Source organism: Lissotriton helveticus, chromosome 7 (assembly GCF_964261635.1).
Source record: "Lissotriton helveticus chromosome 7, aLisHel1.1, whole genome shotgun sequence".
Taxonomy (NCBI): domain Eukaryota; kingdom Metazoa; phylum Chordata; class Amphibia; order Caudata; family Salamandridae; genus Lissotriton; species Lissotriton helveticus.
In genome coordinates, this window is record NC_136068.1 from 67,476,624 (window position 1) to 67,964,255 (window position 487,632).

The window sequence follows — 487,632 nt, forward strand, 5'->3', positions numbered from 1 at the left end:
CAGCCGGGTTTTGGGTTCTAAATTTAGCTCATCCTGTTTCTTAAGTTCACTGATGATGTGTCATTTGGCGCCATCAGAAAATAATGCTCTCTCTGGAAGTCGGTGCACGTGTAGAACTGAATGCCTTTGTTTATTTGCAAAAAGTACTGTCAAGAACCATTTTTTGTCTTGAGTTTTCGCTCTGCTGATGCCTGACTTTCTTATTTTTCCAGTGAGGTCCTTTTCAGACATTGCATCATTTAATGTATGACACATGAGCGTGACACTCCAGTGTAACTCTATTATTATGTTTTTCTTTGGTTCTCCCTATAATTAAAAGTGTGATCAAGAAAGGTATATTCCTTAGGGCATCCTCACGGGGGCGCTGGACCATTCGGCATCCACACTCCAGCCACAGACCCTGTCCTAATCAACATAAAGAATTGGTATTTACACCTGGATCACTTACACTCACACCTGTCATAAGACTTTTTACAAAATTCTGAATTCTCTTGAGCAGATAGAGTAACATTATTTTTTATATCAACATGAACGTCAATTCACCAGCAGAGGTGACATCACACGCAATCCGACTTTTCCATTCACTCACACACACATGCTTACACATACACACACAATCACACACACACACACACAATTTCTTACATAAGCACGCTCTAACTTGCACACATGCACACAACATACATTTACTTTTTTTACTTGTCGTTGCTGCCAAGGAGGATCTTATTCCAGCTAATTGCACTCCATTTTTATTACCCTAATAGTAAATAATGTACTAATATTCACTATTAGTGTGATAAGGAAAATGACAAAAGCCAAGGAGACTGGAGCCCCAACCGATGTCCATAAGGACGAGCTGCCACAGTGTTCCTGGCACTGATTTTGCCACCTCGAGGCCAGGGGTCGCAAATGCAGTGCTAGGGGTCGTATTGGGTTAAGTAAAGGGTTGCAGTTGTGACCCATGGCAACCCCTAAATGACATCCATGAATATCAAGGAGCATGGGATTGGCAAATGTATTTATAGCAATAATGGCCAAGCATCCTATTGAAAGCACTTTTTCAAGTCTCCTGGTTTAATTTTTAGTGGTTTGGAAGTATTATTGTCCTTCTTATGTTAATACAAACCCAGGAGCATAGACAGCAGGCACTTAGGGCCAGATGTAGGAAGCCTAATACCGGTCGGTAACGGACGAAATTACCGTCTTTTGGCCGTTATGACCGGTATTAGGCTTTTTTGATGTAGGAGCCTAATGTAAGGATTCGGTAATTTACCAAATCGGTAATTTAAGGAATCGGTAAATTACCGAATTCTTAAATGCCGATTCGGTAAATTACCGAATTCTTAATGCAGGGGGCACTTAAATGAGTGCTTATCCCAGGTTAGGATTCGTTATTTTCCACCAAATACAAGTTGGCAGCAAGGGGTGCAACAGGGTGTCAAAGTTTCAATGTTTACCTCCTTTTACCGAATCGGTAATTCCCATTCATTCCTATGAGCCTTAAGGCCCATAGAAATGAATGGGGAATACCGAATCAGTAAATAACGATTCGGTATTTACAGAATGTTACCGATTCGGTAAAATTTAAAGAAAGGATACCTACATAGCATTTACCGATTCTAAAATACAGAATTGGTAAAATTCTGTATTTTAGAATCGGTAAATGCTGATTATCTACATCTGGCCTTTAGTCCTTTCTAGACAGACGGTATATCAGGACTGTGCTATTGCATTACGATCGCTATATCGGTTGTTAAAACCCTGATTATCAAATTATAGTCCGCGGGTGAGGGCCTATAAGGAGGGAGAGGGCCTTTAACAAACAATATAACTCGAGGCCGAAGGGCCCCAATGTCTTTAGGACATTATGTCCATTTAGGGTAAAAGGTTCTAAAACAAACAGGCAGAAACAGAAAAATAGGATTCCAGCATCTTGCCCAACCAAATTGGTCACCCAGTCTAGTGGTAAATCGGTGGGTGTCTCCCATCACCATGCTAAAATAAAATGAGTTTGTGGCACACAGAGGGTTGAAGTGGTGCCAATCAATAAACAGTGGCAAAACTGGGCACAGAATTTTTGTTGCGTGCCAAAGTGTTACCTGCTGCCTGATTTGGCGAGCACAAACCAGGGTGCACACACAGGATGCAAATGAAACCACTTTAAAGCCAGACCTGCTGGCTTTGCAAATGTGTGTTTGCGTTCTCTCAGCAGAACTCCCTAATTGCAAAGGGCATACCGAGGCCTGGGTCACGTGCCTGGTGCACCCCAGACTCAAGCTGTGCCTCAGTTATGGTGACCAACAGTCTCAATTAGCCTGGGGTTGGTCGTGTTCCCATTCCGAGGGGACATGGCTCAGCAGTTGGGACTGCATTGTTCTTATCAGAACAGAACAATTATTGGGTTGCTTATAGCTTGTCTATGGTTTTAGTGCTATGGACCCAAATGGGATTCATGCTGTTGTCCCTTCATTCCTTATAACTGTTGTTACTGCTTGTTCACAAGGCAGCTGTTGTGGTAACTGTGGTGGTCGAATTTGTGGTCCCTGCTGTTGTGGCAGCTGTGGTCCCTGCTGTTGTGGCAGCTGTGGTCCCTGCTATTGTGGCAGCTGTGGTCCCTGCTGTTGTGGCAGCTGTGGTCCCTGCTGTTGTGGCAGCTGGGGTCACTGCTCTTGTACCTGCTATTTTGATGGCTATTGTCTTTGCTATTATGGCAGCTGTTGTCACTGCTCTTGTTCCTGCCCTTTTGATGGCTATTTGTCGTTGCTGTTGTTGCAGCTGTGGTCACTGATGTTGTGACTCACATGTGGCTGCTGCAGCCACTAATGTGGTTCCTTATGCAGGTGCTGTTGTGGTGGAAGCCGTTGTCATTACTGATGTGTTTGCAACTATTGTTTCCGGTGCTTTTGCTGCTGTGGCTGTTGTCAGAGTGGCTCTTGCTGTGTTGGTCCCTTCTGTAGTAGCAGCTAGAGTCATTGCCATTGTTGCCACTGGGGTGCAGGTTGATACATTGTTTGATGCTGTGGTCACTGCTATTGCCTCTGCCTTGTTGGCAACATTTACTGTGGTCATACCTGGGTGTGGTGGCAGCTGTGCTCCCTGCCGAGGTTGCAGCAGTCATGCTGCTATTGTTCCTGCTCTGCAGCAACTGTTCTTGTCCCTGTCATGTTGGTAGCTGTGGTCCCTGATGTGAGCTTTTGTTGCAGCTGTGTTTATTGCTGATGTTGACTGATGTTATTGCTTCTGTGGTCATAGGTTGTCTTCCCGCTGTAGTCCCTGCTGTGTTTGAAGTTGTGGTTCATCATGTGGTCGTGCTGCTGTGAATACTGTTTTCCCTGTCATGGTGGCAGCTATGGTCTCTGGGCTGTGGTGGAAGCTGTCTTCCCATTTGTGGTGGCAGCTGTGCTCCGTGCTGTGCTAGCATTGGAGCTGTTGATGCCACTGAGGTAGCCGCTGAAGGCACATTTTTTGTGATTAGTGTAGAGGTTTGCCTTGCTGTGGAGGCCTTTGCTTTGGTTGAAGCCATTGTGAATGCTGTTGTTGCTACTATGATGGTAGTTGTGGATGATTCTGTGCTCTCTGCTGTTGCTACATCTTTGGTTACTGTTAGGGAGACAGCCATGGAAATCCTGGTATAGTTGAGGAAGGGAGGTGGGTCATCTGGAGGTAAGAATTGATCAGCAAGGTTGCCAGAATGGCAGATGAGTATCTCCAAAGAACTGTTGGCAGTGTTTGAAGGTATCTGGTGTCTAATGACTTCCTGGGGTGTTTGGATATGAATTGAGACTTAGTGATATGCACTGATCAGCTGACAGAGAACCTCTGATGGCCTGCTGCACTGCCTGAAGGTATGTTGAGAATTTCCAAGGGACCTCGGTGGTATCTAAAGACTAGCTGGGATGCTCAAATTTGGATTGGGGTAATAATGTGAACCAGGGTAAGGATATAGAAAACATGAGGGAAAAAAGGCGCAAATATAATCGGTTATTAGAAGTAGCAAAGAGAGCTTGGGACGAGGAGATATGGGCAGACCTCATACGTGCGGCTAAGGCTAAGGACCAGGCTGGATTCTGGAACCTGATAGCTAAAGGTATCAGGATAGGTAGAGCGCAAAGAGACCTCTTTTTAGACGAGGATACCTGGGTAAATCATTTCTCGGCACTTTACACTGAATCCAACTGCGACAGTTTTGAAATAACGGAGGATATGATCACTATCGCAAAGGCAGCCAATTTGCACTTTACACTACAGGAAACAAATTCTGTTTTAGAAACAGTCAAATCTGGTAAAGCACCAGGATCGGACAAAATTCCTGGTGATCTCTTAAAACATGACTTGAATGTCTGGGGCCCATATATAAATCAGCTTTGTAATGCAATAGCAAATTTCGACTTGATACCAAACACATGGAAGGGGGCAGAGATAGTTACAGTTTTTAAAAAGGGAAACAGACTTGATCCGGCGAACTATCGCCCGATCAGTCTGATTGACATTCCACAAAAAGTATTTGCCAGACACATACTGTCCCGCTTACTGTCTTGGATCAAAGAGGTGGATTTATTATCAAAATTTCAAGCAGGGTTTAAAAAGAAGACCAGTACCATCGACCAAGTCTTCAGATTCCTGTGCCTTTGTTGGCAAGGTACTCTATATGTAGCTTTTGTGGACTTGAGAGCTGCGTTCGATTTGGTTCCCAGGGGTAGCCTCTGGTGTCACCTGAGGAAACTAGGGGTACCAATTGAATTGCTAGTCCAGATAATTAGACTGCATGAAGGGAATTATTCAAAAGTGAGATGGGGACCGAGGGGAGAATTAACGAGAAAAATACCTGTGAATCGAGGCGTGCAACAAGGTTGCGTGCTGGCACCTACCTTGTTTACTTTATATGTAAATGACATACCTTCTTCCCTGAAAGGATGTAAAAACGATTCGCCCAAGTTGGGCGGGGAAGTGATACCTGCATTACTCTTCGCAGACGACACTATCTTAATTTCTCAAACCCCCAGCGGCCTCCAAAATTTGCTAAACTACTTTCATCTGTACTGTACCAAGAAGGGACTCGAAATTAACCCTACCAAGACTAAATATATGTCTATTAATTCATATAAAGCTTTTAAAAAGAATTTAGAGCTAAATGGCCAAAGACTAGAATATGTGAGTAGCTTTAATTATTTAGGAATTACATTGGACTCCAAGCTGTCCTGGAAACCACAATTAGGGAAAAACAGACTAGTACTGCTCCAAAACTGTACCCCCATCTTTAGGAAACATAGAGGGAGCAGTTCTAAGGCTGTTTCCCCTGCCATTGAGGTTTTTAAATTCAAGGCCCAGTCAGCTGCCTTGTATGGGGCAGAACTTTGGGGTCCACAATGTAAACGCAGTTTTGAAATCGGAGAAAATAAATTTATTCGTACACTTTTGTCTTTACCTAATAGAACCCCAATGCTCCCGGTACTTTTTGACATTAACTTGAAGTGCACTGATAGCCTTGCTGCTCTACGCCCCCTTCTATACTGGGTAAGACTTTGGTCTACGGTTGAGCTTCAACACTATAAAAAGGGGTTACAGGAGATAATGCCTTTGGTCTTTTAAAAGGCATTTCATGGTTTAAACATATTTCGAGCTGGTTTAAAAAAATAGGATTGTCACATTATTGGGACAATCCTTCAGAGCTAACTAGGGCTTGTAGCAAGGTAGTAAAATCATCATTCTGGAACTACTTAGGTACTAACCTGATACATGACACCACTTTAGGATCTTTAACCATGTAATTTCTCCTGTTTAAAGATAACCCCCAGTTCGAACCATTATTGGACGAGGTAAATCCACCGATTGCCAAATCACTATACCTAAAATTCAGATATGGGGTTCTGCAAAACAATGACAAGAAATCCAAATGGGGTAGCAATGCAAATGACAAGGACTCTGATAAGTGTACTTTTTGTAAAGAAAACTTGCTTCAAGTGAAGGAAAATGATATGCACATTTTATTTTTCTGCCCCGCATATGAATATCCAAGAAAAAGGTGGATTAAACCCTTATGTAACACCCTAAAACTAAGACATTGTGGGCAGGCAGAGCGGATCTTACGGTCTGACACCACACAATTGGTGGTTTTCTGTGTATCGAGATTCCTTTGTAATGTAATGTACATTAGAGCTAAACATGGGTTGAAATTGTAAAAGAAGCAGCACAAAAGTCTAGTAATTAACGAGTATAATTAGTCTTTTTAATCTAAAAGATGTTTTCCCTTAACCCTCTGAAAGCTGTGGATCAATTAGCCATCTTTTGATTTGTTTTACAGTAATATTGTGATCTGTGTTTGAATGTCCCACTTTTTAAGAGCAATTTAAAAAAAAGAAATATATATATATATATATATAATAATTTTTAACACTTTTAAATGTATATTTATTGTACAAGTAATCAAATTGTTTTTCATTGTAATTATGTGATGAACTGGTGTAAACTCTGCCCTCCTTCGGTTTTATTATTATCAAAGTTGTAAAATTGCTATGATCCTGATAGTGATGTGTTGTAATTTATTTTTATGCACTTTTATGGTCTAAATAGACCGAAATAAAGTATAATTGAATTGAATTGAATAATGTCCACGTAGGAGTGATCAAAGGCCAGCTGAGCCTTAAGGTCCCTGAGGGCATACTGAGAATCTGTAGCTAGTCCAGAGCGTCTGAGGGTAAACTAGAGGTGTTATGAAGGGTGGGCAAAGGCAGGGCATTGCGCGCAGGTCTGAGTGATCTCTTTAGGCCGTCTTGGGATGTCATACTTCATACCAAGGGACCCTGAACCAAAGTACCTTAGGGTGTTGGAGGACTAGATGGGTGTGCTCTGATAGGCAGCTAAGAGCATCTAATGGTGAGATGACTGCCTCTGGGCGCTATCTGGAGATGACTGAAAGCCATGTGGATTGTCTGTGAACCTCTGTGGCAAGAGACTGGTGATGTTTAAAATCCAGCACAGTGCTTGAAGCAGGGCTGTAAAAGGAGTGGGGAGGCACCAGATAACCTTTCTCCAAGCCTGTGATAACTTCAGGTCTGTGATTAATTTGTAGCTTTAGAAAGGCAGCAAGGGCTTAAAATAAACCTTTCTTCTGGCCTGTGCTGACAAGGAATGTACCTACAAGAACCAATGTTATTAAACATGTATTGTTGAGCTGGGCCCTGCTGAATCCTGGGCACTTTCAGTTTCACCTTCAACCCTCAGTACTTTCTGGAAGCCCTGCTGCCTAGGCTCACCACACTAGGCTAAAGTCTGAAATGAACTTTGCACAGTAAGATGTTTGTAGGCCATATTTAAAAAGGTAAAGGTAAAATGTATAGTTTATTGACGCACATGCTGTTGACTGAAAAACCTGGGCTGGTTGCTTACAGGCATTTTACTTGCAGTATCTTTGCAAGACCATCTCTGCAGACTTCCTTCACAACCAGAGAAGTGTGGAGTGATTGGCCAATGTGCTACGATTTCAGCTACTCTGTATGTAACATATCAGAATAGACATGTGTGTTCAATGGGCAGAGCAGTCTTTGTGGAAGTAAGAGAGCCAGGCTGGGGCCTGTGCATTGCAAACTCCCCGAATCTTTGTTGGTGTTTTCTGTAGCTGTTAGTCTGAACACTGTTTTATTATTTACTGTGACTGGACACACTGGTAATGTAGCATAATGTCAAGTCATTTGCATGTGTATGTGTTTGATCTTGGTAATCAGATGTAATGCATTATAAAGGTAGAATGTTGTACCTTTTTGGCAGCTGTTTGCTGGATAAAACTGAGATGCAAGGGAATGCTATTTTATTTCAATTGCTGGTGGTGTAAGATGCCAGGTGCAAGTCACATTCATTGGTCTTAGCATGGCTTCTACTTTACTGCACCCATTACATGACACCAAGTTACAAGAAAACACCCAAAAGTAATGCTGTTTTCTTCAGTGGATGGGGAGCACGCCAGCAACAAAACACTGTTCCTGCCAAATGTAAATTATTTGTACAGGGACATCTTAAGGATTTGGGGGGTCCAAGATCAAGCATAATTTGGAGCCTCCTGCTCAAAACAACTCTGAGTTCCTTACCTGCCATCAGTTTACACACTCAACCACTTTGTTGTATTATTGAAAAGCATTGGCATCTGAAGAAGGCGAGTATACGCCGAAATGCATCATGCCACACTTGCTTGTCAATAAAATGCCTCCCTACGGAATCCTCGTGTGGCCTCTTCTTCTTCTTCGCACTGAAGGGGAGTTTTGGTGAGATATATATATATGCATTAGCATGTTGCATTCTGGGAGTTGTGGTGCGCAGATGGATATCGCACCACAACAGGTGAGCGGAATCGTCTGGGGGAGGAGCGGAATGACGCCATTATCATCAAGCAGGAGGGAGGCCCATCGGGACATCTGGTCAGGTGTTGGGCGCTGAGGAAGGTCAATGCACCGAAATGCATTCGCCGCCACCGGACTGCTTTTGCTTTAAATAAAGTCCCTCCTTACACTTCCCCTCGTGGCTGCTGCCTCTTTTCTTCAGTGGAGGAGGGAATTACTGTCATATATATATATATACTAGCAGCCCGACCCGACCTTGTCCGGGAGCAATCAGGCTTCAGGGCCCCCGCCCGCCCCGACATTGTCCGGGGTCCCCCGGAATAGCAGCCCGTCCCGACCTTGGCTTCAGGGCCCCCGCCCGCCCCGACATTGTCCGTGGGTCCCCCGGAGCCTTACATCATCTGCCGCACCTCCCCGCGCTCCTGAGTTCACCGGTCCACCGCTCCTTGCCGTCCCTCGCCGCTCCTCGCCGCTCCTCCCCTCTCCTCCCCGCCTGTCCGCCGCTCCTCCCAGCCTGTCCGTCGCTCCTCACTGCTCCTCCCCGCCTGTCCGCTGCTCCTCCCCGCGCTCATGTCCGCCGCTCCTCCTCGCGCTCCTGGACGTCGCTACTCCCCGCGCTCCTGATGTCAGCACGCACGTCGCAGCCGGCGCTACTTCCATGGGACTACTTTTTTTTTCTCGTAAATATTTTAAATAACATATATTTTTTAAATTTATATAGCCTATGTCCATCTGCACACCCTGACAATTTCAACGATGTATCGGGTGTGTGGATTGTCGCTGTGTTTCCCGAGTTTACCCGCCTCAAAGGTTTAAAGTTCTTCCTTTATAATAGTAGTATAGATTTCCACGCCAGTATTCTTTGAAATCTTGCTTCCCCTTCCTCTGTTTTCTACCTCATTTAGTAGGAAATTTATCTCTATTAGTTAAATAATCACTGCTAATGCCTGTTCCAGACTACAGGCCATGAGTTTGAATCCTACCAAGGCCAACACAACCTTCCATCCTTCCGAGGACAGTCAACTGAGAACCATCAAATCTGTGAAAAGAAGAACTCATTGATAACAGCACTTTAAAATGACAAAATGGTGGTATGGATAGCTAAATAAAAAAAATAAGTTAGCATTATTTTCTCTCCCACAATCTCCTGTAAGGGGTTGAGCAGATTCTCCAAGGGCCCTCAACTCAGTGCCATATATAATAATGCTTTGGGAATGAGCGACTGTCACTACCAGTGTGCCCAAAATTCTTCAATGGGTGGCCCCATGCAGCCCAAAGACTAATGACGATCTTGATATCGATATGGGAGACTCGGGTGTACCATATCACATTCTGTGGGGGGGGCAATCATTTTGCACTACGCCACTGGCTTTCCTCTCAGTGTAATTGTGTTGTGGGCTAATCTCCCATAAATGCTCAGTGGTCTGAGAAGATTAGTCCTTCCTGCTCAGTTGCAGCAGGGGGGCAAGCAACAGCTGTGACTGCATGTTAGAGTCTGTGGTTTGCAGTATAACCACAACACACAGAAAAGTGACAGGAAAGAGCAGTAACACCTCTGCTGCTATAGACGGGCATTATGAAGATCACACAGTGCTATAGTGTACACCTGGACAGTGAATTTCGAACATGAAAAATATTTCTTCGCCCGGTTGCTGCTGGAAATCAAAATGTCCGGGGAGCAAGTGGGACATAAATGTTCATACATTTAAACATGCGCACAGCTACCTGAGGGGTACTAATTCATTAGGCCCAGGGCAGAACCAGTTAATTATAATCTGGGTTAATTGAACTATGTGGCGGGGACGATCATGCCTCAGAGTTGACTTCATTTGATGGCAAGAAAAGGCAAACTATGCAGCATAATGCATCGCATTTTGTGATAGTATTACTTCGTTATTACAATTCTTAACACTGTCTGCGCGTCGGTTTTTACTTCATTAATAAAAGTTTAACACCCTGATATAGCAATATTTAAGAGAAAGGTGACCAGTCAAACTTTGTGAGGGGCCTTCCAATGCACTGCAACTTGTAACCACACTTTTAGTCACTGTTGATCGGTGTGAGCTACAAACAAAACATTCTTTTTGTTAAAATCTTCAGATTATGCAGCAGTTGACGGATAATGTGGCAAATGTGGCAAACGACACGAAAATAGCATGAGTGCAGTGACCGTGATTATAAGCACTTGCACAGGAAGACTCTCCTCAGACCCCCCAAAACACGAAAAGAGGTGTGCAGAGGGAGGCCTAGCTACGAACCTTACCCGAGTTTTGGAAAAAGAACAGTGAAGCACGTCTTTTCCTAGAAGCAAAACTCATGTGCTCTACTCCCATTCTTGTAGTGTTGGGTCAGGTAAGAGCAATGAGTGGTTAGATGACTGGATCTACAAATCATTAACGTGTCCTACACATTTCTTCTTGTGCCATGAGTACTGCATACATTCAAACGGAGCTCCCGGTTTCTGCAGGAACCAACAACACGTCATTAATTTTCTGAGTTGGTGTTGAGACTTGAAATAAAGGTTTTTGCGCTCTCTTCATCACCCCTCCAGATTAAAAACACGTCGTCAATGTAACGAACCCATAATGCCACATGTTCCGAAAATGTCCGATGGTGTTCCCCCATGAGGACCCACCTCTCCCACCAGTCAACATGCAAGCACGCGTAGCTGGGGGAAAAGCAGGCCCCCATGGCAACACCCCTTTTCTGTAGATACACATCTTTACCAAAGACACAGTAATTATGGTATATATCTATACTACTATTATAAAGAGAGAACTGGGAACCTTTGAGGCGGGTAAACTCGGGAACCACAGCGCCAATCAAAACACCCAATACATCATTTGAAACGTTAGGGTAAGCAGATGGACATAGGCTATATACCAGAAAAAAATATACCTTAGAAGGGCAAAGTACGTTCTTTGCCAAAGTAGTCCCTTGGAAGTAGCGCCATCTCTGAGGTGGGCGTGTGCACTAACGACGTAGACTTTTAGGCGTGCTGACATCACGGGTCGGCCTTTTTGGAAAAGTAAACCGGTCGGCCAGGAGCGGGCAGGAGCGGCCAGGAGCGCGGAAACGACACCCTGCGGAGGGCGACATGCACAACAAACGGACACGAGCGCGCACGCAGGGGCCCCGGCCTCGGAAGCCCAGAGCAGCACCAGCCCCAGCAACATCAGTAAGAGCCCCGCTATGCTGCACTCACCCGCTCTCCGCACGTAGGGGCCCCGGCCTCGGAAGCCCAGAGCAGCCCCAGCAATGTCAGTAAGAGCCCCGCCATGCTGCACTCACCCGCTCTCCGCACGTAGGGGCCCCGGCCTCGGAAGCCCAGAGCAGCCCGAGCAACGTCAGTAAGAGCCCCGCCATGCTGCACTCACCTGCTCTCCGCACGTAGGTGCCCCGGCCTCGGAAGCTTAGAGCAGCACCAGCAAAGTCAGTAAGCCTGCCAACCAAAAGCCGCATAGTCTGCTGCCTGTCCTTGGCCCCGCTCGCACCCCCAGGCTCTCAGCCGCGCCTTCCCCGGCTCTGCTGCTCCCGCTGATAGCCGCTCTGCTGCGCGTCTCCTGCAGCGGTGCTGCCCCCTGCCCCCTTCTGCCCCGGACAACGTCGGGACGGGCTGCAGTGCTAATGCATTTGAAATATGCAGACAATGTGTAAAGTGCACTGCGTGCATCGTGGTGGCTATTGGCTCTATAGGTGAGAGCATCAACTGTGGAGCTAAGAAGAATATCTTCCAAACTAGAATGTGAATTGATGGAATTAGTGGCTCTAGAAGAGATTAAAAGAAACAAGTAAGTATCAAGTAAAAGTGCTAAAAATAAAAAACAAAGAACGTTACACATAACAATGTGCACAGGATATTAAGTTGTCCAGGTCGCTTTGTCTCCGCGCCAATCTTAGAACGAGGACCAGCTTTCACAAGACAGAAAATGGCAGGAACAAACATTCTCCGAAGGAAAAACATCTGAACAAGCAGTAACACTACAAGTGGAGCAGCAAAGAGCTCCACCCTCTGCTTCATAGTTTAAACAGAAAAAAATGCAACCTGCCAAGACATTGTGGTGCCAAAGAATTTAATGTGCCATTTCTATTTCAAGTTTACTATCAAAGAGCATTGAGTGCACTCACTCTGCTCTATCCTACAAAAGCCTCATCTACCACGACAAAGGTCGAATTCCCTCTGCTAACCTCCAAGGTATCACAAATGGTGCCCAGTGGCCTCTATATCGTTTCTTCTTATACACAAGTTAAAATACACTTAATAATTCACCATACAGAAGAGCTGTTCTCTCGTACATTTATCAAGCAGACAAACTCTGGACTCTTCTACAAAAGACAGTCTCACAAGGACAAGGTTACAATTTCTACAGCCAACTCTTATTACTCAACTAACAGGTTCCACACTATGACATTTATCTATACTATCTATACTACTATTATAAAGAGAGAACTGGGAACCTTTGAGGCGGGTAAACTCCAGAAGTACACCACCAATCACAAAACTCAATACAGCGTTGGAAACGGGAGTTCCAGGAGATGGACATAGGCTATACATTTGTACAACATATACATTACAAAGGCCAAACAACATTATGGGTAAAGTAGTTCCTTGTGGGCGTTGTTCTGCTGTTAGGGAGTAGCATCGGCGTGTCAAACTAAACCTGTGGGCAGCAACATTGGCAGAGGGGCATGTCCCAAAATGCATCAAACTTCAATCGCTTACACGAGCTTCAAGCACACAGAAAACACAGCGAGTTCACGAAGAAAACTTCAAGGCTTTATACAGGTGCCGGTGGTGACATGAGGATTGGTGACATGAGGAGCGTGGCCATGTGTAAGTAAACATGTCGGCGGAAACATTGTCATAGGGGCATGGCTAAAAACATTACAAGTTCAATCTGTGACATGGGCTCTGACTTACATGGGTACTCACTTCAGTCAGAACATCGCTAACGCATTCCGCGCTACATTCATGCCTTTCGGAAAGCAGGCGTCGGTTCGGATCGGACATAAACAAAGGGGCGTGGCTTACAGAAGTAACACGCTTTACGTAAGCAAAAGGGGCGCGGATACAGGGGCACGGTACCATACGTCACAGCCCACTTCACGACACGTTCATTGTCAGTCGGCTCAGAGCACAGCAAAGGGGTGCGCCCTGCACAAACAACCAATGACGCTACATTCAGTAAAATTCACTGAAATTGCTGCACCAAAGCGGACTGAATTTCACACTTTGCACTACATCAAACATTCGCACAGGGGGCTGCCACTAAAAGAAAAACATGACAATTGTAATAAGGATAATTTAACTTGCCAAAAAACACGTGATGTATGCTAATTGACGGGGCTTTCCAATATCGCACTGCTCTGTCGCCACAAGCCGAAAACGTGCTTCTAAAACCACAATCATTGCTTTACTAAGTGTGCACTTCAGGAGTGGAGCATGGACACAAACACCCTTTCACACTTAGCCCTACATCAAAGGTTGTCACAGGGGGCTAACATCAAAACACACATCGCTATTTCACTAATTCAAACTCCACTTTCACAAAAACAGCTGCTGTATGGTACTTCATGCTGCTTTTCTCTATCGCAAACTTCTGTTGCCACAATACATAAACTTGACAAGCCAAATTTGCTGCGTTTCAGGAACATTAATTACAATCACAATTTTTTACACATACATAGGGGACAACAGTACAAATAAGACCAACAGGAATTAAAGCACACTTTCACACTTTCAAATACATCAATCTTGCGCATCGACTTACACTTTCATACTAAGAAGTGAATACTGCCTTCTGCAAGAAATTTAACCATTTCGAATCTAAATTAGCATTAACTATACTCACCAAATCACACTTCGCCATGCTAACAAACATAACAATGAATAATTAAGGGGCATTATTTTCTGAATACATAATGCTTTTGTAAATGACACACCTTTACCATACTGTACTCAACTGCTAACAGCCACAGTACTACATTTGCTACATTGCACATTGCACTGTTTCATTACACTTTCATACCATATCCAAATCACACATCGCATATTCCAAAAAGGTGCACAACAGCAACATTCAATCACAGCTACACCACTGCAAGACACAATTCAAGTTACCTCAACTATCATTACACATTTCTCATCATTTACACTCACTTTTTAAAAATGGTGAAGAGGAAGACACAACTTTCAAGGGCAACATATAAAACACGGGCACAAAGGAATAAGCGCATACGACAAACACAGCTACATGATCACGAACAGTTAACAAACATGGGTGCTCCATCTACTTCGGAGGTTTCACAGCCTATTCATCACAACAGTGACCAGCCCTCAACATCCACTACTATACACAATAACACAATTGCAACACGCATACCTCACATTTACCATCATCCAGCAGGAACAAACAATGACGACATACCTCATACTTTAAAAATAACACCAATAACATCTCAAACACAAGTTACAGAACTCTCTTTACTACTTTATCCACAAACAGTACATGGCCTCAGATCAGCATTCAACTACAACCCACTTATTGACTACATCAACAATGCACATGTTATAACTGGCAACATGGACAGTCTCTGTAGCAAGTGCTACGCACTGAAATGGAAGGCGGAACCTAAAGGCCTTTGTTGCTCATCAGGAAAGATCATTATCAAAAACATACAAGAGCCACCTCTAATCATTAAACAACTACTTGATGGCACTCACCCACTTTCTAATCATTTCTTAACAAATACACACCATTATAATACTCTATTCCAAATGACATCCTTCAGTGCTAATGAAGTCAAAGAAGGCTATTTCATGCCTACTTTTAAAATACATGGACAGTTATACCACTTAATTGGCAGCATGCTTCCAGAAGAAGGAAAGTCTCCACAGTTTCTACAAATATATTTCCTTTCTGAAATGCAACAACTAGATGCACGCTCACACATGATCCCAAACTTAAACAGACACCTTATTGAACAACTACAAGACACATTGCACACTCATAACACCTACATTCAATCACTTAAATACAACTATGAGATACATTCACATGATGAAGATTTCAAAATTATCATCCACGCAGATCAGCGACCTCCAAATACACATCCGGGGAAATATAATGCACCAACAACTGATGAAGTTGCTGTTCTTTTAGTAAATGAAAACAAGGGCCCACGCGACATTGTCTTACATACCCGAGAAGGAATATTACGTAAAGTCTCAGAATTGCACAGATCATATGATCCCTTACAATACCCCATTCTATTCCCTACAGGGGAAGATGGTTATTGTCTAAACATACCACAAGCTAACAGCACTAAGAACAAAACTGTTACATGCATGCAGTACTATGCCTATACTCTAATGGTTAGATCCACAACTTTCAATACCTTACATTGGTTCAGAAATCTTTTTAATCAATATATTGTGGATATGATGGCAAAAATGATCACCGAAAGGCTCGACTTCATACGTCGCAATCAAACACAACTACGTGCAGAAAACTACATCAATTTAAAAGATGCACTCAATCAAGATCAGCACGTTCAAGCTTCAGATATTGGACAACACGTAATTTTACCTGCTACCTTCACTGGGTCACCAAGGTACATGCACGATAAGACACAAGATGCAATGACATACGTTAGGCAGTATGGGAGGCCTGATTTGTTCATCACTTTCACGTGCAATCCAGAGTGGCCAGAAATTAAAAAAGAATTATTTCCCAAACAAAGATCGTGCGATAGAAATGACATCGTTGCACGTGTATTCAATTTAAAAGTTAAAGCACTAATGAAAATACTAACACAAAAACATAACTTTGGATATGCCAAAGCTTACAAATTTACCATTGAATGGCAAAAGAGAGGACTGCCACACGTGCACATCCTATAGTGGCTTGATCCTAAAATACAAGCAGAGGAGGTGGATCTCATTATATCCGCTGAGCTGCCAGATCCTGTCAACGATCAACAACTATTTATGATTGTTAAGAAAAACATGTTGCATGGCCCATGTGGTGAACACAACGTTCTTTCACCATGTATGAAAAATGGTATTTGTACTAAGAAATCCAGCACCCACAACACTTACTGCCTTCTTCAAATTGTGTGCCACCGACAATTTTGCAAAAACATTGCTATACCAAGAGGTTCCGCAATACTATACCTGGGGGAAATCTACATTTACACGGAGGAAACGTGGCATTAACGTATTAGGCCACCTTGGTGTCAAAAAGGACTCAGCTCTTGGCAGAATGTACACTATTCACCAAACCAATCCGAGTGCTTCCATTTACGCATTCTTTTACAACATGTTCGGGGACCTACATGCTTTGACAGTCTTTTAACCGTTCAGGGACAATTAATGCCTACCTACCAGGCTGCATGTAAAAAACTTGGACTCATTGAAGACGACCAACATTGGAAACATACATTAGGTGATGCTGCCCTTTCAGATTGCCCAACTCAACTACGTCAATTGTTTGTTACTATTCTGTTGTTTTGTAACCCTTCTGATCCTATGTCTTTATGGGAGGAATACAAAGAACATTTATGTGAAGATATACTACACAGTAAACGATAACAAACACATGATGACTCAATACCATTCACTAATGACATCTTTAACCAAGGACTCATTGCAATAGAAGACTCGCTGTATGAACTAAGTGAAAAATCTTTAAGAGATTCCAAACTGCCTGAAACTTATAGAACTATACATACCACAGACAAACAGACAGAAACACTACATTCAAATAATAACATCCATGAATACGTTGCACAACATTTACCAAACTTAGCTCCTGATCAAACTGTTGCATACAACACCATTGTTCAAAGTGTGGAAAGTAAAGAAGGCAAAATATTCTTCTTAGACGCGCCTGGAGGAACAGGGAAAACTTACTTAATAAACCTCATACTAGCTAAAATACGCTCTTTAGGACTATTGGCTCTTGCATCTTCGGGAATAGCTGCTACCTTACTAACTGGTGGAAAAACTGCACATTCAACTTTTAAACTGCCTTTAAATGTTTCGGTTGAAAAAGAATCAACGTGCTCCGTACGTAAAAACGTCCCCTTAGGAACACTGCTTCAAAGGGTCTCTCTTATCATGTGGGACGAATGTACTATGACACACCGCGCACATATAGACGGCATCAACAGAACTCTCCAAGACATTCGAAATATGAATACCATAATGGGTGGCGTAACTTTTGTCTTTGCTGGTGACTTCAGGCAAACTCTTCCTGTTGTTCCAAGAGGAACACGTGCAGACATACTAAAAGCATGCTTAAAAGCATCAAGTCAAGTCAAGTCAAGTCAAGTTAAAATTTGTATAGCGCACTACTCACCCGGACGGTCTCAAGGCGCTTGATGGGGGGGGGAGGGTTGTTACTTATCAAATAGCCAAGTTTTGAGTTGTTTTCTGAAGGAGAGGTGGTTCTGAGTAAGGCGGAGGTGGGTGGGGAGAGAGTTCCAGGTTTTGGCCGCCAGGTACGAGAAAGATCTTCCTCCCATGGTGGTTTTACGGATACGTGGAATCGTGGCGAGGGCTTGATTGGACGATCGTAGTTGACGGTGGGGGTGTAAAAGGTCAGGCGCGTATTGAGGTATTTGGGTCCTAGGTCGTAGAGGGCTTTGTGTGCGTGGGTGAGAAGACGGAACGTTATTCTCTTGTTGACGGGGAGCCAATGAAGGTCTCTCAGGTGACCGGAAATGTGGTTGTGGCGGGGTATGTCTAGGATGAGTCTGGCGGAGGCGTTCTGAATGCGTTGGAGTTTTTTCTGTAAATTGGCTGTGGTTCCAGCGTAGAGGGTGTTTCCGTAGTCCAGTCGGCTTGTGACAAGTGCTTGGGTGACTGTCTTTCTTGTTTCGGTGGGGATCCATCGGAAGATCTTTTTGAGCATGCGTAGGATGTTAAAGCATGATGATGAGATGGCGTTGACTTGTCTGGTCATCGAGAGGGAGGAGTCTAGAATGAATCCCAGGTTGCGAGCATGGTCCGTTGGTTTGGGCGCGCTGCCTAGGGCTGGTGGCCACCATGAGTCGTCCCAAGCGGAGGGTGATGATCCTAGGATGAGGACTTCCGTCTTGTCTGAATTTAGTTTTAAGCGGCTGTTCTTCATCCTTTCGGCTACGTCTTTCATCCCTTCGTGTAGGTTGGTTTTGGCGGTGTTTGGGTCTTTGGTGAGGGAGAGGATCAGCTGTGTGTCGTCAGCGTAAGAGATGATGTTGAGGTTGTGTTAGCGTGCGATGGATGCGAAGGGGCTCATGTAGACGTTGAAGAGAGTGGGGCTGAGCGAGGAGCCTTGGGGAACGCCGCAGATTACTTCGGTGGCCTCTGATCTGAAAGGCGGGAGGCGGACTCTCTAGGTTCTTCCGGTGAGGAACGATATGATCCAATCCAATACTTTTCCTTGTATTCCGATGTTGTTGAGGCGTTGTACAAGGGTGCTATGACAGACCGTGTCAAATGTTGTGGAGAGGCCCAGGAGGATGAGGGCAGCTGTTTCTCCGTTGTCGAGTAGTGATCGGATGTCGTCTGTGGCTGCGATGAGGGCGGTCTCGGTGCTGTGTTTGGCTCGGAAACCGGACTGTGAGGGGTCGAGGGAGCCGTTAGACTCGAGGAAGGCGGCGAGCTGATTGTTGACGGCCTTCTCTATGACTTTGGCAGGGAAAGGGAGGAGCGAGATGGGGCGGTAGTTCTTAAGTTCAGTGGGGTCTCCTGTAGGTTTCTTCAGGAGAGCACTGAGTTCGGCATGTTTCCAGCTTTCCGGGAAGGTAGCGGTGTTGAGGGAGCAGTTGATGATATTCCGGAGGTGGGGTGCGATGATGGAGTCGGCCTTGTTGAAGATGTGGTGGGGGCATGGGTCGGTTGGTGATCCGGAGTGGATGGAGTTCATCAAGCGGATGGTGTCTTCGGTGCTGATCGGGTTCCAGACGTCAAGGGTGGTGGTGGGGGGCTTCAGTTCGGTGGTAAGGGGGGTGGACTGGTTGCAGAAGCTGTTATGTATGTCAGCGATTTTACAGTGGAAGAACGAGGCTAGAGAGTTGCAGAGGCCTTGAGAGGGAGTGATGTCGTTGGTGTCGGCGCTGGGATTGGTAAGCTCTTTGATGATGCTGAAGAGTTCCTTGCTGTTGTGGGCGTTGTTGTCGAGTCGCTCCTTGAATGCTGATTTCTTGGTGGATCGGATCAGCTGGTGGTGTTTGCGGGTGGCCTCCTTGAGGGCGGTCATGTTGTCTGTGGTAGGGTTTCTTCGCCAGGCTTTCTCGAGGGTGCGGCATTTCTTTTTGGAGTTCTTGAGGTCGTCATTGAACCAAGAGGTTTTTTTGCTGCCTGGCTTGTTGTGTTGCTTTTTCAGGGGAGCTAATTCATCGGCGCAGTGGGGGATCCATTGTGCGAGATTGATGGCTGCTTGAGTTGGGTCCGATGATTTGGCGAGAGGGTTTTGGTATAGCGATGTGGTGAGCTGGTCGGTGGTAAGTTTGTTCCAGTTTCTGCGGGGGACTTGTTGTGGGTGGTGGTGGGTCGTGGTCTTTCTGAAGTTGAAATGTACGCAGCTGTGGTCCGTCCAGTGGAGTCCTGTGGCGTGATTGAAGGAGACGTGCTTGCTGGAGGAGAAGATCGGGTCGAGCGTGTGTCCGGCGTAGTGGGTGGGGGTATTCACCAGTTTTCTTTGAGTCCGAGATTGGAGAGGTTGTCCAGAAGGGTGAAGGTATTGCTGCCGTTGTTCTTTTCTAGGTGGAAGTTGAGGTCCCCTAGGAGAATGTAGTCCTCGGAGGGGAGGGCGTGTGGGCTGATGAAGTCAGTGATGTCTTCGCAGAATTGTGTGCGGGGTCCTGGTGGTCTGTAGATGAGGGTGCCTCTAAGTGTGGTTTTGGGGTCGGTGTGTATCTGGAAGTGGAGGTGTTCGGCGGCTGTGAGGGTGTCGTCGGAGCTGGTCGTGATGCGGATGGTTTTCTTGTGGATGATGGCGATGCCTCCTCCTGTCTGGTTGATGCGGTCCTTTCAGATGATCTTGTAACCGTCCGGGATGGCTATGGCGATGTCGGGCGCTGATGAGGCGTTCATCCAAGTTTCTGTAAGAAAGGCGATGTCCGGCGTGGTGTTGTCTAGTAGGTTCCATAGTTCAATGGCGTGTCTGTGGATCGAACGGGTGTTGAGCAGGATGCACTTAAGGTGGTTGTTGTCGGAGCTCTGTTTGGCGTTTGTGGATTGAGTGTGGGTCTTGAAGCAGTCGAACTTGCAGGATTGGCAGGTGAAGGGTCCATGCGTGCGTCCTGGGGCGGCTTGGTGACAGTCGGGGAGACACAACTCTGGGACTGTGTAGAAACTCTCACATTACGCACTAACATGAGGACACATTTGGGAGGTGGAGATAGTCACTTTGCTGATCTTCTACTCCAACTTGGTAATGGTGAGGTACCTAACAGTAATGGTAATATTAATATTAACAACTTAGGTACGCCAGTCTCTACCTTACAGGAACTCATACAACATGCATACCCGGACATTGAGCATATTCTTACAAAATACTTCCGGTGGATTTGCGAAAGAGCTATAGTTGCACCCAGAAAGTGTCAACCATATCAATGAACACATACTACTACAAATACCAGGAGACACAAAAGTGTATAAGTCCATTGATACAGTATTAGAAAGTCAAGACGCCGTGCATTATCCTCAAGAATTCCTAAACTCACTTAACCCATCCGGACTCCCACCTCATTTACTACAAATTAAAGTTGGGATTCCCATCATGTTATTACAGAACCTACATCCACCTGATCTATGCAATGGTACACGACTGCAAGTTATAATTCTTTTGCCGTATGTCATTAAAGCAACTATTCTCTCTGGCCCTGCTGCAGGACACTTAGCTCACATTCCACGCATACCCATGATCCCGAATGATCTACCATTTCAATTTAAACGCTTGCAGTTCCCTATTAACATTGCTTTTGCTTCTACTATTAACAAATCTCAAGGCCAACCATACAAAGTTATAGGCATTGACTTACGAGAAGACTGCTTCACTCATGGGCAGTTATATGTTGCTCTCTCTAGGTCTGGAAATGTGTAAAACCAATTTATTCTACGCCCACAATCAAATGAAACAAAAAATGTTGTGTACCGGGAAATATTGAAATAATTTCATTTACCATTACTAACATTTCACACATTACTTTTCTCCCCCGAACAACGTCGGGACGGGCTGCTAGTATCTATATATATATTACATTTTTTTACTGAAAAAAACATAGGTTGTAGGGGTGTTATAGTTAGTTGGACATTTCACTCGATTCTCCTCCATTACAACCATGTACTTAATATTACTCGCACGCCCGCAATCCACTGCTGATAATGCCACATATTACATCATTCATGACATGGTCAGTGACATCACTGATGACATCACTGATGACATCTCAAATGACATCACTGATGACATCACTGATGACATCATCCACATGACAATTAGATACACCTCATCATACACTAGTACAACCTTTCATCACTCACTATAAAATATACATTACCATTCTTGACACCATTGACACACTAATACAAATTTATAAAAACCCACTCAGTGATTTGTAGATCTACACACACATCTAAACAATTACCTATAGATTCACTCATACATGCTGACAAAGATCAATACAACACATTTAAATATACTTATACACCTATATCGACATTAAACACCAGCACACATCCTATTCACTTATGCAGTCATCCTACTCACTTATGCAAATAATTGATCATACTTACTTTTACTCAGCTACACACTTATACAAATATAACTTTATTTATTAATATAGAAAGTAACTCATAGTTAGAGTGTTATAAAATCACTATTACAAGTATACAGTTTTCCATACAGTCACTCAAGCATCATTTATATACACCAACTGTCACATACAGAGCCTTTTATATTTCTTCATTGTTGGACTTGTATAATTGAGAAATATATTTACTCATGAACACACCCATAAAGAGATTTACTCACCCAAGCAACTCTTTCTACGTGCAGTCTTAACCTTATATACCTACTAAATCAACTATTTACACATCTTTGGACAGTCACAAACCTCCCACCCAACTACACATGCATTCACTCTCCCATACAAATATTCACTTAACTAATTAAAAACTAATATAGAGTTTCACATAGGTACTAACTAGCTCTAGCTTGAAGAGGAATTAATTCCTGCACACATATCACCTCAGGCCCCGCCCCATCCCTTCACCACTGTGCAAACGCGCCCCGTGGAGCATTTTAAGTTGGGGGATTACCTCCCCTGGAATCCTGAGGGTCCCTGGGGTGCAACTAGCCCACCAGCTACCTCCAGTAAGAGCCACAGAGCTGTGTTGCAGAGAGGTGTAAAAAGGGGCGTTGCCTCGGAACACCTCTCTGCAACGCAGCCCCCTGGCGCATCCTGGAGGTTCCTGGTGGGCTAGTTGGCCCCCACGGAAACCCAGTATTCAAGGGGAATTCGTTCCCCCTCTGAAAATGCACCAGGGGGCGCATTTGCATAGTGATGAAAGGAGGGAGCGTGGCCTCCGGCATGATGCCGGTCTTTTTTTCCCATTACTGTTTTTTAAGAAGGGCCCTCCCTTCTTTTTCTATTTTTTTTGGCCCTAGGGACCCCATCCCCCAGGGCCTGGCCCCTTAATTTTTTAATTTTTGTTTTAAATGTGGAAGGGGGCCGCGTGCCCCCCATCCCGAGGCCTTATTCAGCCCGGGGACCCCATCCCCCGGGGCATGGCCTTTTTGTTTTTTGTTTTTGTTTTGTTTTTCAAATGTGGCAGCGTGGCCCCCTTACCGGGCCACTTGTAGCCCCGGGCACCAAATCCCCCGGGGCTGGCCCTCTCCGTTGGGAACCGTGGGGGTCCCCAATCACCCCACCGTCCCAGCCGGCTCCCTGCGTCCTGCAGGAGCCGGCATTGCTTTTCCACATGGGGAGCAGCTAACATGCTGCTTCCCTTGTGGAAAAGCAATCTGCTTTGCTTCATTGAAGCGAGAGCAGGTTTCCCTGCTCTCGCTTCAATGAAGCAAAGTAGCTTGCAATAACAGGGTAGGAGTCACGAGGCTTCCGCCCTGTCATTGCAAACAGCAGTGTCCCGGGGGTGGGCACCTTGGGACACTGCAGGAGCCAGCCCGGGGTGTGGTGGTCCCCAGGGCCAGGACAAGGCTCCAGGAGGGGGGGACGCGCAGCCCGCCCATATTTTACAAAGCCCCGGGGGGTGGTGGTCCCTGGGGCTGGGGGGTCTGTCACTGACCCCCAATTTGAATCTTTAGTGCCCCAGGGAGGTGGTGGTCGTCGGGGCATGTGGGGGGTTTGAACCCCCCACACAGGGTATTTGTACATGAAAAAAAGCCCCAGGGGCTGCGGGGGGGGCTGTGTGCCCCCTGCAATGACAATAAAGTCGATCACCATGGGGTGGCGGTCCCTGGTGCTCGGGGGGCCTTAGAGGCCCCCTACATTAAACTATTAAGCCCCGTGGGTGGTGGTCCCCGGGGCTGCAGGGGGGCATGTGCCCCCGCAATTATTCATACTTTTCCCCGGGGGTGGCAGTCCCCGGGGTAGTGTGGGGGGGATTGGGCCCCCCACACACTTTATTTTTACCATGCCCCTGGAAATTGGCCCCCCTGGGGCTAATTAGCATTTTAGCACGGGAGACCACGCTTTATTTTTTTTTTATCGGCAAGATCCGCGCACCCTGTGCGGATTTTGCCGATTAAAAAAAATCTATTTGTTTTTTGGCCTTGGGGGTCTTTGTGGGACCCCCTGAACAGGACTAGGGGGTCAGGGTGTTTCTACCCTGCCCCCTTTTTGCGTTTTGCATGTTTTTTTATTAGGTTTCTTGTGCCTCGATTCTATCAGGCACAACATGGCTGCCAACACGTCCTGATTTGGAGAGTTGACAGCCAATTAGAATACAGCTCGTGCTCGGCAGGGTGCGCTTAGGGTGTGCGGATCCACTACGGCCACAGATATGTATGTGATTTTGATTTTGATTTTCTCAGGAATTACTGAACGGATTTACACCATTTAACCAAAAGGCATGACTCTTAACCAAGGTCTACCTTTCTGCCAAATTTGGTGTAATTCTGTTCAGCAGTTCGGGCTGTAGCTGTGATTAAAGATCTCTGTGGAAAATTGCATGGGGAAAACACGTTTTGGGACCCCCCTTTTTTCTCGCCCCCCGCTTGACGAATCACCCGAGACTTTCAGGATAGGAGTGGACATTTGTTTTATTTCCCCCTCCCTTCACTGTGCATGAGGGGAAGACATGGTTTGGCAGTTCAGGCTGGACTGATCCCATGAGGCACAGGGTCAGACTGATTTGCATATGGCCATGTCTGACCTGGGGTGGTGGAGTGAGCTAAAGAATGATGATGGATTATACCCATATCAGTTGTCTCGGGGTGAGTGCTTGCAATGTCAAACACTCCGTCCATCATCCCCTTTGGTTTTGCTAATTTCGCCCTAAGTTGGCAGGGTATACCCAGATGTGGGTCCCTTGCTCACTTTGCCACTGGATTCAAGATAGCCTGGCTGATGAGGGTTATGAAACGAAAACCGGTCCCAGGATGCTTGTTTCCAGTACTGAAAAGACATGGTTTGGCAGTTCGGGCTGAACTGTTCCCATGAGGCACAGGGTCAGACTGATTTGCATATGGCCATATCTGAACTTGGATGGCGGAGTGAGCTAAAGAATGATGATTAAAACCAGATCAGTAGACTGGGGGTGAGTGGTTGCAATGTTCAACACTCCGTCCATCATTCTCTTTGGTTTTGCCAACTTTCTAAAAGTCGCATTTTCAAAATTGTAGTAATAAATTTGACTTTGCCTTCAAAGAGGACTTATCATTACAATTCCATAGGTACCAAACATAACAGATCTACCTTTTCTCAATTAGGAATGACAGTTTTTTAAATGTAAAAAAGAATCCACAAAGTTATCCTATGAGAGGGGTAGGCCTCATAGTAGTGAAAATCAATGTTTGGAGTTTTTCACTACCAGGACATTTAAAACTTAAGAGTGCATGTCCTACCTTTTAATTACACAATACCCTGTCCTATGCCCAGACATGGGTCCCGTGTTCACTATGCCACCGGTTTCAAGCTATCCTGGCTGATGAGGGGTAATACCCTGAAACCGGTCCCAGGATGCTTGTTTTCCAGTCCAGGGAGGACCTGGCCTGGCAGTTAGGGCTGGACTGTTCGCATGGGGAACAGGGTCAAGACTGATTTGCATATACCTGGGTCTAAACTAGAAAGGTGTGGAGAGTAGGATTATGATGGATTAAACCCAGATCTTTGACTGGGGGTGAATATTTGACAATGTTCTACATTCAGTCAATATTCTTTATGTGTTGCAAGGGGTTTTAAATGCCAAGTCGATATGGTATTGTAACACCGCATTAAAGTGCAATATCAGTTCTGGGGCAAGGTTTAGAGTACTTATTAGGTGGGTGGCACAGTAAATGCTCCAGGCCCGCTGTTGTAATTTGATTTACAGGCCTTAAGTATATGCTATACCACTCCACAAGGGACTTACAAGTAAATTAAATATGCCAATTGGGTTTATCCCAATCAAACCATGTTTAGGGGAGCTTGCACAAGCACTTAGCAAAGGTTAGCAGTGGTAAAGTCTTACGGTCAACAAAAATGAATTTAGCAATATTGGAGGCAAGCAGACAACAAGTTTGGGGATAGACCATGCTAAGGCTGACATGCGTAACAACCCCCTCCTTTTGTTAATTTCTAAAGAAAATGCTTTCAGTTTTACAACTTTCATTCCATCAAGATGGCATTCAGATGGGCCCCTAGTTTTGTCTTAAATACAGAATGTTAGCACTGTTGTGGTTCATTAAAACACTTTAGTGAAGGTGCAGTGGAATACATGTTTTACTCAGAATATCAGTCTTTTTTATCAGATGGAAGATAGTGTGAGCTTATAAAATGTGCTCTCATTTTAGCTTCTGTAGCACGTTCCATATCCTTTACGAGAAAATCAAGAGAGATTATCAGCCTTTTTTCACAAGGTAAAATCACATTACACCACCACGACAATTCTCAAAATTAGTATGGTAGCACTAACATATGTGTATATTGTGAATACAATCTGTTTTCACCCTTCATATGTGTTCCCTTTTCTGACCCACAAGTACAGGCTTTCACTACAATGCATTTCAATGATGAAGATGTTCCTAAGTCCTTTAATGACTGGCAGCATTCGTTGTCCATGTAGTCGCCAACCTGCCAAGGAAGAGTCCTCATACATGTCTCTGGGAGCAGGTTGTGCTCACCTTGCCCCCTTATATATTTATAAATTCATTTTCATGTTTCAGGGACAATGTCCCAGGATCCTGTAATTGCTGCCAGAACACACTGTTTGTGTTGTGGCCAACTAATTAGTATTGACTAATTCCATTTAAATTGGTCAGTCAGAGCATATAAAGACGCCATCGATTCAGATATCACTGAATTTTTATGGAGTTTCACCCTCTTTTTGGCTAATGCGAGCAACTCTTTAAACACAATTTCTTGAAAACTACTGAATAAATTTACAACAAATACTGAAAAGCTCATTTTCTGAGTAAAGTTTTAAACTTGTGCCAAATTTGGTGTAATCCCTCTTACTCTTTTTTGTATATCAGAAATTAAATTTTCCTATGGGAATTACAATAGAAAATGTATGCTTTTGGACACCCCTTTTTCTTAACCCCCACTGGGAAAATCAGTCAAGAAGAAAATAGAAGATATCTTTGTTATGGAACTATAGATATTCTGGCACTATCACAGGCAGATTAATATATCTATATTTATGTCTATATCTATGTGTTACACTGTGCGGTTGCCACTGTGTAGTCACTGATATAGGCCTGGGTGGAGTTTGCAGAGTCGCGCTATGCGGAACTCCGGGAATTGCCTAAAAAACTCTGTGGTGCTACGTGGATTTCCAAGAGTAGTGGAGTTCGGTATGTCGCGCTGTTTGCTCTGATTTTTAGCCACAAGAGTTTCTCCCTCGCTGTAAAATCAGCACAAATGGCATCACATGGAGCAACAGAGGACGCTGCTTCTTTCTGCATCTCCAGTAGCTTTTCTACTCAAGCTGCAGCTTCCTCAACGTGAGCGGCAGATGGCTGCCTGCAGGATGATAGGCTGTCCATAGTGGGGTTGGCTTTAGGGTCAGGCCAGAGGCCAAATCCATTGGCTAACCCTCTGGCTGTGCACAGTGGGAAAGCCTGGCCAGAGCTGGCTAAGTATAATGAAAAAACCTCAGAAATTCACTGAAATATCCAAAGGTTAAAGTGGCATTATATTTAGGTAAGGTAATACGATCTTCCCTTATGTTATAAAAAACTGAAATTCACTGGAAAAGACAAAAGTTAAAGTGCCGGTATAGTCAGATCTGATAGTAAACCTTTAGCTTACATTAAATAAAATCCCTAGAAATTCACTGAAAAATACAAAGGTTAAAGGGATGTTGTAGTCAGGTGTTGAAATAGGTGTTTGAAAAACAAAAACAGGCAAAATTCAACACTTATAATTGACTGTGCTAACTATTGCTTGCGACCCAGCCATGCACTGATTATGGCCTCATATCTTACATAATTCTCAAATAACAATCTATGATGACACCGTTGATGACATCACTGATGATATCATACAATTGTTGTGACACTGTCCTATAGGACTTGAAGTAACCCTACACACTACAATTCTGGATACTTTTCTGTTCTCTTTAATTGGATTTCCCTCGTGAAGACTTCACATGACCCAAAAATTTAAGTCAAGAAGTTGATTCTCATACATTTGCCACTCAAAAGACACTTTTGATGTGGCTCAATGTTCAACTTCCATAATTTAGTATAATATACTACCTGCATTCCTGAGATGGGCACAATGGCATACAGCCTTAGAGCCATGCTTACAACGCCAATGTCCGATAAACTATCAGTAAATCCAACAGCCCCATTATTCAGCAATCTCCTATGCCTCACAATCTTCAGAGAAGTTCTGGGAGTACACTTCCACACCTTAAAAATGTCCCCCCTACTTAAACTTTTGGAACAGGCTCTGGCTTTAAACCTACATCCAAACATACCTCTGAAACCTATATCAGGTGCATTTACCTCGTTGTACTCAAAATGTTAGTGATCCGTATTCCAACAACCTCATCACACTTGTCTCCTGGGCTCATGCTGTTTCCGTGCTATGGAGCCAGACGTGCACGCTCAGGAACTCTTTGCTGCATAGGACCATGGTGTTATCAGTGATGTCATCAGTAATGTCGTCATTGAGATCATTTGAGATGTAATTAGTGATATCATCAATTATGTCAGTTATCATGACATGAACTATGTAATATGTAAGGTCATAAGCAGTGCATGGCAGGGACGTGCCATAATTAGTTTAGTAAACAATAAATAGTGAATATCAGTGATTTTTGTTTTTTAAATGTTAGTTTTTATCTTATTTCAACACCTAATTATAACATCACTTTAACTTTTGTTTTATTAGTGACATACAGCCAGATTCATCAAGCGAAATGCGCTCGCAAAAGGGCCAGATTCTGAGAATCTGGCCCTTTGCGAGTGCAATTTTTGCATTTGGGATTAATCATCCCAAATGCAAAAATCGCTAATAAAGAATTTGCAAATTTGCGAGGATTAATTAGCATTTAAGGAATCTCTATTAGAGATTCCTTAAATGCCACTCATGTAACATTTAAAAATTGCGAATTCGCAATTTAGGACCGCTATTTACCACGAAGTCAAACCTCGTGGTAAATAGCGAAAACTTAGAAAAATGCATTTTAATGCATTTTTCTAAGTTGCATGTTACACACACACATGTCCTTTGGACATGTGTGTGCACAACATCAGTGTAAATTCACATTTCAGGGGTGCTACAGGGTGTCCTTTGGACACCCTTGCACCCTTGAAATCGCATCCTTATTTGCGATTAGCAATTTGCTAATCGCAAATAAGGAAGCTGTAAGAATCGCTATTTATTTTGCGATTCCTACATGAATCCCGTTTTGCAAGTCCTTAATAGCGATTCCTTATGAATTGCTATTAAAGACTCGCAAAACGGGTCTTTGATGAATCTAACTGTATGTATGGGCTATGTATGTATGCATTAAAAATTGCTTCTCTGGGACCATCTATGTGGTTTTTTCACTTCAATGAGGATTCCCATGATGCAATACTATGTTAAAAATATGTAACTTTTTCTTATTGTTCCCCTCCTACCTCTCTGGTTTCACTGCACCTGACTGGACATGCCCTCAACGGTTGTAATTCCTTGCTAGTAATGTTTGGATATCAACAGACAGGTGGATAATCTTGTTTGACAATAATTCTCAGAAGGAAGCACTCCTGGGCACGCTGCAGGGTATTCTGTAAAACATCCATCACTCACAATTCATTTCCCAGCATCAAAGGCCAGTTCTTATTTTAGAATCAGCTTATGTGATTGTAGAGCTGTCTTCTTATTGAACTGTTTGGCTGTGTTTGTATCCAAAAGAGCAGTTTCAAGAACATTTCAAGAAAGCCACCTGACTGTTATGTGGTTGTCAGCACTGGCATCCAAATTGAGAAAAATATGTCTAACAAGTGTTGGGAATGCAAATAGGTCTACCTTATAAAATAAAGTGCCTTTGTGTCACTGGTGAGTGTAGGCACTCTGTCATCATAGGTGCATTTTTCTGGTACCCAAAAAAGAAATAAGAAAGAAATGAAAAGGAACCTATTAAAGATGAATAGGAAATCTAAAGGACTGACTCAACAACCATGACACTGAAGTACCCTCATGTTTAGATGGATGTGCACATGTAAAGTAAAAGTAAAGTAAAGTCCACATTTGTAAAGCGCACAATCACCCGTAAGGGTCTCTAGGCGCTGGGGGCCGTCGGGAAGATTAAGGGAGCTATTGCCCAGAGTCACATGGTGCCGGGGATCGAACCGTGATCCCCAGATTCCAGCGTCAGTCGCCCTGGCCGCGGCGCCACACCTCTCCCCTGTGAGAATGAAAAATGGCATTACTCGCAGGGCAGTAGAGCCTGTGGTTGAAGTGGACTGATCCATTTTCCCTTGTTGATTCCTGATGTAGGGAGAAGAAAAAGTGAATGACACTAACAGAATAATGGTGGAATAAAGGTGTTCTATGTATGTATTTGCGTATATATATATATATATATATATATATATATATATATATATATATATATATATATATATATATATATATATATATATATATATATATATATATATATATATATATATATATATATATATATATATATATAAAAATATATTTTTCAAACAAAATGCCCCAAAGCTTTTTAAAGATGCACTCGACAGGAGATGTAAGTATACAAAAGCAGCCAGCAATTTTTCTCCAGCTTCGGTATTTATTTTCTTCACCAACACGTTTCGAGGCAACAAGCCTCTTCTTCACAGGCAGCTTGGGGTATGCTCAGAGGGCTTACATAACTCTTTTTATGTCCATGCATCACGTATAGTACAAGAGTTTTTAAGGCATGATGGAACTTGTAGTTCATTACGGAGCATATTGTTTCCCTGTAGTAGGTTCTGGCACATCCTTACATTAAAAACATTCTTTCTCTCCTTTAGTAGGCCTCTGGATTAATTGCTGACCATTTTCGCCGCATCTCCTTTGCTGCAGCACGGGCGTGGACGTAGTTCCAGCCACGCAGCCTCGCACTTCACGTTAGGGCGATGGTGCAATCTTCCACGGTCAGGACAGCCGTGTAATTCATTTTTCAAACAAAATGCCCCAAAGCTTTTTAAAGACGCAATCGACAGGAGATGTAAGTATACAAAGGCAGCCAGCAATTTATTTATATATATATATATTACCTACTAGCGATAGCCAGTAGGTATATATAGTTAGGACCTAGCTACCATAGGAAATCCGCAACATTCTATTGGGAATAACTTTGGCGCCGGTGGAGGAATTTGCGTGTAATGTTCCAAAATTTTGGCCAGCTCCGCTGCGCTCCTTCCCTGAAAATTTCGGGGAGATTTGTGAAGTGGGGGCTGAGAAAAAAGGGGGGTCCCAAAACATGTTTTCCCCATGTTAATTTCCATAGGACGTTCTGACAAGGCTACAGCCCGAACCGCTGAACGGAATTACACCAAACTTGGCAAAATTGTAGGGACTGGTACGCAGAAGTGCCTTTGCTATATTTGGTGAAAATTGCTCCAGTGGTTTTTATGAAAATTAACTTCAAAAACACATATATATCTGGGCGGAGCCTAACCACACATCTCATCGTGAGATTTGATTGGCTGTCAGCACTTCATCGAAGAAGTGTTGGCAGCCATCTTGGGACCAATATACATGATAGCACCTCATTAAAAAGCATTGTAGTTAATAGAGGGTTTTAGGACTTTAGTTACATTATAAATCATTTGTTGATGGTACCATACTCATTTTAGGAATTGTGATGTGTTCTATGGTGATTTTACCATGTGAAAAAGCATTCTGCTGGGATATCATGAATCATGTTTGAAAGAAAACTATTATCTCATGCTTTTCCCACAGTGGTTTGGAAGGGGATCTATAAGCTAAACTGAAAGCATATTTTCTGTAAATTCACATTATCTTTCTCAGTCATGTGAGAATGAACTCTGACATTCTCAGTAAAACATGTACATCCAACAAGGACAGAGACTGTCAGTCGATTCCTTTGTGTTCTACGGCAGCCTCCTAGAGTGTTCTAAAGAACAACTAGAGCGCCAACAGTCCTACTTATTACAAAGGTATGGCACACCTGAAGTCATCTTGATTGGAATAAAGTGGTAACTCTTAAAACATTTAATTTAAAAAGGAACAAAATGAGGGGGTATATTTTGCCATAGAAAGTATGATTAGTGCTGCAGAAAGAAAAATTAGGGCACATTTTGAGTGACTTCCTAAATCCTCTTCTATTTCATTAAAAAATTCTGACATGCAGTCTCCCAAGATGGCCACCAGAGACAAAAGAGCCCAAATGTAGCCCAAATATCACCCAGATGTAGCCCAAGTATAGCCCAATGACAGAATGTCCCAGAGTGTTCTAAAGAACAACTAGAGCGCGAACAGTCTTACTTATGACAAAAGTATGGCACACCAGAAGCCATCATGATTGGAATGAAGTGGTAAGTATGAAAACATTTAATTTAAAAAGGAACAAAATGAGGGGGTTCATTTTGCCATAGAAATAGAAATTATGATTTACAGCAGACTTCCCTGGTGAGCAGTAGCTTTACTACAGTGATCTAATGAGCAACTAGAGTGCTAACATTCAGAATTTATGGCAAATGTGTGACACATCTGAATGCCTTCTTGATGGAACCAAAGTAAACAAGCATTGAAAATGCAATAGATCTCGCCCTCGTTTAAGTTAAAGCCATTCTGTTTGTAATGAGGTGGCTTTTTAGCTTTGCTTTTATTAGTGTTTTTAAAACTTTCATGTAAATAACATGCATATGTATGCATATGTGTATATGTATGCATGCATTTATATTTGTATTTATATAGATATGCAGATTATATATGTTTATATATGTATGTATCTATATATATATATATATATATACACATTCATAAATGCATATGCATATATATATGCATATATATATGTGTATATGTGTGCGTGTAGAGAGAGGTAGAGAGGTAGAGGTGTAGAGGTAGAGAGGTAGAGGTAGAGGTAGAGAGGTAGAGGTAGAGAGGTAGAGACTAGTAGAGATAGAAGTAGAGAGAGGTAGAGAGGTAGAGAGAAGAGAGTGAGTAATAGAGTAGAGAGTGAGTAGTAGAGAGTAGTAGAGAGCAGTAGAGAGAGTAGCAGAGAGTGAGTAGTAGAGAATAGTAGAGTGAATAGTAGAGTGAGTAGTAGAGAGTAGCAGAGAGTAAGTAGTAGAGTGAGTAGTAGAGAGCAGTAGAGAGTGAGTAGTACAGAGTAGTAAAGAGTGAGTAGTAGAGAGTAGTAGAGAGTGAGTAGCAGAGAGAGAGAATAGTAGAGAGTAGTAGAGAGTGAGTAGTAGAGTGAGTAGTAGAGAGTAGTAGAGAGAGAGTAGTAGAGAGTGAGTAGTAGAGAGTAGTAGAGAGTGAGTAGTAGAGAGTGAGTAGTAGAGAGTAGTAGAGAGAGAGTAGTAGAGAGTGAGTAGTAGAGAGTAGTAGAGAGTGAGAAGTAGAGAGTGAGTATTAGAGAGTAGTAGATAGTGAGTAGTAAAGAGTGAGTAGTAGAGAGAGAGTAGTAGAGAGTGAGTAGTAGAGAGTAGAGAGTAGTAGAGAGTGAGTAGTAGAGAGTAGTAGAGGGTGAGTAGTAGGGAGTGAGTAGTAGAGAGAGAGTAGTAGAGAGTAGTAGAGTAGTAGAGAATGAGTAGTAGAGAGTGAGTATTAGAGAGTAGTGGAGTAGTAGAGAGTAAGTAGTAGAGAGTAGTGGAGAATATTCCAAAGTTTGGCACAGCACCACTTGCACAATAAGTCCAATCAAATCATATCACTTAGAGTCCTTATTGAAGTGCTGCATCTTGGTGTATATTCAAATGCTTTTATTTTCCTTAAGTTTATGTACCACAGCCAGCTGACGCGTTTCGTTCTGTACAACAGAACTTCTTCAGGGCGTTCTTATTTCCTTCAAGTTATGTCGGTATCCTGTTGTCATATAACTAGATATTTCTTCCAAATGTTAGACGAGACGTAAGTACATTCTTATTCAAAGTGACTAGGTATCAATTTTACCCACACAATTCGGACATACTTGAGTAATTTATAGCATCCTCAAAGTCAGTCTTTCAAAAATTCCAAAGTATAGGACATGATAATCCAAATCCAAATGTTTCTCAAGAAAAGTCATTTTCAATCGTTCGGAATTTCGGCGTTTGGGCAGATATGACCCAGGGACCCCCAGTATGCAAGGGGAATTAGTCCCCCCTCTGCAAACGCACCAGTGGCCTGCGTTGCAGAGAGGTGTAAAAAGAGGCATAGCCTCATTACACCTCTGTGCAATGCAGCCCCCTGGAGCATACTGAAGGTTCCAGGTGGGCTAGTTGGCCCCCAGGGACCCCCAGTATGCAAGGGGAATTAGTTCCCCCTCTTCAAAAATGCACGGGGGCTGCGTTGCAGAGAGATGTAAAAAGGGGCGTTGCTTCATTACACCTCTCTGCAATGCAGTCCCCTGGCGCATACTGGAGATTCCTGGTGGGCTTTCAGGTCTTATATAGTTAGGAATTAGCATTAAAAAAACTTTGAAATTCACTGAAAAAAACATAGGTTTCAGGCCTTATATAGTTAGGAATTAGCATTTAAAAAACCTTGCAAATTCACTAAAAAAAACATAGGTTTCAGGCCTTATATAGTTAGGAATTAGCATTCAAAAAACCTTTGAAATTCACTGAAAAAAACATAGGTTTCAGGCCTTATATAGTTAGGAATTAGCATTTAAAAAACCTTTAAAATTCACTCAAAAAACTATAAGTTTTAGGGGTGTTATAGTTAGCTGGACATTTCACTCATACAAAACCATTGAAATTGCTCCTATATAGTTAGTTGTACTAACTATATTTCGCGCACCCGCAATCCACTGCTGATGATGTCACATATTACATCATTCATGACATGGTCAGTGACATCACTGATGACATCTCAAATGACATCACTGATGACATCACTGATGACATCATCCACGTGACAATCACATACACCTTTTCATACACTAGTAAAATCTTTCATCACTCTTTGTAAAATACAGAGTATCATATTTGAATCCATTGTTACAGCAATGCAAGTGTGAGGTTTGCGATGGGAATAGACTCACGGAGACAGGTACTGTGGGTAACGCAGGTTTTATTTTCAAAATGCGTCTTCGGTGTATCAGTTTGCGATAGTAGGGAAGGGGTATTTCAGCTGCAGCCTCAGTGGCGGAACATCGCTCCCTGCGTCTTTCCGGTCCGGTTCCTCTTCTTTATCGAGGGCTTCTGGGACTGGTAGTCCGGTCCTCTGCTCTGGCGCCTTCCAGCTCGAAAAACAGAGATATGGGGCAGTATTAGTCCTCGTGCATAACTGTACAGTGAAGAGGGAGGGGAGTGAGGATCACACGTGCAGACACACCGCAATATTTTAGGTGCCGGTACAGTGCAGATAGGGGTGGGGTTTAGTGCAAAGGATGCCGTGTGTTGTCAGGGTGGTTTGTTCCACCTACGTCCAACCCAACCCGCAAAGCGAGATCGTACCTGTGCAAGCCACACTTCCCTTGAAGTGTGGCTGGGCGAAGAGCCGTCCCGTTGGCCGACTGGCTTGCAGTTGCATTCGTACTCTATCGCTGCCGGCTCGCCTCCAGCCGCCTTCTCCTCCTCGATGGTCCGAGCTCCTCCACTGTCCCTGCTCTCCGCTCTGGATTCTCCTCCGGTTCTCCTCCGCTCCTCAGCTCCAGCACTTCGCTCCGCTCCGTCGCTCTTCTCCACGTCACCAATACCGCCTACTCCTCCGGGTGATGAACACACCTGTGTGTGGTCACGGCTGGCTTTTACCTCGGTCTCGTGGGCAGACTCCGTTTCCAGTTCCGCCCAATTAAAGAAACAGTGTTCTTCCCTGAGGTCAGTCTCGGGTCGGTGGGGAATATGATCATCCATCCAGTGTTCCGGGTGCTGTGTGACAGAGGGTAAAAGCAACAGGGTTTCGTTCGCATTAGGGTGGTTCATGTCACGTTGCATCGGGTCTTCCGGGTCCCCCTCGTCACAGCAAGTATCTAAAAACCCACTCAGTGATTTATAGATGTATACACACATCTAATCACTTACCTGTAGATTCACTCATACATGCTGTCAATGAACAATAGAACACTAACAAAAATACTTATACACCTAAATCGACATTACACACCAGCACACATCCTATTCACATATGAAGTCATCGTACTCACTTATGCAAAGAATGGATCATACTTACATATTTACTTAGCTACACACTTATACAAACACAACTTCATCTATTCATTTAGATAATAAGTCATGCTTCGTGAATTATAAAATCATTATTACAAGTATAAAGTTATCCATACAGTCACTCACACAATCATTGAGTCTTATATATACTTATTAATATACAACAACTGACACATACACTGCCTTTTATTTTTCTAGTTTGTTGGACATGTACCATTGAGAAATATATTTGCTCATCACCACACCCATAAAGATATTCACTCACCCAAACAACTGTTAGAACATGTAGTTTTAACTTCATATATCTATTGAATCAACTATTCACACATCTTTGGGCAGTCACACCCCCCCACCGAACCACACACACATTCACTCTCACATACAAATACTCAGTTAACTAATCAATAACGTATACAGACTTTCACATAGCTAGTAACCAACTGGAGAACCAGTTTACACAACAACTGACAAAATGATACAGATATTCAAACAGTTTAGTCACTATCCACTATATTTAGTGAGACACTATAAATTGTTCAAGTAAACAGTCAATTACACTGCTACTAAATCCTCCATCCAAATATTTATTTTTATATATCCACTCTTTCTTCAATGCAAATTGCTATATATATAATGCATATTTAAATAACGAAGCAAACCACATTCACTGGATGATGTCATCAGTGATGTCATCAGTGATGTCATTTGAGATGTCATCAGTGATGCCACTGACCATGTCATGAATGATGTAATATGTGACATCATCAGCTGTGGATTGCAGGTGCGCAAAATATAGTTAGTACAACTAACTATATAGGAGCAATTTCAATGGTTTTGTATGAGCGAAATGTCCAGCTAACTATAACACCCCTAAAACTTATAGCTTTTTGAGTGAATTTTAAAGGTTTTTTAAATGCTAATTCCTAACTATATAAGGCCTGAAACCTATGGTTTTTTTCAGTGAATATATATACCGCGATAGTTGTCGCGCATCCTGTGAACACCTCAAGGCACTGAAGAAGGCTGTGATGTATGCCGAAATGCATTTGCCGTTTTTGTGTTCCGAATAAATGCCTCCAACCGTCCCCGCTTGTGGTCTCTTCTTCTTCTGGAGAATACTTTGGATATTTCAGCGTGAACGCCAACATTCACGCATCAGAGACCCCTGCATTGCAAAGTGGCTGCGGTGTTGTTGGCTTCTGTTTCGACGGACTGCTGGTTTCCAGGGTACTGGATTTGCGCTGCAACCCACCATCAATCTCGGGAGTAGCTGGGCGGTGGGCTATGTGGAATTCATTCCCGATGCCCCTGCCTCCATTTGGCCTGGAGGATTGGAGGTTTATGCAGTAATGGGGACCCGAGGAGGTATGAACTTTGGGAGGCACATCAACATTGAGGATGGTGAATATGTGATGCCGTCCCCTTCCCCGACATTTTCAGTTCTTCTGAATTTGGCATTCTGGGACATGTAGGCGATATTGAGCTTGCCACAAATTTGACTCATTATGGAGGCGGAGCTATCACTCAGGCAACAGGGTGCAGCTGGGTATTTGAAACCGCGATAGTTGTCGCGCATCCTGTGAACACCTCAAGGCACTGAAGAAGGCTGTGATGTATGCCGAAATGCATTTGCCGTTTTTGTGTTCCGAATAAATGCCTCCAAACGTCCCCGCTTGTGGTCTCTTCTTCTTCTGGAGAATACTTTGGATATATCAGCGTGAACGCCAACATTCACGCATCAGAGACCCCCGCATTGCAAAGTGGCTGCGGTGTTGTTGGCTTCTGTTTCGACGGACTGCTGGTTTCCAGGGTACTGGATTTGCGCTGCAACCCACCATCAATCTCGGGAGGAGCTGGGCGGTGGGCTATGTGGAATTTATTCCCGATGCCCCTGCCTCCATTTGGCCCGGAGGATTGGAGGTTTATGCAGTAATGGGGACCCGAGGAGGTATGAACTTTGGGAGGCACATCAACATTGAGGATGGTGAATATGTGATGCCGTCCCCTTCCCCGACATTTTCAGTTCTTCTGAATTTGGCATTCTGGGACATGTAGGCGATATTGAGCTTGCCACAAATTTGACTCATTATGGAGGCGGAGCTATCACTCAGGCAACAGGATGCAGCTGGGTATTTGAAACCGCGATAGTTGTCGCGCATCCTGTGAACACCTCAAGGCACTGAAGAAGGCTGTGATGTATGCCGAAATGCATTTGCCGTTTTTGTGTTCCGAATAAATGCCTCCAAACATCCCCGCTTGTGGTCTCTTCTTCTTCTGGAGAATACTTTGGATATTTCAGCGTGAACGCCAACATTCACGCATCAGAGACCCCCGCATTGCAAAGTGGCTGCGGTGTTGTTGGCTTCTGTTTCGACGGACTGCTGGTTTCCAGGGTACTGGATTTGCGCTGCAACCCACCATCAATCTCGGGAGGAGCTGGGCGGTGGGCTATGTGGAATTCATTCCCGATGCCCCTGCCTCCATTTGGCCCGGAGGATTGGAGGTTTATGCAGTAATGGGGACCCGAGGAGGTATGAACTTTGGGAGGCACATCAACATTGAGGATGGTGAATATGTGATGCCGTCCCCTTCCCCGACATTTTCAGTTCTTCTGAATTTGGCATTCTGGGACATGTAGGCGATATTGAGCTTGCCACAAATTTGACTCATTATGGAGGCGGAGCTATCACTCAGGCAACAGGGTGCAGCTGGGTATTTGAAACCGCGATAGTTGTCGCGCATCCTGTGAACACCTCAAGGCACTGAAGAAGGCTGTGATGTATGCCGAAATGCATTTGCCGTTTTTGTGTTCCGAATAAATGCCTCCAAACGTCCCCGCTTGTGGTCTCTTCTTCTTCTGGAGAATACTTTGGATATTTCAGCGTGAACGCCAACATTCACGCATCAGAGATCCCCGCATTGCAAAGTGGCTGCGGTGTTGTTGGCTTCTGTTTCGACAGACTGCTGGTTTCCAGGGTACTGGATTTGCGCTGCAACCCACCATCAATCTCGGGAGGAGCTGGGCGGTGGGCTATGTGGAATTCATTCCCGATGCCCCTGCCTCCATTTGGCCCGGAGGATTGGAGGTTTATGCGGTAATGGGGACCCGAGGAGGTATGAACTTTAGGAGTCACATCAACATTGAGGATGGTGAATATGTGATGCCGTCCCCTTCCCCGACATTTTCAGTTCTTCTGAATTTGGCATTCTGGGACATGTAGGCGATATTGAGCTTGCCACAAATTTGACTCATTATGGAGGCGGAGCTATCACTCAGGCAACAGGGTGCAGCTGGGTATTTGAAACCGCGATAGTTGTCGCGCATCCTGTGAACACCTCAAGGCACTGAAGAAGGCTGTGATGTATGCTGAAATGCATTTGCCGTTTTTGTGTTCCGAATAAATGCCTCCAAACGTCCCCGCTTGTGGTCTCTTCTTCTTCTGGAGAATACTTTGGATATTTCAGCGTGAACGCCAACATTCACGCATCAGAGACCCCCGCATTGCAAAGTGGCTGCGGTGTTGTTGGCTTCTGTTTCGACGGACTGCTGGTTTCCAGGGTACTGGATTTACGCTGCAACCCACCATCAATCTCGGGAGGAGCTGGGCGGTGGGCTATGTGGAATTCATTCCCGATGCCCCTGCCTCCATTTGGCCCGGAGGATTGGAGGTTTATGCGGTAATGGGGACCCGAGGAGGTATGAACTTTGGGAGGCACATCAACATTGAGGATGGTGAATATGTGATGCCGTCCCCTTCCCCGACATTTTCAGTTCTTCTGAATTTGGCATTCTGGGACATGTAGGCGATATTGAGCTTGCCACAAATTTGACTCATTATGGAGGCGGAGCTATCACTCAGGCAACAGGGTGCAGCTGGGTATTTGAAACCGCGATAGTTGTCGCGCATCCTGTGAACACCTCAAGGCACTGAAGAAGGCTGTGATGTATGCCGAAATGCATTTGCCGTTTTTGTGTTCCGAATAAATGCCTCCAAACGTCCCCGCTTGTGGTCTCTTCTTCTTCTGGAGAATACTTTGGATATATATATATATATATATATATATATATATATATATATATATATATATATATATATATATTATCAAGCAAATGCCCCAAGTGGGGGGAGCTCTTTGAAGCCGGTGCTGGCGGCGAGAGTTGGGACACACTCGCAATATTTGCAAAAACAAGATTTCTTGTATAAGAAACACGCCGCACACCACTCTTTAAATTCCACTGTATACACACCCCTGGCGCTGAAGAAGGCGGAAAAATACGCCGAAATGCATTCGCCTAATGCGGGTTTGTGGGACTGTTACTCGCCTTTGCCTGTGGAATAAAAGCTGTTTTCCATGGTTCTCCTGCTGTTGTTCTCTTCACTGGATCTTCGTGAAAAGGTGTGGAATGGTGATATTTCAGCGCGTTTTCCAGTAACGCGCCAAGGGACCCCCGCTTTCTTAAGTTGGCTCTGTACTACTGGAAAACAGGATTTCATCCGGGGTACCGGAATTATCAGAGTCCCCCTGTGTGTTCGGGACATGTGGCGGTGTAGGGGCTTCAAATAGCCTCACAGAGGGTAGGGTGTTGATTTCAGCCTTACTCCCGTCTACGGCAAATCCCGGTGACAGCAGGGTGAAGCGGTTTTGGGGACATATGGAGACGGCGAGTTCCACACGCATGGGTAAAGGAGGACGCCCCACGGCTAATAAGTGCACCGCTCCACGCAACAACCTTCCGGGTACAAACATGGACAATGCATGCTGGGACTGGTAGGCGTTTGATCCATTAACGCCCTACTAAGGATGTATGCGCATGGTATATACCTTTAAGGAGTGGTGCGCTGAGCAACCTATCAGGTGGGGGCAGATATTGTATCTAGGAAGCACGACCCTCCCTGAACTATACACACCCCTGGCGCTGAAGAAGGCGGAAAAATACGCCGAAATGCATTCGCCTAATGCGGGTTTGTGGGACTGTTACTCGCCTTTGCCTGTGGAATAAAAGCTGTTTTCCATGGTTCCCCTGCTGTTGGTCTCTTCACTGGATCTTCGTGAAAAGGTGTGGAATGGTGATATTTCAGCGCGTTTTCCAGTAACGCGCCAAGGGACCACCGCTTTCTTAAGTTGGCTCTGTACTACTGGAAAACAGGATTTCATCCGGGGTACCGGAATTATCAGAGTCCCCCTGTGTGTTCGGGACATGTGGCGGTGTAGGGGCTTCAAATAGCCTCACAGGGGGTAAGGTGTTGATTTCAGCCTTACTCCCGTCTACGGCAAATCCCGGTGACAGCAGGGTGAAGCGGTTTTGGGGACATATGGAGACGGCGAGTTCCACACGCATGGGTAAAGGAGGACGCCCCACGGCTAATAAGTGCACCGCTCCACGCAACAACCTTCCGGATACAAACATGGACAATGCATGCTGGGACTGGTAGGCGTTTGATCCATTAACGCCCTACTAAGGATGTATGCACATGGTATATACCTTTAAGGAGTGGTGCGCTGAGCAACCTATCAGGTGGGGGCAGATATTGTATCTAGGATGCACGACCCTCCCTGAACTATACACACCCCTGGCGCTGAAGAAGGCGGAAAAATACGCCGAAATGCATTCGCCTAATGCGGGTTTGTGGGACTGTTACTCGCCTTTGCCTGTGGAATAAAAGCTGTTTTCCATGGTTCCCCTGCTGTTGGTCTCTTCACTGGATCTTCGTGAAAAGGTGTGGAATGGTGATATTTCAGCGCGTTTTCCAGTAACGCGCCAAGGGACCCCCCGCTTTCTTAAGTTGGCTCTGTACTACTGGAAAACAGGATTTCATCCGGGGTACCGGAATTATCAGAGTCCCCCTGTGTGTTCGGGACATGTGGCGGTGTAGGGGCTTCAAATAGCCTCACAGAAGGTAAGGTGTTGATTTCAGCCTTTCTCCCGTCTATGGCAAATCCCGGTGACAGCAGGGTGAAGCGGTTTTGGGGACATATGGAGACGGCGAGTTCCACACGCATGGGTAAAGGAGGACGCCCCACGGCTAATAAGTGCACCGCTCCACGCAACAACCTTCCGGATACAAACATGGACAATGCATGCTGGGACTGGTAGGCGTTTGATCCATTAACGCCCTACTAAGGATGTATGCGCATGGTATATACCTTTAAGGAGTGGTGCGCTGAGCAACCTATCAGGTGGGGGCAGATATTGTATCTAGGAAGCACGACCCTCCCTGAACTATACACACCCCTGGCGCTGAAGAAGGCGGAAAATACGCCGAAATGCATTCGCCCAATGCGGGTTTGTGGGACTGTTACTCGCCTTTGCCTGTGGAATAAAAGCTGTTTTCCATGGTTCCCCTGCTGTTGGTCTCTTCACTGGATCTTCGTGAAAAGGTGTGGAATGGTGATATTTCAGCGCGTTTTCCAGTAACGCGCCAAGGGACCCCCGCTTTCTTAAGTTGGCTCTGTACTACTGGAAAACAGGATTTCATCCGGGGTACCGGAATTATCAGAGTCCCCCTGTGTGTTCGGGACATGTGGCGGTGTAGGGGCTTCAAATAGCCTCACAGAGGGTAAGGTGTTGATTTCAGCCTTACTCCCGTCTACGGCAAATCCCGGTGACAGCAGGGTGAAGCGGTTTTGGGGACATATGGAGACGGCGAGTTCCACACGTATGGGTAAAGGAGGACGCCCCACGGCTAATAAGTGCACCGCTCCACGCAACAACCTTCCGGATACAAACATGGACAATGCATGCTGGGACTGGTAGGCGTTTGATCCATTAACGCCCTACTAAGGATGTATGCGCATGGTATATACATTTAAGGAGTGGTGCGCTGAGCAACCTATCAGGTGGGGGCAGATATTGTATCTAGGAAGCACGACCCTCCCTGAACTATACACACCCCTGGCGCTGAAGAAGGCGGAAAAATACGCCGAAATGCATTCGCCTAATGCGGGTTTGTGGGACTGTTACTCGCCTTTGCCTGTGGAATAAAAGCTGTTTTCCATGGTTCCCCAGCTGTTGGTCTCTTCACTGGATCTTTGTGAAAAGGTGTGGAATGGTGATATTTCAGCATGTTTTCCAGTAACGCGCCAAGGGACCCCCGCTTTCTTAAGTTGGCTCTGTACTACTGGAAAACAGGATTTCATCCGGGGTACCGGAATTATCAGAGTCCCCCTGTGTGTTCGGGACATGTGGCGGTGTAGGGGCTTCAAATAGCCTCACAGAGGGTAAGGTGTTGATTTCAGCCTTACTCCCGTCTACGGCAAATCCCGGTGACAGCAGGGTGAAGCGGTTTTGGGGACATATGGAGACGGCGAGTTCCACACGCATGGGTAAAGGAGGACGCCCCACGGCTAATAAGTACACCGCTCCACGCAACAACCTTCCGGATACAAACATGGACAATGCATGCTGGGACTGGTAGGCGTTTGATCCATTAACGCCCTACTAAGGATGTATGCGCATGGTATATACCTTTAAGGAGTGATGCGCTGAGCAACCTATCAGGTGGGGGCAGATATTGTATCTAGGAAGCACGACCCTCCCTGAACTATACACACCCCTGGCGCTGAAGAAGGCGGAAAAATACGCCGAAATGCATTCCCCTAATGCGGGTTTGTGGGACTGTTACTCGCCTTTGCCTGTGGATAAAAGCTGTTTTCCATGGTTCCCCTGCTGTTGGTCTCTTCACTGGATCTTCGTGAAAAGGTGTGGAATGGTGATATATATATATATATATATATATATATATATATATATATATATATATATATATATATATATATATTATCAAGCAAATGCCCCAAGTGGGGGGAGCTCTTTGAAGCCGGTGCTGGCGGCGAGAGTTGGGACACACTCGCAATATTTGCAAAAACAAGATTTCTTGTATAAGAAACACGCCGCACACCACTCTTTAAATTCCACTGTTTATTTCTTGTAGGTCTCCCACCTACGCGTTTCGGACTGCAAGAGTCCCTGTTCACGGTGTCAAACATTAGTCCTCTGTTTGTTTTGCACATTTATACTGTTTTGGCCATGTAGCACATTATGATGCATTATGGGTACGGTAGGCAAAACTACTTTTTTTCGTGTTGCTAACTTTATTAGCATCATTCACTTTGTTGGGTTGCTGATGCATCTCACTATGCACAATTCATTAACATTTGGAATTGAGAGCTCAGTGCTCTTAATATATACACAAATATCAGCGTTGGATCCGTTGATATGGCATAGTTCTCTTATTTTAAACTATGAAGATTGTGTATCGAACTCTCATAAGTTATGAAGAGTTCGAAAATGTATATGAATTTATATAAATTCAGTTTCATGGCTGAGTGCCTTCTTTTGTGCTAGTGTTATGCTAATCAGCTTGCCCAACAATGGGACAAATTAAAATCCAATCTCATATTTATCAGTGTATCATTTGTGCGTTATCAATTCATTTTACAAGTATTTCAACAATCAGTTTTTTTCGATATATGATCATTTGAGATCTTTTCAATTCTTTCATCATTGTCATGTTTGGATGCTTAAGAGACTTCAGGAATATATATGATGTTGTTCTTTATAGGTGGACATACATTTCCTCATCCCCGTTAAGACCCATTGGGGTCTTGGTCTTGAATCTGATTATCAATTTTGATTCCAGACGTCTGAGCTTAGTCAGTCTATCACCGCCTCTTTCGTTTTCTTTTATCATTGCGATGCCTGAATATCTAATGTCCATCCATGTTTTTCCAGGATGTGTCTTAAGATGTTTGGCAATTGCATAGCTGTAATCACAATTGGAGATGGACCTAATATGTTCCAAGACTCTTTTCTTGAGGGGGCAAGACGTTGAGCCAATATATTTCATCCCACAGAAACATTGAAGCGGATAGACCACAAATTGTGATTCACATGTAATTTTTTCTTTGATCTCAAACGATCGTCCTTTGGGATCTTTTAGTGTCTTTAGATTCTGCCCTATTTTGCATGCCTTGCATGTTAGGCATCTGGTGAAACCATGTTGTCTTTTCTCCAACCAAGTAATTTGTTTGTTGATTTTAAAGTGGCTGTTGACTATAGTGTCTTGTATCGATTGTGCCTTTCGAAATGTTATCAGTGGTCTCTCTCCAATCAATGTCCCGATTTCTGTGTCTTTTTTCAAAACACTCCAGTACTTTGTTAATATGTTTCGAATTTTAAAACTCTCCTTTGAGTAGGTTAGAATCATTCTTGGTTTGTCATCTTCACTTTTAGTTTTAGAATCTTTGGCAATTAATGTTTCTGCTCTTGTTTTTTGCCTGGCTCGCATTTCCCCCTTGGTGATATCAGAATGTTTGTATCCACAGTTTTTGAAGCGATCCTTAGTTTCCTTAAATTTTGTTTCCATTTCTTCTGTCTCTGAGCAATTTCGTCGCATACGTAGGAATTCTCCATATGGTATGCTTTGTATTAGTGATGTGGGATGAAAGCTAGTACCATATAGAATACTGTTTGTCGACGTTTTTTTCCTGAATACGGATGTTTCCAATTTATTATTTTTTGTATAGATTTTTGTATCTAAAAAATCTATTTCCTTTTTCTGAATGTTAGATGTAAATTGTAAACCCACTTGATTTTCATTCAGAACCGCAATGTATTCAGTTAGTTGTTGTTTGGTACCTTTCCATAAGAGGAACAGGTCATCAATAAACCTGAGCCAAAGAACCACATTCTTGGTGTGCATTTCGTTTTCTTCTCCCCAGGCTATGTTTTTCTCCCACCACCCCATGGTGAGATTGGCATAGCTCGGGGAAAAGGACACCCCCATGGCACAACCACATATTTGAGCATACATTTTTTGGTTGAATAGGAATACATTGTTATTTAAACAAAAAGTTATCATTTCAATCAACATGTTAGAATGTCTTATTTCTGAAATTGGTCTTTGTTTCAAGAAATATTTGATGGCATTTAATCCCACTTCATGTTGTATCGAGGTGTAAAGAGACACCACGTCTATCGTTGCTAGCCAGTACTCTGAATGCCACTCAATGTTCATGATGTTTCTAAGGAAGTCCCCTGAGTCCTTGATATATGAACTTAGCGAGGGGACGATAGGTGCCAGAAAATAATCTACATATGAGGCTACTGTTTCACATAAGGAACCGCAACTGGATATAATAGGTCGGGCAGGTGGATTAATTAAAGTCTTGTGAATTTTTGGCAAAAAATAAATTGTCGGTGTGATTGGATGGAGTATTGTGAGAAAGTCCTTTTCATCTTTGCTGATCACTCCTTTCATGTGCCATTCATTGATTTTTCCATGTAGCTCTTGCATCATTCTTTCAGTTGGATTATCAGGTAGCAATTTATAATTAGTTGTGTCATTGAGTTGTCTATTGGCCTCTTTTACATAGTCTGTTTTATTTTGAATGACTATTTTGCCCCCTTTGTCAGCTGGTTTTACTTCAATTCTGGGGTTAGATTGGAGGGCTTTTAGTGCTGCTCTTTCCTCTTTGGTTGTATTCTCTTTGTTGTTGCATACATTGCTCATGGTTTCTAGTTCCGCTGTTACCAAGTCGTGGTAGGTGTCTATCCGATTTCCGGGATATATCATTGGGCAAAATTTAGATTTCTTCTTGAAGTCAGTTTTTGTTGTCGATATGAGTTGGTTTTAGTTCCAAGAGGCTTAAGAATTTTCACACTGCCAAACCCCAGCTATCAACATGCAGGCAGAGCCAAAGAGCATCTCTCAGTAGTGTTTCCTAAAGCTCTTGTTCTATCGATCACATAAGGTCTAGAGACAGACCTAAAAATGGCACAAGTAAACTGTTGATATGTAGCATTAAAGCACCCAATCCCACAGTCTGTTCACAGGGGCACTTCACACTGCACAGATGAAGACAGAATAACCATTGCAGTATCATCATAAAGAACATAATCCCCACCCTAACTTCCACCAAAAAGAGTTGTGTGCATTACAGTGACAACGTTTATATACAATATGCATGCAATTCTTTTACACAACTGTGGAATATCCAACAATTAATAAGATTCTAAATATATGGGAGAGCTACCTCTGATAACATCATCCCAGTGAAAGAAGATACCATGATGTCAACAATCCTTGAGCAGAGCTTTTAGGTAAAGACTTGTACCAACCTACACCTCAGGCCAGCCCCAAACCAATCATCATTTAGAATTTTTTTAATCTTCATCTTAGTGTTCAAACCTTCCCAACTACACCTAAAACAATTTAGATTGTGGGAAGCTAGTGTGTCAGAATAAAGAAGGCCTTTGTGGGTGATGGATGTTGCAAAAGATGAAACAGGGCTAGCTTGGCATCCCGATGGCTTTTATACCTCTAGCCTATCTACGCCACTTTCTTTTGAGTGCATGCACTTACCTACCCATGCTATCCCCCACACCTCCAGTAATGGAGGCCCCTTTCTGGAAGCTGCAAGAGTGAGCAGAGTTTCTCGTTCTCACTGGGGAAAGTGAATTTCTCCTCCCTCGAGCAAACAAGCCTTGGTGATTATAGTAGCCCTGAGTTTAATGCACTGCGCTATGCACTCTCACATTCCCACCACACTCCCAGGGGCAGAGTCTTTTTTTGAACTCTGGTTTATTGGGAACAGGAAGGACAACCAAGAATGAAATTCTGCCTGCTCTTGTTCAGTGGAATGTGAGTATAACCAAGCATGCATGAAAAGAGGAACAAAGCATAGGGAGGGTACCTAAGAGTGAAACTGAGGGCTGAGAAGCTCAGGATAGATAAGTACCAGGAAGAGCCTTGTGCACCATGCAAAGTATCTTATAACAAAAAACATTTATTCACTGGTAACGTGGAGGAAGTCCAACTGGGAGTTAACAGAAGCATACACAGGTAAATTAAGTAACAGATGTGGCAAAACAAAAGTCAGCAGATAAGATATTTAGGTAACCAAGCAAGGCTGCATTGCTAAAATTCACACAAGACGAGATAGCTAAATGGATCTCAATCTTCTCCCCCTTACTCAAAGAAAGAATTTTCCTTTAATGCTTCAAAAGGGAGTGATAAATTCCAGCAATATTGTTGGCATGCGGGCAGAAGGTGAGATAAACATTGATAGTAACATCAACATTTTTGCTCATAGTAGCTGGAGCTGGGAGTGGCCCAAGAGCCAGTGACTACCTAATGGAGGTTTATATATCATGACTTAGAATCGATACTTCCTTATTTAATCAGATTCAAATGGAAAAAGGGTTATTGGTGATCAAACTTGTAACTGAAGAAAGACATTCTTGAAGTTTAAGGGGAATATCAGACTTACTACCATTTTCTTGTATCATGAATTGCATATCAGCAACATAGTTAAAAAGCATAAAACCAAAAGATTAAAGCATGTAAAAGGGTTAAAGACAAGCTAAACAATTCCACAAAGTGCCAGATAATTCTCAATAAATGTCCAGTGTTTTTAACTGTACAAAAAGTACTCTGAATGTAGGCACACTCCTTATGATGGTTATCAAGAGAAGTTCTCCCTACTGTAGTTGTCACTAGGCCTGGGCGGAAAATACATTCCACTCGCTGAGTTGGCAGAATGGGGGAATTCCGCGCTATGCGTGTAACTCGTTGTTTCTGCTGAATTCCCTCTAAACTCTGCAATCCTGCACCTGGCGAAATTATTTTTCTCACGAGCATGTGCGGAATTTGACAGCTGTTAGTGCGGTTTCCAGTCGATACGGCACCTTCCGCCACCATTTTTGGCATGCTGGTGAGCACCCCTACTCGAGTTCCCTACTCGAATAACAGCAAAATCTACTTGAAAAGAAGTTATAGAGTTAAAATTCCACGACAACGGATCGTCCAGGTTGTCTTTTATGGACAGAAGCCTTATTTTTGCTTACTTTTTTTCAACAAGAAGAAGATGCCCCAGAGACCCCAACTTCCTGTTCATGTCCAGCAGGCTCCTCCAAGTGCTTTTTACATCTTCTGGTCACTTTTTTCATTTGGATTTCGATGTGGAAAGATTACTCTCTTTGTCTGCTGCATATACACCACCGACAGCCTGTCAGTGGTGGTCTCCACGCCATCAGAACCACCTTCTCCACCTGCCACAGGATGGTGGGCGGTGTGATGGTGGTCGGTAACACCGACTGCCACGCATCAGATGGGCTCCTTGAGCCGAAGGCCTTTTCGAAAAGGAACAAAGATGGGTCTTCCGCTTGGGCACGCACACCCATGGACTCAATGATGATGTCCCGTGGGCACAACTATCCAATTAACAAGGATACTAATACTAGCCCACCTAATGAACAAAGAACGTCCACTCTTCTACTGATTAGGATTGATGTCACTGTGCAACATGCCCTAGTCGGGCCCACTGATCAAAGAACGCCCAGGTGTACACTTACTGCTATAAAACATTCCAAATCGTATTTCTTCAATCAGGATTGTTATCACTGTACTATTGGCCCAGGTGTACACTTACTGCTATAAAACATTCCAAATCGTATTTCTTCAATCAGGATTGTTATCACTGTACTATTGGCTCAATACGCGATTGACCGCTATTGGCTATAACGATCCCGAGTCATTGGAACCGCTCCTCCATCCCAGGGGGAAGTTTTCACCGCAACACGCATGCGCGTGTTTCAGCCTCCCTTCCAAACGCATGCGCGTTACACTAGACGCTTACAGGGCATGCGCGCACTTCAACTCATGGGCGGCAGCGCACGTACGCACTTGGGACCACTACACAGAACGGCCCGAACGGATGTGCCATATAAGGTCTCCTTATTAGCTCTCAACCGGTAATTGAACATCCGGACAGCCCGTATTTGGGCGCAACACCAGATCCAATTAACTAGCTACAACGGCCATACCAATCAGGTTCACCTAGTATATATACCACCCACAGCAGGCTCTGACAACCATACCAACGGAGCAGCGTGTGGGGTAAGAAGGTGGATAACTCGTTCCCTTTTTGTGAGTAAACCATTAGAAAAACCGAGGTTGTTCCCTCTGACCAAGTGAGTAAAAAACGATCAAAAAACGACCATTAAGAATCCGTTTATTCTTATTTTTATTTTCTATTTAGATTGCACAAAGTGGCAATCACCCCCACACGCTCTTGAGCGCTCATGAAGCAAGCAACTCGTTTCTATTAAGTATGACCCACATTTCCTTGACATTTCTTTCTAAGACAATCATGTGTGTTTTCTATGTTGTAAGTCCTGTGAGTCCTTTCTTTACAGGGCCAATAGGGCTAATGGTTTGTTCCAGGTGATTGCACCTGTTCTGAACTACCCATAACCAGGGTGACCATCTTTTTCTTTTTCTTTTCTCAGGTCATGCAAATGCATGTATCCTGAGCCAAAAACCGCTGTAGGCACATTATAGCCTTTTAAACACTTAAAATTATTTTTCACTTTTTGTTAACTACAAACTATTTTTAGTTACAAACTAGTGAAACGTGAGTAAGGTGGGGAAGTTGTGCTCCCGTCCTGAAGAAGGAGCTCATGCTCCGAAATATGTCGACGCACACATGAGGTACTTTCCATTATCAAGACAGAAATTACCTCGCACTTCACTTCTTTTAGCAGTGCCAGCTCGAGGTCATGAATAAAAGTTTTTTCTAATATACCGACGAGCCAGGTACTTTTTAATCCTTCACTAAAAACCACCACTCACATTAATACCCTTATCACTTGCACCACACACACCACACATAGCCATTTGTTATCAGTGCTCCCGCGTAGTCGTAGGTCGCAGCACGCCGCATCCCGTTAGAGGGGTGCGAAGACCCCAATGATGAAGCATGACACCAAGGGGCCTTTTGGTGTGTGAGAGGTATTTTACTAAACACTAAGTGCTCCCATACCTCTGTTGGGTAGCACTTCTCTGCTGGTAGGATTCCTTTTGTTTATGCATACAAGTTTGTGGAGTATGAATCCTACTTCTACTACTCTACCTCCCTCCTTTGTTAAACTAGGGTACCTACCAGGCACCACCATATGGATTACGATGTCCTTTTCTGCCTGCTTGTTCAACCTCCATGTACAAGCAGGGGGAAAGAGACTTTGGGATCCTGTTGCAGGCATCCCTACCCCTTGGCTCCAGACATGGGACCTGGGGGCACCTATGATGCCCCCCTACACATCCCTGAACCATGTGGCAGGCTCTGCATGGTGCCTGCCACGTAGTGCAGGGATTTGTAAAGAGTCCCTCTTTTGCTTTGCGGCAGGTGCTGCAGAGTGCAGCACCCGCCACAAAGCAAAACATAGGCAATGAGACCACCTAAGTGGGAGTCGCATTGTAATTTGTACTCCTTGTAGGTGGACGGTCCTATGTAAAAAACAATGGTGGATGGGCTGAAGTCTGTTCGCCATCGTAATCAGCCCCTTTGTTTTTGTGATATCACAAGTAAGTTCAAAATCTATTGTATAAGGGTGTTATTTCTTTGATAGAGGGCATGTACCAGTATTTAATTGTACTTTTATTTGATTTAAAAAAAAATTGTTGTGAGTGGCCCGGAGTTTCCGTATGGGCCTAGGTTTTTTTTTGTATTTTATTTTTCATCTTTTGCAAAGGAAAAAGGTTGCATAGTTCAGTACATTGTCTCCATGTTTGTTACATTTGCAATATTCATTTATTTTATCACAATCATGGTGAAGAGTAGTGAGTCTGAATTGGATTTGTCTCAGCTGCAAACTAGTACCCGATCATCACAGGAAACTGAGCAAAGTAGACAACAAGAGCCACAGTGAGGAACAGTAGATGTTCCTGCAGTAGGAGCAGTCAGGAGGTGGAGCATCCTGTTGAGCAAGTTGTACTTATTTCTGACCCATAGGCTTTCAGATCTCCAGTGAGAAAAACTGAAGGGTATACCACCATCTTCTCCAAGACCCCCTTTTGATGCTCTGGACATGGTTTGAACCCTGGCTGAGTTCAAGACATGCAGGGAGAGACAAGGGAAGAGGAAAGTTCCTGAAAGCCTTCCAATTATGGAAAGGGATTAGGATGACAAGCCAGCCGCTGTTATGGAAGCTGGCTCAGAGGACACCGACATTAACCTCCTATTAAACCTGCTCTCCATATTTGTAAAACACCCACTGAGACTTGCATCCGCCACTCCTTAAGTTGAAGTGCGCACTGCATAGTGGCAATCAACGACACACCCACCCACCTCCAGTTTCTCTTCAGGCATTTGTAGTGGCACAATAAGCAAGTTCTCCTCCCCAGTTTGGGACTTCTTTATGATTAGCAAGCAGGAGGATAACATTGTAATATGCTCCATTTGGCAAGCGAGTGCTCGTCGAGGTAAGCTTTATTCACACTGTGGTACTGGAGACAAAATGTCCCATATGAAAAAAACATCATGCAATCCGGTGGGAGACGCACCGTAAAAGAATTGCTGCCTGTTGTTGTGATGAGAGAAGGAAATCAGCTCTGATCACGGTAGGAGATGAAGGTGATGAGGAAGAACAGGGTGACAGCTTTGCACAAAGCAGCCGCATCCCCAGCAGTGCGCCGGTTTCACCCGCTTTAGCAACTTCGAAATGGCACAAGAATCAGATGGAGACATCACTGCATACAGTGACTGTCCCAAGACACACATTGAGTGTACCACCTACTAGTTCTCCCCGGAAGTTGCTTGAGACAGTGTCACCATTAAAGAAAGAAAATCCAGGCTACTATTACTGGCATGTTTAGACACGAGGGGCCCTACGAAGGCAACCATCCAATGGCACGTTTGTACAATGGAAAGCTGGCTAAAATGTTAGCACTAGAGTCCTGCTGGACTCCTTCCAGTGGAAGGAGTGTCATTTTTAGAATTTGAGGTGGCCATGTGCCCGAAGTGCAAGGTTACCAGCCAGACCTAATTTTCCAGAGTTGCTGTTCCAGTGCTCCATCACAATGTGGTGCAATTGGTCGGACAAGCTTTACAGCAGAGTGTTGTTCACACTATCCACCTAATGAAAGACATGGGGACCATTTGTCAAGCCACTGATTACATGTGTATCACTGCACACTGCGATGCTTTTTGTGGGGGTTTGGCAATAACTATCTACAGGTTACAGCTCTCAAGAAACTTTTAAGGATGGTCGGTGGCATGCAACAGTAACCATGTTCATCACAAAGAACTCCATACGGCCACAAACATCTTGGAAGACTTTAACAGCAAAGTCATGAATGGCTGCAATCCAAAGATCTAAGAATTGGATTTGTTGCCTCAGATAATGTCAAAAATATAATTAAAGCCATGGCAGCTGTGGCTATTTCAGGGTCCTGTGTGTGGCACATTCCATCAACCTGATTGTGCATGACTTCCTCAAAAAAGAAGACATAGTCAGCAACATATTGACCACCTACAGAAGAATCTGAACTCATTTCAGCCATTCTTTGAAAGCCCTGAAGCAGTTATGGATCACTCAGTGTGCTAAAAGAGTACTAGTTAAAGCCCTCATACAAGAGGTGCCAACACGTTGGAACTTGATCTCTGGCATATTGCAACATCTGTTTGAGAAGTACAAACCGATCAATGACTATTTAATCTAAAGAGGAGGGGATGCAACTGGGAAAAGTATGACCATGGAGATGGACAAATGGAGCCTATGCTTGACAAAGATGCTACTTCCTTTTGAGATTTTCACCCAGGAAATCAGCAAGTACGACAGTACGATGAGCCAAGTTATCCCGTTATTGCATCTGCTAGAGAACCAGTTTAAAAAGGTGTCTTAAAGGTTTGCAAGTGTGAATGGTAACAGAGAAGCGCATGACTTTATTGAGAGCTTAATCCTTCGCTGGGCTGTTAGTCCAAGGCTGCTAAGAGACACTGTATTGTCCAAAAAGTATATCAGTGCCACAATACTTTATCCATGGTACAAACAAATTCACTATACAAGACGTTGATTGTAGATCAAGTGAGAGACCTTGGAAAAGAATGGCTGGAAATTTGAGTTCCAGGCAGAAATTTTGGGGTACAGCCTTCAACTTCCGAGAGGGCAGTGATGTTGTCTCAGAGCAGCCAGCACCAGAAACAAGAACGCCAGGAACAACAATTACAGGAACAGAAGAATCAGACCCAAGCTCTGTATTGGTATGGTTTTTATGCGGCAGAGCTTAAGTCAAGTGCAGAGTCAAAGGAAATAGAGGTTGAGCAATTGGCAGCACCAATTACCATTCAGAGGATGTTCCAGGATTATCTGGATGACTCCAAAGAGGTCTACATGTATCAAAACCCATTGGTCTATTGTTATGGGATGATGTGCCAATGGTCAGAGCTCAGCAAGCTTGCAATACATTTTCTGGCTGTTCGGTAGGCAGTGTGTCTGCTGAGCATGAGTTCAGTGCAGCTGGCACAGTTGGCACAGTGAGAAGGAGCAGTCTCTCACCTCAAAAGATTGATAGATTGACCATGATCGAAATGAACCAACACTTCATACCACACAATTACACTGCTCCTGAAATACCAAAGGAGGAGGAGGAGGAGGATTAGGGCAATTGGCCAGACTCAAATGTATTAGCTGACCAATTTCTGGGTGAACCACTGAGTTTGAGGATGAACTCTACCTCCCTGACTGAGTAGACCAAAATAGAAATTTTATGATTTATCGTCAAACTGCTCAGTGCTTTGCCAACAAAAACAGAATGTATATAGCTCGGGGAACGTATTTTATTTTGTTTGTGTCTGACTTATGTAGCCCCAACATTTTTAAGCACACATATGGCCACATTGGATGTGTACCAGTGTGCAGTAAAGAAGCCTCTCCATTCCCTTCAGGGATATTGGAGAAAATGCCTGCTTCCGTCCCATGTCTATCCTTTTCTTTCATCCCCTCACAAGGCTGCCCCTGTAAAGATCATTTAATTTAGAAGACTTTCAGTGTGTTGCTTGTATCAATGAAGAGATACAATTGTGTCCCACTGTGCTTGGATTGGGACAGGTAACTATTGCACCAATGAGTGATATAATATTGAGTGATTGTGAGTGATGATTGATAATTTATGTGGTGGAAGACAGTGAAGGAGGGTGTTCAACTAATTTTTAAACTTGATTTCGATGATTTGCAATGTGTGGAGCCTGATAGATGATAATGTTTCCTAGAGGGATTGGCCTTTTCACACTTAGCAAAATTTACATGCTCCTTTTTCTGGTTCTTCAGAAACCAGACAAGTTAGTTTAGTTAACATATACAAGTCTACACAAAATACTCAAATTCAGTTTCTCTTGTTCAGGCTGGGTAGAAGGGGGCAGCAGTCGTGGTTTGGGTGGACGCCAGCTGCCGAGGCACTGGCGATATTGTGGCCGAGATGGAGGCCCTAGAGGCTGCCTGGAGGAAATAGGGCCCGGGGCAGTGGCAGATGCCTCCACCTCCTCCTCCTCCAGAACCACCAGCCAACTAAATTTAGTCTGGATAGCCTCATCTGGTGCCACCGCAGCTGGGCATCTATCGCCTGCCGAGATGGTAGTGATGGACCAGCAGGTGTAGCGTTAAAAAGAAAAAAGACAAATTGTAAACAATGCTCTGGGCAAACATTTGTTTATATAGTGACACAGTAGCAGTACATTATGGTTCCTCTAGGGCCATTAGAATTTTTGATGTGATAAGTCACCCACACGTGATTTTAACCCACACATGCCTCACATAAAAGTACTGACTGGCTGCAAAGCATTAAACCAGAATGCCACCAGTGATTTTTTTCTTTTGAAGGATTTCCTGTTTAAAAAAAATAGACACTTTGGGCTTTATTACGATGTCGGGCAGACGTACCTTTACAGTCTCGGGACCAACTGACCTCTGGTTGGCGGTCCTGACACTGCGATTACAATGCTACCGCACATGGTGCGGTTACATACTCCCATTTCTCTACGGGAGCTTGTGATGTGGCCGGTTTAGCTCCTTTAGAGAAATGGGAGTATCTGTTAATCCCTGCACAATGTGACAGGCACCATGCAGGGATTAACAGGAGGGGCACAGTAGGTGCCCCCTCGGCCCCCAACTAGAGGGTGCAGGGAGAAGGGGGCCATGCTAGGGGCCCCCAAAGTCACTTTCGGACAGGCTTTCAATGTCAGAAAGCACAACATGGAAAGCCAGTTGGAAAACGGTGTCATAATCCCGACCACAGAACCGCCATCCTTAGGTATTACGGTGAGACATCCGACTGGCCAATTGTCCAGCTGGTTTCACTTTCGACCTCCTGCATTGTAATGCCTCCAACGAGGCAGATGACTAATAATAATAATACATCATGTATAAAACGCAGATATCCTGTCAGCCGTAAGTAGACAGTGGGAAAAATGATGCACTGCAGTACAGGGAAAGGGAGTGGATATAGATTTTATTTGCCGCATTCGTCACAGAGTATCCCATTCGCCAACCTCTAAATCAGGAACTTTGTCCCACTTTACTCCCTGGTCTCTCCCTCCAACACAAATTATTTTTAACAAATACCTCCACTTGGCAGTAAGGATACTTACTCTACTGCAGGGAAAGTTAGAGGGATTTAGGTAGGTAGAGGTTTTGCTATAGTATAGTGGGGTGACACTGATCATTATGTGCTAAGCTTTGACTTAGTCAGTCACTGGAGTTGATTTTGACGATAGGGCAACACTTGAACAGGTATAAATCTGTTGTAGGAGCCATGCAATATATAGACATAAATCATTTGGACAGAAAAATGGGGCACATGTCATGAGTGGATTTTTCATTTTTTTGGTAGGCCGCAACAGAATTTAGGAATGACTAAGTAGGTACTGGGAAACACAGCACACACTGTGTCCAGTTATGTTGGTGTATGTTATGGGTTTTACTGCTAATGCTGTTGCTTATGCAAGTATCTTTCTGTGTTCCAAAAATGTCTGCATTCCCTGGCCATTTTACATCTTGCTCTTATACCCTTTATCTTTTCTTAAATGTGTTCCACTTATTCTGTTTTGTTGTCCTTTTGGTTGTCATGCCTTTGTTCTCAGCATGAGGTTACCATAGCCTTCAAGGAAAACATGGCTACCAAAGTGTCCTATTATATGTTTGTTTATTTGACCAGACCCTTAAAGAAACTTGAACAATACTTTGTCCAAACAAACCTCACTGCTACTCAACAGCAAGCCCCAGTAATGTTCACAAGGTAACACAAGCTGTAGCAGAAAATGGCTGTCAACATGTTTTTCCTCAAAACAACAAGCCATAAACCGAATCACTACAGGGTGGGAATCCGGGATCATTCAAAATGGACATGAAACTATGTAAAAAGGAAACCAGAAACACTGAAAAATACTGTGGAAAACATGCATTCAAAATGATAAACCTGGCTTGCAAAACAATACAGATAGTACAGAACATGAGAACATCCATCAATGTGCTGGGAGAGCCAATTACTAGTTTCAGAGGCTACATGCCCCACTGAAGAGCTCATGAGAACACTCTCTGAATTCCATAACACAGAAAGCACATCAACACGTGTAGAACACAATCAGGCACTCTACGGCAATTTGGGAGATCACTTCATCAAACAAGCATTGGCAAAGACAGGAGATCTAGCCTTTGTGACTTATTGGTTTTGTCAAAGGTGTTTAGCCATGTTTCACAGCATCCCTTATGCTTTGTAGCATGGCTAAAGTTACCAAAAAAGAAAGTAAAAGCCTCTGACATGACCGCCTGTGTTATTTTGTAGCGGCATGCACCAAGCATCCGCTGATCAAACAATTTAAAAAATACTCAAATCTAATTAGCTGAGAGAGATTTTTTTTCTCAAGCTCACCATCACCATCAACAGAACTGTCATACCTGAATAATATGAATAGTTGGCTGCAATTTCAAGAAAAACATTGAGCTGCCATTACAAGATTCTGGGACTTAGTCCTCACGTCCAGAAACTAAAATTGAAAGGGCAAATAAGGGGGCAGGATGATCACTATCAGACTTCCCTAAAGGGCCATATGTGGAGGCACCAAAAGGACCCCCTCCGCATTTTATATTGAAAAAATGCTGATTTTGTGGTGGGATTTGCAGACTTCAGTGCCAGATTCGCAGTACCAATGCAGCCCCCGACAACTCTGAGACCACTGGGCACCACGAATCAGCCACAAGTTTTTTGGGCATGGGACTGTAAACTCATGGCAAGCTGCAAGGGCCTTTGCTGGCCAATTGCAAGTCCGCAAATCTGAAACCAAATGTATCTTCTTGGTAAGCCAAAATGTGCCTCAAAACAGCGAGTGCATGCGCTGTCAAGTAGGCTCAACCTAAAAAGCGGATAAGATTCTAGACAACTTTTTCTGAAAATGGGAATGAACACATTCACCAACTGCAAACCTCATTAGATCATAATACAGCCCAAAACAACCTACATTGTTCACCTTTAACCATCACATGATAAAAGAATCTAGATAACAAACAAAACAGTAAGCATGGCAGGATCCTCCACAATGCTGGGTTTCTGAAATAATAGTGTTCTCCAAGAAATGTACTTCGTCACACCAGCTGATCATCACTACATCCCTTGCCAAGGGAGAGTTCCAGAGCAACCTATCTCTTCCATTAAATCCATACTCAAAAGCAGGGACCCGGCAAATTACAGCCCAATTTAATCAACTGTTCCTAGGTAAGTTAATAGCATCTTTCAGATATCCATTATCACAAAACAAGACAAATTCTTCTAAGACAGGTAGACATAAGTCGGAATTAGTATTGATATCATTCTGGGATGACCTCAAGAACACTCTAGTGCTTTCTAGCACTATTACTTCTTGACCTGTCATCAGCATTCAGGTGCAAATCATTAAACATATGGCGCAAAGACTGTGTGACACAGGAATTCAAGTCATTGTCCTCAACTGGAATATATCCTATCTCACAGACAGAGCCCAAATTATCATAATCTTCCCATTCTGCTTGCTGCTATTCCCCTGTAGGGTATTGGTTGACAAGGCTCAGCAATCTCCACTCTCTTCTTTATTGTATATTTGTCACCACTTTTTGAATTGAGCAATGATTTCAAGGTTATTAGGATCTGCGCGTTTGTTGGACAACATTAACTTTGGGTGAGGTGCCTAGACTGATCCGGGCACCCCTGCAAGATATGTTGGCCTAGCGACCAGCTACCTCACAGTGCCACCGTGAGCCCCCTCAAAGCTAAACGGGGAGCCAATCGTTTCCGGCAACCACTGAACATGACAACCCTAACCCCTAAGGGATTGTGGAAACAGACCAGAAGCTTTCGCTCAGTCACCCGTGTTTTATTGTGCTCAGAGAAATATACAGAATACACAGGGGGACGTTTTCTATATATTTAGTGAACCAACATTATTTTTGTATAGAAAGTGCTGCGATAATCCGTAGACAGAAGCAAATGAAAGTGATTACAAGCACCAAAAGTGTAAATAGTAGATATAGTTCTACCATGATGCTAAAACAGTGTATATATGCAGGCACATAAACAAGGAAGTAATCAGGCGTACTCCTACTATGCAAAACCCTACTCTGTACCCCCAGGAATGATCCAAAGTCATTACTTGGTGGGAGAGAATGTAGGAGTTTGTCTTGTTCACAAACTGGACACCCCTCACGCAGATGTCAGACTGCTGCGAGGTGAAGTCTCAGCATGCAGGGATCCTCCGTGTCAGCTGTAGCACCTACTCTGCTAAGCTATTGGCATGCTCATTATTTATAATAGAAAGCATTCTTGTGATGGGCGTATAGATTAGCAATGTTATGGCTATGTAGATAGCCCTGTCCCCCCGTGGATGAAGATAGGAAGACAATTGCACATAGTGCATAGAAGGGCCTTGTACATGATGTTTGAGGCATAGTGATAATGTTGTGCAAAGCTGGATGTGTAAACAAAATATTTTCATAGAAACTAATCCAACATTTTTGTGCATGCAAATACGTGCAAAAGGTCACAGCCGAAACGCTTTTGTGAAAAATAGGACAATGTAAGAAATGAGCTGCTTTGCTACATAGGCCTAACCCGGGCACATAACACTTTCAGTTCAACACTGCAAATGCTTCCCTGATGGTTATGAACTGAAAAACTGTCCCCTCCAAGCAGCCTGGATAGTCTGATGTACTACACCAATTACCAACTCGGTCGTGCCATCGGCATAGGGCTTTCCATGGTGGAGCCAGTTGGGGCACCACTGTCAGAGACAAGACTGTTCACTTTACTCAACACAGAGAACACAGATTGTCAGTTTGGTAGACATGGTACCCCTCCAGTGGCACAGTTCTATATCAAGCAAACTCTAAATATTCTAAATTTGGACTTGTTACTGTCATGTCTTGATTAGGTGAATGGCCTCTACATCTAATTTCCTGAAAACGAAAAGACAAGCTACAGCAAATTCAGAATGCAGCAACTAGTCAAATCCTACACCTGAGCAGTTCAAACCACGTTACCTTGGCCCTCGAAGCACATCAAATAATCCATGGGGTGGGAGCTAACTTCTTACAATCGAAACCACACTCTAACGTCAAAAGAAAAACCTGAAATAAAAAATTGATCTGCTCCTGATCATTCCCTTGAAAACAAAAATAGAAATGGAGGAATTTCCTTCTCTCGATAGACATTCAAGTTCTGAAACACCCTCCCAAAGAAAATAAGGATTATAATAGCCATCTAGGATTCAAAAAAGGAACACATACCTGTCTGTTAGCATAATCCAGGCCCAACTTCCTCTTAGGCTATTAGGGCCATATGTATCAAGGCAAATGCAAATTTGCTAAATGGTATGTATGAAGGAAAATCTGGTGCAAAATAAGGAATCGCTAAATTTGCGATTCCTTATTTTGCAATTGCATTTAAGGAATCGCAAATTTTGCGATTCCTTAAATGCAATATATGAAGCAAAAAAAAATTGCAAATTGTCCTTAAGGAATCGCAAATTACCTCCAACTTCTAGTTGGTGGTAAGTTGCGAATTCCTTGAAAAATGCAAATTTTTGCATTTTTCAAAGTGCCATGTGACGTGCGCCACATGTGCACCCATGCATATTTCAGGGGTGCAACAGGGTGTCCTTTGGACACCCCTGCACCCTTGAAATGATTCTCAATTTGCGATTCTCAAATTGCGAATCGCAAATTGAGAATGCCTTCCCATTCATTCCTAAGGGCCTCCTGGCCCATAGGAATGAATGGGAAGTTATTCCTTAATTGCGATTCGGAATTCACTAATCGCAATTAAGGAATTTTAAGAAATCGCAAAAAAATTTGATTTTGTACATACATACCTATTTGCAATTCTCAAATAGCGATTTCTTAAAAATCGTTATTTGAGAATCGTAAATCAGGTTGATGATACATATGGCCCTTAGTCACTTTAGGTTGAATATGCTGCGCTTCTCACAATCCATTTGCATATCGCCCAACACATCAGATTGTGCCATGTATTTCATTCTTAAGTCTGGAGCAGATCCCGAACTTCATACATGACACCAAAAAAAACACTAATAGTTGACGTTCAGGCCCTCATGATGGACACAAAAAACACAGCAGTAATATTTTTTACTGACATCTTTATTTTTTCTATTGTACAAAGAGGTGGTTTTGGCTCTGCCCTGAGGATTCTTACTCTCTTACATCATACTTGTGGATGTTCGGTGTATCATCCTGCATTCTTTAGGGTGCTTGCATTTCCATACATGATGGTCTATTTTACACCTGAAAAATACTCTTAATAGACATTAAATTCTGTATTTCATACATGCACAGCAATCATAAAATAATCATTTTATTCGATATGTTGTTTTTACAGCAATATGCTTTTTATATTATATTTGTTAGGATTCATGTGGGAACAATTACCAATACCACGTTTACTACCTCCACCACTGCCACCGGCATTGCAACCATTATCATCGCCACGATTGCCACTACCATTACTACCAACATCATTCATTTCACCATTATCACATCACTTTTTCCACCGACATCATTATCTCCTCTATTACCATTAGCATTGAGATGTTCCTGCAATAACTGCACAATCCAAAATATATTATCAATTTAGAATTAAATTACTTTTGCTACAGTGTACTTTCCTAAAGGCACTACCACAACCAACCACATAACTGAATACCAACTCGAAGTGGTTAATTCTATAGTCTGCAATACACACACAATAATAATTACGGAATCCCTGCATGTATGTAGGCACAGATGTATGACGTTACAACGCATGCCTTTACAACGCAAGTTTTACAACGCAAGTCGTTACAACGACTTGCGTTGGGGGGCGCTGGATAGTGAATAGTTTTAATTTACTATTCCAACTCCAGTCCCCGTGGATAGTAGGGAAGGTGTTGGATAGTAAATTAAAACTATTCCCTATCCTAGAGCACCCCCCAGCGCAAGTCGTTGTAATGACTTGCGTTGTAATGGTTGCGTCGTAATGGTAGTGCGTTGTAACAGTTGCGTTGTAAAGGATGTTTCCCGTAGGCACCTGTACATTTCATTATAGGTAGCACTGTTGCAGCTTTGCACATATTTTGTGCATACATGTCATATTTAACCATTGTGCAAATATATAGATATATATTAAGCATGGAATGCAAATAAACTGATGGTGTTACATTCTTTTGTCTAGAGTGTGACATCACACACCTAGAACATCAATAGTACCACAGTACAACAAATTGTTCCATAGTTGATTCAGCACAAAAATGTTTTCAGTGCAAGGATGAGCCATCTATGACTTTTTCCCTAACTAGACTTGCCATTTGGTGATCACTAGGTCAAACTGACATGGGGTTTCAAGTTTGTGATGACCTTCCATACACCATTTGTTTTATTTTGTTTTAAGAGGATACCCTTTGGATTAGCATCAGCATCCTCTGTGTTCCAGATAAGAATGCTTCCCATCTCAGGGACATGGGCTCCTGTGTCACGTTTTTGCAATATGCTGTTGTAATATTCACTAGTGATATGGAATGGTATAAAGTTGTTTTACATGAAAAGTCTAGTTTTGTATGCTGAAAATGTGTCTTATTGCAATCGATTTTAAATAAGTTTATTACATGGGTATCACAATTTTAGCTGAAGGCATTGTCCTTAAGGAAACCTGATTGAAGCAATTGTGAAGGCTCCAGTCCCTGGTACCAGGGAACAATGCTTATCTTCTGCAGCCCCTTGTGAATAGTACAGCAAATGTTTAGAGACTGCTTCTTCTGAACCCATTAAGTCAGCTATCGCCCAAAAAGAAATATTTTTGTGCATGAAAATCATGCATTGTCACAATTGAGGAAAGTGCTATGGCTTAGGAACTTTTTGGCATCATGTCTTGTAAATCATGACTGGCTTGTCATGTGAACCAAGTATGCAATTCTTGAAAGAGAGCTATTGGCATGCATGTGAGCAATCAACCATTTTAAACTTTATGTATGGAGAAGCACATTTACCCTGAAAATAGATCACAAACCTTTGGTTAATATGTTATCATCTGGAGGTGGTGTGTCGGCCATTATCCAAATTGCGTGTATGTATTAAAGTTACAAGAGCATAATTTTGAAGTCAAGTTTGTTCCAGGAAGAAGCTATAAAGCTGCAGACTGTTGATTACCAGTGCTTCCTGCTGAGGTCAGGGGACAATTGGAAGCAGGCAGGTGTGATATTATTGCAGTTTTATGAAATTATAAACAAAAGCATTCATGAAAGATGAATGGTCTGCTGTAGAGAAAATTATTATTAATAATACTTTAAGTCAAGAAAAAGAATTGTGAATGAAGGTTGGTCTCCTGCCAAGGCTCTGAAAGGTCAGTTGTGGTCGTATTACCATGTTGAACATGAACTAGTGCCTATTTTGAGCCGGTGGTTGTAGGGGAGGGATGGGGGCTGCTTATTTTTGGTACTGAGTCTTATTTTTTCCTCATCAGAATTTGAGACAGAACAGGGGAGATAAAACATAGAAGAGAAAAAGAAGGAGAAAGTGAAAGTGAAAGGCATAAAAAACTTGACAAAGGGGGAAAGCAGGATCCTGGCAAGAGTCAATTAAAGGGACAGGTAGTGTCTGGGTGTCTGGTGGTGGATTAAAGAGGCATGAGGTGGAATCAATACTGTACAGCCTTGTAACCTGCACCCAGACATTTGCCAGCGCCGGCCACAGGCCTCTGAGCAAAACACAGTCAATCTGGCTGAGCAGCAGGGGACATAACACTAAGGGCACAATTCTGATGTGGTTTGGAAAGCTTCCTGACCGAATAGGTTTGGGAATCTTTTCCGACCGAATCAGATCGGGAGAGTCCAATTGACCAAATACGATGCATCTGGATGCTTCCAGATACGATTTGGTTGGACTCCCATTGATTTTAATGGGAGCCTGCCACACTGTGTAGTTCCGAACGACCAAGTACGATGCCTTCAAAGCCTTAGCGCTGACCGAAGCGGGTCTGTTCCAGAGCGGAATCGTGCAGCTCTATGGACTAGGTTTTCCAAGCAAGCAAGCACGATGAATGATTCAGGCAGCCTTCACGTGTCGGTTTGCCCAGATTGAAAAAGCTGCTGGATTCGGTCTTTGGGGGCCCATAGCAGGCCCCCTTCACCCGGGGCCCTCCGAATCGGGCCAGTGGGGATAACCATGGGTCCCCTATTCTCAACCATGCACAGTGTGGCAGGCACCATGGGGTGCCAGCCACAGGGTGCACAATTATCTCCAAACACCACTTTTGACAATGCGAGCCTTTGTACACGTTCGGTACACAAGGTACCATTGAAGTCAATGGTAGTCTGACCGAATCGAATCCGGATGCATTCAAACGCATCGTACATGTTTGGTCAGACTCCCAAGTTTGCATTCCAGACACGCTTCGGTCTCAATGCTTTCCGAATGAGGTCGGAATCAGCCCCTGATCCAACTTGGATGGAGAAAATTGCCGTTAGGAGGCCTTCCTGACTGCATCAGAATCAGGCCCTAAAAGGAGAATGCATGGCATAGAAATTAAGATATCACACCTTGGGCACCAGCACTTATTATTTTACAAAATTAAAATCCACAGGAGCTCAGTATTACTGACACAAATGATCTTTACTTTTGTTCCAAATGACTATCATTCCAAATGGCCGGAATTGAAGTGCATTGAACATGATACCCAAGAGTAGTGTTAGACTTTGTTTTGGAAATATTTACACCAGAAGGGTTTCCTGAACCTCCAGTTACAGATAATGGAGTGCAATTGATCTCAGCCAACATTGTCAAAATGGGATCGCACACCAATGCAGCTTGCTTTAGCAGCATGAGGAAAAGACTTTGGACAAACTGGTTAAGATCATGTTGTCCCAGGTGCTAGCCCATTGTAGCTCTGTATCTCAAGTTTCCCTTGGTGGTTGAAGAAACTATTGCTAATTATTTAGGCCACTATAACTGTGAATCATGATGGTTTAACAGAAAGAACTCATAAAAATACAATTGAAGGATGGGTGTTGGAAATTTACCCTTTCTGTCAGGTCCCCTCAGACTTGTGCCTTCTTTTGCTGAACCTGTTTTTTTTGGCCTTAGAAGTATGTGCACTTTACCCCTGCTAACCAGTGGTAAAGTGCTTCTGCACTCCCTTTTCAGCATGGTAAAATAAACATACACATAAATGGCACATTTAGTTTACTTTCCTAGTATATGGCACTAGATGTATTCAGGGCCTGTTAATTAAATGTTGCCAGTCGGCTCCAGCACTCATTGTGCCACCCACTAAAGTAGCTCTGTAAAACACCATTGCCATTGCCGCCTACGTGTGCAGTTTAAATCTGCCATATCGACCTCACATAATACACCTTTTGCCAGCCTTAAACTTTTGGAATACTTATGAGTTACTCCTAAAGCAAGCATTGACAGCCTTCAGGGCAGGGTGCATGTTATTTAAAAAATAGGACAAGAATATTTAATGATTTACATGCCCTGGCAGTGTAGTCGATTTTCACTGTGGCAAGACTGGCCTCCTGTAGACCAGCATGTGTTTACCCTATCATATTTAACTACATGCGCGCTGCGGGTTTTCCCGCTGTGCGCTAACATTTGCAAAAAGCCGCGTATCATGACGAGCTCAGCTCGTCATGAGCGTACGACAGGCGTAACTCATGACGAGCTGAGCTCGTCATGAGCGTCGAAGGGGTTAATCAGGGCTAAATTCAATTTGGGAGCAGCTAGAGGACTGTTTCAAAAATTCATTTCAATAGTAATTTAAACTCCAACTTCATGGCAAGGTTGGATTGTATATTACTATTTTGCAAACAACACTTTTAGATAGTTGTAATTTTCCTGCCTAAACCTGAAAGGCTTTACTGACTGTGTGTACCTGACCTGAGATGGCACCACAGGAGTCTTATGTGTATTGCCGCCTGAGTGTGAACAAAGGGCTTTGGGTGTAGCGGAATGTTCCTCTCCTGAGCAGGATGACCTGGGGACTGTACCCAGCCACTTCTTGTTGAGGTCCAAATGATAGCTTGGGGCGATACTCAGCCTCTTCCTGACTTCAAAAGATGCCCACCCTGTCACTGGCAGACCTGGGCCTGTCTGTCCTTTGTCTCTTTAGCCAGCCTGGCCACAAACCCAGTGGGAGGGGAGGAACTGACTAGAACTAGTTTGAGGGGGCAAAAAAAAGGTTGTCCACATACATGCTGGCACCAGGCAGAAAAGTGGCATCCCCAGAACCTCTCATCAGAACACTCCTGGACCTTTGAAGATCAGAGGAACGACTGTCCTGATGTCTGAATCCTGAAGGAAGACTAGACCTGCTCACCTTGAATGCAGGATCCCAGAAGTGACTGCAAGTGTCAGCTGACCTCCTCTTTGAGTTACAGGGGTACAACAAGCTTTCAGAGGCCTTTACCTGCAACTGCCCAGCTTGCGATTATCAACTGGACCTGCCCTGGACCCTGCTGCTGGCCACTTTTGGAGTAAGTCATAACGCCCAAGTGGTGCCCCCTATGTTCTGGACCCTTGGCTGGTGTTAAAGTGTACTTCTTCTAAAGAAAATGTGTCATACTAGGTTGGTCTTTTGATGAAGATCTTTTGACTCCTCAGGGACTTATTTATAAGCCCATTGCACTTCCAGTGTGTAATTTTTTATGATGCTCCTGTGGCGCACAAGCCTGCTCTATATTTACCAGGCAGCACTAAGCCACTTTTTGGACTTAATGCTGCCTTGTAAATATCGTTCCCGGTTTTCTGCGCTAAAGGGGCATGCAATGGGAGTGGCTTGGGGCGCTCCCAGCAACATCCATGGCTTTTTGACACTGCCCGAGATTTACGAGAAATCGTTATTCTGAGGCAGCGCCTCAAAAACGTACACCTCTCCAGGGGGAGGCGTAAGGGAGGCACAATGAGGAGAAATCTCTTGTGATTGTTTTTGTGCAGGAAGGTTTCTCTTCCTGCACAAAAGTAATCATTGCCACAACGCAGGCACCCTTGCACTATTGTGCAAAGGTTCCTGTGTTGGTGCACAACAGCCCATTGTGCTCCAGCGCAAGGAAAAAGGACAGGAATGTCCCGTATCTGATAGAAAAAGTGTATTCCAGCCCTTTTCTTTTGCTGTAGAACAGTATAGCAGGAAGGCCTGCGGCGCTGCACTACGGCAAAAACTCATAAATGAGGCCCTCAGGTTCTATCAGCTCTATAACAACATGATGCAGCATAAACTAACATATTCTTTAAACCAGCAATATAAGTGAAAGTAATATGAAAAGGAGCAGAGAAAATTCCCATCTAACTTGATGACTGGTCATGCTTTGAATATTTTGTAACACTGTAAATTCCAATGATCAGATCAAATTTCAAATGGTTCTTTAGTCCCATTTAGCAGATGTCTCCATTCAATCATCTTTATCGTTAAGAGATTTCTTCAAGTACTGCATAAGCCCTACAGAGTCTGACAAAAGATGAGATAAAAGATAAGATGTTCTTTTCATCATCTTAATCGTGTAATATAACTTCCCCAATTGCTCTTTCAGAGATGCCCATTTTCACAAAGCAATCTGATGCAGTATGATGAAATAAAGTTGGTACCTGAGTTTGTTTGAGTGTACAGAAATTGTCTCATCAAAAACCCCTCTTTATATTCGGCTTTTTCAAGACCCAAATAATGAGATTGGTTATCTCAGCTAAATTCTCAACACTTCCGAGCTAGTTTTAAACTACACTACACTGCACTTTCACTACTGTCGTTCCCAGTCGCTGTATAATTATTTTGAGTCTCTTTGTGTTGTACTGTCTTCTCCACCCCATGCGTGGCTACGCTGGGGTGTTTTTGTAAGCAGCCTTATGATGAAGCATGTCACACATCTGTGTGAGTGAGGGCAGTATTAGCACATATTGCACGTGCCACCACGTAATACATTTTTACTACTCCCTACCCCTTCTGGTGTATTAAGGGGGTTCGAGGTAGGTGAGTCCATACCGTTACTCCTTCTTTTGTGTGTAGTAGAAGGATTACCTTCCCTTGAGAGTACATCCTTGAGGAAATCCATTACAGCATTTGTGATGACCCCATGGATGATCTTGTGTGAGACCCAGTGTAAGGTGTAGTCAACAAGTACTCACATGACCCTCTGTTCATCCCTACATTGTGCATAGGTCCAATTATGTCCATGGCCAGTTTGCTCCACGGTTTGAGGAGTACCTCTACTGGGGACAGCGGGTCTTTGTGAGTAGTCCTAGATTTGTCACTCTTAGCACAGCTATGACTGTCTTTTACTAATTATTAAACCAGGGACTCCATCTTGGGAAACCATAAATTGACTCTAACCCTGTTCTTTGTCATGCTCCGTCCCAGGTGTCCTTTGTGGGCCAGTTCCACGATTCTCTTTCTCAACCCTTCTGGAGGTACAATTTTGTTGTTGTTGCGAAAAACCTTCCCTCCAATGGTGCAAAATTCAAATCTGATGTCCCAAAAGTCTCTAATTCCCTCATCGACCTCACTGCATTTGCTGGGCCACCCTTCATGGATCATTTCTTTTAATTTACACAGCCCTTTATCTTCCTCCATGCTTTAACGCCACTCTTCTTCTATTAATGCAGGATCGGATAAGGCTAGAATGGGACTGTCTAGCATTTCCTCACACGGTTCATATTGTAATAAAGAATGGGACAAGAACTCTGCAATTTTGTTATTCTCCCCTGGAACATACTCCACTCTAAAGCAGAATTTTTCAAATCCTAAAATCCACTTACAAATGCGTGCTGTGCCATGTTCCATACCTTTTACTGTGAACATGATGCTAAGTGGCTTGTGGTCTGACCGGATAGTGAAATTCCCCCCCCCCCCCCTTCCCCCCCCAAGAAGAACTTAAAATGTTTCACCACCCAGTAACACGCTAAGGCCTCTTTCTCCACAACAGAGTAGTTGCTTTCTGCTTTGGTTAGGCATAAGCAATGATTTATTCTTCATTTACTTCTTTATGAGATAGTGTTGCCCCCAACCCTTTGTTAGAGGCGTCTGTGGTTCGAATTGTTTTTTTCCTTGGGTGAAACGTGCCCAATGCCGGGGAATTGATGATTCCCTCTTTCAATGCGTCTACAGTTCACTTGTGTTTCTCTTGCCATTCAAACTCCTTGTTTTTCTTTAAGAGTTCACGTAAATGTTCACATTTTTCTGAGAAGTGTTTAATGTATTTAGCCATATACTCTAGAAGCCCTGAGAGAGATTTCAGGTCCTCCTTGCTCTTGGGATATGGGGCCTCTCTCACGGATTTCAACAAGTTGTTTTTAGGTCTGAAACCTTTTTCTGCAATCGAGTGCCCTATGTGGTACTCCACTGATGCCTTTTTGATCTGGCACTTAGACTTCTGTACTGTTAAACCTGCATCCATCAGCCTTTTGAATACATCTCTGATGGTCTGGCCATGAGCCTCGGCGGTCTGTCCATACACAAGGATGTTGTCTTGGAAACACATGGTGTTGCTTACATCTCTCAAGACTTGTTGCATTATCTTTTGGAAGACTGCCGAAGCTGACCCAAAAGGCATTCTTTGACACATGAACGCTCCTTGTGGAGTGATGAAGGCTGTGAGTGGTCTGGAGTCGGGGTGAAGATCTACCTACTGGTAGGCCAAGGAGAGGTCAATAACACTAAAGAACTTGGCTGGTTCCATGGTGCTGAGCAGCTCATTTATGTTGGAGAGCGGGTGCCTCTCAACCCAGATGTTTTCATTTAGGCTGCGCAGGTCCACACATAAATGGATACCATCCCCACTGGACTTTGAGGCTATCACAATAGGGGCCAACCATTCAGATGTGTCAATGGGTTGTATGGCGCCCATTTTGCACAACCTCTCCAACTCCTTTTCTAAAGGTTCCTTCATTAAATGAGGTACTGGACGAAGCTTGTGTACAATTGGTTTAGTATTTGATTTAAGTTTAATTTTATGTTGGAAGTCATGGAGAAGACCAAGATTTTCGGAAAATAACCTAGGGAACTCCTCACATATACTCGCTTGAGTTTGCGTTTCATCCAGGACAAGTACTTGTTCGTGGTTATTGGGATCAAATATTATACCCAATTCCTTCTGAGGTTGCCATCCTAATAGATTAGATCCTGTGTCAACAGTGTAAACCTTGCCTTTCGTATTCCATCCTTTGAATTCAATCTGCATTTTTCTCATACCCATGAGTCATATGGGTTGTTTGGTATAATCTGTGGGAGAAATATCAGACTTATCTAGGAATATATCACCATCAACACTCATGTTTACAAAATCAGTATGGTTCAACAAAGTGAATGGAGAGCAAGAATCAGCGTACATGGTGACAACCTTCTTATTAAGCATCACATCACATTTAGGATAATTTAAATTTATACTCCCCACTGTGTCTTTTACCTGAAAGACAAACTTTCTGTCACTAGGTGAGACATAACTAGCTTCTTTTATAGAACTACCCTCTTTTCCCCCACCCTCTCTGTTGTTAGGGTCACTTTCTCTACAGACTCTAGCAAAATGCCCCCTACAATTGCAATATTTGCATGTTAACATTTCTAGCTGGGCACTGTACATTATTAGCTTGATGGTTGCTGCTGCCACATCTGTAACATCTTAGTTTCCTCTCATTAAGCTGTATTTGGTTCTGTATACTTTCATTCCCTTTGACTTTACAGACTCACGTTTCTTCTACAAACTCCTTAACATTGGCAACCAACTCAGTAGGGGGTTTAATTTCCTTGATGCACTTGGCCATGTGTTCTACAGATTGGGCAATGGTAATTGCCTCCCTGAGTGAAGAATTTTTTCCAGCGATTTTTCTTGAATGCCCAAGTTATTGGTGCAGCGTACCAGCTGGTCCCTTATAAGGGAATCAGGTAGGTTCCCAAAGTCACATAATTGACTCAGGCGTCTTTAGGCCACGATTTAGTTGCTGACAGACTCCATTTTCCCTTGTGTCCTGCAGGAGAACCTATGATGCTCCAACACCACATTTATTTTGTCTCCAAAATGGATTTATAACTTGGCCATAGTGCTCGCAAAAATGTCCATTGCTCCCTCTTCTCCTTCTCCATTTTTTCTGGTTCAGGCAGGGTTTCGCAGATTTTCCGACCATATACCCCTGAATTATGTTGGAAATGTGTTGTTTGCGCAATGGAGAGAATCGTTCACCACCAGTAGCAATGTATTTCAGGTTCACCATTCTCATTAAGAAACAATGGTGGTCTACTCATGCTTGCTGCAGCCATCATGGTGCACCAAAAAAGGGAAAAGCTGAGTGCAAGGAGCAAGAGAGATGTGGAATTGTCACAAGTGAAAAACTCTCAACACAACACTATGTATGCATACAGAATATGAGAAGAAAATACCCAGGTAGCAGAATTATGCTGGTATGCAGATCTTAAAACAGTGGAGATGCATGCAATTAGTTAATAACAGGCTCCAGAGAAACCTGGGAACTTCTTCATAATATAAATGAGGACAGAGTGGGCATAATGTAGGAGATCCTCCTCGTGTGAGAGGCGTCTGTCTTCTCGTGAGACACTGATTCCACCGGTGGACTCCTGAAGCGCACTTGTGCTGAGAAAGCAGTGCCCTTCGATGCGACCACAACTTCTTGAGAGAAAATGCTTCACCTCACACAAGGGCGAGATTGATTTTTCTTGCGCAACCCGATACCATTGATCTCCCTGCAACAGTAGGAGCGCCGGAGCTTAGTGGTACTATTTCCGTTGATTGGGCACAACCTTCCGCAAGGGTATTGAGGGGAAGACACACACCAAAATGTGCGCCTCTGCCGGTTTGGATTCCGTTAATTACTGTTGCAATCTTTATTTTCTCTGTGCTATCTCTTTACCATCCTCCATTGTGTTGCATTCGTCAAAAATACTCCAGTAGTTAATTATCTGCCCTTTTACAGGAAAAGGCAGTCAGGATACAAGCAGACCTTTCGTAAAAACAGGAGACCAATGCGCCACCACGCTATTTAGCTTACAGCTGACCAAAAAAATCAATTCTGATGTGATGAGTAAGTCCAAGTCTGCAGGGATGAACGGCTTCTTTCCCTACAACAGCTTTAATAACAATAATAACAATAAAAAAAAAAAATAACAAAGAGAGATTACACAAAGGGCAAATGGCTAAAACTGCCACCTACGCAGTAATTTGTCACCAGTATTATAAAGTAAAACAAGCTGGAACAAAGTAGAGTCTCCAGGTACTCTTTATTAGCCATCCACTCTCCGAACATCCCTGTGAACTCCCAACATTCTAAGGTAATCTCTCAAGGGAGAGTCTACTGTGGAACCAGGTGCAGGGTAGGAGGGAACGTACCAAGACAGGAAAGAGATTACAAGAGTTGTCAAGTTCAGAGGAAAAAATATTGCCATCCAACACTTTTTAAGCTTCAATATTTCTTTTTCAACAAGATGAAAAAATGTAAAACCTATAAGGCTACATTTAAAAGAATTGATAAAAAGCAAATATAAACATAAAAACATATCCATAAAGAAAGCAAAGTAGGAATAGATTAGAGGTGAAAAGGAGAGGTTGGGAAAATCTATGGGAAAGGGAGATAGAAAAGAAAACGTAATGAAAGATAAAGTGAAGCAGTAGATGCAATAAGAAAAGGCACATATCTATAAACAAAAGAAAATGTTGAGGGTGGTGAGGCCACATGATGAAGACGACACACCTGTACTCCAAGACGGATCAGGATGTGACCATGTACGACAGAACATAAAGACACAGGGATAAAGGTTAAGACTAAAATAACCCGCAAGAATAAAGGAGAAAATAAACATTTGTATCAATATGTATGTGAACAGAATTCATACAACTATCAGTAAAAAGCTTTCAGTCAGTGAGAAACTTTAGAAGTATCCATGTCTTCTCCGTTACAGTCATCCAAAAATGTTCTACCTTTATTAGGATCTTCATATGTTGTTGTCTTATTTTTATATGTAACTTTGAAAAGGCATATATGTAAAAGATGTAAAAGACCAAATCTGACATTAAGAGCTCTGAGTTTTGGTTGTTTAGCTAAGAATGACTTTTATCTGTCTTGAGAGAAATATAAGTTATGACCAAACCCAGAAACGTGTTTCTTTGTCAAGTGGCGTCCTGTCCCTTTGGTAGAGTGGGACCCCTCTCTTGTTTGTTTTGGTATCTTTGCCTTTGCAGCCATAATGACCTTAATTAAGTCAGCACATTTGGAAAAAGGATACTAACACCTCAGGTTTATTAGATGGAGAAGTAAACTTTGGTTTATGCACCAATCTATGCGCTCTTTGAATATTTAAAGTAACTGATGATGGCAAGTCTAACACCTTAGGAATAATGGTTTGAAAAAACTGAACAGGATCCCTCCCTTCTGATCATTCTGTCAGGCCATAAATTCTAAGATTATTCCTCTTGCTGAGATTTTCCAAGTCTTCCATTTGTTATTGAAGAAGAGATCTGTGTGACTGCATTTTGTTGATCTTTGAATTAGAGTCCGCTAGGTTGCTTATCCGTTGCTTAAAATCAGTCATTCTTTTTTTTCCAGGTGAGTTCATTTGTCATCTAGTGTTTTTCAATCTCTTATTAGACATGGTCACTAAGCTCTGATCTCTTCTAGAAGGTATTCCGTTGATATGGAGAAAGGTGTTTTTACTGGTGTAGCAGGATCATTTTTAGGCCGCTTATGTGTAGAGCCACTAGGGTTTAGTGACACTTTATGTATATGTAAGATGAAAGTGTTTGCTGCTAGAGCCAATTTTGGTAAATAAGAAGGGGCATTCACATATTGCTTGACATTATGAGGTTCTTCAAAGATATTCAAGAGAAGATCGTCTGAGTTCAAAGTATTTCCAGAAGATTGAGAAGAACAAGTAGTGATAGTTAATTTAAATTTTCTCATTTTGCCCTTGCAGAAAACTGGCAAACAAAATGCTGGTAAAAATCACAGAATTTGAGGTACCACTGGCTGCGAATGATAAAAATATATCAGCTAAAACTAAAGTAATCTGAAAGTAATGCTTAGAATCTTGTAGGCATTAACAGATCACACTGAGCCTGTGCCACCCACATGAATAAAGGTGTTTGTCATTAAACAAAAATGAAAGAGTATAATCGCTCATACAAAGGATGACAAGATATAGCAGGAAAATGAAAACGAGCATTTGTAATTCTCTAAGGTTTGCTGTAACAACAGGCAAATAAGAGGGAAAAAAAATATGCTTAAAAAATATACCTTTCATTTTGGGACACTTTAGTTGCGTAGACACAAATAAAATGCCATGTCGCTAGCCAAAAAGCAAAAATAATTTGCCACATTGCAATTTAAAACGAAAAAAGGACAGTAACAAATATGTGAAGTGCGTGACCTTTTAATGTGTATGTCTAAAGGAAACAAAGTAGGTGAAAAACAGAAATGCTTTAAAGAATTAAGTTAGAAATATATTTGGCAAGCTCTCCATGCCATAAATAACATGAATGGCAGGTGCAACTTGAAGAGACAGCTTGATGCTTCATGCAAAAGACCTTTCACGTTTCAGTTCTGGAATTAAAGAAAGGGATGACACACCTTGTTATCTTCATGTTTTGGTATGTAGAAAATACATTCACTGTTGTCATTATCAATTCATTCCTGGCTGTCATGGAGCTAAATCAGCAAGCAGCTTCCTTCTCTCGGTATCAAGCCACGCCCCATCCAGAAAACCTTCTAAAGGCAGCAGCTCTCATCTGATACAGGGTAGAGTAGTTGCAGCACCAGCTGAAGATCTGTTTGACTTAATCAGAAATTACATACTGCGTCCATAAAACCATTAACTGTGACACCACTGGCTGTTTTCCACAAGCAGGGTCCACAGCCATGCCTTCCTTTTTAATATGTTCACAGGTTTTTTCTTTACAAAAGTCATCTTGATTGAATAGGTGCATGTTTCCACTGAAGCCACTGAGTATAAATCCTGTCTGATGTGCAAGAGTCAGATGTCTGTGTTTGGCCCTCATTGCACCTGCATTTGGCATTTCTATTGACTAGAGTGTTTTACTGAACATTAGGGCCATTTAAGAGACAGAAGCCGGAAAGAAATGCCTCTTTTTGCATGTCCCCATCCAACATTTTTAGACTGATGCTGCTGATGTTTCGACTTTGACAGGGCACTGAGGCCTGCTAACCAACCTCAGTGCCTGTGTTCTAACCCTATACCAAAAGATGCTAAATTAGATGCACCAAATTGGCAAGAACTGACTTATTCATAAGTGCCTAGTATATGGTCAGCCAGACACCCAGGGCATGTAAGGCAGAGTGTTCACCCAGTGCTGCACTACTGTTTGTGCCACCCTGCATGTGACAGACACAAAATTAACCCCAGCTTGCCACTGCAGACTGAAAAGGGAGTGTTTTTCTCTGCTGGTTCGACTTTGCCATTAACCTGATAGCAAAGCCACCACTGGCCTTAAAGATATATGTACGTCTACCCTAAGGAAGGCCTATGGAGCCCCATGGCAAGGAGTTATATATTCCTAAGTAGAACATATGATTTTTAGTATGTCTTAGCAGCAACACTCCCAAATTGCTGTATTCCTGTGGATAGATTAGGTACCCCGTTGTCTAACACAGTGTTACTGGCTGGCATCCCAACCCAGCTAACTTCTGAATGGGATTACCTACCAAGGTTAATCGAAGTATCAGATTATTTGTGACATTAAATCCGACCTGATGCCATGCCAGATTTAATCTCACTATTAAAGTTAGCAACTTTTAGAAAGTTGCTCCTCTTTTCAAGCCACCTAGTACAGTGGCCTCACAGCGGCCCTGACACTTAGACAGATTTCTGACCTGGGAGATGTGTGAACAACTCCCAGGCCCAGGAACCAAGGCAGTTGCCGTAGAGCGAGGTGTTACCTTCTCACCCAGGAAGGCCGCTCAGGGTGTTAGCCCAAAAGGCGAGCTTCAAAGGTAAAGCTGCCCACGAAGGGCTGCTTGTGACTACATCCTAGAGAAGGATGCCTTTTGTTCCTACAGACAATTAGGATACCTGGCCAAGGAAGGGAAACCTGTGCACAAGCCATTTCTTCTGTGGGCGTGTCGCCCACTGGTAGCCACACCTCTAGTGTGGTCTACCCTGCTCCTGACATGCGAGGAAGTAATGCCATTTTGAAAAGGAGAAGAATGGGGCAATCTGGGATAGCTAGATGCCACACATCACAGGAACTTCGTAACTAGGTAGGAGGGTACCCAGTAGTACATTGGTTTGTGATCGCGTGGTCTCCCCGGGGCTTGTTCCTGGGATAAATATGGAACCCCTGGCACCCTGCCACTCAGTTCATATTGGAGGAGAAGAGAGGACTGAAGTACGACTGCCCTGCTGCCCTTCACCCGCACAAAGAAAGGCTGCACCACTGATAGGACTGCACCTTCTGCATTTTTGGGCTTGAGAGACTCAGACTGTGCTTGCGTCTCCTTACACAGGAAAAATTGATTTCACACCTTCACCCAGAGAAGTGACTCCAAGCATCAGTCGGCCGATCCCCTGAAACTCAGGGTTAAAAGACATGAAAGAGCCCAAACCAACAATTTGTTAGCCACTGCAAATGTTTTGCAGCTACCTGTTGCCGGTCATGACAATAGGAAAATCTGAGATAATGAAAACATGCACCTGTGTCTGCCAGAACCAGGAGTGCTACCAGAGTCGGGATCATCACACTCAAGGAACACCAGCCCCTACCAAAGAATTTGCATTCAATGCAGTGCAGAAAGACCAGTAGTGCAACATCGGCTGTTTGACTACTGCAACATAGAGGACTTTGAGGGACCCCGATGTACTTGGCCAAAGTCACCCCACATCATCCGTGGACTGAAAAATCACCAAAGAGACACCCCCGTCAACCACACCGCAACCGGAGCATCCTTTGAGCATCTTTTGGCTGTATCCTCAGCATCAGGACTACTCAATTCAAGTCTACGGCGGTTGTCCTCTAGAGTTTGGAAGTTACTTCAGAAACACTCTGGTGACCAGGTACCAGGCCAAAGTATCCTTTCTGGCCCCCTGGACCTTTCTCCTGCCAGATTTAGACACCCAACCCAGGTCGGAGTATTTGCACTCTTTCAAACTTTTGAAAAGCGTACAAACTTTTTGTTGACCAATGCTTGTTTGTGGTTGCGTTCAAAAGTGATAAAAGCTTCTAAAATCAGTAAGTCAAGTCAAGTCAAAATATGCTTTATTCGAGATTTCTCTCATAAAAGCAAGAATAGTTTAAAAAATACAATCAATACAATTACAATAAAAGGATAAAGCATATTGTTTACAATTTGTGACTCAATGTACAAGTCTAGATTTAGAGATATCATACATCAATAAATATACATTAAAAATATATTTAAGAAAGTTATAAAACACCCATTACTAACAAATTTCTAGAAGAAAAACATGGATAAATTATGTGGGCAGTTGGACTAGGCAGAGAATAGTCAAAAGACTAGCAGTCTCTGTCTATTAACCATTCAACATACCCAGACAGGGAATAGTCAAATGGCTAGCAGTCTCTGTCTGATCGACCATGTCCATCCAAGATATTTGGCAGTTGCTATTAATATCCATATCTCACTACTGGTGCATATAATACGCAAGGCAACTGAGCTACTGGTAGTCCCTAAATTCTTGCACATCGGTTTTAGCCATACACGTCTTGGATCCAAGTAGGCTATGCAAGCGAATAACAAATGGCCCATGGTTTCATTTGCGGAACCACAAACAGAGCAGCTAACATTCGGGTCACCTTCCCATTTGGCTGTCAAAGATCTGAGAGGTAGAGATCCTACTCTCAATTGGAATAGAAGTTTTCGATCACCAGGCCTAGTTATACTATCCCAATAGGGTTCCAGGGAAGGGTACAACTTAGCCTCTAAGAATCCTTCAGTCATAGATCCTAGACTAGAGCTACTCCAACACCGGGAGGCTACCTTTTCCCAATAAATTTCTTTTAGAGCGCTTCCAGTAGGGAAAGTTGTTCCAGCTGGATTTAACCAAAGTGAACTCATTCCAAGTTCATCCAAACTTACTTTCAGGGAATTAAGCCACCTGTTTTTGTGGAATATATCCACTTTGATGATATCTAAAAAACCCTCAGCATAATGAGAAGGCTCAGGCGTAGTCCAGAGCCTTCTCCAGTACAGGATTGGTCGTAGTCTGATCAAGTCTGCAACCGCTTTTCTACCCAAGTCGTATCTGAGGGGCAACAAGGGAGAACTTTTCGGGACACCAGTTATAGAGCGTAAAAACTTATTTTCCGAGATTTGTAAAGCAGCCACCTTCTCGAAACCCCATAGTTCAGCACCATATAATGCAGAACCAAGAGCCTTTGCCTCGTATACCTGCAAAGCAGGTTTTATAGGTTTCGTCAGGGACTTTCTATGCTCGGAACTAATAGCACCTGATATTTGTCTATGCCTCAGTGTTGCTATATCTATATGCTTGGTCCAGCCGTTCTTATTTGAGATATGAATACCAAGATAAGTAAAAATGTTCACCATTTCTAAAGGCCGCCCATTCATAATAATTTTGACTTAAAACTAGGATGGGGATTAAAAATCATAAGTTTCGTTTTGGTCACATTGACCTTCAGGCCATGCTCACCACAAAACATGTCACAGATAGCCAATGCTCGCTGGAGACCGCTTGGAGTTTTTGATAAAATAAGCGTATCGTCCGCGAACATTAAAATTGGAATTTTAGTGCCAGCTAGCATAGGGGCATCCAACTCTGCTGATATCATGCAAGGTACAACACCATTAATAAACAATGTAAATAGAGTAGGGGCCATTGAGCAGCCTTGCCGAACGCCCCGCTCTACCGGGAAGTCCGCTGTCTCCAAGCCCTGGCCCCCCCACTGAATTCTAGCAAATGTTGTTTCATGAAGCCGCATTATCAGGGACAATAGATCTTCAGGAACACCCAGGTTCTTAAGAACAGACCACAACTTCGACTGTGGCACTAGGTCGAAGGCAGCCCGCAAGTCGACAAAAGCCGCATATAGGCTACCTCCGCCCAGCACCATGGTCTTCCAGGTCTTTCATTGCAGTAAGTTGAAGCGGAAAACCTGATCCACAGTACTTGTGGACCTACGGAATCCCGCTTGAAACTGTGACAGCGCATTGTTATCCTCAGCCCAGTCAAGAAGCCTATTCACAATTACACGCCCTATAATCTTTTGAATAGTATCAATAAGGCTAATCGGCCTATAATTGGCGGGCTGGGATCGATCGCCTTTCTTAAATACTGGTATAATTATTGCTCCCTGCCACGATATTGGTATCTCTGCACCTCCAGCAATATTATTGATGAGGAGGCAAATATATTTACACCATCGGACTTTATCGTTAATAAAGACATCAGCAGGGACCCCATCCATGCCTGGAGCCCGCCCGCTATTCACAGTATTCAAAGCCACCAGGATTTCTTGTGGACTGAAAAGATTATCTTTAAAGTAGGTATATTTTATATCCACTATGGTTTTAACCTGTTTAGTCTCAGCAAACTGAGCTCAACATTTTTTTACCCACTCTTCTTCCGGGACATTGTTATTTGGGGGTTCAGTATTCCCATCTCCACCCCATTTGACAATGCTCCAGAACAGTCTAGAGTCCTTCTTATCACTAGCTCTTTTTAATGCTGGCCAGTGATACTCGTCCCAGGCTTTCTTAGCATTCGCTATACTGGCTTTGTATTCCTTTCTAGCAGATTGAATAGCCATTGAATCCCTACCCTTTAGAGCAGAACCTAGGGCATTACGTGCATCTCTACAATGGGCATTATACCATTTTGCATTCTTTGGAGCTCTCTTGCCATTTGCGGGTTTTAAGAAATGGTTTTTAATTAATGAGAAAAGAGTATCGTGGATTGCAGCCACGCCACTCTGCTCAGTACTGGAAGGTTTAATATGTTCCATGGCAAATATCGCTTTATCAGCTTCGACTTTGATGTTGTCCATGGCTTGTTGGTTATTTACAACATTTATCCATCTCAGCCTACGCATATCGTTAGTAGGGACAGTTAAGGGTAGAGCAAGGGCAGTAGAGCTGCTAGTCCTATTAGATAGTGACCACCATTTATGCTTTATACACAGAGGATTGTGATCACTCTCGCTCCTCCACACAACCTCCATGTCACATAACATCGGCCATAATTGCACACTACAAAGTACATAATCTATTCTGCTCTTATGCCGCCCATTATCAAATGTCATGGACCTGTTTTTGTCACTTGATGTCCTTCCATTTAATGCTCTTAAACCCTTCTCAAAACATAAGACATTCATACTAATCACATCCTCAGTCCAGCGCACAACTGCTTTCAGCTCTAATTTTGGAACTCCCCAGTGCCTATCCTCTTCATCTCCCAAGAAATCATCATCTACGGCTAAGGGTTCAAATGATCTGTTAAAGTCACCTGCAATGACAATATGATTGTCTTGGGAATAAGTATCAAGTAGGGAGCCCAAGGCCGCCAAAACCTCAGGCCTCCCACCCCTAGAACCCCTCACATATACATTGTAGATGTCTATTGTTCCCAAAATATCAGATTTTAATGTGATTAGTTGAATGTCACTATGGCTAGTTTCTTTTACTTTGACATCCACTTTTAATGTCTGTCGAACCCAGATGGTTAGACCGCCCATTGGTCTTCCCCTTATGCCTTTTAAAGCTGGTACAAAGTAGTTCAAATATCGCTCGGCAAAAGTTGGTTCACATGACCAGGTCTCCTGGAATATGCATAGGTCAAAGGAGTTAATAAATTGAAGCCACTCTCCAGAGTCCAACTTAGAACCCAGTCCTGCAATATTCCATGAGAGGAATTTCCCCACAGTGTCCTCATTACCATCCAAGACCATCATTGACGAATTTGCGGCATTTCCTTCAAGTAATTCCCGTTCAGTTCCAGCCAGCATACCTTCTTGGCTAGTAGCATCAGTAACATCTATTCTTACTGAAGTATTCTCAATGCTAAAACCCACTTTGGGAACAACAACACGTGCATCAAGCTCAGGTTTTGCAATGGAATTAGACGGGGGCTTAGGGGATTCATTCTTCTTACTATTAGCTAGAGGAATTATCTTGCCTGTTAAACCTCTTCGGGACACACAGGTAGTGTTAGAAAAACCAAAAACCTCAGCAACAGTAGTATATGCAATGTTTAACTCAGCCAGATCATTAGATTCACCACCGCCTGCCATCTCGAGTCAGTCACACTCATTTAGGTCTGACAGTGCCGCATATCTATTTTCGACGCTGATTCCCCATTCACTAGGTTGTGTCGCCCTACCCCAGTTATTTCTAACAGAGTTCCATTTTGTCTTTAGAATACTTGGATTCACTGTACTCCCTCTTCTATAGAAAAAATCCAAGGTTAGAGGAACAATCTCGGCACTCCTACGTTGCGGGGGAAATATACATCTTAAGAGCTCGGGAAGAACTTCAGAGTTTAGAAAATGCAGTACTACGCAATCTCCTTTTAGTTTTTTCGCGCTGTTCCCTATCCACTCCACCCTTCATGCCATGGTGATTTCCCCTGCTAGCTGTTGTTTACCACTCGGAGTTATCGTCATATTATTACATAGCCAGTGGTATGCTTTGCTAATCAAAGAAGAGGTAGGCTCTGCTTGACCAGGTTTTAAGGGAGGTACATTGGCCAATACCAGAACAAGAGGAGAAGCCTCTACAATAAGTTGAACCGGGCCTTGGTTTACATCGACCCCTATAGAATTTGGTGGTAAATCTTTACTGCCTATTACCTGGGCACCATTATCTACTGGCTGCTGAGTGGGCGGCGGAACTGGCATCGCTGGAATCCCATCATCATTACCCCCTATCCCACCCCTAGATGTGTCTGTCGATGATACAAGTCTATTTTTAACTAAAGTAAGAATATTACCCACCTCCTCAACTGTCTTGTTTATCAGTCCCCCTAAGCTAACTACTTCTGCTGATAATAGGTCAATTTTTGTTACCAATGGTTTGATTATAGATTTCATCTTGGATTCAAACATACTCACTAGCTTATTAATCAATTCTTCACCTAATATCTCCCTCTCTCCTTGTTCCCCGATCACCTCTGCTATAACTGGGGCTTTCGGTGAAGGTACTGTTCTTTTCCTACTGGAGCGTAACCCACCCCGTTTACTCTGACCCTTTCTACATGTTCTAATAGGTCTAGTCGCAGGCACAAACACAGGGGAAGGGGGATTGTCTTCTATTACGTCTTCTATTACGTTTGACTGGTCACCTAGGTCATTGACTATGTTAACAGCAGAGGACATATTCAAATCAAGATTAGGATTCGGGCTTTTCTCGGTAACTGAAATATCACTACTATGTACCTGTATCGGAACTTCTAACATAGTAGGATCAAGTAGAGAGTTGACAGGGGGTGAGCTCAAGCCCAGTGATATCCGTCTAGAGGTGTTTATTTTACTCACCACCTGAACCAGATAATTATCTATAGTGTTTGCAACAGATAAAGACCTTTGTTTAAACATATTTAATATGATTGGTTATTAGTCTACTAGGAGTATCACCCCCAAAGCCAAGTAAGCAAAAAGCGATCACCAATTGAATGGATTAACAGAGTCTTCATAGATATGATGTCGAGAATAAATCTTACTTGAGGGGCAACGAGGTAGGGCCACAACAATAACGGACAGGGGTCCTGGCCCAGCCCAGTTACGGCCAGTCACGGACTGTCCGCCCTTTGTCCGGGCTTCGTCCGGCACGTCCCGCGCGCGTCCTCGCGGGACGAGGGACCTGACGCTGCTTTAAGCGCCTCCTGGCGCGCTCGATGGTGGCATCAGCGTTTGCAAGGAGGGATCCTGGGTACTGTGGTCTTTTACCAGACCGGCGGAGCCAAGCCCGGCCGGTCGATCGTACAGTTGGGGGCGGAGCCAAGCCCGGCCGTGAATCAGGAAGCTGGAGCAAATGCTGCTGCAGTGAGCCCGGTAAAATTAGGGGCGGAGCCAAGCCCGGCCGTGATTCAGGAAGCTGAAGTGAGCCTGATAGCAGAAGCGGTGAGCAACAGGGACTCCGCACCTGACGCTGCTTTAAGCGCCTCCTGGCGTGCTCGGTGGTGGCGTCAGCATTTTGCAAGGAGGGATCCTGGGTACTGTGGTCTTTTACCAGACCGGCGGAGCCAAGCCCGGCCGGTCGATCGTACAGTTGGGGGCGGAGCCAAGCCCGGCCGTGAATCAGGAAGCTGGAGCAAATGCTGCTGCAGTGAGCCCGGTAAAATTAGGGGCGGAGCCAAGCCCGTCCGTCATTCAGGAAGCTGAAGTGAGCCTGATAGCAGAAGCGTGCTCAGACGTGAGTCCCTTGCTCACTTTGCCACTGGATGCAAGCATGCCGGGCTGAAGATGGCTGTAATGCCAGAAACCGGTCCTCGGAAGCTTGTTTCCGGTCCAGGGAAGGCATGGCTTGGCAGTTCGGGCTGGACTGTTCCCATGAGGCACAGGGTCAGACTGATTTGCATATTGCCATGCCTGAACTGGGGTGGCAGAGTGGGCTAAAGAACGGTGATGGATCAAACCCAGATCTTTTGACTGGGTGTGAGTTTTTGATTGGTTCAGATGCTTCGTCCATCACCACCCCCTTTTGTACCGCAGATACCAAGTTGGCGTCAAGGCGAGTGAGTTGCAGCCCGGCGACAAGCTGTCGAGGAGGGAAGGGACCCATGAGATGTCTGCCTGATATAGGTACCTCTATCTAATTTCCAGCCACGGACCGTGGAGGGAGTACCGGTAAGTAAACAATTTTGCGATGCACGGCGCTACGAAATTCGTTTCATTAATTAAATTGTTAACTTTCCTCCAATTATCCATATTCCGGTTTTTAGCACCCCCCACCCTGCCCCTCCCCCGCCCCGCCTTTCCGCCCCACCGGTACTCCCTCCACGGGCCGCGGCTGCTAATTTCCCCCAGTGTGGTTGCTGTTGGCCAGAGACTATCCAGGCGAAGACTGCGCCAACTGAGCGAGATCCCTCCAGGCCAGGAAAGATGCTCTGGTTCAACCAGAAATGCCCTTGTGACTATTTATAGTTTTCCAAGCCAGAGGCTAGTCAAAAATGTCTGCTGAAGGCATTTGGGCACGGCCTGGGGTGCGGCAGGAGGAAGAGTTTAAAGAACCTGTACCTAACCGGTATAAATTGGGTCATAAGCAGGTGCTTTCAGAGGCCGGGTGACACAAACACCTGGCGAGAGAGAAGGGGGACAGGGAGAGAGGAAGAAATAAGACATAGAAGATAACGATTTAAAGAACGGAAAAGAGAGTGGAAAGAAGCAGGGAAGAAGGGAAGAAAGAGGGAAAGGAAGAAAGAAAGAAAGAAAGAGGGAAAGAAAGAAAGAAAGAAAGAAAGAAAGAAAGAAAGAAAGAAAGAAAGAAAGAAAGAAAGAAAGAAAGAAAGAAAGGAAGAAGGAAAGAAAGGAAGAAAGAAAGGAAGGAAGAAAGAAAGAAAAGAAAGAAAGAAAGAAAGAAAGAAAGCTGTTTTGAGGGGCAAACTTTCAGACCTGGACCTCGCAGTGCTGAAGAAGAGGGGGCTCTGTGCGACATGTGTCCGGTGCCCCTGAGATGCCTTTTCCTCCTCCTCTGCTTGACATCAGTCCTGGCTGAGCCGCAGCACGACGGCCCGTAAGTGAACCCCTATTTTATTGTTTCCCACCCCCGGCGCTCCCCTTTTTACAGCCTGTGCATGCAGCCAGGGGCCCGGGCGCTCTGTGTCCCTGTCTCGGGCTTGTGATGTGTCCAAAAGTAAACATTGTGACTCTGTTACGTTTCTAGCTGTGCCCTTTTCTGTCGTTGTCCGCCCCACTGCATCTCCTGGCCGCCCAACAGTGGATAGCGCCTAGAAGACCCGTGACGCATCACTCCCTGACGCTATACTATGTTTACTGTGCTATGATGCACCGTGGTGTTATAGGCTGTGTGCGTTATTCAGCCCTAGGTTTGCACGTTATCTTATGCTGTGTTATGCTATGTTATGCTGTGTGCATCCGCGTGGTGCTGAGGTGTGCTATACTATGCTGTGAGATGTTTTGCTCGGTATCTTGTGGTATTCTGTGATAAATAATGCTAATATGTGATGCACTCTGTTGTGCTTTGCTATGGAACCCTATTCTATGTAATACTGTGCTGTGTTGTCACACTGTCCGTTTGTGCTGAAGTCTATACTGTGTTATGCTATGTTATTGTGTAAATTATTCCAAATTGTGCTATGTTATGCTGCTGTATGTGCACTCTGTTGTGCTGTACTATTTATGCTTTGGGGGTCGGGTTTCCTCTGTCTGGTCTCCCGCATCCCAAAATAGACATATAGCCCAACACAAAACAGTTCTCAGTCTGTAAGAGCGATTATTTTAAAAACTCTTAAATTGGGAATAAAGCAGTTTTTTTCAGGTTCTGCAAAACAAAAGTCCACTGCAAGACCTTTAACTAAAGAAAGGATGTCTCAAAGGGAATTTTGTTAATAATGAATTATGGTGTATATGCTCTTTTTACTTTTCTGTCATGACACTGTGATATTGCATAATGAATTGTAATGTAATAATTATTTTTCTTTTTAACTATGTATGCTTTTATGATTGCTTTTAACAATCGAATAAAGTTATATTTGATTTGACCTAAAACTGTACTGTTGTAAAGGGGGTAACCTATGTTGAGGAGTTCTCCCAGTGACGTTTTAAGGCATGGACAAAGTGCGCTCTGTCCCAGGGCCCCAGCCTTTCAGGGGGCCCCGATACAGCCGTTTTCCTTTAATATTTTTTTTATGTGGATGATGTGTGAAAGTCGATTACAGACAATTTGCAGAGAAATGTGTCTATGTTTCATGCAAAATCCATAAAAAATAGTGGGGCAGATTCACAAGCCGTTTGCGCCACTTTTTCGTCACTTTTCCCATGTTAAAAGTGACACAAAAGTGGCTCAAGGGGCTTGTAAATCTGCCCCAGTTTCTTTTAGATCACACTAGGACCTCAGGTATGAAAAATGGGAGGGCGTCCCAGAGATTACTTGCAGTAATATTAGTGAGCTGCTGCTGTGTTGTTGTATTGAAAACACAGGTCACTAGCCCTGAATATTAAATGCTAAACATTTATAGACTTACTAGCTTACCCGTCACGCGTTGCTGCGATCTCCGAAGAAAGGAAATTCAAGGAAACTCGTTATGATAACATTCAATTTACATTGTGTCATTTTTATTGAAACGTATTCATTTTAATATGGAAAACATTTCAAAGTGTCGTTTTAATTCTATTTATTTATTCGAGTGCTTGTGGATACACAATTTTTTGTTTTTCCGTTTGGTGCATACATCAGTATTCGAAAGATTATGAGGGCCCTCGGGGGCCGATATTTAAAAAAAAATTATGCCAGAAACCTTCGCGGGAGTGTACTCAACAACTTCCCAAAGTTTCCTGTCGATCGGATAAATGCTGTTTTAATTCTATTTATTTATTCGAGTGCTTGTGGATACACGTTTTTTTTGTTTTTCCGTCTTGTGTGTACATCAGTATTCGAAAGATTATGAGGGCCCTGGGGGGCCGATATTAAAAAAATAATGATGCCAGAAACCTTCGCGGGAGTGTACTCAACAACTTCCCAAAGTTTCATGGCGATCGGATGAATGGTGTTTTAATTCTATTTATTTATTCGAGTGCTTGTGGATACACGATTTGTTGTTTTTCTATCTGGTGCATACATCAGTATTCGAAAGATTATGAGGGCCCTGGGGGGGCCGATATTTAAAAACAAATTATGCCAGAAACCTTCGCGGGAGTGTACTCAACAACCTCCCAAAGTTTCATGGCGATCGGATGAATAGTGTAGTGATGCATAAAGGACAAACAGACAGACAGACAGACAGACAGACATACCTTCATTTTTATATATATAGATTTACAAGCCCCTTGCGCCGCTGGTACGTCACTCTTTCCCATTTTAAAAGTGACGCACTGGCAGCGCACGGGGCTTGTAAATAAGCCCCTTAGAACCTGGGCGACTGCCCAGTGACCTGGCCAAAGAGAGCATGAAAGAGCTGAAACTGAATCATAAATTCAACGCTGTTCCGAACAGGGGACTTCCAAAATACATTTGGCACAGGGCCCCAAAATCCTTAGGATGTCTCTGGGTTATCCTTCTCTGCGTTCACCATCACTCCACCGCAGCCTCGGCGCAACGGTGAATATCACAGGCTTTCAAAAGTTTAGGATTGCCTTGATTTGCAGGCAGCATGCTCTGTTACAGATCTATTTTTTTGTATCTTTCATCATGGCTATTGGAACCTGAAGTCCTGGTAGTAGGCTGGCAGCCTCCTCCTTTACCTTAGATTTAGATACTTATATTCAAATCTTGCCCTCTGCAAAACATACAATACCCCTTTCTTTGGTTCATTGCCACCATCTGACAATCAACCTCAAATAATTCTTCTAATTTCACATTTCCCACCAGTAAATCTTTTGATGAAATATTTAACAATCATATTGCCCTGTCTGAAGAAGATTTAAGGTCATATGATGGTGCATTTAATTAGTCAATTCAATTCAATTCAATTGATCCTTTATTTGGTTAAAACATTTTAAACCATCACAATAAACAAATAAATTAAAAAAAAGACATTTTAAACCATAAAAGTACATGATAAAAACAACACAATATATATGATTCGTTTAAAAATCTGAGCTGCCGTCGCCATAAATCAGGTTAATAAAATTGAAAAGTTCATATCAAATATAGGTCAGCAATTTAAAATGCACATATAAAAACTCTAAAAAGCAAGCTAAAATTCTAGCGCAGACATTGACTAGCGTGCTAGTACTCTACCTTTCAGAAACAAAGTGACACAGTTCAGGCTGACCTCTTCATCCAATCTGAGGAGTGCATTATTTGCTTCTCTAAAGTCACAAATATGTAACTTCTTGATCGCAGGGAGCAAGATGGTTTTGGTATATATAGAGTAATTTATTTAGTCGATTTCAACACAAAGGTTTTCGATCCAAACCCTATTCACGAAATTACTTCCAATAATGGATTCTGAATTGAATACAGCTAACACTCTTTCCAAATCCAGTCATCCACTGACACAGGTGCAATTTACTTGATTTAACTGGAAAAGAACAATTATAGGCACCATATTGATAGACTGGTTGTGATAATCCTGCAAAATACACTTAATCTAGATTGGTTGATTGCATATTTGAATTGATCGATTTTCTAAGTATGTTTATGATTTATTATGGATACATGGGATGAGAGTGTTCACTATCCCCACTCTTTTCTATTAGATGCTCCTTTCTTCAATCAAAAAGTAGTGATATCTATTAATAAATCAGGGGCATATTAGCAACAAATAGCGATAATTATCGCTAAATGCGCTTTGCGCATTTTTTTTATCGCCGGATATTATCGCAGAGACAACGTGCTATTAGCAACGTTTTTCTCTAAAGCGATAAAATATCCGGCAATAGTGGCTCAATGCGTGAATATCACTGGAAATCCAGCGATATTCAGGTATTAACGATAATGGGGACTTAACCTGAATATCCACCTCTCATTGGATATACAGGTTGAGTCTTGGTCTGAGCAGGCGTTAGGCTCTGGCGATATTCGCGCTTAGCGCACATCTTTTTATTGCTTCGCCTGCCGTGCTAATAGGCGATAGCTGTGTTAGCGACTGCTTTCAGTCGATAACAGGTTGGGTACGCCCACTTTGCATGTCATTAGCGATAAATATCGCTGACATGCAAAGCGGGCCCCAAACCTGTAGCTATCGCCTATAAGCTGTTGCTAACTGCTGTTAGTGACAGCTTGCTAATAGGGCGATAAAAATATCGCCGCTTTAGCGGGAAAAAGTCCCGCTAAAGCGGGGACATCACCCTTGCTAATATGGCCCTCAGAGTCTTTCTTAACTATCCAAACACCGCTAGCTTTAGTGAAGCATAATTGGGAGAATGTGTCTAACATTGTGGGGGACATATTTAATCAACATATTTAAACAACTGTCGCAGATTTTTGCCAGTCCTTTGAGTTACTTGTAAATGGCTATCCTTCCCTGTTTCAATACTGATGTTAGCATATTCTCTTATCTCTGTGGTCTTCTTCATTTCTTTTTCTTTTTTATACCCTACAATCTTCCTTTCTCTTACAGATGTTGCATTTTCGCTTTGCTTCCTTTCTTTCTTGCTTCTCATATCTAGTTCAGATCTCTTACTTTTTGTGCAGTTGGTTTGATATTGCTTGTATTTTTATTGATTTCACATGTCATTCTTATTGGAATTTTTTGTACTTCTACAACCTTAATTTATGCCTTTAAAACTTATCTCTTGGAATGTCAGAGGTTTACATTCACCTATTAAGCGTCAGAGGGTACTGACACATCTAGCTAAACTGGGAGCAGATGTTGCCTGCTTACAAGAATCTCATTTGACTAGCGATGAGTCTGCGAAACTCAAAAGGGCATGGGTAGGGGATGTTCTTTTTTCTCCAGGTGATGGCAAACGTAATGGAGTTATCATTCTTTTCCGCAAATCCCTTTCCATTAAGATCCTGTCTCACTCCACTGACCAGGCGGGCAGGTGGGTTTTTGTTAAATTCCTAATTGATAATGTCCCGGTCTCCTTATTGAATATATATGCCCCCACAATTTGTGACCCTTCTTTTTGGACTTCATTAGCCCAGCAAATTACACAATGTTATGATGACAATTTTATTCTTGCTGGCGACTGTAATGAAATCCTGGACCCTTTTTTAGATCGAAACTCTCCAGCTCCTTTCACACCTCATAAATCTCACCAATCATTCATACATACCATTAAACAACACAAACTTATAGATGCTTGGAGACTCTGCAACCCTACCCTACGAGAATACTCCTTTTACTCACCTGTACATCATACTCAATCCCGCTTAGATTACATTTTTGTCTCTCACAATATTTCTCAGTCACTGATAAAGGCGGATATTGGTTCTATATTGATCTCTGACCATGCCCCTGTAATCATATACCTTGATATTTTGCACAAGCCCAATCTACCTCGCAAATGGCGTTTCAATAATGCCCTACTTCTGGACCCCATATTCACATCGTCTTTTACTTCTTTTTTCCATGAATATTTCGCCATTAATCAAACAGACGGTATGTCCTTTCAGGTAATTTGGGATGCCTTCAAGGCCTCAGCTAGAGACTTTATTATTCGTTTTGTTTCTAACAAACGTAGGAAAGCTCAGCAGGTCACAAATGCTTTATTAGCCAAGATCAAAAAATTAGAACACTCCTATTACTCTTCCAAATCTAAAGACTGCTTATCCGAACTCCTAAAGATTAAATTCCAATTCAATAAAGACACCACTAACAATGCTTCAAATTACTTACTTAAATCTAGTGCGAAATTTTACGGTGGCCAAAATAAAGCTGGCAAATTGTTAGCTAATTATTTAAAAGTTAAACAAAACAAGCTTAACATAGAGTCCATTTTTGGTACTGACAACTCGTTAAAGTCTAAGGATGATGAGATATTAACTGAATTCCTTCAATTTTATAAATCACTATACACATCTGAAACACCTTCTTCTGACCGCTCTACATCCCAGTTCTTATCCAAAATTCATTATCCACCTGAAGCATGCCCAGATCTTTCTTGTCTAGAATCTGATATTACACAAAAAGAACTTCACGCTGCCCTAAAAATTCTTAAAATGGATAAAGCTCCTGGTCCAGACGGTCTCACTGTAGAATTCTTTTCTCATTTTGCGTCCTTACTGATCCCCAAATTGCATACTCTTATACTTTCTTTTGTGCAGTCTGGTGCATCTGCTGGTTCTTTTTCTGACGCTATTATTTGCCTTATCCCTAAAGCCGGTAAAGATCCCCAATATTGCAAGAATTATCGACCCATATCCCTAGTTAACATTGATTATAAAATCTTTTCAAAAGCTCTAGCATTGCGGTTAGAATCTCTCATGCCTGATTTGCTGGGTACTGAGCAATCTGGTTTTGTTGAAGGAAGGCTTCTTACAGACAACACACGTCTATTCTTTGATATTTTATCCAAAGCCTCACATATGTCTCATCCTCTAGCAGCCATCGCTCTGGATGCTGAAAAAGCTTTTGATAGAGTTGAATGGTCATACCTTTTTCGTACACTTCAGTGGTTTGGATTCGGTCCCAAAATTTTGGCTCTTATTTCTATCCTATATTCCACTCCTAGAGCAGCTGTCACAGCGAATGGTAGTGTCTCCTCTTACTTCGATCTTGCTAGAGGTGTTAGACAGGGATGTCCCCTGTCTCCTTTTCTTTTTAATATTGCCCTGGAGCCTTTCCTACTCCGTATTCGTCAAAATGATAACATTCATGGTTTTACTTTTAATGATTCCAATATTAAAATGGCGGCTTATGCTGACGATGTGCTTTTATTTTTGTCGCAGCCCCAATCCTCTCTTCCTGCCTTTTTAGAAGAGGTGCAATCCTTTGCGTCTGTTTCTGGCTACAAACTGAATAAAGACAAATGTGAAATTCTGCCCTTGACAAAATATACTTTTAGTGCTGATTTTGCTATTTCGGGTTTTTCATGGAGTCCTCAATTTATCAAATATTTAGGTCTACACTTTACCTCAACCATGGCGGGGACAGTATCGCGTTGCATGGATAATTGTACACAAAGATTATCTTCTTTAACGTCAAAGTGGCACCCACTATACTTATCTTGGTGGGGTCGTTTAGAAAATGATGCTCTCTCCCATAGTCTTATATACAATTTCAAATATCCCATTGTCTCTCCCTCTTAAGCATATTAAGAAAATTAACTCTATTTTATCCTCTTTTTTATGGGGACATAAGAAGTCCCGCATGTCTATTCTTAAATTAATTCGTCCTAAATCGGAAGGTGGGACGAACTTCCCAGACTTCTCTCTTTATCATAAATCTTTCATGCTGACTCAATCGTCACGATGGCTCTCTGACCCTTCTGAACCTTGCCCTCTCTGGACTACATTAGAACGATCTTTCATTTCTCCCTTCTCCTTTCAGGAATACCTATCTTTTACACGCAAACCACAATCCGTTTCCACTCCTATACTTAAACTTACTTCTAAACTCATTCCATCTACACCTTCCTCATCTTTTCTTAATTCTCCCATATGGCATAATTCACACATCTTAATTAACAATAAACCTTTCTATTGGAAAACCTGGAGACAACGTGGACTGATTTGGGTCAATCAACTATATAATCGGGATTTAATTCTACCCTTTGCACAGGCTCGTATTGTTTTTGATTTTCCCTCATCTTTTTGCTTTAAATATTCCCTCCTAACACAAGCTATCCAATCTGCCTCCCTGACTTTTAGACCACCTCCTTTAAACAGCTCTATTGATTCTACTCATACTGTTAAACTGCATTCTCTGTTGCTTGCTCATTCTAAAGCTTCTACCATTTACAGTTTTCTACATACCTCATCCACACCAAGAGACAAAACTCAGACAGAATTATTGTGGGAAAAGGACTTTGACACCTCCTGGAATGTCGACGTCTGGGATAAAATTTGGCTTAAACTTAGGAAATCTTCCAGGGCTGCAAACACGACGCAAACGCTCTTCTTTATATATAATAGACTTCTATTCTCCCCTCTTACTCTCCACTCATTCCACGCTGATGTCGCACATAAATGCTGGTCCTGTTCGGCCCAACATGCTGATTTATTCCATTTACTCTTTAATTGTAAGTTTGTTAGCCCTTTTTGGGAAAAGGTGTGGAATCAAAAAAACTTGATTTTTCAATCCACTCATCCCTTTTCTACATTACATATTTTTTTAGGTAGCGTATCCTCCATCTGGGAACATTCTAACTTTAATGTCAAAATAATTGACCTCCTAATAGCAGTAGCCTTCCAGCAAATAACGAGAAACTGGAAGGATTTCACTAAGCTCTCATATCAAGCATGGTGGTATGCGGTCTGTTACAACCACCGGCTAGACACTACATTTGTATATCCCTCACATTTGGCATCCAAGCGCTCTGATTTATGGGCTCCGGTCATTTTACTCATTGATGCTCATGCTAAATGCTCTACTACCCCTAGACCTCTGCAGCAAGAAGTTACTAAACCTCCATGACTTCCTCTGTGTTAATTTATATTTCTATTTATACCTTCTTTTGTACAATATTGCTTATGTTATCATTATTTTTGACTTATTTGCATTTCTTATTTGTTATGTTTATTCTCTCTTTATTTTCTAAAACCACGTGTTACATTGTATATGAACCTACTGCCTTCATTGTTTTTACATTCTGCACATTGTTGTAATTCTTTTGTCCTAATAAACTTTTTCTGAACTTAAAAAAATACTGATGTTAGAAAGAGATAAAAATAAGCTAAGGCAATTTTTAAGGAGGCTCAAGATGCAGGATCTTATATAGATAAAATTTGGTTAGAAGCAACAAAGAAACAGAAAAGGCTTTAAGGAATTTATTCTAATATAAAAGGGATATTGGTATTTTAGAAATAGTAGTTAAGGCAGACCATGTTGGAAAATAAGTGTGAAAATGGTTGTGTTGCATAGTGATAATGACACACAAGCAACATCATTGGTTTTACAGAAAAGAGCAAGAACTGTTTCAGTTTCTAACATTTGTTTTCGGCGCTCCACTGAAATCAGTCATTCCTTTGTTAACTTTTTGTTATTGCGTAAGATATGCAAAGAGTTTCACGCACTGAGACCTGATGGCCGCTACAGTAAATTTTGGAAGTCAGACAGACATTGGTGAACAGCTTTATTGCCTCCTCTTTTCAAGAGTAGTGATCAAGATTTAGGGGTCCATTAGGATGGCGGGCTGGCACCCTATCGGGACCGCCCGCCTTAAGGGCAGGGGGTCCCGGGGGTGCCATTAGGATGTGCCCGCCACAGTGGCGGGCACATCCTGTATTCTCAGCATTGTGGCGGGCGGTGCTCTCTGCACCGCCCGCCACAATGCTGACAATACATCACAGCATTTACATTTCCAAAGCGGCAGGCACCGCGCGGTGCCTGCCGCTTTGGAAATGTAAATGAAGGGGGGTACCACAGGTACCCCTCGTGTGCACCCCCCACTCACCTTTACTCTGGGGGCCCGCAGGGGGCCCCCAGAGTCAAGACTGCCTGCCTTTCCATGGCGGCATTGCCGCCACGGAAAGGCATTGCACTTTTGCCATTGGAATATTAGACACCTAATAGACACCGCCACCATATTCAACATATTCCGCCCCGGCCGCAAGGTGACCGGGGCGGAAAACAGGCGGGCGGTGTTTCCCACCGCTGCGGTCCCCTCCGCCATCATAATATGGTGGGGGGGAATGCAGGGAAGGATGTCGGGCGGATTGCCAGCCTGGCGGAGGCAATCCGCCCGACATCCTAATGGACCCCTTTGGGATTAAAAATCCTGAAATCTGGAAGGCGGCTGTTCCGATACCAGCACTGGTAAAGCCAATAGGTCTAACTTTAATGGGTTAGTACAAAGCCCTGTTCATGTCTGTATTCGCATGTGTTAGTCCAATTAAGGCACATCTCTTAGCTTTAGTGGTAATGGTAGTGGTGATGATGGAAGTGGTGGTGGCAGGTAAAGGTTGTGGCAAGGTTAGGGATGGTAATCATGGTGATAAATGAGGTAATATTAATAATGGTAATGCGGTACTGGTAATGGTGGGGTAATGGTGGTGATAACAGGAAGGGTGGTAATGGTAGTGATGGTGGTACTGTACTAATCGCTTGCTTCCAGAAAGAAAAAAACGTACAATCGTGCTTTTTCTGGGGCCGCTCCTAGAATATGGAACTCTCTCCCACCTGCCATCAGAAGACTCCCTTCTCTGTCTCGTTTCAAAAAGGATACCAAAACCTTCCTTATGGATAAATTCCTCATTTAAATTTTGCCTTCAACAAACTCTATGACCCTGATATACGTCTGGCTATTGCCTCCTTTCGGATTTCCTAGTCACCCCAACAAGAAACCTGTGGTCTTGTCTTGACTAATTGTAAATGTAATCTGTAAATACTTGTCCTCTCTCTTATGTATTCTGCACCCCACCACCTCCTAATTGATTTTTTACTCTTGTGATTCTAACGGCCACATGCATCAATGTTCCCGTTTGCGATTTCTTAAATTGCGAAAAAAGCAAAAAGATTAATGCATCCCAAAAAATGGATTTGCATTCGCAAACGACCGAATTTTGCGATAAGTCTTTTTGTACAATCCTATGATTACTGTGAAGTGCTTTGATACCCTAACGGGTCAAGTTTGCACTCTGGTGAGCACAAAATAAATAAATAAAACTAATGGGAATGTGGTTGGTAATGGTAGTGATAGTGGTGGTAATAGTATTAATGCTGGAAGTGGTAATAGTGGTGGCTATGGTGATAATGGTGGTGGTGGTAATGTTGGCCACCGTGGTGTTGGTGATTGTGGTAGTGGCCATCTCCAGTAAAGTAAATACATAAATAAAAGTCTATCCCATAGGAGGAAGAGGCTACCATGCCCCTCCATGGCCGGCAGCAAAGGAATGGTGAGGTCAGAGGAGGCGAGAGCAGAGCAGCGACAGAATGGGAGCGCTCCCATGATGCTCCAGGGTGGCAAGGGGAAAAGAGGGGAGTAGGTTTGGGGACAGGGAGGTGGATGGTCAGGGCAGAGTACAAGGTAGCCAGAGTGCGGATAGTGAAGGGCTGTTTGGCGATGGGTTTGCCTAAGTCTAAGTGTTGTCTGAAAATCAAGTTCCAACAGGTTTATTTAACTGATAAATATGCACCCACACTTGGACTGCTGCCGGGTATTAGCACTGTATCTGCTACAATAAAACACTCATATGAACTCTATAGTATTATGGAATAAATATAAGTACACTTCTGAAGTTATTTAAGGTAATCGGATCCTTTTTCAATTCCTCATTCTGTCAATTCGCAATATATTGGCCTGCAGTCGTTATTAACTGCATGCAGAATAACCCCAAAAACTGCTTTCTGTATTGTGCGTTTTTAAAAATAAATACAGACAGAGAAAGACACCATTTTCCTTTGGTATTTATCTGTACAACTGGGAGTCTTCATTACAAGAGCCAGGTTAGAACATTTGATGAACACTAGCATTTGGGATCATTGGAAGATAGGAGATGTTTACAGCCAAGAACCGTGGGAAGGACCCTCCTCTGTACGGCTCTGTGCTGGGACATAGTGTTGAAAGCTAAAAGTTCATTGGGTATTTAATGCTAATGCGCAACATCCTCTCAATACCAAATATGTGGGTCGCCAAACTATAGTCAACTTGTCAAAGTTAATGAAGCGAAGGTTTAAATACTCGGCTATGGTTGCTGACTATTCATAGCCAGTATATATGAAAGGGGTCCCAGACCAAACACACCAGATTTCAAACATCACAGTGTTTGAGTTGAATTAATCCAAAGAATGAATCAGGGTGCAAGGTGTTTTTATTTTCACCGCACCGTTATAAACATTCAATGATTCAAAAGTCAAAGGTAAATATAAACACAATATACACAAATTCAATGCGCCCACAGGGAAAAGGGGAGAGTGCAGGGGAAACAATACACATTTTTTGATAGTTAAACATCACTAGTCAAAGTTTCTCATGTGCGTGAGTCTGCAAATCACAATCACAAAAGTCATAGATCCCCATACGAGGGGTCAAATGCAGTGTACAAACATCAGAATGAATTTCAGATAGAAGCTCCTAATCAGCTGTATACATCAGGCTATCCTTAGGAGTTCAGGTTAGTAGAGAAAAAGTCTACGTTTCGACCCAGAGAATGTAGGACAGTAGATCCTTACTACGCGGGTCTTCGTCAGGACGTGAAGGGAGGGTGGGGAGGAAAGGTGGGGCTGTTTCCTGATGAGGAATCAAATGGCGGCCTGAGAAAACGTGGTCCTTGCCATTGCTGTAGCGTATTTGTAGAGGTTGCTGACCGTATCTCTGCATTGAAGCATGGTTGGACTCGATGATTCAATATTTTGTAAATCTCTCCACCATCGTGGCGGGGTATTAATTGTATTCTGGTCCAAATCATGAGATTATCCCTTCGACATATCCGAAAAGATTATGAGGGTTGGGGAGCGTGCGAGCCAGCGTCTTCCCCGTCAGCTGAAAACAGGAGCTATTCATAGCCAGGCAGGAAGTTATACAACTACTCATGAACAAATTTTGCCCTAGATCCTTGGAAGTCTTCTCTCTGAGCTTGTCAGGCATCCTCATCGTAACTCATTGTTACTGCCCGCTTATGATACTATTGTTTTTGATCTATCTATCTTATCTTCGTGGTAAGCCCGCCCTCATTAGGGATCTGCCATACCCTGTACGGTCTTTCGACAGTTATAATATTGAAGCTATATGTCTCTTTTTTTAACATTGTAAAGTGCTCTGATACCCACAAGGTTCTTGTTCGCGCTATATAAAACTTTCAACTAAAAAATATATAAAACAATGTAAGGCTTTTGCTTCAGGAAAAATCTCCTCTGCTTTACCATGCCTCGATATGGGAGTACCTTATGGATGGGCTTATTCTCTTCAGCCCTCCCTTACATTTACAATAATCAGTCACTCATTCTCATCTGCAAACAACACAGACTAGATATCTGAAGTTGTTCCATTACCAAAAGTCATATATGCAGTACATTTCTCCCTTTATTACAAATTAATTAAGGAGTTACATTTAAATTCAGAATTTGCACATTACCATGTAGAGTGGGAGCTAGGACCCTGCAGAGGGACCTGTGACTTGGGGTCATTTCACCTCATTGACCAATGACCATTTCCTGAAGGAAATAAAGACAGGAAGTGACTGGATACAATGGGGATATTCTACAATAGAGGTCTAGGGTTTATCCATTTGTATCCCTTCCCTATGTATATAGGGATAACTCTAAACACTAGTATATGCAGTAGACCTTTGTACTCTCTACCATTCCTATTTGACTCTTAGAGTATATCCATTCGTATCCCTTCCCTATGTATATAGGGATAACTCTAATCACTAGTATTTGAATTAGACCTGTGTACTCTCTACCATTCCTATGTGACTCTTAGAGTATATCCATTCGTATCCCTTCCCTATGTATATAGAGATAACTCTAATCACTAGTATATGCAGTAGACCTTTGTATTCTCTACCATTCCCATGTGACTCTTATGCCCACATGCATCAAGGTAAATTGCATTCGCAAACGGTGCGAATCGCATTTTTCGGCTGTTTGCGAATGCAATTTCCTGATTTGGGATGCTCCAACCTTTTTCAGAATTACACAATTTAAGAAATCGCACAATTGCGATTTCTTAAATTGCGAATGCATTTAAGGAATCTCAATTTGAGATTCCTTAAATGCAATTCATCATACTTTTAGAAATTGCGAATATGCAAATTAGAAATGCAAATTAACATGAAGTTGACCTTCATGGTAATTTGCGAAAATCTAGAAAAATGCTTTTAAATGCATTTTTCTTTGTTACATGTTACACACACACATGCCCTTGGGGCATGTGTGTGTGTAAGATGTATCCAAAAGCAAATTTCAGGGGTGCAACAGGGTGTCATTTGGACACTGCACCCTTGAAATTGCATTCTCAATTTGCGAATTCACAATGATGAATTGCAAATTGAGAATGCCCTCCCATTCATTCCTATGGGCCTCTAGGCCCATAGGAATGAATGGGTAGAAATTCCTTAATTGCGATTCTCAATTAGAGAATCGCAATTAAGGAATTTTAAGAAATCGCAATTTTTTTGCGAATTTCTTAATGAATTGCATTTTGCAATTCCTTAATTGCGGTTCCTTAATTTTCGCAATTAAGGAATCGCAAAATGGAACAATGATGCATGTGGGTGTTAGAGTTTATCCATTCGTATCCCTTCCCTATGTATATGGAGATAACTCTAATCACTAGTATATGCAGTAGACCTTTGTACTCTCTACCATTCCTATGTGACTCATAGAGTATATCCATTCGTATCTCTTCCTTGAGTGACTTTACTATTTGTACATTTGCAATTTTTCTTTTCTGTTTATATCTCTTCTTTGTGTGACTTTACATCTTGTACATTTGCAATTTTTGCTGCTTGTATCTTTTATGTAACGCATGTAATCCATAGTCCTTATGTTTTGCAACTGCTTCTTATGTAAAGCGCTCTGACACTTTCGGGTAAAGTTTGCGCTATATAAAATCGCATTAAATAAAGTTAAAATAAAATAAAATAAAGAAATCCACGGAAGACCTAGCCAAAGAGAGGCGCAAGCGCTCTATATGATAAAGATATAAGAACCCTGATATAAAGTTTGACGGATGAGTCGGTGCTCATTATCGCACCTGATAAAATCCCACACAGTGGGGTTTCGGAATTTATCATGCGCAATAAACAGCACCTATACTGAGTTTTTGAGGAACAACATGCAGATGTGGTGATCAACCAATCAAAATCCACATGCTACAGAAAAACATTGTACTGTTTTCATTGTTAAATTCTGGAGGATTTGATCTGCTAATGTAATGAAGGGTGAGGTATTTAATACAACTGGCAATTACCGTTCATGGTAAACACCACTAACTTCAGAATTCTGACCCATTTATAATCTGGGCGATAAGATTATAAGAGTTACCCAGTTTCTGTGGTCATTCACTCATGCCAATGTATGATTTCTCCTTGCCTATGGTAGGACTAATTATTTGTAATAAAAATGCCGATTTTTTACATCTATTTCATAATATTCACCTATTATTATTATAGTTTCCATTTAAAAGACTAAGGGCCTGATGTAGGTAATAGGGAAATACCGATTCCTAAATACCGAATTTTACCGATTCGGTATTTAGAAATCGGTATTTCAGATGTAGGTAAGAATTTGGTAAAAAATACTGAATTCTTAATATTCGCTATTACCGAATCGGTAATTGAGATTGGAGGCCCATAGGAATAAATGTGAAGACATTCGGTATTCGTAATCGGTAATACAGGGAATACAGGGAGGTATTTCAATGGTGCCAGGGTGGACACCCTGTTGCACCCCTGAAATGTGCATGTGTGCACATGTGTGCACATGTGGCACACATGCATGCCCTAAGGGCATGGATGTGTGCCACATGGCACATTTCACAAAGCAAAAAAGTGTTTTTTGAAAGGAAATCGCTACTTACCACTAACTTGAAGTTGGTGGTAAATAGCGATTCCTTAAGGTTGATGTGCACTTTTTTAAGTGCTACCTACATTGCATTTAAGGAATCGGTATTACCAATTCCTTGTATTACGATTCCTTAAATGCAAGGCCAATAAGGAAACGGTATTAAGGAATCGGTATTTACTGCTTCCTTATTACCGATTCCTTCCCTACATCCCACATGGCTAAATACCGGTCGGTAACGGTGAAATGTAACGAATTTCACCGATACTGACTGGTATTTGCCCAACTACATCTGGCCCTAAGATCTGGTGGTTTAACATTGGCTCCAGGGTTTGGGATTATATTTTTTCGTTTCCACTGCCCCCACAAATCCATCCAGGGAAGAGCTTTCCCTCTCCAGCCATACAAACCTTGGAATACGCTCGCCTAATGAAAAATTATCAACTACAGCCACATTGAGGTCAATGTAGAAAAAGACTTGGGTGTGTTTAATATTACATAACAATGACGAAAGCTACCAGACAGTACCAAATCTGTAAAGTCCTATTCCCAAATTAAAGAAAAGATAAAAATGTTTCTCTTTTTCAAAAAGGTTCTCACCTGCATAATTTCTGTGTGGCTTGCTTCATCTCAGAATCCTCAGCCTGTAGATATAAAATCCTGGTCGGGCTCACACCACTTTAGGAGGGATCACTTTGATGGTGTGTTTTTTGCATTGGATTTGCTGGGATCCTTCCAAAAGTTAAAGTGCCCCCCGGTAATCTCTATTTTATGTTTCCTGTTTAATGCTTAGAGTTACCTTAGGCAGGTTAAAAACAAATTGGTCGTAACTGGGGTCATTTTTAATTCCTAATTCTGACTGATCGACATACTGTGTGGATTAGGTTTGGACACTTGCCCATTCTTGAAGTTATTGGGTCATGTAGGCCATGCTTAGCAGCAAGAGAAGCTGCAGAAAAAGAAACCATAAAGGGACTGTGTTTCATTGCTCGGCTCTTTGTCTAGCTCGCTCTTACTACATCGATCAGTATTTCATTCATTATGCGCTTTATACTGACACCATAAAACTGCGACCAAACAGGTATTTAAATGCATGTTGTTCTTTTTAAACATTTAAGGACACAATTAATTGTTAATTGGTGGTGTTGTATGTGATGTTTGTATTTTATGAACTATGCAAAACTATAAATAAATGCCATTTTGCATATGTGTTATGCATTGCAATGAAATGCTATGTAGCCTGTTGCTGAATTCCTACTGCACCTAAAGTTTTAGTTGCAGTATAAAGTACACTAAAAGTATCATTATTTTGTGGTCTTTCATGCTATGCTCCTCTTTTAGCTTCAGTGTGCTATGCTATATCACATCACTGCATGAGCCTTTGCATAAACACTACATAGGGACAGTATGTGTGCTGGTACTCCATGCCCATGACATGCAATTGTACTGTTTGTTATGCATGCTGAGCAGTGCAAGGAATCTGATGGCATAGATGACTGTTGCATGATTTCCTGCTTTAACGTTCACCCCAAAAAATCGCATGAACCTAAAGAGGCAAGTGGGTGAGTGATATCCCAGGGAGGTTGAACCAGGGACAGGGGGCCTTACCTGCTGCCTGGAGTCTGAGAGGGAATGAGAACAGCAGTATGCCTGAGGCGTCTAGAAGTCCGTTGAAGAAGACTCTAGAAGCAGTGAAAACATGGCCATTTGTCCTCTCTAGAAAGGCAATGGTGGATGTGCCCTGCTGTTTCTCCCTTCCACTCCCTCTACTCTATCTCCCTCCCTCTTTTACTTCTCTTTCGCTCCCCTACTATAAATAACTTTCCTTCACTCCTTCCTTCCTGCCCTCCCACCACCTATCATCACACCACATCCACTCCCTCACTCTAGCTTTGCTTCCTCGCTCTATCCCTTCCATTCGTCTCTATTACTTTTCATCTCTCACTCTGTTCTCAATCTTTTTTTTCCTCTATGACTCATTCTGCATCTTCCGTCCCTTCTCCCTGAGTGCACACTGTCCTCCCTCTCTCCATCTATCATCCTCTCTGCTTCCTGTCTATGCTTTCTTACTCTCTTCCAAGACTGTTCTTTTACCTTCCCTCTTTTGTACCTGTTTATATTCCCCCTGTCTCTAGTTATTGTTGTTATTTTCTGCACCTATGGTATCTGAACATCTCGTTACTTTCTCTCAATCCTCTCTATAAATATCTTCAGTTCCTTCCAAATGCCCTGCAAACCCCAATTTGTTTCCCTTCCTCATGTCTTCATGCTCATTGCTTCATTTTATCCAATCATGCCTGTCACTTTTAATGCAGTGTTAAATCACCTTAGAGAAATCCACGCCCTCTCTCACTCTCCCCACAGGACCTACATTGTGGTCATCCCGGCAGCCCTCAACTTCCCTTCCTCGCAGGCAGTGTGTGTGCAGTTCAGTGGTGTCCTGTGGCCCATCAGGTTGACCGTCCATCTCAAGACACAACGCAGGACCCACCAGCTGCTGAACGCTGAAGTCAAACCTGGCTCCTGGCTAGGCTGCACCTGGTTCAAGGTGAGTGGTGGACAGCGAGATCGAAGGAGGAAAAGTGAATTATTTGGGATTTTTGGCGCTAGAGAACCATATATTCAAAACAAGATTTAGAGTTTGCTCGGTCAGCTGGCATAATTTTAATTGTGCATGTAAATCTGCCTTCTCTAGCTTTTCTACTGGAAACACACACCTGTATAAAGTGTTGAGAGACAGCATATGCAAGGCCCCTTCTCCGCATAAATATGGGTTTACCTCACTTGTCACATAATGGATGATGTGCTATATAATTAATAGAATTCCACAAAAAATAAAAATTTCTAGCTCTTAATGAATCGAAAGTTACTTAAGAAAGTGCTTCTTGAGCTCTCAGCTTCAGACCCTTGCAAAGGTTGACTGAGACCGGGCAAACTGAGAACAATTGTGCTGGAAGAAGAGGACAAGGCCTTGGAGATGGGAGGGCCATTGAATGTGGGCTTTTGATTCTCTCCACTGCTCAATCACACCTATCTTTCTCCAAAGCAAGAAGGAAATCATAGGGAACCGCCTCCCATGTCCTGGGGAGGTTTTAATTGGAGTTCCTTAATGGTCATTTAGAGGTCGCCAGGGGTTGCAGCTGCGAGCCCTGGCTTTCCCCTTGCGACCCATGACTCTGCCTCTGATTTCTGGCGTCAGAAGTGCAATAGCAGTCCCATGAGCACTGTTTACTTTCTGCTGCTGTGTTCTAGAAAATAATTTCAGCAGAGCAATGCATACTCTTCTGGACAAATAAATAGTGAAATAAAAATGCACATTATTCAGCATCTGATCATTTTTGAATATTGGGAATACATGAAGAATTATCTGTTTGAACAATCTCTTCACCTTTGTGCTTAGCAAGAGTGACAGTGCCTTTCCAGTGATCATAAATCTAATCATTTTAACAATGCTGAGGAACACTGTATGCCCAAAACAAAGAGAGTAGCCAGAAAATTAAAATCCCTTCCACTTTTAACCAAAGCTCTGATGGCACCAAGCAAGCAAAGAAAATAAGCCCGAACCTCCCTAGAAGAGCTCCACTGTCACTCCCATCCAAGCATCTACACATATATCCTTTAACCCTTCCATCCGCCTGCTGGTATACACCATTTAATTTTTACATTCTGTTATACATTCATTCTTTCATCTGTCATTTAATCTTTCATCATTCTATTAATCCATTGGCCACTCGTCCACCCATACGTTCACATATCCATCATCTATGCATACACCTATTCATACATCCATCCTCACATACATCCACTTTTGGCTTTTCCATCCATCAATAAAGCCTTTCATTCATCAATTGATCCTATTGTCCATCAATCAATCCGCTCACATTTTCATTTACTTTTCCATCCGCCCATCCACTCCGATTTTCATTTGCTATGCCATCCATCCATCCTCTTTGATTTCTATTTACTCTGCCATCCCTTCACCCACCCATCCATCCATCCTCTCAGATTTCCATTTACTCTGCCATCCTTTTATCAATCCATCCATTCATTTATCCTCTCAGATTTCCCATTAATCTGTCATATTTTCAACCACTCAACCTCTCATCCACACATTCTTTCATCCACCCAACCTCTCATCCACTCATCCTTTCACCCACTCATCCACCCAATTCTTCTACCCACCCATCCATCAATCCTTTCACCCAGCCATCCTATCACTCACCCATTCATCAGTGCATTCTTTTTCCCAACCATCCTTTCACCTACTCATCGTTCCTCCTTTTACCCACCCATCCATCCTTTCGCCCACTCATCCATCCATCCTTTCACCCACTTGTCTATCCTTCTTTCCCTTTTCTATCACCCCATCTTTTTTCCTTACAGCATTAATTATGAACTTTTGTCTGCCCAGTTACACATAAAAGTGGCCCATAAAAACCTCACACAGCTGTGGCCGCAAAAGAGGGTTCACACCACCTCTGCCAATAACACGGATGATATTAAATAAATAACCCATATAAGTTATGAGCGGAGGACAATAATAATAATAATAATAAAATCATTTATAGAGCGCATGGTTACACTTAAAATAGTGTGTCCCCGCGCTGTGGATGAGTACCATAGAGAACGCCCAGATAAAAACAGCAAAACACAATACGGCCACACCCTGCCCTCTACTAATGACTGGGGAAGAGGTGAGTTTTGAGTTTAAGTCGAAAGCGACTTTCGGATGGCTCCATCCGCAGATTCAGGGGGAGTTTATTACAGTGGGTGGCTGCCAGATAGCGGAATGAGCGGCCACCCATTCTGGCTCTGAAGATACGAGGGACAGTGAATAGCATACTGCCCAAGGACCTCAGATTGCGTTTGGGACGGTAGATAGTTAGGAGTCTTTTTAAGTAGGGGGGGGCCTTTCCCATGTGCAATTCGATGGGCAAAGCACATTGTCTATCTTTTATCTTTTTATGGTGCTTTCCCATGACACAACATTACATTTGGCGTGCACTAGGTGCACATTCTCATCATGACTAGGGGTGGATGGAACTCACAGAGTTTCACTCTGAAGAATTCCGCAGGGTTGCATAAAAACTCCATGGAGTTCCGCCAACAGGTAGAACTATGCATGTTGTGCTGCTGGCACTGCAATTTAGTGGCAGTAATGTGAGCAGCGCTGCAAAATCAGTATGAACTGCACCATGCAGTGTTCAAAAGTGCGCAGCCATTCAAGTTAATTTTGCTGCTGTTCAAGTTGAAAATCTACTCAAGCTACACCAAATCTACTCGAGAAGCATCTGTCTGACCGGGGCCACCCATGACCGCCCACGACCACCTGTGTCAGAAAATGGCACTAGGAGTCGCCAAATATTACTTGCATTTCTGGAGCTTTGTGGGGAAAAATTCCACCACGCAACAATCTGCAGAATTTGGCCGGAGCTCAGAGGAATTCCGCAGGGTTGCATAAAAACTCCATGGAGTTCCGCCAATGGGTAGAAATATGCACGTTGTGCTTCTGGCACTGCAATTTAGTGCCAGTAATGTGAGCAGCACTGCAAAATTAGCATGAACTGCACCATGCCGTGTACAAGAGCGCGCAGCCATTCAAGTAAATTTTGCTGCCGTTCAAGTTGAAAATCTACTCGAAATGCACCAAATCTACTCGAGTAGCAGCCTTCTGACCACGGCCATCCATGGCCGCCCACGACCACCTCTGTCGGGAAATGGTGCTAGGGGTCACCAAATCTTACTTGCATTTTTGGAGCTTTGTGGGGAAATATTCCACCAAGCAATGATCTGCGGAATTTGGCTGGAGCTCCGCATTGCAAGAGTAATGCGGAGTTGCCAAATTCTGCCAATTCCGCAGCCTGAATGATACATTCCACCAACCCCTAATCATGACCGGTTATTGTAGAAATAATTTTAGTTCCTAATATTATTCTTTGTTTCGTGGAGCCATATCCTCCACTAGCAATGATAAGAAATGCATAATGTTTCCTTGACATATCTAGTCAGGATCCCTATCAAAATACTGGTGGTACCAAAAATATGTATTGGTATTATTTGCTGCTATTGTAGAATATTTATTGTGAACTTATTACATGGGTCAAAGGCCATACAATATAATTTCCTATGATGTCATTGAGGTCAGAGTATATTTGATGTCACTTCCGCTACTTCTGACATTTTGATGAGCCAACATCAAGTAGAGCTCAATCATTAATTGGAGACCTATTTTGAATAAGGGTTTACAGCTAACTGTATGATAATGGCTGTTCAGCGGGTCACCATGTGATGAGTGACAAAACTGTGTATCCTTCGGTGGCTCCATACAAGTTTTCAGTCCTGGTTAACTAGTCACCTTTTGGATGCTGAATGCTGAAACCATATATTAGACTGGTTCTTATGAGGTGAAATTATTGCCACTACATCATTAATATGTGCTAAAATGAGAAAAGAATGTAATAATACTATCTCAAAATGTGCCACATTGTGCAGTATAATTTGCCTTTTTTGCTAAATAATTCAGTGAAATTTAGACAAAGACAGAATTTCAATTAGGGTGGAGTAATTGTAGAATTTTCAGTAATTCTGCGTTACTCTATGGCGCGTAAATATGGATAATAACATGACTCCAACCGCTTGCGATATTGAGAGTAATATTGGGGAAAAGATCCTAATGCAAGAGCATATTTATGCTTTCTATTCATGTTCTGTTGCATTTAGAACTATTTCTTAGTGCAAAATGCATCCTTGCATCCATTTTGGATGCAAAAGTGCATTTTGCACTAAGAAAATAGTACTAATTACCAGGAGTACGTTTAGAGAAATCCTGCCCCAAGCGACTGTGTGCACTTGCTATTCATGTTTTCTTGCATTTGGCAATATTTAATAGCGCTAAATGCATAATTGTGCCCATTTTGGATGTGAGAGGGCATTTTTGCACTAAGAAAATAGTGCTAAAGAATTACTCTTGTCACATATTTCCGTGTAATCTCTCTCAATATTTGGCTGATTCTGTATAATTGTGCTACGCATAATTACGCGAGTTACACTGACCCCCCTAGTCAAATTTACTGAGTAACTTGGTCTTCCATAACAGCATCATTTCAGTGGCCCTGAGCTTAAGGCTTGATCTAGAGATGGGTAGGAAAAGAAAATCCTCCAAGTTTCTGGGCAAACTGATACATCTAGCGGCAAATCCAGTTTCAAAGGTCCTCCTCCATAATAAACCGCGGTTGGAGGAAATTTCACCAGTGGATTGTGCTCTAGGTTTACCATTTCCTCCAGAAGAAAAAGTTACCTACCTTCAGCAACAATATTCCTGGAGGATACATCCGGGGAGATTTACAAAATGTCCATGCAACGCAGCACAGCCAGCCGCAAGGCTGCACTGCGTTGCGCGACAGGGAGGGAGCAGGAGAGCACCATATTTTTAAAGATGTGACTCTCTCCTCCCCTTTCCCTTGGGCCGACACTGATTTCAGCTGCCGTGCGCCATGCACCCTTCTTAGCGCCGCAGCGCTAGGGTATGCGCATGAGTGTAGCATAGGTTTCGTACAGGAAAATACTTTGCTAGGCACGATGCAAAGATTTTCCCACTTTGCATCGTGTTGCACAGTGCAGCACGCATGCAAAGTCAGAAAAGTATTTCTCCTTCCTTGTTCCTAGTTGAAATGCTTTGTTGGAAGTGGGGTTCCTTATCCCTCACTGCCGCCGCCAAATGCTGGAGGCGGTAGTCCCCGACCCCTCATTTCAACGTTAGGCTAAGTAAGGGCACTGTCTGAGATAGCCCTGCTCACCCCCTTAGTAGCTTGGCACGAGCAGCCAGGCTTATCTCCAAGGCATTAGTGTACAATATGTGCAACCACACTCACAGCAGCCCTATGATGTCACAACAAATAGACTCCACACGAGTTTTTAAAAATGAGTATAATCTTTATATAAGAAGTTATACGATATGACCACTCAATACAAAACCAACATATAAGAATGGGTAGGTTTCCTTCCAGTGGTTGGTAGGTTTTAATCCCAACCACCGCTTCTAACCAATAGTTAAGCTCACTTCTAACTGTTTCCAATTGGTTAGGCAAGTCGTATTGCTAGAATCAGACACGTTGCAAAAGAAAAGAAATACTGCAATGCGTAACGATATTCTCTTGTACTGTGCAACAGAGAAACAATGCCATATGTGGCACCACAGTCATGTACTTTGCAAAAGAAGGAATAATGCAATGCGTATCACTACCAGCATGCCCTGTACCAGGAAGAAACAACGCAATGCGTCACGCTACAATCATGTTCTGTGCAATGAAGAAATAATGCACTGTGCCACGTTATAATCAGGTACTGTGTGATGAAGAAATATTGCCATACACCACGTTACAATCATATACTCTGCAAGGGAAAAATAATGCAGTGCGTAGCGCATCAAGCATGTAGTTCGTCAGGTATAAATGAGGTCAGGCGTCCTATGACAGTTCGACAGTTCGTTAGCAGCAATAATGCAAAGCGTAATATGACAGTTTAGGTGCTCCGTTAACAGTGCCACCAATATGGATCAATGATGACACAAAAGTAATGCTTCTCACTCCGGCCCCAGTACTGCCCCTCCTTGGGCCAGCATGGGCCTAGATCTGAGCCGAAGCTCCAGGCTTGAGCAGCTGACAGAAGCGAGAGGCCGAGAGAGTGTCTCTCTGGGCCCGCACCCCACCCCATGTGGTGATCCACATTACCTGGGGGGCGTGACAGCACTCTCCTCTCCTCCTTCAGCGACTTGGGCCTTGATCCAGAACTCCGTCAGTGGGTACGGCGAGCTCGGGCCGGCGGCTCAGCTCCTCCGGGGCTGCCGGTCCAGACCGCTGCTGTTTCACTCCGAGGGCCCAATGACCTGGCCCTCCATCCAGCAGTCTCAGTGAACACCGAGACCCACCCTCAGCACTGTGGAGAATTACTTTGAATTTGGTGCACACACTTCCCAGGCACTCCTCACCAGCACCTCTGGTTGCACCTCGACACGCACTCTGCGCGTCCGAGACTCTCCTCTTCTCTGGTGCTCAGGATGACCCAGCACTTTTCACCAACGCCTCTGCTTGAACCTCAAAACGCAGAGGTTCCTCTTGACCACTGAATAGGCCTAAGACTTTTCAGTCTCAATCCATTTCTGTTTCATTCCAAGGTTCAGGGGTTTCAGCTCTCATAGTTATACCCCTTAATGTCTTTGAAGTTCGTTTGTGCTCAGGGGTTCCTTGACCCCTTCCTAAATCAATTTTTTATGTCTCCCTCCCAGTGTCACCTACCTCCCTTTGATACTGGGGGTCTGAATCCTTAATCACTCCGCAGGAGATGGGTCAATTGGTTTATAGCACAAGCCCAGGCCTTTTCACCTCCCAGGCTTCTCCTCCCCCTACTCTCCAGATGCAGGTCATCCTGGTGCCATCTCAACCCCTCCCTCGGTCAAGACCTCTTCCAGCTCCTCTCACCTTTCAGATCCAGACAGTCAATCCACATTTCAGCAGAGATACACAGAAATGCTTAAAGCACAAAACTCCGCCGCTTTCTAAAAAAGTGGTTTCTGACAAAACCACCTTCACAGAAAGATGTGTTATGACACTGTGAGTTCATACATACCAAACCTCACCTCTCCATTATAAACTTATAGGAAACTAGGCTAATAAACACAACACACAGCCTCCTTCATTCTGTCCTATGGGCAGGATGGCCTTTTAAGCAGTGAAAAATAAAATGGAGTGTTTTTCACTGTCAGGACATAACACACACCTTAGGATATGTCCTACCTTTTACCTACACTGCACCTTGCCCAGGGATTAACCGGGACCTACCTAAGGGGTGCCCAATGTGTATGTAAAAGGGAAAGTCAGGCCTGACAAGTGGTTGCACTTGCCAGGACAACATGATAACTTAGCACACTGAGCGCAGGCCCCACACTGCAGGCCTGAGTTCCCTTCACAACAAGCCTTTGCATTACTAGCCCTGGCACACACAGTGCACATCACTAGGGACTTTACTAGTAAGGTAAACATACCAACCATGGACAACCAATTACCATTACATTTTACATAGGGAAAACTTGTACTTTGAGACTGATCAGCAGTGGCAAAGTACCCAAAGCATCTAAATTGGCAACTCTATGTCAGGAAAACAGTCTAGGGAAAAAGCAAAGTCCTACATGCTTGAATTATTCTAAGCCACTGGCAACTACTCAGGGAAGCATCGTGGTTCATCGTTATTTTGCACACCATGCCACTTCAATTTGGACCCAGCTATATGCAAATCAGTTTCGACCCTGCTTCAATGGGAACCGTCCGGCCCAAACTACCCACCCATTACAAGCCCTGGCAAACGTAGTGCACTTTACTAGTGCACTTTACTAGGAACTTATAAGTAAATTGCTAATTGGGTATGAGCCAACATCACCATGTTTATAGGAGAGAGCACATGCACTTTAGCACTGGTAAAGTGCAAAAAGTCCTAAAGCCAACAGAAAACGTGGTCAGAAAAAGTGGAGGAGGAAGGCAAAAAGTCTGAGTTGACCCTGCCGAGTGGACCATTATCCAACAGTCCTGTATGTAGGCGAAATTCTTTGAATACTTTTGAATATCAGTAGGAACAGGACTCACTTTTAGGAGCAGGAGTCTGCTTGGGAATCTCTCTATGGCTAAAGCTAAAAATAAAATGGCCGCCTGCTTCCTTCAGGTGCAAGAGTCACATCCCACAGCACCATGTCCCACCCCAAGACAGTACATACAGCCATTGGGGGATCAGAATTGGATATTTATTTTCTTGCAGCACTGTCTGCAAGACTTGAAGCCTGAAGTACTTTGAGGAAGCATTTGACCTTGGCACTGCCGAATATTGAGCAATGTGTCTGCGAAATACCAATAGAAAGCTCCAAATTGCATCAATGACATAGAGAAAAAAGGAACTAATGCCAGCATGCTGATTGGCCCCTAACATACCCTGATGATGTCATATCCGGAAAAGGAGTTGTGGCTGAAGCCATGTGGAACCACCTTGTGAACCTGGGGAATCATTGCTGGAAAAAAAGTTATTTCGGAACAGTCTACAGCCAAGAAGGGGTGCACATAAGTTGGGGAATCCGCGACAAGCTATATCCATTAGAAATCAGAATATTGTCCCTTATCACACAATTACAGTTCAGGGCGCTGTCCGAATAGGTGGGCAGATTTAGTGGTATAGAAATGCTAGAGAAGAGGACAATGTAAATACAAACTTAGAATATGTACATACAGTTCATTAGGTTACTTGGGGCCAGATGTAGGTAATCCAAATTTACCGATTCTAAAATGCCGAATTTTACCGATTAGGTATTTTAGAAACGGTAAATGCTATGTAGAAAAAATTTTGGTATTTACCGATTCGGTAATTCCCATTAATTCCTATGGTAATTCCCATTCATTCCTATGGGCCTGGAGGCCCATAGGAATGAATGTGATTTACCGAATCGGTAAATACCGATTCGGTAACATAGGAAAACATTCAAGGGTGGCAGGGTGTCACATTGACACCCTGTTGCACCCCTGGATAGTGCTTGTCTGCACATGTGGCACACATACATGCCCTAAGGGCATGTATGTCTGCCACATGGCACTGTTGAAAATGCACAGATTTGCATTTTCAAAGGTATTCGGTATTTACCACCAACTAATGGTGGTAAATAACGAATCCTTACACCACATAAGCACTCTTAAAAGTCCTTCCTACATGCTATTTTCCAATTCGGTAAATACCGAATCGGTAAATACCGATTCGGTATTTACCGAATCATCCCCTACAACTGAAATGGCTCGGTCGGTAAGCCTGAAATTTACCGAATTTCGGTTTACCGACCGGTAATGGGCCACCTACATCGGGCCCTTGGTGTCTTATGGTAGAAGTAGGGCAGAGGGGGTTCTGGGACCTTTGGCATATAGCATTGGGGGTTGTGTGTGTGGCCATCAGCAGCTGTGATGTTCAAACCAAATGTTTGAACCAACCAAGTTTGAAAATAGATGCAGAATTGTTCTCTGCATGCTTATCTTTTGCATAAAGTTTATATAAACAATGGCTTGCACAGTAAAATAACTAACTGCAAAGCATGTATTATACGGAACAATTTTATTAGTGTTAATTAACGATAAGTGCAACATCAGGGATTGCAAACATCACAGTTTTTACGAGAAACTGACAAAGTGAAAATCATTTTAACCTCGCCCACCCCATACTTTGTAAAGGTGGAGAGTGTACTTTAATTTGACATTGCAATTTTCTCAATAGGGTGAGGCAGGATGTGCTTTGTGTCCTGTGAGTAGAGGAAATTCTTTGAATACGTTCTTAGAATGGCAGTTAGAGCAGGATTCTATTTTTAGGAGCTAGCCAGCCAACCAGGTGTTAAAAACCTGAAGTGTGTGTCTGTGGCGGTTCATGAGAGTGCACGTGGTGCAGTTAACTACCTTTTGTCCAAGAATGCGTTCTGTAGTAGACAATAACAGGGCGGTTAGAACAGCTGTTCCTTTATGCAAGGTTCTGTTTCACATAGATAAGGGCCTTGACTGTGTGGCGGGCGCCCTCTGGCGGAAGTGGACAGGAAGGATGGCGGGAAGGTGCACACAGGCACTCTTCTAGAGGGAGTGGGGTTAAAGGTTGAATCTGGTAGGGAATGGGTTCTGGGGTTATTAGAAGCAGGCACATATAGGGGTATATTACCAAGGCAGGCGAAATGAAATTATCGACGGCCGCAAAGCGGCGCTAATGTCATCGCCCTATTAGCAAGCTGTCGCTAACATCAGTTAGCGACAGCTTTTAGGTGATAGCGAGCGGTTTGGGGCCCGCTTTGCATGTCAGCGATATTTATCGCTAATTACAAGCAAAGTGGGCGTACCCAACCTGTTAGCGACTGAAAGCAGTCGCTAACATCGCTATCGCCTATTATCAACGCAGGTAGCGATTAAAATATTCGCGCTCAGTGCGAATATCGCCAAATCCTAACGCCTGCTCAGACCACTTCTTAGCCTGTATTTCCAATGGGAGGTGGATATTCAGAATAAGTCCCTATTATGCCTGAATATCGCTGAATTTCCAGCGATATTCACGCATTTTGCCGCTATCGCCGGATTTTTTATCGCTCTGGAGATAAATGTTGCTAATAGCACGTTATCTCTGCGATAAAATCCGGCGATGCGCGGCGATATAAAAAATGTCGCTAAGCTTATTTAGCGATAAATATCGCTAGTTGTTGATAATATGCCCCATAGTATTTTGCTTTTGAAGAAGAATGAAATAACCAAAGAAAGAGGCATCCGGTGGCAGAGAGTAGTCCTAGGAGCCAGACCAAATGGAACTGGGAAAACATTTCAGAGGTGACACTCACAGAGGTGAGAGAAATAGCCAGGTAAAATGATTTATTATTACATTTATTATGGAACCTAAGGGAGTGTGGTAGAGGGAAAAGTAGAGGTGACCCAGGACCGAGACTTGGGGGCACCAGAAGTCTGAGGGGTCTGTGGTGAATGGGAGGAGCACCAGGGGGCAGAGAATGACCTATTGGGGTAGAGGGAAGAGATCCAGTTCAGAGCCAGTTATGTCAAAGGTTGTGAGTAGGATGGGGTGGTCGGTGGCGATGAACGCTGCAGAGAGGTTAGGTGCAGCAAGGACAGAGGACGGGTGGTGTGGAGAGGTGGTAAAGTTCTCCACAAGGATGAGGGCAGGTTCAGTGGAGTCAAGCTACCAGAAGGTGGACTTCAGAGAGATAAGGAGGTTGTATTCAGAGAAATGGTATGTTACTGTAAGATCTTTCAGTGGGACAGGGCGGTAGCTGTAGAGGGGGGTGTTAGTGACAAGTTATGTTGACACAATTGCACTTTTTAAACATAATGAGAGAGGAGGCGGTGGGTTTTCTGGAAGGTCCCAGATGAAGGGACTCTGGATGAGTGAGCAAAGCTGCTTACATGTGTGGGGCTGCATGGAATATACAATGAACAAGACTGTTCTTGTATAATAGTTTGAGTTCAATAGGGGCTGTGGGTGTGGAAGAGGCAATCTTGCCACGTGGGAGGGTCTGGCAGAGAGATATAGTAGAGTCGGCTTTAGTAGGCAGTAGTGTTGTGCAAGTGCGACAGGCATAGATTTTGCAGATAAGTAGGAGACTAACCCAACCCTGTGGAAAAGAAGCATATTTCAGTTGTGACAGTGTTGGGGGTAATGTTGAGGGCTCATAGAGCGGGGAAAGCTTTGAGGGTGTAAACATTAGGAGATTTTCAAATTTTAGAATGTGTATAATGTATTCTGCCAAGTTTATTTGCTGAGCATAAAATAATAAAAAGAAGTTAAAAAATACATTAGGAGATGTTGAGGTATATTTCACTTGTGGTGAAATTAGAACCCATTTCCAGGTCACACACAAGTGTGTGGTGCTCACTCACACACACACCCATGCACAACATAGGTACGTGTACACACACAATTCTGCAGCATTTCTGTTAAATCACTGGTTGCATTACTTGTAAGCAGGGCTCGAATCGGGGTACCACGTGGGTGGACGGCGTCCCTCCACTTACTTTACCAGGAGCTCGATAATTGGAGCAAATGGAGCCACACAACCACTCTCTGGCCTCTCAGGGGCGAGATCGGAGCTCATTCATAACGCTGCTCACGCGCTTGCTTCTCTGATGCAATCGTATTTAAGGGGTGAGCAAAGGGAGGCAATGAGCCTGATGGTGCAAGCCACCTTTCGTAACGTCACTTCCTGTTGTGACGTCAGCGTCCCCGACTTCTTTTTTTAGGATTTGTGCCCTGGTTGTAAGTGGTTCATAGATGTTTCCAATGATTGCTCCCCACAAATTACATACCATGTGTCCTGATTGAGTTCACCCTTGTCGCTCTTTCCTTGACCAGGTGCCAGATCCTTTGGGTGCGGAAGAAGTTGCCACTGTCCTGGTTCGGGGCAGCCAGGGCATCCGACCCTTTGAGGAGAGTAAAACTGTTCTGATCCAAAAAAAGCAGAAAGGGACTTTCTTGCAGACTGACAAACCTGTCTACAATGCTGGACAGTCAGGTGAGTGGTCCTGGCAGTGGATGTGATCAGGCATGTTAGATGTTTTGTAGGGCTCTGTTCAAAAAGTTTACACTGGGATATTGCATCTGTTTCTATTTTTAAAAATGTACCCCTAACGAAAATGCAGCAACACCAGCATCTGGCACACTGCCTCATCAATAAACAGGACAAACTTGCTTTGAAGTCTATAATTAAATGTAAAGTCCCTGAAAAGTATGGGGAAAGGTCCAACCCTCTGCCTCCATCCTTCTGACAGCTCTGGATGTGGCAGAGCAGGTGCAGGGAAGATTTGCTCCACTTCTCCCCTTCAGTGACACTGGTGTTCTAGATGTCCTACTGCACATTCATGCCTGTCTTCCCTGTGCCTTGTGTATATGCACAACATGCACACACACTTAGTATAAAAACAGTACTCCCCCCCCAAATAATATGGAACATAATCAGAACTCTAGTCTGCTCCAGAATATTATGTGGAAACATTTCATGACTTTTACCATACTTTTAAGCTCTTTTGCTACTTTGTGGGAGGCAAGCATCAATCAGAGCTTCTGGTTCCTATGAAGATAATTGTAGTGAAAGTCAGGTTAAACAATTTGTAAGATGCCAAACCCCAAGGGTATCAATTCAGGGGCAGCTGATGGCAGCTGATGGCTTGCTGGGCTAAGGAATAACAGCCTTTACCCTTTCTTTAAAGTGATCAAAAGCCTACCTATTTCCTGCAACAATTAGAAGTTCAGTCCACCAAATGTGTTTCTATTTACTATTACAAGTTGGACCATGCCACTACAAAATTAGGAATTAATAAACGCAGTCTGATTCCTCATTGTATCTCACACTTTTACATATAGATTTCAGCTATTTTCAGAAGTCTTCAAGTGTAAGTAAAGATTTCATAGTTGCCATGGGGCCAGTAACTGCTGTCACCCACTCCATTGATATAAAGAGACCCGCATAATGTGTCCCAAAGAGGGGGCTACAACTTTTGTAATATTCGCCCTGCCTACTTTTGACAATAGGGCCATAACTTTCAAAGTCAGCAAATGTGGTAGCCATGCATCTTGTTCAACACAGAAAGCCAATTAATACTCATGACATTTCTACATGAAATCTAGAATTAATTGCAGCCAAAATCACATTCTGCAGCAGCAATAAGGCTGTAGGTGCTAAAGTCTTCATTCTGTGTGGAAAATGGTGCTCTCCTGAAACATTTCCAATTCTTGATCACTATAGGTTCTCAACCTATTGTGCTTCCTCCCACAGCAGAGCACTAGCCTCTGATGGACAGTAGTTCATCCATAGGGCATGGCCATCTGAAATGAAGGGTACCTCTTGCAACCTCATAGGGCTATTTGTAGGGGTGGGTGGTAAACTCTGTTCTGCCGGCAGAGCTCTCAGAGTTTTGCTCATTCCACTATCTGCTTGGAGTGCTGCAAAAACTAAAAAAACTAGTGCTAAACTAACTCCCGGTGACATTTCTCAATGTGGGCCGTCGCGGCAGGTCACTACTGCTCGCAAGAAAGTTGCCGCTCATTTTGCAAAAGCTGCAGCTAGAGTAGAAAATTTACTCGAGCAACAAAAAGAAACTTTGCTTTCTGGCAATCTGCGTGGTGCTGTTCGTGTAGATTTTACAGCAAGAGATAAGCTCCTGGTGCTAAAAATCTGCGCGAGTGGCGTGATGGACTGGAACTCTGCAGAATCTTGCAGAATTTTTCGGTAACTCTGCAGAATTCTGCGGAGTAAAACTCTACGAGTTCCGCCCACCCCTAGCTATTTGTAATCAGATGATATGTGGTGTATGGTAGTTGTGCCCTTTTTTACTGCCCAGTGCTCAATTTGTGCTGGTGATTGTAGGTGATGAGCACCAGCTTTATTTGGTGGATAGAGCCAATTATGCATTAGTAAACTTTGAACTTGACCAGGACCAATAAGACTGCTTTGCCTTATGATTAATAGTAACTGTCTGTCCCAGAAAGAATTGTTGAAACCACAGAAAAATGGCAGATAGATTATACAGGTCTAAACTAAATGCTTACGCAACTACTTTGTAGTTCAAACAAAAATCTTTGTTCTGGTTCTTCTTCACCAGTAGAAAGGCTGTTTAACAGAAACATTTAATTGGTGAAAAATGTAGGGGATATTTGCAGGGGAGTAGATTTCACATACCCAGCAAGCTAGGTGTCATGCTGCATCATATGGGCCTGCTCCTCGTCGGGTCAGGACTGCAATACCCGACGGGCTCCCATAGAGGGGCTCTTTTGTTCCTTGCCGTATAGGTACAGTGGGTGTAAGGGGCCTAGTATGTGTAGATGTCAAAGTGAAGTGTGCAGATTAAAACAGGGGTGAGATTCCTCTAAATGACTTTATTCAGGGAGGATCCTAGCCTGATTAAAAAGAATATAGGAGAGGCGACAATCTGGCTACAATGTGTCGGAAAAGCGCTCTACTCCTAGGTGGTCGACATGTTTCTCGTCTGGTAGTCACGAATGATCTGTGGCAATGCCTCAGAACCGTGTGTGAAGAACTATCTCCACCAAAAGAGCCCCTCTATGGAAGCCCGTTGGGTATTGCAGTGCCAACCCAACAAGGAGCGGCCTATATGATGGAGCATGACACCTAGCTTGCTGGGTGTGTGAGGGCCCTATTTCCGAAAGGAGGAATTCCCCTCCACGTAGGATTTCTCTTCAACCTTTCACTATACATTACCTTCTTTTGTGTTCTATGACCCACTGAGGAACTCCGTACTCTAATTTTCACATGATGATAACATTAACCACTACAAGTCAGAGAGAGATCACCACCTGAAGCAACTAAATTCATTTGGACAGTGCTCCAAGTTGGGACTAAAGGTGAATGGTTGCTCCATACCTTTTATCATCAACGGTGGTGCATCAATAAACATCATGTTGGTTGGAAAATAAAACAAACTGTCTCCGGTGCCCCATCTCACACTGTCGAAGACTAAGGTATACAAGGGGGCAGCCTCCACGCTGTTGCAAAGTCAAGGATCATTTGTAGCAACCCTGCAAAGCAAGAAGACTAAAGCAAAGGCGCCAAGTCACATTTTTCAAGGTCCTTCATCAAGTGCATGTTTACTCAGTTTCAGTACTGCTGCTGACATGGGGCTGATCTTGATAGATTATAACCAGAATGCACATGCTGAAATAGTGAGTCAGTTCCAGTTGTTTTTTCATGGACTAGGAAAGCTTAAGACAATGAAAATGCAACTTCCCATTAATAAAGACATTTGTTCTGTTGCTCAACGATATTGCCAAATTGTTTTCCATCGACAGGAAGCTGCTGAGGAAGAACTCAAAAAGCTGTTGAAGCATGATATAATTGTACTCTTTATTGGTCAGACGCCATGAGTTTTGCTCATAGTGGTACTGCCAAAAAAGGACAGTGGAGGTGAAGTGTGCATTTGTGCTGATATGGGCTAAGCTAAGAAGGCAATCGAGAGATAATGACATCCAGATCTCCACACTGCAGACACGATTACAGAGCTGAATGGCGCCAAGGTATTTTCCCGCCTTGATCTGAACAAGTGGTAGCATCAACTCGAAGTACAAGAAGATTGCAGGTACCTAACTTTTTGACCCATCTTGGTTTGTTCAGATATAAAAGATTAACTTTTGGGGTGTCGTCAACTGCAGAGCATTTCAGGATGTTATTCACCGTGCAATACAGACTGTCACATGTGCTGTTAATTACAGTGATAATATACTAGTATTTTGGGCCACTCAAAAGGAAATGACAAAGCCCTATCACAGGCATGCTATTTATTTGCTGTGCAGGTCTGAATGCTGAAAAGTGTGAGTTTTACAAAACAAAACTTAAATCCTTCGTTCATATTTTCTCTGAAAAGGGGATGTCATCAGATCCGGCTAAAGGCAGGCCATATCCACTTGTCCCACACAGGATGCGACTAGGGTGACCAACCATCCGTAAATTTCACGAACAGTCCGTAATTTCGGCCGTCTGTCCGTTGTCCGTGAAGGATTCTTTAACGGACGCCATTTGTCCGTCATTTTAACAGGGCACCGGTTGCCTCACACTAAAGCCGGCACAGCTTGCACCCACCTCCCTTCTTCACTCCGATGCTACACCAAAGCTCATCAGATACTCAGCAGCATTGGAGAGGCGCAGCCGCAGCGGGGGGGGGGCAACCCTCACACCTTCAGCCCTTGATGACCTGTTAAGAGGTGCTTCGAAGGTGACTGAGATGGAGGAGCTGCAGGTTCAGGAGCAGCGACATCTATTCACATGCAAACAGCCCTGAATGCATTATGTCTCTGCTATTTAGAGGGGGGCTCACACATTCCATTTCTACCCAGGGCCCCAAACATCCTAGACTCGGCCAGATTACACCCCTGATAACACCGAGGCAGCATGTGCTTCTCTTCACCGAGCTTAATTACTGTCACTAAATTGTAAACAAATTAACAAAGTATGGAGGACAATCAGTTCAATCAGTTCTCTTAGAGTATCCCCTGTAAGTACTGCACATCACAGTGGGGGATGGCATTTTGGACAGAGAGCCTGTCTTCTCGTTGTCTTGTGCAGGAGGGGGCGAGGAGCCCAAGATGATACTAGAATACTGCATGCCCACCCCTGTGCCCACCCTGGTGGATCCTGTTCCCTCTCCTGTGATGACTCCTGCCCTCCCCTCAGTGATGGGTCCTGTCCCCCCATGTTGTGGCTCCAGTCCACCCCCGGCTGTGATGGCTCCTGTCCCCCCATGTTGTGGCTCCAGTCCACCCCCGCCTGTGATGGCTCCTGTCCCCCCATGTTGTGGCTCCAGTCCACCCCCGCCTGTGATGGCTCCTGTCCCCCCCATGTTGTGGCTCCAGTCCACCCCCCCCGCCTGTGATGGCTCCAGTCCCCCCGTGTTGTGGCTCCTGCCCCCCCCCTGCTTGTGATGGCTCTTGTCCCCCCCTGTGGTGGATCCTGTCTCCGCCCTGGGTGGCTTCTGTCCCAGTCCTGGAACGGCCCCTGCAGCGAGGGTGAAGTTCTTGATGGGCCTCTTCTCAAAAGGGCTCAGCTCAAAATTAATATGGAAAGGTGGGCGAGTAAGTAAGTGAAGGGATGGGTGAATGGCTGGATGAATTAGTGAAAGGGTGAATGGATGAATGAAAGATTGAATAAATGGATAATGAGAGAGGATGGATGGATTGATGAGTGAGGGGAAGGATGGAGAGAAAATGTAAATAGCTGGATGTATGGGTGGAAGGGTAGCTGGATGATGGATGAGGGGAAGGATGATGGATGAGGAGAAGGATGGATGGATGGATGGAGGGGAAGGATGGATGGATGAGGGGAAGGATAAATGGATGAGGGGATGGATGGAGGGGAAGGATGGATGGATGTGTGGGTGAAAGGATGGATGGATGGATGATGAGGGGAAGGATGGATGATGAGGGGAAGGATGGATGGATGGATGATGAGGGGGTGGGTGAAAGGATGGATGATGAGGGGAAGGGTGGATGGATGGATGATGAGGGGGTGGGTGAAAGGATGGATGGATGGATCATGAGGGAATGGATGGATGATGAGGGGGTGGGTGAAAGGATGGATGGATGATGAGGGGAAAGATGGATGGATGATGAGGGGAAGGATGGATGGATGATGAGTGGGTGGGTAGAAGGATGGATGGATGGATGATGAGGGAAAAGGATGGGTGGATGATGAGGGGAAAGGATGGATGGATGCTGAGGGGAAGGACGGATGGATGGATGGATGGATGATGGGTGGGTGAAAGGATGGATGGATGGAGAGTGGGTGGGTGAAAGGATGGATGGATGGATGATGAGTGGGTGGGTGAAAGGATGGATGGATGATGAGTGGGTGGGTGAAAGGATGGATGGATGATGAGTGGGTGAAAGGATGGATGAGTGGGGGGGTGGATGGTGGGTGGGTGGATGTTTGGGTGGATGATGAGTGGGTAGGTGGATAAGTGAAATGATGGATGGATTGATGGATTGATAAGTGCAAGGGTGAATGATTGGACATATGAGTGAAAGGGTGGATGTAAGGATGGATGAGTGAGTGAAAGGGAGGGTAGATGGACAAAAGGATGAATAAATGTGTGAAGGAGTGAAATGATGGATGAGTGATAGGGTCAATGAATGGATTCATGAGTGGATGAGTAAATGGATGGATGGGTGGGTGGATGGATGGATGGAAGGAAGGATGGCTAAGTGAAAGGGTCGATGGAGAGAGAAAGGGAGGATGGATGGATGACTAAAAGAGTGGATGGGTGGAAGGATAAGTAAGTGAAAGGATGGCTGGATTGGTGAAAGGGTAAATGGCTGAATGGATGAGTGAATGGATGGATTGGATGACGAGTGGATGGATAAGTGTACAGATGGATAGGGTGAAAGGGTGGATGGATGGATGGATAATGGAGGATGAGTGAAAGGATGGATGAGGGGATGGATGAAGGGATGGATGAGTGAAATGATAGATGGAAGGATACATGGATAGGTTTGCAAATGGTTGAATATGTTTAGAAATGGCTGGGCTTACTCATATACTATTGCGCGACCTCTGATGTGTCTGTAAAACGTACCTATTGTCCTGAACTTTTGTCCTGAATTTTGACCTCCTGTCCTGAATTTGTGTCCTGAATTTTGACCCTTTGTCCTGAATTTTTACACTCACCGTCCTGAATTTGCACCAATGCCAGTTGGTCACCCTAGATGCGACCATGCTGTGACCTCCCTCAGCATGACCACTTACTGTTCCAGGTACATTGGTGACACAGTCAGTGCGCCATTGAGACATGTCACAAAAATGTAATGCTCTTTTCCAGTGATCAGATGCATGTGATCATAGCTTTATGAAAATCAAACATGCAAATGAGAGCACGACTGAAGTGCCCTATTTTCCAAAACTGCATACTGAGATTGTGGCAGATGAAAGCCTGATGGGTCTGGGTGCGATCCTTGCCCAGCACAATGGGCACAACTATGCTGAGAGACACATTGTGGCTCATGAAAGCAAGAGTCTGTCACAGACTGAACGTGCCTACTCCCAACCTGTGAAACAAAGCCGCAGTGTGGGCTTGTAAACTCTTCCATGTGTATAGAAAGCACTTCACCCTTGTAACTGATCACCAGGCGAAAGCAAAGATGCCCCCTCGCATCGAGAAATGGGGGTTGCGATTGCAAGAGTATGATTACACTATTGTGCATAGTCCAGGGAAAGTTCAAAATCCCACTGAATATTTTTCACGAGTAGCATTGCAGTGTCACAGCACAACATCTACAGCGGCTGAGGCATGTATTAACTTCATAGTCAAGCCAAGCATGCCTGCAGCTGTATCTGTGGAACACATTCTTGCTGCTACGAACACCATTCAAAAGATGATAGCCCGCAAGGACATTATTACACAGCAATTCTGGTAGAGACAACTCAACCTCTTACAGATGACTTTGAATATCAAAAGCTCAAAAATGTGAGAAAGGAATTTTACTCAAGAAGGCATTACATTACGAGGTACGAAAATTGTCATTTCCAAGAATCTGAGACAACAAGTCATTGAGCTAGGGGGCGTGACCTGACAGCATGGCCGGTTAGACGTGCGTTGGTGCAGCTCCTGCCCCACTGGACAGAATCCTTCAGAATCCTGGTGGAATGTTGCCCCCCTTTTGTGGCATCGGAGATCGGAATGCCCCCCCGGCTCTGAGGATACCGATTGGGGTGAGTGAAGCAGACTCACGGCCGGAGAAATCGAACTATATCCCCCGGGGTTCTGCTTGACAATATGGCGACCCCGGCCTAATCCAGGAGACAGCAGGCCGCGGAAAACTGTGCTGGAGTGCGGAGAGGAGGGCCTGGGCCCAAAACACCTCCGGAGCCTCGCCCTGCGCTGCCCAGCTGGAGGGAGGCAGAGATGGATCCGGCGGATTGAGGGCTGAGTTGGACTGCCGGGCTGAGGAGATGCCGGCGGCCTGGATGTCGGCTCTATGCAAGCCCGGAGCTGCACAGGTGTGTACCTGTCCCTCTCTTCCCTCTGGGGTGCATGGTAGATCCTGGCGCTGGGGCGGCAGGAACTTGACGCTATGGCAAGGACATTTTGGGAACGGGACCACAGTGGTGATTGCCTTGCTCCCTCAGAGTCCCAGTGGGGTGTGGCGCTTCGGGGGGGTGGCCCCGGCCTGTAAAGGCTCCCTGGAGGCCGAGCAGGACTGAGGGGGAGACAAATACGGAGCCAGAGATCCCACATGTGACTAGGACACCCACCGGAATGCAGGACTGGAGCTTGGCAGCGGTGCAATATGGGCCACATTTGACTGATAAGGCCTGCGGGTGACGCCTACCCTAGACATCAAGAGCACATGGTACTGCCAGGCGGACAACTGGCTGGGGGGACTGGGAAACCCGGTCCTGGTGGTGAGTCTTCCCCCTTTCCACCTGCTTGGTGCCATTGGCTGTAACAGCGGGCTGCGCGCCCTACGGAGGTGGGCGGCGGTGGCAACAATCGCCTCCTGGTGAGGTGGAAGCACTGACTGGCCGTGGTCCTAAAGAGCCGGCCTGAAGATCTGGTGGGAGGCCCAGAACGGAGGGAGTGCCGGGGAAGCAGCTGGTGGAGCCTCCGAAACGGAGTGTCCCAACCCGGGGATGACACAGGACGAGGGTGCGAAAATCCTGGGGTTCAGGGTGCACATCTGGCATGCTTGGCAAGTGAGGACGACGACCCCAGAGATAACCCTACAACCTTCACCCCAACTATGGGGAGAGATAGAACCCTTAGAGGCACCCAGTCCAACAAAATCATGCAGTACACAGTACCGGGCCCGACCTCTGCTGACCGCAATAGACCTGACCAGGAGCAGACGCCTCATCACGTCTCAGTGGCCTGTGACACGTCCGACATTCTGGCGGCCATTAGGGAATCGCGAACAGCGCTGGAGTTAAAAATGGATGGGATGGCCATGTACATCAACCATCTACGCCTGGATTTAAGGAAAGTGGCAGACAGAGTTACCACCACGGAGGGGGGCCTGAGCACGCTACAGACCAAAGTCCAACAACTGCGTGCGACAGTTTCTGCGCTCCAGGAACACACAGCACGGCTGGAAGACAGGGCAGACAATGCGAAAGGGCAATCAAGAAGGAACAACCTCCGCTTTTTGGGCTTTCCAGAAAAATGGGAGGGGCCGGCGGCGGACCTGGTTCTGGAGGAATGGATTGGCTCTGCATTCCCAACCCTTAGGCTTTCAAAGATGTTTGCGATAGAAAGGGCCCAAGCTGGAGAACGGACCTGAGAGAATGGGCACTGGCGGAGGAGGGGCATATGCGTGCCACCAGACGAGATGGCCAACTACCTGAGGTACTGATGGCGTGAGGAATGATGATACAGGAGATAGAGGGGCAGGCCTCGCAGACCACACAGGTATCGCAGGATGGGACGCACACCACTGGGCCAGAGACCCACAGTCAGGAGGGGAGCTAGATGGAGACCCTAGACTTAAGCTAATCGGACTGAGGTGTATAGAACCGGCAAGGGGGAGGAGGTTGGGGGGTGATGGGGTGAAGTTCGGGGGGTTTAGTTAAAGTTTGTTTACCACACACCAAATCCTTGTCTAAAGTGGCACACAGTTCTCGAGGAGCATACACGGATATAATCCTGAGTTCACAATTGGAATGTTCATGGTATCATTTGTCATGTGGGCGGAATGTATTGTATATGAACATGGTCTGTATCTTCCGAAGAATAAAATAAATAAAGAAATTTTTTTTAAAAATACAAGTCATTGAGTTAGCACTTGAGGGTCATTGTGGCATTGTTGCCACTAAAAGAGCTCTCCGAGATTGAGTGCGGTTTGCTCGCCTTGATGATTGAGTTGAAAGATAATTAAAGGACTATCATTTGTGGAACTACTTAACTCCCAAAACAACACAGCATACACTAGTTATGTCTGATCTTTTTTGAAGTATGGCAGTGGATTGCAGTGTATTTCTTTGGACCTCTGAACAATGAACGTCATCTCATGGTAGTCATTGATGAGTACTCACGATTTCCCCTTATGAAAGACCTATTATCAAGCACACATGACAAAGTCATTGGGACATTAAATGACATTTTGGCAACTTAGGGCGTTCCCTTCATTCTTAAGTCTGACAATGGCCCACCTATAAATAGCCAGAAGTTTAAGGACTTTCTCACTAACATGAGAGTTACCTCCTTCGCTGCGTGGCTAATCCCCCCGCGGCGCCTGGGGAAGGGGGGGCGCGCTGCGCCACGGTGCTTGTGACGAGCTTGGCTCGTCACGCTGCATGGTGGCGCTGTGCTCATGACGAGCTGAGCTCGTCATGACCAGGCCCGTTTTTCAGAACGCTCAGCACAGCGGGGGAATTAGCCCCCCGTGTGAGCGCTGCGCGTGTCATTACAAGCTCAGCTCTTCATGGACATAGCGCAACCATGCCTCATGACGAGCTGAGCTTGTCATGAGCACAGAAGGTGTTAAACATCAGAAAAGTACGCCTCTCTGGCCACAGGCAAATGGCTGTGTCGAAAGATTATTGGGCAACCTAAAGAGAATAGTTCAGCACACTGTGCTAGATGGTAGCTACTTCAAGTCAGCTTTATGTTCTGCCCTTCGTGCTTACAGGTCAACTCCCCATACCACAACAGGTGAAAGCCCTGCCACCTTAATGGTTGGGAGAGCCATGGAAACAAAATTGCCACAATGGACCACTAAAATGTTGATAGATGCTAATGAAATCTGTGCAACTGATTCCTTTCACATGCCCAGATTGAAGACCTATGCTGACAAACGCTGATGTGTTTGGGACACGGTCTTCATGGAAGGAGACTAGGTTCTGGTCAAACAAAAACAGAAATGCAAGTCTGACTCTGTTTGATGCTGACCCACTGAGAGTTGTGACGAGCAAAGGACATATTGAGACAGCTCAATGTCCCTGAAAGTCCATCACAAGAGACTCGTCACATTTGAAGCACCTGCCTTGATGTTCATTGGCTCCAGAGGTTACAAGTGAGATGTGTCCACCTGAGAGTCTGGAAAGCTCAACTCATTACACCTGCCTGTGCATCACCTGCACCCGAGGTAGGCCTCTCTCCTAGGCCTCATAAACATCACACAATTATATCTGGAAGAGTGGTTTGAGCACCTCGATGACTCATTATTAACTATAATATATTTTTAGCCATATATAAATATTAGTTGTTCTTTTTATTTAACAAAGGGAGAGATGTAGTGTCTTGTGAATATGAATAGCCAGACCCTTCTGGTCCCTGATGGACTCTATAGGAGAATGACATCATCAGTTGGGTGTGTCTGGGCGTGGTTAATAAAGTTTGTGACGCAGTGCAGGCAGTTAACGGTTGCACTCTGAATAATAAATAAGTGCACTACAAAGCTCTGTGTGTGACATGGTTATTTGCATGCTACCGGGCCGGGGAGGACACTACAGCTGCTTGGGTAATAATGAATGGAACAAAAGACTTATCCCATTCCATATTATAGATTGATTTTTAAATTCTGTTAACATAAAAGCACATTATGGTGCTAGGAGCTAGGGTTTTGGTGTAGAGGAGTTAGTGGCGCTCTGCAAAGTTTACGGAGGTCAGTTGGACACAGTTCTATTAGTTATGGTGCTGACAGGAAAGGGGTGACCCTACTAACCCCTTACTTTGTGGTGGAAAACCAACCACATACAACAATTGCAATAGTCCTATGCACACATACAATCAATATTAAACAATATATGTTCGTGTTCACTACATCAAGACAATATTCGCTGTAGTTTTCTTGGTTCCTTTAATGTGTGTTGGCACAGAGAACAGCCAGCCGACACGTGTTTCGTCTGAGAAACAATAATCTCCGACTCTTCAGGGCTCAAGTCACGATGGACGGTATTTATAATCCCTAAACCAGTGATAATTCCAACCCTTTTGGGTTCAGAGAGAATTCAGTGGTGGTCAAGTATAAATCGTCAGGCATGTATCCAAAACAGGATGGCGGTGAAAATAGCAAACCGGCATCCACATCGGCAGGTAAAATGGAAAGTAAAAATTATGACTTCAAAGTGTAGTGTGAGGCTCAAATGCCAATACGGGGTGAAGAGGAAGGGATAATCCCAAACAGAGGACAATGTTTCGACAATGGCAAATTCAATCTGGATTGAATTTGCCATCACCGAAACGAGAGTTCCACGCGAGAATATCGAATCGATTGACACTTACACGTGTCAGCATGGACCGGACTTGATTTCCTTTGGTCCAATACTTTGTCCTCTCTTTGGAATTATCCCTTCCTCTTGACCCCACCACCAACAGAGAAGGAGATTGCACATATCTCCTGTAAGGTCTAACTCTACTCTCTTCTTCTTTCTCCAAACTGCAGTGAACTTCCGGGTGGTGACGCTGAATGATGACTTCATTCCTCAGAACGACAAGGTGAGGCCCACGTGGCTACTTCTCAGATGTCTTTTGCTTCATGGAGTGGTGAAGAAGAGTTTAAAGTGCTTGATTTTCTAGAGGGGTCTGGTGCTACTTAGACATGCCTGATATTTCATAAAACATGACATTGTAACTGACAGTGCAGTACCTAACATGTACTTAGATGACATATCATGATATGAAGTGACAAAGCATAACAGAGGCCATCCCAATATAGCCCATTATAATATATCACATGATATACCACCAGAGCTTAATGTAAATATATTAAAAATACCATAATGTAAACCTATGCAACTCCGCCGCTTGACTGATACAAACCGCAGTGACCGCATACCGTCTAAGGAAGACATTTGCCACATTATTTGCACATGCCCTGCACTGAAGGCAGAGTGAAGGGAACTGTTGAAAGACCTCATCCTCAGAAATGGAATTCATTACTGCCAACATGCAGTAAAAGTCTGTCTACAAGGAGAGGATATATTGCTCAGCGGAAAATTCTTGATATTTTTGTCACTTGCAGAATGAAAACTGGCCAAACAAGTGACAAGACACCATTTGTATTGCTAATGTACTGATTGCAAATTTGTTTATCTTTACCCATTTTTTATGTAATCTGTAAATGCACTTCACTTAGTGCGTCTCTAAAACCACAGGTACAATTCTCATTGTTGGAGGGTCTATATTCCCGGGTCTGATCTTGCATTAACTCCTGCTCTCTGTCCCCTTGCAGTATGAAGCGATCCTGGTGCAGGTATGTGGCTCTATGTTCCCTCCACCGAGGTAAGATCTTCTCTTTCCATGTTCTGAGTAGGGTCTCTGTCCTTGTGCTGTATGATTTCCAAGTGCATGAGGTCTTTCTGTGCTCTGAGCAGTGTCTCTCTCCTTGTGCTGTTTAATTTCCAAGAAAAATACAAAAAAATGCCCACACCAAACTCGTTTTCAAATAATTATCTTGAGAACCAAACCAAAAGGTTCATTTTAGTTTGTCCGGTACCTTTATTTATACCCTTTTAACTTTTGCAATTCTTTTTATAAACTCTTTTTATCGCATTTGTGAATGAAAAAAGAAACATATATACATTCAATACTATTTACACTAATATACAACACATATACATAATACATGACATTACTAATAAAAAAGTGAATACAAAGCATACATCCTGCATACAATACAGACAATACATCTTAATGTGTTTGCACTCAAATGAATAAATCAGTATTCAAAAATAACTTTCAGACAAAGTCAGAGAAGGAGACAACTTCACCAAACGGTGACCAATTTTAAAACCAGCTGCCGCTAGTTTACTCAATCAATGAGATTATTCGCTCTTTAAGTTTTACCAAACTTCAGGAGTAAAACTTAAGGATAGTGCATTGATGTAGGAAGATAACACTATATTATCGCTGCTATGTCCTACACAGTTTTATATGCTGCCGGATTATATTCCTAGGCAGGGCTATTGTACAATTATAGTGTGGCACGTGTAATTTTCATGCGACTGAGTGTAAACAACCACTTAATATTATCTCCCTCTGGCAGAAGGCTGATCCAACACCAATACCAGCATCCCTGAATGCCTAACCCAGGTATTCCGGATGAGGAAATCTTTGTCTAAATGGAGATAAAACAGAAATCATATCAACATCAACAGGAGGCATGAAGAGTGATGACAATCCCTTCAATTTACCTCAATCACTGGCTCCAGCACCAGACCAGAAAAAAAATAAAACCATTGGGACATCAAAGTTCACTGCATACACCTGGAGAACAGCCTTTGTGTCCTGGGGATGTCCACAAAAGCCTCTGAAAATCAGGAGACACTGGGCCTGTTGGAACCTTATGTACAAAAAAACTGTTTGTGAGTTTCTGAAATCTGCACTTTCAGGACCAGTATGCCATGGTTGATTCGGGACATGGGGAATAGTTAGGCCATTCTGCCACAGGTGGTGCAAAGTGCCATGAATAGTGATGCATACGCCTTCTTGTTGTTAAAAAAAGACTCAAATTATCATTACTGAAAAAAATCATACCTCTTTTGGAGCAAAAGCATCACTTAGAGCTCACCAGAGCCGGGCGATGGCCGGGTGGACTACAGTGGGTTCTGATAGAAGCTGTTAGACATAGCCTAAGTCTTCCAAAATGGAAATGCATCAAACCAGCCATAGAAACCCCCAAAGGCTTGAAGCTGAGTCCAGGAATCACATTCAAGATCCTTTGCACCATTGCTCGAGGACTGCTCGAGTAATGGTCTCACTACCTCTAACTGCGGGCGCCTCACATCACCCTAACCAGAGACCTCCAAAAAGTCAAAATGGGGTTGAGTTTAACGCCTTGGCTGTTTGGCAGATTTTTCCCCTGAGCTGGGACTCATTGTAAATGGGTGTGGTCATGACGAGCTCAGCTCGTCATGAGCACCCTAGAGGTATACCTCATGACGAGCCGAGCTCGTCATGAGCACGGAAGGGGTTAACAGAAGATACTCAGTGACACTCGCTTGCAGCCAGTCATTGAATGGAGAAACCAAACTTCTTCAGTTCAGGAAATCACAAAATGTTTAGAAATAAATTAGAATAGCCAGATATATTTTTTTGTGTAACCCAATGAACGACAGATACACCACTTCTCACCACCCACCTGGTGACAAAGGGTCAAAATATTGCATAACGCAAATCAAAAACCTGACCTGAAGGGGGTGGGTAACCAAAGATTCTGTTCACCATGATAGTGAGGACTCTACCTATGATGGATTTAAACCAACCAGGTCATTGAAGATACGTCACATAGTCCATCATTCAGCAACAGCAGCTGAAGAAGGCCAAGGTGAAGATCTACCTCAAACCTGGTCTGGACTCTTACTCCCGCTTTACCAACCTCTCTTTCAATCCCCAATACATTGATTTGTTATCAACTCAACTCATGGAAAGTAACAATTTAACAGAATGCACTTTTGTTTCCGCAGGGCCTTAGATAGGTTCATAAAACCACTCAGGGTGAACACACAGTATAGGAATAGATCTCGGGGTCTGACTTAGACTTTTGCAGGTGGATTACTCTGTTAAAACCATGATGTATATCCTGTATGCCTTATTACAAATGCCATAGGAAATGATGCTCCCTCTTCTCAACCTCTGACTTGTGCAGTTCTTTCTGACTGGACCATCTGTGTTCCCTAGATGCTTTCTTGTTGACACTCTATACTGCTTGGTTGATAAAGTCATTTGCATGGTACACTGGATGGTGGTGTATGTGGTTTCTAGCACTGGTTTAAATGTGGTACACACGTTCTATGTAATTTACCTGGTGGGAGTATGTATGACACACGTGCTACATAGGCCTCCTGGGATGAATCTCATGTATCATTTCCCATCTTCCCCAGGATCCCAGAGGTAACAAGATCGTGCAGTGGGTGAACGTGGCCCCCCATAAAGGCATCACCGATCTCTCCTTCCCCTTGTCCTTGGAAGCAGCTCTGGGCACTTACACCATCGATGTTGGACCTGGTATGACCAGCTCTACCTTCACGGTGGAGGAATATGGTAAGTAATGGGCACGTGTGATATGACTGACACGGGGCAAGTGCCTGAGTGGGCATGGGAAGATGTGAAATACACTGTAAAACCAACTGTGTTACAATCCTCTCAATGCCGACACAGCCTTTTATTGTCAAGTGTAGTAGACTCCAGGTACTTTTGATCTATGCTCCAGTGGGCCATGTTATGTTATGTTATTTCTCTATTAGGCTGGGAAAGGCTACTGGTCAAAACGGCATGGCTTTGGGAGGTCTCCTCTTACTTATCTGTTGGAATAAAAGTTGGTAGTGCACTGTCCACTGCGTCATTGCCGCAAGTTCAAATTGATCCTCATTATAGCCCAATGGGCCATGTAAAAATGAGTGTATTTCTGTGCTTGTCAACTTTTGCATATGCTAAATGTAAGAGTCATCCTCAGTGAGTGACAGACTGCAGGAGGTAAGCCGCTCCATAATGAACAAGAAACAAGAAAGGGTTTAGGCTCCAATCAGTACAGCTGAGCCCTATTCAAACAAGAAACTACAGGATGCCAATACTGATACACAATTTTCACATTTCTACAGGTGCATTGAATTGAAACAATGTCACCATAAAACCTCTGTTTCCGTAAGATTTAATCAAAATGTATTCAAAAACACTACACATAGGAATCAGATGAAGATAATTTAATCCGTCTAAAAAAAATTGACAAACCACAAATATCATCTTCATTGCATTCTTAGAACCACAACAGGTTCTCTTCCATACCCAATCATTCCTCCCATCTCTCCCATTCCTGTCAATCATCCACTAGTTACACTCAGCACACATTCCAGCAAACACAAACCCTGCCCATCTATCAATATTTCACCCAACAAAGATTGATAACAGACAACAACAAGCCAAACAGGAACATTTTGCAAATTATAAGAATTTCAATTTTTGATAACGATGTGCTCACTTAATTGGCTAGAAAAAGTTCGACACATTTCAAACCCCTCCAGATCACGGGTTCTCCTCAGGACCAGAAAGCTTCTTTAATGCCACGAGATCAGCCGATCCATGCTTCACTGTTTTCAACAGTCTACAAAACAAACATTTATTGCGGCGGCCGGTCAAAGACCGAGAGCCGTTGTATCACAGGTATGTTGTAATGAATTTTCAATTCAAAAAGGGGGGTGGTGATGGACAGAGTATCTGAATTAAGCAGAACACTCCTACCCAGTCAAAAGATCAGGGCTTGATCCATCACCGTTTTTTAGCTCACTGCACCATCCCAGTTCAGAACCTGGCTACATGCAAATTAGTCTGTCCCTGGCCCAGTGCATCATGGGAACAGGGCAGACCAAACTACCAAGCCAATTCTTCACTGGAAAGGAAACAAGCTTCCGGGGACCGGTTTCTGGCATTACAGCCGTCTTCGGCCCGGCTTGCTTGAATCCTGATCACCACCCCCTTTTCTGAATCGTTTTGGCCACTATAGGAGTGGCAGGGTATGCTCAGACATGAGTCCCTTGCTCACTGCACCATCAGGAAGTAACTAGTGGATGATTGAAGAGAATGGGAGAGATGGGAGGAATGATTGGGCATGAAGAGAAGCTGTTGTGGTTCTAAGAATGCAATGAAGATGATATTTGTGGTTTGGGGAGAAGGTAGGTGGGTGTTTGCCATAATGAACAAAGCAGGCAGTGCTTCAGGGCGTGGAGTTCACAGCCAGTGAGTGAGACAGTGCTTCAAAGTGTGGGGTTCATAGTCAGTGATTGAGACAGTGCTTCAAGGCGCGAGCAAGACAGGCTTCCAGATGTGAGATTCACAGCCAGGAAGAGAGCCAGTGACGCTTTAATCCAATAAGTGAGCCACAGAGAATCTTTTTCAAGTTATGATTCTCAAACCCGATTATTGAGGCTCGGTTCCCCTCTTCTGCCTCAATCCTCTCCACGCGAAACACTTGAATTGCTGCTCTCGATGTGGCAGGGCTATATCTGGCACTTGGGATAGTGCGATGAGAGTCCCCATAGGGTCACACAAGTCCACAATTCTAGTGCGCTAGACTGACATCAGATGGAGCCCCTGAGGGAATATACAGGCGTTTCTGAGAAGTGTTTAAAAACTCGTGCTCTTAAGGTCGGCTTTTGCTGCCTGATTGACAGGCTCCCTGGTGAGAACTTCTGATCTGCAGACTGGGCCCTGAGGGGGCCTTTCTGTTTCAGTGTACAAAGGAGGATTCCACTGCTTTAAATAGGCAGGTGTAGTACCCTATGCCATTTTAAATGCCACTGCACTTAAAAAGGCCTTCAGCTAGAGTGCTAAATGGCAATCCATAATCAAGCGTTGGCACAGCCAACAGGCCTCGCCTTTAAGACCAATCGGCTTTGCAAATGATTTTAGCCCTGCTGTACAGCATTCCTGATGCTGAGCAGCATAGCTAAAACAAAAAGACAGAAAAAAAATGTTTTGTACGCACCGGCACCAAGCACGAACTGCAAGCAAAATACGGATCCGAGTTGGATCCAAAAAAAAAAGAAAAAATAGCAGGAGTTGGTGGGGAAGCAAGACCGGCAGGGTGAAGCAACGTGGAGAAGGGTTGGAATCAAAGAAGGAGGAGGTGAGGAAGCTACAGGAAGGTGGGGGGAAGCAACACAGGGGTGGACGGAAACAACACAGGAGTATGGGTGGGGGGAAGCGTCACCGGATGTGGTAGGAATGGAAACGGAAAGAGAGGAACGTAGGGAGGCATGAGGAGAGTAGGGGAAAGAAAATGGGTCAGAGAGAGCGAAACGTGAGTGGAGCTGGTATTGAGAAGCGTGCGCATGGGTAAGAAAGCAACACAAGAGAAGAAGCACCCAAGAGCGAATGCATCATAGGGAGTGGATGGAGAAATGCAACAAAAGCTTGGCAGGGGGAAGTACACAGGGGAAATAGCTGGAAAACACGTACTTTCCTGTAGTGCTTGATCAAAATTTAAAAAGTGTTTTCTAAAAAGGGAGCGGGGGAGGCCACAATTAAAGCATCTATGCTCCAGGGAAGGGACAAAGGCACAAAGAGGAGGTAAAGTCAGCACACTGTAACAAACAAGAAGCAAGCAAATGAGAACGACAATGAAACAATCTGCGTATTTGCAATGGGCGGGGCTCTATGCCCACTGTAAGCTAACAGAACATCTCGCAGCAGAGAGCGCATGCGCTGCCCAGCAAGCGAGACCTACAAAGCTGCTGAGTGGGCTCCTGCGGTCCGTCCTGGTTGAACCTAGACAACAGAGTCATCTATTGCCACCCACTCAGTACAGGGGCATTTCAAGAAGGGCAGTAGCTGGGAAGCAAAATATCCCTCTGCTCTTTGGGGTGGGGTAGCCTGTTACCTGCCAGCATAGCCTGAAGGAGAAGGGGGCCAATGGACTGACTAATGGTGCATTTGTAGACAGCATAGGGCTGAGATATTGGTCAAACCATTCCAGGATTTACATACTACTTTACAGGGTAAGGAGCTGATTTCAAATTTGTGTTCGGAAATGCGTTAACAAAAGATGCGATTGTAGATACATTTTAACAGTAACATTCCAAAACACAGTACACAGGGTTCCTCTCTGTCTCCTTCATTGTTTAACCTCTACATTTCCCCTCTTATCTTCGCTCTCCAGCAGCTGGAGGTCACGGTATATAACTATGCCGATGACCTCCAGCTCATCTTTAATCTGTCCTCTTCATCTGATTCTATCTCTAATTTTCAATCTACTCTATCTTTCATCAGGGACTGGATGAACTTCAACCACCTGAAGGTCAATCCCGATAAGACGGAACTTGTGGTTACGGGTGGTTGCTCCAGTCCCTGGAGCTCTCTATTTTGGCCCCCTTCCTTCGGTCCTCCCCCCACCCCAGCCTCATCTGTTAAGACTCTAGGCATTAAATTAAATGACAAACTCACTATTCACTCCCAGATTGGTTCAGTGGTTTCTTCCTGCTTTCTCACTCTTCGCACTATCCGCTCCATCTCTCGTTTCTTTTCTTTTTCTGCACTCAAAGTGATCATGTCCGCACTGGTCCTGTCCCGCCTGGACTCCGGGAATGTCCTGTTTAATGGCATCCCTCAGTACAGCTTGCGCAAACTACAACTGGTGCAGAACCAGGCGGCCCGCCTTGCCTTCGGTCTCCCCAAATTTCATCATACCTCCCCCTCTTGAAGACACTTCACTGGCTCCCCGTCCGGGAACGCGCCCTGTTCAAACTAGGCTGCATGGCTTTCCAGGCCAGGACTGGCCTGGCCCCTATCTTCATATCTTCAGCCATCAAACCTTACGTTCCCGGCAGAGACCTTCGTTCCTCAGCCCAACATCTTTTGGTTGTCCCTCGCTACAGGAAAAAAAAACAGGGCGGCTCGAAATTTTCTACTCTCGCCCCTGTATTCTGGAATTCCCTCCCCTTCCATCTTAGGTCCCTTACCCAGTATTCCATTTTTCGCAAATCCCTGAAAACTTTTTTATTTACCCAGGCCTTCTTGTCTTAAACCTTTTTGTCCCTTCCCTCAGCTTATGTCGCAGCGATTGTCTCCGCCAATTAGGTTGTTTGCTATCTCAGCGCCAAGAAACCGCACAGGTGTATGTTGCGCTATACAAATATTTTAAACTTAAACTTACAGTAACATTTAAAGGCTACTTACTTAAGGGAGCTGTGACAGAAAAGGATTCAAGATACTTCTGAATGAAATCCCTAAAATATTCTGCTAGTACACTTGAGGGCAAAGATCCAGGTGCAAGAGTTAGGAACAGTTTAAACATTGTATTAGCTGCAAGCAGCACACAATAAATGCTGACTGGGGGCAAATGCAAATGGAGCTCACTTGCATGTGGCAGATTCAGACCTAAAGCTGTCCTATACTGGAGACACACACCCTCATTGTCATACTCCAGCTATGCAACTGGTGAATAAGGAGTGACGTTGCATGGAATAAGTTACCCCAACATCAGTAATATATTTCCAAAATTTAGGGCGACACAAAGGGGTTGATTCCGATTCGGGAAAAACCGCTCTGAATAGCTGTTCGGAGCGTTTTTCCCGTACGAATCTTACCCTGCAATGTCCCCCGTACGTACGATGAAGTACGATTCGTACCAGGAGCTGGACTCCGTACGAATAGTACAGAGACCGTACGAATGAAATCCGTGTACGATTCTCCCTCGGAACCCACTGAACGCGACATCCGTATGGTTCGCGGCTGTTTTTTCCGATTTAGAAAGTACGATTCGTATCAGGTACGCACCGTACCACCCTTTTTCTACGGGAGCTGCAAACAGCCGTAAAAGCAAAGTTCGCCTCGAAACAGGTACGGAACGCCCCCCACCCGTGTACGGTGCGTACCCCCCATGATCGCAGGGGTACGGTGCATACCCCGGCGATCATGGGGTGTACACACTGTACCCCGCAATCATGGGGTGTATGGACCGTACCCCATGTTCGCAGGGTGTACGGTGCGTAAACCCTGCGATCGCAGGGGTACGGTGGGTACATCCCATGATCACAGGGGTACGCACCGTACCCCACGATCATGGGGTGTACGGACTGTACGGTGTGTATGTTTCTTTGTTCACCGCTCTGGCTATGAGCAAAGGCTTCAGGGAGCCTGAGGAGATTTCAATCCCCTCGCGCTCCCTGAAGGATTTCTTTAATTTGTCAGAACATTCTGCCCTCTAGTGGCAGAATGTTCTAATAGCCTTATAGCCCTTTGATAGCTGGGCTATACCGGCTATTAAAGTCCCTCTCCCTTGTTAAAGGCCCTCACCTTTGGCTCAGGCCTTTAACGCTGGAGAGGGCCTTTAATAGCCGGTATAGCCGGCTACGGCAGGCTATAAGGCTATAATATATCTTCAAATGCAGCCTCTTTATGATCAATTAGGTAAGCTAGAACAGATATGCTGTCACATTTGTCCTTGTTGCCAATTTCCTTGCAGCAGATTCTTTTTCAAATAAAATTATAAGGTGACTGTCAGGACTCTGCATTTCAAGCTCCGCCCCTCTTGACTCCACCCCCTTTCCTCTGCCAAAACTTGACTACCAGTCTAAGGGTTCCTGGGGTAAATGTTTTCTAATTCCAGCATTGCTTGTCTCCCGTCTCACTTATTTTCTTGATGGAGCCAGAACTTAAAAGTGCACTGCTTGGGTTTCTAAAAAGACTCTCTTATCTACAGCATTTATTTTGGGACATTTGTTTCAATCAATATGGCACAAAGGTATTTGTACTTAAACTTATGTATATGGAAATTTACGGGTACGTAGAGAGAATAGATCTCTGCTTTTCACCCTTCCCATGGGATAATGTTCCCCTTCTGTGATAAGGAGGGAGGTGACAGCATTTGATGCCAAAAAGGAAGCTGCTAATGAGTGATTGGATGAGAACAGCCCGTCAACCCACATTCAAACCCCGCCACCACCTGCCCTCTGACCAGTGCATAATTTGTAAAAGAATGAGTGCCGGTTCCTGCCGCTTTTTCAGAAGCCTGCTGACGGTGGAATAAAAAGTCAGCGCATCCAGTACCAAGGCTGCCAGTCTTAAATCATTTCAGGTCTTTTTAATGCTTTGCCAGACACTCCCTGCCCCTTTATTGCACTCCTGCAGGTTCCTGCTTTCTCCCTTTGTGACGCTTTTTCTGTATTTCTCTAACTCCTCCTTTCTGATCTGTGTGTTTTTCCTACTCTTGCGCTCCCTAAATATCAGATGCGGAAAAATAAGTGCAGTTCCCCAAAATCAGTGCCAGTGGCCACCACTGGCAACCAGCGGCTCAAATTAAGCACTGCCTCTGGTCCTGCTTCAGAAGTTCATTTCGACCTCATGGCAGAATTTCTCATATTGTTAGTTGTTGCCAATTGGCTCCCCCTTGAATGCACTAATGCCTTCCTAACTAGATGGAACAGCCCTGGCTCTTCAACCTCTTCCCATCTATATGTTGATGCCTAAATCACCCTGAAACTAAGTGTAACACCCCAAATCTCTCACACTTGTGGCCAACTCTGCTCCTGAGGTAAAAATGTTAAGAAAACAACTGGTCTGGGAGTCAAAAGTGTCATGTCTGATTTCCTGAACAGCACCTGAAATTGGTATGTGTTAAGAATTCTAATTGGTCAGTGTGAGCTGCCATTTTAGTTGCTGTCTGATGAGCTTAGGGAAGTCTCTGGCATGATGTATACTTGACTTCTGTGCCTGCACGTGGGCATATGCTGTAACTACCCCAATGTGTCTGTATCCTCAAATATGTATATAAAAGAGGGTCAAAGTCTTCTGGAATGGAGCAAGAGGGCTATTCTGCCTTCAGGTTGCTTGACGAAATTGGTGCCCCAGTGACCTTATTGTAAAAATCAAACAAGTGGCCCCTAAAATTGTACCTAGGTTGTCTGCCTCTCAGTCATATAAAGTACTTGATTCAAGGTCCCCTGCCCCACCAGACACCTACAGTATGTTATTTCATCCTTTATGAATTAAGACTCATATTGCCTAATATTTCTTACCCAATATACAGATTATGGAGCAGAAGCCTCCCTCCTCTAGAGGCACTGCTCAGTGATAGGCTAGGAATGGACTGTGTGGCTTCTTGTTTTATTAATTCTGCCTTTTCAGCTTCTCATCTCTCTCTTTCCCCCAGTTCACCAGCGGTTTGAAGTCACCTTTGTGGAGCCCGCCTTCATCTCCATCCGCGACACCGTCATCCGTATTCAAGTCTGCGGCAGGTAGTGTACTGTAGAAGTCGCGTCCTACCATGACTTACGGCGTTTATGCATGTATGTAATCAATACTGTGAGGCGTCCACTCTTCCCAGGGGGCCTGTAGCATCCCTATATTTTGGCCTATCTCAACTCCACCTACTGAATATACTCCAATGGGGTCTTGCTATAATAAATTCTGGATAGACTGCAATATGCTTACCTTTATATGCTATCATATTTTCATTTTTTTATAATAATAATAGAGGTTAAAATATCATTTAGTATTGTGACAATTTTTATGTGCTGCGTTATGCTTTTATTTCGTTATTTATGTCGCAGCGAAATGTCATTTTAATTATTTAATAATAATATTATAGTACTGTCTTTGGGTTTTTTGCGGGATTGGATGGGTAGTGTTTTTTTAAACTATAAATTAATCTTAGTTGATTAAAATGTTAATTAGTTACTATCATTAATAATTATTTATTTTCATGTTAACACATTTTCTAAATATGTATCAAAATGTTTGTTTAGGGTTGGGTGTATAGTGGTGGATCGGGCGAGTAGTGTTTAAATACTATATAAATAAATATATACATATATGTATAAGATCTGTTTAACCCCTTCGCTGCGGCGGCAATTCCGCCGCAGCACTAGGGGGTGGGGCGGCCGCGCGGCGCTCGCATGATCGTGACGGAACCGATCCGTCACGAGCCTCGGGTGAGCTGTGCTTGTTACGGATCGGTTCCGACACGGCCCCGCCCGCTCAATAGAACGTGACACGCAGGCCCATAATCAGCGCCGCGCAGGCGCGGCGGCCGGCCGTAACGGAACAGCTCCGTCAACAGCACAGCCCACCCGCGGCTCGTGACGGAGCGGTTCTGTCACGAGCATGCATGAGGTTAAATATAGCACCTTCGGAGTTTATTACACATGCTCATTGCTATATGCAAAAATCTTGCATTAGTGTTTGTAGGAGCCACTGAAATTATATAATTTTGCAGCTGTGGCGTCTTCAGCATTTTTATGAACTTGCCGCATCTGCCAGATAATCCATCAACTGCTGGACAAACTGCAGATTTCATTAAAAAATATGTTTGAAGCAGAAATATATTAAATGTTGCTAAAAACAAAATTAATTCTGGTGACGCATAGCGGACGGCCCTTTGAAACGTTCACTGGTAACTGATCTATTGCTTTTGGATGTGTTTCTGTGTGAAAGTAGTAATAATAACATAAACCCTAATTCAAACACTGCGAACATGCAAAAATGGAAAATCGATAAAGCAATACTATCACAAAATATGCCACATAACACTGCATAATTCGTTCCATTGGCACCTGGCAGGTGTAAAACATAAATAATTGCAAAAATGTTACCTCAGATCAAGTGCAAATTGAAAATGTTGTGTACACAATAAAAAAAAAAATATATATATATATATATATATGTTGACCGTCCTTTCTCCTGCCTAGCTATACGAAAGTGTAGTGGAAAATAATTGTTACAATTAGGTTAAATTAAAGTAAAAGTGCCAAATGCAAACATGGTGAATACACGATTTACAAAAAACGCTGCATGCATCATAGAATACCCCCCCCCCCAAATAACACTGGAATATGGCTAAACGAAATTTATTAACACTGCGCATACAGTTAGTGCTACATTTTAAAGGGAAACAGTATTTATAATGCTAGATATATAATAGTAAAAAAAAATCAAAACAATTAATTTCAATCAGTACTATTTTGCATGTGCTAGGGTTAAATTGATAAAAGCTTCAAACGTTTTCGCCACGCATACAAGAGATACCTAGTTAGTGCAAATAAAGGGATGATCCATTTTTTCCGATGATCATTATATGCAGGACAGAAAAAGAGAAAGTGTTCTTTAGTTACCATGTATATACAATTCGGCATCTCCAGAGCCAGTCATGGGGTGTGTTGTACCAGCAGGCCACAACCCAACCCCTCTCCACTACTTCAATTTGAGGTAACTATCCGTTGTCTACCCCTTAAACACGGCCATCATAGCACTGCTTAGCGCCTTCCTGGCACATCCGCTCTCCCCATCTTGCTTGTTCCAAGCACCGGCTACTGGGTAGGGCCGGAGAGTCCAGGACCACCAGCAGGATGGCCCCCTCTCCCACCAGCCCAGAGCCCCAATGACTGCCTCCCTGTTGCAGGGTCAGACAGTCCAGTCTCCGCCAAAAGGAGTCCCTGCCCTTTTTCTCTTGCCAGGGACCCGGCCACAGGACGAGGAGCCAACTGGCACTCTCGCCCTCCCCCAAAAGCTGCTTCACCTTCCAGATGTAAAGCTATGGCTCCCAATATGGTTTGTAACCATGTCCCGGACAGATGCACCCCATCTACCCGATACAAATCCAAGTTAAATGCCTGGAGCAAGGTATGCATAATTGAATGGATCGGAGAACCTATCAACAGTTTTGCTACCTCCCTATTCAGCTTTCTCACTGACATGTTCACATCGGCTGCTAGCGTGTTGTCACCCCACACTCTGCGTTTTAGCACCTCCGACCAAAATATGGTGGTGTCTGGTAAGTCCCTTCTTACCCATGAGAATGTAGAGAACAGAGACTCCTTCACTCCTGTCCTGCCCCCCGGAAACATCTTTCACCTCCAGAATGAATCACCAGCACGTCTGGAATGGGCATGCCGCTACCTAGCGCACTCTGCAAATATGCTGTGAGATCCTCCAAACGTTGCCTGTCAATCCCTATTCAATGATGATTGACTCACTTGGCCCTTTGCACTCTCTCTTCCCTGGATTTGTAGAACCATTGCCCTGCTCTGTGTATGACCGAATCTCCACACCAGCATACCTGCGTCCACCGCCTGGTAACCACTGCATGAGAGTCCAAGAAAGAAAAGAAGGGTATAGTTACAAGGCCGCCGACCCCTGACCCCTGCTTAAACTAGCTGTGGTCTAAGCTATTGCTCAAAGCAAGATGAACTCCATCTGCCCACCCTCTTGATTGTTTCCGGTGAGAGGCCCAAATTAGGTGCTGTCATGGCAGCCCCAATGCGGAATGAATGTGACGTGAAATGAGCAGTCTCTACACCCAACAAACCCAGAGCACGCTTACATAGTCCCGTGAACTGAAATCTCGTCAGCGGTGTCCCGTCAGCATGCAGAAGAAGCCTATTATCTCCGCAACCAGGCCTCATCTGCAAGAACTTCTATTCAACGCCACCGGGCAATAACCCGCTCCCTTAATTATCATATTGGCATAGGCGCGTTCCCCGCGCCACTATCGCACTCCCCCCTCCTTTCTTAGCAGCCCAGCGGGTGGCAGCCATCGATCATCAGCATTTTAAAAGCATTCCCTAACTACTGAATGCACTACTCATTCCTTGTCCTACCGCTACGCCGTGAGGCCCCTCATCTGGGAGAATCACCGTAACCGTTGCATCGCATTTTGCGATTAATTAATTAATTCAGAGTTTCCAGAATCAAGCTGGAATATTCTGTTTACATCCATGAAAAAAATTGATACTATTCAACCACTGAAACCACTGCACTGAATTTCAGTTGAATTTTTTTTATTTTCTTTGTACCTTTGTGTTTATGTCCTTTGGAGTCGATTGTGTCTTCTCTCCCAGCAAAAGTATACCCCAATATTCTGAAGAGCACAATCTTTAATCCCTCTCCACTCATATGACCCTGGCTCCCGCCCGGCTCATAGTGAGCAAGTTAAGAATGACACCATGCCATTAAAACTGAAAAAAGTCACGGAGAAGGTAAAAAATCTATGGTTTAATGGATCACTGAACGAAGACAGGCGCAAATTGAGAATGGCCGAAAGAAAATGGAGACAACACCCAGCATCACCAGAGCTGAAAGCCCTCAGAAACATCAGAAACCAATATAACAAAAAGGACATCAACTCCAAAAAGGAATTTTCTAAGAACTGAACTGGACAGTGTCAAAAACAGACCACGGAAACTCTTTGAAATCCTAAAGCAACAATCAAATAAACTAGCCAAAACCGCTCATGAGAACTCGAAGACTCCTCTAAGCTGCGAGGAATTCTCGACATTTTTCACGGAGAAGGCCAAATCGTTGGAAGTAGAGCTCACTAGCGCAGCGGCTAACCTTCCCATCCAATCATTGGCTACGAATGATTCCGACTCGACAACAGAGTGTAGCGAGACAAAAGACAAGGCATACGGGGACACATTCGAATTATATGACCAGGACAAGGTCGCCAGAACTCTCTCCGAAATTAAGGCTAACAACCACTATCACGACCCCCTTCCCGCAAAGTGCTTAAGAGAAATCAGCCATATTGTAGTCCCAATCTGGACCAAAATAATAAACGCATCACTGTCACAAGGGATCCTACCCGACTGTCTAAAAACAGGGCAAGTTGTTCCCATAATCAAAAAACCTACAGCGGATGCAACAGATCCGAATAACTTTCGCCCAGTAACCAACATCCCTTACTGGCCAAACTAATTGAGAAATGCGTGCAGTGCCAACTGAGCCAACACATCACCAAGTTCTCCCTACTAGATGAATGCCAATCAGGTTCAGATCTGGGCATAGCACAGAAACAGCGATCCTCCATATTGTCGATGATGCGCTACAGGCCCTAGACCAAAAGCAAGCATGCTTACTGATTCTCCTGGACCTGTCGTCGGCATTTGACACAGTAAATCACTAAGCTTTACTGACCAGGCCGCAGGACAGGATGGGACTAGCGGGAAATGTGCTGAAATGGTTCGAGTCTTTCTTACGGAACAGAACTCAACGATTTCTGGTCAACCAATCAATTTCATCCATATGCCCTAATTCAATTGGAGTTCCACAAGGATCGACACTTTCCCCTGACTTGTTTAACTTGTATGTCGAACATCTTACAGAAATTTTCCGAAAATCACAGATATCCTATCACATGTATGTGGATGACACGCAGATATACATAAAGATCGCCTCCCTTAAAGACGTTGAGCTAATGAATGAGACTCTAAAAACGGCATTGCAATGGTTAACTTCCAATCATCTGAAGCTAAACGTCCACAAAACAGAGTTCCTACTAATTTCACCAACAGGCAGAAATAAAGGAATGGACCAAGCTGGTGACGGCGATGAACTGCACCCCAACTCTAGTCAATTCAGCTAAATCGCTAGGAATCACTTTAGATGAAAACCTTGACATGAAAGCTCACATTAATTCAATGGCTAAAAGTGCCCGCTTCCACCTGAATTACTTAAGAAAATTGAAACCATTCCTCTCAGAGGCGGAACTTAAACTTGCAATCCAATCCCTAGTTATCTCTAGGATCGAATATGGCTGCACCACCCTAGCTGGCCTACCAAAAACGTCCATAGCACCTCTAAAAGCTTGCCTCAACGCAGCTGCAAGACTCATCACGGGTTCGAGAAAATTCGACCATATATCCCCTCACCTGAAAGCTTTAAACTGGCTACCCGTTGAAGCCAGAATACATCTAAAGATAGTGTGTATCACCCATAAAGCGCTCCACTACAACACGCCAAGATACCTAGCCAATAAAATTAAGCTATCGGGAGGTAACAGACCAACGAGGAGTGCCAAGGAGTTGCTGCTGCGACCAGCCTTTTTCAGAAAGAAAAAAACTTATGACAGAGCGTTCTCAGGAGCCGCCCCCAGAATCTGGAACTCACTCCCTCCAAACATCAGGAAGATTCAGAATATTGGAACATTTAAGCGAGAAGTGAAGAGCTTCATGATGTGTAAATACCTTACATAGGTTTATTGATCACGGTTACAAACAAGTGCAGCTCTACTTTCAGAACATTCCCGCCATCAGTAAAGGGGAGCCTCAACGGGAATAAGTTGTAGGATTCGACGATTTGAGACTGGCGTCATTACTGAGGCAGGCATCACTACCTCATGTCAATGTGAATTTATATATTACCTCACATCGTAAAGCCATATAATCTTCTACCTCATACTGGTTTGCGTAAATAGATATGATGTAAGTTAACCGTAACCGACCTCCTAATGCATAATGTTATTACTGAGGGATATATATCTATACGCTCCTCCCAAAGCCTTATAACTATCTACCTCATATGTGCGTGATGTGACTATCTACCTCAGTTCTATATGATGTGATCTATATGACTCTATATGTTAATCATTAACATGCTCTCTTTTATGTGAAGCGCTCTGATACCCATGGGTCTTGTTTGCGCTATACAAAACACTATAATAAAATAAAATAAAATAAATAAATAAAATAAGAACTAAGGGGTGCGGCTGGGTGTGGTGTGGTTGGACCCCAAGCTCTCGTTTGAGCTTCAGACGAGGCGAGTGGCAGGAACTTTGGTATCTTGCAGAGTTTGCACAAGACCTTGGACATCCTGCTAGGATGCTAGGAAGACCATGGTCCATGCCTTAGTAACTTCAAGGCTGGACTACGGGAATGTGCCCTACCTGGGGGCCAATGTCAGCTGTGTACAGAGGCTTCAGCATATACAAAATGCTGCAGCCCGCCTGGTTCTGATGCTGCCCAGGAGAGCATCTTCAAGGAATGCGTTAGTTGCTCTCCATTGGCTCCCGATTAAATCCGGTTCAAAGCTCTCTGTGTGGGCCACTGAATCTTGCAAAGGAAGGGGCCCGCATATCTATATAATCTTCTGAGTCCGTATATCCCCTCCCGCCAACTAAGATCTACTGGGATGGGACAGGTTACTGTCCCTTGAGTCAGGACGGGAAGGATGGGCGGGCGCTCCTTTAGGGTTGTGGCAGCTCAGCAGTGGAATAAACTCCCGTGGGGGCTTAGGATGGAGACATCAGAGGTGACCTTCCGTAAAAAGCTGAAAACTTTCCTTTTTCCAAATGAGTAGCTTCTGATGTTGCTCTCCGTTCGGGGGGTGACCTAAGAATTGATGTTTGTCTGTGTTTTGTGCCGCAGCGCAGGATCACACTAGTAAAGTGTAACCAAGCGCTTTATAAATGTCATTATCATCATCATCATCATCATCATGTACACAAATACTGGTGCTTAATCTGTATAGGAACAAGTGCAGTGGTCCAAACTTTTGCTTGGAAACCCATGGCTGGGACTATTGAAGATCGGGATGCTGAATGCCACGGCTGTGTAGTCTTGATTCCACCTCATGCTTCACCACCACAAACTTCCTGACCATTTGTCTCAGTCTTTAAACATTTTTTACATTCCTGCTTCCTTCATGTCACAGTTAATCTTTCTTTCTCTTTCTTCTTTTTTCCACCTCTTTGATTTTCTCTCTTTTGCTCTGCGTCAAAGTCTGATGGGGAAATATAAGTGCTGGTACACAAAGAGGAGTGCTTGTTGACCCCACCTTCAACCACCGCTCAAATTAAGCACTATCAAATACTGAAGAAGGAAGCTTAGGGGATAAAACAATCAGGGGCAGATTTTCAAAGAAGTCATGCAACCTGGCGCTACAGCCAAAAATGCTGCACTGCGTTGTGAGACAGAGAGGGAGCAGGAGAGTGCCATATATACAGAGGTATGGCTCTCTCCTCCCCTCTCCCTAGTGCCTGCAATGATTTTAGCTGCCGTGCACCATTGCGCTAAAATGCGTGCTTGAGTCTCGCATAGGTATTGTATAGGAAGAGTACCCTTCCTGTACAAAATACTATGCCTAGACAAATTCAAACAATGTTCCCACTTTGTATGTGTGCTGCACAGTGCAACAAACTTGGAAATTTGGAGAAAAAAAGAGAAATGAAAACATTTCTCCTCTTAACGCCTCCTTATATATGGTGTTAACTTTTGGCGCTAAACCATGTCCACAGTTGTTTGTAGATAGGGATTTGCATCAAAAGGCATGGGTGGTTGCATGGGAACACCCATGTACCACACAAGTAATGCCCCCTTGGCGGTAAGTAATGCAAAACTATGTTTGTGCTGATTGCATTGCTTGTAGGGTACTTTCCAATGCAAAACAGTTTGGAAAGCAAATTGGTAAAAAACATTTTGTGCTGGCTAGTGTCACTTTTGTGACACTAACCCCTCTCAAAAGGTTTACAAATCTACCCCTAAGAGACAGCGCATTTTTGAATGCTCTTGACGCTACTCTGAGAGCCCTGCCCAGCTTAGTACATTTTGAAAAGCACTGAACATAAAACTCTACAAAAAACATAAGAACTTATTTGAACCCTCTGACCCACCCTCCATTACAGCCCCTTTTCCTTAGCTGACTATCTTGTGTATGTGTCTAATCGCTCACCAATATTTCATGTATGAGCATGTTGGTGCATTTCAAATCAACTAACCACATAAAAAATTTAAAAAATTCATTGGTGTCAATCTAAGTCCAAGTGCCACCTTAAAATGGTGGAAAGCTCACCACATTCATTCTCAATAACTCTGAAAGAGTCAGTCAAAGGGTTAATTTTTGAAATTCCAAGACACGCCTGTTTTTGTTAAAGTGTAAGCCTCATACTAGCAAAAGATTTAGTACTTGCTCTTGCGAACTAAGAAGTGGCGTGCAGGAAAGTGTTGACAGATACCTGGACTTTCCAAAAAGGCGCTACTAATTAACATTGTGATGCAAAGAGAAGGTATTTGGCATTTTGAGGCGGAGGTGTGCAGTGCACCATTCCAAGTAGGTACATAATGAACTCACTCTGACATTACAAACATGTTTTCTAGTTAAATGTAAAAAGTATTTTGTGTATGACTTTATTCATACCAAAAATTCAAAAAATGTTTATGGTGGGAAGCTGACAAAAATCTAACAAGAAAAAAGAAACTGAAATAAACTTTTACGGTTTGGGGGGTGCTCTTTGACAATGTAAAATTATTAAGGCAGTTGAATAGATGCAGAAGATCCATCGGTCCTATTTAGACCACAAATAGGGCAGACGGTATAGCCATCATTGTTTGGCGGGTAACCAATTAAAAACAAATTCCTTCAACCAATTTCATTCGTATATATAAACTCCACAGAAAACTGGGTCAATTCTTAGAACATAATATGACATCCTGAAAAACCTGACCGTAGACTTCATCAAATGTTTCACCAGCAGGTATCCCATCTCCTGCCCCAGAGACCAGGCTTCAAACGAGCCCACCTTTGAACCCCTTGCGGTAACCGGCAGACACTCTTCAAATCTTACCTTAAAACAGTGGGAGGAAAGACAAGAAAGGCAGAATTTATTTGACGAGGGGACTACAGCAAAGAAAGAAAGGAGAATTCAAAGCAGATTCCCAGGGTTCTCTTCCATGCATGCCGAGGAAGGGAACATCAGATGGCGGTCCTCAAAGGTCTCCCCAAAAAAATAAAAAATAAAAAGTTGGAATGGACTCAAATCTCCACACAGAGCTAGAGGTATCTCAAGGTTCCTCATCACAACATTTTCATAGTGTACAGGGAGAATATTCATGAAGAAGTGATTGACTGATGTATCACAATGGAATTTTATATATTTATTCACTATTATCATATATATTCACTGAAAAAATCAAAAGTTACGGGTAAGTTATAGTTAGGAATTAGCATTTGAAAAACCTTAGAAATTCCCAGAAAAAAACAAAGGTTACAGAGCTGGTAAATTAGGAAATAGGATTGAAAAAACCTTACATATTCCCTGAAAAAACCAAAGGTTACAGGGACGTTATAGTTAGGCTGATATTTCACTCTTACAAAACCAGGAAATTCAACACTTATAGTTAGCTGAGCTAACTATAACTCGCGGCCCGCAATGCACTGCTCATGACCTCACATATTGCATTACTCATGACATGGTCAGTGACATCACTGATGACATCACTGATGACATCTTAAAATTTCCTAACTATAACCGCCCTGTAACCTTGTTTTTTTTTTAGTGAATATATATACATGGGTGGTCCCCGGGGCTCTGTGGGTGGGGCTGGAGCCCCCTGGCACATTATTTTTAAATATATCCCCGGGAGGAGGCAGTCCCTGGTGCTGTGTGGGGGGGGGGTGGAGCCCCCCACTCATGATTGTAAATGTAGCCCGGGGGAGGTGGCGGTCCCCAGGGCCGCAGGGGGCCACGCGCGCCCGTGCATTCCTTTTTGTTATTGACCCAGGACCTGGGCCACCTGGGGGCCTAAAGTAAACAAAGTGCAGTAGCCCATGCTTGTGTGCCCCGGAGCCTGGGACGCACCCAGACCTTGCACGAGCGAAGCCCGGGCCAAGGACAGGCCCATCTGTGTCCGTCCGCAGCCGTTCGAGGCCAGGCTGGCCCATTCTCTTGGCTGGCACATCTGGTATCCCTGATAAGACTATTATTTTCACTATATTGTGGTGATACTATGGTTGACCGTTGCAGTTGATAACACAGGAAAGTGCAAATTACCCCAAGATTCTGGGGCCTAGAATACGAAACCTAAAAAGATAGTAATGTCATCACCAACTATCTTACCAACGCGATGCGCTTGATTAATAATTAAACTGTAAATGTTAAAGCTTAATTGGTGGCCACTAAAAGTGCTCAGTGGGACATAATAACAGAAGCTACTGATAAGCCCTCAACACGGCTATCGGTCCACAACTAATTTTACATAATGCACCCAGTCCTGGGACCACACAAAATGTATCTCTACTACCTTGCATGTTAACCGCATCATGAGAGATCACAGAACAGCTTTCAAAACAATCATATATGGGGTTGCCTCCAGGGGTAAGTGTAATATATCATCAACTGAGTCCAGCTGTCTTGTGCTTTCTTTGCTCTGTGTATGTGCAGGTCCTGTGTCTTGGCTTGTATTAGATATCTGGGCAGAAGGGCCGTTCTCTACTCTTTCTGTTGTTGTGGAATTAAATGAAGTAGAGTGCACCTTCTCCTTAGCTTGAAACTTCTCTGGTAGAGATTGTGGGACTGATGGAGTACCTTTTAGCTCATCTGATAATTGTCCAATGATCAGAGACAGCCAGCTCATGGGAGCCCAGTCTTTAACAGATATTATTTAGGGCCAGATACTTTGTTTGATTTAGTGATTTATTTGGACTTTGTTGCTACATTTTTTGCAGGTTGTCTGCATTTTTTTGCTGGGGTGAACCTCAGGGTGCCTTCCACATGGTGCAGGGATGAACAGGGGGGCACCATTGGTACCCCCTTGGCCCCCAACTGGAGGCAGCAGAGGCCAGGGGGCCAGTTAGGTCCCCGTACTCGCTCTCTGGCAGACTTTCCATGTCAGAAAGCCCGGAATGGAAAGCCTGCCTGATACTGACCGATCTCACTTCTTGACTTCTCACTAAAGCTGCTTGGTAGAATAATACTTGAAGGATTAGAGACCTGGGTGAATGATAACCATGTGTTAATAATTCACAATGCAGTTGGTACCCCGCAACAATGCATTAATTAGAACTTGCTTATAACCAAGTACACTACAGCAAAAAAAGGCCACATCCACCTTTGCTTTGCTGATTTAAGCAGCGCCTTTGACTTTGGAACTGTTAGGTGCCCCCATAGATATTATTTCTTTCCTGTCTCAGTTGTATAGTCACTTGAACACCCGGTGTGTTATGGAACTAACAGTGAATGTACCCTAAGGTTCAGAGTCATAATGGAATTTACCAAGGGTGCACACTCGCGCCCTTTCTGTTTTCCCTTTATATAAATGGGTTGGACGATTACCTGCAACAATTGACAGCGGATCCCCCTAAAGTTGACTCCCATCTAACCTCCATTCTTTTGTTTGCCGATGACACAGTGTTAATATCACTAATCGCAAACGGCCTGCAACAACTGATTAAAGGTTTCGCTTCATATATGGAGGGCAAAGGCATGAAATTGAACCTAGCAAAAACTTTAGGAATGGCATGTCGATCAGAAAAAATCAAGAAAAAGACATACACCATTAAAGGTGAGGTCCTAAATGAAGCCCCAAAATGTACCTACTTAGGCATACATTTCCATAATACTGGCATTTAAAAAATGAAAAATTAAAATTCCTGATAGCCTTGAAAGCAATCTTTAGGTGTGTTGCTAAAATTGAAATAAGCCTGTTAGAGATACTTCAACTATATAAAAGTAAATGTATCAATAGTGCTACATGGGGTATGGGGTGTGGCAGACAGCAAGTCACTACAGGTATCAGGGAATAATTTCCTTTGTAGACTCTTAGCAGTTTCACGATACACCTTTACTTATATCGCCCATAACGAACTAGCGGTCCCCCATATCGAGGACATTATTCACATCAGTGCACTCATAGTCCCATAGGAATGAATGGATAGCAATTCCTTAATTACGAATCACATTTTTTTGCAATTCCTAAATGCATATGCAATCGCAATTCTGTAATTGCGATTCCTTACAAATCGCAATTGCCTATTTTGATGCATGTGCACCTATGTCTGGATGACCCAGCCAGTATTTTATATTACAGCAAAACAGAATGGAAGATGCTTCTTTTGACATACAAAATAGCTAGGAAGGAACATAGTGAGTCTATCAAATTGACAGCCCAGAGATATGTTGCTGTCCATAACAGCCTGGCATCCACAATTATCTATCTCTTATAGCAAACATACAGGACATATTTTATCTTACAAGGCTACGGCTAGGTGCTCTACATTTCTTAATAGCTTTTCTGACCATGGGTGCCTGGCAAGAAATGTACCCAAATGTCCCTGCGAAGGCCTTTCTGTACAATCCACGCAGCATTTTGTCCTGTTCTGGATGTTAGGAAGCATTTTTTAACGCTGGTGCGGGGCGTTCCATTGAGTGGGCGGGGCCGTGTTGGCCAACGGACGTGCACAGCACTACGGAGGTAGTGCTCGCGACGGCCGTTGGCTGACGGGCGCAACGAAGGGGTTAAAACTGTTATTTAAAGAACATAAACGTTGTCATTATAAAGCTGCTTTTAACCATGTATGTAAACTCGATACAGTGACATTGTGTTTTGCAATCTCTTCATTTATTTCTTCGGCAATCAAAATAAGGAAGAGATATAGCTATCTAGAAAATGTACTCTATGAGACTGATTAAAATGTGTACCATTATAATATATGTCTATTGGTGTTAGATCCTCATGAGATCCATGTCTGACTGCTAGTAGTATATTACTCTCAATTATCACTCTGTACTGTATTTCTTTTAATGAGTTTTTAATATTTTAAACAATGATTATATTGTTTTTTGTATGTATCTTTTATGGATTTTTAATGGAAACAAACAGTTGTCAAAAGTTGTGCTTGTTCATTAATGTCAGCTGTGTAGCACTCCTTGCTGATGAGGGTGTTTCAAGACACCATAGAACATGACATGCAATGGGGTGCCCTTTACCAGGGGCGGCTCCTCTGTTTGGGTGGAGGGCGTAGCCCCACTGAAATGCCCCCAGAGACAAAAAATAAAATGGTAACAAAGTTTAATTATTACCATTTTATTTTCCATCCCTCCGTCTCGAGCGGAGCGTCAGGACGGGGTGGCGCTGCTGCAGACTGGCAGCAGCAGAGGGAGCAGGGCGCTTTCAGTTTAAAGTGCGCATGTCTTTTTGGCCGGTCATCTTGCGACGGGCAGCCACACATGCACACTTTAAACCTCTCTAACCCAGCTGTCTTAATACAGCTGGTTTACAGAAAGCAAAAGCCTCCAGTGCTCTTCTGAGTGCTGATAGAGGCTGCTCCCACCAATCCTGATGCTGCTCTCATGCTGGTGAGAGCAGCACCAAGATTGGCTTGGGAGTTTTGAGCCTGCCTGCCTCGAGAAGAGAAGATTGTACTTGCATTAAGGGCTTTTAATTGATTTTTTTTTCTTTTTTAATGTCCCATCCGCCTCACCACCCTTGGGACATGCCAGCCACCACTGTCCTTAACGCGCTCGTACCAGACAGTACCACTACATGCTGGCCTTGCTCTTGCACAGGGAGCAGTTCTGTCCTTGCGGTCTACACTGTCACAGGTAACACCAGTGCCGCAATGAGTGCTTCTTGCGAGGGGGGAGTGATGGTGCGATGAGGAGCCTCGCAGCTCCCGGAGCAGTGACATTGTACCGTGCCCTGCAGCAGTATATTAGAATTTATTGCTCGTGTATTCCGCGTTCACCAGTCACTGTCTTGGAGTTGAGGTCCTCTCAGATGTAACGTAAGGTATAGTGTGGCATGCAAAGCTGAGTAATTCATAATACCATCTCTCTGAAACAGATACCCATATGGCAAGCCAGTGCACGGGAAGGTAAATGGAACTTTGTGTCAGAAGCCTCATGATCACTACCTACGTCGAGCTCCTTCGATGGACGCATATGAAGAAGTCTGCCAGACGTTTGAAGGCCGGGTGAGCAAATCCACTGGAGACCTCCAGGGCTATACAGGAGTCTTTTCTTGTGGAAAAATATATTTTCAATGGAAGTATACTCTACAAACATACACTGGAAGACCTTGATTTATGCCTGCAAATTTAAATCACTGTGGAACAACATATGTTATTATGGCACATTTCCTAACATTGTAAATTGAGGAGTATAGGTAGGCTAGCAGGCATTTCAGGACAGGTGGGCATTAAAGGAGCATGAAATACCCATACACTGGAATGTTCGTGGGGGTTTACAAGTACTTTGCTTTGTTTCCACCCTAGAAAATGCCTGTAGCACTCCTTTTACAAATGACATGAATAGGTTTTTTTCGTGGTGGGAAGCAAAGGCCCTCTATTTTATGGGTGTTTAGGACAAGGACTTCCCCAAAAGAAAAAAAGAAAAACATTGTTCCTTGTGGAAAAAACATTAGAATGTGCAACAAGTGCACCTGTGAATGGCCATCTTTGAATTTATTTTTGAAAAAGAATAACAAAAACCATGACTAGAGGGCCATCCATGCATCTGCTTGCCTGAACACACATAGATTGTCATCTTTGAATATTTTTCGTATACTTCACTGTAAACCACTGAAGAGGAAACAAGAATTGGCAAACACATTAGCTTGGCAGACAAAAGCCTCACCTATTGGCTTTACCAGTGCTTATTTCACTATTGATGCTTATTATTGTTTTGCATGCTGCTTTTTCTAGTATCATACTATTTGTACAGGCATCTACTGGAACAAACAACAAAGTGATGGAGGAAAAGCTTGAATTAAACTCAACTACTAACAATTGGTCATGGCTGCAGTCCAGTGCATCTTTTTTTGCCCACTATTCCACCCAGACAGAGACCAGTTGGGTATTTCATTCAATATTGGAAAGTGTTCAAGACATCAGATATAATTTCATTTCATGGGTTGCTTTCACTTTAATATTCTCTATACTGTGTTTGAGACAAGGATTTTTACCTTAAGAAACAGAAGAATTTGTTCCAGTAACTACTTTTGTGTTCAAAGCTATCACTTCCTGTCTGAAAGGGTTAACAAAACAACCTATTTAAGGTTGACTGACAATTTACTAACTGGGGCCTTTCATCAGTTAGCTTCTTGTGTTATTTTCTTGTACCTTTAAGGCAGGGCAGCAGGAGGTTTAGGATTGCAGTCTAGACATCCAAACATTGGCCGATTGCAGGGAGGTAGTGGTAGGGCTTTGGTGAATTACCTTTTATTTGAGGTCCTGAAGTTCCTCATACCATTCCTGGTACTACCTGCAGACATTATGGGCTGACAAGACAGCTGCTTCTAGTTCCTTGCAGCTTCAGTCCACAATGAATATGCCAAGGTGCTTAAGAGCTCTTAGAATTATTCCAGCCAGATTTCACAGAAAAGAAGATCAAAGAAAGGTCAATTTTCACCAGGGCAATTCCAAAATGAGGGTATCGAGGATGACCTATCATGATCTGCCTCACCGACCAATGACATTTCTCCATTTGTTCATTGATGCTTTATTGTTGCCTTGTAGACGGGCAGGGATGGGTGCTTCTTCGCCAGATTGAACACAACCATCTACAACTTCAACTATTGGAGCTACCAGCCCTTGGAAGCGAAGGCAATCCTGACCGAGGATAGTACAGGTATGTACTGCTAATGCCCAAGCGCAGGACCTGAGGCCGCAAGAGAGGCACACTTGACAAGCATCAGAATGCCAATAAAAGGAAGGGCTCTGATATGATCAGAAGCAACTGAATGTAGGTAAAAAAACACCAAATGTTCATTTACTGCATGTCCTCCCTGTTCTTATTTTCTATGTGACACCATAAGGGTGGAGCTGGTAGGACACACACCAATCCATACAGTCAGCCATCCATCCAGGAAACAATCTGTCTATATACATGCACTTACATATAGCTATTACATCCCTCTTCATCCATTGGTCTGCTTTAGCTTTAGCTTACCAAACCGTGCTACCAAGTCTTATCTAGCTGTTGTGGTAGCCACATCCCAATCAAACTCTGCTAGCCACCACTTTCTTGGAAAATTACTTCTTAGACTATTCCAAGATGGCCGCCAATGTGTCCTCTTGTATATTCAGGGGTGGCCAATTTGGAGATATTTATGTAAGACAAAAATCCGTCCAGAATGGCTGCACGTCCAAGTGAATGCTCAATCAACCATGTTGGAATGATGTTTGTTACATTTTATTACAAAAAACACTTGCAAGATATCCACTCAGGGCCATAAAAAATCGGGCCTGCAAAATTACACGCCATTCCATGGGGGTTAGCTTGTGATAGGTTAGATTTAAATGGAGAAATACCGCCTGGAATCGTCCACTCACCTTATATTTCTGCACCTGAATCTGCTTTACTTATCATCTGGGCCTAAATGTCCTAAACAATGTCCATGTGTCCAAATTACCAAAACAATACAGAGCAGATCAATTCTGACCAATACACTAAGACCTGGAATGCACAGCAACAGGCCCCTACACCATTGCTGGTAAGGAAACTGGGACACAGAGAAACAGAGTAATTAACCCTAGATCCCTAAGTGTGGTGAAATGGACAAGGTAGGATTAGAACTTGCTGTCTCCATTTTCAGAGCTCACCACATAGCTACCTAAAGGCATGCCCATGATGCGAAATTTATTAGTATGAATTCTCCCTTTGGGTTCAGAAGGGAACTTTTTTGCAGTGCTGAATGTTTTGTCAAATAATTTGCATGGATCTCACTGATGAATCAAAAACCTCTGGCTGAAGTAGCATAAAGAAGTACTTGGTGCATACTTGATCCATCCTACTGCTGAAAAAACATGTTTACAAGATTCTCATGACTCACTAATCCCATTTTATGTGACTGTCAAGAGATGGTCTATCATAATGCGGGCTTCTTAATCTTCAATATAGAAGAGCCACCGCTTCTGGAGTCAAGATGCCTGCCCCAGCAGCTTCCCTCTGGAAGTTAGTGGCAAATAGCAGAAGAAGTAAAAAGCCACAAAGCATAAAAACTGGCTTAGCTCAAGCAAGGTTTTGTTGCCTGGTACAGAAGATGTATTTGCGGCTAAAAGGGCATTCAGGTACCAGTTTGCTGGTAATGTCGTTGGCAGCTTTTTAAAGTTGAGTATCCACAAAAGCATCCCTAGATTAAGGTACTTTGCACACAGGTAACAGATTGCATGCCTCGTGTGCACTGTTTTGCCCTCTGGTTTGGTGTCCTCCACATAATGTGACCCTAGGACATCTTGGGGCCTGATCTCCCCAGGCTGGGTCCCTCCTGCACCACAGGGTCTGCAGGGGCTTTTCTTATGACCTTGGCCTTATTATCCCTTGTATTAGAGTTAAATCACAGTATCTTTAGTTCCCCCAAAGAGGCTCTTTCAGCCTTACAGCCCCACTATGATGATTTTCTGTCAAACACCTAGTGGGGCAACCCCCAAAGCTTAAAAGATTTGAACATTCAGACAAGGAAAATATCCACCTTTTCTGTTTTATGAGCTGCCCTTAATCCGCAGGTTTTAGCCGCAGTTAATTAGGCCATGGCCTAATTTCAATTACGCTAGACTAATCAGAGTAATTCCGCGTTACTTCTTTGATACGGAATTTCTGATAATTATGCAATTACTCCTCCTTGCATGACTTGGAGGGCAAAATCCTTCAGCTAGAGGATATTTAGTGAGCGCAGGAGGCCGCACACATGAGCTATCTGTGTAATACTCCATTTAGAGCTATTTCTTAATGCAATATACAACCTTGCGTCCATTTTGGAATTAGGGTGAATTTTCATGCTAAGAAATAGCTGCAAACGCAGAATAACTCTTATCCCGTAATTATGTTCAATTCCACTAAATTCTCACTAATTTGGTGTGAGTACGCTACACTGAATTCTGCAAGTTATGCTCAGGCCTACTCTTAATGCCCTGCCTCCTGCCTGACCCTACTTTTAATGCCCTGCCTCCTGCCTGACCCTTCTTCAGGTACTTTTACACTCTATGAGTCACCCAGCTAAGACTGCCATGTAATGCACAGACCTTTACCTCTAAGGCTTTTCCACCATTGAAGGCGTTTTAAGACTGCACTTTTGGAAACCTCTTCTGATCTTTTTTTGGTTTATGCTCCGACCGACTGCTGTAGCGGCTGACGCACATCTGATGACGGACTGACGTCTTCCATTGTTAACTACCTCCTCGAATGCTCTTTGATGGAAACTTGAGATCTTGACAAAAAACAGTGAAATGGAATTTAAATGGTGAGGTCATTTAGCCATCCACTCTTGACCTCCCTGGAGACCCTGGACCCTGGAAGTGTTCCACATATCTACCCTGGGAGAATAAAACAGAAAATGGGGTACTTGAAGTAGGAGACTCTGGTGGGTGGTTCACACACCTTTAATGAAGCCCCTCTTGACCATTGAACCTATTTTTAAGAGAGGGAAAACTTGAGGATGAAACTTTGAGTGTAGTTTGCAAACTGCACAGATGAGGGGTTCTGCAGAAATGTTATTTTTTATCCTTTATCACCTGGGGGTGTTTTCTAATCTTTTGTTGCTGGTTCACCCACCAGGCATCATGGAAGATGGAGAACGGAATTACCAGGTATCCTTCGTGGCTGCGACAGCGACCTTTCAAGCTGTGGAGAATCACTACATCCCCGGAGTCCCCTTTACGGGGCAGGTGAGGCTTGAGGCTGAGAAATGCCTGAGGACAGATGGGAGGAGTCATGGAGGGTTGGTGAGCCATTAATGTCTACATTTATGGGCCAGTGAAGATAAAAGGTCTGTTAAAGGTACTAAAATAGCATATTGAAATGCTGGCTTCCAGTGCACTTAGATCTCAACATGACAGTCTAACATGTGGACCACACCAATGGGCGTGATTTTTGTGCTTTGCGATAGCCATATCCCATCTAGTTCACAGCATGATCAGGCATTGGTGGAGAACTTAGTTTTCCTCCTGAATGAAATTACTCTGGATATCTGTGACTCTCCGAGTGATGTTAGTGTTTGTGTGTGTGCATGCGTGTGTGTGTTTGTGAATGTGTGCGTGTGTGCACGTGTGTGTGCATGTGTGTGTTTATGTGTCGCATTTCCCTGGTGTCTGTCACCTCTGTGAGACTGCTGTGGTGAAGAACGACTGAATCTTCCTGCAATAGATTATTGTTGTGAAAACCACTGGTAGTTGTCAGACAGCAAGGAGAACAGGGGAGCGCTTCACAAATTACTCCATTTACGTGTGTCACAAATTACTCCCTTTACGTGTGTTTGATATTTTCTTAGGCAAGAATTTATCTTACCTTTAAGAGAGTTTTGGCGAGGATTTTTCACTGGGAAAGAGGAGTCATAATGTTGTGGGCATCCTACCTGCCAAGGATTTTCCACTGTCTTCATTATTGCAATGAGTGGCTTCACTGCCTCCCCTTGTCTCCTTTTTACATGTGGACTATCTTGATAACTTGGGTATGGTCTTCAGGGATCCAGCCGCAGATTGCACTCATGTGACTTTGCTAATTTGTTAAAATGGCATAAACTCACTCATGCTTATGTCTTCTTCATACCGAGGCTTACTGTGTGGTGATGGGGCATGCCACTATTATATCATATATTGTATCGAACCGTAGTGTATTGTACCATATCTTATCATATTGTAGCGTATCGAACCGTAGTGTATTGTACTGTATCTTATCATATTGCATCATTTCCGATCGTAGTGTATAGTAGCGTATCGTATGATATATAATAACATAATATTTGTTCTTTGTTGTTGGGCAGTGTATAATGAAGAATTATATGCCTTGTACATCAGCAGAATTTAGCTGCAAGGAGCAACCAGCTGTTTTGCCTTGACCACCTTGATTAGTGGTGGCCAGGTGTGGAATGCATAGTGGAGAGTTCACTCTGGTGGTAGACGCAGTTAAACTCTGGTAATCAATGGTTTCAATGCATAACCCATGAGTAACTAACCATTCATCAGTGTGCCCTCTTTGAGCAGGCTCAGGAAAATACTACGATACTATAAATGCATGCACTGTAGAGAGTGCAATCTATCTACAGTGTCGTGACAAACAGGGTCACATTGTTGTGGTTCCAAAAGGTATTTGTTGGTGGGATATCACTCCAATTGGTTGAAAGTGCAGTTTATGCCGATCCGGCTGCTGAGTGTAGTTGACCTCGAGCAAAATAGAGATTTTTGGTGAACAACAAAATTTAGTTCTGCAGGTTATCATTGTTTCATCCTAAGAGCATCATGGGACAGTTGAACAGGGTAATAAGGTAATGTTTGAGGTTGGAAGTAATTTTAGGGCAACACTAGGGATCTGAGATGGGGAAATTAAATGCAACTCAAAGGCAATCACTGCATTGCACAACTGGCAAGGATCTCCTCAAGGTGTTGCAGGAAGTCTAAGACCAGAATGTGTCTGGGAAGCAAACATAATTCAAGGAGGGTTATTGTGGATAGCAGAAACGTGAGAGAATGGTTTAAAAGGTTTCAGGAGAAATGTAAGAACACTTATATTGAAAGCAAGGGTGTAAAGTTGTTAATGTTAAGTGTGGATAACTTGTCTGTGTGGGACTTCTGGAAAGGTGCCTTGCTTTATTTATAACTTGAAAATGTCACACAGTGCTTTGCCTGTGCTGGAAATGTTGAAAATGCTGGAATCTCTCTCAGTAGGGTGTCAAACATGAGTGGAGATTGAGAAAGGCAGTGGCAATTGTATGAAGGGAGTTCTGGGTGGCAAAGAGTTCAGTGGTAGGATCAGCCTCAGATCAGCTCATTACAAGGGTTTTGTTTAGTTTGAAAACTCTTGTGGTATTTATTTTCAATATTTTGTTATTAAGCAGGAGGTGTGGCGCAGTCTGGGTGGTGTGTGGATGTATATGTGTTGGTGAGAAGATGGATTGTGATATGTGCAGATGTGTGTGTGTTGTGCGGTTGTATTTTGTGCTGCATATATTTGAGGGTGAATGCTTTCTGTTGTGATTGTGTGTTTCTGACGGTGGGCTTGTGGTTTGTGTGTGTGCCTTACCCATTGCTGGAATTGTGTTGTTGTGGTATGACCATGGGTTCAAAGTTTATAAGTTGGTGATACAATTGGACCACTGCCCAGGAGAGTGACACTTCCTTTTCTATTCTTCTCACAGTGGGCATTTGTGGCCTATAACTTGACAATAAATATACTTAACTTTAAGTCAGCAAGCATAGCTAGGGTATTTATCAAAAAACTATGTTCTCCCTAATGTTCATATTCCAAAGAAACTAAAAGTCTAGGATGTGCTGATTTTTTCGTTATGTAAGCATAGATTTGCTGAGTGCTCAATTATTCGTCTATCCTGAATTTGTTGAGTTTCTAGCTTTTCCACACTCTTAGTTTTCCCAACCAATTGGTAGATGGAATGGTTAATTCAGCAAACATTTTGTTAGCAATTCCCTGCTTAGCTTTTTCTCATGAGCACCCTAAATCTGTGCTCCCTGCTAGCTCAGGGGAATTTTGTACATGGGTGTGTCCCTCTCTCAGGTTTATCTTGCTGGCGATTTAACGCAAGTTAAACTAGCATATAAAATATATACAATCCATCCCTAAAGCTAGGGGGATATTTTTGCTGCTGAAAACCTGTTTTCCTTTTATTGATAGCAATTGAGAGGTTATTTGCTCCTATAGTATAAGTCACCAATGATTTTCTGTGAGAGGGTTTGACTTGCTTTTAGAAATTCAGGAGTAAATCACACATAAGTATGGCTTACTCTAGCATAAGGTTTCACACCTGAATTCAAGGCTTTTATGAGTTCTACAGAAATCAAAGGAACATATCAGAAGAAACCTATTTTAATTATTGATCTTTTTATGCTTTTTAACACTCATATCAGCAGCAGTGGTCACACTACACCATTGACATGCGTCTGTGTCTCCTCCTCTATCTGTAGGTAAAGGTGGTGGATGCCAGTGGAGCTGCCCTGCCAAACCAAGGTGTCACACTTCAAGGAAATGGTGTATCACAACATCACACCACTGACAACGAGGGGCTGATCTCTTTCTCCCTAGACAATTCCAGATGGGGCAACTCTGAAGTCTATCTACAGGTATATCCTTGGTTCGAGATATCCGATTAAAGTATACCGGGGTTCGTATAAGCTTCTCGAAGACTTTGCAGCCAGCCGACCAATGGAGTGCTGATCTCGCATTATGTCTATCTCGGTGGTATTTGAAGGGCGTGTAGAAACATTGAAAGTGTCATGATCCTGGATATTGGATCGATGCTATAGAAGGTAGAAACGTGCCCCTAACATAATGATGGGTGAGTTCCATCTCAAAACATAATGATGTACGAGTTGTATCTCAAAAGATAATGATCGGTGAGTTGCAGCTCAAAAGATAATGATGTACGAGTCGTATCTCAAAAGATAATGATGGGTGAATTCCAGCTCAAAAGATAATGATATATGAGTCATATCTCAAAAGATAATGATGGGCGAATTCCAGCACAAAAGATAATGATGTGCGAGTCGTATCTCGAAAGATAATGATGCGTGAATTCCAGCTCAAAAGATAATGATGTACGAGTGCATCTCAAAAGATAATGATGGGTGAGTTCCAGCTCAAAAGATAATGATGTATGAGTTGTATCTCAAAAGATAATGATGTGTGAGTTCCAGCTCAAAAGATAATGATGTATGAGTTGTATCTCAAAAGATAATGATGGGTGAGTTCCGGCTCAAAAGATAATGATGCACAAGTTGTATCTCAAAAGATAATGATGGGTGAGTTCCAGCTCAAAAGATAATAATGATGGAGTTCTACCTCACAAAATAATGATGGGCGAGCTTCATCTCAAAGATAATGATTGTAATTGTATTCATATAGTGCTTACGACCCCTGATGAGGCGTTGAAATGCTTTTCTGCAAATAGCAAGCAACACCGGAACCCAAAAAGGAGTGGTGAATTAGTATAGGGAAATATGAACTCATGTGAATGGTGGACATGTGAATCTGTTTATAGTTGTAAGATGAGGTTTGGACTGGGTAAAGAAGAGATGGAGGAGGAGTCTCTAGAAAGGGACTAGGGAGATCATAGTGGTAACATGAGATTTTGGATGCGTTTAAGGAGGAATGCATGAGGGAAGAATTCAGGAAGGGTTGTTTGGGAGATCTTAATAGTAAAATGAGGTCTGGGATGATGCAAGGAGGGATAGAGGAAGTAATGAGTCTAGAAAGGGTTATTGTGAAGATCATAGAGGTTTGGGATGAGTCAGAAAGTGAAGGTAGACAATATTTTGAGAGAGGTATGGGGTGAAACATAGAGCAGTGCATTGGAGAGACTCAAATGTGCTTTATGTTTGTTTATTTTTTACAGTAGGAGTAAAGTAATAAATATATTGAGATACATAGGTACATGGAAGGTATACATGTCATCATATCATCATAAAAACTTGTATTCGGTTACATCTTGACGAAACCATAAAAAGTACAGAGATAAAACAGTACAGATAAGGAGCCACAGTATCAAAATAAAATTTTAAAACAGAAGTCAATTAAAATCATTACTAGCAATAATTCAGTGGCAAACATTGGAATTACAGCGAATTTTTAAGCATAATTTTAAGAAACAGGCAACACACTTAGCAGTATATTGGGAATCCAAAAACTGCAGAGCCGACAAGGCCGACATAGGCTGGCCGACAAGAACAAAGGCCCATTTTTCGCAGTTGGGGAATAATCCAGCGCTTGCGAGGGAGCTCATAGTATCTGCAGAACAATGTTACATGCATTGTCGACTGGGATGATATGCCATCGCAAGGGCATTTCATTAGTTTGAGGGACCAGTCCTGCTCTTTTGGAAATGTAACAAGGCGAAAGAAGGAATTAAAACGAAACCTAGTTAATACATATTTTTCATATATAGTTAGGTAGTAAGTTAAGTATGGTTGAATACCCAAAGCAGTCTGGACTGACAGGGTCTGTACGTTCGAGGTTTTGCTTATTTCTTTGGAAAGACGTAGTTCCCTAAGATGGAATAGGCATAGTTTTTTCAGGTCTTTCCTAGAGAAGTCTGTCATCGTGGAAGGTTCTACGAAATAAGATGTACAGTCCAAGTCCTTGAGGAGGTTGGACACGTACAGGAGCCATGGGATTTTACCCCAGTTTGCCAGGGCCAAGCAATCAGTTATCAGTGAGTGGGTTAGATGGCATTGTGTTTTAGTCCATATGCGGTGCCATAGCAAAATCGGTTGGCATCTAATAATGTCTATCAGATAATCTATGCCCAACTCGATGTGGCAACCGTATGTTGGAGCACTTTGGGGAACTGCCAATAAGTATTTGAGAAACCCATTCTCAACCGTTTGGAGGGTATCAATGGGAGCGTAACCCCAGACCCCTGTACCATAGGTTGCCACACTATGACACTTAGCGTGAAAGATTTTTTGCAACTCTGCTGGAGCGGGCTTACCCAGTTTCCTCGAAAAGGAAACTAGAGCTGAGGTCGCTCTCTGAAAAAGTAGCTTTTTACTGATCATGGCTTGTTTCCAACTTAATCTGTCGTCCACTAAGATTCCTAGATAGGGGTTTTCCCTGGTGCGTTCCAATCTTACTTTATCAATAAAAACTGGGTTAGGTTTCCTTACCCTGGGACCAATGTGCATAACATAGGTTTTGTTTTTATTCACTTTTAGACCTAGAGAGAGCATAAATTGACAGTATTTATTTAGCTGTTTTTGTAGCTGGTTTAGGTTCTGGCTAGGATTACGGAATCGTCCGCATATAATAGCGCGGTAATGGGGCGGTGGTTAATGGAAGGAAGATCCTGGCTCCCTTCAAGCATGGCCGCTTCCAGCCCATTAGTATATAAATTAAATAAGAAGGGAGCCAGGACACAGCCCTGTCTAACCCCTTTGTTAACGGCAAATGATGGAGATAATTCACCGCCGATCCCGTATCTAACGCAAGCAGTCGCGTTTGAATAAAGCTCGCGAAGGAAATGAATAAGAGGTGGATCTACCCCTAGTTCTCCAAGAATGGACCACAGCTTTGAGTGAATGACACAATCAAATGCCGCGCCGAGGTCTACATACACTAGATACAGATTTCCACTTTTGGTCCCCACGTATTTACCAATCAAGAGGGCTAGGTTCAAAGCCTGCTCCACAGTGCCAAGTCCCTCCTGGAAACCATATTGGAGATCAGTCATGATGTTATTCGTGGACGCCCAATCCTGGAGGCGTTCCAAGATCAGCCGACCAGCAACTTTCCCCAAGGAATCGAGGAGGGACATGGGCCTGTAACACGCTGGGTTGTTGCGTTCGCCCTTCTTGAAAATTGGGAGTAAAATTGAAGTGGACCAAGAGTCTATTAGACCTACTTTTGTAACAGCTGCCATAACCTGAGTGACAAGAGGTGACCAAAGTTCCAGGCTGTGTGCAAAGATGTCTAGTGGAACACCGTCCGGGCCGGCGGCCTTACCGGTTTTGGATGATGACAACGCGTTGATGACCTCCTTATGATCGAAGAGGAGGTCGATGGGGAATATCTGGTCCGCGGGGCAGTCACCAGCCACGTGGACCTCGTTGTCAGCAACCTCAGGGAGTCCACCAAATATCTTTGAAAAGTGGGCTACCCACTCATCGGCCCTCACTGCAACATCAAGATGTTGTGAAGATGCAACGTCTGCCAGGAAGGGTGATTTTATCATGCGCCAAAACAAAGAACTGTCTTTGGATTTACAGCTCTCATTTAGTTGGGCCCATAGTGAAGTAGTGTGGCTCACTGGTTAGAGGCGGCAGACCCGAGAGCAGAGGACGGCCCGGGACCAGGGTTCGATTCCCGGCGCGGCAGGTTTCTGGACCAGGGTCAGCGGACTCGATAATTCTCTCGCCTCGGTGCCCACTCTGATCAGCGATCACACTCGGCAACTCTGGGCATTAGCTTGCCTCATCTTCACTAACGGCCCCACCAGACCGCCGGGGATGCCTGGTCTCACCCTGGAGATACCCATTAAGGGACCATCTCTCAGGGAAGCCAGGAAGGGTTTCGCAGCGGTCGAAGCGCCTTGGGACCCTACGGGTAAGTAGTGCGCTATATAAATGCCTATACATACATATAGGTTCTTCTTAATTTCATTCCTACAGTTAAGCTGTGCTTTATTATATATCTTTCTTAATTTAGTAATTTCAACTCGATCTCTAACGGGGGCGTGGAGTGCTGTTTTTAGATCGGTTAGAGCTTTACGGCAGTTTGAGTTAAACCAGCCTTTGGTTTCCGATTTTCTGGACTTTTGACTACGGAACAGCTCCTCACGAATGATTCTAATAATTTCCAAAAAGCTGGTTATAGTCAACTGGGGTGAGGAGTCCAGTGCTAGGCAATTGTACAACCACGGAAGGGCTCTGGAAACTACTTCATTTGTAATTACTGCTGGGTCAATTTTCGACCATTTTACAGAAAAGCCGTTTACTTTGTCCATAGACAGCGAATGTTGGTTCAGTAAACTTGGCCTAGTTAGTTGTGATGAAACATTTTTAATTGACAGGGTAACACTATTAGGAAAATGGTCGCTGCTAATATCCGTGCCTGTTTTGGATGTTAGCAGTTGACCCTTTATAATCTGGGAACATAAAATATAATCGATGACGCTTGACAGACCCCTGGCATGGAACGTTGGCAAAAAGTCAACAGGGGGATCTACAAGGTCATTTTCAAATTCCATCTCTAGTGAAAATAGACACTCATTTAAGCAGTACCCTAATTTCGTGTGTGTAAAATGTGTCAGTGAACATCCATTTTCCTCCTGGAGACCACAGGTACCATTCTTATGATTATTGCACAATGAAATATTAAACCCCTCCCCCCCCCAATCACATAGGAGGAAGAAGAAAAGTGCTTGTTCCGCTGTTCATTTAAAAAAGATGTAATTTCAATCAGAATTTTTACACATTCTGATGACTGAAGATTGTTATAAAAATTTACCAGGAAATAAGTCATGCATTTATTGAATGAAGCCCTTAGAATTTGATAATTCTCGCCAGACAGAAGAACAGTTATGTCAACAGATGGTAAGTTGTTTGCAATATAAACTGCAAGGCCTCCCTTAGGTCTACCAAGAATTCCTGAGCTAGCTGGGACATGATATGTTTTGTAGCCTAAAAGGTGAATAGGGTCAATGGCCCAGGTTTCCTGGAAACATGCTATCTGGTGTATACACACTGTATCCAACCATGCGTTAAGATTTACTTTGGATCGAAGACCGCCGACGTTACAAAATAAGACAGACAAATTTAAAAGGTGTTTGGTGAGTCATTAAATTCAAGGGGGACGATGGAAGCTTTTAAGCCAGTCGAGGGGTGCAAGTCTGGGACAGGAGTGTTTAATTGTAATTTGGAGGGTTCGTCAGGAATTATAGATCTGTCATGGACCGAGCCTGCTTCGGGTGGGCTGGAGATGGCCACCTCCCCCTCGCTACCAGGTGTCACGTTCTTAGCGGCTGAAGACTCTAATAGGTCAGCAGTTATTACTGTGGGGTGGTAAGGGTTTGTTATTTTTCGTTTCATCATCCTGTCGGGGATTACACTACTTGAGGAGGAACTCAGGGAGCTAGGGAATGGTTGTTGGGATTTGGACCTAAGAAATATTGGGCCCAAACTATCCTGATCAGTCCGCAATGATGGTCAATCCACCATTTCTAAACAGTTAAATCTGTTTGCGACTGGTATGCCTCTCCAACCTGCCAGAGAAGCAATGTCGCTACCTCCGGTTCCAGACCAGTCAACCCAGCTGGCCTTCTACTAACCCGGTTACCTCCTTGGGTCAAGTTCCATTCTGGGACTTCGTTATAGCAGGGTGTTGGAGGATAGAATAAGGAGAGTCTTTTTTTGTCTATCCCATCGTTAGTTGCCGACATGCCCCATGAACAAATGTGCTTGGCTATATGTGGTTCATCGAAATTGACTATAACACAGTCTCCCGGGATTGTTTTCGGCTCCTTACCACTCCAGGGGACCCTTCGGACCATTGAGACTCTACTAACAAGGTGCGGTGGCAACGGTCTGTTGGAGGATAACCAATGCAGCACCTTGTTTTTTAAAGACCAACCTGGTTCCTCCACGTTGGGACTCAGCTCGGGGACCTCAGTCATGATTGCCACATATGGGCTTGCTTCTGGTGGTAAGTGTATTGGGTGCCCACCCCTCCCCCTATTCCTGGTGTTAGTATATAGTGCCCCTGATGGTTTAGCAGGGACAGGCTTCAAGGTATTGGAGGGGACTGGAGTTTTTGCTGTCTGAGGGACCTTCTTTGCCGGTACGGGAAGGGGCTTTGGTTTGACAGTTGTCGCTTCAGTAGCGACTTTTATGGCTTGCACCCCTACCTTCGTGGTTTTGGTACTCACTTTCTGCCCCTCTATTTGCACCAGCCCCACCCCCTTTGCGTTGTTGGGAGTTGCGTGCAGGGCAGCTATCTGCTTTTCGATTTTTTTAAGGCTCAGTTCAATGGGTTGGAGATCAGTTTTAACAAGTTCGCCTAATCTAGTTAGTAGTTGATTGTTTAGCGCACAAACTTTACACCCTCCTCCCGTGTTGCTAGTAACACTAAGGTTTGCTGTGTTCATAGAGAGATTTATTATTTCTGTTGGTATAGTAGTTAGTTCTCTCTGGATTGAACTATGTTGTTCTGCTACCTGGGTGGGGGGTAATTCTTCATGATGGTTATGATTCTTAGTTTGCTTCACTTTAAGCGATTTCTTTTGTTTCTTATGTTTAGGTATGGCGCCCTCCCTCAGTCCCCGGTCTGGCTCTATGTCGGGGTCCTCCCGCCTCGGACTCGCAAAGAGAACAGGGTTTTTTTGTAACATCATAGACGATTGCGAGTCCGAGAGCTCCAAGGATGCCGACAAATCGACCGTGCTTGGCACAGTATGGGTTTCTACTTGTACTTCCAGTAATGGGCCGGTTACCCGTGATTGAATGGGTGTCCTGGCTGAGGCTAATAAACCCAACGATGACCGTTTGGCCAGGGCTAGGTCTTGTGATACCCTGCGCTCTAAGAGGATGATGCCTTGGTCGATTGCCTCGTTTGCACTGGTGATATATTGATCAATTGGGCCAGTAATCTGAGCTGCGCCCTGTGCTGTTTTGCTCCTACTACCCCTGGTAGTCATGGTGTTACTGACAAAACACAAAGATTCACCAACAATAGAGGAGATGGAAAAAAGAGTATGTCCAAGCTACGTTGCGAAAAGAAGATCGCAATACAACTATAAATAAGGTGGCCCAGTCCAGTCTTACCCGGTCTTTAACGGGCTTAAACGGGCCCGCCCTTGGCCCGGGCTTCGCCCGGCGCGTCCCGCGCGTGTCCGCGCGGGACGAGGGAGTGGTCAATGCTTTATGCGCCTCCTGGCGCTGAGTGATGAGGAGGGCGGCGTCCTGCACACGAGGCTGCTGGTAGGTGTAGTCCTGACCGGCGGAGCCAAGCCCGGCCAGTCAGGAAGTCCAAGGTAGAATACTCGGCAAAGCAGAACCTGGCCGTCGCGCTGAACAGGAGACAGATAACACGCCTCAGCAGAGCAGGGAGAGCTCGGCCGGCGTGAAGACCCCTTGAAAAAATAACACCCGATCCTCAGCAGTGGTCAGTGCTTTATGCGCCTCCTGGCGCTGAGTGATGAGGAGGGCGGCGTCCTGCACATGAGGCTGCTGGTAGGTGTAGTCCTGACCGGCGGAGCCAAGCCCGGCCAGTCAGGAAGTCCAAGGCAGAATACTCGGCAAAGCAGAACCTGGCCGTCGCGCTGAACAGGAGACAGATAACACTCCTCAGTGGAGCAGGGAGAGCTCGGCCGGCGTGAAGACCCCTTGAAAAAGTAACATAGGTACATGGAAGGTATACATGTATGAAGATGGTAATGTATCAATATTTAAGTTATATTTATTAAACTGAGACATTCAAGTGTTGCTGTACTTTAAACACATTTATGTGTGTGTATTCTTTTTATTTGTAAGTGTTCTGGCTAAAATGGAAGAGTGAGTCTAACTTTGTGTGGACACTGAGTCAAGGCTGACTCAGAGAAGAGAGTTTCCATCACACCTAAAGATAGTCCTTAGCATCATAAAGGGTACGGGGAGACAGCACTGGCTCACAGGGAAAAAGTACCTACAAAGTGGGTGAAAAGGGGTGAAAGGGGCCAGTGGATTAGTACTTATACAGATAGACAATTACATTTCTATAAAACAACTTCTTGAGTCATTCGTACAAGGTCATCTTTTTCTCTTTTCCTGCCTCCTCAGGTCATCGCCCCACAGTGCCCCACTTCGTTCTCTCTTTCCCCTTTTTCACTCTATATTTCCTTCCTTTCTTGACAGGCATTAATTCAACATGATCCTCCTGGCCACGATCCAGGGGGCGTCCGTTTATACTACAAGGATGCCCACCTCTACGTAGTGCCCCTCTTCTCCAGTGTCAGGAGCTGGATGAAAATCCACCCTCCGGAGGATACTGTGCCCTGCAGCCAGACCAAGGACATCCAGGTGAACTACAAGCTGGATGCTAAGGACCTGAGAGCTGGTGCTACACGCATAAACGTCTATTATTACGTAAGTTCTACCAGAAAGAAGGATCCTGAGAGGGTATGTCATTGGCTAAAGCAGACTATTGCCTGGCAACAGCATTTTAAAGGGGCTCCCCTCTACATTTCACTGATCCTTGGGTGCAGTAGCCCACCCCACCAAACTGCAATCAGGGGAAACTGTCACACAACAACACACCCTAGAATACTACCAGCCTGCCTCCTAAGGACATTCATTTACCACAATGCATCCCGGGGATAATATTCCCTCAGTCTGCACTGCACTGCAGGTCCCTGACTCACCACCCTGAACTGTGTGTTCATAAAACCAACTCAACAAACTTCACTACATTCTTGAGAGACAAATCCCTAAGACTTTTAGGATGTTCTCCAATGTTGGAGGTCTTGTGAGATGAGTCATTAAATTCTATTTTTGTATGTTTTAGCTGCATTGAAGATTGATGGATTAGCAATACAAGTGTTTTAATTCTAATTCACCTTCACTAATGCACTACAAGAAAGTGCTCAAAACAGATCTTGCCTTCTTCCTGACACGTACTTTCTCTTCCGCCTCCCCATTAACCATGTACGCGGGTGACATACTCTTAACGTAAAGTGATCTTCTCTCCTCTGGAGTCAGATCTGTGCTATAGAAATACACTCAATAAAGTAATATACAAAACATTATTATTATCATAATCATTTCATATGAGGTCAAGTAGTCTTTAAAGGAACCTGGACTTGCGACAAGGACCTGCAAAAGTGACATATCTGGCTAACCTATGACTGTACTTTGCTGCTCTTCTGCTTTAGGTCACAGGGAGAAAGGGGGTACTTTTCGACGGCATGACATCCCAGTCCATCAACAAAGAGGACTGTAATGGGAAAAAGGAACGTAAGTATATTCTGGGAATGGGAGAGAGTGGAGACACTGATAGCAACAGAGCGAAAGAGAGAGGGAGAGAAAGTCTGAGTGTGAGAGGGGGAAAGTGAGAAAGAGACAAAGTCTATGAGCGTGAAAGTGGGTGAGGGAGAGATTGAGCAAAAAGCAGAAAGAGAGAGAGAGACTCTGAACCTGTAAAGGAAAGAGATGACAGGAGATAATAAAAGACAAAAAAGATATTAGGAGAGAAAAAGTGAGTGATCTGATGAAAACAGACATATTTTTATTCATGGTGATTTTGGGGCTCTTTACTTGCTGCTTTACCTTCTTCCAGCTGGTTTTCAAAAGTCTGCACCACAGTCAGGACCAAAAGACTCCCTAAATGATAGCTGCCACTTTAAATTTTCATTTGAGCTATTGAGTGCAAGCAGTCCTTTCCTTACACACTGATCAGCCAGCTGCCTGCCACCAGTGTCCCACCCAATTCCCACATGCTGTATCCGCCAGCTTGGATTGCAGCATGGCACATACTTCATCAAGGAGTAGTTGGCAATTTATTGTGAAGGTGGAAGAACCAGAGCTAAGAATTCTGAATTCTCCATGAAGGTAATTATTTTTACTCACTTATGTTGGGCCTCTCACCTCATCGTGTATGATGTCAACCGGATGTTACAAGATTGAAAATGCTGAGAGGACAAGAGAGTATATTCTAGATCGAACCAAAAGCAAACAGGTTGTGGAGAAGATGTGTCCCTTGACTAATGGCTGTGATGCCCAAGTGGCTGCTTTGCAGATGTCAGCAATAGTTCAGGACCGCTGAAAAAGCTCAGCTTCTGCCTTAGATCTGATGGAATGAGCAGGAAATCTTACAGGAGATTGCAGTCCTCTAGATATGTATTTAACTAACCCCCCGGCAAGAGGGACTTTTGCCGGGTGTGCTAGGAGTGGTCAGCTGTCACAGTTAACTGAGTTGTCAGTAGCGAAAAAAAGATTGACCTCTCTGTAGATTCCTCTCAAGAAGCCAACACCACATGATTTTGCATTATCTTTTGAAATGATGATCGTCTTGGATTGTGACTTATGAAAGTGATTCAATGTTTGGACAGATTATTTCTTTTAATGATATTTTAATGATCAAGACCAACTGTGAGATTGCAAGAAGCCGTAACGCCTAGCTGTCTCTAAAACCACAACCTGACGCTTTCACAAAAAATAAAAAAAATAATTCTATCCTTGCAAGAATAGGGAATTCCATTCTCATATGGAAGCATGGTGCTCCAATGACTTAAAGTTTCTGCCAAGGAGCTAACTACCATTTTTCGACATTGATGGAGAACACAAATAATACTGGGTGTTGCACACTATTTGAAGATTTTTGGCGACATCCTCTGTTGACTGAACTCTAATTAGCCAATCATTAAATTAAGGATGACATTGAATTTATTGTAGGTGCACATGAGATGTCAATACACAGATCATCTTTGTAGATTCCCCTGGATACGAATTGAGACTCGGTGGAAGAAATTTGTACTTGCAATGCTTATCCTCAATCACAATTTGCAATATTATTTCTAAGTGCAGCATGGCCACCAGAAGGAACTGATGCTGATGCTACTTGTCCTACATTGGTCGAAATAACTTTGTACTTTCAAGAACAGATAGTACCTGGAATATAAAATCAGGCTCTTCTCAAGATTTGGATTGTGTGATAGTGCACAGAAGCTCCTGAGTCTCTTGATGTAGCTTTGAAAATGGAAGATTAACAGAGTATTGAAGGGAGGTTGCCTGGTTGCATGTGATTGGCTTCTGAGTATGTATCCTATGCTGAGTTATTCCCCTCCAACATTGAGAGAAGATTCAGACAGGCTTGATTTTAGTACTGAATTGTTAATTTTCAGTGCCACAGAGGTAGAGGGTGCCATATTCTACTCAATGGCTTTAGTCAAATGGAAGAATAATTCTTTAGGACAAGTTTCTTGGAACAAAACCACCACTAGCAATTAAGGTAATTGTGTGCACTTTAAAGTTTACAGGCCAGGAAAGTCAATGAAGATGACCAGGAAAGAAAGACTAAGGAGGAATAATAGGTGAAGGTATGAAAGAATACTTAGCTGAACCTGAATGAAACAAACCTCCCTGGTTGAATTACAAAGAAAGGAGAAGCCTTCAACTCTATCTAAATCACCTACAGTTGACTGAAGAGGTTCAACAATAGCCATTTATAGGTTAGAATAAATGCGCAGTACAAAAAACCAGGGTACAGTGTGTGCCAGTACGAATAAATAAAAACTGTGCCTTTTCTTCTACTGCTTACTGTGAGTCACAGCAAGAGGACATCCCAAATAAGGGTCTTCCACAACGAATGGCACCTAGCAAGAGGTTTGGGAGATTTTGAGTTTTTCGACGCATCCACATTGAACCCAGTGTGTTACACTGGTACTGAGACCCTAGGGGCCCGATTCACAGAACTAACTTAAGACAAAATCCTAAACTTACTACTTTTGGTATTCACAGAAGTTAGGATTTTATCTTAAGTTTGTCTTAAGACAAACTTAAGACAGACTTAAGACCGACTTAAGACACAATCCTAACTTAAGTCTGTCTTAAGTCTGTTTTAAGTTTGTCTTAAGACAAAATCCTAACTTCTGTGAATAACAAAAGTAGTAAGTTTAGGATTTTGTCTTAAGTTAGTTCTGTGCATCGGGCCCGTAGACCCTTAGAGAGAAGGCTCAAGCTATGAAGGTAGGGATGAGTATGAGACAGAAGAGGCAGGCTGGTGGATTTAGTTCTAGGAGCCACATCTACCCCAGGGTGAACTAAACCTTTTCGTTGGTACTCAGCAGCAGGAACACTCCTCCACAGTGCTGCTATGATCTTATCCCACTTGTAATGATCATCCAGCTCCTTAGATACTTGAGTGCTTTGATTGTGTGTTTTTCCAACAGTGCACCAAGGGATTTAACCTCATACTAGTTCCAAAAGACGCTGGTGAAACAGATCCCACGTCGGGTGCCAAATCTCTAATACCTAAATAAGCGAAGGAGGCCCTGTCCTGAAGTTGAGAGTTTCCAGCAGTCCTGGATCCATTTTGAGCCTGGACAGGAGTCTCGGTCTTTGTTCTCTCTGTTAGTTTTCCTTATAAAAAGGACATGAGATACCTAGTTGAAAAGTACACAAACAAGACTAGTAAGACTTGTGTGGATGGTCCACTGAGATGAAACTACCACATTGAATATATTGTTACAAGTCTGTCTTTAGAGACATATTCTGCGGAGGGAAAAATTTGTTTAAAAGCCAACCTGAAAAGGAAGAAACTACCACTTCAAGGAAGGAGCAACTGCTAAAAGGGGGGTCGGCACACTAAAAAGGTGGAGCTTCCATAAAAATCATTACCTGCAGAAAAGCAGGAGAAGAGGAATGGTGCAAGTCTTTAGTGGTAACACATGCGGAGTAGGTGGACGAGGGAGGAGATACTTCTGAGGGCTCCTGTAGAAAAGGAGAGAGGAAAACCAGAATAACAAAATACGAAGCCGGGAGAATGAAAAGTTATCTGAACAATAGGGACCCATTAGTGTGTTGAGTCATCCTTGCAAGAGAGTGAAAGTGGAGATGATGCTAAGATTAGAGACAGAGAATGTTGAGGTGTCCTAGAGACTATTAGGATCAAGAGTATGAGACATGAAGTTATGAGGCTATGAGGATTTGAAGATAGAGAGCATTGATACCTACCTGCATAAAAAAAAGGCCATATGTATAAAAACCTTTTGGGATGTATCATTTCAAAAGGCCATTGCAAAATAGAGAATTGCAAAATTTGCGATTCTCTATTTTGCGAATACAATTAAGTAATTGCAAATTGCGATTCCTTAAATGCAATTCTGGAAGCACCAGAAATTTGCTATTTGGCCATAAAGAATTGCAGATTACCACCAACTTCAAGTTGGTGGTAATTTGCGATTTTCTTTAAAAAAGCACATTTTACATTTTTTTAAAGTGCCATATGTTGCACAATCATGGGCATGTATGTGCACACAATGTGCACACATGCATATTTCAGGGGTGCGCAGGGTGGCCTTTTGGCACCCTTGCAACCTTGAAATTGCATTCTCAATTTGCGATTCTGTAATTGGTAATCGCAAATTGGGACTGTCTTCCCATTCATTCCTCTGGGCCTCCTAGCCCATAGGATCGTATGGGAAGGTATTTCTTAAATACAAATCTCAATTTGCGATTCCCAAATAAGGAATATGCAGGATTTTTAAAATTTTTCACAAATCCTACATACATTGCATTTTGCGATTCTCTAATTGCGATTTGCTAAAAATCGCAATTTGAGAACTGCAAAACTCTTTTTTGATACATATTGCCCAAAGAGTTTAGAGCTCAAGATCTTTAGAGATCTTTGGAGTCAAGATAAAGTTGGATAGTCGTTTTCCTTGGTTAGAAACTAGTTTTGTGGTTAGAGTTGGAGTTAGTTAGTGTTTTTGTGGTAGAGAGCTAATAGACTCATCTAAAGATTAGACTGAAGTAGGCATGTTTGCCACATTTACAACTCAACATCCATCTTATTCTTATTCTCTAGCGCTTCAAGGCTCTTTCTCCATCAATGTGGAATTCAACCGCTTGTACGCTCCATTTGTCCGGCTGCTGGTCTTTGCCCTCTTTCCCAACAAAGGGATCACTGCTGACAGTGCTGTGATAGATGTGTCCGGGTGCTTCAGGAACAAGGTCAGAGAGGGAATGGACACTACTTCTTCTTTTTTTTATCTTTACTTTTTACTTTTTCATTCCCATAATCTTTTATTTAGCTTCCTCCTTTCCTTGTTGAGCTTTATTTTTTCTCTCACTCATCCTCATTCTTTCCTCGTTCCTTCTTTTGATTTTTTCTTTCTTTTTGTTTTTTTTTCCTTTTTTTATTACGATTATTGCTTCTTTCGTTCTTTCTTTTTCTATCATTTTTTCGCATTCATTCAATTATTTTGATTAATTTTCTCCCATTGTAACATTTGCTTCTGTTTGTCTTAATATCTCGTTGTAATTGTTTATTTTGTGAACTTCACCTCTTTCTCTGTTTATGTTTTCTCTAACCCATTTCTTATTTATTTCTCTTTCTTTTATTTTCCTTGTTAGAGTATGTTCTTATAGTATCCTCTTCCATCTCATTTGATTTGTATCTAGTTATGTCCTTTTAGTTACTGTGTCTACGTCTTTAAGTTCCCTCATTTTATCCTTGTTCTCAGTTAAACCTGCCGTCATTCACTTTTTCGTGTCTCTCTCTATGATACTCTCAGTCTCTCCCCTTTTTTACCCTTATTTCTTCTGGTAATCCCCCCCTTCTTCCTCTTCATTCCTCTTTTCTTCTACCCTATTGTTCTCTTCTTTCTTTTTACCTCCTCCTTGTTTGGTCATATATTGATACATAGTGCATTGACAGGTGGAGTTGCGCTTTTCAGAGCATGAGAACCTGCCAGGCTCAGATGTGACTGTTAGTCTAAAGGCTGCACCGAATTCCCTGTGCGCACTGCGAGCCGTGGATAAAAGTGTCCTGCTTAGGAGGCCAGAGGCAGAGCTTTCCAACAAGACGGTGAGTGATTGTATTATTATTGTATTACTGTTTAGAAGAGTGTGGAGTCCCAGAATCCCAGCTTTTCCCCTGCAAAATGGTGATTCCAAATTTGACCATGGAGAGCAGTGGCCAGGGACTATTCTCGTCCAGGGACATGTATGATTGAGTTGTCAACCTCACTTCAGTTTGCCCAAACCACTGTTTCATGGGGACTCTGCATACACATCAAGGGACATGCCTAGTCCTTCTAACCAGCATGCATAGGTGTACATAAAGTACTCGGACAGAGCCGGAAAAAGTAAACCAGCATTGGCAATGCCAATTGGTCCGGCTTTACAAGCATATTTCATGGTAATATGAGCTTTGCAAGTAGATAGCATAGCAATGGATATGCATTTGTTTGAAAGAAAAGAAGTGTAGCAATATTGGTTACGATTAAACGGTCAGGTGACAGTTTCACTGTCAAGCCAGACATAATAATCCATGTATGTTAATGACTGCCCTCCTCCCACCTCTGTTTCTGCCACAGAAAACACAATAAATTACCCAGTTCTCTAAGACATTATATTTAGTAGCATCTGGTACAAGTGTGATGTTCTAGTTGTGCTATTTTTAACCTATTATTGTTCCCACCCGGGACACAACTTGGACAGATGGCTTTATATTGTCCATGATGTGCATTATCTATGCAGAGCAGGATGTCCAGCTGTAAAAGAGCCCCTTTCTTATTCTCTCAGTGAATCACAAGCTATGGGGGTCATTAGGATCGCGGATGGACGTGCGTCCGTCTGCGACCCCAGAGCAGGAGGGAACCTCCGCATGGCATGCGGAGTTCCCTCCTGTGCAATTAGGATGTGACCGCAAGGGTTGCGGTCACATCCTCTATTTTTAACATTGCGGCGGGTGGAGCTTCAAGCTGCACCCGCCGCAATGTTAAAAATGCACGCATTGCATTTGCATGCAAATGCAGGGGGGTACCATAGGTACCCCCCATGTGCACCCCCCACCCCCCCTTCACCTAGGGGGCCCGCAACGGGCCCCCGCAGTGAAGTTCCGTATGTTTTTCCACGGCGGAAAACCCGCCGCGGAAAGGCATACTTTACAGGCCATCCTAATATGGTGGACGGTGTCTGACAGACACCATCACCATATTAGAGCTTTTCCGCCGCGGTTGTAAGCCAGCCGCGGTGGAAAAGCTGCGGACGGAAACCAGGACCCACCAGCCATCCTAATGTGGCGGTGGGTCTTTGGTCAGTCCGCTGCGGTTTTCCGCATCCTCTGGGCCGGCGGTGCCTTCCGCCGTCCCCGAGGATGCGGAAAAACCGCGATCCTAATCGACCCCTATGTGTGGTCCCCACTACACATGTTCTAGTGTTGGCACATTGCAACAAAATACAAAAGAGATGACTTTCAGAGACTGGCACAGAAGGAAAGAGCAGCTGTCCACCTTCCACTCAGTTCAGCACTGTATGCTGTGTATCAGATAGGAAGGAACATTATTTTGCATTAATCTGTTTGGAAAGGTTTGATGGGTGCAACGAGAGTCCTGCTGAGCATGGATGCAAGATCAAGGCAAGGTTAAAACCAGCATAGTCTGTGGCTTAATTTCAACCAAAAACGTTACTATCCAAAAATGCTGCTGCTGATGTATATCTGTACAAATATGGTGAACCATAATGAAGGCACTACTTATGGAAAGTTACTGACCTGTCACTACATCCCCCTACAATGGAATCCTCATTAAAGTCATATGCAGTGAATTGTCCTGCCCACACAGCCAATCCCGTAGACCCGAGTTTATTAAATGTTTGTGTAAGTGTGTCTAGGTGTGGTACTTGGTCTTTGAGAACAGTACAGAATTAATCTTAACACCAGCATCAACAAGAGCAGTCCTGGATAGACCCTTGAAAAAAATATAAGTCTCTAGATCAAGGTCTTTTCTTCCATAGAACAGACTCTCAGTCTGATTCCGTGAATGTTTCAGTGGCAAAATAATAGCATCCTCTTCCATGGTTCAAAATCAAAAGCACATTCGTAGTTGGCAGGAAAATTTGTGGACTAAAGTACTGCCACGAAAATGACTTGTAACACCTCCGGTGCTTCTCTATGAAATTGCTGAGGGAGGATATGCAAGATTTTTATGAGGTCCTTATTGAAGTCATGCTGATATGCAACCAGGTTATCATCAGTGTTTAGGCTGACTACTCTGTTCGCACCACACATTGCTACAATCACGGCTTCACATAGCAGTCCACTTCTTGGCTTCATTTTTGTTTGTTTTTTAAACCAAAGGCAAAACAATATTTTAATGAACATCCACTTCTTAGGAAGCATATTTTGTTGGACTAAGCCTTTTAGGCATGTTCATCCCCAAAAATATTGCCTTCGCGCCTCCTATTTTTGCTGAATTCGTTTTTATTGGCCTTAGGGCTCTGAGCACTTTACCACTGCTAAACAGTGCTAAAGTACTTTTGCTCTCCCCTTAAAACATGTTAGATTGCTTTATACCTAATTGGCATATTAAATTTGCTTCTGTGTTGCTAGAAAAACATTGCTGCATGTGTCCAGGACTTGTAAATTAAATGCTACTAGTGGGCCTGCAGCACTGATTGGGCCACCCACTTAATTTGAATTTTGAATTTTTTTGAATTTAAAAACATTTGTACAGCGCACGCATACCCAACGGTTTCATGGCGCTAGTGGTGATCAGTGGATGGCAGCAGCGACGGATTTAGGGGTAGGCTTGGGTGAACAGAAAAGTTTTAAGATTTTTTAGGAAAAGGGGATACGAGAGGGAGGTGCGTAGAGCGATTGGGAGGGAGTTCCAAAACGTTGGGGCCAGGACAGCGAATCTCACTCCGCCCGCCCTCTGCTTTTTAAAGTGGGGGATGGTAAGAAGGGCCAAGTGGGCCGAGCGGAGTTCTCTGCCTGGGCAGTATGGTTTGATAAGAGAGCAGATGAATTTAGGAGCAGTGCCCGCTCTGGCTTGGTAAGTAAGACAGCCGAGCTTAAACAGGGCACGCTCTCTTATCGGGAGCCAATGCAGGGTCTTGAGTAAATGGGTGACCCGATGATATCTGGGAAGACCATGGATCAGACGGGCCGCCTGGTTCTGCACCAGTTGCAGACGGTGGATCATATATGCAGGGGCTCCGTTATAGACTATGTTGCCATAGTCTATCCGAGATAACACCATGGCCATCATGATGATTTTTAGAGCAGGGGGGGAAAAGAAGCGGGAAACCTTCCTAATCACTCTGAGGGAAAAGAAAGATGAAGAGACCACAGAGTTAACTTGTGGGAGAACCGAAAGCTGGGGATTAAGAAAGATACCCAAAGTCTTCACTTTAGGAACCGGGAGTGGAGGGACACCAAGGGAGGGGGGCCAAAAGGAGGGAGACCAGGGACTGCAGCCACCTCCGGTCAAGACCAGTTCGGTCTTGTCCGGATTGAGTTTGAGGTGGCTGCAGTTCATCCAATCTTGAATAAGGGTCATGGTGGTTTGAACATTCAGAGCGGATGAAGGTGAATGGGATAAATTGAAGATTAACTGGAGATCATCCGCATAATTAAATACGGTGACCTCCAGTTGCTGTAACATAAAAATGAGGGGGAAAATATAAAGGTTAAACAAAAGAGGGAAAGTGATGAGCCTTGGGGGACCCCGCACTCTACCTTGCGGGTGGCTGCTGCAAAATCAGCCAGATGGACACTCTGTGTTCTCTCAGCCAGAAAGGACTGTAGCCAACGAAAGGCTAGGCCCTCAACCCCCGCCGCCCTGACACGGTTAAGAAGAATGGTGTGGTTCACCGTGTCAAAAGCGGCGGATAGGTCAAGGAGAATCAGAGCTTGCGGACGGTTGATGTCGATTCCGTCACGCAGCTTGTCCATAACTGAAATGACCACCTTTTCGGTAGAGTGCAGGGGGCGGAAGCCAGCTTGACAGGGGGAGAGGCAATGATTTGTCTCAATATGAGTACTCAGCGTGGAAGTGATGTGGGTTTCGAGTACCTTAGCAAGGTAGGGGAGGAGTGAAATAGGGCGGTAATTGGAAGCAGAGAGGGGATCAGCGTCCAACTTTTTCAAGATAGGGATGACAACCGCAGATTTATGTGAGATGGGAACGTGACCATAAATAAGGGAGTCATTGAGGAGGGTCAGGGGAGGGGTGAGGCAGACTGAATAGATTTCCCTGAGTATGTTGGCGGGGGCAAAATCCTGAGGCGAGCCTGATTTGACCCGTTGAAGCAGGGGAACGAGGGTATCAATGGTAAGGAGTGGGAAATTGGACAATTTAGCAGAGGGGGGGGGGGGAGAAGGGTCCATGAAAGTGGGGGAGGGTAGGGGAATGTTATGTTTAATCTTTTTGACTTTATCTATAAAAAACTCATTGAGCGAGTCACAGAGGAGTTGGGACGGGGGAATGGTGGACGTGACTCTGGTGGAGGAGGCAAGCTCGTGAACAGTGGAGAAAATTTCTTTCGATTGTGACTCCGCAACCAATATCCGGTGGGTGTAATATTCAGCCTTAGCTTCCAGAATGGTCTTTTTATAGGTATGCAGAGTGGCCAAATAGATGGTTTTTAAGGCAGGATCGTAAGTTCTACGCCAGACTCTTTCAGCCTTTCTAGCAGCAAGTTTTTTCTCTTTCAGATCGGGGGTGAACCAACGGTTGGCTGCGTGGGCCCGTTTTACTGAAAGGCGCCTGAAGGGGGCGAGTTTATCTCCAGCCCTCGTGAGCCAGTTGTTAATTGCGGCAAGTTGGAGGCCGGCTGTCAGGCCAGTAAGGTCCGGGCAAGTCGTGGCCAGGGCCGAGCAAAGGGAGGGCATACTGACCTTACCCCATTTCCGAACCCAGGTATTTTTAGGAAGGGGGGGCTTGATCGGGAGTGATAGAGCAAGGGAGAAGGTGATGGTAAAGTGATCTGACCAAGGGCAGGGTAAGATGATGGGCGAAGTGGATGGAATGTTTAATGTCCAAATTTGGTCCAACGTGTGGCCACGTTGGTGGGTAGGACTGTGAATAAGCTGTACAAAATTCAAATTTTCCATGAGGCTAGTGAATTCCTTGGACTGGGGGCTTTCAGCCGGGTCGGAGGGCCAGAAATTAAGGTCCCCAAGGACAAGTACAGAGGAGTAATTTACTACCAGAGTGGCCAGCAAAGTCTGAATCTCAGGAAGGAACGAGGGAGTAGGCTGGGGGGGGCGGTATATGAGGACAAAAGTAAAAGGGACTTGCTGGGAGGTTGAACGAGCTACAAGAAGGTCAACGTCAGCAATGGGAGGGGAGGGGAGGATATGAAAGGTGATGTCCGTGCGGGCTATTAGCGCCACTCCACCTCCCCGTTTGCCGTCAGAGCGATCCGCACGAATGGCGGAATAGGTAGATGGCAAGGCGGCAAGCACATTGGGGAGGGAGTCGGTCTTGAACCAGGTCTCAGTTAAAAACAGGAGGTCTGGTTCGTTGGTGTCAAGATAATCAAATAGCTCATATTGATGATTTACAGCGGACCTGGTGTTAAGAAGGGTAGCCGAGGTGGAAGGCTGTTGAGTAGGAGGGGCAAGGAGTGATGGGGGGGCAGGAACGGGTATGGAGGCAGATGGAACAGAAAATGATGCAGAACTAGGGGGGTGGGATGGGGGGGAACAATATAGGCCAAGATGTTGTAGGGTGGTAGTCGTGGTAAGATTTAAGCAGCCGGGGGACCATAAGAGGCAAAGCTGAGACGGGGTATAGGTGGTATAACCAACAGCGTCCCGTGCCCCTAGCCCCGGCTGGCTGCGGACGGGCGCAGACGGGCTTAACTCAGGCGCAACTCCGGCGCGCATCCGTCGCGCCCGCTGCGCTCGTCCGCTGCGCTGCCTCATGCTATCCGTATAAGTAGGTGTGGAGCGGCGGGGGGGTGCGGGGCTGAGGTGGAGAACGAAGCCCAAGCCAAGATGGCGCCCGCTGCCACTGGGAGCCCGCAAAGGACCCGGTCAGCCCAGCCGGCAGCTCACCCCTAGATGCCCAAAGAAGTTTAGATGCCTGCACAATTTGAAGGGTAGGTTAAAACAATTTAAAAACAATTGTAGCCAGAAAATCGCCACTGCTCGCAATCAGCGGGGCGGGAGGTGGAAGAAGCAGCAGCTCGCCAAGCGACCGACCAATCAGCCCACTGCCACCGGGCCACTGGTCAGACACGAGGGGAGCGAGGAAACGCGCTGCTAAGTAGGTGTGGAGCGGCGGGGGGGGGGGCGGGGCTGAGGTGGAGAACGAAGCCCAAGCCAAGATGGCGCCCGCTGCCACTGGGAGCCCGCAAAGGACCCGGTCAGCCCAGCCGGCAGCTCACCCCTAGATGCCCAAAGAAGTTTAGATGCCTGCACAATTTGAAGGGTAGGTTAAAACAATTTAAAAACAATTGTAGCCAGAAAATCGCCACTGCTCGCAATCAGCGGGGCGGGAGGTGGAAGAAGCAGCAGCTCGCCAAGCGACCGACCAATCAGCCCACTGCCACCGGGCCACTGGTCAGACACGAGGGGAGCGAGGAAACGCGCTGCTAAGTAGGGGTGGAGCGGCGGGGGGGGGGCGGGGCTGAGGTGGAGAACGAAGCCCAAGCCAAGATGGCGCCCGCTGCCACTGGGAGCCCGCAAAGGACCCGGTCAGCCCAGCCGGCAGCTCACCCCTAGATGCCCAAAGAAGTTTAGATGCCTGCACAATTTGAAGGGTAGGTTAAAACAATTTAAAAACAATTGTAGCCAGAAAATCGCCACTGCTCGCAATCAGCGGGGCGGGAGGTGGAAGAAGCAGCAGCTCGCCAAGCGACCGACCAATCAGCCCACTGCCACCGGGCCACTGGTCAGACACGAGGGGAGCGAGGAAACGCGCTGCTAAGTAGGGGTGGAGCGGCGGGGGGGGGGCGGGGCTGAGGTGGAGAACGAAGCCCAAGCCAAGATGGCGCCCGCTGCCACTGGGAGCCCGCAAAGGACCCGGTCAGCCCAGCCGGCAGCTCACCCCTAGATGCCCAAAGAAGTTTAGATGCCTGCACAATTTGAAGGGTAGGTTAAAACAATTTAAAAACAATTGTAGCCAGAAAATCGCCACTGCTCGCAATCAGCGGGGCGGGAGGTGGAAGAAGCAGCAGCTCGCCAAGCGACCGACCAATCAGCCCACTGCCACCGGGCCACTGGTCAGACACGAGGGGAGCGAGGAAACGCGCTGCTAAGTAGGGGTGGAGCGGCGGGGGGGGGGCGGGGCTGAGGTGGAGAACGAAGCCCAAGCCAAGATGGCGCCCGCTGCCACTGGGAGCCCGCAAAGGACCCGGTCAGCCCAGCCGGCAGCTCACCCCTAGATGCCCAAAGAAGTTTAGATGCCTGCACAATTTGAAGGGTAGGTTAAAACAATTTAAAAACAATTGTAGCCAGAAAATCGCCACTGCTCGCAATCAGCGGGGCGGGAGGTGGAAGAAGCAGCAGCTCGCCAAGCGACCGACCAATCAGCCCACTGCCACCGGGCCACTGGTCAGACATGAGGGGAGCGAGGAAACGCGCTGCTAAGTAGGGGTGGAGCGGCGGGGGGGGGGGGGGGGCTGAGGTGGAGAACGAAGCCCAAGCCAAGATGGCGCCCGCTGCCACTGGGAGCCCGCAAAGGACCCGGTCAGCCCAGCCGGCAGCTCACCCCTAGATGCCCAAAGAAGTTTAGATGCCTGCACAATTTGAAGGGTAGGTTAAAACAATTTAAAAACAATTGTAGCCAGAAAATCGCCACTGCTCGCAATCAGCGGGGCGGGAGGTGGAAGAAGCAGCAGCTCGCCAAGCGACCGACCAATCAGCCCACTGCCACCGGGCCACTGGTCAGACTTAAATAGCACTTTAAACATGTCTCAGGACTGCCATTGCATAGGAGGGAGGCAGTTCCTCTGGAGCAGCAGTAAAGCAGAGTACCAGTTCTTGTAGCAGCACAGCGGCCCTACTTCCTGGCAGAGTATACACAGGTCAGTTGGTGTCTGAGGCCCAGTATTTATACACAGTTGTGCCACTGAAGTGGGGAGAAGCTTCTAGAGGCATGCTTTTGAAGTGCACAGTTGCCCTGCCTTTCTAGCACTGGCTTCACAGTAACTATAGGGGGTCTGCATTTTAAATTGTGAATCCAGGGAGACTAAACATGAACTGGGTACCTATTCCCATTTGGAAATTAAACTTATAAAATGTGATGAGGTAATTTCAATGTTATCCTATGGGGAAGGTATACCTTGCCGTAGTGAAAATCGAATTTAAGAGTTTTTCACTACCAGGACATGTAGAACTGAAAAGTACATGCCCTACTTTTTAAATACATTGCACCGTGCCCAGTGGGCTATTTTGAGATTTTCCAAGAGGTGCCTTATATGTATTAAAAAATGAAGGTTTGGGCCTGGCAAAAGGTTTGTTTTGCCAGGTCAAAATGGCAGTTAAAAACTGTACTTTCAGTCTGCAATAACAGGCTTGAGACATGTTTAAAGAGCTACTTAGGTGGGTGGCACAATAAGTACTGCAGGTCCACTAGTGGCATTTAATTTACAGGCTCAGGGTGCATGTGGGACTGCTCTACTAGGGATTTATAAGTGAATTAAATAAGCCAACTGGGGATAAGCCCATGTTCTAGACAACAAAAAAGGGGGACTGAGGTGGGGGCTTTTTAAAGAGGTCCAGACTCCCTGCCCACCCAGGACGTGTTACAAAAAAGGGAAGTGGGAGTAGTTCATCTATGTTTGTGGTCACCAACCAGTTAATTAGTGGTGGTGAAGGTTGGGGTTAGAGGAGGAAGCGGGGAAAAAGGGGGGGGGTCCTCACACACCCAGCAAGCTAGGTGTCATGCTTCAATATATGGACCTGCTCCTCATTGAGCCGGCGCTGCAATGCTCAAAGGGCACCCGCGAAGGGGCTCTTTACCGGAGATCCTTTGTTCCTCGCCGTATGATGAAGTGCAGGTGTGTGGCCCTATTGTGTGTAGATAGATAAAAGGGGGGGTGTTTTGGTGGTGCAGTGAGTGCGTGTTAGTTAAAAAAGGTTGGATATTCCAAATAGCGTTTTTATTCTGATTGGTAATCCACCTTAATAAAAAAGTATATACAAGAGTGGCAACGGCCTGGGTCGGGGCTATTTATTAAATCTCGTGCTCTACTCTCAGGGGCGACATGTTTCTTGCCCTAGGAACAAAAGATCTCCGGATCTCATGCACTTTAGCACTGGGTAGCAGTAGTAAGGTGCTAAGGCTAACAAAAACAAGATCAAAAAAATATAGTGGAGTAGGGCAAAACGTTTGGGGGAAGACCACCCTAAGGCTGACATGTATAACAATGGCACACTGAAAATTCAACTGTTCTTACCCATCCGAACAATAATAAGTCGAAATATCAAAATTAATTCATACAGCATAATATAATAATACAAAAAAGGTAGTAGATGTAAAAAGAGAAACCACATTTGTCATATGTACATAACTTCATCCTACATGTACTTCCAGTTCCTCGTGCCTATTCAAGCCTTAGGGATGTTTTGTCTGTAAATCAGTGATATACTAATATTCTAATCGCATAAAGTACTAAAACGATTGCCTCCGCCAACATTGTTATAGACTTTGTCAATATAAAAAAACATACGTTTCTGTGAGTTTCTGGCGTGTTTTAAGTCAAAATGTCTAGCCACTGTCTATGCTTCATCAATATGTTTGACAGTCCTTACATGTTCCAATATCCATTTTATTGACAAGGAATATTATAATCCCAAAATGCTTTAAATTGCAGAGACATAGTAATACATATATGCAGTAGTCCAAATTACCTGTTAGAAATGTGTTAATCCGTTTCTTTCTACCAGTGGGTAATGCATATTCTCTAACGTTTGTGGTGTAGCTACAAGTTTTGCATTTCCCCCACAAATTGAAACCTCTTCTCTGTTACCCAATTACTATCTTAGTTATTTTAAGAAAATTTGCGGATCCAATATATCTTCCAGTGATCTTGGTTTCCTATTAGCCACAGATGCTCATATCTCTAACTCAGAGCCTATAACATGATCATTTCTTAGAATATTCCAGTGTTTGTCTGATATACCTCTCATTCTAAACAAATCCTTTTATGTAGGTATTAGTTAAATGGAGCTGTTAGTAGATTATGATTGAGTTGACTCAGACAGCAGCAATTCAAGTTCTTTAGCTGGGTATCCTCTCTTTCTAAATCTTTCAGAGATATTTATTTTCTCCAGCTCAAATCCTGCTTTGGTTTTGCATATTCTTTTTACCCCCAGCTTTTCCTGGTAAGGGATACTGTTGACCAATCTTGTGGGACGATGGCTGTTAAAATACAAGACACTATTGTCCACTGTCTTTTTCCTATACAGGAAAGTAACAATCTCACCGTTACTGATTCTGATACATACATCTAAAAAAACAATCTCAGTAGAGCTGATATTGTAAGTTAATTTCAAATTACAATAGCTTCTGTTGAGAATCTCAATGAACTTGCTAGCCTTCTCTGTTGGGTCATCCCAGATTAAAAAAAGGTTGTCGATACACCTTATCCAGGTAACAAAATATCTGGGGTATTCCTCACTGGAACTTATCAAGGCTACCTGCTCCTACCACCAGTCCTTAAAAAGATTTTCATAGCTGGGGGCAAAGCAGGTATCCATCACAATCCCAGTAACTTGTCTGTAATATACTCAATCTAAAAGAAATATATTATGCTGTAGCCAAAACCTCATCATCTCAATCAGCATCTCAACCAGCAATGTTCATAGAAGTCAGCTGGCTTGCTTTTAGATAATATTCACAAGCCTTTATGCCAGTATCATTATCGATACCGGTATCTAATAAATTCACATATTGTGTTATCATGATGCAAGTGGGAACCCATCTAATGTTGTGTGCGTTTGTAATAAAGTCATCACTATCTCCATAGTATGATGATAAAGAGCACCTAGAAAAGCATATAGGTACATTAAAAGTGATTGATGTAGATGGCTGTGTTTTAAAAAAGGCTTTCATTGGAAGACACTATTGGCCTACCTGGTAAATTGGAGGCAAATTTGTGTATGGTAGAAAAACGATGGGTACATTTTGTAAGAGATCCCAAATATGTTAAAAAAAGTATAAATCTCCTTTTTCGTACAACTTTTATAAACGTTGTAGCAGGTTTATAAGAGTTTTTTAGTTTGAAATCTTTTTATAAAAAAAACCATCAAATTTAGCATCATTTTCCATTTTCTCCTAAGTTAATCCTGCCCTTGAGGCAGGAGCCGAAATGCAGTGGACTCAACTGACAATTGCATCAAGAGCAGGCTGCAGATGGCCTGACAGTCAAACTTTAAATTACTCCTGAGTGCCTTTAGAGCCATGGCCATCAGAAGGCGTGTGGGGATAAGGAGAATTCAGCTGGCAGCAGTGACTTGCCCATTAAGGAAACTCACCTGTGACCACACTCAGGGCTCTTTCAATGTGGGATTGGCTCTGCTCACATCAGTCAGAAATAGACTTTCTAACAATCAATTAAATTTTCTTTGAATTTCTAATTCCCTGAAAAATGAAATAAAAAGCCAATTTGGTGTTCCCTTTGCACAGTTCATATACAGTAAAAAAGTGTTTATATTTTTCAGCTATCACGCCTCATGACAACAGTATCAGGTACATTCAAAGATATTTTGAGTGACAGGCATTTGATACATGATGCAGTAAAACATTGCCTGATTATGAGTTTCAATAAAGACAATGTTGATCCAAACACAAGAAAGATTGGAGTGAGTTGCAACAAATCAGGCATGACCATCCAATGTCTGTGTAGCAGCCTTTCCACAATGTATTAAGCTCTTCATCAGAACTGGATCTTTAGTAGATTCAAATACTTGAATTATTTCCTGCACCCTATATACACTGTGGTAAAAAAAAAAGGCATTTAGTGATCTATTTGAGCCTTGTTCTGAATATCTTTATGTTGCTTGTGCTGCTTTGCTGTGCTGCATCAGTGTTAAAAACTTACATGCAGCTGAAGATGTAAATATAGGTATATTCACACTGCACAAGAATCACTGGGAAATATGGCATGCAATAAGTCAGAAAAAACATAAATTCAAAATGCAAAAGCAAAAGCAGCATTACTTTTTGCCTTACTTTTAAAGCAGCTGTTTGACTCCTACAATATATCAGAGTAAATATATCAAATTGAATACTGAAAAGGGGTGATTTTATGTTAGAGCTAAATACCTTTCATACCTCATCCCAGGAAAATGCTCTGATAAAATAAAATGAAAAGGCTTTAGGTAATCTACCACTGAATTAATTTAGAAGCTTTCATATCCATCAACGCAAATTAGAGCGAACGCAGAGAATTACCTGGAAAAAAACTTTAGTTATTACAGTGTTATTGTGTCATACTAAAAGCTCAGAAAAGTGAAATTCTCTACAGTTACTATAAAGATTCAGTAGATATTTCAACAAGAGAAGGAATAGCTTTCTGGTGTGGTGGATCATCAAAAGAAAGTTGTCTGTTACCAATCTCTATCATTGTGAACCAGCTGGGGTACTTAATGGATGGTTGTTCATTGGGATCTGGGTTCAGAGCACATTGCCTCTTACAGGATTTGAGAGAAAGGTTTCTGGAGTCTGTGGGATAATTGTCCATAAATTATTAGGTGACTCTTCAAATCAATTTCAGCCTGCACTTTCCCACAGTAGAATTTCTTCAAGACCCTTCTCCTGTGTGAAGTGCCACCGGTCTGCAACTGGAGCCAATGTGCCTATGATGGTGCCTATGATGTTGTAAAAGATTTGAACGATGCTAACCTAAATAATCTTTAGGATGCTCTTTGATTTTCATGACCCCTTCTAATATTCGCGTCATATCACTGTGGACTTCCTGTCTCTACAGATCTATGACAGTTTCTTCGCAATGGATCGATGTGGTTATCCACATAAAGTCTCAGAGGAGGACTCAGACCGGTGTCCACACTATAAATTCTCTCTTCCATCTGTGGATGTGCACAGTCTGTTTGAGGTAGGTCTTTCAACACTTTTCAATGACTTGTTCCCATCTCATGAGCTAAAGAGATAAATTGAGGGCAACCGAAGTAGGCTAATCCTAATCTATCCAACAAATATTTTGAACACAAACAATCTGCTGACTTGGTGTTGAACCAAACAGAAAATTCAGTGGAGGAGCCTAAGGATATGCATTTGATGTAGTGGATGATCGGTGATTGTGGCCGTCTAGATAGGTGAATGTTTTTATGTATCTATAAAGATGGAAAAGGAGTGAGTGTAAAGTTTGGATGAGCCAGTTGAAGCCTGAATGAATAAATAATGACGTGACGTTGAATCCCCATTAGCGGAAAGTGTTCTTTCTTACATTTCCTTCTTCTTTTCCTTTTGTGGTAAACAGGAAGCCGGGTTAAAGGTTTTCTCAAATTCCAACATAAGAAAACCCATGAACTGCAGAGGTCCAGCAGGACCATATCAGTCAGAGCCTTCAATGTCTGATGATGAGCCAATGCTGGAGGAGTCATCGGCCATGGCAGGTAAGAGATGTACCTCATTTCCCTTTGCAAATAATGTAACTTGCCCAATATACCAGCCAAGGCTTAAAGAACAGGCCCAGCAGTTATGCCTTCACACATTACTGTACCACTATTTGTGGTAAAGAACCTCTTGGACATTTTTACCTTCCTATCTCACTGTATTACTTTGTGACAAAACAAACATCCAGGGGGTGTATTACACAATGCGGCACATTTTCCTTCATAGCGTTGGGCACACCTTTGAAAAGGTGCGCGATGTGCTAACAAGAAAAGTGCATCATATTAGATTGAATGTGCTGCCCCTTGTGCAGCCACAAACTTGTGCTACCCTGGGGAAAGCACGTTCAAGTGAAATATGGAGCGGCTTTGAAGCAGCAGCTCTGTGTAGACGGCAACCTGCCTGCACTTTCAAGAGGGGTGGGATATCCCCAAACAGGCGGGTGCAGTGAGTGACTGCAGCAAGTATCCAGAGGGCTGCCATCAGGGGGCGCACTGACAGATCGACCCCTTCTGTTTCTACCCTCCTCTCTAACTCTTTGGCTATATGGGATAAAGAACCACTCAGCTAACCCTTTGTACCTATCTCACTGTATCACTTTATGGGATAAAGAATATCCACTGCCGGTGTGCCCCCTTAATATCAAGCCAGGAATATCGTGGAAAATTAATAAAAGAATATCAAGAGGGAAGATTTCTAAATGTGCAGATTGTCTAAACCCAACTCATCAATGTATGTATCTTGAATATATGTATATATCTTCAAGTTATGTAGATGTGGAGTTAGGAATAGTAAATCTATACTTCCTCTATATGCAATTACTTTTCGATATTTTGTTGCTCGATATTTTGACAACGATATTAGGATACCACAATATTCATATGTTCGATATTCCATGATACAATCTCCCTATCGTTTTTTACCCATGTCCCTGCATGATGGTACAAAATGAAGAACATCACGGACATTTCAAGCTGCCCATCTCACTGCATCGAATAAAGAACAATCCTGTGAGGATTCAACCTTCCTATCTTACAGCCTCTCTGCATTAAATAAAGAACACCCTTCCATTTGAACTACCTATCGCACGCTATCACTTTAGTAGATGAAGAAAGTACCCAGTTATTTCACCCTCCCTATTTCACTGTGTCACTGCACAGTACAAAGATCAACTGACACTTTAATTTTCCTTTCTCACAGCATCCTTGAATAAAAAAAGAACAGCCACTGAGACTTCAACCCTCTTATCTCATGACATCACTTCTTACAATACAGAACATCCTCACACTTTTCTGTCTACCTATCCTTCTGATATTTCAGACTCCATTTCTCACAGTAGCACTGCATGGAATAAAGAATGTCCTGGAACTTTCTATGTCTCTATATCACTGTATCCCTGCATGGAATAAATATCATCTAACTCGCCATATAATGAACATACCCAACCATTTGTACCTTCCTGTGTCACTGAATTACTGTGTGGAATAAAGAACATGGCCAGCCATTTGTGCCTTCCTAACTCACTGCATCACTGTATGAAATAAAGAGCATGCTGAGCTATTTGTGCCTTCCTAACTCACTGTATCACTGCATGGAATAAAGACATTTATGCCTTCCTAACTCACTGCATCACTACATGGAATAAAAAATGTGCCCAGCCATGTGTACCTTCCGTTGTCATTGAATCACTGTATGGAATAAAGAACGTGCCCAGCCATTTGTACCTTCATATGTCACTGCATCACTAAAATGGATGCTCAGCCATTTGTGTCTTCCTAGTTTACTTCATCACTGCATGAAATAAAGGACATGCCCACTCTTTTGTACCTTCCTAGTTCACTTCATCACTGCATGGAATAAAGGACATGCCCACTCATTTGTACCTTCCTAGTTCACTTCCTCACTGCATGGAATAAAGGACATGCCCAGTCATTTGTACCTTCCTAGTTCACTTCATCACTGCATGGAATAAAGGACATGCCCACTCATTTGTACCTTCCTAGTTTACTTCATCACTGCATAGAATAAAGGACATGCCCAGTCATTTGTACCTTCCTAGTTCACTTCATCACTGCATGGAATAAAGGACATGCCCACTCATTTGTACCTTCCTAGTTCACTTCCTCACTGCATGGAATAAAGGACATGCCCACTCATTTGTACCTTCCTAGTTTACTTCATCACTGCATAGAATAAAGGACATGCCCAGTCTTTTGTACCTTCCTAGTTCACTTCATCACTGCATGGAATAAAGGACATGCCCACTCATTTGTACCTTCCTAGTTTACTTCATCACTGCATAGAATAAAGGACATGCCCAGTCATTTGTACCTTCCTAGTTCACTTCATCACTGCATGGAATAAAGGACATGCCCAGTCTTTTGTACCTTCCTAGTTCACTTCATCACTGCATGGAATAAAGGACATGCCCACTCATTTGCACCTTCCTAGTTCACTTCCTCACTGCATGGAATAAAGGACATGCCCACTCATTTGTACCTTCCTAGTTCACTTCATCACTGCATGGAATAAAGGACATGCCCACTCATTTGTACCTTCCTAGTTTACTTCATCACTGCATAGAATAAAGGACATGCCCACTCATTTGTACCTTCCTAGTTCACTTCATCACTGCATGGAATAAAGGACATGCCCACTCATTTGAACCTTCCTAGTTCACTTCCTCACTGCATGGAATAAAGGACATGCCCAGTCATTTGTACCTTCCTAGTTCACTTCATCACTGCATGGAATAAAGGACATGCCCACTCATTTGTACCTTCCTAGTTCACTTCCTCACTGCATGGAATAAAGGACATGCCCACTCATTTGTACCTTCCTAGTTCACTTCATCACTGCATGGAATAAAGGACATGCCCACTCATTTGTACCTTCCTAGTTTACTTCATCACTGCATAGAATAAAGGACATGCCCAGTCATTTGTACCTTCCTAGTTCACTTCATCACTGCATGGAATAAAGGACATGCCCAGTCCTTTGTACCTTCCTAGTTCACTTCATCACTGCATGGAATAAAGGACATGCCCACTCATTTGTACCTTCCTAGTTCACTTCCTCACTGCATGGAATAAAGGACATGCCCAGTCTTTTGTACCTTCCTAGTTCACTTCATCACTGCATGGAATAAAGGACATGCCCGCTCATTTGTACCTTCCTAGTTCACTTCCTCACTGCATGGAATAAAGGACATGCCCAGTCTTTTGTACCTTCCTAGTTCACTTCCTCACTGCATGGAATAAAGGACATGCCCAGTCATTTGTACCTTCCTAGTTCACTTCCTCACTGCATGGAATAAAGGACATGCCCACTCATTTGTACCTTCCTAGTTCACTTCATCACTGCATGGAATAAAGGACATGCCCGCTCATTTGTACCTTCCTAGTTTACTTCATCACTGCATGGAATAAAGGACATGCCCACTCATTTGTACCTTCCTAGTTTACTTCATCACTGCATAGAATAAAGGACATGCCCAGTCTTTTGTACCTTCCTAGTTTACTTCATCACTGCATGGAATAAAGGACATGCCCACTCATTTGTACCTTCCTAGTTTACTTCATCACTGCATGGAATAAAGGACATGCCCACTCATTTGTACCTTCCTAGTTTAATCATCACTGCATAGAATAAAGGACATGCCCAGTCATTTGTACCTTCCTAGTTCACTTCATCACTGCATGGAATAAAGGACATGCCCAGTCTTTTGTACCTTCCTAGTTCACTTCATCACTGCATGGAAAAAAGGCATGCTCAGTCATTTGCACCTTCCTAGTTCACTTCATCACTGCATGGAATAAAGGACATGCCCACTCATTTGTACCTTCCTAGTTTACTTCATCACTGCATAGAATAAAGGACATGCCCAGTCTTTTGTACCTTCCTAGTTTACTTCATCACTGCATGGAATAAAGGACATGCCCACTCATTTGTACCTTCCTAGTTTACTTCATCACTGCATGGAATAAAGAACATGCCCACTCATTTGTACCTTCCTAGTTTACTTCATCACTGCATAGAATAAAGGACATGCCCAGTCATTTGTACCTTCCTAGTTCACTTCATCACTACATGGAATAAAGGACATGCCCAGTCTTTTGTACCTTCCTAGTTCACTTCATCACTGCATGGAATAAAGGACATGCCCAGTCTTTTGTACCTTCCTAGTTCACTTCATCACTGCATGGAAAAAAGGACATGCCCAGTCATCTGTACCTCCCTAGCTCACTGCATCACCTCATGGAATAAAGAATATCCCTGGCACTTTAAAACTTCAATGTTAATGTGAGGTGTAAATCCAGAGCATTTGCTGGCTTTTTGTATCTTTCTGCTTTACACTGAAATGCATATAACAGGCTTCAGTATGACCAGGTAATCTCCCCTCATGACTACAGTTTATCAATTTACTATTATTTCTTCAGGGTCAGTTATTGAAAATGTAAGAGCACCTGAGGCCAGCATCCGGGACAAAGTGATCCAGTACTTCCCGGAGACATGGATCTGGGATCTGCAGTGTATTGGGTGAGAGTTGTATTGCTTTTCTTTGTTGGAGTTTCATTTTTGCCTGCTCTTACATGCTTCTGGTGGTCTGCTTGAGGGAAGTGTGTACTGTAGGGCAGGACACACAGCTTGAATATGCCACTGAGGGACAGGAATGTTTCTGTCTGGGGACCAGCAAGTGTCCATGGTGCCAAAACTAGGTAGAAAAGAGTGTTATCAAAATTACTGTTTTCTTTCAATGCAGCCATTGAACAATATTTCTATGAAACCCCAACATAATTATTCTTTAGATTGCCAAGCACCTAGGTCCATCCACGTGATTTAATTACAAAAAGTCAAAAAAGTTTAAATGACTGTTGGACTGTAAGGATTTTTTCAGAAGTGCATAAAAGTTTCCAAAAATGGTAAAGTGTAAAGAATATAGCGAATTTTAAAACTTGCTATACTTTGTTATCATGTATTGTAAGTACGACACCACCACGTGTGTGATACTGCACCCCACCGTCTTGCCTAGGAACAACTGCAGGGCAGAACCTTCGTGAGGTTTTGGAGAGGTATGTGAGTTGAAGATGTTGTGTGTGATAAGAGTGGGATAAGATGGGTGAGAGCTAATGAAATGCCTCAGTCAAGTCACACTAAATACTTCCCAGCACAAAAGAATGGTAGTGTAGCAAGCTTAGGGCCTCCTTACGAGTTATCCGGAATTGAAAGGGAAGTAGCGGGTTACCAGGGTCAGAATTATGGATTCTGTCCAGTATCTCCATCCTTGAATCCAGGCATTATGAGTAAGGGGCCCCAGAAAGGAGAATGTGACCAGGGCTGGACTGGCCGTAGCGGGCACCGAGTATTTCCCCGTTGGGCCGCCAGTTTTAGGCTCACGAGGGGCCGTTTTTAGGGCCTGCACTACGAAACGATCGCAAAGCGATCGTCGCTGCAAGACTCTATTGTGATCATTTCTGCTTTCATAGAGCCAAGGGAGACAGGAGACAAGTGATGTGCACGCGCGCGTAAACGGATCAGGTCGCGCGCACTTCCTGTCTCCCATGGGTCCTTGAAAGCAGACACACAATCATGTACACACACACATACAGAACCCCCTCCCCTCCCCCCGTCGCCACGCACACGCACACACATACAGAACCCCCCGCGCATACACACACGAACACACACACATTGAGAACGCCCCCACCGCCGCGCACACGCACACACACACACACAGAGAACGCCCCCCGCCGCGCACACGCACACACACACACACACATAGAGAATCCCTTCCTGCTCCTGTTCAGCGTCCCTAGATCAGAGTGACCGGCAGCTCTCCACCTGCTCGGGACCGGCAGAGCATGGCCATCTGTTGAGATCGCTAGGTGCCAGCAGTGTTCTTAACACCCAATGGTAAAATCAGAACATTTAAGCATCCCTAGGCATTTCTTAAAAAGCTGCAAACGAGTGTGTAAAATTAACAATTTAGGTGAAAAATGTCGAGTCATGCTGTCCTTCGGAAGATAAGGGGGAGTTTCTGAAGCTGCTGCACTAAGTGCAGATAATCTTCAATGTTTGTCTTAGTTATAAAACCAACTGCAAAGGTTAAATGGTCCCCCTTGTTCAAGGTCAGCAGCACAATCACAGCAAATGTAATCTGGACCTCACTAGGCTCCTTAAAATGGAAGCGAAACTAAGATGTAATAAACAACATAATTAATGCAGAGTAATCAAGTCAGGCTCAGGTTCTCTGTAAAGCAGAATATGCCTGACTCTATTCTCACACATAGGCATTTAAAATCCAAAGGCACAAATAACGATAACACAGAATTTCCATCTATTAAGCCTGCCTATATGAAAGCACATGCCTCAACAGCTGCAGTGTCACTGATAAAGAATGTACTCAAATGTCGAGTGTGCACCTTTTTAATTGTATCTTTTAACAGCATCTAGGAAAGCAAATACTGCATTATTTTCGACAGTGTTTACCGTTCTATTGGTAGGTCTTTCTGAGACACATCCATATCTTCTGGCAAGCATCATATAATTACAAGCATGGGCAAGCCAACAGATCTGGCTTTCAAGAGTTAGTGCATGCAAACTGTATTTGTGAACGCCTAGGCTTCGATGCGTTACTACATGTAAATAAGGCCTGTTGGCTCCGGATTATTGGAAATGTACCCTTTCTGCGGCATATACACGTTAATGGAAATAAAAACTTCCAGGAGACCATAGAGCATAGGGAACTCTCTTCCAATCCATCCATGCCACAAATTCCTGAAGAAAAAGTTCTCTCCAAGTCTGTTACATCCCTAAATTCGTGCAGTTTATTTTAAAGGGTCTGATTCTGACCATGGAAGGTGCCTTGCTGCCAGTCGGGGGAGGGTGGGGAGGCAGAGGTCATCCTCTCTGCCACCACGTCAGGGATACCGCCTGCCAAATTACGAGATCACCACTGGTCCTCCAGTTATCTCTGTGCCTACAGAGTAGTCGCTGCCACAGTGACTGAAAGTTTGGTGCAGAGCAGCCATCTTGTAGGCGCAGCGCACCAAACCTTTTTGTTTTTCACAAACTACCATAGAGGGAGGGTTTGGTCTCAGACTACAGCACCATTTTTGCAGGGTTGTTGGCACTGTCCAGCCAAAGTTGCAAAAAACACAGTTGATGGACAGAATGTAGAACAATGTCATACATTCACCCCAGTACAAGGATCTGGGCCTAAATCCATCGTTTTTTTGCACTCCACACCACCCTGGGTTAGACACTGGCTATATGCAAATCAGCTCTGACCCTGTGCCTTATGGGAACAGTCCAGTCCGAACTACCAAGCCATGTCTTTCCCAGACCGGAATCAAGCATCCAAGGACCGGTTTCTGGCTATCAGCCTTCTTCAGCCTGGATAGCGTGACTCCAGTGGTGTGGAGAGCCTGGGACTCACGTCTGAGCATCCCCAGCCCACTCGGGGTGAAAATTGCAAAAAACACAGTTGATGGACAGAATGTAGAACAATGTCATACATTCACCCCAGTACACAGATCTGGGCTTAAATCCATCTTTTTTTGCCATGGCAGTCGCAGGTCTGAAACATTACAGCAGGACTCCCCCAGACTGACTATTCTTCATGCTGGCATAGGGGACGTTGAACCCCGCAGAGCAGTGCAATCTCTCCTCAAGTGTATTTCAGGACAGCTCACTCATGGAAGGAATGAACAAGCATTTGCAATGCAATAGGTCACGCAGTTACCCTAGTTTAAGCTAATGGCATTGTAAATGACAATGCCTTTCATTTATGTTTAAAAAAAATGAAAGGCATTGATAGCTGGAATGTCAATAGCTCAAACTCTCATTAATGCGAGACCTATTGCATTGCAAATGCTTGTTGTTACTGGGGGCGGCAATATCGGCTGCCTGTAACAAAATCGTCTGAAACCATCCTAGCGAACATCTCGGTCCCTGGCCCTCTCCTCCAGGGGGGCCGACCGAGCAGTTTGCCAGGACTGGCTTCGGTTACAGTCCGGCCCTGAATGTGACCCTGAGTATACTAAGGACCCAATTTATATTTTGGCGGTAGGAATACTCCATCACAACGGAGACGGAGTATCCTTACCTCCAAAAATGTGGTCCTCCCACCGTATTTATATTCGGGTAGATCTTAGGGTTAATTACAGCAGACACTGTTCTGTCCCTGACATGATTAATCCCCTTGGATGGCGCTGGGGTGTCAGGGCCACCTGGGAAATGGCCAAATGCCCGCCCGCCCAATGTAAATGGGCGGATATGTATACATTTTTTACTGTTTCTTAATACCAGTAAAAGTAAAACAATTACAATGCCCCTTCAACTATGGAAGAAACCTCCCATTGTGTAAAAGGAGCATTACCTTTTGTTGTTAAAAAAGAAAGCACTGTTGCAGGATTTTCTTTTTGAAAAGAGAAATAAATAGTGTTGGCTACAGGGCTGCCTCCTGGTGACACACCCCTGGAGCAAACAGTAAAATGCATTGACAGGAACTGCTGTGACGGTGGTTCCTGCAAATCCCTTTATAAATGTCCACCAGATAGGCAGTCATTTATAAAAGGCAGGCAGAGTAGTCTTGGCCTGGAAACGTAAAGTCCTCCGACAGGACACAGGAGAATACTCCGTCTGCCATGAAATACATCAAGGAGGCCTGAGGTCTTTTTCCTCATGGGATTCTTGATTCTGCGGGTCTTTCCTGCTAACAGTTTTTACTTGCGCTGAGATGATGAAAAATGTCCACTCACCTGTGCGTAGTTTAACCGCAGCCCCAGTGTTCCTACCCCTGCTAAACGCAATTGCAAATAACAACAGGCCACTCAGAATCAGCCAGGTGGTATCCGCTGTCAAGAAAAAGGCTGAGTACATGATGACTGGTTTGCTCCCCCTCTTGTCTTGTGAATTGGATGAGGAGCATTGCACTGTGGACAAAGGGTGGATTTGAGTGGAAGGGACCAATTGCCGCAAACCAGGAAATCAGGAAATCAAACCACCATCATTGTGAAAGGGGGTAATGAATTGTAAGTAAGGATGTTGGTAAGTGTGTAAGAGTTTGTTGGCATTTTGGAGAGTCTGGAGTTTCTTCAATAATCGTTTCAGAATACCACGTCTTGTGGAAGTACTATAAAGTGACCATTCTATGTTCCATGTATACGTGTCACTTATTATGGATTGGTGGAGCCCAGAATACATTGGAATCCAGATCATACTATTAGTAAATCACCAGTGCATGGACCAGCCCATCCTCTAGATTGGTCTCATATGTTTGTCTCCTGTCTGGCATGGCCGATCTCTTGGCTTCCAGAATGTATTAACACTGCCTTGCATGAACACTTCATATTGATTGTCTTTTGCTTCCACCTCTCAATGATTTTTCAATTTTTGTTCCTGACTCTTCTTGCATGTGCTTCCCACTTTTCCAGACCTTCTGGGCATCAGGATTTCTCTGTCACTCTCCCGGATGCCATCACTGAGTGGAAGGCCATGAGCTTCTGCACATCAGAGGTTGGCTTCGGGCTCTCGCCGACAGTGTCCGTGAAGACCTTCAAGCCCTTCTTCGTCGAGCTGATATCACCCTCCTCTGTGGTGCGCGGAGAGACATTCACCCTCAAGGCCACAGTCTTTAACTACTTGCATGACTGCATCAATGTGAGTTGGGGAAATGGGAAAAAGGGGTAAGGTGCTGTCGGCCAGATTCAACAATGTAAAATTGGCTCGCAAAGGGCCAGATTCTGAGAATCCGGCCCTTTGCGAGCGCTATTTTTGCATTGGGATTCATCATCCCAAAGGCAAAAATCGCAATTACAGAAATCGCTTAGTTGCGAAGAATCGCATTTAAGGAATCTCAATTAGAGATTCCTTAAATGCTATTCATGAACCTTTTTAAAATTGCGAATTCGCAATACGGGGCCACTATTTACCGCGAAGTCTAACTACGTGGTAAAAGTGCATTTTTCTAAGTTGTATGTTACACACACACATGTCCTTTGGACATGTGTGTGCGCAACACCTGTGTAAATTTGCATTTCAGGGGTGCTACAGGGTGTCGTGGACACCTTGGCACCCTTGAAATCGCTTCCTTATTTGCGATTCGCTAATTGCTAATCGCAAATAAGGAATGACTCCCCATTCATTCCAGGAATTAATGGGGAGTCATTCCTTATTTGTGATTAGCAATTAGCGAATCGCAAATAAGGAAGCAGTAGAAATCGCATGTAATTGTGTGATTTCTACATGAATCCTGTTTTGCGAGTCTTTAATAGCAATTCCTTAATAATCGCTATTAAGGACTCGCAAAACGGGACATTGATGAATCTAGGGGTTGTGTCTTATCAGGTGACCATGAGGAGAGAAGATATACCTGGCATTATTGTTCCAGGGTGAGCGGAGGAGGAGAGATATAGAGGGAGTGGGGTGGAATAGTTCATGACAAGAGGTGTGCATCTTAGGATTGCTAAAGCTGAACTAGGTAAGGACAAATCACTTACTAACTTCAGCAACATACATTTGTTCCCATCATCTGTCACTTAACAAAAAACTTTAGTAACAACAGACTATTCACTAACTCACCCCTCAATCACTCCACCCATTCACTACCCATCTACTAAGTCATACTTACACCATTCAATTGCGACACAGTAGCCCCTATTGCACGTGTTTACTCATCCAGACACTCATAGCCCCACTGAGTGAGTTAGAAACCTGGTAATTCATGTTTTCAGTCATTCAGTACGTCATTCACCAATCTGCTCGGCCGTACACACACAAGCACATGCACACACACACACACACTCGAGAACATAATCACTCTGCTCATTGTCCTTCTGATCAACTCAATAACCAAGTGTCCTACTTCAGTACTCTCAGAAACCTGCCAAGATACTCATTGCTGCCATGATCCACCCAGCAGCACATCAGTCACACACACCAATACATCCCTTCACTGTCACACACAACCACTCAAAAAGGTACCCCGCCACTATCACACTCACTCATCTGATAACTCATCATTTGAGCCACTCACTCAACTAAAGAGTCACTCAAGATTCAGCTCACTTCCAATCATTTCATTTCATTCATCCATCATGAGGGATATTCACCTGCTGATTGGGCACATCAACACACTAAACACTCTGTGAAACATGCATGCTTCCACTCACTTACCTACTAATCCACTCAACAACTTACAGACCATTCTAAAGTATGCCTACCCCACTCAAATAACATTTAACAAAGCAACAGACTATCTGCAGTCTATTTTCCTCAATTGTTGACCCAAAGTCTGTCCAAAGTGGTGCAGACACTAAGTGCTCCCCACAGATGTTCAACTGTCTACATTTTCTTTTGTATTTCAAGCTGCATCAGGGAATCATTAGACCTCAACTTTGTTTTCTCTCCAGGTTATGTTTCTAGTCTTTTTAATGGTCACTTCATCCTGAGGTAATACACTTACTCTAGCTTCAGAAGATAAGTCTTTTTTTACTTTTTATTAACATGGACCCTGAGTTATGGAAGAACCTCATGGCCGTCAAAAAGATGTCTCTTTCTGGCCTTAAGTCTATCATGGGGTCGGCAAAGTTCTACACATACGTCCCCTCAACAAGAAATGTGTATCTTGTCCTCAGATCAGGAAATGTATATTGCAAGATAGTTTGGCATCTTCCAACGCCATCAACATATTTCGTCTTGAAGATGTCAAGCATCCCGGTAAAGAAGATCAAATAAGCCTTCTGCTGTCAATATTCACTTCTAGCACCAGTAGGGCCAGTAAACACAATTTTCCTTCTAGCAATGGAAGCAGTGAAAATCAAGGACTCTATATATGGATAGAAACTCTTCTTCAGGAAGTAAGTAGGACTGTGCCCCATGAACCTTGATCTTTGATGTCCTAAACTAGCATACAGGTGGGAGGGAAAATTCCAGCTTTATTTCTAGCCTTGCACCATTTTGTACCTTTTCCCACCTTGCATTTGTGCTACACTGTTCAGCACACATACAAAGTAGGAAAAGTTTTAAAAGTACTCGAGGCATAGGGTCATATTTACGAGCCCCTTTGATTCCCTCTGGCTCATCATGCGACGTTGTGCAAGGGCAACACAAATTAAAATTGCGATTTATGCAGCCACGCAAGGCAACCGTCCGTGGCCGCGAGTGGCTTCATAAATCATGCGTATTACAAGGCAGCGCAAATTGCTGCGTTGCATTACTCTGCGCCAGTAAGGCACGGAGTGAGTTTTCCCATGCAACATCCATGGATTTGTACATATTCCCAGATCTACCAGAAGTGGCAGACCAGGGAATGCACCAAAAACCTCTACCTCCCCAGGTGAAGCACAACAAGGAGGAATATGCTTATTTCTCGTCATTTCTCCTCTTTCTATTTGTGCCTCAGCCTGCAGCACAGAAAGAGGAAAATATCTCAGCGCATTGTTTTTGTGCAGGAAGGTGACACCTGCACAAAAACAGTCCTTACAACACAGGCACCCTTACACCATGGTGCAAGTGTGCCTGCGTTGGCACTAGTCAGTCAAAGGATGCTCAGACGTGAGTCCCTTGCTCACTTTGCCACTGGAATCAAGCAAGCCGGGCTGAAGACGGCTGTAATGCCAGAAACCAGTCCTCGGAAGCTTGTTTCCGGTCCAGGAAGGCATGACTTGGCAGTTCGGGCTGGACTGTTCCCATGAGGCACAGGGTCAGACTGATTTGCATATAGCCATGTCTGAACTGGGGTGGCAGAGTGGGCTAAAGAACGGTGATGGATTAAACCCAGATCTGTTGACTGGGTGTGAGTGTTTGATTGGTTCAGATGCTCCGTCCATCACCACCCCCTTTTGTATCACAGCGCAGGGAGAAAGGCAGGAATGTGCCAGATTGACTTAAATACAGCACATTCCTGCCTTTTTTCCCTGCCATGCCGTGTAGCACAGCAAAGTGAGTTGCTGTACGATGCAGGCTGTGTGACTTGGCCGTAAATATGGCTCATAGGGCCACTTTTATGAAAAAGTAGGGCAGAGCAGCAAGTCACCTTGCTGCACCTTGTCACTGGGAAAAGATAGGAATGTGCCATATTTAAGGCAATATGGTGCATTCCTGTCCTTTCCCTGCGCGGGCACACAATGGGCTGCTCAGCACCAATACAGGGACTCTTGTACCATGGTGCAACGGTGCCTGCAGTGCTTGCAGGATCGTTTTTAGTCAGGAATGGGAACCTTCCTGCACAAACGCAATCCTTGAGAGGCTTTCTCCTTTTGTGTGCTGCAGAATGCATAGAAAGAGGAAAAAATGAGGAGAAATAAAGATATTTCTCTTTGTTATGCCTTTCCTTGGGCGGTGTATCTTTGTGGCACATTCCCAGGTTCACAAGTTCTTGTAAATATAGGAATGCATCAAAATCCAAGGATGGTGCAGGGGAACACCCAGGCATCACCCATGAAAATGCCTCCCTGTTGCAGGGTAATGCAACACAGCGATTTGCACCGCATTACAATACTCGAGCCTTATAAAGGCACTCAGGTCCTCGCAAGGTGGCCGTACGTGTCTTCTTAAATCTCATTTTTCATTTAACGATGAAAAGGGGCTCGTAAATATGCCCCACAGTGTTTTGCTGGAAGGGTCCTCTTCCAGTACAAAACCTATGCTCGACTCATGCACACACCCTTGCACTATGGTGCAAAGGTGTGCGTCTGGCATTCAGAAGCAAAATTCTGTGTCAGCACTAGGGAGAAGGGAGGAGAAATCATTATCTCTGTAGATATGGCATTCTCCTTCTATATCCTTTTCATGCTACACAGAGCATGGCTGCAGTGCTGTGTTGTGTAAGAATTTAGTCAATCTGGCCCCTGGCGAAAGAGTAAATGATGTCTGCATACAGCGTTCAATGTTTGAGGTGCAGGAAGACTGAGGATTCATTGGTTATGAGTGGAGACAAATGTTATTGTGCGGCAATAGTCCACTGGTGCTGGAGTCAGTGTGAGGGAACAAGTCGCGGGGAAGGAGTCTAGGTGGGACTTCAGATTTGGGCTATTGAGAAAGATGAAGGCTTGAGAGTCTTGTTTGCCCAGAAATAGTGACAGGGTGGCTGGTTTATAAAGACTTGAACCTCTTAGTTCTTCTTTGCTACACATGCTCACTTAAGGGCATGCTCTCAGCCACTGAGACTACACTTATGTGTAAGCAGTTACCTATGAGTATGTGAGCAAGAGCACTGCTAGCACCCAGACCATGGACCTAGCCTTGCCTGACGTCTTTGCATAGTATCCAAAGCTTATGTACACTGCCTTACCCTTTTTTTGGGGGTGTAAATTGGGAAATGAATACTACGATTTATTTTGGACATCTGCCCATTATTGATTTTTGTTTTTTTAGTTTAGAAAGCTTTATTGAATATAATAGACATAGTAAAACATCAGTACAGAGAAAATTGTAATAAAAAATTGAAAGAGAATTGTATACAAATTAAGTCCTTAAAAAGGGACATAAAAGCTATACCAATTACAAGAAGCTTCTGGATGTTTTTCTTTTTTTAAGAAGGAAAAGGAAATAGAGAAAAAGATTAAAAAGGAGAGAGAGAGAAGAAAGTAAGCAACATATCATATACATTCAATATGGAACAAATTGTAAAGAACATAAGGATAGAGAAAAGTTAAATGTTGCCTTACCCTTTTAACTGCACTTGTGCACATTTACACAGTCTCTTGCTCTTTGCCTTTCAGATCAGTGCTCATTTGTTACCACCCTGTTGTGGGTTTGAGACCCCGTGCTGCGACTGCCATTACACCACCTATTTGCAGGGCAAAGAAACGCACACCTTCGTGTGGACCGTGAAGCCAACTCAACTGGGTAATGGAAGCCAATATGTGGGCACACTGGGGCTTACACAAAAAACTTGGACAAGCTCTGTAGTTTGACAAAAAGTTTATTTATTATGGATGCAAGATAAGGCTTCTATTCTTCATAATGAACAAATACATATTTTGATCTAGAACTCCTGACCTAAAAAAACAACAGAAAAAGCACCCCTACTGGACATATTGATCGCCCTTTCTCCAACATTTCCCCTGTTTCATGCCTTTCATCCATCCTCAGCTACCAGTCATCAGAGAGACCTACTGACCCCTGTATCTTCTTATCAACTTAATGCCCCTTCTTCAATCAGGACCTATTGTTTCGCTAGTGAGCCTGCCCGCACTTGGTCCAGGACTGCCCTATCTTCCAACTTGTATCAATATTTACTGCATTGACTCAATCAACTTCCACTTCGCCACCAAAAATAGCTCTCCAAAGATGACATTACCAGATGTGTCTGCCTTCAATAATGTTCCTTCCTCAAGACTCTATCCTTCTTCACTGCCATGACTTTGATCAGATACATATCTGGTTCACAAATAAAAGATGCTGGCATCATGTTAAATTGTGACAGGTGTAGTCTAGTTCACAGCAAACTTTCTTAGGTGACCCATTGATAGGCACACCTTTTTCCACCCCTAGCATACCCTCAATGAGTGTTCATAATGAAAAGTCTCTGTCTCATGCCTACTCTTTTGTATTTCAGACTTATCTCTCTTTACTCTCCTTACGAGCTCTAATCACTTCTGTCCTGTGGTCACTGTGTTCTCGTGTGGCCTAAGTCTAATAATATGGTGTTGTTGAGCTGAATCTTGTGCTTCTCCTAACCAATACAATTCCAAGTCTATGTATGAGTCTTCCTGTTGCTAGATACCCAGAGTGCACAGCAGTGCAGTGGTCCCATGTACCAGCCTCTGGTTCACTTCACCCCTTCTGGTTCCCCGAATAAGTTCATTGTTCCCTATCTGACAATGAGAAAATAAAACTTTATACATTGATTTCATGATGCGCTTCTTGAGGTATAACTTTTTTGCTCTATGGTGAAGCTCTTGCATTGCTTGGATGGTCACTGGATGGCTTCTGGGACACTCCAGCTTTACTCAAGTAGTCGTAGCCTGCCCACTGGTCAACAGCCCAAATAAGTAGCAATACAACATACCCTTCTCTCATTTTTTATCGAGGCCACAAGCCTCTAAGTTAAGCACTCCCCTTTGCTTCTCAGTTCTGTTCTTGTTTTCTCCTCCAACGTTTTACTACTACTGCTACTAGACATATTTCCATTCTCTGTTTTAACATCTGGGACACACTATGTACCTACCATTACCAAGATCATGAAAGCTCTGAAAATGTCACTGAACCTCCCACACTCTCAAATTTTACTCACATCATCATCGACATGGCAGTAAAAACTGCATGCAGACACTGCAGTGGCAGGTCTGAAAACCCTTTGAAAGGCTGCTTTTGTGGGTGGCACAATCAGTGCTGCAGTCCCACTAGCAGCATTTGATTTACAGGCCCTGGCACTCCAGGTCACTTTACTAGAGACTTACCAGTAAGTCAAATAGGCCAATCATGGAAACACCAATCCATAATACAATTTACAATAGGAGCACTTGCACTCTAACACTGGACAGCAGTGAGAAAGTGTGCAGAGGCACTAAACCAGCAAAAACAGAGTCAAAACTGGGAGCTCAGAAAGCAAAAAGACAGGGGGAGCATGACAAAATATGCTAGGTTTAACAGCGCCACACTTGCTTCACCACAAGCACTTCAGGGCTTCACAGTCAATAACAAAAATAAGTCTGGTCTTCTGCACATGTGCACATAGGTCATAGGTGGGCACATTGCTTCACTACACAATGCTATGTAGTCCAGCATGTGGTTTATCTCCTGAAGTGGGCGGAGAATCCACTCATACAGTGCTATGTACTGAAGCACGTGGTCTACCTCTTCCACTGTACAGTGGCGCACCGTATTCTCCGGCACTGCACAGTGGCACTCTACACCGAGCTGTGCACTGCCATGTGTAGTCTGTTGCTTGAACCATACAGTCATTACATGCACACACTGCATTGCATCAAATAGTCAGTATTTGGCTCTATTTAATGGCTCACCACTGACAGTGCTGTGTACTGAAGCATGGGATTTTTCTCTGGCACAGTGCCGTAACTTAGCGAGTACAGTGCTCTCTTTCAGTGCACACTGACTCTCTGCACACAGTGCAGTGTCCTGCAGTCAATGACCAAAGTGGAGGAACTGGAGACATTATATTATAAGTCTTTAAGTTACCATCAATTTTCTATTATGCTAATTTTGTGCATTGGCTGCTTTCCCTACAGCTTGCACAATCTTAAGAAATTAAATGTTTCATTCATCTGTTTGTGGGGGGTTGGGGGGTATTTCATGGAAATTCGAAACATGGATTGGCAATCCATGCCTCTCTGCTCTATTTAATCCAGCATGCTTTTTTTCTGTTCGCTCTGCGTTCATTTGTTATTTCCTTCTCCTGTTTGTATTTATTTGTCTCTATTTCCTTCTTTCTTTAATTTGTTCATTTTTAGTTTCTTTACTTCTCTTTTTGATCATTCTATTTTTATTGTGCCATTTCCATTTTCCCCTATATTTTGTTTTCATATCAGTTGTCACCTTTCATCACATTCATTCCATCTCCTTTCTGTTGCCATTTGTTTCCTCTTTCACTCCTTTGGTAGGTAAAACACATGGTCATTTGCCACCACGAGTACCGCCCCCCACGCCATGACTTGTGTTTTCATGAACACTATTCAGCCAAAGCATTAGCTGCATAGGCAAGTAGCAGTAAGTAATGCCTCACAGAAAGGCAGGGCTATGCCCTGAAGCCTCTGATAAGGAGCTACTACTGCCATCACTAAAGCCTAAAACCCCTTACTACCCCTTACAAATACTCATCCCAGACCCCTACAACTCCCTTGCTACCCATTAATCTTACCCATTGCCGAACCCCAAAAACATGTTACTACCACTTAACACTAACCATCCCTGAACCCTTCAAACCACTTGCTACCTCTTAATGCTACCTATCCTTGAACCCCAAAAACTTCTTGCTAACCCTGAACACTACCAACTCTGAACCCTAATAAACCCTTGCTACCCCTTGACACCATCCATTCCTGAACCTACAAACCCTTACTACACCGTAACGCCACCCGCCAAGAACTCTACTACTTTTAATACCTATTCGCACTACTCATCCCTAACCTGAACGCATCTTACTACCCATTAACACCCTGATATATTAAATGCATTAAAAAAATTAAATATATGCTTACCTGCGATGTAAGGACCCCACAATGTAAACCTGAGATGTATTGACTTCTGATGTAATAGTCAAAGATGTACGGTGATGTAATGGTAACATGCCCTATGCACTTTACCCGCAACCCTTAACTTTATACCATAATCCCACATCCCTATACCCTATGCCCTGACCCCTTAACCCTTCCGCCCTTCATGCCCTTCTCTGTGTCCTTATTTCAATAATTTTTGGGGACAAATTCTTTGTTTTTTAAATTATTTATTTTTAGAACTAACTGGGAAGTGTTATTTTAAGAAGTGCTATTTTCAAAGTTTTGAGGCAATACCTACAGAATAGTGAAATAAATAAAATGATGGGAAAGGGAAGAGCCCTGAGGGACACACAGGTGATTACATGTGCCTCTGTATGAAAAGAAGGTAAGAATACCACATGTGAATGATTGTTCAAAAAGTAAGTAAACCAGGCCAGTACTTGTCTCTAAGAACAGCATTTTGCAAGCAGGCTAACAGAATGGCATGCTCCACTGGGCCAAACTCCCTATAGGAATAAAGAGAAGAGCGGTGGAATCATCCTGGTCAAGAAATGATCTTTATTCATCTAAGGGAAGGGCGCGTGCTGTCTCAGTTCCCATGCCAGGGAGGAAGCCCGATTGCAATGATACCAAGAAGTGTGAGTCTTCAAAGCAAAGAGTTAGTTGTCTGGACATGATTTGTTTGGAGATTTTTCCCAGGACTGGCAGAAGCTTAATTGGTGGATAATTGTCTATGGTATTGCTGTCTAAGTTGTGTGTTTTTAGCAAAGGCTTAACTACGCCTCTGTTCCCGTCATCAAGGAGAGTCCCTGTCTCATGGGACAGGTAGACAATTTCAGAATGAGCCGGCAACACGACAGAGGAGAAGTCTGCCTGAATATCGTAAGGCAAGGGTCATTTGGTGATCCCGACTTTGGCCCTCATTATGAGTGGATTATGAGTGGATTTTGCCTACCGCCAATTGATTGATACCAGGGGTATCAGTAACTTCAGGGTTGGGGAACATATGGCCCATTACAAATTAGAATCTCATAGTTAAAAAATAAATGAGGTATTATTTTCTGGGATGTAGGGACTGTAATTTTGGATCCTATTCCTCCAGTAAGTCCTTTGGGCTGCAAATTTGCTTGGAGATTTTGGCATCTTTTAGCATCTTAAATTGTAAGTTACACGATCACAGGTATTCCAATACATCTCAGAATTCCAATGGAGCCGGTAACTGATGTTAAGAGGAATTAAGAGACCTATCGTAAGGAGGGCCCTTGTCATCAGTTTGGCTGAGGTCCTACTGTCCTGACCCTTCCTATTCACAGAGGAATGTGAACTCCTATATCTTTCACTCTCTCTGATATTTAGTGAGTTGGAAGGGCAGCTTAGTGGGGTACTTGCTGTAGAGATCCACCTGGACTGACTTAGTCACATGTCCTACTATCTTTGATAAAATATGAAGTGCTCTGCTTGTGTATATTTTAACGATTATAAAAACTGCCTAGTAGTCATTTAGTGAGAGGGAAATTCTTATGAATGGTCCCTACAATATAGGGGAAGTTTATGAATTTTCTTCAATGATTTTCATCTCCTGAGGCTAAGTGCTCTTGTTTATACCATATCTGTTTTACCTTCAGGTAAAGTGAACATTACTGTCATCATTAAAGCAGTGGGTCTCTGTGGGCCCCGGAATATAACCCTGCCACATAAAGTGCACAAAGAAACCCAGACCAAATCTGTAAATGTCCAGGTGAGTGGGGCTCTTACAGTGTTGGGTGAACCTGGTTTGGAAGGCAAGGAATGCACAATGTGAGCCTGATGAGTGAGGTGGGATCAGCCATAAAATGTACTAAGGGATATTTTGATGCCGGTATGTAGAAAGGGACCAGAAATGGAAGTTGAGAAGGGATGTGAAGAAGGTGGCATGAGTGTATGAAATGTCATGTGGAGAACTGGGTGAAATAAGGCCTGAAAACGATAATTTGTTCATTTACACATCCATGTATCTGCATGAATGCATATTCCTGTGATTAAATATGTTCATGTGCATGAGAATCAATTATATGATGTACTTGTGCTTGTAAGGGCTTGTCTGTCTTTATTTAACAAAGTGTCTCCCCTAATGGGTTCAAGTCTCAAATATTGTATGCTCTAAGGTGTAAAACTCATACCCACTGGGTGATACTGAGCACCAAGCTGTGGGATGTAATCTCACTCAGAGGGTGAACTAGATTCCAGCAACAGGCCAATATTGATCAGAGATCTATTTTTTGGTGGTTGTTGTACGTATCCTCCAATACATTAGGACAATGTATGTGATACACACATTGTTTATGTTGTTGCTTGACTAGTATCCTTTTTCTGGTTCTATGTACACATACTTGTGTAGCTTCAAAGAAGGGACAAACCATGTTCAACACTTAAAAGTGCTTCTATATGTCCACATTTTAAAATTTACTTTGAACATGTTTGAAGATAGATTTTCACCTGTTTTTATCTTCTGACAGTGCAAAATGCACAATGAGCTTTGTAGTTTTTTGAGAGGCAGGTAATACCCTGGGGTCTATTCACAAAGGGTAATTTACATGTGAGTAAATCTAAATGTGTAAATGTAGTTTGATCATTTACTATTTATGAGTGTAAATTTACTACAAAGTGTATACTTACATATAAACACCTGCTGAATGCAGATGGTGGAGCCTAATTTATGAGTGTAAAGGTACTCCTGGTAACTATTCACATGTGGGGCGATATGTGGACAAAATATCAGAAAAAATATAGTTATACAAAAAAATGATGACAAGAATATCGAGATATCAAAAATAACATCAACAGGAATATCAGAGGTAAAAATATTGTTTTTAGTGTTGTTTTAATATTGTAATAAATATCAATGTAGAAAATTATGTTGTACGTAATATTGTTAGTTAGTTTTATTTGGCATATAATTTATTATTGTGTGTTTGAATGTATATGTCTATTATTTATGTTAATTTGTGTTTTAATCCCACAAACTTTTTGGTATGAAATTGTTGAAATGTGTACTTCTTAGTAGTATTAATACATATAAATAATTTGGTTTTTGTATAGCTGTAAATTGAGTCTTTGGGGGATAAGGATGGAGAGATTTATTTAAATATATCTTTTGAATTAAATTATTAGTTCATAATTTTAAAGATACGTGCATTAATAATTTACAATTGTAACCTTTATTTTGTCTTATTATCATTGTCGTTTTATGGTATTTATTTTGTCCACATTTCCGTCTGTATTTATCCATATTTTTTTTAATCATTTTAACTGTATTTATCTGCATTTATTTTTGTGACAAGCAAAATAAAATGCTGCAGCTAGTATTTTTTACATATATTTAAATAGACAATGCACACTTTTTACCTTTTTTTATAGTGCAAGTTTGCACCAAAGGTATTGAAGTTCTTTATATGAGCAATACTTTGATTACACAAGGTCATTTTCATTTCTACAGACACTGGGAAATTAATGGATTTGGCCAGAATCATGGGATGGTGAGACACAGACTTGTGCCTGGTTATTTATGTTCACGTCCATGGATGTTAATTCATCCCAGTGCTATGGGTAGTGGAAGCGACATCACAATCCTTTTGCCATCACAGTGTTACACCCACTCTTAGCCCCACATAAGTCACTTAATTCCTGCTGTGGGGTTAAGAAAATAAAGCTGAGTGAAAATAAAGGAGTGTAAACAGGGCTCTTAGATTCCTGATGTCTTCCTGTTTCTCCCACAGCAGTGATGACAAGTCAAGTTGGGTGGCTCACTATCTGTACTCCTCACTATGTTTAAATATGTATACACCTTTTACATGCTGAGAGCTACAATGCTGCCTAAAAAGCAAGCTGAGCTGTCCTGCTGCTTGTCCATTTCTTTGCACTTTAAACTGTGCCCGGACAGGCAGTTCCTACAAGCTGATGGTGAGACAACAGATGACGAACGTCATGGTGTTAGCAGGATGCCTGGGGGGCATTCGCTGCCACATTAACCCCATGGCATGGTCAATACGTGTGTGATGTATTGATAAAGGCTGATAAGCGCTCTCTACCTTCTGCTGTCTGGGAGGTAGAGACTGAGGCTTGCTCATTAACAGATCAGTATCACTTGGTAACAGTGCTTAGCCCAGACTCGGGAGGGAGGGGTAATATAGAGGGGACATCCCAGCAGCAGTTTCAGATTTATTTCCTTAACCCCTGTGCGCCTCAGACACTGATTTCCCAGAGGAGCACATAGACACCATTGGGCCAGTTGGTATTTTTCCGTTTCTATATATTAATACAGAAAAAGGAATAAAAGTTTTGTGTCTGTATTTATGTGTAAAAATCTGTTTAAACGTATAACTTCATATCAGTAATTATATATATATTGATGGTATGAAATAAAAAATTTATAAAATTATATGGGTTGAAATTTGAAAATGTATAACGAAACCTTTAACATGCATGTATCAAGGTAGATTACCTTCAATGAGTTGCAGTTGGTGTGCTTCATCTGGCACCCGGTTTTCGCTGTCTCCAGGTCCAGTGTTTTGGTGGCGTGGGTGAGGTGGCAGACGCTGCAGTCTCCACACGGGCCGGAGGTGGTCTTTCTGATGCATGACACGTTCAAAAAAATACCTACTACCTATTGCTGGTATATGGTACAAAATGGCCTTACCTGGTTTTCGGCGCCAATAGGGTCATTTTCCTCAGGGTCAAGATGGTGCTGTGAAGGGGGCCCTGGAGAAAGGGATCCACGCCGGAGAACTGAAGGGAAGAAAAATAAATGACTGAGTATGCACCTCAAATTCTTCTGTTCTGATGACTCAAAGCAGGTGGTCCAACTGCCATGGTCGTCTCGTCGGAAAGCCAACTCATAATTCGGACCACCCTATGGCAGCTGCTTTCCTTCCCCCGACCGATGCCATTGCTGTCTTCAAATGGCTGTCGATGTCGGTGGTGCTATTGTAGTCTTTCGAACGGCAATCTGACAATTTTGTAATACGGCGAGCGGACCGCTTAGTTGGCAGTGGTAAATCCAACTCCGACGAGACCGCAGCGGGGGGGCTGACAAACATGTAATCAGGCCCTAATTGTTATTTATTTCTTCTCTTTTGGTTGGGAAACGTGATATTGTTTGTGTAAATATTATGTGGTTGTTGTGTGGAAATTGTTTCTTTATGTGCTTCAATTATTTTATGTGATTAATTGAGTTTGGTTTTAACTTTCTTGTTTGGTGATGGGTACATTTGGCAAAATAATTATAAATAATTGTATTATATCCGTCTTCATTAACATTGACATTTTAAGTAATTTTTTGACTGATGTATTAAAATTATATATTTATTAATTTACATAAAAAAGATTTGGTATGTTGGTTTAGAATTTTAATACTTTTTGAGGAAGTTGGTAGGTTACTATTTATTTTATGATATGCTTTTGGTTATGATTTCTAAGTAATCTATTTCTTTGGTATTTATGAAGTGTTCGACATCAAATCGTACAATCTTGTACATTCTTTTGGTTTGTTTTCTAATTTTAAGCCCAATTTGGCTCACAGAGTGCTCCATTTGTAGTTCTTGGTATCTCTACTCTTTTTGTAATGCTTTAATAAATTTGTAGAGTGTAGGTTGGTTTCCGCCTACTGCTGATTGAAAGGCATTGTGCCATCCATCCACTGCACAGTTTCTCTTGGCTTCCTGTGCCAAGGTGTTGCCGCGATACACATTTCATTATGGTATTTGGAATTTGGGTTAGTGTCTGTGTCCGGAGTGATGCAGTCTGCCAACCGAAGTTTTTTCAAAGTAGTCATTAGAGGACTACGTTTGTCTTCATTTAGTTGGTAAAAAGGTATTTATTAGTAAATTGTAGTGGTTGGCTACTGCTGTGACAGGGACATAGCCTAGTGATATGACCTTTTTAATTGCAAAAGCATATTGGCTGTTTGTAGAATATTCTATACTTGGTGCCTCCATATACTTTGATTGAAATGATTGTAGCAGCCTTGTAAGGCTTTGTAGGTGTACATTTTTCGAATGGTTTGAATCAAGGCGTGCTCAAAGTCTATGATTATTTTTTGGGGGTAGTAGTTTAGTTTTATGTTTTACATGGTTTAAGAGGTCATAGTAAGTGCTGCTTTGCTTATTTGGTAGGAGGGCATATATAAAAGGGATATTTGTGTTTTGATAATCACCACGTATGGTGTTTTGGGACCCAATTTGAAGTTCCCATACATCATCCGTGTTTGACGTTTGCCAAGTTTTACTAAGTTATCTGTTGTAGAGAATATTAGACTTTGTTTCTCATTATTTAGGTTGTTTTTTAAAAGGAAAGGTTCCTCATTTTGTGTAATTGTTAGCTATGTGTATGTCTTGGTATCTTCTAGGGGCAAGTGGTGGGGTGTCACTGATGGCTTTTTTAGTTTGTGCAATTAAACGTTTTAAAGTAGGGATAGTTGGTAGTTGGCCTGTTATGGGTTCTTGGACTTTATCTTTAAGGATTTTGGTTGTGGGTTCCTTGAAGCTAGTGCTTGCCTTTCCTATATCCTGAAATACCTCTTTTACTTCTGTTTCTGTCACATTTGGGGGTGGTGCAACATCATCATTTGTAGTTGCTCTCCCGTAGCAATCATTAGAATTATATTTAGTACATTTCCAGTTTATATTAGCTCATGATTTAGTAACTGCTTTCCTATGTATGAAGTGATATTTTACAGCTTCTGTCATTGTATCTGAAAGTAGTGTGATGGTATAAATATAGATAATATTATAAAGTTTATATGTTTGTTATTTACATGGAAAAATTTGAAACTGTTCTATTTTGTATACCTATGCGTATGGTTTTTTTTTAGTTGTTTTATGTGGTTTTTATGCTTTTCCCTCGAGGGTGTTGGAGAAGGTGCTGTCTTTTCTGTTAGTTGGTTGAAAAATTAAACAAAAATGTGTTTGTAGTTTAAAGAGTTTGAGGCGGACTCGGCAGTACACCAGCAGTCTTTTGTTCAGCAAACCACCAAACTCGTAATACAGCGGGTGGACTGCGTAGTCATAGGTAGTGAATCCGGCGGCGATGGTCGGACCACCAAGCTCTTAATCGGACCCTAAGCTACTGTCAAAATAACGTCAGACAGTAGATCAATTGGGGAAGAGGCTTGAGTGCACTAGCTATGTAAGGCACTTTATTTTTATTATACACCGGACTTTTAATACTTTCCCATTAATGGAATCTGGACCATATGTGTCCAGTTCAGTCATTGGGTAAATAGTACAAAATGTACTTTTCTGGATTTCAGTGACAACAAAGTCATTATCTTTGGGGTCAGGATGCTACTGTGAAGGAGAGCCCTGAAGGAAGGTATCCATGTTGGTGACTGAAGGCGAGAAAATGGAAATGGGTGAGTATGCACCCGAATGCTTCGATTCTGCAGACTTGAAGCAGCAGTCCCTCCACCACAGTCTGCTCACGGGTAAGCCAACTCATAATTCGGAAGGCAGTGAACATCATTGCACCAACCTAAGACAGCGGATTTGCCCCAACTGCCATTGAGGCCGGTGGCGAATGGCTGGCAGTGTCAGCCTCAAGCTGGCTGTCAAACTGCAAAACTCATAATACGGTGGATAGATTGCCTAGTTGTGGGCGGTGACTCCAGTGCCACAGCAGTGGTTAGACCGTCAAACTCGTTAATGGGCCCTAAGTTACTGTGAAAATAATGTCAGGCAGTAGATCAATTGGAAAAGAGGCTGGTGTGCACAAGCTATGTAAGGCAATGTATTTTTGTTATATACAGCACATTTAACTCACAGACCCAACTGTATTCACAATAGATAGAATGGTGACAGTGTGTAGGTGTGTGTGTGTGTGTGTGTGTGTGTGTGTGTGTATATATATATATATATATAGTATTTAGACAAAATATTGAAAAAAAACTATTGAGATGCAATGATATCGAGTTTTAAATGTCGTGATGCACAAATATTTTGCACACATATTGTGTGCAAGAATATCTTTGACAAGAATATCGATTTTAAGGTAAGTAATATCGATGTAAAAAATATCTATGTTGTTATTATCATAAAAAATATCTGTTGTTAATATCAGTGATAACAACATTTATTGTAATATTGTTTCCAAAAATATCATTTTTAATATCATTTTTGAATAATTTGTATGTATTTTAGTATACATTTTAATTGTACATGTCATAAATTGGTTGTATAATTTGTGTTAATGTTTTTTAATATAGTTTGTAAATTTGTATTTATTTTTTAAATTAATGTAATAGTTTATGTTTATTTTTAGTGCTGTGGTGGGTTGTGGGGTTTATAGGGGTAAAGGGCAGGAAGTAAATTAATTATAATATATTAATATTATTTTTTAATTAATACTAACTATTTTATTGATAATTACTTATATGAATTGTTTAATTATTTTTTGATTACCTTAGGTTTTAGGTGCGGGTTCTGGGGTTTGTAGGGTATAGGGTGGGAAGCAATTTAGTTATAATTATTTAATATTTCATTTTTTATTATTATTCATTATTTAATTGATAATTAATTATGAAAAATGTGTAATTAATGTAATTATTTATTGTTATTTTTAGTGTGGGTTGTGGTTTTTGTAGGGGTAATGGGTGTGAAGTAAATTCATTATAATAATTAATAACTAATGATAATTATTCATAATGATTGAATTAATAATTAATGATGTCAATGGTATAATTAAGATATTTTTAATTTATATATGAGGTGCACTTTGTTGGCTTTATAGGGGTAAAGGGTGGGAAGTTAATTTAATATAATTAGTAATAAAATGAGTTATATTTTATTAATTGTTTAGTTGATAATGAATTATGTAATTAGTGTAAATAAGATTTTTGTTGTTTATATGTTAGGTGCACAATGTTGTTCTTTTAGGTTTAAAGGGTGGGACATTAATGAAATATAATTATTTTATTATTAGTTCATTATTAATTATTGTTCAATTTATAATTAACTATGTAAAATGTGTAATGTTAAGATATATTTTAGGTGTGTGTTGTTTAGTTTGTAAGGGTAAGAGTAGGAAGTTATTTAAGTTGTAATATGTAACTATCTAAAATGTGTAATGTTAAGATATATTTTAGGTGTGTGTTTAGTTTGTAAGGGTAAGAGTAGGAAGTTATTTAAGTTGTAATATGTAACTATCTAAAATGTGTAATGTTAAAATATATTTTAGGTGTGTGTTGTTTAGTTTGTAAGGGTAAGAGTAGGAAGTTATTTAAGTTGTAATAGTTTTTTTAAAGTGTATTATTTATCATGTTATGTGTTAATTTGTTGTGCTTTTTAATTGAAAAATAACATTATATTTGTTTTTTGTTATGATTGTGAAAATATAGTGTGGCATTTTAAGTATGTTAATAATATTTGTTTTAAATTAAAATATTTATTAAACATTGTAATAAATATGTTTTTTATTTTATTTAATGTAGCTGTTAAAGTATTTTATTTGTTTGAAGTGAACTACTCTCTTGCTACTGTTGTGCACACTGGAGTGGGAATAGTAAATTTTACCCATCTGCATTCCAACGTCTTCCCCTACTGGTGCTCCGACTGGAGTGAGAAAAGTAAATTTTACCCCTCCTGAGTCCAACCCTTTCCGGACTGTTGCACAGATTTAGGGCCCGATTCCAATGCGGTTGGGAACAGCTCCAACAATCGGTCAGAGAGGTTCCAACCGCATCGGAATTTTGATGGGATCAGTCGGAAGGGAATCCGAATCGGTTTTCAGAATGGCTTCACAGCTTTCGAGAGATGTCCTGCCATTCGGAAAGCTTGCAGTAATCCTTTGGCTGGCTCTTTCAGAATGGTGGCCTAGGGGGAACATACTGTGCGCCCCTGTTGATCCCTGCACCTGGTTGCAGGCACCTTATGGTGCCTGCCACCGGGTGCAGGTATGAACGGCACTTTTGCTCTTTGCAATGAGAGCATGCATTGGATTCGTAATGCATGCCTCCATTGTGAAGAATCGGATTGCGACCGAACCCTACTTGCTGGACTGGAACTGACAGCAGGAGGTTGTTCGGTTCCAGTTCCAAACCGATGTCAGATGGAGTCCAACTCTTTCCATACTGTTGCACAGACTGGAGTGGGAATAGTAAATGTTATCCCGCCTGAATTCAACCCTTTCCCTACTGTTGCACAGACTTTGGGCGCGATTTCAATCCAGTTGGAAACAGCTCCAACAGTCGGTCGGAGCCATTCCAACCACATCAGAATTGCCTGTTTGGATTCCTTTCCCACCGACCCATTTTGATGGGGTTGGTCAGAGGGGAATCTGAATCGTTTTTCAGAATGGCTTCCAACGGGCATGGAGTGCCTGTCCTCCATTTGGAAAGCCTGCAATAATCCATTGGCAGGCTCTTTACGAATGACGGCCAGGGGGGCACATACTGTGTGGCCCTTTTGATCCCTGCACCTGATGGCAGGCCCCTTAGGGTGCCTGCCACCGGGGCAGGGATGAACTGCACCTTTGCTCTTTGCAAAGAGAGCATGGTATCTTTTGGATAGACTCCAGAGAATCCAGTCTGCAGCTGCAAAATTAGCCCTGGGGTGGCCAACAAGATCTTCCTCTTCAGGGGCTCTGGCCCAGCCGCACTGGCTCCCAGTGAGACAGAGGGTAAAATTTAAGTCTCTCTGTCTGGCCTTTAAAGCTCTCCATGGGTTAGGCCCTGCCCGTTTACAAAGGAAGTTTTCGTGGCATGTGCCGGTCCGCAATCTACGCTCCTCCTCGGCCAGGTTGGTGACCATACCGAGGTTTAGAAGATCCAAAGCAGGAGGTAGATCGTTCGGCGTGGCCGCGGCGAAACTTTGGAATTCGCTTCCGATCGAACTCAGGCAGGCCTCCGGCCTTCTTGTATTTAGAAGGCACTCGAAAACTTGGCTTTTTTCCTAACCCTTAGCTTATTATCAGGTGCCCCTTTTTGCTTTCGATACGAGTCTATCAGCGCCAGGATGCCTTCTGAGGTGAAAGTGCGCTCTATAAGTGAAATAAATAAATAAATGCATTCCATTCAGAATGCATGCTCCCACTTTGAAGACCAGGATTGCGACCTAACAGGGTTCAGTCGCATCCTACATCCTTGACTGGAACTGACGACAGGAGGTCGCCCGGTTCCAGTTCCAAACCAATGTCAGAGGGAATCCAACAGTTTTGCTACTGTTGAACCGATTGAAGTAGGAATAGTAAATGTTATCCCTCCACAATCCAACACTTTCTCTACTGTTGTACAGACTGGAGTGGGAATAGTACGTTTTACCCCTCCGCAATCCAAGAGGTTCCCTATTGATGAGCCCATTGGACTGGGAATAGTAAATTGTTCTCCTCCTGAGTCCAACCCTTTCCCTACTTTTACACTGACTGGAAGGGAATAGTCATTTGTATCATCCCCCCCGAGTCCAACGCTTTCCCTACTGTTGCACAGACTGGAGTGGGAATAGTACATGTTACCCTTCCTGAGTCTAACACTTTCCCTAGAGCTGCAAAGACTCGAGTGGGAATAGTACATTTTACCATTCCTGTGCCAAATGCTTTACCTACTGTTGCAGGCATTGGAGTGGGAATAGTATATGTATTATTCTTACAATTTTATACTACTCTTATCATTGTTTAAATTTATATTATGATGATGTTTATGTGTATTGAAATGTATATTTTTATTTAGTAATTTTATATATTTCTTTTTTTATGTGTCATTAAATTGGACTGTTTTTAAAAGAATTCCTGTTAATTTGTTACGGTTAAAATGTATTGTGTATGTATATATATATATAAAGCGGTGTTTGTTTTAATCAACTTCCGAGTGGCAAGTCCTATTTTGGGGAACCTGGACTGTGTTGGATGTAAGCGGCCGCCATGGTCGCGGACTTTGCCCTTCGAGTGGAATTTTTGACCTTCGCTGACACCATCACTGGGTACAGCGTGCATGGCGGAAGGGGAGCGTGACGCATTCCAGGACTGCGTGCGAGCCCGCACCAATTGCCACAATAAAGCAGCGTGGAGTAAAAGCAGGACATTTGCCTTTCACCCACTGGGGAATCAATAATGGTTTTAATCGAATGAAGTGCGCATCCACTTGGAGAATACTGTTGAACTACAGCGCCCAGAAGGCCATGTGTGGCCGCGCCCAAGGAGGGCAGGTGCTGGTAATAAATTCACAACATGCTGTTACTTCATTTCTTCGACCTACAGCCATTGAAGAAGAGAGTATGTTGGCTCTCGAAACGCGTTTGGCTTCTGAGACAGATGGAATGCTTTTTCCTGTTTGAATTCCACGAGCAGGTGCCAATAAAGCGGTGTTTGTTTTAATCAACTTCCGAGTGGCAAGTCCTATTTTGGGGAACCTGGACTGTGTTGGATGTAAGCGGCCGCCCTGGTCGCGGACTTTGCCCTTCGAGTGGAATTTTCGACCTTCGCTGACACCATCACTGGGTACAGCGTGCATGGCGGAAGGGGAGCGTGACGCATTCCAGGACTGCGTGCGAGCCCGCACCAATTGCCACAATAAAGCAGCGTGGAGTAAAAGCAGGACATTTGCCTTTCACCCACTGGGGAATCAATAATGGTTTTAATCGAATGAAGTGTGCATCCACTTGGAGAATACTGTTGAACTACAGCGCCCAGAAGGCCATGTGTGGCCGCGCCCAAGGAGGGCAGGTGCTGGTAATAAATTCACAACATGCTGTTACTTCATTTCTTCGACCTACAGCCATTGAAGAAGAGAGTATGTTGGCTCTCGAAACGCGTTTGGCTTCTGAGACAGATGGAATGCTTTTTCCTGTTTGAATTCCACGAGCAGGTGCCAATAAAGCGGTGTTTGTTTTAATCAACTTCCGAGTGGCAAGTCCTATTTTGGGGAACCTGGACTGTGTTGGATGTAAGCGGCCGCCCTGGTCGCGGACTTTGCCCTTCGAGTGGAATTTTCGACCTTCGCTGACACCATCACTGGGTACAGCGTGCATGGCGGAAGGGGAGCGTGACGCATTCCAGGACTGCGTGCGAGCCCGCACCAATTGCCACAATAAAGCAGCGTGGAGTAAAAGCAGGACATTTGCCTTTCACCCACTGGGGAATCAATAATGGTTTTAATCGAATGAAGTGCGCATCCACTTGGAGAATACTGTTGAACTACAGCGCCCAGAAGGCCATGTGTGGCCGCGCCCAAGGAGGGCAGGTGCTGGTAATAAATTCACAACATGCTGTTACTTCATTTCTTCGACCTACAGCCATTGAAGAAGAGAGTATGTTGGCTCTCGAAACGCGTTTGGCTTCTGAGACAGATGGAATGCTTTTTCCTGTTTGAATTCCACGAGCAGGTGCCAATAAAGCGGTGTTTGTTTTAATCAACTTCCGAGTGGCAAGTCCTATTTTGGGGAACCTGGACTGTGTTGGATATATATATATATATATATATATATATATATATATATATATATATATATATATATATATATATATATATATATCTGTATGTATGGGTGTTTGTTTAGGCTTATATGTTAACGAACAAGTCTGTGTTTATGTGAGTGTTAGTGTGTTTTTCTCTAATGATGTGCTAGTACAATTGTCTTTTGGTTGAAGAAGAGATCTTCTCCTCCCTTCACTTTTCTTTCTCTCATATTTGTACATTTATCCACTTTTACCCACGTTTACACTTTCCCCCTCCTTATCTCATTTCCAACAGGCAGAGGGAATACCTCAAGAGAGAACTCACAGTTTCATGCTCTGCACTCAAAGTAAGGAATGGTAATGGGATTGCTTGATGTCGCTTTTTGGGATGGTTTGTTGGTCTAAACTGCAAAGTATGCCACAAACAATGCACTGTATAATACTGTCAAGTCTGCAAACTGGACAGGCCGTGAACAAGACAAGCATGCACTTGTCATGAACCATAAACCTTCATGTGTCATAAACCTACCATACACTATATTTATTTATTTATTTGCTTATATAGCGCAGGAATTCGACCCCCGAAGGGGTATCTCCGCGCTTATGTTCTTACCAAAAGCCATAACCAAATAAAAACAATCAGAAACAAAAAGATTAGAGTCTACATCGTCGGGAACAGGTAAGTCTTTAAGCATTTCCTAACGGCTCCAAAATTGGAGTTTTGCCTCAGGGTGAGGGGCAGAGTGTTCCAAAGGGTGGGGCCCCTATAGGAGAGGGCTCGGCCACCCTGTCTTTCCCTTTTGATCTGCAATACCTGGAGCAGTGATTGATTCTTAGAGCGCAAAGGACGACATGACTCGTAAGGTTTGAATTTTTCTGACAGGTATTTTGGACCAGTATCAAACAGGCATTTATGCTTTACGCAGCATATCTTAAATTTCACCCTCTGGCGGATAGGCAGTCAGTGGAGTTTATTCAAGAGAGGGCGAGAAGGGGATCTGGCTGGAACGTTGAGGATCAGCCTAGCCGCTGTATTCTGGGCCACCTGTAACCTGCCAAGTTGCTCTTCATTGGCAGAGATGAGCAGCCCATTGCAGTAATCTAGTCTACTGATTACCAATGCCTGGACCAAGGTTTTTCTATGATTGTCTGCCAGGTATGAGAACACTCGCCTCAAGAGTCCAATGACCCTAAGACAAGATCCCGCTGCCTGACTTACATGGTCCTTAAGTAGCAGAGACTGATCAAGGCGAACCCCTAAATTTTTTACTACCTGTTTGGGGCAAGGAGCAAGACCTAGATCGGGAGGCCACCATTCAGGTGACCAGAGGAGCGGGGCCTCTCCGAAAAGCATGACCTCCGTCTTGCCCACATTACATTGCAGTGCATGGTATTATCAACCCTAAAATCCAGTGAACCCTGTATCTATAGGATCCCATAAATGGACATCAATATAAAGCAATGTAACTTACATTGATGTGATACTATGATCCCTACTAGTACGTAATGTCAAGACCTCATAGGAATAAATGATTCTATATACCATCAACCCATATGACACCATTAACCTTGCAGCCCACCGGTGCATCACTTTTAATATGGGAAAAAGTGACGTACCGGCGGCTGAAGGGGCTCGTAAATCAGCCCCACAGTCAAGGTTTTCAAAAGGGCACCTAGAAGTGGAATCTGTGCACTTAGAAGTGGAATCTGTGCACTTAGAAGTGGAATCTGTGCACTTAGAAGTGGAATCTGTGTAGTTAGAAATTGAATATATGCACACAGAAATGACATATGTGCAATTAATAATGGAATCTGGCCCATGCTTCACAGTAGGGTTTGTAACTCATACTACAACATGTCAGAGATATCAAGAGGTTTCACTGGAGAACCCATATGCAGTCACAAATTTGAAAATGAATAGTTTTGATGCAATAGTATCATAGAGAAGAAAGGCTGCATTGATGAGACCATGAGCATATGACCCATTGTGACTTCTATGTATTATGTGAACAGTGGTATGGTTTCAGGTTAGTTGCAGTAACAACAGCTTCAGTCTGCCTGGTGGTTGCAAATTCTAGACCAATGACCTTGTAGCGTTTTCTGCATCTGTTGCATATGGTGCTCGGACTTCTCATTGGCTAGAGTCATAACATTGTACATTAGCAGTAAGGATTGGGTGTTCCATGCACTGCTGAATAATGGTTTGTAAAAATTAATCGGAAATATGCATTCTGTCAGGGCCTGTAAGGGACCACAGTGTCATAGAACCTTGCTGGTCAATTAATTCCAGTGTCCACTGTCAGTTGTCTGTCCTGCGGGGACTATTCTGTTGAGCAGCACTGATTGCTGCACATGCAAAGATGCTTTGTTAATTGTAAGGCAGTAAGTGCCATTGTTACTCATGTTATATCCGACTGCATGAATTTCATGACCTGGGTTGTCTGAAAGGTGTATGAGTGGTTGAATAAGTTGTTTTAGAGTTTGCACTGTCCTCTTCCTGTGAGGTCCTTTTGGGAGCATCATGAAGGCTGTCTCCTGGAATGTTTGTGCTCAAAGGAATTGTGTAAGATCACTCTGCAGAAGCAATGCAAACAGTGCAAGTCTCAGAATGATACATGTGTACATCACAGGGGAACCATTTTGTTGAGATAAATCATTCAATATAGAAGATGATGTAGTACCAGCCTTTTCACATGAGATAAGGTCAGATGTGGGGGGGTATTGGTGTCCCTTGATGCTTTCAGCCACAGGAGTCCATAGGTCTACACACAGCTCTTGCCATGAGGACAACGAGCAATAAGTGGATTTTAAAAGAAGCGACCATGGGTTGCGATAGGCCGAATATGGGGCTATGGTGTTTCGCCCATGGTGACCCAGGGTGCTTGGGAGCCTCTTGGGCAGATGTCATGAGTAGGCTAGCGGAGACTGCTAGGAAATCATTTAAAACAGCAGAGGACAGAGAGAACCTGAGTGGAATTTGAAAGAGTAAAACAAGAGCTGAAGCAAAAAAAAGGACAATACCATTATACTAAGTAACGGGAATGTTGGATGCTCTAACCTGGTCACAATGACTGTAAGACTAGATGAGCGAGAATGCATGGCTCGACCAGATGTGCAATGGGTCCAGTAGCTGTCAGAAGTGCAATCCGATATGTTGACCAGTGCCACAATGCCATCAGGCTGTTGTCAGGAAAAAGCCAGGGGGCATGAGATGTTGGTTTGTTCCTGGAATGTAGCAGACGGGAATCATGAAGTAAATTTGTGGATGCTTCTGGTGGACCAGCCTATGGCAGCAGGGCTTTTGAGAATCAGTTCCAGGATAGACGTCAGTGGCTGGGCCCCCCTGCGCATTTTTACCTGCATTGCTATTTAAGACATAAGGTCTATTTGCAATTGTACCGGGTAACTTTCCGCATTGCTCTGCTGTTGTGCAGATTCATTCACTCTTTTTGGTCTGTTCTTTGACCTTGTCTCCTCATACTGTTTTGCCTTTGTGTTTGCCATGTTCTTTAACTTCCTTCACTCCACCGGCTTCCATCTCAAGTCTGTGGCTTATGTTCCATGGGGCCTGCCACAAGAAGCCAGTAAGCAAACACCAATGTTATCTCAGACAAATCACTTGCATGCAAATGCTTGTTTGGTGGGCCTATACTTAATTTTGGGTAATTTGTATCATATTGTGCATTAACTATTTGAGAATGCCAGACTGGCATTTTCCCTTTCTGAAAGACCTGAATTTAGAGTGTACCTTCAGTGATGACACAGAAAAAGAAGTCCTGATGTCTCTTTACTCTCTCATGTCCATTTCCCTTTTTCCTCCAGTATTTTAATCTGCTGATTGTGTTTGCCTATGTACTAGCAGAAGAAAGTTCTAGGGAATGGGGTGCATTGTTGTAAAAATCTACCAGACAACAAACCTGAAACCCTAACAGTCACTGCTATTGGACCCGATAGACAAAGACTCCCGGTCTCACAGGGAATAATTCAAGCATGTGAATCTATGAAAGATACCAAATCTCATCCACCATAATTACTAAAATGTAAATTTTTCTTACCCCTATGTTCAAGATCTTTTCACACACACTCTCAGTATTCCATCAGTGGTGGTACTAGGTTGGTAAACTGACCTCTCTCACCAACCAAGCAGCTGAACTGACCCTACAGCTGTTTAATGCAGATTACAATGCCATTAGGAACCCTTGTGGCCCAAAACAGGAGCAACATGGCAGGTGAAGACATTGCTTTCAAAATCCACAAATGTAGCCTTTCTTAAATCATCATGTTTGACGAGTTTCTTTTCTTGATCCCTTAGAAACTGCAGCTTCCGAGGAGGTTTCCCTATTCCTTCCGAGGGATGTCGTCTCAGGATCTGAAAAGGCGCACGTCTATTTTTCTGGTAAGAGGGTCTGTTAACATAGAAAGTAGTTGGGTACCACGACTTGTCCCCAGCTGCTCACACCTTCAAGTGACCTTCTCTAAATGAGTGCACACCAAAACACAGAACTAACTCCCTCACTGAGAGGACACTGATTGATTGGACATAGAGAATAAACCCCTTCCTGTTCATCAGTACTGAGAATAGTCCTTTTCCTGTGGCATGTACATACAGAGAGGGCATGTTGGGAACTGGGCCTCTTCCACTTGTCTGTTACATTGTCCTTCACATTTTGGTTCCAGCCACTTCCTGCACACTTTATAGAGCAAGGGATCAGCCCTCTTTACCCATTGGCTACCTTCATTTTGAGAGACTGTGCAAAGCCTGTGCTCATCAATCACATCTTCCTAAAAATTATTTAATTTACAATGCTGGTTCAAAGTGTGCTTTATTATTATTATTTTAATAATAACTTTAAATGCCAGCTATTTTTTTGTCAGAGTTTTAGGTGTCCAGTTAGATGGTAATTTATTTTTTGTCTCCTGTTAAGAGTTGTTATAATAAAGTATTTAAGTGACATTGTAAAATGCATGACTTGTTATTTTAAAAAAAAGTCACTAGTAAAAAAGACACCTCAATGATTGTTTCTTAATTTAAAAAAATACAAACATGTGGCAACCACGTTAGGGTGGCTGCATTTTTTTCATTTTTATTTTGTGGAGTATGCGTCCATTAAAAAAACATATCCATCACCCCAGAGATGGCAATCCCTATTGGCTTTTTCCAATGCTTGTTTCAGGTGATCCAGTCGCATCAGCACTGCAGAACCTCGACAATCTTATCCACACACCCTCCAGATGCGGGGAGCAGAACATGATGACATTTGCCTCCCTTGTCTACATGCTCCAGTACCTGCAGAACACGAGGCAACTCACAGACAACATCTGGATGAAGACATATACTGACCTGCAGACAGGTGAGCCCTGGTCTGAGGCCTTTCTAGTCCATGGATCACTGTCTGACTTCTCTTCTCCACCACAGACTAAGGGACGGGTGGCCAAGAGAGGGGGTGCTGTTGGGGGTGCTGTCCAGTAAAGTCTCATCACTAAAGTATGGGGGAAATTTGGGGGTGTTTTTCTAAAGCTGCCAGAAGAAAAACCTTTGAAGTGCCCCCTTATTGTCATTCTCCATCTAAAATCTTTCAGGTTTTGTGGGGTGCTGCACAGAGTCGGATTGGTAAGGCGGGCACTCGGGCAATGGGCCGGTATCTGAGTTGCAACTGTGGGCTGCATTTTTTTGCCATCCTGATGACCGATGTGCTGATGTTGCCAGCGGCCCAGTGCTGTAGCCATTTCAATGTAACGTGTGCTGTTTGCTCTATTTGTGACAGTGTGCTCCAAAATGCACCCCAAAGTACAAACCACACCCTTACTACTCTCTTATTGAATACAGTTGCTATACTTTTTTATTTGTGACACTTGGATTTTTCCCAATCCCTGTGACTTCAGCTATGCAACATTGATAGAAGTTCCCCCACTCTGAAAATTGTTCCAGCTCCCCCTTCACAACTGCTTCTCACCAAAAGACTTCCTGTAACTCTTCTGGTGTTCTTCACGTTCTCTGACAACACTTCCCATCCACACATCTTCCTAATTTCTTCCATTTTCATCCAAAAGGGATTGATTGTGGAGCCTGCTTTTCTTACTTTTGAGTTTATGGATGTGAATACCACTTCATATACTGTGGTGTTGTCCTGTGAGGCTTAAAGGGCCTTTATTGTCTTGTCCTGCATACCACCAAGGATGTGACAAATAGGCAATTTCCTTTCAACTGGCCCCACCACACTTAACTCCAACAAGTATTTCTTTTTGCCAGGGCTACAGGAATTATGAGGCAGTGGAGGACCAAATTATGTGGCAGAGTTGACTAAATTATGTGGAAGGAAAAGACAAATTAAGAAACGTAATGCAGCAAATGTTTTATAGTATTACTTCATAATTTTGTCAGCAAAACGTTTCACTTTATTAGTATGAGTTTAACACCCAAATACAGCAATATGAAACTGAAATGTGGCCAAAGTTTGCAAACTGCCTTTAACTGTGCGGCAGCGCAAGACGCCACAATTTTAGTGAGTTTTGATCCATTTGAGCCAAAAAAAAACAATAATTGTGCAATCCTGCAGATTATGCAGCAGATGAGGGATTATGCAGCAAAAATGGCAAATACATAACTTTGCAGAAAAGGCTGTGGTGGCAGAATCATATCATTCTATTGACCTAGTTTATGACCTCAGAAAGCTTATACATTTCTCCTGCATCAGGCTCAGAACCATTACACAGAGGCTGATACAAGGATGCCTCCTGGCAGTCGAGAGCAGGCTGATGACGTGTGCTGCCGCACAGCTCATATAATGTTGCTGAGTATAAACGTGTTCCTTGTCTTCTGCAGGATACCAGCAAGCGCTGAACTACAAACACTGGGACGGCTCCTACAGCGCATGCGTCGACGAGGACGGCGCTGGAAGCCCCTGGTGAGCATGCGCAGTGCTTGCATTAAGCAAGCCCTCTAAAGCAGGGACTGTGACTTTTACCCACTTTCCAGGGGTGACTTTAACAGCTGTTGAACATACCAGTCATCCACAAACAAATACAAAAAAAATGCTGTCCAGTTTATTTTATAGGCTCCAAAGACTTAGTTTTAGCTCAGTTTCATTGCCTGTCTCTGCTATTAGTAATTTCTAATTTCATTTTTTTCTCATTCTTCTTTTTTTCCTCTTTTGAATTATTTTCCAGCTATGTATCTCATTATTTCTCTCCTCTTTAAAATCCTGTTTCTGTCTGTCTCACTGCCTGTATATATCTTCTCTCCTTCAATTCGAAGCCTGTTTTGCCTTCTGTATCTGTCTGTCTTCACATCTTTCCACTTTCCTCTCCACCTAGTCCCTCTACTCTGTTGCTCAGTTTTTATCCTATGTCTTACTCTTTCTCAGACTTTCTTAGTAATCCTCATTCCAGTGCCTCCTGTGAAAGCCCCTATGAGACTTGCAACAGGAGGGAGACGGTGGGCGGGAGACAAAAGGAGAGATAGAGAAGAGGAAGAGAGAAAGAGAGAGAGAGGATATAAGAGAGAGAGATTTCGAGGGAAAATAGACAAAAGCAGAGAGATGGGTTAAAGAGATAGAGGGGAGAGAATGAGATATGCAGGGAGTGGGACAGAGAATGGCGGAGAGAGACGGAGAAGGATATAGAGAAGAGGGAGAGAGATGCAGAGAGTTGGAGAGAGGGTTCATATCAAAACCATAGGGCGGTGACAACAATTTCTCTACAGGTATAGCTTGGTAGTGTTAAAACCATATAAATGTAATAAAGATCCCTTCCCTCTCCATCTCTGACTTTCTTCTCTTCCTCTCCCTAGCTCTTTCTTCTCTCTTCTCCCTTCCACTTTATCTTTGTCATCTCTCTCTTCCCCCTATCACCACCACCCTCTCCATCTTTCTCTTCCCACCTCTCCTCCTTTAGCCTGCTCCCCACCGCACCTTCCCTATCCCTCTCTGTGCTCATTGCTCCTTTCCCTCACATCACCTGCTTGGCACTCATGGCGCTCATGGAGAAGCGTGGCTCAGTGGTTAGAGGCGGCAGACCCGGAAGCTGAGATCAACCGTGGACCAGGGTTCGATTCCCCGCCTCGGCGGGTCTCGGGCTCAAAAAAATTCCACGGACTCGATAATTCTCGCTCCGGCGCCTACTCAACTCACGGGGTCACACTCTGCGACTCTGGACACCCTGCCGGGGTTTCTCACAGGGGAATACCAGGACGGGTTCCCTAAGCAAGCGCTTAGATACAGTGTCGGTGATTTGCGCTATATAAATACATGTACATTTACATTTACTGAGCCACACTATGTTATTCCCCTCTTCCTCCACTTCTTCTCTGTCCCTATTCTTGCTCATTCTCTACCTACAACAGTTCTCATTTGTATACCTCTCTCTCTCTCATCTAGCTGTCTTCATCTATGCCTCTCCCCACCCTTGGGCTTTCAGTACTGCATTCACTTTGTCCCTCTCTGTTCTCACTGCTTTCTTTCCTCACTCAGTCTCTTCCTATGCACTTTCCCCCTTTCACTGGCTCTTACATTCTTTCCACCAGTTTCCCTGCATCCCACTTCATGCCCCTACTCTTCCTTTATTCTCTTCATTTCTCCTCTTTCATGTGGTATAGGAGCATATGTAGGTCATTTCCATTTTTCGATTCTCAAATAGCGATTTTTAAGGAATCGCTATTTGAGAATAGCAAAATGGAATGTAGGTAATAATTTGCAATTTTTTTGCAAATCTCTAACATTCCTTATTTGCGATTAGCAAATTGCGAATCGCAATTAAGCAATGAGTGTCCCATTCATGGGGATACATTCTCAAATCACAATTTGAGAATCGCAATTCCAAGGGTGCCAGGGTGTCCAAAGGACACCTGTTGCACCCCTGGAATGTGCCTGTAAGTACATGTGGCGGCGCACATACATGCCCTAAGGGCATGTCTGTGCACAACATAGCACTTTGAATTTTTTTTAAAAAATGCATTTTTAAAGGAAATCGCAAAATACCATCTACTTGAAGTAGGTGGTATTTTGCGATTCCTTATGCCAAAATCGCAATTTTAAATGCACCCCTACATATCATTTAAGGAATCGCAAAATTGCGATTCCTTAAATGCTTGAGCAAAATAAGGAATTGCAATTTTTGCGATTCCTTATTTTGGTAAGTGCCACCTACATACCAAATGGGCGTTTGCGATTCGCAAACGCCTTCCTACATATGCCCCTTTATCCTTTCTCTTTCTGTGTGTCTCTTGCACTCTTCACCACTCTCTTTAATCATTTTTTTCTCTCCATCTCCCTTATTTCTTGACCCCAGGTGGACTGCATTTGTGGCCAAGTCCTTGTTCCATGCTGAAGACTTTATCTCCATAGATGAAGACGTAGTGGACACTGCGGTCACATGGCTGCAGCAGAGTCAGTCCAAAGATGGCTGCTTTATGAATGCAAGCCCCCTTCCCCACACCGCCAGGAAGGTACAGTATTCCCTGCTTCCTGCTACTTTCAGCATTTGCACTAAGAAGGTCAGATCAGATTTGTCATCAAGCATGCTCCTTGCAAGGGATGCTACCTTTAAATAGATACATTTACATTGGCTCACATTTACATCACATTTTTTACAATACTTGTCACTAACAGAGACTTACATTTACATTGCATTTTTTACAATGTGTTGTAATAATTTTGTGTTTATTTTTCATTACATGCTTTCACCATCAGTATTGTTTAAAGCTGTGTTTGCATTCTATTTAAGGGAAGAATGCATAATATTTAATTATTTTAAAATTAATGTCATAACATATTATTCACATATTTATTTAAGAAAATAGTTTACTTTAGAATCGGGTTTGAAAATGGTATAGGAGCTAAGACTGGGAAATAATTTTATTAGCAAAATGTTTTTACAATCAGTAAATGTATTTAATTTTTATTAGATGATCATTCTATTTTAGGACAGGAAATCAATTTCACCTTTATTAGACTTCTGTGCACTTTAAGAACGGGTAATTTAATTGACATAGAGGAAAGGCTGGGTAGTAATTTAACCAGAAAGCAGCAAGTATAATACAATTTAAATAACCGATTTTTAAGTAACATTAATTTTTTTTTATAATAAATGAAATTCTGTTTATGAATTGAGTTGATTAAGTGATGAAGGTGCAAAAGATCGGTAGTAATTTAAATGGAAAACATTAATTATATTACCTTTCATAAATAAAATTCTTTTTATCAGCTTACTTTCATTTGAATAATGGTAATTATGCTTTGTTTTAAAACATCAGTTTAAAAAAAAAATTGTAATAGTGATAAAGGGTGTGTACTAAATTAATTAATAACACATTACAATACATATGCAATATTAAAATAGAATTCTAAAATAATCTTTCTGTTAAAAAGAATATTATTGTTTCCTTTTGGATCTGGTTAAAATATATTAGGGGTGGGCGATAAATTCCGCTCCACTGGCAGAGTTTGCGCACTGCTCATTACAGTTGTAACGTGGAGTTCTGCAAAACTCTGCCACCCGCCATGTGGCAGAGTTTTTTCTCACGCATTGCTCACCAATAGTAAATTGGAAGGCGAGAATTCGTGTCCCATAGCGTGAATTTCTCAATATGGGAGGTCGCGAAATATGGTGTGAAAGCTGCCACTCGAAGAGAAAATTTGCTTGAGTGGCAGTAAAGATTTAGCGCCTTCTGGCACACTGCATGGTGCCATCCGGGCTGATTTTGCAGCACAGAACAAGCTCCCAGTGCTAAAACTCAGCACGAGCAGTGGGATGTGCTAATCCCTCTAGCTTGCTGAACTCTGGAATCTCACAAAGTTTTCATGTACATGAACGGAATTCTACAAAGTGAAACTCCACAAGTTCCTTTCACCCCGAGAATATGTAAGATTAACATTGCATCAAAAATCAAAAGGAGATGGCAGTATTGTTTCTTTAAAGTGTCTGTACAATGCACTGCTTATTGGTCCATTAGGATGTCGGGCGGATTGCCCCCGCCAGGGTGGCGGTGGCCACCGCCACCCTGGCGGGGGCAATCCGCCCGACATCCGCATTCTAATCCCCCCCCCCGCCATATTAGGATGGCGTGGGGGACCGCGGCGGACGAAAACACCGTCCGCCGCTTTTCCGCCCCGGTCGCATTAGGGCGGGGCGGTAATGGAACCATATGGTGGCGGTGTCTATCAGACATCGCCATCCATATTAGGGTGCCTGTCTGCAGCTGCTTTTCCGCGGCGGCAATGCCGCCACGGAAAGGCAGGCGGGGATTGCTGCAGGGGCCCCCTGCAGGGCCTCCAGGTTCACCACACTGTCAGGGGGCACATGGGGGGTACCTATGGTACCCCCCACATTTGCATATGCAAAGCGGCAGGCACCGCGCGGTGCCTGCCGCTTTGCAGATGCAAATGCAAAAAAGCATTTTTACCATTGTGGCGGGCGGTGCAGAGTGCACCGTCCGCCACAATGCTACAACTACAGATGTGCCCGCCACTGTGGCGGGCACATCCTAATGCCCCCCACGGGACCCCCGCCCTTATGGCGGGCGGTCCCGTTTCCCACTATGGTGACGGGCGGACAAAGTCCGCCCGTCATCATAATGACCCTAGTGTGAACACTCACACAGATTGTACAAATAGAATGTTTTCAACAGTGTACCTAGAATGTGATGTCAATGTTTGTGATGTAATTGTAATTTACATAGCGGAACAATACAAAGCGATGTAAATGTTATCATTGTAATTGATGCATTGTAAAATACCTGTGTGTAAATGTTTTAGTTGAAATGTCTGATATCCTCCTTGCAAGCCCTTTTTCTTGATGCTTCTGGCCTGTTTAGTCTATCTCAACCTCCTTTCAGGCAGACATGGCTGACTGACTAAAAGAGAGCCATATACTGATCTATACAATCAAGAACATAGACTGTGTAGTTATGTTTGGGTCAGATTTTCAATTGAAAATGCATTTCAGCAATGTCAACAATTATGTAATATAACATGCCATGACTGATGTAATATGTGACATCAAAAGCAACACACTATGAGATGGAAGTTATGGTTAGTGTAGCAAACTATAACTGGTGAATTTCTGTGGATTTTAGGTTTTGTTTTCTAACCATAATTGTACTTTGACTGTGACTTTTTGTTTTTGCACTGAATTTCAGAGGTGCTGTTTAAACTTAAGACATGGTCTTAGAAGCAAAGCTAACCATAACTTCACTTTAACGTTTGTTTCTTTCATATATACATATATACAAATGGTAAGGTAAGTGCAATGAGATGCAAATAAGACCCTATCTTCCTTACACTTTTCTACTTCAAGTGTGCTTAAGCCTCCCATTTTCTGCAGTATTGTTTCACTCTGTGACATATTCACAGAAGCACTTCTACCTTCTGGTATGTTTTTCCATTTGTGCACTATGTAGAGTAGCACATGCACTTTCTGCAATATTATTTAACTGTGTACCTAACATCAGGAGGTCATCAGCTGTCTGTTGCGTTATTCCACTTATGCACTATATTTAGAAGTTTGTCCACCATCTTCAGGTTTATTCCACTCTGTAACCAACCCACATGAGCACATTCACATTCTGTTGTGTTATTCAATGTGTTTACTATGTGCAGCACCACATCCACCTTTTGCAGTGTTATTCCAGTCTGTAACCAACCCACAGCATCACATCTACCTTCTGCTTTGTGTTCCTTCTGAACACTTTGTACAGAAACCCACCCACCTTCTGGTATGTTATTCCACTTTATTACCACTCCACTGTGGCACATCTATCTTCTGCTATACTAGTGTATTGGTACGTTTGGTACAGCAGCACATCTGCTTCCAGCAGTTTCCACTCTACGACCAATCCCCTGAAACCATTTGCCTTCATCTATATCAGTCCATCTGTACGCTATGTCTAGCAGCACGCTCACCTTTCATAGTGTTATTCCATGCTGTAAACAACACTTGGTAGCACATCTACATTTTGCAATGTTATTCCACTGGTACACTATGTAAAAAAGGATATCTACCTTCTGCAGTGTTATTCCACTCCATGGTCAATCCCCAGCAGCTTAGCTACATTCTGCAATGTTGTTCCACCTGCACACAATGTATAGAGGCATATTCACCTTCTGCAGTGTTTTTCCACTCTAAGGTCAATCCCCAGTAGCACATCTATTGCCCACTATGTTTCTCCATCTGTACACTAAGCACAGCAGTGCACCCACTTTCTGCAGTGTTATTCCACTCTACGACCAGTCCACAGCAGCACTTTTACATTCTACTATATTATCCTATCTGTGCACTATCTATTGCACATCCACTTTCTGCATATTATTCCACTATGTAACTAACCGCAGAAGCACATCAGCTGTCTGTTGTTATGGACAATGTACACACTGGACAGCAGCACATCCACCTTCTGCAGTGTTTTTGCAATATGTAAATAACCCACAGCAGCCCATCTGACTTTGGCTATGTTACTCCATATGTACACTACTTTCAACCAATTTCTGAAGTGGTATTCCACTGTACGACCAATACACAGGAGCGCATACACCTTCTGCAGTGGTATCCTGCTCTTTGCCAAATCCACAGGAGCACATACACATTTGACAGTGATATTCCACTCTATGACCAACCCACAGGAGCACATACACCTTTAGCAGTGATATTCCACTCTATGACAAATCCACAGGAGTACGTACACCTTTGGCAGTGATATTCCACTTGATGGCCAACCCACAGTAGCACATACACATTTGGCAGTGATATTCCACTCTATGACAAATCCACAGGAGCACGTACACCTTTGGCAGTGATATTCCACTTGATGGCCAATCCACAGGAGCACATACATCTTTGGCAGTGATATTCCACTCTATGACAAATCCACAAGAGCACGTACACCTTTGGCAGTGATATTCCACTCGATGGCCAAACCAGAGGAGCACATACACATTTGGCAGTGATATTTCACTCTATGACAAATCCACAGGAGCACGTACACCTTTGGCAGTGATATTCCACTCGATGGCCAATCCACAGGAGCACATACACCTTTGGCAGTGATATTCTACTCTATGACCAACACACAGGAGCACATCCACCTTTGCCAGTGATATTCAACTCTATGACCAATCCACAGGAGCACATACACATTTGGCAGTGATATTCCACTCTATGACAAATCCACAGGAGCACGTACACCTTTGGCAGTGATATTCCACTTGATGGCCAGCCCACAGGAGCACTTACACATTTGGCAGTGATATTCCACTCTATGACAAATCCACAGGAGCACGTACACCTTTGGCAGTGATATTCCACTTGATGGCCAATCCACAGGAGCACATACATCTTTGGCAGTGATATTCCACTCTATGACAAATCCACAGGAGCACGTACACCTTTGGCAGTGATATTCCACTCTATGACAAATCCACAGGAGCACGTACACCTTTGGCAGTGATATTCCACTCTATGACAAATCCACAGGAGCACGTACACCTTTGGCAGTGATATTCCACTCGATGGCCAATCCACAGGAGCACATACACCTTTGGCAGTGATATTCCTCTCTATGAAGCATTCAGAGAAGCACATATACCTTCAGCAGTATATTCCACTCTATGACAAATCCACAGGAGCACATACACCTTTGGTAGTATATTCCACTCTTATGACTAATCCACAGGAGCACATACACCTTTGGCAGTGCTATTCCACTCTATTACAAATCCACAGGAGCACATACACCTTTGGCAGTGATATTCCACTCTATGACCAATCCACAGGAGCACATACACCTTTGGCAGTGGTATCCCCCACTATGACCAATCCACAGGAGCACATACACCTTTTGCAGTGGTATTCTTCCTTCTCCCGGGTCACAGGTCATTTCCTTTGAATGAAGCAGGCACTCACCTATCTTTTTTCCCTCTCTCTGTTTCACAGGGCGGTGCTGATGATGATGATGTCTCTCTTGCAGCCTACATCACCTCTGCTCTCCTAGAAGTTGGATGGCCACCGCAGGTGAGTATAATGAGCTGCTGCACATAAAAGTGCATACCTAATGTCTTGATTCTGTGCCGTACCTCTCTTCCCCCACTCTGCTCTTTCTACCCTTTACTTTTGACTCTATATTCCCCTTTTTGACTTGTCCCCCCTACTAACTGCATTTCTGTGTCTCCGTTTGTTCTCTCCCACGTACTTCCCTCAAGCACACCTGTCAGTTTCATGTTGCCTGTTCTCCAATCACTTCCTTTCTTCTCTTGCTACCTCTCCTCCTCTTTCCTTTGCTTCCCTCCCTCTTTCATCCTCTTCCCATTATATTCCTCCTACTTCTCCCATTCCTTCCTTTCACTTCCTTCTTGTTTTTGTCACCTCCTACCACCATCCTTCCTCTCACCTTTCTCCCTTCTCCTCGCTCTTGCTGCCTCCGTTTCTCTATCCATTTCAGTCTTACCTTGCCCTGAATCGCCACTTCATGTCACTCCCTTTAGTTCTTTCTTCATCCTTACCTCCCCCCCCTAATTTTGTTGCTTTCTTTATCCCCGGATCCTTTTCTTTCTCCACTGTCCTGCGACGTTTGTTCCCTCCTACAATTTGTACTTGCTCCCTCTTTTAATCTCACACTCACTCACCCATTTCTTTCAGTGTTGCTCCCTCCCTCTGCTTCTTTCTTCCTTCCTCTTCCTTCTTTCTTCCTACCCCTGTCCCTCTTTCTTCCTACCCCTTCCCTCTTTCTTCCTACCCTTCCCTCTTTCCTTGATCCCTCCTGCTCCTCCTCCCATAGATGGAACCCTACCTCACACTCGCTCTCCCTCTAATAGGACCCGGTGATGGAGGAAGCATTGGAGTGCCTGAGGAGGAAACTCCACCAAGACCATGTCAGCACCTACACCCTGGCACTTCTCTTCTACACCTTCACTTTGGCTGGCGACTGCAAAACCCGGAACAACCTTGCCGAAGAACTCGAGGAACGGGCTATTAAATCAGGTACTGGCCCCTTCAATCTTAACTTTGCTAGCCCTTACTGCCCCAGGAGCATTCTGCTATGCACTCCACACACTCTCTCTTTCCTCTGCTAAGGCAAGCCAGGGGGATACCCCTCCTGTTCTACAAATCTCTTTACACCTCTGGTGTAGGAGCACATCTTGCAAGTGTTTCTACTCTAGTGCAAGGGTTCCCTCCTGGGGTCTCAGCCAGAGGGTTGTGATTGTCCCACACACTACTGTGTTGCTCACACATGATAAGGCACCAGTAACAAAAGAACTGTTGGACAACCAACAATTGTGCCCCCACCTCTCAGTTTTCCTGACTCAGTTAGAAGTTGAATCACTGCATAGTTTCCCATGGTGGAGCCTCACTTGGCACTGCTGTAGAAAATAGTAAACATTGTTTACCACGCATGCAAGACAACGCATGCCATCAATCAATCAATCAAGAACATTTGTAAAGCACGCTACTCACCCGCTAGGGTCTCAAGGCGCTGGGGGAGGGGGGCCGCTACTGCTCGAAAAGCCAGGTCTTGAGTTGCTTCCTGAAGGAGAGATGGTCCTGGGTGAGTCGTAGGTGGGTGGGGAGGGTGTTCCAGGTCTTGGCCGCCAGGTAGGTGAAGGATCTTCCTCTGGTGGTGGTTCTGCAGATCTGTGGGACGGTGGCGAGGGCGAGGCTGGCGGAGCGGAGCTGGCCATTACAACCCGGTCGTTACAACGACCACGTTGTTACATCGCATACCATTACAATGCAAGTCGGAACAACGACTTGCATTAGGGGGCAGAAGATGTTGGATTCAAAATCCAACACCTTCCCTAAGGTTGCCCAGACTGGAGTTAGAATAGTAAATTATACTATCCCTTCAGCAAGTCGTTCTGACTTGCTTTGTACAGGTATGCAATGTAACAATGCGGTTGTTGCAATGGCATGCGTTGTAAACGCATGCTGACTAACATAGCATATTCGTAGAAAACATCTTGATTGGGGGCCAGCTGTATCTGGACCACTGACTTTAAGATGTCGAAAGGACCTGCCCTTCAGACCCTGTTTTCTGACCAGGAACACCCTGGAGCCTGTTGTTTGTAGGTAGGAAGAAAGCAACATTGCCCACCCACTTGCTGCAACAGGGTCAGGGCATCAGGGGTGTCAAGTGGAACTTATTTTTTTTTTCAGAAAGAAACCCCCATTTTGGGATTTGTGTTTCAAAAACAAAGAAATGCTAACCAGCCTTCAAATATATTATGTGTCAGTTGGCAATGCACAGTTTTGCAATACGTGCTCTCGTCACATCTCCGGGCGCACTTTCATTGAAACAGCCCCGCGGAGATCCCCACATAGGGCAGGGGGTCACAGTGGGGCCAAGTGGAGTCAGTGCCTCCCTCACTGTCATTGCAGGAGCCCTACTTACTAAATTAGTCTGTGGCATGAAGCTGATCATTCTTCATTCAACATTGTTGCAATTCATAGAAACTATCCTAACTGAAATACATTTGAGGAAGCCTACCTGGAGTAGCTGCAGGACCTGGCAAGACTGGGAAGGATGACCTTGTTGCTGGTTGCACCTCAATTACTTATTAGCATCAATTACATATCTTGAAGATAAGGCTGCAAATGGGCGAACCATGGCCATGATTCTCTCTCTCTCAGTCCAAGATTCCTAGGGGCATATTTACAAGGTATTGTGCCACCAGAGCGTCACGTTTTCCGACACTCCGGAGGTTAAATGCCCTGCTCCATTTTAACAAGGCAGTGCTAAGCCACCTTGTGTAAATATGGCCCTCATCGCTGCAGTTTGTTGCAGCAAAGGGGTGTGCAATGGGTGTTCCTGTGGCTGTTCCCACTCAGCACCCCTTGCTTTTTCATGCTTCCCCAGATTTACAAGGATCTGTACATCTGAGGCAGCACCAAAATGTCTTTGAAAAGGAGGTGTTAGAGTGGCGCAACAAGGAGAAATATTTTGTCTTTATCCTCGTTTTTTGCTCTTTCTTTCTTCAACACACATAGAAGGAGCAAAACACCATCAATAATGGTTTTGTGCAGGAAGGTGTCACTTCCTGCACAAACACAATCAACCCTGCGCTTGGACTCACAATGTTATCTCAGAAAAATATCTTGGAGAAATTTTAGCAGTTTTTTCCTACCCATCCAGGCTTTTGCTTGTTGGTAATGGGAATAATGTGTGGTTCTTAAGTGTGGTAAAATAACAGCCACATGTTTTTCCAAATTCCTCTAGGCAAAACTCAAAACGGGGTGGTAAAACTGCACGTGCAAAAGCCACTATGGCCGTGATTAGAGGCTCAGAGCAAAATTTGAATCCTTGTGTAAACAGGCAAGTGCACAAGGATAGAAGTATGACTTGTCTGATAGTAGTAACACCCTTACAGTTTTCTCAAGGTTTAAAATCTTCAAAGGCAAAACCATTCTGTTTTTGACAAATTAAGCACTGGTTTAAACCCCATAAATCAAATACACACTAAAGAGGCATAAGGAGGCTTAGTGACCATCAGGGGGCGACTCCCCTCTGATCAAACATGGCAACACCAAAAAGCACCCCTGGTCTAGAGTGAGAAAAGAGAAGTGTGGGGGAATCCCTTTTAACACCTTGGCTGCTTGGCAGATTTTTCCCCTGTGCTGGGACTCATTGTAAATGGGTGTGGTCATGACGAGCTCAGCTCGTCATGAGCACCCTAGAGGTATACCTCATGACGAGCTGAGCTCATCATGAGCATGGAAGGGGTTAAAGGGCGGTTTCCCTCACTCACCCGTGGGTGGCATGCTTCATCATTGGGTAACCTCCTCGTACTGCGAACCTATTCGTAGTGCGGGCTACAACCCCATCTCTGAGAGGAAGGAGCTCAGGGATGTTTTGTTGATGTGGTAAAGAGGTATTCTAAAACCTTCAGCTGAGGAGGGAGTGTGGATAGGAAAGTGCAAGTGAGGTTAAAACTAACTACCTGGTATGTCAGAACAACCTTCAATTTGAGACCCTGGGGTCAGGATTAAAAAGGTGTGTGCTATGGCAAGAGGATTCAACCTGTCATGATCTCTAGCTGGTCAACATGTTTCAGCAGTGAGGCCCTCCGTGGAGGTGATGTGGCTTTCTTTAGGACCACATGGAAGTGCAAAGAACACACATACCAAATCTAATTAGAGGTTAGAAAGGATACGACCAACTAGTGGGTTCATGAACCAATCAAGAGGTCAGCTGGTCATCGTTGTCCCTGAAAAGAGGCAAGTGTTACAGAAATAATGGTTAATACATTCCACACGCACTCTCTGAATTAAGTGCCACATGCATACATTGTCAGTGTAAATGTGGCTGCACGAAATGTATGGAAAATCAGTTGTGATGCTTACCTGCTGAGACAGATGAGCTAGTAGCACCTTACCCTCGATGCACTCACTTGAGGTGGAGGCCAAATTCTGTAGTAGGATGTGGGGCAAAAAGGTTGACAGTAGCATGCAGTCATTCATATTCACAGATATACAGCTGGTTAGGTGTTGAATGTGTATGTGTAGTGGAGCATGTTGAGAGCAGCTGGAGAGCAGAGCATGCCACACACTCAAAGTCCTGGCTCTAACCAACGTAAATTGGGGTTGCTCTTGCAGGGCAGAAATAGGATAAGTTGCAATATTTTGGCCCTCAATATTTTGGTCACGATATTCTTGTAACTAGATAATAAGTGTATAGTAATACTGACTACAAACCAACCTAATAATGGTATTTGTAAAGCAGACACTCACCCAGTGGTGATTTATCTTCACCGATTATTGTGAAGTAACACAGGGCCCGATTCACAGAACTAACTACGGACAAAATCCTAAACTTACTACTTTTGATGTTCACAGAAGGCATTTAGTAGTCTTAAATTAGGATTTTGTCTTACATTAGGATTTTGTTTTAAATTAGGATTTTGTCCTAAAGTAGGATTTTGTCTTAAATTAGGATTTTGTCTTAAATTAAACTTAAGTTTAACTTAAGTTTGTCTTAAGTTTAATTTAAGACAAAATCCTAACTTAAGACAAAATCCTAATTTAGGACAAAATCCTAACTTAGAAGAAAATCCTAATTTAAGACAAAATCCTAATTTAAGACAAAATACTAATTTAGGACAAAAACCTAATTTAAGACATAATCATAATTTAAGGCAAAATCCTAATTTATGACTACTAAATGCCTTCTGTGAATACCAAAAGTAGTAAGTTTAGGATTTTGTCGCAAATTAGTTCTGTGAATCGGCCCCACACTACTTACCATATCACCCTCAGCATGATGGAAGGCTGAGTGGACCCGGAGGAACTGAAACCTGTAATTGTCCATTGAGCCCTCAGACCCAGAGTGTATATGTGCTACTCCTTTCATGGGGGTCCCTCTTCCCTATTTCTTTCAGGTAGTACCACATAATTATAGTGTGGTAAAGTGAGGTCTGCCTATCAGTGTGACCCTAGTGCCCCTGAGCACTTCAGACGAGAGTGTAGTTCTCAGACCTGCCATTGCAAAGAGAAGGCACACCTCTTTTAGGTAAGTACATGATACTTTTGTGAACCTATAATCTGAGCTGGGTCCCTCACAAGGGCCCTCCTTGGACCTAAGTGTTGTTTAGTCTCGAAACACTCTCTTCACCCTTTGCAGAGCTGCCTCACAATATTAGAGCTTCTAGATGTGCAAGATACATTTCCTGGGAAATATAACCAAAACACAAGCCAGCAATATAGTGATTTAGTATTAACATCTATAGTCACCTGTAATAAAGAAATGATGCAGCTGCTCAACTGTAATAAATGATTCCAGTTTAGTTGTAAAATCATCCTGCCCTCCTGCCTCGTGTCAGGGCCAGCATTCAGGTTGAAAGGCAGATCACTGAACATTATTACAGCAGGTATTTAATCAAGTAAATGATAATTGGCTTTTCCTTCCTCTGTTTTTTAAGATGAACACTTATCAGCAGAGAAGAGATATTTAAGGGAGCATGTATAGTTGTTGCAGGGTAAGGTCATTCCAGAAAAGATAGAATCACTCCGCATATTTCTACAAACTCTACAGCCTTCCTTTATTATGGCTTATATTAACTGATTCTAATATCTTTTTACAGCAAGTTACTAGCTGCTTTTTGATGTGTTTAATTTTGCACTACATATTCTACGTTTATTATTTCTGTCTCAAACATCCTATCTATATCACATGAAGAAGCAAGACACCATCTGTCTAAGAGACATTTCATGGAAGAGGATGTCCTATAAAACCTGTTGATATGATAAAACAGAGAGATTAACCCAAAGCCTCACCCAGAATAAAACAAGACATAGGGAAACATTTCTTCAATACAATTCACTCAGCACTTATCTTCCAACTCTCAGTTTCTATTCTGGTTTGAAATCTGTAGACATCCTGAATCAAAATGGATGACCTGTTCCCAATCCAAAATGGACGCTTCCACACCAGCATGATTGCACACTAATGAATATTGCCTGTAAAGTTTACATATCTAAATAAACATCCATTATTGTGACCTACCTCATGAGAAGGGATTCAGTACATTTATTGAAACATCATTGTGTTACTGCAGCTGACATTTTGAATAGGCAACATGAATCATGAAGTAGCAAGATAATGCCCAAGCAGCACAATACCATTAGAAGCAACTGTACTCAAGGGTGCAGCATGTTCACGCAGCAATTAAAAATAGGAGCATCATTGACCTGCGCTGCATCTTTTGAAGGGGCTATCCCGTGAACCACAGAGTCAACCACCTGGTAGAGAAGGGATGAGGTGCGTAGGACGAGTGAGTGAGTTTCCAACGCCAACCAACCAGAAGGCACTCATCTCATTATTACAAAGGTCTCCTTTACTCTCTTATATGCATTACAAGTTGATGTGGCAGATGACATGCTTAGTGACTGGCACAATGGTGGATGCTTTGAATAACACATGCCTGGCTTCTTGCTCTGTGACACAGGTGGACAGACACACTGGACAAGCACCTCTGGGGGCCACTCTGATGATGCCTGGAGACACACTGTATCAGCCGATGTCGAGACCACAGCCTACGTCTTACTCGGGTACCTCTCCATAGAATACAAGTCGCAGATTGACATCGACAAAGCGGCGGCCATCATGAGCTGGCTCTCCAGCAAGCAGAACATCTACGGGGGCTTTTCCTCCACACAGGTAACATTCGCCTGCTACCTCTCCCAGCAAGAGGGGGCATGTTTGCAGGCCATCACCGTATTGGCCCTGAGACTATGGATTCGAGGTAGCCGGTGTGTTCCTGAGTGGACAGATCATCAGTGTACATAAAAGTGATGCCTGTTGGCTGCACATGCTTTGAAAAGCAGTAACTAGACCCTTGTGAACACTCTTATGTGTCTCAAACAGGTGTGACGAGAGCCCACCCTGCAACCATGCTGTGAGATGGATTGTGAATTGCAGTTAATGTGGAGTGCACCCTTGCACTGGAACAAACGTCTGTAAAAGCAGTAGTGAGTGACTCAAACACGCGTGTAGTTGTGATACAAGCAGTGCAAGAATCTGTGCACCAGTCGAAAAATATATCATTTTAAGTTGTTTGGGCAAAGATAATGCATGCATTAGACATTAGTCTTGAAACGGTCCAAATACTGTGTAATGTGGGACTGAACTTTAGAGAAGGTGGAATGTGAAAGCAATGATTTGGTTGTTGAACAAACCCCACGAGCAGTGTGTGAATTGTGCTTACAGGTCTGTAAAGTTTCAGAGCTGTTGTGAATCAATTCTCCCCTTGACTGCAGGACACAGTTGTGGCACTCCAAGCCATGGCCAAGTATGCTGCCCAGATGCGCCAATACAAATCTGAGGTGACCCTAAACATCAGAGGACCGAACAACTTCTTTCGGCGGTTTGCAGTGAATGATGCAAACTCTTTACTGGTACAGCAAGCGGCCTTGAAGGAGATCCAAGGGAAGTACAGAGTGTCAGCTGAGGGCAACGGGTGTGCGTTTGTGCAGGTAAGTGATGCCTGGGGAGGCCCAATGAAATTGCCCCAAATCTTACCATGCCAAGGAAATGGTTTCATACAGTACTGAGATTCCATACTTCATCCAACTGGAGGCCTCTGCAACTAGACTCTTGTTTGTCATCTCTTGTAAATTAATCAATTTGGATATCAGTGTCTCCTCAATTGGGATGGCATTGCTGGGTGCCGCCGCTGAAGTCTCATCTTGGGGTATGTGAGGGAGGTACAGATGGGCAGGTTGTGAGTTCCCTGTGCCTCAAGTATCTGGAGGTACTGCTTGGAGGCTCTTAGAGAGAGTCATCAAGACACCAGCTTCTGGGCTACCTTGGCAAAGGTTAGCACTTGCAGGTCCTGGGAAGACTCAGCCGGTTTAAACCTGACGCTTTCCCAACTCTAAATTAATCGAAGAAACTGCAAGAATGCCAAGGCATGAGCACCAGGGATCAACGTTAGAGCTTTCATTCACCCAAACCCTAAATGGAGCCTTGAGTTATTCCCTTAAGGAGCTCCTTGTAAGAATCCTGGCTCTGCAGCTGGTCCCTCCAATTCTCATTGGTGTGAGCTCTTCTGGTGGCTAAAGATGCTGCCTGGTAGACACTCCAGACAGCATTCCAGGACACTTGTGGCAGAACCCATATTTCCAACTAACACTTGTCTGGAAGCTGAGAGGGGATTAGCTGATGAGGACAGGGAATGATTTTTAGGTCTGGTCTAAAGACAGGTTTAGTTGTCTTCAAAGCCTTATGTTTCCAAATAAATCATAATAAAAATACATGCATATTGGGGTGCTTTTAGTGAACCCTTTTTGTCCACTGAGCTGCTCAAAAGTACTCATATTATGCTCCCTGCAAGACAGCACACAGTATGAAACAATGAGTAAGCACACCTCAACCATAGGATGCTTACTCTTTGACAGACAGCATTGTGCATGAGAAAAAAGGCCTTTCAAAGTCAGAAATTTCAAGACACTTGTATTTCTCATGGCCTGTACCTAAGTATGGTAAGGTGTTGTCATTCCAATAAAAATCAAGATATGTATTGAAATCTGTAATATTAACACTTTATCATAAACCACATATTTATCCTGTAGAAAAAGAAGCACAAATCATTAAAATAACAAAAGTGTGTATGCAAACGTATACGTTAAAGCCCGTCAGCTTTGTAAACAGAATTTGTAGCACTTGCATCTATTCAAGAGGGACATTTTATAACCACTTGAGATACAGCAGACCACTGAAAGAATTACTAAGCTTTTGCATATGATTTGAGAGGAACACCTGGAAAAACAGCTTGAGGTGCCACAACTTTGTGAAACATTTTTGAGGATTTCCCATCTAACTTTAGAGGAACCTCTGGAAACGACTTGATGTACTGTAGGTTTGAAAAAGTTGTGCCACACTCAAGAAAAATACATAGTAGAATACACACACACTCTCACACACACACATTCACACACACACATATACATATTTATGCATGTATATGTGTGCCTGTGTTTTCAGTATAAGCCAGCTTTGACATATTCCCCCTATAGAGAGCAAGCACAATTCACTAGAGCAGCAAAATGGTATATGTAAATTGATATGTTGAAGCTGGACCCCTCACCTTTGCGAAGGTTGAGTATAGCACTTGCATCTGATTTGCGAGAGACTTCTGTGAAGACTTTAAGCAGTTGGATCTGATTCAAGAGTGGCTTCTAGTAGTGACTTGAGGTACTTCCGCTTTATGAAGGACGTTTTAAGCAGTTGCTTCTGGCTCGAGGTGAATTTAGTAGAATCTTGAAGGACTGCAGCCAAATGAAAGACTTCAAGCTGTTACTTATGACCTAAGAGGGACATCTAGAAATGCAAAAGGTTAGACCTATTGACTTTCCCAATGCTTGTTTCCTTTGCCTTGTGGATGCTTCGGAGAGCCTGTCCTCTAAGCTTGCATTCTGGCGATAGAAGCTCTGCTCAATGCTCTCTGTGAAGATTGTTTGATCAACTGATGCTTTTTATCACCGGGAACCTGAAGAAGAGCCAGTGGTAGAGTGTTCTACGCTGGATGCAACGCCTACCAGAGGGTTGTCTGTTCCCGGTCCATCAGCCTAGTTTGCGTGCGCTGCCTCAGTTCTCATTTCTATATGAAGCGGGAGAATCAAGTTTTCCATATAAAATTAACTTTCATTTATTTTCACTAAGCAGATGGAAATAATGGCAGATCTCTCTTACACCAGTGTTGCTCTATTTCTTTTTTGTAGAATTTTGGTCAATTCCAGCAGCAGAGATTATCCTATCAGGTCTTCTGAAGAGTTTCAATTTTCCTCTGATTGCTGGTGGTAGCTGGGCTTTGGGTAGCAATGCCTTCCCCAACTCATGTCCAGGCCACAAATGCCGGGTTTCTATACACATCTTAACTGGATCCACATGGGAACACTGTAAAATGAGGCCTTAGAATGTGAGCTATAGTCAGGGCCACTGGAATTATGCGAATGTGCGGTTGCAGAGATTTTCGCATCATTGTAGTTTTGCCCCATTTGCCATATTATCCATCACCTGCCACATAATCTGCAGATTTTAACCTAAATAAATTGGTTTCTAGCTCAAACGGTGCAAAAGTTAGTAAAAATGCAGCGACATGTGTTGACACACAGTGGAAGGCCCTTTGCAAAGGGTGACTGATCTCCGTTCTGCAACGTATTGCTATATTTGAGTGTTAAACTCGTACTAGTGAGGTACAACTAATGCTCAGATAGTGGTAATAAGCTTAGAAATGACAAAATAATGTCACAAAATGTGCAGCAGAAAGCCACTTAATTTTCCTTTTCTTGCTGAATAATTTAATCAACCCTACCACATCATTTGACCCTCTCCTGCCACATAATTCAAGTGGCCCTACTTATAGTAGAGTACTCTGATCCAGTGAGTGGCTTCTGTGTACGTTGACTGCATACCCCTATCCTGTCTTTTAGAACTGCAATTGCATATTTCTACTGAAAGAGGGCAGCAGAGTGAACCAACAATGCAAATGGGCTCCACCATGTCTATTGAGGGAGCTGCTGTTTACCTGGGCAGGGTGTAAGGTTTGGGCTGTTCAAGCTGAAGTTGAGGTGATGCTCACTGAAAGCAGTTATTAAGTGAGTGACGTGTTTTGTGGGAGGATGAAAGGCGGTGTGATTATTTTAATGATTCAATTCAACCACTTCCGTGCTGATGACGGAACCGCTCCTTCATCAGCCGCGGTAGCCGCCATGGCCCGCCCGACGCGCCTGAGCGGCACTGATTTCGCGCCTGCGCGGCGCATTCTATTGAGCGGGCGGGGCCATGACGGAACCGCTCCGTCATGAGCACAGCTCAACCGAGGCTGGTGACGGAGTGGTTCCATCACAAGCATGGGCGTGCCGCGCACCTCCCCCACCCCCTTAGCGCTGCGGCAGAATAGCCGCCGCAGCGAAGCTGTTAAAGAAATGGAAGTCGTGTTTTAGGGTGAGCAGGACATTTTGTGGTACGGGCTTTTCTCTATAACTGTATGTTATGAAATGCGCTAAGACATTGTAGCGTGAGCGGAGTGCCTATTAAACATCTAGGGGGCTTATTTACAAGCCCCTTGCGCCACCGATACGTCACTTTTTCCCATTTTAAAAGTGACGCACTGGTGGCTCAAGGGGCTTGTAAATAAGCCCCCTACATGCCACTGCTTTGCATTTATGGAGTACCAACACCCCTTTCATTCTTTTCACTGAGATGGATGATGAGAAAATCTATTAATAGAACATCTAGAAACAACCTAGTTTGTAGTTGACACTATGTAAACAGTTGTTAATGCACAAGAACACCTTATTGCTTCCACCAAACTTCAATCTCACTAGTTCCAGAGTGGCCTACTTATGTGCTAGTTGAATATTTAGTTTGGTTTAATGTTCAGAATGGCCAGAGATGGACTAGTCTTACCAAATGGTTCAGATAAGGGGGTGCTTAATTTGAAAAATAAAAAAAAAGTTCCAGGTCGTCAGGAGGCCATCACAGCCTGCCCCACCCATTGCCACTCCATGCCAGCGCTGCCAATGACAGTACCTACACAACTACTAACCATCACACTGCTACAAGGTGGCACAGTTCAGACTGTTCGAGCCTGCCAAAGCTTTGAGAATGGCTTGGGGTGGCAGGTATTAGTTCTTTTTCGTGTGTATTGAATTACTAAACAACTGTTGTTCTGCTCATCTCTAAATTACACAAACAGCGCCTTCCAGTGTTGACAATTAAGTACTGGTGCTGAGCACCGGAAACTACTGGTTCAAATTAAGCACTGAGGTAGGGTCCTCTGTAAAATCATTGGACAGCTGCTCCCAGCATCCTCCCGTTCTACTTCCTGTCTCCCTCGAGGGTTTCACTTCCTTTTTGTCTGGTGTGGGATTTAAGCTTGCAACAGAGAATGCAGTGAGGAGACGCAACAAAGGCGCGCACTCGCTATACTGACAGATTGATGCTTGGAAGAGCAGATGCTAAACTGTTGAGCCAGCTTTCATCCTTAGCTCCATCCAGTGGATCTTGTCCACATGTATGGGTGGGGCTGGGCTTCGACTACAAAACGGTCCTTTTTCCAGTATTGCATTTTTTACAGATTGAATTGCATGATTATTCCTAGCAGGCCGGCTTTTGAAATGGGCCAGTTGGGCTTAGGTCCAGGGTGAGAATGGGCAGAGGGGTCACGGTGCACCCTGCATTAAGGTCCTGCAGACAGCAGTCCCTCTACCTTGCCTCCAGTGATTTTGTTTAAAGTGCTGCTAATAATTTTGAAGTGCCTCATTTAACATAACGTGTTACTATGTACAGCCTATCAACCTCATTGTTTTACCCATGATCCTTGAGAGGTTGTCATGGGTCAGAATTTCGAATGCACTCGGAGTGAAGGGAGAATCCTTCCAAGCTTTGCTCTTTCTAAAGAGAATCTACAGCAGAATCCACACAAAAATGACGAAAAAGACTTTAATTATAACCTGTACTTCATAAAAGGTCTGATCTGCAACTTTTCTTTTTTTCATGAACACTGTGCTTTCCCAGCCATTTTTCTCCCCTCTGCATCGTTCATGGTCCGGTGGCCTTCTCTCAACGCCTGTCTTTGTCTATTGGGCTGATATGAAAATAGCTTTCACCTTTTTGCTATGAAATGCCACCATGTCAAAAGCATTAAGAGGCCAATTAACTCGTTTCCTGCTCAGGACGTCTCCCGGCCATCATGAGTCACGGTAGTCATGTGCTCATGATGGCCGGGAGCCGTCCGAACGTTGCCGCTCCGCCCACGAGCGATTGATTCCGTGCCTGTGCGGGCGAATTAATCAGTGTCCGGAGTTCAGACGACTACCGGCCGTCATGAGCACACGTCTACTGTAACTCATGATGGCCAGGAGCCATCCTGAGCACTGCGGCACCCCGCCCACACCCCACCCCCTTGCACCGTGGAAAAATTAACCCCGCAGCAGGGGCGGCTCTAGGCTCATGGCGGCCCTGGGCAGGGAGCGTAGGTAGGGGGCCCCCAGAGGAACAGGTAGGGGGCCCCCGTAGAAACGCAGGCGCGGAGGCCAGTGAAGGGGGGGGGGGTCAGGGTGTTTGGAAGTGGAACAGAGCCGGAGGCTTCCAAATCCCTGCCAGGGGCCGCCATGCAAATATCTATCCATCCTCAGAGGATTATTATATTAAGGATATATATTGGCGTGGCGGCCCCTGGGGTTTGGTGGCCCTGTTCAGGGGCACAGCTTGCACATGCCTACGGCCGCCCCTGCCCGCAGCCAAGGGGTTAAATCACTCATGTTTCCTGTCAAACCTGTTGGGCTATAAAAAGATGTTCGTTTTATCTGGTGTCTAAAGGCTAATCACATTACCTATGCTATCGGCTATGTAACGTCTATTCAAACCTGTAAGAGATGTAACATATACCATTAATGAATTATAGCACTTCTTTTGAAAAGGACAAATTGAACCATTAATGCATTGCACCTTGAGAAAGCACTATGTGACGACAAGCGTCTTGATACCCTATCGGATGATTAGCCGTGCTTTATAAATCCTGATTGATTGACTGACACACTGAGCAGATTTTTAACAGTTAAACACGAATGGGAAAAAAAAGAAGTATAGTTTGTATCCCAGTGATGGGCAACACCCAAAATGGGATCTCTAGACTCCTGAGCATGTAGAGACGCTTAGGCTACCAAGAGGTAGCATTCTCTACAAATTGGTTTTAGAAGCTCCTTCCTTATGCATTGCCACCAATGACAGCAATTCACAGAATGCTATGCAAGATGAGGAGGGAGCCGCGATGGATGATATTGATAGTCCCAACATGACCAAGACAACATTGGTACCAATTACAATACAGGATCACTACATCCAGCAGCCTGGCTGATCACGACACAGAGGGCCCGATTCACAATGGGACTTACAACTCATAAAGTTACGAGTGCCGAGTTTCCACATTTGTGGTGGAACCTCTGCACTCAAAGTGGAATCTCAGCACTGCAGCGTGGTGATTCGATCACGAGTGTGTAGATTCCACACTCGTAACTTTAAATGTTGTGAGTCCCTTATTGAATCGGGCCAAAATAAAGTATAAATAAACTACCCTGCCCAAACTCATAAATGAGGTGGAAATTCTCGCCTTAACCTGGGATAATCATTCCCCATATTTGACCTAGCTAGTAGTATCAACACCATATATTGAACCAAGTATAATTATTTTTTTAATAGGAGGATATACTTACAAATTGTTTATACATACAATAACAATCACAAATATAGATAAATGATTATATATAAACCGCGCTTCTTCCATAAAATAATAAATAGTCAAAGGAGAAAACAAATCTAAACAAAATCTCACACTAACCCCCAACAGTCAGAAAAACCTCATCCAACTGTCTCCACAATCACTCCACTCATACACATACCTCTATCATCCAACATACCAAAGTAAATATATACGAGGATTGCATCAGCAAGAACAAAAAATATCACCTAAAATTCAAACAAGTAAATACAAAAATACATATATTCGATGATCAAAAGGGCAAATTCTTCACACATGTACACAAAAATGAGAAAAGGCATAACATTGAATTCAATGGGTAGTGCAAAGTTAGTAAATAACTGTCAGCATGTCTTGCGTTCCAACATTGTCTATCATGAGTAGTTTGTTTATACTTTATTTTGGCTCCTTTCCCTGGATCCCGCCCACAAAGTAACTCAGGGTCCCTCCTCGATTTTGAATTGAGATTCCTTTGTGATTCGGGCCCATAGTTTGGTACTTTATAAATTCCTGATGATTGTTGGAAGATCTTGAAGGCATCTAGGCTACCTGCATGTGGGAAATATACCCTTGCAAATGAGCTCATTTGTGTGGTTGGCTATGATCTAACAATCTGGAGCCACTATCAATGGCCTCATCAATTCCCCCCTTTCCTATCTAGGTGGGATCTTAGACTTGCATCAGCCATGTTCATGGATCTGCTATTTTTACATAGGCATTGAAGGCCACATACACCATCCATGTTCTCTTCTTGATTAATAGAGGGATTTATAAAAGGTCTATTTCAGACAGTCCCAACAATTGATAAGTTAATGGCAGTTTGGGAACAAAAGACTGATTGAGCTCCCTTGATGAAAAAACACTTGACCAGACACACATCTCCAATTCAACATTTATCCTGAAAAACTCTGTTTTTTTGTTGATGATAGGTGGAAAGGCGAGTGAGATTCAGGTATTTTCAATAGAAAAATATTAAATGATTTTCCTGAAATATAAGGTAATTCTCATGCCTAACCCTAGCTTCATAATTCCTAGATCATCAACCATTCATTTGAAAGGGCAAGGTTGTCTAACTTTTCTTTTGCCCCAAAAAATATATGAGATTCCAAAAATACTACATAGATTGAACAAAGACTTTTTGTCAAGCTAGTCAGTTTTTTTGTGGTATTCGGCCAATCAAACTAGGGAAGAGCTTTGACAAAGTAAGGCACCTCTGTATCGAATTGTGTCATGTGTTTCTACTACTTATGCACACAGAGAACTAATACCAGGGGAGTAGCAGCTACTACAGACCTGTTTTCTGGAGTATCTACTAAAGACATTTGAAGAGCAGAATCTTGACTTTCTAACTACTTTTTCTCAAAATACCATTTTCTTGATGTGCATTCTAAGGCGGAGATGTAAGTGGAATAGACTGTGCTACGGAATCTGTTTGCTTCATGCAAGCCTCAGTCCTGCCTTCTACTATAATTCCCAAACTGCTTTGCTAATCTGTATTCAAGCATGTGAATCTGTGAAAGATCCAATGTTGGAGAAACAAAATACCAACCTGTAACTATAGGTTTTAAATGCTGACATATTTCATAATTTCACACACAAACCACCTTCCTCCATGTTTATTGTAAGGCTTACATGCATACATTGACAAGCAATGAAAATCTGGCCATTGGAGTCTCAGGCCACTGGCAGTGCTTACTGTTTCTCCACATCATTGATAATAGCTTGGGCCACATAATCAGGATGAATATAGTCTGTAGCTTTATTCAGCGTTGGTAAGTGCAGCTTGTGCATAACTTTTTAACATATGGAGCTTCCCCAACATGGCAACGAGGAATGCTCAGCATGTGAATCTATGAAAGATAACAATGCTGGAAAAGTATAGAAACAGTACAGTAACTCTTTACTTCAGTGTTGTTCAATGTCTCAGCCATTGAAAGGAATGGGCTTCATAGCCTTTCCATCTCATTGGCTCTCTGCTGGGTATAACAATCAGGTGTGAGTGCTGTTCATTGCACAACGTTTAATGAGTACCATGTTGTTTTAACATTTCCTGCTGAAGATTTCCATTGATTACTATCCTTTATTGAAGCAAGCATTTGGATATATGAAGGTAACAAGCTGGACAACTCCAGTTATAGGTAAGTAACTTTTTCTTCACCTTCTCACAGAGCAGTGTGTTTGTGTGTGCCTGTGTGTGTGATTGTGAAATGAAACCATATCTAATCCTCTCAAAAAGTGACCAACAGAGATAACACATCCATGAATACTTCAACGCAAATTCAATCTGTGATATAGATCTTTCAGAAAAGCCACTCTAGTTAACTAAAATTATAGAATCTGTGGAAAAAGTGAAAAATGTAATATTTTGGGAAGTGTGATTGAGTGTGTGATTGTGGGTCTCCACTTACCTGTCTGTGTTTCGTTGTCTCTGTGTGACTATGACTGTGTATGCCTTCGTGTGTTCCGTTTCCATTTGTTTGCACATTTGCCTGCATGTGCAGGTGTGTTATGTGTTTGTGTAGAGGATGGCTGTGTCTGAGTGTCTATATGTATACATACCCTGTAGCTAGGCACTTTGAAAAAGTACATGGAAAAAATGCAACTGGACTAGTTTACTTTGTAATAGACTGTGTGCCCTCACAGAGAAGAGGTGGCGATAGAGAATCCTTATTACGTAAACTAGAAACTAGGTATATCATTATGCTCGACACCAAGATGCCAAATGGGCTTAATACTAGTGAGGACTCTCACACTAACCTGTGCCTTCTTCAATAGCATTGTCAAGAGTACTGTACTGAGCCTATCAACTTGAAGCTGTATTATTGATTTGTATAATCATAGAACTACCCGTGTCCTCCACACTATTTTTTGAATTATGAGATATTTTATCCACTTCTTTTACATTCATACACACATATCTTTATTCACTGGTAGCACACTTATTTTACTGTTGCGTACTTTGCACATCTAGCAAATTTGCACACCAACAGTTGATACTTTGCACAAGAAGCAGGACCAGCCCACATGGGCATTATCATCGTCACGGTCTGCATCCATGAAATGTATTGCTTTCATTTGCATGTTTTGCAAAAATGCCCCTGTTGCTAGTTTCAGCATACGGTGGGTTATCTTAGGTACTACCTTTTACCGTGACTTTTTCGTATTCATCATGATATTGGCACAGATTAGGAATATTTATACGTTTTAAAACATTTTAATTATTTATGTTTAATCGTGTTTATTCTATATTGCTGATACTTATCTTATCCTCACTTGTGCATTGTATTTATTTGGTTTTAGCGTAATGGTCTGTCATTTATGTATTTATACATTTTAATAATGAACAGCAAAATAACTATGCATTATCATGAATGTATTACGCTTAATGCACTTATGCAATGATTTATATATAGTGTTTTCACTATCGCGCAACAGGCACTCTTGCACTTTAAAAATGGGTGGCCAGCCCCCATGACGGTGTCATGTGATCAAGGCTTTTGATAGCCGAAACGATTCATGGCTGGCTGGTGTTGGGCAAATAAAAAATCTACACCAAAAGATCGGGTCTCGCTTCATCCTTTGGTTCGGCTGAGTATGCTGAGTTTTGGACGACAACATACCGAATATATATATATATATATATTACCGTTGCTGAAAACTAAAATTTAATGATACATTTGTATTTATAAGTAGGATGTGTTCTTGAGGAATATAGTAATTGACACAATTCAAGTTCAAGTAGGGCCATCAGCCGCAGTTGTTTTTAATAACTTAGTTTCATTATGAATTTTGTTCTACATTTTAAGCACTTGCACTTTATTAAATCAAGCATTATGTAGATGACATGAGGCATATGAACAAATATGTGTTATATTGAATATGATTTGGGCATTATGACAGCTACCTCTATGGACTAGCACTTGATTCCATTGAATCTGTACTTATCTGTAGCAATGTACATATTGATGCACTAGCACTTTTGTATTCGAAATTCATTTCGGTTATTGAAAAAGAGGTAGTAACATCTCTTTTGATATGAATTATTGGATATTTTATCCATTATTTCTATGCCCTTATTTATCCAAGCTTGGAAACCATCTAGCGTCATATAACAACGATTTTAAATGAAAGTTTAAAAGCACTATGCTACAATTCTTTCCTTTGCCTCGTTTGCAAACAAACTATGTAAACAATTATCTTTATGCTTGATTGTATTGTTTTTACCCATGCGTTCTGTTTCTTTAGGCGCTTGGGCTTGTAATCACTACATATTGCTCTGCCTACTCCTGACGCGTCATGTGATCAAGCTCCACCTGCGGAGCGAAACGCGTCAAGGAGAGCACTTGCTCTGCTATGGAAAGCAATAAATCTGCACTGCTGACACTTTAATTGTGTGATGGCGTTTTGAATTCATTCAAAATATACTTTGGAGGAGAGGTGGTCTGCGCCCGCTTGTGACCGCGACTAGGAGCGGTCGGGTTTCTTCTGATATATATATATATATATATATATATATATATATATATATATATATATATATATATATATATATAGCTGTGTGTGTATGCCTTGTGTGTTTGTGTGTCTCTGGGTCAAGTGTGTGTGTGCAAATTATGTATGTGTCTCGTGTTAGGTGTGTCTGTGATTGCTCGCTATGAGCTGCAGGTCAGGGATGTATTGTTATGTTACAGTCGCTGTAGTGCCTCTCAATGTGTATCACTATACAGAGCATACCTCCTTACATTGCTTCACTGATGCCTTTCCCTTCTACTCTGCTCACAGGTGATGCTGGCCTATAACATCCTGACCCCTATCCGCAGTTCATCTTTTCAGCTCAGCGTAGACTCCTTCTTAACCTGTCCCGATCATTGTGAAGTGAGCAATCTCTTCATCGCTGTGCATGTAAGGTAAGTTCTCGCGTCAAAATCCCGCCTGGCTGTCATGCTGCTTCCCACAGTTCCAATGGATGAGGTGATGAAGTGTTGAGTGCCTCCAAAAAAGCATGAAGTTAGTTTCCTGAAGAGGTGGGCAGCTCCTGGATCCCCCTTTGGTGATTAGTGCACTTTACAAATACTGATTGAATGATTGATGGTGTAAGATTCAGTAGTATGTTGATGTGGGTGGAGCTCTCATTCTGTTACTCCAGGTTATCTACATACTGTCACCGATAGACACCGGAAACCCCACAATTACACAAATCCATATAGACATAGGGCCATATGTATCAAAAAGTCATTTTACCATTCTCAAATAGTGATTTTTTGTGAATACTATTTGAGAATCGCAAAATGCTATGTAAGTAGGATTTGCAATAATTTTTACAAATCCTACATATTCCTTATTTGCGAATCACAAATTGCAATTCACAATTAAGGAATACCTCCCCATTCATTCCTATGGGCCAAGAGGCCTATAGGAATGAATGGGAAGATATTCTCAATTTGCGATTCGCAATTAGCGAATCGCAAATTGAGAATGCAATTTCAAGGGTGTCAAAGTGACACCCTGTTGCACCCCTGAAATAAGCATGGGCGCACATGTGGCACACATACATGCCCTAAGGGCATGTATGTGCGTCACATTGCACTTTGAAAAATGCAAATTATCACCAACTTGAAGTTGGTGGTAATTTGCGATTCCTTAGGGCGAAATTGCACTTTTTTGGTGCTTCTTACATTGCATTTAAGGAATCGCAAAATTTGCGATTCCTTAAATGCAATCGCAAAATAAGGAATCACAAATGTTGCGATTCCTTATTTTGCACGCATATTTGCTTCATACATACCATTTAGCAAAAATGCGATCGCAAACGCCGCAATTCTGCGAATTTTGGTGTTTGCGATCGCATTAATGCTTGATACATATGGCTCATAGTGCCCTGCCTGAGCCTGAAAATGTCCCTCCAGCCACCATATGCTATTTAGGGATCGTTCGTCTCACCAGAGAAAGGTGGTTGGAAGTACTAAGTTCAAATCTCTTACATGCTCAACACCAATCATTCTCTGGGACCACCACTACCTTCTGGCACACTATTCTTAATGTCCTGAGACTAACCCCCAAGATAAGGTTTTTAACACAATGAGATTATGTTCTGTTTTACTTGCAGAACCAAGTTTCAAGTGACTTCTTCCAAAAGATTTTGTGAGACATTAATTCTTAAGTCAGAGGAAAAAAACTCAAAAATGTTGACGTCAGATATGAAAAAGAACAGGCACCTAGCCCGGTTGTTTGAATCTGACAGTAGGTTTGCAGGGTGAAAGCATGCAACAGTAGAGCGAAATACACTTTTGGGATTTCAGGAGCAGGCTGTAAGTCTGATATTTATGGGTGTTCATAGGGAGCAGAGTTGAGGGACTTGGAAAGTGTTGAGATTTGTAGCTTCAGGGCCAGACAGGCCTTATAGTCCACTGGGCATTTCCCCTGTGGGCTGGAGCCCTTGATGGCCGGTTTTGAAAGCTCAGGACTGTTCGTGGTGCGTCTGTCACTTTCCCCAGCTCCTCCAGGTTAATGGCTCAATTACTTACCAGTAATCTTCATTATTCAGATTTCCTTCTAACTCATTTCAATACTTAGTCGGTGAGGTTTCTAACCTCTATCCAGGTACCATGTGACCTAACCAGAGACAATACAAAACATAAAACAAAAATACTCTCCATCCTCCAATGACATGCAATAACTAGGGCTGTAATCCACTACACTTTCTTTAGATCTCCAATCAATGTAAGATAATCTAGGGTGTCTATGGGAACTGGAAGGAAGGGTCGTTAGTGTTGGTATGAGAAAAAGGGTATACAAATTACGCAGATTACTGGTAAGTATTTGAGTGATTACCTTCTCATCCTACTTTCTCATACCACTGCTTATTCTATGAGAATATACCATAGCTAAACAAGCACAACCTGATTCTCTGGGAAACAATAAACAACTCCCAATTGATAAAAAACAAACCTTTTTAATGCATAAAATCCAGAGCTACAAATGCTCAAGGTTTTGCAGCTGCCAAAACTCTGGACTCAAAACTCATGGATTCAACACTTCCCACATCCAGTCTATATTGAGTGACCAAAGTAGATGGTGGAGTCCATGTAGCAGCTTTGCATAAATCTTTGTCAGAAGCCTCACAAGCCTTTGCCCAAGAGGCAGCCATCACTCTGATGGGTCTGCCCTATACTGCACCTGGTAGAGCTACATCTTGTAAAGCATAAACAAAAGCATATAGATTTTCATGGTGTCTGAAGTGCAGACAAAAGAACAAAGTGTGGTGAGGTCCAGCCCTCTTCATTAGCATGTTAGTAGGAGGAGCAGGGAAGAGGGATGGAAGGTATTTTGCTCCAGTAAGGCTGCATGGTGCTTGGGAAGAGATTAGCAAAAGACACACAAGTGAATGCAGAACAAATCAAAACATTAACTCCCAGTCAAGAGATCTGGGTTAAATCCATCATTCTTATGCTCACCATGCCACCCCAGTTTAGACCTGGCCATATGCAAATCACTCTTGACCCTGTGTCTCATGGGCACAGTCCAGACCGAACTGCCAAGCCAGGTCCTCCCTGTACCGGAAGCAAGCATTCTAGGACCGGTTTTGCGGTTTCATCCCTGATCAGCCAGGATAGCTTGATTCCAGTGGCATAGTGAGCCACGGACCCACGTCTGGGCATACCCGGCACACTTAGTGCGAGTAAGCAAAAGGCACACAAGTGATGGACGGACTGCAGAGCAAATCAAAAACTTCAGTCCTAGTCAAGAGATCAGGGTTAAATCCATCATTCTTTTGCTCACCATGCTACCCCAGTTTAGATCTGGCCATATGCAAATCAGTCTTGACCCTATGCCTTATGGGAACAGTCCAGCCCGAACTGCCAAGCCAGGTCCTCCCTGGACAGGAAGCAAGCATCCTAGGAAGAGATTAGACACCTCATGGAGTAAGTGGTGTTCGAGAAAATGGGTTGAGGGGATACTTGCAGCAAGCTCAGAGGGGGCTTCAAGAAAAGGAGGGAGGGGGAAAGTAGGGAGAAGGTGATCAGCGAGTGAGGCGGGAAAGTGGAGAGAAGGAGAGAATGGATGGATGGAAATAGAGAGAGCACAAGGAGATGACGGGAGTGAGCCTGATTTGACCATTTTTTACAGGGCTGCTCTGTAGGCCCAGTTCGGGCCTGTGTTTCTAACTGGACTGTTCCTTACATCTACAGTGGCTCCCGCCATGAAACAAATATGGTGCTGATTGAGGTTCAAATGCCATCTGGTTTCTACCCCTCGGAAGCGGTGAAGCAAGAGGTAAGAGGCGACCAAAGTTTGGTAAAAGTATTCCCTACTCAACAGAGCCCAGTGCTGGGATAGCTGATGCATTCGATTACACGTTTCGGCGCACAATTCTAACATAATCACCTTTTAGTACTTTAATAATGTGTGGTGTTATTATCCTCTATAGTACTAGTGCTTGAAATGGGAATACAGAGTCGAAGTACTCCTTGCCCCAAATTACCTGTTAGCTATGGATAAGGGCCAGTACTGTCATCAGGGCCTGACTGGGAACCACAACCGGCCCTGGCAAAGTGCTCAGCCGCCTCCCAACACTCGGGAGGTTGGAGGTGCCGCCGAGCTTTTTGCCGGGGCCGATTTTCGGCCGATTTTGGTACAGGTACTTATTATACTAGTTTCAGAGAGAGCAAAGGTTTAGGTAATCCAGCGTGGATTCGAACCTTTGTCTTCAAGGTTGCAGACACAAACATCTGATGCTGAACCATCAGAGCTATCTTAAGGCAAGCATCATACCACATGGGACCCTTTCAGCAGTTACAGTGCTGACTGGGGCCACACATTGAGAGTATCTTTTGTTCATGGAAAAATACTACATGTCCCAGGTTGCTATGGAATAGATCTATGTTTGAATGTATAATCTGCTAGCAAAAGAGTAACCCTAAAGTCAGCTTTTGCAATGGGTTGCACTTTCTCTAGGCAGAAGTTTTTGGAATAGCAGTGGAAGGGACTAAATAGCACTTGCAGTTTACAATGATGTCACGGACAGTGACGTCATGACCCTGTCATACACCTAACAGATGAAGTGGCTGGGACTATTTTGCTCTTCATACGATTATCTGTATTCACCCAGGCATCATTCTGCTTATGTGTCTAGACAGCAATATAATTGTACACCTCATACAATGCCTTTTGCCTTATGACTCTCATTTGATAAACTTCAGCATTAGAAACCTTTGTGCATTAAAGTTCAGTGGGTTTAGCACTCACTGTTGAGATGTGTGGTCTGCATGTCAGAAGTTGAGATCGTGAACTCCGCTTTTTATCCTTCCATGGTCATTGAAACTTGTACCAGTTTACAATGTGAAACCTACAGGCCACTTTTCACAAGTAGCGACATGTTTGGTTTACGTCGTATCTGCAATTATTTCATTAGGCTTTGGATAGATATTAGAGTAAAAGGTTTTTCTCTTCCATATCCTTTTTAGATCACCACTTCACCTGCACTGCACTTAATCTTTTTCCATCATATATTTAGTGGATATCCTCTAGATACATCAGATGATCAAGTAGTACAACTGGTCATTGGTCTTTTTCTACTACTCCATGCAGAGGTCACAGAGACCGACACAAAATTCACACCACATCATCTCCTTTTGTGTTGAAAAGGTTGAGTGGTAAGAAAAGAAGGATATCCAGATGATCACACTGGCCACGTCTGTCAGTTGATGGAAATCTGACTGTTTCGTAAGGGTCTCTGTGTTAGACATCAGTTCTGATTATGGAATAGAATATTCCATTTAGAATTCTATTTATTAATAGTAAGCTAGATGGCTGATGGTTACCGTGTCTTTTTCTTTAATGTTTTTTTTGTTTGACCGCCAGATTTTTATGAACTGAAACCTACAGGCCACTCAGGGCTAAGTGCGCATTACAAACATGGCGTTGACTTTGGTTATGATGCAAACAAAAGCCACGGAACAAAAGTGTACCAGTAACCCAAGAAACACAAGCATTTGCAATGCAATAGATCTCGCATTTGTTAAAGTTAGAGCTATTGGCGTTGTAAAAGATATATTGATTTATTTTTGCAGCCAAGTACTTGCCTACTACTATTGTAGTTTAACGTTCCCAATAACAAAATATCTGCCTACCAGCTTTAAGAAAACGTAAACACAATTCATCAAAACACCACTTGGCTTTAGAGTGTGATTTTTACAATAAATAAGTCAGGGCTACTTACTAATCATGACTTTTTAACACCTTAAGTGCTCATGACGAGCCGTCACGGCGCTCAGCTGCTCATAACGAGCTGAGCTCGTCATGAGCCATGGAACCCTCACACGCGGGAATCATTCCCCTGCTGTGCTGAACGTTCCACGAAACGGGAGTGGTCATGACAAGCTGAGCTCGTCATGAGCACGGGGGTGCTGTGCGTGCCCCCCAGCACAGCGGGAGAATTACCCCTGCTGCGAAGGGGTTAAAATAAGCATATCAGTCCTATAGCCTTGATCAATGGCATGTCACCATACCTACATCATTCCTTCTGTGTTGAGCATAAGCTGCCCCCTAAAGTCTAAACTGCTATGCACGCAATATTCTTCAATGGAAGCACATAACATAAGGCAAATACAAATCTGCACTCAAGGGAATAAGTTCTGAGCCACTCTCTAAGTGTTGATTCTTAAAGGTATTATTTCGGTGGCTCAGCTCAAATTAGGTTGGAGGGGAGACAGAAACTGTAGGGCGGAAGGATTAAGGGTAAAACTGAAAAAACAAAAACAGAGAGAAAGGAAAAGAGCCTACAGTAGCCGAAAAAGGGAATTTTTGACAATGATGGTTACCCCCAATTGGTGAATCTGAGTAACTGTTGTTAGGATTTGGGGCATGCGTCGCCATGCTCCTTTTTCCTTAACCAGCCAATTGAATCCTTGGCAGCTGAGATGTGTCACCACCACAGCAAGCAGCAATACAAATAATGGGGTGACCCTCAGAACCTGGGTATTCGTATTATATAGAACAAATGCTTTTGTCAGGGTTTTTGCAATTGCTTAGAAAAACTGTATTTACTGCAGCAAACACAAAATTATTATTAACGTACATAGAGAGGATTATGAAAAAAAAAATGAAAAAACAACACACTAAGAAGACAAATGGATTCAATCGTATATTCAAAGTAAGTATTGAACACTGTTGTCTATCTCAAGTACAAATGCATTTGAACAGAGCCATAGGTGACAATCGTGAAAAAAGTGAATAGTGATGTGGACAGTACACTATAAACATGAGAAACAAAAGAAACTTTTCCAACTCATGTCTGTTTTTAACACATGTACTGCAAGACCTATTAGTTCATTGAATCATCATCAAGAGAAGTGTGTGGACATATGAAGCATGTCGACGTTTTGACCCTGTAAGCAGCTCAATTTGGGGTGCATTACAACGGGTCTTCCTCAGGACAACAGAAGTGGGGTGGACAGCCTATGAAATTAATTGATTACAAAGAATAATCAGGTGTGTGTTGGAATTGTGACTAAATTAAAGTATGTAGTATCCAGATGGATGCTCACCACAAGTTCGTGGAGAACCAATGGGTCAAATAATTCATATGTGCCAACAGGCACTAGTCCTTACCAGCAGCGCATAATTTAATCCAATGATGGACAAGAGAATTCTGGAAATACATCTGGAAAACACTTGAGTTTCCCATGCGAGAAAAAAAACCTATTTAAATAAACTGAAAGGAAGGGGACATGCCTTCTTATTTCAAAAAGGTCACCAGCCGGTTAGAGCCGAAAAATAAATTATAACCTGAAATGTATTGGTACTGAATAACAACACAATAGAGATTAAAATGAGCTAGGATAAAGTCAACAGGCATACCTTGTGTAAGAAGGGAAATCACTATCTATGAATAATGTCTGATTACCTAAGAAGATGTAACCCAAGGCTGATTTGTGAAAGAAACACAATGACAGTAGAATTAAAATACATATATGAATGTAGGGCATGTTGTTTCTGGAAATTCAATTACAAAGCAGGTGTAGTGTATAAATAAATAAAAAAAACACAAATGTTGTAAACACTATTCAATCTTCTTTCAACCATGGGGAATATATGCATAAAATAATTCACACAAACCACACTGGCCAGGTACATAGAAATAGTACATAAGTCAAAGTGATGTGAAGATGCAACGTGATTATCATACCATATACGTCTAGATTGACTCGATGCCACAACAGAAGATGCACTAAAATATTTAAAGGCCCATATGTAAGAGTTACCTGTTGTGCCAGAATGATTCTAGTTGCACCACAGCAAGGTATTCCATAAATACTCATTGTAAAAAGTTTATGCTCAGGGGTAAAACTGAATTGATAATGATTTGCAACAATCTTAAAGCTAAGACACTTGCGGGGGGCATGGCTTGGACCATGAGCATGGCGGAAGTATAGCTGTGAGGCTCCGACATGATCCCGTAGTAATCTGATATAATCGGGAGTGAGGCATCCCTGCTGACCTGTATTTGGGTGCTGGATGGGTGGACTAGACTCCGACGCCTACATGAGCTGAAGCCGGTGCTTGGCTGACCTGCAAACCCAAAGGAATGGAGCTGCAACAGGGCTGGGAGAGCCCGGAGATATCGAAACCGAAGAGGCTGTAAAATTGCTGGCTGATTGGGAACTCTGGGAGCGTGGCAGACACGCCGCTTGTTTATATATGCATCGCACTTTCACCTGAAAGCCTGATGCAAAAATAAACAGGCGTGTCTGAAGAGACGCCGTGCTTGAGCGTCGCACGCTAAATCTCCAGTTCGGGAGAGCAGGGCCTAAGGGCAACAGGGCGGATACCAGCCCCGCTTCCAGAGAAGCCAAACACCAAACCAACGACTATAAGTCTCGCCAAGGCGAAGCAGCACATGCGGTGCGACGCAGGTGAGACCTAATAGATAGCAGTGATGTCAAAAAGGTAGCTAAGATTTTATTGCATTCAGTGAAGTTCTCAAGGACGACATGTAAATGGGGCAGCTGTGACACCTTGTGGCCAGTCATAGCATGGCAACCAGTGAGGGCCTGGAAATAGGATGCTTTGTTTCTGGCTTAAGCACAGTGCCCACAACGTGATAACAAATAAGGACTGGCAAAGCTAAAACATCACACCATCTGGACCTATTGGCTTTCCTAAAGTTGTCTGCACTGTCGAAAAGCAAAATAATTTTTGCGGATTGTTTGTCGCGTAATTCTTTAGACACGTACATGCATCACCATGCGTGAGTGCTCCTATAGAGTGACGACACATGAGGCATAATTTTCTTTTTCTTTTTTGGTAAATTAAAAAAAATAGCGAGTGCAGGAAAGAGATTTTTTGATAGCAGACCGCTCATCAGAAAATGAGACCTGCGGGCCCTACAAAAATAGAAAAAATATAAGTCCCTGAGAGGGGTGAGTCCTAAAAAAAGGAATGGTGGGACTAACCTAATTAATCAGTAGGCAAGAGGCATCACGACGCGTGACATCGTGGCGTGTGACATCACAGGAAGTGGCATCACAAAAAGTGACATCAGATCTTAAGCCCTCACATATATGTTTAGCAGGTCTATCATGAGTACATTTGAGCAGACTGATTCAGGCAGAAGATTCCCACTTTTGTAAGCTTCTCATGAACCAATGTTGCCTTTTGTCAGTGTAAAGCTGCCTCTACCCATAGTGCTTTAAAAGGAAAAATACTGATATTGAAATTATTACTACTCCTCCTCAGGGGTGGTATGTGCTATATAAATGCTATTTATTTTGTGCAAATACTGGAAAAGATCCACACATCTGACTTCTTACAGTGCATGCATATCTCCTAAACAGATCCTGAAGAAAGTGAAAAGCTGGCTCTCTTAAGTATGTGTGAAGTGCTACCACTGTGTGAGCCTTTGTTTCCCCTCTGCTGCATATGCCTCTAGGTGTGAGGCTCCTGACTGCTGCCAGCCAGGAGACACAAACTAAAGGAGGCCTGAGGACCCCTCAGATTTGGCCATTGTTATGGGCCCAGCAGGAGTCAGAAAAAAAGACTGCCCCATCCCTTCCCCGCCTGCCTGTTGTTACAGATCGAAAGCAAATAACAACGTGCAGGCGCTGCTGAAAGTGTCCCGGTGTTGGGAATGACACTGGGATGAATTCAGCATCTTTTTTTGTTGGGGCCCAACTTCTTGGCAGGGTGTACGGTGTCCACACTGTGAAAAAAGTGGGTGGACGCCGTCCACCCCCGTGTTCCCCCTGACTCGTGCCCTGAGGGTGAGGATGGAATGGAGGCACGGGTGGGGAAACTAAAGGGAAGGATGGGGGAAAAACTAAAACTAAAGCTGGGTGGGGGAGGAGGGTAAAAACAGTATACAAGGGTAAGAGAAACATGGTATAGGGGAGAACCAAACGAGAGCAGTACGTGAACGAGAATGCAACACAAAGAGCATGGAGGTCAGGTGTTTGGGGAAGTCAAGCTGTACACAAAGGACAGAGCTAGAAAACAAAGTCACTCTCGTGGAGTGCTGAAAGGAAAATAAAAAAGTAGTTCCCTAAAAGTGAGCAGTGGAAGAATATAAGTCAGTCAGCATGATGGTAAAGCAGCTATGCTCCAATGCAGGGAGAAACAATATGGACAAGGCAAGCTAAAGCTTAGGAAGGGAACAAATGGGAGTGAAATTGAAGGGCAAACAACGTTAAGCAATGGGTGGGCATTAAGCCACTTTAAAGTTTGGTAAGCTCACAACAAGTCTTTCCCAACCAGACAGCTTGTAGGAAAGACCTGAAAACAGAACTTTTTTCTTGAAAGAAATAACACAACAATGTCTGATCCTTTTTCCTTGTTTTATTTAATATCCACAGCTCATCTCGAATGATTTTGTGCAGCAAGTAGAACTATCCTTCAGCTCCATCGTCATCTACCTACAGAAAGTAAGTGAAAGTCTCCAGAGGGGTTTAATATGCAAAGGCACATAAAGGCGGTCAGCAGAGGGGTGTATTTAGTCTGCTTCAGTTTCACACACAACTCACGAATTGCCCCCAGATCTTTGGAGCCCCTTCAGTTAATTCTTACTAAATGTCACATACTTGGATTCACTTAGCCTCCGTAGCTGTGGACGCTATGGACCCTATTATGATGTCGGTCGGCAAGCCTTCGACCTCTGGTCGGAGGCTTTCCAACCGACATCATAGGTTTCACTTTCAACCGCCGTATTACATTGGCGGTGGTCGGAAGTAAAACCCTCCGGTCATTCCGACTGGCTTCCGACAGGCTCAAGGAGCTCATCGATCAATCGGAACTGGCACATAATCCCTTAATGGCTGCATTTCGACCATCGGGATTACAATGTTGGTTTCCCACAGGCTTTCCATGACAGGAATTCCAGTGTGAAAAGCCTATCAGAAAGCGACTTTGAGGGCCCCTAGAAGGGGGCTCATGTCTCAGAGGTCTACGGTTGTGGGTTAGGGTGCACCTGTGGTGCCCCCCTGTTAATCCTTGTGCTGTGTGGCAGGTACCGTGAGGTGCCTGCCACGTGGTGCAGGGATTAACAGAAACTCCCATTTCTCTATGGGAGATTGTGCCGCGGCAGGTTTATGGTCGCAGCACAAACTCCCATAGAGAAATGGGAATATGCGACTGCACCAAGTGCGGTCGCATTGTAATAGCTGTGTCGGGACCGCCAACCGGAGGTCAACCGGTCCTGAGACCGCAACAGACATCCACTTAACATCGTATGAGACTCTATATATTTACTGGGATTTGTATAGAACCGACTCTGTCCTTAAGACTTCAGAGGGCTTTACAGATATGCACACATGCAACGAGTAGTTACAGGGGGGCTGCATTGTATTTAATTGATTATTACATCTATTGTAATTTATTACATATAGAATTATAGACAGGTAACAGTGAATAACTCAGATTTCGTTTTTTTTTGCAAAGATGTTCTGAGTAACATCAAAGAGGCAAAAAGAATGAAGTTATTTATATGTCATTTTGTGTCTAACATTAATTGTTATGTGTATTTTACAAATATGCACTTTTGTAACTTTGGTCAAATAGGATTGAGGGGGTTATGTTGGAGGGTTTTCTGCTTCACTTTGGCTTGTGGCATTTTTGGTGCACGGTCCCAACGTGTTTACTGAGCTGCAGTTTCACACTTTTTGACATCTGGGATGACTCGTGTGATCTCCAGTGAAACATTGTTGCTTGTGTTTCAAATGATAATGCCTTTATTCAATGCTAATTCTCAGAACTGTCAGCCCTGCCAAGGATCTCAGGTCCATGCATGATGTACTGCTCCAGTCCAGGTTTTATTTTTAATACTGAAACATGTAGTCTTGTTTATTACATTTTAAAATAGGACTACAATTCCCAGAATTCAAAGAAAACATACTGGACTAGAGCAGCATATGATGCATGGGCCAAGGAAATTGAATGTGTGTACGGGGTATTCTGCACATATAATTCACTGATTGTGCATATCTCAAGATGAAGGGGTGGGAACTAGAGGCGGATGAACCGGGGGACAAATAGAAAGAGTAAAACAAGTAGACCATCGGGCCAGTAACCTGAACAGTGGGGCCCAGAGGTAGGCAGATATGTGAACCGGATTAGGGGTATCCGGCCAGGGTGGGAAGAATCAGAACTTTGAGTGGCACCCACAGAGAGCTCTAGATGTACACAAGGAGGGTGGGTGGTTAGCCTGAGAGGAGAGTAGACAGAAAAGGATTTGTTTTTACCTTCCCGGCCATGTACCTGTGGGACCTTCCTTCCCAGTACTGACTTCCCCACAGTGGGAATGAAGCAATAGAAAATACCTACAACCAAGACCAAGAGGTTAGAGTACAGTTTTTAGTATGCCATTTTCCAGACTCTGCCACACTGGCAGTGGAAACTCCATCACATTTTGAGTTTGTAAGTATGGAAGTTGAGCAGAAATTCCAATGAACTGAGGTGGACACAATGCTTAATGTGTAAAAGAATAAGTACCAGAGCATAACATTTTGCTCAGAAGCCCCTGGTCAGACCTATTCCATGTTGGCACACCAAATACCAAGGCTGAATAGTCCTCATATCTCTTCAATCCAGACCAAACATTTCCTGTCCCTTTATCTCACTCTTGCAGGTTCAGTTTCCCAGTGAGGATTTGTAGATAGCCCAGACAGTCCCCATCCTCAGAGATGCATTGTTGTAGTCCTCTGATGCTGGGACAGACGCTGTACATCAACTTAAAGTAGTACATTCCTAACCAACGTGTACACTCCAGTGAAATGTGCACCATCACAGCTCAAATAATGCTTGTGGTAGTATGCCGATTAACAGGCTGACAGGGTAGCCACTTAGGGCCATGGTGGTAGGCCACAGTATGACAAATCATGGCCTTTCATGCATTCTGGTAATTGTAGTTTTGGCTTACTTCCATTGAAGTAATTAAACTAATACACATGATAACAATGAATTTTAACAGGCAAGTCTCAAAGTTAGGACATGGAGTTCTAATGGCATAGAGTGTGTCTGTAGACACTGCAGTGTAGATAGACCTAGAAGGCAACCCCACTGATGCACCATGAGGTGCTGCAGTAGAGAGCACAACTTTCCACTAGAAAACACCCTTGAAAGTTTGATATTCTGTGGATGAGACTCCATCATAGACCAGAAGTATTCCACAGGTAAGTGTCGGGTGATTGTGACACCCACAGGAAAGCCAAGACCACCACCCCAACCCCACAGAGAAGGGGCGGATCCCTGGGAAGCACACCCTAAATTCAGCTACCCACAGAAGAGCAGAGACTTCCGCTCCCACCACGCTGCCACTTAGAGAGGATTTTGTACTAGTAAGTGTCTCATGAACAGTGATAAGTTATTCTAATGGATTTTTACACTGCTGGGTATGTTATTCTAATTGACATATTTCCATAGACATATGTTGCTATGACATGCTACCCATATGGGGTCAGTTACTTACATCAGGGCCCTTTGTCCTCTAAGAGGCTGTTTTGTGATGTCTTCTTCAGGATTGGACTTCCTCACCCTGCCCTTTCTCAACTCAACTTCTACTGGAGCGTAGGGCCGGACAGGCCTTTTATACTACTGGGCATTTCCCCAATGGGCTAGAGCCCCTGGATGCCAGATTTTGAAAGCCCAGGTGCCTCTGTCAGCTTCCCCAGATTAGTTGCAGCAGGCACTGGCTGTTTCAAGGGAGAGACAAAAAGAGGGGGAGAGAGGGATGGAGAGAGAGTGAGCACACATAGTGGGGGGAGAAGAGAGAGAATAGATGGATGGAAGGGGGCGAGATAAAGCAAGGATAGGAAGAGAGTGTTGCTTGTTTGTGCCTTTTTGCCAAGGCTGCTTTTGGTTGCCCTGTCCATCCCTACTGGAGCTGCTACGTGTAGGAGTGTTCACACACTCCCTCATCTTCTCAATCTCAGGCTCTCCTTTTGTTCCCCTCTAAAGCAATCCTGCTCTTCTCTCTCCGTAGATGGATTCCGGGGTGCACAGGTACTCTTTCACTGCCCATCAAGAGTTTGTGGTGGACAATCTACAACCAGCTACAGCGAAGGTTTATGATTACCTTAAACCAGGTGAGCTACCCTAGTAAGCTGGCCCTGGTATATCCAGGCAGAATGTTGTAGATGTGTGTCCTTACGACAAATTTTTAACGCATGACATGGGAATGTCTGAAGGTAGCAGCGCTTTGGGGTATCCGTAACTGCTATGAATGAAGTAACTTGAAGGATGTATGACATTACAATGCATGCTTTTACCACGCATGCTGTTACGACGCAGTTTTTACAACGCATGCTGTTACAACGCATAGCGCTTAAGGGTGCTGGATAGTGAATAGTTTAATTTACTATTCCAACTCCAGTCCCCGTGGATAGTAGGGAAGGTGTTGGATAGTAAATTGAATTTATTCCCTATCCTAGAGCGCCCCCCAGCAAAATGCGTTGTAATGACATGCGTTGTAATAGTTGCGTCGTAAAGGCACTGCGTGGTAAAAGTTGCGTTGTAAAGGATGTTTACCAACTTGAATGAACATAGAGATAGCCATTAAGACCCGCTTGCTAAGCACTGTCCAATGAGACTGAGACTGTAGCACTTTGTTCCATCCTTGTGAAATGACGGATGACCGTACCATGGGTACCTCCAAGGTACCGGGCATAGCACGGTGAAAGAAAGATATGTTGGAGTGGTTGTTGGCTGATGAAAAACATGTGAAAAAAAATATGCAGAGATTAAAGGCCAGATGTATGACCATTTCATATTGCGAGTCGCAAATTGCAATGTTTTGCGACTTGCAATTTGTGACTCATAAATTGGAATGTACAGCAGTGTGTCAGACATGGTTTGAGATTCCTAATGGGGTCGCTAAGGACCTACCTCGTTGATATTAGTGAGGTAGGTCGTAATTTGTGACCCCTTAGGAATCTCACAAATCACAGTGATGATGTCTTTGTTTGCTTTTAAATAAAACAACTTTTTTTTCAAATGCAGCCCATTTTCCTTGAAGGAAAATAGGATGTTTTTAAAATGAAAAAAATTAAAAGTTTTCTTTTCATTTCTTAAGGGCTGGCAGTGGGCCGTAGGACCACTGCTTGCTCTTAAAAAATATTTTCGCATACATTCACAAAGGGGAAGGGGTTCCCTGGGGAACTCTTCCTGTTTTCAAAATGGCTTACCACCTACTTAAAGTAGACAGTAACTGTAATTTTTTTGTGATCGCATTTGTGGTCGCAAAACAATCGTACATATCAGTACGACTCGCTATAAGGAAGGGTCGTCCTTGGCAGGCTCCTTTCCAGATAGCGACTTCCAAACCCTATTTTGCGAGTTAGTAATAGGTTACCAACTCACAAAATAGGGTTTATACATATAACCGGGATGATTTTCCATTTGCACCGCTCAAAGGGTTGTACATCTGGCTCTTAAACCTTAAGGCAGATATAGTGGAATGGGCAGAAATGTTAGCGACTCCTTAAATAATAAGCCTCCTTTAGGGAAATAGGAGTGCCCCTGTGAAAGGACAATGTTCCATCCCCCAAATAGAAACTGTGGGTCTTGCATGTTTAGGAACAATATTATGAGATGACGCGCATCAGCACATTGGCAATGACACTTCAATAGACTGTGGTATAATTGATAGGGAACATCAACTTTTGGATCAATTCCAGGTTCCCTCGCAAGAGGAATTTAATGCAATAGCAGCCAGCATCTCTTCAGGTTCCCTTATGGACCCGCTGACACATAAGTCCTGGAAATTATTTGGTGGTGAACTCTTTCCGCATCTGTATCAAATTTGCTGTCAATCTTTAACTAATGGTGTAGTACCGGAAAGCTGGAAAAAGGCAGCTGTTATCCCATTGTTAAAAAAGGCTACACTGGATCCCCAGTGTCCCTCTAACTACAGACCTATCTCCTTGCTACCGTATCCGATTAGGATCTTGGAGAGGGTAGTGAGTAAGTCTCTTTCAAAATATGCTGAGGACAATGACCTATTGGACGAAGTCCAATTTGGTTTTCGCCCGGCACACGGGACCGAGACTGCCCTGGTGGCAGTCTTGAATGACCTGAGAATGCGGGCTGACAGTGGTCAGACAGCATTGTTAGTGCTGCTTGACATGTCGGTCAGGTTCGATACGGTTAATCACCGCATCCTGATTAAGAGATTGGAGGAGATGGGTGTTGTGAGTAGGGCTCGGGACTGGCTGCATTCTTATCTTTCTAATAGGCAACAGGCAGTGACACTGTCGTCATTCACTTCTCAGAATAGAGATGTTAAACATGGGGTTCCACAGGGCTCGGCTATCAGCCCAATTTTGTTTAACCTTTATTTCCGTCCCCACATTGTCCTAATAAAATCATTTGGCATTGATGTCATAAACTATGCGGATGATACTCAACTTGTCTTTTTCATTGAGGGCAATAAAGCAGTGCCTTTAGAAAAATTTCACAACTGTATGCACAGAACAGCAGAATGGCTCAAAGAGAATTCACTGCAATTTAATAGGGAAAAAACTGAGGTCCTGTGCTGTACCGCAGGTAAAATTCAGCGACCTCTCCCAGTAGACGTCTGGCCAGACCCGGCTAAGAACTCCCTATTGCCCGCTAGTACTGTGCTCAATTTAGGAGTGATGTTGGACAGTAATTTACAATTGGACTCCCAGGTGAATAAAACAGTGAACACTTGTATATCTCTGCTCCAAGCTCTTTGGAAGATACTCCCGTTTTTACCTACTTTAGTTAGACCTCAAGTGGTGCGGAGTATTATTCTAAACAGAATAGACTACTGCAATGCTCTTCTCTTAGGTGCCCCAGCTGCCTTGATAAATAAATTACAAAGAGTACAGATCATGGCGGCTAAACTGGCACTAAATCAGCCTCGTAGAGCCTCGGCCTCATTGGCCTTAAAGGACCTACACTGGCTGCCCATTGCGTTAAGAGTTCAATTTAAGGCACTCTGCATTGTCTGTACGGCAATACATAAAATCGGGCCAAAACTGCTGCAAAGAAAATTTGTATGGTACTCCCCTGTTAGACACCTGCGTTCTTCAGCTGCCAATCTGGTTTGTGTTCCCCATGTTAACAAAGCTCAAATGGGGGGCAGATCCTTTAGTTTTACAGCATCCGGACTTTGAAATGCTCTGCCTCCGGAGCTTAGACAACGGAACAACGCGTCACGTTTCAGGAAGGAACTGAAAACCAGACTGTTTCCCAGAGATTAGATCTTGCCTATCTCAGTTAGATACTCGCAGTGGCTGATTGGTAATCTAAGCGCCTGGATTCCCTTGGGGTGGCAGTTGCGCTATACAAGTGTACCTGACATTACAATATTAAAAAATATGCGTTGAATATTTAATTTTATAAAGATCCACTCTGTGGGACTGCTGTGGCAAAATTCATGAACTGAGATTTAAAGTCAATGAAAAGATTTGTTAGGAAAAACAGGTGAACCAGACCCCTCCAGAGGCTGGGTGGTCTCCAGAGTCTGGGGTGGGAACTTAATGGGACTGAGGAGGGGGCTGCCCAACTGCGAGATCGCTTTGAAACTTGTAATTTGTCGCGGGGATCTTCAGGACCATGCTGTCCTGCTTCTATCAAGCTGCCACGTACTGCCCAAGCAATCGTGGAGGTGTAAGGTCAAAGGTCAAGTTGAATTTGCAATATCCTTTGTGAAGAAAGATAGGTCCTTACTTTTTTGAAAACCTTGCATGGTCTCTGGCGTGCTGTAGTTCCTATGGAAAGACATCCCTGAGTTTTATTCAGAACCATAAATGTGCCAACTATGGGCCAGATGTAGGTAATCCAGATTTACTGATTCTAAAATACCAAATTTTACTGATTCGGTATTTTAGAATTGGTAAATGGGATGAAGTTATTCATTCGGTAAATGTTACCAAATCGGTAAGATTCAGTAAATACCGAATCGGTATTTACCGATTCGGTATTTCCCATTCTTCTCCCTATGGGCCTCCAGGCCCCTAGGAATGAATGGGAATTACCGAATCGGTAAATACCGATTCGGTAAAATGGGGAACACATTCAAGGGTGGCAGGGTGTCACTTTGACACCCTGTTGCACCCCTGAATAGTGCATGGGTGCACATGTGGAACACATACTATGTCTGCCACATGGCACTGTTATAATTTGCAAAAATGTGCTTTTTTTAGGGTTTTGGATATTTACCACCAACTTGTAGTTGGTGGTAAATAACGGACCCTGAAATGGGAAAAGCACTCATTTGAGTGCTCCCTACATTAACCACATCGCTGCGGCGACTATTCCGCCTCAGCGCTAAGGGGGCGGGGCGGCCGCCGGCAGCCGCATGCTGGTGACGGAACCGCTCCGTCATCAGCCGCGGTTGGGCTGTGCTCATGACGGAGCGGTTCCGTCATGGCCCCGCCCGCTCAATAGAACGCCCAGCGCTGGCGCGGAATCTGCGCCTCGCAGGCGTGGCGGCCGGGCCATGACGGAACCGGTTCGTCATCAGCACCACGCCACCGCAGCTGATGACGGAGTGGTTCTGTCATCAGCATCGAACCGGTTAAGGATTCGGTAATTTACTGAATCTGTATTTTAAGGAATCTGTAATTTACCGATTCCTAAAATACCGATTCGGTAAATTACCGAATCCGTAAAATGGCCACCTACATCTCAAAAGCCTAATACTGGTCGGTAACGACCGAGATTCGGTAATTTCGGCTGTTACCGACCGGTATTGGGAGACCTACATCTGGCCCTAAGCCCCATCAACCTTGGAAAAGGCAGTGGTCCTTGGTCTTAAAGAATGTGCTTTGTTACTTATGATTCATGAGTAGAGCTGGCGTGATCGTACCATAAAAGGTGTTCATGCGATCCCATTAAAGGGTACAGGAGAACTGGGCCCCTCTCACAAAGGCTTTGATGACGTGTATGCGTTCTGATTGCACAGAGCCCACTTTGCACGTGGTCACTTTCACACTAGAGAATTGTCGATGTGGATAATACTCTGTATGGACTCACAGTATTTGCACACTTGCACTGAACAATGACAGTTGTGCAGCTAGGGTTTATGCAAGAGGTGGCCTTGCATATCTTTCTTACACATAAGGGTGCCCTTGCATACACGTCATTGCAGCAATTCATTGGATTTCTTTAAAGAGAAAAAAATAGAGGATTTACAAGATAAATTCAAGGAAGGCATAATTTCTTCTAAAAAAAGGTTACCAGGTTCCTAAAGGGCAGAGTCACCTTTTCAGTCTTGTACCGTCTAAATGTAGGAACATCAGTCCCTGCTATCTTTAGAAATGCATTGCTAAGTAGGTGTTTCAGTGAAATGTACTTTATTATAACTGATTTAGGGCATTTAAATACATTTAAAGAACAAGCATTGGCAAAGGAAATATGTATCTGACCTGAAAAACTGTTGTCTTTGCCAATGCTTCTTACTTACTTAGACAGCTCCTGCTAATACCCGCCGATCTGCGGCACTAATATTTTACTTAAAAGTACAAAATGCATGAAAGATGGCTGCCGAGGACAAGCATGCGTCCTCAGCGGCCATTTTGTAATGCATTTTGAATTGAATCAGCAGCAGATAAGTGAGTTAGACAACAAAGACATCCCATCCAAAACAGTGAGTCTTGCCAAAAGAGAGATACACCTGTCTGTAGCCGAGATATAAAAAGCCAGAAAGTGGTGGCACCTTCGTTATGCATAATTTAAATATGCACATTTAAAATACACTTTCTGTAATGCGCACATGCGTCAATATATTTTTACATTTTTAAAAGTATTTTATTATGAATTCAGCAGAATTACATGTGATCAATGATAAATAAGTCATGTTTTCTTTGTATGTCCTTGTTGGTGTCATAAACTGTGTAAGTGATTTTATTGTATTTCTTTATCTTTATTTCTATTTCTTTTTACAGGGGAGCGTGCTGAAATGCTGTATACTCCCATCAACAAATGTAAGACATGATTGTATAACACCTTTCAGACTTATGAGCATGTCAAATGTTAATTCTGTAATTACATAGCTGCTAACTTATAACTGTAATGCAACCATGTCTTCAATCAAGCTGCAAGTTTGTTATGACGTCACATGATCTATTTTCATTGTTAGGTGTCACCTCTCACATATTCAGAGGCACCAGACCATCTGTCACTTTACATTCTTTGTGAAAATGACAAATCTTGCATCAAGTTATATTAAAGTGCTATTTACAGAGCCTGTAAAGTATTCTATCAGAAGCATGATTCAGAGTGCCTGTTAAATAATCAGTGTAACATGGTACCTCTAAACTAATCATCAGTGCTCCTATGTCACTCACTATGACATATACATCACTCGAGGCCTGCATTAACTTCCATCATTGGCTATTGCTATATTTGTGTACTGAAATGATGGTGTTAAATCTCTTTCTGATTTTTCCTTCCCTGCCTTTAGGTCAAGTAACTACAGAAGGAACCAGTGAGTATTTTAAAAATGAAAGAAATGTATTTAATGTACAGCACTATTTAAGCTACCTTCTTGTTTAGAGTGAAGTCCCTCCTTAGCCTTCGGGGGTGGAGAGTGGGACAGTTTCCCAAACATCTTGTCCACTTAACACATACACTGGAATCAGGATAGGTAAGGAATGCAGAGATTCCTTCTACTGACCACACAGGGAGGAAGGGATCCTCACAGCTGGCCACTCTAAGGGTTTCTCTAGATGGTCAAGGTTTAAAAACACTGACAAAGAGCATGAACCTCTGTGCCCACAAGAAGGAACTAGCCTGGGCCTTTACACTGAGCCACATTCAACCGCGTCAGCTTTCCCTTATTAATAGTAAATGGTCGCCCAGCTTGTCAGAGCCCCAGACATTGTGACGTTAAACTCACAATAAAGGCATTAGGGCCAGATGTGAAACCACTTATAAGAAATGAAGCTGCACTAGCCACTGCCCTGGATTGTAGAGAGTGAACAGATTTTGAAAGAATCACTCAGTCATTTCATCTTCCTACCTGCTGCTTGACAGCTGGTTATGGGTTTTTTCCTAAGGAACTTCAGTAGAATAACAGGGAAAAAAATCTCTTAGCCAAATTATCCATTCTTTGGCATTAGTACTGAACAAGGCCATTTACATTGCTTTTCAGGCCGAAACATGTTGGCATGTCTTATGAATGTGGTAATATAGAAGGTGCCACGGGTTCATGAAGCCCCTTCTATAGTACTAATTTGCAGGAAGCAAAGATGGTACCTACATAAGAGGATGGTGGGCCATATTGGAGATACAGAAACATTTGCAAAATGGCAATGTAAGGCAACTGCAATCAAATCAAGCATTTCACAAAGAGAACCTATTAAGTTTAGAAATGAAAATACTGAAGGTGTTCTTTACTCTGCATGGTTTGGGCCCACATCCCATAGTTTTTTTTATTTGCAGTTTTCACATATTGGTGAACCTAAAAGCAGGATTTCTGCATACACAGCCAAATTCTCAATTAGCAGAATCAAGCTTTTCAAGCAGAAATGTACTTACTTCTGTGTAAATCTCAAATATCTAGGTGGACCTTTCTTGAAGGTTCTTGGCATAAAAAAAAAAATGAGGAGCATGTGCCGCAGGACTTTGTGGGTATTTACAACCATTTTCCATGCATTTTCGATCCTCAATACTCATGGAAATGAATTCTTGTAAATGTTAAGAGTAGGTTTTGAAGGTGCATACACCACAGGTGAAGGTGCAGTGGTTTTCGAAACACATCCAATATTAAATGGCATACAAGGCAAGCTCTTAACTAGGGACACAGGGAGGTGCTTCCGACAAGCACAAATAGGGCTCCCATACCACTTACAGGCCCTATACAAACATTACATTTACCAAGGGGATTTATTCAGGGTATTAGCTTCAGTTGTAGTCTTTTTCCAAAACTGTAGGTACTTTCATATTTTAAGACACTCTTGACTCCATAGGAGCTGGGGATTATTGTGACATCTGTGCACTCCGTGACGGGAACCCGTTCTCAGGCACTGCTCAAAACGTCTGCACGGCATTTTGATTCAGAATGGGAAAATTGTGTTTGGAGTTGCTGTGGTTCGGCATGGAGAGCATTATGGTGGAGTGGTGTGGCTCACTGGTTAGAGGCGGCAGACCCGTAAGCAGAGAACGGCCCGGGACCAGGGTTCAATTCCCGACGCGGCAGGGTCGTGGACCAGGGTCAAAACGGACTCGATAATTCTCGCCTCGGTCCCTACTCTAACCAGGGAACACACTCGGCAACTCTGGGCATTAAGCTTGCCTCATCTCTACAACGGCCCCCCACAGACGCCGGGGATGCCTGGTTTCACCTTGGAGATACCCAGAATGGGACCATCTCACAGGGAAAACCAGGACGGGTTCCCCAGCGGTCTTCAGCGCCAGGATACTCCATGGAGTCGCAGTGCGCTTTACAAGTACACCCACACATGGTAGCTTGTACTTTGGTCAGACCTTCCTGGCTATTCAGAGGGCAGGTTTCCAGTCTTGTGGGGGTCATCATCAGTTGTACCCCAACATAGGAGCTCCATAAAGGCATCTGCTTTCTTGTAGGAGAGATTGTGGGGAAATCAGAGAGACATCTGCTTATGAGTATTCAAGGTTCATGGTTGGAAGTAACAAGCATGCACAAAGGACAAGATAATGTGAAGCAAGCATAGTGTTAAGACACTCTGTCAACACTACAACATGGTAAATTTTGCAAAGTTCTCTTGGTTTCTAAGCGCTTGATAGAGTCAAGCATGCCGTCCAACTAGCCATTGAATACCTCACAGATGTAAGATGTCACCCTAAGTGTAGAGATAATATATTTAATAAGTGAAATGTAGCAAAAGGTCCAAAAGCAAGAAACAGCTGTAATATTTAACAATTGATATATCGATAAGCACTCTCTTTCAGGAGTTGCAATCTTACAATAATCAAAGGACAGTGCAAGGTGTCAGAACCAGAATGTCAAGCAAAGGATTAGAGCTACAGAGGAACTAGCTTCTAAAATGTATTTCATCATTCTTAAATGGAGTTAAAGCTCGGACAGTAGAGAGAGTGGTCTGAGGGTAAATTGTGTATATTTTCTTTTGTTTCTTGTGTTTGTTTAATATAGCCTTATAGCCCGCCGTAGAGGGCTATACCGGCTATTAAAGGCCCTCTCCAGCGTTAAAGGCCCGAGCCGAAGGTGAGGGCCTTTAACAAGGGAGAGGGACTTTAATAGCTGGTATAGCCCAGCTACGAAGGGCTATAAGGCTATTAGAAAATTTTGCCACCAGAGGGTAGAATGTTCAAAAAAGAACAAAGCCTTATGGGAGCGCGAGGGGATTGGAATCACCTCAGGCTCATTGAAGCCTTTGTTCATAGACAGAGCTGTGAACAAAGAAACATTGGAATGTTGGAGCTCCAGGCTTACACCAGCCATTATAAGCCCAGAGCACTCCATTGTTTTCAATGGAGCTCCCAATATTCCAATGTTCTAATAAGGTTTCAAGCATGCAACAGATAATACACAAGGATAAGACGACATTTGTAGAGTAGAAGATCAGATCACAGCAGAACTATAATTTCACACATTTGACATGCAAACATTGTATCAGTCCCACACTGGGGTGAGTATACCCCCTTGTTGCTCAGTGCCCCTCATCAAAGAAAGCTTTAGGCGGCTCTATCACTACAGAAGAATCAACACTAATAAATCAGAAGGTCGATCCTTATGCTTCTTCATCTAAGCAACATGTACTCCACCCTGTCTATACTCATATTCGGAGCTTAGCGGAGGGATAACGGAGATTTACTGAAGACCATTCAAGGTTCATAGCAAGGGTGATATAGGTTGAGCTCCCGGGGACCTGGGGACTTTCAGCCTCAGAAGCTATCAATCATGGCTTGAATCATGCAATAATTCCAATCTCTCTATTGCTGAAATAGTATGTGGCTGGCATTGCTGATTGTGTGCCAGATGTCTGATCATAGGTAGACAAGATAGGGCACAGCTATAGAATGTGAGTATTATTAATGCCTAATTTAAAACATTTGAAGTGTGTCCTCTACCACCTATGTAATATCTTAAAGTAAGTGAATTTGAGTCTGGCCTCTTGGAATTTCTTAGCATTTGTTTCCAGCAGCTCAGACCTTTCTGACTCTTTGGGCCAGAAATACGACCCACCAATTTGTGACTCTTAATTGCGTCCCATTTGCAACTCGCAATTTACGACTTGCAAATTGGGATGTATAACAGTGTCTCAGACACTGTTAGTGATTCCTAATGGGGTCACAAATTGCATGCCTCATTAATAATAATGAGGCTGTCACAATTTGCGACCCATTAGGAATGTCTAGCACTCCCAGAGATGGTGGCCTGCTGGGGTCGGCAGACAACCATGTCTGGGACTGCTTTTAAAGAAAACAGTCTGTTTTTTTAAAATGCAGTCTGTTTTCCTTAAAGGAAAACGGGATGCATTTAAAAAAGAAAAATTAAAATTTTCAGTTTATTTTTTTAAGGACACGCACTGGTAATAGTACCCACCTGTGTGGCTTTGCATGGCCTCATCGATATGGATTAGGGCAAGATAGCACAAGGCGTGGAGTTGCCTCTCTCTGTCTCAAGTAGGAGTTCCATGGGCATTGTTGTGGGTGTTCCCATGCAACACCCATGAATTTTAACGCTGCCCAAGATTTACAAAATTATGTAAACCTGGGGCAGTGATAAAACCTTATATCTCCCCAGAGCAGGTACAATGAGGAGAAATGTTTTCATTTCTCCTAGTTTTTTCTTCTTTCATGTGTGCTGCAGCACACATAGAACGAATAAAATGGTATGTTATGTTAGGTGGGTATTTCTAAAGTGCACGTTCACCAACGATCTCTTAGTGCTATGAATTGAATAGGGAGGGTTCGAAGCCGAAGCAGTCAAATTATGAGCTAAAGTAAAAAGCCAAGTTTTGAGCAATTTTCTTAACTGTGCATAATCTTCTTCAAGTCTCAAAATGATCAGCAGTGAGTTCCACAGTTTCGGGCCCAGTATAGGGAACTGAGACCCTCAAGTGCGTTTGCGTCTGAATCTCGGTACAACCAATTGATTCAGATGCATAGATCTAAGGGTGCGCTGGGGGGCGTACTTACTGATTCGCGCTGAAATAAATCTGGGACCGGTACCTCGGATGGCTCTAAAAAGGATACATCCTGTTTTAAAAATAGATCATTGCTCCACCGGAAGCCAGTGGAGTTCTTTCAGCAGTGGGCTAATATGGCATTGTCTATCTTTTTGATAGATGATTCTAGCTGCTTGATTCTGAATCATCTGTAGACGGTGCTTCTGATGTTGCGGGAGACCAAAATACAATGCATTTCCATAATCAATTTTGGAAAGAATCAGGGCGATAATGCCTCCTTGGATTGTTTTTGTGCAAGAAGGTGCCCCTTCCTGCACAAAAACAATCCTGCCAACAACTTATACACCCTTGCACCATGCTGCTCATTTAAGAGATTATGATTCTATACTATTCCAACATACTGCTCAGTGCCACTCAGGCAGTTCATTTAATCAGGCTCACAGTGAATGATGCTTTATGATACTATACAGCAACTAAGGGCCAGATGTAGGTCACCAAATACCGGTCGGTAACGGCCGATTTCAGCCGTTACAGACCGGTATTTGGTTTGTGACATGTAGGAGGCCTGAAATGTACCAATTCGGTAAATTTACAGATTCGGTAAAGTACCGAATCGGTAAATTTACAGAATTGGTAAATCTACATGTAGGTGGCACTGAAAACAGTACCACAGGCCCTTATGAATTCGTTATTTACCATCAAATACTGTTTGATGGTAAATAATGAATTCCTGTGTACATGCACATCTGTGCATGTACACCTGTGCCATGTGGCACACATACATGCCCTAAGGGCATGTATGTGTGTCACATGGCACACAAGCCTGAATCAGGGGTGCAACAGGGTGTCAAAGTGACACCCTGTCCCCCTTGTCAATTCGGTAATTTTACCGAATCAGTATTTACCGATTTGGTAATTGCCATTGGTTCCTATGGGCCTCAAGGCCCATAGGAATCAATGGCAATTACCGAATCGGTAAATACCGATTCGGTAATTACCGAATATTACCGATTCGTTAATTTATTCGGTAAATATACCTACATAGCATTTACCGATTTGTAAATACTGAATCGGTAACATTCGTTATTTACCAATCGGTAAATAATAATTACCTACATCGGGCCCAAGATCTCTTTAAATGATAATCTATTGTTCTTGTGATCTAACTTTCGAAGCCAGAAATGCATGCTTCAAAAGAATAACATCTGCAAGGAATCTGCAGCCAGTTTACAAAGTCATATTTTAGAAAATGTGATCAAAGTTGCTGGATTATGTAGCCTACTTTTTGACTCCTAATACTGCTTCTGTGTTCTTGCTAGCATCAGCATCAGAAAGCACTGATGAACCAAGTGAGTATTTTCAAATGTTTACTGAAATGTCTTAATGATTTGAGTGAGAAAGAGCTGTACCTACTTAGTGTCAGTCAGTACATTCAGTGTGCAGTATTAATGGGAGGGGCACAACCCCAAGTCTAGACTGTTAAAAGAACAGCTCAACTACCTAGAATGCGATTGTTCGTAATCTCCAGTCAGCACTCAGAAGTTCCCCAACCATCTGTTTCCGTCCTTTCCCTATGGCCAAGCTCATCTATTGGTCAGCATCAATCAAGCCTTCAAAACTCACAATTTTAGGACAATAACATTTTCAGATTTTCGATTCAGCTCTAAACCTCACAATTTAGTCATAAATCTCTTCAAGATAGGATTCTGTCTGTAAGCCTACACATTAGAAGACCTCTGTTCATGTGCTGACCCCTAGACCACTTATTTTAATAGAGTTTTCCACATTTAAAGTAAACTACCTAAATGAAAACATACATATTACAAACATCACTTTGCATCAATTTTGGTATTTGTTTAAAAAACTACTTGAAAATTAAATCACTTCTAAAGAATACTTGTTTGAATTCAGCACTTTTAAAACCTTTTGAAAAACAAAGTAAGGGGAAAACACCCACTGGTATGTTTTATAGAGTGATAAAAGACCCTGCTCATTTAAGACATTTCAAAACTGCACTTTCCCAAGTTACTTTTCAGGGCCAGTCCGGCAATGTATTTAATCAGCCTGACTGAGAAAGATGTCCTAAATACAGTAACATTTTTTAAAGGATTTTTGTTACATTACCATTGAGGTCTGAAGACCTAATGACTTATCAGAGAATCTATGAGGAGGCCTCAAAACAATGTTAAATGTGGGCTTTGTTTAGACAATCAGGTCTTCCACCATTAGAGCTTTAAACCACCAACTGTATCTGGAGGTCTCTGCTGGTTTCATTTGGATCTCTCTTTATGAGTTGGGTTTTTATTTCTTAAAAGCAAAAATGCTTCCCAGACATTCCACAAATTTTCAGTCACTAAAGATATTCTTTGTTTATCATTGTTCACATTCGAACACCATGACGTCCATGGCTGATGCAAATAATCGAAGAAATATGCATCGTAAAGGTGCATCTTCTTATGCTGAAATTCTGTTGACACTTTAGACCTTTTGACTCCTGCTAATATATCTGCCAAGGTAGAGCTGACCAAGAGCCTACCATTAGAAAGTGAGCAGTTCCTACTGTACAAATGAGGAGGCGGAACTATTGTGTATGTGGAACTGTAATGTTGTCTATTTAAGATAGTTGTTCTGCACACACATAGATCTGCATACAGAGCAATTTCCTTGAAAGGTTGGGTGTTTATATCTCTGTAGAAGATGAAGACTAACTCGAGGTAGAGAAATCTGGATGTAATTATGAGTGTGTATACTTATAAAAAATGATGTAAAATAATATTTGGCATATCCAGCTTGAGTTCCAGCTTTTCTTATATAATTCATACTAATCGTTATCTAGGCTAGCGGTCGTTAATTGCCAAAAGGAAAGGGTTCTATTTGCATTGCCTTATCAGTGAGAATCAGTTAAATCCTAGAATGACAAGATTGATTAGCCATATTTTGACCTAGCAGACAAGTTGATGAAGAGAATGCACATCTCATACCTCAAAGTTTGTACTGATAATCCTAGGATCCTAAAACTGTCCTCAAGATCAGTAATGATGGTGAGAAACATTAGTCATTTTCTTTGGGAGAGATCCGTGTTATACATGGCCCCCAAAATATTTTAAAACTGATTCTACAGTGTCGGGTCTGATGTACTGATGATTGCCAGAGAGCCATTGTACCATGAAAGCGTACAGTAGAGTGACATCACAGCTTCTAGAGCAATAAGGCAAAGTCAATTCTTTGATAAAATCTATTAAAATTATTGGATTTGGAAGCCTGCATTTTTTTTTTTTTTTTTTTTTTTTTTTTCAAAGGCAGAGGCAGAACAAAATACAAAGATGGAACAAGGTACAACAGTAACAGAGATAAGACAGTAATAAGACGATAGACTTCAATGACAAAATTCAAACCAAAACATAACACTCAGATACTGTCTCTTTAAAGGTATGAGCATGGTTAAATTAAATCCAGTTATCAATAGGAAGCCATAACTTCCTAGCAAATGACTTTTTTCTTCGTCCTTTCAATTTGTAAACTGCATTGTCCATTCGATAAGTATCTAGCAATTTACCTAGCCATTGTTCAAATGAAGGTGGGTCAGTATCTAACCATCTTGAGGTTATACAAAAGCGGTAAATGGACATTCCAATGAAAAGAAAATACTCTTGATCAACAGATAGACTCTCGGGTGGAAAGTATACACCGAAGATAGTGACAGAAGGGCATAGTTTGATGTTGACATTTAGCAAATTAGTCAAAAAATTTTCTATCTTATTTTTATATACAATAAGTTTAGGACAACTAAAGAACATATGACATGAGTCAGCTGCTAAAATTCCACACCGACTACAATTGATGCTTCCATTTTTCCTAGCATCACCAACTGAAAATACACTTGAACCAAGTGAGTACTTTGAACGTTGACAAAAGAATCTTTATGTTGTTGAGAAGTTAAGAGCTGTTCATTCTTACATTCATAGAGAAAGTTCACAGTGCACTGTTTTTGGAAGCAAATGCAGGCAGAGAAAGTAGACTATAGACCGAGGAGGACAGTATCCTATAAGCTCACTGTTTATTGTCCCCTGCTGTTCTCAGATGGAATCCTGCCCTGTGCTCACTTCTCTCAATATAGCCAAAGTCACCCAATTACCAGTATTAGTCACATCACCAAAACTCACATTTTTAGCAAGAGATATTTTCTGATAATTTGTTCTATTCCAAACCCATAGCCATGGCCATACATTCTCTACAACCAGATTCTCCCTGGAAACCTACACACTAATATAATTCAATATGTTTGCCTTATCCACAGACATCATATTTTAATCCATTTTTACATTTACCCAATTTAAATGTGCAGCACTTTAAGGAAAGCATGCATATTAGAAACAACACTCTTTATTATTATTAATATTTATTTTTTAATCAGTTAAATAGTGAAATAAAACCTAAAGTATTTTGTTTGAAATCAGCACTCGTAAGACCTTTTTCAAAACAGAAGTAAAACTTGGATCAGCATTCTGGTATTTTTCAAGACTGAGAATTGACACTGTTGGTTTAAAAGATTATGAATCTACAATATTTCAACATACTCTTCCATGCCAGTCAGGCAGTTCCTTTAGTCAGACTCACAGTGAATAATGCTCTATGATACCATACAACAAATAGATATCCTTGAATGACCGTCCATTGTTTCTCTGATCTAAATTTGACAACCAGAAATGCATGCTTCAAAAGAATGATTTCCACATGGAATCCACAGCCAGTTTACCATGTCATTTCTTAGAAAAGAGTGATCATAATTGCTGGATATTATAGCCTGCTTACTGAGTTTAATTATTTTGTTTCTGTTTCTTGCTAGCATTAACACCAGAAATCACAGATGAACCAAGTAAGTATTTTCAAATATTTGCTGAAATGTCTTATTAATTTGAGTAATAAATGGCTGTACCTACTTGCTTTCAGCAAGTAAATTCAGTGTCCACACTTTATGGGAGGGGCACAAGCCCAAGTCTAGACTATTGGCAGAGGAGCTCAACTGCACACAATCTGATTGTTCCTAATCTCCATTCAACACCCAGAAGCAGCCTGACCATCTGTTTCTGTTCTCTCCACTTGGCCAAGCTCATATATCAGACAGCATCAATCAAGCCTCCAAAACTCACAATTTTAGGACAAAAACCTTTCCCGAGTTTTTTAATTCAGCTCTAAATCCCACTATTTATTCATAAAACTCTTCAAGATAGGACTCTCTCTGCGATCCTACAGATTAGAGTACCTTTATTCATGTTTTGAACCCCAGACCACTTGTTTTAATACATTTACTTCAATTTGAAAGTACAGTAACTAAATTAAAATATACCTATTATAAACACCAGTTTGCATCTATTTTGGTATTTGTTTTAAAAAATATAGCTGAAAACTAAATAAGTTCTAAACTGTATTTGTATGAATTCAGCAGTTTGAAAAGCTTTAAGAAATGGAGAAATGACCTGCTGGCATGTATTATAGAGTGATAACAGACCCTGCTCATTTAATACATTTGAAAACGGCACTTTCCCAAGATACTCTTCACAGCCAGTCAGGCAATGTAAACTATAAAAAAAATTAAACGATTTTTGTTACATTACCAGTGAGATCAGAAGACCTCATGGCTATTTAGAGATTCACTGAACAGGTCTCAAAACAACATTACATTTGGGGTTTGTTTAAACAGACAGGTTTTCTGCCTTTAGAACTCCAAACCACCAACTGTATCTAGAGATCACTGCTGCTTTCCTTTGGATCTTTATGAGTTCCATTCTCCGGTCCCCATCCCAGAGGTACATTCTATAAAAATATCAAAGCTTGGATGGCTCCTTACAGGTAACTTCACCGCCAGATTTTTTTTTTGAGAAATAGGATTAAGATGATACTTTTTACTTCTGAAAAGCAAAAATTTGTCCCAGACTTTATACAAATTTTCTGTCAGTACCTTTTTAATATATCATTTTTCCTATTCGATTACCATGACTTCCATGGCTGATGCAAAGGTGCATCTTCTCATGCTAAAATTCTGGTGTCACTTCAGGTCTTTTGACTCCTGCTAATATATCGGCCAAGGTAGAGCTAACCAAGTGCCTGCCATTGGAAACTGAGCAGTTCGTACTGTTCAAATGAGGAGGCGGAACTGATGTGTATGTGGAACTGTAATCTTGTCTATTTAAGGTAGTTGTCCTGCACCCACATAGATCTGCATAAGCAGCCTTCCCTCTAGAAACACAGAACATTATCCATAGCTCTATTGAGTTCTGATAATCCATTTGCACATACTAAGACTAACCCTGCTCCTACGAAAGATTAGTTTGATTTTACAGCACTAACTTACAGGATGGCAGCAACGCAGAATAGTGTAAGTACCATGCATGCGGTTCTGGTCAAGGAAAACAAAGTAATAAAGATACAGAGCGATTTCCTTGAAAGGTGGAGTGTTTATGTCTCTGTAGAAGATGAAGACTAACTCGAGGTAGAGAAATCTGGATGTAAATATGAGTGTGTATACTTATAAAAAATGATGTAAAATAATATTTGGCGGATCCAGCTTGAGTTCCAGCTATTCTTATATAATTCATACTAATCATCGTTACCTAGGCTAGCGTTGGTTCATTGCCAAAAGGAAAGAGTTCTATTTGCACTGTCTTATCAGTGAGACTCAGTTCAATCCTAGGGTCACAAGATTGGTTAGCCATATTTTGACGTAGCAGCCAAGATGATGAAAAGTTGATGAAGACAATGAACATCTCATACAACAAAGTTTGTACTGATTATCCGAGGGTCCTAATAACTGTCCTCAAGATCAGTAGTGACGGTGAGAAAAATTAGTCGATTTATTTTGGAGAGATCCGTGTTATACATGGTCCCCAAAATATTTTAAAACTGATACGAGAGTGTCGGGTCTGATGCACTCATGATTGCCAGAAAGCCATTGTCCCATGAAAGCGTACAGAAGAGAGATATCACAGGTCTAGAGCATTAATGCAAAGTAATTTCTTTGATAAAAATCTATCATATTTATTGGATTTGGTAGCCTGCATTTTGACTCAGAATATTGCTATCATTTTTTCCCAGCATCACCAACTGAAAATACACTTGAACCAAGTGAGTACTTTGAACGTTGACAAAAGAATCTTTATGTTGATGAGAAGTTAAGAGCTGTGCATTCTTACATTCATAGTGAAAGTTCACAGTGCACTGTTTATGGAAGCAAATGCAGGCAGAGAAGTAGACTATAGACCAAGGAGGACAGTATCCTATAATTTCACTGTTTCTTGTCTCCCTGCTGTTCTCAGATGGAATCCTACCATGTGCTCACTTCTCTCATTATAGCCACGGTCACCCAATTACCAGCATTAGTCACATCACCAAAACACACATTTTTAGCAAGAGATATTTTCTGATAATTCGTTCTATTCCAAACCCATCGCCTTGGCCATACATTCTCCACAATCAGATTCTCCCTGGAAACCTACACACTAGTATAATTCAATATGTCTGCCTTATCCCCAGACATCATAGTTTAATACATGTTTTTATTTACCTAATTTAAATATGCAGCACCTTAAGGAAAACATGCATATTAGAAACAATATTCTTTTTTATTATTATTTTTTTTTATCAGCTAAATAGTGAAATAAAACCCAAAGTATTTTGTTTGAAATCAGCACTCTTAAGACCTTTTTCAAAACAGTAGTAAAACTGGGATCAACCTTCTGGTATGTTTCAAGATTGAGAATTGACACTGTTCATTTAAGGGATTATGAATCTACAATATTTCAACATACTCTTCCATGCCAGTCAGGCAGTTTCTTTAATCAGACTCACAGTGAGTAATGCTCTATGATTCCATACAACAAATAAATATCCTTGAATAACTGTCCGTTGTTCTTCTGATCTAAATTTGACAACCAGAAATGCATGCTTCAAAAGAATGATTTCCACATGGAATCTACAGCCAGTTTACCATGTCATTTCTAAGAAAAGAGTGATCATAATTGCTGGATATTGTAGCCTGCTTACTGAGTCTCCCATTATTTTGTTTCTGTTTCTTGCTAGCATTAACATCAGAAATCACTGATGAACCAAGTAAGTATTTTCAAATATTTGCTGAAATGTCTTATTAATTTGAGTAATAAATGGTTGCACCCACTTACTTTCAGCAAGTAAATTCAGTGTCCACACTTTATTGGAGTGACACGAGCCCAAGTCTAGACTATTGGCAGAGGAGCTCAACTGCATACAATCTGATTGTTTCTAATCTCCAGTCAACACCCAGAAGCAGCCTGACCATTTGTTTCTGTTCTCTCCACATGGCCAAGCTCATCTATCAGACAGCATCAATCAAGCCTCCAAAACTCACAATTTTAGGACAAGAACCTTTCCCGAGTCATAAAGCTCTTCAAGATGGGACTCTCTCTGGGATCCTACAGATCAGAGTACCCGTATTCATGTTTTGAACCGTAGACCACTTGTTTTAATACATTTATTTCAATTTGAAAGTACAATAACTAAATGAAAATATACATATTACAAACACCAGTTTGCATTTGTTTTGGTATTTGTTAAAAAAATATAGCTGAAAACTAAACCAGTTCTAAAGTGTATTTTTATGAATTCAGCAGTTTGAAAAGCTTTTAAAAAACAAAGAAATGGAGAAATGACCTGCTGGTATGTATTATAGAGTTATAACAGACCCTGCTCATTTAAGACATTTGATAATTGAACTTTCCCAAGATACTGTACACAGCCAGTCAGGCAATGTCAAGTGTAAAATCAAATTAAAGGGTTTTTGTTACATTACCAGTGAGATCAGAAGACCTCATGGCTATTCAGAGATTCACTGAGCAGGCCTCAAAACAACATTACATTTGGGGTTTGTTTAAACAGACAGGTTTTCTGCCATTAGAACTCTAAACCACCAACTGTATCTCGAGATCACTGCTGTTTTTTTTGGATCTTTATGAGTTCCATTCTCCGGCCCCCATGCCAGAGGCACATTCTATAAAAATATCAAAGCTTGGATGGCTCCTTATAGCTAACTTCACCGCCAGAATTTTTTTTTTGAGAAATAGAATTAAGATGATACTTTTTACTTCTGAAAAGCAAAAATGTGCCCCAGACTCTATACAAATTTTTTGTCAGTAAAAAGTTTTTACTTATAATTTTTCCTATTCGATTCCCATGACTTCCATGGCTGATGCAAAGGTGCATCTTCTAATTTTGAAATTCTGGTGTCACTTTAGGTCTTTTGACACCTGCTAATATATTGGCCAAGGTAGAGCTAAACAAGTGCCCGCCATTGGAAACTGAGCAGTTCCTACTGTTCAAATGAGGAGGCGGAACTGTTGTGTATTTGGAACTGTAATGTTGTCTATTTAAGGTAGTTGTCCTGCACTCACACAGATCTGCATAATCAGCTTTCTCTCTAGAAACACGGAACATTATCCATAGCTCTATTGAGTTCTGATAATCCATTTGCACATACTAAGACTAACCCTGCTACTACGAAAGATTAGTTTGATTTTACAGCACTAACTTACAGGATAGCAGCAACGCAGAATAGTGGTAGTCCCATGCATGCAGTTCTGGTCAAGGAAAACAAAGTAATAAAGATACAGAGCAATTTCCTTTAAAGGTTGGGTGTTTATGTCTCTGTAGAAGATGAAGACTAACTCGAGGTAGAGAAATCTGGATGTAATTATGAGTGTGTATACTTATAAAAAATAATGTAAAATAATATTTGGCAGATCCAGCTTGAGTTCCAGCTTTTCTTATATTATTCATACTAATCATCGTTATCTAGGCTAGCGGTGGTTTAACGCCAAATGGAAAGAGTTCTATTTGCATTGCCTTATCAGTGAGACTCAGTTCAATCCTAGAATGACAAGATTGGTTAGCCATATTTTGACCTAGCAGCCAAGATGATGAAAAGTTGATGAAGAGAATGCATATCTCATACATCAATGTGTGTACTGATAATCCTAGGGTCCTAAAACTGTCCTCAAGATCAGTAATGATGGTGAGAAACATTAGTCATTTTCTTTTGGGGAGATCCGTGTTATACATGGCCCCCAAAATATTTTAAAACTGATTCAACAGTGTCAGGTCTGATGTACTCATGATTGCCAGAAAGCCATTGTCCCATGTTAGCATACAGTAGAGAGATATCACAGGTTCTAGAGCAATAATACAAAGTCATTTATTGGATAAAATCTATCAAAACTATTGGATCTGGTAGCCTGCATTTTGACTCAGAATATTGCTTCCATTTTTCCTAGCATCACCAACTGAAAATACACTTGAACCAAGTGAGTACTTTGAACGTTGACAAAAGAATCTTTATGTTGTTGAGAAGTTAAGAGCTTTGCATTCTTACATTCATAGAGAAAGTTCACAGTGCACTGTTTTTGGAAGCAAACTCAGGCAGAGAAAGTAGACTATAGACCGAGGAGGACAGTATCCTATAAGCTCACTGTTTCTTGTCCCCCTGCTGTTCTCAGATGGGATCCTACCATGTGCTAACTTCTCTCATTATAGCCACGGTCACCCAATTACCAGCATTAGTCACATCACCAAAACTCATATTTTTAGCAAGAGATATTTTCTGATAATTTGTTCTATTCCAAACCCATAGCCTTGGCCATACATTCTCCACAACTAGATACTCCCTGGAAACCTACACACTAGTATAATTCAATATGTTTGCCTTATCCCCAGACATCATATTTTAATACATTTTTACATTTACCCAATTTAAATGTGCAGCATCTTAAGGAAAACATGCATATTAGAAACAACACTCTTTATTATTATTACTAGCAGCCCGTCCCGACCATGTCCGGGTGCTTTCAGGCTTCCCCCTACCCCTGCCTGCCCCAACATTGCCCAGCAGCCCGTGCCCCCGCCCGCCCCGTCCCACGGCTGCCGCCTGGCCTGACCCTCGCCTGGAGGTGTTAGTCCCCGTCCCCCTCCTGCCCCGACCCCGCCTGCCCCGACATTGCCTTTAGTAACTCCCCGTCCCCCGCCTGGCCCAACACCCGCCTGCTTACCTCATTCTCCGCTCCTGAGTTGACAGGTCCTCGCCGCTCTGCTCCTCACCTCCTGTCCGCCGCCGCTCCTCCCCTGCGCCATGTCCGCCTCTCCGCTGGTCTCTCACCGCCGCTGTCCTGTCCGCTGCTGCTCACGTGACCACTCCTCCCCCGCGCCATGTCCGCCGGTCCTCTGACGCCGCTCTGACGCCGCTCCTCGACGTGAGCACGCATGTCGCGGCCGGCGCTACTTTGGGGGACAATTTTTATTTTAGATTAATTTTTTTAAATAAGTTTTTTTTTAAAGTTTATGTAGCCCATAACCATCTACACACCCTGCCGATTTCTACGGTGTATCTGGTGTGTAGATTGGCGCAGTGGTTCCCGCGTTTACCTGCCTCAAAGCCTGCAAGTTTCTCCTTTATTATAGTAGTATAGATGTAACAAAAAGATGTTAATATGTCACTTCTGTTCTTGGATTTTCGTCACAATAAAATACACTGAACATAATCTTCACAAACGTTATTTACAAAACTTTAAGCTATTGCCATTATAAATTACAATAACTTTTATTTAAGTATTAATTATTGAAAAGAAATTAAAAGCCATTGTTATTTGTAATATCAATACATGTAAGTCACGTAAATACAACACATATTGCATTACAAATGCTATAGGTGTCACATTTGCGAAAGGTATAACTATTGGCATTGTAAATGACAAAGCTATTAATTTAGCTATTTTCAAATACAAAACATAAATACAAAATTTGTAATTTACAATACCAATAGCCCAAACTTTCCTAATGCGAGACCTATTGCATTGCAAATGCTTGTTTCTAACACTTCCCTGCCACACACACACAAATGGTGCACAGACATAATATCGACTCCAAAATATCGACTGGAAAGAATATCGAGTTGTAAATATCGTTTGGAGAAAATATCGACTAGACAGAATATCGACAGTCAAAATATCGTTTTTAAGGTAAGTGAAGTAATATCGACTGTAAATAATATAGACAGTGAAAATATCCAAGTATATAATCTAGATAGTAAAAAATATAGTTTTTTAAATAATATTTAATTATTTATAGTGTTTTATGTTATATTATATGTGAAAAGTGTCATTTTTTTTAATTATTATTTTTAATTAATAATTTTTTTTAATTATTGTGTAATTTTATTCTGTAGCGGGTTGTGGGTTTATAGGGGAATAGGGTGGGAAGTAATTTAATTATAATAAATTAAATATGTAAATTTATTAATTGGTAGTAATAATTAATTAATTGGTAATTAAATAATATATGTTAATTATTTACAATTAAATTGGTAATTAATTTAATTTAATTGATTAATTGCTAATTATGTTAAATTAAAGGGGTATTTTTAGGGTTCAGGGTCAGTTTTCAGTTTTTGGGCAAAGGGGTATTTTTAGGGTTCAGGGTCAGTTTTCAGTTTTTGGGTAAAGGGGTATTTTTAGGGTTCAGGGTCAGTTTTCAGTTTTTGGGTAAAGGGGTATTTTTAGGGTTCAGGGTCAGTTTTCAGTTTTTGGGCAAAGGGGTATTTTTAGGGTTCAGGGTCAGTTTTCAGTTTTTGGGCAAAGGGGTATTTTTAGGGTTCAGGGTCAGTTTTCAGTTTTTGGGCAAAGGGGTATTTTTAGGGTTCAGGGTCAGTTTTCAGTTTTTGGGCAAAGGGGTATTTTTAGGGTTCAGGGTCAGTTTTCAGTTTTTGGGTAAAGGGGTATTTTTAGGGTTCAGGGTCAGTTTTCAGTTTTTGGGCAAAGGGGTATTTTTAGGGTTCAGGGTCAGTTTTCAGTTTTTGGGTAAAGGGGTATTTTTAGGGTTCAGGGTCAGTTTTCAGTTTTTGGGTAAAGGGGTATTTTTAGGGTTCAGGGTCAGTTTTCAGTTTTTGGGTAAAGGGGTATTTTTAGGGTTCAGGGTCAGTTTTCAGTTTTTGGGTAAAGGGGTATTTTTAGGGTTCAGGGTCAGTTTTGGGTTTTTGGGGTACATATACAATATTGCCTATTATTTAATTAAATTTTGTTACTATATATATATGTTTTAAGAAATATGATGAATTTTTTTTTATTTTCTTACTTTCATTAATTATTTAATTATTAAAAGTTATTTTAAGTATTGTTAATTATATTTTAGTAATTAATTTTTTATATTAATGTAATTAAACATTGTTTTTAGTAAAGTCGATATTTTTTACAACGATATTTTTGTAAACGATATTTTGTACTCGATATTTTTGTACTTACCTGTTTGTAGATTGGAACTCGATATTTTGACTGTCGATATTTTCTCAACGATATTTTGGGTAGTCGATATTCTTTCAGTCGATATTCTGTCAGTGATCCCACACAAATACCACCACTGCCCCATATCAGCCACCACTAACCTCAACGCCTCGTCTGGGGTAGCAAGCACTTTATAAATGCAATTACAATTACACCTCGGGCATCTGGGTGTTATGCACTCCACGTATAGCTAGCTGTCTTATGTTTTTTACCCCTACATGTTCAGCACTCTGCCTTATTAACCCTTCGCATCATACACTGCCTCTGTGTTGCTCTTCCCCAACTTGCCTCTGTCCTGTAGAGGCCTCTCATAGTTTTGTAAAATTTCTCTAAGACCGTACATTTCCACTCCCGGACATTCCTTTAACAACATATTGTAGTTTCAAACTTAAGCCCACAGTGTGCAGATGACCTTACACAAAACTACAATTCCCAGAATGACTTCTTTTGTTCAGGGACAGAACAGGACGGACACTGTTCTGACACAGAGTCTTCTGGTAGCTGTGGCTGCGCACAGTCCTCCTGTTGCTTCTAAGCGCTGTGCAGTCCCCCCGAAGCCACCTCCTCAAGCAGCTGTGTTGCTCAGACTGGGAAGGAGAGACTTTGATGTTCTCTGCACGGGCTTATTTCCTCGGGTGTAATTGCAGCCGCTGAGCGCGGCAACAGGCGGTTTAATTAGTGAGATATAATTCAGCACTTGCCGCACTAATTGATGACAGCTATAAAGTGCTGTTAGCAGGCTGGGGGTAGGGAGAGGAGATGGGGGAAATAGACAAGGCGAGGAAAGAGGGATATGGGGAGGCAAAGAGGGAGGGGGGAGAGAAGAGCCAAGGAGAGGTAGATACAGAAAAGGAGAAAAAGGATAGAGCGAAGGGAGGCATAATGAAAGCATCGCCTCTGTAACTTTGTGGATGCAGGTCTCTCACCGCCGCTGGCCTGTCCGCTGCTGCTCACGTGACAGCTCCTCCCCCGCGCCATGTCCGCCGGTCCTCTGATGCCGCTCTGACGCCGCTCCTCGACGTGAGCACGCACGTCGCGGCCGGCGCTACTTTGGGGGGACTATTTATTTTTTTTATTAATTTTTCTAAATAATGTTTTTTTTAAAGTTTATATAGCCTACAACCATCTACACATCCTGCCGAATTCTACGGTGTATCGGGTGTGTAGATTGGCGCAGTGGTTCCCGCGTTTACTTGCCTCAAAGCCTGCAAGTTTCTCCTTTATTATAGTAGTATAGATTATTATTTAATGTTTTAATCAGCTAAATAGTGAAATAAAACCTAAAGTATTTTGTTTGAAATCAGCACTCGCAAGACCTTTTTCAAAACAGACGTAAAACTGGGATCAGCATTCTGGCATTTTTCAAGACTGAGAATTGACACTGCTCTTTTTTTTAATTTTTATTTTTTATTTTTTATCCTAATTAACCTCTTCGCCACCCATTTCCGAACAAACGATACCACCCTTGGGCTTTTATCTCATATACCAGCTCTACAGACAACGGCTCATGCAGTGCTACTTCGAATACAGAGACTCTTGTGCAAACCAGGCCATGTTTAAGAGCCCATCTCTTAGAGCACCGCTACCTTATCGATTCATTTCCTGGCTGCGAGGAAAAAAACGCTGGTGAGATAGGCCAAGACCTTAATCATTGGATATTTATTGTTTTAAATCGCCTACTCCACGCCAAGTCATTTTCCCTCCCTCACCCAAAGTGTAACAAAAATGGTAGTCAAAATATACGCTTTTTCTTTTTCTGATCCAAGGTATCTACTTTAGCTGTATATCTCATGGCTCATAGCCAGTCCAAAATAGTAGGGGATAAGGGAGACACCCATAGCTTACAAATCTCCCTCCGGGCCAGGAGAGTCCCATAAAAAAACAATTTAGCTTTGTCAAACATATCCTTGTTCTGCAATTCGTGTCTTCCAGTTATAATTAGTTTGGGGCTTACCTCAATCTTCTGGTCCGCAGCTTGTGATAAGCAATTACTTACGGCCTCCCAGAACTCCCTGATGTTCGGACAGTCCACAAACATATGCAGGTCGTCCTCGTTGGGGCTCCTGCATTTGAGGCATTCCACCAGCCCTCCAGCCTTAAATTTTGAAAGTCTGCGTGGCGACCAATATGCCCTGTGAATTTTAAACAGATGGTTCCGCCTTAGGTTTGCAGGTTTGACTATTTTATATAGCATAACCATAGTTACTTGCCATTGATTTTCCGTTGCGATGTCCGGCAAGCAATCGCCCCATAGGACCTCAGGAAGTGAAAACGGGCCGTCTTCCATCTCAAGTAGCGACCAGTACCAAAGGGCCACTTCCTTTTTGTAAGATTGGATTGAAAAAAGCTTTTCTTCTAACTCATTTTGAAGTCCAACAATAGTTTCTGCATTTCTTGCCCAACTAAGAATTTGCAGATACTTAAATTTTGAGAAGCCCCGACCCCAGATGGTCTCACCTTGGCCCCAATCAATCAACTTTCCATCTGGAAATAAGTCGCCCCATCGCTCTACACCCGCCGCTCTCAGAGGAATAGCCAATGCATCTTTAGACCAGAGAGGTGACCCTGGACCGTCCCATATTGGGGCCATATAGCCATAATAGGGAATCTTTAGTACTCTCCTTATCCTATACCAGAGCTTCGCCGCATCATGCAATGTCTTGAGCCTTACTTTCTTGAAGAACCTTGGATCAGAAAGTTTGCACAAGAAACCATACACACTGTATTTACAAATCATAAGCATTGCGGCAAACATTATTCCAGTAGCTGAAACCGTTGGAGTATTCAACAACATTCTAAAATTTTATAGCTGAAAAGCCCAAAAATATAACTGAAAATCAGGGGCCGCCAATCCCCCTTTAACCAGCTTTCGTCTTATCTTTTGCCAGGATAGACGGGATCCCTTCGAGGCCCATATAAATGAACAAATCTCACTCTGCAGCCTCTTGAACCAGTCTTTTTTGAATTGCTAGGGGAATTGTTTCAAACAAAAAAGTCATTTTTGGCAAGATCACCATCTTTACCAAATTCGTGCGGCCGTACAAAGTGAGTGGTAATGTCCCCAACCTCACAGCATGGCACCTATTTCTCTTTTCATCTTTAGAAAATTCATTTTTGTTAGGTCTCCAATGTTATGTGTGATCCTCACCCCCAAATATCTCAGCTCAGCTTTACAATTTACCCCTCCTGTATCCAAATTCCACGACATAATCTCGGTCTTATATTCGTTTATCTCATAACCTGAGACAAGTCCGAACTCTTTAGTTATTTCCAATAGACCTTGCATTGATTGTTGCAAATTAGGGGTATAAATAATTATGTCATCCGCATATAGTCCTATTTTCTTAGACCATCCTTCTACAACAAAAGGAGGGATATTTTCGGCATTCCTAATCCTGCAAGCAAGGGGTTCTATATACAAGTCAAACAATAGGGGAGACAATGGACAACCCTGTCGTGTACCACGCATCACCTTAATGGACTGAGTTAAAATCCTGTTAATCAGTACCTTGGAGGTAGGTGAATTGTATAGAGCTAACAGTGAATTGGTAAAACATGTCCCTAGTTCAAGATGACCCAAAAGAGCCTTTAGAAAAGACCAATTTACCCGGTTGAAAGCCTTGGCGGCATCAAGTGCTATTACCGCCAAGGGAAATGTATGGACCGTAGCCATATCTATTGCTCCTATTAAGGAAAAAATGAGCTCCTTTAGAAATCTACCCTTAATAAATCCCTTTTGGTCCTTATGTACCAATTTTGGGATGACCAAACTTAACCTATGAGGCATTATTTTTAAAAAAGTTTGTAACCGAATTTTAATAGCGAAATGGGTCTGTAAGAATCTAAATATTTAGATGATTCATTAGTAATTTTCTTTTGGAGAGATCCGTGTTATACATGGTCCCCAAAATATTTAAAAACTGATTCTACAGTGTCGGGTCTGATGTACTGATGATTGCCAGAGAGCCATTGTCCCATGAAAGCGTAGAGTAGAGAGATATCACAGCTTTTAGAGCAATAATGCAAAGTCATTTCTTTGATAAAATCAAAATTATTGGATTGGTAGCCTGCATTTTGACTCAGAATATTGCTTCCATTTTTCCTAGCATCACCAACTGAAAATACACTTGAACCAAGTGAGTACTTTGAACGTTGACAAAAGAATATGTTGTTGAGACGTTAAAAGCTGTGCATTCTTACATTCAAAGAGAAAGTTTACAGTGTACTGTTTTTGGAAGCAAATGCAGGCAGAGAAAGTAGACTATAGACAGTATCCTATAAGCTCACTGTTTCTTGTCCCCCTGCTGTTCTCAGATGGAATCCTACCCTGTGCTCACTTCTTTCATTATAGCCCCGGTCACCCAATTACCAGCATTAGTCACATCACCAAAACTCACATTTTTAGCGAAAGATATTTTCTGATAATTTGTTCTATTCCAAACCCACAGCCTTGGCCATACATTCTCCACAACCAGATTCTCCCTGGAAACCTACACACTAGTATAATTCAATAAGTTTGCCTTATCCCCAGACATCATATTTGAATACATTTTTACATTTACCCAATTTAAATGTGCAGCATCTTAAGGAAAACATGCATATTAGAAACAACACTCTTTATTATTATTATTATTGTTTATTTTTTAATCAGATAAATAGTGAAATAAAACCTAAAGTATTTTGTTTGAAATTAGCACTCGTAAGACCTTTTTCAAAACAGAAGTAAAACTGGGATCAGCATTCTGGTATTTTTCAAGACTGAGAATTGACACTGTTCATTTAAGAGGTTATGAATCAACAATATTTCAATATACTCTTCCATGCCAGTCAAGCAGTTCCTTTAATCAGCATCACAGTGAATAATGCTCTATGATACTATACAACAAATAAATATCCTTGAATAACTGTCCATTGTTCTTCTGATCTAAATTTGACAGCCAGAAATGCATGCTTCAAAAGAATGATTTCCACATGGAATCTACAGCCAGTTTACCATGTCATTTCTTAGAAAAGAGTGATCATAATTGCTGGATATTGTAGCCAGTTTACCGAGTCTCCCTTTATTTTGTTTCTGTTTCTTGCTAGCATTAACATCAGAAATCACTGATGAACCAAGTAAGTATTTTCAAATATTTGCTGAAATATCTTAATGATTTGAGTAATAAAGAGTTGTACCCACTTACTTTCAGCAAGTGAATTCAGTGTCCACACTTTATGGGAGGGGCCCAAGCCCAAGTCTAGACTATTGGCGGAGGAGCTCAACTGCATACAATCTGATAGTTCCTAATCTCCAGTCAACACTCAGAAGCAGCCTGACCATCTGTTTCTGTTCTCTCCACATGGCCGAGCTCATCGATCAGACAGCATAAATCAAGCCTCCAAAACTCACAATTTTAGGACAAGAACCTTTCCCGAGTTTTTTAATTCAGCTCTAAATCCCACTAATTAGTTATAAAGCTCTTCAAGATAGGACTCTCTCTGTGATCCTACAGATTAGAGTACCTTTATTCAGGTTTTGAACCCCAGACCACTTGTTTTAATACGGATCACTGACATAATATCGAGGGACATAATATCGACTATCAAAAATATTGTTGACAAAATATCGACAGACAGAATATCGACTTTGTATCTACAAAAAGGTAAGTACAAAAATATCGAGTTCAAAATATCGTTTACAAAAATATAGTTGATAAAAATATCAACTTTATTAAAAACAATGTTAAATGTAATTAATATTAAAAATTAAATACTAAAATATACTTACAAATACTTAAATTACCTTATAATAATTAAATAATTAATGAAAGTTATAAAAAAATTACAATCATATTTGTTAAAACATATATATATAGTAACATAATATATTTAAATAATATCCAATATTATTACCGTAGGATAGCGGAAGTGTAAAAATTACTATTACCACTCCAGAGAGTGCAACAGTAGGGAAAGCGTTTGATAGGGTAGGGGTAAAAATTACTATTCCCACTCCAAAGAGTTCAACAGTAGGGAAAGCGTTGGATAGAGTAGGGGTAAAAATTACTATTCCCACTCCAGTGGGTGCAACAGTAGGGAAAGCGTTGGATAGCGTAGGGGTAAAAATTACTATTCCAACTCCAAAGAGTGCAACAGTAGGGAAAGCGTTGGATAGCGTAGGGGTAAAAATTACTATTCCCACTCCAAAGAGTGCAACAGTAGGGAAAGCGTTGGATAGCGTAGGGGTTAAAATTACTATTCCCACTCCAAAGAGTGCAACAGTAGGGAAAGCGTTGGATAGCGTAGAGGTAAAAATTACTATTCCCACTCCAAAGAGTGCAACAGTAGGGAAAACGTTGGTTAGTGTAGGGGTAAAATTTACTATTCCCACTCCAGTGAGTGCAACAGTAGGGAAAGCGTTGGATAGCGTAGGGGTAAAAATTACTATTCCCACTCCAAAGAGTGCAACAGTAGGGAAAGCGTTGGATAGCGTAGAGGTAAAAATTACTATTCCCACTCCAGTGGGTGCAACAGTAGGGAAAGCGTCGGATAGCGTAGGGGTTAAAATTACTATTCCCACTCCAGTGAGTTCAACAGTAGGGAAAGCGTTGGATAGCGTAGAGGTAAAAATTACTATTCCCACTCCAAAGAGTGCAACAGTAGGGAAAACGTTGGATAGCGTAGGGGTAAAAATTACTATTCCCACTCCAGTGAATGCAACAGTAGGGAAAGCGTTGGATAGCGTAGGGGTAAACATTACTATTCCCACTGCAGTGGGTGCAACAGTAGGGAAAGCGTTGGATAGCGTAGGGGTAAAAATTAATATTCCATCTCCAGTGAGTGCAACAGTAGGGAAAGCGTTGGATAGCGTAGAGGTAACAATTACTATTCGCACTCCAGTGGGTGCAACAGTAGGGAAAGCGTTGGATAGTGTAGGGGTAAAAATTACTATTCCCACTCCGATGAGTGCAACAGTAGGGAAAGCGTTGGATAGCGTAGGGGTAAAAATTACTATTCCCACTCCAAAGAGTGCAACAGTAGGGAAAGCGTTGGATAGCGTAGGGGTAAAAATTACTATTCCCACTCCAGAGAGTGCAACAGTAGGGAAAGTAAATACTTCTTATATTATGTAAAAAACGTATAAATTATTATCTATCAAAAATTAATTATAAGTAATTACCAATTTAATATAATATAATAATTAATCAATTAAATACATTATCTACTTCGATATTTTAACTTTCTATATTTTTCACATTCGATATTACATTACTTACCTTCAAAACGATATTTTTGATGTCTATATTCTGTCCATTCGATATTTTGTCCAGCCTATATTTTGGACTCGATATTATGTCCATTCGATATTTTGTAGTCGATATTATGTCTGTTTACCTTTTAATACATGTATTTCAATTTGAAAGGACAGTAAATAAATTAAAATATACACATTACAAACATCAGTTTGCATCTTTTTGGGTATTTGTTTAAAAAAATATAGCTGAAAACAAAATCAGTTCTAAAGTATATTTGTATGAATTCAGCAGTTTGAAAAGCTTTTAAAAAAGAAAGAAATGGGGAAATGCCCTGCTGGTATGTATTATAGAGAAATAACAGACCCTGCTCATTTAAGACATTTGAAAATTGCACTTTCCCAAGATACTGTTCACAGCCAGTCAGGCAATATAAACTGTAAAAAATATTTCAAGGATTTTTGTCACATTACCAGTGAGATCAGAAGACCTCCAGGCTATTCAGAGATTCACTGAGCAGGCCTCAAAACAACATTACATTTGGGGTTTGTTTAAACAGATAGGTTTTCTGCCATTAGAACTCTAAACCACCAACTGTATCTAGAGATCACTGCTGGTTTCTTTTGGATCTTTATGAGTTCCATTCTCCGGCCCCCATGCCAGAGGCACATTCTATAAAAATATCAAAGCTTGGATGGCTCCTTATAGCTAACTTCACCGCCAGATTTTTGTTTTGTTTTTGAGAAATAGGATAAAGATGATACTTTTTACTTCTGAAAAGCAAAAATGTGTCCCAGACTTTATACAAATTTTCTGTCAGTAAATTTCTTATTTATCATTTTTCCTATTCGATTACCATGACTTCCATGGCTGATGCAAAGGTGCATCTTCTCATGCTGAAATTTGAGTCTCACTTTAGGTCTTCTGACTCCTGCTAATATATCGGCCAAGGTAGAGCTGACCAAGTGCCTGCCATTGGAAACTGAGCAGTTCGTATTGTTCAAAAATGAGGAGGCAGAACTGTTGTGTATGTGGAACTGTAATGTTGTCTATTTAAGGTAGTTGTCCTGCACCCACATAGATCTGCATAAGTAGCTTTCTCTCTAGAAACACGGAACATTATCCATAGCTCTATTGAGTTCTGATAATCCATTTGCACATACTAAGACTAACCCTGCTACTACGAAAAATTAGTTTGATTTTACAGCACTAACTTACAGGATGGCAGCAATGCAGAATAATGGTAGTCCCATGCATGCAGTTCTGGTCAAGGAAAACAAAGTAATAAAGATACAGAGCAATTTCCTTGAAAGGTTGAGTGTTTAAGTCTCCGTAGAAGATGAAGACTAACTCAAGGTAGAGAAATCTGGAAGTAATTATGAGTGTGTATACTTATAAAAAATGAGGGAAAATAATATTTGGCAGATCCAACTTGAGTTCCAGCGATTCTTATATAATTCATACTAATCATCGTTATCTAGGCTAGCGTTGGTTCATTGCCAAAAGGAAAGAGTTCTATTTGCATTGCCTTATCAGTGAGACACAGTTCAATCCTAGAATGACAAGATTGGTTAGCCATATTTTGACCTAGCAGCCAAGATGATGAAAAGTTGATGAAGAGAATGCACATCTCATACATCAAAGTTTGTACTGATAATCCTAGGGTCCTAAAACTGTCCTCAAGATCAGTAATGATGGTGAGAAACATTAGTAATTTTCTTTTGGAGAGCTCCGTGTTATACATGGCCCCCAAAATATTTTACAACTAATGCAACAGTGTCGGGTCTGATGTACTCATGATTACCAGAAAGCCATTGTCCCATGAAAGCATACAGTAGAGAGATATCACAGGTTCTAGAGCTATAAGGCAAAGTCATTTCTTTGATAAAATCTATCAAAATTATTGGATTTGGTAGCCTGCATTTTCACTCAGATTATTGCTTCCATTTTTCCTAGCATCACCAACTGAAAATACACTTGAACCAAGTGAGTACTTTGAACGTTGACAAAATATTCTTTATGTTGTTGAGAAGTTAAGAACTTTGCATTCTTACATTCATAGAGAAAGTTCACAGTGCACTGTTTATGGAAGAAAATGCAGGCAGAGAAAGTAGATTATAGACCGACGAAGACATTATCCTATAAGCTCACTGTTTCTTGTCCCTCTGCTGTTCTCAGATGGAATCCTACAATTTGTTCACTTCTCTCATTATAGCCACGATCACCCATTTACCAGCATTAGTCACATCACCAACACTCACATTTTTAGCAAGAGATATTTTCTGATAATTAGTTCTATTCCAAACCCATAGCCTTGGCCATACATTATCCACAATCAGATTCTCCCTGGAAACCTGCACACGAGTATAATTCAATATGCCTTATCCCCAGACATCATAGTTTAATACATTTTTATATTTTCCCAAATTAAATGTGCAGCACCTTCAGGAAAACATGCATATTAGATTCAGCACTCTTTATTAGTATTATTATTTTAAATCAGCTTAATAGTGAAATAAAACCCAAAGTATTTTGTTTGAAATCAGCATTCTTAAGACCTTTTTCAAAACAGAAGTAAAACTGGGATCAGTCTTCTGGTATTTTTCAAGATTGAGAATTGACACTGTTCATTTAAGAGATTATGAATCTACAATAGTTCAACATACTCTTCAGTGCCAGTCAGGCAGTTCCTTTAATCAGACTCACGGTGAATAATGCTCTATGATACCATACAAAAAATAGATATCCTTGAAGGACCGTCCATTGTTCTTCTGATCTAAATTTACAGCTAGAAATGCATGCTTCAAAAGAATGATTTCCACATGGAATCTACAGCCAGTTTACCATGTCATTTCTTAGAAAAGAGTGATCATAATTGCTGGACATTGTAGCCTGCTTGCTGAGTCTCCCATTATTTTGTTTCTGTGTCTTGCTAGCATTAACATCAGAAATCACTGATGAACCAAGTAAGTATTTTCAAATATTTGCTGAAATGTCTTAATGATTTGAGTAATAAAGAGTTGCACCCACTTACTTTCAGCAAGTAAATTCAGTGTGCACTCTTTATGGAGGGGCTCAAGCCCAAGTCTAGACTATTGGCAGAGGAGCTCAACTGCATACATTCTGATTGATCCTAATCTCCAGTCAACACTCATAAGCAGCCTGACCATCTGTTTCTGTTCTCTCCACATGGCCAAGCTTATCTATCAGACAGCATCAATCAAGCCTCCAAAACTCACAATTTTAGGACAAGAACCTTTCCTGAGTTGTTTAATTCAGCTCTAAATCCCACTATTTAGTCATAAAGCTCTTCACGATAGGACTCTCTGTGTGATCCTATAGATTAGAGTACCTTTATTCATGTCTTGAACCCCAGACCACTTGTTTTAATACATTTATTTCAATTTGAAAGTACAATAACTAAATGAAAATATACATATTACTAACATCAGTTTGCATCTTGTTTGGTATTTGTTTAAAAATTGTAGCTGAAAACTAAATCAGTTCTAAAGTATATTTGTATGAATTCAGCAGTTTGAAAAGCTTTTAAAAAACAAAGAAATGGGGGAATGACCTGCTGGTATCCATTAGAGAGTGATAACAGACCCTGCTCATTTAACACATTTGAAAATTGCACTTTCCCAAGACACTGTTCACAGCCAGTCAGGCAATGTAAACTGTAAAAAAAAAAACTAAGGATTTTTGTTACATTACCAGCAGTCACATCAGAAGACCTCATGGCTATTCAGAGATTCACTGGCCTCAAAACAACATTACATTTGGGGTTTGTTTAAACAGACAGGTTTTCTGCCATTAGAACTCTAAACCACCAACTGTATCTAGAGATCACTGCTGGTTTCTTTTAGATCTTTATGAGTTCCATTCTCCGGCCCCCATGCCAGAGGCACATTCTATAAAAATATCAAAGCTTGGATGGCTCCTTATAGCTAACTTCTCCGCCAGTTTTTTTTTTTGAGAAGTAGGATTAAGATGATACTTTTTACTTCTGAAAAGCAAAAATTTGTCCCAGACTTTATACAAATTTTCTGTCAGTACATTTTTAATTCATTATTTTTCCTATTCGATTACCATGACTTACATGGCTGATGCAAAGGTGCATCTTCTCATGCTAAAATTCTGGTGTCACTTTAGGTCTTTTGACTCCTGCTAATATATGGGCCAAGGTAGAGCTAACCAAGTGCCTGCCATTAGAAACTGAGCAGTTTCTACTGTTCAAATGAGGAGGTGGAACTGTAATGTTGCCTATTTAAGGTAGTTGTCCTGCACCCACATAGATCTGCATAAGCAGCTTTCTCTCTAGAAACACAGAACATTATCCATAGCTCTACTGAGTTCTGATAATCAATTTGCACATACTAAGACTAACCCTGATTCTACGAAAGATTAGTTTGATTTTACCGCACTAACTTACAGGATGGCAGCAATGCAGAATAATGGTAGTACCATGCATGCAGTTCTGGTCAAGGAAAACAAAGAAATAAAGATACAGAGCAATGTCCTTGAAAGGTTGAGTGTTTATGTTTCGGTAGAAGATGAAGACTAACTCGAGGTAGAGAAATCTGGATCTAATTATGAGTGTGTATACTTATAAAAAATGATGTAAAATAATATTTGGCAGATCCAGCTTGAGTTCCATCTATTCTTATATAATTCATGCTAATCATCGTTATCTAGGCTAGCGGTCGTTCATTGCCAAAAGGAAAGAGTTCTATTTGCATTGCCTTATCAGTGAGACTCAGTTCAATCCTAGAATGACAAGATTGGTTAGCCATATTTTGACCTAGCAGCCAAGATGATGAAAAGTTGATGAAGAGAATGCACATCTCATACATCAAAGTTTGTACTGATAATCCTAGGGTCCTAAAACTGTCCTCAAGATCAGTAATGATGGTGAGAAACATTAGTCATTTTCTTTTGGAGAGATCCGTGTTATACATGGCTCCCAAAATATTTTAAAACTGATTCGACATTGTCGGGTCTGATGTACTCATGATTGCCAGAGAGTAAGAATGGGCCTAAAATCTGTTCCGCTCGCAAAATTTGCGGATTTTCGGCAATTTCACAATCCGCAAATCTTGCAAAATTGCCGCTAAATTCGCAAATTCGCTCGCAGGCGGATTTATTTTTTGTGACCTGGAGGCTGCTTTCTCCTCATCTGCTGCCCTGCTCGCTCTCTGACCCTTACAAGAGGCATGTGAACACACATAGAAGTCCCGGGTCACTCTCTGCAGCCATGTGTTTCTCGAGCGCAACCCCCGTGTAGTTCCTGTGACCAGGAGGCTGCTTTCTACTCATCTGCTGCCCTGCTCGCTCTCTGACCCTTACAAGAGGAATGTGAACACGCATAGAAGCCCAGGGTCACTCTCTGCAGCCATGAGTTTGTCTAGCGCAACCCCGTGTAGTTCCTGTGACCAATAGGCTGCTTTCTCCTCATCTGCTACCCTACTCGCTCTCTGACCCTTACAAGAAGTATGTGAACACGCATAGTAGCCCCGGGTCACTCTCTGCAGCCATGAGTTTCTCGAGCACAACCCCCATGTAGTTCCCTTGACCAGGAGGCTGCTTTCTCCTCATCTGCTGCCCTGCTCGCTCTCTGACCCTTACATGAGGCATGTGAACACGCATAGCAGCCCAGGGTCACTCTCTGCAGCCATGAGTTTCTCGAGCGTAACCCCGTGTATTTCCTGTGACCAGGAAGCTGCTTTCTCCTCATCTGCTGCCTTGCTCACTCTCTGACCCTTACAAGAGGCATGTGTACACGCATGGAAGCCCCGGGTCACTTTCTGCAGCAATGAGTTTCTCGAGAGCATTCCCCGTGTAGTTCCTGTGACCGGGATGCTGCTTTCTCCTCATCTGCTGCCCTACTCGCTCTCTGCCCCTTACAAGAGGCATGAGAACATGCATAGAAGCCCCGGGTCACTCTCTGCAGCCATGAGTTTCTCGAGAGCAACCCCCGTGTAGTTCCGGTGACCAGGAGGCTACTTTCTCATCATCTGCTGCCCTGCTCGCTCTCTGACCCTTACAAGAGGCATGTGAACACGCATAGAAGCCCCAGGTCACTCTCTGCAGCCATGAGTTTCTCGAGCGCAACCCCATTTAGTTCCTGTGACCAGGAGGCTGCTTTCTCCTCATTTGCTGCTCTGCTCACTTGCTGACCCTTACAAGAGGCATGTGAACACGCATAGAAGCCCCAGGTCCCTCTCTGCAGCCATGAGTTTCTCGAGCGCAACCCCGTGTAGTTACTGTGTCCAGGAGGCTGCTTTCTTCTCATCTGCTGTCCTACTCGCTCTCTGACCCTTTATACACAAGAGGCTTGTTACTTGACACGCATAGAAGCCCCGCCCGTTTGACCCTGCACCACACACTAGTGGTATCAAATGTGTTCCCGCCTTTTTCCAACTATGAAGGACAGCTCACTCAAGGGACCTCGGTGCCTTTTGGCGGGGTGGCAAAGTTACAGGCAGGCATGGTCAGTGGAGACAAATCTTCTGGCCCTTTTTGCAGCTGCAGTGTAGGAAAAGCACTATACATTTACCCAACTAGATAGCACTTATTGATTAGCCAGTAGAAAGTACTTCAGTTGAGTAGATGGAAATCACAAAAAAAATCCATGATTTCGCGGGAAAATCTACGAATTCGCAGACTTTTTTGCGATTTAGTATGAATTTGCGGACCGCAGATCCGCAAAATTCGCCCATACCTACCAGAGAGCCATTGTCCCATGAAAGCGTACAGTAGAGAGATATCACATGTTCTAGAGCAATAATGCAAAGTCATTTCTTTGATAAAATCTATCACATTTATTGAATTTGGTAGCCTGCATTTTGACTCAGAATTTTGCTTCCATTTTTCCTAGCATCACCAACTGAAAATACGCTGGAACCAAGTGAGTACTTTGAACACTGACAAAAGACTCTTTATGTTGTTGAGAAGTTAAGAGCTGTGCATTCTTACATTCATAGAGAAAGTTCACAGTGCACTGTTTTGGAAGCAAATGCAGGCAGAGAAAGTAGACTAGAGACCGAGGAGGACAGTATCCTATAAGCTCTCTGTTTCTTGTCCCCCTGCTGTTCTCAGATGGAATCCTACCATGTGTTCACCTCCATCATTATAGCCACGGTCACCCAATTAACATCATTAGTCACATCACCAAAACTCATATTTTTAGCAAGAGATATTTTTTGATAATTTGTTATATTCCAAACCCATAGCCTTGGCCATACATTTTCCACAATCAGATTCTCCCTGGAAACCTACATACTAGTATAATTCAATATGTCTGCCTTATCCCCAGACATCATATTTTAATACATTTTTACATTTACCCAATTTAAATGTGCAGCACCTTAAGGAAAACATGCATCTTAGAAACAACACTCTTTATTATTATTATTTTTTTTTTTTAATCAGCTAAATAGTTAAATAAAACCCAATGTATTCTGTTTGAAATCAGCACTCTTAAGAACTTTTTCAAAACAGATGTAAAACTGGGATCAGTTTTATGGTATTTTTCAAGATTGAGAATTGACTCTGTTCATTTAAGAGATTATGAATCTACAATAGTTCAACATACTCTTCAGTGCCAGTCAGGCAGTTCCTCTAATCAGACTCACGGTGAATAATGCTCCATGATACCATACAACAAATAGATATCCTTGAATGACCGTCCATTGTTCTTCTGATCTAAATTTACAGCTAGAAATGCATGCTTCAAAAGAATGATTTCCACATGGAATCTACAGCCAGTTTACCAAGTCATTTCTTAGAAAAGAGTGATCATAATTGCTGGACATTGTAGCCTGCTTACTGAGTCTCCCATTATTTTGTTTCTGTTTCTTGCTAGCATTAACATCAGAAATCACTGATGAACCAAGTAAGTATTTTCAAATATTTGCTGAAATGTCTTAATGATTTGAGTAATAAAAAGTTGTACCCACTTACTTTCAGCAAGTAAATTCAGTGTCCACACTTTATGGGAGGGGCACAAGCCCAAGTCTAGACTATTGGCAGAGGAGCTCAACTGCATACAATCTGATTGTTCCTAATCTCCAGTCAATACTCAGAAGCAGCCTGACCATCTGTTTCTGTTCTCTCCACATGGCCAAGGTCATCTATCAGACAGCATCAATCAAGCCTCCAAAACTCACAATTTTAGGAAAAGGAACCTTTCTTGAGTTTTTTAATTCAGCTCTAAATCCCACTAATTAGTCATAAAGCTCTTCAAGATCGGAATTTCTCTGCGATCCTACAGATTAGAGTACCTTTATTCATGTTTTGAACCCCAGACCACTTGTTTTAATACATTTATTTCAATTTGAAAGTACAGTAACTAAATGAAAATATACATATCACAAACACCAGTTTGCATCTTTTTTGGTATTTGTTAAAAAAAATATAGCTCAAAAACTAAATCAGTTCTAAAGTGTATTTTTATGAATTCAGCAGTTTGAAAAGCTTTTAAAAAAACAAAGAAATGGAGAAATGACCTGCTGGTATGTATTATAGAGTTATAACAGACCCTGTTCATTTAAGACATTTGAAAATTGCACTTTTCCAAGATACTCTTCACAGCCAGTCAGGCAATGTAAAGTGTAAAAACAAATTAAAGGATTGTTGATACATTACCAGTGAGATCAGAAGACCTCATGGCTATTCAGAGATTCAATGAGCAGGCCTGAAAACAACATTACATTTGGGGTTTGTTTAAACAGACAGGTTTTCTGCCATTAGAACTCTAAACCACCAACTATATCTAGAGATCACTGCTGGTTTCTTTTGGATCTTTATGAGATGCATTCTCCTGCCCCCATGCCATGCCAGAGGCACATTCTATAAAAATATCAAAGCTTGGATGGCTCCTTATAGCTAACTTCACTGCCTGAATTTGTTTTTTTGAAAAATAGGATTAAGATGATACTTTTTACTTCTGAAAAGCAAAAATCTGTCCCAGACTTTATACAAATTTTCTGTCAGTAAATTTTTAATTTATCATTTTTCCTATTCGATTACCATGACCTCCATGGCTGATGAAAAGGTGCATCTTCTCATGCTAAAATTCTGGTGTCACTTTAGGTCTTTTGACTCCTGCTAATATATGGGCCAAGGTAGAGCTAACCAAGTGCCTGCCATTGGAAACTGAGCAGTTCCTACTGTTCAAATGAGGAGCGGAACTGTAATGTTGCCTATTTAAGGTAGTTGTCCTGCACCCACATAGATCTGCATAAGCAGCTTTCTCTCTAGAAAAACAGGACATTACCCATAGCTCTATTGAGTTCTGATAATCCATTTGCACATACTAAGACTAACCCTGCTTCTACAAAAGATTAGTTTGATTTTACAGCGCTAATTTACAGGATGGCAGCAACACAGAATAGTGGTAGTACTATGCATGCAGTTCTGGTCAAGGAAAAGAAAGTAATAAAGATATAGAGCAATTTCCTTGAAAGGTTGAGTGTTTATGTCACTGTAGAAGATGAAGACTAACTCGAGGTATAGCACTCTGGATGTAATTATGAGTGTGTATACTTATAGAAAATGATGTAAAATAATATTTGGCAGATCCAGCTTGAGTTCCAGCTATTCTTATATAATTCATTCTAATCATCGTTATCTAAGCTAGCGTTGGTTCATTGCCAAAAGGAAAGAGTTCTATTTGCATTGCCTTATCAGTGAGAATCAGTTCAATCCTAGAATTACAAGATTGGTTAGCCATATTTTGACCTAGCAGCCAAGATGATGAAAAGTTGATGAGGAGAATGCACATCACATACATCAAAGTTTGTACTGATAATCCTAGGGTCCTAAAACTGTCCTCAAGATCAGTAATGATGGTGAGAAACATGAGTCATTTTCTTTTGGAGAGATCCGTGTTATACATGGCCCCCAAAATATTTTAAAACTGATTCAACAGTGTCGGGTCTGATGTACTCATGATTGCCAGAGAGCCATTGTACCATGAAAGCATACAGTAGAGAGATATCACAGGTTCTAGAAAAATAATGCAAAGTCATTTCTTTGATAAAATCTATCATATTTATTGGATTTGGTAGATATCATTTTGAGTCAGAATATTGCTTCCATTTTCCTAGCATCACCAACTGAAAATACACTTGAACCAAGTGAGTACTTTGAACGTTGACAAAAGACTCTTTATGTTGTTGAGAAGTTAAGAACTGTGCATTCTTACATTCATAGAGAAAGTTCACAGTGCACTGTTTTTAGAAGCAAATGCAGGCAGAGAAAGTAGACTATAGACCGAGGAGGACAGTATCCTGTAAGCTCACTGTTTCTTGTCCTACTGCTGTTCTCAGATGGAATCCTACAATGTGCTAACTTCTCTCATTATAGCCACAGTCACCCAATTACCAGCATTAGTCGCATCACCAAAACTCACATTTTTAGCAAGAGATATTTTCTGATACGTGGTTCTATTCCAAACCAATAGCCTTGGCCATATATTCTCCACAATCAGATTCTCCCTGTAAACCTACACACTAGTATAATTCAATATGTTTGCCTTATCCCCAGACATCATATTTTAATACATTTTTATATTTACCCAATTTAAATGTGCAGCACCTTAAGGAAAACATGCATATTAGAAACAACACTCTTTATAATTATTATTATTATGATTTTTTAATCAGCTAAACAGTGAAATAAAACCTCAAGTATTTTGTTTGAAATCAGCACTCTTAAGACCTTTTTCAAAACAGACGTAAAACTGGGATCAGCCTTCTGGTATTTTTCAAGTCTGAGAATTGACACTGTTCATTTAAGAGATTATGAATCTACAATATTTCAACATACTCTTCCATGCCAGTCAGGCAGTTCCTTTAGTCAGACTCACAGTGAATAATGCTCTATGATACCATACAACAAATAGATATCCTTGAATGACTGTCCATTGTTCTTCTGATTTAAATTTAACAGCCAGAAATCCATGCTTCAAAAGAATGATTTCCACATGGAATCTACAGCCAGTTTACCATGTCATTTCTTAGAAAAGAGTGATCATAATTGCGGGATATTGTAACCTGTTTACTGAGTCTCTCATTATTTTGTTTCTGTTTCTTGCTAGCATTAACATCAGAAATCACTGATGAACCAAGTAAGTATTTTCAAATATTTGCTGAAATGTCTTAATGATTTGAGTAATAAAGAGTTGTACCCACTTACTTTCAGCAAGTAAATTCAGTGTCCACACTTTATGGCAGGGGCACAAGCCCAAGTCTAGACTATTGGCAGAGGAGCTCAAATGCATCCATTCTGATTGTTCCTAATCTCCAGTCAACACCCAGAAGCAGCCTGACCATCTGTTTCTGTTCTCTCGACATGGCCAAGCTCATCCATCAGACAGCATCAATCAAGTATCCAAAACTCACAATTTTAGGACAAGAACCTTTCACGAGTTTTTTAATTCACCCCTAAATCCCACAATTTAGTCATAAAGCTCTTCACGATAGGACTCTCTCTGCGATCCTACAGATTAGAGTACCCTTATTCATGTTTTGAACCCCAGACCACTTGTTTTAATACATTTATTTCAAGTTGAAAGTACAGTAACTAAATGAAAATATATATATTACAAACATCAGTTTGCATCTTTTTTGGTATTTGTTTAAAACTATATAGCTGAAAACTAAATCAGTTCTAAAGTGTTTTGTATGAATTCAGCAGTTTGATAAGCTTTTAAAAAACAAAGAAATTGGGAAATGACCTGCTGGTATGTATTATAGAGTAATAACAGACCCTGCTCATTCAAGACATTTGAAAATTGCACTTTCCCAAGATACTGTTCACAGCCAGGCAGGCAATGTAAACTGTAAAAACAATTTCAAGGATTTTTGTTACATTACCAGTGATATCAGAACACCTCAAGGCTATTCAGAGATTCACCGAGAAGGCCTCAAAACAACATTACATTTGGGGTTTGTTTAAACATACAGGTTTTCTACCATTAGAACTCTAAACCACCAACTGTATCTAGAGATCACTGCTGGTTTCTTTTGGATCTTTATGAGTTCCATTCTCCGGCCCCCATGCCAGAGGCACATTCTATAAAAATATCAAAGCTTGGATGGCTCCTTATAGCTAACTTCACCGCCAGATTTTTCTTTTTTTTGAGAAATAGGATTAAGATGATACTTTTTACTTCTGAAAAGCAAAAATGTGTCCCAGACTTTATACAAATGTTCTGTCATTAACTTTCTTATTTATAATTGTTCCTATTCAATTACCATGACTTCCATGGCTGATGCAAAGGTGCATCTTCTCATGCTGAAATTCGAGTGTCACTTTAGGTCTTCTGACTCCTGCTAATATATCGGCCAAGGCAGAGCTAACCAAGTGCCCGTTATTGGAAACTGAGCAGTTTGTACTGTTCAAATGAGGAGGCAGAACTGCTGTGTATGTGGAACTGTAATGTTGTCTATTTAAGGTAGTTGTCCTGCACCCACATAGATCTGCATAAGCAGCTTTCTCTCTAGAAACACAGAACATTATCCATAGCTCTATTGAGTTCTGATAATTCATTTGCACATACTAAAACTAACCCTGCTTATACGACAGATTAGTTTGATTTTACCACACTAACTTACAGGATGGCAGCAATGCAGAATAATGGTAGTACCATGCATGCAGTTCAGGTCAAGGAAAACAAAGAAATAAAGATACAGAGCAATGTCCTTGAAAGGTTGAGTGTTTATGTCTCCGTAGAAGATGAAGACTAAATCAAGGTAGAGAAATCTGGATGTAATTATGAGTGTGTATACTTATAAAAAATGAGGGAAAATAATATTTGGCAGATCCAGCTTTAGTTGCAGCTATTATTATATAATTCATACTACTCATCGTTATCTAGGCTAGCGTTGGTTCATTGCCAAAAGGAAAGAGTTCTATTTGCATTGTCTTATCAGTGAGACTCAGTTCAATCCTAGAATGACAAGATTGGTTAGTCATATTTTGAACTAGCAGCCAAGATGATGAAAAGTTGATGAAGAGAATGCACATCTCATACATCAAAGTTTGTACTGATAATCCTAGGGTCCTAAAACTGTCCTCAAGATCAGTAATGATGGTGAGAAACATTAGTAATTTCCTTTTGAAGAGATCCGTGTTATACATGGCCCCCAAAATATTTTAAAACTGATTCTACAGTGTCGGGTCTGATGTACTCATGATTGCCAGAGAGCCATTTTCCCATGAAAGCGTACAGTAGAGAGATATCACAGGTTCTAGAGCAATAAGGCAAAGTCATTTCTTTGATAAAATCTATCGAAATTATTGGATTTGGTAGCCTGCATTTTGACTCAGAATATTGCTTCCATTTTTCCTAGCATCACCAACTGAAAATACACTTGAACCAAGTGAGTACCTTGAACGTTGACAAAAGAATCTTTATGTTGTTGAGAAGTTAAGAGCTGTGCATTCTTACATTCATAGAGAAAGTTCACAGTGCACTGTTTATGGAAGCAAATGCAGGCAGAGAAAGTAGACTATAGACCGAGGAGGACAGTATCCTATAAGCTCACTGTTTCTTGTCCCCCTGCTGTTCTCAGATGGAATCCTACCATGTGCTAACTACTCTCATTATAGCCACGGTCACCCAATTACCAGCATTAGTCACATCACCAAAACTCACATTTTTAGCAAGAGATATTTTCTGATAATTTGTTCTATTCGAAACCCGTAGCCTTGGCCATACATTCTCCACAACCAGATTCTCCCTGGAAACCTACACACTAGTATAATTCAATATGTCTGCCTTATCCTCAGACATCATAGTTTAATACATTTTTATATTTACCCAATTTAAATGTGCAGCACCTTAAGGAAAACATGCATATTAGAAACAACACTCTTTATTATTATTTATATATCAGCTAAATAGTGAAATGAAACCCAAAGTATTTTGTTTGAAATCCGCATTCTTAAGACCTTTTTCAAAACAGTACTAAAACTGGGATCAGCATTCTGGTATGTTCCAAGATTGAGAATTGACACCGTTCATTTAAGGGATTATGAATCTACATTATTTCAACATACTCTTCCATGCCAGTCAGGCAGTTCCTTTAATCAGACTCACAGTGAATAATGCTCCATGATACCATACAACAAATAGATATCCTTGAATGACTGTCCATTGTTCTTCTGATCTAAATTTGACAGCTAGAAATGCATGCTTCAAAAGAATGGTTTCCACATGGAATCTACAGCCAGTTTACCATGTCATTTCTAAGAAATGAGTGATCAAAATTGCTAGATATTGTAGCCTGCTTACTGAGTCTCCCATTATTTTGTTTCTGTTTCTTGCTAGCATTAACATCAGAAATCACTGATGAACCAAGTAAGTATTTTCAAATATTTGCTGAAATGTCTTAATTATTTGAGTAATAAAGATTTGTACCCACTTACTTTCAGCAAGTAAATTCAGTGTGCACTCTTTATGGGAGGGGCACAAGCCCAAGTCTAGACTATTGGCAGAGGAGCTCAACTGCATACATTCTGATTGTTCCTAATCTCCAGTCAATACTCAGAAGCAGCCTGACCATCTGTTTCTGTTCTCTCCACATGGACAAGCTCATTTATCAGACAGCATCAATCAAGCCTCCAAAACTCACAATTTTAGGACAAGAACCTTTCCTGAGTTTTTTAATTCAGCTCTAAATCCCACTATTTAGTCATAAAGCTCTTCAAGATAGGACTCTCTCTGCGATCCTACAGATTAGAGTACCCTTATTCATGTTTTGATCCCCAGACCACTTGTTTTAATACATTTATTTCAATTTGAAAGTACAGTAACTAAATGAAAATATGCACATTACAAACATCAGTTTGCATCTTTTTTGGTATTTGTTTAAAAAAACTATAGCTGAAAACTAAATCAGTTCTAAAGAGTATTTGTATGAATTCAGCAGTTTGAAAATCTTTTTAAAAAAAAAGAAATGGAGAAATGACCTGCTGGTTTGTATTATAGAGTGATAACAGACCCTGCTCATTTAAGACATTTGAAAATTGCACTTTACAAAGATACTCTTCACAGCCAGTCAGGCAATGTAAAGTGTAAAAACAAATTAAAGGATTTTTGTTACATTACCAGTGAGATCAGAAGACCTCATGGCTATTCAGAGATTCACTGATCAGGCCTGAAAACAACATTACATTTGGGGTTTGTTTAAACAGACAGGTTTTCTGCCATTAGAACTCTAAACCACCAACTGTATCTAGAGATCACTGCTGGTTTCTTTTGGATCTTTATGAGTTCCATTCTCCGGCCCCATGCCAGAGGCACATTCTATAAAAATATCAAAGCTTGGATGGCTCCTTATAGCTAACTTCACAGCCAGATTTTTTTTTGTTGGAGAAATAGGATTAAGATGATACTTTTTACTTCTGAAAAGCAAAAATGTGTCCCAGACTTTATACAAATTTTCTGTCAGCACCTTTCTTATTTATCATTTTTCCTATTCGATTACCATGACTTCAATGGCTGATGCAAAGGTGCATGTTCTCATGCTGAAATTCGAGTGTCACTTTAGGTCTTCTGACTCCTGGTAATATATCGGTCAAGGCAGAGCTAACCAAGTGCCTGCCATTAGAAACTGAGAAGTTCGTACTGTTCAAATGAGGAGGCGGAACTGTTGTGTATGTGGAACTGTAATGTTGTCTATTTAAGGTAGTTGTCCTGCACCCACATAGATCTGCATAAGCAGATTTCTCTCTAGAAACACAGAACATTATCCATAGCTCTATTGAGTTCTGATAATTGATTTGCACATACTAAGACTAACCCTGCTTCTACCAAAGATTAGTTTGATTTTACTGCACTGACTTACAGGATGGCAGCAATGCAGAATAATGGTAGAACCATGCATGCAGTTCTGGTCAAGGAAAACAAAGTAATAAAGATACAGAGCAATTTCCTTGAAAGATTGAGTGTTTATGTCTCCGTAGAAGATGAAGACTAACTCGAGGTAGAGAAATCTGGATGTAATTATGAGTGTGTATACTTATAAAAAATGATGTAAAATAATATTTGGCAGATCCAACTTGAGTTCCAGCTATTCTTATATAATTCATACTAATCATCGTTACCTAGGCTAGCGTTGGTTCATTGCCAAAAAGAAAGAGTTCTATTTGCATTGCCTTATCAGTGAGACTCAGTTCAATCCTAGAATGACAAGATTGGTTAGCCATATTTTGACCTAGCAGCCAAGATGATGAAAAGTTGATGAGGAGAATGCACATCTCATACATCAAAGTTTGTACTGATAATCCTAGGGTCCTAAAACTGTCCTCAAGATCAGTAATGATGGTGAGAAACATTAGTCATTTTTTTTTGAGAGCTCCGTGTTATACATGGCCCCCAAAATATTTTACAACTAATGCAACAGTGTCGGGTCTGATGTACTCATGATTGCCTTAGAGCCATTGTCACATGAAAGCGTACAGTAGAGAGATATCACAGGTTCTAGAGCAATAAGGCAAAGTCATTTCTTTGATAAAATCTATCGAAATTATTGGATTTGGTAGCCTGCATTTTGACTCAGAATATTGCTTCCATTTTTCCTAGCATCACCAACTGAAAATACCCTTGAACCAAGTGAGTACTTTGAACGTTGACAAAAGACTCTTTATGTTGTTGAGAAGTTAAGAGCTGTGCATTCTTACATTCATACAGAAAGTTCACAGTGCACTGTTTTTGGAAGCAAATGCAGGCAGAGAAAGTAGACTATAGACCGAGGAGGACAGTATCCTATAAGCTCACTGTTTCTTGTCCTACTGCTTTTCTCAGATGGAATCCTACCATGTGCTCACATCTCTCATTATAGCCACGGTCAGCCAATTACCAGCATTAGTCACATCACCAAAAGTCACATTTTTAGGAAGAGATATTTTCTGATAATTGGTTCTATTCCAAACCTATAGCCTTGGCCTTACATTCTCACAATAAGATTCTCCATAGAAACCTACACACTAGTATAATTCAATATGTGTGCCTTATCCCCAGACATCACAGTTTAATACATTTTTATATTTACCCAATTTAAATGTGCAGCACCTTAAGGAAAACATGCACATTAGAAACAATACTCTTTATTATTATTTTCTTTTTAATCAGCTAAATAGTGAAATAAAACCTAAAGTATTTTGTTTGAAATCAGCACTCTTAAGCCCCTTTTCAAAACAGAAGTAAAACTGGGATCAGCCTTCTGGTATTTTTCAAGATTGAGAATTGACACTGTTCATTTAAGATATTATGAATCTACAATATTTCAACATACTCTTCAGTGCCAGTCAGGCAGTTCCTTTAATCAGACTCACAGTGAATAATGCCCTATTATACCATACAACAAATAGATATCCTTAAATGACCATTCATTGTTCTTCTGATCTAAATATGACAGCCAGAAATAAATGCTTCAAAAGAATGATTTCCACATGGAAATTACAGCCAGTTTACCAAGTCGTTTCTTAGAAAAGAGTGATTATAATTTCTGGATGTTGTAGCCTGCTTTCTGAGCCTCCCAATATTGTTTCTGTTTCTTGCTAGCATTAACATCAGAAATCACTCATGAACCAAGTAAGTACTTTCAAATATTTACTGAAATGTCTTAATGATTTGAGTAATAAAGAGTTGTAGCCACTTACTTTCAGCGAGTAAATTCACTGTCCACACTTCATGGGAGGGGCACGAGCCCAAGTCTAGACTATTGGCAGAGGAGCTCATCTACATTCAATCTGATTGTTCCTAATCTCCAGTCAACACCCAGAAGCAGCCTGACCATCTTTCTGTTCTCCCCCATAGCCAAGCTCATCTATCAGACAGCATCAATCAAGCCTCCAAAACCTACAATTGTAGAACAAGAACGTCTCCCTATTTTTTTGATTCAGCTTTAACCCCCACTATTTAGTCATAAAGCTCCTCAAGATAGGACTCTCTCTACAATCCTACATATTAGAGGACCTTTATTCATGTGCTGAACTCCAGATCACTTATTTTTATATATTTTTTTCAATTTGAAAGTACACTAACTAAATGAAAATATACATAAAGTATATTTGTTTGAATTCAGCAGTTTGAAAACCTTTTAAAAAACAAAGAAATGGGGAAATGACCTGCTGGTATGCATTACTGAGTGATAACAGACCCTGCTCTTTTAAGACATTTGAAAACGGCTCTCTCCCAAGATACTGTTCACGGCCAGTCAGGCAATATAAACTGTAAAATAATTTAAAGGATTTTTGTTACATTACCAGTGAGGTCAGAAGACCTCATACCTATTTAGAGATTCACTGAGCAGGGCTCAAAAGAACATTACATTTGGGGTTTCTTTAAACAGACAGGTTTTCTGCCATTAGAACTCTAAACCACCAACTGTTTCTAGAGATCACTGCTGGTTTCTTTTAGATCTTTATGAGTTACATTCTCCTGCAATGAACAAAAGGGGAGGGACAGGGAGGGCTATTTTTACCGGGGTCCAGCGTACAAGCCCTGTAAGTCAGAAAGCAAAGAAGGGTACGCAGTTCTCCACAGACGGTGCTGCACCTCTGAAATGTCACGGGAAGCTGGGAAGAGGTCCCAGACCAGGACATTGAAAGGGAGAGGGAGGGGGAAGTCTCCCTTTCTGGACTAAAACCCTCACAGACCCAGCAAGCTAAGTGTCATGCTTCATCATTTGGGTTTTGCTCCTCGTCAAACTGGTGGTGCAATGTCTGGCGGGCTCCCTAAAAAGGGGCTCTTTGTCGGAGATCTTCTGTCCCTGCCAATTGGTGCTTGGGTGTGAGGGCCCTAGGTGGGGTGTAGATGCTGGTGTGTGGTGAAAGAGTTAAAAAAGGTTAGGTAGTCCACTCTACAATTTTAATGGCGTGGCTAGCTACTTTATTAAAAGGAAAGGGCGAGAGGTTACTATCCAGTGCAAAGATCCAGTGAAGTGCTCTCTACCTATCGGTCAACATGTTTCATGCTCGGTGCTCTAAGTGATGCAATGCAATTCGTCAGGACCTAAAAAATTAAAAAACTATCTACACAGTATGTAAGGCCAATACTACCTAATCCACACGTTATTTTAATGGCAGGCCAGGGGTCCTGCCTCTAGTTCCTGGAACCTGGAATCGGGTGACAAAAACAGGGGGTAGATAAGAGAAGAGAGTGCAGCATACGTCAGTTAGACATTAAAATCAATCATAAGAGGAGAATCACTGTAGTAATGGAGGACAAACAGTACTATCTCACTCTTAGTGCACGGCCCGTATGGTATGTGCCTTGGACCAACATAAAAACAACGGTGTAGACGTGGGTGGGTGACAATACTGGTCAAAAGCCAACCATTGCGGTCAACCCAGGATAAGAGACGTTAATGTAGCGAGAATCAAGCTCACCCTACTTCGTTCAAGAGGGTTGCCACCTCGGTCTCCTCCCGTGTAAGGAAACTTCAAGAGTGAGTGCCCTATGCAGCGAATGAAAAAATTAGGGAATAGTGATGTAATCTTCTACTTCAAGTGTAGCCATGGATGCCAAAATAGCGCAATGGAGTCAGGTCCCTTTATGCCCGGCCTCACTCACCCGGCACGTTACCAGAGAAATGTAGAGGAGGGAAGTAAATTGCTTTCCTTGACTGCCCAGACAACACAGTACCCTCGGGGTGAGCCCAGGCCCGCTCACTAGTCTGAGAACCAGTAGGCAAGGTCACCACAGCAACTACGGTGCCAGAGAACATATTGTGGGCACACCGTAGCGGTCACAGAACCATGTCACCTCTCGCCATTCCGAGTGCGGTGCGTCGCGCCTGCAAGCCCTCTTTAACCAAGCGCATCAGACAATTCTCACCGGGATGCAAAGTCAAGTGCCCGGCCGGGTACGTTATCATCCCATATATACATATAGCCTCATTCTCAGTTGCCTGCATGCTGGGTAGAGCGGGGACCGAGAGGGGGGGGCTGACCGCCCGGACGGGGATCCACTTACCTATTGCTCCGCTGGAGCCCACAGTACTCCTACCCACACGTCGGTATCTGCAGAGGAGCCGGAACAATCCACTCTGGCCATCCGATGCCGTATTTGTTTGTTTGCCTGGCGCCAATGCAACACGGTCACGTGGGGAGAGTGCTAGTACTCGTGCATGCGCAACGGGGTTTGTGGGTGTTCCCGTTGGTCGGGGCTGCCACCGTGGGCGTGTATTGTGATATGCAGTCGCCGTCATGAAATGTCAAGGTCAGACCGTGGGGAATACAAAGTGTAACGCAAATGGGTTACCACGCTTGAAACGAGTGAAACTAGATTAGTGGTAATTGTCCATGGCGATGTCAGTAAAATATCTATGCTGTATCAAATATGGGTAGAGACTTGTAATAGTATCGAGCGTCCAACGTACAAATGCTAGTTTAAATATTAAATGGAGGGTGTCCTCGCTGTCGGCCTGCCCTATGGATGAGTCATATGTAAAACTAGCATCCCGTCCCGACCTTGTCCGGGAGCAATCAGGCTTCAGGGCCCCCGCCCGCCCCAGCTCCCGCCCGCCCCGACATTGTCCGTGGGTCCCCCGGAGTAGTAGCCCGTCCCGACCTTGGCTTCAGGGCCCCCGCCCGCCCCGACATTGTCCGTGGGTCCCCCGGAGCCTTACCTCATCCGCCGCACCTCCCCGCGCTCCTGAGTTCACCGGTCCGCCGCTCCTCGCCGCTCCTCCCCTCTCCTCCCCGCCTGTCCATCGCTCCTCCCAGCCTGTCCGCCGCTCCTCACCGCTCCTCCCTGCCTGTCCACTGCTCCTCCCCGCGTTCATGTCCACTGCTCCTCCTCGCGCTCCTGGACGTTGCTCCTCCCCGCGCTCCTGATGTCAGCACGCACGTCGCGGCCGGCGCTACTTCCATGGGACTACTTTTTTTTTCTCGTAAATTTATATAGCCTATGTCCATCTGCACACCCTGGCAATTTCAACGATGTATCGGGTGTGTGGATTGGCGCTGTGGTTCCCGAGTTTACCCGCCTCAAAGGTTTAAAGTTCTTCCTTTATAGTAGTAGTATAGATTTCCACGCCAGTATTCTTTGAAATCTTGCTTCCCCTTCCTCTGTTTTCTACCTCATTTGGTAGGAAATTTGTCTCTATTAGTTAAATAATCACTGCTAATGCCTGTTCCAGACTACAGGCCATAAGTTTGAATCCTACCAAGGCCAACACAACCTTCCATCCTTCCGAGGACAGTCAACTGAGAACCATTAAATCTGTGAAAAGAAGAACTCATTGATAACAGCACTTTAAAATGACAAAATGGTGGTATGGATAGCTAAATAAAAATAAGTTGGCATTATTTTCTCTCACACAATCTCCTGTAAGGGTTTGAGCAGATTCTCCAAGGGCCGTCAACTCAGTGCCATATATTATAATGCTTTGGGAATGAGCGACTGTCACTACCAGTGTGCCCAAAATTCTTCAATGGGTGGCCCCATGCAGCCCAAAGACTAATGACGATCTCGATATCGATATGGGAGACTCGGGTGTACCATATCACATTCTGTGGGGGGGGCAATCATTTTGCACTACGCCACTGGCTTTCCTCTCAGTGTAATTGTGTTGTGGGCTAATCTCCCATCACTGCTCAGTGGTCTGAGAAGATTAGTCCTTCCTGCTCAGTTGCAGCAGGGGGGCGAGCAACAGCTGTGACTGCATGTTAGAGTCTGTGGTTTGCAGTATAACCCCCACACACAGAAAAGTGACAGGAAAGAGCGGTAACACCTCTGCTGCTACAGACGGGCATTATGAAGATCACACAGTGCTATAGTGTACATCTGGACAGTGAATTTCGACCAAGAAAATGTTTTCTTCGCCCCGATTGCTGCTGGAAATCAAAATGTCCGAGGAGCAAGTGGGACATAAATGTTCATACATTTAAACATGCGCACAGCTGCCTAAGGGGTACTAATTCATTAGGCCCAGGGCAGAACCAGTTAATTATAATCTGGGTTAATTGAACTGTGTGGCGGGGAGTTGACTTCATTTGATGGCAAGAAAAGGCAAACGATGCAGCATAATGCATCGCATTTTGTGATAGTATTACTTCGTTATTACAATTCTTAACACTGTCTGCGCGTCGGTTTTACTTCATTAAGAAAAGTTTAACACCCTGATATAGCAATATTCAAGAGAAAGGTGACCAGTCAAACTTTGTGAGGGGCCTTCCATTACATTGCAACTTGTAACCACACTTTTAGTCACTGTTGATCGGTGTGAGCTACAAACAAAACATTATTTTTGTTAAAATCTTCAGATTATGCAGCAGTTGATGGATAATGTGGCAAATGTGGCAAACGAAACGAAAATAGCATGAGTGCAGTGACCATGATTATAAGCACTTGCACAGGAAGACTCTCCTCAGACCCCCAAAACGCGAAAAGAGGTGTGCAGAGGGAGGCCTAGCTACGAACCTTACCCGAGTTTTGGAAAAAGAACAGCGAAGCACGTCTTTTCCTAGAAGCAAAACTCATGTGCTCTACTCCCATTCTTGTAGTGTTGGGTCAGGTAAGAGCAATGAGTGGTTATATGACTGGATCTACAAATCATTAACGTGTCCTACACATTTCTTCTTGAGCCATGAGTACTGCATACATTCAAGCGGAGCTCCCGGTCTCTGCAGGAACCAACAACACGTCATTAATAATTACGGCGCAGAGGCACAGCACTGATGTCAGCACGCACGTCGCGGCCGGCGCTACTTCCATGGGACTACTTTTTTTTTCTCGTAAATTTTTTAAATAACGTATATTTTTTTAATTTATATAGCCTATGTCCATCTGCACACCCTTACAATTTCAACAATGTATCGGGTGTGTGGATTGGCACTGTGGTTCCCGAGTTTACCCGCCTCAAAGGTTCAAAGTTCTTCCTTTATAATAGTAGTATAGATAAAGGAGACATTGGTATGCCACAATCTTGTGTCTGCGAATCAGACCGAGGGCCTAGGAAGCCGGGGTGTTTGTGTGAAGCAAGCGCCATTTTGCAATGTCTTAAGGTGATGGCGCAAAGTGTTAGTTGACACCCTGGATGTTTAAAAGTGGCTAATGATGTACCTCTGCCATTCTCAGTTATCAGGGGTTGAGTGTCGTTCCATAGGTTTATGTACTGAAGCGGGTGTACATTCTCCTGCCCCCATGCCAGAGGAACATTCTATAAAAATATCAAAGCTTGAATGGCTCCTTATAGCTTACTTCACCACCTGATTTATTTTTTTGAGAAATAGGATTAAGAGGATACATTTTACTTCTGAAAAGCAAAAATGTATCCCAGATTTTATACAAATTTTTTGTCAGTAAAAAGTTTTTACTCATCATTTTTCCTATTCGATTACCATGGCTTCCATGGCTGATGCAAAGGTGCATCTTCTCATGTTGACATTCTGATGTCACTTTAGGTCTTTTGTCTCCTGCTAATACTTTGCCCAGGGTAGAGCTAACCAAGTGCCTGCCATTGGAAACTGAGCAGTTCCTACCGTTCAAATGAGGAGGCGGAACTGTTGTGTATGTGGAACTGTAATGTTGTCTATTTAAGGTAGTTGTCTTGCACCCACATAGATCTGCATAAGCAGCTTTCTCTCTAGAAACAAGGAACAAGATGGCGTCGGCGTGAGCAGCAGCAGCAGCGCTCTGTGATACTGGGCAGTTCCCGACATTGAAAAATGCTTTTCTATACTTCTGCACTGTTTTCATAGACCGTGACACAGTGATTAAGACTCCTGTACCACTATCCTTAAGTGGCTTTGCACATTGGATTCAAAACTATTCTATCGCCGCCGCCATCTATTGAGTGACTGTTGCGGCCTGACATCAGCGAGCTGTGCCGTGCCGCACCGGGTTGCCCTGAGGGTATCAAGGAGGAGAAGAGCGTATCACCGTTTTGCAAGGTACTACACTGGGCACTGAGCTACACGGACAACACGGGCGATTGGAGTAATTGATCGGACTGTGAGCTGTCAGAGCAGTCGGAGAGAGAGCCCCCCTCAGCGGTAAATTAACTTTGACATTTGACATTATGGCATTGCACTACGCTGTACGTGCACTGTACTGAGCATGGAAAATACTGAATACATCTAAAGATTTGCGGTACTAGGTAGGGTAGGGGAATGCACCGACTGGAACTCTTCAAAACTGTTTAATAGCGTTAATAGCGGTATGCTATATTACTTATCTCCATCTCCATTTCCATCTCCACGGAACGCCCTCTGATTGTCTCGATGCTTCACTTCTCTTGCCTCTTACCACTTGCTTCATCGTTTCCCTTTTTTCTTTGGAAAGCCACTGACTACTCGTTTTTCTTTTTGAATTAGAGCATCACAGGGGGAAAACTTGAGGGAGATTCGAGGGTTGAGGACGGTTCTAAGGTTCCCTCACCAACTGCAAAATCAGTCTACAATCGTCGACATAGCTTTCCCTTCTCTACCCTTCTCTACCCTTGGCTCACCTCCGAGGTGCCGTCCTCCCGTCCTCTCTGAACGGCTTCCACACACGTCATCTGCAGACTCGAGAGACGGCCTTTTTAGCCTCACGCACGTTGCGTGTCCCACGTGTCTCGTTGCCAGGGGGACGGACAAGCTGCACAGAAGAGGAAAAGGGAGGGGGATATGGAGAGAACTGGAGAGAAGATCTATCCAGAGAGGCAGAGGTGCAAGGGAGCAAGGGGGCGAATGATTTACAGAAATAAATTGAATTCCCAGGAGAGGGGTTGCATTGAGCAAGCTTATACTGGAAGTCGAAGTCGAATTACAATTAGAACAGACACTGGAACTCGAGCTACTGCTCCATTGGTCTCAATTTTAATAGCTCTACCTACCTCATCTTCCCTATCTACAACAACGCTGTATGCGGTGCTATCTACATTATCTACATTATCTACAGCATTTATATTAACATCCAGTATCTCTGTGAAACCCTGGGGGAGGAAGTCTTATGCTCTCATCACTGGCATAATAGGAATTTCAAGCAATATAAACACTACAGGAATTACAGGCTCCTTACATAGTGAACAAAACACGTATTGGAGGAAGACTTTTCACAAAGGCGGTCAGAGGAAACTTAATACAGATTTGAGAACACACTACTACTGGAGCAAGAAAAAAGCTCAAAGGGGGACTCAGAGGGGGCTGCAAAAGCTTGGAAAAAATCGGACTTGGACCTCCTTGACCGTCACAACATCCCAGTCTATTGCGACGACTACAGCTATGGAAGGAGGTGTAGGAGAAGAAAGAGGGGACGGAGGACAGAATATACAGAAAACTCGGATAAAATCAGCAGACAATATCGCCCTAAACAAGGAAAGGATGGGTGAAGAGGGAGAACTACCACCCGGATTGACAACAACACGTCAAGAGGCAGCATACACAGAGACAGATAAAGAGCACATCATAAATCAAGGAGACCGCCAGAATTTTGAAAAAACGGAAAACGAGTTGGCACCCACACTGCATACAAATAGCAGACATAGAGGCCCTGAGACTAGAGGAGTCAGAGCAAAAGAGAAAGAAAGAGACCTGGTAAAAGACCAGGCAAGAAATGAGACTCAAGAAAAGGGAAAAATCCAAGATAAAAACGTTGAAAAAAAACTGGAAAAGGAAAAAGCTAAACGAAAGGAGAGGGAGAAAGAGAAAGATCAAGAAAAGGAGAAAGAGGCGGCTTGCAATAAAGAGACAGGGGGTGAAACAGAGGAAGATGCCAAACTGGAACTATTGGCCAAAAAAGCTCAGAGGCTACAGACTATAAAAATTTAAAAAGCCACTGCAAAGAATACCGCCCTATCTGCAACATCCCAGCCAAGAATCTCCAACATATTCAGCCCCCTGCCCAGGGATTCATAGAATGATGTGCCAATAACTGAAAATATGTCGACTCAGAACCAGAGGCAGACCAAGAACACTAATAAGGGGAATGAAAGCTGCAAGGATTCTCAAAGTATTCCCCCAACTAATCTGGAAGAAAGACTTACTATAGGTCAAGGCGAAGGTATCAATAATGCTGATCGCAATATGAGCAGCACAGAGACATTGGCACCCTCAGGAATGGGCATAATAACGTCTAACCAAAGAGAGCAATACCAACAAATTGACCAAAAAAACTTGAATCCAAAAATGGACTCACATCCCTCTTCCGACACTCAAGTACCTTCAGCCGGGAATGAACGGCGCCTCTCTCATCACTCTCTCTCCGACTAAAACTCCGACTCTGATCTATACGAAACAGGGATGTCTATCTCAAGTGACTCTAGCAAAGCCAGCAATTCAAGAGAATCAAGCGCGCAAAGGGGCACCGTATCTATGGAGATCTCTGGTCCTAATGATTCAGGATCAGACAGTGAAATCAATTTCAGGGAAAAAGCGAAAAAAAGAAGTGGGGGGAAAAAAACCAAAAAAACAAAAAAGAACAACATTTTTTGAATGAAGAAACCACAGATCCTGGTAACAACTCGGACTACACCAAAGATAGGCCTAATTTTTCTCGTAAAAGCCCAAGGACTAAATCAGTGGGAGAAGCATCAGGCCATAATGCTGAAATACAAGAGAATAAAGACTTGTCTAAAAAATCGAAAGAACCCTCGCTGAGCTAGGTTCTCAGCTCAATTAAAATCTTTCATGAGGATGTGAAGAAAGACAGCCAAAGGAATCATATTGCTATCGAAAGATTACAAGGAGCAGTGAAAAAAGTAGGTAGCATCTGCTCTGAAATGTCCAAGAGAATGGTAATGGTGGAAACTCGCACCGAAAATCTTGAAACAGACGTTGTTTAGCTGCAGAAAAAGGAAAAAGATCAAGACGAAATAATAAGGGATCTCATGGCCAAAGTAGAAGATCACGACAATAGATCCAGACAAAATAATCTAAGGTTTCTTGGAATCCCAGAAAACTTTGAGGGAGAAGACGCAAGAGGGGCAATGATCAACATTTTAAAAACGTCATTTCCTGAATTGGAAGCCTGGGACTGGGAAAAGGAAATACAGCGGGCCCATCGATACCCAATGATGCTAGCAAAACGTCCTAACAAGCAAAATCAGTATCCAAGGGCAATGCTGGTCTACTTCGGCAATTTCCTTCTCCGGGAAACAATTTATGACCTTGCGAGGCCTAATACTCAACGAGAACATAAGGGGTTCAAATTCTTTGCCAGACCGGATTTCGCACACGCAACAGTAGAGCGAAGATGGAAAATGCGCCAGCTAATTGAACCCTTTCAGAAACTTGGAGCAAAAGTATATTTGCAAAACCCGGCACGCCTGAAAGTCATATATAAGAACTCCACAAGAAGCTTTATCAGTGAAATACTGGCGGAGGACTACCTGCATGAAATCTCAGGGACAGGATCCAGTAACCATGTGAAACAAGATAAACTTGATAAAAGGACTGAAAGTAGAAATAGATAAGCGGAATTAACCATTTTTTGTTATGTATTGACCTAAAAAATATTCTTTAGGGAAATGTGGATAATTAGTAAGTTAGATGACCAGGTTAGGTAAATCTAAAAACTGAAACAAATCAGATTATCTAGGTCATGATTTAAATGTAACTAGATAAGCATACTAACTATTTTAAGAAAATTAGCCCAGATCACTGGGCCCGCTTTCGCGGACGTCACACCCCTGGCCGAAGCAGGACCAGGTAACCTTCAAATGTGGTGGTGGGTGGGGGGAGGGAAAAGAGGAGGGGGGAAGGTTGGGCAGGTCAGATACATCTCGGGTAAACTAGTTAGTGAATGGAAAGGAAAAAACTCACAAAATCAATACAAAAAGAGATATATAGATGGGGATGTTAAAAATACTGTCATTAAACATTTGCGGTTTAAATGATATCAAAAAAAGACAGATGGTGGCAGTGGGTCTACAGTCAATGGGTGCCAACATAGTATGCCTACAAGAAACTCATATTGAAGGGTCACAATCACATATTTTGAGATCTCTTGGGTACAACGTGATCGCTGCAACAACACAAGGGGGCCGGGTTAGAGAGGTAGCTCTTCTAGCTAAAGGTGCAGGGATTAAATTTAATAGAACACAATCTGATAAATTTGGCAGATGGGTTATTACAGAATTTCAGATAGGGCAATCTTCAACGATGACCATCTGCTCAATTTACGGAAATAATAACGATGACCCTTCAGTAATTAATTATTTATCTAACGAGCTTACCAATTGGCCGCTACCAGTCATAATATGTGGTGATCTCAATATAAATCTTCCACATAACTGGTCAACTAAAGACGATTGGCAATATCGGGGCCGAAAACCAAGGATCTTTAGAGCTATCAAGCAGTTATGTATCACTCATGGGTTGGTAGATGGGTGGCAGATTTCGAACCATAATTCTAATGATCCTGGCTATACTTTTTATTCTAACCCTCACCAGACACATGCCCGGCTGGATTATTTTTTAATCTCCAACTCATTAAAATCGTTATTTAAACTAGAAAAGCTACCTTGTGTCCTCTCGGATCATAACCCCCTGGTATGTACAGTTGATACAGCTTCTTTAACCCAGAAACAACAAGACTGGACATTTTAGAGATCTGCGCTACTTGAGAACGAATACTGCAATCACATGAGAAGCTGGATTCTTGAGTTCCTAGCAATAAATAAAGGAAGCACAACGGTAAACTTTGTATGGGATGCCCTAAAAGCAGGAATTAGGGGAGAAACTATACAATATTCCTCTAGGATTAACAAACGTGCTAGAGAATCCCTAAGACTGTTACTGGACGAATTAAAGAGGGTGGAAGAAGATCTTATAAGGGTGACAAGTGGTCCCTCCAATATAGAGGAAATAGATAATATCCAGCAACAGGTTGCAATAGCCAGAGCATCAATCACAAATGAATACACTATTAAGGCAGTAAAAAAAGCTACAGCCCATCGCGAAAAAATGTATGAAGTTAGCGAAACAATGGGGCAGCAGCTAGCTATACAGATGAGACAGCAGACCGCACAGAATGTCATACTCGAGATCGATGACCCGACAGAAGGTAGGGTAACTGACTCAGGGAAGATCAGAGAAGCATTCTGGCGCTTTTACAGTCTACTGTATACAGAGGAGGGAGAAATAGACCAAGACATGACTACCGAATATTTAGAAGCAGATACCTGTAAGCAATTAAACGTAGAAGATCAGGAAAGTCTAGAAGAGCCCCCCACTCTTGATGAAATAATAAAAACAGTGAAGGATCTCTCCCGTGGGAAGGCAGCGGGACTAGATGCTATCCCATTAGAATTTTATATAGCATTTCTGGACCCACTTCAAGAAATACTGTTAGATCTATGCCTACATGTATTTAGAGGAGGACAGCCTCCAAATTCATGGTCCAGGGCAAAAATTGTGATATTTACGAAAAAAAACAAGCCCCCGGACCAGATGGGCTCCTATCGCCCTATTAATCTAATAAATGCTGATTCAAAAATATATTCCAAACTACTGGCTAATCGTATTTCAACAATTATTCATAAATTCATATCCAATATCCAACACGGCTTTATCCCCGGGAGAGAAACCACAAATCATACACGGCGGGTAATCAGCTTATTCGACAGTACTCAGGTGGCAGGAGACCCGATGGTGCTAATATTACTCGACGCCGAGAAGGCTTTTGACAGGGTCTCCTGGCAATTCCTCTGGCAGGCCATGTCCCGGGTGGGATTCAAACAGGTTTTTATACAGGCAATCCAAAAGTTATATAATAATCCACGGGCCATGGTAATGGTTAACAAGTGCCTTTCTAAAGAATTGATAATTACGAGAGGAACTAGGCAGGGATGTCCTTGTTCCCCATTGTTGTTTGCCATCTATATTGATCCGTTTATTCGTAGACTGGAAGGCAGTAGGAACATAGCCACTATATCGACACAAGGCTACCTAACAAAAACCCTCGCTTATGCCGATGACATTGCCATCGCAACGTCCAATCCAAACTTGGTTATGCCTACTATTGAGTCAGAGGCCAAAACATTCGGAAAAGTCTCAGGGTATGCACTAAACCAGGGAAAAACCCAGATTATTATTAATAATAACTGTGATATGACGGACTCGCGTATAATAGAATCTGCTACCTACCCAGGGGTGACCATCACATCTGACTTAGAAAAACTTGTCGACTTAAATCTGAAACCCGCATTGAATAAAATGCAGAAAGATCTCCACCGTATTAATAATTTACACCTCTCATTGATTGGAAGGGTCAACGCACTAAAAATGGTCTACTTTCCAAAGCTACTGTAAATATTCAGAGCTATTAATCTTGAAATTTCAGACCGTTGGTTTAAGACAATGGAGCGTATCTGTACAAAGTTTATCTGGTCATACAAACAACCCCGCCGTTCATACAAACTGCTGACGCTCCCCAAAGAAAGAGGAGGTCTAGCGCTCCCAAATCTTAAAACATACTACTGGGCAACAGTCTTGTTATATAATCAGGAACTCTTCCATCTCGAGGGGATAGAGGTAGGGGAAGTTAATGAGACCCCATCAATTCACCGAATAATACTGGGGGATAACAGCACAGGCTATCTGTGGAGATATCTATTCGATAGCTATCACAAAAAAGTGAGATTAAAAACGCTTATAGGAGTGTTTAAGGTATGGAAATCTGTGAGGAAGATGGTAGGTTTAGGTCATTTATCCTATGATACACCAACTCAAAATAATCCCTCCCTACCGGAAATCTTTAAAGATAGCTGTATTAATAGGTGGAATGCGGTCGGGATCACTCATCTGGGATGTTTTTTCTCCTCAGAGGGGCTACACTCATTTGGAACTTTGAGAGATAAGTTTCATCTGGAATGGAAAGACTTCTTTAAGTATCTACAGATTAGAGACTTTTTGTCAAGACATACAATGAATGGGAGAGATTATCATGTGTAAAACAGACATAGCCTACATTTTAAGCCACTCACAGAAAAAGTTCAAGATCGGGGAGGTATATTCTCTATTACTGAGATATCTTACGGATGATATTCAAAAAATCATCCAGAAGTGGCAAAGTAAAATCTCGATCTCCTCTGAGGAATTTGAACACTCATATGGGTTATCTCAAACGGTCCTCATGTCTACTAAACTTCAAACCCAATTCTATAAAACATGTTTTTTTATGTATTATACCCCGGACAAAATATCCAAATGGGGTAGTGGAAGAGGTACATGTTGTTTTCGATGCAATCTACAAAATGCGGACTGTATACATATTCTTTCTTCCTGTCCAGTTTTAACTCCTCTTAAAACAAATATTGCACGTTTTCTGACTTTGATCCTTGGAATAACGATTAATCTATCAGATGAAACTGTAGTTCTGGGTGTTACAAACCCTGCTAACCACAAAGCCGGTCGCGAATTGATTTTTATCTCGATGGCCGTAATGAGAATATGTATAGCCTCGGCTTGGCTAGATCCTATAGCCCCATCATATCAACAATGGTTTGCAAGATTGTTAGCTATTTTTAATTTAGAGATGCCTGATATACAAAATCAAAGGCAGGAAGAGTCAGATTAAAGGACAAAAAATCTGGTCTCCCTTAATAGATTGGTCTAAAATGCAATGATATATACAGTAGTAACCAGATTGTTTTGCTTAAACAGCAACTCAACTTTGCAATTTCACGAAATTGAATGTTAATGCATCAACTTAACTTGTAAATTTTCCTTTTCAGTATTGTTTTGTATAGCTTTCAATGGTTTTCAAGTGGCCAATTTCTTGTTTTTCTGATCTGCTCGACCGGGGAGGGAGGGACGGGGTCTGTGTTTTCTGTTGTATTGTCTTTCTGTTAAAAAAAGATTTAAAAAAAATTTAAAAAAATAGAAACACGGAACATTAGCCATAGCTCTATTGAGTTCTGATAATCCATTTGCACATAATAAGACTAACCCTGCTTCTACAAAAGTGTGTTTGATTTTACCGCACTAACTTACAGGATGGCAGCAACGCGGAATAGTGCTAGTACCATGCATGCAGTTCTGGTCAAGAAAAACAAATTTCCTTGAAAGGTTGAGTGTTTATGACTCTGTAGAAGATGAAGACTAACTCGAGGTAGAGAAATCTGGATGTAATTATGAGTGTATATACTTAAAAAAAATTATGTAAAATAATATTTGGCAGATCCAGCTTAAGTTCCAGCTATTCTTATATAATTCATGCTAATCATCGTTATCTAGGCTAGCGTTGGTTCATTGCCAAAAGGAAAGAGTTCTATTTGCATTGCCTTATCAGGGAGACTCAGTTCAATCATAGAAAGACAAGATTGGTTAGTCATATTTTGAACTAGCAGCCAGGATGATGAAAGGTTGATGAGGAGAATGCACATCTCACACATTAAAGTTTGTACTGATAATCCTAGGGTCCTACAACTGTCCTCAAGCTCAGTAATGATGGTGAGAAACATTAGTCATTTTCTTTTGGAGAGATCCGTGTTATACATGGCCCCCAAAATATTTTAAAACTGATTCAACAGTGTCGAGTCTGATGTACTCATGATTGCCAGAAAGCCATTGTCCCATGAAAGCATACAGTAGAGAGATATCACAGGTTCTAGAGCAATAATGCAAAGTCATTTCCTTGATAAAATCTATCAAAATTATTGGATTTGGTAGCCTGCATTTTGACTCAGAATATTGCTTCCATTTTTCCTAGCATCACCAACTGAAAATACACTTGAACCAAGTGAGTACTTTGAACGTTGACAAAAGAATCTTTATGTTGTTGAGAAGTTAAGAACTGTGCATTCTTACATTCATATAGAAAGTTCACAGCAAATGCAGTCAGAGAAAGTAGACTATAGACCGAGGAGGACAGTATCCTATAAGCTCACTGTTTCTTGTCCTACTGCTGTTCTCAGATGGAATCCTACCATTAGCTCACTTCTCTAATTATAGCCACGGTCAACCAATTACCAGCATTAGTCACATCACCAAAAGTCACATTTTTAGCAAGAGATATTTTCTGATAATTGGTTCTATTCCAATTCTATAGCCTTGGCCTTACATTCTCACAATAAGATTCTCCATAGAAACCTCCACACTAGTATAATTCAATATGTGTGCCTTATCCCCAGACATCATAGTTTAATAAATGTTTATATTTACCCAATTTAAATGTGCAGCACCTTAAGGAAAACATGCATATTAGAAACAACACTCTTTATTGTTATTTTTTTTTATCAGCTAAATAGGGAAATAAAACCAAAAGTATTTTGTTTGAAATTAGCACTCTTAAGATCTTTTTCAAAACAGAAGTAAAACTGGGATCAGCCTTCTGGTATTTTTCAAGATTGAGAATTGACATTGTTCATTTAAGGGATTATGAATCTACAATATTTCAACATACTCTTCCATGCCAGTCAGGCTTTTCCTTTAATCAGACTCACGGTGAATAATGCCCTATGATACCATACAACAAATAGATATCCTTGAATGACCATCCATTGTTCTTCTGATCTAAATTTAACAACCAGAAATACATGCTTCAAAAGAATGACTTCTACGTTGAATCTACAGCCAGTTTACCATGTCATTTCTTAGAAAAGAGTGCTCATAATTGCTGGATATTGTAGCCTGCTTGCTGAGTCTCCATTATTTTGTTTCTGTTTCTTGCTAGCATTAACATCGGAAATCACTGATGAACCAAGTAAGTATTTTCAAATATTTGCTGAAATGTTTTAATGATTTCACTAAGGAGTTTTACCCACTAACTTTCAGCAAGTAAATTCAGTGTCCACACTTTATGGGAGGGGCACAAGCCCAAGTCTAGACTATTGGCAGAGGAGCTTACTGCATACAATCTGATTGTTCCTAATCTTCAGTCAACACCCAGAAGCGGGAAACATCCTGTACCACGCAACTTTTACCACGCAGTGCTTTTACAATGCAGGTTTTACAACGAAAACCATTACAACGCATTGCACTGGGGGGCGCTCTAGGATAAGTAATAGTTTAATTTACTATCCAAAACCTTCCCTACTATCCACGGGGACTGGAGTTGGAATATTAATTTTAACTATTCACTATCCAGCACCCCCCAAAGCAATGCGTTGTAATGGCTTGCGTTGTAAAACTTGCGTTGTAACAGCATGCGTGGTAAAAGCATGCGTTGTAACAACGTACATCCCCCAGAAGCTGCCCGACCATCTGTTTCTGTTCTCTCCACATGGCCAAGCTCATCTGCCAGACAGCATCAATCAAGCCTCCAAAACTCACAATTTTAGGACAAGTACCTTTCCCGAGTTTTTTAATTCAGCTCTAAATCCCACTATTTAGTCATAAAGCTCCTCAAGATAGGACTCTCTCTGCAATCCTATAGATTAGAGTACCTTTATTCATGTTTTGAACCCGAGACCACTTGTTTTAATACATTTATTTCAATTTGAAAGGACAGTAACTAAATGAAAATATACATATTACAAACATCAGTTTGCATCTTTTTTGGTATTTGTTTAAAAAAAGTATAGCTGAAAACTAAATCAGTTCTAAAGTATATTTGTATGAATTCAGCAGTTTGAAAAGCTTTTAAAAAACAAAGAAATGGGCAAATGACCTGCTGGTATGTATTATCAAGTGATAACACACCCTGCTCATTTAAGACATTTGAAAATTGCACCTTTCCCAAGATACTCTTCACAGCCAGTCAGGCAATGTAAACTGTAAACAAAAATTAAAGGATTTTTGTTACATTACCAGTGAGATCAGAAGACCTCAAGGCTATTCAAAGATTCACTGAGCAGGCCTCAAAACAACATTACATTTGGGGTTTGTTTAAACAGACAGGTTTTCTGCCATTAGAACTCTAAACCAACAACTGTGTCTAGAGATCACTGCTGCTTTTTTTGGGATCTTTATGAGTTCCATTCTCCGGCCCCCATGCCAGAGGCAGATTCTATCAAAATATCATAGCTTTGATGGTTCCTTATAGCTAACCTCACCGCCAATTTTTTTTTTTTTGAGAAATAGGATTAAGATGATTCTTTTTACTTCTGAAGAGCACAAATTTGTCCCAGACTTTATACAAATTTTCTCTCAGTAAATATTTAATTTAGCATTTTTCCTATTCGATTACCATGACTTCGATCGCTGAGGCAAAGGTGCATCTTCTCATGCTAAAATTCTGGTGTCACTTTAAGTCTTTTGACCCCTGCTAATATAACCAAGTGTCTGCCATTGGAAACTGAGCAGTTCGTACTGGCAAATGAAGAGGCGGAACTGTTGTGTATGTGGAACTGTATTTAAGGTAGTCGTTCTGCACCCACATAGATCTGCATAAGCAGCTTTCTCTCTAGAAATACGAAACATTATCCATAGCTCTAATGAGTTATGATAATCCATTTGCACATACTAAGACTAACCTTGCTCCTACGAAAGATTAGTTTGATTTTACAGGACTAACTTACAGGATGGCAGCAACGCAGAATAGTGTAAGTACCATGCATGCGGTTCTGGTCAAGGAAAACATAGTAATAAAGATACAGAGCGATTTCCTTTAAAGGTTGAGTGTTTATGTCTCTGTAGAAGATGAAGACTAACTCGAGGTAGAGAAAACTGGATGTAATTATGAGTGTGTATACGTATAAAAAAGGATGTAAAATAATATTGGGCGGATCCAGCTTGAGTTCCAGCTATTTTTATTTAATTCATACTATTCATCGTTATCTAGGCTAGCGTTGGTTCACTGCCAAAAAGAAAGAGTTCAATTTGCATTGTCTTATCAGTGAGACTCAGTTCAATCCTAGAATGACAAGATTGGTTAGCCATATTTTGACGTAGCAGCCAAGATGATGAAAAGTTGATGAAGACAATGAACATCTCATACATCAAAGTTTGTACTGATAATCCTAGCGTCCTAAAACTGTCCTCAAGATCAGTAATGATGGTGAGAAACATTAGTTATTTTCTTTTGGAGAGATCCGTGTTATACATGGCTACCAAAATATTTTAAAACTGATTCGACATTGTCGGGTCTGATGTACTCATGATTGCCAGAGAGTAAGTATGGGCCCAAAATCCGTTCCGCTCGCGAAATTAGCGGATTTTCGGCACAATCCGCGAATCTTGCAAAATTGCCGCTAAATTCGCAAATTCGCTCGCGGGCAGATTGTTATTTTTGTGACCTGGAGGCTGCTTTCTCCTCATCTGCTGCCCTGCTCGCTCTCTGACCCTTACAAGAGGCATGAGAACATGCAAAGAAGCCCCGGGTAACTCTCTGCAACCATGAGTTTCTCGAGCGCAACCCCCGTGTAGTTCCTGTGACCAGGAGGCTGCTTTCTCCTCATCTGCTGCTCCGGTCGCTCTCTGACCCTTACAAGAGGCATGTGAACACGCATAGAAGCCCTGGGTCACTCTCTGCAGCCATGAGTTTGTTGAGCGCAACCCCGTGTAGTTCCTGTGACCTGGAGGCTGCTTTCTCCTCATCTGCTGCCCTACTCGCTCTCTGACTCTTACAAGAGGCATGTGAACACGCATAGAAGCCCTGGGTCACTCTCTGCAGCAATGAGTTTCTCAAGCGCAACCCCGTGTAGTTCCTGTGACCTGGAGGCTGCTTTCTCCTCATCTGCTGCCCTACTCGCTCTCTGACTCTTACAAGAGGCATGTGAACACGCATAGAAGCCCCGGGTCACTCTCTGCAGCCATGAGTTTCTCGAGCGCAACCCCCGTGTGGTTCCGGTGACCAGGAGGCTGCTTTCTCCTCATCTGCTGCCCCGCTTGCTCTCTGACCCTTACAAGAGGCATGTGAACATGCATAGAAGCCCCGGGTCACTCTCTGCAGACATTAGTTTCTCGAGCGCAACCCAGTGTAATTCCTGTGACCAGGATGCTGCTTTCGCCTCATCTGCTGTCCTGCTCGCTCTCAGCCCCGTACAAGAGGCATGTGAACATGCATAGAAGCCCCGGTCATTCTCTGCAGCCATGAGTTTCTCCAGCGCAACCCCCGTGTAGTTCCGGTGACCAGGAGGCTGCTTTCTCCTCATCTGCTGCCCTGCTCGCTCTCTGACTCTTACAAGACGCATGTGAACACGCAAAGAAGCCCCGGGTCACTCTATGCAGCCATGAGTTTCTTGAGCGCAACCTCCGTGTAATTACGGTGACCAGGAGGCTGCTTTCTCCTCATCTGCTGCCCTACTCGCTCTCTGACCCTTACAAGAGGCATGTGAACACGCATAGAAGCCCCGGGTCACTTTCTCCAGCCATGAGTTTCTCGAGCGGAACCCCCGTGTAGTTCCGGTGACCAGGAGGCTGCTTTCTCCTCATCTGCTGCCCTGCTCGCTCGCTGAGCCTTACAAGAGGCATGTGAACACGCACAGAAGCCCCGGGTCACTCTCTGCAGCCATGAGTTTCTTGAGCGCAACCCCCATGTAGTTCCCTTGACCAGGAGGCTGCTTTCTCCTCATCTGCTGCCCTACTCGCTCTCTGACCCTTACAAGAGGCATGTGAACACGCATAGAAGCCCTGGGTCACTCTCTGCAGCCATGAGTTTTTCAAGCGCAAGCCCCGTGTAGTTCCTGTGACCAGGAGGCTGCTTTCTTCTCCCCTCTTGCCCTGCTCGCTATCTGACCCTTTATACACAAGAGGCATGTTACTTGACACGCATAGAAGCCCCGCCCATTTGACCCCACGCCACACACTAGCGGTATCAAACGTCTTCCCGCCCTTTCCCAACTATGAAGGACAGCTCACTCAAGGGACCTCGGCGCCTTTTGGCGCGGTGGCAAAGTTACAGGCACACATGGTCAGTGGAGACAAATTTTCTGGCCCTTTTTGCAGCTGCAGTGTAGGAAAAGCACTATACATTTACCCAACGAGAATGCCCTTACTGATTAGCCAGTAGAAAGTACTCCAGTTGAGTAGATGGAAATCGCAAAAAAATCTGTGATTTCGCAGGAAAATCCACAAATTTGCGGACTTTTTTCCGATTTCGTGTCAATTCGCAGACCGCAGATCCACAAAATTCGCCCATACTTACCAGAGAGCCATTGTCCCATGAAAGCGTACAGTAGAGAGATATCACAGGTTCTAGAGCAATAATGCAAAGTCATTTCTTTGATAAAAATCTATCATATTTATTGGATTTGTTAGCCTGCATTTTGACTCAGAATATTGCTTTCATTTCTCCTAGCATCACCAACTGAAAATACACTTGAACCAAGTGAGTACTTTGAACGTTGACAAAATAATCTTTATGTTGTTTAAAAGTTAAGAACTGTGCATTCTTACATTCATAGAGAAAGTTCACAGTGCACTGTTTATGGAAGAAAACGCAGGCAGAGAAAGTAGACTATAGATCGAGGAGGACAGTATCCTATAAGCTCACTGTTTCTTGTCCCTCTGCTGTTCTCAGATGGAATCCTACCATGTGTTCACTTCTCTCATTATAGCCACGATCACCCATCTACCAACATTTATCACATCACCAAAACTCACATTTTAGCAAGAGATATTTTCTGATAATTGGTTCTATTCCAAACCCATAGCTTTGGCCATACATTCTTCACAATCAGATTCTCCCTGGAATTCTACACACTAGTATAATTCAATATGTGTGCCTTATCCCCAGACATCATAGTTTAATACATTTTTATATTTAGTTATTTACCCAATTTAATTGTGCAGCACCTTAAGGAAAACATGCATATTAGAAACAACACTCTTTATAATTATTATACATTTTTAATAAGCTAAATAGTGAAATAAAACCAAAAGTATTTTGTTTGAAATTAGCACTTTTAAATCTTTTTCAAAACAGAAGTAAAACTGGGATCAGCCTTCTGGTAATTTTCAAGATTGAGAATTGACACTGTTCATTTAAGGGATTATGAATCTACAATATTTCAACATACTCTTCCATGCCAGCCAGGCTTTTCCTTTAATCAGACTCACGGTGAATAATGCCCTATGATACCATACAACAAATAGATATCCTTGAATGACCGTCCATTGTTCTTCTGATCTAAATTTAACAACCAGAAATACATGCTTCAAAAGAATGACTTCTACGTTGAATCTACAGCCAGTTTAGCATGTCATTTCTTAGAAAAGAGTGCTCATAATTGCTGGATATTGTAGCCTGCTTGCTGAGTCTCCATTATTTTGTTTCTGTTTCTTGCTAGCATTAACATCGGAAATCACTGATGAACCAAGTAAGTATTTTCAAATATTTGCTGAAATGTTTTAATGATTTCACTAAGGAGTTTTACCCACTTACTTTCAGCAAGTAAATTCAGTGTCCACACTTTATGGGAGGGGCACAAGCCCAAGTCTAGACTATTGGCAGAGGAGCTTACTGCATACAATCTGATTGTTCCTAATCTTCAGTCAACACCCAGAAGCGGGAAACATCCTGTACCACGCAACTTTTACCACGCAGTGCTTTTACAATGCAGGTTTTACAACGAAAACCATTACAACGCATTGCACTGGGGGGCGCTCTAGGATAAGTAATAGTTTAATTTACTATCCAACACCTTCCCTACTATCCACGGGGACTGGAGTTGGAATATTAATTTTAACTATTCACTATCCAGCACCCCCCAAAGCAATGCGTTGTAATGGCTTGCGTTGTAAAACTTGCGTTGTAACAGTATGCGTGGTAAAAGCATGCGTTGTAACAACGTACATCCCCCATAAGCAGCCTGACCATCTGTTTCTGTTCTCTCCACATGGCCAAGCTCATCTGCCAGACAGCATCAATCAAGCCTCCAAAATTCACAATTTTAGGGCAAGTACCTTTCCCGAGTTTTTTAATTCAGCTCTAAATCCCACTATTTAGTCATAAAGCTCTTCAAGATAGGACTCTCTCTGCAATCCTATAGATTAGAGTACCTTTATTCATGTTTTGAACCCGAGACCACTTGTTTTAATACATTTACTTCAATTTGAAAGGACAGTAACTAAATGAAAATATACATATTACAAACATCAGTTTGCATCTTTTTTGGTATTTGTTTAAAAAAAGTATAGCTGAAAACTAAATCAGTTCTAAAGTATATTTGTATGAATTCAGCAGTTTGAAAAGCTTTTAAAAAACAAAGAAATGGGCAAATGACCTGCTGGTATGTATTATCAAGTGATAACACACCCTGCTCATTTAAGACATTTGAAAATTGCACCTTTCCCAAGATACTCTTCACAGCCAGTCAGGCAATGTAAACTGTAAACAAAAATTAAAGGATTTTTGTTACATTACCAGTGAGATCAGAAGACCTCAAGGCTATTCAAAGATTCACTGAGCAGGCCTCAAAACAACATTACATTTGGGGTTTGTTTAAACAGACAGGTTTTCTGCCATTAGAACTCTAAACCAACAACTGTGTCTAGAGATCACTGCTGCTTTTTTTGGGATCTTTATGAGTTCCATTCTCCGGCCCCCATGCCAGAGGCAGATTCTATCAAAATATCATAGCTTTGATGGCTCCTTATAGCTAACCTCACCGCCAATTTTTTTTTTTTTTGAGAAATAGGATTAAAATGATACTTTTTACTTCTGAAGAGCACAAATTTGTCCCAGACTTTATACAAATTTTCTCTCAGTAAATTTTTAATTTAGCATTTTTCCTATTCGATTACCATGACTTCGATGGCTGAGGCAAAGGTGCATCTTCTCATGCTAAAATTCTGGTGTCACTTTAAGTCTTTTGACTCCTGCTAATATAACCAAGTGTCTGCCATTGGAAACTGAGCAGTTCGTACTGGCAAATGAAGAGGCGGAACTGTTGTGTATGTGGAACTGTAATGTTGGCTATTTAAGGTAGTCGTCCTGCACCCACATAGATCTGCATAAGCAGCTTTCTCTCTAGAAATACGAAACATTATCCATAGCTCTAATGAGTTATGATAATCCATTTGCACATACTAAGACTAACCCTGCTCCTACGAAAGATTAGTTTGATTTTACAGGACTAACTTACAGGATGGCAGCAACGCAGAATAGTGTAAGTACCATGCATGCGGTTCTGATCAAGGAAAACATAGTAATAAAGATACAGAGCGATTTCCTTTAAAGGTTGAGTGTTTATGTCTCTGTAGAAGATGAAGACTAACTCGAGGTAGAGAAATCTGGATGTAATTATGAGTGTGTATACTTATAAAAAATGATGTAAAATAATATTTGGCGGATCCAGCTTGAGTTCCAGCTATTCTTATATAATTCATACTATTCATCGTTATCTAGGCTAGCGTTGGTTCACTGCCAAAAAGAAAGAGTTCAATTTGCATTGTCTTATCAGTGAGACTCAGTTCAATCCTAGAATGACAAGATTGGTTAGCCATATTTTGACGTAGCAGCCAAGATGATGAAAAGTTGATGAAGACAATGAACATCTCATACATCAAAGTTTGTACTGATAATCCTAGCGTCCTAAAACTGTCCTCAAGATCAGTAATGATGGTGAGAAACATTAGTTATTTTCTTTTGGAGAGATCCGTGTTATACATGGCTACCAAAATATTTTAAAACTGATTCGACATTGTCGGGTCTGATGTACTCATGATTGCCAGAGAGTAAGTATGGGCCCAAAATCCGTTCCGCTCGCGAAATTAGCAGATTTTCGGCACAATCCGCGAATCTCGCAAAATTGCCGCTAAATTCGCAAATTCGCTCGCGGGCAGATTGTTTTTTTTGTGACCTGGAGGCTGCTTTCTCCTCATCTGCTGCCCTGCTCGCTCTCTGACCCTTACAAGAGGCATGAGAACATGCAAAGAAGCCCCGGGTAACTCTCTGCAACCATGAGTTTCTCGAGCGCAACCCCCGTGTAGTTCCTGTGACCAGGAGGCTGCTTTCTCCTCATCTACTGCTCCGGTCGCTCTCTGACCCTTACAAGAGGCATGTGAACACGCATAGAAGCCCTGGGTCACTCTCTGCAGCCATGAGTTTCTCAAGCGCAACCCCGTGTAGTTCCGGTGACCAGGAGGCTGCGTTCTCCTCATCTGCTGCCCTGCTCGCTCTCTGACCATTACAAGAAGCATGTGAACACGCATAGAAGCCCCGGGTCACTCTCTGCAGCCATGAGTTTCTCGAGCGCAACCCCCGTGTGGTTCCGGTGACCAGGAGGCTCCTTTCTCCTCATCTGCTGCCCCGCTCACTCTCTGACCCTTACAAGAGGCATGTGAACACGCATAGAAGCCCCGGGTCACTCTCTGCAGACATTAGTTTCTCGAGCGCAACCCAGTGTAATTCCTGTGACCAGGATGCTGCTTTCGCCTCATTTGCTGTCCTGCTCGCTCTCTGCCCCGTACAAGAGGCATGTGAACATGCATAGAAGCCCCGGGTCATTCTCTGCAGCCATGAGTTTCTCCAGTGCAACCCCCGTGTAGTTCCAGTGACCAGGAGGCTGCTTTCTCCTCATCTGCTGCCCTGCTCGCTCTCTGACTCTTACAAGACGCATGTGAACACGCAAAGAAGCCCCGGGTCACTCTATGCAGCCATGAGTTTCTTGAGCGCAACCTCCGTGTAATTACGGTGACCAGGAGGCTGCTTTCTCCTCATCTGCTGCCCTACTCGCGCTCTGACCCTTACAAGAGGCATGTGAACACGCATAGAAGCCCCGGGTCACTTTCTGCAGCCATGAGTTTCTCGAGCGGAACCCCCGTGTAGTTCCGGTGACCAGGAGGCTGCTTTTTCCTCATCTGCTGCCCTGCTCGCTCGCTGAACCTTACAAGAGGCATGTGAACACGCACAGAAGCCCCGGGTCACTCTCTGCAGCCATGAGTTTCTTGAGCGCAACCCCCATGTAGTTCCCTTGACCAGGAGGCTACTTTCTCCTCATCTGCTGCCCTGTTCGCTCTCTGACCCTTACATGAGGCATGTGAACACGCATGGAAGCCCCGGGTCACTCTCTGCAGCAATGAGTTTCGAGCGCACCCCCCGTGTAGTTCCTGTGACCGGGATGCTGCTTTCTCCTCACCTGCTGCCCTGCTCACTCTCTGACCCTTACAAGAGGCATGTGAACATGCATAGAAGCCCCGGGTCACTCTCTGCAGCCATGAGTTTCTCAAGCGCAACCCCGTGTAGTTCCGGTGACCAGGAGGCTGCTTTCTCCTCATCTGCTGCCCTGCTCGCTCTCTGACCCTTACAAGAGGCATGTGAACACGCAGAGAAGCCCCGGGTCACTCTCTGAAGCCATGGGTTTCTCGAGCGCAACCCCGTGTAGTTCCGGTGACCAGGAGGCTGCTTTCTCCTCATCTGCTGCCCTGCTTGCTCTCTGACCCTTACAAGAGGCATGTGAACACGCATAGAAGCCCCGGGTCACTCTCTGCAGCCATGAGTTTCTCGAGCGCAACACCCGTGTAGTTCCTGTGTCCAGGAGGCTGCTTTCTCCTCATCTGCTGCCCTACTCGCTCTCTGACCCTTACAAGAGGCATGTGAACACGCATAGAAGCCCTGGGTCACTCTCTGCAGCCATGAGTTTCTCAAGCGCAAGCCCCGTGTAGTTCCTGTGACCAGGAGGCTGCTTTCTTCTCCCCTCTTGCCCTGCTCGCTATCTGACCCTTTATACACAAGAGGCATGTTACTTGACACGCATAGAAGCCCCGCCCATTTGACCCCACGCCACACACTAGCGGTATCAAACGTCTTCCCGCCCTTTCCCAACTATGAAGGACAGCTCACTCAAGGGACCTCGGCGCCTTTTGGCGCGGTGGCAAAGTTACAGGCACACATGGTCAGTGGAGACAAATCTTCTGGCCCTTTATGCAGCTGCAGTGTAGGAAAAGCACTATACATTTACCCCACGAGAATGCCCTTACTGATTAGCCAGTAGAAAGTACTCCAGTTAAGTAGATGGAAATCGCAAAAAAATCTGTGATTTCGCAGGAAAATCCACAAATTTGCGGACTTTTTTCCGATTTCGTGTCAATTCGCAGACCGCAGATCCACAAAATTCGCCCATACTTACCAGAGAGCCATTGTCCCATGAAAGCGTACAGTAGAGAGATATCACAGGTTCTAGAGCAATAATGCAAAGTCATTTCTTTGATAAAAATCTATCATATTTATTGGATTTGTTAGCCTGCATTTTGACTCAGAATATTGCTTTCATTTCTCCTAGCATCACCAACTGAAAATACACTTGAACCAAGTGAGTACTTTGAACGTTGACAAAATAATCTTTATGTTGTTTAATTGTTAAGAACTGTGCATTCTTACATTCATAGAGAAAGTTCACAGTGCATTGTTTATGGAAGAAAACGCAGGCAGAGAAAGTAGACTATAGATCGAGGAGGTCAGTATCCTATAAGCTCACTGTTTCTTGTCCCCCTGCTGTTCTCAGATGGAATCCTACCATGTGTTCACTTCTCTCATTATATCCACGATCACCCATCTACCAACATTAATCACATCACCAAAACTCACATTTTAGCAAGAGATATTTTCTGATAATTGGTTCTATTCCAAACCCATAGCTTTGGCCATACATTCTTCACAATCAGATTCTCCCTGGAATTCTACACACTAGTATAATTCAATATGTGCGCCTTATCCCCAGACATCATAGTTTAATACATTTTTATATTTAGTTATTTACCCAATTTAATTGTGCAGCACCTTAAGGAAAACATGCATATTAGAAACAACACTCTTTATAATTATTATACATTTTTAATAAGCTAAATAGTGAAATAAAACCAAAAGTATTTTGTTTGAAATTAGCACTTTTAAATCTTTTTCAAAACAGAAGTAAAACTGGGATCAGCCTTCTGGTAATTTTCAAGATTGAGAATTGACACTGTTCATTTAAGGGATTATGAATCTACAATATTTCAACATACTCTTCCATGCCAGCCAGGCTTTTCCTTTAATCAGACTCACAGTGAATAATGCCCTATGATACCATACAAAAATAGATATCCTTGAATGACCGTCCATTGTTCTTCTGATCTAAATTTAACAACCAGAAATGCATGCTTCAAAAGAATGACTTCTACATGGAATCTACAGCCAGTTTAGCATGTCATTTCTTAGAAAAGAGTGATCATAATTGCTGGATATTGTAGCCTGCTTACTGAGTCTCCATTATTTTGTTTCTGTTTCTTGCTAGCATTAAGATCGGAAATCACTGATGAACCAAGTAAGTATTTTCAAATATTTGCTGAAATGTCTTAATGATTTCACTAAGGAGTTTTACCCACTTACTTTCAGCAAGTAAATTCAGTGTCCACACTTTATGGGAGGGGCACAAGCCCAAGTCTAGACTATTGCGATACAAAAGGGGATGATGGACGGAGCGTTTGAGCAAATCAAACACTCGCCCCCAGTCAACTGATCTGGGTTTAATCCATCACCATTCTTTAGCCCACTCAGCCACCCCAGTTCAGACATGGCCATATGCAAATCAGTCTGACCCTGTGCCTCAGGGGAACAGTCCAGCCCGAACTGCTAAGCCATGTCTTCCCTGGACCGGAAACAAGCATCCTGGGACCGGTTTCGGATTCATAATCCTCATCAGCCAGGCTATCTTGAATCCAGTGGCCAAGTGAGCAAGGGACTCACGTCTGAGCATACCCTGCCACACTTAGGGCGAACAAAGCGATACAAAAGGGGATGAGGGACGGAGCGTTTGAGCAAATCAAACACTCACCCCCAGTCAACTGATCTGGGTTTAATCCATCACCATTCTTTAGCCCACTCAGCCACCCCAGTTCAGACATGGCCATATGCAAATCAGTCTGACCCTGTGCCTCATGGGAACAGTCCAGCCCTAACTGCCAAGCCATGTCTTCCCTGGACCGGAAACAAGCATCCTGGGACCGGTTTCGGATTCATAATCCTCATCAGCCAGGCTATCTTGAATCCAGTGGCCAAGTGAGCAAGGGACTCACGTCTGAGCATACCCTGCCACACTTAGGGCGAACACAGCGATACAAAAGGGGATGATGGACGGAGCATTTGAGCAAATCAAACACTCACCCCCCGTCAACTGATCTGGGTTTAATCCATCACCATTCTTTAGCCCACTCAGCCACCCCAGTTAAGACATGGCCATATGCAAATCAGTCTGACCCTGTGCCTCATGGGAACAGTCCAGCCCGAACTGCCAAGCCATGTCTTCCCTGGACCGGAAACAAGCATCCTGGGACCGGTTTCGGATTCATAATCCTCATCAGCCAGGCTATCTTGAATCCAGTGGCCAAGTGAGCAAGGGACTTTTACAATGCAGGTTTTACAACGAAAACCATTACAACGCATTGCACTGGGGGGCGCTCTAGGATTAGTAATAGTTGTAAAACTTGCATTGTAACAGCATGCGTGGTAAAAGCATGCGTTGTAACAACGTACATCCCCCAGAAGCTGCCCGACCATCTGTTTCTGTTCTCTCCACATGGCCAAGCTCATCTGCCAGACAGCATCAATCAAGCCTCCAAAACTCACAATTTTAGGACAAGTACCTTTCCCGAGTTTTTTAATTCAGCTCTAAATCCCACTATTTAGTCATAAAGCTCTTCAAGATAGGACTCTCTCTGCAATCCTATAGATTAGAGTACCTTTATTAATGTTTTGAACCCGAGACCACTTGTTTTAATACATTTATTTCAATTTGAAAGGACAGTAACTAAATGAAAATATACATATTACAAACATCAGTTTGCATCTTTTTTGGTATTTGTTTAAAAAATGTATAGCTGAAAACTAAATCAGTTCTAAAGTATATTTGTATGAATTCAGCAGTTTGAAAAGCTTTTAAAAAACAAAGAAATGGGAAAATGACCTGCTGGTATGTATTATCGAGTGATAACAGACCCTGCTCATTTAAGACATTTGAAAATTGCACCTTTCCCAAGATACTCTTCACTGCCAGTCAGGCAATGTAAACTGTAAAAAATATTAAAGGATTTTTGTTACATTACCAGTGAGATCAGAAGACCTCAAGGCTATTCAGAGATTCACTGAGCAGGCCTCAAAACAACATTACATTTGGGGTTTGTTTAAACAGACAGGTTTTCTGCCATTAGAACTCTAAACCAACAACTGTGTCTAGAGATCACTGCTGCTTTTTTTGGGATCTTTATGAGTTCCATTCTCCGGCCCCCATGCCAGAGGCAGATTCTATAAAAATATCAAAGCTTGGATGGCTCCTTATAGCTAACTTCACCATCAATTGTTTTTTTTTTTAGAAATAGGATTAAGATGATACTTTTTACTTCTGAAAAGCAAAAATGTGTCCCAGACTTTATACAAATTGTCTCTCAGTAAATTTTTAATTTAGCATTTTTCCTATTCTATTACCATGACTTCGATGGCTGATGCAAAGGTGCATCTTCTCATGCTAAAATTCTGGAGTCACTTTAAGTCTTTTGACTCCTGCTAATATAACCAAGTGTCTGCCATTGGAAACTGAGCAGTTCGTACTGGCAAATGAAGAGGCGGAACTGTTGTGTATGTGGAACTGTAATGTTGGCTATTTAAGGTAGTCGTCCTGCACCCACATAGATCTGCATAAGCAGCTTTCTCTGTAGAAATACGAAACATTATCCATAGCTCTAATGAGTTATGATAATCCATTTGCACATACTAAGACTAACCCTGCTCCTACGAAAGATTAGTTTGATTTTACTGCACTAACTTACAGGATGGCAGGACGCAGAATAGTGGTAGTACCATGCATGCAGTTCTGGTCAAGGAAAACAAAGTAATAAAGATACAGAGCAATTTCCTTGAAGGTTGAGTGTTTATGTCTCTGTAGAAGATGAAGACTAACTCGAGGTAGAGAAATCTGGATGTAATTATGAGTGTGTATACTAAAAATAATGATGTAAAATAATATTTGGCAGATCCAGCTTGAGTTCCAGCTTTTCTTATATTATTCATACTAATCATCGTTATCTAGGCTAGCGTTGGTTCATTGCCAAAAGGAAATAGTTCTATTTGCATTGCCTTATCAGTGAGACTCAGTTCAATCCTAGAATGACAAGATTGGTTAGCCATATTTTGACCTAGCAGCCAAGATGATGAAAAGTTGATGAAGAGAATGCACATCTCATACATCAAAGTTTGTACTGATAATCCTAGGGTCCTACAACTGTCCTCAAGATCAGTAATGATGGTGAGAAACATTAGTCATTTTATTTTGGAGAGATCCGTGTTATACATGGTCCCTAAAATATTTTACAACTGATTCAACAGTGTCGGGTCTGATGTACTCATGATTGCCAGAAAGCCATTGTCCCATGAAAGCGTACAGTAGAGAGATATCACAGGTTCTAGAGCAATAATGCAAAGTAATTTCTTTGATAAAAATCTATTAAAATTATTGGATTTGGTAGCCTGCATTTTGACTCAGAATATTGCTTCCATTTTTCTAGCATCACCAACTGAAAATACACTTGAACCAAGTGAGTACTTTGAACGTTGACAAAAGAATCTTTATGTTGTTGAGAAGTTAAGAGCTGTGCATTCTTACATTCATAGAGAAGGTTCACAGTGCACTGTTTTTGGAAGCAAATGCAGGCAGAGAAAGTAGACTATAGACCGAGGAGGACAGTATCCTATGGGCTCACTGTTTCTTGTCCCCCTGCTGTTCTCAGATTGAATCCTACCATGTGCTAACTACTCTCATTATAGCCACGGTCACCCAATTACCAGCATTAGTCACATCACCAAAACTCAAATTTGTAGCAAGAGATATTTTCTGATAATTCCTTCTATTCTAAACCCATAGCCTTGGCCATACATTCTCCACAATCAGATTCTCCCTGGAAACCTAAACACTAGTATAATTCAATATGTGTGCCTTATCCCCAGACATCATAGTTTATTACATGTTTATATTTTCCCAATTTAAATGTGCAGCACCTTAAGGAAAACATGCATATTAGAAACAGCACTCTTTATTATTATTATTATTATTATTTTAAATGAGCTAAATAGTGAAATAAATCCCAATGTTTTTTGTTTGAAATCAGCATTCTTAAGACCTTTTTCAAAACAAAAGTAAAACTGGGATCAGCCTTCTGGTATTTCAGTGAATAATGCTCTATGATACTATACAACAAATAGATATTCATAAATGACCGTCCATTGTTCTTCTGATCTAATTTACAGCCAGAAATGCATGCTTCAAAAGAATGATTTCCACATGGAATCTACAGACAGTTTACCATGTCATTTCTTAGAAAAGAGTGATCATAATTGCTGGATATTGTAGCCTGCTTTCTGAGTCTCCTATTATTTTGTTTCTGTTTCTTGTTAGCATCAACATCAGAAATCACTGATGAACCAAGTAAGTATTTTCAAATATTTGCTGAATATCTCAATGCTTTGAGTAATAAAGAGTTGTACCCACTTACTTTCAGGGATTAAATTCAGTGTGCACTCTTTATGGGAGGGGTAGAACCCCAAGTCTATACTAGTGGCAGGGCAGCTCAACTACCTAGAATCTGACTGTTCCTAATCTCCAGTGAGCACTCAGAAGCGGCCTCCCCCATCGGTAAGTGTCGCAGTTTGTCCCCGAGGGCTTTTGGGGGTGTGGGCTCTCCGCGGGTGATGCGGCCCCACTTATCATCCACCTGCCCACCATTTTCCGGTGAGGGGGCAACGAGAGCCCAGATAAAGACATATGCAGCCGCTTTGCAGGTCTCGCTTGCTTCTCCTTCTCCTCCTTCCCCTCCTGGGACGTCGGCGGATCCCTTGCATTGTGCGAGGCCCTCCGTGGCATCGCCAGCGGCTCCAGCCCGGTGCCCACCAGCTCGGCTCCAGGCTTGGAGGATGTGGTGCCTTTGGGATGCGGCCCTTCGGGTGTCCCTCCTTTGGACCACGGCACCTCTGCCTTGCTGCAAATGCCCGCGGGAGTCCCTGCTGTGTCGCGGGACATCGCCAGGGCTCGGCTCACATCCCCTAGCCCCTCTCGGCCCTCTGGACAAGCAGCGACCTTGTCTGAGGCCGAGGTGACACTGCTACGGCACTGGCAGCTGCTGGCCCTAGCGGCGCCACATGGGTCAGCGGACTCCCCTTGTTCCTTCATGGGTCGAGGCTGGCGGGGGACCCCTCGCCCCCCTCTGGGCCCCTCTCGTCCCTCCACGCAGGCGGATGCCTCATCGGAGGTTGAGTCGGAGGTCTAGTCTGCCTTGGTGGCACCATATGGGTCTGCGGTCCCCCTCGTCCCATTATGGGTCGAGGCTGGCGGAGGGCTCCTTGTCACTCCCCGGGTCCCTCTCGTCACTCCACGCAGGCGGCTGCCTCATCGGAGGTCGAGTGGGCGCGTTCCCGCGCCATCTCTTAGCCACCTCTGGTCTGACCCAACCCCTGTCCCCTGCACTGTGTGGTGTGGAGGAGACCTGTCCGTGTCTCTCTTGGCGCCGGACGATGATGACGTCCTGCCTCGGGCTGCGGACTCTACGTGCCGGAAAGGCGTCAGGTCGCGGACTCATGTTCGGCATTCCCCTCTTCCACGGAGGTTGGTCGCCTGCTGGTGTCATCCTCACCGGATATGGGCCACCGCGTCGTGGTGCCCCAACACCTTCTGCACCGACACCTTCCAGCACCGTGTGACCCAGTGTGTCTTTCCCTCCACCCCTCTGCCTCAATCCCCCTTTTGCGGACTGTCTTTCCCTCCCTGCTGCCGCTGTTGTCTCTACCATCACGGGAGGTCCACTGGCTAGACTCTTGGGGGCGCGATATGTTCGCCTTGACCAGTGCGGCTCTACGGACCCTTATCACTGTATGTGTGTTGGCTAGTCGCTACGCTGACGGAGCATGCACATAGTACAGTACCAAAACTGTGCTTAATCACGTAGCGTAGCATTTAAATGAACAATATTCTCAGATGCTTTGAAATAGCAATTTTACATGCTTAACAGCATATAACCAATTCACAAAAATGAACTTTTACAATAAAAACATTAGGTAATGAGAGAGCTGATGATTTTGGGGTCCCCCCTAACCTAGGGGGAGCACCAAGCAGAAGCCTTGAACACAAAGAGCATAAACAAAAAGCACATTTTGTTGAACTTTAGAGGTGATCCCATCATTTTAGGACCACCCCGAGCACAGTGTTTTTTTTTTTTTAAGAGTTTTATATAGCGCGAACTAGACCCGAACCGAATTAGGTATCAGAGAGCTTTACATAGCACAAGTTACGTTTTTTTTTACATGAGGACACACACTTTCATTTTTAGGCACTGGGAGATTAAGTGATTTGCCCAGAATCACAGGAGGTTTTGGCATCGTTACCGAGACTCGAACCCAGATCCTCAGGTCCGAGGTCGAGTGCCTTAGCCGTTAGGCCAAATCCTCTCCTTGCCAATGTTATTGGCAAAAAACAATCCCAACCAAAGACCCTGCAAAGCATTATGGGACAAGATTAGCAGTGGCAGTGAATATTATAGTATCCAATATCAAAATAATTCTACAAAGAGCTGCAGTTCCACTGGTCATCCCTAGATGTCTCTCACAAGTCAAATGCAAAGCATTGAAATTATGCTTACATCAAGCTGCAGTTCCACTGGTCGTCCCTAGATGTCCCTCACGAGTCAAAGGCAAAACCATTGAAACCCTTTCATCAAGCATTTGCATTTGACTCGGGAGGGACATCTAGGGACGACCAGTGGAACTGCAGCTTTTTGTAGAATTCTTTTGATATTGTGTACTATATAATATTCACTGCCCACTGCTAATTTCATCCCATAATGCTTTGCAGGGCCTTTGGTTGGGAATGTTTTTTTTGCCAATAACTGTGTTTGGGTTTGTCCTAACAGGATGGGACCACAACTAAATCGTTCAATAAGATGTGCTTTTTTGTTTTCAAGGCATCCGTTTGGTGCTCTCCCTAGGTTAGGGAGGATCCCAAAATCATCACATCTCCCACTGCTTGCCAAGTTTTCAGATTCACTATTGTGAAAGTACTATATGCACTTTAGAATATAAAGACAGAAAAGTTTATTTTATCATATCTCGTCATGTACAGGAAGGTTTATGCAAATATTTTGCAATTTTAGCACAGTACAGACAAGTACATAGGGTCTTCAGCTACGCTATGCAGACTACGTGTACTAAGTAAAGTATACTACATGAGGCTACGTGTAGTGCTGCTACGCAAACTACGCCCAGGCTTAGTTGATTTGCGGCACCATGCGTTGGCTGGCCGGGAGTTAGCAACGTTTATTCTTCACTCTGCTCTGGACATCTCGGAGGTGCTTTGTCGTGTAATGGCTTCTTCAGTTACCCTTCGCTGCCATGCTTGGCTTCAGGACAGTGTGTTCCCAGAAAATGTTCGGGAACGGCTGGTTGATCTTCCTTTCAATGGCACTCTTTTGTTCCATGCCCGGGCAGACTCGGCCATCTGGAGGTTCTTGGCAGGGCTTCAGCAGTCTCCTCCTCCTCCTTCTTCTCCCCCTCAGTGACCTGTGAGTTGATCTGGCCTTCTGTTTTTTCTCTTTGGCTGCTTGACAAGCCTTCTGCAGGGCTTTTTACCCGCGGTTCTTTCTGTTGTCCTCTGATGCTGAAGTTTCTTCCTAATAGGGTTCCCATGTCTTGGGACTTACCATACCCTATGTGGGGTAGTGGTAACTATTATATAGCTTGTTCTATGCTGGGGGTTGCGGTCGCCTGCGGGCTTCTGCTCTCCTTGGCGTGTAGGTTGCAGGTGCAATTCCCCTATTGCTGGATTGGAATGCCTGATGGTGTCCCAGGGTGGTCTTCTCCGGGGTCACTGCGCTGTTCGCCTGATCTGCCTGCTGTCCGCGGCCTGGCGTTGTTGCTCTTGTTCTACTTCTTTTTGGGTTGTGTGTGTGGGCCCCTAGCTGTGGTGTGTCTGGGCCATTCTTCACCTTCATGTTCTCTGTTCTGAGGGCTGTTATGGATTTTGTATTCTCCTTCTTTCAGGGGCAGCCTGCCCGATTTTCCTGGGTACCCCGGGCTACTCTTTCTGCTTCCCACTGCTTGCTGCTGTCGGCGCTTATCTGTCAGGTCTCTTGTTTTTTGGCTGCGGTGGTCTCAGCTGCCTTCTTCGCAGGGTGTGTTCCCGGTGGGGGGGCTTGCCTCCCTCGTCTCCTTGGAGCCTCTAGGTTGATCTTCTTCTTCTACCTTGCCTTGGCCTTCAATGGAGGTTCTGTTGCCTTGTATGGGCGTGGGGTGCTTCGGCCTCCCTTGCCTTGCCCTTGTTTCTTCTGTTGAGTGTGAACTGGCTTCCTCTTCTTTGTTCTTTTCTTCTTCTCATGCCCCCCTTGGGGCCGGTGATGTTCTGCTTGTAGGGGTTCCTCTTGCCTTGGGGTGCGGGGCTCCTTGCCCTGTCTGTTGGACTACTCCTCTGTGGGACCCTTTGTTACGTCCAGGCTGATGGGGTCCTCTCGCAGACCCTCCTTCCCTGTGGGTATGGCTAGGGTATCTATTCTACGTTAAGGAATCTGCGGCTAGTAGTATCTATCAGATGTACGAGTTACTTACCTTCTGTAAAGATGTATCTGGTAGAGACGATTCTAGCCGCAGATTCCTTCATGGCCCACCCTTCCTTCCCATTCTGCGAGGACCCATGGTTGGTCTTCTGCACACGCCTCCGGTAGGTGGCTGTGTCTTCTGTAAGTGCTTTCTTTTGCTCTTTCTGACAGGATGATTCGTCCTTATTCTTTGTTCCTTTCCTCCTCTTTGGCACATTGGAGGATGGGTTTATAGGTACTCCTGTGCCACTCTGTTCTGCTTGCTCCAGGATTGGCGTTTGCCTTCACTCTCTCCCCTCCCCTCCCTCTCCCCTTTATTGCTAAGGGTTCTGGCCCCTCAGCTATCCTCTGGCCGTGCCTTTGCCCTTTGTTATTTTGGGGGGTTGTCACACTCTGTGCTGGGTGTTGCCTTGGAGGTTTGTCGTTCCTGTTTGTCTGGGAACTGGTTCCCCTTCATTGTTCTTCGTTGGGGTTGTATTCCTGCTATTTGTTGTCATGACATTTTACATGTGTTCCTTGTCTCCAGGGGGGACGGTCTACATACTGGCAGGATGACTGCTCTGTTCTTTCCCTTTTCCCCTGCCATTGGGTACTGCAGTGTTGACACTGCTCCTTATGGTGTTGTTAGTCACCATTCTTTTTTCCAATTTTTCTGCTCTTTCGCACACTGTTCCCATATTCCTACAGTTTTGTCTGATGGCTCCGCGTTGTGGTGCGGAAACGTTCTCCAAAGAAAACTGACATAGGCGCGCCGGGGTGGGACTTATGTGGCCTCGCTGACGTCACGTTCACGGACGATGCCTGGGCTGAGTCACGTGATGCTGTCCCCCCCCCCCCCCAGCGTGCAGGGAATCTGGTAAAAAAAAGTTTCCGGATCCAGTCTCACACCTGGGGATAATTCTACATTAAAGAATCTGCATTAAGGAATCTGCTGCTAGAATCGTCTCTACCAGATACATCGTTACTGAAGGTAAGTAACTCGTACATTTAGTTATAAAGCTCCTAAAGATATGATTGTCTCTGCGAGCCTACATATCAATTAATTTACTGAACACCAGACCACTTATTTAAATATTTGAATACATTTTTTCAATTTTAAAGTACACTAACTAAATGAAAAAGTACATATTACAAACACTAGTTTGCATCTTTTTTGGTATTTATTTAAAAAACTAGTTGAAATCTAAATCGGTTATAAAGTATATTTATTTGAATTCAGCACTTTTAAAACATTTTGAAAAAAAAAGGGGAAAAAACCTGCTGGTATGTTATATAGCGTGATAACAGACCCTGCTCATTTAAGACAGATGAAAACAGCACTTACTCAAAATACTGTTCTGGACCAGTGAGGCAATGTATTTAATCAGCATGACCAAAAAGGATGTCCTAAAAACAGTAACATTTTTAAAAGGATTTTTGTTACACTTCTATTGCAGTCTGAAGGAAAGACATGGCTTGGCAGTTTGGGCTGGACTGTTCCCATGAAGCACAGAGCCAGACTGATTTGCATATGGCCATGTCTGAACTGGAGTGGTGTGGTGAGCTAAAGAATGATGAAGGATTAAACCCAGATCAGTTGACTGGGGGTGAGTGTTTGATTTGCTCAAACGCTCCGTCCATCATCCCCTTTTGTATCGCTTTGTTCGCCCTAAGTGTGGCAGGGTATGCCCCGACGTGGGTCCCTTGCTCACTTGGCCACTGGATTCAAGCTAGCCTGGCTAATGACATCTGAAATTGATTTGCTCAAACGCTCTGGCCATCATCCCCTTTGGTCTCGCTTTATTCAGATCACTGAGCAGGCTTCACAACAACATTACATTTGGGGTTTCTTTAGACAGACCGGTCTTCCCCCGATTAGAACTCTAAACCACCAAATGTATCTAGAGATCGCTGATGGTTTCATTTGGATCTTTATGAGTTAGGTTCTCCTGCTGCCATGTCAGGAGCACATTTGATAAAAATATCAATGCTTGTACAGCCCCTTATAGATAACTTCAGCGCCTGATTTATTTTTGAGAAATAAGACACAGATGATACTTTTTACTTCTGAAAAGCAAAAATGTGTCCCAGACTATCTACAAGTTTTCTGTGAGTTAAAAGTTTTTGTTTATCATTTTTAACATTCGCACATCATGACTTCCATGGCTGATGCAAATAATAAAAGAAATATGCATCGTAAAGGTGCATCTTCTTATGCTGAAATTCTGATGACACTTTAGGTCTTTTTTTACTACTGCTAATATAGCTGCCAAGGTAGAGCTGACCAAGTGCCTGCCATTGGAAACTGAGCAGTTCCTACTTTTCAAATGAGAAGACAGAACTATTGTGTATGTGGAACTGTATTGTTGGTCATTTAACGTAGTTGTCCTGCACCCACATAAATCTGCATAAGCAGCTTTCTCTCTAAAACACAGGACATTATCCATTGCTCTGTTGAGATCTGATAATCCATTTGCACATACCAAGACTATCCCTGCTTCTATAAAAGGTTAATTTTGTTTTACAGCCCTAACCTACAGAATGGCAGCAACCTAGAATTGTGTTAGTACCACGCAGGCAGTTCTGGTCAAGGAAAACAAAGTAATAAAGACACAGAGAAATTTCCTTGAAAAGATGAGTGGGTTTTTATTTTTGCAGAAAATGAAGATTAACTTTAGGTAGAGAAATCTGGATGTAATTATCTGCATGTATACTTACACAAAATGATGTAAATTAATATCTGGCAAATTCAACTTGATTTCCAGCTGATCTTGAATAATTCAAACTAATCATCACTATCTAGGCTAGCGTTGGTTCATTGCCAAAAGGAAATAATGCATTTTCTATTGCATTATCAGTGAAACTCAATGTAATCCTAGAATGACAACATTGATTAGCCATATTTTGACCTAGCAACCAAGATGATGAAAGGTTGATGAAGAGAAGGCACATCTCATACAACAAAGTTTCTACAGATGCTCCGAGGGCCCTAATAACTGCCCTCAAGTTCAGAATTTTTTTGAGAAAAATTAGTCATTTTCTGTCAGAGTGATCCATGTTAAACATGGTCCCCAAAATATTTTTAACCAGATTAGAAAGTGTCAGGCCCAAACATCTCCTTAAATGACCATCCATTGTTGCTCTCATATTTATATGCAGGAAACAGAAGGTTTCAATGTAATCTTTCCTGCCAAGATTCCAGAGCATGTATGCAAACTCATTTCTTAGACAAAAGCTATCATAGTTACAGGTTTTGGTAGCCTGCCTTTTGACTCAGATTATTGCTTCTGTTTTTTCTAGCATTAACATCAGCCAATACTGTTGACCCCCTGAGTACTTTGAACATTGACTGAAAAGTCTTTATGATGTTGAGAAGTTAAGAGTAGCACATTCTTATATTCATAGAAAAAAAATCACTGTGCAATGTTTATGGGAAAACAAAATACTAAACTGTTGACCGAGGAGGCCTGCTTGATATTAGTTCATTGTTTCTCATTCCACTTCTGGACTTAGATGCAGCCTGGCAATCTGTTTACCTCCGTCTTTATAGCTATGCTCATCCATCGAAAAACCTCAGTCACACCTTCAAAACACATTTTTAGCAGAAGAATATTTTCTGATTATTGGTTCTGCTCTAACCACTTAGATTGGACATAAAGTTCTCCACAGTCAGATTTTCTATGGAAACCTAAACCCTAGAATTGTTTAGTATAAGTGCTGGACCCCCAGACCACATATTTTAATACTTTTTATAAATATGAAGGTGCATTAACTTAAAGAAAACTTGCATATTAGAAACAGAACTTTGCATATTTTTTGGTATTCTTTTCTTAAAAAAGAGCAGCTAAAAAGTCAAATAAATCCTTAAGTAATTTTGTTTGAAATCATATCTTATAAACCCTTATTAAAAACAAATAAATAGAAACAGGAGCCCCTGGTATGTTTTTAAAGAGCTATAACTGACCCTGCTCATTTAAGAGACAGTTGTTTTAAGCATCACAGTCTGGTTTAAATACAATTGTAATTCCTGAACCTTGTATCTGAATTGTTGCAACTCGTTCATCTCATTGTATACCGTAGATCGGATGTCTTCTAATTCATAATCTTCTCTTTTTCTTTTCATTCCGCTCTCTGTGTCAGCTCCTTTTTCCACAACAGATAAGCCCTTCTTTTGATGAACAGCTCACAGCTAATTTTTCCAACAAAAACACACTTGTCACCAAACTAAACAATTATTATAGGGGCTAGTATAATTCTAAGGCCATCTCTTCCTAATTTACCAAACCATGAACCAATCTTTGAAACTCCCTCCCTTGCAACTGCTTCTTCAAGAATATTTACCTCATGTGTTATGTTAGTGATGGGCTCATACCTTCATCATGAGGCAGGCTCTGCCTTTTTCACCTATAATATATGGATGTATGACGTTACAACGCATGCTTTTACCACGCATGCTGTTACAACGCAGTTTTTACAACGCATACCATTACAACGCATAGCGCTTTAGGGTGATGGATAGTGAATAGTTTAATATACTATTCCAACTCCAGTCCCCGTGGACACTAGGGAAGGTTTTGGATAGTAAATTAAATCTATTCCCTATCCTAGAGCGCCCCCCAGTGCACTGCGTTGTAATGGTTTTCGTTGTAAAACCTGCTTTATAATAGCACTGCGTGGTAAAAGTTGTGTTGTAAAGGATGTTTCCCATAATATATCTAGAACTACCCTGTTTTGCCAATCTATAGCTGACATAGCCATTAAGGCACCTGCAGTATTAGAAGCCAATTGATACACGGGGTAGACAACTTTCTGATCTTCACATAATTTTGATCCACTCTGTGAGAAACTAGGTTGTTGGTTGAAGGGGGTGACCCTGTTCAAGCAAAAGCCACAATCCCTATCAGTGTCAACCACAAAATTCTCTATATTAACCTGAGCTTAAATCGCTGTACCTTGGCACAAACACAGTCAGGCTTAAATGAAAAGCAATATGTAGAGTATTTATGCATCACACAAAAAGTAATAGTATGAAAACACAACACAATAAAAAACATGTACCAAGCTGGAAAAACTGAGTACATTTTAATAAATCACTTGACACCAAATCAACAAAAATCCAATCAATAGAGCCAGAGTTATGAACTTTTAATGTATAATGTAAAAATAGCACCTGAAAGAACAAAGCGCCAACTGCGGACATTTAGTCATGTGAGACCAGGTCAAAGTCGAAAAATATGGTCAACCGCAATGACGCCTGAGTTGGATAAAAAGAGTGGATTGGCAGGGTCAGCGCTTACCTTCGGACTTAGAAGAAAGTCAAAGAAAATATTCTGAAAAGGTAAAGTTCAGCAAAACAAGGCTGTAAGCGGTTTCCAAGGAGGAAGTGCCGTCACCAGGGATCCGCTGGATGGAATCGCAGTGAAGGTTTCTACGTTCTGACTTAGACACTTTTTTGGAATCAAAAGTCTCCAGCGGACAGAGGCAGGAGGTTCTAGCCAATGAGTGTTCGACAAGGGTGTATACTCCTTTGGCGATGGGCTACTGAACAGGATATGCAGCTGTGTAGAAAAATGTAGCGGGAGCTAATTCGAAGTCAGGCCAAACAGTGTTGCACCTTGGGCAGATAGACTAGCAGGTTGGCCTGGTCTTCTTTCAAGTTCTCAGAACAGTTTCTAGGCAAATAATATTGAATTATGACTACCTTACATCTTTAGCACCACCAACAAGGGGCAGGCCATTGGAGTGTTAGGACTCACTGTGGCTGGTCCAGATGCGTGTTCAAGATGGAGGGAACCTTTTCTGTCCCTGAGGCTCTGAACAGGAGACCAGCAAACTAGCCTTTGAAGTCATTCTGGTAGTCCAGGGTACAGGTGATGAAGCAGTCCTCAAGCAGCAGGGCAAGCCTCTGAGGGTTCAAGGCAGGCTCCAGGCAGCACAGCAGTCCTTCCTGGTTCAGAAAACAGAATTGTGGAGTATACAGCAGCAGGCAGTCCTCTGAAAGTCATTCTGCAGATCCAGAAAGGGAACTGAAGAGTAGGTCTGAGGGTCCCCTTTTTATACATTGCTCTTTTTAAAACGTAGGAAACGTTTCTACAGAATTCCCTTTGAAGAGCTTGAAGTTTCCTGACTCCCTTGGCCTGTGTCCAGACTATCTGAATAATTCAGAGGCAACAAGTCCTTTGTGTGAAGGCAGAGCACAGCTTATTCAGTTGCAAGTGGACTGTGCCCAGCTCTGCCCCTCCATCCTGCCAGTACACCTAATCGCTTTATTTTGTGGCTGTCTGGGAGGAATAAACAAAATTTAACTGCCACCTCGAATCAGTCATGTGACCCAGGAGAGGCTGCAGTGGCCATATAGTTTAGGGCAGGAAAATGTTAACTTTCTAAAAGTCAAAAAGCTTGCAATGTTCCCTAGCTGAAATTATTTAATCAACACTTTTTCATGCGATCAAGTAATCTAATTTTCTTTCACAAGTTTGTGTGAGGCACATTTCAGCAGCACTCTCTGGCTGCACATTACATTTCAAAAACAACTTTTTAAAGACGAATAATAAGTAATTTCTGCCCATAACTATGGGTCCAAACATACAACAACTTCAAATATATATCCAACATGAACATAGTTTCACATATCCATATTGCATTCTATACTAGTCAAATTATTTCATTGATAGTGAGATCTCCATTGTTAATCTCCTTTGTTACCTCTTTTTTCAAGTCCAACTATAGGGGTTATACAGCACACTTTGTTAGTGTAGGCTCCCAATATCTTTTTTCAGGATAGCCCACATGTAATTGTCTCAATGATCGTATGCAAAGTCTTGATTACAATGCACTCAGCCCTAAGGGCTACCTAGGGCCTACCTTTGGGGTTATATATATGCCTAAAAAAGCACAGTTCAAGGCTTGGCAATGGTGTTATATTGCCAAGTCGAATAAAACTGCATTCATCCTGGAATGGCAGGCCTAGGATGGGTTTTGAAGGGATACATAAGTGGGTGGCACAAAAAGTGCTGCAGACGCCCTGGTAACGTTTAATTAACAGGCGCTGGGTATATGGTATACCACTCTGCAAGGGAATTCTAAGCAAACTAATTACGCCAATCAGGTGTAAGCCAATTTTACCACATTTAAAGGAGAGAGCACAATAACTTTAGCACTGCTAGCTTTGCAAAGTGCAGAGTCCTAAAGCGTACAAAAACGAATTCAGCAATAATTAGAGGTATGCAGGCTAAAGGTTTGGGGTGGGCGTTCAGAGAAGGTCAAGCCCAACACAACTCCCCTCCAGCCTAAAGCCAAGATAGACTAATCAATACCTCCCTGCTAAGGAGATAGAATGTGGACAATTGCCCTCTACTGAAGAAGCACTTGTCAGTTTTACATCTTTCTGAATTCAGTTGGTAACCTCTGTCTACACTCTTCTGAGTCACTGAACTGACCCACAGGGAATCCTCCTTCTAACCAGTGCACCCCACCTGTGTAACACCTAACCTTAACTTGTTCACAGATGCATTCCTGTAGGCAGACATCACCACCATGGCCAAGTAATGTGGCCATTCCAGCCCTTGGACAGACTTCAGTCCCCAACCCAAGGAAAACTCAGTCCATAAGGACAGCAACACATAGAGGCCACTGACAGGCCTTCTCAGGATCTTTGACTGCTGAGGTTTCTCAGAGGGATGGCAACAGCCCCAGGTGTTAGTCATACTTGTTCCATTCTCCTTCCCATCAATACAGGGGTAGTAGCTTGAGACTGGGCACTCAGCTTAGGACTGGTGCACTAGGGATCAACAGGTGTGTCATGCAGGGGTCTGCCTGGTGCAGGTTTACAGACTTCTATCTCTGTGACAATTCGGGGCGCAACCCCTGGCAAGAAGTGGCCTCAACACGGTCAGTCTTGGGATGCTCTGTTCTCAGAGCTGGCAACCCTGACCCACTGGTCCTTCCACTGTGAACGCCTTTCATCTCCTTCCCCTTCATCTGGGCCTGTGTACCCTCTGTCTGAGCTTTCAGGGTACCCTGGGAAGCTGCCCTTCCCAGCTCTCCTGACACGCGGGACAACCTGTTACCCAAAATGCAGCCTATGGGCAACTGGGGGTCTAACTATGACCCCTCTCTGGGTCACCTCCCCACCCCACCCCACTCCAGGGACATCAGGGCTGTGGGTCGGGACATGTCCTGCCTCTGGGCCTGAGTTACCTTACACACCTGGCCAGAGTACTGCTCTGGGGAAACAGCTTTTCCACTACCATGGTATGACTGACCTCGGTGTCCCTCTGAGAGTTACTGGACCCCATTCACCTTGATCTGATGAAAATAATGACTCCCACCCTCAGGGATTGTAAGTCTACCCTCAATGTCTATCTCCCAATGAAGGGAGACAAGAACATATTCTACCTCCTGCCCCTGGGGACTACCTCCCTATAAAACCACATGGGCCACTCCTGAAGAGCTCCCACCTACGGGTAGGTTATTATAACCCTTTATAATCACTCACTTTACTGTCCTTCACCCAACCATTGCCTTGAAAAGATGATCCACAGAATCCATCCAGGTCTGTTGGGGCAGCTTCTGATTGTCCCTAAACATTTGCCTATACCTACCACATTTCACCAACCTTAAAAGAACTGAATTGGCTACCATATTAGGCAAGAATACAACTAAAAGATCACCTGCATGACCCATAAGGCCCTTCATCACAAAACCCCCAGCTACCCAGCTCAAAAGAAAGTACCTTCTGGAGGGTGCAGAGAGTCCCGAAGCGTGAGCTCACTATTACTGAAACCACAATACTTCCACAAAAAGAGAACGTGTTGCAGAGCCTTCTCTAGTATTGCACCGAAGACTTGCAACTCCTTACCTCCAGATGTACTACACATACCCTCCTTCTCCTCCTTCAAAAAAGAATGTATTCTATCAACAGTATTTTCTTGAACTATATCTTTCCAACTATATTGTTTCTTTGAAGAAGTCACAAACTTGGAATATTCATCTAACAAACTGAATATACATTTTCCATAAAATTACCTACTGGATTATCTCTATACAGCAATTTTTTATTAAATGTTCTTCTTTCATTTAATGGTTCATTTTTATCTTGGTTAGGCAGCCCCACAGAAGAGTTAAAACCTACTAACAGGCCGACAATAAATATTACCATCATAGTGATAAAGATTAATTGTTTGATGTTGCCATACTTTATTTGTTAGTTGGCATGTTTCTTCTACAAAAAAATTATTCAAATATCGAACCTCTAACTTTACGGTGCAAAATCAACAAAAGCCAAGAAAATATAAAATTTCAAATAACTTCAATTCATGTATTCAATGTAAGTCAGGATATAATCTTACTTGGAGATACCATGATCTTTGACTGGATACCTAAGGTGAAAAACAAAACTAGACATATAACATTTCCAGTTTGTATGTACTAAACTCCACCTTGATCACCAACTCCTTGCACTTCTACATTCATACTCAAAACAGAATTAAAACCAGAGTCTTCTACAGAAGACTTCCTCTCCCCACTGCTCTGAGCCAGCTTTGTTTGTATGACCATGTACCTTTCCTTAATTTTTATTTGTTTGGTTTCCTGATTAGTACCTCAATACCTCAGTCGTCGAGATTTCATCCACAGATTTTGTCTGCCAACACATCACATTCTGCTATATTTTAGAACTAAGCTCTGGTCGTAAACTAAGAACAAACACCAAAACCAATCCATTAAGGATTTTGTTAAGTCAATCATTTATTCTGCTACTCAGTAAGCAAATCTGAATTAACCTCCCATAATAAGCGGGCACTTACTCTTTCGGCTCCTGCGTTGCCCTCATAATTTTACACCAACTCACCCCTTTCTGGGGGACCTTCAGTTTCAAATGCTCAATTACCTCCTTGTATTTCATCATTATGCTGGGAGATAGACCATTCTGGGTGTTCTCAGGGCTCTTGTGTGTGTCGGTTCACACTCCCCTTAGCATTCTGTCCACAAATCACTGGGAACGACAACCTCAAACAACATATTCAAATCTTCTCAAAGTGCCTTTGGAACAGTTACAATTCTTTCTACTTCTTCATACCAGTTCAAATCACTACCCCAACTGCAACATTACCACACATTACTTTACCATGCAAGTCGTTACAATGACTTGCTTTAGGGGGCGCTGGACTTTGTAATGGTACAAATTACTTTTCCAACTCCTATCTACGCAACAGTAGGGAAGGTGTTGGACTTAAAAATCTAACACCAGCCCAGCAGTGTGCCCTCTAAAGCAATGACTTTCGGGTAAAAGGTATGCCTGGTAACGTCGCAGTTGTGGTAGTGACTTTTTTGTCAAGGCAGTTCGTTGTTGTGACTGCGGCGTAAAGAATGTTTCCCCTCCATGCACTTCTCTCAAAGGAAATCCAGTCTTAGGCTCACTTGCTCTTGTTTCCCTCTCAATGTCACTCATTACCATTTTCTTTTTCACCTTGGTCCCTTCTTTCTTTTCTTTAGTTCTCCCCATTTCTCGGTTCACTCATTCTATAAGCTACATCCTCAGGCTTGGCAGCCTCATTTCTTTAATTTCTTCATCACCCATTGAGACTTCTGAAATTTGTTAGCAAATCTTCTGAGTTACCTCAATCTCATATACTTCAGCCAAAGTTTCAAGTTTCTCATGTGTCTCACAGGGATGCCTAGCAGCTTCTTTGCTCAAATATCTCAACTCAATTCTATCATAAGTATTCAATTTTTCCACGTCAATCGTATATTTCCGAATTTAATCAAATTCTGTCTTTGATTGCAGTATATTAATTTTGTTGATAACAGGTCCTCTGGGGAGATGCTGAAATTCTATCACTGTAATAGTGGTAATGGTATGCGTAATTGTTGCTTTATTAGGTGTGCCGGATACAACAGTAAGGTTTTCTACTTCTGGTGCATTCTGTACAATTGATACACTTCCACCTTCAGTTACACCAGATTTTAATTCTCCCACCCCCTATGGTTGAGATCCTGAAGGAGGGGTACATTATACTGCAGCGGTGGTCCGGAACTCAACAGATCATCTAAAAACTTCTCTGATTTATCATTATCATCATCTGACCCTGTGTCTCTCACCTTCTGCTCATCTTTAGTCTGACTCTCTTTTCTGTCTGCCTGTCCCTACCCATTCTCCCTCATAACTACAGAATAAATCCTTACATTGTCAATCATCCCTTCACTCCATGCTCGCTGTTTTGAATTCCATCTTACATTCAATCAGTGGCGTAGCAAGGTCAGGTGGTACCCGGTGCGGAAAATTTCTTGTCACCCCCGGCTTGACAAAATGACACAAATATGTGTTTAAAACCCATATTATTTTTGCCACCCCCCCCCCCACAGTGATGACACCCAGGGTGACCCGCACCCACAGCAACCCCCATCCTACGCCACTGCATTCAATCAATTACTAACAGTATGTCTAATCTGAATCTTTATCCTTTTGCACTCTATCGAGTTTGCAGCATGTTCCCATTCGTTCAATGCTTCAAACTGGGCAGGTCTGGGTCTCATTTCATATATCTCTCATCTCAACTTCTCAATCTTTTTTACATTAAAAGTGGCACTAAGGAACAATTACATGTTCTTGTCATCAGAAGTGTTCTTGTTCTAGTCTCTAACCCATATGCATGTATGTAAGCCCTTGTTTAATGCCATGGCATAGGCAGGTGTGCCTTTGTGAGGATATTTTTCTCCCTTACAATTAGGAACAGCTTGTTTCTTAAGCACATTTCCCATCCTACTAATTGGAATTGAACTGAATTTGCTGTATCTTTTTAATCATGTGTCACAAACAACAGCAATCCACCAATCTCACACAGCACTCAGCGATAACTAACCGATCCATGTGTGGCACCAAATGATGTAATCAACCAACCACAGGGCAACTCACAGTACAATCAACCAATTGCAGCACATCCAGTTCAAAGGTTAAACAACTACAGTGCATGTCTATGTGTTACTCCACAGCGACCAACAAATCACTCGCAACAAGACTCGCCTTGATGTAACGTCTTAATTTGACACACTTAAAATAATTAAACAGTTGACACTCCCTTGTCTACTTTATCTAAAAGGAAAGGGGAAAGCCAGCGCTCTTCTAAAAGACATCACACAAACAGGAAATGCACATTCTTCATCAGCAGTAACCTACTCTTGATTAGCGTGAAACAAAGTATAAACCATTACCAATCTGGATAATTATGCATTCACAACTAGACCATTAGTAAGTCCTAATCATGGTGTGGATGTGGCGCCTCACAACAAACGCCTCGAATTTAACTAAATTAAACATTGAGGCCTTGGATTTTCAACGAAATCTGTTTACCAAACCTCAACAAAACACACTTAATGACAAAATCCAACAAAATATTCATAGCATAAAAGACACATAAAATGACAACAAGCTTGACACAACACAAATAATAAACATTGACAATTCAGCTTAAAATAAGACAAAAATCATCAAATTCGCAATAACGAAACCTAGTACTATTCCACATATCAAAACCACATAACAAAAGCTCTCATCCTGCATACATTTTTCATGACCGAAAACCTGATCGAAAAATCCCACAATGCACTGCTCATCATGCAATACTATGCTTTTAACGGCACACTCTGCCAACAATGCATCACCCTAATCATGTCTCCTTAATTCATGGATCAGCTTCGGGAACACTGAAACACCCCGAATAATCCAAGCTGGTCCATTGGAACTCGAGAGTACAGTCTGAATTAGGACAATTTAGCCTTTAGACAAAATTAGCTGTAGCATGAAGAACAAGTTTCAAATTAACCAAGCCAATATTGAACCTTCCAGGTCCCGCTTCGAACCATCCTCTGCTACCAGATATGATGGCACAAATTCTGAGTATGTAAAATTAAAGTGTCACTGATGAAATGGGAGCATTGTTACTCCCCTAAGTATTTTGTTGCTTCTGAGCTGGAACCAGTCAATAAATTAAATTCTATATTCAATCAAATTCATATTCAAAATTTTAATGTAAAGCACATCATGTTTTACAAAGAAGACTGACAAGAATATTCAAATCGCAAAAGTTTATTAAAGGATTTAAGTTATTTCAGAAGACAAACAATTGATCATGTAGCATGAAGTTCAGACTGAAATGCAATTAATAAAATAGCAGAATAAAATATTGTTAATCTCAAATAAAATAAGCCCTAAATCAGAGGTCAGAGCAACAATGTGTCGCCTTCTAAGGATCAGTGGAGACTGAGCCAATAATCTTCAGGATGGGGATTCTTTTATAGAAAATTCCACAAAGTAATCGTACATTTGGTGTAAATATGTGAAGGTCTCACAATCCCAACCAGCCATTTTATAGAAGGAACAATACAGATGAAATTACATTATTCAACCGTGTCTCGCAGATTCACACAATGCAGTACTCATTCCGCGTGTCCTTCAGACTGGTACATGATTCATTACATAGTTTACAAAAACAGATTCACACAATACAGAGCCACACTGAGGTCCCAATGAGTGAGGCCATGAAAATGCTGATTTGGGGCTGTGTGCATGGTGATAAAAGAACAGAAAGATGGCTGCATGCTAAAAAAAATGACCTAAGACAGCTAGACATTCAGAAATCGAGACCTACATTAAACCTCAATCAATTTGGGATTGAGTACATTGTAATCTATAAATCCCACTTAAGTGTATTTTAATTTCCAATTCATGTTATTTTCGTTATTAAATTAAAGTTGTCTAAATGTGTCTACTTTTCTTTTTAGCTACGACGATTCCCCTCAAATTGGTACGTATTTTGAAGAGTACTAAAAGTGTGTTTAAAATACAGCGCAGTTTGCATTTGGACCCATAAGTATTCAGGCTCCTGTTTTACTAAACTGAATGGGATGTGGGGAGGGGGCATGTGTATATAATGGGTCTTGATTGTTCAGTAGAACTTTGCCGCAACTCTCTTTAGTTCTAAATATTTGTGAGGGATTCAAAGTAGAGGGTGGGATGTGTGGTTATTCACATACCTTTCCTGTAGGATCTCATGTAGATAGCCCTCAATAGTTTAGTAGATGTAAGGGTTCTGAGTCCCAGGATCCTTAGCTGCAGCTGGCCACATACCCTTATCTGATCAGTGAGGGCAAAGGGTCACATTGATACTAATTGTGATGGATTACTGAGAGGACTATAAACCAGCGGTAAATAAGGTCCACCCTACATGTTCAAATGCTGAATCTGTGTTTAGAGGGGGACAGAGTACCATATGTCTCATGTTGGGCCTTGTGTGACTTGGAATCATTATTACAAGGGCAATTTCCAAGTCTCTCAAACAGATCTTGAGGTGCGACTGTTGGCGCGCGGAGTTACCTGCTCAATTACCATACTCACCTGGGCCCATAAACATACACACTTTAAACGGGTAATCCGGCTTTTAGCATTTGCCAATCAGAATTTTAGTTTACTTAGGACTTGTACCTATACAGATTGACTTACCAATCCTTGTCACCTATATTAAAGTCCTAAGGGATCAAAGGTGTTAGAATAATAGGTAGAGAATAACATTTGCATTCATAAATAACCTCGGACTCTGTAAAGGTTTAAACACTTTATCTATGTAAATTCTTAAATATCAAGGTCCATACAAGTGGTGTTAAAGCCTTCTCAATTAGGAAAATAATAGCTAATGCATTGATATGTAGAAATATTACGAGGTTTCTTTTAGGCATTGATACCTGGGAAGGGTAAGAAGAGGGAAACAATACTTGGACATACCAACGCAGAATTATATGTACATAGAATGGTGTGAAGACCAACCCTGGCCACGGGCTGGGATAAAGAAATAGGCCTCCCGATAATCTAGGTGTCAACAGGACAGGACAGGACAGATACAGATCGGATCAGGTGAAGACCAGGACAGGATGGATGCAGGTCAAGACAGGTACCCTCAGCTAAGTGCAACGCCAGCGTCACACCCCTCTCTGCGGCTAACAGTCAGACCCCGATTGGGTTATTGATTCTTCTCTCACAGCAATTATCGATTCTTCTAACAGAGTGCTCCACCAGCACTTCTGTTTCAGATTCTTCTGACAGAGTGTTCCGCCCGCACCTCTGCTCTTGATCCCCTATAGCGTGCGTTTGGTCAGTGACAGGTCAGCTATTCAGATAAGTCGGACAATCTAACTAACTAAGCCTACCCTAGTTATACCATTTTCCAGGGCAATGTACCACCCCCAATGTTGCGAATTCGTGTATTCCCTCAATTTGATTGGTCAAAAGACTGGTCTGGTGGCTCGCAGAGGGAGTGCAATGGGGTGGCGAGGCAGGGGAGGGGCAGGGTGGGGGGTTAGTGGAGTCGGACATATGATGGCCAGGAGTAAAGTAAGTAAATAAATAAATAATACTATTTACCTTGCACTCGCTGCATCGTCTCACCGCCCGCAGCACTAACTCTGCAAGCCGCCACTGAATCCAAGGAGTATTTTCTAACATGAGATCAGGGCCATAAATATTGCATGGGCGGGGTTAAGAGCTCTGGCTCCCATTTACTCACGACGTCCCTGAATGACTCCTCCCATGAATATTTGAAAAAACGTCTTGCCACCATAACATAACGTAACGTAACGTGTATTTCTAAAGCGCATGTTCACCCAATGGTATCCTGGCGCAGTAGAACATATTTTCCACTGTACATCATGGATGAGGAAATCCCTGATCAAAGTTGTGCTCTATCTTTTCTAGTCACTTCAGATCCTCAGGATTTCACATTTTTACCTTTTATGGACATCATACCACCCCCATTTTCTCCTGCAACCGCACAGAGTGTGTTTTAGAACTTTTGACTTCTGGGCTACGTCAGGCTTCTGTCATAATGCCATCATCCCCTCAAGGAAAAGAAATCCATATTCAAGGCTTGTTCCACCTGCATTTTCAATAAATCATTGGCAGAAGATCCTTAATACATTTACTGCTGTTAACTTAAGACCACTAGCTGTGACATCTCTACATTTTTATTCCTCTAAATCTGAAATAGCCATGGAGAAAAAGAACACCAGATTTGGGTGTAAGTACAACCAAAGATTGCCACTGGGATAAACCCACTATTTTTTATTTTTTATTTATTTGCGTTTATTTGTTTATTTTTTTAATGCCACTACACGGGTAGATAAGCAAGCACTTTACAGAGAATTGTAGTTACATATACAAGATATGTTCACAGACAACAATTTAAATTGAGAAAAACACAAAGGGGAAGGCAGAAGGGGAGGAGAAAAGAATGACGCAACCGGCAAGGTAGATGGATTATTAAGAAGAATGGGTGAGGAAGAGAGATGGTATGAAGAACAACACATTTACAGGGGAGAAGGTGCATGAAAAACAGACCAAAAAAGTTGATGTCGCCATCCCTGCAAGGAGGAAGAAGAGTTTCATATTCAGTGAGATTATTGCTTAACCCCTTCCCTGCTGCCGTCGGCCGTTGGACATCGCGTGAGGTACCTCCCTGGTGCTGCGCACGTCCAACGGCCGACGCGGCCCCGCCCACCCTTTAGAACACCTGCACCGCGGCGGAAAAACCGCTGCAGTTAAGGCGTTAAATGTCTTTCAGAGCAGGAAGGTCTAATGTTGCAACAAGTCTGTGATTGTACACCCGAAATCCCAAGTAAAGTACTTATGGATTCACAGCTATAATCAGTAGCTTTAGATGCATGGAGACAATTGAAATATTGTATTTGTACATTACCAAAAGTATAGGAAATTTGTAAAAATAGAGGCTGTGAAAAGAAAAGGAAAAACAGAGACTGGCACTTTGTGTAAAAATGTATTGCACCATAGCAAGCCCGAAGGGGATGCATATGAGTCAGTAAAAATTGATTGCTATGTTATCAACATAAACAAATGATTAGATGAGAAGGGGGAGTCTATAATGGGCCCGGTGACTCAGCACACTGTAGAGAAGTCGGATATGTTAGACTGGACAGCCTTGGTGGGGTCTTCCCCAAACTTTTTGCCTTCTCCCCTCCCATTTCCAAGTCTTATTTGTTGGCTTTGGGGCTCTGTTCATTTTACCCCTGCTACACCCAATTGGCACATTTCCTTTACATACAATTCCCAAGTAAAGTGGTACTACATCTATCCAGGGCCTCTAAATTAAATGCTACTAGTAGGCCTACAGCACTTATTGTGCTACCCACTTAACATGTCTTAGGCCTGCCATTGCACTTTGTGCAGTTTTTTTTTCTTTTTTTACAACCATAAAAATAAAGATGTCCAGACAAATATTGTTATTACCACCACCCCCCCCACCACCCCCAACCCCTTGTGATTGAGAGGCACAATTTTTATAATGACGAGGCAGACGCAAAAGTTAAAAGAAAAAAGGAAAAGAGAAACAGTAAATAAGAGGAAGAATGTCGAGTTTCGTAACAGCACTGACAACTAGTAAAGAGTAAGAGAAAAGAAATGAAATCTATACTACTATTATAAAGGAAGAACTTTGAACATTTGAGGCGGGTAAACTCGGAAACCACAGCGCCAATCCACACACCCGATACATCGTTGTAATCGTCAGGGTGTGCAGATGGACATAGGCTATATAAAAAAATATACGTTTTTTTAAAAACGTAGCGGGAAAAAAAAAGTAGTCCCGTGGAAGAAGACCGCGACCTTCGTGCTGACGTCAGGAGCGCGGGGAGGAGCGGCGTCCAGGAGCGCGAGGAGGAGCGGCGGACATGGCGCGGGAAGGAGCGGCGGACAAGCGGGGAGGAGAGGTGACGAGCGGCTGACAAGCGGTGAGGAGCGGCGGACAGGCGGGGAGGAGCGGTGACGAGCGGCTGAGCGGTGAACTGAGGAGCGTGGTGAACTGAGGAGCGCGGGGGAGGAGCGGCGGCTGAGGTAAGGCTCCGGGGGACCCACGGACAATGTTGGGGCAGGCGGGTGTCGGGGCAGGCGGGGGACGGGGCGGGCGGGGGCCCTGAACACTCATGGCGGGGGACGGGGCGGGCGGGGGCCGGGGCGGACGGAGGCCCTGAACACTCATTTCGAGACGGGCTGCTATGTCGGGGCGGGCGGGGGTCGGGGAAGCCTGATTGCTCCCGGACAAGGTCGGGGCGGGCTGCTAGTAGAAAATAAAAAAGAAGAAGAATAACTAAGAAAATGAAAGGAGAAATGTATCCCAGTGGGGAATCCAGCAGACTGCAAACGGGCCCCAATGGTGCATTTTAACCAAGTTATCCCTGTTGTTCTATCCAAAGAGAAAACGTTTCCCATACCTCCAAGCCTTTCTTCCGGCTTCTACGCCCTTTTTTTAGCATATACCGCTTTTTCTAAATGGAAGTTAGCTACTAACCTAGCCAGCCAGTGAGAGAAGGAGGGGGGCTCAGCATCTAACCAGCCAGAAGAGACACAAATCCCCCATACTGCCATTGCAATAAAAACCAGTCCTTATTCTCTGATCCTCGGTGAATCGGACTGGGTTCCCAATAGAATGGTTGTGGGGTTTAAAGAGATTGGTTGGTTAGAGACCTCGCTAAGTAAGTCCTGTACTCTGAGGAGTGTAGGAACAAGTTTTGGACAGGTTGTAAAAATGTGTATTGAGTCCGCCCCCACTTCTGAGCACCGTGGGCACAAGGTCCCTTTACCCACTCTCTATATGATGATTTTACTAAGTGTCATGTACAGAAAAAAATTGTTTTAAAATGTTCTGCCTGTAGTTTAGCAGAGAGTGGAATCTGTTGTGATAGGGCTTATAGGAGTTATAGAAGATACTTTGGGAGGAATTAAGTTTAATATGCCACTTGTTAGAAATAGATTCAAGGTCATCTGGGGTTTGCTTGTTAAGCATATGATATATGCTTCTGATACGGAGGGTTATTGTCTTACGCAATGTGTGTATAAGTTCGATCTCTGAGAACCCAGCAGTGCCCCCAACCTTCCTAGAGAGATAGTCGTAAATGGATAGATATTTAAAAGCATCTTGATTTTTCAAATTAAATTTGGACTGTAGACTCGCAAAAGATTTGATTCCCTCACTGGTAATCAGGTCCCCTAGCTTCACTATTCCCGCCCTGTGCCAGTTGGAGAAATAAGAAGTACCGAAGATAGCTGGTAAGTTATTGTTATTGCAGGTGGGAGAATAATAATTAAATCTACCAAGTCCAAAGGTTCTTCGGATGTTGTGGAAAACCTTATAGGAATTCATTAGAATTCTTGAACCGTACACGCTTAAAGTATCCATATGATATTTCACGAAGCAGACATCCCCAATGTTGTTCACCCAGCAAAAGTTGAAAAGGTGAGGATAGCCCGGGTGCTATAGCAATAATGGGTTCTCTTACTAATTCAGAGCTATACTGCAGCACAATGTTGGGAAAGGACCAACCACCTCTTTCTTTTGGAAGTGAAAATTGTTTTAAGGCTCGCCTGGGTTGGGAATAGGCCCAGATAAACTGAGTGAAAATTTGCTGGAATTTAAGAAGGTTCGCTTTGCTAAATTCCAGGGGTATAGTGCGGAAGAAGTATAGCAATTTCGGGAAATATGTCATTTTTATAACATTACATCTGCCGACTAACGTTAAATGTAAATTATCAATCTGTTTTAGAGCCTTCATGGTCTGAGCAGCCAGGGGTATCAAGTTATCTGTTACTATTTTGTCTAGCTTGGGCAAAATAAACACCCCCAGATATTTGGCTTTGGGCACAACCCTGTCGTTAGTCCAAGTAATTTTGCTATTTACTATGATTTGTATTTTATTTTTGTTTAGGGCTTATCCGGATAATCTCCCAAATTTCTGAGCCTCCCATTCTAATGCTAGTATGGTATCAGCAGGGTCAAGGGAAGTAATGGCGAGATCATCAGCGTAAGCCAGAATCTTGCAGTTGTTATGATAGCTAACTGGGGAGATGTTATCATTTTTTTCTATCTATTTTATGAATGGGTCCAGATAGAGAGCGAACAACAGAGGGGAGCGGGGGCAGCCCTGCCTGGTGCCCCGAGAGATGTTAAAGGGATCGGTGAGTTGTCCGTTGACTGTAACACAGGCCGTGGGTTTAGAACAGAGTACCTGTACGGCCTGTATAAGCTTCCCATCGAATCCCATCCTGCTCATGACACTCCACAGGAATCGCCAGGAGACTCAGTCAAACGCCTTTTCGGCATCGAGTAAAGTAAGTGACATCGGGTCTCCGGCAGCCTGTGCGGCATCAAACCGGGTGATCACCATCCTGACATGTTCGGTTGTCCCTTTCTTGGGAATGAACCCGTGTTGCCATTTCGAAACTGGAGACTCAACTACTTGGGAGATTCTAGAAGCTAGTATTTTAGAAAAAAAATTAGAGTCGCAATTATTGAGAGTGATAGGCCTGTAGGAGCTCATGTCCAGAGGAGAATTATCTTTTTTGGGAAAGATAGCAATTCTGGCGTTTGCCCAAGACCCCGCGGGAGGGGCCCCTCCAAAGATGGATACAACTACCTCAGTGAAAATTTGTTTAATTTGTGGGGCAAATATTTTATAGAATTCTACGGGAATACCGTCAAGGCCAGAAGCGTTCCCCTCTGGGAGACTAATAAGGTATTCCAAAATTTCCTCCCAGGTTGGAGTAATATCTAATAGCTAACTGTCCTCTCGGCTAAGCTGCTTTAGTTCAATCTCATTGAGGTAGTTAGAGATCTCACTTTCTATAGTTTCACCATCAGAGTGATTTTCCTCAGTGTACAGCTTGGCATAATAGTCCTGAAACCCTCTTCGTATGAAACTAGGATCTTTGGTCTCCGTGCCGGAGGGGAGTCTTATTTCATGTATTTCGCTACTGGTTACCTGTTGTCTGGTCCTGACGGCAAGGTGGTGCCCAATACTATCACTACACTCATAGTTTTTAGCCCTTGTAGCTGCCCATTTTGCTGCAATTTTTTCCATAAAGACAGCCCCTATCTCAGCTTTGACCAGGACTACCTCTTTTTGAGCAGATTGGCTATCTTGCCCTGCATGGATCATTTGAGTTAGTTTAGTTTCTGCTCTTCTTAATTTGTCCTGTAAGTCACTAATTAAAGTGTTTTCCTTTTTGTTTTTCTGGATTGAAAACCTTAAGGTCTCACCTCTGATCCCCGCCTTTAGAGTATCCCATACAATCATGTGGGAAGCAGAGCCAATATTTTTTTCCAGGAATTCCTGGATCCATCCCAGCATGTAGGCTATATATCTGGTGTCATATAATAACGCTTTCTCGAAGCTCCATTTATTAGCCTCCTTCCATTGCCCCATCCCCTTAATGTTAATAATGAGGGGGTTATGATCCGACATGAAGCGGGGCGCAATGTCATTGCTATAACTATTGGCGAGTGAGGCTGAAATAAAAAAGTAGTTCAGTCTGACTAGTAGTTGGTGTGGAGCAGAAACAAAGGTATATCCAGGTTGTGCAGGGTTTTTATTGGCCCACCCATCTACTAACCCGTGGGTCTGAGAGAGATTGGCTAGGGCTTGGAAGAATAAGGGTTTCCTGCCTTTATACCTCCATTTTTTATCAGTCTCCCAGTTACAAGGTAAGTGGATATTAAGATCACCGCATAAAACAAAGGGGGTAGGCCAGTGTGCTAATTCTCCAGAAATCTGGTTGAGAACCCCGGGGTCATCGACGTTGCTCCCATACAATGAGCAGAGGGTAAAGGATGAGTTGTTGGGGAGAAGAAACTCAGTAATAACCCATCTCCCTAATGGATCAGACTTGGTTCGGGGATTGTTAGTGGAGAATCCTCTTTCTGTCCTGATTCCAACTCCCTTTGTTTTGGCCCCCTGTTTTGTGGCCCCCACTACCTTGAACCCTAATGTGTATAATAAGTGTTTTTGTGAGCTTTCTACGTGAGTTTCTTGCAAAGATATGATATTCCCCCCCAAGTGACCGCAATCCATGGGCCTCCTTCTGCATTTTAGAAGAATCGTTTAGTCCGCAGATATTACCTGAGACAATTTGCAGTGAATCTACATTAGCCATCTGGGAATGGGTGTGAAGAAAGCAAGACTGTGATTACGTATGTGTTGATGGTGTTGATGGTGTAAGCAAGTTTTGCGCCTAAATGATCTCACAGTGACCCCCTCCCACCCCTCCCTCCCTATGCCACCCCCCTGAGGGTAGAATAACTTGGTCATTTGTTGCCCTTCTTAGCTTTGGCCTCCTCCAGGAACTCTCTGGCTTTGATCTCGGAGAGGAAGACCCTGGTTGTGCCAATGAGATGACCTTCAGCCTGGCCGGGTTCATAAGGTAGACCCCTGCCCCACGTTGCTGAAAGGGGGAAATCAACTGCCTCAGATGCCATCTCCGTTCCACAGTCTGATGGCAGAAGTCTGGCTTGGTGAAGAATGTTACCCCATTGGCCCCCTTCTTGGAGTTGGGACGAGCCTGGTCGTATACCAATTGTCTAAGGAGGAAATTGCCAAAGTACACAAGAAAAACCCTAGGCTGGCCTCCGGTCGGATTGCCGTTGTTATATTGCCGTTTCAAAAAGAATGGGAAGCGATGCGCTCGCTGGATTTCCCGGTCCCAATCCCAGCCCGGATGTTCTGGGAAGGAATCTTGTACCAACTTGACAATAAATCGTCTAGGGTCGTCCCCCTCCTTCCCCTCCGGAATACCAAGCAGGTGGAAGTTATTCCTGCGTTGACGATTTTCCTGTTCTTCCATCTTAACCATCAGGTCTGTAAGGCAGGCAGGGTTGGATTCGATCAATTGTTTAGAGGCCCCCGCTTGGGCTTCCAGGTGCACCATTCTGGCTTCCACCATGCCTACCCACTCACTGATATCTGTACAGGTTTTGTTCAATCTTCTTAAACCCCCCTGCATCTTTTTGGCTGCATTCTTGGCTGCCCGATTGTCAGCCCTCACCTCCTCCTGAAATTCCTTGATTGAGGCTAGTATTGCAGCAAGCCAGGGTTCGGTTGTCTCAGTCGTTTCAGTTTGTAGACTTTTTAGACTATGCCACTAATGTTGGCTGGAGCCGTCTTCCTCCAAAGGGTAGGACATCTGTGAATCGGAGTAGTCCCATTTGAGTTGACTGCGCAGCTTGCTCTTACTCCTAGGCTTCTTAGGGCGTACCACCGTATCAGTGTTATCACGTGAAACCTCACTGTCCCCTTCGCTAGCAACATCGTCATCATCATCCTCGGACCCCCCCCAGAGGAGCTGGGTGTACTATCTGAGACTGAGTAAAAGTCCTCCGGGCCAGCTTCAGGGGTCCAGGGGTTCTGTGTTCCAAGGGGGACCTCCAGACTTTGGATGACGAGTTCAGTTCCTACTAAATATGTTCCTGCTCTGTAATACAAGTAGCATCGCTGCTTATCCCCTTGTATGGCTCCAATTTTTCATGAACAGTGGGCAGAGCTTGCAATACAGTGTCTGATGGAGCAATATTACCCAAGTTCTCACTGGGCTGATCATGATCATGATCATGCTCATAACCCGGGAAAGTATGCAGAGTGGGAGCAGGCTCGAGCAGGCTGACAGGGAGGTCGCTAGGGGCTATGCCTTTGGAAATATCAGGGCTAGTTAATAAAGTCTCCTCAGGGCCTTTTTTCAGTAGTAGCACCTTCCTGCCGTGTGTGAACTTTAAGTAGAGTAGGAGAAGATCCCCCTGTGGTGTTTTTAATATTAGCAGATTGGCTTTTATCAGTTTAGTTTCAGTTTTTTAACTGTCGTGAACATTTTAGCAGTGGGGGGGTGTAAAGATCCTGAGTCTTTTGTGTCTTTATAGTCTCTTTGGGGAGCCCCCCGCTGCTTTGCCCAAGCAAGCCTTTTTCACCCCACTGACCTCGTGTTTTGGCTTCGCTGCTCCTTCACCAGCTGTCAAGTCCTTGGCAATCACAGGCGTCTTTGTTTTGAGCCCTTTCCTTGCCCCACGAGTGCTCATCTCTAAGCAGGTTCTGATGTCCGTGGTAGCTGGCGGCGTTACTGCCTCCAATATCGAGGAAAAAATGGGTTTGAGCTGAAGGATCAAGACCACAGCCGCGGTCATTGCAGCAGGGGACCAAGCGCGCCAATTTCCAGCCCGGCGTTGAAGAAGCCTTGTAAGGTGCCTCGCTCCTTCCTCGGCGAGCCGCGTGTGATCGACAAAGTTTGTGCCCCCGAGGAGCGGATCAGCAGGCAGGTCAAGGGAAGTCTTATGAGGCCCCTTACTCTCAGTCACTAGTCCGACGAAAAGGCAGAAGAGCCCAGAGATTCCAGGAGACAGCCGCGGCGTTTTCCGCTGCCTCGGCGTGACAGGCGATCTGTGTGCACGGCTTCCCAGCATCTCCATCAAAACGCAGGGCGGCTAGCCGATCATCTCCGCATCTGTCGTGAGCGGCCGAGCAGCGCGAGCACTCACGCTGACTCCATCTTGCTCCTTCTCCCAGCATCTCCGTCAATGACGCAGGGCGGCTAGCCGATCATCTCCGCATCTGGCGTGAGCTGCCGAGCAGCGCGAGCACTCACGCTGACTCCATCTTGCTCCTTCTCAATTCTGGACTTTGTGCAGTTTTAAACTGCAGTTTTCACTAGGAAAAATAAACGTTTTGACAAGCCCAACCTCTCCTTTAAAAAAAAATTATAAGTCACCCCTAGGGTATGCTCTAAACATACCATAGGGCAGGGTGAATTATATTTAAAAATGTTGGCTATGTACCTTTAAGTTTTACATATCCTAATCTGTATTTTACACCGGCGAAGCTTTCCGGGTTGGATAAAAGGGAACATCTTAAGTGCCCTAGGAGTGGGGAGGTTCCCACTGAGTTCTATGAAGGGCTAAGAAGTGGGGCTGAGAGACCTGGTCCCCATGTCTAATTGGTTGAGTGGTGACCTTGACTAGCCCCTGGCTCCTGAAAAAGGGAAAAACTAGAACGGATTGGTAGCTTCTGGATATTTATGTATTTATTTATTTAATTATATAAGTCCAGGCAAACTGGGAGATCCACTGCTATCACTTTGAAACTCCTCACTGCTATGGAATTGTATATTAAATTTGAGGTTATTATACTGTCCTTTTTATTCAACTCTGGATCAGGAAAATATATACACAATTTGTGGTTCAGTGCCCTTTGTTATGCAAATTGTCATGAATTTATTCTCTGTAAAGTTTTTATCTTCTGTTGATATGAAATATGACTGTATGCCTTAAATCACTGGGAAATAAGAATAATTTAAAAATATTTTATAGTAGTGGATAACTCCCTGCTGTAAGGCCTATCTGTCTCTTTGGATAACATTGGAGTACCTTATTACATTTAATAAGTGATAATGTTTGATTGGGAGCAGGTAGGAAAATCATGTTTACACTCAAATGGATTGTAATTAATTTAAAACCCTCCTTAATGGTAAAGTTGCATTCTAAGTCGCAATTCTGAAATTACACTTTTAGAAAGTTTCCATTTTCTTGTCCTAACCATTTTGTGCCTTCAGTCTGTGTCCTGGATCACATGACTGGGTGTATTTGGCAGTTGGCTTTTCTGTATTCCTCCCAGACAGTGAGACAAAAGGAGGTGAGGTGTTATCAGGATGGGTCATCTTGCCAGGATGGGCCATCTTACCTGGATCGGAGGGGCAAAGCTTTTATCTGCCCCGATTATATTTCAAACGGCTGCATCCAACAAGCACACAAAGAACCTGAAATTAGTCTTTTTTCACTCTAGACTCCTTGGAGCCTGGCAGGGGAAGGGAAGATATTTCCTAACCTGGATGGGGGTGTTTCCCTCCACTTAAACTGCTGGCACCCGGTATAAATATTGGACCTCCTGAACCACTCTTCAGTACACACCTGTGGAAGACTTCAGAAGGACTGACTTGTACTGTAGCGGGTGTCCCTGGTGCTTGAGGCCTGGCTTGTTTCTAAGAGGACTCCCCTGCAGCTTGAGGACTGCCTTTTTATTCAGAGGACTGCCCTGCTGTTTGGGGTCTGCCTTGCTGCTTGAAGGAGAGAGGACCATCTCTTTGAACCCAAGACTACCATTGTGACTCCAATGGTCTGTTTGCTGATCTCCTATTCTGAGCTAAAGGGATACAACAAGCTCCAGAAGCCTCCCTGCAACTTCCCAGCTGACCTGCTGCAACAGGACCGCCAAAGTGAGTCACTGATCCCCAAGAGATATCGCCCCATGTCCTTTTGGCCGTCATCAGAGAGCACTCCTCTTAAAGCCAGGGAGCAATCCTGAAGTTTTTGTCTCTTCACCACTGCGAACAAGCCCGTTTGTATCAAAAACTTGCCATCCGTGACTACTGCCATCAGGAAGTTCCAGTGAACCTGGCTCTTTGTGCTACAGTGACTGCCATCGATGACCAGCAATGCCAAATCTGCACTTCACGCTATAGCCACAGCACGCGGTGACCCCCAAAGCTAAGCTCCATCAATGACTGTTTGCGATACCTGTCCAGATCTTCACGCTTTGGTGATAAACATCCGTGATGCCAGGCCTTCTCTTCACACAGCATTAACTACCATCCGTGATGCTTCCCTGCTCCTCGCAGCCTCCTCCATTGCCAATGGAATACTTCATGCCAGACTTGGTAACTTTCTCATCAGAACTAACCGTGTCCATATATCCAACCTGCGCTTCAAAGCGGCTGGCCTGAAATTGTGACTTTCCCTCAGGCTAGCATGACCAGATGACCAGGAATGGCACTTTCTGCTTTTTATACGCATAATTACCTAAAAGCTTGGAATTCTATATCTCCGGTTCTACCGATGTGATGGACTAAGGCAATATGCAGAATACATGGCAGGTGCCAAGGTATGCTGTCAAAGGTAGGAATTAGATTGAGGTCTATTGTGAGCAGTACAAATGTTGGCATGTAAAACGGAAAGAAGGTTAATATTATGCGATGTTTCAATAGAAAGCTAGACTTTGTTGGTCAGGCGCCTGCGGAAGGAAAGTACGGGCGACAATATTAATGTCATATTCGAACTGCAGTTGGGCAGGTGAGTCTGGGTGTCATACAGAGAGAATAGGGGAGTGCACATCAGGGACCAAGTAAGCAAATAAAAAAAATCCTATCTATTGTGAAGGAAAGTTTCAATCCTATTAAGGATACTTAGGTGAGGATTATACTGAACTTTCGTTACTGTATTTTTAAAACTAACTAATAGCAATGTCCATGGCACTAAATAATGTAACATTATTATCCTGTTGTCCCTTTTCTTTGAGCAAAGTATGGACCTAAACTCCTCTTCTTCACTTCCACTTGAACCTCATTATTTCTTTATAGTAACTAGAATGATTAAAGGAATAATTAACTCCCATACCCAATCTCAGCACATATTACAAATTATATCAATGCATATTATTGTCATTAAATCTCTGTAAAAATAGGTCTTCTAAGTATTATAATACGTCAAACATACTTATAACTAAAATAGTTTGTTGTCCTCTGTTTGCTTTTGAGGGGGTTCCTTATAAGAAGTAGGATTGGGTAATCCTTTCCTTGAAGTCTATACTACAATTTAAACATTTCTTCACGATAGCTAGGAAACGTTTCTTTCTGTTGAAGGACCAGAGGTTCTGATTATGCTCTTTAAAGCTTAGTCACTACTAGTGAAACCAAATGTGTTACTGGTTTTAACTAAAATGTACTGGAACTGGAATCTGATGACCAATTTGTTGTTCCTCTGGATCTGGTCTCCAACTGAAGAACTGTTGAAGGACTGTTAAATCTGCACATTCATCCCTGATGCAAAAAACTCCCTGAACAGTGACCCTTCGATCTCTGGCACGATCTCTCGGCAAGACTCTGACCTTTTGTTTTGCGAGGCATTAAAAACAAATAATGTTTCACTCTTTAATTGCTAGGCCCCTTCTGTGTTTACTCTGACCTCCATCTCAATCCGTAGCACCTTGATGCTCTTGGGCAAGGTTAGAGCTCTATAAGACAAATTTTAATTCATTTAAACTAGAAAAACTTGGCGATGCAGTCTCCAATCTCTGGAATCCCTCAGGAATCATGAATTCTAATCTGCTATGTTGCTGGAACTCCCCTCTAGGTGTACTGCCGACACTGAAATTTTCTTTTCGAGCCAGTAGTGCTAAAAGTCCTTGGTTACCTCCACCAAAGCTACAGATTTCAAGCCTGCCAATTTATTGACATTTTGCACTGCTGAGACATTATCAAACTTCAACAATGTGCAAAATTTCACTTGGTTCTTTGCCAGACTGTGATTAGCAAAGAATCCCTCAAGCAGCTATAGAGGGTTTATATGTACTTCCAGTTCCTCCTGGGGCAATCTTCCTACTGTAGACATCTCCCTGCATCTAGATGCCTCGCCCATGGGCTGGCCTCCTATTCTATGATGACCTGAAGAATTGAGCTGAAGGTTGCTGAGCCGTTCTATGATTCCATGTGGTTCAACCACCAGGTCATCTCTGTCCTGGCATCTTCCATCATAGTCACCTCCTCCGAATAGTAGAGCCTCCTCTATAAATCCTTAATTTTCAGAAGTTGTGGAGCCCATTAATGTAACGGCCCTGGAAAGATCACTTGGATCGATGATGACAGAAGTCCCAAAAGTCCCACTATGCTCACCAGAGTTTGAAGAGAAATCCGATCTGATGCGATCAGTCTCCTCAGCTCATTGTTGATTATTTTGATTTTGATGGAGGATAATTCCAGAATAGCTCTCTGGGAATGGTTAGTAAATCAGAGAAATTCCATCCTGTGTTTCTGATCCAGTTTTTACTAATTGATAATGAATCACAGACCCTCCAGTAGTTAATTAACAAATTGAGCCTGATTCAGCGGTGTATTCTTGTCCTTTGACATCAGGGTCATGTGGTCTCAGTACAGTACCAATCTAAAATCCTGTCACCTCAACAAAGCCATAACTGGTGCCAGTAGCTTTAAGAAGCACCACAGGGCAGACAAAAGGCCAAAGGGCAGCAATTTTAACACTCATACTGAGTCTCTCCAGAGCTACTGTAGTAACCTCCGGTGAGGTGGAAAAATTGATACTGTCTGGTATGCATCCTTCTACCTACTGTTAAACTCCCTCAGATTTATATCTGGACGAATGGACGAATGTGCTTGTCTTTCTTTTTTTTACTGCAAAGATATTGCTTAAGAACCTCTTTGAGAAAATTATGGGTTTATCTATTGCGCCTTTGCTCTGTAGATCTTGAACCTCTTGATCCATAATGTTGAAAAAGAAAAGTGTTGCTGCCTTATCTGTTGTCTTGGGGTTCCCCAAAGCTCTAGCTGGAACCTCAACACCATTTGAAGTATCCATGCAACTGAGGAAATCTCCCATTTGATCAGGAATTCTGCTGTCCTGCTCCCCAGTTTTACCATGGAAGAATATCTTATCCTTATCTGAGGCACTGGTTCCTCTGCAACCACCTCAGGAAGCGCCTTGATTAAACTTGATCATGGAGAGAAAGAAGGGCAAGTAACCCCTTTGGTCTGTCCAGTCTGAATCCTTGAACCTTGATTGAAGAAGTGAAAGTGCCTGGATGAGCAGCGCCGCTCATCCAAGAGAGTTTCTTCGTTCTGTGGACAGAGCTCGATTGATAATACCCAACATACATATGTATCTTTGGGCTCACCCTGAAAGGATATCTGGTTCAGTTGTGTCACCCATCTATTTGGCATCTTCCACCATTTCCATAATCTTAATAATCTGGCCAGTGATGTCAAGCAGTTTATCCTGACATGAATGCCAAAGTCTATTAATACTTCATTTGAGGTCTTAAATTAGCTTTCACATGAAAACTACCATTGTGGCATCTAATTTAGGAGTAGCTGCAACCTTACCCTCAATATAGGGTGTGGGCCATTCTGCCCGCAATTTGTTCCGTATGTCCTTATACAAGGGATGCCTCAGTCTCTGCTTGAAGGAGCACACTACTTTGAATGAAGGGTCTCTTTGACCAGGTTTCTGTTACTAGTTCTCACCCTGGAAGGGAATGCCTCTCGCTAAGCAAGATTTATCAAGGTGGCTCTAAGGCTCTGTATTTTTCTGCCAGAAGAAGGCAAATTTACCTCTGACATGAAGACTGCCAGTGCACTCATCCAGAATCATCTCCTCAATGTCAGCCTTATATGCTAATGTGCAGCTGCACAAGATCTGCCGGGTTACAACCTGTAAGAACAGGCATACATTCACCAAGCACTACTTCCTGGATATGAATGTAGCAGCAGATTCTGGGTGGGACAGTCAGTTCTGCACAACCTCTTTCAATAAGGCGGGCCTGCTTCCTGATTGCTATGGACTTTTAACTATTCCTATTCAAGCATGTGAAGCTATGAAAAATTTAATGCTGGAAAAAAAACAATGTACTTACCTGTAACTACAGTTCTCCAGTGTTGTTATCTTTCATTCACTCACATGTGACCTGCCCTCCCTCTCAGTCAGAGGCTCAGTATTACTTCACCCCAATGTCATACATGGGGTTCGAACATCTGAACTCTGGTGGCCTCTAGGAGACTGAGAGTTCTAGGTACTTTTAAAACGATCAAAGTTTGGGAGCTTTCAAACTAGGTAAATGTGCCACCAAACAAGCACAGTGTTTGATCCAATGGACATTTTAACAATGTTTATTGTTAAATCACTGGGGATTCTGAATCTGATTTAGGGGAGAAATTAAAGCATGCGGATCTATGAGAGATGGCAACACTGGAGAACGTTTATAGTTAAGTAGACTGTTCTTCTGGTGCAGAGGTGATCCTAAGGGATGCCAGCATCACTAATAGCAGCAACTGTAGTCTCTGCTAACCACTATTTAATCAGATGTCTACCCTCCAGCACCAGCTTCCAATGGGCCTTGGAGAGAAGGAAGGTGTACAACTCCACCGCACATTTGGAGATGATTACGGAAGGTCCCTGAATGATTCATATTATCCACAAGAGCTACACTCTCCTCCCCTTACTCTCGTCCCAACCATGTCATCCTCCTTCTGTCGCAAAAAAATGCTCTCTGACACAAACCTAGCTATTGAGAAATTGAGGTGTTAACTCGGATGAACAAAGTGGACACAATAGTGGTGCACTTGGAAGTGAGTGGCATGGAGTTTAACTACCTTTACCTCTTGATCCACGAAAATGACAAAGTCTTCAGCACCATCAAGGACCTATGTCTCTTAAAACTCTTTATTTGACATGAAGTATTGAAACATCTATCTCTGGGTTAGATTTTATTTCTACCCAATGCACAAATTGATTGGTATTCTTGGATCTCCAGAACATTTATTTCATCTAACGAAGCTCCGCACCCACAAGCGTTACCTCTGATTCACCGTGGTGTTCCATGGATTTCTGTACTTCAGCAATTGTTTGCTGAAGGTGGTAGGCCCCAGTGCCTGTGACGTTAGATTTTTAGACCACCAAGATCCTCCAACACAACTTGGGTCCCTCTTCATTCATGTGGCGCTAAGCAACACCTGTAGCAAGAGTTGTCCACTTTTTCAAAGGATTACGGATACTCAGGATATGATTAAGGTGTTTCAGATTCAGGTTTCAATCCCAATGCTTATATCTGCTTGGCTTGATGGCATCATGCATCCTGCTAGCCCCAGATAGGGACAGCTCTATGAATCAGGTACAGATATTCCAATCTGATCTTCTGAGCCTGCATTGGTGAATCTGCTTCTCACACCTCCTGGTGGGCCATCCATTCAGTCAACAGAGTTGCAAGTAGCCATGGTATGGTCATTGGGCTGGGCACCCATATGGGAAACATGGTGGTGCAGGGCTTTGGTTTTCATCAGAGCAGAGCAACACATAAAAGTGTAGGAGCTGCTTGCAGTGCACCTTACCCTTAAAGCCCTCTTCCCTTCCATCTCAAGGAAAACATCCAGCCTCTATCTGACAAAACAAACATCATCTGCCATATCACCTTGCAGGACGGTGTGGAACCTTGTGCACTACTTGTGGGGCTTTACCTTTTCGGCATCTTCCCACTGACTGCCACCATGTAGACACACGCAAGTGAGGCAGATGTGCATATGTGGTGCATCGCCCCTCCGAAAAAACCCTCCCTTCAGAGGATCATGAGTGTGAGCTTCACCATGAGATGATTGACATGACGTTTTCCAGACACGGATGACCACAATTGGATTGGGTTGCTGTTGCTCAGAATAGGAAGTGTTGTCAGTATTGTGCTATGTATACAGCTCACGCTGAATGACTCACTGGGGGATGCCTTATAATTTAATAGGTCACTGGGCCTGCTTTACACATTTTAACTGATTGAACTTCTGTTAAACATCTTGCAAAAGAGATGGAAGAACCAACCCAAACTAATCCCGTTCATCCTAGTTTAGGTAAGAAGTATTTGGCACAACTCCTCATTCTCGTTCACAAGGACTGGACCCTCTTTCACCACAGGATAGATGAGTCTTCCCCCCCTCCCCCAGTCCTCTGGCACTGCGTCTCCATGCATGGGGATTGAGCAGTGCCAATTAGGGACCTCTGTACCAAACAGAAGAGGCAGATGTCATGTTAGCTGCCAGGAGGTCCTCTATAAATATTTAAAAAATTATGTGAGTCGCCAGTTTGAGTCTGAAGGTTTGAATGCACTCCAGACTCGTCTCTCTGTCCTGCACTTTGTACTTTCCCTTGCTCAGTAGGGATTGGCAGTTGCCCCCATAAAAGGATATTTTGCTGCCTCATTCACCTTCATGTTTCTACTGTATTAAGCCTCTCTGTATACATCTCTCTTGGTTTTCTGAAAGTTTACTATATTTATTTATTTCCTCTGCATTCAATATTCAATTGTGGGATTTACATTTGTTAATCTTCCTCAAGACTTCACCATTTAAACAAATTCACAGTTGCCCAGTGTTTTGACTGTCATTAGTGCTTGTATTCTTAGAGATGATAACTTCAGCATGTAGAGTTTGTGACCTTTTGGTCAAGCCACCTTTCACTGTGTTCTAGCCAGGTAACTGGTACTTTCTACCTGTACATGGTTTTTGCTGAAGCTTGTGTCTGCTTTCCACATGAGTCTTTTTATCACGCTTTCATCCTTCTTTCCTCCTCATCACCCCACCAGGAGGGAAGAGGGACTGTGCAGACAGGACCTCAGATGTGTGATGTCTTATTATATTGATTGCACACAATATGGTAGAGTGGACAGTTTTTTGTGGACTTTACTAGTGCCAAGAAGAATAAAGTGGTAACCAAGCATATGACCTCATGCTTAAAGAACTCTTTACATTAAGATCTGTAGTGCCTTGCCCCACTCCATGAGGATCATTAGTTGCTTCTCTCATCAGGAGTGTCCCGGTGGCTGATATTTGTGGGTCTGCTACTTGGTTTTACTTTTGAAAAATATTATTATCTCACAGCTTCTCTGATGGATACTTTGCCAAGCATTAGGTTGCCCACTTCTTGGAAGGTATTGCTTTTGGGACACATTTGTTAGGTTAGGAATCTGTGGGAAGAAGTATCAATCAGAAAGAAATCATTGCTTACCTTTGGTAATGATATTTATGGTAGATACTATATCTTTCTGCAAGTTTCTTACTTCCCTCCCTTCACCTCTCGTAATGATTCATTGGTGTTACAAATAAAATCCCAATATAAGCAAATGTAGCTTTTGCTAATATGTTACTGTATCAAAATAAAATACTGAAGCACACACAGAAGTCCAAAAGCATGAAATGCAATCAATAAACACATTTCATAAAGTTGAAGTTATGTCGCATGTGATTTATTCGATCCACAAATATTCACATTCTTTGGTTAGGATATAATATCCAGTACAGAGAGGCAGCCGACACGTGTTTCATCATAGAAACTTTTTCAAGGCTGAAAAATATTGGCAAGAAACTGATCCTGATGAGCTCGTAGGCAAATAGTGCCTCATTGCAAAGAACCTGCTCGCTAGCCACCCACATAATGCAGGCAACAAAAAGTTAGAGAGTGAGGCCGTGATAAGCCTCCGATGTAATCATGTAATATATAGAGAAAAGTATGAAGTCCAAGTAAACAGTACAGCTCAGGGCCTTCATAAGCCTGAAATGGTAGTGGGACCTCCCTGGTGTGTTGCTGGAAACACCAAGGACCCAAACTTTAACTTTTTATTGCCTGCATTACACGATCCTCAGTCAATTAGAGTCAGGTGGACTGTGAATATTCCATTGGCAGAGCCCGCGTTGGATCCGTCAATGTACTATTTCTTAAGACAGCCCAATAAGGTAGGAGCCATCGTAGGAAGGGCTTTACACCATCAACAAAGTCTTTTTTTACCAGTCAATCATCACTAGAAAAGTAAGCAACAGGAAAAATAAAATGACCCCACAACCTGAGAGAAAAATTGATGGCTGGCCGTCATGGCAGATGGTACCATATGTCAAACCTTTCCTGCATTTACGGGAACAACCATGATATCGATACCTGTCAATGTAGACAGTAGTCCACAGGGCTGCTGGACAACTCCAAGGGCCTGATTTAGAAGTTGACGGACTGCCCATTGTTCCACCAGAGGGTTGAAGTTGATGACTCGGTCCCCTGATGGAGGGACCACCCAATGAATGAATAAATGTCCGCCTAGCTGGTGGTATCTATAAGGAATTGTCAGTGCTTTTCGCAGTTTGGTACAAGGCTCCGCCAGCATGACGGAGACCAGTCCTAAACAGGTTTATTTTTTATTTTTGAAAAGAAAATCCCAAAATGTGATTTTGTTTTTGAAAAGGAAAATGTTATGACATATAGCCATTTCTCCGAAAGCCCTTACTCCATCAGAAATGTTTAGCTATGGAGTAGTCACACTTCATCATTTGGCGTCCTCTCAGACTGGAGTAGAAAAAATGCCACTCCAGCGGACTCAATAGAGGGAACAATGGCTTGGGAATTCTTATAAATCTGTTTTCAGGCAGTTACCTAGGGGTATACTCAAAGGTTTCCTTTATTAGTAAGTACCTCTGGTAGCATTAAAAACATTGGTTATATGATGAAATACAATGAATCACCTAGTCATCAAGAATCCATAAGATACCAACATGTTTCCCCTTATACAACAGCGTTAAAAGGTCTTGGGACTTCTTCAGGGTTAATGAACTCCCTAGCTGTGATATCCAAATTAACCATACAGAAAAATGTAATAAATAAAACCCTACCGGTCCCTCATTTGAATGGTTCAACCCTAGTTATATTAAACTACAGTTGTCATAGCTGAGTGTGGGGGACATCTGCTTCGTAGTCACAGACTTGTCACAAGTCAGAGGTTGCCACTGAAGCTGCCGTAATGAACCCTAAATATGTTTTAATTGATTTTGCCTGAAACTTGACTCAAGTAACTGTCCTGAAAACAGATTTATAAGAATCCCTAGGGCATTTTTCCCTCAGTTGAGTCTGCTGGGGTGGCAGTGCTCCTACTCCAGTGTGATAGGTCATAAAATGATGAGCATGCCTTAATACATTAAGGGTGAGCCGACCTCTGAAATATATTTTAATGATCTTCTCTTCCAAGAAGTCTGACCTGAAAATTAACAGTGGTGACCATATTATCTTCAAGTATTATTTTGTGTTGATCTTTTATCTGGGAGCATATAATTGAGGATTCACCTCCAATACTCTCTTACGCGGTTTGATGGAGTAGGTACCCTTGTAGCTAAACGTAAGGTCCGTGCGTCATCAAAATCGTGAGGCAGACCTTTATCTTAGCAGTATGTTTACTCCATCACTGTTGCAATGGAGCATACATACCGCTAAGACAGTCAGGGACAGATGTATCAACACTTTTTGCGATCGCAAAGGGGCCGATTAGCAGAATTGGCACATTTGTGAATGCAAAAATACATTTTCCAATGTATCAACCATTTTGAATTCGCAATATGGGTAATCACAATTATTTGTGATTACCTAAATTGTGAATGCAGTTAGGGAATCTCAATTTACGATTCCCTAAATGCAATTCATGTACCAATCGCAAATTGCGATTTTGCATTAAGGAATCGCAAATTGCCACCAACTTCTAGTTGGCGGTGATTTGCAAATTCCTGGAAAATTCACTTTTTTGCATTTTTCTAAATGCCATGTGGCGCACATACATGCCCTTAGGGCATGTATGTGTGCTACATGTGCACACCTGCAAATTTCAGTGGTGCATCAGGTTGTCCATTTGGCCCCTTTGCACCCTGGAAATTGCATGCGCAATTTGGGAGTACCTATTGGGTACTCGCAAATTGTGCATGTAATTCCCATGCATTCTTATGGGTCCATAGAAATGAATGGGAAGCCATTGCTTATTTGCTACTTGCAATTTGCGAGTCGCAAATAAGGAATGCATAGGAATTTCAATTTTATTTGCGAAACCTACATACATTACATTTTGTGAGTCCATAATAGCGAATCGGTAAAATTCGCTATTATGGACTCGCAAAATACAATGTTGAAACATCTGACCCTCAGCTCCTAAATTTGGCATGCCGGCGTTCCATGGGTTGGAGGAGATATTATCCTCTGCCCTCCTGAGGGAGTGCACTCCATCTCCCAAAGTCTAAATCAGGCCTTTAATTTAAACATATATGACTTCTTGTTACTGAAGAACTAGAATAATTGGAAAATAAGCAAAATAAAATAATTGACACTCCAAATCCCTGTTCCCCTGACACTGTGCTTTTTTATAGCCCTGTGATCCACATTTACCTTCACAGGGAGTATGGCTGATTTAGATGGGGGCAAGGATATTCTATCCTCCCACAAAATACCTTAACATAATTTAGCCTTGAATAATGTGCTACATGTGATAAACAGGAGTTAGGTAAAGCCTCCCCAGACTCTCCTGTCTTCCTAATGTTGCAGATTCCATTATGCCTGTGTTCAAACAGTTGAAATGTGTTTGGTTTTACTCATGACAGTTGATGTTTATGAATTTGCCTCTGATGTTTTTATTCCCATCAGACACCATTGGGTTAGCGGAGATTATTGTGGACCTTGGACGCTGCAGTTTCCTTATTCTTTTGCGCCACACCTGATGCCAGACTTCGCAAAACACCGCGTGGCAAAGACAGCAGGACCTTTGTCCATTCTACAGTAAATTGCTCCCTTTCCTGTGGGGTCTTCAGTGCCAGCACCATTGATTTAGATCAGAATATGATTGTGGGAACAGCAGAGAACATGCTTTGTATAGGGGCCTGCCAAGGTTCTTTATGTGGCAATTCATCTGTAGTAACATCTGATTACTATCTCCACAATGCCTCAAAGAATGACTCTATCTCCACTATGGCTCAATGAATGACTCTATCTCCACTATGGCTCAATGAATGACTCTATCTCCACAATGGCTCAATGAATGACTCTATCTCCACTATGGCTCAATGAATGACTCTATATCTACTATGGCTCAATGAATGACTCTATCTCTCTTATGGCTCAATGAATGACTCTTTCTCCTCTATGGCTCAATGAATGACTCTATCTCCACTATGGCTCAATGAATGACTCTATCTCCACTATGGCTCAATGAATGATTCTATCTCCTCTATGGCTCAATGAATGACTCTATCTCCACTATGGCTCAATGAATGACTCTATCTCCACAATGGCTCAATGAATGACTCTATCTCTCTTATGGCTCAATGCATGACTCTTTCTCCTCTATGGCTCAATGAATGACTCTATCTCCACTATGGCTCAATGAATGACTCTATCTCCACTATGGCTCAATGAATGATTCTATCTCCTCTATGGCTCAATGAATGACTCTATCTCCACTATTGCTCAATGAATGACTCTATCTCCACAATGGCTCAATGAATGACTCTATCTCCACTATGGCTCAATGAATGACTCTATCTCCACTATGGCCCAATGAATGACTCTATATCTACTATGGCTCAATGAATGACTCTATCTCTCTTATGGCTCAATGAATGACTCTTTCTCCTCTATGGCTCAATGAATGACTCTATCTCCACTATGGCTCAATGAATGACTCTATCTCCACTATGGCTCAATGAATGATTCTATCTCCTCTATGGCTCAATGAATGACTCTATCTCCACTATGGCTCAATGAATGACTCTATCTCCACAATGGCTCAATGAATGACTCTATCTCTCTTATGGCTCAATGAATGACTCTTTCTCCTCTATGGCTCAATGAATGACTCTATCTCCACTATGGCTCAATGAATGACTCTATCTCCACTATGGCTCAATGAATGACTCTATCTCCACTATGGCTCAATGAATGACTCTATCTCCACTATGGCTCAATGAATGACTTTTTCTCCTCTATGGCTCAATGAATGACTCTTTCTCCTCTATGGCTCAATGAATGACTCTTTCTCCTCTATGGCTCAATGAATGACTCTATCTCTACAATGGCTCAATGAATGACTCTATCTCCACTATGGCTCAATGAATGACTCTATATCTACTATGGCTCAATGAATGACTCTTTCTCTCCTATGGCTCAATTAATGGCTCTATCTCCACTGTGGCTCAATGAATGACTCTGATACTGTCCACCGTATTTTCAGATCTTTGAGCAAGCACACAACTGCCTGCCAGCTGTGGTTGCATTTGTTCATTGCAAATGTTGGGTATTAGCAATAAAGATTTGTTATCAATACAGCACAGTTTCTTGTTCCTTAAATGTGCTGCTTATTGCATGTTCCCTGCAGTGTTATGTACAGAGTAACCTGTTGAGAAAGAATGCCGTGAAGGGGAGTGACATTTTCGAGATGAAGAGTGCTGGTAGAATCTTAATGCATGTGTAGTACCCTATATGTTTGATTTTGTCCAATAATAATTTACATTACAGCCTACTAAAGAAAGTTTGCCCCAAGACTTACAATTTATAGGTGTGTACTACTCTGTATACAGAGGAAAACACAACTCAACACACCCTCATGAGAGAGACAGTTCTTCTATGGTTCACATCAGGTGAGGACTGCAAATATGCTTAAGACACATTATATGTCTGAAGAACAAAGATTTAGGTGCAGATTCAAATTTTAGCACAAAGAGAACTTCCCAGCAATTGTGGCAGAGTACCCTGTCCACCAAACATAGAGTACGCCCACTTTATTTAGAGTCTGGTCAACTGGCATGTTTCCTACGGTGGTGCCCTCGCTGGCTCTGCAGCTGGAAATTCTACAGAGTGGGGGACTTGGGTGTTGGTGCATTAGACCATATAACCAATTTAGTGCAGATGGTCTGATGCATTTTTTTCCATTTGGAACCTCCAGGGACTCCCTCACACTCCAGGAATAAAAAAACTGAAAAAATGCATCTGACGCCCTGGGAGAAAACTCACATATTTTAAGGGTCACATAGTGTTTGTTTTTCAAAAACAAAATCCCACTTTGGGAGTTTGGCAGACAGATTTAGGGCTAGATGTAGGTAATTCCCATTTACAGACTCTTAAATACCGAATTTTACCGATTCGGTATTTAAGAGTCTGCAAATGGGAAGGGGGCAGATGTAGGTAATTCCGAATTCAGGTATACCGAATCTGTAAGATTCGGTATTTACCGATTCGGTAAATACCGAATCTGTATTGCCCATTGATTCCTATGGGCCTTGAAGCCCATAGGAATCAATGGGCAACACCGATTCGGTATTTACCGAATCAGTAAATACCGAATCCTGCAAGGGTGCAGGGGGTGTCACTTTGACACCCTCTAGCACCCCAAGTACAGGCTTGTGTGACATGTGGCACACATACATGCCCTAAGGGCATGTCTGTGTGTCACATTGCACAGGTGTGCATGCACAGATGTGCATGCACACCTGAATTCGGTATTTTACCACACAATAGGATTGTGTGGTAAAATACCGACTCTTAAGGGCCTGTGGCACTCTTAGGAGTGTCAGCTACATATGGATTTACAGAATCGGTATATTTACATATTCGGTAATTTACCGAATCGGTAATTTTACCGAATCGGTAAATATACCGATTCTGTAATTTTCAGCCCCCTACATCTGAAAACCCTAATACCGACCGGTATTAGGGCTCCTACTTCTGGCCCCATGTACCATTGCCATGGCAGAGTACTTACCTCTAGCCATGACAATGGTACTCCACTGCCATATTTAGAGATGTCCACTCATTTACAGGAGCCGCTGTTACAGTGGTTGTGTAAATGCATTGAAAGTTTTTATGTCTGGCTCTGTCAACATGATGAAGCCATTTTCAAAAAGAAAATACCAAAGCGAACTGCCTTCGCAAAACTATATATGCAGCTGTGCATAGTATAGGGAGGGGAGAATCAGCATGACTTACTAGAAGCTACAGCTGTTGTGAATCATGACACCACGCCACACTGAACAACAGCAATAAAGAGCATATTACGCTCTGCATTATGCATATATACAGTTCTTTAATTATTAAAAGACAAAAAGAGAAAAGCATATCTATATATATATATATATATATATATATATATATTAAAGCTCCGCAGTCCGAAAACCAGCAAGAATCAGCACTCACAGTAGGTTAAACCCCTTCCAGGTTTATTGCACACAAAATTCAAATCAACAGACGCGTTTCAGCACTTGCCTTCGTCAGTGTCAGCTGGCGACGGCAAGGCGGAAGTTAAAATAAGGCATAACAATTGAAAGTGAAAACGGATAATTTTACAATTCATGAGCGCCATCTTTGAATGGTGAATAACTCAAACAATAAAGAAAAAACAGAATTAAAGGCAATGTTCGTAATGTTGAATAAACAATACATCTCTACCCGACTATCAACGTATAAGTAGTCTAATGCTAGCATTTTTTGCCCTGGATGGGCTAAATTCATAAGGGTTCTCAATTTAGAGACCAAAATTTCATTAAATCAACATAATTCACATTGCACCAATAGTCCATATATTCGTTGGTAAAAGGTTTAAAAAAGGAAATTCTATTCGATAAGACCCCTGACAAGTTGATTAATTATTAAGGCCTGAATGGCCCGCTAAGTGAAAATGCAAATCATAATCACCAATACCCCCTGCACCACACTGTCAAATTAACTCCTAAACATCAAATTCATCCCAAAGGGTCCAAAAACCAGCTACCAACTCAATTTCTTAAAGCATTTGTAAAGGTAAATGTATTCTCAGGCAGTGACACAGCTCAACACATGTAATTTCAATTACTGCTACTATAGATGTGATAATAGTTCTTCCCCTGCATTGAGTCCTCCCGGGGACTTCGTTTGAAGATCTATAATGTATCTTGACTCCAACCGCCTAAGCTTCCGTTTCAGATCCCCACCCCTTATATCTTGTGGGACACAGTCCAAACTGAAGAAGCTAAGTAGAGTTCTATCACTGTTATGATAGTTCTCATCCTTATTCATGATGGCCCGTTGGTGCTTCAAGATTCTCAGCTTGACTGCCTTAGTGGTACTCCCCACGTAACGAAGTCCACAGGGACACTTTAGACAGTATACCACAAATGTGGTCGAGCAAGTAATAAACTTGCTGATCCTAATCTTAGAGTCCTTGTGTGGCACCTGATAGGTAAATACCGTCTGGCTGTTGCTGCAGGCCTTGCATTTCCCACATGGGTATGACCCATGCATGGCGTGCAGGTCTCCTTTGGGCTTTTCCCTAGATAGATGGCTTGTGACTAGTCTGTCCTTCAATGATCTTATTTACCTGAATGTTATCATAGGGTGTTCTTGCAAATCTTTGCCAATTATGGTATCAGATTTGAGGATCCCCCAATTTTTGGACATAATGGCTCTGACTCTATTCGCTGCCACCGAATAGGTTGTTATCAGTCTAATTATGCCACTTCCACCTTTTGTTGTTTCAGTCCTTTTCTCAGTCAGCAGAGTTTGCCTATCAACGGCTTTCGCCTTCTCTTCAGCTTGTTGTTGTACAGTTCTAGAGTAACCACGAGATTTAAAGCGTTTCACGCTTCTATCTGCGGCCTCTGTGAAATCTTTCTCCAGGGAACTGTTGCGCTTTATCCTCAACAGTTCCCCGTAGGGGATACTCTTAACCAGGGAAGCTGGATGGCTGCTTCGTCCATGTAGAACGGAATTCCCTGCCGTCTCTTTTCTAAAGAGTGCGGTCTGGATAGTGCCTGAATCAACGAAAACCCTTAGGTCTAGAAAGCTAACCTCTTTCTTGCTCATGTTGTAGGTGAATTGCAGATTCAGATCATTTTGATTCAGGGCCCTTATGTATTCCATTGCTGAGGATTCCGACCCCCTCCAGATAAGGAAGAGGTCGTCGATGTACCTTCTCCAGCATATCACCCTATCGATCCAATCGGTTTTGTCATTCGCCCAGGCCACCCGCTTCTCCCACCAGCCCACGAATAAATTCCCGTAGCTGGGGGCGAAGCAGGTGCCCATGGCGGTCCCCCTGACCTGTCTGTATCGCTGGTTCTGAAAGATAAATATGTTATTATTCAGGCAGAAAGACATAAAGTCCAAAATCATTCTGCTATGCTCCAGGTAGCGGGCAGGTCGTAGGTTCAAAAAGGTCTTCACCGCTTCAATCCCATCAAGATGTCTGATGCTCATATATAGACTAGAGATGTCCATTGTTACCATCACCAGGTCGTCCTCCCACTCCACATCCTGTATTTGTCTGAGGAAGTCCTTAGTGTCCTTCGTGTATGAACTTAACTGAGTTACCCATGGGGCCAGAAATGAGTCAATGAATTTCGACATCTTTTCGGTTAATCCTCCAATGGATGACACAATCGGTCTCCCTGGTGGCTGCGTGGCGTCCTTGTGTACTTTTGGGAGATGGTAAAAACTGGGTAGTCTCGGCTACTTGTTCTGCAAGAATAGATATTCCTCTCTTCCTAGTATTCCCTTCCCATACCAGTATTCAATAAGGGAATGATATTTGCGGATGCTTTCTTGATATTCATGTTCCGTTGTTGGCATGTAGTTGTCGCGGTCCTGTAACTGACGTAGGGCTTCTTTACAATAGTTGTCACGACTCTGGATGACTACGTTTCCTGCCTTTGTCCGAAGGCTTTATCACGATTGAGTCATCTTGTTCAAGATTTGAAATGGCATCTCTCTGTTGAAACGAGAGATTCCACTTGATGTTCCCCTTTTGGGACTCTTCTAGTTTGGATAACTATATATATATATATATATATATATATATATATATATATATATATATATATATATATATATATATATATATATTGTTATAGCAAGGATTATTTATATATTCACTGAAAAAGCCATAGGTTTCAGGCATGTCATAATTAGAAATTCTGTAAGTGGATGCTTGTATTTTTATATTTTGTCGTATTTTTGTCAAAAATGGTTCAAAGGCTACACTAAATGAAAGAGGCGATCATGGACAACCTAGTCTAATTAATAAAAATGGATGCTTTGGGAGCTGGGTATAATAATTAGATTAATTGCTTCATCTTAGGGCCAAAGCCAAACCATTTAAGAGAAGCAAACATAAAATTGCAATTCAGTAAAATTTTTACTTTTTTACATTTTAAAAAGCTTCATGGTGGTGGCAAATGGCCAGATTATGTGTGTCGGACCGTTTGCGGCTGTAAACATGCTTTTTATTTCTGACCCTTAGTCTCCTAGTTTTGCGATTATGATAGAAGAATACAAAGAGCAGTAACTAGATTTGTGGAAAACATTGACCAGGGTTGTTTGATTTGGTAAAGATCATGCCTGTCTAATCCGCCTTTCTGAGAGTGTCACTTGAAGAGGAATTGCTTGCAAGAGCAAAGTACAATATAACAGAAAAGGGACTTCTACCACTTCGAATTAAGTATTATATTCTTGTCTTGCATGTTTTGAAAAAATACACAAATGTAAATGAAATATTTTCAAAAATGTTTCTCAGAAGTCAATATTGCAGTAAATGAAGAAGTCAAAAGGAGCACTTAAAAAAACACGTCAGGTAAAAGGTATTGATTTCATAGAACAAATTAGCAATATGCATGGAGAAAAAAAATATTGTCAACGAGAATACCTGTGAATAGAAGAAAAGCACCATATGCACCATGTTTATAGTGGCAATGCTTCCAGGAAACAAAATACTTAAGAAAAAAATTAAAGATCAAAAGGTGGCAGCATAGTCATAACTATTGTTCAGAACAAACTCTTGACATTGGATTAATTAATTTTAGACTGGAGCAAGCACTTACAAATAATTAATTTCTTTAGAAACGACTTAACCCCTTTAGTGCTGCCGTCGGCCTTTGGACATTGCGAGCACTACCTCCGTAGTGCTGCGCACGTCCAACGGCCGACACGGCCCCACCCGTTTCTTAGAACGTTCAGCACTGGTGCTGAACGTTCGCCGCAAGAAACGGGTTAAAGGCCAAAAAGTGTCAGCATAAACATAAATATTGCTAGAAGAAACATCTTGACACTGGGGGGCATAATTCATATTTTGGCTGATACTCCCTCACAAAGGTGACTAATCATCCACCCTATTACAATTGCATTATATCCTATGACACTTGTAATACACGCGGAGGGGATATCCATCCCGTTTGTGGGAGGAGTATTCTATCCACCGAAATAAAAATCAGGCCCTGATGACTTGAATTCAGAATGGAAGCTGTTGCTGTATTTTCGAAAATGAAACTCTCAGGAGCAATTTAGTTGATTAAATGCCTCCCTGCTATGCAGTCTGCGACTTTAAGCCATCTATATTTCAGGAGAAATTTCATCATTTGTTCTTTCCAGATAGAGAGGAGTCCTAGACTGTGATAGAGGAATGTATGACGTTACAACGCATACATTTACAATGCATGCCTTTGCGACGCAGTTTTTACATCGCAACATCCTTTACAACGCATAAATTTACAACGCATACCACTACAACGATTTTTTTTAAACTAGGCTTACAACGCATTCCATTACACCGCATTATACCTTTACAACGCATACCATTACAACGCATACCATTACATTGCATTTAAGTTAAGTGTTGCATAGTGTAGGGGTAAAAATTACTATCCTAACTCCAGGGGTTGTAACAGGAGGATAAGTGTTGGATAGCGTAGGGGTAAAAATTAATATTCTAACTCCAGGGGGTGCAACCAGTAGGATAAGTGTTGGATGGTGTAGGGGTACTATGCGTTGTAATGGTATACATTATAATGACATGCAATGTAATGCCTGCGTTGTAGTGGCATGCGTTGTAAAGGATGTTGTGATGTAATGACTGCATTGTAAATGTAGTGCGGTTTAATGGTTGCGTTGTAAAGGTTGTTTCCTGTGATAGAGCATCAATGAAAGACAGCCATCTTCTTAGGTGCGTAGCCATGTGCCTCCCATACCCACCCCCAAATGGACTATTGACTGGCCACAAGATATTGATCGCAATTTGCTGTGGTGTAGCAATGGTGGGGGGGGACAACGGCCTCCCTCCCAGATCTTATCTGTGGCCGTTTTACGGGCAGCAAAAGCAGTTATCGACACGGGCGGCAAAAGGTCTAGCTATGCAACTGGCAATTTGCAATGATATTCCTCAATGTTTTTCTAATGCCCTTTTTGGGTGTGCTAGGTGCAAGTTTTGAGATTGGTCCTAATCCATCCTTTGTTTGTACAGTACAATTTTGAATGTACTTGTGTTTATGGACTGCTTTAGACCCAAGGCCACTGGATTTATGTGATTGTGCAGCTGCAGCGATTTTCGCATTATTATAGATTTGCCTCGTTTGCCACCTAATCCATCCTCTGCCACACAATCTGCAGAATTTAACCCAAAAAATGCTGTTGCTGGCTCTAGCGGTTCAAAAGTTACTAAAAATGAGGCAACATGTTACAGCGCAGTGAAAGGCCCTTTGCAAAGCTGGACTTGTCACCTCTCTGTTGCTTATTGATATATTTGTGTATTATATGGTACTAACGAGCTGCACCCAATGCCCAGACAGTGTTAAATTTAAAAATTATGAAATTATGAAGCAATACGATTACAAAATGTGCCGCATTGTGCTGCAAAATTTGCCTTTTCTTGACACATAATTTTCTCAACCCTGCTGCATAATTTGTCCCGCTCCTGCCGCATAATTCAAGTGGCCCTGTTTATAATCCTGACCAGGGGTGGCTCTAGGCTCATGGCGGCCCTGGGCAGGAGCGTAGGTAGGGGGCCCCGGAAGAGGGGGTCCGGGCGGGGCGGAGCACGGAGGCCAGTGAAGAGGGGAGGAGTCAGGGTGTTTGGAAGTGGAACAGAGCCGGAGGCCGCCAAATCCCTGCCATGGGCCGCCACGCAAATATGTATCCATCCTCAGAGGATTATTATATTAAGGATATATATTGGCGTGGTGGCCCCTGGGGTTTGGTGGCCCTGTGCAGGTGCACAGCTTGCACATGCCTAAGGCCGCCCCTGCCCTGACAAGACTCTGAAGTGCATTAACGGGAAGGTAGCATGCTACACCCTGGGGGAGTCTATGGTTGAAAGCATGTTGAATTGCACTGTGGCCTATGTGGGAAGCATTTTAGTGTCATGCATGAGTGACCAGCCTCTTATCCTGTCTTAGACCCCAGCGCATGCACATGCAATGGAGGAAAGAGGTATGAGAGACAGCACACAAGTATTTCACATTATACTACAGTTCTACATCGAATACAACCAGGCGCAACATAACTGCAGAATGCAGCATGCACTGTATACAAGCAGTCGTGGCCAAAGTTCTATTTAATCTCTAGAGTGACAGGTGAGATGCTCACAGGTATGCAATGCATGGAGTAAGGGATAGTAAATGTTCCCCATATCCCATCAGCAGTGATAAATGTTATTTAGGAACTGCAGAGGTCCATCAGAGGAATTTCTAGTTTTAGACATGCAGCGTGAATGCTCGACCAAGGAGCGGGCAGAGAGTGCTCCATAGCCAGAGACAGGACACAGACAGCCAGGAAAAACTCTATCAATTCCATCCAGAAGCAGTAGAGAAACAGCACATGGCTTTCACTGGTTACTGGCAGGGCCACTGGAATTATGCAGCAGGGTGGACTAAATTATGCAGCAGGGTTGAGTAAATTATGCAGCACTGAAAGGCAAATTATGCAGCATATTGCAGCACATTTTGGAATAGTGTTATTATTTTTGCATTTTTACACTTGGGAAGACTATCGGGCATTGGTTGCTGCTCGTTCGTACCAGTGTAACACCCAAATATACTAATAAGCAATAGAAAGAGGTCACCAGTCAGGGGCGGCTTTAGGCATGTGCAAGCTGTGCAATCAATAAACACCAAGATCCCTATACCTAGGACAATTAATACATTTAATAGACATGAGTACACAGTACTAAGGTTGTATTTTATATTTACATACCAAAGTTACCCCCTGCTCTCTATCGCAGTGAGGTATAGATCCTCTAATGTCTTGTTGTCCCTGCTAGATCTACTGTTCCAAAAGAGTTACTCCGTTCTCAACTCAAGTAGTGTCCAGGACAATGTCCAACCAATGTCTGCCTTCTTTAATGGCAGTACATATATCCACACTCAACCACATGTGCACAAACCTTAAGGAAAAAAATGTGTGGTGGAGCGGAAGGCACCTCACGGGCGAACAACCCTCGGGGATGTTGGCTGATGTTACCAACTCACTGCCCCTTTCTCATCATCGGTTGCCTTCCAGTCCCAAAAGAAAACAAACTGGGTACAACACATAAAATGAAATGCGTGTAAAGTACCTGATACCGACATGTTTCACTGCCCCAATAATTTCGGCAGATTCATCAGGGTATTTCAACACTCGGTCACTGCACCAACTTTTGGAACATCCTTTCTGGACACCCAGGCCAGCATGGGCAGCTCCTACCGGCTGGCCAAATCACACTTCGATTCGTTTAAAACCGATTGAGATATCAATCGTACAGTACGGAACCAGGACCTTATATCATCCCAGGAACCTGGGTAGGCGATACTAAGCTACCAACCTCCGTTTTTAATTCAACAGTTCACACTAAAACGAAGAATAAAGTAATTGAGTGGGTGTGTCTGTTGATTTTATGTCACTCTGTCCCTTATGAGTTAATGTTACACAACTCTTTATTTAGCACCTTTACACGCATTTCATTTTATGTGTTGTACCCAGTTTGTTTTCTTTTGGGACTGGAAGGCAACCGATAGTGAGTTGGTAACATCAGCCAACATCCCCGAGGGTTGTTCGCCCGTGAGGTGCCTTCCGCTCCACCACACATTTTTTTCCTTAAGGTTTGTGCACATGTGGTTGAGTGTGGATATATGTACTGCCATTAAAGAAGGCAGACATTGGTTGGACATTGTCCTGGACACTACTTGAGTTGAGAACGGAGTAACTCTTTTGGAACAGTAGATCTAGCAGGGACAACAAGACATTAGAGGATCTATGCCTCACTGCGATAGAGAGCAGGGGGTAACTTTGGTATGTAAATATAAAATACAACCTTAGTACTGTGTACTCATGTCTATTAAATGTATTAATTGTCCTAGGTATAGGGATCTTGGTGTTTATTGATTGCTTAGAGTGGAGGGCGATCCCTTACATACCTTTCCATATCCCTCTTGGCTCCTTCTTGCTATTGTATGTGCAAGCTGTGCACCTGCACAGGGTCTCCAAACCCCAGGGGCCGCCACGCCAATATATATCCTTAATATAATAATCCTCAGAGGATGGATACATATTTGCGTGGCGGCCCCTGGCAGGGATTTGGCGGCCTCCGGCTCTGTTCCACTTCCAAACACCCTGACCCCCCCTTCACTGGCCTCCGCTCTTGTGTTCATCCTGGTTCCTGATTGGCTTCTTTTTTTCCCTACCCACTGCTGGCCACATCGTGTGTCACAATACCCTCCTCCTCCTACATTTTATCGTTCTGAGACAAATTCGGAAGGGTCGGAGCAGCCGCAGGTACTGGTCATCTAACACCTTTTCTGGACGTTTTATTAAAACACCTTCCTGAGCTCCGGGGGGCTCCGCCCGGCCCGGACCCCCTCTTCTGGGGCCCCCTACCTACGCTCGCTACACAGGGCCGCCATGAGCCTAGAGCCACCCCTGCCCCAGTCAACCTTTGCAAAGGGCCTTCCACTTCGTAGCCACACGTGTCCCTGCATATTTAGTACTAGAAACACAATGTGTTCTATTAAAATCTGCAGATTATGTAGCAGATGCTGGATTATGTGGTAAATGCAAAATCTAAAATTTTGCAAAAAAAGCAGTGGGCGCGGAATCGCATACCTCTAGTGGCCATGGTTACTGGCAGCCATCATAAGTGCTGTATAGAGTCCTCCCAGGAGTGAAGGGGATCAGTCATGGCAAGGACTTTATACAGGCAGCTATCCTGAGTGATTTAAAGAGCCAATTCAGAAGTGAAAAAAGTAACCTGCAGGATTGCACAGGAGAAATATGGTAGTATGTTGCATTGTTTTGTAATAAATTCCTATTAACATTTCGCTTTTTACATATTTTTTGTTTGTGAATGAAATAAAATAGTTTATTATTTGTGTATTTGTTTGATATACTCTTGGTTCCTCATTTTTTTTAAATTTTGGATTTAGTGGGGGTACACAGAAGTCAATAAGTGAAGAACCACTGAACTAAAGTGTAATGTGCATCTGTGTGAGAAAAACACTTTGTGGTAGCAGTATATGAAGGTGCTGTGGCAATGTCTGTGTGCACTTTTTGAGATACAGTGCATTTGAATACAACCACAGACCTGAACTGCAGAGGCTGGGTGGGGGAGGATGTGGTCTGTGGTTGCTGCGCCCAGATGGGGTATTATGTTGCAACTGTACACCAGTGTCGCATATCTGCTGCAGGCCACAATGCAAAGTGCTGAAGACACCCACACACAGCTGAACCCACAAAGCGTACACGGCACTCATATGCGCCCACTGAGCAAAAAAAAGGCAAGTATGCTCACTCAGTGAGCATGTCCTTCACTTAGCTGCGTACAGTTCATAGACCACGTACTGGGAACAGAGATTGAGATTACACCCACACAGTACCATCCATATATCCCTCCCAGCACAGAGCGCACTTCCAATGCACAGGCAGCAATGACAACATACACACTACTGCACCCAGCTACACCCACAGATGAACAATTTCACTGGCTGCATTTAAAGAGCACCCGCTGGACGCAGTAGCACCCACCTGGCACAAAGCGCACAGAAAAGCACCTAAAATACAAAGATGGAGCTACGAAAGCACCTGCTAAACACTAACTCCATTAACAGACCACTGGACACTGACTCCAATACCAGACCACTGGGCACTAACTCCAGTAACAAACCACTGGACACTGACTCCAGTAACAGACAACTAGCCACTAACTCCAGTAACAAACGACTGGACACTGACTCCAGTAACACACCACTGGGCACTGACTCCAGTAACAAACCACTGGACACTGACTCCTGAAACAGACCATTGGAAATTGACTCCAGTAACAAACCACTGGACGCTGACTCCAGTAACAGACCACCGGATACTGACTCCAGTAACAAACCACTGGACACTGACTCCAGTAACAGACTACTGGGCACTGGCTCCAGTAACAGCCCATTGTTCACTGACTCCAGTAACAAACCACTGGACACTGGCTCCAGCAACAGAACACTGGACACTGACTTCAATAACAAACCACTGGACACTGACTCCAGTAACAGAACACTGGACACTGACTTCAATAACAAACCACTGGACACTGACTCCAGTAACAGCCCACTTGACAATGACTCCAGTAACAAACCACTGGACACTGACTCCAGTAACAGAACACAGGACACTGACTCCAATACCAGACCACCAGGCACTGACTCCAGTAACAAACCACTGGACACTGACTCCAGTAACAAACCACTGGACACTGACTCAAATACCAGACCACTGGGCACTGACTCCAGTAACACACCACTGGACACTGACTCCAATACCAGACCACTGGACGCTGACTCCAGTAACAAACCACTGGACACTGACTCCAATACCAGACCACTGGACGCTGACTCCAGTAACAAACCACTGGACACTGACTCCAGTAAAAAACCACTGGGCACTTACTCCAGTAACAGACCGCTGGAAATTGACTCTAGTAACTAACCACTGGACACTGACTCCAGTAACAGACTACTGGGCACTGACTCCAGTAACAAACCTCTCGACACTGACTACAATACCAGACCACTGGACGCTGACTCCAGTAACAAACCACTGGACACTGACTCCAATACCAGACTCCTGGACGCTGACTCCAGTAACAAACAACTGGACACTGACTGCAATACCAGACCACTGGGCACTGACTCCAGTAACAAACCACTGGACACTGACTCCAGTAAGAAACCAGTGGACACTGACTCCAGTAAGAATCCACTGGGCACTGACTCCAGTAACAGACCACTGAAAATGTACTCTAGTAACTAACCACTGGACACTGACTCCAGTAACAGACCACTGGATGCTGACTCCAATACCAGACCACTGGACACTGACTCCAGTAACAAACCACTGGACATTGACTCCAATACCAGACCACTGGGCACCAGCTCCAGTAACAAACCACTGGAAACTGACTCCAGTAACAAATCACTGGACACTGACTCCAGTAACAAACCACTGGACACTGACTCCAGTAACAGACCACTGGAAATTGACTTTAGTAACAAACCACTGGACACTGACTCCAGTAACAGACCACTGGAAATTGACTTTAGTAACAAACCACTGGACACTGACTCCAGTAACAGACCACTGGAAATTGACTCCAGTAGCAGGCCACTGGGCACTGACTCCAGTACCAGACTCCTGGACACTGACTGCAGTAACAGACCACTGGACACTGACTCCAGTAACAAACCACTGGACACTGACTCCAGTAACAAACCACTGGAAATTGACTCCAGTAACAGACCACTGGACACTGACTCCAGTAAAAGACCACCGGATGAACTCAGAGGCACACACAGAGCAAAATGTGTAATCTACCTCATGAAGAGAGCACACACTTTATACCAGCATGCACTGAGCTGAAACTAGACCCATAGGTCTCTAAAGCACACAGATGGGAGTCAGCCTGTTCCCACAAAGCCCAGCCTGCTTAGAGAGCACTGACTGCACCCATTTACACCCAAGAGCACTATACGTGCCCAGCGGCACACACAAGACAGGAGTTGCATTTAGTTGCACTAACAGACTGAGGGGCTTATGTACAAGCCCCTTGTGCCGCCGGTATGCCACTTTATATTACATTACATAAAAAGTGGCACACCAGCGGCGCAAAGAGCTTGTAAATAAGCCCCTGAGAGAGCACAGGCTACATTTGGGTGCACCCAGAGAACACACACTGCATTCACCACACCCACAGAGCACAGACCGTGGAGTGAACTCAGAGAACACCATTCCTCTCTTTTATATCATCACATTGGGAGTGGATTGGCATGCAGCGTGCACCTCCACATATCCATTCCTCTCTTTTATTTCATTGCATTAGATGTAAATTCACACCCAGTGTGTGCACCTGTACACATCCATTCCTCTCTTTTATTTCATCGCATTGGAAGTGGATTCACGCCCAGTGTGCACCTGCTCACATCCATTCCTCTCTTTTATTTCATCGCATTGGAAGTGGATTCACGCCCAGTGTGCACCTGCTCACATCCATTCCTCTCTTTTATTTCATCGCATTGGAAGTGGATTCACGCCCAGTGTGCACCTGCTCACATCCATTCCTCTCTTTTATTTCATTGCATTGGAAGTGGATTCACACCCAGTGTGCACCTGCTCACATCCATTCCTCTCTTTTATTTCATCGCATTGGAAGTGGATTCACGCCCAGTGCGCACCTGCTCACATCCATTCCTCTCTTTTATTTCATCGCATTGGAAGTGGATTCACGCCCAGTGTGCACCTGCTCACATCCATTCCTCTCTTTTATTTCATCGCATTGGAAGTGGATTCACGCCCAGTGTGCACCTGCTCACATCCATTCCTCTCTTTTATTTCATGACATTGTAAGTGTATTCCCAATCAGTGTGCACCTGCACACATCCATTCATCTATTTTTATTTCATCGCATTGGATGAGGATTCAACCTAGGGTGCATCTGCTCAGATCCATTCCTCTCTTTTATTTCATTGCATTGGAAGTGTATTCACACCCGGTGTGCACCTGTACACATCCATTCCTCTCTTTTATTTCATCGCATTTGATGTGGATTGAACCCAGGGTGCACCTGCTCACATCCATTTCTCTCTTTTATTTAATCGCATTGGAAGTGGTTTCACACCCAGTGTGCACCAGCTCACATCCATTCCTGTCTTTTATTTCATCACATTGGAAGTGTATTCCGAATCAGTGTGCACCTGCGCACATCCATTCATCTATTTTATTTCATCGCATTGGATGTGGATTCAAACCAGGGTGTATCTGCTCAGATCAATTCCTCTCTTTTATTTCATCGCATTGGAAGTGGATTCACACCCAGTGCTCATCTGCTCACATCCATTCCTCTCTTTTATATCATCACATTGTATGAGAATTTCACACCCAGCCTGGGCCTACACCAGATCTATCCATCTCCTGTATTTATAAGATTGGGAGTGGATTCAAACCCAGCCTGCACCTACACTGCTTCAATCCTGCTCCTGTATTTATAAGATTGGGAGTGGATTCATACCCAGCCTGCACCTACATGGCTTCCATCCTGCTCCTGTATTTATAAGATTGGGAGTGGATTCATACCCAGCCTGCACCTACACTGCTTCCATCCTGCTCCTGTATTTATAAGATTGGGAGTGGATTCAAACCCAGCCTGCACCTACACTGCTCCCATCCCTCTCCTGTATTTATAAGATTGGGAGTGGATTCATACCCAGCCTGCACCTACACTGCTTCCATCCTGCTCCTGTATTTATAAGATTGGGAGTGGATTCATACCCAGCCTGCACCTACATGGCTTCCATCCTGCTCCTGTATTTATAAGATTGGGAGTGGATTCATACCCAGCCTGCACCTACACTGCTTCCATCCTGCTCCTGTATTTATAAGATTGGGAGTGGATTCATACCCAGCCTGCACCTACACTGCTTCAATCCTGCTCCTGTATTTATAAGATTGGGAGTGGATTCATACCCAGCCTGCACCTACATGGCTTCCATCCCTCTCCTGTATTTATAAGATTGGGAGTGGATTCAAACCCAGCCTGCACCTACACTGCTTCCATCCTGCTCCTGTATTTATAAGATTGGGAGTGGATTCATACCCAGCCTGCACCTACATGGCTTCCATCCTGCTCCTGTATTTATAAGATTGGGAGTGGATTCATACCCAGCCTGCACCTACACTGCTTCCATCCTGCTCCTGTATTTATAAGATTGGGAGTGGATTCATACCCAGCCTGCACCTACACTGCTTCCATCCTGCTCCTGTATTTATAAGATTGGGAGTGGATTCAAACCCAGCCTGCACCTACATGGCTTCCATCCTGCTCCTGTATTTATAAGATTGGGAGTGGATTCATACCCAGCCTGCACCTACACTGCTTCCATCCTGCTCCTGTATTTATAAGATTGGGAGTGGATTCAAACCCAGCCTGCACCTACATGGCTTCCATCCTGCTCCTGTATTTATAAGATTGGGAGTGGATTCATACCCAGCCTGCACCTACACTGCTTCCATCCTGCTCCTGTATTTATAAGATTGGGAGTGGATTCATACCCAGCCTGCACCTACACTGCTTCCATCCCTCTCCTGTATTTATAAGATTGGGAGTGGATTCAAACCCAGCCTGCACCTACACTGCTTCCATCCTGCTCCTGTATTTATAAGATTGGGAGTGGATTCATACCCAGCCTGCACCTACATGGCTTCCATCCTGCTCCTGTATTTATAAGATTGGGAGTGGATTCATACCCAGCCTGCACCTACATGGCTTCCATCCTGCTCCTGTATTTATAAGATTGGGAGTGGATTCATACCCAGCCTTGCACCTACACTGCTTCCATCCTGCTCCTGTATTTATAAGATTGGGAGTGGATTCAAACCCAGCCTGCACCTACACTGCTTCCATCCTGCTCCTGTATTTATAAGATTGGGAGTGGATTCAAACCCAGCCTGCACCTACACTGCTTCCATCCTGCTCCTGTATTTATAAGATTGGGAGTGGATTCATACCCAGCCTGCACCTACAATGCTTCCATCCCTCTCCTGTATTTATAAGATTGGGAGTGGATTCATACCCAGCCTGCACCTACATGGCTTCCATCCTGCTCCTGTATTTATAAGATTGGGAGTGGATTCAAACCCAGCCTGCACCTACACTGCTCCCATCCCTCTCCTGTATTTATAAGATTGGGAGTGGATTCATACCCAGCCTGCACCTACATGGCTTCCATCCTGCTCCTGTATTTATAAGATTGGGAGTGGATTCAAACCCAGCCTGCACCTACACTGCTTCCATCCTGCTCCTGTATTTATAAGATTGGGAGTGGATTCATACCCAGCCTGCACCTACATGGCTTCCATCCTGCTCCTGTATTTATAAGATTGGGAGTGGATTCAAACCCAGCCTGCACCTACACTGCTTCCATCCTGCTCCTGTATTTATAAGATTGGGAGTGGATTCATACCCAGCCTGCACCTACATGGCTTCCATCCTGCTCCTGTATTTATAAGATTGGGAGTGGATTCAAACCCAGCCTGCACCTACACTGCTTCCATCCTGCTCCTGTATTTATAAGATTGGGAGTGGATTCATACCCAGCCTGCACCTACATGGCTTCCATCCTGCTCCTGTATTTATAAGATTGGGAGTGGATTCAAACCCAGCCTGCACCTACACTGCTTCCATCCTGCTCCTGTATTTATAAGATTGGGAGTGGATTCAAACCCAGCCTGCACCTACACTGCTTCCATCCTGCTCCTGTATTTATAAGATTGGGAGTGGATTCAAACCCAGCCTGCACCTACATGGCTTCCATCCTGCTCCTGTATTTATAAGATTGGGAGTGGATTCAAACCCAGCCTGCACCTACACTGCTTCCATCCTGCTCCTGTAATTTATCAAATTGGACATGGATTGATATCCAGTATCCACCTACTTCTGTAATATATCACCTTGGAAGGATAAGATTTACTAGGTGTGCAACCAGTTATGATTATTGTCATCACAATGTGGAATAGCATGTGAATTGTTTTACTTAGGCCCTGATAACGAGATTAAGTACACCTGATAAATAATGATACCATGGGGTATGTTATTTATTGGGTAGGATAAATACCACCTAGTACAAGATGGTGGGGACTAACGTGGATTCTGGTGCTTAATGCACCAAATTCCGTATGATATGGTAAATACCGTATCATGCCGTATGCTTTCCCCCATTAAATCTTGGCAGGTTTCACCTGGGGAAAATTAACAGAAATCAGATCAATATCAGATGGTGTAAATACCTAACAACTCGTAATTCCGACTTGTGCATAAACAGGGGTTTACACACAGGTCAAAATATACCGACCAACTCGTAACCAGGGTCTTCCTGTAGTAAAATCCACATGCCCAGTTATTTTCTGGGGATATAAAATGGTGGATTCAGAGTTTTTTGCACAAATCATAATTGTGATATGCATGGTACCAAGGGTTACCGCATGCATCACAATTAATTGAGATGACAGCATTCAGGCATTAGTAAGGTGATTGGTGGAGCTCATACAATTAATGATATCATTTTCTGAGTAGAATCTAGACCTCTATGACTTTATTGTGGAATGAATATTGTAACTAATTCTTGTGGATAATCCTTTTGAATATTTCAGTGCAGCTGTGGTTGAAGTCCACAATGGAATCTTGAGCTTGTTAGTCCAGGCAAAAGTGGAATATTTTAGGCTCAGTATAGATTTGTTGACTATCTTGGTGCCATCATGGGAAATTTGATGTATATCCAGATGATAAAGTGAGGTAGGAAAAGCTTCTTGGAGGTAACAAGTGCCTGTTGTGTTGCTTCTAAAGTGCTGTCAACATAAAACATATCTGGAGTCTACAGTAATGAGAGAGCAATGCGGCAAAAAGAGAGACAAACCAGTCAAGTTTAATGGTTTGCACAATTGGAGCCCTAACGTGTACTGTCTTGCTGTGGTGAGATGGTTGTACGTCACGTCTAATGCTGCAAGCAGAATGTGCGGTAGTATTCTGCAATCTTTTAGGCATGTGGTGGTCAGACAAGAAATTACATTCTCTTGTGGGCAGCTGTGGTCCTTGTATTCTTGATTAAGTGCAGCTTGGCATTATCAGCATGCATTCAAGGCCCCTGTCAGTGACTTGCAGTGTGTGCATAAGTCAATATAATGTATGCAAGCATAGTAGTCTGTGCTTAATTTGAGTTGGTGGTTTTCAGTGCTCGATACCGGCACTTAATTGTGAACACTGGCACTTATGACAGTCTGCCACCTACGGGCGCTGTCTGTCTAATTTAGAGAGGAGCACAACAAGAGTTGTTTATTAAGTGAATATAAATTTAAAATTACTAGTACTTGTATCCCAAGACATTCTTATAGCTTTGGGGGCCTGAAATAGTCTGAATTGCCCCACTTGTAGTTGTGTTGGTACTATCATTGACATTGCTGGCAGGGGCAATGAAAAGTGCAAGCTGCTGTAGCCTCCTGACGAGGGCACTGGCACGTATTTTGCTACAAATGAAGGGCTGACATAGTCCCATGTTAACTTGGTGTTTGATTTACATGTGAGCTTGTCTGGTGGTATGTTTGGTTTCTGTGCTCCTATGCTTCATGTGGGCCAGTTTTTCACTCTGTTCTTAGGCCTGCCAACCAAGACCACTTGAGAAAGGTGTTCACATGCTGCTTGCAGGCATGTCTGCCTAACCCACCTATCTATGGAACTGCTTCCACAGGCTGTCTGCAAGCATCGGGTGCAAGGTTGCTTCTGGAATTGTGTCTTCAGGTCACCTCTGGGCATCTGTTACTTAGCTGCCTGTGTTTCTTGTGTGAGAGACCCTTAAGTGTAATGGGGTAACCCTGTAACCCTCAGAACCTGGGCGGGTAATTAAACAAACAATAATAGTTCCGTTGGGAGAGACGTTTCAATTGAGCATAGTATTTAATACATAGAGGTACTTATATATCCCATGAAGGATACATATGAAATAAACAAATAAATAAACACTGACCCCAATGAAGAGAAAGTAAATCTTTAGTATTCAACTTTCTCATAGATCTTAATTCTTCAAAGCATTAGGTATGCTGTCCAATGTACAAAAAAACACATATACAGTGAATACACAAGGGGTATAGATTGTGATTTGTGATTGAGTGTTACAGGTGATAAAACATATATACATAAAAATGAAACTTTTTCAAAATATCCACTGTAAATCACAATAGTCTCAAGGGATTACATTGTTTCTTTTGTTCGTTGGGACTTTGTGCAGTCGGATATATAGCAAAGTACGTCGACGTTTCGACCCTAATGGCGATGTGCTGATTTATGTGCATCTAGAGCGGGTCTTCAATAGGACTGGAAAAGGGGTTAGACAGCCTTATTGTTAGGTGTATTATTCACCTGGTCCACTACACTTGTAGTGCTGTAGGTTCACTGGTTCTTTTAATGTTTATTCTTCTACATCAGCCGGAGGGAAGATTTACGGGTCTGGGCCGCCTTAGCGATTGCTCGGGCGTATCTGCAAAGACGTCTGTCTACGTTGGGTCCTCGCGGTGAATGCCGACTCTTGTGCTCAGACGTGTCCTTTGCTCACTTTGCCACTGGATTCAAGCAAGCCGGGCTGAAGACGGCTGAAATGCCAGAAACCGGTCCTCGGAAGCTTGTTTCCGGTCCAGGGAAGGCATGGCTTGGCAGTTCGGGCTGGACTGTTCCCATGAGGCACAGAGTCAGACTGATTTGCATATAACCATGTCTGAACTGGGGTGGCAGAGTGGGCTAAAGAACGGTGATGGATTAAACCCAGATCTGTTGACTGGGTGTGAGTGTTTGATTGGTTCAGATGCTCCGTCCATCACCACCCCCTTTTGTACCACTTTGTTTGCCATAAGTTGGCAGGGTATGCTCAGCCGTGAGTCCCTTGCTCACTTTGCCACTGGATTCAAGCAAAGTCGGGCTGAAGACGGCTGAAATGCCAGAAACCGGTCCTCGGAAGGTTGTTTCCGGTCCAGGGAAGGCATGGCTTGGCAGTTCGGGCTGGACTGTTCCCATGAGGCACTGGATCAGACTGATTTGCATATGGCCATGTCTGAACTGGGGTGGCAGAGTGGGCTAAAGAACGGTGATGGATTAAACGCAGATCTGTTGACTGGGTGTGAGTGTTTGATTGGTTCAGATGCTCCGTCCATCACCACCCCCTTTTGTACCACTTTGTTCGCTATAAGTTGGCAGGGTATGCTCAGACGTGAGTCCCTTGCACACTTTGCCACTGGATTCAAGCAAGCCGGGCTGAAGACGGCTGAAATGCCAGAAACCGGTCCTCGGAAGCTTGTTTCCGGTCCAGGGAAGGCATGGATTGGCAGTTCGGGCTGGACTGTTCCCATGAGGCTCAGGGTCAGACTGATTTGCATATGGCCATGTCTGAACTGGGGTGGCAGAGTGGGCTAAAGAACGGTGATGGATTAAACCCAGATCTGTTGACTGGGTGTGAGTGTTTGATTGGTTCAGATGCTCCGTACATCACCGCCCCCTTTTGTACCACTTTGTTCGCCATAAGTTGGCAGGGTATGCTCAGACGTGAGTCCCTTGCTCACTTTGCCACTGGATTCAAGCAAGCCGGGCTGAAGACGGCTGAAATGCCAGAAACTGGTCCTCGGAAGCTTGGTTCCGGTCCAGGGAAGGCATGGCTTGGCAGTTTGGGCTAGACTGTTCCCATGAGGCACAGGGTCAAACTGATTTGCATATGGCCATGTCTGAACTGGGGTGGCAGAGTGGGCTAAAGAACGGTGATGGATTAAACCCAGATCTGTTGACTGGGTGTGAGTGTTTGATTGGTTCAGATGCTCCGTCCATCACCACCCCCTATTGTACCATCTTGTGTGAGAGAGGCAAAAAGTTTAGTGTAGTTGCTCTTAATATTTGTTGTGGGCTGAAATGGTATTTTTTTGTAAGGACTTGCCTGGTAAATTTCAGCAGACCTGGCGTTAGTGCTGGTGGCGCCCCATGCAACAATCTTTTTTCGCCCCCCCTCCTCAATTATCTCTTTCTCCACAAATCTCCTCTCAACCACTCTCCACCATTGCCCCCTCATCTCTCCACAGCCCCTCTCTCACATGTATTTCATTTGTTTTATAGTGCTACTCATTACAGTGTGGGGTGTCAGAGCACTTTACATCAAACAAACATATGTGTGTAAATCAGTCTATAGGAAATGTTTGAAAAAACAGTGAGCATTACAAGGTGTAGGAGTCACATGTCATACATTATAGTAGGCAGTGTATTTTTAGATTGTTTGGTCCGGGGAAGCACATACTCAGGATTTAAAATGTACTACAGTGGTTAATGTTGGCGTAACTAATAAGAATGTATTTCTGCCCAAACACGCCCTTTCTGCACTGCAAACCATAAACAGTGGGCCCAATTCACAGAACTAACTTAAGACAAAATCATAAACGTACTACTTTTGCTATTCACAGAAGTTAGGATTTTGTATTAAGTTTGTCTTAAGACAAACTAAGGGCAGACTTAAGACAGACTTAAGACAGACTTAAGACAAACTTAAGACAGACTTAAGACAGACTTAAGACAGACTTAACCGCATGCGTGCGGGCGGAATTCCGCTCGTACGCGGAGTTTTCCGAAACCGCATTTTACGTGACGAGCTGGGCTCGTAATCAGCGTAGCAGGAGGCTACCTCATGACAAGCCCAGCTCGTCATCAGCATGGAAGGGGTTAAGTTAGGATTTTGTCTTGATTTTGTCTTAAGTTTGTCTTAAGTCTGTCTTAAGTCTGACTTAAGTCTCTCTTAAGTCTGTCTTAAATTTGTCTTAAAACAATCTTAAGACAAAATCCTAACTTCTGTGAATACCAAAAGTAGTAAGTTTAGGATTTTGTCTTAAGTTAGTTCTGTGAATCGGCCCCTGTGTTCCTCTCAGACAAGCAACTGTAACCAATGTTGCTTCCCTCTAAATTTGTTTCATGCAAGGCTAGATGGCACGGCAGTGCCAATCACTCTGTGGACAGCTGAATGGATGGTTTTTTCGCCATCTGGGTTTCTGCTATTTATTGTAAGTGTTACTAATGTCAACCTGTTACTAAAATAATATGGCAATTTCGCACACATTCTGTTAATTAGAACCATCACTCAGAATATTATTTTATAGGCCCTGAGTCTTATGCATACATGTTCTAAATAATGAGTCATCCTCATGCTTGCCATAAAATTGGGCTTGGTTTGTATGTAACATATGTATTATCAGGAGCGCCCTGCAACACATGTTAAGCACCCAGAGACCACACCCGGTAAGCCAAAATATACACACTGCACTCTCTTGTGCCCACACCCTATGCACTGAACTTGGATGCCAGAGACAGCACTCTGCTGCACTCACACTGCACTGCACTCATTGTGTCTTTCATAAGCAATTTGCATGTGTGTAATATGTTTAATTTGTCTCTGTTGGTTGTCAACTGTGTTTGAGACATGTATGTCTGTGACATGTGAGTTGCCTGTGTGTGATTTTAGAGTTGTATGATTTTCATGTGCTTCCAAGGTGTGAGGACCAGTGTGCAAGCGAATGGGTGAGGTTTGCACACACAACAGTTTTAAAAAGAGTTCTCTGTATTTCAATAATGCACGTCTACAAAATTCAGCGGGGCAACCACAGGGGTCAAGTCTATTTATCTACACAGTAGTGTTTGCTAGCCTGGGGATGAGATCTGTATCTCTCAGAGCATGTGGACATGAGTCAGATCAGTTTCACCTGCTGTCCTCGAGGGCACATGTTGCACCAGTAAGGAGCATGTGTGTAGAGCTGTCTGCATCCATCATACGCAGAATGGACCCCTGGGGGTTCTTTAGGTCTGTATATGGCTCCCTTTCTAACCTAACTGAGTATTTTTATTGCCACATAACCCTGACAAGACCCGGAAGTGCTTTCAGATGGAGAAGAAAAAGGCCCCTCTGGGACAACTTTACCAAGAAGTCATGCATCGCAGTGCAGCAACCAAAGTTGCTGGCCTGAGTGAAAGGTAGAGAGCAGGATTGCTTAATATCTACTAAGCTATGGGACTGCTGCTCTCTCTTCCTGCAATGACACTCTTTATGCTGCCTTGGGTCAAGCACACACCTTGCACAAAAGTGCAGGTTTGTATGCTTGATTTCCAGGCTTCTTACTGGAAGGGTGCCCTTCCAGTACAGAGTCCTGGACCTCTCAGCAGCCTTCGACACCGTATGCCACCGCACCCTGATACAGCGCCTCAGCAACATCGGAATCCAAGGAAAGGCCTTGGAGTGGATCATCTCGTTCCTTGCCAGTAGAACCCAGAGAGTCCGCCTCCCCCCGTTCCGGTCAGCGGCCACCGAAGTCATCTACGGCGTCCCGCAAGGATCCTCGCTCAGCCCTACCCTCTTCAACGTCTACATGACCCACCTCGCAGCTATCGCACGCCAACACAACCTAAACATCATCTCCTACACAGACGACACCCAGCTGACCCTGTCCCTTACCAAAGACCCCGCCACCACCAGAGCCAACCTCCAGGAAGGAATGAAAGACATTGCGGAATGGATGAAGCTCAGCCGGCTGAAACTGAACTCAGAAAAGACGGAAGTCCTCATCCTGGGAACATCCCCTTCCACCTGGGACGACTCCTGGTGGCCCCCTGCCCTGGGCACCGCCCCCAAACCAACGGACCATGCACGCAACCTGGGCTTCGTCCTGGACTCCTCCCTCATGATGACCAAGGAAGTCAAAGCCGTCTCGTCATCCTGATTCAACACCCTGCACATGCTCCGAAAGATCTTCCGGTGGATCCCCACCGACACCAGGAAGACGGTCACCCAGGCCCTCGTCACCAGCCGACTGGACTATGGAAACAACCTCTACGCTGGAACCACAGCCAAACTACAGAAAAGACTCCACCGCATACAGAACACCTCTGCACAACTCATCCTGGACACCCCCCGCCACAGCCACATCACTCCCCAGCTGAGAAACCTGCACTGGCTCCCCGTCAGCAAGAGGATCACGTTCAGACTCCTCACCCATGCACACAAGGCTCTTCACGACATTGGGCCCAAATACCTCAACAGCCGCCTCACATTCTACACACCCACCCGCCAGCCCCGATCCGCCAGCCTCGCACTTGCCACCGTCCCACTCATTCGCAGAACCACCACCGGAGGAAGATCCTTCTCCTACCTGGCGGCCAAGACATGGAACTCCTTCCCCCCCCCCCGCCTACGACTGACCCAGGACCATCTCTCCTTCAGGAAACAGCTCAAGACCTGGCTCTTCGAGCAGTAGTGGATCCCCTCCCCCCCCCAGCACCTTGAGACCCTAACGGGTGAGTAGCGCGCTTTACAAATTACCTGATTGATTGATTGATATGGGCAGATTTTGTAGCCTTTGATGCAATGCAAAGCAGAAACCAAAGTTACTGTGCTACTTTACTTCAAAGTGTGAGAGCAGAACAACGCCATACCCAGTGCTAAATTTTAGCTGATGGTTGCCCGAGGGTCCCCCTAGCACTCATTTTAGGGACTTGCACTTATTTTTTTCGCATCAGCGGCGGCCCTCCATTATGGCGGAGGAGCATCGCCCCACCTGCTGCCAGCGCAGCAGGCACACATATCCATAAATTGGTAATAAATACCATTTTATTATGTGTAGCAGGTTCTGGCTGCTTAAGTTCAATGACAGGGGATGGGGCTGATTAGTACAACTGCACTTACATCAGCCCCCTGCCAGAGCGCATGAAAGATTGGCCAGCTTTCTTCAGCCGACCAATCTGTCATGCGCACTTCAAAACTTGCAATGCCAGGGCTGAAAAACCAGCCGAGGGATTGCAGCCGCAGGACCCCAGCCTCAAAAGGAGCCTTGGGTTAGCCTGCTCCAACCAATCCTGGAGTTGTGCCGCAGCTCAAGGATTGGTTGGATTCACATGGCACAAAGGAGGAAGTCCTTCCCTTTCTGCCCGAGTCCAAGGATAGCGCCGGAACAAGAGACAGCGGCCGGAGACTGTGGCCAGCAACATACATATGGTGAGTTTTTTGGGCATCGCGCCGCACCATATTTTTATGTTGCTGGCCTCTACTGTTCCTCATCAAACTTTGACAAAGTTCAAGAGAGAAAAAAATACAAAAATGGGAAAGAAGAAGAAAGAGAAGGATGGAAAATAGTGACAAAGATAGCAATCAGGGATAAAAAAGGAGCCTAAGAGAGAAGAGTAAAAGTTTTAGGAAGTGATGGATGAAAGAGGCATGAGGGGAAAATAAAACTACATAGCCATGGTATCAGCACTCCCGACATTCAATAGCATCCGCCACGAGTGAGCAAACCTCTGGGCCCAGGACCTCTTCTTTTACCAATTATTTACTGGCTATATCTACTAGGATATGGCAGTGCTCTCCCCCCCCTGCATTGGCGCATCGTAGACAGCGTTGCTCCGTGCACATATCCTTGCACCACAGTGCAAGTGTGCATGGCAGATACAAAACTCTTATACAACTGTTCTTTGGAAGGCTGAACGCTGTGAGCCCTGTAAGATAATTTCTTGTGCTTTAACCAAGTACCCTGGAAGTGTGCCAGGGTGAAGGCTCTGAGAGGCCAAAGATATTATTAATTATAGAGGGGTAGTTTGGCATGTAAGGACTCCCTCTAGTGGAATAGCTGCTGCAATTACACCCATATTTATGTCTTCCCTTATTTGCCCAGCTTTGAAGCTTGTCCTTGATGTCTTGTTTGAGGGTGGCATTCCTGAAGGCATGTTGGCAGAGGCATGCCTAATAATGGTGAAGCAGCTGCAGATGTACCGAGGTCTAAGAGCTTTAGGGACCCTCTTCACCCAAGACATGTCTGTATTTTAACACCAAAAAAGCAGGTAGGGAAGAAGGGGACGGAAAAAACATTCTCCTAGTTTTTACCAGAGCGCCAAGGGCACTCCATGCCAGGGCTCCAAGTTCATCCCAACAGGCGTGCACAGACCCACCATCACTTGACACCTCCGGATGCCTCTATTGGGATTTGTTTTGTAGAACTGTAGAAGGTAATGGTAAATGTACAGTTGGTACCAAGTTTGCATTGGCTGCTGCTGCATCTACCCCTTTGAAGGCCACTAATTACCAATTGATCTTAGCACTTTTGACAACATATCTACAAATGAAGGGGGTGTCTGTCCGTTTGAGTTGTTACTTTTTGATCTCCTCTTCAAGTGCTGATACTTTAAGCTCCCTTCTTGCCTCTTCTGGTTGCTGGCAATATACCATTGCCCTTTGGCTTGTCCTGAGGAAGATCTGAATTTGCCTAAAAAAGTCGCAACGTTGCCGTTACCTACTCACCCATTTCAAATTACATCATTTAAAATAGCAAATTTAAAGTCTAGTGAATTACACTTAAAATAACTTTGCAATTACCTAGCTGTGGTGTTTTTTTTTCTTTTTCTAAAACGTGTCACTGGTTATATTTCCTCCCTTTACCTTTTGTGCTCTACAATGCAACATGGCCTTTCTCCTGTGGCACAGTTTCTGAATGATTGCAATCAGATTGCTAATAAAATGGGTAAACAAACAACTATAAATAAACTGTTTTTCTGGATAACATTGGCTTTTCTGTAATATCTATTTTATATATTTTTCATAAAAGTGTAGTTGGATTTTCTCCAACTTTTGAACGGTGTACACATTGACCAGCAGTACTGGGACAAATCTGCTATAGAATCCTAAATGTAAGGAGGAGGGGGGCCTTTGCAGGGGCGGGTCTTTGGTGCCCCAGCAGCGCTGCCATTGGCTAGAGCTTTCACTTGCTGAGTGACACTTCCCAACAAGACAAATATTAAGGAGGCTGCCTCCATTCCTCCTGGTAGTATTGACACCACAACATGGATTGTGGGACTGCGGGGTCTTCAAAGTCATGCTGAAAAACAACTCCATGTAAGGGTTTCCAGCCCCCCTTACTATTCACTGGGTGCCTGAACACTGATGATACCGTGTGACGTGGCAGCAGCATGAAGGCACCCTTTGACTACACAAGGTATCATTTTGAACAATGCCAATGTATATTTAGGACTTGTTTTCTTTGCTGTGGGCCTGATTGTAACCAGCAGAGAAAGTTGCAGTCAAGTTAATATTTTGCTTATACTGGACCCTAAAGGAAGCAGGTGTTCTCGCCCCCGCATCCCCCTCCCTGAGTAAGTGCGTGGACTGGCGGTCCACTGATGAGAGGGGTGGCCCCTCCCGAACCCACCGATTGGCGACGGTCACTGTGTTATTTGGTTCATCAGGCGGGCAGGCGGCATAGGGGCTGGCCTGCCCTTGGATCACCCGTAAGATAACCCACCATGTTGGCATATTTTTTATGCAAATAAACCTGCAGCAATTTTCTCCACTAACAAGGTGTCTTGTGGTTTATTTATGCATGTTGCTGTATGAGAACTGAGAAGTGTTGCCGATATTGGCACTATACACACGGTATCATTTTGAACAACGCCAATGTATATTTAGGGCTTGTTTTCTCTGCTGTAGGCCTGATTGTAACCAGCAGAGAAAGTTGCACAGTCAGGTTAATATTTTGCTTATCCTGACCCTAAAGGAAGCAGGTGTTCTCGCCCCCGCACCCCCACTACCCCCTCACCACCCCCCAAGCTGCCTCAAGAGAGCAGCTAAGCAGAGCCGTGGGCGGCAGATTTGAGCAGCTCTCCCAGGCGAGGCCTGGTGGAAACAAATCAGACCACCACACAGCGCGCTTCCTGTGACATGTTTCCTGTTTACTAGCCCGGGCTTTTCAAAAACACTTCTTGGGCACATGATCTAATTTACCGTATGTATCGCCTTTAACCGGAAAAATGCTATACTGCTCTTTTAAACAACAAAAATCAGATGTTGACTTTTGAAAATGTATGACCTTCGCAGCTGTCGGTTAGTAGAAATCAACGCTAGCTGAATTTAGGAATGGCACATATAGATATGCTGATGCACCTCACTCAAGCACAGCATAAGTGCTGCTATTAGAATACAGAGAAAGCTCACAGGCACATTAATTCTGCAACACCCATGCTATTGAGACATGCAAACTGCTGTGTCTCATGTGTGCCTTCGGATAGTGTGTATGAACACACACACACACACACGCACCCAAACACACCTATACACACACAACACACACCCCAGCACACACATACACCTCCCACACACACACAAAATGTCTTCCACAGACAAAATCAATACTTAATTACTTTGTTCTCCGCTGTGACTTGATCTGAATTTTGGAGAATATACACATTGTCCATTTTACAATGTAAATTGATATGTAAAATGTAAATTGATACTTGTATAGCGCACTACTCACCCGCAAGGGTCTCAAGGCGCTTGTACGAATACCGCTGTGGAACCCGTCCTGGCTTTCCCTGTGAGGCGTCCACTCCTGGGCACCCCCAGGGTGAAGGCCAGGCATCCTTAGCGTTGTGGGGGCCGTTGTGGAGATTAAGCAAGCTATTGCCCAGAGTTGCAGAGTGGGACTCTATGATTAGAATAGGCACTGAGGCGAGAATTATCAGGTCCGTGGAATTTTGAGCCCAAGACCCGCAGAGACAGGGAATTGAACCCTGGTCCCGGGCTAGACCTCTGCATCAGGGTCTGCCGCTCTAACCATTGAGCCACACTTCTCCACAATGGAAAATAAATTGAGGTAGCTGTGACCAGTGATCCAAATCATAAAAAACATAACATAGTAATAACCATTAAAAATTAAAAAGCTGTAGTGGAGGTTTCTCTGTAGTTGCTGGAAGTTTAGGCGGTGGTTCTTGTTTGCCGGTTCTTGGTTGTGGAGGGCTTTGTAGGCGTGGGTCAGAAGCAGGGGCGGCTCCTGCATTAGGGCGAAGGAGCATCACCCCACTGCTTTCTCGTAGTGCGAGAAGCAGAAACTTAAAATGGTATCTTAAATACCATTTTATGATTCTGCTTCTTGCGGGGAGGAGGAGAGGAGTGGCTTGCCCACTTATGTGGGCCCTGACTGTTTGTTCGGCCCTCTGGGGTCGACCAAACCAGTCATGCACACTCTACATTTTCTATATGGGAAAGGGGCAGAGTAAGAATCTTTAAATGAGGGCTGGCACCTGGTGGTCACCTCTTTGTCTCCTGATGTGCTGTGACGTGAGGTCGCTGACCAAATTTTGCCATCCATCCCAGCTTGGCTACACTAGAGCTCATTGTGCCCCAAATAACTACACTGATTCTTGAGGGCACTAGGTTGTCCAGTTGTCTGCGTCTTTTCAGAGAAGTCTTTCAAGGGTGAGACTGGTTGGAAGGGGGTCTGACCTAATGGTGGTCCTACACTTCTAGCGCTACCTCAGGTACCCCAGAGATTATGTGTGGCGTAACCAAGAGTCACGGGAGGCCCCATCAGGGACAAATGTACTATGCAGCTCTAGAGTGGTCAGAAATGTTTGAGGTGTCATTTTACCTCACCTAGTCTTCCTGTACACTGCTGCCCCCAAATAGGGATGTAAATAGGATATGTGCAATTTTGTGTGCAGGTTTGCTTTGCATTTTGCTATATTTGCTGTGTAATGTTATTGGTTGCAGTGGTTGTTATAGCACCTTGTCTCATGTGAAGTAAATTTGCTACATCCTAACCCAAGAACTAGAGTCTGCTGCTTTTGTGGGGGAAGAGAGGACTGCTCCATTTAGAAGGATGGTTGACCCCACCACTATTGCACGAGCGTGCGCACTACAAATAAGGATTGTGCAACATCAGGAACTACATACAAAACAAAAGTATCTTTGTGCATCTAAGTCACAAGCAATCACAACTTGGACCGCACTCTCCATGTTGATTATGGAAAAGTAAGAACTTCGTTGCTTTTCATAAACTATGTTAGTCTATTTTAAAAAGAGTCCAGGTTTTTGTCCTCCACATACATTGATTCTAATCATAACTCTATTGGTGATCATTTCCTGTGCACATTTAAAGCCAGTAAGAGGCTTTCTGTCTGAATGTTGGCGTGCTTGCCTGTTTGTCTATTGAGAGTCTCCCAGACTCCATGTTGGATGACGCTCTTAGCGTCACTGACAAGGATGATCATTGCCTAATGATACTTCTTAAGCTGTTTAGAGCCTTTGAAACATGGTCTTCTCATAAAATAATAGTCCTCAATACCATACCTTGAAAGTGTGCTTCCTGGACTCTTCAGCCACAATAAGGCACACATAAGTTAGCTTCCAGCCAAGAAACCTTCTAGCATATGCAGTTCATCCGCCTTGTTTCGTCTTTTCTTTTTTACAGATCGTTCTTGTCAGGTGTATTGGTCCAACTGATCCGATCAAAAGCAAATGAGGAACACTCACAGAATGCATTGATTTATTGAATGAAAGCAGTGCCTACTGGCAACATGGAAGTATGCATTACCTCCTCGTAAGTTTTCCTCGCCACATGACTAACGTAGTGAGCTCCAGCTCCCCAACAGACCACTCCAAGCAAATTAGCGCTCTAGTCCTCCCATCCCTTCCTAACATGGCCGACCTCCTTCACCCCTGACCTAGTACAAGAGGAGGCCCGACTCACCCCACTTCTTGTTCAAGTACCAAGCCTCAGCACCCCAACAGCATGAATCAGATAACCAAACAGGGAAAGGAGGGATGGAAACTCATGTGGCAAGGAAGACTACACTCTGAGTAATGGCGATTACCGATAAGTAACTGGGGCATTCCATCCTCTAGTACCGTCACACACTGGCAAGGATGACTATGGGCAGATCCTTACAATGCAAAGCTCATGCTGAGCAGCACTGGGGTCAGAATGCCCCCACTGCATCCTAAGATGGTTTGATACCTGCCTGCACCTGCCCCCTGCTGTTGGTAGGTGAGCTGAGCACAGACTAGCAAACTACTAGTCTCCCTACCACCGACTTCAGCTGTGAATAATGTACCTTGTACGAAGGGCATAAAATATCTCAAACTGAGGAAAATACAAATACTTTCAGTTGAAAATTGCGATTCTCCTATTAGCATGACCAGAGAATCTCGATTACATTAAAGACATGGAGGCTAACATTATGCATTAATCTTTTATTGCAGTCACAAGCAGCCGCACTACATCATAAAGAAAACAATTCTAGAATACAGTGAACACATGGTATAAAAGGCATGAGGAGCAAACAGACTGCATCTTTTAAAAGAATTGAAGCAATGAAAGATCAACAAAGGTGGGATCCAAGTTGATCTTGAGAGTGAAGAAAACAGGAGTCCGAAGGAAGGAAACGTAGTGAAGAGGATTAGAAGATGATGAGAATAATCCACCAGGTGGAGTTATCGGAAAAGAAGGAAGAAAATGTTAAAATGGTCGTAAACGCGAGCAGTAAAGGCAGTTTAAACAAATGCATAGAATATTCCACATAGCAATAAGTACTCCGTCCAAGGGAGGGACGGGTGGGATAATGTTAGCCTCCATGTCTTTAATGAAATCCAGATTCTCTGGTCATGCTAATAGGAGAATCGCAATTTCATTACAAGACAGGAGGCTACATTATGCATGTTGGTATCCTTGAAGGACAACATCAGACATATGCTCATAGGTATACAATAGTGATGACCAAAAGTGGATGCATTGGAGCAATCAGCCGCTTTCAGGATATCATCCAACTTACCACCAGACCAGAAGGATTTACTGGCCATAGCACCTGTGAGAGAGTGGGCTTGGAATTTAGAAAGGTCAATACCAGCAAGACTCGTTACGGATTTGACCCATCTGGCTATGGAAGAAGAAGAAACTGGCTTAAAGGGTTTAACAAAGGAAATAAGGAGTTGATTAGCATCCTGAGGGCGAACATCTCTCATTCTAGAGTCATACTCTTTCATACAATCTACAACACAAAGGCTTTTGCATAGATTGAAATGAGGGTAAAAAATAAAGTCTGACATAGTTTTGGTCCTTCTACGGATTTCAAACTTAACTCCATACATATCATAAGATCTATTTGAAATATCAAGAGATTTAACATCACAAACTCTACGACAAGAAATTAGACACAAAAGAGCGTTATCGGGCCAAGATGAAAAAAGGTTTAAAATAGCTTTAAAGGGTTGGTATTTAGGTTGAGGGGGTCTCCTCAGTCTAATACTTTTAAGAACCCTACATATGATAACATTTTTACCTACCGTTTTACCATTGACAAGGGAGTGTCCAGCAGAGATTGCTGATCTATAACAATTAATAATCTATAAGAAAGGCCCTTGTCGAATTGTTCGACAAGAAAGTTAACAATATTTACAATAGGAGCCTCCACGGGATTCAAGTTCCTCTCCAACCACCATCAAAACTATTTTCTCCGAATGTTATTGTACCTATAGTGTGTTCCTGGTGCCCAGGATTCTTCGAGGAGAGTGAGAGCTGATGACGAAAGGCCAGACCACTCGTTGGATTGCCTGACACTTTCCAAGCAAAAAGGTTCAAATTCCCTGAAAGAATTAGGTGGTGATCTTTTCCGTCTGCGTTTGAAACCAGACCCGTGGCCGCTGGAATTAGGAAGAGGATGTCACAGGACAATTCCAGGGTTGTCGGGAACCATGCCTGAGAAGGCCAAAAGGGAGTTATCAGGACCAAGGAGAACTGGTCTTGTCTCACCTTCTGCAGAACCCTTTGAATCATGGCAAAGGGAGGGAACGCATAAGCCTGAAGATGAGACCAGCACTGGAGAAAGGCGTTCACCACAAGAGCACCCGGGTCCAGCATCCAGCTGAAGTACTTTGGTAACTGGAAAGTCAATCTGCTGACAAATAGGTCCACATCAAGACGACCCCAACAGCGAAATAGAGCATTGAAAACGTTGACATTGAGTTTCCAATCGCTGAAGTCTGAGAGGAATCTCGAGTTCCAATCTTCAGAAAAATGCGACTTTCCTGGGAGGTATTCTGCCTTCAGGGAAATCTTGTGTTCTAAGCAAAACATCCAGAGGTTTTTGGCTAAATCGGAGAGCTTTACTGATCAGGTCCTGCCAAGGCGGTTGATATATGAGACTGCGGAAATGTTGTCCATCTTCAGGACGACAGATCTGCCCTCAAGTGAGTGTTTGACGCTCATTAGAGCGTATAAGCCTGCCGTAAGTTCTAAGAAATGTATATGATGGGAAGATTCCGCAAGAGACCATACACCACCTGTGTTTTGGTCGAGGAAGCGAGCACCCCAACCGTGAAGGCTTGCGTCTGATTCCAGGACAAATTCCGGGGCCGAGCCGAAGATTGCTTTGCCATTCCAGGCATCCAAATTCTCCAGCAACCAAGAGAGTTCCAATCTGGCTTCCGGATCTAAGGTAACACGGTGTCCGTACCATAGACCAGATCTGAGGGTCCTTCCTTTTATTCTCTGAAGATCACGGTAATTCAGAGGTCCTGGGCAGATAGCTTGAATGGAAGAGGAAAGTAGGCCCAGAACTCTGGCTAACTCCCGGAGGGTTAGAGACTGTTGGTTTAGAACAAACCTGATCTCTTTGCGAATGTTGGCGATTTTCTTGGTGGGAAGAAGGAGAAGGCAATTTGAGGTATCTACGGTGAAGCCGAGGTACTCCAAGGACTTGGAGGGTGTAAGGATAGATTTTTCCCGGTTTATAATGAAACCGAGACTTTCTATAAGATCCATTGCAATATTGAGGTCCTTCAGGAGTTGCGAGTGGAGTTGGGACATGATGAGGATGTCGTCCAGATGAATAATTAAGCAAATACCTCTTTCTCTCAAGAGAGAGACGATAGTTCTCATAATCTTGGTGAAGCACCGAGGGGCAGAGGAAAGGCCGAAGGGGAGTGCCTGAAATTGAAATAGATGGTTGTTACATTTAAATTGAAGGCAGGTTTGGTGTTCTTGCGCCATAGGGATGGTAAAGTAAACGTCCTTTAAATCCAGTTTGACTAACCAATCTCCTTCCAGGAGGAGGTCCCTGAGGAGGTGAATACCCTCCATTTTGAAGTGTCTGTAAACCAGATACTTGTTTACGTCTCGAAGGTTTATGACTGGTCGCCAACCTTTTTCCTTCTTTTGAACAAGGAAAAGAGTGCTGACAAATCTCTTTAGAGACCATGGCACTCCTACAATAGCAAAAACAACAGGTGATGGACAGAATGCAGAACAATGTCATACATTCACCCCAGTACAGAGATCTGGGCCTAAATCCATCGTTTTTTTGCTCACCATGCCATTCCAGTTTGAACCCAGCCATATGCAAATCAGTCTTGACCCTGTGCCCCATGGGAACAGTCCAGCCCGAACTGCCAAGCCAGGTCCTCGCTGGACTGGAAACAAGCATCCAAGGACCGGTTTCGGGCTTTCAGCCCTCTTCAGCCTGGATAGCTTCATTCCAGTGGCATGGAGAGCACGGGACTCACGTCTGAGCATACCTGTCCCACTCGGGGTGACAAATGCAAAAACAACAGTTGATGGACAGAATGCAGAACAATGTCATACATTCACCCCAGTACAGAGATCTGGGCCTAAATCCATCGTGTTTTCACTCCTACAATAGCGCCCTTTTGAAGCATAGAAGAGATCTCCTCTTCGATAATCTTCTGATGGGCCTCCGAAAGGATCAAAGATTTGGGTGCCTGCATTTGAAAAGGGAGATCGTGAAAGTCTATTTTGAAACCCAGAATGGTCTACAGAATCCAGGAGTCTTGAGTTAGGGGGGGGGGGGGAAGAAGAAGGAAGAGGAGGACTTACTTGAAAGATTGGTGTTGTAGGGTGTTCCACGGGATCTCTAACCTATGTTTCATGAGCCTCTCCCTCTCTCAGGATAGAATTGATGGTTAGATGGGTAGAATCCTCTACCTGTTCCTCTGAAGGATGAGAAGGGCCGTTGGTTGCCACGGCTGGAAGAACGGCCCCTTCTTCCAGCCTGTTCAAAAAGGTTGTTATTAAAGACGCGTTTCATATTGAGCTGGGCCTTGTCAAGAGCAGTAAAGGTAGAGACATATTTCCCTATTGATTTAATCATATCTTCGCCAAAGAGGAGGCCTCTGGGGTTGAGAGAGGGCTCCTTTTCTGCTAGATCACCTAACTTGGGGTTGATCTTTGTAAGGATGGTTCTCCTCCTCTCAATGTTGAGGCTGGAATTGGCGTTGCCGAGGAGGACGATGGCCCTTTGGCTCCAACCTCTAATGAGTTTGATGTCAAGAGGGGTGCTAGAGATGTGAGACTCTTCTGCCAAGTCTAAAATCCTGGTGAGGGGGCCAAGAATGTTGAGGAGGTTATCCTGGCAACCCTTAAGAGCTCTCTCTAGACCTTTCCTCAGGTCTTTGCCCAGTTTAAATAAAACTTTTATCCAGTCAGGGTCAAGGTCAGGAGTCTGACAGACCTTGTCTTGTATGGAGGGTCTTGGGCACTCGGATTTGAGGGTGTTGCAAGTCTCACTTTCAAGTGAATTTCTGAGCCATCTTGTAATAATTTGGGAAAAATGTTCCTGAGGGAACCATTTAGAGCTTTTGGGGTGGGAGATGTTGTGAGGGGAGAACATTTCCTCTCCCAAGGGGTTGAGGATAGCGTTTTTGGAGGAGGAGGAGGAGTCAACCTCGAGTTGGTTATTAAAATCAAGGTCTTCGTCATCCAAGTCCAGGACAAATTTGTCGTAGGGGTTCTGGAAACTTTCCTCCTCCTCTGAGTCAGTGTCTTCGTCGTTCTGAGCACTATTGTAATTTGTGCCGCTACGGACACCCATCAAAGTTGTGCCGCGAGGGGTACCAGTAACATTTGAGGCGCGAGGGCCTCCCGTCAAGTTTGAGGTGCTAGGACCTCCCATAGTGCGTTCAGAAACAGGCTCAGAATGTTTAGATTTCTTGGTGCTCTTCCCATGAGTGATACACTGAGGAACACGAGAAGAGGGATCATCAGGGAGACCATCGTGATCAAAGGTGAGGGATCTCTTAGAGGACATCACCTCTTTAAGGGTGTCCAGCATGCAGGACCTAATTTCTCTTTGTAGAATTTTTTTAAAGGATTCATTAGCATGGTTAGGGGAACTAGCAGTGGCATCGTCAGAGTCAGGGTCAGACATAGTATTATATTGATTAGGCAGTAGTATGGGTTTGTAATCTGCCTTACTCTTTACTATAGGTTTATAATCTGCCTTGCTTGCTATAGGAACAGTATGACTATAAAATCTGTCTTCCCTTTATTTGGGAACAGTAAAGGAGTAGGAAAAAAAAGGGGGGGGACTAGGAAAAAAACATTATTGAGACAAAGTAACTTTGTCTCAATAATGTTATTTTCCTAGTCCCCCCCCTTTTTTTTAAAGGATATTATTGTTTTGGCCAGTAGACGCGATAAGAGAGTGTCAGCAACGATCTCCGCCAGCAGCTGAAGAGAGCGATGTAACTGATACGATCGCTCGAGCTCAGCCGCTGCCAGAGAATCCAATTAGAGGAAAAACCGAAGGCAAGCGGGGCGCGCGATGCCACCATTGCCAAGGTCCATTCCTGTTTTGTGAAAGGAAAGACGCGCTCGCGAAGACGGAGTGAGCGCGTACTGAAATTAAAACAAATTGAAGAAAAATGATGTCCCTTATGGATAGCGGACGCGACTGGAAGATTGAAGGAAATGAGGGGGCGCTTCGCAATCGTGGTGTGCCCCGCATTAGCGAGTGCGGGCCCACCAAGAGAAGAGAAGGCACTTTGGTGAGGAAGGGGAGGGAAAGGGTGGGTAAAACTCGACAACCATAGATTGGAAGTCGAGGGGCGGTGGGGTGATAGGGCTGGGGGGAAACCCAGGGCTAGGCACAAACTTGATATTCAAGTTGGATAAGCATGATAATTAGAGAGTCAATACAGTGTATAAGCAATGCAATCCAGAAAATATATTAGACAATAAAGGCATAATACATGTAAAGTAGAGCATACAAGGAGAATAACAAAGTGTAAGCAAAGTATCTGCTTGCGAGCCGCATTTAAAAGAGGCAGTCTGTTTGCTCCTCATGCTTTTTTTACCATGTGTTCACTGCATTCTAGAATTGTTTTCTTTATGATGTAGTGCTGCTGCTTGTGACTGCATTAAAAGATTATTGCATAATGTAGCCTCCAGTCTTGTAATGAAATCTGCATAACTTACCATGCACTGAAACAATGCAGAAGTTCCACGATTACAAAACACAATGTTTTAACTCATACAGCTAAATGAAACTGTGGCTCAATTAGAAAACAGTTCTAAATAGTGAATTAAGCCATAAATGTAAAAAAAGTTTAAACTAGGCACTACTCCGTAATTTAGCATTGTGCGTTCAATGGGAAAACAAAGCATTTAAACAATAACGCAAATATCTCATGATTTGGAAAGTTTTTACAGGTGCATTTTTCTCTTGGTCACGAGGCTTGCACTTTGCGCGTCATTATGTGGTTTACTTGAGTTGACATTAATTAGGTTAAACATAACACTTCTGATTCTGCAGCTAATGTCACAATGCACACAAATGCTAATATGATAATAATTCCACATTTGTGAAGAGTGACTTTTCACCCTCAAGGGTATCCAGGCACTGGGGGCTGTTGGGGAGGTTAAGTGACCTATTCCCCAGAGTCACATGATGCTGAGCTGAGCCGCCGCCGATCAAACCGTAAGCCCTACGCTCCAGAGTCAGCCACTCTGGCCGCTGCGCCACACCTCTCGCTCTGTGAAATCAGGTTTCCACACTTATTTACAATTTTTACAGCACGCTAAATAAGCAACAGTGTGTAAGATGGTTGATAAATGACATGGCATAGCAACAGTTGCAATTGCATCACTGTTAAATTGAAATGGGGCATGTTTAAAACCTAGAAACAAAGAAGAGCAGTTTAAACCTTGTAGGGAACTCCTCCTACAAGTGTAATTTTTGTTGGTATGTTGTGGCCGTGCTAAAATCTTTAACCACATGCGTGCTCATGATGAGCCGCAACACTCGCACGCGGGGCTAATTCCCCCGCTGTGCTGAGCGTTCCACAGCAACGGGTGTGGCCGTGACGAACTCAGCTCGTCATGAGCATAGCGCCACTGTGCTGCGTGACAACCTGAGCTCGTCACGAGCACCTGGGCGCTGTGCGCGCCCCCCAGCACAGCGAGGGAATTACCCCCGCTGCGAAGGGGTTAATGCCATCAACTTTGGCTCCTCTGGAATATCCATGCTACTGATGTGTATTGTAAAATAATTGTGTTTTAGTTTGTAAAGCAATTATCTGTGCCTGATTCAGTAAGGTAAACTTAAACTTTTGTGTAAGTTTACTATGCTTCTGCTATTCGCACACTCAGAGTGAATAGTAAGTTTGCGACTGCAGAGAATCCGCAGTCAGGGCAGAGAACTCCGCATATAAATATATAGACTTGTCCTATCTTTTCACTTGTAGAGGTCTCAGCTCCAACTGCGGAGAACCCGTAGTCGTAAACTTACTTTTAACTTGGAGTTTGTAATTAGCAAACAAATAGTAAACTTACTTTACTAAATAAAGTAAACTTTATTTACATGTGCATTATAAAAACTTTAATGTTTAACCCCTTGCATGCGGCCGCGATTCTGCGCCTGTGCGGCAAAATCGCAAGTGGGTGGGTTTATGACGGCCCCCAGCCGTCAACAGCACACGAGCGCGGTAGTGCATGACGGCTGGGGGCCGTCATCAGCATGCAAGGGGTTAATAAAAGCCTAATGTAATGTAGCTTTCACACTCCCCGGTGTGTCAGATGAAATTTCCTCACATTTTACATTTGAACACTAAGCAAATGCTTCAAGAAGGACAAAATACCTATTTATTGCCTCAACTCATTTAAGGTCATGAGGACGTCCTGCAGCATATGTCTGGTGTCTCCGGCACACTAGATTCCTACTGCAGACTGTGGACGACTACAGGGCTGTGTAAGCCAGGAACTTTCTTGGGCCAACGTCAACCTCTTATGGGAGTTAATTGCATAGGCCAGCCCTACACACCATCCCTTCAAAAACTTGCACTGCCCTTTACTGCCAACAGAGTGCAGTGAAATGGATCCACGGCACAAGGGCCTATGATGAGTGAGTGAGTGAGTGAGTGAGTGAGTGAGTGAGTGAGTTAAAGAGTACATGAGTGAGTAAGTAAATGGGGATGTATGACGGTACAATGCATACCGTTACAACGCGTCCCTTTACGACGCAGTTTTAACAACGCAAGTCATTACAAAGACTTGGGTGGAGGGGTGCTGATAGTGAATAGTTTAATTTACTATTCCAACACCAGTCCCCGTGGATAGTAGGGAAGGTGTTGGATAGTAAATTAAACTATCCCCTATCCTAGAGCGCCCTCCAGCGAAAGTCGTTGTAACAACTTTCGTTGTTAAAACTGCATTGTAACGGTACCGCGTTGTAGCGGTTCCGTTGTAAAGGATGTTTCCCGTAAATGGAGTGACTAGAGAGAAAAACGGAATTGAGTGAGTGAATGACTGCTGTGAGTGATTGCAATCAGTGAATAAGTGAGTGAAGTGAGTATAGTTAAAGAGAGTGAATGAGTAAAGTGGGTAAAGTTTAAGAGTGTGAATGGGAACTGAATGTCTATGGAGATTTATTTGAGAAAAGAACTCAGCAAGGTGTCTGAAAATTTAGGGGGGTTTACTGGAGCATCCCACCCACCCTTGCCCCATGCTACAAAAACCGCCTTATGATCCTTACTGGCACTTGGAGTAATTAAGTTTACTATGGAACACAGGACAGTGACATCTCATATAAATAACTTTGCAATTGACTTGTAGAATGCCCAGTACAGATGGGGACATTTTCCGCACAGAGGGGCTAAAGATTGTACAGAACAATGACTGCAGAAGGGAGAAGGAGCAAAGTAAATCCATGTACTGAGTCCATAGTCAGCAGACAGCTGAGTTTACCTCGAAACCTTGGTAGCCAGATGTGTGAGGCACTGTTTCCTTCAGACCAGCTTGGGTCCAATAGCTCCATGGTAATTTTGATGGTGAACACCCAGGCAACTAAACGCCCTTCATTCTGGGCAGTAATGACTCAAGCACCCAGTCATGAAGAGGGTGCCCTACCCTCTGGGAGAGTCATATCCCAAGAGTAGTTTGGTTGTAGAGGTGCACTTATCTGTGGACCGAGAGGCCCATGGTGGCCCTCCAGGCCAGTGATGGTCCAAGAGAACCTTGGAGTCAGACTATCCCATTAATCTGCAACATAAATGGACCAAGAGCCTCGTAGTGTTGGGGTGCCCTTCCCTGGGTGATGCCACCGGCTTTACACTCACTGATATCTGTGAGTTTCGCCTCAAAGCATCTCTTACCCGACTCAGGCTTGCAGTGTTCCGGTACCTACACCACCACAAGAAGAACCTGGTGATTCTTGCTGTAAAAATCAGGCAGCGCATTAGACACCGCTGATCATTGCTTGGAGATGGAGAGGCCTAAAACAATTTCAGCTATATCACTGGGCGGCCGTGGGCTAGAGACATCTATATATGGATCCAAGCACTTGAGTCGAATATCGGTTTTGATATTTTTTATTGGGCTACAATTTATTTAATCATTATTTTTGCAGTTGTTTGCAGAGCGCACGAGACCAGAGGATGTCGGAGAGCTTTACAGTGAGAAAAACGGAAGCACAATAGAGAAAAAGGGTGCAAAGTTAAATTTGCTTTGCATTGAGGGACAACAGTGAACAGCATTATTAAAGATGTCAACTGGCAGCAGGTGGGAAAAGACCTCAAAAAACCTAACAAGACCCAACAATCTCCAAGACTTGACAATGTAACTAAGCCTATTGGTGTCTATAATTTTATGGAAAGATACTTTACAAGACTAGTCACCTTGACTACATGGGACTCCTACGTCCACTCTTTATCAGCATGGCAATCGTGCTATATGAATTGCCCAGCCTGTCCAGGCCATTTAGAGGTACACAACTCAGAACCTCCTCACAACTGGTATCTAAACACCTCATGTACAAATCACATTTGCAGCCGCAAAGCCTGCAAATCACAAAGTCACAGGGCTTCCAACCACAAAAAAGTGTTCTGCTCTCAACAAAATCTCCTTTAAGAGTCAGAAAATTGCTTCCAAACCTAAAAGGGGTTTTGTAATCCATTATGAATTACTAATAGGGGAGGGCGCGAAGGGGTGTTAAAAGGGTGTCCCCATCCCATTTGGGAGTTAACAATGGCATCAATGCTTTGCAACTGCACCATCTGTCACAAATCATTGATCAGATATAGACATCAGGTTCCGGGCAGTATCTGGTTCCCACCACAGACACCTTGGAATTTGAGAATCAGCACTGTTGGGTTCCTGTTATTCCTTAACAGGTTTTCTTCAAAGCAGCCTCTGTCTGTTTAAGGGTCAAGAATTGCTTTCAAAACAATCATTGGCAAACTCAATAGGTCTGATTCAATGTCCTAATGCATTTGAATGCAGTGATGCTAAATGCTGTTTATATGAGTTACGTAAAAATGTACTTTTCAGCACATGAAAGCCAGATCTCTTGACTCTACCAATCCTGGCAAAAAGTAGCAAACAAGATTTTTTTTTTGTATAGAAAGAATATTGGAGATGAAGAAATCAATGTGAGGGAGTGTGATGATTGAGTTTACCTTTCAGATGTAAAATAGTTCCTCATGTTTTTCAAAGGAAGCACTTCCTAGAAGGTCAAAGGGTATGTAAGACATCTAACAGAATGAGGTGAGAGAAGTACCTCTTTAGGTATAACCAAAGCACAGTCTGTGTATATTTGGAAGAAATTGGCAGTCATCGGTCTTGCAACAGCTGCCCTGTCAAGCCAGAACTAAAAATGCTTTCTTGTCACAAATGCAAATGCAGGAATGGTGGTTTGCTCTCCCTTGGAGACCTCCGTCATTACATTTAAAGCCATTTGGAGGTAGTGCTAAACTGCATCAGGCCTCATTAATATTCATGAAGTAGGAGGTTTTGCTGCTTCCTGTAAATAGTCATTTTGTGGTGTGACTGAATATTTCATTAGTTACATGAAAAAATGCACAGAGGACACAACTAGGTGTGTGCAAAATTATCTTAATTTGCTTTCGCGAAGTTAGGGAAGATTTTAGGAAATGTATCTGAAATTAGGCACAATTAGCAAACATGCAAATCTGTCAGCACTATAGTTTAATGTGAAATGCGTCCTTGCACCAATTTCTGATGCAAGGATACTTTTTACGCTAAAAAAAACACAATTTGTGCAAAGAATAGCTGCTTGCCTACTGGATATTCACGTTGTTCTTACGATGTCATACTGTAACTGTATCGCGACTTGTAGCGTAATTACGTGTCGTGGCATAGAGAGGTCATTTTGCATGACAAGAGGAATGTGAAATTCCTGAAATTACGTGAATAACGCCATTAATATTTAATTTTACCCAGACTTTACCACAACCAGGCAGTGTGCAGTTTATACCTACTGTGACATTCCCAAAGGCTCTAGGGGGCATATTATCAAGGACCTGTGTTAAAATTATCGCAGTTTTATCGGCAGGAAACTGCCGATAAAATGGCGATAATGGGCTTGATAATACACCCTTGTTAATTCCCATAGAAGCCCAGGTTGTGGTGTTAACATGGGCTTCTGTGGGAATTAACAAGGGCATATTATCAAGCCCATTATCGCCGTTTCTGCAGTTTCCGGCTGATAAAACGGCGATAATTTTAACACCGGTCCTTGATAATATGCCCCCAGATTTGGTATCTCTTATAGTAGATTTTTTTAGTACCTTTAAAGCTGTGATTTCGTTAGCATAGATCAGTCACTACAGAGATACTTATATGGTCCATACCGGAAAGGGGTCTACCAGGCCACCAATTTCCACTGAAGATGATTTCTTAGGGCCTGATTACGGATGGCTGAACCAGTGGTGGAGGTGATGTGGCAGTCAGGGACCGCCGCACCAGCGGTTCAACAGCCTATTACAAGTGCGGCTGTCAGAGCATTTTGGAACCGCGGCAACAGCCAAGGATCTGTGGTCCCTGGCAGCGTTGCAGCAGTCTGTGGAAGCAATATGCATGGCGGTGCTTCTGAGGCACCGCCATACATATTACAAGCTTCCCCACCGCCAGCCTTTGCATGGAGGTGAGCCCACCAAGAAAAGGCTGGCGGTGGGGCAATGAAGGGGGCTGTGCCAGGCCCCCTGTTGCCCCTGTGCAGAGGGTGTTTGCAGGGGGGCACATGTGCCCCCTGTGTGCATTCACTCTTGTTCCTGAGCTGCATGGACTTTACAGTCCATGCCGTGCAGGAACGGGTTTTGGCATTCGCATTGGAGAGCCTTTTTAATAGGCAATGCCATGGGAACGCCAAAGGACCGCCCGCCAGACCACAAGATTACACGTAATCTGGCAAGAGGCCAGCGGTCAGGTGTGGGGTCCCGGAGCTGTGCACTGGCGTGGTGGCCCACTCCAGGACTGTCAAGCTCATAATTAGGACCTTAATCTGGGCTGGCAAATGTTCATATTGCCTCACTCTCTAGATAACACTTGATATACTTAAGTCATTCATTTGCAGATGCTTAGGCAATCATAATGGCTTCTAAATTCAGGATGCAGCAATATAACCTACAGGATCATATTTGACATACTGCTGGGAAAACCATCAAATGTAAGGGGCACAAGGAAGATTGTTTGAGATGGTAAGCATGAGACAGAGCAGATACATATGTCTGACACCTGTGGGAAACTCAGTAACTACTCCTGGGCAATCTCTGACTCTCTACCTCAAATGATGACTTTAGACCTGTTGCCCATTTAACGGGTGAGGTCAAACTCCATATTTAACAAAAATTGTATTTTTGGCTTTCTGCATTGGCAAATACATTTTTGCACATAACTGGTGATAATCTAACCCCACAATGTAAAGCTTGGTAGATAAAATACAAATCCTGAAATATCATATAGCTCTGAACCAAAACAACCTACTTGGGCATAACCACTTTTTCTGCAAATTTCCGCAGAGACTGGGACATGACCAACTCGATTACATAAATTAATCAGCATGCAAAGTTGTCACACCCTTTCTATTTCAGTTTATTTCTCTGCTTCTTTCTCATATTACTAGGTGCATAATGTGTCATGTATTATTAATTTCTTAAATAAAGAAGTAAACCTGGTCCGGCTTGGTGAGTGCTGAAGCGGCGTGCCTCATACAGATGCAAGTTCGTGAGGTGGAGATTTAAGTCACAGGGTTAAAGATAGTAAACCATCTGCCAATCAGCATGTACACATGTTTACAGAAGTATCTTTTTGAATATGTAAACACCCCCACACACAGCTGATACATTTTTCAAAAGAGGCTTGTTCGGAAGACCTCCTCAAACCCTTTCATCCATGGAGGGGGCGTGGATGTTTTGGGGTGGTGCAACAAGCCGGGCAGTTTTAATTCCGGCAACGGCCGTAACGAGGTACTTAGTCTGTGCTCCACATTCAGTCTCAGAGGGTGAATCACCGCGCTGTGGGGACCGTGACAGGAGTCGAAACCATGGACAGGTGAGTGATGAGGCGTTTGTTACGCAGAAAGGATGACTCAAGGCCAACACACCATCAGTGGAGAGAGAAAATGACTGACTCAGAGCAAAACCACCATTGACTCTCAGTATCCGTGTCATCGCCGCAGCACTTTCGCTCATTCTCGCTTTCACCACTTCCCACCTGCCAGTTTGCGCTTTCTTTCTATAGTAAGAGGGTTTCTGTATAATGTGTCATATGGAGAAGCCCAATTTGAAAATATTGTAATTTATGCTAACTCAGTTTTTTTAATATCTACCATAGGAGAGTTTGAGAGTGAGGATGGAGTTGGACGAGATCAGATTCAGGAAGCGTCTTAAAGCTTGGCTATTGCCCCAGTAATTTGAGGCATTTTCTAGTTCCATAGGTGCTCGTTTTGACTCTCACAGCGCTAGGAAGCGTTAGGGTAGCTATGCGCTTTGTGGGCCCGATTCACAGAACTAATTTAAGACAAAATCCTAAACTTACTACCATTTTGGTATTCACCGAAGGCACTTACTCATTTTGTTATTCACACATTTACTTACTCATTTTGGTATTCACAGAAGGCACTTACTCATTTCAGTATTCACAGAAGTTAGGAGTCCTAACGTTAGGACTCCTAAATGCCTTCTGTGAATACAGAAAGTCTTCAAATTAGGATTTTTCTCAGTTTAGGAGTTGTAAAGTTAGGACTCCTAAATGCCTTCTGTGAATACCAAAAGTCTTAAAGTTAGGATTTTTCTCGGTTTAGGAGTCCTAAAGTTAGGAGTTCTAACTTTACTACTACTAAATTGAAAACAATCCTAATTTTAAGACTTTGGGTATTCACAGAAGGCATTTAGGGGTCCTAAAGTTAGTAACTTCTGTGAATACCGAAATGAGTAAGTGCCTTCTGTGAATACCAAAATGAGTAAGTGCCTTCTGTGAATACCAAAATGAGTAAGTGAATGTGTGAATAACAAAATGAGTAAGTGCCTTCGGTGAATACCAAAATGAGTAAGTGAATGTGTGAATAACAAAATGAGTAAGTGCCTTCGGTGAATACCAAAATGGCAGTAAGTTTAGGATTTTGTTTTAAAATAGTTCTGTGAATCGGGCCCATTGAGTCAAGATAAGTGAAGATGCCATGCCAGAACCCAGGACATACATGCATACATGTAATAAATAAATATAAATGAGGAGAAGGTTTGTGTGTTTGTCTCTCTATTTATAATCCATCAAGAAATCAGGGTTGAGGGTGGGAATAATGGTACATTCCTATTTGTAGCTTTAGTGCAAAATGCAATGTGAATATTTAGAGAAAAAAAAAAGGCATCTAGGCTACATCAACAGATTTATTTTGCTTAAAGCCTGCACCAGCACTTGGTGCACACAGCATGTCCAATGCGACACGACATGCAATGCTCTGCTGCCCTGAGATTCCCAGAATATCTGGAGAATGCCAGCAAATTCCCGCAGAAATGACCCCGAGCAGTCTCTGCAGTTTTCTAGGCAGAATTGGGCGGTGAAGTTAGAAAATGGAGCCTGGGACAGCAGGCTGGGTCTGTTTGACTGAACTTGGAGGAGTGAGATTTGCTCTCACCGGCCCGGACGGGGCTGACTCATCCGGCCACATTCAAATCTGGCTGCAGAGACGCCCCGGCGCTGACTTCCGGTCCCTGACAGACAGACAGACAGCTCTTGCTGGCGCCCTGCCTGCAATCTGAACTGTAACAATAGTAACTGGGTGCAAAGGTGCAGCTCTCGGGTACCTTTGTTGGCCTGAGACTTTATGCATTAATTATTGCTGCACGTGGGTGCCAGATAAACAAGTATCAGGACAACACAGTGACGTGGGCGACACAATGGTGAGGATAGCAAAGGAGTGTGTGCAAGGGCGTAGAGGCCCTACATTTCTGGGTGAGAGGGGGGGGGGGCGGACAGCCTTGGGGGAGAACCGAGCCAGGGGTCTGGCTTGAGACTAAGAGCCAAAACACGAGCCAATCAAAATACAAAACCGGTAAACAAAGTCATGAAAACATATGAAAAGACTGTACAAATAAAAAAACAATGTAAACATTTCTCAGTGTCTGAATTAGGCACATATCACTATATCACTGAAAGGAGTGACATGCATTGAAAGTAATATTGTTAAACAGGAAACATTCAAAAATCCCCCAATGCCCTGGCAACTTTGCCACAAGTTACCCAAAATGTTTCAGTCTGCTGTGTTCTATATTCATTATAGCCTACATTGTTATTAACTGTGAAGCAAGATTATTTTATGATAATTTATACATGCCAATAGACCCGATTCAAACGGGAGACTCCCGACCTTTGAAGCTGGAAATGGCTTTATTTCAGCTGTCTCTACTTTAACAGAGGTCAATGGGGTAAATGCATTCCGCTGATGATTTTGTTTTAAAAATCTCCCCTTCTCCTGTTCTAAAATGCTGGCAGCATAATAACTTTATATACAGATCTCTCCACTTCTCTCTCTCCTCAAACCATGCCAGCCCTGGACCTCAACTACACACAAAATCTCTGATTGGACAACCTAATGTGGGAAGCGGGTATACACTATGTCATGTGAAGTACCATAAACGGACACGCAGAGCTGTTCAAAGCTACCAGCATACTGAAAACCATACAACTGCGCGCCTTCCTCTTACACCTCATCATGCAACGCTCTGCTACGCGCTGCTTCCCTTAACATAATAACCACACCTCAGTGGTTACCATGCACAACATGCAAACACTTCCCACACAGGATCAAAACAAAAGCAGCATCCTTCCAGTCGCACACCCTACACGTTTTAGCATGCTTCTCATGTCGGCATCGCTTTGCACCCTGCATAGGGGTAGTAAGCGCTAAATAAATGCTGCAATACAATATAATACAATACAATATATATATGTGAGGCTTTTGCACAGCAAATTGAATTACTTCAATGTGCCGTCAGGCTGAATTGTTAAGGACAATGATACATAGTGAAGTAAAGCGATGGCACGTGGGTCAAACAATTCGTTCAAGAGAACAAACCGGGATTTGAGTCCAGAGCTGCATATTGTGCAGTTCAGAGACTAACTGTGGGGTTACATCCTTCTCGCTTCTGTTTAACACCAAATGTCCGTACATTTACAGGATTAAATTGTTTCAAATTCTATTAGTTTTGGTATGTAGTGCTCATTGGGAAACATCCTTTACAACGCGGTGTTTACAACGCGCGACCTTTACGACGCAGCCATTACAACGCAAGTCATTACTATGACTTGCGCTGGATGGCGCTCTTGCTTAAGGAATAGTTTGATTTTCTATTCCAACACCTTCCTTACTGTTACGTGGGCTGGAGTCGGAATAGAAAATTTAATTAATCCTCAATCCAGCGCCGTCCAACGCAAGTCATTGTAACGACTTGCACTGTGAAAACCGCGTTGCAAAGTACCGCGATCAAAATGATCACGTTGTACTGACGTACATTCGTGCTCATTAAATAAACTACACCTAAAATCTAACTGACTCAGTGGCGTAAGAGTAATAGTAAGGGGGGCGGTTCGCCCCTGGTGGCATGAGTTTTGTGGGCGGCGGCATCCCACCGCTCTTACCTACAGTCTCGGGCCGGGACCTCCATCCCCCCAGCTTCTTCAATCGGCCGCTGCGGGGTGGCAAACGAACCAGAGATCTCGCCAGCCCCCGCTTGCTCTTCACTCAGTCCGCAGTGGGCGGCAAACTCAGGGACCACCACGGGCGGCCAAAGGATTAGCCTGCACCAGGGGTCTTCAAACTGGGGGGCAGGCCCCACTAAGGGGCCTCAATTGATCCCAGAGGGGTGATAGGATCTGTCCAAAAGAGCATTATGCTCATAATAGTGCTTTATTTTAAGGAGATAATGTGAGCCGCAGTAAGCCGCTCTGTAATGGGCCATTCTTCAAAATACCCGCTTCCATGTCCAATAATAGCACTGTGGATACTTTTACAGATTAGTAAGGGCTGCCTGACCAGAATAGCATGTTTGGCAATCATGAGGGGGGCATGATGATTTTTTTCCCTCTAGGGAGGAGCACATTAACCCCTTGCCCGCAGCCGGAATTCCGCTCCTGTGCTGGACATTCTGATCGCGGGCGTGGTCATGACGGCTCCCGGCCGTCATCAGCACACGAGCACTGTGACGCATGATGGACGGGAGCCGTCATCAGCACGCAAGGGGTTAAAAAGTTGGAAGAACACTGCTATACCCACATGTATACATCTGTATAATTGTTGGACATGGCCCTCTCTGCAGGGGTTGCATGATAGAGGCTTGCATGGTTGAACCACGTTTGCCTCTACAACGCGTTCTCAAACACAAATTCGTCATAACCATGCATTCCTTTACCACGCTTCCCTTCACCATGCAATTTTGTTGTAAAGGCATGATTGGTAAAGGGATTTGGGTGGTAAATCACCAATATCCCAACCCCCTTCCCTGCCCTAAGCCCTGAAATCCTGTCCCCCTACTTTGCCCCCCAGTCTGAGGCTTAAAAGTACCCCGTCTACCCTTAAAACTACCCATTATCCTCCCCTTGCCCTGACACCTATAGCCCTGCCCACTACCAAAAACTACCTCAGTCCCCCGCCCTCAGCCCTCAAATGTACCACTGTGCTGCCCTTAAAACTACCCCTTCCCCACCCTGAAGCTTAAACCCCTGCCACCTTAAAAAATGTACCCCGCCCCCACCCAGGGCCCCCAAAACTGCCCCACCCCTAAAAACTCCTCCCCGAACCCAACTCCAGCCCTTAAGAACACCGACCCGACCCCGCCTTGAGCCCTAAAACCCTGACCCCGTCCAAAATCTACCACAACCACCCCTGCCCTGAGCCCTAAAACAGACCCCACCTCTAAAAACTACCACCCCAAGCCTGGCCCCAGCCCCACTTACCTGTCCATGTCCGGAGCTTCCTGTTCCGAGGCTTCTCTTCCTGTCCATCCTGACACTAGACCGGTATCTGCCTTAACCACGCTTATGTGTGGTTAAGGCAGATGCATGGTTCAGGCAAGCATTGTTAGGCTTGCGGGGAAACAGCGTGCATGGCTCAGCCTGGGTTGTAAAGGCCATTTCCCCTCTGCAGGGTCACTCCCAAGCTTTTTACCTTTACCCCCTTCAATGTTGCTTAATTTGTTTTTGTTGGCTTTAGGACTATGTGTACTTCCCACTGCTAACCAGTGCTAAAGTGCTCTTAAATTCCTTTTTTTCACTACTGTGAGGCCTACCTCTCCCATAGGAGAACCTTGGGTTAACTTATTACATTTAGTAAGTGCACATTTTTTATTGGCAATAGGTAGACTTTTCATGTTTGGTTTATGAGCTATTGTAATTAAAAATTCTCCTTAATGGTAAAGTCCGATTTTAAATTACAATTTTGAAAATGCCACTTTTAGAGAGTGAACCACAACAGGAGGATACCCATAAAGTGAGTTGAGACCTGGGTGTCTAGTAAGCTTGGGTGGTTATCTCCACTCCGTTTGCTAAGTTGGCGAGCACGAGCGAGGAAAATCCAACGCAAGACCACTTCCCCGCAAGATTTCTCAACGTGGGCAGTTGCGGGTGGTCGCTACCGCTCATGTTGCAAAACCTTACGTTTGCGTTGAAGAACCTGCACCTTGAGTACAACTTCTACTCAAGAAGCAGCACCCTCATGCACTGTGTGAAAGGCCATTTGTGCTGATTTTACAGCGCGGGACAAATGCCCAGCACTAAAAATCTGTGTGAATGGCACCAGTACTGCTACACCTAAAAAAACACAAAAAGAGAATGAAGCAGACTTGAGAAGGTGCACTTAAGAAAGTGAGTGGAGACCAGACAGTGGGAAGAAAATGGGGTGGGATCAGGGAGGCACCCCTGTTGAAACACAGAAGTCAAAAGACCTAGAGAATGGGAGATTAGATTTAAAATATGGTGGCTTAGGCGAATTTCAATCACCAAAACAAAATAAAACAGCAAGAATAAATGTATCTATTTATTCGGGGGGCAAAAAAAGGACTGAGTTAAAGACTTCTTCAAGTCATTTTTCAAAATTCAAATCACATACAGCTAAGTAAGTGGAAGTGATGGTTGAAGGCAACGTCACTCATGCAGCCGTCACATCATGAGGTTAGGAGTGGGGCGTGGTCCATGGTTCACGGTGTTGACAGCGAGGAGAGAATTAAAGGGATAAGATTGAGGCGTCTTAAGGCATGGGCAAAGTGGGTTCTGGCCCAGGGCCCCCGCCTTTCTAGGGACCCAATCATTAAGCTTTCAGGACAGTCCCAGACAGTGGCATAGCGCACAAATGACGGGGCCCCCTTCACAACATGGAAAGGGGCTCCCAGGTCTCCAATATATCTTAAATAGTCAAAGGCTTTACAATGAATGAGGCCCCTCTGAAGGACTGTGGTTCCCTTACATGTTTGGGGGCCAGCGAAGAGGATTGTCATTGATCAGACCATAGTTGCTTATGGCTTGAATGAGCTGAAAATGGAAAATAAATTCTGAGTTGTTCCAAGCAGGTGACCTCAAATTATGGGGCCTATTAGGATGGCAGACGGACCTGCGTCCGTCCACCACCCCCGAGGTGGAGGGAGCGTCCGCAGGGGCTGCGGCGTTCCCTCCAGTGCAATTAGGATGTGACCGCCACCCTGGCGGTCACATCCTCTATATTTAACCTTGCGGCGGGTGCTGCTTGAAGCAGCACCCGCCGCAATGTTAAATATGCATGCACAAAGCGGCAGGCACCGCGCGGTGCCTGCCGCTTTGTGCATGCAAATGCAGGGGGGTACCGTATTAGAGCTTTTCCGCTGCGGTCGGAAGGCGACCGCGGCGGAAAAGCGGCGGACGGTCTTGCCGTCCGCCGATGACCCCCCAGCCATCCTAATCTGGCGGGGGGTCTTTGGAGGCACCGCAGCGGTGAATCCGCATCCTCCGGTCCGGCGGTGGCTTCCGCCGGACCGGAGGATACGGATTCACGCGATCCTAATCGGCCCCTTAGTTTGGCCCGGGACCCCCAAAAGCCTTAAGATGTCCCTGGGTCATACCAGAGGTGGAGGCTAAGGTTTTTTGATAAGGACTGATTTATTGGCAATGTGCGGCAGCGCTTCCACAAAGCGATGTAATCAGTGCTTAATTTGAACCAGTGGTTTCCACTGCTCGGCACCGGCACTTAATTGCCAGCACCAGCACTGACAGTCTGCCACATTGAAGGGCTGTCTGGCTAATTTAGGTATGAGCACAACAACAGCTGTTTATTAGTTCAATTTCCATTACAATGATTAATATCTGCCTCCCAAACCATTCCTTTAGCTTTGGAGGCCTAGAATAGTAGCAATTGTTACACTTCTATGAGTGTGATGGTTAGTAGTTGTGTATTGGCACTGTCATTGGCAGCTGGCAATAGCGATGTGTGGTGCAAGCCGCAGTGTCCTCCCATAAAGCCCCCTTGACAACTTTTTTTTTTTTTACAAATTAAGCACTGTAATGGGTGTAATGCTGATTCGCCACTAGATGGCACCCTATTATAATGGATCACGCAAACCCTGCAAAATGCAATATTACCTGTAGCGATGAAAATCCTCGAGCCAAATGCCAACTTTGTTCAATTGTAAGCCTACATAAGAATACATGCCCGTGAGTAGACCCTATTCAGGCAGGAGATTCCAGAGTTTTAAAGCCACAAAGGCATGCTTGCCCATGTACATAATATTTTCATCGTGTGAGGAGGAGGCAAGGCCTGGTGCTGAGAGCCAACTAAGAGGTATTCTGCCACTTACCAATACAACCCCCCCATTCCCTCAAAAACAACCAAAAAACAAAGGGGCATATTACCAAGCCTGGCAAAATGACATTACCGTTTTTGGCCGCTAAGCGGCGATAATATCATCGCCCTATTAGCAAGCTGTCGCTAACTGATGTTAGCGACAGCTTTTAGGCGATAGCGAGCGGTTTGGGGCCCGCTTTGCATGTCGGAGATGTTTATCGCTAATGACAAGCAAAGTGGGCATATCCAACCTGTTAGCGACTGAAAGCAGTCGCTACCGTCGCTATCGCCTATTAGCAAGGCAGGCGTAGCGATGGAAATATTCCCGCTGTCGGCAAAAACTAACGCCTGCTCAGACCAGTTCTTAGCCATCCAATGGGAGGTGGATAACATGGCTAAGAGCATTTCGTCGCTAATGCGTGAATATCGCTGTATTGTCAGCGATATTCACGCATTTCGCCTGATTTTTATCGCTTTTGAGATAAACCTTGCTAATAGCAAGTTATCTCAGCGATAAAAACTGGTGATGCGCGGCGATAAAAATATTGCCGCTAACCCTACTTAGCGATAAATATCGGTATTTGTTGGTAATATGCCCCAAAGGGTCATCGAGGCGGTCGCCGATGTCCTGTGGTGTTTTCACAGCTTTTATGGACATTGGCTTCTTTCAGCCTCCAAAAACGATCTGAAAATCCACTCTTTACAGTGGATTTCAGCTTGTTTTTCCTGTCACCATGTGATATCGGCTCCTCACTGGGTGACCACGTAAAAGGAGCCGAAATTGTGTGACACGCGGTGACACCATGTGAGGTGGCAGTTCTGCCAATGCCTTAATTTTACCTGTCTCTCGCCTAAAATCCAGCTACTCTAATAGCAGTCAACGACAAAAGTACATTACACAAAATGTTGTAATGTACACATAAGGCTCATTCTTCCAGGAACATTTTCCAGATCATCAGCTGCAGTGGCCACAAATATAGGCACAGTTAGTCTGCTCTGCCCACCATTTATTCCCAGCAGAATGTCCTTCATCATTGCCTCATCCTTAATGGCAAGTCTTTTCTATAACCACCATTTCTCAGTTTCCAGCTATATGGATGGACCCTATAACTCCCGTCTTGTGTATTTTCTTCGATTATGAACCCCACTTTGTTGCCTTCACGTTTTGATGTTCTCATGTGTATGTAAACATGACAATTTAACTGTCTCCATTTTATTCCTTTAATCCCCCACTCATGTACAATTCCAATGTATCCACATTCTAGTGTATCCCTCTGTCCCTTGCTCTTTAGCATAATCCCATTTCTATTGGACCCCTCTTTGGGTATGGCCCCTCCTGCTCTGGTTACATACTTGACTATACACCCCTTTCTCAGTCATCTCTTTGATGCTGGTTGAAATTGAACAGGAATCATCAGCTTCATGTAAATTATGGTTGCTCTTAGATTGGGACACACACATATATGTGTATACACACACACACATATATAATTATATCTGTGTATATATATATATATATATTGGTCCAGTTGAAGACTGATTGCAGTCGAAACGCATAGGCCGTCCTTTTTGCACTTTTTGCACATGGCGTATTTAAAATAAACAAAACTTAAATCAACTTACTGTTGTGGTGCCATGACTTCCGTTGATAAACACGAGGACGTGAAGATTCGAAGAAATATATATATATATATAAAAATAAGTAGTTCCAGTCCCAGAACACTTGTTGTTGTGCTCACCTGAGCTTGTTTAAATAAAGGGGAGGTACTGGAATCCTCAAATGCTGGCAGTTACTTACAGTGTCCCTTGGGAGAAGAGCGCCTGCTCGAAACGCGTCGGGACTTCAAAGACGCGGAAGGGCACATGCAGTCTTTCCTTGATCTTCACTGACCTTCCTAGGGTGCGGCTTACCTGGGGGCAACCTCTTTCTTCAAACAAAATAAGTTGTTACAACATATAATGTGTTTTCAAATACCACACTGTAAAACAATGCTTTGTAAACAACAATGCGTGATACAAGTTATGGAAAAGACATGCTTTATAACAACATGTGCTGTAACAGCTGATTTTCCTCTCCCACCGTCCCTCTCTCCCCTCAGCATGCTAATGAAGAAAACAAAGTTCCTGTACCACTACAAGAACATGCGCTGGGCTCGTGGCCGCCACGAGACCTACCTGTGCTATATCATCAAGGTGCGGGACAGCGCCACCTCCTGCTCAATGGACTTTGGCTACCTCCGCAACAAGTTTGGCTGCCATGTCGAGCTGCTTTTCCTGCGCTACATTGTGGGCTGGAATATGGACCCTCATCGATGCTACCGCATCACCTGGTTCACTTCCTGGAGCCCCTGCTACGACTGCGCGCGGCACACCGCCGACTTCCTGCAGGACCACCCCAACCTGCGTCTTCGCATCTTCACCTCTCGCCTCTACTTCTGCGAGGAGAAAAATGCTGAACCGGAAGGACTGCGACGCCTGCACCAGGCTGGGGTCCAGCTGGGGGTCATGACCTTCAAAGGTAAGGAGACTGTGGTCAGAAGAGGTCATTTAAGTTCAGGTGTAACTGGGAGTGCTTACCTTTAAGGCTGAAAGAGATTGTGGTCAGAAGTGTCACATTATGGAATGTCCAACTGGGCGTCGCATCCTTCGAAGTCAGCGGCCTTCAAATTTCTTAATGCTGCGCCCCCCCACTCCCCCCCCGGTAAAAAAAATTTCCTCGGGCCCCCCTCAATTTTTTCACAATTATTCTGCTAAATTGGCAGTGTTTAAATATGTCTAAACATATTTAAATATTGCAGTTAATCTCCGTTACCCCTTTTTACACATACTCTTGGCCAGAATATAAATGACAAAGTTGTTAGTGATGGCCCATTAAAATGTGGCTTACTGCCGCTCATGTTTTTAACACTTGAAACAAAGCATGATGCTTCTCTTGGCCAGAGACTGACGCCTCCCCCTTCCCTCCCCCCAAGATCACTTGAGGCCCCACCAGGGGGACCTGCCCCCAGTTTGAAGACCTCTGTTCTAAGGTGAGGCAGACTGTGGTGAAAATAGGTCCTTTAAGTCTTAGCCTAACTAAGGTCATGACCTTTAAAGGTAAGGCCGACTATGGTCAGAAGAGGTCATTTATTCCCTTGGGCGCTAATGACGAGCTCAGCTCGTCATGAGGCACAGTGGCGCTGTGCTCATGACGAGCTGAGCTCATCATGACTGCCGCGGACGTCCCACGCGGGGATAATTTCCCTGCTGTGCTGGGCGTTCCATTAAAGGGGCGTGGTCATCACAAGCTCAGCTCGTCATGAGCACAGCGCCACAGTGCTGCGTGACGAGTCGAGGTCATCACCAGCACCGTGGCGCCGCGCCCGGCCACCCTCTCCCCGCACCGCGGGGGAATTAGCCCTGCGTGGAAGGGGTTGCGTTCTGGTGTAACTGGGGGTGCTTACCTTCAAGGCTGAAAGAGATTGTGGCCAGGCGAGGTCCTTTATGGAAGGTCTAACTGAGTGTCACATCCTTCTCAGGTGAGGCAGACTGGCCCTTGAAATCTAAGTCTAACTGGAGTTCATGACCTTTAAAGGTAAGGTAGACTTTGGCCAAAAGTGGTCATTTGATTTCAGATAATTTCAGATGTTACTGGGGGTCCTTACCTTCAAAGGTGAGGCAGTCTGTGGTCAGAAGAGGTTCTTTAAGTCTACGTTTAACTGGGTGTTATGCCTTAAAAGTAGAGGGGTGTGATGGAATTTGATTTTCAAAGGTTTTTGATTCTCTTTCTTCTCCTGTCAGATTACTTTTACTGCTGGAATACATTTGTGGAAACAAAGGAGAAGACCTTCAAGGCTTGGGAGGGGCTGCACCAAAATGCTGTACGTCTGTCCAGGAAGCTGCGCCGGATCCTTCAGGTGAGGGGTCCTTTCACTCATAATTGGCATGAAAAGGTTCTATACTCTAATAATTACTGGAGTGTTCCATTAGCATACAAACAAGTATTATCAAAGCCAAAAAGTCTCACCTTTGGGACTTATTGGCTTTACCAATGGTTTTTAGTGATGCTGTTCAGCATCCCTGATGCAGTGTAGCATGGCTAAAGAGCAAATAAAAAGGCACTATGGTGCATATGCTCACATCCTTTTGTATGCACACGCAACACGCATGCACACCTAGAAAATGATGCAGGTGCTTTTATCTTTTTATTAACTGATCGGAGTTGAATTGGGGCTGGAGTCGTTGTAGCGCTGGTGGCATCCAGTGCAACAGTGTTTGCTGGCGCCCCACAATTCATGGTGGAGGTGGCGACCAACTCCACCACGGACTCCCTCACCACCACCTTTTAACAGTGCCCCTCAAGTCTCTATCCACTCTCTTTCAGATGTATTTAATTAGTTATATAGCATTAATCATACCTGTGTAGGGTGTCATGGCACTTTACATTACACACACATTACACAGAGACAATAAATCATATGTGTGTAAATCAGTGTATCGGAAATGTTACATAAGACAGAGGACAACAAGGTGTAGGAGTGACATGTCATCCATACTGGTAGACAGTAAAGTTCAAGAGTCCTTGGTCTGGAAAAGCACAAACTCAGAATTGAAATTGGAAAACTATAGTTTTGGATTATCTTTAAGAATATGAATCGATTTCTACCCAAACGAACCATTTTTACAGCATTTTTCTATGCTCTAATCTGTAATTTGCAGTGTGCACGGAGTTCTTTGATAACAATTAATAATTCACTGTTCTATTTTAGGATTTTAGCTTAAACTGAAAGTAACAAAAGGATGTCTCTTAGAAAATCAGTAACCCACAGACCTATTTACATTATATGCACTTTGTGCACTGCAGGGTACACATTCATTGCAGCAGGCCTATTAATCCTCTGTGCTATTTTATGATCAGTCAAAACCTCAACTAGACGAAACTCTGATCTCTCTCCAGGAAGAACGTTAACCTGTTGCGTGGGTCCGACGGCCCTCGGCTGTCCAACGTCACAGTGGGCGTGTGCGGAGGACGGCCAGGGGCAGTCCGAAACACACCCACTCATTAATTCCCCAGCACCGAGGCGGAATTTGCGCCGCGGTCATGGGGTTAATCTGAATCACTGGAAATATCTTGAAATTGTTATTGTTGCCGGGAAGTTTTTGGAGGCAAGTAATGCGGCAGCAGATGTTTTTTAAACCAAAATAGACTTGTAAACATACCGCCCCTTGATGTCAGCACCCAGAGCGGTGGCACCAGTTGCACCTCCCTAGAGCCGGTCCTTTATTGGGGAGTGGGGGAAGCAACAAAGAGGACACAGATGGAGAAGGAAGCTATTCTTGGGAAGGCAGAGCAACACATGGAGGCAGACGCAATACAGAGGGCAGGGGCAGAAGCAACATGGAGTGCACAGGTGGAGGAAGCACTACATTAGACGGTGGAGGGTTAGCAGCACGGGTGATAGGAATGTGGAGTGCTGGAGGAAGAGCAGCACATGCTACAGAGATTTACGTGAAGCCGTTGGGGGGAAGCATATCGGCCTGAAAGCAACATGGGGAGAAGCAAATGAGAGCGAGCACAATATTGAGGGTTACAGGGGAGAATCACACAGGTGATAGACAGCAACACAGAGTGCAGCTGAAGTGGGAGGAGCAGTAAAAGAGGGAGAAGGCTGGAAAACACATCACTCTTGTGGAGCACTTGACCAACAAAAATTTAAAAATAGGGCTTTAAAGTGAGCAGTGGATGAACACAAGAAATGTGCCCATGCTTTATTAAAGGCACAAACAGAAGAAGAGGAAATAAAGCCCACACAAGCTGATGAATAAAAAGTAAGCAAATAAGAGTGACAATGAGGCTAAACAATTGTAAGCCAGGGGTGGGCTCTAAGCCCACTGTAAGCTGACTATAGGCCTTATCACCAACAGACAGCTTGGGCTGTCCATTATGTGAGACCTAAAGAGGCAGTTATTCTGGCAGTTTGCGGTTATTAAACTCCACCACTAAGTGGTTTCCTAAGATTTCAGCATTACTTCACCTAATTAAAGCTGACACTACTCGTACCACATATATCCCCTGATACTGTGACATCACTCTTAAGCAGTGGTCATATTGATTTCATTTTGGGCATTTGTAAAGCGCCTGGAAGTACGCCCACCGGCGTGTCCCCGCGCTGTGATAAGTGAGAGCTAACAATCCGCCCACCCTCCCAGTCGTCTACCTGCTAAATAAGAGGGTCTTAAGTTTTTTTCTAAAAATGGATTCAGACGGTTCTAAACGTAGACATAAGGGCAGAGCATTCCACTGCTTGGCCGCCAGGTATCTGAAAGATCTACCTCCCATGCGCGCCTTCCTTACTCTAGGCACCGTCAGAAGACCCGTGCAAGAGGAGCGAAGGTTGCGTGTGGGCTCATACCCAGTCACCAGATTTCTGAGCAGAGCAGGAGCCTTACCATTCAGAATACGGTGGCATGTGGAAAGAGATTTAAATTCCACCCTGCTGGCAACTGGGAGCCAGTGGAGTGCGTGGAGCGCTAGCTTGGAGGGAGACCTCCTGGGGAGCCTCAGTACTAAGCGGGCTGCCGCGTTCTGCAGCACCTGGAGGCGTTTGGTGACTTTCCTCGTGGCACCCAAATATAACAGATTGCCGTAATCGAGGCGGGATGTCACCAGGGCATGCACCAACGTTCTGCGAGCTGCAAGCGGGAGAAGATCTAACACCTTTTTCAAAGTCTTCAGAACGCCGAAGCATACCCCAGCCACACGACCGGCCTGTGTGTCAAAGGTCAGGCCAGTGTCCAACCAGACCCCAAGATTTCTTGCCTTCCGACAAGGGACTGGCGTCTCACCCAAGCAGGAAGGCCACCAAGCCGACGACCAAGCAGCCGGCGTCCCACCCACAATCAGTACCTCGGTCTTGCTACCGTTGAGCTTTAAACAGTTGGCGGACATCAGGTTGCTAGATCTTTCATGCAATTCCTGAAATTGTCCGCCGCAAGATCCGGGGTACGTGAGAGGGAGATGGCCAGCTTCGTGTCGTCGGCATAGGACACTAGGCGCAAACCATACTTCTCAACAATTCCTGCCAAAGAGGAGACATAGAGATTGAACAGGGTAGGGCTCAGGGACGAGCCCTGAGGCACTCCCTGGCCCAACCCAATCTCTATCGAATAACAGTCACCCAGCTGGACCTGAAAGCGTCTGTCAGTTAGAAATGATCCTATCCACCCCAGCGCTGCTCCTGAAACTCCACCTTCATTCAGACACTGTAGCAAGATGGAATGTGCTACAGTGTCGAATGCAGCGCTGAGGTCCAGCAGGATCAAGGCCATAGTCTGGCCTTCATCCACACCCTGACGCAGGGTCTCCACCGCCATAAGAAGGGCTGACTCCATCGAATGACGGGGGCGGAAACCAAACTGAGAATCGTGGAGCAGAGAGGTATCGTCCACGTGTTTCATCAGCTGGAGATTCGCAATTTTTTCCGCAACCTTCGCCATATATGGCAGGAGGGAGATAGGGCGCAGGTTCTCAAGTTTATCAAAACTGACATTCGCTTTCTTTTGCAGCGGGAGAACAATCGCTTGCTTCCACGCAGCGGGAACAGTCTGTGTCTCGTAACAGGTGTTTAACAGATGACGTATGTAAGGTTCGAGGACATCAAGGCTTCCCATTAGCCGTATGGGTGTAGTGGGGTCCCTAGGTGAGCCAGATCGTATAGATCCGCAAATGCGAATGAGCTCCTCAGTCGGGGGGGGGGGGTGAAACTAGACAGCCGTTGTTTCCCTAATACATGAGTTGTTTCCAGAGGCTTAGAAATCTGGACAGTCTGCTGTGGGAAGGAGGCGTAAATTGTTGCTACCTTTTTAGCAAAGAACTCTGCTATACGGTCGCAGCCCTCTACTGTGCAAAGCTCCTCCGGCACTGCTGCAGGTTTCCCTACCGATAGCGTTTTATAGATTAGGAACAATTCTTTGGTATAATTTTCGGCTTCCAAAATCCTGGCGCCAAAATATAAGGTTTTGGCTTTCCTAATCAATCTATGGTAGTCCGCTGTTTAGCTGTGTACTCTATTTTCGCATGTGCCGTAAGAGCTTTCCTCCATTGGCGTTCCGCATGTTTGCACACCACTTTAGCTGCCCGCACCTCCTTATCATACCATGGTGCCGTGCTCTGCACCCGGCCACCCCCTCTTGTTATGCCAAGTGGAGCCACCTGGTCCAGAGCCTCCGTGATGAGCTGATCAAAATTAGTATTTATGGCTTCCACTCCCACTCCCCTTGGATGACCTTTATCCTTGAGGGCCCAATTAAATTTAGTTTGGGAAAAATTCGACCATCGTCGACTGCGATGTCTAGAGGCCGACGGTATCACCGGCCGAGGTCCCTGAATATAAATCAGGAAGGGAACCAGGTGGTGATCTGTCCAGGGAAAGGGGATGGGATCGGAGACTTCCATCTGTTCCCAATTAGCAAAAATCGGGTGCAGTGTGTGGCCTAGTTGGTGAGTGGGCTTAAGAACTTTCTGCTCAAGATGCAGTACTTTCATGTTTAGCTGAAAGTCCCTAGCTACTCTGTCAGCGGGATCATCAAGGTGAAGATTGAGATCACCCAATACCAGATATTTATCAACTCGCACTGCTGCCTCAGTAATTCCCTCAAATAAACTCTCACTGAATCTTGCAGCAGTGCCAGGAGGCCTATAAATCAGAAGGCCCTTCAGAGTACAACTGCCATTGACAGAGATGGAAAATGCCCCAACCTCACCACCCATGATCTTAGCCTGTTCTAATTGGCAATGAAGGCCCTGTCTGGTTATGATAGCTATCCCACCACCTCTTCCCATCTCCCGGTCTAACCTCACAAGAGAATACCCCTCCGGGATAGCGTCGAGAACCTCAGGCATGGAATCTTGGTCGAGCCACGTTTCCGTGATAAAGACCAGATCCCATTGTTTATTACTAAGGAGATCATGCATGTCAAGGCAATGCCTACGCAAAGAGCGGACGTTAAGTAGACCGCAGACCAGTGCATGATGGCCCTTTGGTGTCGCGACACCCTGATAGAAAGCGAAATCGCAGTACTTACATCCTAGAATATCTTCCGCGTTCATTTTATGCAGGCATGGCCCGGGTTGTGTGCCCCGAAGGGCCAGTAGGTCTTCACGACTCCAGGCCAAGTGCCTCGATGGAGAGACAGGGGGAATTGCCCTGGCCCGCGCCCGGCCGCGGACGGGCGCAGACGGGCTTAACTTAGGCGCAACTTCGGCGCGCCTTCGTCGCGCCCGCTGCGCTCGTCCGCTGCGCTGCCTGGGCACATCCGCCTTATATCCCCCCCAGCGTCCCAACAACTAGAGCGCTGCAGGTGGAATCCAGGAAGTAGCTGGCTCGGACCCTCCACGCCCTCTGCTCAAACGGTGCTAGCCACCGGCGTCAGAACGAGGCGGGAGGGAGGCGCTGTGACAGCATACCAGTAGTAGTCACTAATACGCCGGTAGCGCGATTCAAAGCGGTAGGGACACTGCCACTGCCCACTTGCCACATATTGCACCCAACTTTGCATATTTCTCGAACACGCCTCCTTTTCAGCACCATAGTACCACCTTATGAAGGTCTGGCCCCTTTCTGTATTTTGGTATTGTGCTGGATAATACTTACTAGCCATAACCAAATAAGACCTAGGTGCATCATAAACTCTTGGGAGTTCATTTCTCCGCTCCAGAACCCATCTCTGGCAATATAGACCAATCAGATCTGAGGTACTTTGGAGGTCTTTTCTAGCTCTCAGTAAAACAACTTCATTCACAATGGTAACATGGGCAGGAAGGAGATCTGGGATCCAAAGAGTAGGCCTTTGCAGTAATCCAAGACTAAATCATCAATAATATTTACAACAACAACTAATGGAATACCAGGAGTTCACATAGCTCTTCACATGATGACCTCATGGGCACTCAACCCAGTCTACCTACTTGGAGAACGCCTCAAGCTAAACAACACCAAGGGAAAAGCATTTGGCCATTTCAAAGAAGTTGATCCACCTACTTTTTCACAGGTTCCTTTCATCGTGCCATCTAAATGTTCCTTGAATCCCGTTGCTTCTGGATGCTAACTACAATAGAACTTCTGTTCAATGTTCAAATCCGTGCACAAGATCTTCCGAATGTCGTTCTTAAAATATCTACTTTTGTCCATCTCAATTGAAGTTGGCAATCCAAACCTTAGGATTAGTCCCTCCATAGCAATTTGATAACTGTCAGTGCAACACATCTTGTTGGCTATACCTCAATTCTTTATGAAAATAAGCAAATTAATACTAAGATATACCTAAACCTATTACAAACTGGCATCTCTGAAAATCCACTAGTAGTCTTGTCAAAGGGTCTGAATAGCCACCTGCTCGCCTTATATGAATATGCGGGGGCTCATTTTCTTAAAATAAATACCGCAAAAAGTAAAGTAATATGCTTTACGGGTGTGAAAAAGTCAAAATATGCGAACTTTCACCGGTCCGGGGGGGGGACAAAGACTAGATGTAGTACAATCTTACATTTTTCTTGGAAAAATAGTTACTAGTAATTTAAGTGAAAAAGCACACATAGCTAATAACATACGGAAAGCTATTGCCCAAGGGAAGAGTTTGATTACGTTTTATAGGGCTACTGGTAGTAGGCATTTTGCGATATTGCTGGAGGTTTTTCGAGCTAAAATTCCAGAATTATTACTTTATGGTTTGGAAATAGTTGACATAAAAAATTGGAGCTTTTTGAATGCAACAGAAGGCAAAATTCTACGTAGTCTAGCGTCTGCTAATACAGCAAGTTCAACAGCCGCTCTTAGACAGGAATTTGGCCTACGTAGTAGCTGGGTTCAGAGCCTATCGGGAATAGTGCGTTAGGTTTTTAACCTGGTAAAAGGAGAACCAGGCACTTTAAGGCATCTTATAAAAACGGAGTTATTGGGAAATTTTAATGAACACTCGCTCATCGTAAAGAACTTCAGAATTGCTGCCGATCTTTTACAATTAGATACATCAGTTTTATTCACCCTATCGGCATTTCAGCTGAAATCTACCCCGAAGTTGGCCTCCTGGGAATTATGTTTTAGAATGGATAGGGAGGTTTGTATAGCGAAGAAAGGTATTACTCCAACCATTGACTCTTGTTTAATGAGGAAAGCCCAACCATACGTTGCTTGGAATCTCCCTCATGGAGTCCGGCGTCTACTGTTTCTATTGAGGCAGGGTTTACTTCCTTTGAACTCTTTGACGTCCAGATGGTATGGCTCCTCATCTATTTGTGATTCCTGTAACAGCAAAACTCAGGATATGAATCACGTTATTTTTGTGTGCCCGGCCTTAATGGTGCATAGGCGAAAGTGGTTAAAACCCATTTGTCTTCAATTGAGTATTCTTTCAGCTACTACTTTCCTTGATGCTATTCACAACCCTCCAAATGAAATGTTTTGTTTTAAATTGTTTAATTTTTTTAAATGTTTTTTAACGATATACTAGAAGGTCATATATATGTCTCCTTATGTCCTAACCGTTTATTTCTTTTTGCACTGTGTTAATGATTATATGTTACTGTATTTAATTTGTTTATCCTTTTATGTGGATCTCAACGAGTTCCAAAACCATAATAAAATAAACTTGAAACTTGTCAAAGGACCTGTTTTTCCCTGTATGACTCATCTTCACACTAGTCCTTTTACCTACCTTTTTGAAATCAACATCAGCATCATTTGTTTGAATGCAAACATCATCTGGTGTGCAATAAATTACACAATTTAAGCTGCAAAAAAAGATCACAAATAAATAGATTTATTAGACTTGTTATGTATAACTGAGCTTATGATTTTTGAAGCATTTTCTTACAACTTATTAGCCACCTGTTTATTTGAAAAGCCTACTACTTGGATTGCTTTTCCCAAGAGGGGGTAGGTTTGAAACTTCCAAGGATCTAGCTGTGGAATGGGCATGCCCTGTATCATCCCAAACAGATATGGGATGGCCATTAACTTCTCCTTCTACACATTGGGCGTTCTCGTTTTGCTGTAGGATTGCACCAAGCATACAATCAGTCTCCCTTTCAGGCACCATCATTGTGCCTCACTCAGTCTATAAGTAACCTCGAATATATCTGTAAATTATGGAAAAACTTCCCTAATTATTGATTGTTTCAATTGAAATTGAGCTAGAATTTCTTGAAATGTAAAACTCTGTGGAAAATCCCATCACGTTATTCTGCTTTTGAGGTTGTAGAACTGGAGATGGTTGCATAATTCCACTGAACTGCCTTGTCTCTGTCATCCAATTGGAGTTATATTTTGCTGCAAGATATTCATTTGAGGCATCAATTGTAAATCAAATTCTTTTACCTTATATTTACAATGTCTTTGCCAATGGCCTTCTTTACTACAAATGTGACAAGATTCCATCTGACAATTGTTATTAAAACCTGTGGCTCTACTTCGAAAATGTTTTCCATCACCTCCTGGAGGACATTGCAATTGCTCACCAGGAGCTTGAAAAACTCCTCGGTCACTCTTTGGTGAGTTTGTACCATCATCAAATTCTGTTTAGTTTACTTCTTTATCAACTCACAATATTTATTAATCATCAAAATATGCATGAACTGACTCATCTGCATTTTGTGTCCATCTGATAATTTTCAAATAGTTAACACGTTTTACTGGAACTTTTCAATTGAAATTACTTGAGTATACTTTACACGACAAATAGTGAAGGATTTGAACTAGGACATCTCTACGTGGTTCTTCCTCTGGTCACTTCACCATCGTTGTACATTCATTCCATATATCCTGAGGCACATTTGAAAATAATGCAACCAAATCTTACCAAAGAACTTTTAAAACAGTCAGAATCCTATCCACAGCAGTGTGCCAGTTTTCATGTTCCTCTCTAAGTTTCACAAAAACCCTTGGTAAAAGTCCAAAACTCTTGTCTGCTCCAAGAGATGTGAACATAAGGTCCTCCAGTCACTTCTCTCAATCGGAACTTTCTTTCAACAACTTCACATTTAGAATCACTCATGGCTTTCTTTATTTCACATTTCTGTGGCTTTTTATTCCAGTCATGTTTGTGCTTTTTCACAGTCTCCCATTCTTTGATTAAAGCTAGAATTTCTCAGAAATGTACTTTTAATTGTACAATACTTTCCTTTTGTAAATCAGATTCCGTCATTCTCATTTTATAAGATTCTCAAACTGACTTTTTAGCCAAACTTACACCAATTTCTAATTGAATTCTTTCAAGTTTTTCATAGCCACAACAAGCTCGCTTCCCTGCTTCAACATTCAAAAACAGTACCTCAAAAATAATTTTAGAAATTTTACAATGACAATTTTCTGAATCTACACATTTTTCTAAATTTTTCTATATTCTGAAGCAATATTTTTGACAAGCCTTTTCTCACTTTATAATGAGTCATCAGCGTGCGAATCCTCTTACCTTTCACTCAATTTACTTAACTCAGGTTCTTGAACCTAATTGTCAGGAAGTGGTCTTGCCAAAATCAATAAATCATCCATAACGTAATCATCTTCTTCAAAAATTATTTGCTTTTATTTAGGTCACTAACAATCACAACAAGTGCACCTGCACTTTTTAACACTTTCTTATGCCAGACTTTTTTTCCACAAACACAGTCTTGCATCCATCCAATGTGGAACAGCCTTACCAATCTGACCTTTCAACATTTTGCTTTTCCATTAGCTATATAATCCGATTCATTTAGTGCTTTGAACTGCACATGTCTCGGTTGTGGTTTCATCTCAAACAAAACATGCCTTAAATAATCAAGTTTATTCATTCCAAAAATACTAATTTCAGGGGAATTGAAGCTTTAAAAAAATTATTTGCAGTAGTTTTGTGCCATTCTTTAAACCACAAACAATATGCAGTAATTCAAAAGCATTTCATGTGCAGCACTTCCAAATGCAAAATTGTGGAGTATTGGACGACGTCACGGTGTGCTATTTCTGCAGGACCATTGCAGGTGGATAGTATCCACTGATACGTGTATTTACAGATTATTTGGGTACACGTTGCACATCTCTTTTTTGTGGTAATCACCCAAAACTACCCTAGGACTTCGAGGAAACAACCCATGGGTTTAATTATGGACAAGCAATTTTGCATTGGTCTTTGAACTCGACGAGAAACATCATTGATAGAGGATTCATGGTTATTTTTCATCGGATGGTCGTTTTTCGCTTTTTTTTGCGTTACAAGAAAAGTACAATTGCCCTGAAGAAGTCCTACTAGAATAGGACGAAACGCGTTGGCTGATGGCTTTCGATTGAAAATAAAGACATTTTATACCAACCATTGGGATAATTGACTTCTCTCGCATTAATTGGCTCCACTGGATTTCATGGACATTCTAGATTTCTTACATATATGTTAAGAAAGGTGGTGCAGTTCTGATTTATTGCTTGGTTTGTTGTTCCTGTTTAAAGGTAGCACCCTTGGGCAGGGGGTGCTTTCGGAACCTGCACACACTGGTCATGCTTATATAACTTATGTAAATATATTGTTTAAAGTATCTAAACTGGTGCTGCACTAGTGCTTTAGAGCCCACTGTCCATTTGTGTGTTGTATAAGGCACTTCCAGATGCAGGCAGAGCATGCCCTAATAACAATTAATTCTGACATTTTTGACAACATTGTACCCACTGTAGATCCAATCAAACATCACAATATAAGTATACAATTAAATATCCTACAACTTCCAAAAATATCCCAAACACAGTAATAAAACCAACAACAATCAACTATGAACTTCTGTATGTGTACCAGGACTCAGAACAGCAGTCAAACTCACCACATAAGGGAAGTAGTGCTTCAAAGTACTAAACCATTACACACACTCACACGGTTTTGACCAGCAATGACCTAACCTAGAGTCAGCATAATATACCCTTGTGTACAGACTAAATCACTACTATTCTACCCCTAACTAGTGCTCACTCATAACTAGACTATTAAGGGTAATAAACATCAACTTATACTTAAACATGGTGCGCCAACTTTGAAACTTCCAAAGACCCCATTATCTAACACGAGTTATCCAAAATCCAGAAATCTTCACATAAAATACACAATGACATGACAAATAAAACATCAACAATATTTAATAATACACCACCATCAATAGGCCATATTATACCATTAAAACAAATACTGCACATGATACAATACCAAAAGCACAATAAGGAGCAATCACCAAAGCATAGCACACGTTTCGAAACACACCGCACAATACCATATTAATATTCATCACATCAAACTTTTGGACAATATCTACAGTTAATCTGCCAAAATTCCAAAAATCTCAAAAATTCTCCAACTCCACAAAAACCAGAATACCTTAATTAATTAACGCAATCTCTGTAGGGCCCACCAAAAACTGTTGACAGTCTAGTTAAGAAATTAAGAGGGTCATTAGGCAAGAAAGGTACTGAGTCCCCCATAGAATTAGTCCAAGGCTATACATAAAAATGCACACAACAAAATTCCAAAGTTATCAACCTTGTGCATTTATTCAAAAATAATATTACAGTAAGAAAAAGCATAACCATAAATATCCTAATACATATTCCAATAGACTGATATAGAATGATAACCCCAAAAGATCATGGTTCTCCTACAAAATAACACTTGTTTTGTAATGTTTCAGGGACTGAAAGCACACACATTTGTATAGCATAACATTGCATAAAAGGGTTTAAGTAAAAGTGTTTGCTTCATGACAACCACATAATCTATTTGTAGGTACAAAATCCTAGTAACTCCTACTTCCTAAGGCATTCTATTGTTTAAAGTTGTGCATATTTAATTAAGGAAATGAGATCATAAATTTATGACACAGGAATACAATAGCTTGTTCAGCTACAGCATAGCTTGTCTAAGTAACCTTGAAACTTTTAACAGAAAGCACACCCTGCTCTCAGGAAAGAACTGAAAAAAATATTATACAATTGTAATAGGACTGAGCATTGCATAAGCAGTACTTTTATTAATTTACTGAGTTAGAGAAAGACACATGCACATGGAACACCTATGGGGTGTTATTCCAATTCCATACCATCATTATTTTCAATAGGAGGATGCTGCAGTATCATTATTTGGCCATGTGTGGTGCTAGACGTACTACTTTTTCTTTTTCGCTGTCATAACTTACATGCGCAAATTTGGCTCCACCCTTTTTTCAAGGAGTCGAGACATGTAAGTCTACACTTTTAAGTTACTTTTCACTCACATTTTGTGAATGGCCAAAAGTAGTCATTTTGCACAAAAATGTTAGAGTAAACTGTATGTGTAAATTATTCACAAATGTAAGTTACCTTAGTGAATAGCCCCAACAATCTTCTGGGCTGTGTGGAACGTAAATGATCAATAATTGTGTTACAGGCACTCCTTGCCCTTTAGATCCCACTGTGTAAGCTTGAGGCTGAACCCAGGAGCCGGTCAGTCTTTGTAGCACCACCTACTAAATTATAAACAAACCCAGAAACAAGGGCAGTGGGGGCAGGTATGCAGGCACAACACTTTCAAATGGGAGTCAGGGGGGAGGCAGCTGCTACCTAGAACCCCTTGTAGCTTAGCCTCTGCCCTAACTGCACCTTATCTGATCACCCCACTTCACTTCCCCTTTCCCCGCGAAATTTCTCTGAACCCCAGCCAGCTTTCCATGGTTCCACGCCATTCCCTTTTCTCCTTGATCCCTCGTTTCTCCTCCACCTGACCTGTCCTCCTCTCCTGTCCTCATCTCGCCACTTCGAATATAATAAAGTCCACCTCTGAACTTCCTTCACCTACTCTCTCTGATAAACCATTTTGTTTTTGGTTTCTCGTGATTTCTCTTATCTTCTCGCCTCCTTTGAAGTCTCATTGCATTTTCTCCTTATTATCTCCTTTGTCTCTTTTTTTAATATCTCCATAGTTGTTCCCTTTTTGTCCTGATATTTAATGTCTCCCTTTCTTTGCCCCACAGCCGCTCTATGAGGTGGAAGATTTAAGAGATGCGTTCCATATTTTGGGATTTTGAGGAAAGAATCAATGGCGAAGATGTTTTACAAGCGTGGTTGAGACTAGAATACAGTGTATCAAGCTCTGGTCACAACTTACCAAGCCGAAAAACGAGAAGAAGGACTTATTGCTAATCTGATCCTTCCCACCGAACAGAAGTGCTAAGTCTGTTTTTAACAGCACGGTCCTCTAATGCAGTCTTGGAGTGTGCCATCCACGACAAAGCAAGACTAGAAGAAACTGACAACCCTGAAGTGAAGCATTGAAGAAAAGTAACATATGTCTCTCAGAGATTTGTGCCATTTTCTGTAGACAAATTTTTATTTCATTATGTTATGTATACACATATTTACTCATTTATGTTTGGATTGGTTCCCTATCTCGCTGGTGGAAGGGGTCTGTTATCTGGTGCTTGTACAGATCCTCTCATGCATGCAAAAAATATCAATTTTCTGTAAGTAATGGGAACATGGCAAGATTTCACAATGTACTTTCAGTTACATCATGTTAACCTGTTTGTATGTTTTTCCCTAGGCCACTCTCATCTTGCAAAACATGAGACTTCTTGAATCTTTTTAGTTGGTCCTAGTTGCTAAGGCGAATAGCTGGCCAAAATAATGCTTTAACCATGATCAGTGCTTCACAGAAAGCAAGATACAAATGTTCTCCCCTAAGGGCCTGATTAGAGGGGGGAACATAGTTTACGGCGCGGTTTTTACACCGCATTGCCTTTACCCCGCAGCTATTACAACGCAAGTCGTTACTACGACTTGCGCTGGATAGCGCTGTGGGATAAGGAATCTTGCAATTTTATATTCCAACACCTTCCCTACTGTTACGGGGACTGGTGTTGGAATATAAAATTATAAGATTCCTAAATCCATGCCCTGCAACGCAAGTCGTTGTAACGACTTGCGTTGTAAGACTTGCGTGGTAAAGGCATGCGTTGTTACAACATGCGTTGTAACAAAGTACATCCGATTAGAGGACCTCCAGACCATTACGATTTGGGCAGTCGGACCGCCCTGGGACCGCCACCCCGAGGGAACTACCGTTCCTTGGAGGTGACATAGTGGTCAAATGCCGCAATATGCTTGGCGCCCCCCTGTGTGCATGCACAAACGTTCCTGCACGGCACAGACTTTCGAGTCCATGCCCTGCAGTAACCTTGTGAGGCGTCCCCATTGCGGTGTCTTTTTCAGAGGCATGGCGGCTGTTAAAAGAGGCACCACCCTGGGAACGCCACGCTGCCTGCCCGCCAGACTACAAAAAACTTGTAATCTGGCGGGTAGGCAGCAGCGAGTCTTGGCGGTGCGGGAGCGTGGCTGTGGGGTCCTGCCCGCGCCGCCGAAACTCATAATAAGACCCTAGGTTTGTGAATTCCAATTGAGTGATCGTATACCCAAACACCGGAGCTTTTGGAAAAATGTGACCACATCTCAACTGCTCCAAAATGAAGGTGATGAGAAATAAGTTGCAGGAGCAAATTTCCAAAGCTCCATGAAGAAGCATTAATCTGCCTGCCCTTGTGACTTTTCCCACTGCACAGTCCTAAGTGGACTTTTTGTCCAGTCCTTAATGGCTGTAGCTTACGCCCAATGAGCTGCAATGGCAAAAAGAGACTGCTTTCATTTTCTGAGCGCTAAAATCCCTTTGGATTCACATCTTGGATCCTATGAGATGTATACACTCCTGTTTATCTTTGTTGTGTTTTTTTTAACTGCTATATTTTTCTATTTGTATAATAAAATTATTTGCCTTTTTAACACCAACCAGATATTAACATTTTTTGTATGTGTTTAATGATGTTGTTATAATGCCGGTACCTTCAAACCATAAGCATCTCTAAGAGCAAGCTTCCACTGCTCTATGAAATTTACCACCAGAGTCAAGGTCACAGTGTGAGTTTTTGGCTAACCATTTAGAAGGAGCAGTGCCTAAGACAATGGGGCCCAGTGTAATTAAACTTTCACCCAACGCAACCCAAAGGTGCAGAGGCTCCGGTGGATGAGGTCCTTGAGCATACTAAGGCTCGGGAGGGGGTCACGTGCATCACCTCATGATGGGATTCAGCCCCGGAGAATGGCATCTATGACATAATTGATAATATCACTGCAACATCTGCAATTAAACTATTGATGAAAAAACTGTGTGTGGTCGGGCATGGGTTATTGTTACTCTAGGGCACATGTTATAGTTACTTGCCATAACTATATCTGGTAAATCTCAGTGTTTTCTTTTGTTTGAAACATTACAATGTCACTGAAAATTAGAACCGAGGCACAAGAAAACAGAAAAAGAAACGCGAAAAACGCGAAAAGGGGGCAGGGTAGAAACAGCCTGACCCCCTAGGCCTGCTTAGGGGGTCCCTCAAGGACCCCCCCAAAAATTTATGTTGAAAAAATTGCAAAGTACGCGTACCCTGCCGATCCCCCCAAAAAAATGAAGGCACCACTCTGCAAATGCGCCCCCTGGCGCATTTGAAGAGAGGGAAATAATTCCCCTTGAATACTGGGGGTCCGTGGGGGCCAAATAGCCCACCAGGAGCCTCCAGTATGCGCCAGGGTGCTGCATTGCAGAGACGTGAAATGAGGCCACGCCCCTTTTTACACCTCTCTGCAATGCAGCCCCCTGTCGCATACTGGAGGTTCCTGGTGGACTAATTGGCCCCCAGGGACCCCCAGTATTCAAGTGGTATTAGTTCCCCCTCTGCAAACGCGCCCGGGAGCTGTCTTGCAGAGACATGTAAAGAGGCCACTCCCCTTTTTACACCTCTCTGTAAGGCAGCCCCCTGGCGCATACTGGAGGTTCCTGATGAGGTAGTTGGCCCCCAGGGACCCCCAGTATTTAAGGGGAATTAGTTCCCCCTCTGCAAATGCGCCTGGGGGCTCGTTTGCAGAGGGGTGCAATCTCACCTCAAGCCCCACCCCCTCCCTGCACCACTCTGCAAACACGCCCCCTGGCGCGTTTGCAGAGGGGGAAGTAATTCCCCTTGAATACTGGGGGCCCCTGGGGGCCAAATAGCTCACCAGGTACCTCCAGTAAGTGCCACAGAGCTGCGTTGCAGCGTGTTGTAAAAAGGGGCGTGGCCTCAGAACACCTCTCTGCAACGCAGCCCCCTGGTGAATACTGGAGGTTCCTGGTGGGCTAGTTGGCCCCCAGGGACCCCCAGTATGCAAGGGGAATTAGTTCCCCCTCTGCAAACGCGCCAGGGGGCTGCGTTGCAGAGATGTGTAAAAAGGGGCGGGGCCTCATTACACCTCTCTGCAACACAGCCCCCTGGCACATACTGGAGGTTCCTGGTGGGCTAGTTGGCCCCCAGGGGCCCCCAGTATGCAAGGGGAATTAGTTTCCCCTCTGCAAACGCGCCAGGGGGCTGCGTTACAGAGAGGTGTAATGAGGCCATGCCTCTTTTTACACCTCTCTGCAACGCAGCCCCCTGGCACCTGGCTAGTTGGCCCCCAGGGACCCCCAGTATGCAAGGGGACTTAATCCCCAACTTAGAACGTGCTACGGGTGCATTTGCAGAGTGGTGAAGGTAGGAGGCGGGGCTTGAGGTGATATGTGTGCAAATTCCTCTTCAATCCATAGGTCCCCTTGGGGTCAACTAGTCCAACAGGTACCTCCAGTAAGCGCAACGGAGCTGCATTGCAGAGTGTTGTAAAAAGGGGGCGTGCCCTCTGAAAACCTCTCTGCAACGCAGCTCCCTGGCGCATATTGGAGGTACCTGGTGGGCTAGTTTGCTCACAGGGGACCTCAGGATTGAAGAGGAATTAATTCCCCAACCTAAAACGCGCCACAGGGCGTGTTTGCACACATGTCACCTCAGGCCCCGCCCCCTTCCTTCACTATTGAGCACAATATTCCTCTAAAATCAGCGAAACTACAAATTCCGATTTACTCACCTGTTATTACGAGAGACATCAGTGCTGCATCTTTGAGCCCAGTACAGACCCTGAAAAGTAAATCTAAGCGTACTTACCAGTAACTTGTATTTCCCTCCATAGGAATCTATTGTGTGGTTTTCACCAGAAAAGTTTCTAAGTGTCTATTTTTGAAACGAACAAATATTCCTGTAAAATCAGCCGAACTACGAATTCCGACTTACTCACCTGTTATCAGGAGAGACCTCAGTGCTGCATCTTTCAGCCCACTAATGATCCTGAAAAGTAATTCTAACAATACTTACAGTGACTTGAATTTCCTTCCATAGGCTAACATTGACTTGTTTCACTTGGAAAAAAATTTAAGTGTGGAGATTTGGAACTTCAAAAAATTCCTCTAAAATCAGCCGAACTCTGAATTCTGATTTACTCATTTTCATTTTCAACAAGCTTTATTTGAATTGAATAAACAAATTCATAAAAGCATACAAGATAAAATCACATTAAAAAACAAACAGCGATTATATTCATAACGTGGTCACTATTTGTACTATACAAGTAAAATATTAAAAGCTAAAATTTAATAAGAATTCATTTTTTAAAAAGGTTTTTGGATCTTAATAGACAAGCATTTACACATTCCGAGGATATTCAAGTTAAATAGTCTTTCTGAACCTCAGAATTGCTCTCAGGAGGGAAGTTACCGTACTGATGGTATACTCATCGCCTAAAGTTCTTAACTTATTATAAGCCTCTCTAGATGATCTTTGGCCCCATAAAACAAGAAGGGGTTTCAACAATTTCCTCCTTGGATAAGTATAAAAGGAGCAAAAGAGGATACAATGAATGTTCGATTGAGTAGACACATCATTGCAAGGACAAATTCTTTTTTCCCTCGACCAGTCATTGCACTGGGGTAAAGTTACAAGCCTATAGAAGGTTTCCAGCTGGAACAGAGTGAGAAGCATACGATGATAAAGAGGTTGGTCTAGCAAAAGATACCGCTGGATGCCCTGATGTAATGTTACCTCGTCATGATTCATGACAGTTTTCTTTGCCCTTTGATACTTCCATCTTTTAGATTCGAGATATTCTCGAACTGAATTTTTTAGAGCAGATCTTGACAATGACTCCATGGTGTCTAAGTTGGTAAAATATTCAGGGTGCCCAATTTCACAGAGGAAATTTTTAATATAGGTAAGCCATTTAATGTTTTTGGCTCCATCTGATGCCAGGCAGTCCTCTATTATATCTCTATTAAGAGTCGTGGCAGGATTAGTCCAGACATTGTGCCAGAGTAAAACCGGGGCAGATTTTATAATATCCATAGCGTGTTGTAGGGCCACTTCAGCGTGTAACACATAGGTTGATGTGCTCTTTGGGACGGCCAGTAGGTATCGCAGAAACCAATTCTCAAGGCGTTGGATAGAGTCTGCTGACTCAAAACCCCAGATGCCCGCCCCATAGGTTGCGGTGGAGACACATTTAGCCTTGAATATTTGTAGCAACTCTCTGACTGGCCTGCTCTTTAGCTTTTTGGCAAAATTTAGTAGTGCGCCTGTTGCTCTAGTAAGTGCTAAAGCCCTAGCGTTTACCGCAGGCTTCCATGAGCCCTTTCTTTCAAAATGAAGTAGCAAAAGATGTCCGCGAGCTCCACCCGCCTGTCGTCCAATGTAATCGAACATGGTGCTCTGCGTTTGTTTGGCCCACATGACATGGTAAACGTCTTATAAACGTTTACACATAGACCCCTTGATTTCATGAAGTGTGAAACTTTTTGCACTGTTTTTTGGAGGCCCACCCTTGTCTGCGAGAGAATAGCCGCATCATCAGCATAGAGGAGTATGGGGATAGGTTTCCCTCTTACTGTGGGGTAGTTGTGGTATTGATTAGAGAGGGAAGATCTCACATTGTTTATATATAAGTTGAAAAGCAGGGGTGCAAGTATGCACCCCTGTCTTACTCCTCTATGAATGCGGAAGAAGTCTGAACATTCCCCCATTCTACCGTGTCTTACCCGAGTACTTGCTCCTTTGTACAGTTCTCTAATAAAGGAGAGTATGCGATGATCCAGGCCAATGTCTCTTAAGGTTTGCCACAGTATGTCATGATTTACACAATCAAATGCAGAACTGAGGTCTACAAATGTTATGTACAATTTTTTTTTTTTTTAATGGATATATTTAGATATTATTAAGGATAGGTTTAGGCCCTGCTCAACTGTCCCTCTTCCTCTCCTAAACCCATATTGTAAATTAAATAATATCTGTTGTTAATCCAACCAGTCCTGGATTCGAGCAAGAATGATCCTGCCTGCTATCTTCATGAGGCCATCAAGGAGGGATATTGGGCGATAGCAAACAGGATCATTCCTGTCCCCCTTTTTGTAAATCGGGACCACTACTGCCTCCGACCAAGTGGAAATGAAGCCAATTTTATTTGAGGAGTTCAGTACTCCAGTAAGGATTGGCGCCCAGAGGTCAGGTAGGTTTTTAAAAACATCAATGGGAACAATGGGAACACAGTCAGGACCCGGGGTCTTGGCCACTGGACTTTCTGCTAGAGCCTTATACACTTCCTCCAACTGAAACTGTATATCCAGTGGGAAGGAAGTGCATGGGTCCTCATTGATAGATGTTACAGAAGAAGATCCTTCTAAGGGGACTAAGTTGCTATGTAAGGCCTGAAAATGATTCACCCATTCCTGTGATGACATGGCATTATCTATCCTGGGGCCCTGGCGATCTTGAAAAAAAGGGGCGTTTACCGCCATCCAGAAAGCAGTACTATCCTTTAACTCAGAGGCTGCGTGGAGAGCTAACCAGGCTTGCCTTTTTAGATCTTTCTTCCTGGCTGTTAGGGCATTGCGGTTTGTTATCAGGAGAGACCTCAGTGCTGCATCTTTCAGCCCAATACTGATCCTGAAAAGCAATTCTAATCGTAGTTACAGTAACTTGAATTTCCTTCCATAGGCTAACATTGACTGGTTTCACTTGGACATTTTTCTAAGTGTGGAGTTTTGGAACTTTAGAAAATTCCTTTAAAATCAGCCGAACTCTGAATTCCGATTTACTCACCTGCTATCAGGAGAGACCTCAGTGTTGCATCTTTCAGCCCACTACTGATCCTGAAATGTAATTCTAATCGTAGTTACAGTAACTTGCGTTTCCTTCCGTAGGCTAACATTGACTGGTTTCACTTGAAAATTCTTCTAAGTGTGGAGTTTTGAAACTTTAAAAAATTCCTCAAAAATCAGCCGAACTACGAATTCTGATTTACTCACCTGTTATCTGGAGAGACCTCAGTGCTGCATCCTTCAGCTCACTACTATTCCTGAAAGGTAAATTTAACTGTACTTACCAGTAACTTGAATTTCCTTCCATAGGATATCATTGCCTGCTATATAAAATATATATCAATAAAAATATATATATATATATATATATTACAATTTCAATATTTTTAAAAACATTTTTTTTCAATTTATATTACAAATATTTAATGTAATTTAAAAAATAAAATATCCAAAAATAAATTCTTTAAAACAATGTAGTAAATTAGTATAACAAATATAACAATTTATACATTTAAAAATTATCATTTACAACACCTTTGAAATTCACTGAAAAAACCATAGGTTTCAGCCACGTTATAGTTAGGAATTATCATTTAAAAAACCTTAGAAATTCACTGAAAAAACCATAGGTTTCACCCACATTATAGTTAGGAATTAGCATTTAAAAAACCTTAGAAATTCACTGAAAAAAACATAGGTTTCACACATGTTATAGTTAGCTGGGCATTTCACTCATACAAAACCAATGAAATGACCCCGTTATAGTTAGTTCAGCTAACTATAACTCGCGCGCCCGCAATGCACTGCTGATGACGTCACATATTACATCACTCATGACATGGTCAGTGACATCACTGATGACATTACTCATGACATCTCAAATGACATCACTGATGACATCATCCTTGTGAAAGAGTGGCAGACCTCCTCTCAGCGTAATATAACCTTTGATACACACATTGCAAAATAGAAACAAAAATTTTCAAAACAATGGAGATACCAATACCAGTTACAACAACCTATTCAGTAATTCCAAAATCTACATAAACATCCACTCATTCACCAACAGTTCTATATAGTCACTCATACATGTACTCACTCATCATATGTACTCATACACCTATACATCCTGTTACACACCGACACTCATCCATAGTTACTCACACATGCAAATAAACTATAAAACATCCATTTACCTGCATATACAGCTATACACACACCACTACTTTTACTTCTACAGAAACGTACACATACTTACTCTCTTAAACAATCACTTATAGAAACACATACTTATTTATACAGGAACTCTTCCAATCTCTCACTCTCACATATACTCACTTATATACATCAATACTCACATATACTAGTGTGGAACGGAATCGTCCCCTACCTCCCTTGGACGATGGCTCAGCATGAACTCCTTGGTCTCTGAACCGGACCTTACCGCGTCCCTGGCAACACGGACTCCTCCCATTTCCCCTCCCTTGCAGTAACCTATCGCAACAAAGGGAAGACCGGAAGCACCTTGTTCTGATCCCGGAATTCCCTCCCTCGACCCCGACCTGGAACCCGGAAAAGCCGACAGAAGCGAGAGAAGAGCGTTCAAGGCGGCGGACTCGTGGCAGGAGACAGCGTGTGGAGAACCTGAGGTGGAGAACGGAGGTAGCGTGTGCGACGGAGAAGAGAAGACCGGAGGTGAGGACCAGGACATCTGGACCCAAGACTGGTGGAGTCCCCAGGAGGTGGCTGGAGAGCGGCCGCAACACGCGGGAGAGTTGCGGCGGGGCATGTGAGTACCCTGTCTCCTGGGTCACAGAAGGATTTGTATATTAATGTACAGAGAGTGTCCCCTCACCTTGTAGAGCATTAATGCACTGTATATATTGTATAGACCACGTCACGAGCCCGCTATTATAGAGAACCCCACACCTAAACCCTCACCACTTCCACCCTCTTCCTTCCCGTTCTTTCTTTTTCCACTTCCTACCCCTACCGTCCCGTTCCTCACGCTCGCTTCGCCCTCAACACACCCCTGGTGTTGGTGACAGTACTCAAGCAGTTCTGCGTTTGAGGACTAATCGCCCTGTTCTCTCTCTCTTATATATATACCTCCGAGGACCACCGGAACCGGCCTGGAGAAGAAGGATCTACTCCAGAGACGTCCAGCCTAGCAGAACCCTTCACGGACCTTCCCTCTCCCGAAGACTCTACTTCCAGGAATGTTTTCTTCATCCCAACCTTCAGCTTCTTTACCTTCCACCCCCCTGACTTTTGTGAAAAACAATGAAGCAAGCTACGTCATAGCTCACTACATCCGGCCTCCACGCCTGTTATTCCGGACCGCCCGAACCCCTAGCCCACAACTAGTTTAAAACATATGCAGTTACTCATAAAGATATGATTGAGACAGTCATTTGCTCACTAACACATCCATACACACACTCATCCACCCATACAGTCCTGCACACATGCTGTCTTCAAAACACATAAAAACAGTGAGTCACTCATTCATGCATCTGTGCGCTAAGTAATACCCCCCACCAAACTATAGACACTCATTCTGATGCTCAAAACACCAACTAATAACCCATATACACACTCATGTAGCTACTCACCAACCCATGCAGCCATTTATACAAAGTGAGACACTGATACAGATATTTAAATATTTAAACATTACTCGCTAATACATGTATTCAGTAAGATACACTTAATAAGTCAGTTATACAATCAATAAAAAAAAACTATCCATTTAGACACTTATTTAACCATTTGTTCTTCCATCGACGTTTAGGTATACATATATAAGAAATATTTATTTTTCAGAAAGACACACATTCACTGGATGATGTCATCAGTGATGTCATTTGAGATGTCATCAGTGAAGTCATGAGTGATGTCACTGACCATGTCATGAGTGATGTAATATGTGACGTCATCAGCAGTGGATTGCGGGCGCGTGAGTTATAGTTAGCTGAACTAACTATAACGGGGGAATTTCAATGGTTTTGTATGAGTGAAATGTCCAGCTAACTATAACATGTGTGAAACCTATGTTTTTTTCAGTGAATTTCTAAGGTTTTTGAAATGCTAATTCCTAACTATAACGTGGGTGAAACCTATGGTTTTTTCAGTGAATTTCTAAGGTTTTTTAAATGATAATACCTAACTATAACGTGGCTGAACCTATGGTTTTTTCAGTGAATATATATATATATATATATATATATATATATATATATTGTACGCTCAAAATCCTCCCACATCAGGAAAGGAAAACAGCACACCGGTGGCAGCAGACAACAGTGGTTTATTTTAGCAACAAAAGAAACATTTCAGCGTTAGCCTTCGTCAGTGTTTCTGACCAGCAGCATGCAGTTCCGGTTAAATAAAGTTTTGTTTGCAAGGGTAGACATCAAAAGGGGACCAGCCCAACAAACACCAAGATGGGCACCATCTTGGAACGGGTTCCTATGATAGGAACTAATGTGGAATATTACCGTGAATCGGTATATTCACAAAAGGATGGGCATTTCAACAATTAAATATACAAATGTACACAATGAAGCCGTGGATCGGCATATGCCCCTTTACAGATGCATACCGTGTAAAAAATATATACATAGAAACATTATCATACTCGGAATTATGCAAAGATATTCAGCACTTTTCATTAAGCATTGATCGACAGTAATACAAGATTGTAATAATACAGGCACATTTGCAAATGAAATAACCATCATAAAGCGAAAACAGCCAAGCCTCTGACACTTAGAAAGGAGAAATACTTAGTCTAAAAAGTACAGGAAAAATAGATTTCATAATGAGAATTTCATAGGTAGTTACTGAAAAGCAATAGTTCATTATCAATAGATAATACACCAGTTCATCAGATAAATCGAAATAGTACTTGGTAAAGACTTCAAAATAATTTGGATAATTTCAGCAGATCACAACTTCGGAAAGTCCTAAACAAAGACACATAGTTACATAGTTATCTTCATCGCCAGTAGCAGTGGGAGCAGAACCAACTAATATAGGCATTCATCCTCGCCTGGTTCAGTGAATGAAGATTATAATTATTTCCCCTTATTTGCCAAGATGAACTGCCATGTCCTCCCCGCTATTCATGCCTTTCGGGTACTTTGTGGACAAGTCAATTATATATCTTGATTCGAGGCGTCGCAGCCTTCTCAGTCTGTCCCCACCCCGTGGATTATACGGAACATGATCTAACCCAAAGAAGCGTACTTTGTTTCTATCTTTGTTGTGGTGTTCCGCAAAGTGCCGGGCTACTGGATAGGAGGGGTCAACTCTGTCTATTGCCCTGAGGTGCTCCAGCACTCTCAGCTTAAGTTGGTTGATAGTGCTGCCTAAGTAACGTAAGCCGCATGGGCATATTAGACAGTACACGGCATAGACAGTACTACATGTAATGAATTTATGGATCTTATTGGTTCTGCCTGCATCCCGGATATCATAGTGAAGCACCCTCCGGCTATTGGCACATGCTTTGCACTTTCCACAGGGAAAGAACCCACTCATTTCCTTAAGGGTATTGGGCTGGGTAGTGAGAGCTTCCAAATGGCTATGTACCAACATTTCACCCAGGGACCTAGCCTTACTAAAGGTCACTAGCGGATATGGTGGCAGATCTTCTCTTAGCACCTCATCAGTAAGCAAGATGTGCCAATTCTGGCGCATCATTGCTTTGAGGCTATCGGCCCCCGTAGAGTATGGTGTTATCATCCTAAATATACCCTTCTCATTAATGTTTGTCCCACCCGATTTCTTTTTGAGCAGGTCCTCCCTGGGGATCATCTTGACTTTCCTCAGTGTGTTCTGCAATAGTGGTTCATCATACCCTCTTAGGCGGAAGCGGGCCAGGCAATCCGAGGCAGCCGCCTCAAATTCCCGATCTTGGGTGCTATTCCTCTTGATTCTCAAGAGTTCCCCATAGGGGATACTCTTGATAAGTTTTGGTGGATGTCCGCTTTTAGCGAAGAGGATAGAATTCCCCGCTGTCTCCTTGCGGTACAGCGAGGTATGGACATGGCCATTCTCAACGTATACCCGTAGGTCCAAGTAGTGGGCTGCCACCCCACTAATTGTCCCAGACAGGTGCACATTGTAGATGTTATCATTAAGAGATTCGATGTATTTCTCTGCCGTGTCCCTGGTCCCCTGCCACACGATGAACAAGTCATCAATGTAGCGGTACCAGTGTACCACCTTCACGCTTTCCTGACCTACCTTCCAGCTTCTGGGCACCCGCTCCTCCCACCAGCCAACGAACAAGTTTGCATAGCTGGGGGCGAAGCAGGTGCCCATCGCTGTACCAGAGATTTGCCTGTAAAGCCTATCCTCAAACAAAAATATGTTATGAGTTAAGCAAAACTGCACAAATTCAATCAGCATAATATTGTGTTGTGCAAAACGGATTTGGAGTTTGCCTAGATATATATATAAATTACCTACTGGCGGTCGCCAGTAGGTAGTTATAGTTAGGTCCTACTTTCCATAGGAAATTCACAAAATTCTATTTGGAATTACTTTGGCGCTGGTGGACGAATCTTCGTGAAATTCTCCAAGATAATGGCCTGCTCCGCTCCTTCCCTGAAAGTTTGGGGGTGATTCGTCAAGTGGGGGCCGAGAAAAAAGGGGGGTCCCAAAACGTGTTTTCCCCATGCAATTTTCCATAGGGACCTTTAGCCAGGGCTACAGCCTGAACAGCTGAATGGAAATACACCACATTTGGCAGAGAGGTAGAGTATTGTTCGCAGATTGTGCTTTTTGTTGAATGGTGTAAATCCGTTCAGTAGTTCCCCGGGACACTGCTTTTTGCTATGGTAGGGCGGGAGCGTCGCGGCTCCCACTTTACCACAGCAAACCGCTTTCCTGTTTGAAAGACAGAGCAAGTTAATCTGCTCTCTCTTTCAAGTAGGAAAGCAGATTGCTTTTCGTCAGAGAGAGCAGCATGTAAGCTGCTCTCTCTGACAAAGCAATGCCGGCTCTTGAAGGACGCGGGGAGCCATCTGGTATCGTGGGTTTATTGGGGATGAAAAAAACTGTTCTTTTTGAGAACTAACTTTATTGGTCAAAAAAAGAGCTATATTTCTATGATAGTATGTAAAACTTTCAGTTTTTTTTTGTGCACCAGTTGTACTCTCTATGCATGCGCAGCCTCGTTTCCAAGCCCATGTTTCTTTCTCTTTCTTCAAGTTCGCCAAGCAAAGCTGTCCTCATTTCAGGTATTAAATTTGCCGCTTTCTTTTCCCGGGCCGTGTGTGTCATCCGCTGCTATACTTTTGTAATATATTAATAATCATAGTCTATCTATATTTATTTGAAATTTATTGCCGAGGCGCCAAACGATTACATACTCCGGCCACCCCCCTTTTAGTAGTTTTCCTCCGTTATTTTTATTGTACCTGTTACTTTTATTTTACCCTCTGCCTATATTCTCTGTGATCGATGAGATTACCTGCCACAGACACCACGGTGTTTGTCCTTTGCCTCCGATGTTATCAGACTTGGTCACATGCACAACTAAAAACTAATTTGAAGCATGTAAGCCACAGCCATTACAACGCGTGTCCGTCACCACAAAGCCATTATCATGCTTATGCCTTTATCATGGGTGGTAAATGTATACTAGTTGTAAAAGCATGCGTGGTAAAGCCATATGCGTGGTAATGGCTTTGTGGTGACGATCACGCGTGCTTATGACCCCGTTGTAATGGCTGTTTCCCCCCAATGGACACTGCAGCAACCGGGTCTGGGCGTCGTGGACTCCAGGGCACTAGGCGGAGGGCCACGCAGCCCCTCTCATAGAATATAGAAATCTTTGGGGGGTGATTGTTTCCGTGGTTTGAAGGGCGTTTTTGAGGCCCACACACTTAATTTTGTAGGGGGGTAGGTTTGCACTGGAAAATGTCGCAAGAGGTTTGTAAATGTGGTACAGATTGTTTTGTTTTACTTTGATTTCTTTTCTATGTTGTAGTCCAGCCAGAGAAAATATAACTTATTGTACAGTCAGTACTTTTCAACCCTACTCTTGAACATCTTACTATAGTACTTCAAATTATAAATATTATTTGTATTGTGGACCCTCACCCCCCCCCCAAAAAAAGAAGTATGTCGTTTTTTTATTTAACTTTTATTAAAACAACAATAACTGTAAAAGTAACTTAATGATAATATAATAAACAAGTAGAAAATAACTTTAATAAAACATTATATAAACAAATTGTGATGTGGACTTCAAAAGACGTACAATAGGCAATCTGTAAAACAAAAAAGAAAATTAGAGTTTAAAATTATGTAGATGTGAGTAAATGAGGTGAAACATTACAAGTCAAGTCCTGCGTTCAAGTGGTGTCTATATGGCAGTGCCTACTGCGTTACTGACACAAAAGTGGTACAACGGGATTGTAAATCCGCTGATTTATTTCTAATGCATTTAATTGGAGGCATTGTATATCTAGGCCACTGTGCATATCTTGTAAAAAAATTGCGGCCATCAGAGTTCACAACTTCAATTGAACTCTGGTTGTATACGTCAAAGTATATTCAATACGTTGCGGACAATTCCATTGCTGTTGCTCGATATGCCATGATTGCTTCTGACGGATGTTTGGTGAAGCAAACAAAAGGACATTTGATTAATCACCGTAAACTGAGTTGCAAAACTCCTGTCAAAAGTGAATTTTAATGTGAGTACTTAATATTGCGTACCTAGACTGTTGCACCTCTTTGACTCGCAGATTTACAAGTCCTTGCGCCACTTTTCCCATGTTAAAAGTGACACAAAAGTGGCGCAACAAGCTTGTAGATCTGTTCCTCAGACTGTTGTAACCTATCTGTTGTCACTGCTCTGTGCTAATTATACATTTCTACACAGTCAAGCTGCTGCACACTATCGACTCTCTCCTTTCACAGATAATTTGTTGTTGTTTCGGAAACGAGTTTCTTTGCTCACCTAGTGCCATAGACATTATTAAAAGAGGGTGACCTACGTCTTGAAGCAGGCTTCACTGTGGCCATGAGAGTTCACCACTTAAACTCAGGTAAGGTTTTATATGACACAATGGAGACAGCAGTATCCATAACTGTAAAAAAGAAAAAAAAACGATGTGAGAGACAGTAAGAAAGAGAGAGATAAAAGGACATTAAAATGTGGAAGAGACACAGACGATGGGTGGGGGGCTGAAGCCACGTTAGCCTAATGGGTATTGCGCGCCTGCTGCATACTACATATTCTTTCCTTTGACAGATAACTTGTCGTTGTTTCGGAAACAAGCTTTATGTTCAACCATATACGATCAATTAGAATAGAGGCCTAGGAAGGCCACGTGAGGCAGTAATAAATATTAAAAGTCATGGGAGGATTAGGAGGGAGCAAATACGAAGAAGCACAAAGCATGTTGCGCACAAAAATAAAGTAAAACAGAGCTGGGAGGGGCACGTGACGCAGTAAAAAAAAAATACTATTATGAACGCACAATTTATAACAATACAGGCTAAATCACGTGACACAGTTTAAAAATATGACACAGAAATTCATGCACACACAATTTACTTAAAAAAGGCCTAGGAGCGCCCCGTGACGCAGTTTGAAATATTCCGATCACCAATATACGATCAATAAGAATAGAGGCCTGGGAAGGCCACGTGAGGCAGCAATAAATATTAAAAGTCACGGGAGGATTAGGAGGGAGCAAATACGATGAAGCACAAAGCATGTGGCGCACAAAAATAAAGCAAAACAGAGCTGGGAGGGCCACGTGACACAGTAAAAAAAATACTATCATGCAGGTACAATTTACAGCAGAGGCTGGTGTTGTTACGGCTTCTCCTACCTTTGCTTCTGCCGTCTCTTGTCTTGTCTTCAAAGGCTGGGGCTTTGGCTGGGCCTGTGGTGGGCTGGGCGGGGCTGGGCGGCAGAAGCAGTGACACCACATCGAGTGTCACGAGTCCTCCTCCGCTCGAGCAAACAGTTCGTAGTACAATCGACGACGACAGTCTGTCTGTCACCGCAGCACAGGCAGGCAAAAGAGAGCATGCTCACGTCAGTGCCCGCATTATATGGGAACCGCGGGGGCTGACAAAACCAAGCCCAGGGTCATCATTGGTAGCGTTTTCGTGCTCTACAAGAATGACGGCCCTGGGGGACCTCCCATTGGCTAATGTATTGGCTTCCAGGCTTAGTAATAGCAAGAAAGCTAGGTGATGACATCTGGGGAGTGTGGGCGGGCGTGCACCGCGCATGTGCAAGTGTGAGTGTGTGTACCAACAATTAACAACAGAGAGAGACGGGGTGGGGTTATCATGTGCGCAGAGTCAGGCCCAGAATCGGATCTCCAATGAGTGACCACTTGTAACCATTCTCGTAGCGCGCCCTGTGCTTTGATTTGACACTAAGAGGGTGATCGCACCATACTTTGTACTGCTAATCATACTCAGCTCGTACCCACGCGTAAGATACGAATACGCTTTGACGTTACGCATCGCATCAAAGCTTCCGTGTGACGTCATGTACGGCGCCCTGTACGCGAAAGGCGCAAATGTTTTTAATTGTTTAAAAACATATATTTATGCATTTAATGTACATACTAAGGAAAGACATTATCTGGGATAATTATGAAAATAGTTTTTTTAACTTTTAACAATCGTATATTTCTTTTAAAAGCAATTACACAAATCGAGGTGGAACGTCATGCATACTCGCATCGTAAGAGTACCGTAAGCCCACCGTACGCGTACGCAAAGCCATGTGACTTTAAAAGAAGAGATTTGATTGGTTCATAACACTTCCTATTCCAACTGTTGAAAGTTCCATCCCATTTTAATCATTCTACTTTGACTTTCTAAGAAGAAGCATCTCTTCTGAGAATCCTGTCAAATAGAAGGAAGATCACCATAATAATAATAACAGCAATGGTCTCATCTTCCAGCCATTCTTCAGAGGGAGATTTCATTCCTGAAGAACCTCCAAAGAAGAAGAAAGAAGCTCTAATTTGGAAGTTTTTTTACTTTTCCTGAAGGGCAAAAAAAAGTTAATGCTCCAAAAGTAACCTGTAAAATTTGCCAAACAACTCTTTCAAGGGGTGATCCATCTAAAAAATACTCCTTTGACACAGCAAATATGGTGCGACACGTGAAGAACTTGCACCCCAACAACTTTGCTCGAGCTGCAACACGGAGGTTGCAGGACAACCCACCTGCTACTGCACCAAGCACATCAACTGCTGCAGCAGCATTTTCAGCAAGCAGTCACACCCACAAATTGATCCTGATTTTGGTGAAGTTAAAATTCTATGCATTTATTGCGATAAACTTTTGTGTTATGGGGAACAGCCTATCGACCTGATAAAACGCAGCAAGCAGGAGCATCGCTGTCCTCGACAATAGGTTTTTTTTTCAATCTTTTGTTCCTGTTGGACACTTTTTGGGTTCCAGTTCCATTTTTTGGGTTTTAAAAATAAACTTGTTGAAAAAACACAAAATAAATAGAAAACTAAAAACACAATAAAACTGTTATATTTAGAACTACCTTCACTGGTCAAAGAAAGATATTTCTATGTTAGTGTATAAAAGTTTCTCAGAATGAATGTGTAGTTCATAAATGAATGAATGAATACATTAATAGTGTATGGTGAATGTGAAAGTGCAGAACTATAAGGAACTGCTACAGCATAAACTGCCTGGATGAATTTCTATGTGTTACAGGTGGATTTACAACCTCCATGTGCCTCTTTTAACACAGCCGTTGCGTCACTTTTGTGATGTACTGGTGGTGCAAAAGATGTGCCATGGTGTGTAGTATTTACAATGTGACACATCTGGAAGGTACATCACATTATAAAGCCCTGCACCAGAAGGAGGTGATATCACAGTACACAATAACTGGCATATCTCTGGGGATGTACCACTTATTGTAATCTGCTGATTAGTGTTTTAATGTAGTGAATGGATTCTTTTAGAACAGTGTATAGATAAGCACATAGTGCTGTATGGTCACTACAATACTGAAACAGAAGTGTGATAGTGTTTACTGGAAGTGTAAGGATACAGATTGGGGAATTGAAGATATAAAAGACAAGTTTCCCGGTGCATAGAACACTACATGCATAGTCTATAGGTTTATTTTCAGAAACTACTGAATTGATTTACACCATTTACCAAAAAGCACAATCTGCGAACTGAACTCTACCTCTCTGCCAAATTTGGTGTAATTCCGTTACCGTACGCGTACAGAACGATTACCCAAAAAAAACAATGAAAAAGGAATTATATAGAATTCAATTTTCATATACTGGAAAAAAATAATTAATCAAAAAAATATTTTGCAATTTAGTTTTGTTATTATTTTACAATAAGAATATGAAATATAATTAAAAAATACAATAAATATAAATGTTTATATTAAAAATGTAAGAAATTAGTATAAAAAGAAAGGAATATAATAATACATTTAAAAATTATCATTTACAAAACCTTTGAAATTCACTGAAAAAACCATAGGTTTCACACACATTATAGTTAGGAATTAGCATTTTAAAAACCTTGTAAATTCACTGAAAAAACCATAGGTTTCACACACGTTATAGTTAGGAATTAGCATTTAAAAAACCTTGCGAATTCATTGAAAAAACCATAGGTTTCACACATGTTATAGTTAGCTGGACATTTCACTCATACAAAACCTTTGAAATTCCCCCGTTACAGTTAGTTCAGCTAACTATAACTCGTGTGCCCGCAATGCACTGCTGATGATGTCACATATTACATCACTCATGACATGGTCAGTAACATCACTCATGACATCACTGAGGACATCTCAAATGACATCACTGATGACATCATCCTTGTGACTGAGTGGCAGACCTCCTCTCAGCGTAATATAACCTTTGATACACACATTCAAAAATAGAAACTAAAAGTTTCAAAAAATGGAGATACCAATACCAGTAACAACAACCTATTCAGTAATTCCAACAGCTACATACACATCCGCTCATTCACCAACAGTTCTATATAGTCACTCATACATGTACTCACTCATCATATGTACTCAAACACCTATACATCCAGCTACACACGATACTCATCCATAGAGTTACTTACACACAAATTCACACATGCAAATAAACTATCAAACATCCATTTACTTGCATATACAGCTATACACACACCACTACACTTACTTCTACATAAACGTACACATACTTACTCGCTTAAACAATCACTTATAGAAACACATACTTATTTATACAGGAACTCTTCCAAACTCTCACTCTCACATATACTCACTGATATACATCAATGCGCACATATATTAGTTTAAAACATATGTAGTTACTCATAAAGACACTTTGAGACAGTCATTCACTCACTAACACACCCATACACACACTCATCTACCCATACAGTTCTGCACACATGCTGTCTTGAAAACACATACAAACAGTGAGTCACTCATTCATGCATCTATACGCTAAGTAATATCCCCCACCGAATTATACCGACACTCATACTGATACTCAAAAAAACAACGAATAACCCATATACACACTCATGTAGCTACTCACCAACCCGTGCAGCCACTTATACACAAAGTGAGACACTGATACAGATATTTAAATATTTAAACATTACTCGCTAATACATCTATTCACTAAGATACACTTAATAAGTCAGTCTTACAATCAATTTTACAAAAAAACATCCATTTACACACTTATTTACCCATTTATTCTTCCATCGACCTTTAGATATACATATATAAAAAATATTTTTTTTCCAGAAAGACACTCATTCACTGGATGATGTCATCAGTGATGTCATTTGAGATGTCATCAGTGAAGTCATGAGTGATGTCACTGACCATGTCATGAGTGATGTAATATGTGACGTCATCAGCAGTGCATTGCGGGCGTGCAAGTTATAGTTAGCTGAACTAACTATAACGGGGGAATTTCAAAGGTTTTGTATGAGTGAAATGTCCAGCTAACTATAACATGTGTGAAACCTATGGTTTTTTCAATGAATATATATACATATATATATGCAAAAAAGAAGCATAGAATTATAGGTAGTTCCCAAGTTTAGATGGAGAGCAGCTCCTGTTTAAAGCACCCTTTAAAACCACGGACACTTTGACTCTGCTCACCTCAAATGTCTGCTTTTCAAGCAAAGCTTTTAAGCATAGGATTATCACAGTGCCATCCAAGCTGAGCAAGAAAAGGACAAAGTATTTTGCCATTTCTACAGCAATGTCTTTAAGAATAGGATTAGCACAATGCCAACCACTCCAAGCTGTAAAATAAAAAAAGTATTTTCTGACTCCAGGCACTTTATTACAGCTTTGGGTTGGTAAAATGCTATCCAAGCTAACCTAGAATTAATAAGAGCAACCCCTGGCACGCGTGTTGCTATTATTATAGCTCTTCATAGCGGGTTAGCATTGTCCAGACACAAGGGAGCACCAAGTGTAAGTCAAACCAAAAACATTTCAGGGTTCGAGTTTGCGGCCAGAGAATGCTAATCAGGGATTAACATCTGCAATTGCCCAGGCTGACATGCCACCCCCTCACCTTAATATTAGGCATGGGTGGTGAACTCTGCTCCGCTTGCTGAGTTTTTAGCACTCCGCAGTGCTAACGGAGTTCCCAAAAAAGCGAGGAAAATTTAATGCTAGACTGCTTCCCAGGGAGATTTCTCAACGAGGGCGATCGCGGATAGTCGAGACTGCTCGCATTGAGAAACCTTCAGTTCACGTTGAGGAAGCTGCGGCTCAAGTAGAACTTCTACTCGAGAGGCAGAATCATGGCCGGACTGGCTACCCGGCATTTCTAATTAAAGAATGGAAAACCAAATTGTTTTAAAGAATGCTTTAAAACAATTTGTTTTGCTTTCTTTACTTAGAAGCAAATGCAGGTCCCCGTCAACATAAATCACCCTCCATGGCAGTAAATTCGGGCATCAGTTTGGCAGCCGACCAAAACGCCCGGTAGCCAGTATGGCCCTGGGCAGACTGAAGCTGCGCCCATTTGCGCTGCACATGACGCCATTTGTGCCAATTTTACAGCCCGGTACAAACACCTGGTGCTTAAAATTAGCGCGAACAGCGCGAGGTATCACACACTGCTGCTCGCAGAACTCCATGTAACTTGGCGGGGTTTTTTGTCACTCCACCCAGGCCTACTTAATATAAGTACAATCCTGGTGGATGGGGTCCACGCTAACGCTAAAGGCTCATGAAGGTGTCTGCATGCACCCCTCCCAAATAATTATTTAAAAAGAGTGTCTTGGGTGGCCACTTGGAATCAAAAATTAATAATAAATTAGCGTCAGGCGCAGCTTATTTATTACCCACTGCTCCTTGAAGGAACACCCCATAATGCCCTTTGAGGGCTTTAAAAAATGATAATGACTTGATGATGTCCTTAGAATAGGGAGGGGCAACACTAAACCTTTTTTCAATCTGGTAGGGGGCTGCAGGGAGTGCAGTAGGCCCAGCAACGTTAAAAAAAAAAACAGCAAGTCTCCTGAGTCATTAAATCCATGGCCCAAGGGGATCTTTCCATATTTTTTATAAAGCACTTTTAGCTAGAGCTCTATGCTCTTGAGGTGGCGTACAAGGCCCTCTTGTGATGGCTTTTATGATTGCATTTTTTGGGCTGAAAAAAGTTAATAGAACGACTGTTGATTTTATGTTTAAGAATAAACAATATCTCCTTGACTCTTAACATTTTCCTCCCACAAAATCTAATAATGAAAACTGTGTTGAAAAAAAAAATCTCACAGATGTATTGTTTATTATGCTACCTTTATTAACCATTTTAATGATACTCGCTATTATTCAACATTGCATTGTGTTTGTGCTATTTACTGAAATATACATGTGATTTAAAATATTGGTTATATTTGGAGAAACATAATAGATCTGCTTTATATATATTGATGTGCTTACTCTTTGATAAAGACAATAGGCTCACTTTTTATATTTTGGTGTTGTGACTCTTCGAGAAAGTCAGTAAGTCTGCCTGAGTGCAGCCAGGAGCTGCTAGACCAACCACATGTTGTGCATTCCCTCGGCTGTGTGCAGTGTTGGTTGCTCATCTGCAAGGGGTTTGACATAGGGCCTAGCCGCAGACCTGGCCATGCGGCCAGCCCCATGCCACACATGGGTGAGGGTGTGCGGGGCATGGGGTTGGCTGCTTGCGGTGGTTGGGAGGATGGCCTAGCCGCAGGGGTTGGTATTCTGTATGGTAATAAAATATTACTTTACATTTTAAAAAACAAATCACTTAAAAAATAAAGGGTTAAAGACTATAACTTATGCCTCAGCAATTAACTGCTTATGACCTCACATATTACATCACTCATGACATGGTCAGTGACATCACTCATGACATCTCGAATGTGCATGAGTCTCTAGGTAGCTCTATGAGTGGGTGAGAGAGAGTATGAGTGATTCCTTAAGTGGGTGGATGATGTCTGAGTGGGTAAGTGAGTGGTGCATGAGTGTCTTTGAGTGGCTGTGAGAGTTTCTGAGATGTTCTGTGAGTGGGTGCCTGAGTGGGTTTGCGGGTGGGTATAAAAGTGTCTGAGTGTGTCTGAGAGTGGGTGCATGTGTGTCTGAGAGGGTCTATGAGTGTGTGAGAGTGTCTGAGTGGGTCTGTGATTGGGTGTGAGAGTGTCTGAGTGGGTCTGTGATTGGGTGTGAGAGTGTGAGTGAGTCTGTGACTGGGTGTGCGAGTGGGTCTGTGAGTGGGTGTGTGAGTGTCTGAGTGGGTGTGTGAGTGTCTGAGTGGCTTTGTGAGTGTCTGAGTGGGTCTGTGAAAGGGTGTGTCAGTGTCTGAGAGGGTCTGTGAGTGGGTGCATGAGTGGGTGAGTGGATGTGTGAGCGTCTGACTGAATCTGTGAGTGGGTGCATGAGTGTCTGGGTCTGTGAGTAAGTGCGTAAGTGTCTGAATGGGTGTCTAAGTAGATGTGTGAGGGGGTCAGTGAGTGGGCGCATGAGTGTCTGAGCAGCTTTGTGAGTCAGTTCATGAGTGTCTGAGAGGGTCTGTGAAAGGGTGTGTCGGTCTCTGAGTGGGTCTGTGAGTGGGTGCATGAATGAATCTGTGAATGGGTGCATGAATGCCTGTGAGCGTCTTTTAGTGGATGCGTGAGTACATGAGTTGATCTATGAGTGGGTGCAGGAGTCTCTAAGGTAGTATACCAGTGGGTGTGTGAGTGTCTGAGTGCATCTGTGATTAGGTGAATGACTGTCTGAGTGGGTCTGTGAGTGGATGCAAGAGTCTCTGAGTGGGTCTTTGCATGGGTGCATGAATGTCTGAGTGCGTTTCTGAGTGGGTACAAGTCAGACAGGAAAGGGGGGCAGGTGGATAGCAAAACAGAACAGAATATGTAAAAATGCCATTGTGAGACCCAGAGATCTTCCTCCTAACTTCACAAAAAAGGTCTATGTGTCCTCATGCCTGCTGCCCCTGTGGCACTTCTCCTGTCCAGCTTGTCTGCAGCCTGCTACCCTCTGCTTCCTTTGGTTTGTGCCTCCTCTGCCTTCTTTTCCGCTTGTTTTCTGCTCATGTTTGATCTATATTTTCGCTCTTCCCGCTCGGTTCTGACCTTTCTGCTCATTTCTGGGCCTTATTTTGCCTAATTCAGCTTGTTGCTGACCTTTGATGTTTCCTCTTTTTGCTTGTTTCTGACTTTATTTTGCCTCTTTCTGCTCATTTCTGCCCTATATTTTGCCTCTTACTGCTCGTTGCTGACCTTTGTTTTTCCTCTTTCTGATCATTTCAGTGCCCTTGAACCCGCCCAGGGCACCCAGTGTGCAGTGTTAGGGACTGCAGGGGAGCTGCTAGTAATGCAGCTCCCTGTGTGCAGGAGCAATCCTTTCATCTGTTTCCCTGACTGCTAGTTTTTGATTAGTGTATCAAATTCTTTGACAATTCTTCATGGATAGGCAATAAAATGTTCTGTTTCTTATAACTTTAGTCCAAATTGATGGATCAGAAAAATGGTTAGGGGTTCTGCCCATTTAACCCTCCCGTACCTGAGCAGGAGACATCCAAAGATGAAGAAGTAACAAAAAAAGGTACTGAAGGGATCAATCCTTTTTTAATTTTCAAGCAAGAAACACCTAATTATCTTGCGATTCAAAAATAGAACATTGAAAACATATGTCGGTTAATTTATATACACAAATATGAGCGGACATCTAGGGAGGCACAACAAACAACAGTCTATATACAAATTATCACATATACATCATATACAA

General features: G+C 43.1%; 2 protein-coding genes and 1 long non-coding RNA gene across 3 annotated transcripts; all 3 read left to right on the forward strand.

Moving 5' to 3' along the window:
- Window positions 1-12,059: 12,059 nt before the first annotated feature.
- On the forward strand, window positions 12,060-311,961 carry LOC144768929 (alpha-2-macroglobulin-like protein 1). The gene is made up of 39 exons (XM_078652936.1): window positions 12,060-12,121; window positions 103,186-103,369; window positions 115,729-115,888; window positions 128,257-128,309; window positions 129,046-129,066; window positions 131,696-131,855; window positions 139,456-139,540; window positions 153,635-153,764; window positions 155,307-155,418; window positions 158,344-158,453; window positions 161,700-161,855; window positions 170,115-170,345; window positions 171,131-171,212; window positions 175,783-175,928; window positions 176,635-176,784; window positions 189,648-189,773; window positions 190,158-190,293; window positions 194,731-194,830; window positions 199,729-199,954; window positions 205,018-205,144; window positions 210,102-210,257; window positions 226,205-226,288; window positions 227,067-227,243; window positions 228,716-228,797; window positions 231,178-231,334; window positions 236,815-236,892; window positions 237,693-237,858; window positions 243,816-244,027; window positions 244,627-244,842; window positions 256,413-256,537; window positions 259,820-259,904; window positions 266,480-266,548; window positions 270,100-270,202; window positions 276,032-276,070; window positions 276,550-276,573; window positions 282,538-282,567; window positions 298,677-298,706; window positions 304,739-304,768; window positions 311,912-311,961. Exons 1-39 carry the CDS (start codon window positions 12,084-12,086, stop codon window positions 311,959-311,961), a joined length of 4,446 nt encoding a protein of 1,481 aa, XP_078509062.1. The 5' UTR covers window positions 12,060-12,083.
- A 3,208-nt stretch (window positions 311,962-315,169) lies between these two features.
- On the forward strand, window positions 315,170-393,675 carry LOC144768071 (uncharacterized). The gene is made up of 5 exons (XR_013598461.1): window positions 315,170-315,190; window positions 316,141-316,170; window positions 350,993-351,022; window positions 368,931-368,953; window positions 392,000-393,675. It is a non-coding gene; the product is annotated as an uncharacterized LOC144768071 (long non-coding RNA).
- A 44,830-nt stretch (window positions 393,676-438,505) lies between these two features.
- Window positions 438,506-463,763, forward strand: AICDA (activation induced cytidine deaminase). The gene is made up of 4 exons (XM_078650396.1): window positions 438,506-438,601; window positions 448,451-448,869; window positions 450,132-450,247; window positions 463,345-463,763. The coding sequence occupies exons 1-4, from the start codon at window positions 438,594-438,596 to the stop codon at window positions 463,396-463,398; spliced, it is 597 nt and encodes a 198-aa protein (XP_078506522.1). The 5' UTR covers window positions 438,506-438,593; the 3' UTR covers window positions 463,399-463,763.
- The last annotated feature ends 23,869 nt before the right edge of the window (window positions 463,764-487,632 follow it).

What these genes read in the sequence shown, in the direction of transcription:
- LOC144768929 (XM_078652936.1), top strand. Translation starts at nt 12,084, where the DNA reads ATGGAATTAGTGGCTCTAGAAGAGATTAAAAGAAACAA. An exon ending in ATATACTGACCTGCAGACAG is followed by an intron (nt 227,244 to 228,715) that starts GTGAGCCCTGGT and finishes TGTCTTCTGCAG; the next exon opens with GATACCAGCAAGCGCTGAAC. An exon ending in TCGTCATCTACCTACAGAAA is followed by an intron (nt 266,549 to 270,099) that starts GTAAGTGAAAGT and finishes CTCTCTCCGTAG; the next exon opens with ATGGATTCCGGGGTGCACAG.
- AICDA (XM_078650396.1), top strand. An exon ending in GGGGGTCATGACCTTCAAAG is followed by an intron (nt 448,870 to 450,131) that starts GTAAGGAGACTG and finishes TTCTCCTGTCAG; the next exon opens with ATTACTTTTACTGCTGGAAT. An exon ending in AGCTGCGCCGGATCCTTCAG is followed by an intron (nt 450,248 to 463,344) that starts GTGAGGGGTCCT and finishes TTTGCCCCACAG; the next exon opens with CCGCTCTATGAGGTGGAAGA.